Raw genomic sequence first — 576,716 nt, forward strand, 5'->3', positions numbered from 1 at the left:
CCACCATCTTGGAACTCATCCCGTCCCCACAGAAGGAGCAGAGGATGAAAAATCTTGAGGACACCTTAAAGAGGAGGTTACGTAACACCTTTCCAAACTCTGGTAGGTTACAGTCTCATGGAAACGCTAGCTTTGGGGCTTCTGTTGGTCAAAGGAGGAACGACGGAGAAGGGGGCCACTTCAGTGATGCATTTCAAATTTTTTTAGTCCTCAGCGCCCAGGGCTCTCAGCTTCCACATCCCACCGGCAGTGTCTGCATCATATGGTGGGGGATTATTTAGGGGCGGACAGACCTAGAGACATGGAGAGCTTTCCAGTCGACGATCTCCTGGGTGACTGGGTCATAAGAATAGATGACTGGCGAGAACTTGCCCAGTATGCAATTGAGCTGCTGGGCTGCCCTGCATTTAGCGTGCTTTTCTAATGGACATTCAGTGCTGCCGAAGGTTTTGTGACAGATAAAACAGCGTGTCTGTCCACAGATTCCGTTGACCGGCTGATATTTATCAAAATAATCATTCCTGGATTAGCAGCAGCTATCAAGCCCCTGATGCCGATGTCGTCAATTAATTTTTGGGATGTGGAATCTCTGCAAGACTGTCTAGGCTGCCTAGGTTTGTGGGTGTTGTTTTGTTTTCTGAAAGAAATGTTTGGTATAGGTTTCATGAACAAAATTAACAATTTTTTTTTACAGCAAGGCCAACTCTTGCTTTCATAAAGAGTACCTCTATAGGGTTACAGTGTGAAGGTACCGCCAACACCCAAAGCCCAATTTTTTCTGCACCTGTTACTTCTATCCAAATCTGCAAAACAGACACCAGAATGTATCCAAAAATCCCTAATCTTTTTCCGAGTGCACTAATTGAGGCCTCATACAGACTGGCTCCCCAAGCCGTCGTTTACAAAATAAAGAAATCTTGCAGGAAAAAAATAAATTTAGTTTCTTTCTAAATGTAATTTTTGCTTCAGCAGGTTCTATACACAGTGCAGATGCACCACTTTACAGGCAGACTAAGGGGAGCACTCCATGCACTATATTTAAAGAAATTTTTTATTTTTATTGTTTCACTTTAAGCCTCATTAAATCAATGGTCATTTAAAAATGATATTTTTTAAAACTTTTTTTGCATTGATACATGTCCCTCAGGACAGTACCTGGACCACCATGCCCTTTGTATACCCAATAACTTGCATATAAGCCTTCAAAATTGGAACTTTTGATTTTTTAAAGTCTGGTCCCATAGACTTTAATGGAGTATGTTGTTCGGCTACAAACTTTTAAGATGTTCGAAAGTTCTGGAGCGAACTGAACAGGGGGGTGTTTGGCCCATCTCTAGTGGCTAATATCTGTAATTGTTAAAGTTATTAAATAAATTCCTTTTTAACTTTGCATACCTTGATTTATATTATTTTCACATTTACAACAAGCTCTCCAGCAAAAGTAACATAAAATTGAAAGAGGTGCCTACAGCTGTGAGCTTTTAAAAAATGCAAAAAAAAAAAACTGTTGCTTAAAGTGTTAGCTTGAGTTGGACTTTTATTTGTTAGGGTATTACTTAAAGTGTCTATGAACCCTTACTATGACTTTCTCTTAAACCTGTGTGATCTATTAAAGGAGTTGTAAAGCTTGGACATGAAATATAAACAAAGTGGGGTTGATTTACTAACACTGCAGAGTGCAAAATCTAGGGAAGATCTGCATAGAAACCAATCAGCTTAAAGTTTAAATGAACAAGCTGAAGTTAGAACTGATTGGCAGCCATGCACAGCTGCACCCAATTTTGCTCTCACCAGTTTTAGTAAATCAACCCCAGCATATTCCTCTACAGTGGGGGTTGGCAACCCATTGTTTACATTACATTGATTGTAATCTATCTGTAGACCGTGGGCAGGTGACAGGTAGATCACGATCAAGTCCCTGCCCCCCCCCCCCCGGCATCTCCGACTGGTGAACAGCGCAAAGAAGCGCTCAAACTGGGAAGCATAGGCAGAGACATTCCCTGCCCTGCAGCAGGCCCCCTTTTTTGCGGGGTAGGGATTACCTCATATGCCTAGGATGTACTAGCAGCAAGCTCAGGCTCACATCCCACTGAGTGTCGTGTGCTGATCCCCGCTGGCCCTCCTTTCCACTTCATTCAAGTGGGCGTGCTCATGGGTGACATGTGCCGAGAAAGGAGGACCCGGGATCAGCACATCAGAACAGGTACCTGTGCCACAGGAGCTTTCCTGAGCAGCTCTGTATCAGGAAAGCCCTTGTTATACCCTCTTGATCCTCAGTACCATAACCCTCTTGACCCCTCTGTGTGCCCTCCTGACCCCAGTACCATGTACTCCTGACCCCTCTGTGTGCTCTCCTGACACCCTCCTGACCCCTAGTGCCATGTTCTGCTGACCCCAGTACCCTGTTCCCCTGACCCCTCTGTGTTCCCTCCTGATCACCAGTACCATGTCCTCCTGACTCCTCTGTGTGCCCTTCTGATCCTCAGTACCATGTCCTCCTGACCCCTCTGTGTGCCTTCCTGACCCCCAGTACCATGTCCTCCTGAACCATGTGTGTGCCCTCTTGACCCTCAATATCATGTCCACCTGACCTCAAGTACCATGGCCTCCTGACCCCAGTACTATGTCCTCCTGAGACCTCTGTGTGCGCTCAAAACCCTCCAGTACTGTGCCCTCTAGGCCACCCCACATTCCTGACCCCCCAGTATTGTGCCCTCCTGAACCCCCAGTTACATATTCCAGTTCATGCCTGTAGTGTGCCCTGACCGCCCAGGACTGTACCTTCCTAACCCTGAGTATTGTGCCCTCCTGACTATCCAGTGCAATGCTCTCCTGACCCTCCAGTACTGTGTCCCCCATCCCTCCTGACCCAGCAGTTCCATATCCTCTAGACTCTCCTGCGCTGTGCCATCCAAACCATCCTGTACCAAGCTCTTCTAACCCCCAACCCCCCCCCCCCCTAATCATTCCCTTCTGACCCCTCTGTTCTGTGCTTCCTGACCCCCTGTGCTTTGCCCTGTTCTCTGCCCTGCTAACCCCTGTCTTGTTCACCCCTTTCATCTGCCCATCTGGGAGCTTGCTAGTTAACTTTTTTTTAAAAAAGGTAGCGGCACCCCAGTGATCTTTGCTGTAATCCATGTTGTCATGGTAGATCTCCACCTCTCAACAGTTGCCTACCCCTGCTCTATAGTGTGTACTTGTCTCAGTCAGTGGTGTAATTAGGTTTTGTGCTGCCCTAGGCCTGACTAAAATCATGCACCCCCTCATTTAAATATGTACCCTTTCCTGTCAATGTCACACCTCTTCCTGTTTAAGACCCACCCTGTCATCTGTAAACCACACCCCTTCCTCTTTAGGTTCCACCTCTTCCTATTTCTATATTAAAAGTGGGTACCAAGTGCAGCCTCATCAGTGCCCATAAATGCAGCTTCCCCAGGGCCCATCAATTCAGCCTCACCAGTGGCCATCAGTGCAGCCTCACCAGTGCCCATCAGCACAGCCTCACCAGTGCCCACTAGGGTTGCCTCCCATTAATCCAGGACACTCATTAATTACACAGGTTCTGTGGCTGATTAAGTTGGTTATTAAACTCACTTGGTGCCTTATCTACATTAAATCAGCCTCAGAACCTGTGTAATTAATATGTGTCCTGGATTAAAGGGATGATGTGATCACCCTAGTGCCCACCAATGCAGCCTGATCAGTGCCCACCAATGCAGCCTCACCAGTGCCCAATAAGGGTCTCCAATTGCATTCCAATTGTACCTGTCCGTACAGTGGTTCCCCTCACCCTGCCCTCTCCTATCAACACAGAGCCTGGGCCACGAGCAAGTTGTGATATGTAAAGATGCTGCAGAGGAGGGTAGGAAGAGCATTAGGCAGATGCATGGCACAGGTTTACACACAGTTATGCCTCTCAGCTTTTTCCTAATAAACTTCTTAGGAACAAAGTGGATGGATGGGAAGGCATTGGCTATTGGCAACTTTCTTCTCCTGGCTGCTGGGCTTTAAACTTTAAACATCCAGAACCATCTTAGTAGCATCATGGGACCCTGGGCAAAGTAACGCACTGGGGCCCCTATAAGCCTGCAATAATCTATTACTGAATACAACACATTCAAATAAAAGGGTCTGTGCTGCAGAATTTAGGGTTTTAATACAGGTGGCGAGGAGGTAGCATATCACCTCCTCACTGCCTGTCATCTGCCTCTGAAAATAAATCTGTGTGTGGATTGCTTTCCAGAGGAGTGGCAGTCTTCTTCAATCAGAGCAGCAGAGGGGGACATTAGCATCATTGTCTAGGGAGGAGGTGGTGTACTCCAATTTGCCACCTGTCCTGCACACCTTAAGGCTACTTTCTCACTGAGGGGGGTTTCAGGTGTTTTAGTGCTAGAAATAGCCTCTACATAATGCCTAAAAACCGCTTCCCCATTCATTTCAGTGTGACTTTTTACACTGGGACAGTGCAATTGTGGGACGTTAGAAAAATTCCTGAAAGCATCATCTTTGGGGTGGTTTGAGAGCGCTGTATACAGCGCTCCTAATCTGCCCTGCCAATTCCAATGAATGGGCATTGTTTCCGCAACGCCTGAAAAGTGCTGTGGAAGCGCCGCAACACAAGCGCTTTTAACTCCTGCTTTGGGGTTAAAAGCACCCTGCTAGTGGCCGAAAAGCGATGCTAAAACAATAGTAAAGCACTGATAACGCAGCCCTGGCCCCATTGTGAAAGTAGCCTACATACACACAGAAAGTATGTCTGTGTGTGTTTATTAGGGGTCAGAGTATGGATGCAGCTGATGGGGCAGGCACAAACAGAGATTGGAGGTGGGGCAAAATCATTTGCCTTTTCAGCAAACTGCGCTGTTCACTTCAAATAGAGACGTGTAGTTAAAAAGACACAAAAAAGTCTTAAATGTAGTCAGCAGGATGGACACTAAAATCCAGACTTATCTATAATGAGAAATGACACTTTTTTTATATGTCAGAAGGTAGCATTAGCCATACAGGTAGCTATGAAAGGTAAACACATATACAAGCAAACACCAGGTGTTAAATGCCATTGATTCCAGAAGCACCAGCCTACAGATATTGATCTGTAAGGCCTAATGTACATGGGACGCTCAGGCAACCTCTTCTGAACATTTGACAGCTTGAAACCGGCATTTAAAAATGTCCATTTAGCCATGTTTGCATGCCGTGTTTAGGCGCATCTGGCATCTGAAACTTCAGAAACATTGGCGTCTGAACCCATTCTTTTGTCTTCAAAGAAAAGCCTCTAAAACGCAACTGCCTAAAAGCAACACTAAACATGCACACATAAGCTAACATTGGATGAGTTCAGGGGCAGCTGAAAAAAGCATCCAATTGCCTCTAAACCTCTGTTTAGGTAAGCCGCAGTGTACATGTGTCCATTGTAGCAAAGTGGAGTCTCTATTTCAGATAACAGGGCATAGGAGAAAGTCGGAAAGCTGGAGCACAGATAAGCGGTATTAAGTTTGGACTTGGAGAGACAGATTTTGAAGAGGATTGGTATCTTACTCTCACCGCCTCCAAGATATACACTAGCTAGGTAGCTAGCTAGGTCCACTGCTGAAGCCACAATCCGTCTGGCCCACCTGGAGAAGCTGACCAGCTCGGGAGGAGGAGGACAGGGGGGAACTATCATGTTCTATGCTCCATGAGACAGATAGATGCTCTCTGAACACTGCAGACAGCAACTAGGGCAGTGAATACGCCCCCCCCCCCCTGCAAAGTGCCGCCCTAGGCCTGTGCCTTGTCAACCTAGGCCAAAATAGCGAAACTGGTATGGCCAGCGAAACTGGTCTCGCTGGCCATACATTTTACAATTTTCTTATTCAATTTCCTTTAGATTTACCTTCAGCGATGTAGTACAAGAGCCTGCCTGATTGCATACAAATTGAAAGTGTATAGGTTTGACCTCATATTATATGGTTTTGGTAAATCTAAAGGAAAATTGTACAAGAGAAATGTATAATGTATGGCTAGCCTAAGTGTCATTTTTTGACTTGTACTTCATTCCACTGCCACCAGCATGAATCACTTCTGACAAGTTTTCCTGACACCAATAGAAAAAGGGTGATGGGGAGGGATCTCCAGCTGATTGACAGCCTCAGCTCTGTTCCTGTGTGCTGTGTGAAGGGAGATGTGTCTCTTCCCTCCAATTAGTTGTCAGTGCTCTCACTGAGCTCTGTAGAGTGTAACTTCAGCCCTCCACCCCCTGCTTTAAGACAGCTCAGACAAACCTTATAAATTATATACTTTGAATAGATGTAGAGAAGAGAAGAGTGTAGATAACCAGGTAAAACTTATGTAGGAGGATTTGTTTTTATCTCTGTATATTGTCTCAGGCCAGTATTTGTGAGGCTTTACAATCACTTTAAAGCAAAACTGCATTCACCATTTCTTTTTAGTTTGAATAGTTAGGGGGAGTTAAAACTCCTGTCTGTTTTTTTCTGTTTTCTTTTTTTTTTTTTAAGGTTTTCCCTTACTTTCTATCCCATAACCATAAAATGAAGAAAGAGAAAATCCCTCCAAAGTGAGGCAAATCCAAGCTGTCACTAGGGTCACCAAAGCTATTATGCTCCATTGGAAAATATCCTCTTTTTTGCAGTTCTGGTGACAACACAAAATTTGGGATTTTCTTTCAGGTTCACTCTTGGTGATAACAGTCACCAGAACAAATGGAGAGGGTAAATCTCTCTGACGGGACACATACAACAATAAAGACCTGACATGTTCTAATCAATCTCAACTCTATCCAACAAAACATTGCTTTAGTTATGCTTTAAATACACCATTGGAAATGTTTTGTTGTATGTGTTCAACAAGTGCAAAGAAAAATACCTTGTCAGAAATCCAGAGCTGGCCTGTGTCCAGTGCACACTTCTTGTTTTATGACAAGGAATCAAATTAGCCCTCATAGATCTTATCATGGAGTACAGGTTAATAAACCGTCATGTTGTGGAGAATGGACTAGGGGAAACAACTGTCCAGTATAGCAAAAAACAACTGGGAGGGCTGACACCACTCAGTCAATGTTGTTTATCGTCAGCCCACATTGGAGTTTGGAGCTGACTATTTTTCTGGCAGATGTATGGGTCATATATATTCGCAACGTCTTTAAAATGATAAAACATTGGGCATTGTGTATGTCTTGCATATGTTTTTTTTTAACTCTACCCTGACGTACATTTTCAAAGTATATTAAAAAATATATGTCCATGTAAGACTACCCTGTTGACGTTGCTGCATAATTTCACTTCAGAAAAAAAAAAGGCAATCCATTTACAGTATGTCATTTTTTTTACTTTACCCTAAGAACAGACACAAAATGTGAGCTACAAGCACAGCATTCCAAAATATTTAAATAATCTAATTTTATTGGACATTTGTAAGTCAAGAACATAAGTTCAAACAACCTTATTTTTCCATAAAGAAATCTTTAATATTTCAAATAGTTCATCTAATTTATTTCAATTTATGTAGACCTTTTATTCAAAACACACATGGAATACAATGATGACAATGGCCAGAGAGGATACAAAGGAATGGTGTACAGTATTGTACAATGGTTCTGTATTGTTAAACCTAACAGTATGGAAAGTGTTATAATAAAAGCTGACAGTCAGTAAAAAAAAAAGTCTAGGTATGATGTCAAATGATTTGACCTTAATATATGAGGACCAACTATATAGGTGATTTTAAATATGCTGCAGTTGATATAGGGGGTTATTTACTAAAGGAAAATCCACTTTTCACTGCAAGTGCACTTGGAAGTGCAGTCTCTGTAGATCCGAGGGGGACATGTAAGGAAAATAAAAAACAGCATTTTAGATTGCACATGATTGGATGATAAAATCAGCAGAGCTTCCCCTCATTTCAGATCTACCCCTTAGATTGAAAGCAACTGCACTTCCAAGTGCACTTACAGTGCAAAGTGGATTTGCCTTTCATAAATAACCCCCATAGTCTCTTTTTGACAACCATTTTGCTTGCAGCACAATGATTTCTATATACTATATATAAAGTAAGTACAATATTCCATGTAGTTAAGTCCTAACAGTGCAACAGTGATTCAGTGTAAACATATACAGTGTACAGTGTTTATTTGATCTTGTATTCAAGTTGTTGTGCGCAACATACCATACTGTCCTGAGAACTTACAACATTAAAAAAAGAACAGAAAAAAAAATGACTTTCATTTTGGACACAGAATTGCTTCTTTTATTTTCCTAGCTGTCAGCACAAGCAGTGATCTCTATTTCTGATGAACATTTGTAGGCTTATTTAGTAACAGTGCAGAGTTCAGTTGTGGGTAGAAATTCACAATAATTAATCAGAGATGATCTTCCTTTAGGTTCACCCCAATAAGCCTGAGAATTCTACTGAGGGCTGCTAGAAGTTGCTATGCACTATTACTTTTTGTATTATTAAATAAGCCCATCAGAATGCAATATACTTGAAACCAGTGCATTATTTGGAATGCTTATATGGGATGTACAATATAAAGCTTTCTTAACTCTCTTGGAAGATATATTAAATTAACAATTGTTTTTGAAAAATCTACTTTTTTAGAGGCTATGGGTTTTGTTTTTTTGTGTATTGTTTTAGTTTATTGCATTTATTTTCTTTGCATTTGAGAATTTGATTGTTACTTGTGAACCGTTTTAAGTATTTACTTTACTTTTTAGCTGACTGTTTGTTCCTTTATTTAAAAAAAAAATATGTATTTTGGTAAAAAATAGCAGGTCCAGGATAATTGGAAAGATCTTCCATCATCATCAAGAGCCATTTATAGTCAATTGCACCCTTAAAAATCATCCGACACAAAACCATCCTAATGTTACCCTCCCTATTGATTCCAAAACACTTTGCCAAACTATCCTGATTTTTGCTGAAATGGGAAATGAAAACTCAAGATTTTTTTCATCTCTATCTGTAATTTATGCATGTAAGCCTTGCTCTATAATTGTTTTTTTGCCATTTTTGTTGTTAAGAGGTCTTTTATAGGACTTTATTGGACTTTATAATGTTTCTGTGCTCCAGTTTCTTTTGTACAATGAATAAAGATTTTTGTAAGCAGTATTATTAAAACTTGTAACTTTGTTTTATTTTATTTTTATCGTTGTTTTGTTCTTTTCATTTATGGTTACGCATTGGATGAATTATAGGGCTATGAAACACCAGCTAATGAGTTATTAGTTATCCATTCAAATAACAGGCATTGGGGTCTGATTAAGCATGACAAATTAACTTGAAATGAGTATTTCTAAGAATCAGGTTTTTTGATATTTGGTAATTATTTTACTTTATTTACTTTATTTGATAATATAATTATTCTATTAGGATTTTCTGAAACCTCGTGATGAACCCATGAATAAATTCATTTTTTGTAATGAAAATGTATAATCATGTGTATTATTGGCCAATCATTAAATATCTGAATGTAACATTTACATGCTTATATTGTATTTATTTGATTTGAATTAGTGGATTTAATTTACTAAAAGAAAGGCTAATATTCACACAGCAAAGTGAATAAAGTAAAGTTGTGTACAGGTCCAATCAAATCAAAGTCCTGTTTTTTTCCCATGCACATAATTGACTATTCAGAGTGACGGCAATTTTACTTTGATTAACCCCTTCTTAGCAGCTGTTTACATATACACTCACAAGCCACTTTTATTAGGTACACCTGTTAAATTCCTTGGTAACACAAATTTCTAATCAGCCAATCACTTGGCAGCAACTCAATGCATTTAAGCATCTAGATGTGGTGAAGATGACTTGCTGAAGTGCAAACCCGAGCACCAGAGTGGGGAAGAAAGAAGATTTAAGTGACTTTGAACGTGGCATGGTTGTTGGTGCCAGACAGGCCTGTATGAGTATTTCAAACACTGCTGATCTACTGAGATTTTCATGCACAACCATCTCTAGGGTTTACATAGAATGGTCCAGTGAGCGGCAGTTGTGTGGAGGAAAATACCTTATTGAGATCAGTGGAGATCAGGAAGACTGGTTTAAGATAATCGAAAGGCAACAGTAACTCAAATAACCACTTGTTACAACCAAGGTATGCAGAATACCATCTTTGAATGCACAACACATCAAATCTTGAAGCAGATGGGCTACAGCACCAGAAGACCACAATAGGTGCCACTCCTGTCGGCTAAGAACAGGAAACTGAGGCTACAATTCACACAGGCTCACCAAAATTGGACAATAGAAGATTGGAAAAACATTGCCTGGTTGGATAAGGCTCGATTTCAGCTACGACATTCAGCTGGTAGGGTCAGAACATGAAAGCGTGGATCCATCCTGCCTTGTATCAACGGTTCAGGCTGGTGGATGTGTAATGGTGGGTGGGATTTTTTCTTGGCACCCTTTGGGCCACTTAGTACCAATTGTGCATCATTTACATGCTGCAGCCTACCTGAATATTGTTGCTGACCATGTCCATCCCTTTATGACTATAGTGTATCTTCTCATGGCTACTTCCAGCAGGATAATGTGACAAAGCTCAAATCATCTCAAACTGGTTTCCTGAACATGACCATAAGTTCACTGTACTGCAATGGCCTCCACAGTCACCAGATCTCAATCCAATAGAGCATCTTTGGGAGGTCTGCAGCAACACCGTAATGCGATCATGTCAATATGGATCAAAATCTCTGAGGGATGTTTCCAACACCTTGTTAAATCTATGCCATGTAGAATTAAGGCAGTTCTGAAGGCAAAAGGGAGTCCAACCTAGTACTAGCAAGGTGTACCTAATAAAGTGGCCAGCGTGTGTATGTGGCAGCATGGACTGGGCATTAAGCTGCACTGTCTCATTGTCTTTCTATTGTGCTGGGAGCACGATACCAAGATGTTACCAACCGATCTCAGTTTCAGAGTACCAATCTGTAGCTGATAGGACTGCCAATCACAGTGATAACTAGTTTTAGAAGACTCGACTATAACTCTTTCTCTTCTGTATGAAAAAAAAAAAATACTTTAGGAGAAATTGAACAAGACTGGAGCAAAGACAATCTGGAGCAGCCATGCATGGGAAGCAATCAGCATCTATCTTCATCCTGCTTGGCTAAGCTTTGAAAATTAAAGATAAAAGCTGATTGGTTGCCATGAACAGATACCCCAGGGTCTGGCTCTTCTGGATTTGATTAATTCCCCTGATTGTATCTTTGCAAGGGTTCTCAGGAAGAATCAGTTTTCTTTGATAAATGAGAAAAAAAATCAGGAGATAATCATTAACATTTATAACCAAATAAAGGCCTGCTTTGTCCTGAAAAAAGCAAGGTATAATTCACCTGGACATACTTAGCAGTCACCAAGATATGTACAGTTTTACTAACCCTAGTCATACATGGCTAGATTTCGTCCATTCAGCCCATGGGATGGAGCAGCATGGATGAAGAAACCTTCTCTGTGTGCCCATCCACAGATTGAAATTTGGATGATTCAGCAGGAGTCAGCCAGCTTAAAGAAGAACTAAGCGTAAAAGTTTTATTTCCATTTTGGATAGAGTAAGGCAATGTTTCTCAACTCCAGTCCTCAAGTACCCCCAACAGGTCATGTTTTCAGGTTTCCCATTATTTTGCACATGTGATTTGATGAGTTTCACTGCCTTAGTAATTACCATAGCCATTTCGTCTGAGGGAAATCATGAAAACTTGTCCTGTTGGGGGTACTTGAGAACTGGCGTTGAGAAATTTCCTTTTCTTTTAATTTTAAGGATAACAGTAAACAGGGCAAATAGAGAAAGAGCATTTTTCTAATGGGGCAAAGACAGCAACAAAAACCTGACAGCTGTTCTAATCAATCTCTGCCATATAACAAAAAAAAGGTTTTCCATTAGTTATACTTTAACAAGTCAAAGTTGCAAAAGTGGGTTAAGGCTTTACGTTTTGTTTCATCGTCAACATTAGGGGTTAATACACATTCAAATTGCAAAGCAGCATTCTAGTTTAATAACAGCCTCATTGACTGGGCCTATTTGTTTTAATGCTGGGGATACTGGAGATGAATTGACTTTTAATTGTTTTATGAAAGAAAGGGAAGAATATTTGTTGTATGGAGATGAATTGGTATTACAAATTGCATATTTTTTATGTTTAGAGTGGATGAACTCTCTATATAGGGTAGCTTTTGCCTTTGCTTCTCAAAGATAAAACAATGGGGGTTATTTACGAAAGGAAAATCCACTTTGCACTGCAAGTGCACTTGGAAGTAAAGTCGCTGTCGATCGGAGGGGGACATGGAAGGAAAATAAAAAACAGTATTTTAGCTTGCAAATGAATGGATGATTAAATCAGCAGAGCTTCCACTCATTTCAGATTGACCCCTTAGATTTAGAGTAACTGCACTTTTCAGTGCACTTGCAGTGCAAATTGGATTTGCCTTTCGTAAATAACCCCCAGTGAGTCTTTTGCATCTAAACTGCAGGTAGGTGGTTGGAATCTCAGCTTTTTTTCTGACTGTTTTCTGGTCGCCACATAGGCTAATGTTACACAAGTTTCAAAGGCAACCAATCCTAATTAGGAAAAAAGAAGATGAGGGGTTTGGTCAACATTTCCATAAAGTTGCTGTTTTGAAAGGAATTACACATGTTTTAAAGAGAGAAAACCCTTCATAAAAAAAACTGTCAATATGATTAGTTCAATGCAGTTGATTTAACTACTGTCATTGCCACAAAATATTCCATATGTTGGCATTTTCAATTACATTTACATTTTAATCTGAAATAAGGAATGCCCTCAGCTAGCTAATCCAAAGAGGCAATTACAGATTCATACAGTATAAAAAAAAATGTCCAATAAACACATCGAATAAGTGCAGCGTGACCATAAATTCACCATCTGTTTATTACAAGTTGGGGCCAAAAGTCTGACAACTGTGGCATGCTATGTTACCTTCCGAAGTTTGCTTTGGGGTGAGTCAACTGAGCAGAACATGGTACAATGGACCATGTGAAATTATGTGACAAATTAATAAGCAGTACTTGTGCTTAACATAACTGAGTGGCTGGATTGTGTAAACTATCACTAATACAACCACAGGATAAATTTATACAAGCCTTAAAACAATGATCATTGTCTTAATAATCTGTTCCCTGTCCTTATAAATTTAGAAAAAAAAAGATTTATTACTTATTACTATCAGGTGCCATTTTATGACCATATGTATTATGCTTTATTGTTACCTGGTCCAAAACAGCTTAAAGGAAAATCCACTTTGCACTGCAAGTGCACTTGGAAGTAAAGTCGCCGTAAATCGGAGGGGTACACGGAAAATAAAAAACAGCATTTTAGCTTGCACATGATTGGATAATAAAATCAGCAGAGCTTCCACTCATTACAGATCTACCCCATAGCCCTTGTACACACGGTCGGAGAATCTGTCGGAATGAGTCTTATCGGACCGCGTCGTCAGATAATCCGACTGTGTGTGGTATGCATTGGACTGATTCCGTCCGAATCTCCGTCCGACCCAATTTTCCAACATGTTGGAAATATTTCCCGACCAACTGGGCCGGACGGACCTAATCCGATCATGTGTAGAGCATTTTCATCGGACCAAGTGCCACGCATGCTCAGATCAAATTCCTACATCAAAGCTATTGGCTACTAGCCTGAATGTAGTCCCATCGTAACGAAATTACGTCATCACATTCTGAAAGATCGGATTTTTCGCCAACTTGGCCCAACCGTGTGTATGCAACAGTTTCGGACACAATCCGTCGGACTAAATCCGACGGGCAAAATCCGACGGATTTGGTTGGCAAAATCTCCGACCGTGTGTACAGGGGCTTAGAATTACAGTGACTGCACTTCCAAATGCACTTGCATTGCAAAGTGGATTTGCCTTTCGAAAATAACCCCCTATGTTTCTGTCAATATTTCAGTGTGTATGTGTACCTCCTGATGGTAATATTGGCCTTATTAAAAGGCAATACATGCCTTATTACATACATGTAAACCAGCTGCAAGGGTGACTTCATATATATTACTAGTTATGTGTAATTATAATTTTTTTTCTAGCTCTTAAAACATTTTTTATAACACCAAAACAACATGTCAAAATGTATTCCAGCCAACTTTACTGAAATAAAACCTCTTCTTTAAATTACTCAGAAATTAAAGATCTTGAAACTAGACATGAATGCCAAAAAGAATACATAAACTCATTCTAAAACCTAAAGCAAATCTTCATACAACTTCAATGACAAAAAATAAAAAAAGTTTCTGTTTAGCACCTTGTGACATGAGCAGAGTATTCTGCTAGCACCGTTCTCCAAAGCTACAGTACTCAGTGTAGATTTTATGTGTTTTAATACAACAGTAATTGTTAGCTCTTTGGTAAAATAATTCAATGGAAGGAGTTAGTTCTTCCTTTACAATGTTCCATTGGCCTATTTAAGATTCAACTACATCTTTTGGGTTCAGTCACCCTAAATAGATATACGCATTGTATAAACGTAGCAATTCATTATGCTACTCTGATTCTGTCAAGAACTTTGTCAAGAACTTGGTATCAAATTATTGCTTAACTTTCTGGAGTATAGGTTTTATTTATAGAGTTTGAAAACATAAACCTTTAAATCTATGACAATTGTTGACCTATTTTAGACCTTAAAGTAAACCTGTGCCCAGTCTATGTACATTAAAGTGTAGTGTTTATTAAAAGCACTTTAAATCAAACCCCCTTCAATTCTATAGGTATACAGTGCCTTGCGAAAGTATTGGGCCCCCTTGAACTTTTCAACCTTTTGCCACATTTCAGGCTTCAAACATAAAGATATAACATTTTTATTTTTTGTGAAGAATCACCAACAAGTGAGACACAATTGTGAAGTAGAACGAAATCTATTGGATTTTTGAAACTTTTTTAACTAATAAAAAAATGAAAAGTGGGGTGTGCAAAATAATTCGACCCCTTTACTTTCAGTGCAGCAAACTCACTCCAGAAGTTCAGCGAGGATCTCTGAATGATCCAATGTTGTCCTAAATGACTGATGTTGATAAATAGAATCCACCTGTGTGTAATCAAGTCTCTGTATAAATGCACCTGCTCTGTGATAGTCTCAGGGTTCTGTTGAAAGCGCAGAGAGCATCATGAAAACCAAGGAACACACCAGGCAGGTCCGTAATACTGTTGTGGAGAAGTTTAAAGCCGGATTTGGATACAAAAAGATTTCCCAAGCTTTAAACATCCCAAGGAGCACTGTGCAAGCGATCATTTTGAAATGGAAGGAGTATCAGACCACTGCAAATCTACCAAAAGTTGAAAAGTTCAAGGGGGCCAAATACTTTCGCAAGGCACTGTAGCTATTGTGGAGAACTTTATCTACAAAAAACATACTCTTTTCCCCTTTGCTTCTAATGGAGAGCAGAATATTGACAGCCTACCAGCAATTTAATGCAATCAAACACCAGGTTTCGAAATCTGTTGGAAACAAACTGAAACCCAACTTCTTAGGCTTTGTTGTAATGACTTCACAGTACATGGAAAGAGAGAGAGCAGTGATAGCTTGTGAAAAAGCTATTTTACTGCTTGTTAAAGGAGGGCTGCCAATAGATGGATACAGGCCTGGGCCACATCAGGTTTGCAGGGAAGCCTGGGTTTGGCTTGGACCCAAGGTGAGCTCTTGTGTAGATGAGCATGGGTGTCGCTAGGGGCGAGTACCCAAGGCACATGTCCTACAACTCCAGGTTAGGTGACCTGGGTAATGGAGCTGCAATTACATGACATTTTTTCTAAAGTTTTCTGGTGCCTCTGTGGTGCGATGTTGCCTAGCATTCTGACCCTAGCCATGCATTCCCAGCTGATAGGAACAGGAGTTCTGTACAAGGACACTTCAGTGTACTTCAGTGTAATTCCACCTCACAGTGTGAGGTGGAATTTAAATTCTATGCTAGTGTAAGTGGGGCATGGGTCTGTGTTGTATGTAAGTGTGGAGAAGAGGGGCAAGGAGCTGAATTGTTTGTGAGTAGAGTGAGTGCTGGACATGAGAGTGCCGAGGGGAGCAGCAGACAAATGGGTACAGAGGTGGCATGGTAGAGGAGCGGGTGTAGAATTGAGCCATTGATGAGTAGGTGAAGAGGTGAGCCATAGAGGATAGGGGTGGAGAGGCAAACAGTAAATGAGGTGGTGCAGAGGTGGCTTGTAGACAAGGGAGTAAAAAGGTGAACACTGAATGAGGCGGGGCAGATGTAAGTAGTGATAAGGATGCAATCGTGAGCTGTGGACAAGATATGCAGTGGGAACAGAGGCGAGAGGTGGCAGAAGGTTGGGGGTAGTTTTTGCTCGGAGTTTGCTGAAGGTAGGGTGGGTTGCCTTTTTTGGTGGAGCTACAGGGAAAAGTTTTGCTTGGGTTTTTTACTTATCAGGATGCTAACACTCTGTGATGTGTATTAAGTACTCCTGACCACTTCGCTTTTGTATTCTGGAAGTGCAGCAATCAGGAGTGTGCAGCTCATAGAGACGGTTAAGATTATGTAACATATCAGGGAGATTTACTAAATCACTTGTACACAAAATCTGGTGCAGCTGTGTAGAGTTACCAATCAGCTTCTAGGTTTTAACCTAGGTTCACACTGACAGCGGGAATGAATTTGTGCAAGTTCAGCTGAACTCACACAATTTCATTTCCGCATGTCAGTCCTGAATTTGAGGGTGATTTCGGAGACATCTGTGTGGGTATCTTTTCATGATAGATACTGTACATTTGTGCAATTTTTGAATTGCTTACTTTTCCCTTAATGTATAGGCTATGCAAAATAAATACGAATCCAACACTTTTGGGAATGCTCCTAATTTCTTCCACCATTCTCTACCACTGACAGCGCTTGAGCCATTTGCTGATAGTATAAATTAATAAAAGTGTTTTAGTTTTGCACCCCCGACAGCCCAGGAGAATGTCTATCAGGTGCTGTTAGGGCTATAGAATGGAATAACTGTTATTCATTCATACTACTGGCAAGTGGCCACTGCTTTCAGTCTTTGCATCGTCCATCGTCAGTGTACGACTTTACAATGAGCTGCACCTGCTACCACGGGTGTGATTTAGCTCCTGAGTGTTTCTGTTTGCAAACAGCTCTGGAAAGACTCCCTGCAAATGTACACACTGATAATAATCATGCAGGGGTTGTGAGCAGGAACTGTTTACTGATAGTATTTTTAAAATTTTATTTTCATCCTGTAGCCCAGACAGCTCTGGAGTCTCTCTCCAGAGCTGTCAGAGCTATAGGATTAAAGCAATTGCATTAATACTATTGATAAGCTGCTCAAGCAGTGTCATCATGAGCTTTGGTAGCTGCAGGAGAAGCAGATAGACAAGTGCAACACTCCTGGAGATGTCACATTCCCATTAAATTTGCATTGCTTACAAAAAAGGAAAAAGCACATAATAAAAAAACATCATAAATTTGTCATGTTTTAATAGAAACTTAAAAAAAAATCTTGAACTGACGAAATCTCTTTAAAAGCATATTTTGTGGGTACAAAGATACTGTGCACTTTGTGGAGGTGTACTTTGCGTATAGTGAGGTGGCTCAGGTTCTGTTGAGCTTTACCCCTTTAAGCCCTTCCCATTGTCGGGACAATGTGGCCATACCCACCATTCAGCACTGTGTGTACCCCAGTGGAGCCCCAGGTATTTTTAAAATACTATCAATGCCCCTTGGATGAGGCCTGGGAGTGGAAGTGATGTTCTCACTTTAGTGTTGATAGACAGGGAGCATCTGGATTAGGAGTACTGAAAGCTACTAAAAGCTGAGTGAGGAGGGACAGCTCAGGGTATGTTGAAGGACTCGTACCCTGGTATATCCCCTTTCTGTATGGAATGCCACTGGTAACTTTCTTCAGTGTAGAAAGGTGTGTTCAGCCAGTAGCTCAATACTTCTGGTCACCACTGTTTCCTGTGACTGTGTGGCTATGGGGAAGAAGGGGAGAATTGGATGGAGTTGGGGGGTTATAATGTACGGGGCTCCATAACATCTAATGGAGGCCCTTCATAGTGTGGGCACCAGTGCACTTTAAGGTTGCCACCCTTAAAACTATAAATGAGTATCTAGCGTTGGTCTAATTTATTGGGTGAACTCCATAGATTATTATATAGCACCGCAGCCCAAGTATCAGAATCATTGAGGAGCCAATTGTAAAATTTGCCATCCTGTGAGCCGATGTGATGTAGTGACTGCTGAAAGCGAATTGCATATGTCACAATCTAGTGACTTGCAGTCAACCAATCAGATTGCAGTTAACAGTCCTACCCAGAGCCATTAATAAGAGTATTTGTCATATTCTGGATCACAGTCTGGGAGATGTTAATATCTGCTGGACTCAACACTGGTCCCCATGATGCTTCTGACAACAAGGGTACTGACGAGGTAGAACAATTTTATGGAGATCACATTTTAGATATCCTGACTTGCAAAATGTTTAATACAAATACATTTCAATTTAGGAATGAAGTAATTACAATATTATGGGATAAAGATTGAGTTGTCCATTGAGCTTCACAATCTGCTTAAAATAATGCCTCTAGTAAAACTCAGTTGAATTTTTTTTCTCTTAGTATAGCTCTAGAAATAGACTTTTTTTTAGATACATATATATTTTGTGATGGCTTAGTTTCTTATAGCTTAAAATGTTAGAAATCATATTTCTGCTAAATGGTGGTTATTATTTAAGATTCTTTCTCTGTACTATAGTGTGGTTCTTCTTTCCCTATTTGGTAATATTAAAGGGTTACTTCAATGACATTTGAAAAAAATCCATATGTATTACAGCTTACAGTGTACATTAAAATGTTGCTCTCCATTTTTACAAATCATTCTTTCATTTGAAGCTGCTTCTAATTTAGGCTCCCCCTCTCCGTCCTGCCGTTGCATGCACAGCGCCAATACCTCAAGAACATGCACTCAGCTGAGAAAACTTGGCTTACCTAAATTGCATTCGCAGTAGACTGTCACTCTCTCACTTGCCAGATGCTAAGCTCAGCCCCGGGAGTGAGAGAGAGTAGACTGTGCGTGTATGTTAAAACAAGCTTTATATAGCTGAGTGCTTATTTCGGAGGTACTGGGGCCATGCATCCAAAGGCAAGACGGAAAGGTTGAACCCACAGTAGAAGCAGCTTTTAAAGTAAGTATATGTTTTTTAAAATGGAGGACAGTGTTTTACCATACATTTAATGCTGTCTTGCATATTTAATGTTTTACAAAATATCATTAAAGGGGAACCAACCCATTAAGTGCAACAGTCATGGGTCATTTATGAGTTGACACGCATACACAAGTTTGCTATTGTGAAAAGCTATAGCTTAGGCCATATACAGGAATGGCAATGTTTCGCTCTTAGACTAACATATTTATTTAGTCCTTATACAAAGGCACTGGACTGGAAAAGCATAAAGAGATTAGGGTAAAAACTTTCAACTGACTAACACTAGATTCTGCATTACATTCTGTTACCTGGTCAGGGGTGGTAGATATTGGCATCAACTATATGTCTATCCTGCACACATATCACTCACCTTGCAATCTCAGTGCATATCCAGTGGAGGTGCCATTAGTAACACAGTGCAAGAAAAGCCAGCACTTCTCTAATAATTTTTAGACATGTGCAGAGTAAAATATTTCGTTTCGGAATTTCGTTTTCGTCTGAAAACTTAATTTATTTAGTTACTCCCGAAATTCGTTTTTATTTATTTCGTTTTTCGTTCAAAAATTGCATTTGTCCGAAAATCCACATGAATTACGGTCGAATCTGTCTTGGAAGGCTTATGGTGTCTGTCGAATGTATAAAGAAGATTCGACGGAGCTAACTATATAGCATACTTTAGAACCCTATTAAAGTCTATGGGACTCCAACGTTCAAAATCTAAAGTGCTAATTTTAAAGGCTAATTTGCAAGTTACTGTCCTAAAAAGTGTTTGGGGACCCGGGTCCTGCCCCAGGGGACATGTATCAATGCAAAAAAAAGTTTTAAAAACGGCCGTTTTTTCGGGAGCAGTGATTTTAATAATGATTAAAGTGAAACAATAAAAGTGTAATATTCCTTTAAATTTCGTAGGGGGGGGTTGTCTATAGTATGCCTGTGAAGGGGCGCATGTTTCCCGTGCTTAGAACAGTCCCTGCACAAAGTGTCATTTATGCAGGAAAAAAAGTCCTTTAAAATCACTAGCAGCTATAATGAATTGTCGGCTCCCGTAATACAGAGAACACTCATTGAAAGTCATTGATAAAAAAAAAAAAAAATAAATAAATAAAAAAAAAAGCGTGGGGGTCCCCCAAATTCAATTACCAGGCCCTTCAGGTCTGGTATGGATATTAAGGAGAACCCTGCCTCAAATTTAAGAAAAAATTTGACGTGGGGTTCCCCCTAAATATCCATAACCAGACCCTTCAGGTCTGGTATGGATATTAAGGGGAACCCCGCGTCAAATTAAAAAAAAAAATTGACGTGGGGTTCCCCCTAAAAATCCATACCAGACCCTTTATCCGAGCACGCAACCTGGCAGGCCGCAGGAAAAGAGGGGGGGACGAGAAAGCGGCCCCCCCTCCCTCCTGAACCGTACCAGGCCACATGCCCTCAACATTGGGAGGATGCTTTGGGGGTCCGTGACCCCTCAAAGCACCTTGTCCCCATGTTGATGAGGACAAGGGCCTCATCCCCACAACCCTGGCCGGTGGTTGTGGAGGTCTGCGGGCGGGGGGCTTATCAGAATCTGGAAGCCCCCTTTAACAAGGGGACCCCCATATCCCGGCCCCCCCCCCTGTTTGAAATGGTAAGGGGGTACAAAAGTACCCCTACCATTTCACAAAGAAAGTGTAAAAAATGTTTAAATAAAACAAACACACTTTTTAAAAATTCCTTTATTAAAAATAAAAAAAAGATTCCAGCGACGGTAATCCACTCTTGCTATCCAGCGACGGACGGTCAGCTCTCCATCGATGTCTAATGTCATCCAGCGCAGCGCAGCATCCTTCTTCTGTCTCCTCCACGGAGACACTGGAGGCATTCCGGCGCTGACGTTTCTTATATACGGAGGGCGGGGCCACCCGTCACCTGACCCCGCCCCCCTCTGACGCAAGGGGAAACCCGGGGTTCCCCGTGACGTATGGGTGACCCCGCCCCCCTCTGATGTAACGGAAACCTGCCTGTGTTACATCAGAGGGGTGCGGGTCACCCCTACGTCACAGGGAACCCCGGGTTTCCCCTTGCGTCAGAGGGGGGCGGGGTCAGGTGACGGGTGGCCCCGCCCACCCTATATAAGAAACGTCAAGCCGCCGGAATGTCTGTAGTGTCTCCTCCACGGAGACAGAAGAAGGATGCTGCGCTGCGCTGGATGACATTAGACATCGATGGAGAGCTGACCGTCCGTCGCTGGATAGCAAGAGTGGATTACCGCCGCTGGAATCTTTTTTTTATTTTTAATAAAGGAATTTTTCAAAAGTGTGTTTGTTTTATTTAACCATTTTTTACACTTTCTTTGTGAAATGGTAGGGGTACTTTTGTACCCCCTTACCATTTCAAACAGGGGGGGGGCCGGGATCTGGGGGTCCCCTTGTTAAAGGGGGCTTCCAGATTCTGATAAGCCCCCCGCCCGCAGACCTCCACAACCACCGGCCAGGGTTGTGGGGATGAGGCCCTTGTCCTCATCAACATGGGGACAAGGTGCTTTGAGGGGTCACGGACCCCCAAAGCATCCTCCCAATGTTGAGGGCATGTGGCCTGGTACGGTTCAGGAGGGATGGGGGGCCGCTCTCTCGTCCCCCCCTCTTTTCCTGCGGCCTGCCAGGTTGCGTGCTCGGATAAAGGGTCTGGTATGGATTTTTAGGGGGAACCCCATGTCAAATTTTTTTTAAATTTGATGCGGGGTTCCCCTTAATATCCATACCAGACCTGAAGGGTCTGGTTATGGATATTTAGGGGGAACCCCACGTCAAATTTTTTCTTAAATTTGAGGCAGGGTTCCCCTTAATATCCATACCAGACCTGAAGGGCCTGGAAATTGAATTTGGGGGACCCCCACGCTTTTTTATTTATTTATTTATTTATTTTTTTATCAATGACTTTCAATGAGTGTTCTCTGTATTACGGGAGCCGACAATTCATTATAGCTGCGAGTGATTTTAAAGGACTTTTTTTCCTGCATAAATGACACTTTGTGCAGGGACAATTCTAAGCACGGGAAACATGCGCCCCTTCACAGGCATACTATAGACAACCCCCCCCCTACGAAATTTAAAGGAATATTACACTTTTATTGTTTCACTTTAATCATTATTAAAATCAGTGCTCCCGAAAAAACGGCCGTTTTTAAAACTTTTTTTTGCATTGATACATGTCCCCTGGGGCAGGACCCGGGTCCCCAAACACTTTTTAGGACAGTAACTTGCAGAATCTTTTCTCTCTGTCAAATCTTTTTTCTCTGTCGAATATTTTCTCTATATAATCTTGGACTAATAGAGGTAAGGTTAAGCACATTCGACCACAGGTTCTATAGACAGATTGTTATCGTCAGAGTCATGTCGAATCTCCTATTCTATATCGAACTGTTGTAACAATGAAAACGAAAATAAAGCATTTATTTATGTCGGATCTTTCGTTTTTCGGATTTTGTGCTTTCGTTATCGTTTGTCAAAACGAAAACGAAAATAGCTGAAATTCGGACGAAAATGCATTCGGACGAAAACGAATGCACATGTCTAATAATTTTGCTCTTTGCTGCATAATACCAGTCAAGACCATTGTTTTAAGTATATCTATAGGCAAACTTTTTTTTTTTGGTTAGGATAGAGTAAAGATTGATTACAACAGCCATTAAGTTTGTATTGCTGCCTGTGTCCCTATTAGGGAGATGTGCCCTCTCTATTTGTCCTGTGTACCATTATCATTGAAAGTGAAAGTAAAATAAAATCCCTACATTTTGGGTTGTCCCCAGAATAATAATAGTGGCAAAATATTAACATGGGGACATTCGTTCTGGTGACATGGGGGGGGGGGGGGGATTCCCTTAATTTGCAGGAATTTCCTCTCGTTTCCTGATTAGATTAAGGGACACAAATTGAAGGTAAATCTCCCCAATGGGATACAGATGCCAAAAAATAAAAAATAAATGGACAGGGGTTTTAACCTTCCCTTACTCTATTCAAAATGAAAAGAAAAAAAAGTTTTGCCTAAATGCCCAAAGTTCTACTTTAACGGGGAGCTTACATACATTGAACATTGGACTGGCATGTCTCATGAAAAACTAGTATCCTAATGATCTGATTGTTTACAGATGGATCAAATGCCTTCCTGTATAGACACAAGGGTGTCTTCACTTTGCATTGTCTCTGACAAATCACAATACAATGTTAAGCACCTTTGCATGAGCTTTGCCATTCATAAATGACCCAGGAGATTTTGATTTTTTTTTTATAAAAGCAGAAATATGTTTCTGACTTGCAAAAATGTAGGTTACACAGCAGAAATGTGTGATGTAAAAAAGCAAGTGTGATGCGTAACGTGAAAAAAAATAATAAATTAAATTGATTAAATTATATGAAATCTGAAATATTTTGGTTGCGATATGCTAGAGATGTGGGTTTCTTTAGGTATTGTAACATTATTAAATGTGTCAAAACTAAGGTCAACTCCGGTGTTGCATTTTCTGAGCATAAAAGTCCCTGCATGTTTCACAGCAGCGCTGGTACCATCTCATGTCTTGACAGAGATTCTTCTCCCGTATAACTTTACAATAAACTGGCCACTGGTCTTGTAGACACTTGAAGGTTAAAGCAGCTGCAAAAAGAAAATATGTTTCAAAAAGCAATATGGTCATAGAGTATATCCAATAAAAACCGTTTACTCTTTAGCCTGCAACCCACAAACAAAATCCACTTTTCTCACATTTGGCAGTCAATGTTAATAAATAGAGACAATTTTAACTAGCATTTAATAAAGTCTTTGGTGCTTTGGATCTATAAAGCTCTCCATGATGATAGCATGGTGATTTCTTCCCATCCACGTGAGCCTCTGACTGCTGCGAGTTTTCCATATATTTCTGTTAAAAACTCAGCAATGTTAAAATATACACTTTAGTACTTGTAGTTAAAATATACATGATTCCTCCAGGAGACCCAGGAACGTATTTGTCAGCTAAGCAAGAATTACCCCTGGATTCCGAAAAAGCAGTAGAGAACTGACATCCTGGGGAGATGTTTAGGGCTTTGTTTTTCAGCTGGAATTTGATGGAACTCAGCTAACTAGCAAGGGCTCTAGCAAGGGCTCTTCCGGGTTCTCAACTGAGAACCCAGAAGAGTCCTTGCTAGTATTGAAATGCCTGTTTGTTCCTGACATTTTTTTTGTGAATTTTAATTGTGCTAATAAACCTATTTTATACAGTAATTCACTATGAGTACCTTCTCTCTTCTTTGAGCCTGGTGGAATTCGAGCTGCTCTTAGGAGCAGCAACTTGGAGACCCAAATTCATATACCACAAAGTCCTCTGACATCCCCACCACCAGATATAAGCTTGTCTGACCCATCACGGACTGAAAAGCTGAGGGTCAATTTTTTCTGGTGAGTAGGCATACAAGAGGGGAGTGGGGCACACTACAGGGCATGTTTACTTGAAGCACTTCAGCACTTTTTCCTATGGAATTTGGAGCACTTTACAGGAGGATAATATACTTATTGATTGCATTGCATTGATTGCATTGATTAAGACATTTTTTCATACTATTTGGATTCTTACTATATATTTTTGTCACTTGAATTACTAATTTATTTATCATATTTATTTGTATTATATTATTTGCCTACACTATAAGTGCTGTAATATTGCAAAAATGATGTGAAAAGTGATTTAGCACTTTGTGTACACCAACTGCAGGGGATTGCATTTGTTATTCAACACAGAGTGCGAGTATATATATGTTTTTTCTATAATAAAACTACTGTATAGGAATGAGCCGGACACCCCCAGTTCGGTTTGCAACCAGAAAATGCGAACAGGCAAAAAATTTGTTTGAATACGCGAACACCGTTAAAGTCTATGGGAACATGAATAATCAAAAGTGCTAATTTTAAAGGCTTATATGCAAGTTATTGTCATAAAAAGCGTTTGGGGACCTGGGTCCTGCCCCAGGGGACATGTATCAATGCAAAAAAAGTTTTAAAAACAGCTGTTTTTTTGGGAGCAGTGATTTTAAAGTGAAACAATAAAAGTGTAATATTCCTTTAAATTTCGTACCTGGGGGGTGTCTATAGCATGCCTGTAAAGTGGCGCACGTTTCCCCTGGGTATAACAGTCTGACAGCAAAAATTACATTTCTAAAGGAAAAAAGTCATTTAAAACTACTCGTGGCTATAATGAATTGTCGGTCCCGGCAATACACATAAAAGTCATTGAAAAAAAAAACGGCATGGGGAAACCCCAAACCAAAATTAAAAAAAGAAAAAAAAATGCGTGGGGGGTCCCCAAATTCCCAAAACCCTTCAGGTCTGGCATTGATTTTAAGGGGAACCTCACGCCAAAATTTTTTAAAAAAATGGCATGAGGTCCCCCCAGAAATCCATACCAGACCCTTATCCGAGCACACAACCTGGCAGGCCGCAGGAAAAGAGGGGGGACGAGAGAGCCCCCCTTCTGAACTGTAACAGGCCACATGCCCTCAGCATGAGGAGGGTGCTTTTGGGTAGCCCCCTCAAAGCACCTTGTCCCCATGTTGATGGGGAGAAGGGCCTCATCTCCACAACCCTTGCCCGGTGGTTGTGGGAGTCTGCAGGTGGGGGGCTTATCGGAATCTGGAAGCCCCCTTTAACAAGAACAGAAGCGTCACACAGCGGGAGACTCCCATTGAGGCAGATCGTCCGGAGGATGAAGCGTGGAAGAGGAAGCCAGAGGAAGATGCTGGACGAGAAGACCGGAGGAAGAAGCAGAGGAAGATAGAGGAAGAAACAGGGAAGGAACAATATGGAAGAAGAAGAAAAAAATCAAAGGAAGAACAGAAGATGATCGAAGAAGAAGTGGGGAAAGCAGAAGACATTAATAAAGGAATTGTCAAAACTGGCTATTGTCTTTTTTAACATTTTTGACACTTTTTTGTGAAATGGTAGGGGGTACATTTGTACCCCATTACCAATTCACACGGGGGGTCGGGATCTGGGGGTCCCCTTGCTAAAGGGGGCTTCAAAATCCCTATAAGCCCCACGCCCACAGACCCCCACAACTACCGGGCAAGGGTTGTGGGGATGAGGCCCTTCTCCCCATCAACATGGGGACAAGGTGCTTTGGGGGGGCTACCCCAAAGCACCTTCCCCATGTTAAGGGCATGTGGACTGCTAAGGTTCAAGAAGAGGGGGGCAGCTCTCTCGTCCCCCCTCTTTTGCTGCGGCCTGCCAGGTTGCATGCTTGGATAAGGGTCTTGTATAGATGTTGAGGGTGATTTCCACGTATTATTTTTCTTTAAATTGGCGTGGGGTTCCCTTTAATATCCATACCAGACCTGAAGGGCCCGGTATGGAATTTTGGGGGACCCTCATGCATTTTTAAAAAAAAATTTGGTTTGGGGTTCCCCTGTGGGGAATCCCATGCTGTTTTTTTTCCCATGACTTTATGCGTATTGCGGGACCCACAATTCATTATAGCCGCGAGTAGTTTTAAATTACTTTTTTTCCTTTAGAAATGTAATTTTGCTCTCAGACTGTTCTAAACATGGGAAACATGCGCCACTTTACAGGCATACTATAGACACCCCCCCAGGTACAAAATTTAAAGGAATATTACACTTTTATTGTTTCACTTTAAGCATTATTAAAATCACTGCTCCTAAAAAAACGGTTGTTTTTAGCACTTTTTGTTGCATTGATACATGTCCCCTGGGGCATGTCTCAGGTCCCCAAACACTTTTTATGACAATAACTTGCATATTAACCTTTAAAATTAGCGCTTTTGATTTCTCCCATAGACTTTTATAGGGTGTTCAGCGGCTTTTGCCGCGAACACCCCAAATTGTTCGCTATTCGGCGAATGGGCGAACAGCCAATTTTCGAGTCTAAATCATGTTCGACCCGAACATAAAGCCCATCCCTACTACTGTATATTAATATGAACTGGATAAAATTATTTACTTACATTATATAGTGTTTAGCTTAAATCATTATTTAGCATTTCCCTACATAATTATCAAGACTTAATATTTGGTACTCAGTGGGCCTGGCTGATGGTTGGAGTGCACCACATTTTGTCACCACTATAAGTAAGGTTGTGTTTTAATTCAGGCAGAACACAAAAGTCATAACATATTTCCTGATTTCTCTGAAAAAAGACATTCAGAAGTTATTGGAGGGTGGAGTTGTTATTACAGCTGTTTTGCCTGAACTGAAACATGATCCGAATGGTAATGTTTGACTGTATAGCAATAAAGCTTTCACAAAGTTTGATCTACAGCAGTGTTTCTCAACTTTTTTTCAGTCAAGGCACCCTTTAAAATCATGCACATTACTGAGGCACCCCATTCTAAAATTAAAAAAAAACAAAACTAAAGCCACTCATACATGGATTAAAATGAGACTAGTTCAGCAAGGACCGGCCAAATTTCATCCATGTATGGGACCGCTGGTTGTAAATAGTCAATTTACTGTGTGGCTTCTGTATATCCACCCTGTTGGATTTTTGCTGCTCCATCGGCCCCACTGGCTATATCCGGTGGTGCTCATCATTGTATTTAGACAGTAGGAGGATTTCCTCAGCCACATCAAATGTGTGATTGGGGAATCAAGTCATTTGTTAGCATTCAACCCACTGGTTGAATGACAAAAAAAAAAAAAATCTATGGGGTGCTTAATAGTTTTACATAATGTACCAACATTTACACGCTCATAGGGCACCCAACCTTAGATGAGATCTATTCTTCCAAAGCAAATGCTCCTTTGTACACTGGTACTGACTAATATTTCAATGTTTCCCTTTTCCCTCGATTCTCTCCCTCACTCAACTAATGTGACCTTAGTGCTGACAGAGAAGGGCAGGGCAAACAAGGATGCTGTGAGGGCACCTGATGTCCTCCTTAACAACTGATGACATCATTGGTTGTTAGGGCGCCAGCGGGCATAAGGTTGTATTGGCACATAATGAAAACCTGCGGCTTTGTATAACTAAACGGCAGGCTGGATAAATCTGTTGGATTGTATACAATTTTTGGGAAATTTTTAGGTATTGTGCAAAGGCATCCCTGAAGAAACTTGAATGCACCCTGGACGAAAAAGGTTAATCTACTATATTGACAGCACTTCATGGGTAAATAACATGTAGTATTGAATTTCAGGCAAATATAAAATACCATCCTTTAGTAAATGTCACATAAATTTCATGAACTTATTAACATTTCATATTTCCTTGCAAGGCAAAAACCAATCTGAGAATGGGAGATTATGCACTGAGACCTAATAGGTCATGATCACATTGTGATCTTCCCATTCCAACATGCATTCAGTCATTAGGAGCTGTCAGCCCGCAGATGAAGAGCACAGAAAGGGAGAACAGTGGGAGAATGCCCTCTAATAAGAGTAAGCAAAGCAACAGATATAATTGCACTTTAGTAGTTTTATTAACAGTTTACCTGGTGATCCATTTGGATTCTGGGTCACCACAAGAATTTTACCTAAACCTCCCTGGCGGTATGATTATGTCAGATTTTTGATGCTGAAAGCGGTACAATTTTTGTTGCATGGAAATTTGGAGTTTTATATTGTAGGCCTGTAATTCTTAGGAATAACTCACTTAAATCTGTGCAAACAAGAGTCTAGTAGATATCTCAGGTATTATAAAGTTTGAAACACAAAATCATAAATTATAATATAATATATAACTATAAACAATAACAAATAATAATATAATAATAATACATTGTATTCAATACATTTTAGTCAATAATATAATCAAATCAAAAACACTGAAATTTATCCAAACAGGGGTGCAATATTACTAGTCATATTGCTTCAGTAAACATCCCGGGTATGATACATTTTGAAACATGGAAATGCACAAAGTCCGACGTCACAATCAGAACAATCAGGTCACTTTCAGATTTTCTTTCCTCTGTCATCACGCTTTGAGCAACAAACCACACACATCCTTGTGGGTGCTGACTTTTTCTCAGTTGGTAGGATGTAGTCCATGAAGTGACAACCAGTCAAATGTTTAACAACGCCAGCAGCACGACGTCCAGCTCTATTCACAGCCATTGGTGTTTGGTGGTTCAGAAAGATCAGGTTGACAACTTTCCAAATAAAGTCAACATGAACCACAGGCTTGTCACTCTTTTTTTTTTTTTTTTTTAGCAAAATGTAGGCATTCCACAAGCATTGCTCAAGAAGAAGCCTGAAGATCTTCTTGTAATACTTTTTTTGGTGTTTTCGCATTGCTGGATAGAATGCCATTGCTTGGTCGGCTCTGTCAACACCTCTCATGGTGTTGTAGTCTATCACTACTTGTGGCTTCATGATGTCTTTCCCACCTTTTGTGCATACCATGACAGAGGTACATGGTGCATACCATGACATCGCCGGATGATGTCCCCGCCCATTATGATGTCACAGTCCCAGAGGATGCTGAGACTGTGACATCATAAAGGGCGGGAACATCATCCGGCGATGTCCCTATATAAGTCGCCACGCGCCACATCCCTGCCATTGTGACCGGAGACAGCAACGAGGCAACATCTCCAGAAGAGAAGAAGAGAAGAAGAGAAGAACAGAAGACGGCGATGGCGACAGCAGCGACAGAAGACTGGGCCATCGCTTGTAAAAGAAGAATAAGGCACGGTGGCCTGGCAAGAAGAACCGAAGAGGGGGACAAGACCCCCGAAGAGGGGGACAAGACCTCAGAAGTCGGAAGAAGAGGGCGTTGGCGAAGAAGAAAGCCAGGTTCTTCCGCTAGTGAAAGAGCTAGCAAAAGAGCAGAAGATAGCGGAGGAGTCTGGCGAGAAGACCCCCGAAGATGGATCAAGACCCCCGGAGCTGTGCAATAAACTATTTTAACCCTTGTGTGTTGTGTTTTTTTTTACTTTTTTTCACAGGTGAATGGGTAGGGGTACATTGTACCCCATACTCATTCACATAGGGTGGGGGGCCGGGATCCGGGGGCCCCCTTATTAAAGGGGGCTCCCAGATTCCGATAAGCCCCCCGCCCGCAGACCCCGACAACCAACGGCCAGGGTTGGTGGGAAGAGGCCCTTGTCCTCATCAACATGGGGACAAGGTGCTTTGGTTTGGCAAAGGCACCCCCCATGTTGAGGGCACGCGGCCTGGTACGGCTCAGGGGGGGGGCGCTCGTTTGTCCCCACCCCCTTTCCTGGCCGGCCAGGTAGCGTGCTCGGATAAGGGTCTGATATGGACCTGGGGGGGCCACGCCGATTTTTCAGCGTAGGGACCCCCCTTTAAGTCCATACCAGGTGACGGGGCCAGCGACGCCTCCTTCGCTGGCCCCGGCTACCTGGAGACACGCTCAAAATGAGCGGACTTTCTTCCGCGTGTGTGGGCGAGTCCGTTCATTTCAAAAGTACGGCGGATAGGCTGGTGGACTTAGTACGCCGTATTAGTCCGCCGCAAAAGTTCCGTGTGTGGGCAGGTAGCTTGTTAGGAAAGTCTGTCGGACAATTCGGCGGAAAGTCCGCCAGACTAAGTCCACCGGATAGTCTGCTACGTGTGTACGCGGCATTATTGACAAAGATTGGTGGCATGTCACGCCGGTTAGCCCTAGCGGTTCCATAGACATCTGTTTTGTTCTGCAGAAGGAACTCATAAAGTCCAGGAGATGTGTAAAAGTTGTCTGTAGTTACACAATAGCCCTGATTTAGCAATGGCTCAATCAGTGAAAGAACGGAAGATGTTGCCATTCCATAATTGCTGTAATTTGGGTTGAATTTGGTTCCTTTCCCAGTGTATAGGACAGAATTCCAAATGTAACCAGTTGTCGATTCACATAGCATGAAGGATTTTATGCCAAATCATGCTCTCTTTAATGCCATATATTGTATCCAGCTGAGCCTTCCCTTGTAGGCCATTAGACTTTCATCTATGCTGATGTCTCTGTCTGGCACATAGCTCCATTGGAAATTCTTCAGAATCATTTGATATACTTCCTAAATATTCTTGAGTTTTGGTGCTGGATGAGTAATTTCAAATTCTTCATTGTTTTCAAAGTGCAAATACTTCATTATTAGGGAAAATTTTTACTCTGACATGATCATGCCAAAGAATGGAGTGGCAAGTAATTTATTGGGAAAAAAAGGTATAGGTACCACAGCGCTGACAGCCTGAATAAATAAAATAAACTGTAACTAATGCATACAAAATTAAGTGCAACATGAATAAAAAAAAAAAAAAAAAAAAAAAAAAAATATATATATATATATATATATATATATTTATGGCCCAGAGCCCTCTGACCGATACGGATAAGGATGACAAACAAGGTTAACACAAACTCGCTTACTTGAACCGGACCTGAAAGTGTGCCCTGGCCTAACGTAGGGTATACCAAAATAAGGGGGCATACCCTTGATAGAGAAATGAGTAATAAATGAAATGAAAATGAAATGGAGTGAAATGAGTACTCGCCCGAGGAGTATAATGCTTGAGAAATGCCCTGACAGGGGATGGGTGGGTGGGTATCGCGCACCGGAACCGACGAGGGAGCCAGGCGAACGGGCTGGTTATATACTCCACCGGGCTCCACCCATAATTCCAGGCCACCATACTGGCCTTTCCATTTATGGCCCAGAGCCCTCTGACCGATACGGATAAGGATGACAAACAAGGTTAACACAAACTCGCTTACTTGAACCGGACCTGAAAGTGTGCCCTGGCCTAACGTAGGGTATACCAAAATAAGGGGGCAAAACATACAGGTAGGAAATGCCTTTATTGATTCGAGTTTGTTACTGGGTGAGCTTGACGAAGGCCTGGGCCATCTCTACTTGCGGATTGGGTATGTAACGGGCGAAACAGGCGGACTTCCACCTACCCAACTTTTTGATAACGTGGACCGGGACCCCTTGGCGGGAGGCAGTTGAAGCCTCTCCGATCCGAAATGAATGTCCGGAGTAGTGAGCCGGATTGAGGTGAAGGATGCCCAGGAGTATCCTGACATGCTCCATGAACTGGGCTGCGTTCAGTGGCTTACCGTGGAATGGCAGAAGCGGGCCAGTTCCTGGTTGATCGGCCAGAAGGGTCAACAAGCGGGTGAGCATGGCGACCGGGCACCAGCGGTTGTTAGTTTTATAAAAATGTATGTCCGTCCCTGGGCCGAGCTGCTGCGTCTTGGATACTGCTATATGTAGGATGAAATGGTCTCCGTGCCTGACCAGGTGGTGCTTGCATAGCGTGCGAGCTGAGGGGCTACTGGAGGTAAACTCGCCTGGCCGCAAGAAGCCGTAGAAGGCCAGGTGTATGGCTGCTTGTATAATGATACTAGTGTGGAGTCCGAAAGGTGCAGTGGCCAGAATATCGGACATGTTTCTGAAAACGTCTCCTGTGATAGGCAGGCGTTTGAGGGAGGCCGCAGGCTGGCGTTTCTGGATGCCACGCATGACGGCCCGAATGGCGTGAAAAGTGAACAAGGAGGGTTCAGCAGGGTCCTGGAGGGACGTAAAATGTTGTACCCCGGCCAGGTATAGTCGGATCGTGTTGAAGGATAACGCCAAGTCCGAGTGGCAATGGGCAATGAAGGCCAGAACTTGCTTGACCCGGGAGGTCTCTGTGGAGTGAGATGTTAAGAAACGGTTAAAGGCCCTCCAGGCTGTTTGGTAGGCCTTGCGGGTATTGTCTGCGAGGGAGTGATTGATGAGTTGAGTCGCGGCTACTAGGTGAGGGGTTAATCCAGGGTCAGTTGAGACCAGTCCGGGATAACTGCTGACGTTGGTCCGGCTCCGGGCACCTGATCAAAAAAGGAAACTAAGTTAAAGCGGGAGAGGGCGTCCGCTGCCCGATTACATTTACCGGGGATAAAGGCACAATGAACATTAAATTGAAACAATAACGAGAGCTGGACCAGTCGCCGCAGGAAGGACATAATCTCCAGAGACTTGGACCTGCCTTTGTTAATGATTTCCGCAGTGGCGAGATTGTCCGTTGAAAAGGTCACTGTTTGACCGGACCAACTGCGGCCCCACGTATGGGCAGCGGCTACGATGGGGTACAACTCGAATAGGGAGGACGTCTCGGTGAAGCCCGGAATAGCCAGTATCTGAGGAGGCCAAGGGGCTGCGAGCCAGAGGTGGCCAAAAATTGCCGCAAAACCCGTGGAGGCCGCTGCGTCGGTCACGACCTGCGGTGACGAGGAGGACACGGAGGGAATGAACAGGGACACACCATTCCAGGACGTCAGGAATTCCTCCCACATGGCAAGATCAGCTATAGCTGCGGGGTCCAGGCTGAGGATATGCTCCGGGTCTTGTGAATGAGACAGTAGGACTAACAGGCGTGATATGAAAGCGCGACCTTGAGGGATGATGCGCATGGCAAAATTAAGCATACCGAGAAGGGACTGTAACTGCCTCTTGGTACAAGTTCTGGTGCGGGTGAAGTCCCTCATGACCGACCTGATGCGGCTTAGTTTATCCGGGGGGAGGCTGGCCTGCATAGTGCTGGTATTTAAGCTGACCCCGAGGAAGGTGATTGCCTGCGCAGGGCCCTCCACCTTGTGCTCAGCAATCGGGACGTCAAGGTTATTGAAGACCACCCTTAGTTTATCCAAATCCCCTGGAAGGGAGCCAGGTGACTCGACCAGCAGGAAGTCATCCAAATAGTGTATGACTCCCTGGCACTGGGCTACGTGCAGCAAGATCCATTCGAGAGCCTGCGCAAACGAGTCGAAGAGCCAGGGGCTACTCTTGGACCCGAAGGTTAGCTTAGTGGCAAAATAGTAGAGCTCCCTCCATTTGATGCCATGCCAGCACCAGAGAGATGGATGGATAGGAAGGAGCTTGAAGGCGTCCGAGATGTCGGCCTTGGAGAGCCATGTTCCTGTGCCTGACTTGAGAATGGCCTGGATGGCCATGTCTACGGACGCGTATTTAAGGGAGAACTCCTCAGAGGGGATAAGAGAATTAAGACTGGGGACAGAGGAAGAATAAGGCGCTGACAAATCGTAGACCAACCTAAGTTTATTGGAGAACTTGCCCTTGACAAGCCCAATAGGGCTGACTCGCCAGGTGTTAAATGGGGGCTTCGTGAAAGGGCCTATGATGAAATCCCGGTCTAGCTCTGCCCGTAATAGCTGGTCGATGGCTTGTACGTCGGTGGCTGCTGACCGCAGGTTCTGGCACTCGTGTGTAAGGTGAGGGAGGGAAATAAGTCCTGTATGAAAGCCCTGAGTAAAGCCCTGAACTAGGTAGGTGGCAAGTGAGGGGGTGGGATGATTGGCGAGGTAGACACTGAGCCACGACACGTTGACCCGGCTTAGTCAAGATTTTCTAGCCTGCTTGACCTCGCACATGAGCCTGGGATGAGCTCTATTACATCGTGAGCATACATGGAGCAGCCTGCACTGGCTGAAATTGCACGACCCGCTGTTGTAGTTGTTACAGATGGCTGCGCCTCCCAAGGTCTTGACCGGGCGCCCCAGTTTATCCGTCTGCGGCAGGCGTACCGGCGCTGGTAGGGCCTGGGCAGTGCCTGAGGTCGATGGACCGTCTACGGGCGGGGTTGCCACTGAGCTGGCACACCAAGTCGCGGTGTGAGTAGCCGACTGGCAAATGGCACAAAGAGGAGACCGCAGCCCTGCGAAGTGTCGGCAGAACAACTCGGTGTCCAAGACACTCCAATCCGTAGGTATCTGAAATTGGGAGAGCCTGGCGGCCGCCTTAGCGGAGAAGGAGCGGTGATAGTCATAAAATGCAAAACCGCCGTATTTGTACCCCAGGTCAACTACTACGTGGAGGTAACGATCCAGTTCCTCCCTCCTGCCGGGGGAGGCCGAGCAGATGACATCCCTCAGCATGCCGAAGGCCAAGGTGAACTCGGTGACTGAAAGCTTCCTGTCCAGCCTGGGGTCTTTGGCTTTGAGGACCACCGACACGTCCCCCCAAGTGTAAGCTTTATTTTCTGCCAGCTCATGAATGGATATCAGGAGTGAAGCCAGATTGACGTCCTTTCCCTCTAGGATGTCCTTCCTGATGTTGGCTGATATTAAATGAGAAGGGTACACTACTGGTGTACACCCGGGGGTACCTGCGCTGGTGTTCTCCACTGCTTGTGAAGCTGGTATAGGAGGAGAAACGACTGGGCGGGTCTCGAGGAGGGCCACCCGACTCTGAACTTCTGACATTGAGGTCGTCAGGGATGACACCAGCGTGTGAAGCTGCGTGATGGAAGCAGCGATAGAGCCCAGGGAGGCCTGCTGGGCACTATCCTCAACCGCGGCTGGGGGAGGAAAGAGGAGCCCGAAAAGCTCGGCCTTTCTGGCTGTAGCTGGGAAGGGTACACCCCTACGCCTCAACTCGGCCGTCAGCCTGGGAATGGTCCATGTTCTGAAGGACCTTTGGCTGCCGCTCTCTGAGACGAGAGACGGAGACAACGGAGCCGTGTAGTCCTCGCTGCCAGCCTGGGACATGGTGGCAAAATCCAGGCTTGGTGAGCCTATAAATCCCTGGGACCGGGTTTTTCTCCTATACGGAACCTAAGGAGGCACCGTCCGACCCGGTGCAGGTTGGACCTACTGAAAACTCGACTGATCTGAGGAGATGAAGGTAAGTTTGTATGAGACTCCTATACCTGCAGAGAGATGTCTAGCTAAATCGTGGAGGAAAGACTGGAAAATGTGAAGAAAGACATAACTGAAACGAGCTGCATAAATGAAACGAGCAGACAACCGAATTTAGAATAACGTGCATATGGCGACAGAGACGTGACTTGGTTGCGTCGTAGATGCAAAATTTCCTTTTCCCTTCCCTTCCCCGTTTTTTTTTTTTTTTTTTTTGTTTCCAACGCAAATGCGCATAGAACGTGGGGCTTAAGCGGAGGTGGACCCGCCACGTGGAGCTCAGGCGGAGGTGGAGCCCGCCACGTGGAGCTCAGGCAGGGGAGGGGGGGGGGGGGGCTGCCGCGTGGAGCTCGGGCGGGGGGTGAACCCCGCCACGTGGAGCTCAGGCAGGGGGGGGGGGCCTGCCGCGTGGAGCTCAGGCGGAGGTGGAGCCCGCCACGTGGAGCTCAGGCAGGGGAGGGGAGGGGGGCGGGGGGGGGGCCTGCCGCGTGGAGCTCAGGCGAGGGGTGAACCCCGCCACGTGGAGCTCAGGCAGGGGAGAGGGGGGGGGGGATCTGCCGCGTGGAGCTCAGGCGGAGGTGGAGCGCCACGTGGAGCTCAGGCAGGGGGGGGGGGGACCCTGCCACGTGGAGCTCAGGCGAGGGGTGAACTCAGGCAAAAAAGGGGGGGGTACTGAAATGAGGCGTGCAGCTGGGCGCACCAGAACGAATCGATGCATGAGGAATGCGATGGGATTCGAATTGGAGCGTAATAAGTGACAGAAATGATATGCCATGACAAAGACTAGAAACAAGGACCATGCTTGGACCTGCGAGTGACTCAGTCTCTGGAGCATGTACAGAAATGAGGCCAACCTTGGGGCACTTCGAAGCGAATCGGTGCGTTAGAGATGCGACGGGATTCGAATCGGAGCGCGGTAAGTGGCAGAAATGATAACATGGTTAGAAATGGCAGAAATGAAATGATCCGACATCACCGACTGACATGATTGAAGTGACTGAAATGATTGACATGAAAGGAAATGACGTGACGGACATAGTACAAACGGTATGAAATGATTTTTTTTTTTTCCTTTTTTTTTTTCTGGTTTTTGAACAACCTGAGATTGACATTGCCCGGACTGCTCAATTTAGCGCGACAAGCAGACGGCTGTGATTTTGAGACGGTTCGATCGGTTCGAACACAACAAAAGAGTCGTTCGGTTTAGCAATGACGTGCTACGAAACGAAGTGCCTGTTGGCACGAACGACATGTACCGAAAAGGTGACAACGACTTCTACGAAGAAGGGGTAGTGACATTGAGGTACCAGTGTCGCGGTTAAGCCGTTCGTGTGACCTAGAGTGAGTGGTTCGTGAGTTCAGGAATCTAGTTTACGTGACTTAATAACACATGAAACGAAAAGGGTGCCGAAGCCCTACCTGCGACAGCCGGCCCAGACGTGTTGTACGACAACGGAAACTTTCGATTAGAGTATAGCGACTCAGACGGCGACCAGACGGACGCTGACGAACGACAAGGCTTTGTCGACACGAGGCGGACGAAAACGTAGGAACTCACGAACCCGGCTCACTGTAACGTCTCGTGGATAGTCGGCCCTTGATTTCTGACGTATCAGATATCGCGCACCGGAACCGACGAGGGAGCCAGGCGAACGGGCTGGTTATATACTCCACCGGGCTCCACCCATAATTCCAGGCCACCATACTGGCCTTTCCATATATATATATATATATATATATATATATATCTCAAGCATGTGATGCTGTAAACAGGTGCATACGGGATCCCCCCCTTATGGTTGAACACACCAGATCCAATGGATCCCCAAGCAGTACTGCGTTGTGGGTCAGGTAGGCTTAGTATGGTGAGCAGGTGCTGAAAATGGCAACTACTGGGTGCGATCCTTCCTGGCGTGTTTTCAGGCACAAGCATATAGAGAAAAAGTCTGCATAGTAAAGTACGTCTTGTTTAATTCATTAAAATCAATCTTTACTAAGTTCCAATCATAAAATCAGTCTTTACAAGGTTCCAAGGTGGAGGGCAAACGGATGAACATCAATTACCAGTCCATTAATCAATAGGTTCTCTCACAAACCTAACTGCATTTGAATGGGCATCGAACATGATGTCAGCGCAGTGCCACCGAGCTGACATCACATCTGATGCCCGTTCAAATGCAGTTAGGTTGTGAGAGAGCCTATTGATTAATGGACTGGTAATTGATGTTCATCCGTTTGCTCTCCACCTTGGAACCTTCTAAAGATTGATTTTATGATTGGAACTTTATAAAGATTGATTTTAATGAATTAAACAAGATGTACTTTACTATGCAGACTTTTTCTCCATATGTTTGTGACTGAAAACACCCCAGGAAGGATCGCACCCAAGAGTTGGAGTTTTCATCACCCCACTCACCATATTAAGCCTACCTGACCTGCAATGCAGTACTGCTTGAGGGTTCATTGGATGTGGTGAGTTCAACCAATATGCACCTGTTTATAGCATCATATGTTTTTTTTAGCACAGCAGCATTTTTGAAAGGAACTTATTAACTGAGCTGCTATATGTTTATATATGTTTATGTATATGTCTTTTTTGGACTTTCACTGGCCACATGCTTATTATTGATTTGCACTATTTCTAGCACAGTAGCACATGTGGAAGGCACCTGTGAAAGAAACCTTCCAACTAGAAATGTATACATATTTGCACATGTTTTTTAAGCGTTCACTGGCTACATGCTTGATATATTTTTGGGTTTTTTTTTGGATTAAGTTTGCACTTAATTTTGTATGCACTACAGTTGCACTTTATTGTATTTATTCAGGCTGTCTGTGCTGTGGTACTTATACACTTTTTTCCATATTTTGACTTATGTCATGTACAACAGCGGCAGGCCTAATCACTAATTAGTATCTTTAGTGCAGGGGATTGTTTTTTCACATTTTTCGCAAGTAATTTATTGGTTGTCCAATACCACTTGTGCATGGGTTTCCCCAATACTCCCTGAAGTATTATTAGGCCCAGACATTTCCAAATGTCCTCTTTGGTCACTGGTTCCCACTTTCTATTCCTTGAAAACCTCTGACGCATAGAAGCTTGTTGATCTTGGTACTGGTTTGTCTCCGTAACTATTTTTTTAATAACCTCATCGGTCAAAAATAGTTGTAGGTATGCCAAAGGGTTTTCATCTTCAACATCCACTTTCATACCAGGTGCTCCAGTAAGAGCCGGTTCACACTGCGGGCGATGCGAGGCGAGGCGACACGACTCGCCTCGCTCTCGCAAGTCGCCCCCGTTCTGTACAATGGAACCGTTCTGAGAGGAGCGACTCGAGTCGCTCCGACTCAGAAAAAAGGTTCCTGTACTACTTCTGGGCGACCTTGGGGCGACTTGCATTGACTTCTATACAGAAGTCATCTGCAAGTTGCCGCTGAGGTCGCGGCAGGTCGCGGCGAGGCAAGTCGGTGTCGCCTCGCCTCGCCTGCAGTGTGAACCGGCCCTAAATGTAAATCTTGGGGGTGCTGCGTGATCCATACCACAGTCAATAGAGCACCAAGTCCGTACATCACTGAGCTCAGTTGCAGGATGAAATCACTTTCTGTGTCTGATGATGAATTTCCCCACGAATCGCTATCACTTAATTCTGCAAGTGATTCTGTATGGCTATGGCTGTTTTCCAGGAGGTCATAAACCACTTTTGATGTAGAGGCACGCTTTTTGGATGCTAAGGTCGTTCTCCAGTTTTCAGGCAGAAAGAACAGTAAAACTGCAGGCAAGGACACTGGACAAAGCTCTGGGGGAAACTGAGATCAAATGATTTGATACAGTAATGTAATCCAATAAGATTACAATGTATTGTGTGTGTTTTATACATTTTGAATCTGCTGCTGGTTCTACCCCCCTGCGTCGCAACGCTTGCAGGGAAGGGACCGAGCATCGAGTGGAAGATCTGCCCGCTGGACAAGGGGACAAGGTAAGTCATCTCTTCCAGGATCCAGCAATGCTGTCCCGAGTGTGGCTCGGGGTCATCATTAATGGTACTGAAATTTTCCCTCCGAGCCACTACCATAGTGCACAGTCTGTTTGCAATTAGTAAATTCATACCATAGAGTTGAAATACATGTGTGTGAACTGCCCTGCGTGCCAAAAATGTATACTTCAGTCCAGCCAGTTTTCAAGCTCAAACACAGCTACCAGGAACTACAAAGTCCTGACCATTAACTTTTCTCCCCTGCAGTTAGAATGTGGTAGGACAGTGAAAGAAGCTGAACACAGGACAAGAAGAACAGCTAATAAGCTAATTACTGTACTCTCTCTTCCAAAGCCTAATTTCTAAAGTGATACTAATGGTAAAATATTTATTATAAAAAAATTATACTTACCTGCTCTGTGCAATGGTATTGCACAGAGCAGTCCCTTACCTCCTCTTTTAAGGTCCTCCACTTGTGTTTTCCACTCCTCCTTTCTATGCACTCCCAAGCCGGGTTGTGCCCATTCTTAGACACACACAGTGCCAGTAAGCCATGTACTTGCTCACTCCTCAAAGAAGTTTGACTGAGAGCAGCACACCAGTAAGTGAGAGGAATGGTGCTCCACCTGGGGCAACGCTAGAGTAGGAGTTTAGGGATGGGAGGATAGAATAGGTAGTATAGAGTTTTTGACTTTAGAAACACTTTAAGAATTTCCAGAACAGGCTGCAGTAGACCCGATAAATACAAGAAATTTGCAGGGCACTGTGGGGCAAAGTGACAGTGAGGTTGATTTACTAAAACTGGAGAGTGCAAAATCTGATGCAGCTGGGCATGGCAGCTGATCGGTTTCTAATTTCAGCTTGTTCAATTAAGCTTTGACTAAAAACCTGGAAGACGATTGTTTTCTATGTAGAACTTCACCAGACTTTGCACTTTTCAGTTTTAGTAAATAAACCCCGGCGTTTCTGGGTATCCCCTGGCCCCAATGGGCTCACCTTACGGACAACTTTCTTATAGCTGACACTAAAATCAGCAGTGTTGGTGACCCAGCGGATCAGTGATATGCCTCTCCCAGGTCACGTGACAGTGCTTGGGCTCAGGTCTTTCAAATGGATGAAAGTCAATGGAAGTGCCTGATATTCCCACCAGCTACTGGGGAGCATAGGTAATGGAGAGCATAAGGGGGTTGAGGGATGCCCTTTGGAGAGACACTGTCATATTGCCCTGCGTGGATGAGGTCTCTTTAATAAAAAGAAAAAAAAAACTGTAAGGTAACAGCAGATTAAATGATATTGATGTTAGCATATCAGAGAAAACTAAATTACAGTTCTGTTGAGCACATATTAATTGTACTTATAGCAGGTAAAAAATATTTACATGGCAGAGCATATGCTCTTTTTATTACTGACCGGTGTCCAAAAGTTACAAATAATTTTATAAATGTTTTCTATAGTCTAGACACAGAAAATAAGGATATTGACCTGAAACACAGTTATAGTTGTATTTAATTGTTTTGTGCACTTACCAAGTCTTGGAGACGTTATTGTGTTAACATTTATTTTTTCATTGCAGGCTTGCAGATGACATGGTCTATAGGCTGCTGGTTTTTCAGATGAAAAACATTCATTTCCATGCCTTCCAGTAATTTTGTGCATGCATTGAATTACTCTTGATTGCATGCCTTTTCCACAAGTCACGGAACACTAAGTACAATAAAAAAAATAAAAAAACAAGTAAAATTTTTATATGATACCTGAGATGTAACATACTATAAATAAGTTATATTTAAAGTAATATACATGTCGGCTTTCAAACTTTCTTAAATGCTAAAACTCTGCTGTAGACTGCCAAATAATTTTATTCATCTCCAATTTGAAATATTATAAAGCTTTTTTTTCCAAAAGTTTCCTGAAAATGCATATGGACTACATTTTCAATTTTTATTATTTTGGAACCCACAGAATTTGCCAGACTGATATCGACCTTGCCTATAATGAGGAATAATAAGAAACAGTGTTCTCAGCATAGAAAGGATAAAATCTCTTTTAATTGTAATTTTACTAGCTTTCCGAAAAGGGAATCTTCTGACATTTTTCTAGAACATGAACAGTAAAAGAATTAAACTTTATTGCTCATTGCTGTAGGTAAGGCTTGATGGTAAATTTGGTCCAAATTTTGGATAATAATGACTTTTAATGTATTTTACCATACGGAAAACTCACTTGATACAACCACAGGTATTCGGTAGCTGCCTAAGCTCAAGTAGCAGGTTTTTTATAGGTAAAATGTGTGTGTGTGTATGTGTGTATGAAATAGTCTTACAAACCAGATGTTCACATCCCTCTGCATCTTTTTGTGTGTATGGGAAACCAATGGGCAGCTCATATTTGACAAGAACTTGTCAACTAGGGATGAGCTTCAAGTTCGAGTCAAACTCATGTTCGACTCGAGCATTGCCTGTTCACTGAACAGCAAACAATTTGGGGTGTTTGCGGCAAATTCGAAAAGCCACGGAACACCCTGTACAAGTCTATGGGAGAAATCTAAAGTGCTAATTTTAAAGGCTTATAAGCAAGTTATTGTCATAAAAAGTGTTTGGAGACCCGGGTCTTGCCCCAGGGGACATGTATCAATGCAAACAAAATTTTTAAAAACGGCTGTTTTTTTGGGAGCAGTGATTTTAATAATGCTTAACCTCCCTGGCGGTATGATTATTTCGGATTTAAGGTGCTGAAAGCGGTACAATTATTTTGCATGAAAATTTGACATTTTATATTGTAGTCCTGTAATTCTTAGCAATAACTCACTTAAATCTGTCCAAACCAGAGTCTAGCAGACATCCCAGGTATGATAAAGTTTGAAAAAAGAAATCATAAATTATAATATAATAAATAATTCTAAATAATTGTACCAAATAATAATATAACAATAATAAAAATTATTCAATAATGTAATCACATCAAAAACACTGAAATTTGCTCAGTTGCAGAATTGTCACTGTCATTACTTTTCAATATGTGATGACGGATCTCCTCACAAATCGCTATCGATCAATTCTGCGAGTGATTCCAATTTATTATCGCTGTTTTCTAGCTGGTCTAAAATCATTAAAGGGACAGTTTTGGTTGCTATGGACAATCTCCAGTTTCCAGGCATAAAGAACAGTTTTTATTATATATAATTGCATGCAGGACACTGGACAGACCACTAGGGACAAAGGGGATGTGAAATAATTACATACAGCAATGTAATCTGTAAGATTACATTATACTATATGTATAGTGAGTGTTTCACTTTTTAAATTTGGCGCCGATCTCCGTCCCCGTGCATTGCAACGCTCACAGGGAACGGAGATTGGCACTGTGACAGATCGAGCGAGACACGGCTCGCTCGTACAGCACGGGGACATCGCTGGATCCAGGGGACAGGGTAAGTAAACCTCTCCCTGCATACAGCGATGCGGTCCCGAGTCTGGCTCTGGGTTACCGCTTTTGGTATAAAAATTCCACCCCTAGCCAGACTCGGGAATACCGTCAGGGGGGTTAAAGTGAAACAATAAAAGTGTAATATTTGTTTAAATTTCGTACCAGGGGGGTGTGTATAGTATGCCTATAAATGTGTGCATGTTTCCTGTGCTTAGAACTGTCCCTGCACAAAGTGTAATTTCTGCAGGAAAAAAAGTAATTTAAAAGCACTCACGGCTATAATGAATTGTCAGCTTCCCGTAATACAGATAACAGTCATTGAAAGTCATTGATAAAAAAAAAAAAGCGTGGGGTTCCCAGGCCCTTCAGGTCTGGTATGGATTTTAAGGGGAACTCCATGCCAAATTTTAAAAAAAAATGGCGTGGAGCTCCCCCCAAAAATCTATACCAGACCCTTTATCCAAGCATGCAAACTTTGAGGCCTCAGGAAAAGAGGGTGGGGACGAGAGAGTGCCCCCCTTCCTGAACTGTACCAGGCCACATGCCCTCAACATTGGGAGGATGCTTTGGGGTTCCCCCAAAGCACCCTGTCCCCATGTTGATGAGGACAAGGGCCTCCTCCCCACAACCCTGGCCGGTGGCTGTGGGGGTCTGCGGGTGGGGGGCTTATCAGAATCTGGAAGCCCCCTTTAATAAGGGGACCCCAGATCCTGCCCCCCTGTTTGAAATGGTAAGGGGGTACAAAAGTACCCCTACCATTTCACAAAGAAAGTGTAAAAAAATGTAAAAAACACACACACACCATTGGGAAAACTCCTCTATTAAAAATAAAAAAAATAAAAAAAGGATTCCAGCGGTGGTAATCCACTCTTGCTATCCAGCGATGATCATCTCTCCAGAGTCCAACAATGGGTGATCTGATCCAGCCATGGGTGATCTCTCCCTCCAGTGCAGCACATTCATCCTCTGTCTCCACTGCAGGGAGACACTGCGGGGATCCCGGCAGCCTGACACTTCTTAGCTGAGGAGGGCGGGGCCACCCATCACCTGACCCCGCCCCCTCTGACACAAGGGGAAAGCCCGGCTTCCCCAATGACATGCGGGTGACCCCCTCCCCCTCTGATGTAACAGAAACCTACTATTTCAAACAGGGGGCCCGGATCTGGGGTCCCCTTGTTAAAGGGGGCTTCCAGATTCTGATAAGGCTCCCGCCTACAGACCCCCAAAACTACCGGCCAGGGTTGTGGGGATGAGGCCCTTGTCCTCATCAACATGGGGACAAGGTGCTTTGGGGGGACCCCAAAGCATCCTCCCAATGTTGAGAGCATGTGGCCTGGTACAGTTCAGGGGGGCGCTCTCTTGTCCCCCACTCTTTTCCTGCGGCCTTCCAGGTTGCGTGCTCGGATAAAGGTTCTGGTATGGATTTTTGGGGGGAACTCCATGCCATTTTTTTTTAAATTGCCAAGGAATTCCCCTTAAAATCCATACCAGACCTGAAGGGTATATTTGGGTATGGATATTTGGGGGGAACCCCACGGAGAAATCCGCTTGTCTTTATGCTAGTCCGACGGATAAAAACCGACACTAGGGCAGCTATTGGCTACTGGCTATGAACTTCCTTATTCTAGTCCGTTCATACATTATCACGTTCAAATCCATCAGACTTTGGTGTGATTGTGTGTGGCCAAGTCCGTTCATTCGGAAAGTCCGTCGGAACTCCACTGCAAGTCCGTCGGGAAGACTGTCGGACCTAGTCCGTTAAAAAGTCCGGTCGTTTGTATGCGGCATAAGTTTCAGATTATACTATATTACACTTTCACAAGTTTCCTTTAATTCTTTAATGCTGTGATCAGACTTCCTGTTATGATATGTTCGTTCTCCATGGTGGAATGGGGCCACACTTTCTTGCTTGCTCCTGAGATGTGGTGTGCATAGGGCAGTACACATGGTCAAAATTAACATGTACTGCTTGTGGTTCGGAAGCTCATGGAGAACATTTCAGGATATTACATAGAGGCAGAAAAACACAGTAAGAAATGATTTTGTAAAATAAAAAGATTACAGGACCACCATTAGATGGTGAATGTGTATGGATTTTTTTGGAGGATAAGGAAGTTGTTTAGTTTCTCTGTAAAGAATCAGTTACTGCAGAGAGTGAATGGCTGTACAGAATTAATACAATGTTGCAGAGACGACTGCCATTGCTTGACAACTGAACAATGGACTGAAACCCTTGACAGATCACCTAAAATAAACAGTAGTTCTGTCTCTGAAATATCTTATAATTTCTGTATTGCAGTTCCCTCTTTGCGGTAGTAGATTTATTACACGGTCAGTGGTGCGCTCCGGAGTCTCCATTCAATTAGCAGAGGTCTTCCTCATATTATTTCCTCTTCTAGTCGAATGTTTATATTCTTTAGTGGTAGGCTATTTTCTCTATTTGCCAAATGATCTTTATATCTTCTAGTTGAACGTTCTTGAAACTATTTTCTCTTAAGAATGAACGTTAGGGAATGTTACATTCACCCTGAGAAAGGCAACAAATAGAATATGACATTTCACACATAATACAAACATGACAGGGATTATTTGTGACTTTTGCACAAATGCTAAAACATTTTCACAGCTCATGTTTTATAACTAGATACCATAGTATTTATCTCACAGCTTTATTATTAAAGGCAGGGTTCACATAGGTGCGGCCGTGGATTTGTGCCTGGGATCCGGTACGTTTCTGCTCACTGGTTTTGGTGCCATTCAGGTCTGAATTTGTGCCTGAATTTGCATTTGAACTGGACCCAAACACACACAGGACCCTTTTGCAATCCGCTCCACAGCTGTCCCCGACCTGTGTGAGTCGGCTCCATTGAGAGCCAGTCACACTCAATTCGCACATATGTGAACCAAGCCTTAAGGAGCAGCCTTTTTAGCACCAGTTTTGCAAAAGACACAAACAATTTAAAATTTTAAATACTCTGGTGTACTAATAAGTAGCACTCCGCAAACTTCAGAAATATTAAAAGAACAAGAATTGGTTTATTTTGGAACATCCCAGTAAGTTACTATAAAATAACTTAGGCATGAAGTCAAGATGCATGTTACTGACAAAAGAAGTATTTCAGTGTACGAGTCATAATATTCTTTGGCCAATCACGTATGGCTACATACACATGGATAGAGAGCACACATTAATAATGAGCTGTTTTTACAGTTTGTATATAAATGCAACAAAAAATTTCTGTGTTTTTAACAAACCAATCCTAAACTTGGCATACAAGATTATTACTCATATTTATTCATTCCATTCACTGCCAAACATTTGAGGTATATGATGGAAATAGTGGATTTTCTAGAAGCCAATAGCCGTGGAAGGTATTACAGCTAGTTCCAACTGGCCAAGCACTAAAGGAGAAATCCACAAATTAACCACTTAACTACCGCCCATTGCAGATTAACAGCTTCAGGTCGGTTGTTTAACTCTGAGAGGCCGTTAATTAACCCCCTGGGGCGTGCACACGAGATCATCCGTGACCGCCGGGTCCAGTGGACCCCGGCGCATCACGAATCACGGTAAACAGCCGCTCGTCGCGGCCGTTTACCACGTGATCGCTCCGTCAAATGACGGAGTGATCACTTGTAAACAAACCGGCGTCATGTTATGACGCCAGTTCCTCCCTCCCCCTCTCTGTACCGATCGGTACAGCGGAGGGGAAAGAGATCGGTGTTAGCAGCGCTGTGGGCTGCATCTGCAGTGCCCACATCGCTGCTCACCGAATTTAACCCCTCAATTCTCTGCCAATACTCTGCAATATCCTGCAATACTCTGCAGTACCCTGCCATTACTCTGCAGTACCCCCCATTACTCTGCAATACCCTGCCATTACTCTGCAGTACCCCCCATTACTCTGCAATACCCTGCTATTACTCTGCAGTACCCTGCCATTACTCTGAAGTACCCCCCATTACTCTGCAGTACCCTGCCATTATTCTGCAGTACCCCCCAATACTCTGCAGTACCCTGCCATTACTCTGCAGTACCCCCCAATACTCTGCAGTACCCTGCCATTACTCTGCAGTACCCCCAATACTCTGCAGTACCCCCCAATATTCTGCAGTACCCCCAATAGCCCCAATACCCCGCAATACCCCCCAATACTCTGCAATATCCGCCAATACTCTGCAATACCTGCCAATACTCTGCAATACCCCCCAATACCCCGCCAATACCCGCCAATACCTGCCAATACCCCGCCAATACTCTGCAATACCCTGCCATAAATTGCCATACCCAGCCATACTTGGAGATACCCTGCAATATCCAGCCATACTCAGAGATATCCAGCCATACTCAGTGATACCCTGCAATACCCAGCCATAGAAGCCCCCCCACCCCTCACCGTCCTCCGGTGCTTCTACCAACTCGCCAATACGATCAAAGCCAGAATCTTTTTTTTATTATTTTTTTTTTTATTATTTCAGGCTTCCCAGCCTAGAGGTGAGATGTGGGGTCATATTGACCCCCAGATTTCACTGTAAAGAGGACCTGTCATCCCATATTCCTATTACAAGGGATGTTTACATTCCTTGTAATAGGAATAAAAGTGATCAAAAATGTATTTTTGGGGAAAAAAATGTCAAACTAAAATAAATAAAGTAAAATGAACAATACATTTTTTTTTTTTTAAAGCGCACCTGTCCCCATGTGCTCGCATGCAGAAGCGAACGCATATGTAAGCCCCGCCCACATATCATAACGGTGTTAAAACCACACATGTGAGGTATCGCCGTGAATGTTAGAGCGAGAGCAATAATTCTACCCCTAGACCTCCTCTGTAACTCAAAACATGTAACCAGTAAAAAAAATTTAAAGCGGCGCCTATGGGGATTTTTAAGTAGCGACGTTTGGCGCCATTCCACGGGCATGTGCAATTTTGAAGAGTGACATGTTCGATATCTATTTACTCAGCATAACTTCATCTTTCACTTTATGCAAAAATTGGGCTAACTTTACTGTTTTATTTTTTTTAAGCACAAAGCTGTTTTTTCCCCCAAAAAAACGCGTTCGAAAAATTGCTGCGCAAATACCGTGTGAGATAAAAATTTGCAACGACCACCATTGTATTCTCCAGGGTCTTTGCTAAAAAAAATGTATATATAATGTTTTGGGGTTCTGTGTAATTTTCTAGCAAATAAATGATGATTTTTACATGTAGGAGAGAAATGGCAGAATTGCCCTGGGTGCTCCAGAAAGCCTGATGGCGCTCCCTGCATTTTGGGCCTCTATATGTGGCCACGCTGTGTAAAAGTCTCACACATGTGGTATCGCTGTACTCGGACGTAATAGCAGAATGTGTTTTGGGGTGTAATTTGTGGTATGCATATGCTGTGTGTGAGATATAACCTGATAATATGAAAATTTTGTGGAAAAAAAAAAAGGAAAAAAAAACCTTGATTTTGCAAAGAATTGTGGGACAAAATGACAACTTCAAAAAACTCATCATGCCTCTTACTAAATACATTGGAATGTCTTCTTTCCAAAAAGGGGTCATTTGGGGGGTATTTGTACTTTTCTGGCATGTTAGGGTCTCAAGAATTAAAATAGGCCATCAGTACTTAGGGCCGGTTCACACAGCAGGCGATGCGAGGCGACACGACTCGCCTCGCCTCGCTCCCGCAAGTCGCCCCCGTTCTGTACAATGGAACCGTTCTGAGAGGAGCGACTCGAGTCGCTCCGACTCAGAAAAAAGGTTCCTGTACTACTTCTGGGCGACTTCGGGGGCGACTTGCATTGACTTCTATACAGAAGTCCTCTGCAAGTCGCCGCTGAGGTCGCCGCAGGTCGCGGCGAGGCAAGTCGGAGACGCCTCGCCGCGCCTGCAGTGTGAACCGGCCCTTAAGGTGTGATCAATTTTCAGATATTGGCACCATAGCTTGTGGACTCTATAACTTTCACAAAGACCAAATAATATCCACCAATTTGTACTTATTTTTACCAAAGATATGTAGTAGTATAAATTTTGGCCAAAATTTATGAAGAAAAAATTACTAATCTGCTAAATTTTATAACAGAAACGAAGAAAAATTCATTTTTTCACAGAATTTTCGGTCTTTTTTCTTTTATAGCACAAAAAATAAAAAACTGAGAGGTGATTAAATACCACCAAAAGAAAGCTCTATTGGTGTGAAAAAAAGGACACAAATTTCATATGGGTACAGTGTTGCATGACTGAGTAATTGTCATTCAAAATGTGAGAGCACCAAAAGCTGAAAATTGGTCTGGTTATTAAGGGTGTTTAAGTGCCCAGTGGTCAAGTGGTTAAGATGGGAGCTGTCAAGGAAACTGTGAAAATTTCAATCAAAAAGTTTAAAAAAAAATCAAGCAAAGGAGTAATCTGAAATTAAATAATAACTGCTGAAATATAGTAGGTTTACTGATATTTCAACTATATTGCAGTAAAATATAGGGTACTTACATAGGCGTGCTCACCAGGTGTGCCTGGGCACACTCTAATCATGCTGTGCTGCACAGATTCCCCTTACTACTTGGCTGCAGAGAAAGGGACTGGGAAATCTCTGTCCTCAGTCCCTTTTCGCTGTTCAGACACCTGATATTTCAACAAAGTCCCCCAGTGGGGCTCCTAATAAATTAAAAAAAAAATCAAAAATAAATAATAATAATAATAAATTATTGTAAAAAAGATAAAAATAAACGACTGACACCAACCTCTGCCCTACTGACACTGTCTACCGCTATATATATATATATATATATATATATATATATATATATATATATATATATATATATATGTGTGTGTGTGTGTGTGTGTGTGTGTGTGTGTGTGTGTGTGTGTGTGTGTGTGTGTGTGTGTGTGTTTAAGCTTTGGGGTGCAAAATCAAATGCAATAGGCTGCGCACACCTATGGAAACTTACTTGTGAATTAGTGGTGTCCATTGTCCAATGTGCTGCTAAAGACTTATTATTGAAGACCTGAACTGTGAACATGTGCCCAAAAAATGGGAAGGTACATTAGAAAGGACTAGTCACTAGTACTGCTTATATGCTCCCTGCAACTGATCTTTGCCATTATTTGCTTGCTGTGCCTTGTTCAATCTTAGTGAAAGGAGGTCTTGCTCATAACAGATCTTATTCCCTCCCTCTCCCCACAAATTACTGGTGATCTGATTACTAATAGGGTAATAATCAAGCAGAAGCAGGAGAGGTTAAGGTACACATCCACAAAATGGAATAAGTAAAAGCAGGGATAGTCTTGCACTGATGCTTCCTTTTTTATACAAGAAGAGCAGTGAGCAATAGAGATGAGCTCGGTGTTCGACTTGAAAACGGGCCGTTCGCCTGTTCGACGAATCCACAACTTTGTGGGCCGTTCGCAGCATATTCGTGTGGCGCGAACGGCACACAATGCACTACGCCATTGCAGTGCATTGCTGGCTCATGATTGGCCAAGCATGCACTGTTGAACCTGCATGCTTGGCCAATCACAGCGCTGGCACCGAGGAGAGACATAAATGGCCACAGGCAGGATGCCCGTGGCCAATTATAGCTCAGGGGGCTTTAGTACACGTCCCACACTATATAAAGCCATCAGCGCGGTGGCCTTGTGTAGTGTGTTGGCGTGCAGGGAAAGAGCAGGATAGGCAGGGACAGTGTCTTTTTGCTTGGGAACCTAGTGCTGTTACAGTGTGTGTTGTGTGCCTCCTGCACAGTATACACCTGAAGCTTCCCCTTATTGCTGGTGTTGTTCTATTTCTATAATGCAGGCATCTGCAGCAGTTAGAGTGGGTGTTGTGTGCCTCCTGCACAGTATACACCTTAAGATACCCCTTATTGCTGGTGTTGTTCTGTTTCTGTAACATAGGCATCTGCAGCAGTCAGAGTGGGTGTTGTGTACCTCCTGCACAGTATACACCTGAAGCTAACCCTTATTGCTGGTGTTGTTCTGTTTCTGTAACACAGACATCTGCAGCAATCAGAGTGGGTGTTGTGTACCTCCTGCACAGTATACACCTGAAGATACCCCTTATTGCTGGTGTTGTTCTGTTTCTGTAACACAGGCATCTGCAGCAGTCAGAGTGGGTGTTGTGTACCTCCTGCACAGTATATACCTGAAGATACCCCTTATTGCTGGTGTTGTTCTGTTTCTGTAATACAGGAATCTGCATCAGTTAGAGTGGGTGTTGTGTGCCTCCTGCACAGTACACACCTGAAGATACCCCTTATTGCCTTTTGTTGTTCTGTTTCTGTAATACAGGCATCTGCAGCAGTTAGAGTGGGTGTTGTGTGCCTCCTGCACAGTATACACCTGAAGATACCCCTTATTTCTGGTGTTATTCTGTTTCTGTAGCGCAGACATCTGCAGCATTTACAGTGGGTGTAGTGTGCCTTCTGCACAGTATACACCTGAAGCTACCCTAATTGCTGGTGTTCTTCAGATCCTATACCACAGGCAGGCAGCTGCAGTAATTTCAGTCAGTGTCATCTGCTCAGTGTGCACCTAAAGCTACCCCAATTGCTGGTTTTCCCATCTCCCTGCAGACCATTACTATGTCTTGAAGGCCAACATGGAGAGGCAGACAGTCACGAGCCAATAAAAGAGGGCAAGCAGGCTCTGTGTTCAGAGAAAACAGAGCTGGTCGTGGACACGGTGCATCGTCTTCAGCACGTGGCCATGGGACAAGCTTGTCCTTATTTTCGGCAGCTGGACGTGTTGAGCCGCATCATGCCTAAGACTTGGTATAGTGGATGACCAAGCCCTCTTCATCATCCTCATCCTCTCTTACCCAGGCTCAGGGTACTAGCAAAGCAGCTGCTGACACGTCCTCTTCCCTTGTCTCAATGTCATCAGTCACTCCTTCCCTATTCCAAAAGTTCTTTGGTATGGGCCTTTTTCGAGACAAGTGCATCATATTGCACTGCTGCTATTTGCAACATATGTCTCAAGTGTATCTCGCGTGGCCAAAACATCAGCCGCTTGGGCACCACATGCTTGACCAGACATATGTTGACCTGCTATGCAGCACATTGGCAAGCGTACCTTAAAGACCCACACCAAAGAACAAAGCGGGCCTCTCCTTGGTGCTCATCAGCTGGGATCTCCAACCCCACTATACCTTCAGTCCTCTCTGAAACCTGCACTGAGAGGAATGAATGTGTAGAATTAGTTGTGTCACAGCCAACTTGTGGGTACTCTGCTAGCAGTACACCGACGTCCGATTGTACCAGGCAAATTTCCCTGCCCCAGCTGCTGGACCATCAAAAGAAGTTCACTCCCAGCCATCCACATGCCCAGCGGTTGAATGCTAGCTTGGCTAAGTTACTAGCACTTCAACTGCTGTCTTTTCTGTTGGTAGACTCGGCCCCCTTCCGTGAGTTTGTGAAATGTGCGGTTCCTCAGTGGCAGGTTCCCAAACATCACTTTTTCTCATGGAAGGCGATTCCGGCTTTCTACCGGCATGTGAAGGGCAATGCCCATGCCTTGCTGGACAGGGCGGTCAGCGGTAAGGTGCATATTACCGCTGACTCATGGTCTAGCAGGCATGGACAGGGACATTACCTATCTTTCACGGCCCATTGGGTCACTCTTCTGGCAGCTGGGAAGGAAGCAGGACAAGGTGCAGTAGTGTTGGAGATTGTTCCGCCACCACGCCTCCAAAATGCTACTACTGGCTGTGACACACCTCTCTCCTCTACCCCCTCCTCTTCCTCCATGGCCTCTTCCTGTGCTTTGTCCTCGGAGCCAGCGGTGCTCGGTAGGTGTTCAAGGGCCTATGCAAGTATGCAGGCAAAAAGATGCCATGCCGTGCTTGCGCTGGTTTGTTTGGGGGATGGGAGCCACACTGGGGCAGATATTTTGTCAGCTCTACAGGGGCAGGCCGAGAGGTGGTTGATGCCACGCCAGCTTAAGCCAGGAATGGTGGTTTGCGACAATGGTACCAACCCCCTTTCCGCCCTCCGATAGGGACAACTAACCCATGTGCACTGTGTGGCTCACGTCTGTAACCTGGTGGTGCAGCGGTTCTTGGGCAGGTACCCGGGCTTACAAGATGTCCTGAGGCAGGCCAGGAAAGTCTGTGTGCATTTCCACCAATCATATAATGCCAGTGCTCAGCTGACTGAGCTCCAAAAGGAGTTGAACCTGCCCAAGAACCGCCTTATATGTGACATGCCCACCAGGTGGAACTCAACGTTGGCCATGCTGCAGTGGCTGCACACGCAGCAGAGGGCCATCAATGAGTACCTGTGCGACTACGGCACCAGGACAGGGTCAGGGGAGCTTGTTTTTTTTTCACCATGCCAGTGGGGCATGATCAGGGATGCATGCACTGTCCTGCCATCATTTGAGGAGGCCACGAGGATGGTGAACAGTGACAGTGCATGCATCAGTGACACTGTACCTCTTGTCCACCTGTTGGAGCATATGCTGCATGGAATAATGGACAGAACAGAGGCAGGGAGAGGAGGACTCCCTTGCCTCTCAAGGCCCCCTTTATCCAGTGTTCCTGCTGTCCCACCCATCACACAGGAAGAGGAGGAGGAGGAGGAGGGGGATTGTGTCAGCATGGAGGTGGAGCCTGGCACTCAGCATCAGCAGCAGCAGTCTTTTAGGGATGATTTACAGTCCCAAGAAACCCGTGGACTTGTACATGGCTGGGAGGAGGTGGCTGCGGATCATGTCGTCCTTAGTGACCCGGAGGACTCCGGACCGAATGCCATAGCTAACTTACGCTGCATGGCCTCCCTGATCCTGCAAAGCCTGCGGAAGGATCCTCATATTCTTCGGATCAAGGAGAGGGATCATTACTGGCTGGCCACTCTCCTTGATCCACGGTACAAGGGTAAGGTTGCGGACCTTATCCTGCCGTCACAGAGGGAGCAGAGAATGAGACATCTCTGGGAGGCCTTGCAGAAAGGTCTGTGCAACACGTTCCCACAGACTGGGAGGTTACAAACTCCTGGTCCTGGACACCGTGTTGCTGAGGCTTTGGTCAGTCACAGAAGGAGCGGTGGAGAAGGTGGCCGTCTGACCGATGCGTTCAGACAATTTTTTAGTCTGCAGCCCCAAGGTATGATCGGTTCCAGCAACCATCGCCAGCATCTCATTTACATGGTGCAGGAATACCTAGGGACAAGGTCAGACTTGGACACCTTTCCCATCGAAAATCCTCTGTCTTACTGGGTCTTGAGGATGGATCACTGGCCAGAGCTTGCACAGTATGCAATTGAGCTACTGACCTGTCCTGCATCTAGCGTTCTTTGAGAACGCACATTCAGTGCTGCTGGAGGCTTTGTAACTGATCACAGGGTGCGCCTGTCCACCGACTCGGTTGATCGACTGACTTTCATAAAGATGAATCAGTCTTGGATCACCACCAGCTAACATGCACCTGAAGCTGATGTAACCAAATAATTTTTTTTAAAATGTCACATCCCTTTACCAATTCACATAGGGGGGACAGGATCTGCGGGTCCCCTTTTAGAGGGGGCTTCCAGATTCCAATAAGGCCCCCGCCTGCAGACCCCACAACCACTGGGCAAGGGTTGTGGAGATGAGGCCATTCTCCCCATCAACATGGGGACAAGGTGCTTTGGGGGGGGCTGCTACCCCAAAGCACCCTTCCAATGTTGAGGGCATGTGGCCTGGTATGGTTCAGGAGGGGGGGTGCTCTCTTGTCCCCCCCTCTTTTGCTGTCAGCTGCCAGGTTGCATGCTCAGATAAGGGTCTGGTATGGATTTTTGGGGGGACCCAAACCATTTTTATTTTGGTGCGGATTTCCCCTTAGTATCCATACCAGACCTGGAGGGCCTGGTATGGAATTTAGGGGGACCTCCATGCATTTTGTTTTTTTAATTTTGGTTCAAGGTTCCCCTGTGGGGAAATTGCATGCCGTTTTTATCAATGAACTTTTATGTGTATTGTCAGACCGACAATTCATTATAGCCGAGAGTAGTTTTAAATTACTTTTTTTCCTTTAGAAATTTAATTTTGCTGTCATACTGTTCTAAACGGGGGAAACATGCGCCCCTTTATAGGTATACTATAGACACCCCCCAGGCACGAAAGGAATATTACACTGTTATTGTTTCACTTTATGCATTATTAAAATCACTGCTCCCGAAAAAACTGATGTTTTTAAAACTTTTTTTGCATTGATACATGTCCCCTGAGGCAGGATCCAAGTCCCCAAACACTTTTTATGACAATACCATACATATAAGCCTTTAAAATTAGCACTTTTGATTATTCATGTTCGTGTCCCATAGACTTTAATGGTGTTCGCGTGTTCGAACAAATTTTTTTGCCTGTTCGCATTTTCTGGATGCCAACAGAACAGGGGGGTGTTCGTGACCAATTATGTCCTATGCCTTTGCTGCGGGAGCTCCAGGAGAATAATCCAGATGATTTTCAGAATTATCTCCGGATGACGGAACCCTGCTTTCACCAACTCTTGGCATTGCTGACCCCCTATATTAAGAAGCAGGACACATGCACAAGGCTTTATTTTATTTTTAGGTTGAATAATAATGATTTGATTTGTTATATTTTCTAAATTTTTGGATGTATAGAATGCACTTTTTGGTTACCGTATATACTCGAGTATAAGCCGAGATTTTCAGCCTTTTTTTTGAGGCTGAAAGTGCCCCCCTCGGCTTATACTCGAGTCATCGCCGTCTGCCTGCCCGATCAGCGTATCGAGCAGACAGACGGTGGCCATTCTACTATTCAAAAGCCGCGCCTCCCTCTCTGTGATAGGCGGAACACTCAATTTCCCAGCAGTCAGTGTTCCGCCTATCACGGACATCCGCTCATTCTCATACTATGGACGAGGATGAGAGGATGTCCGTGATAGGCGGAACACTGACTGCTGGGAAATTGAGTGTTCCGCCTATCACAGAGAGGGAGGCGCGGCTTTTGAACAGAGGAATGGCCGCCGTCTGCCAGGAGGAGAGTGTGGCACACAGAGGCTGCAGATTGGCACAGGTAGGCAGGGATGGACGGACAGCACAGCGACGGACGGGACACAGGGACACAGCGACGGACGGGACACAGCGACGGACGGGACACAGCGACGAACGGGACACAGGGATGGACACAGGGACACAGGGATGGACACAGGGACACAGGGATGGACACAGGGACACAGGGACGGACGGGACACAGGGACGGACGGGACACAGGAATGGACGGGACACAGGGATGTCTCAACCTCGGCTTATACACGAGTCAATACGTTTCCCAGTTTTTTGGGGGTAAATTGGGGGCCTCGGCTTATACTCGGGTCGGCCTATACTCGAGTATATACGGTAAGTTCTATTGGCAGATAGCATGTCTAATTTGTTTTCTTTTTTTTAATGCACAATAAACAAATTGTGTAGAATAATACTTGGCTATGTGTTTTACTTCAAATGAAAGTTTGGGAGAAGGCAGTTACATTTAAAAAAATACAATGTAAAATTGACAAGGAACACCAACATAGTTGTATCTTTGATCTTAACAACAACGGAATAATGTTGTTGTGGTAAAAGCATAATAATATTATTCTTGATATCACTAGAAAAAAAAAGCCTTTTTAAATACATTTGCCATAACTCCATCAGTATCACCAGCAAAGCAGCTTCATTATTATCCCATTAAAGAAGAATGTGCGCTGCATTTTGAGATTTCATAATTTGCCATGTCACGAATGTTAATTCTCCATTAAGAAAGTTTACAAGACCGACCGCTTCTGGCTCATCTTTGCTTCTGAGCATGCATGTTTGTACTTTGGACTTTTGTCCGACGGACTTGTGTACACACACTCGGAAAATCCTACAATAGACATTTGTCCGCAGAAAATTTTAAAGCCTGCCAGCTAATATTTGTCCGCGTAAAATCCGACAACAATTGTCCAATGGAGTGTGCAAACGGTCGGATTTTCCGCCAACAGCCTGTCATCACACATTTTCCGTTGGAAAATCCAATTGTGTGTATGCAGCTTTAGAGTTCTGTGACACATATTCACTATGACCTGTGAGTAGGCAGCTCTGTGTCACGCACTTCACAGAGCCTGCCTTCGGAACTAAAAAGGTGCTGAAAAGAGGAGATGGTAAAAGGGAGATCTTTTGCATCTCCCCGCTGCTACACAGAGCGATAATGCTAATGCACACTAGGTGATTAGGGTGTGCCCAGGCACACCCAGCACACCCTGTGCGCACGTTTATGGTCCCTGGCTTGATACCCACTGAAGTTCCCAATTCTTCACCGTCCCTGGTTGGTGAGAACACTGCTCCGGTCCTTGCTTCAGTTACTCATTGTGGTTCTTGGTAATAAGGTGGTTGGTCCCTTAGTAGCAACAGCTTCCCCTCTACCTCTGACCACAACAGGTTATCTGGCCAGGAGAACTGTCACTTCTTGTTGGATTGCAAGCTGCAATCCCAAACATGCACTGCCCTTTGCTTCTGGATAGGCCCTCAGACAGCCTAGCAGCCAGATGTGCCCGGGATAGGCCCAATCGCTGGCCTAACAGTCCAGGCAATACAACACACGTTCACCCAGACATCCGTCCAGGTGGCACAGAACACAGATCACCTAACTCCACCTGAATATATAGGCTTTCCCAGCAGGCCAAAAGATTCAAGAAAACCCCTGCCCATAGGCTGAGACACCCCACATACCCATAATCTAACCTTGCATGCCCTTCTTATATCTACCAGGTACCTGGCCATCTAGCGGTAGAAGAGAAAAGTGCAACAAGATCAGACTTAGGGAGAAATCAATTGATCTCTAACAATTAGCCAAGATGACTATTCCTGGCAAGTACATTTTGGGGAGAAACTCTGCCTAAACTCCAGGCTGCTACACATAAAAATAGCCTCTGCCAGTGTTTAGAGGAAAATACACAGATTTCAGTTTTGGACAGTTGTCTCTAAACTTAAGCCAGTATGTCCCAGATTCTACTCAAAAAATAAATTCATTCTTTACAACTGCTCTTTGCTTAATTGATAAAGAGTTATGCCCTGTACACAAAAGATCCGATTGGATTACGTTGTTACTTTTTCCATCGGAAATCTCGACTGAAAAAGTTTGAGAGCTGGATCTAAAATTTTCCGACAACAAAATCCTGTCAGACTTTTCCCAATCATTTGTAGTGAATTCTGACAGACAAAGTGCCCCGCATGCTCAGATTAAATTACAAGACCAAAGCTATTGGCTACCAGCCTCTACATAGTCCCGTCGTATGTAACGACCGTCACCTCGTTCCGAACGATCGGATTTTCCGACAAATTTGTCCGACCGTGTGTATGCAAGACAAGTTTGGCACAAAATCCGTCTGAAAAAATCAGATGGAATTTGTTGTCGGAATGTCCGACCGTGTGTACAGGGCATTATAGGGTGCTGTATGTATGTTCCCTTTGTAAAAAAGGAAGAAACAGGGAGTTTTACATGAGCTTGTAAATGTATTCATGTAATTTGATAAATTGAATGTATAAAACAATGATGGTTGCTGGTAAGAACAGTTTACAAGGGTGAACACTAGTTACTAGTCACAATGATGAAAGTTGATTGCAGACTAACTGCTAGAAGCTTGCTGTTTTTATTCTTAAATCCCAATGCCATGTTTTTAATAACTAGATGTGTTCTTCTTAATCTTAACACAGCTTCAATATACACTTTATCCTCACCTTTGCTGCAATATTCACTTTCCCTTTAGCAATGTGTTTTAAAGACTCACTGCTATATGGTCTATTACCAATCCTCTTGTGGGTTGACTGACCCCCAGCATCAATTATCCCACTTCATATGAGTGCATGGCACTCCCCTGCAGGAGTATCATCACATGTGTCTGGGCTTACAGTACAATGCTGCAGAGAATGACTCTAATGTAATAATGTCAGTACTGTTTTCTGCATTACTGAGGACCACCCTCTGTCAGAATAAAAACAAAAGGGTAGAGAACCTTGTGTGTTACATAGCCTGCCAGAAAAAATGTAATCAGGCTTTAAAAAGACTATGTAACTATGTAACTAAAAAGACACAGCCAGGCTCTAAAAAATGTTTAACTGATGTATCTACAATAGGAAAGCTATACATCTCTATGGTAGCCCATGTCTCTTAACTTCCCTATATTCCAGCACTGCATTTTCTATTAGACTATTTGGTATTTAACATTTCTGCAAATGCCAAATATCAAAGAGCCTTCCTAGGCTGTGACACTGAAACAGTATGAAGGCAGGAGACTAGCACCTCTGAAGAGGTTGGAATAATAACTTCAGAAAGGATTTTTAAAGCAGCAGTAAACCCCACTTGGTCATTTTTACCTACAAGTAAGCCTATAATAAGACTGTAGGTAAAATGAATATCTCTTAAACATGCACCGTTTAGGAGATATTCACCCTGGATGCAGCTAGTTACGCCGACGTTGCATACACTCTGAAGGTCCGGCGTACCTTGCTGGACCTTTAAAGCTTCGTGCCAGAACCAAGGACTCCCACATGCATGCTTGGAAATTATGTCAATCACATAGCCAGAGCATGCTAAACCCGGAAAAATGTCATCCCACTCAGTGCCTTGTAGGTGTTTAAAAAAAAAAAAAATTACAACAGCCGCGGTTTACTGCCGCTTTAAAGACTGATAGGGAATCTTTAAATCTGAACTCCAGGCACATATAAAAATAAATTATCAAACATGTTTTAAAAAAGTAACTTGGGTTTGTCTTTATTTTAGCTTCCTATAAACCCTTGAACAGTCTATCTATGATATGGAGAGTCAGAAGAATAAGCCATGCAAGGCTCTATTGCAATGCGCAGTGCTGTTAGTATGCTAATGCTTCAGTCTCCAGATTGCTCCATCAACAGAAATTAGGTGTATGGCGGAATACCTCACTGAGATATTGTATTTTGACAGAGACACCTACTGCTGTGAGAATGCATTGATTAGTGGCTGGAGCCGTGATTGAGAAAAATTCTCTAACATGTTCTTTCAACAGAAGTTAATAAACCAATTGACTTCTGTCTAGTGGGAATGGTCAAACACTGATAGAGATTTTTCCGGTCCCTGTTGAACCAGATGTATTTTGATCAGTGTATTGTTAGCGGAAATCCTGGTAAACAGAAGCCAATTCAGCAGGTATTTGGCCAGTGTGCAAACTGTTTGACAGAAGACAACTGCATGTCTGGCTTCTGTTGAACGGGCATGCTGGAAAAACAGCTGCCGATCAGCATTCAACCAGTGTTTTCTGGTGGGGGGGCAGTCCTCCTGTCAGTACACAATAGCTCAGAGGGCAGATGAGGAGCTCGTTGTACTAAATATGCAATGTTAGTACAGTGAACTCCTCCCACGCTCCTTAGTTTTTAGTTTTTTTTCATTCAGCCCTCTGGGTTGAACGAAAAATAACTTTAAATTGTGTACTGGGCTTAAAGTGGAGCTCCACCCAAAAGGGAAGCTTCGCTTGTCTGCCTTGCAGAGTGGCTTTGACAGGTACCCACTCCCACTTCCAGCTCCCTTTGCCATGGCAAAGGGAGCCGGAAGTTCGCCCCTCTCCTTCCCACCGCAGCTAGCCCATGAAGAAAGCACGGCGCAATTTGTGCACGTGCAGTATGAAACTGGCTGTGAAACGTCAAGGCCAAGGAGGCGGCGGCAGCATCCAAGAGCCAATTCAACAATTGGCTCAGGTGAGGACACCAATGGATGCCTGGACAGTTAAGTGGCCTAATAGTAAAAGTCAGCAGCTACAGTATTTGTAGCTGCTAACTTTAATTTTTTTTTTTTTGGGGGGTGGTCCTCTTTAGGTCAGCACAGCCCTCCTACTTCCTAGCAGCTTCAGAGAGTCTCCCTTATTTCTGTCGCCATTTCAAGCTTCTCCTCTCTTAGAGCTCACCTGTCTTTAAAAGGCAGGTCTAAAGGGAAAGTATTTATTTTAACCTCAATCTGAAAAGTTAGAATCTACTCAATTATTGCATTACTGTACTTCATTATTATTAAATTATTCTAAACCAGAGTTTGTTCCTTACATTATTTATGACAATATGCATTTTATTGTACAAAACACTTCACATCAGTCTCTACTCTTCCTCTAGTGCATATAATTTATAGAAACATATTTGCAGATACTATAGAGAACCCACCAGGAGGCTGGTGACCATCTATAAGATATCACTGGCCTCCTAGTGAATGCATCATAGGAATATATTAAGGATGCATTCTCTGTTTATAATTATTCTGCATATTGATTAATGTTAATGTATCCCAAGTACTATTTTTTTTCTGAAGTGGTGGCTCATATACAGTATATAATTAATTGGGAAAGACTGTGTGTTTGGTTGAGAAAGAGATAAGGTTACAAATAGTTGTCAGGGATGGTCTCAGGAGGTAACTTAACCACTTCAGCCCCGGACCAATAAACACCTTAAGGACCAGAGGTCTTTTTCCAATTTCGCACTGCGCTGCTTTAACTGGTAATTGCGTGGTCATGCAATATTGCACCCAAACGAAATTTGCGTCCTTTTCTTCCCACAAATAGAGCTTTCTTTTGATGGTATTTGATTGCCTCTGCGATTTTTTTTTTTTGCGATATAAATGGAAAAAGAGCGAAAATTTTGAAAAAAAAAGATATTTTCTTCTTTTTGTTATAAGAAAAATCGAATAAACTAAATTTTAGTCATACATTGAGGGCAAAATTTATTCAGCCACATGTCTTTAGTAAAAAAAATGTCAATAAGCGTATATTTTTTGGTTTGCGCAAAAGTTATAGCGTCTACAAACTAGAGTACATTTTCTGGAATTTACACAGCTTTTAATTTATGACTGCCGATCTCATTTCTTGAGGTGCTAAAATGGCAGGGCAGTACAAATCCCCCCCAAATGACCCCATTTTGGAAAGTAGACACCCCAAGGAAATTGCTGATGGGTATGTTGAGCCCATTGAATATTTATTTTTTTTGTCCTAAGGGATTGAATAATGACAAAAAAAAAATAAATAATTTTTTTTTACAAAAAGTTGTCACTAAATGATATATTGCTCACACATGCCATAGTTATATGTGGAATTGCACCCCAAAATATATTCCGCTACTTCTCCCGAGTATGGGGATACCACATGTGTGGGACTTTTTGGGAGTCTAGTCGCGCACGGCACCCCGAAAACCAATCACCACCTTCAGGATTTCTAAGGGTGCAAATTTTTGATTTAACTCCTCACTACCTATCACAGTTTCGAAGGCCATAAAATGCCAAAATAGCACAAAACCCCCCAAAATGACCCAATTTTGGAAAGTAGACACCCCAAGCTATTTACTGAGAGGCATGTTGAGTCCATGGAATATTTTATATTTTGCCACAAGTTGCGGGAATATTAAAAACTTTTTTTTTTTTGCACAAAGTTGTCACTAAATGATATATTGCTCACACATGCTATGGGCAGAAGTCAAATTACACCCCAAAATAAATTCTGCTGCTTCTCCCGAGTACGGGGATACCACATGTGGGGGACTTTTTGGGAGCCTAGCCACGTACGGGACCCCGAAAACCAAGCACTGCCTTCCGGATTTAAATATAAAATGCTACCAAAAAACCTGTTAGCGATGGCAGGGATCAGGCCTGACTCTGCGATCGCTGCAGTTATGTGTTTAGTGTTTTGTAAGTGACAGTGATCGATCGATACTGCACTTGGGTGGGCTGGGCAGAGGGGCAAAACGCAGGTGCTAGCAGGTATCTGGGCTGATCCCGCTAACAATGCGTTTTTTTGGAACCCTAAACTGCTGGGGACGCTAGTATAGATCTGATCAGATCAGATATTGATCTGTTCAGATTCTATAGCACTACGGGAGGTGTATGCTTTGCGTGTGGGTGTTAGCGGTACTGGCACTAACCTAGCGCTGCCTGGGGCGACGCAGACCCTGACCCTAAAACCTAATTGATATCACCCGCCGGGTGATCAGGGGGTTAAACCTTTATTGGGTAATAAATGGTGGGTGCCCTGATGCTATAAAAAACAAACTAACCAGAGTCACCCGTAACACTTATACGGTGATCAGTGGTGAAAGGGTTAACTAGGGGCAATCAGGGGGTTCAAATTTTTATTAGGTAGTATATGGGGGTCCCTGGCGCTATATAAAAACCTGACGGGGAACCTAAATAACTAACTGGCTAACCAGCGTCACCAGTGACACTTATACTGTGATCGCTGGTGAAAGGGGGTGAAAGGGTTAACTAGCAGCAATCAGGGGGTTAAAACCATTATTGGGTAGTATATCAGGGTACCTAGCGCTATAAAAACCTGGCGGTGAACCTAAAAAAATAACTAGCTACCTAGCGACACTAGCGACACTGATGCAGCGATCAGAAAAATGATCGCTTAGTGACACTGGCAAAAGGGGGTGAAAGGGTTAACTAGCGGCAATCAGGGGGTTAAAACCATTATTGGGTAGTATATCGGGGTACCTAGCGCTATAAAAACCTGGCGGTGAACCTAAAAAAATAACTAGCTACCTAGCGACACATGCAGCGATCAGAAAAATGATCGCTTAGTGACACTGGCAAAAGGGGGTGAAAGGGTTAACTAGCGGCAATCAGGGGGTTAAAACCATTATTGGGTAGTATATCGGGGTACCTAGCGCTATAAAAACCTGGCGGTGAACCTAAAAAAATAACTAGCTACCTAGCGACACTAGCGACACTGATGCAGCGATCAGAAAAATGATCGCTTAGTGACACTGGCAAAAGGGGGTGAAAGGGTTAACTAGCGGCAATCAGGGGGTTAAAACCATTATTGGGTAGTATATCGGGGTACCTAGCGCTATAAAAACCTGGCGGTGAACCTAAAAAAATAACTAGCTACCTAGCGACACATGCAGCGATCAGAAAAATGATCGCTTAGTGACACTGGCAAAAGGGGGTGAAAGGGTTAACTAGCGGCAATCAGGGGGTTAAAAACATTATTGGGTAGTATATCGGGGTACCTAGCGATATAAAAACCTGGCGGTGAACCTAAAAAAATAACTAGCTACCTAGCGACACATGCAGCGATCAGAAAAATGATCGCTTAGTGACACTGGCAAAAGGGGGTGAAAGGGTTAACTCTAGGGGCAATCAGGGGGTTAAATCTTTATTGGGGGGTGATAGGGGGCTACCCTGGACCTAACACTAACTGTCCTGACAGTTTTTACTGTCACAACTGACACTGAATGCATTGATCAGTAAAGAAATGATCAATGCAATCAGTGACACTGTGACTGGGGGGGAGGGGGGGCGGGGGGGGATCGGGGGGCGATCGGGGGGGGGGATCGGGGGGGGGTTTGTGTGCCTGTGTGTACCTACATGTCAGTGTAGTGTTGGTGCACACTTACTATTAGTCTTCTCCTCGTAGTCCGGTCAAAAAGACCGCCCCGAGGAGAATGACATCACTTCCTCCTTCCTGTGTAAACAATACACAGTGGGAGGAAGCTTCTCATTGGCCAGGAGCGATCCAGAGGGGGTGGCCGAAAACCAACGGCCATCCCCTCATCACGGAGCGCTCCTGGAGCGAACCGGACTGTCGTATCCAACGGGAGGGGGTCCGATCGGACCCCCCACCCGCTGGAAGGCAATCACGTACATCTACGTGATTGTGCCTGCCTGTGCCATTGTGCTGACGTACATTGGCAATACGGCGGTCCTGAAGTGGTTAATCTACTTGGATAAATAAAATATTTTTTTCCTTTTAAATTGAAAATCCCTTTAAGCGACTGGGTACTTATGTCCCTCCCCTCACTCATTCTCCATTGCAGCAGGTGTACCTCTACACCACAAGCAATCACGAAGGTCAAACTCATGTTAGAATCACTCTACAATCTGTTAAAATTCAGTGACTGTTTCACTTTGGCTTCCAAATGCTTTTCAAATGGTCTCCTGTCTGGGGGCTGCCATGGTCATTAATTAAAGTTAGTAGGCTTCCATTACAGAAAATGTAATGGGCAGCACCACACAGTGTGACGCTAAGGTTACAACTACTGGTGTGCACTGAAACATTTAGTTGATTATACCTTCTTTCTTAAGTCAAAGGTAGGCATCACGCTTGTGTACAGAGTGGCCCTCTGTAATATCTGTATAAAAAAGACCTTATTCTAATAACCTTGAAAATGTCACTCAATGAACTAATTCAGCTTTTCATAGTACTACTGCAATCTGTCATCCAGTTAAGCTGATCATCACTAAGGACAACAAAACCCACTTTGTCCATACCCTGGACAAAGGTCTTTCTCTGCTGCGACAATGGCACATCCTGGAACCACTGGAACAGAGGCAGCATAATCGCAGCCAAGGCTCCCGCACCACCGGTGACTAGGATGATTTTGATCCATCGGATGATATGACCACCTGAGTCTCTAAAGTTATACCGAGCTTACATGTAAGCCCTAGATTGCTTGCCCGAGCCCAGCTCGTCATCCTAAACCCCCAGTTTTAGTCGTGGCACAGACTGCAAGCAGAGTTCTGCTTTTTCTCTTTTTCAATTTCACTTTCCCCCTGGAAACATTATACGAGTGTTATCTGTTTAAATTCTGACTTGGTCTTATTTTTTACAGTCTGTACACCCTTTCTCCACCAGCCAAGCTTCTTCCTACAGCATCTGACGACCTCCGGACCTACAAGGTTCCTATAAGAACTTCTCCACAAACAGTGAGTCCACCATCTACCAGAACCTTCATACCCTTTTTAATACACAAGATATCACCACTAACTTAATTTCATTCTAAACCATATAGCTGAACCCACACATATACCTCCAACTAATTCATTGGTAACTCTACCATCCAATATGCCGATCAAAATAACGTCACTTAATGTAAAGGGCTTAAATCACCTGGGAAAAAGATATTCCCTCTGGTCCAAAGCCCGCAAACTTCATAGTGACATACTGTGCCTCCAAGAGACTAATTTTTTTCATGATAAGGCACCAAAAATGTCTCACAAAAACTTCCCACATATCTTCTGTGCTAATTCTCAGAACAAAACAAAAGGAGTATTGATAGCAATCAGAGATACGGTAGTGTTTAATTTGATATCTACACTTGCGGACCCCCAGGGGAGATACCTTATCCTAATTTGCAAAATGAATAATGCCACCTTCACTATCGTAAATTTATACGCTCCAAATACGGGACAAATGCGATTCCTGCGTAAACTACTGAAAAAAGTACATAAAAACCAGCAAGGCCATATGCTATTTTGTGGGGACTTCAATTTAGTCCCTGACCCTTCCATTGATGTTAAGGGACCCTCTCCTATACAATGCCGGAAATCTACTCTGACTCCGCTACTACAAGCCAACGGCTTATTTGACATATGGAGATGCCAACATTACATGGAAAAGGACTTTACCTTCTTTTCAAAACCACATTGTACTTATTCAAGAATGGACCTGTTTGTCGGAGAAAAACAACTTCTATAAGATGCCATTGAGACAAAAATTCACACAATAACATGGTCAGATCATGCACCCATCTCCATATGTATAGGAGACAAGTCATCTCACTCATTTGCCACCAACTGGAGAAATGGTCCATATCTCATGTCTATACCTGCTAATACGACATTCATACAAAAATGTCTGACAGAATACTTCGACATTAATATGCCTACAGCTAGCAATCCTGCTACATTATGGACAGCCCACAAAGCATTTATTTGCGGTGTTCTAATTCAACTGAATGCACAAACGAGGTGGCAAAGTACAGAGTAGCTGACAGAACTACTCAATAAAATTGAACACTTAGAAAAGATAAATAAAGTATCCCCCACGCACTTCAATACCGATAAAATTTTTATGGCCAGAAATCATCTTAAATGCCAAACACGCCAAGTCACTATTAAAAATACGATTTTCTTTCTACACAGCCAGTAATAAAGCTAGTAAACTGTTAGCAAACTAAATCAAACTAAGGCGGAACAAAAATAAATTTCCACATATCCTACATCCCTCTACCAGAGAAAAAGTGTATCACCCCCAAAGATATAGCTAATGCGTTTGGTGCGTATTATCGCACGCTATATAACTTAAAAGATGACCCCAACATAATACAACCCATGGATTCTGACATATCAGACTTTCTAGAATCAATGAATCTTCCCAAACTTTCCTCTGAACAACTGATATCCCACACTTCCCAACGGTAAAGCCCCAGGCCCGGATGGCTTCTCTGCCAAATATTACAAATTATCCAACAAAATCTTAACCCCCCATATCTGTGATATGTTCAGCGCTGCTGTATCCTCTGGTCAATTCCCAAATGAAATGCTCTCTGCCAATATTGTAACCTTGCCCAAACCAGGGAAGGAGGCAGATACCCCCCAACATTTCCACCCTATCTCTCTATTAAACACTGACCTCAATTTTTTTGCCAGATTAATAGCTCAGAGATTAACCCCCATTATGCCCCATATCATACACCACGACCAAGTAGGATTCACGCTAGACAGACAACCCCCAGATGCCACACAAAAAATACAAAATCTCCTACATTTTACTGAAAAACATAATATATCAACTCTATTCATTACCTTAGATGTCGAAAAGGCATTTGATAGTATTCACTGGGGTTATTTGAAACACACTCTTGCCAAATTTGGATTTCAAGGCAACATATTATCTGCCATTCTAGCCTTGTATTCTAACCCCAATGCTCAAGTTTTCTCAGATGGGGTCTTTTCAGACCCTTTTATCATCAACAATGGAACAAGACAGGGATGCCCCCGTCTCCATTGATTTTCACACTAATGATGGAACCTTTGGCTCAAAAAATCTGATCCTCAAATTCCATTTCAGGAATCAAAATTAAAGGTCAAGGATTTAAAATCACTATTTGCGGATGACATAATTCTCACTTTGACTGATCTGGCCTTCAATGCATGCTCTTTTTACAAGGTAAAAAATTCCAAATCCATGTACTTGGCATTCATATTGCTAAATCTACCAAATTGCGTCTAGAAACTACAGTTCCCTTTCAATGGGTTTCCAAGCTATTAAAAGATTACTGAGCGCATCTATATGGCAAGGTAAGAAACCTTGCTGTTCTTATGCCACTATTGTAAAACACAAAATTACAGGAGGTATGAGCTTCCCAGACACAAAAGATTACTACATGGCTGTAATACTGGATCAAATCAGACATTGATTTACGCCTCGGTTTTACAAACAATGGCAATTTATAGAGCAGTCATTTGTACCTGAAGGCAATTTAAGCTCCCGTTTGCTTGCTCAGAAGACTCACATAAAACCCCAAAAAACAGATCACCCAACAATAGCGACCGCAGTTGAGGCATGGCACTTCCTATTCCAAAACACATCCCTAACAGAACACACCCAATCAGTATATCCCCCTGTGGAGGTATTCAACTTTTTACTCCCTGATCTGTCTCTTAAGCACTGGTCAAACATAAAAAGCCTCCCACTAAAAGGACTAATACATAATGACTTAACTCCACCCATTCCAAACCCTTAAAACTAGATACCTAATACCATTGCAAGGTGCATACACATATAAACATATAGCCTCCTACCTGAAAAAAAATCCTGCCCCATCAGTCATGATTCCTACCTTTTGGTGTCATCACCCAACTGGGACTTTATTTATTATTGTTTTTCACTATATTTTGGTTGTAATTTTCTGTATATTGCAGTTTTATAATATGGTGTGTATTATTTTAGATACCATTTGATTATCAAATTTTCACATTTTTTTGATACCTATATTTGCTCTAGCGCCCCTATCATCAGTATATTTTCAGCATGACAATTTTTTTTGTTCATTTAGGGAGCAGCTATTAGTTGTTTGATTCAACATATTTGATCCACTGACTATTGGTCAATTTGATATCTTTTTTATTATTTTTTGTGGCGCGGAGTTTATTAGTTGCTGTGTATCAGCCACTTTTTTTTTCACATGATTCCTACCAAGGCATGGTCCTCCTGGACTTCAAACTCCCCCAAAGCAAAAGGAATAACCCTAACGTACAATCTCTTACAAAACAAAGACAAGTTCACTAAGACATCGACTTACAAAAGATGGGCAAGGGATCTACAGGCCTCTTTCTCAGATTCCCAATGGCGCTCAGCCATACATTACAACCACAAAGCATCCACCTGTATTAATTATTGGGAACTATCGCAAAAAATGCACCATAGATGGTATCTTACTCCTGTACAAATGTATACATTCGCAAATCTTGATGACGGCAGTTGTTGGAGATGAAGCTCCTCCAAGGGTTCGCTAATACACATTCTCTGGGATTTTCCAGATATTCACACATTTTGGAGAAAGGTATCCTCTTTAATCTCAGATATCACTGGGATTAACACTAAACCTACTCCATCCCTAGCTTTTCTCAGTATAGGACTAGAATCCTTCCCGTACGAATTAAGAACCATAACGATGCATATTCTATTTGCTGCTAGGTTACTCATAATGTGCAAATGGAGAAGCTCTTTAATTCCAAATGTTTCTGATGTTAAACACTAAATTCATTTGATCAAAGATTATGAATACACTTCTGCCTTAAAACACAACATTCTTGCTAAATTTACCAGCGCCTGGAAGTTTTGGTTGAAATCCTAAGTGTAAGTAATGTACTTCCTTCCTTTCTCCTCTGAGTTCTACCTTGCTTGGACTAACAGACTGTACCCCACTGTTTACTTCTAGATGTATACATGTACGCAAGTTATGTATTCTACAAAAAATTTAATAAAAATGATTTTGGAAAAAAAATACCTTCTCCAAGTATCAACTAATATGGGTAAATGAATAGTGAAAAATTCTTATCCTCACTTTAATATATATAATGAAAATGATTTTATTTATGAATAAAAGAATTCACCTTAGACCAGTCTCCTGTCCTCCATATGTAACACTTGGAATAATCTTCACAGTCTTCCATTTCTTTTGGTCTTGTGGATATCATGCATTTCTTTCGAGGATTTGTGCATCTCACAGTTCGATGTCTTACACCCTTACCACACTTCAAGGAGCACTAAAAAATAAAACATTGATGCTACGTTACCTTAAGTATCTTTATAGATTAATGAATAGCAGTCATGTCTTCATTTAGAAGGTCAAACTTGGCCTATTTCTATATCAAAAGTTATTCTATGCAGTGATCTACAGCAACCAATCATAAATATGTTTTTTTCTGTCCAATCAAACTTGCATGTTCTTCACACTTATTTTTTTCTTTCCTTTCCTCTTAACAAATAGCATTTATTTATAAAAAGCACTAGAGCTCAATTCTTAGGCCGCGTACACACGCGCGGACTGTTTGCCCAACCTTGTTCGTCAAATAGTTTCGGCAAACAGTCCGCTCAAAATTTGCATGAGCGGACTTGCCCACACACGAGCGGACTGTTTCAGCGAACTGTTTGCCAAACAGTCCGCTCAACTTTTGAAATGAATGGACTCGCCCACGTAAGGCGGAGGCAAATCCGCCCATTTCGAGCGCGTGTACAGGTAGGCGGGGCCCGCGAAGGAGACGTCGCGGGCTCCGCCGCCTGGAATGGGCTTAAAGGGGAACCCCAACGCCGAAAAAAATCGGCGTGGGGGTTCCCCCAAAGTCCACACCAGACCCTTGTCCGAGCACGCTACCCGGCCGGCCAGGAAAGGGGGGCGAGCAAGCGCGCCCCCCCTCCTGAGCCGTACCAGGCCGCGTGCCCTCAACATGGGGGGTGCCTTGGGGAAGGGGGGGCCGCGCGGCCCCCCCACCCCAAAGCACCTTGTCCCCATGTTGATGAGGACAAGGGCCTCTTCCCGACAACCCTGGCCGTTGGTTGTCGGGGTCTGCGGGCGGGGGGCTTATCGGAATCCGGGAGCCCCCTTTAAGAAGGGGGCCCCCGGATACCGGCCCCCCACCCTATGTGAATGAGTATGGGGTACAATGTACCCCTACCCATTCACCTGTGAAATAAAGTACAAAAAAAAACACAACACAGGGAAAAAATATTTTATTGCACAGCTCCGGGGGTCTTCCGTCTTCGGGGGTCTTCTCGCCGGACTCCTCCGCTATCTGTGTGTAGCTCTTTTACTAGCGGAGGAGTCCGGCTTTCTTCCTCCCCGCCGCCGGCCTCTTCTCCCGACTTCGGGGGTCTTGTCCCCCTCTTCGGTTCTTCTGCCGGGCCACCGCACCTTCTTGTAGCTCTTTTACAGGCGGTGGCCCGGTCTTCTGTCGCCGCTGCCTTCCGTTCTTCTGTCGCCGCCTTCGGTTCTTCTGCCGGGCCACCGCGCCTTCTTGTAGCTCTTTTACAGGCGGTGGCCCGGTCTTCTGTCGCCGCTGCCTTCCGTTCTTCTGTCGCCGCCTTCGGTTCTTCTGCCGGGCCACCGCGCCTTCTTGTAGCTCTTTTACAGGCGGTGGCCCGGTCTTCTGTCGCCGCTGCCTTCCGTTCTTCTGTCGCCGCCTTCGGTTCTTCTGCCGGGCCACCGCGCCTTCTTGTAGCTCTTTTACAGGCGGTGGCCCGGTCTTCTGTCGCCGCTGTCGCTGTCGCCGTCGCCGCCTTCCGTTCTTGTTCTTCTTCTTGTTCTTCTTGTTCTTCTCCAGGAGATGTTGACACGTCGCTCTCTCCGGCCGGAATGCCAGAGCCGTGCTGTGCGGTCACTTATATAGTGACAATGGGGCGGTGTCACATGGTATATGTCACATGGGTTGGTCACATGGGTTGATGTCACATGGGGACTATGACATCGTAAGGGGGCGGGGTCACCATGTGACCAACCCATGTGACATATACCATGTGACACCGCCCCATTGTCACTATATAAGTGGCAGCGGAGCGTGTCCCTGGCATTCCGGCCGGAGAGCTCGTCGAGTCAACATCTCCAGGAGAAGAAGAAGAAGAAGAAGAACAAGAAGAAGAACAAGAACGGAAGGCGGCGGCGGCGGCGACGACAGCGGCGACAGAAGACCGGGCCACCGCCTGTAAAAGAGCTACAAGAAGGCGCGGTGGCCCGGCAGAAGAACCGAAGGCGGCGACAGAAGAACGGAAGGCAGCGGCGACAGAAGACCGGGCCACCGCCTGTAAAAGAGCTACAAGAAGGCGCGGTGGCCCGGCAGAAGAACCGAAGAGGGGGACAAGACCCCCGAAGTCGGGAGAAGAGGCCGGCGGCGGGGAGGAAGAAAGCCGGACTCCTCCGCTAGTAAAAGAGCTACACACAGATAGCGGAGGAGTCCGGCGAGAAGACCCCCGAAGACGGAAGACCCCCGGAGCTGTGCAATAAAATATTTTTTCCCTGTGTTGTGTTTTTTTTTGTACTTTATTTCACAGGTGAATGGGTAGGGGTACATTGTACCCCATACTCATTCACATAGGGTGGGGGGCCGGTATCCGGGGGCCCCCTTATTAAAGGGGGCTCCCGGATTCCGATAAGCCCCCCGCCCGCAGACCCCGACAACCAACGGCCAGGGTTGTCGGGAAGAGGCCCTTGTCCTCATCAACATGGGGACAAGGTGCTTTGGGGTGGGGGGGCCGCGCGGCCCCCCCTTCCCCAAGGCACCCCCCATGTTGAGGGCACGCGGCCTGGTACGGCTCAGGAGGGGGGGCGCGCTCGCTCGCCCCCCTTTCCTGGCCGGCCGGGTAGCGTGCTCGGACAAGGGTCTGGTGTGGACTTTGGGGGAACTTTGGGGTTCCCCTTTAAGCCCATTCCAGGCGGCGGAGCCCGCGACGTCTCCTTCGCGGGCCCCGCCTACCTGTACACGCGCTCGAAATGGGCGGACTTTCCGAGCGGGAACAGTTTGCTCATTTCGAAAGTAGCCTACACACGGGCGGACTGTTCGCTCAAACACAGTTTCAGCGGACAGTTTTTCGGAATTTCCGAAAGACTTTGTCCGTCCAACTGTCCGCTGAAACTGTCCGCTGAAAGCCCACACACGGGCGGACTGTCCGCCCAAACACTGTTCAGCGGACAAGGTTGGGCGAACAGTCCGCCCGTGTGTACGCGGCCTCAAAGTTAAAATACCAGGTTAAGGGCACTTATTTAAAAAAAAAAAAATTATGGTTACAGCTGAGTCCAATGAAATGTGAAATTTACAGTCACTTGAATAAAAACAAGGACCCTTACCCATGTGTAAAACTTCAGGAATTGAGCCTACAGAGAAAACTATAAGGCTTAATTTGCTGAATCTTTGTATCTGAGCAATAAGCGCAAGCCTTCCAGTTCTGATCACTATTCCACCATTAACCCTAAAAGAGATCAGCAGTTTTCCAATAAAGGAAACCATTTCAAACCATTGACAACTTCCACTGCTGACACATCATTCTTTTCACTGGAGCCCTGATATGTATCACATGATATGGTAAACTATGTAACTAAATAGAAAGACATCCATCCTAATTATGTTCTTCAAGTGTATTACTACACCTCAGACCACACTCCGGCCTCCCACACTGTCATACAGTCCTGGCCCTCACAGCGCTGGGTTGATGCAGGCTTATGTCCAGGGCAGTCTTTTTCTCGAGCTGTGATCAGAGTTCCATTTCTGAGCTGTTGTGTGCATGCTGTCTGCCGACTCTGAATTCCTTTACCACAGGTTTTTGAACATGGACTCCATTCTGTCATCATCCATCTAACCAAAAAACACATTTAAAAAGCTTTGATCAATTTGCATTGAGTTTTTGAAGCATCTTTCTATTTAACATGACAAACACATTGCAGATAATAAGTAGTGACTTTAGGCTGCAATGACACTTAATATTAACATCACTCTTAAAAACATAAAATATATACAGTATTTACATTTAACTTAATTTATGAAGTGTTAATTAGGAGTTGATATTAGGATTTTATTCTTCCAACCACTGAGCATCACTAAAATTTTATGTACCATATATATCTCCAAAATTGATATAGCAAATAACACACCCCTGACAGTTACTAGTGTACAATTACTTTCAGGTAGCATACTGTAGGGGGTTACTGGTAGCTTACTATAGTGAATTCCCTGCTTTTGGAACAAGTAAAAAGTTGTAATGCTCTCCTCCCCACCTCTTTCCCTCTTTCATGTCACTTGATGTGGGGTGGAGATAATGTATAATGGCATATTTGTGTTTTTGGGTGCCATGAAAGAGGTATCGGCACTTCTGGAGTTGTAGAAAGGCAAAGCAGGCCAATGGCTGGGCTGTACAACATTACCTTGTTGTGTTAGATCTCTTTTTAAAGTTTGCAAGAATAATATTTCACTGTAAATATATTGCATCTATTTTTTATGCAGTTCAACCCTGCTGGCTAGCTTTACTGGATACCACTGTTAGTTCTTCCTTCAGGAAGCTACAGAATGCCTCTTACATAGTATAGTCAATGGGTCAAAAGAGAAGCTATCACATTTCTTTCTATAGAGATTGGTTTGCATATAAAAATGCATTGTAAGCGTTACTTAAACATAATGCATTTTTTCAAATACGCATTGATAGAAATTATGAGTAAACACTTTCAGATTACATGCAAATATACGCTTGGTCTTTGCATATAGTAGCATTTGACATTCTAACCAGCAGTAAAGTTTCTGCCAAACTCTACTATACATGATCCTGAACACATCCCTTATGTCTATCTGCTGTACCAAAGCACAACATCTGGAGGGAGGTGCCTCCTCTTTTTACAATGAAAGCTATACGGACACCTGCTCCCCACACCAACTTCACTAAATCTCTGATCCCTGTGGCTATTTATCCTCTCTTGATTGTAGCAGCTGCATAACACATTAGGGTTGAAAAGAATTCTGGTGAATATTCCCAAATCCCATTCTAGAATTTGTGTATTTAACTCACGCTGTTACTTAAGCTTGTGCTAAAAACACTTGCAAAGGTGAATGACAGTGAAAAATAACTTGGTCTCCCTTCAGTCTTGCTTCATTAGCCGGTCAGTCAAAAAGCCAGCTTTCTGAAAATCAACAACACTGATGGATTTGCCCTAGATCCTGGCACTTTGGATTACTCACTTTGTAACCTACATCACTATTATTACCCTGACACATTGAATAATATGCACCAAATTAAAGTAGATCTGAATGCCCATTTTTCATGCTTATGTTTTACATGCCATTATCGGGCAACTCTGTTCCCGGAATAAAATATTTAGCATTACCTTGATATTACATTTAAACAACTTTTGGCAACCCTGCATGTGAGTACCTGCTGCCAAATGCTGGAGAATAAACTAGGCAAGTTGCATTAGAGTTTGCACATCATTTCCCTAGAATCTGAAAGCTTCTCCTGGAACTACATTACCCATAAATAGTGGATGGGGCTAGGTGTTGCCAGACACCCATTGCCTAGATAGTTCTTGGTCAGTCAGCAGTGATGGCTCCATCACTGACATCATGTTGCAGTTCTAGTTGGTACAGTAGCACAATAGTCACAAAACTGCGGTACTATACAAACCAGAGGGGAGCACTATCACCTTATTAAAGGAAATGCATTAAGAATAGTTAAGAATAGTTCTGCTGGCAGGATCAACATCTTTATAATAAAAAAGATATAAGGAAAAAAAGAGTGTTAATCTTATTAGCAGCCCAGTGAACATATTAGGTTTTGTACATAGCTCTACTTTAAAATTATATAACTGGATATGTTATCAGTAGAATTTAAAAAACCTATATATTTTATCCTTGGCTATTCCTTAGTGACTGGAAAAAAAAGATTTGATTATCAAAAGCCTGCCATGAGGTCTAGCATATTAGTGGTTCATCCAGCCTTCTGATACCGGTTACCCAGCTTCTTTTATATGATCTACTTAAAGGGATTGTATGGTTGTTTTGTATATTTTTTATTTATGCATTAATATCTTTATTTATTGTAGCTTGTACTATGGACCTAAAGAAGTTAAAGGGGCCTGCACTTGCATCTGAGCATGGTGAGTAAATGGCCATAGGATGGGCTCAGAACCTTGGACCTTGACAGTACAACCTGCCAGGTCACTGATAAATCATGGGTTAACATTATTCTTTTATTATACAGAATATTCCCCATCTATTGTACATACCTGTTTTGTTTGTTGTTATTTGTGGGTCACTGTCTGGTTGTTAGATTATTATATATTGTTTGGTATTAAAAGTATTTTTTATATAAATTCACTTATCTTAATGAACTACATTATTTCACTTTACATGCATTTGGTTCCATCTGTTGCAGTCCACATGGTTCTGGTCACATCTGTTTATGACACTTACTTCATTTTGTAAAGCACTGCACAAACTGCTAGTGCTATATAAATCCTGTATTATAATAATAATAATAATAATAATAATAATAATAATAATAATAATGGCACTTCTTGGATTTGAGCTTCAACACATTTGTGTGCAGCTAGGCCAAGATAGCATCTAAGTATACAAAATGGACGGATGCAGCCAGGCCAACATAGCATCTAAGTATTCAAAATGGTCACGACCAGTATATCATCTTAATAGATTAGGATACTCTCCTTGTTAATTTCTCCAAGGCAGTGACTTTTGAAATGCCTGGGCTTATTTTCAACTCAGGAGAGTATCACTGGAACACAAATTCTGGCTTGAGAGCTGAATAGCAAAATAACATCTCTAGGTATTTGAAGCATCTATACACAACAGCATATTTGATTACCACATCTTTGTTTTTTGGATAGGGGGTTTGTTCCACTTTGCTGCCCCACTTATCGTCTCCTGGCTAGTTTAATGGATTCTACTGTGTATGGTTGGGGTAGTCTCTATAAAGATGGCTGAACTTGACAGCCATAGCACAGGAATGGTGACAGTGCATATATGACTGGTAAAGTGATGTGTGGATAAGCTAATTCCATTGTTTATACACTGGCACGAGCACTGGGAAATATAACCTGGGTATTACATTATAGATAAATTAGTAATTCTGGTATAGGTAGCGCCATAAGCCCTATAATAACATTATAAATAGCTAAACAGCCATAGCTCCCTAACAGGGGCTGAGCGCTTAGAGGGTGGCAGCAACCTAAAAATATTCTGGTTCCTTAGAGCGGCTATTATATATTTTTTCTAAACAGGAATGGTGACCTTGCCCACCCTGGCTGCTTCCAATGCTGTGTTTGCCTCCTCGGGGAGCCATAACTATGTCTAGAGATGAGCTAATCCTTATGTAAATTACTGCATGGCCACCTCCCACGAAGCCTTCTGCATTTCTGCTTTTGAATCTCTATGGCTACTTCTAAGCCCTTGTACACACGGTCAGAGAATCCGTCGGAATGTGTCCTATCGGACTGTGCCGTCGGATAATCTGACTGTGTGTGGTATGCATCGGACTGATTCCGTCGGAATATCCGTCGGACCCAATTTTCCAACATGTTGGAAATATTTCCCGACCAACTGGGCCGATCGGACATACTGCGATCATGTGTAGAGAATTTTGATCGGACCAAGTGCCACACATGCTCAGATCAAATTCCTACATCAAAGCTATTGGCTACTAGCCTGAATTTAGTCCCATCGTAACGAAATTACGTCATCACGTTCTGAAAGATCGGATTTTTCGCTAACTTTGTCCGACCGTGTGTATGCAACAGTTTCAGACAAGATCCGAAGGACAAAATCCGACGAATTTGGTTGTGGAAATCTCCGACCGTGTGTACAGGGGCTAACAGTTCATGGAACTTCAAATTGGGGTCACTTCAATCTTTCTCTTGCAAGATTTTTCTTATTTTTGCCAGATAGTACCTGGCTATAGGTAACTTTACCAGCTATCTTTGCCTTATCAGGTGTGGCCTCTTTGAGCTGTTTAGAGAGGGAAGCTGAGGAACTTATCTTTCCTGGGTGTGTCTATGAACCCCAGGAGATGTGGGAAATTAAGTTATAGGGACATACACCTGCATCTGAGCGTAGGGGAATAACTGGACACTTTGCTACAATATAAGAATGCATGTTCTGATTTTTCTGCTCATGTGTTTTTGAGCTTTTTGTTTTTTGCTACTGATTAAGTAATTTGTCATTAGGGACAAGGGGGTACACACGATGAGATTATCGGACGAATGATCATCCCTTTTTTTTTATGCTAATCTTATATCGAAAATGAAGATTTTACTAAAGTGACGAAAATCCTCGTATGATATAATAAAAATTTGTAATGCAATGTGTTGTAGTGTATTTGCATTATATTTTAGAATGGTAACTGTACTTATTGGATGCAAAATTGTACCATCTGGTATCGTATGAGAAATATGTTTGTGTTTGTCCCATCGGATATAATCGGATGAAGTTTTGTGATCGGCTCTCGAATACCGTGTACTAATTATCGTACGATCACTTAGAACGTGGTATTTTTTGTACGATTTTCTGATCGTGTGTACAGGCCATTACATAAATCACCCTGCAGCAACAAGATCGATTCTTTAGAACAGTCCCTATTATATGGGCAGTCACTGAGAAGACACTGCTGTGGTGTGAACATTGAACAAGCTTGAAAAATCAATCAGTTTAGAACTAATTGGGTGCTAAACCCATATTTATGTGACACAGTTCCAATTTTTTTTTTTAAACAAATACCAATATGATTATTTACTTTGCTCATTTTACTTTTGATCATTTTTAAAAGTAAAGTCAACTAAGAAGGAAACAATAGATATCATGTTATTGTTCATTATAAATAATACTGATTAATAATTAATTGATGGGTTTACTTCCTCTTTGATTCCCTGCAAAGGTAAAGCATAATGGAATACTATGCATCTCATAGTAGTCCATTATGTGTCACTTACCTGACACAGGAGCCAGCGAAGTCACCGCTGTCCCCTGTAGTCCGGAGCATCCATCTTTTCGGGGAGTCTCGCTGTTCCGGCGCTTTGATTCACCGGTTCAGCGATGACATCACTCCCGCGCATGCGCACGGAAGCCGACACTCGCGGCATATCGCCGCGATCTGCGGCTTACCCAGTGCGCCTGCGCCGTAGACAGCGGTGGCTGTCTTCAGGTAAATATCTCCTAAACCGTGTAGGTTTAGGAGATATTTCTTGGACCTACAGGTAAGCCTTAATCTAGGCTTACCTGTAGGTCAAAGTGGTTTGTAAGGGTTTACAACCACTTTAAAGAAGTAGGTGGATTTATCACCTGTCCATATTAGAAGTTCCAGTTCAACAAGTTTCAAGGAAACAAGATATTAAACTGTAAGATAAATGTATCATATGTACCTTGTTTGACAAGGCTGTTCATTGCATTTTCTAATTTGTGGTTCTGGCTTCATCAAGTCTTTACAGTAGGAGTTATCCACGATAGTTATATTTTTGTTCATAATTTTTGTGCAGGACACCGTTGTTTTTCTTTCCCCTAGTATACAAAAAACATGAAAGACAGTATTATAAACCATGACCTTTATAAAATAATTGTTTATAGCCTGTAATGCCTCATGCACATGGACATCTAGAGGCTGCAAAGTCCGCTAGCGTAAAATTGCTGTTGCTTTTCCACACCCGGGGAGTCGCAAGTGCTTTGGTCTTTACCCATGCATACATGTATGGCATCATTTTTACATGCTTTGCACTGGTACCTATATGCATAACCAATAGATTTTTATGCAAGTATGGGCACATGCAGTTATTCACTTGCACGGGTGGCTGTATATGTCACATGCAGCACCCAAGAAGCAGGAAACAGGAACTGTATGCAGATGTGCTAGGAAAATGCATAGGAGTGCCATTCAGAATGAACAACGCTGCAATGTAACAACACACGTAATGCACATTAGCGGTGTTAACAGGCCCAGAGGTGCCCTGGCATGAATGGGCCCATAGGGACCTTGGATCCAGGATCATTCAGAAAACACGATTACTAGTTGCCAAACACATCAGGTAGCCAGCTGCACAGGAAAAATGGTGGGTGGAAAATCTGAGCTGTCCATTAAAGGTACAGAGCAATCACATACATAGCTCCCTACTGTCCCTGATTTCGAGGGACTGTCCCTGGTTTGGAACAAAGTCCCTCTGTCCCTCTTTACTCCTCATTTGTCCCTTATTTTGGTCTGATATCTATAGTTATATAAAATGTCATAGTATATAAAATCTATCTTTCAAAAAGTGTTTTCCAGTGCTAAATCTTTCATCCAATTTCTAAATTGCTGCATTTGTATATTTCAAAAGTCAATATAAAAAAATAGTAGTGGCAAAAAAAGTATAAGTATAAAAAAAAGTTGTGGCATGTCTATGATCAAAATGTAAATTCATATATTTACTTCCACATTATATTTCAATTATGTCTAGCCTACTCTTATTATTCTGAACAATCTTGACGTTTGTAAACGTACTTAGTGAGCATCCTCCACATTTGCTCCTTTGAATTCTGTGACACGTAATGTCCTGTGATCAGGGAATGATGCTGTGTCACACATTTCACAGAGCCTGTCTACTGATCTACAGAGGTGCTGGGGGGAGGATTCTTGGGAGGTAGAGTCACTACAAGCTTGTAGGCAGCAAGGTACCATGGGGCATGTAGTCCTTAGAAATGGAAATAAAACAACAGAGGAGAAGCAGCAGAACATGCAGCGAATCCAGGAAGTTGTGGAATGAGATGACCGGCAGACAAGCAGCACTCATAACATAAAAGCAGTATTTTCCAGCAAGCTTATGTTGGATTGTGAAAAATAACTATTGCTTGTATTGCTATTACAATGCTGATGTTATAAAATACCATGACAACAGATTTTCTTTCATCAAAAAAAAATGCACTTTAAGGTTGGTGTTTGGGTATTTGAGTAACAAGAGAGAGATTTCCCCACTTATCTGCACACACAGAAAATAGTATAACACACTCTCACTGATACATCATTTTATTTACTGTAAGACTGCAAATAATTTAATAAACAAATTTCTCAAAACAGCAAGTAGCAGTGGCAGAACTACCAGAGTCGCAAAGGATGCACTTGACCTTGGCGTTCTGTCACTGGGGGGCTGTGGCCTTGTAGCTTCGCGGCAGGGTTGCAGGCTGCACTTGTATGCAGAGAGTGTCTATTACACTCTCTCTCACATTGCCCAGACCCAGCACTGACAGCCCATTCCCTTTCCACCTCCCCTTCCTCCTTCACACAAACGGGAGAGGAGAGAGAGAGCTGGATGAGCTCCTCCACCTCCTACCCCTCTCCTCCTGTGTGTCTGTGGCCCCCGGTAATGGCCAGCAGCTGGAAACTAGATTGTGGAGGAAACAGGAAATGTGAAGACTGCCTGAGCCTCCTTCTTGGGGGGAGGGGGGGTGAGCTCACCATCCATAGTGTTTGAAGTGTCCTCCCTTCCTCCCCTCTCTCTCCAACTTCTAAGTACACTAATGTAAGGAAGAGCTCTGTGGACTGTAATGTAAAGGGGGATGAGATGTAAGAGGTGCTTTGTGGACTCTGATATAAGGTGTGGCTTTGGTGAGCAGAGACCTCCTTACATCGGAGTTCCCCTTTACACTAGAGCCCACCCTTAAATCAGGGTTCCCCTTTCCTGTGCAGTCTACAGAACTCCCCCTTACAGTGTAAGTGGAAATTCTGCAGACTCTGATGTAACTGGGCTTTGGGAACACTGATTAAAAGGGAATGCTGGGAACTATTAAGTAACTACCCCCCCCATATCAGAGTTACCCTTTAAACCAGAGTCTGTGGTGTTCCCCCTAACATCAGAGTTCTCAGTGTTCTTCCTTAAATGAGAGTGCCCAGACTTCTCCCTTACACCAGAGTCTGCAGTCCTACCTTAAAGTGTTCAGATGTAAAGGAGAACTCCGCGGCTTCAGATTTAAAGGGGAACTCTGTGAGTTCAGATGTAAAGGGGAACTCTGCAAGTTCAGATATGAAGGGGAACGCAGCAAGTTCAGATGTAAAAGGGACATTTTCAAGTTCAGATGTAATGGGTAAATCTGTGAATTCAGATGTTAAGGGGAAACGCTGCGTATTCAGATTTAAAGGAGAAACTGTGATGTAAGGGGGACTCTTGTGATTAAATCAGTATGATTAGAAATGGTATTTAACTGCAAAATATATGTATAGTGTTAACTACAAAAAAATTTCCAGTGTGCCGCTAAAATGGTTTGGGTTTGGCGTGAAGAAAAGGTGACAATCCTACCTAAGATCCTACCATGCTCAGTTTTCAGTGAGTTTCTATTCTGAGCAGTTCCTTCCTATCACATCTGAGCAGCCCATGTGACTATAGAGTCACACATGTGGCCTTATACACCGTGGCGAATGACTACTCATTCCCCCCCTCCTCCTCCATGCCCACTAACCAGATAAACACAATGGGAGTGGGATATTACATGTCGATTGATGGAGGCTTCACCCTCTTATTCTAAGACACAGGCTGGAGAAGCATGACACAGCCTCTGACTGACAGAAATCCACCCACACCATGTCATTGCCAGAAAATAATAAATATTTGATTCAAAACATAAATTTTGATAGTTGACAATTTATTGATAGTAATATAACAATTAATTATTTACTTTTACTCTGTATTTTAAAGACTGTGGCCAGCAGCAGAGGCCTAGAAGCTCCCCCTGCTTATGTTTCCCTGCAGACAGGCTGGGAAAGAGCTGGGTCAAGTGACAGCTGTATATCAATTGGGAAAGAAGGTACGTAGATTTTTTTAATTTAAATAATTACAGTGACATTACAGTGACATCATCCATATACAAAAAAAAAGAAAAAAAAGAGAAAGGAAGGGAAAGAATTTTTTTTTTGACTTGTACACAATGCACAATTTTGGTTCTTCTTCAATTTGGGGGGGGGTGTCTGAGCAAATTCAACCTTTATGATATATTGTATGTTAAGAGGGGAAGTGATTTCTGCCTTTTTTTTCCTCTCTTTTTTTTTTCTTCTTCTGAATAGAATATTTTGGCATGTGTATACAGAGTTTTGGATATTATGCAAATGTTATATGTTATGTTGTGTTTGTCTTTAGTTGACTGCTAATTAATAAAAATATAATTATAAAAAAAATTAAAAGCACCTTGATTTGCACTAGAGGGCGCTTTTTTTGTCTTCCTTGATAAATTCATTCCCTCTCAATGACTGCTTATGATTTTATTTACCTCCTCCACACACAGCATCACAGTCCTCCCACCCTGAGTGCGTCCACATGTATAAAGGCTCGTTCCCTTTTGCGCTGCGGTTCTCCGGAACCGGATCCAGTGGTATTGTATATTCATAATGTAGACCGTAATTCTGGTCATGAAATAGCAGCACCTGCAAAATACACAGAAACAAGCCCACAAGAAAGTGAGAACGTAGATCAGGCAAGGAAGTGGAACATTGGCATTCTCTGCAAACTCCAGTGTCTTGATGACTGGAAAATATGCTGGCAATTGCACGTCAGTTTTTTTTCCTCCTTCAGGAAAGACTTTGAGACTACTGTGTGTATCTGAGTGCATTTTATTGGGAAGTGGATATTTTTATTAACTCAAAGTGTAATTTGGCATAGGAAAACCTCTGTCATTTCTAGGAAAACAGTAAAACTTTAAAACATTTCTGTAAACAGTTGCAAGTGAACAGGTGAACATTTAGGTGAGGAATCTCCCAAAAAATCCATACTCAAATACAGAATATTTGGAAATATGCTCTTATTATTGTCTGTCAACAGTATTTTTCCATATGTGCTACATATTTTTGTAGTCTAAGTGAAACTTGGAAAGCCGGGGCTGTCTCTACAACAAGCAACGCATATGAAATGTTTTTCATTTTTGGTTCCGTCTCTTTTCCTGGACGCAATTCAGTCTAAAGCTTCTCTGTCTGGAGAAGAATCTTGTGTACAGGAGAAAGGATGCACATATGAATTCAATTCTTTCCAGGTGTTATTCTTTATTTGCTTTGCTTTAGAAACATGCTTTTGCTAGAAATTCATACAAATATATTTTTGCTGTATTCCAACAAAATACCCAAATTCACATATTCATTAAGGCAGATCTCCAGCCAAAAATACCAAGATATAAATGAATAACCAATTAAAAGATTTTAAAAAAAATCAGCTTTTTTTGCAATATTAATTTTCAATTTAGAGCTCTTCCACACAGTCTGAAGGCCAGCATCCGTTAACCCACTTACTGTAAGCCCAGCAGTCCTAGATCTGCCCAAGCCTGTGACTGGACAGTGGAAGCAGAAGCAACACAAGTGTAAGCTCAACTCAGTTACTTTGCCTTCTCCTTATTAACTGCATGTACCTCAACAACACATCACTTGAACTGGTTGGCTCCTTCCACTGCTGCTCCCTCTTATGCCCTGTACACACGGTCAGAAATTCCAATGGAAAAGGTCCGATCGGATTATATTGTTGGAAAATCCAATTGTGTGTGGACTCTATTGGACTTTTTCTGTCGGAAATTCAGACAGAAAAAATTTGAGAGCAGGAGCTAAAATTTTCCAACAAAAAAATCTGATCGGACTTTTTCCGATCGTTTGTTGAGAATTCCGATGGACAAAGTGCCACGCGTGCTCAGATCAAACTACGAGACCAAAGCTATTGGCTACTAGCCTCTACGTAGTCCCGTCGTAAGCAACGAACGTCACCACGTTCCAAACAAAATTTGTCGGAAAAAATCCGACGGATTTTGTGGTCGGAATGTCCGGCCGTGTGTACAGGGCATTACACTCTAGCCCTGCTGAACAGGGATTGCAAGATGTTGATACCAGGTCACATCCAGGTTCTTACACTGCTTATATTATAAAAAAATTTAAAATGAAATGTTGTTTTAAAGTGGTTCTAAAGCCTCAAGGTTTTTTACCTTAATGCATTTTATGCATTAAGGTAAAACACCTTCACTGCTGCAGGATATCCCCAGGTCTCCCCCCCATCCCTATTCTTACCTGAGCCTGATCCGGTCCAGTGGCATGCATGAAAGCAGCGACTCTCGATGCTGTCTACCTCTTCATTGGGAAGATTGATAGGAGCAGAAGCCATTGGCTCCCGCTCCTGTCACTCAACTACAGTGTTGAGGGCGCAGGGGCCAAGTCCCCCTGTCTGTGTCAAAGGATGCAGAAATGAGCTCTGGAGCGAGCACACACGAGTGCCCCCACAAGAAGTGGCTTTCCATGGGGGCATTAGCCAGAGAGGTGGAGCCAGCGGGGGAACTGAGAAGAGGAGGTTCTGGGTTGCTCTGTGCAATTCCGTTGCACAGAGCAGGTAAGTATACAGATGTTTGATATTTTTTTTATTTAAAAAAAAAATTCCTTTACAAATGCTTTAATGATTATGGAGCTGCAGAAGTTTGTGTCTATTATATCTGCTTACAGTTTAGCCTTAATTCTTCAGCAGCAATGAAAGTTTTCCAAAATATACTAAACAATTGCAAGAAGAATAAATTCACGCAGAAGTAAAAAAAAAATAGCTATAGGTAAGTCCCCTTTGCCAATTACCCCTGGCTGACAATTGAATGGGCCTGGGCTGGGATGAGACACTGGTTGTTGGAATGCTGGTGGCCACTGGCTCCCTAACAATCAGGAGCCCTGGAAGTTGTTATGTTTAGTAGCGGTTTTAATACCGCTGCAAAATGTTCTAGTTCCCTCTGCAGCAGCATGTTCATCTTAACTGAACACCCATTTAGTTTAGCTAATTCCTAGTGCTGAGTCTAGCTGCTGTTTCTTTGACTACATAGTTAATTTTTGCTTACCAGAAGATGAAGAGGAGATGTTGTAGGCCCTTTTGCGGAAATCTTCTCCCAGAGTCCTCGTCTTATGTAGTTAACAGTTGTACCAGCCATGTGAAAGGTTCCAGGTTCTTCAATCTTCCAGTCATCATTAATGGACTGTTTGCCAATATCCCTCAAAGCTGTAAAAAAATTATACACCTGGTAAAAATCAGCAAGAAAACCACCAACAAATTAAACGCATAGCATATGCATGCAAAATCACTGTTTATACATGACTTTGTAAAGTGACTTTACAATAATATCCAGTTTAAAGAAGGTCACCTAATTTTTGTTCAGAGGACAGAGGTATTGTAATCCAGTATTAGAAATGTGCTCAGATCAACATTTCCATCTCCAGTCCTCCTCTAGACTGCATTCTGTATGTGTGAAAAGATTTTCCATATTGTAATTCAGTTGTATTAGGCACACATGCTGCCTGTATTTCCCACAAACAGAATATTTGTTCTGATATTAGTAAAGATGTCCTTACACCTCTCTATTGACAGTAATAATCATCAGAGTTTGGGAGAATTGTGGACTATCTAAGGGACAGACATACATCATGTCAAATATACCACATGAGAGCATCGGCAAAACAATAGCTATAGTGGCCTATATGGCTGCCATAGGAGCTTGGGGTGGGAGGAGGCCCATTAGGGAGGTAGTTGCTGCAAATTGAAACTTTAAAGTCTGCAGTGTAGAAGAGAGTCCTTAGATACACAGTATCATCAGGATCAGACCTTTTTTGCTTTATCTGTTTTGTTTAGCTATCTTAACAGTGTGGCTGTATTTCTAACATAACTTCTGCTACAGCCCACTCTAAAACTAACCCTATATACCTCTTGCAGTCCTCCAGGGCTATAAAAAAAAATTCCACAGTGTCTCCTCAGCCGAACCCTTAAAAATTAGCTGAGGTTTGTAGAGTTTATAGAAAGTTTTATTGGGATCATAGACTATACTGACAAATCTCATGCTACCTGTCAGGGAGGTAAGTATAGTACGTTAAAGCGGAGCTACACCCAAAAGGGGAAGCTCCTCTTGTTTGCTCCCCCCCCTCCGCTGACACATTTGGCACCATTGGGAGGGGGGGGCAGGTCTCCCGGAACTTCGGCCCTCACCTCCTTCTACCACCGCCGGACCATTCAGGGACCGCTCCGCGCAGAAGGGAACCGGTTCTCCACCAGCTCTCCCTTACAAGAGCGGATTGAAAAATTGGCTGGGGTGCTGACATTGCGGGATCCCTGGACAGGTAAGAACATTTTTGTAGGGGGGCTGAAGCTCCGCTTTAAAGTAGTTCTAAAGTCAGAAGGTTTTTTTAATCTTAATGCATTCATACTTTCTGGTAGTTAATACATTTTAAAGCTTACAGTATTCACCCTGACAATGCCTGAACCATATGTCTGGTTTGGAGTTGGCAAGGTCATGTAAATCCTAGTGCCTGTCTAATTCATGTCTGCTGTGCTCACACATTTTTGACACAGACAAATCCCCTGCTGCTTTTATCTTGGCTTGGTTCACACTACTGCAATACAATGCAATTTTCAGGGCAATTATATTATATTATTATACCAGCATTTTGACCAGCATTTTGACTTGCTACAAAGTTACAATGTTCTTTGCTGTGCAAGACAATATGGAAATTCTTCCTCTTGCCTGCAGCAGACTGATGACATCATGTCAACCTAGGCAAAGTCAATTGACTGTAGCTTCAGAATTTTTTATTTTTTTTATAATAGATAGTGCAGATTTTTTTTTTTAATGACATTGTTACTTTATGTCGGGAATGTATTCATAAAAACGTATAAAGTTACTGAAAGGCCCACTTTAAATACAGCAAGTTAATTGTTACTAGATGATTGTAAAATTCCTACTATCAAATAACTCTAACAGTTTACAGTAGAAGACCTTATCTCAGGGGTAATGTAAATACACAAAGCTTTGTCTTGTCCAAACATGTGAGCAGCATTGATATATGAAACTCTTGTGATTTCCTGTGAGCAAGTGCAATCCTCAGCCAGTTGCAGGAACAGTAACCATAACTAATCCTTAATGGGGTTATTATATTCACAAGAGCTATTTAATAAACATCTGCAGTTTTTTTTTCCATACATAATATCCGGGAGTCTATGCACTCATGCCTGCTAAAGGTCAAACACTTTTTTGGCTAAAGACAAATACTGGTTTGCCATGTAATATGCAGTTAGCTCTTAAAACATAACAATAGGCAAATAAAATAAAAAACACATTTAATAATAAATTTGATATAATCACTAAAAATGATTTGATATATTTTTATTTGGTATCTCATTCTTTCTTTAAATCAGCCTTGTATAATCCAGATTGGACTGGAAGGTCACTATCACTCTAATGCATTGCACAATGCTGTCAATCTTAGATTAAAGCCTTCTGTTAGGAAGAGAGAGTATAGGGATGACCTGATCAGGGTAAAGCTGTTCCTTGACTATCCACTTACAGGCTGGGGCATGAATAAGCTGCATTTTTTTGCCTGAAGTGTAGAAAAGCAAGGGAGGCTGAACAGAATTACAGATCCTTTGGCAGCTAATATACGTATACTAGGGGTGCTGAAATTAATCGCTGCACCGATGCATCGCGATTCGGGTGTCCCTGATGCAGCATCGATGCATGCGGCAGTAGAAATCGATTGCCATGACGTCATTGCCCAACCCCTCCCGGCAGAGCGCTCCGAGCGTATACCCTGTTGTGTAAAATGCTCTCCGGCTCACCTACAGCTCTTCCAGCTGAGAATTCTTGCTGACGTCAGGAGAGGCTTGAGAGCAGAGAGGCATGCCAGGCACGGGCAGTTACATCAGAGGTGCCTATGCTCAGTCAGGGCCGCTAAGGGAGTACAGGCAGCCCTCCTGTACCAGCCCATGCAACAGAGGGGCCCAGCAGTGAGACTGTAGGTAAGGGTTGCTGCTATCCCCTTTTAATAGAGATTAGTCCCATACTCCTAGCCCGCCCACATAGTTCACTAGGCTAGCAGGCTGGGACTCCTGAACGATGTCAGGACAAAGTAGGGAGGGACTAATAAGGGAACTTGAGATACCCATTGGCAGAGGAGCTGCTGCCTACTCAGTTGCACAGGGCAGCCTGTCGATCACATTCTTTGTACGTGATCTTCCTGGCTTCCTCTGCTGGACTCTGCAATAGATGATGTCATGGCTGAAGTGGTTAAGGGAGTGACTGAGTTTTGGGGTGCTTGTTTCCCAAGGAACCCCCTGTTGTGACTATTCCACCTCATGCACACAAAGTTAACACCACGCACTCACCAGATGGTGATGACTCTCTTGCTATACAGCAAGGAAAGTCATAAAGGCATGTGCGTCCTTAGGAAAACCTATCCCAATGGTCCTGGTGGTTTCCTGATATCACTCTTCGCTCCCAATGTCACTCCAGTGGACACAGAAAGCAGGCAATGTAATGGAATGGGAGATAAATATGGAGAGAGAGCCTCTCATAGTGTAAACACTTTAAGTATATATATATTTCAAATACAATTAAAAGCCCCACTGTGTGTGGATATACAATTAAAATAAATGACTCTTGATTACAATCCAAAAAAGATGGATGCTGCCTATGGCTTGGTATGTGTTTCACCCATGAGGCTGGAAGAGATGCAGGGAAACAATCGTCTAACACGTTTCATCATCTAACCGCAGCGTCTTCAGAGGCAGGCTGAGTTACTGTTGCCTTTCTATCACCTTGAATTAGTCTACCTATTCTCCTCTGACCTCTGACATCAACAAGGCAATTTCATCCACACAACTGCCAATCACAGGATAGTTTCTCTTTTTCTGACCATTCTCTATAAACCCTAGAGATGGTTGTGCGTAAAAATCCCAGCAGATCATCCATTTTTGAAATACTCAGAATAGCCCATCTGGCACCAACAGCCATGCCATGTTCAAAGTCACTTAAATCCCCTTTCTTCCCCATTGTGATGTTCCGTTTGAATTTCAGCAAGTCGTCTTTACCACGTTAAGATACCTAAATGCACTGAGTTTCTGCCACGTAATTGGCTGATTAACAATTTGTGTTACCAAGCAATTGAACAGGTGTATCTATTAAAGTGGCTGGTCAGTGTATATACCATGGTTTGTAGGCTCTATAACTTGCATACAAAATAAAAAATTTGCACTGATTTGGCTTATTTTTTTACCAAAGATATGTAGCAGACTACATTGTGGCCTACATTTATGAATAAGGATTATTTTTTTTCAAAATTGTATAACAAAAACTAAGAAAAGTGTGTGTTTTTTCAATATTTTGGGTATTTTTTCATTTATATAGCAAAAAAATTAAAATCTAGTGGTGATTAAATACTACCAAATAAATGACCACGCAATTGCCAGTTAAAGTAGCACAATGCTGAATAGCAAAAAATACCCTGGTTATGAAGAGGGTAAAACCTTCCAGAAGTCAAGTGGGTTAAAGTAATACTATGCAAATGTTATTTTCAAATAACGTAATTTTAAACAAAAACTGACAGCTCAGGAGGAGCCCCTGAACTAACATGCTGTGCTATTGTGCTCTTTCTGACAGGGGGGCACCCCCAGCCCCAGAACACTCCAATTAGCTCTCGCAGTCATTGACTAAGAGTGCTGATCGGGAGCCAATCGGCAGGCCTTTTTCGGTCATGACCATTCGACAAAAGCCAGCTGAACAGCCGGCTTTTGTTGGACCGACTCCAGTACACATGGGCTGAATGTGGGCCTAATGTGGGTTTCTACTTAACCAACATTAGGCCCATGTGTACTAGGCTTAAGCTAACACTAAGCACTAAGCTGATTATTTTCACAAATGTTTACTGAAGGCCTGGGTATATTGGTTAAAGAAGGATCTTCATTAGCTAAAGATTGTGCAACACTATACATTGTGCAACACTTAAATTGCATTGAGTTGTAGATTGCATAAAAAAGGTCCAATTCTTCAGTATTTTACATTAACTGTACTAAAAATATTTTACATTCAGAATCTGATTACACTGTTTACAGCACATTTTGACCACTGCAATCTCCATGAAGCTGAGCGGGACTGTGCTGGCTGTAAGAAAACTGATTTTAGCTGTTTGTTTCAGCATGGCAAAGCCAGTGAAAGTCAGACACAGGAGGAAAAGTGTACAATTATTTACATATACTTTTTTTTTATATATTTTTTTTTTTTTGCTGGACCACAGGTATACCAGAAGCCAATCTATATGTAAAATTCAATTGGATGAGTCATTGATGTTACCATACTGTCTAACGTTCTGAGATGAGAAAGAGGTACACTATTTAGTACAATGTATGCAGGAAAAGGACATATCCCTGCCTATCACCCACCAGGAAGAAATGATATGCAAAACAGATTGGTTAAACCCACAAATCCCTTTTTTCACCACTTCCCTTTCTCTATACTTTTCAAAATAACACATGCAATAAGTTAGAGGTTGGGTAAAAGTTTTAGTATAGTATAATATTTTGGGTTGTTTTAAGTCAGAGTATAACATTGCTCAGTTTTGGAAGTAGTTTGAAAGAGTACATTTTAGGTAGTATTGAAGTTTAAAGAGGGACTACTGCAAAAGTAATGGCCCGTACACGTGATCGGACTTTCCGACAACAAGACTGTGGAATTTTTGTTTAAAGGTTGTTGATTCCAATTTGTCTTGCATACACATGATCACACAAATGTTGGCCAACAATTATGAATGTGGGAACGTGGTGACTTACAAGACGTATGCCAAGCCGATAAAAGGGAAGTTCAATAGCCAGTGCGGCTCCTTCTACTTGATTCCAAGCATGCGTGAACTTTTGTGCGTCGGACTTGTGTGCACACAATCGGAAATCACGTCAACAAAGTTTTATTGATGGAAAATTTGAGAACCTGCTAGCCAACATTTGTTGGAGGAAAGTCCGACAACAAATGTTCGATGGAGCATACACATGGTCGGATTTTCAGCCAACAAGCTCACATCCAACATTTGTTGTCGGAAAATCCAATCGTGTGTAAGGGGCATTAGATTTGGTTCTTCCAAATGAAGAATTATTTTGGCATAAAAAGTCAGATTCAGATTAAAGGCACTTTTGTACACTTTTGTTTCTTGATTCTTACCTAGATAACTATGAGCTGGTATCTCCTCCACTACTTTGATTCTTCTTGCACCAGCTGGTATCACCAGGGCCTCTACGTATCCTGCAAGGAGAAAGCATATTTTACCACCATCATATCACACACTACTGTACTTGAAGAGCTTATTACAGAATGGAAAAATGTGGGCTGACTAGGTTTAAGCGTAAGGTAAAAAAACATGGTTCTATTTAGCATATAAAAATAGAACAGTAAAATAAACCTTATAATAAGGATAAAATACTTTCAGATCTTTACAGACTGAGGTTTAGAACTAGATCTGACGTGTTGTTGAAATCATGTAAACATTTCACCCGCCATTTAAAGTGGAAAATGTATATTTCATCACTGAATCACTATATGGACCTAGCACATTTAGGTTTTAATGTAAAACAGGTTAAAAAGCAGACTCTATACACCTTAGAAAAAGAAAATTGAAGTCTTGAAGGACTTGATCTAACGTCAGACATTATTATCACAATCATGACGTAAGCTCTGTTACAAACCTAGCTTTTAGTGGATTTGTTTCCGATCCCTTTAACAAAACAGCTCTAAAAATGAGGAGAGATCCAAAACTGTGAGTTGTCACAGGAAAAGGGATAGGGGGAAAATTTCAAAACAACACTTGTTCACATGACAACAGTTTTTAAGGGGATTAACCTTCAAAAAGTGAAATAAATTGAAGTGAATGGAAATCTCTTGAACGGAACACTGCTGGCAAAAAAATCCTAACAGGGGTATTAAATTTTCACTATTTTATCCATGGTAAAGTTAGACTTTACATGTTAAATAAGTGCTCCTGTGTAGCGTATACTCTTTTTTTTTTATATTTACTGTTGGTGCAGCTATATTGTTTACTGACCTCTAGCACATCGAATAAATGTATTGATTCTCCAACCATCTATCCCACATTACCACAGATTAAAGCTGCCCGTAGACAGGTCGAAATATGGCTGGTTCAGCAGGGACTGGCCAAATTTAGTTGAGTATGTGGCGGTGCCAGTTTGACAGACACTACGATTAACAAGCTACAAAGCTTTTTTTGATCAGCAGTTGCAGCCAATTGGTTGTGGCTGCTGATTGATATTTTCTGATAATGTTGAGTCTTGCTGTCAGAATATAATGTTTGGGTAGGGGGGGATTCCTTCAATTCACCTAATTTTTGTTGATGGGGAAATCTGTTTGTTTGTTTTTTTTTTCCATTCAACAACTTGTTCGTGGCCCGCTTAAGAGTAATGCCAATATGAAAAACTCGAAGATGCACATATTATAGCACTTGAAAAAATTCACCAAGCATTTATTGCTGGAAGAACTAGGTTCTCTGGCATTCTCCTCTAAGCTACACCTTCTTTATAAAGATTGTTAATGCATGTATTTTAAAATGATATACTGTACATTACTTCAAACAGCAATCAGGGTTACTTTTCTTTGCACATCATATTTTCTCTTTTTGTTGCTTTATTAAAGTGTCACCACCTCTAACATACTGGCTGTGATAATCATAACATGAAAAATTCAGTACTAAATAAAATCAATCACCTGCTCCTCTTGTGTGATTGAAGTCTCCTTTAATAACACGGCATGATTTTCCATTGCCATTGCATACACCACAATGATCTTCCCTGGATAACGAGCCCAATATTCCATCACAGCCAACTTTCTTTTTAAAAAGAATAGACAATACAAAAGCCTGGATTACAATATGGACTGCAGCATTTAACAACAAAAACAAAAATGTATTTTTTAGACTGATAGCCTATTTTCTGTACATTAAAAAAATGTAATGTTATACCGCACCAGGTGAACTATGAGTAAATAATTACCTAAAAAATAGCATAGATTAATCCAAGTGACATAATCAAGGAAAACTTGTGTATAAAAAGTAATCGCGCTAATCATAAATTAAAGTTCAGTGTATAAATTCATTCACAAAAACTGTGAAGGTTCTTAGATTTATAAATATGAAAATGTGCAGAATAAAAGGAAGTCCTTATGGCAGACACATATACTAATTCTATGTATATAAAAAAGTCCATATAGAAAAACATCAGAGCAGATAATACCACCAAGTAATTGTGCAGGACTTCTAGTGACACTCCACACCCAGTGAGCAGGGACACTTACCAGATGGTATGGACCACCTATTGCTAGGATGGTCAAACAGGCTGGCAGAAACAACCTATGCAAGGTATTAAAGACCAGAAATCCTCTGGGACCCGCCAATATAAAGCCAGATCTTCTAAAAACATTTTTTAGAGTTTGTCGGCAGACCTTTTTACCCATGCGACATTGAATTTAAATTATTGTAAGTACCCTATTGGCTTTTTCTTCTTACAATAAACTATCTAAACAATATCACACTATTGGAGTTTTCTCTTTATGATCTATATCTGGTCAGCTTGATCCTCATGTGATTTCGCTTGAGTGTGACTATCATAGAAGTGCTGGCTTTATATTGGAGGGTCCCAGAGGATTTCCGGTCGTTTATACCTTGCAGAGGTTGTTTCTGTCAGCCTGTTTGACCATCCTAGCAATAGGTTGTCCATACCATCTGGTATGTGACCCTGCTCACTGGGTGTGGCGTGTCACTAGAAGTCCTGTACGATTACTTGGTGGTGGATTATCCGCTATCTGTCTGATGTTCTCCTATATGGACTTATATATATATATATATATTATATATACACATACACTGTATTGTCAAAAGTATTGGGATGCCTGGCTTCACACTCACATGACATGTGGTCCACCCTTTGCACCTATAACAGCTTCAACTCTTCTCAGAAGGCTGTCCACAAGGTTTAGGAGTGTGTCTATGGCAATGTTTGACCATTCTTTCAGAAGCGCATTTGTGAGGTCAGGCACTGATGTGGACGAGAAGTCTCTAATTCACCCCAAAGGTGTTCTATTAGGTTGAGGTCAGGACTGTGCATGCCAGTCAAGTTCCTCTATCACAAACTCGCTCATCCATGCCATATTGCCAAAAGTATTGGGCCACCCCTCCAAATCAGTTGTTGGAGGGGAGATTATGGTGTGTTGTTTTTTTTTCTAAGGGGTTGATCTTTGCCCCTTAGTTTCAGAGAAGTGAACTCTTAAGGTGTCAGCATACCAAGACATTTTGGACAATTTCATGCTCCCAACTTTGTGGGAACAGTTTGGAGATGGTCCCTTCCTGTTCCAACATGACTATGCACCAGTGCACAAAGCAAGACATGGTGGAGCAAGTTTGGGGTTTGTGGACAGCCTTCTCAGAAGAGTTGAAGCTGTTATAGCTGAAAGGGTGGGCAAACTCAATATTGAATGCTACGGACTAAGACTTGGATGCCATTAAAGTTCATGTGGATGTAAAGGCAGGTGTCCCAATACGTTTGACAATATACTGTTTAAGCAACGGTCTTGTTTAAAAGCAGTCAGAAATACATAGTGACTAGCTGTGCGGGGAGTGTATTAGCAAAGGTAGTAAAACAGCAATACACTGATCTTCCTGCAGAAGAGCAAGGCAGGAGAATGTGTCAGCAGGAGGCAGAGGGAGAGCAGTACACTGATCTTCCTAGTGAAGAACTGGGCGGGGGGCATGTCACCAAAAGTCTGACCACAGGAATACAGGTATGATGTGCATCAGCACAGCAGCTTGCAGCTTCCAAATAGAATGCAAAGAAGCAAACTGAACTTGCTGGGGTAATGAATGTCCTTCAATGCCAGGAGTGGCCAGTTTGAAATAGGAAAGCAGGAAACTGGCAGGATCACTAGGTATTTCACACAGAGAAAGCAATGTATGCAAGTACATGGTAACACAAGTATAAAATGTTAGGGTAGCAGTCATAGAAAACTCTTTCATCAGAACACTGCTTCTTGCAGTCATTGAGCCAACTAATATCATAGCTAGAATTTCATTCAAACTTGTATAAAGCAGGATAGATTTATATTTGTTCAAAAACATTTCCTCTCCCATTACTTTCAAGTTTCTCAACACTGTAAATCCAATCAGGACCCCCCCCCCCCCCCCAAAAAAGAGCTCCTACCGCAATGAAGGCTAACTGCCATGTGCCTGCTCTGCCATCTGCCAGTTCTTGTATAGGTACCGGGCGGAGCCACCTGGCGACATCACCTGGTGGCACTGCCCCAGTAGGACATCACCAATCGGTGCATGCTGGGTCAGTGATGTCACCTGGTGGCTGTGGCAGGTGACGTCGCCAGGTGGCCCCGTACCTTACCTATATAAGAACTGTCAAATGCCCGAGCAGGCAGATAGCGGTTAGCCTTCGACGCGAGCTGAGCTTTTTTTGGGATCCGGGGGTGGTGTTGTGATTGATGATGGATCTACATTGGGGGATGTGCCCCTGCCCCAAAGCACCCCCCGTGTTTAGGGCAAGTGGCCTGGTATGGTTCAGGAGAGGGGGATGCTTGCTCATCCTCCCCCTTTCCTGACCTGCCAGGCTGCATGCTCAGATAAGGGTCTGGTATAGAGTTTGGGGGAACTCCACAACATTTTTTTCAGATTTTTCTATTGCTGGAAAATGTTTTTTTTTTTTTCATTCAACTGTCAGTGGGGAAGCTCATGACTCATTCATTATTAAGGACGCTGAGGCCGGCTTACTGGCCCGCTCCTTAACAACATACAAAGTATACAGAAAAGGGGGGAAGGACATGGGACTTTATATAAATCATGCAGCCAAGGAGACAACATGACAGGGTGTGTCTGGTAGGTAGTACATAATTAGTAAGAACCACATATGTTACATAGTAGCACAATATAGAAATAGTAGAGCACATTTAATTTCACACAATAAACATGATAATTGCATAACAAGGTAACATATAAATTCATATTGTAGCCAAAGGTAAAAAAACAAACTCATTGACATATATACAAAGTTGGTCAGGTTAAAAAAAAGACAAAGTCTATCTAGTTAAACCAAAAAAAAATTATAAAATAATACAATCCCATATACACAATCCATCAACCACAGTTGATCCAGAGGAAGGCGAAAAATCCCAGCAAAGCATGCTCCAATTTACTACAGCAGGGGAAAAAACAGCTATTCACTATGCCCTATAGCTTTAGAATGCACTGTGCGGTGCGCCCTGCAAATTCGGGCATTTGCTGAATGGGCAAACAGGAGATGTTAGGGCCGAACTTGTGCTTGACCCAAACCGTTCGCCCAATTCTATTTGTAATATGTTGTAGTCCTGAGCTTCTGTTGTTGTAGCACAAATAGGCAGTAAAGTGACAGTCTGTCAGCTAGTGAAAAAGGAAGAGAGCAGGGCATGGATCTAAAAAGTGGATGTACAGGGAGAGCTAAGGGTGAGGCTCCAGTCTTCAAATTTAGGACAAAGTAACCCAGTGTTTGTGTATGTGTATATTGATGCCTATGTAGATGTGGTAAATATATTTTAGTGTTTACCAAGGCACTTACTAATGTGAATGGCCAATCATCTAAACTGTTGGCTTCTCACAAATCAGTTTCCAGCAATTCATTATTAAATAGGTTTGAGGGTTTGATAGTGATAACTTGCCATATGACTTGCTCACCTGCTCAAATTATCCAAACAAAAATTGTAAATTGACATTTGGAGTTAGAGGGTAAGAACACATTGAAATCACATTCTTGGGGTTTCACTGGCATAGACTGAGGCATATAAGCAATGTTTCAAAAAGCATGTTTGGTTTCAAATCAAATCATACATGCTCCATCTTACATCTCTTACTTTGGGAACAAAGACGAAACACGGAAAAAATATTTACTCCTTTTAAGTCTGAATTTACAAAAGGGCATGGAGCCAATACTGATAAATTCAAGATTCCTGGAAGGGATTTTCAATAAAACAGAAACATTCTACACTGAAACAATATTCTTGTATCTATTTTAATCTCTGTTTACACCTGTGCTGTTCTGGCAACGATTGTACCCTATTACTTCTGTACATATGTTTGGGATCCTACTTCGCACATAAATGTGTTGTTCTTTGACGTATTAGACAATTGACACAATGCCCAAAATGTAATGTTATACATCTTCCCCAGGTTTAAAGGAGAAGTATGGGAATCCTGTTTTTATCAGATTTTAATACAGTTTCTAATACAGATGCTGCATCTGTCCCCCGCTGCCCGTTCACTGAGAACTGAGCCACAAACACAGCCGATGGCTCGGTTCTCACAGATCCCTGAGAGGAGAGCTGCTGACCATCAATAAGTAGCTCTCCTGCTCTGCTCCTCCACACTCACTGGAGCGCTGAGCTGTGGAGAGGCTGAGATGGCCGATCCCACCCGTGGAGCGCTGAGCTGTGGAGGGGTGGGGATCGGCCATCTCAGCCTCTCAGCGGCTCGGTGAGAGGCTGAGACTGTCATCAGTCCAGGCACCTGGAGCATCCAGACTTCCAGAGTCAGGAAGATGCGGTGCCTGAACTGATTTTGGTGACGTCAGCAGAGAGCAAACTTAAGACCACTCTCTGATAAAAACAGGTCTCAGGAGTGCAAAACTCCTGTGGGTACTGTGACCCATAGGAGAAGCCCAGCCGAATGAGCTTGTTCTCCTTTAAAAGAAGGTAAATCCATGGTATATATTGCATGCTCTATACAAAATAGTGAAGCCTGGAAACTATCAGATTGCACACTATTCCAAAAGAACTGCATTGCATTAGCAAACTTTACTTTGCAACATGGCCCAATCATTGGACATTATTATCATGTCTACTAATGTACACTTTATTGAAGATTAGAACATTTTACATGCCTGGTATTTTGCAGTTCCCCCAAATTTGTTCATTAATTGTTGTTGTCACACACTGTAAACTAATTTCTTATACTGTATCCCCTAAGCATTTGCACTTCATGTCACCTGAACTCAAATGTAGATTTGCTATTTTATAGGGAACATCTAAAAATGTTAATTGTACCTAACTTTTTCCTCAATTTCAACCTGAAAAATAGTAGCACACTTCTTGTGTCAGCAGCCTCATACAGTAGTTGTATTTTTGCAGTGAGAGATCTTTTAAAGTTTTTGTTAACCCCCAAAAAAATGGATCCTGCTCCTTTATAGCATGTTATTTGACACAGTGCTTGTCCTGTGTCATTTGGCCCTCTGTAACACCTAAAAAACCTGGCTGATCCTGCCAGTTTCTCCCCACCCCTCTGTAAACTGACTGCGGTGTATCATGGCTGCTAAACCCTGACACCATGGTCAATTTACGTGCCTTTGTCATCAGCAGCCTGCTATCTGCTCTCCTCTCTGCTCCTGTGTCCTCCTCCCCCTCCCCTCTCTGTCTGTGTGTGTGATTCGTCCCTTCCCCGTCTGCTGCTCTCATAACACTAACCTGTACACCATCAGCACTGCCTCCTATTGCAGTTTCCCCCTGATTTATAAACATAAATGCTGTAAAATACCTCTTTTAAGAGCTGAGATTGCGATCACATGACCTACCAGCTCTTTCCTCCTCTCCTCCAGACTGACATCAGCAGGGGAATCTCAGTCCCGCCCGCTGCATCTCTCAGAGGAGGAAAGGAGAAAGCTGGCCAGTCATGTGATCACAATCTCAGCAGAGAATTTAGGTATTTTCAGCATTTATTTTTATAAATCACACACAGAGAGGATACTACAATATGAGGCAGTGCTGATGCTGTATACAGGTTAGAGTGGCTTAACAACCACTTTAAGGCACTGTGCCTCTGACTTCTGGTCTCATTGCTCTGACTTGAGGAAGCAAAGCTCTGCTCTTTTGAGCTGCAGGGAGCCCGCGGGCACTACAGGTCACTGGTGATTAGTCTTTTGCAATTCCTATGTTTGCCATTTTAGGATACATCTTGCACAGTTAAGATTCTCTTTAACACCTCCATAACATAAAAACAAAAATGTATGGTGGATGCAAATGTATGTCTGGAATGGCATTTATACCAGGCGCTTCAGAAAACACACTTGGGCAGTCAGTGCACTCATAAATGACTGTGATCTAAACTGCTTTATACTGTTTCTCAGTTTTGAAATTTAAAAAACACACTTTAGGTGGTACTATATGTCCTAATAGTGATTCCTTACATAAAAATGCCCTGGTCTCAATTTTTACCTCAAAAGTTCTGATCTATAAAACATGTTGTGAAATATGAACAGATAATTAATTGAAACATTTTTTTCTATGTCCCAGGGAGACTAAAAACATTTTTTTTTAATTTACAGATGAAGCCTGCCTGCTCTCTCTCTCTCTAAAATGACCTTTATTGAAAAAATATTTATGTTCTGTGCAAAACTTATTTCTAGATTATTCAATAGAAAAGTGCTAGTCTGCCTGATTGCTGCTGACCTATCCCTATTCATCAAATAAATATGATGAAATTTATGTACTTTTTTATATTTATTTGATGAATAGGGACAGCTCATTGGTTGTAGCCAGTGCTGTTTTTTTTCTCATACATCTGTGTACGTTGTGGCTGATCTTTTTCCTTTACCTGTACAAACTTCAGGGCCGGTGCTATCACTAGGCGGACTAGGCAGCCGCCTAGTGCGCACTGCCGCCCAGGGCGCAGCCACGGCCACTAGGGGTGTTGTTGAAATAATTGGCAGCAGAGCAGCTGAATCACGATAGTGCGCCCTGGCATCTTCATGTCCTGCTCCTTCAGTCAGGGGCACCCCCTCCTCTCCCCCTGATTCGAACGGCAGCTCCCTCAGATCACCCAGTAATTCCTCAGAAGGCAATCTGCAGGGGACGGAGTTCTGTTCCGTCTGAGTTAGGAGAGAGGATGAGCTCTGAAGGGCGGAGTTGGATGGTCCTGAGTGAGGAAAAGGGCGGAGTGTATGGTCAGCAATGGAGGAGAGCGAAGTCAGTATCCAATGATGTGAGGAGCCGGCGTGGGGCTCTGTACACATCACACTGCTCGTCATCTGCCTGGCGATGAGTCACCTGTGCACATACCTTGACTGCCTTGTGTGTCTGTGAGAGGAGCTACTGCCAGGGGGATACCGACCTCCTGTCTGCATACTGACTGTGCCCACCCCCCACCTGTATACTTCACACCCCCACTCTCCACCTGTATAATTCACACCCCCACCCTCCACCTCTATACTGCACACCCCCACCTATATACTTCACACCCCCACCCATATACTTCACCCCCACCCCCACCTGCATACTTCACACCCCCACCCCCCCACCTGTATACTGCACACCCCTACCACCCACCTGTATACTTCACACCTCCACTCTCCACCTGTATATTTTACACCCCCACCCTCCACCTGTATACTGCACACCCCCCACCTGCATACTTCACACCCCCATCCCCCACTTGTATACTGCACACCCCTACCCCCCACCTGTATACTGCACACCCTTACCCCCCACCTATATACTGTACACCCCACCTGTATACTTCAAACCCCCACCCCCCACCTGTATACTGCACACCCCCACCCCCACCTGTAGACTGCACCCCCAGTATACTGTACACCCCCACCCTCCACCTGTATGCTTCACACCCCCACCCCCACCTGTATACTCCACACCCCCACCCCCACCTGTATACTTCACACCCCTACCCAGCTAGCCTCCGGGTGGCGAATCACTGGACCGTGGGGCAGGTAATTGTCAGTTTATTAAAAGTCAGCAGCTATGCTTTTTGTAGCTGCTGACTTTTAATAAACTAAAAAAACGGGTGGAACTCCACTTTAAGAAAATGCTTAGGTATTCTCATTTAGTGCTCTCTGCTTCTCCCCCAGGCTGTCTGCATCATTAGCCAGAGTACTGAGCTCCTTTGATCCCTTTTGGGTGCCTCTGCCCAGGAACCTTCTGATTGCCTTTTCATCATGCCTACCAGCAGGTTCACATTTCTGAACATCCAATGTTTCCATATTCCCCAGAAGTGGTCCATGTCCTATGGAAGCTCTGGCACCTCAGCACTCATGGAGCCTTTGGTCAAGAAATTCACAACGAATAACTCCCTGAAGTTTCTCAATTGCTGCTTTCCCTTGGTGTACCACAAAAAACACCCTCTCTAAGACAGGAGTTGTGAGCTCCCTGATTTCGAGGACGGTCGGTTGTAAGAGTGATCAAAAGACCTACCAGAATAGCCATTTCTTGTTTCGAAAAGTTGACTTGGAGGGACAAAATGTCACTATACCCTCTTTCTATCTCCCTAATCATGCCCAACTTCAATTTTTTGAATACTGCCTCTCAGTTCTACAATCCATTGTCGAGGGTACATTGATCATGAGTGGAGTTCTTAACCTGACTCTTGGCCCTTTATTGGATGCCTCAAGATCTGCCACTCACCTGTCTTACTCTTACCTTCACTGTGTCAAAGGAGCCTTACAAGCTTTTTGCCTTGTGGATGCTTGGTATCTGCATTATCCAGATGTCCATGTGTATAGATTTTTTTCTGCCCCACATAATATTCCAGAATTTATTACATTCTGGCCTCCCAATCTCCACCTCCTGATATCTCTAAGACTGTGGTCAAAAGCAAACTTTCTTGGACTATGCACCACTCACTATGGATGACATAATGGGCATCCTTCTCCAAGAGCATGATACTGGAAGATGAATACGTCCCTGATTCATGAATAACCGCTTAGATGAGAATTGTCTGCTTTGTTGTCTCAATGTCTCTTGGACAACTATACCCCTGATTCATTCTTTAGGAGACTCATAAGTGTTATGAGAGGAACCTTATGTGGTAAGCCATGGAATTGAGAAATGCTAGAACTATACAGCTGCAGAAACTACTAGATGCTATTGCTTGCCTAGAGCTGTTACATAAGAAATCTTTATCTCACTCTGTAGCTACAGAGGTTAAACAGCACTGGGAGAAAGTGTTGTCACTACTGCAGCACGATACCAAGGTCCAGCTGGCCAAAACCAGATAAGTTTACTGTGTATGAACATAGCAACAAGCCAGATAGGTGCCTATACCATGCCTTGAGAGAACTATCCCTCAAAATGTATATCCCTTGTGTCTAGCTAAGCTCAAGTGGAGGGTTAAAGGCAAACCCCGTGCATAGCAACACGTGGGGCAATTGTCTGGTGGTAATGCATCAGTGAAGAAGTGAGCCTGAGAATGCTTTTTACTATAAATCTTTATGTTGTCCATTTGTTTCCACTTACTAATTGCACATCAACTCCTATAAGAGGTAAATCAAATCTTTTGCATACCTGTAAGTATTTTTTTTACATACAACAGGTAGTAAGTGATTTTAAACTTGGAATCTGGATGTAATAGACATGCTACATCCTCTCTTCCATCCATCACTTTGGGGGTTATTTATGAAAGGAAAATCCACTTTGCGCTACAAGTGCAAAGTGCACTTGAAATTGCACTGAAGTGCAGTCGCTGTAGATCCGAGGGGAACATGCAAGGAGAATAAAAAACAGCATTTTAGCTTGCACATGATTGGATGATAAAATCAGCAGAGCTTCCCCTCATTTCAGATCTACCCTTTGCACTTGTAGTTTGCACTTGTAGTGCAAAGTGGATTTGCCTTTCGTAAATAACCCCCAATGTTTAAGTATTTCTGAAGTTATGAATAGTTAAGGAATGTTTCCTGGCACCTTTTGGAGTTCTGAATTCTTAGTGTCTCCAGAGAGTACAGCTGCCATTTGTAGTTGCTGTAAAAACTTGGCAGTTAGGAATAAGCTATGCTCCCACCCAACATTAAAACATGGCAGGTGGTTATGAAAGTGTAAATGTAATTTGCAAGATTAATTTAGAGCAGGCTTAAGGACTTCAAAGCTGAGGCTGAGACATAATCTGGGTCATGGTTAAATAAGCATGAGATGCTCTGGGCAGCATCCCTCATATTTTTCCTGGTCTGTACTTGATTGTATTCTTCATCCAGCAGCATGTTCAGCATGTAATTGGCAATTACAAAGAACGCTATACATTGTTGGTGCAGTATAAATAAATCATACATAAAATTATACAAGAGCTTTTAGTGCTTTGGTTTTTGTCTTGGCTCTTTCTAACTCCACCAAAAAACTCTGGTCCAGTATCTGCTTGCATGCACAGCATACACATCCCGTCCTTTAGATCATGTAAATCTTAGCTGTGATCATTATTGTTTATATATGTTACATCTACAAAAGAATGTGTTTAACTTGATGACAAAGACCTCATATAAGAACACAGATGTTTAACAACTCCATGTTTAGGCTACAAAAAAGGAAAAAGTGAAGTAATGTCCGCCTTACTGGTTTTCATTTTAAGGGTTCAGCAGCCTTGCTCTCTTGATTTTCATACACATAGCAACAACTCTATGAGCATAATTTGAAAAACTTCTGCATCTCTTAATATAACCTCTTTTAAAAGAGTTTATGCAGAATCAATTACTAATTATGAACAACAGAAAGAAAGGGTAGTGAAGGGATCTATTTTAGTAAGTAGCCTTGGAATTTAGGAGGCCCTTTGTCACTTTTTGTGATAATTCACAAAGTTTTGAAAGACAGAGTATGAAAATCGACACAGCTTAGAATTCTGAAAAAAATGTCAATGGGTTTCTGTGATAGGAGCATTTATTCCTCACCTGCAGAAAGACCAAATTCATTTTAAACTGGCAAATAAGCATTTTCCGAAAAATATTGCTAGTGGTGTTAATGTATTCCCCAGAACTTTCAGGTTATGCATTTTGGATTGCCAAAGGTCATTATAAGAGCCCCATCTAAAAAGGGAAGCACGCTCTTACATGCCCGGTCAGGACTTCAGAAGGAATTGGAACAGAGGGCAGGCTCCCTTACGAAAGTCTGCTAAGAACCAGGCGTCCAGTGGAGGTGAGCCGGCTAAGAGATTGGGCCTGCCCAGGCGGGTCAGGTAGGGGCTTGTTTGCATCTCTTCGCACATCTGGGTGGTCTCAATCTCGGTTTACTGGACCATCAAGATGTTGTCCTCAGGCCACACATGGTCCTTCACCAGTATTCTCCCCCCAGATTTATTTCCACCCCGCTACCATGGTCAGAAGAAAAGAAGCAGGTGTTACTATCCTACATGGATTCACTGAGAACACAGGGAATAGTGATGCCTGTCCCAAAGAGCAAAGAGTTCTTTGGGACAGGGGTATACTCCCCTCTCTTCTTAGTTCAGAAGAAAAACGGTTCATGGTGTCCAGTGATAGATCTAACTTACCTAAACAAATTCATAAAATATGAAAGGTTCAAAATGGAGACCCTGTCTACCATCCATCAAGCTGTGCAGTCAGGCAATTGGCTAATTTTAATTAGCTTAAAAGATGGTTACTTACATGTGCATGTGGCAGAGGATTTTCGCAAATACCTCCGGTTCCAAGTCCAGCAGGAACATCGACAGTTTACCTGCCTCCATTTCAGGCTGACAACCTCACAGTCTTTTCAAAAATTCTACTAGCTGTGGTGGCCCTTATCAGAACAAGAGGGATACATTTGTACCATTATCTAAACGACCTCCTGTTGCTGTCCCAGGACAAGAAGAAATTGTTGATCCACAAGGAGCAGGTTATCACCACATTTGTCGACTTCGGGTGGAGCCTAAACCTGAGGAAGAGCCATCTAGTACCAGTCCAGAACCTGATATACACGGTGGCCCAGTTCGACACAGTGGAAAACACCATCTCTCTTCCTGCAGAGAAGATCCCAGTTGTTTGACAGAGAATTTCACAGGCTCTGAACTCCTCACGCCTGAGGGCCTCACAGTGCCTAAGAATTAATGGCACGATGATCTCTACGACCTCCCATGGTCAAGTGGTCTCTGTGGAGGTTACACCCCTTTCAGACATTGTTTCTTCAGCAATGGAATTCGAGGGATATTAATCAGTCCATTTGCATAACATCAGTGATGAGGAACAGCCTATTTTGGTGGCTTCAGCGCAGGAATTTTCTCACTTACCACTCCATCACCCCGTCTCATGGGTTATGGTCACGCCCTCTGCATGTCAGAACTGGCACAAGGTAAGTGTGATGGTCGTCTCCACAATCCGGGCTTGAACGTTCTGGAACTTCGGGGGGGGGGGGGGCTGGTGTGCCCTCCAATCCTCTCATCTCCTGAAAGGGGAGTCAGTGGTACCAAGGATGAACAACATCACAGTAGTCTCTTATGTGAGGAGACAAAGTGGCACACAGAGCCCCACCCTGCTCTAAGAGGTCAAACCCATCATGTCTTGGGTCCAAAAGAACCTGACCAATATTTCTGCAGTCTTTGTCCCCGGAGCCCAGAACGTCCAGGTGGACTTCCTGTCCTGCACACAGCTAGACAACGAGTGGTCTCTTCATGTGCAGATGTTTGAGTGGATCCTGTACCTGGAAGTTGATCCCGAAGTGGATCTATTTGCATCCCCCTGCAATTTCGAGCTTAAGAAGTACTATAATCCAATCCGTTGCAACCAGGCCTTTAGAATAGATGCCCTGACAGATCAGTGGAGCTTCAACAGAGCATACGTCTTTCCCCCCGCTTATGATCAACCTCAAGTTCTTACGGAGACTTCAAGTGGAAGCAGTCGAAATGGTGGTGATTGCACCTTACTGGCCAAACAGGCCATGGTTTCCCCTCCTGACCCAGCACAGCTTCCGGGACCCGATGCCTCTGCCTCTCAGGCCAGACCTTCTTTCTCAGGGGGCAGTCCTGCACCCTTGTCCGGCATTACTGAGACTGGTGGTCTGGTTCTTGAGGGGGAGACAGGCTAGAATCTCTCGGCTGCACTTCAAGAGTGTTTTCCACCCTCATGAGATCAAGAAAGGCGAGCACGAATAAAGTATATAAGAGAATATGGGCCAAGTTTGTCGCATTCTCATCCTCTACAGGCAGATCATTTAGGGATCCAGAGATCCAGGATATCCTCAGCTTCCTTCAATCTGGCCTAGATCTGTCTCTATCCATCAGCTCTCTAAGCCCCTGTACACACGGTCGGAGATTCCGACGGAATGTTTCCTATCGGACCATTTTGTCGGATATTCCGGCTGTGTGTGGTCTGCATCGGACTGTTTCCGTTGGAATATCTGACGGACCAAGTTTTCCAACTTGCCGGTAAAATTTTCCGACAAAATTCTCCTATCGGACATACTCCGATCATGTGTAGCCTACTCCAACGGACAAAGTGCCACGCATGCTCAGATCAAATTCCTAGACCAATGCTATTGGCTACTAGCCTGAATGTAGTCCCGTCGTAACGAAATAACGTCATCACGTTATGTACAATCGGATTTTCTGACAGCTTAGTCCGACCGTGTGTATGTAACATAATTTCCGGACCTCTTCCGGAATTAATCCGTCGGAATTACTCAGACGGATTTGGTTGTCGGAATCTCCGACCGTGTGTACAAGGGCTTAGAGTCCTAGTCTCAGACTTATTGGCCTTCTCCGGAACATCATGGGCTGTTCCCCGCTAATCCGGCAGTTCTTCAGGGGCGTCAAGACTCAGGCCCCAAAGAAATCCAAGATTCCCCAAATGGGATCTTCCCCTCATCCTTGACTCATTGTCTGGACTCTGTGTCACTGGGTCTACCCTGCTTTCTAGCAAAGAACTTTCTGCAAAAGTTGCCTTCTTGGTCGATATCACTTTGGCCAAATGGGTTTCTGAGATTGGTTCCTTGGGTCATGAAGAATCATTCCTGATTTTTTTCCTGGACCGGGTGGTTCTCATCCTTATTGAATTTGAGATGAAAAAAAACCTTTAGGGGGGCAACATGTTGATTACCACAAAAGGCTTAGGCTAAAAACAATGCAAAATGCCACAAAATGCCTGCTTGGAGACACAATGAATAATTGTATAAAAGACAATACAAATGCAAGGAATTCCAACACGTTTCAACATTAAATGTCTTCTTCCGTGGGTAAGCATCAGTTGCAGATTTTTTGGATCTGTTCAAATGATAAATAAGCAGGTCAGGTCTCTCCCAAATCACACTAGACGTGGACTCTATCCACTAGCGTAACACATTTCTAAAGGAGACATTCTTATAGTAGTTGCCATATGCTCTCTTCTTTGGCTCAAGATTGCCAAGGGGGGAGTCTAAACCACCTGGCTGTCTCCCTGGGATTACTACCATCTACCCATGTATCCTTTAGAACTGTATTACTCTAGTGGATAGAGTCTCTCTCTGGTGTGATTTGGGAGAGACCTGACCCCCAGCCGGGTATTTGCCACAGACATTTACTTTTTGGAACACTTTCAAGTTCAAAGACTTGCTGCTCCACCCATTCCTTGTGTTAATGATTGGACTTGGAGTGACCTTCTTATTTGCTGTTCTGACTCAGAGACACCCAGTATATCTCAACTATGTATATTTTTATGTTCTCATTTATCATTTGAACAGATCCTCAAAAATCTGCAACTGATGCTTACCCACTGAAGAAGATGTTTAACATTGAAACGCTATGGGCTTCCGTGCGTCTGTATTGCCTTTATACAATAAACCTTCCTCCCAGGAAAAAGAGAAAAAAAAATACCCCCTTGTTGTTGTTTTTTTCTCGTTTTCCTGGGAGGAAGGTTTATTGTAAGATTTTTATTTTGTAATTATAATTTAGCTGTGGTTTTTCTTTTGTTTATGTTGTAAATTGATTATAAATGTATGCAAAATATGTTATATATTTTTTTGACTTGATGGATACATTTTTTCTTATTTTAGAGAATTGATAAAGCTCCTGAAGAAGCGTTGGTAATAACGCGAAACATGTAGAGCGTCAGAGTATATTTAAGATCAGTTCTGTAATTAATACCCTCCTTTTTCTGTATATTAAGCATTAATGTACATTTGTTTACCCTCTGGGTATATATATCTGATGGAAATAGATATGGATATGATGTAAAATGTGTTAGTTTAGACAGGATATATAAAAACAGTACTTGATGTGTTTTATAATTATTTTTTATTTTTATAAATAAATAATTTTTTTACGTTTATTATATATATTTTTTTCTCTTCATTTTTCTATGCTATATATTTAATTATATTAGTATGCCTAAAAAGTCCAATACAACAAACAATTTTTTCTGAGGTTTTTTGTGTTTCCCCTTTCTCCATCTTCTTTTTCCCTTGTTTTATTTCAAATTATTCAAAGGACGTGGCATTTGGAATTTTTATTTTTCAGTGTATCCACAGAACCACCCTGTGTTAGATACACACTATATTTTTTAACTTAAGGATGTGCTTTTCTCAGTGATGTTATTTTTTTTAATTTGAATACAAAGACAATAAGCATCCACACAGTTGCAGCCTGGAAGTGTCAAATATTAACTCCAGGTCCTAAAAGATGTGGCCTCGGCAGGTAGAGTACATGAGCAAATCAAGAAAATAGCTCTGTTAGTATTGGGATGCTTTTTCTTAGAGGTATGTTATTAAAAAACTGAACTGGCACCTTAGTGGAAAAATTATGAGAAAGTTGTTGTCTTTCCCAATAAATTTGGAAAAGCAGAGAAGTGCCAGTGTTATAATGTACACTTGTTATTTAGCATTACAAAATGGGATAAAAAGGTTTCCTGGAAATTTGGTTTAAGGAGACTGTCACCATGACCATTTAAGATATAATGACAGGGCCACATCTCAACCATCTTCTGCTTCTTGCTCCTCAATTGCTCCTACTGTAACCACTGTCCACATGTAAAATAACCATTAATTCTGGGTTGGGGGGTCATGTGACCCCCCTCTGTGGTGTACTGTATGGGCCTAGCAGCTAATCTCTAGACCCAAACAATATCCCATGATTGGGGGGGGGGGGTCATGTGACCTCCCTGTGTGGTGTTGTGGTGTACTGTATGGGCCTAGCAGTTAATCTCTAGACCCAAGCAAGATTGCATGATGGAGGGGGGGGGGGAGGGGGAGGTGTGACATCAACATTCCCTCTGAGCTTCATCCTCAGCCAAACCAAGTATTTTGGTGTCAGTTGCCACAGTGTAAAAAGCAACAGGGAGCATTGACGAGATGAGTGTAAGGTGATTAAAGGGTGGCTTTAAAATAATCCTGTCCCTTTGCCTTGAATGTATCAGTAAATGGATACATACCAAAACGACATGCTTTAATTTGCTTATCAAGATTTAAATTGCTGTAGAGCACAAAGGCTTTAAATGAAATCAGTTTTATTCATATATCACTGTTTGCACAGTTAGAGCTTTCCCTTTGGATGCCAGTGAACATTATTCTTTCTAAGAAACCATTTTCCATGCACCCAAACTCATTTAGCTATAAACATATCTACTTTCCTTACAATCTGCAATATATTTCCATTTCTTATGAATAATATTGAATTCTAAATAAGAACTAATAGAGCTTTTAGTCATCCTCCATCACCTCAGTCTCCATTATATCATATTAATTTTATGTATGTTTGCACATGTTTTCACTGTACCTGGCACCTTCCATTGGAGCACATATCCAGCCCATTCTGTCCACAGGAAGTTCCATCCAAAGTTTTCTCTGCCACCAGGACAGGCTGGTCTTTTCCAAGGGCAGAACAGAACAGTGTGCAGGGTTTCTCTAAATGGAAACGAGAGAACATGGTGAGTCATATACTGTAATTTAGCTTAGTGTAAATGTAATACTGAGGATGCCAAGAGCATAAAACACTAAAAGGTAGCAACAGTCAACAATTTCATATGCATCATAGTTACAGACTACAGCAAAATATGTATTTCTTTTGTCCTTTTAACAATCAAAAAAATTACAACAAGAAAAAGCAGCTGATGATGATCAAAACTTTGTGTATGGTCACAGGATACACTTTCATTTTATAACATCAGCATTGTAACAGCAATACAAACAATATTTATGTTTGGCAATGCAAGCTTACTTGAAAAAATTACCCTTTATGTTGCAAGTTTTGCCTGTCTACTGGACATCTCTTTCCACAATTTCCTGGATTCCCTGCATGCTTTGCAGCTTCTCCTTCTGTTTACTTTCAATTTCTATTTACTACATATCCCATGGTACCTTTCTGCCTGTACTGACTCCACCTGCTGATACTCCTCCTCTCAGCACCTCTGTAGGTCAGAAGGCAGGCTCTGTGAAATTTGTGACACAGAAGTGATTTTTTCACAGGGCACAGTGAATATGTGTCACAGAATTCAAGGACACAAAGTACGTTTGAAAATTTCAAGGTCATTCAGATTAATAGGAGTAGGTTAGAAATAATTGAAATACAATATGGAAGTGAATGATTTACAATTTGGCCACAGTGTACCACTTTAAATGTGCAGGTCATACACATGGGGATGAGGAGATGGAGGGTTTAAGGTGCAGGTCATATACAATGAGAGGATGTCAATGAAGGGTTCATTTTACAGATGTGGCAGAAGGAAGTGGTAGAAAATTTGCAACAGGGACATAGACAGACAAAAAAGATTAAGGGGTTCCATTCTTACCCTACTATACTAATGAAAAGCATTATTTCTATATGGGTTACTGTTGGATAGGGATGAGCTGAACACCGCCCAGTTCTGTTCGCAGCAGAACATGCGAACAGGCAAAAAATGTGTTTGAACACGCGAACACCGTTAAAGTCTATGGGACACGAACGTGAAAAAGCAAGTGCTAATTTTGAAGGCTTATATGCAAATTATTGCCATTAAAAGTGTTTGTGAACCCAGGTCCTGCTCCAGGGGACATGCAAAAAAGTTTTAAAAACATACATTTTTTCGTGAGCAGTGATTTTAATAATGCTTAAAGTGAAACAATGAAAATGAAATATTCCTTTAAATATTGTTTCGGGGGGGGGGGTCCTTAGTATACATGTAAAGTAGCGCATCTTTCTCTAACCATGCCACAGCAAAATTACATTTCTAAAGGAAAAAATGTAATTTAAAATTGCTTGCGGCTGTAATGTATTGTCAGATCCCATCAATATAGATAAAAATACCAAAAAAAAAAAAAATGGTGTGGATGTCACCCCCAAAATCCATACCAGGCCCTTCAGGTCTGGTATGGATATTAAGGAGAACTCTGCATCCAATTAAAAAAAAAAATGTTGACTCTGAACAGCAGTATATATGCTATATGGCCTGTCCTATATACTTTGCAGAAAATTGGGCCTTAGGTGTTGGTGATACCAGAACACTATAAGCCCTCACCCTTACTCTTGTTGGGCACAGGAACAGGCCCTACTTTGAAATATTATATCAAAAATTGTAATTACATTCATTTGTTAAACAGGGGCAGAAAAATTGGGCCTTGGGCGGTGGTAGTGGTGCCACAACACTGTAACCCCTCACAGATACTCTTGTTGGCCCCAGGAATGGGCCCTGCCATGAAATATTATATCAAAAATTTTAATTACATGCTCCTGTTAATCATGGCAGAAACATTAGGCCTTCGTTAGAGGTGGTGGTGCTACAACGCTGTAAGCCCTTACAGTTACTCTTGTTGGGTGCAGGAACAGGCCCTGCATTGAAATATATCAAAACATTTAATTACATGCCCTTGTTAAACATGGGCAGAAAAATTGGGCCTTGGGTGGTGGTGGTGCCACAACACCGTAAGCCCTCACATTTACTCTTGTTGGGGAGCAGGAATGGGCCCTGCGTTGAAATATTATATCAAAAATTGTAATTACATGGACCTTGTTAAACAAGGGCAGAAAATCTGGGCCTTGGGTGGTGGTGCGACAACACCGTAAGCCCTGCGTTGAAATATTATATCAAAAATCGTAATTACATGCCCCTATTAAACAGGGGCAAACAAATCGGCCACTGGGCAGTGGTGGTAGTGACACAACACTGTAAGTCCTCACAATTACTTTTGTTGGGCAAAGGAACAGGTCCTGCAATGAAATATTGTATCAAAAATTGTAATTACATGCCCCTGTTAAAAAGGGGCAGAAAAATTAGGCCTTGGGTGGAGCTGGTGGTGCCACAACACTGTAACCCTTCACAGATACTTGTGTTGGGGGCAGGAATGGGCCCTGCTGTGAAATATTGAATCAAACATTTTAATTACATGCCCCTGTTAAACAGGGGCAGAAAAATTGGGTCTCGGCTGGTGATGGTGGTGCCCTAAACCAAATATATTGTTGAAAGCTAGCATCATCAAGATTGAGGAGAAATAGGATAGTCAGCATAGACAGTCTTCAAGGGATCCCACATCCATAGCAAATTCAATCAGTTACATCAGTATCAGGTGCTTGATAGCTGCTGATCCAAGACTGATTTATTTTTATGACTGTGAGCCTATCAATGGAGTCTGTGGACAGGCACACTATTTGATCTGTTACAAACCTTCCAGCAGCACTGAATGTGTGTTCAGAAAGCACGCTGGATGCAGGACAGGCCAGTAGCTCAGTTGCATATTGAGCAAGTTCTGGTCAGTGGTCCATCTTCAAGACCCAGTGGATGCTCTGTTGGAAAGGTCTCCAAGTCTGCTCTTGCCCCTAGATATTCCTGAGGCGTTGAGGACTGAAAAATAGTTTAAAGGCATTGGTCAGCCAGCCACCTTATCCACCACTCTACCTCTGACTGAATGAAGCCTCAGCAACACGTTGTCCAGCACCAGGAAATTGTAACCTCCCAGAGTCTGGAAATGAGTTGCACAAACCTTTCTTCAAGGACTCCTGAAAATGTTTCATCCTCTGCTCCCTCTGCGAAGGCAGGATGAGTTCTGCAACCTTATGCCACATACACACGGTCGGAATTTCGGCCAGAAAAAGACTGTATGCTCCATCGGAATTTTGCTGGCCGAATTTCCGCCAGCAAAAGATTGAGAGCAGGTTCTCAATTTTTCCGATCGTGTGTATGCAATTTAGACGCGCAAAACCTCAGGCATGCTCAGATTCAACTACGGAAGCTATTAGCTACTGGCTATTGAACTTCCTTTTTTCTAGTCCCATCGTACATGTTGTACGTCACCTCGTTCTTGACGGCTGGAATTTGGTGTGACCATGTGTATGCAAGACAGCTTTAGAGAAATACCATTGGAATTCCTTCGGGAAAACCATCAGAGCTTTTTGCGAGGAAAATTCTGATTGTGTTGACATGCTCTGTAACTACCTCCTCCCAGACCCGTACAACTCCTTGGGTTTCTGGGTATGAAAACCATCCCTTGAAGACTGCTGCTGAGTGTTATCCTCTACATTCATGCTGACACAATCCTCCTCCTCCTCCGCTTCTTCCTGTGTGTTTGGCGGGCCCGCAGGTATGCTATCTGGATTAAGAGGTCCTTGAGAGGTAGGAAGTCCTACTCTTCCTCCCGTTGTTCTGCCTCAAGTGCCCTGTCCATGATTCCACGAAGCGTGTGCTCCAACAGGAAGACTAGAGGGACTGTGTCACTGATGCATGCATTGTCGCTGCTCATCATCCTTGTGGTCTCCTCAAATGATGACAGGACAGTGCATGCATCCTTGATCAGCAGCCACTGGCGTGGTAAAAATATGCCAAGCTCCCCTGAACCTGTCCTGGTGCCATACCTGCACAGGCACTCATTGATGGTCCTCTGCTGTATGTGCAGCTGCTTCTGCATTGCCAATATTGAGTTCCACCTGGTGGGCATGTCACAAATGAGGCAGTTGGTGGGCAGGTTGTATTCCCTTTGAATGTCAGCCAGCCGAGCACTGGCATTGTATGACCGGTGGAAATGACCACAGACATCTCTGGCCTGCCTGAGGAGATCCTGTAAGCCTGGATACCTGCTCAAGAACCGCTGCACCACCAAATTCAGGTCGTGAGCCAAACATGGAACATGGGTCAAGTGTCCCTGTCAGAGGGCGGAGAGAAGGTTGGTGCCATTGTCGCATACAACTATTCCTAGCTAAAGCTGGCATGGTGTCAACCACCTCTAAGGCTGCCCCTGCAGAGCTGACAGAATCTCTGCCCAAGTGTGGCTCCTGTCCCCTAGGAAGACCAACTCAAGCACTACATGGCATCTTTCAGCCTGACTGCTTGCGTAACCCCTTGAAGTTTTACGGAGCACCGCTGGTTCAGAGGACAAATCTGCAGAAGAGGCTATAGAGGAAGAAGAAGAGGAGGGGTTGGAGGAGAGAGCTGTGGCAGAATCACCACTAGCATTTTGGAGATGTGGTGGTGGAACAAGCTCCAACAACACTGAACCCTGTCCTGCATCCTTCCCAGCTGCCAGCAGAATTACCCAGTGCACCGTGAAGGAAAAGTAATGCCCCTCTCCATGCCTGCTGGACCATGAGTCAACGGTAATATGTACCTTACTGTTGACTGCTTTGTCCAATGAGGCCAAAATATTGCCTTCTGTGAAAAGAAATGGCATCTTGGAACCGGTCACTGAGGTACAGCTCATTCCACAAATTCATGAAAGGGGGCAGAGCCTACTAGCTGAAAAGGCAGCAGTTGCAGTGATAGCAATTTGGCCAAGCTAACATTTAGATGCTGAGCATGTGGATGGCTGGGACCAAATTTCTTTTTACAGTTCAGCAACTGGGGTAGGGAGATTTCCCTGCTAAAATAAGATGGTGGTGTACTGCTAGCAGATTGGCTACAAGTACTTGGGACACCTATTGCTGTACCTTCATTTCTCTCAGTGCAGGTTTTTGAGAGAACTGGAGGTATAGTAGGGATGGAGATCCCAGATAAGGAGCAAGGACAACTCCGCCTTTTTCTTTGATGTGGGTCTTTCAAGTGCTGTTCCCAATGGACTGCATGGTAGGTCATCAAATGTCTGGTTAAACATGTGGTTCCCAAGCGGCTGCTGTTCTGGCCATGCTTTATCTGCATCAGACATAGGTTGAAAACAGCAATGGTGCGATCTGCTGCACATGTGTCGAAAAAGGACCACACCAAGGAATTTTTAAAAGTCAGCGGGGAGTCAGCAGCACCCTGCACCTGCGGAGCTCTGTGGTGTGATGCAATAGGGTTGGCTGCCCTTAAGATGCCACCTAGAGAACATCCTGCCTCATTGGAGTTGTGCCTCCTCCTCCTCTCTTCTCTCAGGCATCCAAGTACAGTCAATTAGTGAAAAATGTCTAATAACACAAACCATATGTTCATGTCATAAATTATAGTGAATAACAAGTAAAATATTAATTAGAGACTACATATACATATAAAGAATAATAAGTTCAAAAAAGCTTTTGCCACCACCTTCCATTGCGGGACACTGATTTGTCCATTATTACTGGTCGACGTTTTTCCGCATGGTTGTATGTGATCTAGCGATTGGTGCCCTTTACAAGGGTACTTACTATTGGGTATTCTCTTTACCCTATACAAGGGATAACCCATTTTTTCATTGGTATTTGCCGCCAATGTATGTGTATCTGTTAATATTGGAACACACTATTGGTTGTTGATAGTAGGGGGTTTGACATTACTTGACATGTGGTTTGTATCCTCCTATCAGATCATTGTATTACTGTCAATTGATGATGTATGATGATTGGTGTTTCTTTTAGAATTTATCTATTTATACATGAGCAATATGGGGGAGCAGTTTGATGCCGCGGTAGAAGTCCATTTGGACAAAACGCATAGGTCCTGGCCTCTTTGCTCTCCATATTGCTTTATAAACAAATTTGTGATCACTTTGATTTTATTGGTTTGGATAGCTTTTTATGGAAATAAATAGCCATTTTTTATCTTTTGATCTATACCATTGGGAGCTTGTGTGTTTTTTGTCTTATATACCGCCTGCTCCCAGTGACTAATAACCACCTTCGGGTGGTATATGCCCTGTTGATACCTCCGTCCCGCCTTGGGTTTCACCATCCAGAGGTCTCCTGAGGACATCACCGTGTGGCCTGAAAAGTTGGAGGACTATCTAGGATCCAGCTCACTGTCTTCTCTTCATTGAGAGCCTTATATGCCTATATGATCTGGTGTTGACACGCAGATCCACCGATTCTGGTAAGAGTATCCACCTATACCTCTCTTTTAATGTCATCAAATTAAAGAAGTCCATACAACTGCTGAGGTTATCCATCTGGAGGCTGAGTGTTTTATGTGCTGGGTCCTTCTATTTTTTGATGAACACTTTTTTGGACTTATTATTCTTTATATGTATATGTAGTCACTAATTAATATTTCAACTGTTATTCACTATAATTTATGACATGAACATATGGTTTGTGTTATTAGTGCTACATTTTTCACTAATTATCTTTATATGAATATTTGTCACATTCGTATGTAGCAGCTTTTTGGTTATTTTTTCACAGATTAGCGCAGAATTATTTTCCTTATTTGTATTTACCCAAGTACAGTCATTGACCTCATCATCCCCCCGACACCGGAGTAAACTTGGCAGTATGCTCCAGCTGGGGAAACATGACTGACAGTTTCTTGTCCTTCTTGGGCACCCCTTCTCTTTAGGCTCTCATTAGTCCCTTCATCAACCTGGGAACCAACATCGGAGCCTTCAAATGGCTACGCATCCTCCAGCAGCATGTACCAAACACTGTGGTTGAATAATTCTGGGGACTCCTCTATGCATGATGGTAGGGCTATGGAAGGAGTGACTGTGGACAAGGAGCTGGTTGAATAGGATGCTTTGGCAGCTGTGTTAGAATGCAAACTACTCTGAGCCTGGGTGACAGACGATGAGGAGGATGAGGATGGCTTTGTTATCCACTCCACCAACACTTCTGCATGTTCTTGGTCAATAACATGGCCGGCAGCAGAAAGAAAGGATGAGTGTGCCCCATGGCCACCTGCAGAGGATGCATCATGTCAATGACCACCACTGTTGACTGTAGACACAGAGGCTGCTTTCCCTCTTTTAGTGGCCTGTGAGCATCTGCCTCTCCTTGGTGACCTTTTGGACATTATGTATTTTTTGTTTTACACCACTACACTACACTGTATTAGCACTGAATTGTGTACTTTGTACACCACCAAAAGTGTAGTAGAAACTGTACACACTGTATTGGATACTGTGTACCCCACCTGTACTTTATTTGAAACTGTACTATGGCTGCACTGTAGTGTGTACTGTGTACACCACCAAAGTGTAGTAGAAACTGTACACACTGTATTAGACACTGTGTACACCACCAAACAAGTAGTAGAAACTGTACTATGGCTGCACTGTATTGTGTACTGTGTACACCACCAGAAGCATAGTAGAAGCTGTACACACTGTATTAGATACTGTGTACACTGCCTGCACTTTATTAGAAACTGTACTATGGCTCACTGTATTGTGTACTTTGTACTGTGTACACCACCTGAAGTGTAGTAGAAACTGTACACATTGTATTGGATACTGTGTATGCCACCACAAAAGTAGTAGAAACTGTACAAATGGCTGCACTGTATTGTGTGTTGTGTACGCCATCAGAAGTGTAGTAGAAACTGTACACACTGTATTAGATACTGTGTACACCACTAGAAAAGTAGTAGAAACTGTAAACACTGTATTAGATACTGTGTACACCGTCTATACTGTATTAGAAACTGTACACTGGCTGCACTGTATTTTATACTGTGTTTACCACCAGAAGTGTAGTAGAAACTGTAGAGACTGTATTAGATACTGTGCACACCGCCTGAAGTGTATTAGAAACAGTGCACCAAAGAATTCACTGTAGATATAGGCTACACAGGATGCAGAGTATATATATGCGAGACTGTATATATATATATATTTTTTTTAATACACTGCCTGCACTGACTGAATATCGAATAAAGACAATCTATAGTCTATTCAAAATGCCAAGTGTATATATATATATATATATATATATATATATATATATATATCAAATACACTGTCACTAACTGAATAACCTGCCTGCTTAATCTAAAACAAAATATCTCTCTGTCAACGCCAACAAAACTGCACAGGGCTGCCGTGTAAGCAGCCTTATATAGTGTGGGGCATGGAATTAGTGCCCCTAACCCATGATTGGCCGAAGGAACCCTGCCTTTGGCCAAATATGGCTCTCTTAGCAGAGCGTGCTCTGATTGGCCAACGCATGCAGGTCAGGTGCATGCTTTGGCCAATCATCATACAGCAATGTGCTGCAATCTCGCAGTGCCTTATGGGGCGTTCTGCGGCACTCAAATTTTCCGCAAACGTCCCATAATGTTTGCTCTTCAGCAAACGGGCGAATACCCTTTCTTGCCAGTATTGGTCACTATATAAATAACACAAGCGAGACTGCCATTGACTGCATTTCCTGACCTTTCACTCCATAAACCTTATTACAGCATCCAGCTGGGAGCACATACAAGAATACTGCCTTTTTCAAATCATCTGGAAACTCATAAACATGCTATTTCTAGCTTTTAAAAAAAACAATAATACAACATATAAATCACTATAAAGCGTTTTACAAATTTTTTTTTTTTCCTTTTAAGTAAAAGTGAGTTGCCAATAGTAGGATTAAAAAAACAAAAAAAAAAATGAAACTTTGAAGCCATGTAACATGCAGTATGTTATATTACCCGGTTACACTGTGGTCCTTGCACAAAGCAGAATGGACATGTCTGGATAGACAAATCCTAAATATGCTCAATTGCCGCCACTGTGACATCAAATGCAGGCACTGTGCCCATCAAACGCAGCCACTGTACCCATAAATTGCTGCCACTGTGCCATCAAACGCAGCTACTGTACCCATCAATTGCTGTCAGTGTGCCCATCAATTGCTGCCACTGTGCCCATCAATGGCTGCCAGTGTGCCCATCAATTGCCGCTACTGTGTCCATCAATTGCTGCCAGTGTGCCCATCAATTGCTGCCAGTGTGCCCATCAATAAAAAAGTACATTTATTATTTTTTGTTGCAGAAGCCTGGAAAGCACTGCACCAGTGATCAGCAGATCACTGATGCCATGCAGGCCTCATGTACACTATCGGTGTATCGGCTTACCTGTAAGGGTAAGCTGATAATCCCTGACAGCCTACCATTAAAGTTCACGTGCATGTAAAGGCAGACATCCCAATACCTTTAGTAATATAGTGTAAACAAATATATATTATATATATATATATATATATATATATATATATATATATATATATATATATATATACACACACAAGCATGTGTGTTTGAGCTTTGGGGTGCATACCCTAATGCATAAGGCTGCTCATGCCTATGATCAGGGACTATACCTGAAGCCTGTGCTTTTATTATGGGATGCCGTTGTCATACATATAGTGCGGCCCTGGGCTTTTTACTATTGTGAATAACATTGGAGTTAATTTACTAAAACTAGAGAGTACAAAATCTGGTGCATGTCTGGGCTGGGCTCAGCCCTTCCTTCTCAAAGCTGACCGCTTAGCTGTCGGCTAATTGCCAGCTCCTATCTCCCCACAGGGACTCACCTGTTGATGATATCCTGCTCGTCAGTCCTGCCTACTTAGGCCTCTTTCACACAGACTGTCCGTTCAGGTCCGCCTGTCAGTTTTTTAGGTGGACCTGAACGGACACTCCATAGACCTCTATGGAGCATCGGATGTCAGCGGGGACATCAGATCGGGTGATGATGGACTCTATGGTCCATCCTCATCCGATCCCCCATAGGGGAGAGTGGCGCTCTGACAGGTCCGTGCAGAGACAGACCTGTCATCTTCCTGCTTAATGGCTGAGAAGAGCGGGCTCCGTACACAGACACATCCGTGTGAAGGAGCCTTTAAGCCGTCCAGTCCAGATGATCTCTGCCTTCACCTTGGTCACATCTCTGGAGACGCTCTCCTGTGTTCCTGTTAAAGACCTGCTTGGCTGACATTCCTTCTGGCTCTAGAACCTGCTTGCTGTTCTACTATGCTCATCTCTGGCTCCCTGATGTTTTGGCTTGCATGACTATCTGTTCCGGTTCCTTCACTCTGGCTATGCTTTGACTATGTTTACTCTGTTTACATTTTTTTATTATTATTTTACAAGTGTGATTTAACTGTACTTCTGTCTCAGTCTGATTCATGGTTTCTGACAGTTCAGCTCTGCATAGAAACCAATCAGTTTCCAGTTTTTCTATTTTTGTCAAAGCATAATTGAACAAACCGAAGTTAAAGGCTGATTGACTACCATGCAATGCTGCACCTGATTTTGTACTGTCCAGTTTTAGTAAATTAACCCCATTGCATCACATTATCATTGCAGTACAACAGCTGGAACATAGATTTTCATCTATCATGCCTGTAATAGTCTTGTTCAGCTTGTTCAACTTGATATGATACCTTTGCACAACTTAAAGTGTCAGTCCACCCAAAATTTAATATTTTTTTTTCCATAAAAGTTTTTATTTAAAAAAATAAATAAATTGCAGTACATTGCAGTACAAGATATGCCAGAGTCGTTAACATGTAAGTAGCATTCCAATATCATACACATTAATAACCCAAATTTTATGAATGGATGGAGCCTAAATGGTTATGTCTTGGATAATCCAACATGCCATAATATCTAATTCTGTACCTGTCCATCTGGTGCCCTAGAGCCTCCTGTTGAAAGCAAAAGATCCAACAGGGAGAGTGAAAAGTTGTGTAGATCCAGGAACTCAAATGAGTGGATCTCACCAATATTATCTCCAATGTAACATCTACCAAAAAATCTCAGTTTTGGTTGGAAAATTTCAGTTTTCGGTGAACAGTGGATTTTCCCTCCTAGAGCTTATAGCTTCCAAAGTGTACAAAGAGACTAGGTTAATACATGGGTAGTGATTTTTAACATTAAACTTCCAATATACACAAAATATTTCGTAGGATAAACAAGGCAAAACTGATCTCCCTAACTTCTTGCTTTCGGTTTATTGGACCTGCTGATTTGTCACAAATTAGCATTTAGATGTCCCCCAGAAAAAAATAATAGGTTAAAGAGCCTTCTACATCAAATGTTAAAAACTCAAGAGCCACAGCAAAAGAAATATGGTTTTTCTTAGGGCTTCTTGCATTTGCTTCTAGAATAATGCCTATGGGCAAAATCTTTTCCACAAGGCTTACTTTTGTAATTGCTTGACTGAAGTCTCCATCCTTGTATTTAACTAGTGAAATCAAGGAAGATTTGTTAGGACGGCACAGTTTTTTTGTTTTTTTTTAAGTAAAACAGCTGGTCCTTTTAGCAGGATGAATTTATTTTGAATGGTAATTTTCAGTTTTACACACATCCCCTCTCCACAGTGGTAAAGGAAGAAAGGAATGTGCAGAGCTGTGCTCTGAGACAGCAAGCTGTCTGCTAATCTATTTATAGCAACCTCCCACAACACACACTTCAGGCTGCCCTGGGGTAGGCACCTACATGGCAAATGAGGTTTAATTTAGAAAAATGTAAAATAATGCATTTGGGTGGAAAAAATATGAATACAATCTATACACTAGGGGGAGAACCTCTGGGTGAATTTAGGATGAAAAAGGACCTGGGGGTCCTAGTAGATGGTAGGCTCAGCATTGGTCTGCGATCCCAAGCTGCTGCTAATAAAGCAAACAGGATATTGGCATGCATTAAAAAGGGATTAACTCCAGGGATAAAGCCATAATTCTCCCACTCTACAAGACTTTGGTCTGGCCGCACCTGGTGTATGCTGTCCAGTTGTGGGCACCGGTCTTCAGGAAGGATGTATTACAAAGAAGGGCAACAAAGCTACCGTATATACTCGAGTATAAGCCGAGATTTTCAGCCTCTTTTTTGAGGCTGAAAGTGCCCCCCTCGGCTTATACTCGAGTCATCGCTGTCTGCCCGCTCGATCAGCGTGTCGAGCAGACAGACAGCGGCCATTCTATAATTCAAAAGCCGCGCCTCCGGCTCCGCCTTCGCCTGTGATAGGCGGAACACTGAATTTCCCAGCAGCCTGTGTTCCGCCTATCACGGACATCGTATCATCCTCGTACTACGGACGAGGATGATACGATGTCCGTGATAGGCGGAACACAGGCTGCTGGGAAATTCAGTGTTCCGCCTATCACAGGCGAAGGCGGAGGCGCGGCTTTTGAATTTTACAATGGCCGCCGAGGCGCCGACGAAGAGGGCACGGGACGGAGGCAAGGCAAGGCACGGCACGGGACGGGACGGAGGCAAGGCAAGGCACGACACGGGACGGAGGCAAGGCAAGGCACGGCACGGGACGGAGGCAAGGAGGCAAGGCACGGGACGGAGGCTCGGGACAAAGGCTCGGGACACAGGTAGGCTGGACACACACACACACACACACACACACACACACACACACACACACACACACACGGATGGATGGAGACACACACACACACAGGGATGGATGGATACACACACACACAGGGATGGATGGATGGATGGAGACACACACACACAGGGATGGATGGATGGAGACACACACACACAGGGATGGATGGATGGATGGATGGAGACACACACACACAGGGATGGATGGATGGACACACACACACACAGGGATGGATGGACGGACACACAGGGATGGACGGACACACAGGGATGGACGGATGGATGGACACACACACACACAGGGATGGATGGATGGACACACACACACACAGGGATGGATGGACGGACACACAGGGATGGACGGACACACAGGGATGGACGGACACACACACAGGGATGGACGGACACACAGGGATGGACGGACACACAGGGATGGACGGACACACAGGGATGGACGGACACACACACAGGGATGGACAGGCATGTCTCACCCTCGGCTTATACACGAGTCAATAAGTTTGCCAGTTTTTTTGGGGGTAAATTGGGGGCCTCGGCTTATATTCGGGTCGGCCTATACTCGAGTATATACGGTAATAAAGGGTCTAGAAGACATTAGCTATGAAGAAAAGCTGTGAGCACTGAACTGGAAAAAAGATGTTTGAGAAGGGATATGATTTCAATTTACAAATACTATACTGGTGACCCCACAATAGGGATAAAACTTTTCCACGGAAGGGAGTTTAATAAGACACCTGGCCAGTCATTAAAATTAGAAGAAAAGAGGTTTATCTTTAAACTACTGTAGCACTGACCCCCCGAAGGAGCTGCTGATTTTATTGGGCTTACCGTTACCTTCTTGACCTCATGTGCGTCTAGGGGTTTCCTGAGGTTGATTACCCAAAGAATTGTAGAAACTGACACTGGATCCGCTTTTGGGATTCTTATTTGCAAAAAGGGAGTAGACAAAACACAGTCTCTCAATAAGGGTTAGAGGGTTTCAGGTAGAAAGTTCAGGTACTCTTGGAACTTATTCAAAGCAGGTCGTCTATAGCAATCCAGAGAATAGCCATTCACAACTGGATCCTCACCGCTATCGGATAGACCTCCTCTCACTAGGCCTAGCAGCTGAGTGTTCAAATAAAGCAAAGCCTCTGCCACAGACTTGCATATGAATGTTTTAATAAAGTCTCTGCCACAGACTTGTTGTAGAACACTTGTAGTAAAGTCTCTGCCACAGACTTGTTGTAGAACACTTGTAGTAAACTGAAGGATGTAGGTAAATTTAGAGAGCCCTCATATGATACCTTGCAGCTGGTCCGGCGATACTGCATGAGGGTAGATTCACTTGGGGTCTTTCAACTAAGCCTCCAGGCTCTTTCTGAGAAGCCAGCCTTCAGCGTGGCCTTCCCCCAAAGAGTCCATCCCTGGTTGCTTCTTCAGTTGCTGAGCCTCTCCACACAAGAGACTGCACCGGACTACCTCCGAATCCTCCCTCCAGTTACTTTGCCTCGGGCTAGCCTGCCCCGAGACTCAGAATTGGATGGATCCACACCCCAGGCCATGAGGGCCATGGGGGCTGGTCAGGAAGACCAGGACCAAACAGACAGAAAGCTCTTCTGGACCGGAACCCAGAAGCATATGATATCAGTACCTTAAGTACCCTCTCCCAGAATGCACAGCAGGATGATACGCCCACTGGGTTGGTTCCAAGAAGGAATGGTACTCAATGCGCCTAACTGAACTGCGTTCTCACACCTGCTAGTGATGACAGTGCCACCTATGGCCAAACAGAACAGTGCAATCCAGCTAGACTGGTACTGAAACCATAATTTGGAATAATCAAACCCAAAGCCAAACTGCGGTTCTAGGAACATTAAATAGAGAAAAACACATAGCTCGTGCTCTTCAGGAGCCGGCGCTACACTACGTAGAGGGTTCTTTACTGTAAGAGCGGCAAGGATGTGGACTTCACTTCCACAGGTGGTGGTCTCAGCGGGGGCATCGGTCTAAAACTATTAGATAAGCACCTGAACGACCGCAACATAAAGGGATATACAATGTAATACCGACATATAATCACACACATAGGTTAGACTTGATGGACTTGTGTCTTTTTTCAACCTCACTTACTATATGTAACTATAAAGCCCCATGCACACTATCAGTTCTTCTGCTGATTTTTGTCTTTAAATTGACCAAAACCATGTAGTGCAAGGGCCTGCCTTATTGCATACAAATTGAAACTCCCAAGGTTTGACAGACAATCTTATAGTGTGTATGGGCCTTTAGATAAGAAAACACAACAAATATATGTGCCCAGCTCAAATTTCATGAATCGGGTTTACATCCAATTTTCTACAAAACAAATACTTAGATCAATCTGGCTGTTTTTATTCCTATTTTTCAAAAATGTTAGCATGTGTCTCTTTCTTTGGAAAGTTAAATGCTGCCCCAGTTTGTTCCTCCTATTTTGTTATCAAACATTTTTTCAAAGGTTTTAAGAAGCAATGTTACCTTCTTGGCCCCTTCTTTCTTTCCTCTTAGATGCAGGCCTCAAATGGACCCCGGGGAAACCTCTAGACCCCTCCTCCCATCCCTCCTCCCCCCTTTCCTTTCTCCACTGCCTTGTCACTTGGAAGTCACTATAATTTAAATCATGGTGATCATCACATTCCATTGGTTAGTAGCGCCCTTTCTGAAGTGATTGTTAACTGTCACAATGCAGCTAAACATAAAAGAAGCAATGTTATTCTCCTGATTACAAAAGGAACAACAACAAAAAAAAAATGGATTTCTCCATTTCCATTCCTCCCCCACCTGGGTCAACTCCCGCTGCTGTTATACTACACTGATCAGTATCTGAAGCAAATTGGCTGAAGCCACTGATCAACAAAAGTCTTTCAGTATGTTAGTTTGGCAGAAGTCAGTCTAACGATAAACTTCTGTCAAACATGGAGGGCCATACAGATATCAAAATTCGTCAGAAAGGACCCAGCATTATTCAGTCTGTTCTTCTGCCTTTGAATCACTACAGTTCACACTATTGCGAATTGGATGCAGGTTTCCCATAGCAGGAGATTGTGACCGGCTCTCTATGAAGCTGGTTCAAACATCTCCGCAGCAGCTCCGGTACGAATTGCACAGGAGCCCTGTGTGTCTTTTGGTCCATTTCAGGTCCGAATTCAACCAAAAATTTGGGCTGAAATCAGACCTTAAACAGTGAATGAACATGCACCGGACTCCTGCTGTGAGCCGCTACATTCTCCAGTGTGAACCTAGCCTAAGCCCTGGTTCACATTGATGCGATTTGGCATGCAATTTGACATGTCAAACCGCATGCCAAATTGGTGGCAATTGCCAACAATGGCAGAATCCAAATTGGTGTGAAGCCGCATTTGCGGTGCTGCCCCGATTCCCAAAAGTAGTTTCTGTACTGCTTTTCCCGATTTTGGGATGCGATTTCCATTGACATCTGTGCAGAAACCACCACAGATGTCTTTGAAATCACACCCGAAATCAGAACTGACTTGCGGGAATGAAATTATGCAAATTCAGCTGAACTTCATTCCCGCAGTCAGTGTGAACCAGGGCTAAAACTGAATTTTCTTTGGCCTTTTTAAGTGTATTTTGTATATACAAGCTAGTTTCTTGCTCCTGTGATTGTAAAAGGGGATTGTTGCTGGATGTACAGGCAAATGATAACAATGTAAACATGTTTTTATTAAAATCAAAGACAGACCAGTTGGCCAGAGGTAAATAGTTGACAATTAAAGCTCTTTGTGCTATTAAAGAAAAGTTTGGCTGCGATTGTCTTTGGTGACAAAATGATTTTTGCTTATTCTTTTAGAATTGTGGAAGCTATGGAAGCAGCCAGGCTGGAACTTAGTCAAATATACATAAAAAGGTTTGGCACATGGGAAGTTAGTTGATTTAATTTGTATATAGCCCGTGGATTGTGTATTTACCAAAGTCTTTTGGTAGAGCAGCTTGGATTGCACATCACTCCTTTGTACTTTGGGCCTATACTATATAGTACATGCACTGAGAACTTTCACTTTTGAACTGATGAGCTATTCATTCTTTAGATAGGTAGTAGGGGGGCATGAGACTGGACAATCTACTTGACGTGTTTCATTTGTTACAAGTTTGATTGCCAGATATTATCCTTTTCACCTAGGTGAAATGTCCTTGACAAATATCATACCCAGTGACCTCACTGCTATCCACAGTCAATTACCTAATCTCATGTTAGTCTTCTCTGAAAATGACAATCTGTGTTTCCAGTCTTGGGCTTTAGTTATGGACAAAATTGGGGATTTTCTTTCCACCAGTGCAAGCTTGGAAGTTTTAATCCTCATTTGTTCTACTGTGTTTCAGTTCTCTTGTCTGACATTAGTAACAATGTCTCTAAAGTTGAGTCAGTTGCAGCTGTATTGCCTCCCACCTTTGTGTGCGGATAGCATTACAACTGGTAATCTGATGGTAATGTACAGATGTTTGGTGCTTAAAGCCTGAAGAATGAGAAGGTCTTTTGTCTTTTTGTTTGTTTAATTACAGGTTAACCACTTCAGCCCCGGAAGAATTTACCCCCTGCCTGACCAGAGCACTTTCTTGCGCTTTGGCATTGCGCAGCCTTAACTGACAATTGCGTGGTTGTGCGATGTGGCTCACAAACAAAATATACGTCTTTTTTTACCCACAAATAGATCTTTCTTTTTGTGGTATTTTATCACCCCTGTGGTTTTTATTTTTTGTGCTATAAACAAAAAAGAGCGTAAATTTTGAAAAAAAAACATTTTTTTTACTTTTTGCTATAATAAATATTACCCAAAAATATCTCAAAAAATAATTTTTCCTCAGTTTAGGCCGATATGTATTCTCCTACATATTTTTGGTAAAAAAAAATCACAATAAGTGATTATTGATTGGTTTGCGCAAAAGTTATAGCGTTTAGAAAATAGGGGATAGTTTTATGGCATTTTTATTAATATATATATTTTTTAAATGGCGGCGATCAGTGATTTTTTTCGTGACTGCGACATTATGGACACATCGTACATTTTTGACACATTATTGGGACCATTGTCATTTATAAAGCAATCACTGCTATACAAATGCACTGATCCCTGTGTAAATGACACTGGCAGTGAAGGGGTTAACCACTAGGTGGCAGTGTAGGGGTTAAGTGTGTCCTAGGACGTGTTGCTAACACAGATCACTGATCTCTGCTCCAATTGCAGGGAGCAGAGATCAGTGTCACTGTTGCTAGGCAGAATGGGGAGATGCTTGTTTACTTTAGCATCTCCCCGTTCTTCCTCTCCGTGAGGAGATTGCGGGTATCCCCGCAGCGATCGAGTCCGTGGAAGCCGTGACCGGACTCACTGAGCTTCCCGTGAGCATGCGAGCGAGCTGCCTCTTAAAGGGCAAAGTACAAGTATGTGATTTTGCCTGTACGTGCCCTTCTGCCGACGTATATCGGCGTGAGGTGGTCGGGAAGTGGTTAAAGTGTATAATAATATGTTTTAAACCTCAATAAAGGGCTATGGACACATTTTTCTACAAATTGGTTGTCTGGTGTTTTATTAATCACTTGATATAGTATGGGGTGGTTGTGCATGGGGTTGTACAATGCTATGCAAAAGAGACTAAAATCTGGTAGTAACTCTTATAATCGTTATTTTCCTAGTCAGGAAAACACTGCAGGCGGAAGAATAACAGACCTCTGTGTGCTTTTAAGACCAAATGCTCTCAGCTGAATAGGTCGTAAAATGTTAGTACAACTAAGCATATGCAACTAAAAATACATCTGATTTTATGTGTACTATTGTCTTTAAAATTATTACCTGACAAATACACAGATGACATTTTCATTTATGTTACTGCATTTTCCAGATATACCGTAGTTTATAGTCGTTTTAAGTCAATACATGCTGTATGAACCATAGCACATGCAATGTCCTATACTAAACACTCTACTGAGCAAACTTCTACAAGCTTCTTTACTTTATAGAATTCCAGTAAATACCATAACCCTCTTTAAAGGAAAATTCCTCTCTCTCTTCATCCTCCTTCCATAATATTTGAAATCAAATATGGGCTTTTTCACTGAGGCAAAAAGAAATGTGCAGATTGCAGTAACCTCTATCAGCATTTGATAAAATACATTTTCTAATCTGGTTCTGACATACTAAAATATGATTGGTTAACCACACTTTGCACTCCATATCTTTTCTTTGTGAACCTTCAAAGTATGGGGGCTGCCATTCCTGACTTGTTCTATGGGGGTGTTATCCTGATCCTGGCTATACTATTAGATTTAATTATTTCTAATTAATTTCTTTGAATTAATTAAAGTGCACGCCCAGTCATGTTTTTTTGTTTTTTTTTGTTTTGCATAAGTGAAGAAGGACTAAAACTCGTGTCAAATTTTACTGCTATAGGATCTTCTGTTGGAGAGATTTCCCCTAGTGTATTCACTAGATTGTTACAAATTTTACTGCTATAGGATCTTCTGTTGGAGAGATTTTCCCTAGTGTATAGACTAGATTTTTGAATTATGAATATAAATCCTAAGAATGCTCATTTACTAATCGTTAGTGGGGTAAAATCGAAGTTTGTTTTCCTCAGTAGTGACGGGAAAATTTTATGGAGCAGAATGGACATTTTTTCTCAAATACATTCCCAGTGGTTTGGAAGATTTGTTATGCCCCGTACACACGAGCAGACTTTTCAACATCCAAAGTCCGACGGACTGATTCCGTCAGACTATTCGATCGTGTGTGGGCTGCAACGGACTTTTGATTCACCAAAGTCTGACGGACTTTAGAATATGGAACATGCTTCAAATTTTTCCGACGGAACTCCGCCGGACCCGGTCCCTTCGAAAAATTCGCTCGTGTGTATGCTATTCCGACGGACTAAAACCGACGCTAGGGCAGCTATTGGCTACTGGCTATGAACTTCCTTATTCGAATCCAGTCGTACGTCATCACGTTCGAATCCGTCGGAGTTTAGTGTGATTGTGTGTGGCCAAGTCCGCTCAGCCGAAAAGTTCGTCAGAATTCTGTCGGAACTCCGGCAGAACTCCGGCAGAACTCCTTCGGAAGTCTGTCGGACATAAGTCCTCTCGTGTATACAGGGCTTTAGAAAGTCCACCAGCTTAACTAACATTAATGGTGACAATTGTTTAATTAGACAGGAAGTGTTTCAAAATATGCAACAGGGACACAGATTTGTGCTTAAACAAACCAGATTCCTTAAGATTTCCAGACTATATACACTTCCTACATCAGTATTTGAACTTAACTAATTTTATATGCTACACACACTAATCTTATCCAGGAGGTCCTAGCTAAGTTTTAGCCCTTGTACACACGGTCGGACATTCTGACAACCAAATCCGTTGGATTTTGTTCCGACGGATTTTGTCCGAAACTGCTGCATACACACGGTCGGACAAAGTTGTCGGAAAATCTGATTGTACATACTGTGATGACATTATTTCGTTATGACGGGACTACGTTCAGGCTAGTAGCTAATAGCCTTGGTCTAGGAATTTGATCTGAGCATGTGTGGCACTTTGTTCGTCGGAGTAGGCTACACATGATCGGAGTATGTCCGATCAGAGCATGTTGTCGGAAAATTTTATAGACAAGTTGGAAAACTTGGTCCGTTGGATATTCCGATGGAAACAGTCCGATGGAGACCACACACAGTCGGATTATCCAACAATATGGTCTGATCGGACACATTCCATTGGAATGTCCGACCGTGTGTACAAGGGCTTACACTTTAAGTGCATCATTCTTTCTTTTTTCTTTTACAGACTTTCCCTACCCTACTAAAAAAAAAAAGTTTTATTTCTGGAGGTGCTTCCGTTGGAGATTTTTTTTCCACTTCATGTTTGGTGAAACCATGTCACAAGGACACTAAATGAGGGGAAATCTCCCTAACATAATCCAGATAGCAGTAAAAGCTCAACAGGGGTCCTAGTTCTTCCTTAGTGTATTCAAACCTAAAAAATACAACATTTTGGCTGGATTAACAACTTAAATACACCTAAGGGCCAGGTCACACTAAACAACTTGACAGCAAAGACATCAAAAAATACTCCTAATGTTTCCTTATGGTATTGCTCCATTACTGGCTGAACCTGTGAGACGTCAATCCATAACTGTTAGCAAGTGAGGTTCTGCATCCTTTTAGCCAGTGAGGACGCAATGCTCATTAGATAAGTTGTCAGTTTGATTTGGGTGAACCTTAAGAACCTCTTCACATCAATGTACTGCAATAATGCACATTGATGTGCTGCAGTGCCATTTATTCAGAATATCTCCCAATACACCTTTCCAGTGCACTTGTGTTGCACTGAGCTGTGGTGCTAAAAATTCACATGTCGCAAGGGGTGGGCTCTCTGAGCGACATCATTGGATGGCCATGCACCATGCCTATATAAGAGGTGTCGGACAATGGGGAACATAAGAACGGAGGAAGACAGCTACGTGACAAGACCAGCTTTATTTGTTTTTTAGCGGCAACGGCGAAGAAGAAGACGGCGGTAACGCGAGGAGGTGGTGCAAGAAGTCGACAACACCTGGAGATGATAGCTCGGGGAGAAAACAGTGGCAGAAAAAGGCAAGGGCACTGGGAGAGACGACATCAGGAGAGACGGCAGCTCAGAGCTATTTTACTAATAAAGGAATTGTCAAAAACTGCCTCTTGTTTTTTTAAACTTTTCACTGCTTTTTTGGTGAAGGGGTCAATCCCCATTCACATAGGGTGGGGGGCCAGGATCTGGGGGTCCCCAGCCTTTCCTGACCTGCTGGGCAGCATGCTCGGATAAGGGTCTGATATGGATTTTGAGGGGGTCCTACGCCGTTTTTTTTTTTTGCAAATTTTTTGGGCGGAAAAAATTTTTCCTGGCAAATTTTTTTTTTGGGACATTCAGCTTTCAGCGGGGAACCAGCTTTATACAATGCATTTTACAGTACATTTAAAGACAAAATAAAAAAAAAACTAAAACACAAAATGCATGAAAACAGCATGCAAAAAGTATGGACCTCTACATTAACATACATAATTAATGTTTTGCAAACCATCACTGAGTAGCGATGTGCATGAGAGATCGTTTTGTATATTTGTATTTGTTACGTATATTTGTTGTTCTGAATCGATTCATATTTTCAATCATTATTTTGGAAGATTGGTTATATTCGCTTTAACGTGTTAATACGTTACTTTGGGAGATTACTTATGCAAGCTACGTAATCCTTGCTAATCTAACCCACAAAGAGAAATGGAATGAGCTAATTGGATGATATCGACTGGATTTTCGTGCATCCCAAAAATGAGTGGAATTTTTTTTATTTTGGATTCAACATTATGTTAAAATTCAGACATTCTGATGGATCCACCTCTATCCAACCCAAACACAAGTTGTTTTTTATAATAATGAAAAATGTTAATGCAAAGTAAAAATAAAATGTGTCCGAATAAATGTGGATCATTCATTATGTTGTTACGTTATTTTAAATACTTCAAACATTAACAAAAGACCCAAACTATTGCATCATGTCATTCGAATTAAACAAATGAATACAAATTCATTTTTTTACCATTTATTTTGGATTTGTGGAAATTCGTTACTATTAAGATTTGGAAAGTGGGACACATCGGAATCTCTAAATAATGAAAATGTTGCGATAATTTTGATCTGTAATGAAACAAATTGCACATCGCTACACTTGAGCTAGTCAGGTTCAAAGAAACAAAGATTTTTGTGTTAATGCTAGTGAAAAGCTGCATCTTTTATGTCATTTTTTGTTTTCTTTTCCCATAGTTACACTGTTTTTTATTGCTATCAAAAGATGAATTTAAAAAAATTAAAAATTTGAGGCATCTCATATTATTACTATTTTAAAAAGTCATGCATAGTAAACACTCATATTAATTGTGTTCAGTAGACATTCTGAGGCTGATTTACTCTAAAAATTGAGAATCTTCACACAAAGTGTGAAGATTCATTTTAATTATCTAAACATGCACAGGTGAAATAATAATAATAATAATAAAAATAAAAAAAACAGAAATTAACTGTCCACATGATTTCATAACTGAAGTGAATCGACATTCTTTTTATGAGTTAAAGTCCTGGGCTCCTTTAGTAAATCAGCCAGTTTGTCATTGACTTACTCTTGTTATTACAACATATGTTGGGTTGCATTCAAGTTATCCAAACACTATGATTATGTTTATTGTATGGGTAGAAGAGAAAACACTTCTCTTCACTTATCTAGGGATTAACATGAATACAATGCTAAAGCATCATATGATATGTAATTTATACTTTGTACATATTGATGAGAAACATGTCCTCATGTACTATTTGATTGTATTGCAACCAAAATTACACATGCGTGATCCTTTGTGTCAATGCTCTCTCTATCAGTAACCACCACCATTTTCAGAAACTGAAAATCATTACATGCTTGCATATTTGTTCATTTTTAGGATTTGATCTATATTTGGTCAAACTTGTGGAAACAGTTTCTGCCCCATATGCTTAAAAATAGCTTAGGTTAAATATAAAAACACTGAGATTGTTTTCCATATTTTCATATGGAAAACTGAATCCTTGGAAATTTGTGTGCATTTTATAGAAAGCAGGGCTGTAACCTTTAGTGCTGGTATTTAATGGGACATGTAAAATATGAAAAGTGAAATATCACATATTTCCTCATGAAACCTGACCACAAGCCTGGAGACCTCAACATGCGAAAGCTGGAATTAGTGACTGACAATTGTTCTAAAGTCTTTATAATTCCAATACAAAGAAGGAGCCGATGATGGTGGCCAAATGCCTGCAGCACAGGATTCTTTCACGGTCCCAAGATAAAAAACAAGGGTGAGAAGCTTAGCTCATCTGTCTGTGGAATTCTGTATTTAAATGTAGAACTTTAAAAGGAATTAAGGAGGCTTTTTTATTTCTTTAACCAAACAGTCATTATCTTAGATTGACATAGAAAACACGTGTGGTTCTAAAATTGTAGTATGATCAGTAAATCAGACAAATTAGGACATATATTTAAAATTCACATATTTAAAAAATGAATATTCAGACTTAATGCTGTTTATGTTAATACATTTCAAACACTTTTGTTTTTTGAAATTTATTAAAAAATTGTTTTGATTCACTTTATGTACCATTGGTAGTACAATTAGGCTCATATTGGTTAGCAGCAAAAGGAAGCCCAGCTGACAGACACCATCAGAGCCAACACCAGCCAGAAACATGAAACAACTAAAAGAAGCAGTTTGCTTGAATAGATACCATGAAGCTGCAAAAAACGTTGTTATTTCCCATAAAACCTTCACCACTTTAACTTTTTTATTCTGCTCATTAAGAACTTCTCATCCAGTCCCCATTCAGTCCCCATCAACTCTACTCTACCTTTTATTCTCTACTGTGTCCTCCACTGCCTGCACCCACTAACTCACTCACTGCACAGAAAATTACTCAAAAAATAAGACTGATACAATTTGTGATGAGATCTCCACTGTACACATATCTCCCCAAGTTTTTCACAGTTATCCTTATCTTAAACTTATCCTGTGTGAAAGAGATGTGTCTGCTGCTTACTGCCCTGTATATTTGTGACAAAAACATGATGTAAGAAGCTAAGTTTGGTTAATTTTATATATTATATATCGTATATAATAGAATATAAGTGCATTATATAAATGAATTACCAATATTACCTTCATTGATGACAGCATGCCAGCGATGTTTATGGTTAGGGTAGGAGGATCTGAAGCTGAAGGTCTGACATTGCCAGTCTCTAAATTCTGGGACCCCAGGAGGACATCTTGGATTCTCACATATTTTATACTGGATTTTCGGATCATTACATTGACGTCCTTCAGTGCTCTGGCTAGAGGTGAGAACAATAAAGATCGGGTGGAAAATGCAGCACATGTATGATACATTAGGAAAGTAAAGATTAAAGGGACACAACATCCAGAATTGCTCTTATACCTTGTACACACGGTCGGAAATTCTGACGGAAAAGGTCCGATCGGATTATATTGTGGGAAAATCTGATCGTGTGTGGGTTCTATCTGACTTTTTCCGTCGGAATTCAAAATTTCTGACAAAAAAATGCAATCTGACTTTTTCCAATCGTTTGTAGAGAATTCCGATCGGACAAAGTGCCACGCATGCTCAGATAAAATTACGAGACCAAAGCTATTGGCTACTAGCCTCAACGTAGTCCCGTCATAACAAACGAACATCATCACGTTCAGAACGATCGGATTTTCTGACAACTTTGTCCGACCATGTGTATGCAACACCAGTTTAGGATAAAATCCATCTGAAAAAATCAGACGCATTTTGTTCTCAGAATTTCCGACCGTGTGTACAAGGTATTACTATGTTGAGCAACATCATGGGCAAGGTAAATCCTTGGCCACATCTTACTGCTGTGTTTGTCCCCTGTATATCCATCCCCTCCCCTGCCATCTTCAAACTTACCATGATAGATAGGGTTCTGCTGTTACCTGTACTGCTTAGATCCTCTCATAAGTGTATACTCCTAATGAAGGATATACTGGGACTGGGACAGGTTACACCATATCCCTGTCATGCTTTCACCAAATTTAAAAATAAAGTCTTAGATAGAAGTCTGTTTACAGTGCTATTACACACAAAACCAAAAATGTGATATATTGCATCTAATCAATTATTAGGGGTAGCTGCATTATTCTTCTTTTCTTTCCCCTCTGTTTTCACTTGGTGATATGGCCAGTAACACACCTCCTGTATTAGAGTGTCCTCACTCTGGATGAATGAGCACAGGGGACACCTCTGGACAGCAGCATTGCTAGTCTGTAGGGGTGAGGGGGAGTAGTAGATGGACTAACGGATTTAGATATTCTAACACATTGAAGTCAAAGTCCAGCTAACACTTCTTAAGCAGTTACAGTAACAGTTTTCTATTCCTTTTGGGATAACAATTTTACATATAAATAAATTAAAGGTGATCATTTTAAGTACCCCTGAATAAAGGGTATGTCTAATCTTTGTAAGTGTCCACTCACACTTTTGTGTCTTTAAAACCATGTGATTTTCATTGTGACTTTACCGTGCAACTTCATGCAATGGCTTTGTTATGACTTTGGCTTTGACCAATGTGATTTTTTTTGTTTGTGCTCTACAAAGTCATTAGACATGTGTTTAGTTTTTTTGGTTTCTTTATCTTCTAACCAATTCCAAATTTTCACAAGGTTTTGAATTGTTCAATCCATTTGCAACCGATTCAATTTCTTTGTGAAGAATAGCTGGTTGTTAAGGAGTGAGCCAGGAAGACGGCTGCCGTGTCCTTAACAACAAATGACTCATTAGCTGTTAGTGGGTTTCCCCACTGACAGCTGAATATGAACAAAAGAATGCAGCCAATGAAAAATACATGAAAAAAAAGAGCCTGGGGTCTCCTCCTATCTATATCAGGCCCTTATCCGAGCATGCAGCCTGGCAGGTCAGGAAAGGGGGGGACAGGGGATATGCCCCCCCAAAGCACCTTGTCCCCATGTCGATGGGGACAAGTGTCTCTTCCCCACAACCCTGGTTGTTGGGGTCTGTTGGTGGGGGCTTATTGGAATCTCTAAGCCTTCTTTAACAAGGGGGCCCCAGAACCTGCCCCCCACCCCTACTCATTCACCAAAAAAGTGTAAAATGTAAAAAAAAAAAAACACAACACATGTTTTTGACAATTCCTTTATTAAAAAATCAAGTATAAAAAAATGTCCCTGGGGTAGATCCATTGTCAATCACAATGCCTGCTGCCACCACTGCCCCCCCCCCCCCCCGCAAAAAAAAGAACCTCCAGTCCCAACAAACGCTCCTGCAATCTGCCATCATCTAATAGCTCCTTCATAACTAAGGGCTGGGGCCACCCGGTGACGTAGCCAGGTGGCACTGCCCCTTTTTGATGTCATCGGCCGAGGGCATTCTGGGTCAGTGACATCACCAGGTGGCCCCGCCTCTTAGTTATTTAAGAGCTGGCTGACAGCGGAAGCCTTTGTCGGGACCGGAGATTTGTTTTCTATTTGGTTTTTTTGGGTCGGCAGTTACAGAAGGTGTCGTAATTGATCATAGACCGTGACAATTTTTTTATTTTTATTTCTTAATTAACGGATGTGTCAAAAACTGCCTACTGTCATTTTTTACACTACATTTTTTTTTCTTTGTGAATGTACCCCTACTCATTCACATGGGGGGCCTGGATCAGGGGGCTCTGGGATTCAGATTCCGATAACAAGTTTGAATGGGGCCTAACTGATACATTCTCCTGGAGAGCATCTTCTTTTAAAAACCAACAGACCTACTGGCTGAATCGCCAGTTGAACATAGAAGAAAGCCTAAAATATAAAATGAATGCAGCTATCACATTTAAGAATCTGTAGGCTGCAGAATAATAAATGTTTATTTTTGGGTTTATTACCACTTTAACAATACAATGTATTAAATATATTTACCTTACACATTTCCGTTGTCTACTTCGAACTCCTGTGCCACACGTTCTGCTGCATGTACTCCAAGAACTCCACTCTCCAGACAAGTGTTCCGAGGATGAGGTCATGCTGGTGCATTCTCCAACTCTACACCACTGTGAAGAGATATACCTATTACAACATTTTTAGCAGGAAAAGGGAAAAGAAAAACAGAGCATAGAGATAAAAAAAAATAAATATGAACCCTAATTGTTTTAAGGATATTAGGATTAGGATCAATGATTACCAAATTCCTAAATAAAATGCTGTTAAGACGGCATGGCTGTTAAACTTACAGTTTACTCTTTGAGTAAACCAGCAGCTCAAAACAACTTAGAAGCAGCTCAGAAGGAACAGGAAAATGTTACAATCACATTTCAATTCTAAATGATATGTTTACTTTTTTTCAGACTAATCATTATCATAAACGCTTCAACTTAATAAAAAAAAAACAAAAAAAAAACAAGATTTAAACAGTTAAAAAAAAAAAAAAAAAAAAACACATAAATAAATTTGCCTGAAAACTACCGTATTATATATTCCCTTTAATGAAGTGACTTAGAACCTTTTCATTGCATTTTGTATATGTGCGTTTTATTATTTTAAACCAAATTGCCCTAATATCACAGAATGTGTCTGTTGGAAAAACGGCTGTATAGTAGATTTGGATATGCATTTGGCACTCTATAAAAAAAGAACAAATTACACATGAGATACATTTTGCAGTCATTGGCTTTCTACAAAATGTTCTATTTTAATTGTCTTTTTCATGTGAAAAAAATGCCCAGATGGAATTAATGGGAACGTTGAACTTGATTAATTTGGATAGCACAAAATAAACTTTAGTTACAGCCTGAAACTTGTTGATGGACACTAAACAGAGTTCTCATTAGCTTTCCTTATGTTGCAACTCATTGATGCAGTTGAAATATCTGAAAAAAATGATATAATGGTGCTGACACTGCATATTGCATTGGGACATTATACACTTAGTCAAATATACTCGTTTTGAATAAAGCTTCTCAGATGGCATTAATATTAATTTACACATAGCAAAAAGAAAGAAACCATTATGAAGCCAAGTACAGTAACTGATGACCTGCAATATTTTTGTATGTTCTGCAACTGAAGTAATTAATCATAAAGTGCTTTTCCTGATTAGACAACTTACTCATATGGGTATCAATTACATCAATCCTTCTAAGTCCATTAGCTGTATTCCCAAGCACCAGCTAAGCTTTTACAATGGTGCAAAGCTATCATGACTCAACTATAATTTTTCTGGAGTTTATTCACTGATATATATGTGTGTGTGTGTGTATGTATATATATATATATATATATATATATATATATATATATATATATATATATATATATATATATATATATATATATATATATATATATATATATATATATATATATATATATATATATATATACACAGTGTCTCACACTGAAGAAATTACACTTTGCTACAATGGAAATTAGTGAGTGTACAGCTTGTATAACAGTGTAAATTTGCTGTCCCCTCAAAATAATTCAACACATGGCCATTAATGTCTATACCGCTGGCAACAAATGTGAGTACACCCCTAAGTGAAAATGTCCAAACTGGGCCCAAATTGTCAATATTTTGTGTGGCCCCCATTATTTTCCAGCACTGCCCCAACCCTCTTGGGCATGGAGCTCACCAGAGCTTCACTGGTTGCCACTGGGGTCCTCTTCCACTCCTCCATGATGACATGGGGGATGTTAGAGACCTTGCGCTCCTCCACCTTCCATCTGAGGATGCCCCACAGATGGTCAATAGGGATTAGGTCTGGAGACATGCTTGGCTAGTCTATCACCTTTACCCTCAGCTTCTTTAGCAAGGCAGTAATCATCTTGGAGGTGTGTTTGGGGTCATTATCATGTTGGAATACTACCCTGCAGCCCAGTCTCCAAAGCGAGGGGCTCATGCTCTGCTTCAGTATGTCACAGTACATGTTGGCATTCATGGTTCCCTCAATGAACTGTAGCTCCCTATTGCAGGTCTTTGGTTGACCATGGTGAAGCCTGTTCTTCGTAGAACCTGTCCTGTTAAACCACTGTATGGTCTGGCCATCATGCTGCAGCTCAGTTTCAGGGATTTTCTTATAGCCTACACCATTTAATGTAGAACTCTTTTTTATCAGATTCTCAGAGAGTTCTTTGCCATTAGGTGCCATGTTGAACGTCCAGTGACCAGTATGTGAGAGTGAGAGCAAGAACACCAAATTTATCACACTTGCTCCCCATTCACACCCGAGACCTTGTAACACTAACGTGTCACATGACACCGGGGAGGGAAAATGGGTAATTGGGCTCAATTTGGACATTTTTACTTAGGGGGTGTACTCACTTTTGTTGCCATTGGTTTAAACATTAAATGAATGTGTTATTTTGAGGGGACAGCAAATTTACACTGTTATACAAGCTGTACGCTCACAACTTTACATTATAGCAAAGTGTAATTTCTTCAGTGTTGTCACATGAAAAGATATCAAATATTTATAAAAATGTGAGGGGTGTACTCACTTTTGTGAGATATTGTACACATCCACATACGGATACAACAGCATATGCATGCAAAAAATAACAGGAAAAAAACATCATGTGCAGATGCGAAAAAAAAAATGTTACTGCTACACTTAAATTACATTAAACATCTTTAGTGCTTTAGATGGTGACTGCTATCCAGGAGAAGCTGAACCTTGCAGTAGAAAAGGTAGGTAATCAAATATTTCTTTACTGATCCCAATATACTGTATTTGGTGCAAGTCTATTAATAAGCTAATGCCAAGAGACAGGTGTGAGGCAAGGGAGCAGTCTGTGTACTGGCCAAGCCTCTGTGAGAGAGTTGGTGCTTGTGATGAAACAGACAAGGAGCTTGAACAGACCATGATAGCCAGGGGTGTGTGTTCTGTTTCCTGTTCTGATTGGTGCTAAAACCCCCATCAGGGAAACATTTCTATTTTGAATAAATGTGAGCAAAAAGCCATTAAATTAACCTGGCCACTGGACTCACACAATATATACCTGTATATTACATAAACGCGTTACATGTAGTTATATATAGTTATAGTAATTTTCCATTCCTAGCTCCTCCTCCTTCATGCTAGCCTCTTAAAGGTCAGCTCTACCATTCTGACACCCCTTGAGGCAACTCCTAGATAGGGATAAAAAGTGTGTTAGCCTCTAACTTCAATGTTCCATCACAAGATCTTACAATGGCCATAAGGCTGGGGATGAATGGCTCAAATGAGGTGGCGCCAGGAATGGAACATTTCGATAAGTTTAAAGTAACACGGTCCCATATCCATGCCCTTCTCATGTCAACCTATAAAAGAATATACTAGCAATATTAGGAGGGAGGAAAAAAAAAACACACAACAATTGAAGGAAACAGCTGATAGAACAGAAGCACCTAGAGATTTATCAAAGCCAAATCTGATGTCCAGGTTATATTTGGGAAGAAAGGTGTTGGATGTACTCCAACTCACAGTCTTACAAAAAGTCTTGACAGGCACTTTTTTATAGCTTGCCCAAAATGCCACCATTCCTCTCATGAGGATAGCCTGTACCTCTGAGGGTGGGGAAAGACCTATGGACTTGGAGGCCAGCTGAATATTTTTACTTATCCAAGAAGACAGGTTGAGCTGTACCATTCTTTGAGCTTGAGGGAAAAACAAAAAGATTTCATGTTGCCTGAACTGTAAAGACCTCTCCCTCTTCTCACTGCAATACCATGGGATGGACTGTATATTTTGTTCTATGAAGAAAAGGGTGGACAGATGGAACTTCAAGGTAACACAATTCAAGCTCACCCAATTCTACCTTGCCATAGAAACTACTCACAACAAAATTGAGTCAGTCAGCCATTCATAGGAAACTTTGTACTATGAAAATTAAAATAATGCTTCCTCTGATTGGCTGAGCTGGAGATCGTGGCTTCATCCATTAGCCCCTCCACCTCAGCCAAAGAGAGAAGCATTGCGCTGATGAACATTCACCTTATTCTGACTGTGATTATTCTGAAAACAACTCAATTTCAAATCTGGGTGCTAGAGGTAGACTGGAATCCTACTCTGAGGAACATACTGTATATGTTAGGACCTGGGCTTGAACCTGGGACCTTTGGTGTGTCTGGCAGTGACTCTGCTTGCTGAGCCACCTGGAATGCTGGACAGCTCCTTGGACAATTCCTTGAATGATCTTGTCTTGAATCTTGTTTGCCTTGAACCTTGAACCCTTTGCTCCTCCCATGAACTTCCTGATTTAAGCCATGTCTCTGCACCAGGAAGTAGCCAGAATATTGTGCCTTCACCAGCCAATATCTTGCTCCTATCTCTCCTGCTGCCGACCGTATCCTCGCTACAATTCGTTACCGACATTTGGCTTGTTCCTGGACTACGCTTCTGCTGAATCCCAACCTGCAACTATTTGTTACCGACTTTTGGCTTGTTTCTCAACTACGCTTCTGCTTGATCCCTACCTGCTATATCTGCTACCAGACCCCCGGCTTTCTCACCTCCTGGTGGGGCTATCCTGAGGACAGCGACCTGGCACTAACACGCAGCCAAGCCCATCTCCACCTTTGGGAGCTCTGGTGAATACCGGTTAGTGCTTAGACCCCGCACCTCAGGTGAACCCGTGTCATCAGCCAGGGTGACCTGTGTGAATATCTGCTCTGCTGCTATAGCTACTAGCCTCTAAGCCTGACTCCAGATCGTGACAGTATACCTCTTTTCCTGGATGCTAATGCCTTGGTATGGAAAAATTCCTGCATGCATTCAACCACTGCTTGAACAAAAGTACAAATCTCATTTGCCTTTGTGTCTTTGTATTGTGATACCTCTTTGAAGCATCCACTAAAAAGTTGATTTCACAGGCAAGAATTGAGCCCCACAGGCCTAGAAAATGAGTTTCTAGAATTGTAAACAAATTGAGAGACCTTTATTGTCTACAACTGTTAATAAATGTTATCGCATCTTAGTAGAGTTCACAGAGTGTCAATATTTGTGTAACCTATGACTGGCTGACAAGTGCTTGCTGGAATGGGGCGACTTGGCATGGTGCCGGGAGCCTTCATCTACAGACTGGTCTAAGAGATTCTGTCCAGTGCTCTTTTCCCTGAAATGTTATAGCTTTAGTGTTATTTTTTCTGTGGGCAGGCTCATATCTAAGAATTAGCTAAATTAGATAAGATGGAGAGGATAGTCAGCCAGTCAGCCACAGTCAGTAACACACCTCACACAGAGGAAAACAAGACATAATAGGCATGTACATCTATCCAGGAAGAGGAATGACATAGGGCGGAGAGATTTAATTCTCCTTCTTGCCTGCAGCAGCTAATCATGGCCCAAACAATATCCCATTGGCTACCTCCCTATGGCTGCTATCTGTCAGGCCTCAAGCCACACCTCCTCTTTCCAAACAGTTTGAGGTTGATGGTGACATCAGATGCCAGGGTGGAGAATTCTACAAAGTGGCTGACATAGTGTTCCCATTGATTAGCTTACAGGATATCCATTACTGCTCTCCACCAGCCATGCCCCTCCACCAATTGAAGGAGTCTGAGAGGATAAAGCAATACACCAGGGGCAGGATGTAGCAGACATGCAGTCTGAGCTTGCACCCCTGCCCTCCCTCCAACTCAATTTGGAAATAACATCACCATAAGAGGTATGAGGGAAAAGAAGAGATAGAGTAAGCATGAGTCAGTATGCAGAATAAACCCTCAGGCATAGAGAGAAACTATTAGAGCCCTCCAACAAAAACCAACAGGTAATGACGAGTTGTCAAATAACAATAACAATAAATATAATAGATTACACCGCTCCTATAGCACTGCAAAGATGCTGCATGCAGGACTTTTTTTACTGCCCTGCAAGCGCACCGCTCCAGTGTGAAAGGAAAGGCTCTTTACAGGTGCTATTTTTAGTGCTATAGCACCTGTAAAGCGCCTCAGTGTGAAAGCAGCCTTATTAAAGGCAAACGTTTTTATTTTGAAGTTTTGGATGAAGTGGGAAGTAATTAGAACACCTGTCAGTTTATATTTCTGTCTGTTTACCCATTAGGGAGAATCACCCTCTATTAGGGATGGGCTGGACACCCCCCAGGTCGGTTTGCATCAGAACATACCGAACAGGGAAAAAATTCAGCAGAACACACAAACACATTTAAAGTCTATGGGACACGAACATGAATGATCAAAAGTGCTAATTTTAAAGGCTTATATGCAAGGGGACATGTATCAATGCAAAAAAAAAAAAAAGTTTTAAAAACTTCCTTTTTTCAGGAGCAGTGATTTTAATAATGCTTAAAGTAAAATGATAAAAGTAAAATATTATTTTCAATTTTGTACCTGGGGGTGTCTATAGTATGCCTGTAAAGTGGCTAATTTTTCCTGTGTTTAGAACAGTCCCTGCACAAAATGACATTTCTAAAGAAAAAAAAGTAATTTAAAAGTTCTTGTGGCTATAATGAATTATTGGTCCCGGCAATACAGATAAAAGTAATTGAAAAAAATGGCACGGTATTCCCCCAGTCCATTACCAGGCCCTTTGGGTCTGGTATGAATATTAAGGGGAACCCCAAGCCAAAATTTAAAAAAAAATCCATACCAGGCCCTTCAGGACCCCACGCCCTTTTTTTTATTTTGGTGCATGGTTCCCCTTAAAATCCATACTTGACCTGAAGAGCCTGGTATGGAATTTGGGGAGACCACCACGCATTTTTTTTTTTCAATTTTGGTTCGAGGTATCCCTTAATTTTTCATACCAGACACAAAGGACCTGGTAATGGACTGGGGGAATCCCATGCTGTTTTTTTCAATGACTTTTATCTGTATTGCCGGGACTAACAATTCAGTATAGCCGCATTTACTTTTAAATGTCTTTTTTTCCTTTTTAAATGTCATTTTGTGCAGGGACTGTTCTAAACACCAGAAAAATTTACACTTTAAAGGCATACTATAGACACCCAGGTACGAAATTTTAAGAAACATTTTACTTTTATTATTTCACTTTAAGCATTTTTAAAATCACTGCTCCCGAAAAAAAACAGCCATTTTTAAAACTTTTTTGCATAGATGTATGTGTCCTGGGGCAGGACCCGGGTCCCCAAACACTTTTTATGACAATAACTTGCATATAAGCCTTTATGTGTCGACGCATATTGTTTGTTGTTCTGCAGACACCCGAACAACCAAAGTTCGGCCCAAACTTATGCTCAGGCCAAACCGTTGGCCCATCCCTACCCTCTTTGTGTCCTGTTTGCCATTACCATTGAAAATGAAAGTTAAAAAAAATCCCAAATTTTGGGTTGACATCAGAACAGTAATAGATAAATGAAGAGAAATAGAATAAGTAGAAATCTTCCAATGGAGACACTAGTTCTGCTAACCCCCTGGGATTCCCTCATTTTGGAGGGATTTCCTCTCACTTCTTATTTTGGGAATGGGACAAGAAGTGAAGGGAAATCTCTCATATGGGATACAGATAGCAAAAAAAACAAAAAAAAAAACAGACAAGGGTTATAACACCCTTCCTCACTCTATCCAAAATGAAAATATTTGCCTTTAGTTTCCTTTACACTTTGCATTTTTATTTAAATAGTGCCTACAGATAAAATAGACATGGTGTATTTATTCTCATATTCAAGGTGATTGAACATGTAGATCTGTCCAGTGAAAAAAAGTAAGTTTTTATATTTACTACCACTTCAAATCCATGAAGTGTATTCTAGATTAAGTGCCAATGATTAGAACCTTTTTACGGACTAAACAGGTGGAATCGGTTTTACTTAAACCTTAAATATCTAGGGCCTGGCATTCTCTTAACAATTGATGTGCGTGGTGTCATCATACCAAGAACAAAAGACTTCTCTAAGCCAGGGGTCTCAAACTGGCAGCCCTCCAATTGTTGCGAAATGTCAAGTCCCATCATGCCTCTGTCCGTGAGAGTCATGCTTGTAACTGTCAGCTCCGCAATGCCTGGTGGAACTTGTAGTTTCACAAACAGCTGGAGGGCCGCCAGTTTGGGACCCCTACTCTAAGGCTCTAAGAAAGAAGGTTTTTGATGCCTAATGCCGTGTACACACGGGCGGACTGTATGGTGTACTTAGTTCGTCATACAATCCAACGGACAGTCCGTCGTACTTTCCACTGAACGGACTTGACCACACACGGATACCCAAACAGTCCGTCGAAAGCTTGCGCGATGACGTGTACAGCACGTACGACGGGACTAGAAATAGGAAGTCCAATACACAGCAAAGCACCCTTCCGCCGTGTAAATCCTTTCTGGGCATGCGCCATTCTTAGTCCGTCGAACTAGCATACTGACGAGCGGATTGTCCGCTGAAACCAAAGTACGACGGACAGAATTTCGAAAAATCCGAAATTCTTAGTACGCCGGACTGCACGCTGAAAAAGTCCGCTGAAGCCCACACACGAGTGGACTGTCCGCTGAAATGTGTTTCGACGGACTAAGTACGCCATACAGTCCGCCCGTGTGTACGCGGCATATGAGTCTGGCGCAAGATTTGAAAAGATCACTAAAATATTTGAAACCAGTTTTTCCACTGTAAGGAAAACAATCTACAAGTTGTGTACATTCAAATGATTGCTAATTTGTCCTGAACTGGCAGGCCCAAGAGCTGACCACTTGATGCTAAAAGAAAAAAAATCATTTAATAAAAATTATATTGTGAAAAAAAAAGTCTCAGAGAGCCCAACAATGTAATCATTTGATTTGCAGGAAACTCTTAGAACAGTAAAGTGCATGCATCTTCAATCTAAAAAAAAAAAATTACTTATTTAACCTACAAGGGAAGTTTCAAGGAAAAAGCCTTTGCTATCTAAAAAGAATGTTAGAGCAAGACTAAAGTCTGCCATTGAACATGTAGACAAAGACTGCACCTCCTGCAAATGTGCTGTGGACTGACAAATCAAAGATAGTTTTTTTTGGCCACCGTAACACTACAATATTTGGTGCCCCCTCTGACAGTAATTCAGGAAAATAACATCATACAAACGGTGAAGCATGGTGGTGAAAAATGGTTTGGGGTTGTTTTGCTGCTTCAGGGCCAAGGCAGCTTGCAGTCATTAAATCAGCTATGGATTGTGACACATATCTATACTTGATAAGAATACACAGCCATCTGTTGGAAAGGTGAGGTTGAATCAGAAGTGAGCACAATCATCTAAATCACACTAGCAAATCCACAAAGAAATTCAGTGTAAGAGATTAGATGGCAAAAGGCCTAAGTAAATTTTATCTACTAATAGATAAACATATTTTGATAATGTTGTAAAACTTCTAGGTTTCTTCTCCTTTTTTAACCACTTTCAGACCGGACCATTTTGCTGGTAAATGACCAGAGGTCTTTTTACACTTTGGCACTGCGCTGCTTTAACTGGTAATTGCGCGGTCATGCAATGTTGTACCCAAACAAAATTTGCGTCCTTTTCTTCCCACAAATAGAGCTTTCTTTTGATGGTATTTGATTGCCTCTGCGATTTTTATTTTTTGCGATATAAACGTAAAAAGACCGCAAATTTTGAAAAAAAATGATATTTTCTACTTTTTGTTATTAGAAAAATCCAATAAACTCAATTTTAGTCATACATTTAGGCCAAAATGTATTCAGCCACATGTCTTTGGTAAAAAAAAAGTCAATAATTGTATATTTATTGGTTTGCGCAAAAGTTGTCACATCTACAAACTAAGGTACGTTTTCTGGAATTTACGCAGCTTTTAGTTTACGACTGCCTATCTCATTTCTTGAGGTGCTAAAATGGCAGGGCAGTACAAAACCCCCCCAAATGACCCCATTTTGGAAAGTAGACCCCCTAAGGAAATTGATAAGAGGCATGTTGAGCCCATTGAATATTTTATTTTTTTGCCTCAAGCGATTGAATAATGACACAAAGTTGTCACTAAATGATATATTGCTCACACATGCTATGGGCGTATGTGAAATGACACCCCAAAATAAATTCTGCTGCTTCTCCTGAGTACGGGGATACCACATATGTGGGACTTTTTGGGAGCCTAGCCGCGTACGGGGCCCCGAAAACCAAGCACCGCCTTCAGGCTTTCTAAGGGCGTAAATTTTTGAGTTCACTTCTCACTACCTATTACAGTTTTGAAGGCCATAAAATGCCAAGATGGCACAAAACCCCCACAAATGACCCCATTTTAGAAAGTAGACACCCCAAGCTATTTGCTGAGAGGCATGTTGAGTTCATGGAATATTTTATATTTTGCCACAAGTTGCGGGAAAATTACAAACTTTTTTTTTTTTTTTTTTTTTTTTATTTCACAAAGTTGTCACTAAATGATATATTGCTCACACATGCCATGGTCATATGTGAAATGACACCCCAAAATAAATTTTGCTGCTTCTCCTGAGTACGGGGATACCACATATGTGGGACTTTTTGGGAGCCTAGCCGCGTACGGGGCCCCGAAAACCAAGCACTGCCTTCAGGCTTTCTAAGGGCGTAAATTTTTGAGTTCACTTCTCACTACCTATTACAGTTTTGAAGGCCATAAAATGCCAAGATGGCACAAAACCCCCACAAATGACCCCATTTTAGAAAGTAGACACCCCAAGCTATTTGCTGAGAGGCATGTTGAGTCCATGGAATATTTTATATTTTGCCACAAGTTGCGGGAAAATTACAAACTTTTTTTTTTTTTCACAAAGTTGTCACTAAATGATATATTGCTCACGCATGCCATGGGCATATGTGAAATGACACCCCAAAATAAATTCTGCTGCTTCTCCTGAGTACGGGGATACCACATATGTGGGACTTTTTGGGAGCCTAGCCGCGTACGGGGCCCCGAAAACCAAGCACCGCCTTCAGGCTTTCTAAGGGCGTTACAGTTTTGAAGGCCATAAAATGTCAAGATGGCACAAACCCCCCCCAAATGACCCCATTTTGGAAAGTAGACACCCCTAAATTTAGGGGTACACTAGTGAGACTAGGTAATAAATGGCGGGTGCCCTGAAACTATAAAAAAATAACTAACCAACCAGCGTCACCTGTAACAGTTATATGGTGATCACTGGTGAAAGGGTTAACTAGGGGGCAATCAGGGGGCTTTATGCGGTAGTATATGGGGGTCCCTGGCACTATAAAAAGCTGCGGCGAACCTAAATACCTACCTGCCTAACTAGCGTCACCTGTGACACTAATACAGCGATCAGAAAAACGATCGCTTATTAGGCTGGGTTCACACTGGAGCGATGCGGGAACGCCACGAATGCGCGGCGGGTTCCCGCATCGCATGCCTCCCGGCGGCAGTTCACACTGCCCTATGCGAACTGCTGGGAGTGTCAGTGAAATGTTACTGACACCCCCAGATCAGTTCGCATATCGCAGTGCGATCTGCAAACTCGGATCGCATGGTGTGAACACCCATGCGATCCGATTCTGCTGCGGGCCAAAAAAAGGGTCCGGTGCGAATTTGCGGCGGGTGCGGCGGGTGCGGCGAGTGTGGCGGGTGCGGCGAATGGCTGAACTCGAATCGCACAGAGATCGGATGTGATTTGCACTGCAGTGCGGTGCGAATCACATCCGTTCTCAAACCGCTGCAATGTGAACCCAGCCTTAGTGACACTGGCGACGGGGGGTGATCACAGGGTTAAACCTTTATTGGGGGGGTTAGGGGGGTACCTTAGAACTAAAGGGGGCTAACCCTAACTGCCCTAACAGTTATTAGTCACAAACGACACCCGCCGGGTGATCAGGGGGTTAAACCTTTATTAGGTAATAAATGGCGGGTGCCCTGAAACTATAAAAAAAGAACTAACCAACCAGCGTCACCTGTAACAGTTATATGGTGATCACAGGTGAAAGGGTTAACTAGGGGGCAATCAGGGGGCTTTATGCGGTAGTATATGGGGGTCCCTGGCGCTATAAAAAGCTGCGGCGAACCTAAATACCTACCTGCCTAACTAGCGTCACCTGTGACACTAATACGGCGATCAGAAAAATGATCGCTTATTAGGCTGGGTTCACACTGGAGCGATGCGGAAACGCCGCGAATCCGCGGCGGGTTCCCGCATCGCATGCCTCCCGGCGGCAGTTCACACTGCCCTATGCGAACTGCTGGGAGTGTCAGTGAAATGTTACTGACACCCCCAGATCAGTTCGCATATCGCAGTGCGATCTGCAAACTCGGATCGCATGGTGTGAACACCCATGCGATCCGATTCTGCTGCGGGCCAAAAAAAGGGTCCGGTGCGAATTTGCGGCGGGTGCGGCGGGTGCGGCGAGTGTGGCGGGTGCGGCGAATGGCTGAACTCGAATCGCACAGAGATCGGATGTGATTTGCACTGCAGTGCGGTGCGAATCACATCCGTTCTCAAACCGCTGCAATGTGAACCCAGCCTTAGTGACACTGGCGACGGGGGGTGATCACAGGGTTAAACCTTTATTGGGGGGGTTAGGGGGGTACCTTAGAACTAAAGGGGGCTAACCCTAACTGCCCTAACAGTTATTAGTCACAAACGACACCCGCCGGGTGATCAGGGGGTTAAACCTTTATTAGGTAATAAATGGCGGGTGCCCTGAAACTATAAAAAAAGAACTAACCAACCAGCGTCACCTGTAACAGTTATATGGTGATCACAGGTGAAAGGGTTAACTAGGGGGCAATCAGGGGGCTTTATGCGGTAGTATATGGGGGTCCCTGGCGCTATAAAAAGCTGCGGCGAACCTAAATACCTACCTGCCTAACTAGCGTCACCTGTGACACTAATACGGCGATCAGAAAAATGATCGCTTATTAGGCTGGGTTCACACTGGAGCGATGCGGAAACGCCGCGAATCCGCGGCGGGTTCCCGCATCGCATGCCTCCCGGCGGCAGTTCACACTGCCCTATGCGAACTGCTGGGAGTGTCAGTGAAATGTTACTGACACCCCCAGATCAGTTCGCATATCGCAGTGCGATCTGCAAACTCGGATCGCATGGTGTGAACACCCATGCGATCCGATTCTGCTGCGGGCCAAAAAAAGGGTCCCGTGCGAATTTGCGGCGGGTGCGGCGGGTGTGGCGGGTGCGGCGGGTGCGGCGAATGGCTGAACTCGAATCGCACAGAGATCGGATGTGATTTGCACTGCAGTGCGGTGCGAATCACATTCGTTCTCATAAACCGCTGCAATGTGAACCCAGCCTTAGTGACACTGGCGACGGGGGGTGATCACGGGGTTAAACCTTTATTGGGGGGGTTAGGGGGGTACATTAGAACTAAAGGGGGCTAACTCTAACTGCCCTAACAGTTATTACAGTCACAAATGACACCAATGCAAAAAAAAAATGACATTGGTGTCACTGTGACTGGGGGGCAGGGGTAATTGGGGGGGTGATCGGGGGGTAAAGGGGGGGTGTGAGTGTGCCTGGCATGTTCTACTGTGTGTGTAGAGTGTTGGTGCAACTCACCGATCCGCTCTCCTCCGTGTCGGAACGAAAAATACCGACACGGAGGAGAGAATACATCACTTCCTCTCCTGTGTTTACATTACAGGAGAGGAAGTGATGTCACGGGGGATTTCCATTCGTCGAGAGCGATCGCGAGGGGGTGGCCATGAATGAATGGCCGCCCCCTCATCCCGGATCGCTCTCGAAGGAATGCCGACCGCCGCAGGCACCGGGGGGGGGCCCGATCGGGCCCCCCACCCGCGGGCAGGCAGGGACTTATATATACGCCCATATGCCTGCCCGTGCCATTCTGCCGACGTATATCGTCGTGCGGCGGTCGGCAAGTGGTTAAATAACATGTAGCTTGGATTCAATTGAAAATTTTTTTAGATTTATTTTAGAAATAGCCTACATAAGACAGATGTCACTTTATGAAGACACTTTATGTCTGTAAGTAGTGCTTAAAGGTAAATGCGTAATGTTAGACATTATGCAGCTGGGATTATATAATGAAAGAAACCACATGATGGAAATCAATAAAAGCAGAACAAAACATTCTCCTAAATGTTGGCTTTATCATATTTCTGAAACATAAACCAGAAGAGAGTTATTCAAAAGGCAATGAAAATACATCAATTAGAACAATACAGTTCTTTTCCTAATGGTTTGTGGATATGCCGAATTCTGTTTCCTGTTTCCAAATATGCGCAAAAGTGGAATATTGCTGTACTACACCATAAAGGACAAAACATACATATAAATAAATACATAATATACTGAAAATACTGAGGCTACATCTCAAACACTGTATCAATGTAAAACTGAAAACACCTACATTAGTCCCATAGCTTCAGTAAAAGCTCGCTGGGTTACATATTGGGGTTGATTTACCAAAGGAGTAGAGTATTCACATAGCTTAGTGAATAAAGTGAAACGTTGCTGATTTCAATCATCCAGTCATGCGACAGCACAAATCCTGTTTTTTGATTTATACTTGCACATGTTTGGTATTTTTTACAAAGTGAATATTCATTTAGCGTCATGCCATTCACTAAGATAAGTAAAAATTCACTTGCAAAGTAAATATTCTGTATTCATGTGGTAAATCATCCCCATAGTGCTCTAATTCATCCCAAAGGTGTTCTATTGCGTTGAGGTCAGGACTGTGGACAGGCCAGTCAAGTTACTCTACCCAAATCTCGCTCATTCATGTCTTTATGGACCTAGCTTTGTGCACTGGTCCAAATCATTTGTTGCAGGGGGGATTATTGTGTTTTTCAGGGGTTGGGTTTGGCCCCTTAGTTCCAGTGAAGGGAACTCTTAAAGCATCAGCATACCAAGACATTTTGGATAATTTCATGCTCCTAACATGTTTGGGGGCAGCCCCTTCCTGTTCCAACATGACTGTGCACCAGTGTACAAAGGAAGGTCCATAAAGACAAGAATGAGCAATTAGGGGAGGAAGAACTTGACTGGCCTGACCTCAACTCGATAGAACACCTTTGAGATGAACTAATCAAGACTGTGAGCCGGGCTTTCTTGTCCAACATCAGTGCCTGACCTCACAAATGCGCTTCTGGAAAAATGGTGAAACATTCCCATAGACACACTCCTAAACCATGTGGACAGCCTTCTCAGAAGAGTTGAAGCTGTTATAGCTGCAAAGAGTGGGCCAACTCACTATTTTAGTAATATAGTGTATGTTTCTGCGACAGCTGTCACTTTGAATTTGAATATTCCTCTCAATTATTGTTGTGACTATAGGATAGGAAGTGAGCGAAAATTTCCCTGATGGGACACAAATGGCAAAAAAAAAAAAAAAACTGACATGGTTTACATATTTTGATAATCTATTCAAAATGAAAAAAAAAAAGCTTTAGATATACTCCCTTGGTTTGACCCAGAGACAAAAGCAAAATAAATCGGGGAAGGCAGAAAGACAAAAAAAAAACCTGACAGACATTGTAACGTTTCAGTACCTTTTCTGTGCTGCATTCTGTTCCATCCATCGGAGGATCCATTCTTGTTCTACACTCTTTATCCCCGTCCAGCTTGCACCAAAGCCCTGTACAAATGACATGCTAAAAAATATGTTAAAAATGGCAGGTACATATTTATGGTATATCTTTCATAAAGATAACACATGACAGCTCTTTTTATTAAGTAATAAATACATGAACAATGTATATCCATTCATAGTTATTTATTATCTATTGTAAGAAGAATGGCATATTTAAAAATGCAAATGTGAAATGTGATTGAGAAATATAGATAACTGTGCTTTGTGCAATATTATTACTGTCACTGCTTTGAAAAAAGGGTGTCTATCTATCTATCTATCTATCTAATCTATCTATCTATCTATCTATCTATCTATCTATCTATCTATCTATCTATCCTATCTAATCTATTTATCTGGGGGGTTGATTTACTAAAACTGATTGGCTACCATGCACAGCTGCACCAGATCTTGCACCCTCCAGTATAAGATATCTATGCCCTTCTATTCCCTTTTAAATTCACTCTTCACAAAAAAAAACTACCGCCTCTTTATAAAAAATTTTTTTATAAAATTGACCCTGCCACATCCATCACACATTTTCTCACTTACAGTCACAATGACATTTTTTTCAGTTTCTTTTTGATGAAACTATTGTGGTAAGTGAGGGAGAAAAAAAAAAATCTCTTCTGCATAGCAGAAAAAAAGTTATGTATTATAACATTTTCCCACTCCATCCTCAGTTTTATAAATGCAATTTGGCTGGATGTACATGTAGCGCCGGTACTCCTAACGAGTATGCGCTATATGTTAAAATTTCGTTTTTGCCCAAAGTTTTGGGACTAATTGTGCTAAATTGTACTTTGGCATCAGTTTGGTTGTGCTGTATAGAAGTTCTGCCTGGTCATAGGTGGGGTTGTACACCTGTGGGAGGCTATAGAACGCAGTCTGGTTGGACACATTGAGTACCAATCTCTATTTCGGAACCAATCAGTGGGCGCGTTTGTCTCACTGTGTAATCTGAGCAGGGGTATTTAAGGTGCCGAAGTCACGTGGTTCAGGGTTCCAGTCCAGAAGTTGTTGCTGACTCCATGGTCCTGGTCCTCCTGACCAGCCCCCAGGGGCCCTCATGGCCTGGGGTGCGGATCTATCCATTTCCGAGCCTCAGAACTGGCTAGTTTGAGGCACAGTAACTGGAGGGAGGATTCTTAGAGGTTTCCTGCTGCCGTCTCGGGTTTTGGAGAGGCCCAGCAACTCTACACGCGACCAGGGAAGGACTCTTCAGTGAGAGAGCCACACACAAGGCTGGCTGCTCAGTAGGAGCCTAGAAGCTGAGCTGCCATGGATATTGATTGAATCCACAATTCTTACAGTATCGCCGGACCGGCTGAAAGATTGTGGTACAGTAAGAAAAGTTCCTACTTCTACTCTTCCAGTTGTAACCAAGTTTCCAACCAAGTCTGTGTGAGAGACTTTGAATGCTAGAATTACCTGTTGGCTGCTAAACCCAAACTTAAGGATTTATCCAACATTTAAAGAGTCCAGTTGTAAGCGGCTGTTCCCTGGATTGTGTACATAGAGAGAGACTTTTATTGAAGTCAGCAGTTCCCAGCACCTGAGCTAAATTCTACCCTGATACCCTCTATTCCCAACTTAGAGACTGAGTTTGTTCAACCGTTGTATGCAAAATAAAAATCCTAACAAGGAATTTAAGTGTCGGTCTCTACATTTACTGAGTCATCAACCCTGGGAAACCCTAGACAAGGACAACGAGTGCGAGCTGGAGGAGGTAATCGGTAAGCCCAGAAAAATTCAGCAGCTCCTTCGGGAGTTAGTGCTACATACAGTACACTTCAGATTTGGAGCATTAATTAATGCTTAATTAATTAATTCATCAGAGCATCAGGTTTTCAAATGATCCTTTATAACTTCATACACTGTACACTTGGGGTCACTGGCAGTCCAACCAATTTGTTAAAAGTATTTCCAGTTGATGGGGATGTTTTAGAAATATTATAATATCTCATATACAGGTAAATATATTTTAAGTATTTTCAAATTCAATTCAATGCGGATTAAAATGGTGGTAAACCCTTTACAACCACTTCAACCTACAGGTAAGCCTAGATTAAGGCTTACCTGTAGGTGCAAGAAATATCTCCCAAACCTAAAAGGTTTAGGAGATATTTACAGAAATAACGGCACCGCTGTCTATGGCGCATGCGCCGTAGACAACAGCTCGCAGGTGCACTGAGAGTGCCGTTGCTAATAGCGATCATGCGCAGCTCCGGCCAGTCACTCTGGGATAGATGGTGGCGTCAGAGGAGGGGAACGAGGACCGCTTCGAGGGCTTCTATCTCAGGTAAGTAATTCATAATGAGCTAGTATCAGGGGTGGGCTGACAACTCATGGGGCAATAGGAGATTATGGGGCCCCCAGGCAATCTGAGATTATGGGACCACACAGTATACACACACACAGTATACAATCACACAGTATACACATACATGTACACACAGTATACACAGATATGTTTCTATTGGCTGAGAAGGTACTGGAGAGGTGGGGCAGCTATAATCTCGGGATTTTTAGACCAAAAGGATGTTGGTAAGGGACATTTCAGAGAAAGATGTAAAAAAAGCACAGATTTTACTGAGGCTGGCAACCCTGATGGGGCCCCCTAGTGGCTCGGGCCCTTGGGCAGTGCCTAAGTGGCCCAATGGTCAGTCCGCCCCTGGCTAGTATGCTATACATACTAGCTCATTATGCCTTTTTCTTGCAGGGGTTATTTTTTTATTTTTATTTATGAGGCTTTACTTCCTCTTTAATGACATGCCTATGTTTTTTTTTTTTTTTTTTTTTTTTTTACTTATTTACCCGGAAATTCAAAGGGCTAAAAAGTCTGGCTCTGCAGCACCACCTGCAGATCATAAACTGAACTTCAAATGGGAAATTTGTTTAATTTATCGTTTAAAAGGCAAAGAGAGAAACAAGGAAAGAAAGCATGTATTTATTATTTATCAGATAAAAGCAGGTCTGACATGCTATAATGTAATTTATTGTGTACATGGAACCATTCATTTCAATCACAGTCAGTTTATAAGCTTACAGTCTAATGTCCTTACCAAGTATTATTTATTTGTGAATTTGAATATTGTTATGAACTAATGATCCCTATTTTTTTTTTTATACAGAACAATGACATAACATCTACTAATGCCATCATGTAATATCTGGCATTATTATATCTTTTTCTTAGTGACATTTGAATGACCTTTATTTTTTTTCTATATTATATTATATTATAGCAATTACTCAACATGTTTATAACAGTGCTCTGCCAAGACATGTGCAATGCTTACAGCTGGAATAAGTCAATCATATTTTGCTTACATAAAATCAATAAACAAGGAAAACAGCATCCAAGAAACCAAGCCACTATTAGCAGCCAGGTCACGGATACAAACAGATCAGCACTTTATCCACAATGAGAAAATTATGTTGAAATCCTTATGGAGATAAGTTATGCATATGAAAAATGATATCAGTGCTTTTAATAGAATACATCATATGTAATACTGTAGGCTTATATTAAAAGTCGTCCTTATATCTATTTTACAGAGGCTTTCAAAAATGTTTTCATCAGACAGAATTTGAAGACTTTTGTAGATGAAATCATACAAAAGCGAAACTAAATTAAAAAATGTAAAAATTGGGACCAGGCAATCTCTTTATTGTAGAAAAGACATGCATGCAAAGCTCAGTTTGCATTTTTGGCACAGAGTTAGTGTGTTGAGATGAATGGCATCATTGGCAGGAGTGACGTCACCCACACTGGTCAATCAAGATTATTATTAGTATTTTTATTATTATTATTATTACTACTATTATTATACAGGATTTATATAGTGTCAGCAATTTGTGCAGTGCTTTACAACATGAGGACAGACAGCACAGTTACTATACAATTGAATACAGGAGGAATCAGAGGGCCCTGCTGATTAGAGCTTACAATCTAGGAGATGGCCTAAAGCTGGCTATACATGGGTCACTTTTTTTTAATTTAACCAGCAGATTAAATGAAAAAACTGAACCAATCCCCCATCCACACATTTGATGTGGATAGGGGAATCCTCCATGCTGCACTACTGTAATCTGTGAGTGGGGAGACTTCCCTACTGTCAGCATACACAGCACTATTAAAATAAAAAATAAAAAAATAACCACGCTAGATGTGTAACAGCATAAAACAATGTAAAAAATGTTACAAGCAGTAACTCATCTGTGAGATATCAGCACATTCTGAATATTGTATGACTTATACTGAGTTGCGCTAGTTAAAAGTAATGGAAATAGAAATAAAAAGTTCACAAGTGACAAATACTGATGTTCCTGGTGAGTATCACCACCATCCACCACCTTGAGTTGTGATTCTGTGCAACAACACCCCCACTAAAGGCTGAAAGGCTCGCTTACCAGCTCACATGGACCTCTCACTACAAGAGGTCAAAAATGCTTGTAGCTCCATACCCAGCCAGGGCATCACACCCACACACATAATGCACATTTTGTTCATTCTGTAACATGCATTCTTATAACTTGGACGAACTACGTGGTTTCTGATTGGTCAGCGGTGCCCATGAGATGGCGCTGACCAATTAGAATGCTCCTAAACATCCCTCCTGATGGGGTACATTTAGGAGATTAAGCTTCGGGGATTCCTAAGCGCCAGAGCGTGATGTGGCTATACCGGAGCTCAGAACAGGCAATCGCAACCATGCAGGTCAGTGGAACGAGGGGGAGGGCGAGGTGGGGGTCCTGTGTAAGTTTATCTTACAGATTTTGCTGTAAAGGTGAACTTACCCTTTAATCTTAAAATCTAAACTGCACCAAACAAAGTTTGCCATCAATTGCTGGTGCTGGCATCTTCTCCTTTGTTTCTTCTAGCGCTGGTCTTAAGTTGGCCTTGCATGGATTAAAATATTTGCCAGTACAGCAGGAACCAGCTGAATTTCAAACCAAGTGTGGCTACTGCGGTTGACCACCCTGTCTGATAAAAGCCTGCAGGCAATAGTGCTGATATAAAGTTCCTGGTGAATATCACCATCATCCACCACCTTGAGTTGTGATTCTGTGCATCAGCACCACCACCAAAGGTTCGCTTACCAGCTCACACAGACCTCCCACTACAAGTGGTCAAAACACTTGTGGCTCCATACCCAGCTAGGGCCTTTTAGAACTTCAGAGGCTCTGCAAGCATTGACATACCAATCTCTACTTCAGAAATGTCCCTGGTGTTGACATCTTCTCTTTGACTTCTTATGGTGATGGCATCTTCAATCAACTAAATTGGCCAGCACAACTCCTGTGCATGCAGATAGGAGTTAACTTATCCCAGCACATGGCAGAAGTTGGAATTGTACACTGAGCTGCCAATACATAACACAATGCGGATGACTTACTAAAACTTGAGAGTGCAAAATCTGGTGCAGACTTTATCCCAGCACATAGCAGAAGTTGAAATTGTTCACTGAGCTGCCTATTTGTAACTCAATGTGGCTGACTTACTAAAACTGGAGAGTGCAAAGTCTGTACCAGATTTTGCACTCTCCAGTTTTAGTAAGTCAGCCGCATTGTGTTACGTATTGGCCGCTCAGTGTACAATTCCAACATTTGCCATGTGCTGGGATGATTTAACTCCTATCTGCATGCACAGGAGTTGTGCTGGCCAATTTAGATGATTGAAGACACCATCACCATAAGAAGTTGAGGAGAAGATGTCCACACCAGCTACATTTCACTGAAGTAGAGAAATGTCACATCACATCAACGCACATCAAGAAAAATGTGCGTTGATGTGATGCGCAACCAAATTTAATTGTGCTCCCAACGCACCTTTCCAGTGGTCGTGCACAACACAGGCAGTGCACTACAAAAAGCATTAGGCAGCTTATTCAAATGACTAGTGACACACACTGCATAAAGTGTGTGTGCTAATGCAGTACAATAGTGTGAATGGGTCCTTTATCATTTGGGGTGCTTATAGATCTCAGATGACAGTTGGATGTGCAAAGACTTTCACAAGGCATAAGGATAAACACTTGAGTGTTTATAGCAGGGTACACACAATCAGATTATCGGACATATTTTCATCATTTTTTTTTGTTGTATGCCAGTCTCATATGGAAAGTGAAGTGGTTACTCAACATACAAAAATTCTCATACGACAGAATTCAACTTCAAAAGTGATGTGATGAGTTTAAATTGTTTTGAATGTGTTCTTTTGATTCTGGTCATGAGTAGTCTTGCTCTTATGATTTTTTTCGGCCAAAAACTGTACTAATTAAATGAAAATCAGACGTTATATTCCCATATGACAACAATTTTATAGCCTGCACATCCAGTTTTTGTCATCTGAAAATTCGGAATCGGCTGTGGAAAGCACCATCCTAATGATCAGGAGATCTTTCGTGAACAAAATTTTACTTCCGATTTTCTGATTGTGTGTATGGGCCTGTAGTCTTTGGAGAATTTGGGAAGTTTGGAAGAGAAGATTGGTGTGGTCAAATGCTGCTGCTTGCCACTCAGGAAACTATAATGATCAGAACAGATCAGACTGCCTGTCATATGCCTGACCCCCTAGAGAAAGGATTGCTGTCCAATCCAGCTGACACTTGTCTTCTCATTTCTATGGCAAGCTTAGCTCTTTAGTTTGGTTTCTTTGTGCATGACACACTTTTAATTGATTGCTGTCTCTGCACTTTCTTTCGTATGAATTGCTTTTCCTGCTTAAAAAGTAGAGTGTTGCAGTTTATTTCCAGCTGCTTTCTGTAGTTTTACACCGTAACAATGGAAAACATGGACAGATTGATAATTTTTGTCTAATTTGTGCAAAGAGCACTGAAAGAGCAGCTATGAACACAGAAAACAAAATTAACACTCAATGAAATTGCAAGTAATGTGTATTTCTACATTTGCAGCCAAATTGGGATAAAAACCTACTTCATATTTGTTACATGTTCCCATTTACATATCATAATTAAAAAATGTTTAAAAAATGCATTTTACCTTTTTATAGATTACCTATTCTGAACCCTTAAACAAGGAAAATCCTACATAGTTCTCTTAGTTAATGAGGGGGCTGGGCAACCGTGTTTGCCAGAATTAAAACTGTCTGCACTGTGCAAGCAGATATTCATTATCATTTGTAATCTGATGTGAATACTGTCTGTCTTAACAAAGGATTAAAGATTTAAGCCCCTTTCACACATGCGGACCGTATGTCCGTATTTCATCCATCTGTTTTCGGATGAAATGCGGACATACATGCATCCCTATGGAATAGCGGGTGTCAGCGGATGAACATCCGCTGACACCCGATATCATCAGTCTCCGCTATGGTCCAAATCTGCAGACGGAGGAAAATCCTATTTTTCTATCCCTCTGCAGAGTGGGATAGACTGGACAGATGGTCAGTGTTCATCTGATCCCCCATAGAGGAGAGCGGAGATTTGACAGGGCGGTCCCTGCACAGTGTGCAGGGACTGTCCTGTCATCCGCCGGCTCAGCGGGGACAAACGGAGCGATCCCCACTGAGCAAGCGGATGTTCACGGGGCGGATAATCACGGATCCGTTCTGGGTGAAAGGGGCCTTAGAGGCAAGGATTCTTGCATTGTAAGTTAATGAAGGCAGACTTAAGCCTGATACACATCATCCGTTAAAAAAACTGACAGCTCCGGTCAGGGCCACTGTACTAACAATTTAACGTTAGTCCAGTGATCTCTTCTGCTGTTCTTTTGTGTTCTGACAGAGAGACAAGTAAAAAACAGGTTCCACAAGTTTAAACGGAATTGTAAACGGACCACAAACAGTAATCATAAAAAAGTACAAATTTATTGACATGTATAACAATGAACAACATTCAAATGGAAATAAAAACAAACATATGTATTGGGGGCAGAGATGGAAGCAGCTGAGAAAGAAACCCAGAAGTGTCAGACAGACAGAGCTTCCCTTCCTGTTAGAGACACGTTGTTGTCACATGCAGGCAATGGGCTGTAGTGCTGATCAGTGTATTCTGACATTAGGGGAGTCCTGTTGTCAGAACCAAAAGACACAGTGGGGAAGATTCTCATATCCTACTTGAATATGTGGATGGGGGTAATTGGTTCGGGTTTTTTTTGTTCAGCCCATTGGCTGATTGAAAAAAAATCAGCCATGTATGGGCAGCTTTCGGAGAGACCTTGTAGTCAGCTATGACACCTTCTCCTGAGAAATATTTAAAAAAAAATGTTTTTAGGCATGCTGTGTGAATGGGAATGCATAGCAAACATATAGTGGGGTTTTCTCCAATTTGACTGCAAAAGGGACCAAGGGGTTGTATTTCGGTAACATGGGGCATTAAATGCACTGTGTTAATCAGCCCACTTAAACTAAATTGTCTAGAAATGCACCTCAATGGTCCAGAAAATGGACCTGCACAAATGTTTGCATGTTTTCACACATTGTGCACCTTCATGGTGTTGGTGGGGTGCTAATTACAATAAATGGCAATATATCATACCAATGCAATAAGCATGTGGTAATCCAGGATCTTTGTTTTATACATAAAAATTTAACACAAGACAAAGAATTCTCAGGACAACATGGGTTGTTTAAAGAGTGAGCACAGCAGTAGACGCCTTCCCTAAGATCACCTTATCTGACTGAAACCTCTGACAGAACCTCTAGAAGCAGTTTTTTTTGTTATCCTCCTGTTTTATATGTAGCACTTACCCTGAAGGAGCTGCTGGTTTGATTTGGGCCTGCACTCTGCTAATGAACCTCCACTGAATTGGCTCAGTCCCCTTGACACAGCTGTGGTGCAATACAATACAGTACAATATAATATATCACAATATACCTGTATCGTCCTCTCAGGACCCACTGGCTCCACCTGCTGGGAGAAAACAATACTCCACACAACAAGGTACTTAACTAAATTTTACTATATATGTGTAGATAGGTGATTACAATTGTATTGTCAACCAACATAGAATGACAGGACAATGAACTTTGATAACACAGTTACAAACAATATGCATATATATGGGACCTCCCCCTACTTTCATAGCTATGCGTGAGATCTGACTTAAAGTGCTCAGTCTTTATCTTCCGATCTTCACTAGCTAGGATAATTCCTTGTGATTTGTAATCCAGGGGGTTAAAGTAATTCAATTTGAGTTAAAGATTAGTGATGGACGAACTTCCGACGGGACGTTTCGCGAACGCGAAACGCGAACGGACACAAACGTTCGCGAAAACGACCGTTCGCCGCGGGCTCCATTGACTTCAATGGGAGGCGAATTTCGCAAACCTTTAGGTCGAATTTGCGGCCACGGGGTAATTATTAGGGGGTAGCACGTAGTCCCACCACCTGGACAATAGCATAATACATGTATGAGGTGAATTTGGGATCGATAACTACAAGCATTTTTTTTTTATTTGGGAAATTGTTCTGACAATTCAGGACTATGGAGCTAATGAAGGCAATGGAGGAGAGGGAAGGTCAGGGACCAGGGTAGGCAAACAAGAGGGTGCAGGAGATACAGAGCACTGACAGCAGCACCGTAATACAGAGCACTGACATCAGCACCGTGACATACAGCGCTGACAGCAGCTCCGTGACATACAGCGCTGACAGCAGCTCCGTGACATACAGCGCTGACAGCAGCTCCGTGACATACAGCGCTGACAGCAGCTCCGTGACATACAGCGCTGACAGCAGCTCCGTGACATACAGCGCTGACAGCAGCACCGTGACATACAGCGCTGACAGCAGCTCCGTGACATACAGCGCTGACAGCAGCTCCGTGACATACAGCGCTGACAGCAGCTCCGTGACATACAGCACTGACAGCAGCTCCGTGACATACAGCGCTGACAGCAGCTCCGTGACATACAGCGCTGACAGCAGCACCGTGACATACAGCGCTGACAGCAGCTCCGTGACATACAGCGCTGACAGCAGCTCCGTGACATACAGCGCTGACAGCAGCTCCGTGACATACAGCGCTGACAGCAGCTCCGTGACATACAGCGCTGACAGCAGCTCCGTGACATACAGCGCTGACAGCAGCACCGTGACATACAGCGCTGACAGCAGCTCCGTGACATACAGCGCTGACAGCAGCTCCGTGACATACAGCGCTGACAGCAGCTCCGTGACATACAGCACTGACAGCAGCTCCGTGACATACAGCGCTGACAGCAGCTCCGTGACATACAGCGCTGACAGCAGCACCGTGACATACAGCGCTGACAGCAGCTCCGTGACATACAGCGCTGACAGCAGCTCCGTGACATACAGCGCTGACAGCAGCTCCGTGACATACAGCGCTGACAGCAGCTCCGTGACATACAGCGCTGACAGCAGCTCCGTGACATACAGCGCTGACAGCAGCTCCGTGACATACAGCGCTGACAGCAGCTCCGTGACATACAGCGCTGACAGCAGCACCGTGACATACAGCGCTGACAGCAGCTCCGTGACATACAGCGCTGACAGCAGCTCCGTGACATACAGCGCTGACAGCAGCACCGTGACATACAGCGCTGACAGCAGCTCCGTGACATACAGCGCTGACAGCAGCTCCGTGACATACAGCGCTGACAGCAGCTCCGTGACATACAGCGCTGACAGCAGCTCCGTGACATACAGCGCTGACAGCAGCTCCGTGACATACAGCGCTGACAGCAGCTCCGTGACATACAGCGCTGACAGCAGCTCCGTGACATACAGCGCTGACAGCAGCTCCGTGACATACAGCGCTGACAGCAGCTCCGTGACATACAGCGCTGACAGCAGCTCCGTGACATACAGCGCTGACAGCAGCTCCGTGACATACAGCGCTGACAGCAGCTCCGTGACATACAGCGCTGACAGCAGCTCCGTGACATACAGCGCTGACAGCAGCTCCGTGACATACAGCGCTGACAGCAGCACCGTAAGCAGCCCCAGGAGGAAGTCAGCACAGCACAGGGATGGTGTGATCCCCTCATAATAAGAACCCCCAGGAGGAAGTCAGCACAGCACAGGGATGGTGGGAGCCCCTCATAATAAGAACACCCAGGAGGAAGTCAGCACAGCACAGGGATGGTGGGAACCCCTCATAATAAGCAGCCCCAGTAGAAATATGACACCGCTCAACCTCTTCAAAGAGGAGGGTAGGGGCATATAGTACGGTGTGCTTTTTTGGGTCAGGGAAGTGAGCCAAATGAATTAAGAAGGTCTGTGTGCTTGATTCCAAAAATTGTTTATAGACATATACATGGTCTACTGATCACATGTGTTGAATTCCTCCGAGATCCATGCCTCATTCATTTTTAGAAATGTGAGGTAGTTAACACTGTGGTGAGCTAGGCGAGTACGCTTATCGGTCACAATCCCCCCTGCTGCGCTGAACGTCCTTTCGGACAGGACACTGGATGAGGGGCAAGCCAACAGTTCGATTGCAAATTGGGCAAGCTCTGGCCAGAGGTCAAGCCTGCCCACCCAGTAGTCTAGGGGTTCATCACTCCTCAGAGCGTCCACATCGGCCGTTAACCCAATGTAGTCGGACACCTGACGGTCTAGGCGTTCCCTGATGCTGGATCCGGATGACACCTGTCGATGGGTCGGCTGAAAGAATGACCTCATATCCGAAGTCACCAACACATCTTCAAACCGGCCTCTTCTTGCAGGCGCTGTTGGATTGGTACCCGCAAATCCTTCTCTGGGAGTGGGAATTGCTCCTCTGCCAGCGCACGCAAAAGCAGAATGCAGCATTTCTCGAAGCAAGGCCTGGAAGTGCTGCATTCTGACAGCCCTCTGCGACGGCGGTAACATTTCCGCCATTTTGTGTTTGTACCGGGGGTCTAAGTACGTTGCCACCCAGTACTGGTCCTTGACCCTCATGCTTTTTATACGGGGGTCCCTATTAAAACACTGGAGCATGAAGGCCCCCATTTGCACTAAAGTGGAAGCGGTGTGGTGGCCTGGCTCCTGCTCATCATCCAGGATAATGTCGTCCTCTTCATTCTCCTCTCCCCATCCTCGCACAACAGGGATCCCAGAAAGGTTTAAAGCATGCTCTTCTTGCTCCTGCTCATCCGCCCCGGCACCATCCTCCTCTGACTCCTCATCAGACTCCTGTTGTTGACTTGTCTCAGATAGAGTAGCCCCCCCTGGGAATTCATCCAGCATTGCGACTTCCTCATCTTCCCGCTCCTGCTCCTCCACAGCCTGATCAATGACACGACGCAATGCACGCTCCAGAAAGAAGGCATAAGGTACCATGTCACTGATGGCGCCATGGCTGCGACTGACCAGTTTGGTGATCTCCTCAAATGGCCGCAGAAGTCTGCATGTGTCGCGCATGAGCAGCCACTGGCGCGGTGAAAAAAAACCCAGCTCCCCAGAACCGTTTCTTTCGCAGAGTTCATACAGGTAGACGTTAACTGCACGTTTCTGCTGGAGCAGCCTATCAAGCATATAGAAGGTTGAGTTCCATCGCGTCGGGCAATCGCAAATAAGACGTCTGACCGGCAGATGGTGTCGCCGCTGAATGTCAGCAAGGCGAGCCATGGCCGTGTAAGATCTTCTGAAATGGGCCGAGATTTTCCTTGCCTGCCGCAAGATGTCCTGGACCCCAGGGTATTTGACAAGGAATCGCTGCACGACCAAGTTTAAGACGTGTGCCATGCACGGCACGTGCGTGATTTTGCCCTGTTTCAATGCGCTAAGCAGATTGGCACCGTTGTCACACACCACTTTACCAACTGTCAAATTGAGCGGTGTTAGCCACTCATCTGCCTGTGAACGCAAAGCTGAAAGGAGTGCCGGGCCAGTGTGGCTCTTTGCTTCCAGGCACAACAGACGCAGCACGGCATGGCAACGTCTCACCTGGCATGTGGAATAGGTTCTGGGGAGCTTGGGCGGTGCAGTGGAAGAGACGCTAGCAGCGGAAAAGGAGGAGGCAGCTGAGGAGGAGAGGGAGGAGGATGGAGTAGGAGGAGGAGAAGAAGAGTCAGGCCTGCATGCAATCCGTGGCGGTAAAACCAAATCTACACGGGTGCCACGGGTTACATGCTTGACGGCCGTCAGAAGGTTCACCCAGTGGGCAGTAAAACTGATATACCTTCCCTGCCCGTGTTTGCTAGACCACGTGTCTGTGGTCAGATGTATCTTGGCACCGACACTGTGTGCCAGAGATACATTCACTTGCCGCTGAACATGGCCATATAGCTCTGGGATGCCCTTCTCTGAGAAATACTTCCTTCCTGGGACCTTCCATTGTGGTGTTCCAATGGCCACAAATTTGCGAAAGGCCTCCGAGTCCACCAGTTTATATGGCAGTAGTTGGCGGGCTATGAGTTCTGACAAGCCAGCCGCCAACCGTTGGGCAAGAGGGTTATCCGGCGTCATCATTTTTTTACGCTCAAACATTAGGCCCACGGAAGCCTGCCTTTTTGCAGAAAAATGTGAGCTTGGCGTGATGGAAGGTGGAGTGGAGGACAATTGTGAGGAGAGAGGAGAAGGAGAAGTAGAAGACGAGGCTGGACGGTGAGAGCCTGCAGTGTGGCTTTGTGTGTTCCGTTGCTCCCACTGGGCTCGGTGATGGCTGCTCATGTGCCTTCTTAAGGCGGTCGTCCCTAGGTGAGTATTGGGCTTACCGCGACTAACGCGTTGACTGCAAAGATTGCAGATGGCAACGCTATTGTCAGCAGCGGACACGTTAAAAAAAGCCCACACTGCGGAGCCATGTGCCGGTGTCCTGGGAGCGCCAGATGTGACCGTACATGGTCGATGACTCGCTCCTGATACATTTGCAGTCTGCTTTGTCCCTGCTGTGCAATGTAAGTCATTGCTGCTTCTCCTCCCTATCTGCTGGTCCATATCTCCCTCTGAACTCCCCTCCTCTTCCTCTCTTGTGGGCACCCACGTGACATCACTAGACACGTCATCATCAACGTCACCTTCCCCACCGCTATAAGTAGAGTAGGCAGCAACACCGGGGACCAACCTCCTCCTTGGGCTGATCTGGGTACTGGCGTCAGACTGCTGAGTAGCGCTTGTTGCTACCTCCTCTTCCTGATCCAATACCAAGAGTGGCTGCGCATCAGAAATGTCCTCTTGATATGGATCGGAAAATAATTCCAGTGACTCAAGCGGAAGGTATGTGGTGGTGGTGGTGGTGGTCGTGTTGTTGGTGGTAGTGTCTTTGGGGGTGCACATAGCAGAGAGTGAAGAAGAGGGTGCAGATCGAGAGGATGAGGAGGGTGCAGAAGAGTAAGGCTGAGCGAGCCACTCAACCAAGTCTGGTGCATCCTTTAAAGTAATTGAACGCACCTTCTGCAACTTCCCACTTTGGCTCAAGCCTGTTGCTCCTGCCCTACCCCTACCACCCCTGCGGAAGGGCCTGCCTCTTCCTCTGCATGTCATTTTTTAAATGACCCTGTGACAAAACTCTTAGTCCCTATACCGCTGAAGGACTGCTGCAGTATAGGTGAGCGGTCAGCAGTGGTGCACGTCAACCCTATCTATTGTGGACCTATAGCGGTCCTTACAGAACAGCAGACTGTACCGCACTCAAGCCTATGTACCGTAGCACCCTATACCAAGTTACCAGTCCTTATAAGAACTTTTGTGGACCAAGCAGGTTGTGTATTAGTGTTTAGCAGACTGTACGTCAGTCCCTATACCGCTGAAGGACTGCTGCAGTATAGGGCAGCGGTCAGCAGTGGTGCACGTCAACCCTATCTATTGTGGACCGATAGCGGTCCTTACAGAACAGCAGACTGTACCGCACTCAAGCCTATGTACCGTAGCACCCTATACCAAGTTACCAGTCCTTATAAGAACTTTTGTGGACCAAGCAGGTTGTGTATTAGTGTTTAGCAGACTGTACGTCAGTCCCTATACCGCTGAAGGACTGCTGCAGTATAGGGCAGCGGTCAGCAGTGGTGCACGTCAACCCTATCTATTGTGGACCGATAGCGGTCCTTACAGAACAGCAGACTGTACCGCACTCAAGCCTATGTACCGTAGCACCCTATACCAAGTTACCAGTCCTTATAAGAACTTTTGTGGAACAAGCAGGTTGTGTGTTAGTGATTAGCAGACTGTACGTCAGTCCCTATACCAATGAAGGACTGCTGCAGTATAGGGCAGCGGTCAGCAGTAGTGCACGGCAACCCTATGTATTGTGGACCGATAGCGGTCCTTACAGAACAGCAGACTGTACCGCACTCAAGCCTATGTACCGTAGCACCCTATACCAAGTTACCAGTCCTTATAAGAACTTTTGTGGACCAAGCAGGTTGTGTATTAGTGTTTAGCAGACTGTACGTCAGTCCCTATACCGCTGAAGGACTGCTGCAGTATAGGGCAGCGGTCAGCAGTGGTGCACGTCAACCCTATGTATTGTGGACCGATAGCGGTCCTTACAGAACAGCAGACTGTAACGCACTCAGGCCTATGTACCGTAGCACCCTATACCAAGTTACCAGTCCTTATAAGAACTTTTGTGGACCAAGCAGGTTGTGTGTTAGTGATTAGCAGACTGTACGTCAGTCCCTATACCAATGAAGGACTGCTGCAGTATAGGGCAGCGGTCAGCAGTAGTGCACGGCAACCCTATGTATTGTGGACCGATAGCGGTCCTTACAGAACAGCAGACTGTAACGCACTCAGGCCTATGTACCGTAGCACCCTATACCAAGTTACCAGTCCTTATAAAAACTTTTGTGGACCAAGCAGGTTGTGTGTTAGTGTTTAGCAGACTGTGCGTCAGTCCCTATACCGCTGAAGGACTGCTGCAGTATAGGGCAGCGGTCAGCAGTGGTGCACGTCAACCCTATCTATTGTGGACCGATAGCGGTCCTTACAGAACAGCAGACTGTACCGCACTCAAGCCTATGTACCGTAGCACCCTATACCAAGTTACCAGTCCTTATAAGAACTTTTGTGGACCAAGCAGGTTGTGTATTAGTGTTTAGCAGACTGTACGTCAGTCCCTATACCGCTGAAGGACTGCTGCAGTATAGGGCAGCGGTCAGCAGTGGTGCACGTCAACCCTATGTATTGTGGACCGATAGCGGTCCTTACAGAACAGCAGACTGTAACGCACTCAGGCCTATGTACCGTAGCACCCTATACCAAGTTACCAGTCCTTATAAGAACTTTTGTGGACCAAGCAGGTTGTGTGTTAGTGATTAGCAGACTGTACGTCAGTCCCTATACCAATGAAGGACTGCTGCAGTATAGGGCAGCGGTCAGCAGTAGTGCACGGCAACCCTATGTATTGTGGACCGATAGCGGTCCTTACAGAACAGCAGACTGTAACGCACTCAGGCCTATGTACCGTAGCACCCTATACCAAGTTACCAGTCCTTATAAAAACTTTTGTGGACCAAGCAGGTTGTGTGTTAGTGTTTAGCAGACTGTGCGTCAGTCCCTATACCGCTGAAGGACTGCTGCAGTATAGGGCAGCGGTCAGCAGTGGTGCACGTCAACCCTATCTATTGTGGACCGATAGCGGTCCTTACAGAACAGCAGACTGTACCGCACTCAAGCCTATGTACCGTAGCACCCTATACCAAGTTACCAGTCCTTATAAGAACTTTTGTGGACCAAGCAGGTTGTGTATTAGTGTTTAGCAGACTGTACGTCAGTCCCTATACCGCTGAAGGACTGCTGCAGTATAGGGCAGCGGTCAGCAGTGGTGCACGTCAACCCTATGTATTGTGGACCGATAGCGGTCCTTACAGAACAGCAGACTGTAACGCACTCAGGCCTATGTACCGTAGCACCCTATACCAAGTTACCAGTCCTTATAAGAACTTTTGTGGACCAAGCAGGTTGTGTGTTAGTGATTAGCAGACTGTACGTCAGTCCCTATACCAATGAAGGACTGCTGCAGTATAGGGCAGCGGTCAGCAGTAGTGCACGGCAACCCTATGTATTGTGGACCGATAGCGGTCCTTACAGAACAGCAGACTGTAACGCACTCAGGCCTATGTACCGTAGCACCCTATACCAAGTTACCAGTCCTTATAAAAACTTTTGTGGACCAAGCAGGTTGTGTGTTAGTGTTTAGCAGACTGTGCGTCAGTCCCTATACCGCTGAAGGACTGCTGCAGTATAGGGCAGCGGTCAGCAGTGGTGCACGTCAACCCTATCTATTGTGGACCGATAGCGGTCCTTACAGAACAGCAGACTGTACCGCACTCAAGCCTATGTACCGTAGCACCCTATACCAAGTTACCAGTCCTTATAAGAACTTTTGTGGACCAAGCAGGTTGTGTATTAGTGTTTAGCAGACTGTACGTCAGTCCCTATACCGCTGAAGGACTGCTGCAGTATAGGGCAGCGGTCAGCAGTGGTGCACGTCAACCCTATCTATTGTGGACCGATAGCGGTCCTTACAGAACAGCAGACTGTACCGCACTCAAGCCTATGTACCGTAGCACCCTATACCAAGTTACCAGTCCTTATAAGAACTTTTGTGGAACAAGCAGGTTGTGTGTTAGTGATTAGCAGACTGTACGTCAGTCCCTATACCAATGAAGGACTGCTGCAGTATAGGGCAGCGGTCAGCAGTAGTGCACGGCAACCCTATGTATTGTGGACCGATAGCGGTCCTTACAGAACAGCAGACTGTACCGCACTCAAGCCTATGTACCGTAGCACCCTATACCAAGTTACCAGTCCTTATAAGAACTTTTGTGGACCAAGCAGGTTGTGTATTAGTGTTTAGCAGACTGTACGTCAGTCCCTATACCGCTGAAGGACTGCTGCAGTATAGGGCAGCGGTCAGCAGTGGTGCACGTCAACCCTATGTATTGTGGACCGATAGCGGTCCTTACAGAACAGCAGACTGTAACGCACTCAGGCCTATGTACCGTAGCACCCTATACCAAGTTACCAGTCCTTATAAGAACTTTTGTGGACCAAGCAGGTTGTGTGTTAGTGATTAGCAGACTGTACGTCAGTCCCTATACCAATGAAGGACTGCTGCAGTATAGGGCAGCGGTCAGCAGTAGTGCACGGCAACCCTATGTATTGTGGACCGATAGCGGTCCTTACAGAACAGCAGACTGTAACGCACTCAGGCCTATGTACCGTAGCACCCTATACCAAGTTACCAGTCCTTATAAAAACTTTTGTGGACCAAGCAGGTTGTGTGTTAGTGTTTAGCAGACTGTGCGTCAGTCCCTATACCGCTGAAGGACTGCTGCAGTATAGGGCAGCGGTCAGCAGTGGTGCACGTCAACCCTATCTATTGTGGACCGATAGCGGTCCTTACAGAACAGCAGACTGTACCGCACTCAAGCCTATGTACCGTAGCACCCTATACCAAGTTACCAGTCCTTATAAGAACTTTTGTGGACCAAGCAGGTTGTGTATTAGTGTTTAGCAGACTGTACGTCAGTCCCTATACCGCTGAAGGACTGCTGCAGTATAGGGCAGCGGTCAGCAGTGGTGCACGTCAACCCTATGTATTGTGGACCGATAGCGGTCCTTACAGAACAGCAGACTGTAACGCACTCAGGCCTATGTACCGTAGCACCCTATACCAAGTTACCAGTCCTTATAAGAACTTTTGTGGACCAAGCAGGTTGTGTGTTAGTGATTAGCAGACTGTACGTCAGTCCCTATACCAATGAAGGACTGCTGCAGTATAGGGCAGCGGTCAGCAGTAGTGCACGGCAACCCTATGTATTGTGGACCGATAGCGGTCCTTACAGAACAGCAGACTGTAACGCACTCAGGCCTATGTACCGTAGCACCCTATACCAAGTTACCAGTCCTTATAAAAACTTTTGTGGACCAAGCAGGTTGTGTGTTAGTGTTTAGCAGACTGTGCGTCAGTCCCTATACCGCTGAAGGACTGCTGCAGTATAGGGCAGCGGTCAGCAGTGGTGCACGTCAACCCTATCTATTGTGGACCGATAGCGGTCCTTACAGAACAGCAGACTGTACCGCACTCAAGCCTATGTACCGTAGCACCCTATACCAAGTTACCAGTCCTTATAAGAACTTTTGTGGACCAAGCAGGTTGTGTATTAGTGTTTAGCAGACTGTACGTCAGTCCCTATACCGCTGAAGGACTGCTGCAGTATAGGGCAGCGGTCAGCAGTGGTGCACGTCAACCCTATCTATTGTGGACCGATAGCGGTCCTTACAGAACAGCAGACTGTACCGCACTCAAGCCTATGTACCGTAGCACCCTATACCAAGTTACCAGTCCTTATAAGAACTTTTGTGGACCAAGCAGGTTGTGTATTAGTGTTTAGCAGACTGTACGTCAGTCCCTATACCGCTGAAGGACTGCTGCAGTATAGGGCAGCGGTCAGCAGTGGTGCACGTCAACCCTATCTATTGTGGACCGATAGCGGTCCTTACAGAACAGCAGACTGTACCGCACTCAAGCCTATGTACCGTAGCACCCTATACCAAGTTACCAGTCCTTATAAGAACTTTTGTGGAACAAGCAGGTTGTGTGTTAGTGATTAGCAGACTGTACGTCAGTCCCTATACCAATGAAGGACTGCTGCAGTATAGGGCAGCGGTCAGCAGTAGTGCACGGCAACCCTATGTATTGTGGACCGATAGCGGTCCTTACAGAACAGCAGACTGTACCGCACTCAAGCCTATGTACCGTAGCACCCTATACCAAGTTACCAGTCCTTATAAGAACTTTTGTGGACCAAGCAGGTTGTGTGTTAGTGATTAGCAGACTGTACGTCAGTCCCTATACCAATGAAGGACTGCTGCAGTATAGGGCAGCGGTCAGCAGTAGTGCACGGCAACCCTATGTATTGTGGACCGATAGCGGTCCTTACAGAACAGCAGACTGTACCGCACCCAAGCCTATGTACCGTAGCACCCTAGACAGACCAAGTTACCAGTCCTGATAAAGAGCTTTGTGGAACAAGTGAGTTGTGAATGATTAGCAGACTGCAGCAGAAGGGCAGCAGTCAAGTATAATATTCTTTCTATATTTGGAAGAAAGAATATTATACGTGTACAAGCCTATTACCGTACCACTGATACCAGTCCTGAAAAGAACCTTTGTGGAACTAATAGTAACAGCAAGTCTTTAAAATTATCCTCACTGCCTGACACACTGCTTCCTGCCTGTCCCTATACAAATTGGCAAAAAAGAGTAGGCTGGAACGATTAGCTGGAACAGCTCTTTTGTGGACCTGATAGTAACAGCTAATGATGATGATGATGATGATGATGAAGAAAGACTAATCTGGCTGAGCTGTCCCTAAAATAGCAGCATACAGCGCTCTGTCCCTTTATCTAAACTGACAAAAGAAACTCAGGCTGCTGACCTAACACCTATACCAGTCCTGAAAAGAACTTTTGTGTACCAAATAGCTAGCGTTTTCTCTGTCCCTACTCCACACAGGATCCTTTCCCTACAGTGACAGAAGAAAGAATGTAAAATGGCCACCGGATCGGGTGTATTTATAGGTTAGGGGGAATGTCCAAGTGTCCATGAGCTGTCATGTCTCAATTGGTTGTCCTGTAACACATGATAAACGTGTCACGAAAGGTTAAAGTTCTTGTATACATTAAACACGTAAGTCCGCCGGGGCGAACGACGGAAAAAGGCGTTCGAACCCGCGGACGGCGAAAGTCGGAAATTCGCCGCGAAACGACCGCCGGGCGAACCGTTCGGCCATCACTATTAAAGATGCTCCTGGTATAACTTCAGTAACTATGATACAAGGTTTGAGATGCAATAGCAGGTAGGCCTTATGCCTGCCTAGTGTTAGTTGCTATACTCCTCCTCCGTAGGACTACAGATCCCAGTCTGACAAGGTGCAATAGTTAATAAACTGTGGGTTGCAACCCGCTCACCAACTGGATCTGAGCTTTGTATGGTAGCTTTGGTTCGGTGATTGCAGCTTGCTTCTCTGTCAACTGGCTCCATCACTCCGTTCCACTATGCTGGGTGAACCCAGTCTTCCAATGCTCAAACGAGTGTCTCTGGATCCTCCCAATCCGATCTCTGAGTCATTGGCACTTCAGGCCACTCACACTGACTGTTGGAGTTGCACTCTGCAGGGGCTGTAGGCCGCTTCTTCTGAGAGGCCTCCTCACCAGCCCTCACAGGCAGGCCATGCATTCAGAAGAGACCTAAAATGGCCACTCGAGTTCCTTTTATGTGCTGCCCAGCATGCACTGTCAGAGAGGGTGTCCATGGGTAGGTCACCAAGCATCCTGGGTAAAGGTCAACCTTCCAAAGTAAATAACAGTAACTTCCTGTATTCAGTCTTTGTGAAAGCAATTTTTGTTTTGTTCACTACCTGTGTTTGGCCGCTAGATGGCGCCACATACTAAGCCATAGAATTGTCCATAGGCTTACATTGTAAAACATCAACATTACACTAATAGGCAAAAGTTATCAGCGCTACATACTCTCCCTACTTTTAGTCTTTGGTCCCCAAAGATATTTAGAATCTTGGTTCTATACAACATTTTTGTCTATTACATGCTATCATTCACAGGCAGAGAGAACCAGTTAGTATGATAACATTGCATTTCCATAACCAGAGTCTAAACATAAATGGTTCATCTTACAACACAAACATCACAGAGGAGCTTCCCACCAATTAACATATGATGGAGAGCTGTCCTGTGCTGACACTATAGTGTCTGGTACAGATGTGTCAAGGGGTGAGTTGGGGTTGTCCCTTACTGAATCAGCAGTAGAGGGACCAGGCACTTCAGAATTGCTCGTGCTGGTAATTTGAGTCACTTCAGAGCATTCGTCCAGTGTATCATATGTCAGTCTTTTTGATGGGCGAATGTCTCTCTTTGCTCTTTGTATTTTTGGTGTGTCCACCACTCTTGGGCAAGTATCCTCATTCCTCATCTCAGATGCTAGTAGTGGAGAGTAAAAAGGAGTATTTTGCTCTTCTGTGGGATGAGTTATCGGTACAAACTCTGGGGCCTCTGCCCTAAGAGTCCCATTATTATCTTCTCCTGTCTTTGGGGGACCATCAACGTAAGTCTCTGATGTCTCAGGTGGCCACAGCCAGCTCATCTCCAGTTCGTCATCCTCATCTACAGGGGATGCAGGTTGAGACCTAGTTGCTGGTCTGTGCGCAGCAGTGGACATGGAAGGGAGTTCCTCTCCTGGATTTATCCTGATTGCTTCTGTGAGGGCTAAGAGATGGTTTCGATGCCAGGTTTTTACTGGCCCAGTGTTTCCTTCTGGCTTGATTTCATACACTGGGAGTCCTGGGAGCTTCCTGCACACAACATATAGCTGTGGTCTCCAGCGGTCAGCCAACTTATGTTTGCCTGGGATGCCCAAATTCCTTAGTAGGACACGGTCACCTGGTTGAAGATCCTGAACTCTTACTTTTAGGTCAAAGTTCCTCTTATTCCTATTTCCTCTGATATTCGAGGTGGCTTGAGCTTGCTCATAAGCTATTTTCAGGTTCCTCCACAGTCTGTCCACATACCCTTGATGAGAGGTCTCTGATGTGTGGTCCAGGGAGGTCCCAAAGGCTAGATCGACTGGATGTCTGGCTTCACGTCCGATCATTAGCCTATAAGGTGAATATCCAGTAGCATCATTCTTGGTACTGTTATAGGCATGAACCAATGCAGTGATGTGCCTACTCCAATGGGGTTTCTGCTCTGCAGTCAAAGTCCCCAACATGTTCAGGAGAGTTCTGTTGAACCTTTCTGTTTGAGGGTCCCCTTGTGGGTGGTAGCGAGTAGTCCTGGACTTTTGTATGCCTAATAGATCCAACAGTCTTTTTATCAGCCTGCTCTGAAAGTCTCTTCCTTGGTCCGAATGTATTCGTTGAGGTAAACCATAATGAACAAAGAACTTTTCTACGAGAGTCTTTGCTACTGTGGCTGCTTGCTGGTCTCTAGTAGGGAACACCTGGGCATACTGGGTGAAATGATCTGTAACCACTAAGATGTCCCCTTGCTCACTCAGGTCGGGTTCCAGATACAGAAAATCTATGCAGACTAGATCCATTGGCCCTTGGCTCTCTAGGTGGCCCATTGGGGCAGCCCTCTGAGGCAAGGTCTTCACCTGCACCTGTGGCAGGAATGACATTAGCGCTCCACTTCAGTCCTCATGTAGGGCCAGTAGAATCTGTCCCTTACGAGTTGAAGAGTCCTCTCGGCTCCCAAATTACCATGGTGGTCATGCAGAGCAATCAACACCCTCTCTCTGTGCTTTTCCAGCAGAAACAGTTGCCACTTCTCTTTGGGATCTTCAGAGGGGCCCCTTCAGTAGACCACCCCTGTTTTAACTGCAGCTGATCCCACTCTTTCAGTAGTAGCCGGGCTTCTGTCTGGGGGCTCTTCTGCAGCAGATCAGGCTGTTTGTTCTCCAATGCCTTCAGCACTAACCCACAGAGTGAATCTTCCTCCTGATCTCTTCTGAGATCCTTTTTTGATAGCTTGGGAAGACCTTCTTGCATAATCTGGGAGATGTTGCAATAACACCTGGGTACTCCCACTGAGGTCACTCCCACTTCTTCAGCTCTGGCCTCACCTTTCCCTTGCTGGCTTGTCCCTTCACAGGGAGCTCTTACTCCTTCAGGGGTAAGTTGAGTCCAGTCTTCTGAGGGGTTTTGGGAGTCATGGGGCCTTCTTGACAGTGCGTCCGCATCTTGGTTACCAACCCCTGGTCTGTACTTCAAGCTGAAGGTAAACTCTGAGAGAGCAGCCAGCCACCTGTGGCCGGTGGCATCCAGCTTTGAGGTGGTGAGCAAGTATGTGAGGGGGTTGTTGTCCGTCTTGACTACAAACTCTGCCCCGTAAAGGTAATCCTTCAACTTGTCTACCACTGCCAACTTCAGAGCCAGAAATTCAAGCTTGTGAGTAGGTTCTTTCCACAGGAAGAAGACTTCGGCTCACATAGGCAATGGGCCGCAGACATCTGTCATATTCCTGATAGAGCACTCTTCCTAGCCTGTCTCGGCTGGCATCCACATTTAGCTCATACGGTTTGGCTGGGTCTGCATAGGCCAGGACCGGAACAGTAGTAAGGCTCCACTTCAACTGTCTGAAGGCTTCCTCGCATTGTGGAGTCCACTGAACCTGGATGGAGTCTTTCTTCTTCCTGGGCCGTTCCTTTGGCTTCACAGACTGATCTGAGTCTGCACCAGCTTCTTCCTGGTTCTTCAGAAGCTCAGTGAGTGGGTGGGCTATTTTTGCAGACCCTTTCACGAACCTCCTGTAGTATGAGCAGAACCCTAGGAACACTCTGACTTCAGTCACATTTGTAGGCCTGGGCCAAGAAATAATGGCTTCCAATTTCTCAGGATCTGTTGCCACTCCTTCTTCAGACACAATGTGTCCTAGGTAGTTCACTGAAGGCTGGTAGAACTGGCATTTTTCCTTGGATAGCTTCAGGACTTCATCATGACGCCTCTTCAGGACTTTCTCCAGGCGTTCTTCGTGCTCTTCTAACATTCTACCAAACACTATGATGTTGTCCAGGTATACCAGTACTTCAATCGGGTTCATGTCACCCACTGTCTTCTCCATTAGTCTGTGGAAGGTTGCTGGGGCTCCAGACAGACCTTGCGGCATCCAATTGAACTCGAAGAAGCCCACAGGGGTGATAAAAGCGATTTTCTCTCTATCTTCAGGGCACATGGGGATCTGATAGTGCCCACTCTTTAGGTCCAGCACACTGAACCACTTCGCCCCCGACAGGCTCTGTAAGGCATCCTCTATCCGAGGTGTGGTGTACTGGTCAGGAATGGTCCTCCGGTTCAGGGTCCTATAGTCAATGCATAGTCCTAGGGTCCCATTTTTCTTTCTTACCACCACAATTGAAGAGGCGTAAGGACTCTGGGACTCTTTGATAATACCCGTCCTTTTGAGTTCACCCAGCTGCTCTCTCAAGTCTTCAAGATCTCCCAGTGGAATCTGTCTGACTCTCTCCCGAAAGGGTTTGTTTTCTTCCAACCAAATTTTATGTTCGGCACTCTTTGCAAGCCCCACATCAAACTCACTTTTTGAGAAAGCTGCCCTCCATCTCAGGAGTTGGGCTTTTGCTCTCACCATCCATGCAGGATTAAGAGGTGCGTTTTTCGGGCAGAATTCTTCCGGAGGAATCTCTCCTGCTTTTTCTCCCACTAAATCACATGCAGAGACTGGGGTGGCTGGGCTGACCCATCCTAACAGTATCCTGGCTGGTACCCTCACTGGCACAGCTGCTGTGTTGCGGACACTGAATGAAATTTTGCCTCTGTTCCTCTTCAATGCTCTAGTTGGCAATACTTCAGGGATAAGTTCCAGTCCTCTATGTTCTTCTTGACTTGAAGTCTCGAAGACAATGAATGGGCCTGGTTTTTCCCAGCTTAACTTGATGGAGGCTCTCAGGAAGAGTACTTCACCTGGCTGGACCAGTCTCTCCTTCTTATCCAGAAGCCAGATTTTTCCCACTCCCTGTTTTGGGGCCTTCTCTTCTTGTTTGAGATCTCGATACACCTGGGCAAGCATAGGGTGTATTTTTGTGGGGGAAGTTCTTCCCTGCAGTACAAGCGGTGTAAGTAGTGTCCTCACCAAGTCAATGTTTGTCTCAATGATGAGAGAGCTTTTGTCATCCCGTGGGGGACGAGGGCACACCACGACCAAGGTGTCAAAGGTCTCAGCCTATCCTGCTGTACTTGGGTCAAAAGTGAGTTTGACTGGCAGGTAGCCATCACATGGGAAGTTCTGGGTACCTAACCCCCATATCTCTAGTTCCTCCAATTTCTGTAAGGGCAAGTGCTTGAGATGTTTGTCATAGAAGTCCCTGTATAGAAATGTCACTTGAGCTCCAGTGTCCAGAAGGGCTCTTGTGTATATCCCTTCTACCTGGATAGGGACAATTGGGGAGGGCCCCACTAGCTTGGGAGGAGGCCCATGGGAGGTGGTACCTTTTGTCCCGCTTGGTGGCTTGCACCTTCACCCTTGACTTCCGTGGACTCTTTTCCTTCCAGTTGAACTTAGCTGTTGTTCCAGGTGTCTGGCATGTACGGATGGATTTGGAGTTGAGTGCTGTGACAGGGCGCCCAGTTGACTCCGTCACTGGGGCCCTCTGAAGTTTTTCTGCATGGGCATTTTCTTCAATGCTTTGGCAACTTCCATTGCTATATCTGTTAAATTTCCCTTATTTGGGCACTGTGCGATCAAATGTCCAACTTTCCCAAATTGATAGCACTTCGGAACTGGGGGCAGGGTCATGTCACTTCTTCCAACCATAGAGGTGGGTACAGAGTGTTCCACTTCCGAGATTGACTTTTGTATATCAGCTTGGGTTTTCATCACCTTATCAACTTTCTGCTGAAACCCACAGAAGGTTTTTTGTAAATCAGCCTGTGATTGTGCCAGTTGAATTATGGCTTGTTCCAAGGTAACCCTTGGGGTGGACTGCACAATAGGACTCTTGGGGGGTTCCCCCCACTCATATTGCTCATCACTGTCTTCCACCTGTACTAATTGCGCCGTAACCTTCTCTTTCTTCATAACATGCTGATCATCAGCTGAGCCATCAAATATACAGTCCAGAATTTCATTCAAAGCACATTCTTCAGTGTGCCCTAATGCTGTGGCACTAAGTGTATGGATTCTAACCATTTTAATTCATACATGCTGCAAAATTTTATATGGCAGGGCTGATTTTTTGTGAAAGTGTGTCATTGCCTACTGCTATTTCATCAAAGCAATTTTAGGAGGCAAGAAAAAGCAATCAGTACACATTGAAACAATGCTTCAAGTGTATGCAAACCTTAAAGATGAACGTTTCCCATATGCTAAAAAAAAACTACTAATCCTACAAGAAATCTAGTAAGCTGGTAACTTCCTAAAAGAATGTGTTTTTAATTATAGATAGGAGGGGTAGGTATGGGAACAAAAGGCAGCCAACGTTTTTTGTTTCATCCCTAACTTTAAAGCGGAGGTCCACCCTAAAGTGGACCTTCCGCTCATCGGAACCCTCCCCCCCTCCGGCGCCACAATTGGCACCTTTCAGGGGGGAGAGGGGTACAGATACCTGTACAGTACAGGTATCTGCACCCACTTCCGGGATAGCTCTCTGCGGAAAGGGGCGTATATTACGCCCCTTTCCGCAAGTCCGGCCCCTTTCCGCAAGTGCCCCGCTGCCTGCTGGGAAAACACACAGATCCCAGAGGCAGCGGGGACCGTCCTTATTGCGCAGCGCGGCTCACGCATGCGCAGTAGGGAACCGGGAAATGAAGCCGAAAGGCTCCATTTCCTGATTCCCATACCCAAGATGGCGGCGGCAGCACCCGAGAAACGATCTACAGATCGGCTTCGGGTGCCGACATCGCAGGCGCGCTGGACAGGTAAGTGTCACTATTTTAAAAGTCAGCAGCTGCAGTATTTGTAGCTGCTGGCTTTTAAAAAAAAAAAAAAACACGGAGTCCCGGCGGACTCCCTCTTTAAGAGAATGGCATGATGGAGTTTGTCATTGAGGTTCCTAAGAACAGTCAACCTCATATAAAGAGACCTAAAGAAGTGTTTCCATATTTCCATACTTAGTAAGCTGAACCAATTGAACTGCATGGTAGTCTCCTGGGAGATTAGGGATACCCAATCCATCAATTTTCTTTTTGAAAAAGTGTATGTTTAGGGAATCTGGGTTTGCATTGTCCCAGAATAAAAATTGTAAAATTTGATTCTGGAGTAAATAGAACAAATATAGACATTTTGGAAGATAAGTCATTATGATTGCAACTGATTCCTGACGTGAGGTGAGCTAGAAGCTTGATGATCCCTGTATATATTTTAGTTGTTTTTTTTTTTCCAATTTTTTCCCATAACTGAAAATGGGTAACAATAGATATAACTAAGCTATTTTTATCTTTAAGAGGGTCTTCAGCCAGGTTTCAAATTTTTTTAAATCGGCAGATACAAAAGCTGTAGCTGCTTACTTTTAATAATCAGACACACAGCTGTCCAGGCACCAGTGCCGTCCTCACCTGGGCTGGTTGTTTGCTGGTCTTCGGACCCAGCTCCTGCATATTAACTGTGTAAAGCCAGCTGTGATTCTTGGTAGCTTCACAGCTGAGTACCCACTGCACATGTGCAAGCCACGCTGCATCCTGTGAATGGTCCTGCAGCTTCCTGGGACCTGTAACGTGTCCCAGAAAATTGCTGTTGGGGGAAATGAACTTCTACTCATATCGCCTTTCAAAACTAGGTACCTGCCTGTCAAAAAAAACAAGGTAAATACATAGAGGTCCAGGTGCATGAGCCACTAGTCCAACATGGGAAAATGCATAATCTGAGGTATCTGTTAACCCAATACTCATAACCAATGAGATCAATGAGAAAAACCAAAAGGGAATAATAGGGAAAAAAGTGCTGTTCCACAGAAAAGTAATAATTATGATGTCATTCCTTGCTAAAAGTATACAAGTTTATTAGATGAACAAGGGCTTACAGAGGCAAGAAGTGGCTGCAAATAGCGTAAGAACAGCGCTTTTTTCCATTTTTTAGTTTACCTAAAAAAAAAAAAAATTTGTGCCAAAAGTTGAAGAGGAGGGAGGAGGAGGGGGAAGAGCAGAACTTTCCCTTTTGGGTCAAGTTTCCCTTTAAGTAAAAAGCAGGAATGTTTGTTTGGAGGGGGGGTTTCGGGAAAAAAAATGTAATCTGATTGCTTTGAACAACAGTATTTTATTTCACAATTTTAAAACTAACATTAGTATAAACTGAACCTAAGCATTCTATAACCCTAGATGCTAATTGGGTAATAGAATCAAATGTTCATAAAATATCCCAGATAAATGGAAAATGTTACCTTTATGTGTTTGTCAATTTTATTTTAATGTTTCATTCATATAAGCAGAATATGAATGTGCTAATATAAATGAGACTAGCATGAATTAATTTAACTGTACACAAGAATTAAATCATTGTATAAACTTTGTAATTGATATGGAACCACTCATGATTTAGAAAATGTCTTAATTTGGCTGTGGTCCCAATGTCTGGAATTCTGCATCCCAGCACATCTACTGATCCAGAAAATTATCTAGTTCAGCAAAGTCCATGTCCTGAGGGTGCTGCAATTGAAAAGTTCAACCTGTACTACACACACACACACACACACACACACACACACACACACACACACACACACACAAAAAGACTACATTAAAATTATAATGAGTTGTTTCATGCATAAATTAAGTTTGTAGCTGAATAATTTTAAATATGCAATTAGCATTTAATTGTGCAAAGAACCTGGAAGTACATTTTTTGTTGACAGGGGTTGTAGTTTATACAAATCTGATTATTGTGTTGAATTAACAGATGTTGTTCTTTTAAATATGTTCCAAGTTAGCACTTTAAAAAATATCCTTGTGCTAAGAAATTATTTGAAACCAGATGTTACTTTTTCTACACTGCAGTCAACACATCTGTATGAAATAAGTCTGCGTATATCACAGAATAATCACAGACATTTGGACAGTTTAGATATTATGGACAGTCTTGACATACTTCTGAAGCTGTTTTCAACCTGGAGCCATAAAGTTTTCTTTCAGAGCATAGGCGACTTTAGAAGTGTATTTACAACATTACACCCGATGCTCACTTACAATGTCTCCATATCTGTCTTTTTTTTCCCTTTTACTTTATCTATCCCAGCTGTCTGCTTAGCTCAAGAAAAGTGTGATCCCTTTCTTTTTTCCCTCACTGCTTATAAAAAGTTCTGGAAGGTAGAGTATGCCAGATCACTGTCATCAGTCCAGAAACTATTTTGTATGGGCTAGGTGGTAAGTCAAATAAGGAAACAAAACTTGTAATATGCTCTGACCCTGTTTGAATGATACACCTCCAGCTTCTTTTTTATGCATTACTTCCACAATTTTCAAGGTTCTCTCGTGTGAATATGAGACAACATATTTGCTCTGCTCCCAAGCTGTCTTTACAGTGCCTTGAAAAAGTATTCATACCCCTTTAAATTGTCCACATTTTGTCATGTTACAACCAAAAACATAAATGCATTTTATTGGGATTGTATGTGATAGACCAACACAAAGTAGAACATAATTGTGAAGTGGAAGTAAAATTATAAATGATTTTCAATATTTTTTACAAATAAATATCTGTATTTAGTATTCAGCCCCCCTGAGTCAATACTTTGTAGAACCACCTTTCACTGCAATTACAGATACAAGTCTTTTTGGGGATGTCTCTGCCAGGTTTGCACAGCTAGAGAGTGACATTTTCCCCATTATTTTTTGCAAAATAGCTCAAGCTCTATCAGATTGGATGAAGAGCATCTGTGAACAGCAATTTTAAAGTCTTGCCATAGATTCTCAATTGGATTTATGTCTGGAATCTGACTAAGCCATTCTAACACATGAATATGCTTTCATCGAAACCATTCCATTGTAGGTCTGGCTGTATGTTTAGGGTCGTTGTCCTGCTGGAAGGTGAACCTCCGCCCCGGTCTCAAGCCTTGTGCAGACTCTAATGGGTTTTCTTCTAAGCTTGCCATGTATTTAGCTCCATCCATCCTCCCGTCAACTAGAATGGGAATCTAGGATGGAAAAGGACCTGGGGGTCCTAGTAGATGATAGGCTCAGCAATGACAGGCAATGCCAAGTTGATGCTAACAAAACAAACATAATATTAGCATGCATTAAAAAGAGGATTAATTCCAGAGATAAAATTATAATTCTCCCACTCTACAAGACTCTGGTCCGGCCACACCTAGAGTATCCTTTCCAGTTCTGGGCATCAGTCCTCAGGAAGGATGTGCTGAAAATGTAGCAAGTACAAAGAAGGGCAACAAAGCTAATGCATGCACTGAACTTATTCTCTCTGGAGAAGAGGCACTTGAGAGGGGATATGATTTCAATTTACAAATACCGTACTGGTGACTAGACATGTGCTGTTAGTTTTATATGAATCGAAAATTCGTACGAATTTCTGAAAATTTGTACATTTGGAAGCATCCGAAATAAGAATTTCTATGCTTCTGAATTGTATACAAAATCTGAAATTTCGTTGACGAATTTCAGATCCGAATTCCATTACAACGGAAATGTGACTGGTGTTTTATTGACCTATCAGAGGTTTTCTTCTGCTGCTGAGTGAGGGTTAGGAAAATGACCTTTTTTAATATGGGAGTGGAAGACTGATATTGGTAGTAGATGGGAGATTCAGAATCAGACAAAATAAGAATGTTCGTTAATATTGTTTTATTATTGTCATAATAATTGCGATTATTCGTTGATGAATTTAAAAACCCAGGAAGTCAGCACAGCACAGGAATGGTGGGAGCCCCTTCATAATGAGCATAATGAGTAGATGACTGCCATATTGAGAAAGGTCTTTTTTGCTTTTTAAATTCATCATAACAAATGTTCGTAATTGTTATGAAAAGTTAACAAATCTAACGAAAATTTTATTCCGTACTAAATTCCTTATTAAATTTCGGACACAAATTTACGAAATACGAATTAATGGCTAATACGAAACGGAATGGAACAAAACGAATTTATTGACGGCGTACAAGTCTACTGGTGACCCCACAATAGGGATAAAAAAATTTAATGGAAGGAAGTTTAACAAGACTCGTGGCCACTCATTAAATTAGAAGAAGAGAGGTTTAACCTTAAACCATGTAGAGGGTTCTTTACTGTAAGAGCCGCAAGGATGTGGAATTTCCTTCCACAGATGGTGGTCTCAGCAGGGAACATTGATACTTTCAAGAAATGCCTCACTTTAATGCTTAAAGTGAAACAATGAAAGAGAAATATTCATTTAAATATCATTCCTGGAGGATGTTTATAGTATGCCTGTAAAGTGGCACATTTTTCCCATGTTTAGAACAGTCCCTGCACAAAAGGACATTTCTAAAGGAAAAAAAGTAATTTAAAAGTACTCACGGCTATAATGAATTGTCAGTCCCGGCAATACAGTTAAAAGTCATTGAAAAAAATGGCATGGGATCCCCCCAGACCATTACCAGGCCCTTTAGGTCTGGTATGAATATTAAGGGGAACCCCAAGCCTAAATTTAAAAAAATGCATGCCAGGCCCTTCAGGACCCCACGCCATTTTTTTTTATTTTGGTGCATGGTTCCCCTTAAAATCCATACTAGACCTGATGTCAGAAACCATGAATCAGACTGAGACAGAAGTAGAATTATATCACACTTGTTTATTAATAAAAATAAAAAGGTAAATAGAAAAAGCGTAGTCAAGCATAGCCAGAGTCCAGTAACCAGATCGGGTAGTTAGCAAGGCCAGAAGTCAGGGATCCAAGTAGAGCAACAGCAAGCAGGATAAGGAGCCAGAAGGGATGTCAGCAAGCTAGTCTTTAAACAAACCACAGGAGATGGTTTCTAGTGATGTGACCAAGGCGAAGGCAGAGGTGAAGTGAGTTGGAAGGCTTTAAGTAGGCAGGGCAGACAAGCATCATCAGGAACAGCTAGTAACTGTGGAGAGAGAAGAGAGCTGGCAATTAGCCAACATCTGAGCGGTCAGCCCAGAGAAGGAAGGGCTAAGCCAGCCCTGACAGTACCCCATCCTCAATGACCCCTCTCCCTCGGAGGGCCACCGGGCTTGAGGGGAAACCGTCTATGGAACTCGCGGAGGAGGACAGGGGCATGTACGTCAGAGGATGAAACCTAGGAGCGCTCCTCTGGACCGTACCCCTTCCAATGCACCAGGTACTGCATGCACCCACGGGACCTACAGGAGTCAACAATGGATGCATGCACCCACGGGACCTACAGGAGTCTACAATGGATTGTACCTCATACTCCTCATGGTTCTCAACCTGATTAGGGTGAGGACGTGGCACCGAGGTGGTAAATCGGTTACAGACCAACGGTTTCAATAAGGAGACATGAAACACATTTGAGATGCGCATACTAGGAGGAAGATCCAACGTGTAAGCCACTGGGTTAATCCTGCAAATGATACGGAAAGGCACAATAAACCGAGGTGCAAACTTCAGTGAGAGAACACGAAGCCGGAGGTTGCGAGATGACAGCCAGACCCTGTCCCCAACCTGGTAGGAAGGCGCAGGCAGGCATCTGCGGTCAGCATGGAGTCTGTGTCAGGGTTAGCTTAGCCCTTCCTTCTCTGGGCTGGCCGCTCAGCTGTCGGCTAATTGCCATCTCTCTTCTCTCTCCACAGTTATCAGCTGTTCCCGATGATGCTCGTCTGACCTGCCTACTTAAGGCCTTCCAGCTCACTTCATCTCTGCCTTCACATTGGTCACATCACAAAGAACCATCTCCTGCTGTTTGTTTCAAGACTGGCTTGCTGACATCCATCCTGGCTCCTTATCCTGCTCACAGTTGCTCTACTTGGATCCCTGACTTCTGGCCTGGCTGAGTACCCGATCTGGTTATTGAACTTTGGACTGGCTGACTACCGATCTGGTTACTGGACTCTGGTTATGCTTGATTGCGCTTTTTCTATTTACCGTTTTATTTTTATTAATAAACAAGTGTGATTTAATTGTACTTCTGTCTCAATCTGATTCATGGTTTCTGACAGTCTGTACCTATCATTAGCATGACGCAAAGCCTCCTGGACTTGTACCCAATTAGAACAAAGACCATGGAGATGCTCCTCTAATGCAGAAATACTCTGCAGAACCAACGAGTCAGGCAACATGGAAGGTTGGAAACCATAATTCACCATAAATGGAGACAATCGGGAGTCAGAATTCAAGGCACTGTTGTGAGCAAACTCTGCCCAAGGTAATAGGTCAGACCAGTTGTTATGATGGTCAGAAATATAGCAACGTAGGAATTTCTCCAAGGACTGATTAGCCTGTTCTGTGGCCCCATTAGACTGCGGGTGATACACAGAAGAGAACGCAAGCTGGATTCCCAACTGTGCGCAAAAGGCTCGCCAGAACCGGGTGACAAACTGACTGGCCCTTTCCGAGACAATCACCTTGGGTACCCCATATAAGCGAAAGATCTCCCGAGCAAAAATGGAAGCCAGTTCCTTAGAGGTGGGCAACTTCTTAAGTGGAATACAATGACACATCTTTGAGAGGTCAACCACCACAAGGATAACAGTGTTGCCTTGGGAGTTGGGCAACTCCACAATGAAATCCATAGACAGGTGAGTCCAGGGCCTCTCTCCATTGGGTATGGGTTGTAGGAGGCCCACTGGAAGGTGTCGTGGGGTCTTACTGTGAGCACACACGGGACAGGTAGCTACGAAGGCAGTAACATCAGCCTGTAGACTAGGCCACCAGAATTGTTGGGAAATGGCCCAAATGGAAATGGCCCAAATTAGATGATTCTTCCCAGGATGGCCAGCTGCCTTGGGAGAATGGTAAGTCTGGAGCACAGCAGTACGGAGACTCTCTGGGACAAAGCAGCGGTCACAAGGTTTATCAGGAGGAGCATGGACCTGAGCAGCAAGAATTCTGTCACCCAAAGGAGAAGAAAGACTGGTGAGAAACATAGCCAAGATACGATCAGGAGGAATCATAGGAACCGGAACCAACTCCGACTTGGAAGTGGAGGAAAATTGTTGTGACAAGGCATTAGGCCTCACATTCTTAGTACCGGGTAATTAAAGCTCGACAAGAAAAGAGCCCATCGCGCCCTTCTGGGAGAGAGTCGTTTAGCCTCAGACAAGAATGTAAGATTCCTTTGGTCAGTAAGAATAAGAACAGGCACAGTGGTACCTACAAGGAGATATCTCCATTCTTTCAGGGCTAAAATGATCGCCAACAGCTCTCTGTCAACAATCTCATAATTGCACTCAGCAGGTGACAATTTCTTGGAAAAGTAGCCACACGGATGCATAGCGCTCTCAGAGTTAGGACATTGAGACAGAAGGGCGCCAACTCCAGTCTCAGAAGCATCAACTTTTAGGATAAAAGGCAACATAGGATCAGGATGTGCCAACACAGAAGCAGAAACAAAGGCAGCCTTGAGAGTCTCAAAGGCCTTAATGGACTCCGGAGACCAACTCTATGGGTTACCGTCCTTTCTGTTCATATCAGTCAGGGGCTTGACCAGGGATGAGACGTTACGAAAAAACTTCCGATAGTAGTTAGAAAAGCCCAGGAAATGCTGTAGAGGATGTAAACCCACAGGTTGAGGCCACTGTAGGACTGCCAAAAGTTTCTCTGGGTCCATCGAAAAACCAGCAGTGGAAATGACATAGCCCAGCAATGTAACCTGTTCACGATGGAACTCGCACTTCTCCAGTTTACAATAGAGATTGTTCTCTCGTTTCTGAAGCACACAACCGACATCTGTGTGGTGGCTCTCCAGGGACTTGGAAAATATGAGGATAACATTGAGATAATCGTTAATAAATTCCTGGAAAACTGTCGGGGCGTTACAAAGGCCAAAAGGCTTTACCAGGTATTCACAATGGCCTGTTCTGGTATTAAACGCAGTTTCCCACTCGTCGCCCTCCTTAATGCGCACGGGATTGTATGCCCCTGTCAAGTCAAGCTTCGTGAAAACCGTTGCTCCCCTGAGGCGGTCAAATAACTCTGTAATCAATGGAATTGGGTAGGCATTCTTAATCGTGACACGATTGAGACCCCTATAATCTATACAAGGTCTCAGTTCACCGCTCTTCTTTTTCACAAAGAAGAAACCAGCACCAGCAGGAAATGAGGATTTGCGGATGAAACCTCGAGAAAGTGCGTCAGCAACATACTCCTCCATGGCCTTATCCTCCAAGACCGACAAAGGGTAAACCCAGCCACGAGGAGGTATGGCACCAGGTTGAAGGTCAATTGTGCAATCATAAGACCGATGTGGAGGCAAACTACCAGCTTGAGCTTTATCAAAGACATTGCTAAAATCATGGTACTCCTCTGGCAGGGAGGGGAGTGAAGCGGTGCACAGGACCTTGGATAGCTTCAGGAAGCATGTCTCACTGCATTGTGGCGACCAGGAGAGAACCTCAGCATGGAGCCAATCAAAAGAGGGGTTGTGCCTCTGTAACCAAGGATAACCAATAACCAGCGGAAACCTGGGTGAGGAAATGACTTGGAATTGGATTATCTCATGGTGAACAGCCCCTACATCCATGGACAATGGAACCATCTCATGAGTCATATGGGAAGGCTGTAAAGGTCTCCCGTCAAGAGCCTCAATGGCAAGTGGAGTGTTACGCAGCTGCAGCGGAATCGAGTGCTGCGAAACAAATGCAGCATCAATGAACAGGCCTGCAGCCCCAGAGTCGATTAGAGCCTGTATCTCAATGGACGACTCAGCCCAAGAAAGCGTGACCAAAACCAGGGGCTTATCCTTCTGGATAACTGGGGATGAAACAACGCCACCTAAGGTCTGTCCATGATAAGACCTCAAGGTTCGGGTGGTCCCTGGACAGGTAGGACAAGACTTCAAAAAGTGACCTGCCTGGCCACAATAAAGGCACAATCTCTCCCTCCTCCTAAAGGCTCTCTCATCCGCAGAGAGACGCGTGAAGCCCAGGTGCATGGGTTCATCTTCACTGACCAACTCAGTACCAGGAGGCATGGGAGGTGAGGGAGGCATGGGTGGGACTACAAAGCTCGGAGGCAAACGTACAGGAGGCTTCCGCAAGCGCTCCTTAAGAGAAAATCTTTCTCTGAGTCTGGAGTCATTGAGGATGGCAAATGAGATCAAGCTTTCCAGCTCAGTGGGTATATCTTGGGCTGCTATCTCATCCTTGATGGAATCCGAGAGACCATGAGAAAAAGCAGCCACGAGGGCCTCATTGTTACAAGCAACCTCTGCTGCCAGAGTACGGAATTCAATGGCGTAGTCGGCAACAGTTCTCGTACTCTGTTTGATGGACATGAGGCACTTGGCAGCAGAAGCGGAGCATGCGGGAACGTCAAATACCCTTTTAAAGGAGCCCACAAACTGAGGGTAACTCAAGACAACAGGTTTTTGCATCTCTCATTGAGGGTTAGCCCAGGCCAAGGCTCTCTCAGAAAGCAAAGATATCACAAAACCTACTTTGCTTCTGTCTGTGGGAAACACCTGGGGCAGCATCTCAAAGTATATCTCAACCTGATTGAGAAACCCTCTGCATTGAACTGGATCGCCCCCAAATCACTGGGGAAGCAGAGCAGAACCAGACATACCTCTTATCGAGGTTGTACTTGAGGCGGGTGCCTGCATAGAGACTGGCGCAGCAGCAGGGACGGCCTGCGACTCAGGTTGTACTGGAGCAGCCACCGTGGGGGATTCCAGGTGAGCCGTGCGATTCAGGAGCGTTTGTAACGCTATGGCAAACGGATCCATTCGGTGATCTTGCTCATCCAATCTGGAAAAAATATTACCACAAGTGGATTGACTGTATCTTCTGAATTCATGGCCTTCGCCTACTGTCAGAAACCATGAATCAAACTAAAACAGAAGTACAATTAAATCACACTTGTTTATTAATAAAAATAAAAAGGTAAATAGAAAAAGTGTAGTCAAGCATAGCCAGAGTCCAGTAACCAGATTGGGTAGTCAGCTAGGCCAGAAGTCAGGGATCCAAGTAGAGCAAAAGCAAGCAGGATAAGAAGCCAGAAGGGATGTCAACAAGCCAGTCTTTAAACAAACCGCAGGAGATGGTTTCTAGTGGTGTGACCAAGGCGAAGGCAGAGGTGAAGTGAGCTGGAAGGCTTTAAGTAGGCAGGTCAGACAAGCATCATCAGGAAAAGCTGGTAACTGTGGAGAGAGAAGAGAGCTGGCAACAGCTGAGCAGCCAGCCCAGAGAAGGAAAAGCCTGCTATGGAATTTGGGGAGACCCCCACGCAATTTTCTTTTTCAATTTTGGTTCGAGGTATCCCTTAATTTTTCATACCAGACACAAAGGGCCTGGTAATGGACTGGGGGGATCCCATGCTGTTTTTTTCAATGGCTTTTATCTGTATTGCCGGGACCGACAATTCATTATAGCCGCATTTACTTTTAAATGTTTTTTTTTTCCTTTAGAAATGTCACTTTGTGCAGGGACTGTTCTAAACACCGGAAAAATTTACCACTTTACAGGCATGCTATAGACACTAAAGTACGAAATGTAAAGAAATATTTCACTTTTATTATTTCACTTTTTTAAAATCACTGCTCCCGAAAAAACTGCTATTTTTAAAACTTTTTTTGCATTAATACATGTCTCCTGGGGCAGGACCCGGGTCCCCAAACACTTTTTATGACAATAACTTGCATATAAGCCTTTATGTGGACACATATTGTTCGATGTTCTGCAGAACACCCGAACAACCAAAGTTATGCTCGGGCCGAACCGTTCGCCCATCCCTACCCTCTTTGTGTCCTGTTTGCCATTATCATTGAAAATGAAAGTAAAAAACCCCAAACCAAAATTAAAAATAAATCCATGGGGGTCCCCCCAAATTCCATAGCACGCCCTTCAGGCCCATTATGGATATTAAGGGGAACCCCGAAGCAAAAAAAAATACCAGACCCTTATCCGAGCAAGCAACCTGACAGGTTGAGCATGCAACCAATTTAAAGTCCTATCAGAGGAAACACACTCTCTCTTCAGTGACCTATTCTATCTCATTAGGGATGTGGGCCTACTGACTTTATAGTTCCATACAGGACAGACACCATTCTCCAACAGTAAACATTACCAGAACATAAATGCACAGAGTTGTCTGATAGTTACATAGTTAGCAAAGTTGAATAGAGACACCAGTCCATCCAGTTCAACCCGAGTGAGTGTCTACAATTGTCCCCATCCCTGTGCATTGCACATTCACATCGGTCCCTATCCTCAAGTAGCCTACAATCCAAGGTCCATATTCATATACTAGGGCCAATTTTGAACAGAAGCCAATTAACCTACCAGCACGTCTTTGGAGTGTAGGAGGAAACCGGAGTACCCGGAGGAAACCCACGCAGGCACAGGGAGAACATGCAAACTCCAAGCGGGTAGTGCCATGGAAGTGTCATGGATGGGATTTGAACCTGCGACCCTTTTTTACTGCTAGGTGAGAGTGCTACCCACTAGACAACTGTGCCGCCCCCTAAATGAATTAGTTTAAGGTGGTGCAAAGATGTCTGAACCCATAGTGACAGGTGGGTTGGAATTTTCATCAGGTCATAGCAGTGCAGATGAGCAGGTAATTCCAAGCAGTACCTTAGGGGGTAATGCTACAATACCAATGATTATCGTTATTATTATAATACAGGATTTATGTAACGCTAACCGTTTATGCAGCACTTTACAATAAAAAAGGGGACAGTACAATTACAATACAGTTCAATATACAAAAAATAGGAGGGCATGATAGAATTGGATCACGATACTGGGTGCAGATAACCCTAGGTGGAGTTGCGGTTCAGGCATTCAAACTAAATTCCAGTTTGCTTCTAATTTAGTATGCTATAACAGCAATAAATTGTTTTGAAAAGGTAAGAAAAAAAACATCACTACTTGTCCATTCAGCAGTTTCATTCTGCAGATATGTAGCATGGAAGAAATTGAATTTGTAGCTTGTAACTTGTTGTGTGCCAAAGCAAAAAGTGTAATGCCTGCCCCTGATGCTGGCCCTCGACTTGACACATATCTGCTGTATAACACAGTGCAAATATACAAGCTGCAATGCAGTCATGGATTTCTCTATTTAGCATACTTTAAAGAAATGCAATTAGAAATTACTGGACCCTACAGTACTATTTTAAAGGGAGGCCTCAGCTCTCAAAAGCACTCTGGGACTTGTCTCCAATTAGGAACATGTGTTCTGTTGTACAGTAAAGTGATGTAACAACTGCATGACTTGCCATAGCTATGGCCTTGCTTCCTAATCGCATTTACATTTTCATACCAATATTACAAGGAAATTAAAATACTCAGCGGACCAGATATACTGACTTGGAGTTCATGGAGAGTTGACAGCTGGGCATACTTTGCATATGCTCAGAGAACCTCGAAGTTAAGCTTTTGAGGTCATTAATAACAATTATCAGTGCCTGTTACATTTGAATTCCATTTAATCACTGACCTAAAACTGTCCTGAAGATAAATGTTAATTTACCAAACCACAAAAGACCCATTAAATGCAGGTATGTGTACTAAATAGGTTAGATCATGAAAAATATCTACCACAATAATTATCCAATGTACACCTGCGTTCTATTAAATCCAACAGAGAACTATGCTTTTAGAACTCATTAGCTATTTTCACATATCCAGGCATACCATGCAATAGTGATGAGTGGAGTGATTTTGCTGCAAAATTACAGATTTCCCCGATGTTTCCTTAGGGAAAAAAAATCACAAAGCCATGTGGTTACCATGACAAGTGTTGACATGGAAATCAATACCTTTATTGATAAATGAAGAGACACCTAATATTAATTCTTCCCATAACTCTTTATTTATGTCAGTGCATGTCAGTGCTGGCAGTTGATAAAAGGTCAGGGCTAGCGATAGGGTTCTTCTGTCCCTCAATATTTAAGATTATAGAGACACTGTCACCCTATCCATGCACAGGTGGGTGGCACAATTATCAAAATAATTTCTCTACTGACTTAACAACAGACTAAAATCTTATTGGCAGCTGTGGGTACTAATATTTGACCATTACTGTTGGAGGGCAACATGGTTTAATATCATATTTCTGGAGTTTTCTTTTCTGTTCATATAACCAGGTGACTTAAGTTGGAAGTTGAAAGTTGACCCAGCAGGGTGTTAATTCATGCCCCGGACAGGGTGTATGGGAACAAACCAACCGGTGTGATAAGATTGAAATCCTCGATTAACACTCTGCAAGCAACCTTTAAAGAGAACAACAGCTGCCAAGATGACTACAGAAGATCATATGGCTAGCTATCACTGAAGATGACCCAGGTCACATAGCGATGATCCATGGATGAATACTGCCCCTAGAGGCCAATACAGCAGGACGGACAGGAAAAAAATATATTAAGAAGGACTGCCTATTAACTACTTTGATTCGTCAGAAACCTAGATGGGCTGGCAATGTGGTTGGGTCTGGACGATGTATGAATTGAGTTTAAAAATATGCACAGAATGGAAAAATCTCTCTCTTGCTTCTGTTAGCCTCATGGCTCTCTTTTGCCATTTTGAGCCCGAGACAATATCTAGAGGACTGCCTCACGATAAGTATCATTGATGATCTTTGTTATATACTTTTTAATATTTTCCTTTAGTGTTTTTATGTTAGCATTTCCTATTTCCTTTTAATTTTTTATTTTTTAGGCAAATATACATTTTAATGAAGGTGGCTGATGGCGCGGAGGCCCCCTTCCAAACCCTGTAGAAGGGATCAGGTGGCTGTAGAGCCTCTTCACCACTTTGGCAGAAAAGCCATTCATACTGGTACAGCCACTTCAGGCTGAGAATATACAGGTACATTCTAAAGAGTTCAAGTGGTTAAATTATGTTATATTCACTGAGTACACACCATACTATAGCTATCCATCTGGAACCTGCACAACATTATATCTCCTTTTAAGCATATTCCATGTTGAGGATGCACAATTGACATACAGTCATTTGGAAAAGTAAGTACACCCCATTGAAATTGCTAATTCTTTCAACATTTTTAAGCAAGCAAACATTAGATCATCAAACAAAAGGTGCGTGCAGATAGAGGTGATATACTTGAACAAATGACACATAAACATGACATGATTTATTCATTGTCATAATCAAAATTAATAAAAATTTCGATTTTTCAGGATATCTATCTTTTTAAGGAAACTCCATGAAGAGGATGCACAATTCATATACAGTCATTAAAAAAAATAAAGTATACCCCATGGCAATTAGATCTTCATACACATACTGCACATAGATAGAGGTGATATACTTGAACAAATGACACATAAAATTGACATGATCTATAAATTCTCATAATCTAAATGAAAAAAATTGTAGATTTTGCCATGGAAAATTAAACTACACTCCTACATATACCACCACTACAAATCCATGAAATTAGAATCAGCTTTTGCAGAATAGGTGCCGATAGAACCTCCTTGCGGAGCATGCAGATAGAACCTTTGCTATTAATGTGTGTGATGTCATCATGCCAAGTTCAAAAGAGCTCTCTAATGCCACCAGAAAGAAGGTAGTAGATGCCTATGAGACTGGCAAGGGATTTAAAAAGAGTACCAAATTATCAGAAAAATAAACTACAAATGTAATGGATTGGCAAGATCTACAAATAACTCTGACATCAGTTGATTTGAAAGTGCAAGCATGTTCAATCAAAAAGAGATTGCACCAATTTAACCTGCATGGGTGATGTGTCTGGAAAAAAAACTTTGCTTTCCAAACATAACATTACAGCAAGATTAAAGATTGCCATTGAACCTAAAGGCAAAAGCAAGCCTTATGGAATAATGTGCTGTTGACTGATGAATCAAAGATAGAGTTGTTTAGCCACTTGACCAGTAGATATGTTTGGTGAAAACCAAGAGCAGCATTTCAGGAGAAGAAACTCAAATCAACTGTAAATCATGGTGGTGGAGGGCTTTGCTGCTTCGGGGTATGAGAAACTTGCAGATATTGAGTTATCTATAATTTCTGAATCATATCAAAGTGTGCTTGATGAACATGTAAGGCCATCTGTCGGAATAATGAATAGTCAAGAATCAATAAAAGTAAAAAAAAAAAAAAAAAAGAATAAATGGAGGGTTGTAAACTAGCCTAGTGATCTGAATCACAATAAAATGTTTTGTGGGATTTGAAACTTGAAATTTATCCTGATGAAGCTGATGTAATTACAGCAATCAGTGAAATATGTTGCTGTCACAGGGTTCATGGCGTCAGTAGGGGCCACACAATCTCAGGAGCCCATCCAACTTTGATGGAGCAATGACTATTCATTGACTGCACATACATGTGAGTTATGTGATGAAGCCGACTGCATCACAGCAATATCTGCAAGCTACACCTACTATATGTGCTGCCAACACAGCCTGGACTACACAGAAGCAGGGGATTGCTTGCACCAGTAGACCCATCTGACAAGACTGAATTACAGTTAACAGTGAGTACTCATCCTGTTATGGGCTGTCTTGACTGAAAATGTTTGCAAACTGTCAAATTGGGGGCTGGGAATCTGCCTGAAGAGCAGTGAAGTGTATCCCTGCACACAGATAACTGCAGCAGTTTCAGTGAGATGTTTGATTGTCGGAACCATCCCTGACGGCAATGTTTTAACTGTACCTTATCATAACCTCAGCTGTTCAGCTGGATACTCTGAGTTTGTATAGCACACATTGAAGCTACACTGATTCCTACTTGTTAGGAACAGAATTATCCTTCAGATCCAACAGGGTGTACAGACATCCCTTGACAGACTACCGGGCATTCAATGCTGAAGCTAATCCCTTAATGGAGAGGGGACATACTCCACTGCTTGACTCTTTGAATTGACATAGGCATTATCAGCAAAGCATAGCCTATCCCTTTTTGCAGCTATCCTAACATACTTACACCAAGTCTTGGTCAGATACACACCGTCCAAGTGAACATTGCTCTTGTTGGCCTATCACTTGTGTGCACCTCGGAGGTACTTTACACGGGGCTTCCGATCCACTTTCAGACCCTATCTACCATATTTGTGGCCCAATCCTGACATCCTGTAGAGGGGTGTTTATGTCTATGTGTGTTGTGGGTGATAACGTTTTCATTCTTCATATATACTGATGAATGTAGGATTATTTAAATTTTAGTACTTGTGCATTATTACACATTTTCAATAAAGCTAATTTTGTACCATTAACTCCTTGATGCCAATTAGTCTCTATAGGTAGCCACTTTTCTTGTGTTCAGATCTTTTATCTTCACACTAACCCCTTTTTGTAAGTCATATTTATATAAGAGACTAGGCATACATTGTGTAGGCGTGTTACAGGGTTATTCATACTTTCCTTCTTAAGTTATTTATGAATTTGAAACAGCAGTCCATGGAAAGCAGCCCACAAACATCCTTCGTCTGAAATAATTTTGCATATAGGAGTCAATACGTCAATGTTATAGACTGGTGGGCAATAAAGTTAATTGGCTACAGAAAGTCATTCTGAGGACAAGGGTGTAATTACTTTTTCCACAGTACACTATTACATCTATTTATATTTTTGTTGAATAAATTATTGAAAAGGTGCATTTTCTATGAGTGTTTGATTTAAGTATATGACCTTTGTCTGTAGGCAATGTCTGAATACAGATGTTTATTTAGAATGTTGTGCTGTTCAAATGTGTTAAAAAAGTCAACAATTTCCATGGGGTGTACCGAATTTTTGTCCACTCTTATGTTTGACACAATTTTTTTTTTCCATAAGGTTTTATTAAGACTATAAGAGAACAAGCATAATAAAATGTCTCACAGAAACATAAAATATCAAATAAATGGTATAAGCCATTGTTTGACGTAAACAAAACAAAGAACAATTTAAACATAAAGATGAGTCATAACAGTATGGTTAAAGTTTGAGTAGGTTTGAGTAGGTACCCTCATAGGGGTTTGTAACTCATTGTGAATGGGTTTGAGGATGTTTAGGGAGTCAGAGCCTGTTTTGGGTGAATGCTTTGAAAGAGTTAGGAGAGTGCTAGTATCAAGAAGTTTAATTTGTTGGAGGTGGTGTCTGAGAAGGGGGATTTTTGTGTGATTTATATGGCCTGAGGGGTGCAATGTAGTGATTGTTTCAGGTCATTTCTATTTTACAGTTTATCATATTTGCATTTTGTAGGTTGGCTATAATTAAGATAATTTGAGAGATTGTTTTGGGTATGTAGCATTTTATATTGACTGGGTTGAAATAGGGGTACTGGCAATTGTGTTTTTTTTAAATCAATTGGGGTACTGTGAGTTATGTTTGCATCTGTTATGAATTGTAGTAGGGGCAGGAGGTATGTCTCTGTATGATAAGGCAAGCCAAAACGAGAAGAGAAAAAAAGTATAAGATGGGGGTAGCATTTTATATCAACTGGGTTGAAATAGGGGTACTAATAATTGTGGTTTGTTGAAATCAGTCAGGGTACTGTGAATTGAGTTTGCATCTGTTATGAATTGTAGTAGGGGCAGGAGGTAGGTCTCTGTATGATAAGGAAAGCTAAGGGAGAGGAGAAAAAAGTATATGATCGGTGTAGATGGGGGAAGGAAGGGGGGTAGTTGAGGCCAATAAAAGAGGGGTGGGGTAGATGGAGGATGGAGCAGGTAAAAGGGCAAGGGAGGGGAAAAAGGTGTTGATTTGTGTGGCAATTTGGTTCATATTAATGGTACTACGTAGTATCCGTAGTGGTAGGTATATAAAGTTAATAGTGTTCACAACTAATCGAGAGGCAGTTTGGATTGGAGCGTTAGGGTAGTAAAGTTTGAACTAGACTATAGAGGTGTTTAGGTCATTGTACTCTGCAGATGTCTGGAAATTAGTCCAACAATCCCATTTGGTTACAAATTTGGTAGGCGTATCATAAGCAATGCTAATGAGGCGCACCATTTCTGCTATTCTGGTAATTCTTGCTAATCATTCTTTGATTGAAGGGGTGTGAGAGGTGCCCCAGTGGACTGTTATGCATTGCTTTGCCACATTCACCATATGTCCATAGACCTCATTCAAGGTACAGCCAGCTACTAATTCCATGATTGGGCTCTGTGGTTAGAGTGATTTACCATTAGAATAATCTCATCCTTTTTATCCCACTGTCTGTGGAAGAGCTCATGTATCCCCATAGACTTATTGCAGTGTGGACTGTGTGGTGGTGTATGAGGTGTGCTGTCGGCAGATATCTGAGTTGTTTGACAACATTGTAATTTTTTAATGTTTGCACTAGTGGTAGTTTTTTGTATCAATTATTTAATCATTTTCATTAAAGATGTTTTGTAAGTCCAGAGTGTTCCTTAATAAGGTTTCTTGGTGATCTTTAATCCCCGTTTTTTTCAGTTTATGCATGACCTTAAGGAACAACACTAGTTAATTTAGGAGGGGCCCCAGCATAGGGATATGGTTCTGACCTTGATCCACCCTGTGAATCGACTAATTATTGGTCTGCCTGGGTGTCTTTTTATACATTTTTGAGTAAGGGAGTATGGAGATGAGGACAATTGGTGGGCTTGGCATTTCGAGTTATCAGTTTGAGCATTCAGGAAAAGCCTTGTTTTGTTGGGACAGATTAAAGGCAAAGAGTCTGATGTTTGTTATGGATGGAGATGTCCAGGGGGTTAACACCAGGGATCAAGGACACTTAGTAACCTTGGGTAGACCTAGTAGGTGGGATTGTAAGGTATGCTGCTTGAACGCTGATTCGTGGAGTTATCTCGTAGCAAGTGAGGTGTCAGAAAGATATCAGTTGAGGCATAGTTCTGGTGGTATGTGGATTGGATCAGAAAGCAATCTGTCCGAAGGGCATCTTTGAAGCATATGATAGCTTGTAGTTGATAAAAGTGTTTTGTTTCATTAATGTGAGATATTGTAAGAATGGGGGATCAGATCTTTCAAATGGTGAGGGTATACGCATGGGGTGAAGAGGTACTTGAATAGCACTTGGGTAAGATACGCTTATCTGTGGAAGAGCAAGAGGAGGGAGGTACAGTCGCCATAGTGGTAGAGACTAAGGGGGGAGGAGGAGTACAGACCTTAATTCATGGCATGCGATCTGGAGGTTGTAGGGTTTCTTCTTTATGTGGAGAGGCGAGCCCTGGGGTGAGCCGGGGATGCAGTAGAGTTGTCGTTTCTTGGTGTGCCTTGGGCAGCTGGTGGAAGGTAGTATGTTGTGAGTGAGTGTCGGCACCCCAGGCCGTGATGACCCACTTAATGAATGTTTTCCATGGATGTAACACATCTCACTTGTGTAGCGCCGGGCTCCCGCAGAGCACGCGCTATGTTTTGTAAATGTAGTTTTTCCTAAGACCATAGTTGGGTTTTAGGGTTAATTTCAGTAAATGATGGTTTTGGCATCAGTTTGGCTGGACTGTACTATGTTCTGCCTGGTCAGAGGTGTAGGTGTCACCTTTGACAGGCATTGGAACGCAGTCTGGTTGGACGCATTGGGTACCAACCTTTCTCTCTGAGCCAATCAGCGGGTGCGTTGTCTCGCTGTGTATTCCGAGAGAGGGTACTTAAGGTGCTGAGATCACGTGGTTCTGGGTTCTGGTCCAGAAGTATGTGCTGACTCCCTGGTCCTGGTCCTCCTGACCAGCCCCTAGGGGCCCTTGTGGCCTGGGGTGCGGATCCATCTGTTTCCAAGTCTCGGGGCTGGCTAGCCCGAGGCACAGTAACTGGAAGGAGGGTTCCGAGGTGGTCCAGTGCCATCTCAAGTTTGGAGAGGCCCAGCAACTGAAAACACAACCAGGGGAGGACTCTTCAGAAGAGGGCCAGGCATGAGGCTAGCTGCTCGGTAAGAGCCTGGAAGCTAAGCTGAAAGGACACCAAGTGAATCCGCATTCTTACGGTATCGCCGGACCGGCTGCAAGATACTGGTACCGTAAGAGAGTTCCTAATTTCATCCTTCAGTTAAAACTAAGTTCTGTGAGAGACTTTCAGATCTATTCTAAAGTTCTACAACCTAGTCTGTGGCGAGACTTTGCTAAACTTAAATCACCTGTCGGCTGCTAAATTCGCTAAAAGGGCATTTATCCGATAGTTGAAATCCAGTTGCGAATGGCTATTCCCTGGATCACCTAGAGAGAGACATTTTAAGTGTCAGCAGTTCCAAGAGTACCTGAGCTTTCCTACCCGTACCCTCTATTCCCTACTGAGAGTTCTGTTTAACGCTTTTTGCAAATAAAAATTCCTAAAGGGATTCAAGTGTCGGTCTCTACAGTTTATTGGGCCATCAACCTCGGGAAACCCCTAGATGAACACGAGGTGGAGAAGGTAACGGTAAGCCCAAACAAAACCAGCTGCTCCTTCAGGGTCAGTGCAACACTTGCAGCAAGCAAAAGTCTCTATACCAATCGGGTAGATCAATTAGTGGGATATCCAAGGTGTTGTAGATGTGTTCTAGGTCTCCTGGAACCTTCAGGTTTGCTGTGTAGCCTTGGTTGCTTGCAGAGAGGCAGAATGGGAATTTCCATGGATAGTTGATGGATCTGGAGTGGAGAAGTTCTAAAAGAGGTCTCAACACCTTTCTGCGTTGCAGGGTAACATTTCATAGATCCTGATAGATTTTGACTTCTGTGCCCTGGTGCATCAAGCGGCCTCTATTGTGTGCCTTTCTGAGGATTTCTTCTTTTTGGGGAAAGCTGACCAGGCAGCACACCACATCTCTTGGGGAATCAGTAGCCCTGCTTCTTGGTCTGAGTGCTCTGTGAATATGTTCCATTTCTATTGGAGTGTCTTGGTGCCTCTCAAGCAGATCAGAAAAGGGCAACTGTAGTTTGGTCAAGTTGGTTGGGTTCTACGGTTTCCGGGAGTCCTCTCATCCTCAAGTTGTGGCATCTTCCTCGATTGTCCAGGTCTTCTAGGTGGCATTACAATTCTCGCAGATGAATGGCATGCGATTCTCTGACCTGCGGGACTTGGCAGAATGAGGCATCACGGCAGACTGTTGTTCTCTCCACCTCCCCCACTCCAGAGTTAATGATGTGTATGTCTGCCCGTAATTCTGAAATAGCTGCTGTAAGAGTGTTCTTTATGTCAAAGGCAGTTTCCTGGAGATCAATGAGGATTGAGGCTACCGTCGCTCGTATTTTTGAGGAAGCAGTGTTTCTTTCCTGTGAGCGGAGAGGACTTCTGTTACGAGAGCGGAATCCCCGGGAGGAGGCCTGCAAGGCAGACATGGCTTCCTTCTGCACCTGTGTATGGTATAACTCCAGTATATTTCTGCTTAGCTTGGTTTCCTGGTCTCTGGGTGATCGGACCGGGTAGTTGAAGCACTAAGGTATCTTCTCACCAATATTTGTTCGAGGCTACCTCTGCTAAGATAAATGCTGGACCTTGGGGTGTCGGAGCTCAGAAGTTAGGTGGCCATCCTAGACCAGGACCAGACCACGCGCCAGCATAATTATTTAAAAAATCATCTGTAAATGGTGAGTTTTGTATATAGTGAAGGAAGTTGCACAGGCTGTATATTATACAAAAGGAAAAATCAATATTTATATATATATATATATATATATATATATATATATATATATTTTTTTTTTTTACTTATTGCTTTGTTCTCATTTTCCAGATTTGAATGAACTTTTCCAAAACAAATTAATAGCTCCTGACTTTAATCCTGTCTCTCTTACCCTTCTTCTTTCCTGTCCCAAACCTTCCCTCTTGCCCCTCTCCAACTTCCCCATCCTGTCTCCCCCCCCTTTTTTTTTGTTCTCTGTTCTCCTTTATCCTTTTTCCTGTCTTCTTCTACCTCTATCTTATCTTCTTTTTATCCAATCATCTTTCTCCCTTCTTGGCTTTTCCTTTATCCTTTTTCATCTTCCTTCTGTATTGAACTGTATTGTAATTGTACTGCCCCCCCCCCCCCCCCCCACATTGTAACGTGCTGCATAAACTGTTGGCGCTATATAAATCCTGTATAATAATAATCTTCTCTTTCTCACCTCCACAACCTCTGAACTCCCTATATCCCCTCTCCACTCTACCCTCTTACTTTTCTTCCCTCCATCCACTCTGCAAAGCTGGAGTTCCCCTTTTTACCATTTTTTATATAGTGTGGGAGTAGGAGACCCCTCCATAATAATACACAGAGAAGCCACAGTCTAATGGAGAGTTTTGATTCATTTGGAAACTCCCTTTAAATGTGTTTTTTGCCAAAACTGACCTTTTATAATGCACATTTAAACATATTAGGAACAATCTCTGAAAATGGTCTGTTCTAGCTTGCAACGTAATCCCTAACCAACATAACACAACATAATAAAAACACAAACTAATTATCAGAGTGCATTTATTATCCCCAGAGTCAGCGATTAGGCAACATGTGGTTTATAGAATAGACTTTATAGACATTTTATGATGCCCTATACCTGCATTTCTTGACAAAAGGATGCCGTCGGTCCAAAGAGAATTTGACATTGTTCATCTGCTGTATACGTCATGCCTGGCAGCTTGGAAGGAATAATGACAGAGCTGATGCTTTGGGGATTTGTCTGCAGCAAACAGTTACTGGATTTTGACCTGGCAACACAAGCAGTGTTAAAAAACAAGAACAAAATAAGAGGTGGTTATGATTAAACTGCCATAAACATGCATTTTTATGAATAAAAAGTCAAAGAACAAATGTTATTACAATTTAATTAAGGTTTACAATAGGGAATAAAGCACTGTTTACTGTCTGTCTGTTTAACAGAAATCTAAAACATCTGAAGAGACTTGCCCTAGAACAGAGATGGGCAGTGGAGAGTTACCAATAATTCATAGAATGAACTGGCTGAACCTGAACACACTCCCATAATTCTCTTCATACTGGCCAACTGTCCCACATTTTTAAGGACAATCCCAGGCAAGGCTGCCAAGTTTTTTTAACTAACAGTAAGACTGTATTGAAATTTGTATTCATCATTTTCGAAAAAAAAAAAAGAAGTTAGGCAAAATAAAAAAAGAAAATTACATTTTGACATTTTTCTACAGTTCTCTAGTTTCTTTTTAAACACATTTTAAACAACATTAAATACCAACATTTTCACAATGTTTTGTATTTCAACACACAATTGACGATGCATGTATGAAATATTATCAGTCATATTTTGGTTTATACTGTAGACACATGAATGAAAGACCATATAAGGGCTGAATACACCGCTTGGCAGGGTTTAAAAAGAACCTGTACTTTGGTCACATTTACCTTTCTCACACTGAACCGTCAACTGTTTGCCTGCATGCATTGTACCTAGTATTTCTGGGCATGGTGGAAAACCTGACACTCCCTGCCCACAATGCAGTGCTTGGTGCCTGTGCTAGAAATCACCTGGTCTGTGTGCTGGATGTGGAAGTAATGAGATTGTAAATAAGTATTATTATAGAAAACACCAGGAACCTATTGTATAATTTCAGTTTTCAGGTGTGCCTGGTGGAGCTCCTTATTTATGTTTGGAGGAGCTCCTTATTTATATATCTCCAACAGAAAAAAGAAGGAAGAAGTAAAACTAGGCATCATAAGTGCTTTTTTGCACCACTTCTTTTTGTCTTCTGTTGTTGGGGAATGCACAACCTCTGTGCATAGAATGAACATTTCTGGGTGTGCCGATGGGAAATGGGGTAGTGGTAGACCAAATGGAAGGTAAGTACACATAGATAATACTGCAAAATAAAATGAAACTGGTAATTAACTCAATATAGGAAAAGTATAGGTCTGTTTTAAAGATCATTGATGGTGTTGAGGAAAAACACATCATGTTACATTTCTAACAATTCATGCACCCAATGCGCAACCAGATAAACCTCCTTGATGCCAAAAACATCTATGAAAATGCACAGTACAGGCAGTGTCAGGAAAGGTTAAGAGATGCTTTTGGTCGTATATACACATAAGCATATCTTTTGAAAGCCTTATTTTACTCATATATGATGGTTTACATATTGCAAGAGTGTCAGAAACCATGAAATCAGGTCGAGACAGAAGTTCAGTTAAATCACACTAGTTTATTAATAAAAGTAAAAAGAACAAATGTAGTCAAAACCTAGCCAAAGTTTGATAACCGAAAAGGATAGTCAGCAAATCCGGAAGTCAGGGATCAATGTAGTGGAACAGCAAGCAGGATCTGGAGCCAGAAGGGATGTTAGCAAAGCCAGTCTTTAAACAGGAACGCAGAGATAATTGACTGTAAGTCTTAAGTAGGTAGAACTGATGAGCAGGATCATCAACAGCTGTGGAGAGAGATGGGAGCTGGCAACCATCCGACAGCTGAGCAGCCAGCTCAGAGAAGGAAGGGCCGAGCCAAACCCTGACAGTACACGTTCCTCAGTGACCCCTCCCCCTCAGAGCACCACCAGGCTTGAGGGGAAAAACGTCTATGGAAATCACAAAGTAGGAGAGGGGTATGCACATCTGAGGATGAGACCCACGAGCGTTCCACCAGACCATACCCTTTCCAATGCACCAGGTACTGTATTCACCCACGGAACCTACAGGAGTCAACAATGGACTGCACTTCATACTACTCATGGTTCTCAACCTGTACAGGGTGAGGACATGGCAACGAGGTGCAATAAAGTGGTTGCAGACCAAAGGTTTTAATAAGGAGACATGAAATATATTATAAAAAATATGCATATTAGAAGGAAGGTCTAATTTGTAAGCCACTGGATTAATCCTGCGAAGAATACAGAAAGGCCCAATAAACCTAGGTGCGAACTTCAGTGAGGGAACGCGAAGTGGGGGTTGCGAGAGGACAGCCAGACCCTGTCCCCAACCTGGAAGAAAGGCACAGGCAGGTGTCTGCGATTAGCATGTAGACTGTACCTATCATTAGCACAATGCAAAGCCCCCCAGACTTGTGCCCAAGTGGAACGAAGACCATGGAGATGCTCCTCTAATGCAGGAATACTCTGCAGAGCAAACAAGTCAGGCAACGTGGAAGTTTGGAAACCATAATTTGCCATAAACGGGCACAATCGGGAAGCAGAATTCAAGGCACTGTTGGCACTGTTGTGAGCAAACTCTGCCCATGGTAATAGGTCTGACCAGTTGTTATAATGGCCAGAAATATAGCATTGTAGGAATTGCCCCAAGGACTGATTGGCTTGTTCTGCAGCCCCATTAGACTGCGGGTGATAGGCAAAGGAAAAAAGCAAGCTGAATTCCCAACTGTGCACAAAAGAACTGGACGAGCCTTTTGACTACCCCTGTCTGAGACAATCACCATCAGAAGCCCATGCAAGCAAAAGATCTCCCGAGCAAAAATGGAAGCCAGTTCCTTAGAAGTGAGCAACTTCTTAAGTGCAATACAATGACACATTTTTGAGTTCCGGTCAACCACCATAAGGATAACTGTGTTTCCCTGGGAGTTGGGAAACTCCACAATGACATCCATAGACAGGTGGGTCCAGGGCCTCTTTCCATTGGGTATGGGTTGTAGGAGGCCCACTGGAAGGTGTCATGGGTCTTACTCTGAGCACACATGGAACAGGCAGCTACGAAGGCAGTTACATCAGCATGTAGACTATGCCACCAGAATTGTTGGGAAATGGCCCAAATGAGTTGATTCTTCCCAAGGGGGCCAGCTGCCTTGGGAGAATGGTAAGTCTGGAGCACGGCAGTACGGAGACTCTCTGGGACAAAGCAGCAGTCACATGGTTTCTCAGGAGGAGCATGGATCTGAGCAGCAAGAATTGTTTCACTCAAAAAAGAAGTGCGACTGGTGCAAACCGTAGCCAGAATATGCTCAGGAAGAATCACAAGAACCGGAACCGACCCCAACTTGGAAGTGGAGGAAATTTGTCAGCCCTTACATTCTTAGTACCGGGTAAGAATTAGACAATGTAATTGAAACTTGACAAGAAAAGAGCCCATTGCACTCTTCTGGGAGAGAGGCGTTTAGCCTCAGACAATAATGTGAAATTCTTATGGTCAGTAAGAAGAGAACCGTCACAGTGGTACCTTCGAGGAGATGTCTCCATTCTTACAGGGCTAAAATGATCGCCAACAGCTCTCTGTTACCGATCTCGTAATTGCACTCCACAGGTGACAATTTCTTGGAAAAGTAGCCACATGGATGCATAGCGCTCTCAGAGGTAGGGCGTTGAGACAGAAGGGTGCCAACACCAGTCTCAGAAGCATCAACCTCAAGGATCAAAGGTAACATAGGATGAGGATGTGCCAACACAGGAGCAGGAACAAAGGCAACCTTGAGACTCTCAAATGATTTAATGGACTCCGGAGACCAACTCTGTGGGTTACCATCCTTTCTGGTCATATCAGTCAAGGGCTTGACCAGAGATGAGAAGTTATGAATAAACTTCCGATAATAGTTGGCAAAGCCCAGGAAACGATGCAGAGTGTAAACCCACGGGTCGGGCCACTGAAGGACTGCTGAAAGTTTCTCTGGGTCCATCACAAAGTTCATTTTTTTGAAAACTTTATTTGAAGCACACAAATTGACACTTCACTCATGTCACTGCACAGCAGTGTGGTGTGTAGCAGTGCTGTGCAGTGACATGGAGTGCCTTCCAATAAATGGACCATATCTGCATTTTATTGCAGCTCACTGCACCTAGGGGCTACATTGCAATGAGAATGGGGCCCATAGAAAAAAATTGTCAGTGCCCTAGCAGTGACTGATGTTCTTCCATTGCATAAAAATGCCAGTCACTGCACTGTGTGAACAGGCACTGACAGAGGCTGACACCGAAGTCAGGAACTTACACTATTTACATTTTAAAAATGCAATAATTCATTAACATTTAATTATGTATTACAAATTACAGAACTGCATTCATTTGTGTCTTTCATATTTGCATGATGTTCAGCTGTAAAGTTATAATTCCTGTCATAACTGGGTTTCCTAATGGTCCATTATCAGTAGCAGCCACCAGACTAGACTACAACTTCCAAAAAACCTTCTACAGGCAGTCTGTTGGCTGGCTCTTAGGAATTAGTGAAGGCAGTGCCATGTAAATGTATTGGTGTTGCCAAGGAAGCAGAGAACTCCCCTGCTCTGACTCTGGTTTCTACACAGGACTGGAAATGTGTAGAGAGAGGCCTGAGGGTCCTGTGTCCTGAGTAATGCAACAAACAACTGTTGTATGCTTAACAATAGAGCGAGGTAAACAGACATCATAGAGAGAGGAGCTGGGCATGAAAAGACACAGTAAGTTCAGCCAGCATCAAATACTTAGATCGTTCCACCCTTTTAAATTACTGTGAGTAGTCACCCACAACACATAGAAAGTAGGTATAGGTAATAGGCGTAATAGGCTTCCACGAAAGCCAACAGGAGCCCACCTGTATCCATGAGACAACCTATAAAAGCACTTGAAGTAAACCAAGCTATTTCTTTTGCTTTCCAGTCTAATAATGGTTTTGCATATTGGCTTTTGGAATCCTTATATTGCTCCTTTTGACATACCTTGAGTTTCTAGTACTCTGTAGAAAGCAGTTGTTAAAACTCAGGCTAGAAATCCGACTTTTTTAGGCAACTTCTTTTGTGGACATTCTTAGCCCTTGTACACAGGATCGGAGATTCCGACGGAATGTGTCGGAATATCCGTCGGACCAAATTTTCCACCTTGCCGGAAATATTTTCAGACAAAATGCTCCGATCGGACATACTCCGATCATGTGTAGAGAATTCCGATCGGACAAAGTGCCACGTATGCTCAGATCAAAGTCCTACATCAAAGCTATTGGCTACTAGCCTTAACATAGTCCCGTTGTAACGAAATAACGTCATCATGTTCTGAGCAATTGGATTTTCCGACAACTTCGTCCGACCGTGTGTATGCAACAGTTTCGGACAAGATCCGTCGGACAAAATCCGACGGACAGAATCCGACGGATTTGGTTGTCGGAATCTCCGACCGTGTTTACAAGGGCTAACACAGATTGTGTGGCTACAATGCAATCACCCCCTCCCATTTTCTAATTGACTGGAGCCTTCACATTCCCTTTCTAGGCTGGAAAAAAAAGTTTTTCTTTCTGTTGGTAACCTCAGCCAATGGAGCAGGGAGTGATGAAGGGAGGCAAAGTAAAAGTGGAATAGATTTTTGCATAGTTTTACAACTACTATCTATGAATTGTTAGAGATGTGACAAGAGAGAGCAAGGAATGCATAATTTACAGCAGCCTTATATTTGCAGTGTTTTCTGGAGAGAAATAGCCAGTTCAGTGACTGGGTCTACTAATTGTCTAGATTTGCTATTTAATTACTACACACAAATTGTACCTTGCATGATAATGCTCATTTTGTTCCATACAAATTCTTTTGGAATATGTAAATCACTTCCTGTGAGTCAGACTTATACTTTGCATTTCACTAAGGTAAAATGAAGCCTAGAATGATACTCTGGCTTATAATAATAAACAATTTCAATGGATTATTTCTGGACATGAAACAGTCATTAGTATAATATGTAGCTAACAAGTGGAATTAACAAAATGTTTATTCAAGTAATGATTGTTCTAGTGACTCATTAAATTGCCAGCTGCTCTAGATTGCATGAGACAATGTAATAACATTTGAAAGATGTGTAAGGTAGATGACTTGAACAATTTATAATGTAACATTTGATATGCATTAAAAGGAAACAGTAAGTTGACATAGTAAATTATAAATGTTTTCATGACACAGATGTTTAAATTACTTATTACTCTGCTTCTACAATAACATAAGATGGATTGGAAGGTCCCACGGACATAGCACATGAGATCTAATTCTAGAATTCAACAATTTAAAATAATTACCTTAGAAATCTTTCAAGGTCTTCTCGACTACATCTGGACCATGAAACATCTCCCAGATTCTGCCCCTTGATCCATTCTCCTGACATAATGTGAAGGCCGTCTGCACAGGATGGGTGGTCATTGTCATGATTGATACCCATGCTAGTTTTATCACATGTAAAAGGAAAAAATATCATAAAAACTTTTACAACCATTTTCTCACAAATATAGCTTCTAAATAACTGTAAACATAGACATAGTAAAAACAGTTTTACTAGTTAGGAGAAAAGAAATGCGCTTTATGCTTTGCTCTACAGATTATCTCAGATTATTAAATATTATTATATTTGAGTTAAATAATTGAGAATGATAAAATATAAAATAATCAAGTTACATAGTTACATAGTCAGGTTGAAAAAAGTAAATCGAGTGCAACCATAAAAATAATAGTTCAAATTAATAAATGTGCATGTGTGTGTAGGCTTTTGTATTGTATTATTTTTATACCTATAGCTCGCATTTTGTCTGTGTTATTTATTATAAATGGACAAGTCATAAAACAACATTGCAACCAAAATTACAGCCAAAATCTTCAAAAGGGTGGGAAAGGACTAAAACTTCTGTTAAATTGTTGAGATTCGTTTTCCTTCTGGTGAGATTTTCTGTCACTTCCTGTTATGTCATGGTGAAAAGAGGAATTATTCTAATGTGTATGGAGACTGCATTAAAACACTTATAGGCTTATTTATGAAGCGGTTAATCCGATATTCACCAAACATTTACTACAGTTGAATCTCCTGGTTACAAATTTTCAAACAACAGTGATTGACTCACCACCAGTGAATGTTTAATGAATGTCACATCCATTGCTTTAAAACTATACCATTTTTTTATTTGTACAATGAGTGTATGTATATAATATGTTAATAAAAAAAATGAATAATAATAATAAAATAAAATGATTGGATACCACTGGGTGCATCAGCAGGTAACACTGAAACAGTGTGACGAGCTTAAGCATCTATGACAAAAAAATCAACTATGTATTGAGAAGGATTTTAATAAAGAAAGGTGTTATAATATATATTTTAGAATTTATTTTCTAGGGAGGGGCGGGACTAGGGTGGTTCTTCTAATATATGCATTATATACTGACTATTCACTGTGCCCCACAAAAAATATTTACCTCCTCTGTATTTTTCCTGTTTGTTGCCTTACAACCTGGAATGAAAATGGATGTGGTGGGGGGGAGCAGGGGCAAGGGTTGTACCGTGTGATAAGCACAACAGTGTCAGGGCTGGGCTTAGCCCTTCTTTCTCAGAGCTGATCGCTCTTCTTTCGGCTAATTGCCAGCTCCTATCTCTCCACAGTTACTCAGCTGTTGATGATTTCCTTCTCGTCAGTCCTGTCTATTTAAGTTATCCAGTCCAGAGGATCTTTGCCTTTGTCTTGGTCAACATCACAGAGACATTCTCTTGCGTTCCTGTTTAACCACTTGCCGACCAGCGCACGACGATGTACGTCGACAGAATGGCACGGGCAGACAAATGGGCATACATGTACGTCCCTTTGAAATTTACCGCCCTGCCATCGGGAGCGCGCCGCCGGCGGCACGCTCCCGCACTGGTCGGGACCCCCGTGAGTCCGGTCGCGGGACCCGCGGACTCGATCGCCGCGGGCATACCCGCGATCGTCTCACGGAGCGGCCAAATGAAGAAATGCCGTTGTAAACAGCATTTCTCCATTCTGCCTAGCAACTAGTGACGCTGATCTCTGCTCCATGTGATTGGAGCAGAGATCAGTGTTCACTAAATGAAAGCCCAACCCCCCCACAGTTAGTAACACACCCCTAGGAACACTTAACCCCTACACTGCCACCCACTGGTTAACCCCTTCACTGCCAGTGTCATTTACACAGGAATCACTGCATTTATATAACAGTGATTACTGTATAAATGACAATGGTCCCAAAAATGTGTCAAAAATGTCCGATGGGTCCCCCACAATGTCGCAGTCTCAATAAAAATCGCTGATCGCCGCCATTACTAGTAAAAAAAAATAATAAAAAATTATTAGTAAAAATGCTATAAAACTATCCCTATTTTGTAAACGCTATAACTTTTGCGCAAACCAATCAATAATCGCTTATTGTGATTTTTTTTACCAAAAATATGTAGAAGAATACGTATCGGCCTAAACTGAGGGAAAAAAATGTTTTTTTTATATATTTTTGGGGGATATTTATTATAACAAAAAGTAAAAAATAATGCGTTTTTTTCAAAATTGTCGCTCTATTTTTGTTTATAGCGCAAAAAATAAAAACCGCAGGGGTGATCAAATACCACCAAAAGAAAGCTCTATTTGTGGGAAAAAAAAGTACGTCAATTTTGTTTGGGAGCCACGTCGCACGACCGCGCAATTGTCAGTTAAAGTGATGCAGTGCCGAATCGCAAAAAGTGGTCTGGTCTTTGACCAGCAAATTGGTCCGGTCTGAAAGTGGTTAAAGACTTGCTTTGCTGACATCCCTTCTGGCTCCAGATCCTGCTTGCTGTTCCACTACATTGATCCCTGAGTTCTGGCTTGGCTGAGTATCTGTTCCTGTTACTGAGCTTTGGCTATATTTTGACTATGTTTGTTCTTTTTACTTTTATTATTAAACAAGTGTGATTTAACTGTACTTCTGTCTCGGTCAGATTTCATGGTTTCTAACAAACAGTCCTACAACTTTAACCACTTGCCGACCGCCTAACGCCGATGTACGTCGGCAGAATGGCACGGGCAGGCATAAGCACGTACATGTACGTGATTTGCCTCCCGCGGGTCGGGGGCCCGATCGGGCCCCCGCCCGGTGCCTGCGGCGGTCGGTTTTCGTTCGGGAGCGATCCCGGACGAGGGGACGGCCATTCATTCATGGCCACCCCCTCGCGATCGCTCCCGACGAATAGAAATCCCCGGTGACATCACTTCCTCTCCTGTAATGTAAACACAGGAGAGGAAGTGATGTATTCTCTCCTCCGTGTCGGTATTTTTCGTTCCGACACGGAGGAGAGCGGATCAGTGAGTTGCACCAACACATCCCACACACAGTAGAACATGCCAGGCACACTCACACCCCCCCTTTACCCCCCGATCACCCCCCCAATTACCCCTGCCCCCCAGTCACAGTGACACCAATGTCATTTTTTTTTTTTTTTTTTTTTTTTTTGCATTGGTGTCATTTGTGACTGTAATAACTGTTAGGGCAGTTAGAGTTAGCCCCCTTTAGTTCTAATGTACCCCCCTAACCCCCCCAATAAAGGTTTAACCCCGTGATCACCCCCCGTCGCCAGTGTCACTAAGGCTGGGTTCACATTGCAGCGGTTTATGAGAACGAATGTGATTCGCACCGCACTGCAGTGCAAATCACATCCGATCTCTGTGCGATTCGAGTTCAGCCATTCGCCGCACCCGCCGCACCCGCCACACCCGCCGCACCCGCCGCAAATTCGCACGGGACCCTTTTTTTGGCCCGCAGCAGAATCGGATCGCATGGGTGTTCACACCATGCGATCCGAGTTTGCAGATCGCACTGCGATATGCGAACTGATCTGGGGGTGTCAGTAACATTTCACTGACACTCCCAGCAGTTCGCATAGGGCAGTGTGAACTGCCGCCGGGAGGCATGCGATGCGGGAACCCGCCGCGGATTCGCGGCGTTTCCGCATCGCTCCAGTGTGAACCCAGCCTAATAAGCGATCATTTTTCTGATCGCCGTATTAGTGTCCCAGGTGACGCTAGTTAGGCAGGTAGGTATTTAGGTTCGCCGCAGCTTTTTATAGCGCCAGGGACCCCCATATACTACCGCATAAAGCCCCCTGATTGCCCCCTAGTTAACCCTTTCACCAGTGATCACCATATAACTGTTACAGGTGACGCTGGTTGGTTAGTTATTTTTTTATAGTTTCAGGGCACCCGCCATTTATTACCTAATAAAGGTTTAACCCCCTGATCACCCGGCGGGTGTCATTTGTGACTAATAACTGTTAGGGCAGTTAGGGTTAGCCCCCTTTAGTTCTAAGGTACCCCCCTAACCCCCCCAATAAAGGTTTAACCCCGTGATCACCCCCCGTCGCCAGTGTCACTAAGGCTGGGTTCAGATTGCAGCGGTTTGAGAACGGATGTGATTCGCACTGCAGTGCAAATCACATCCGATCTCTGTGCGATTCGAGTTCAGCCATTCGCCGCACCCGCCACACCCGCCGCACCCGCCGCAAATTCGCACGGGACCCTTTTTTTGGCCCGCAGCAGAATCGGATCGCATGGGTGTTCACACCATGCGATCCGAGTTTGCAGATCGCACTGCGATATGCGAACTGATCTGGGGGTGTCAGTAACATTTCACTGACACTCCCAGCAGTTCGCATAGGGCAGTGTGAACTGCCGCCGGGAGGCATGCGATGCGGGAACCCGCCGCGCATTCGTGGCGTTCCCGCATCGCTCCAGTGTGAACCCAGCCTAATAAGCGATCGTTTTTCTGATCGCTGTATTAGTGTCACAGGTGACGCTAGTTAGGCAAGTAGGTATTTAGGTTCGCCGCAGCTTTTTATAGCGCCAGGGACCCCCATATACTACCGCATAAAGCCCCCTGATTGCCCCCTAGTTAACCCTTTCACCAGTGATCACCATATAACTGTTACAGGTGACGCTGGTTGGTTAGTTATTTTTTTATAGTTTCAGGGCACCCGCCATTTATTACCTAGTCTCACTAGTGTACCCCTAAATTTAGGGGTGTCTACTTTCCAAAATGGGGTCATTTGGGGGGGGTTTGTGCCATCTTGGCATTTTATGGCCTTCAAAACTGTAACGCCCTTAGAAAGCCTGAAGGCGGTGCTTGGTTTTCGGGGCCCCGTACGCGGCTAGGCTCCCAAAAAGTCCCACATATGTGGTATCCCCGTACTCAGGAGAAGCAGCAGAATTTATTTTGGGGTGTCATTTCACATATGCCCATGGCATGCGTGAGCAATATATCATTTAGTGACAACTTTGTGAAAAAAAAAAAAAAAAAAAAAAAGTTTGTAATTTTCCCGCAACTTGTGGCAAAATATAAAATATTCCATGGACTCAACATGCCTCTCAGCAAATAGCTTGGGGTGTCTACTTTCTAAAATGGGGTCATTTGTGGGGGTTTTGTGCCATCTTGGCATTTTATGGCCTTCAAAACTGTAATAGGTAGTGAGGAGTGAAGTCAAATATTTACGCCCTTAGAAAGCCTGAAGGCGGTGCTTGGTTTTCGGGGCCCCGTACGCGGCTAGGCTCCCAAAAAGTCCCACATATGTGGTATCCCCGTACTCAGGAGAAGCAGCAGAATTTATTTTGGGGTGTCATTTCACATATGCCCATGGCATGTGTGAGCAATATATCATTTAGTGACAACTTTGTGAAAAAAAAAAAAAAAAAAAAAAGTTTGTAATTTTCCCGCAACTTGTGGCAAAATATAAAATATTCCATGAACTCAACATGCCTCTCAGCAAATAGCTTGGGGTGTCTACTTTCTAAAATGGGGTCATTTGTGGGGGTTTTGTGCCATCTTGGCATTTTATGGCCTTCAAAACTGTAATAGGTAGTGAGAAGTGAACTCAAAAATTTACGCCCTTAGAAAGCCTGAAGGCGGTGCTTGGTTTTCGGGGCCCCGTACGCGGCTAGGCTCCCAAAAAGTCCCACATATGTGGTATCCCCGTACTCAGGAGAAGCAGCAGAATTTATTTTGGGGTGTCATTTCACATACGCCCATAGCATGTGTGAGCAATATATCATTTAGTGACAACTTTGTGTAAAAAAAAAAAAAAAATTTTTTTTTTGTCATTATTCAATCGCTTGAGGCAAAAAAATAAAATATTCAATGGGCTCAACATGCCTCTTATCAATTTCCTTAGGGGGTCTACTTTCCAAAATGGGGTCATTTGGGGGGGTTTTGTACTGCCCTGCCATTTTAGCACCTCAAGAAATGAGATAGGCAGTCGTAAACTAAAAGCTGCGTAAATTCCAGAAAACGTACCTTAGTTTGTAGATGTGACAACTTTTGCGCAAACCAATAAATATACAATTATTGACTTTTTTTTTACCAAAGACATGTGGCTGAATACATTTTGGCCTAAATGTATGACTAAAATTGAGTTTATTGGATTTTTCTAATAACAAAAAGTAGAAAATATCATTTTTTTTCAAAATTTGCGGTCTTTTTACGTTTATATCGCAAAAAATAAAAATCGCAGAGGCAATCAAATACCATCAAAAGAAAGCTCTATTTGTGGGAAGAAAAGGACGCAAATTTTGTTTGGGTACAACATTGCATGACCGCGCAATTACCAGTTAAAGCAGCGCAGTGCCAAAGTGTAAAAAGACCTCTGGTCATTTACCAGCAAAATGGTCCGGTCTGAAAGTGGTTAAAGGTGCCAAATATTTTTTATTGTGACACAAACAATAATTAAAGCCTAAAGCCAGGTTTGATTTAACATAAAATACCTGGTTTGGACCCAGCTCTCCCAGTTCTATATGACAGCATCTGCCTGCCTCTCCACTTCAGCCAATCAGAAGAAGCCTTGTATTCTTTCAGAAAATAAAAAGCTTCCTTGGAATGGCTGAGTAGAGCTTAGCTCAACTTGATTTTGTTCTGTAACAGGATTAGTTCCTGTACCATTGCCAGAACACAATGCAGTATACTGTATACATACAGTTTACATAGCATTCATAGCCAGCACATCTATTATTGAAAGAAAAGTTGATTTGGATCAGTTTGTACCAAATTACCTATTTAAAGGTAAATTAAACTGGAAGTTCAGCTTTAAGACAAAAAAACACAGAAATCGTGAGTATAAAAAATGTTTCAGCCCCTTTGCTATGAAACCTTAGCAAAGATGTCGTTAAACCAATTAACTTCAGAAGTCCCTTAACAAGATGTTTACCTAAGGTCTACCTGTGTGCAAATAAAGTATCACATGATCTGTCAAAGATGTCAATATAAGAATAGCATATCTGTTCTGAAAGGCCCTGAATCTTCAATACTAAGTAAGCAATATGAAGAAAACAAAGGAGCCCTCCAAACAGGTCAGAGACAAATTTGTGGATAAATATAAATCTGAGTTGGGTTAAAAAAATCCCAAATTTTTAAGATCCCACAGAGCACCATCTATTATTACAAAATGGAAAAAAATATTTTGGAGCTTCAAAGTTGTAGACGTGTTAAGTACATCACATGGTTGTAGTACAAAAACTGAAAAAACACCAGAGGGTACTTTTAATACTTTAATAAGGTTAATTGAGATATGTCGCTTACACATATGCAGTATCATATGTTTTATTTTAGTTTGATCCGTATTTGGCATTGAGCTTGCACCCCAAAAGGTATTGACTACATATTTATTTGCAATTGATACAAAACTAAGCCTAATGTTTCTTGTAAAGAAGCTTTGCTTTCTCTCCAAAGGTTTCTTGTTAGCATTTTTTACTTTTTATGTATCCCTGTTGGGGAGACTCATCCTCTCATTTTGCAAATGATTTTCATTTTTGCAGGGACTTAAAGTGGTAAAAGTGGTAAATCCAACTTTTTTGGAGGTGTAAAAAGGAAGGAGGTTAGAGGGTATAGTAAAAACTGTTGTTATGGTCACTGTTTAAGAAAGTAATTTGAAGACATTCTCTTCTCACTTCCTGTTTTGTCTCTGAAAGAGGAATTTAAATGAAATTTCCTGAATGTGATATGGACAAAAAAATAACAGTGGTTTCACCATTCTCTACTCTATTCAACACAAGGACATTTGGCTTTAAATATTTTAAATATCCAGTCGCTAATTTTTCTTGCACGTGATTGGATGACCGAAGTGTAAGTTTCTTCACTGTATTCACTTTTTCCTTTCTTCACTTTATTCACTGAGCTGATTGAATTTTTACCTTGCAAAGTGAAAATTCACTATTCCTTTAGTAAATCAACTGATTTGAATATTTGTATCTACTATTATGAATGAATGCTGCTGATGGCTAGCAATGCACTTCTCCTGAAAAGAGGACTGTTTACTTTTTCATTATAAGAAATAATCCTAAATGACAGTATATGATATAACAAACAGCTAAATTGTAATTGTATTGTATTGTAATTGTTTTCTGACAGAAAGGTACGTAACGATCAGAAAACTTGTGCCAATTGTAATGGGTTTTTAAAGATGAACTCTTCATTCTGTCTTTTAAAGATCTGCCAAAAGTGCTTTCAGTGTTGAACTCGCATGATACAAAAATGCTTTGTTATTTATCATCTTTTATTAGAACAAAAAAGTACCATCACAACTTTAACCTGTATGTTAGGGTCTAAAGCTGGATTTTTTCAAATGTGAACATATAAATTAATATTCACATATACCAGATCTATTTTTTAATATAATCAATTCAGTGACTAAAACAAATATAGAAATACAGTCAGCAGTAGGCATTAATCATTTTCTGCATGATTTAAATAAAATTAAGATTTTCTGAGATTTTTTTTTTTAAATCAAAAGTTGTAGCATTGTATGATTTGGAAAGTTTTCAGGATTTTTGTTAGTCTTTTTTTTTTGTTTTACATTTTCTAATTTTAAGAAAATACAAATATATACTGTCATTTTGTTTATATACAAATATATACTGTCATATGTTTCCCGCTTTGAAAAAAAGTAAAAATGTTTTTATAGAGGGGAAGAAATATTTCCACCTAGGAAAATGTGCCTTTTTTTGTCCAAACATAATGCATTAAGTAAGGGAATTGAAGAAACAAAAATCCAATTGCATATTTTTTTTTTAAATCTTGCTACTTTTTTTATGCATATCTTTTGGGGGAAGTGTTAAACCATGAATTCTATTCAGACATACAGGTTTTATAGACATATTTTTTTTCTTTTAACTGAAGTGAACAAAGTCCATGTAACAGATGTGGTAGATCTTATTATTCTGACTGCCAGTTCTACATCTTTTTTCAGACCTTTACAAGATTTTCAGTATATCTAAATAATAGATAGTGTAAGGAAACCTGCTTATAAAATGAAGTGCCAGTCAGAGAAGAAAACAGTCTGTCTAGAGCATTAAAATTTGATGAAACTTACGAAATGGAATTCAATTGTACCTTTCATGTATACTTTTGTATTCTAGCTTTGTAAAGTTCTGTTGTGTAATCTGTTATTATTTACATAGTTTTTTGTTTTTTACTGAGATTGTATAATAATTAATGCACATGATTATTGTTTTGGGCTGTCAGGCTCATATCATTTTGAATGTATGACTTTCAAAAATATGAATGTTCAAAGATGAGAAGATGATGCTGTGTGTTATATTAGGGATCAGAAGGTGGCATATAGAAAATGGTATGGACAGAAGCTGTTATTAAAATTTAGGAAGACAAATATGGTTAAGGTGAGCGGCTGTGGTGTGAATGCAACAGGCATTAAAGGGAGAAAGTCATAAGATGGTGGGGTAGACAGACTAAGGTGAGAGGTGGCACAGACTTTACTGGATACATGAACAAGTAAACACAGAGGGTGGAAACCAGAGCACAAAGTTGGGGCAAAAGATATATGTGTATGTCGATTGATGTCAGAGGGGACAAAATTTGGAGTAGACACAGTGGGGTGAAAGTAAGAAAAGACAGAGTACATGAAAATGGAGTGGACGAAGTCGGCAAAATATAAATAGATGAAATGGAGAAAATTTTAAAGATGATGAAGCGGAAGAGGGACTAAGATTGAGTGTAGATAGAAGGAATAGCCTAGTATTGAGGTAAAGTATACAAGAGGCAATATTTTAAAGAGAATGTGTGGCAAGACTGACACAGGGAGTTAACTGGCGACAGTGCAGTGAAGGAGATGCACAGAAAAAAATGGATGTCAGTGTGGATAGGAAGCAAGAACTCTCTTTATAATCTTTTACGTACTCCTTAAAGAGGAGCTCAAGTCTCCCAAAAAATAAAAAGTCAGCAGCTACAAATACGACTGTAGCTGCTGACTTTTAATATAGACACTTGCCAATCTAGGAATCCAGCGATGTCAGCACCCAAGCCGATTCTTCAATTGGGTGTAGGCACTGGCATCTCCAGTAAGGAAAACCTGATGGATTCAAAGCTGGTTCCCTACTGTGCATTCACGAATTGAACTGCACTTTCTCAATGATCCATCCATCTTCTGGGACCTAAGTGTGTCCCAGAAGGCAGTAGGGGGGAAGGAGGAGGGACTGGACATATTAGAAGAGTGCCGCAATGACCTTACTTAAGCCGCGTACACACGGGCGGACTGTCTGACGGACTTGGTCCGCTGAAACGTGTTTCAGCGGACAGTCCGCTCGTGTGTGGGCTTCAGCGGACTTATTCAGCGGACAGTCTGGCGGACTAAGTCTTTCGGAATTTCCGTAATATTGTCCGTCCAACTTTGGTTTCAGCGGACAGTCCGCTCGTGAGTAGGCAAGTTGGACGGACTAAGTATGGCGCATGCTCAGAAAGGATTTACACGGCCGAAGGTTGCATTGCAGTGTATTGGACATCGTATTTCTAGTCCCATCGTACGTGCTGTACACGTCATCGCGCAAGCTTTCAGCGGACTGTCTGTTCATCGTGTGTGGTCAAGTCCGTTCATTCAAAAGTAGGACGGACTGTCTGTCGGATTGTCTGACGGACTTAGTTGGCCAGACAGTCCGCCCGTGTGTACGCGGCCTTAGAAGCGGGAGCAGGTACCTGTTCCCCCTTAAAAGTGTCACATTTGGCAGTGGAGGGTACAAACAATTGAGTGGAGCTCTGCTTTAAAGTGGACCTTTCAATAACTTTACAATACCGCATTAATAAATTGCTGCCATGTCACAATACACAGAAAATGTATAATTTTTTTGTAAAGCTACACTATTTATCATTAAAAAGCCATCTCTGAGCTTCATGTGACTTTGCCTAAGCTAAGATGAGGTAATCAGTCTTCTGCAGACAAGAGGAAGTTTTCCTCATTCTTCTCTCCCCCAGTGATCAGCATGCAACAATGCCACAAGCAAAGTCACAAGGTGAGAGGCTGAAGCAGGTGCTGATCTATGACAGACATTTGCAAACATAGTACATAACTGCACAGGCAACAGGATTTACACGATTGGGTCATCTCTGAGCTGGTAAGTAGTTGGTGACCCTGAATGATGGCTAAACAAAGATGGCACTGTCCCTCTGGAGAGAAAATCAGATTAAGGCACCTCCCTGTGAGAGGTAATAAATACCTAGAAGTGTTAAACTGACACATTACTTAGCATGCATGTACTTAACATGGCAAAAAAATATATCTGATAACAGGTCCACTATGAAGTTTTTGGTGACATACATTTCAGTTTGTGTTTTTTCCCCACTACTATCCAAGTGCAATTTATGGTGTTGAAAACTGAATGTGCATTTCACATTGTCTTTTAGTATAATTTTGTATGTATTAATTTGTGTTTTTAATGTTATTTATTTGCTATTAATCAACATGAATGTGCATATATGCTAAGTTTATAGTTAAATTTAGCAATATTTTTCGTTTAGGGGTTCAATGGTCTTTAGGGCTCATAAGCATGTTTGGCTTATGTGGATAAAAGTTTAGGAGTCTCTCTTCTGCCTGCAGAATATTTCCTGTATCACTGGCTGCAACACAACCTCACATCATGAGAGTTCCACCATTACACTTAACAATTGGCACTGTGTTCTTTTTTCAAATGCTTCTCATTTTCTTTTTTCCAAACATGCCTCTGGAGATTGGAGCCGAGAAGTATGAGTTTTGTTTCATCAGCACAGAGTGCTTGGTTCCATATTGCCTTTTCTTTGTCGAGTGTATATATTAGACACAAAAAATTGTAATGTTTATTTTTACTAAAGACACCCTGGCACAAGTCCACTTGCCAGGATACCTGACGTGTTTTAAAAGGGATGGGGAGCTTCCCATGAAGGGGCTGTGCTAGGGACTTTTAAACAATATCTGTGAATGGTGACTGTTTACTGTGTAAGAGCACTTGGAGAATTCACCTATCAGAACTGAGTTGTCTTGGCTGAGCAAAAGCCTTCTGTATGGACTCTTTTCTGTTATTCAGAACTGTGCTATTTTAACTGGTAATTGCTTGGGCATGCAACATTGTACGCAAATTCAATTTATATCTTTTTTTTCACACAAATAGTGCTTTCTTTTGTTGGTATTTAAAGAGGAGTTCCCGTTAAAAAAATAAAAATAAAATAAAAGTCAGCAGCTACAAATACTGCAGCTGCTGACTTTTAATAATCGGACACTTACCTGTCCCAGGGTCCAGCGCCGGCATTGCAACTGTGGGCACCGTGAGTGGCCGCGCAGCACATCGGGGACCTGTCACGTGTCCCAGATGACTGACAGGAGGGAGGGGGCAGAGCCAAGCCCTTCCTGAGCCGAGGGGAAGTGATGTCCCCAGCCCAGGCACTGAAGGAGGCAGACTATGAGGGATCCCCTAGCAACAGGCATTTAGAGGTGAGTTAAAAAAAATCCAATTTTTTTTACATTTATTTAGGAATTGTAATCATTTTTTTATTTTCTGTGTGGAACACCACTTTAATCACCACTGGGTTTTCCTTTGTTGCTATATAAACAAAAAAAAAAAACACCAAACACCAAAATAACAAAAATGTTGCAAATAAAACACAATGTTTTTAGTACCTGTTAAAGAATTTTGCCTAAATAGGTGAAAAAAATGAGCTGCGCTAAAAACAAATTAGAAATTAAAAATTAATCAAACACCTAAAACCTAATCAAAACCTATACAAAGTAAGCATAAAAAACAATATTAAATAAACAAAAATGTGATTAGTAAATAGTATATATGAGTACTATCATATCATCATAGAGTGAATAAAGTGTATACTAGATCTGAAATGAAATTAGTATAAATAATATAGAAAGCACCCACAATAATTAATGTAAATTGAAACAAAAATAATAATGTGTGCTAAATCTAAACGAATAATATTGATAAAAATAATATTCAAAAACCATAAAGAGTTCATATGTGATAAAGGAAAAAATGATATTTTCAGTCCAAAAATGTTATTATTGATTCTTCAAACTTGATATTAAGGTGAAAAAAAATTTTTTATCCACAAATGCGTGTATATAGAAAATATTCAAAACAATCCTCCACCAGTGAGAAGAGGGGCCGCTTACCAGAGCTTTGGATCCCAGTGTTAGTGAGATCAATAAGGCAACAGCACAGGGGTTTCTGGGTGAACCGTCACAGGCATCCCACCATCTATGTCTCCAATACGAAGGCTCCAATACGAAGGCTCCAATCGAGGAACGAAGGTGTCGTAGATTGCTGACACCACGCTGTCTCTATCTCCAGTACGAAGCCTCCAATCAGGGAACGAGGGTATCGTGGATCATATATAAAAGATCAAAGACACTCGCATAGCGTAAAACCACTTGGTTTAATAAAGTAGAATTTAAAAAGATTTACACTCACATGCGTAAAGAAAAAACGATCACATAAAAAACGAGCCGGCCGGACTCGTGTGCCGCCCGCACTTCCTGGTTGGGCGTAGAACGCGGAGACGTCAGAAGGGAGATAGGCGTTCTGACAACCAGGAAGTGCGGGCGGCACACGAGTCCGGCCGGCTCGTTTTTTATGTGATCGTTTTTTCTTTACGCATGTGAGTGTAAATCTTTTTAAATTCTACTTTATTAAACCAAGTGGTTTTACGCTATGCGAGTGTCTTTGATCTTTTATATATGATCCACGATACCCTCGTTCCCTGATTGGAGGCTTCGTACTGGAGATAGAGACAGCGTGGTGTCAGCAATCTACGACACCTTCGTTCCTCGATTGGAGCCTTCGTATTGGAGCCTTCGTATTGGAGACATAGATGGTGGGATGCCTGTGACGGTTCACCCAGAAACCCCTGTGCTGTTGCCTTATTGATCTCACTAACACTGGGATCCAAAGCTCTGGTAAGCGGCCCCTCTTCTCACTGGTGGAGGATTGTTTTGAATATTTTCTATATACACGCATTTGTGGATAAAAAATTTTTTTTCACCTTAATATCAAGTTTGAAGAATCAATAATAACATTTTTGGACTGAAAATATAATTTTTTCCTTTATCACATATGAACTCTTTATGGTTTTTGAATATTATTTTTATCAATATTATTCGTTTAGATTTAGCACACATTATTATTTTTGTTTCAATTTACATTAATTATTGTGGGTGCTTTCTATATTATTTATACTAATTTCATTTCAGATCTAGTATACACTTTATTCACTCTATGATGATATGATAGTACTCATATATACTATTTACTAATCACATTTTTGTTTATTTAATATTGTTTTTTATGCTTACTTTGTATAGGTTTTGATTAGGTTTTAGGTGTTTGATTAATTTTTAATTTCTAATTTGTTTTTAGCGCAGCTCATTTTTTTCACCTATTTAGTTTGATATCGGAGTATTACGATTAGGGTTGCTGCTTTTAGGTTGTTTTCTTTTGTTGTTCGAGTAGCGCGGTTTACCCTTTGTACCGTGTAAAGAATTTTGCCTACCAATTTTTTTGATGAATGTAGGCCAATATGTAGTCTGTTACATTTCTTTGGTAAAAATAACCTAAATCAGTGTATATTATTTAGTCTGTGTGAAGATTTTAGAATCTACAAACTATGGTGTAAAGATATTTGAAAATTGATCAATCCTGATGTACCTGATCTAATTTCTTCAGGCCCTATAGGACAGTACAAATACCTCTAAATGACCCCTTTTTTGTAAAGTAGACACTCCAAGGTATTTAGTAGGGATGAGCCGAACACCCCCTGGTTCGGTTCACAGCAGAACATACGAAAAAATGAGTGCGAACACCAATAAAGTCCATGGGACACTAATATGAAAAATCAAGTGTGTTAATTTCAAAGGCTTATATGCAAGTTATTGCCATAAAAAGTGTATAGGGACCCGGGTACTGCCCAGGTGACATGTATCATTGCAAAAAAAAAAATTTTAATTGTCAGTTTTTTCAGAAGCAGTGATTTTAATAATGCTTAAATTGAAACAATAAAAAAATGAAGCATTCCATTCAATAGTCTGCCTGTAAAGTAGTGCATCTTTTCCATGTTCATAACAGTACCCCAGCAAAATTACATTTCTAAAGGAAAAAATGTAATTTAAAACTGCTCGCCTCTGTAATGTATTGTCAGATCCTGGCAATATAGATAAAAATCATTGGAAAAAATGACATGAGTTCTCCCCCCCCCAGTCCATTACCAGGCCCTTTGGGTCTGGCATGAATATTAAGGTGAACCCTGTGCCAAAATTGAAAAAATAATGGCATTGAGGTACCCTTCCAAAATCCAACTGCAGCCTTTTTTTTTGTGATGACAGCTGTTATATTGCTGAGGGCGGGGCCACCTGGGTTTTAATTGTTTTTTTTTTTCTATGGACTGGCGGATGTTGTGATTGAAGATGGACATCACGGGACACTTTAACCACTTGCCGACCGCCGCACGACGATATACGTCGGCAGAATGGCACGGGCAGGCATATGGGCGTATATATAAGTCCCTGCCTGCCCGCGGGTGGGGGGCCCAATCGGGCCCCCCCCCGGTGCCTGCGGCGGTCGGCATTCCTTCGAGAGCGATCCGGGATGAGGGGGCGGCCATTCATTCATGGCCACCCCCTCGCGATCGCTCTCGACAAATGGAAATCCCCCGTGACATCACTTCCTCTCCTGTAATGTAAACACAGGAGAGGAAGTGATGTATTCTCTCCTCCGTGTCGGTATTTTTCGTTCCGACACGGAGGAGAGCGGATCAGTAAGTTGCACCAACACTCTACACACACAGTAGAACATGCCAGGCACACTCACACCCCCCCTTTACCCCCCGATCACTCCCCCAATTACCCCTGCCCCCCAGTCACAGTGACACCAATGTCATTTTTTTTTTTTTTTGCATTGGTGTCATTTGTGACTGTAATAACTGTTAGGGCAGTTAGAGTTAGCCCCCTTTAGTTCTAATGTACCCCCCTAACCCCCCCAATAAAGGTTTAACCCCGTGATCACCCCCCGTCGCCAGTGTCACTAAGGCTGGGTTCACATTGCAGCGGTTTATGAGAACGAATGTGATTCGCACCGCACTGCAGTGCAAATCACATCCGATCTCTGTGCGATTCGAGTTCAGCCATTCGCCGCACCCGCCGCAGCCGCCACACCCGCCGCACCCGCCGCAAATTCGCACGGGACCCTTTTTTTGGCCCGCAGCAGAATCGGATCGCATGGGTGTTCACACCATGCGATCCGAGTTTGCAGATCGCACTGCGATATGCGAACTGATCTGGGGGTGTCAGTAACATTTCACTGACACTCCCAGCAGTTCGCATAGGGCAGTGTGAACTGCCGCCGGGAGGCATGCGATGCGGGAACCCGCCGCGGATTTGCGGCGTTTCCGCATCGCTCCAGTGTGAACCCAGCCTAATAAGCGATCATTTTTCTGATCGCCGTATTAGTGTCACAGGTGACGCTAGTTAGGCAGGTAGGTATTTAGGTTCGCCGCAGCTTTTTATAGCGCCAGGGACCCCCATATACTACCGCATAAAGCCCCCTGATTGCCCCCTAGTTAACCCTTTCACCTGTGATCACCATATAACTGTTACAGGTGACGCTGGTTGGTTAGTTATTTTTTTATAGTTTCAGGGCACCCGCCATTTATTACCTAATAAAGGTTTAACCCCCTGATCACCCGGCGGGTGTCATTTGTGACTAATAACTGTTAGGGCAGTTAGGGTTAGCCCCCTTTAGTTCTAAGGTACCCCCCTAACCCCCCCAATAAAGGTTTAACCCCGTGATCACCCCCCGTCGCCAGTGTCACTAAGGCTGGGTTCACATTGCAGCGGTTTATGAGAACGAATGTGATTCGCACCGCACTGCAGTGCAAATCACATCCGATCTCTGTGCGATTCGAGTTCAGCCATTCGCCGCACCCGCCGCAAATTCGCACGGGACCCTTTTTTTTGCCCCGCAGCAGAATCGGATCGCATGGGTGTTCACACCATGCGATCCGAGTTTGCAGATCGCACTGCGATATGCGAACTGATCTGGGGGTGTCAGTAACATTTCACTGACACTCCCAGCAGTTCGCATAGGGCAGTGTGAACTGCCGCCGGGAGGCATGCGATGCGGGAACCCGCCGCGCATTCGTGGCGTTCCCGCATCGCTCCAGTGTGAACCCAGCCTAATAAGCGATCGTTTTTCTGATTGCTGTATTAGTGTCACAGGTGACGCTAGTTAGGCAGGTAGGTATTTAGGTTCGCCGCAGCTTTTTATAGCGCCAGGGACCCCCATATACTACCGCATAAAGCCCCCTGATTGCCCCCTAGTTAACCCTTTCACCAGTGATCACCATATAACTGTTACAGGTGACGCTGGTTGGTTAGTTATTTTTTTATAGTTTCAGGGCACCCGCCATTTATTACCTAGTCTCACTAGTGTACCCCTAAATTTAGGGGTGTCTACTTTCCAAAATGGGGTCATTTGGGGGGGTTTGTGCCATCTTGGCATTTTATGGCCTTCAAAACTGTAACGCCCTTAGAAAGCCTGAAGGCGGTGCTTGGTTTTCGGGGCCCCGTACGCGGCTAGGCTCCCAAAAAGTCCCACATATGTGGTATCCCCGTACTCAGGAGAAGCAGCAGAATTTATTTTGGGGTGTCATTTCACATATGCCCATGGCATGCGTGAGCAATATATCATTTAGTGACAACTTTGTGAAAAAAAAAAAAAAAAAAAAAGTTTGTAATTTTCCCGCAACTTGTGGCAAAATATAAAATATTCCATGGACTCAACATGCCTCTCAGCAAATAGCTTGGGGTGTCTACTTTCTAAAATGGGGTCATTTGTGGGGGTTTTGTGCCATCTTGGCATTTTATGGCCTTCAAAACTGTAATAGGTAGTGAGAAGTGAACTCAAAGATTTACACCCTTAGAAAGCCTGAAGGCGGTGCTTGGTTTTCGGGGCCCCGTACGCGGCTAGGCTCCCAAAAAGTCCCACATATGTGGTATCCCCGTACTCAGGAGAAGCAGCAGAATTTTGTTTTGGGGTGTCATTTCACATATGCCCATGGCATGTGTGAGCAATATATCATTTAGTGACAACTTTGTGAAAAAAAAAAAAAAAAAAAAAAGTTTGTAATTTTCCCGCAACTTGTGGCAAAATATAAAATATTCCATGAACTCAACATGCCTCTCAGCAAATAGCTTGGGGTGTCTACTTTCTAAAATGGGGTCATTTGTGGGGGTTTTGTGCCATCTTGGCATTTTATGGCCTTCAAAACTGTAATAGGTAGTGAGAAGTGAACTCAAAAATTTACGCCCTTAGAAAGCCTGAAGGCGGTGCTTGGTTTTCGGGGCCCCGTACGCGGCTAGGCTCCCAAAAAGTCCCACATATGTGGTATCCCCGTACTCAGGAGAAGCAGCAGAATTTATTTTGGGGTGTCATTTCACATACGCCCATAGCATGTGTGAGCAATATATCATTTAGTGACAACTTTGTGTAAAAAAAAAAAAAAATTTTTTTTTTTGTCATTATTCAATCGCTTGAGGCAAAAAAATAAAATATTCAATGGGCTCAACATGCCTCTTATCAATTTCCTTAGGGGGTCTACTTTCCAAAATGGGGTCATTTGGGGGGGTTTTGTACTGCCCTGCCATTTTAGCACCTCAAGAAATGAGATAGGCAGTCGTAAACTAAAAGCTGCGTAAATTCCAGAAAACGTACCTTAGTTTGTAGATGTGACAACTTTTGCGCAAACCAATAAATATACAATTATTGACTTTTTTTTTACCAAAGACATGTGGCTGAATACATTTTGGCCTAAATGTATGACTAAAATTGAGTTTATTGGATTTTTCTAATAACAAAAAGTAGAAAATATCATTTTTTTTCAAAATTTGCGGTCTTTTTACGTTTATATCGCAAAAAATAAAAATCGCAGAGGCAATCAAATACCATCAAAAGAAAGCTCTATTTGTGGGAAGAAAAGTACGCAAATTTTGTTTGGGTACAACATTGCATGACCGCGCAATTACCAGTTAAAGCAGCGCAGTGCCAAAGTGTAAAAAGACCTCTGGTCATTTACCAGCAAAATGGTCCGGTCTGAAAGTGGTTAAAAAAAAATGTAATAAAGGAATTGTCCAAAACTGTCTCCTGTCATTTTTACTTTTTTGACACTTTTTTTAGTGAATGAGTAGGGGTACAGTGTACCCAATACCTATTCACATAGGGGGGCTGGGATCTGTGGGCCCCCTTGTTAAAAGGGGCTTTCAGATTCCGATAAGCCCCCTGTAAACCCCCACAACCACCGGGCAAGGGTTGTGGGGAAGCAGCCCTTGTCCCCATCAACAGTTCAATGATTGTTATGTATATTGCCGGGATACGGCAATACATTACAGCTGTGAGCAGTTTTATATTAAATTTTTTCCTTTAGAAATGTAATTTTGCTGCTCTCATTCATTACACTATGTACGACCTCTATGTAAGGACTTAGCCCTCTGAGCCCTGATTGGCCAAGGGCACCATGCCTTTGGTTAATCATGGCTCTCACAGCAGAGCATGATGTGATTGGCCAAAGCATGCAGGTCAGGTGCATGCTTTGGCCAATCAGCAGCCGTCAATGCACTGCGATCTCATGGTGCATTATGGGGCAATCCGCTGGCGCTCGAATTTCCCGCAAACATTCCATAATGTTCTAAATTTGGCAAACACCCGATGTTCGAATCAAACTTACGTTCGACTCGAACATCATGATCATCCCTAGTATTTAGTAAGAGCCATAGCTATTTTTCCGAAGTTGTAATTTTATGTTACAATTTTGTGGAAACTAAAAATTTTTTTTTTTTTACATACTGTCACCAGTGCAGTACTGCATCATCATATGACGGGTGTGGCGGTAATCATGGATATTGGCTGGTGAAAGTATGGACAAAAAAAATGTAATAGTTTTTTATTCAAGTTTTTAAACTTTTTTCTTTACGTACTCTCATCAGGTAGTTTAGTGTCACCACATTTCAGTGGCCCACAGCTATCACATGGTACCTGGCACCCTGTACCATATAATTAGCTGTAGTCAATCACAGATCACAATAGTAAGCAGGCTGTCATGAATGAAAGTCATTCATAACAGTTAAGACTATTCTAAACTTTCTCTTCTAGAATTGAGTTTAGCAATAAAAGATAACAACACTGAAGTGACTGGCTTATTTTTCTCTCTAACGTACACCAAGAAAAAGACAATGAGATAGAAAAATAAGCCACACTAAGCAGGGGGTCAGTCTGCATCGCCCCAGGAGGAGGAGTGCTCTATCATAATAAAACACAGAAAATATATATATATATATATATATATATATATATATATATATATATATATATATATATATATATATATACATACACATATCGGTCTAAATTTGAATGACATTACTGAAAATTTTCTAATTTTCCATAGTTACATTGCTACATTCAGAATTTATTATATTTATTATATTTTTGATGTGCTAAATCACTGTTCTCCAAAGTTATGCTATGTATTACTTCACTCAATCAATACTCAAATATACAAATATTTACAAAACAATGGTAGGCGGGATATGCTGACCTTCTCTAAAGTCTGTGTATGCACTGGGATCCACGTCAATTAAACTGCAAATGCAAAGCCTATATTTTTTTGGTAAGGAACCCATTAATCTGTGCACTGTATACTTTTATTCACTCTATGAATATTTACAGTTTATTTCTTTAAAGTATAAATTCTTTTCATATAAACTTACTTATGACCCATCTCATGGGCAATAGTAAAAGCAAGGTTTAGCCCATTATCTTCTGCGATGATGCATTTTCTCTTATCACTGCACATTCCATTTAGATATGCAATACCTGAAATACATTTTAATGTTAAATTAGATTTTATTTTTTTTTTAATTCTCATAATTCACACCAGAACCGCCACCCAAGTCATTCATATTGTTCAGCCCCCCTTCTTCAGGGCTGAAAAGTTTCCAAGTCACAATGGGGGGGGGGGGGGGGGGGTTGGTAGAGGGAATGGTGAACTGAGCTAATGAGAGAATGACTTGAACAACATTAATGCTTCTATTTCATATTTGGGATGAATTGATGCACAGTGCCTGTAGCTACAGAGATCAGTGGCCTATTTTATTTAACAATTATTTAACAATTGTTCACTTCTTTCTAAAACAGAACTATACACAACTCCCCTCCAAAGGTGCAGTATCCAAGATCTTTGGCTACCTTGATTGGCCACATCAAGATGATATACTGTAACTCCCATGGATGCATACATTGTCAAAAAGATTGTGAACATATAGGTAAGAATCCTTTATTTCAGAGACAATCTCTTTTTCAATAAAAAGTCTGCCTGTTTGCAAATGTTTAATTTCCCAGAAGTACAAGAAGAACATGAATAGCCTGGCCACAATTCCACATTAGAGCTCAATCGAACCCTCTTAATTTATTAAAATAATGCAATCAGCCTGCATATACCATAATTAATATTTGTTTTTACTTTTTTTTTATCTGCCTAAGTGATGCAGCAAGGATATAAATACCAGTGCTGGCAGCCCAAGGAGAGTCTTATTGCTGTTCTCACATAGGAGAAGCATCCCAGCTCTCTAAAGCACCCTACTGAACACTTCACTAATTAACAGTGCTGCTCAAGGAGCAAAGTAAAAAAAAGAGAAAAAAAAGAGTCAGAGTTACTTTAATACGGCATCACAGCCTGTGTCATTCCTGAGATAAATGAGGCACACAAGGGTAATCTGGGTGTTCTATACTGTACATATTAGTAGTTACATGAGTGCATATGTACGTCCTTTAAAGTAAAAGGTAGATATTTTGGTAGAGTTATCATTACCCAAACAATGTCTGAGAACCAATTAGCTTGATAACATATGCACAGGCAGGAGGAAGTTAATATGTAAACTCAAGACCGCTGATAAGGCAGTGCTGCCAGCCCTCCTGTACTGGGACCAGGCTCCATCAGTTCAAAAGGGGGGGCCTGGGCACCTGCTGAGCAGGAGGGCTGGCTGTACTGCCTTATTGCTGATGCTTGTGGATCCAGTACAGCTGAGGCTGCAGAGAAAAGGACTAATAAGTCTCTGTTCTCAGTCCCTTTCTCTATCTCAAATGTGAGACATCAGGGACCTGTTTGGACCCCTGACAATTGACCAAAGCCCCCCCCCCCCCCACCCAACAGAGTAGATAAAAATCTATAAAGTAAAAAAATGTTAAATTTTGAAAAACTTTAACAGAACGGGGGGGGGGGGGGGGGGGTGTTCCCCAAAGCACTTAGGCAAATGGTATAAAACATAACCTTTGTTAGGATTTCTCAAAAAAAAATATATAAAATGTAACGCATTTTAAAGGAGGTTTAGGGTCTCTCTTGAAGGTAGGAGAGTACACAGTGGTCATTTATCTTAGGATAAAGGAAAAGGATGAACTACCAATCCGTTCCCACTATGTCCTTGGAACGTATGGTATGCTACAGTATGTCAACTCTTCAGAGCACATGCACCGGTTACTTCACGGGCTGCATGCAGTGTGAATATCTCCTAAAAAGTGCAAGTTTAGGAGATATTCACTGTATTTACAGGCAAGTCTTATTATTGGCTTTCCTGTAGGTACAAAGTGAAAAAAACTGAGTTTACTACCACTTTAAGGACTTGTTGAAATGTTTTATATTGCCTCTTCACCACCTGTTTTAACCCCACACTAGCACACCACAACTGCTTTGCACAAATTGGTCTTTGGGTGTCATGGAGCCTTCCCACCATAACCCTATAGAGGTAATGATGAAAGCAAGAATTAGCCTTGCTGTAAAAAATTGCAATGATATGCACCTGTCAAACAGGTGCCGAAAAATTGGTCTTTGGGTGTCAGTGGTCCCTTCCCACCGTAACCTTATAGAGGTACTCTTGATGAAAGCAAGAATTGGCCTTACTGTAAAAAATTGCAATGATATGCACCTGTCAAACAGGTGCAGAAAATGTACTCTTTGGTTGTCGGGGGCGCCTTCCCACCATAACCCTATAGAGGTGCTCTCGATGAAGGCAAAAAAAAAATGCTATGATATGCACCTGTCAAACAGGTGCTTATAAATTAGTCTTTGGGTGGTAATTGGGCCCATGAAACCTATGCCAAAAACATTATTCCAGATGAAATGATTGAACACCCTCAAAGCTAGGTAGCCTCAAAGTCCTGCAGAGATTCCACATGCCAAAAAGACTTTTTCAGTGACATCGGCATCAGGGGCTTCATAGCTGGTAATCCAGAACTTATTAATTTTTTATAAAAGTCAAACGTTCCACAGAGTCTGAGACAGACACATGATCAGTAATGAAACCTCCTGCGGCACTTAATGGCCATTCTGAAAGCATGCTGGATGCAGGGCAGCCCAACAACTCAATAACATACTGGGCAAGTTCTGGCCAGTGGTCTATTCTCATGACCCAGTAAGTCAGTGGATCATCAGCTGGAAAGCTCTCCATCTCTGTTTTGGCTCCGAGGTAATCATCCACCATGTGATGCAAACGCTACCAATTGGATGTGGAAACTGACAGCCTAGGGACTAAAAAATTACAAAATGCCTCACAACAGGGACCATCCTTGTGGCCTCCTTAACCACTTGCCGACCGCCGCACGACGATATACGTTGACAGAATGGCACGGGCAGGCATATGGGCGTATATATACGTCCCTGCCTTCCCGCGGGTGGGGGGCCCGATCGGGCCCCCCCGGTGCCTGCGGCGGTCGGTATTCGTTCGGGAGCGATCCGGGATGAGGGGGCGGCCATTCATTCATGGCCACCCCCTCGCGATCGCTCCCGACGAATGGAAATGCTCCGTACATCACTTCCTCACCTGTAATGTAAACACAGGAGAGGAAGTGATGTAATCTCTCCTCCGTGTCGGTATTTTTCGTTCCGGCACCGAGGAGAGAGGATTGGTGAGTTGCACCAACACGACACTACACAGTAGAACATGCCAGGCACACTCACACCCCCCCTTCACCCCCCAATCACCCCCCCAATTACCCCTGCCCCCCCAGTCACAGTGACACCAATTGCATTTTTTATTTTTTTTGCATTGGTGTCATTTGTGACTGTAATAACTGTTAGGGCAGTTAGGGTTAGCCCCCTTTAGTTCTAATGTACTCCCCTAACCCCCCCAATAAAGGTTTAACCCCGTGATCACCCCCGTCGCCAGTGTCACTAAGGCTGGGTTCACATTGCAGCGGTTTATGAGAACGAATGTGATTTGCTCCGCACTGCAGTGCAAATCACATCCGATCTCTGTGCGATTCGAGTTCAGCCATACAGATAGTATGGCTGAATTCGCGCCGCACCCGCCGCAAATTCGCACGGGACCCTTTTTTTGGTCCGCAGCAGAATCGGATCGCATGGGTGTTCACACCATGCGATCCGAGTTTGCAGATCGCACTGCGATATGCGAACTGATCTGGGGGTGTCATTAACATTTCACTGACACTCCCAGCAGTTCGCATAGGGCAGTGTGAACTGCCGCCGGGAGGCATGCGATGCGGGAACCCGCCGCAGGTTTGTGGCGTTCCCGCATCGCTCCAGTGTGAACCCAGCCTAATAAGCGTTCGTTTTTCTGATCGCTGTATTAGTGTCACAGGTGACGCTAGTTAGGCAGGTAGGTATTTAGGTTCGCCGCAGCTTTTTATAGCGCCAGGGACCCCCATATACTACCGCATAAAGGCCCCTGATTGCCCCCTAGTTAACCCTTTCACCAGTGATCACCATATAACTGTTACAGGTGACGCTGGTTGGTTAGTTATTTTTTTATAGTTTCAGGGCACCCGCCATTTATTACCTAATAAAGGTTTAACCCCCTGATCACCCGGCGAGTGTCATTTGTGACTGTAATAACTGTTAGGGCAGTTAGGGTTAGCCCCCTTTAGTTCTAAGGTACCCCCCTAACCCCCCAATAAAGGTTTAACCCCGTGATCACCCCCCATCGCCAGTGTCACTAAGGCTGGGTTCACATTGCAGCGGTTTATGAGAACGGATGTGATTCGCACCGCACTGCAGTGCAAATCACATCCGATCTCTGTGCGATTCGAGTTCAGCCATACAGATAGTATGGCTGAATTCGTGTCGCACCCGCCGCACCCGCCGCAAACTCGCACGGGACCCTTTTTTTGGTCCGCAGCAGAATCGGATCGCATGGGTGTTCACACCATGCGATCCGAGTTTGCAGATCGCACTGCGATATGCGAACTGATCTGGGGGTGTCATTAACATTTCACTGACACTCCCAGCAGTTCGCATAGGGCAGTGTGAACTGCCGCCGGGAGGCATGCAATGCGGGAACCCGCCGCGGATTCGTGGCATTCCCACATCGCTCCAGTGTGAACCCAGCCTAATAAGCGATCATTTTTCTGATCGCTGTATTAGTGTCACAGGTGAGGCTAGTTAGGCAGGTAGGTATTTAGGTTCACCGCAGCTTTTTATAGCGCCAGGGACCCCCATATACTACCGCATAAAGCCCCCTGATTGCCCCCTAGTTAACCCTTTCACCAGTGATCACCATATAACTGTTACAGGTGACGCTGGTTGGTTAGTTATTTTTTTATAGTTTCAGGGCATCCGCCATTTATTACCTAATAAAGGTTTAACCCCCTGATCACCCGGCGGGTGTCATTTGTGACTGTAATAACTGTTAGGGCAGTTAGGGTTAGCCCCCTTTAGTTCTAAGGTACCCCCCTAACCCCCCCAATAAAGGTTTAACCCCGTGATCACCCCCCGTCGCCAGTGTCACTAAGGCTGGGTTCACATTGCAGTGGTTTATGAGAACGGATGTGATTCGCACCGCACTGCAGTGCAAATCACATCCGATCTCTGTGCGATTCGAGTTCAGCCATACAGATAGTGTAAAGTGTAATCAATGTAAAGTGTTTGGTGCAGTTTAATTTGGGTACTCACACTACACAGACACACTCCACGGATACACTATAATATACTGCAATATAATGCGCCAAACGTACAGTGATGCTCAGAACTATATGGCATTAAACTGACAGTAATGCACACAAAACTATATGGCGTTAAACTGGCAGTAACACACACAGAAGTAATAGGCATTAACTGGCAGTAATGCAAAAAACTAGATGGCATTAAGCTGGCAGTAATGCACACAGAACTATATGGCATTAAACTTTCAGTAACACACTCAAAACGATATGGCGTTAAACTGGCAGTAACGCACACAGCACTATATGGTGTTAAACTGTCAGTAACGCACACAAAACTATATGGCGTTTAACTGCCAGTAACGCACACAGAACTATATGGCATTAAACTGGCAGTGTAAATAAGGGGCAGCTGCCAACATCAGGGTGTTCCCACACCAAAACAACAAGCTACTATTTATGGGTTTGAATGTGGTGCTTACCAATCTCTAATCTGACAATACATATAAATATAACTATACAAATGGTCCTCTGAAGGTACTATGAGAAAAGTAGCTCCACAGGAATAAAAAAGAGTCTGGGGCTTGATATCTCATAGATATTGGAGACATCAATCAAATAGTAACAGCCTCCACTAATCAATGAACAATACTCTTCCTCCCCTTCAATCACACAGTTGTGAGGAAGCAAGGAGAAAGCCGACAATACACTCTCTTACAGACCTCAAACTCACTGTCAGTAGACTCTCTATATAGCTAAATTGTCTCAATAGTGCTCAATAAAAAAAAAAAAACCTCAATAATCAATAGAACCTCAGTGATCAGTATAAATAGACTCTCATAATAAAGAAAGTGTTCTTATAAAAATATATTAATCCTCAATAATAATCATGCAACTAAAAATGTATAAAGCTAAATAACAAATAATTACGAAAAAAAAAACCTCCATTAATTAAAAAATATATATACCTACATGTATATCTACACCCACATGTGCAAAAAAACAAAGTGCACAATTAGCAATAGCTGACTAAATTTTAACGTTCTTAAATTGATATAATGTAAACAAATATGAATTAGTGCAAATGACAATTAAATAGCGTGCAAATCAGCAAAAATGTGCAAATAAGCAAAAAGATGTGCACGCTGCATAAAGTGCAATTATGCAGGAAAACCAATAAATATAAATATAAATCATTCCAAACAGCTAAAACAAAAGTTTGTGCAAAAAAAAAAAAATACACAGTGCAATTCAAATCATGCAATTTCAATTGCGATTATATTTTCCAATGTTATTCATAATTCCACAAATAGCTTCCGTGCTCTTGTGTGAACCGATCTGCAAAAAAACGATCTAGAAATGTTCAGGCTTTCCATTATTTTGCACAGGTGATTTGATCAATTTTTTTAAAGAGAAATAGTGGTGGGACTTTATAGAACCATGACTATACAGTACACAAGTCTCCATCCCTAATTAATTGGTAAGAAAGGGAAAAGGGGGGGGGGGGGCAATGGGACTTTATATGAAATGAAACACTTGGGCAGATTGAATCAATCAATATGATCAGAATAATTTATTATAAACACAAAAGAGTGTAGTTAATAGAAAACATTAATAGTAAATTAATATGCACTTGGCAGAATTATTAGGCATAATAAATACATGACACAATAAAATTCATAATATAGTAGCATTGTTACAGATGATTGGTAATGAACAGGTAGTACACTCACAAGTGTATAAAAATAGTAACCAATATAAAATTGATTGATGATTCAAACAAATCAAACCCATAGTAGACACATGGTTAATGTGGCATAACTTCCAACAGGAAAAGCTTGATGCGTAGTTTGTTTCCACTCATCAGGAGCAGCTATATATAAATTGGGGTACCTATGGTAGATAACTAATGTCTTAGCAACTCTTACCTATGGGTAGAGAATACATTTCCAATATAATGGGAACGATGATATTGATTGAAGGCACTGAGAGGTGAGGTGACATCCATGATAGACAGACGGGCCAATATGTGAAGTGGGAACCACAGGTGAGTGGGGGTAACCCTTCCAGAGCTGGGGTATTAAGGGTGAACCCTAGGGGACTACTAAAACACTACTCTACTATTTGTTTTATACAATTGTGAGTGTACTGCAGGTTCATTACCAATCACATGTAACGATGCTACTATGTTATGAATTTTATTGTGTCATGTATTTATCATGCCTAATAATTCTGCCAATTGTATATCGATTTACTATTAATGTTATCAATTGCACTACACTTTTTTGTGTTTATAATAAATGATTCTGATCCTATTGTTTGATTCAATCTACCCAAGTGTTTTGTTTCATATAAAGTCCCATTCCCCCCCCCCTTTTCCCCCCTTTTTCCCATTCTTACCAGGTGATTTGATCAGTTTCACTGCCTTAGTAATTACCCCATCTGTTTCATCTGAGGGAAATCCTGAAAACATGACCTGTAGGGGCGCCTTGAGGGCTGAAGTTGAGAAATACTGGTCTAAATTACAGATCTGGAACAAGTGTGTAGAAAAGCAAAGTCAGATTTATGCGAGAACTCCTGATTTGCATACTTGTTTTAACATTTGCAGATTGAGATGTTAGCAATGGCAATAAGGCATGAGCCTAGGTTCAGTTCACTGGACATACTTGGGTTCAGTTTGCAGGATGTTTACCGAACAGCTCACAAGTTCTATCACAGAAGTTAATAGGAACTGAAACTTTAAAACCAAGTCTGACAATTTTCAAGAATAATGGCAAAATGGTTGGTAGCACAGTGGCTAGGCACTAGGGTTGTTGGTTTGAATCACAGATTACGGCACAATGTGTGGATGTACATGTTCTCCCTGTGCCTATGTGAGTTTCCTCCCACACTCCAAAGATGTGCTGGTAGGTTAATTGGCTTCTGTCTAAATAGGTCCTAGTAAGTGTATACACTATATTACCAAAAGTACTGAGATAACTGCCTTTACATGCACATGAACTTTAATGGCATCCCAGTTCCCAGTCTTAGTCCTTAGGATTCAATATTAAGTGTGTCTACCCTTTTCAGCTATAACAGCTTCAAGTCTTCTAGGAAGGCTGCACACAAGGTTTAGGAGTGTGTCTATGGGAATGTTTGACCATTCTTCCAGAAGCACATTTTTGAGGTCAGCACTGATATGGACGAGAAGGCCTGGCTCGCAGGAGGACTTTGTGCAGGCCAGTCAAGTTCCTGATCCCCAAACTTGCTTATCCATGTCTTTATGGACCTTGCTTTGTGCACTAGTCCAAACCAATTGGTGGGGGGATTATGGTATGGGGTTGTTTTTCAGGGGTTGGGCTTGGCCCCGTAGTTGTGAAGGGAATTCTTAAGTCATCAGCAAACAAGAAATTTGCTGATGAATTGAATTTTATTCTATTTAGGCCTAGCTGGTGGTTCCCCATCCTTTTGAGCTCCTTTTTTTTTCTTTCTAGCAACTATGTGCCTGTCCAGGCATATATGCAACTGTACCTAATGTTGTTACTACCAATGTTGCTTCTGCCAACTTTAATAGTGGGTACCAATTAATATTATACCATGTTATGTATTTTTTATATCTATTATTTTGTGTGTTTCACTGATGTTGTATCGTAAATGCACAATGTGCACAATGTGACTTGTGTGTTGTCATGGTTATCTCATTTGCCCTCCCTCTGGTGGATGCTGTCTGGTTACTGTCGGGTCGAGCTCAATCTTCTAGTACTATGCGGCTGCCCAGCGCCACACTCTGCAATCCTTTGCGGAGTGTTGCCGCATGTTGGACCAGACAGGGCGATGTTCCTCTGCCGGGTCCTTGTTCGCTTCTGCTGCTCCCCTCTCTTCCGCCAAGCGTAGGATTAATTTGACACTGGCGCTTGACACTGTGCAGTTTGCGAGGAGCGGCCGGTCTACATGATGTCACATCGGCTACACCGATTGGTTGACTACAGGTGAGGCGTGTGTATTTAAGGACTCTTTTCAGCGTCCTTTCAATTGACTATATGCAACAGCTGTTTATACCCGATCGGTGGCTCCTAACAAGGGTTCCACCTTACATGGTGATATTAAGGTATAGCGCGATAGCCCTTCTCTTTCTTACTACTGTTCTACCAGGATTCTTATTACACCTTACTAATCTGAGTCCCTTTTTTCCTTGTCCTTGTATCCACTAGGTTTATGAATTGCTTACATATCTCAGGATTATCAGCACTCAAGTTATTCTTCAAAACCCTCTATTAAAGCTTTGGGAATTTATCCCCCTGCTGGAGGCTTTGTTGTCTACCCAGGAATCTTTTTAATGCTGTATTAGCTTCTAGGGACTGCTTCTAGTACCCGAACAGTCCCTTTGATACATATCAGCTACCTCAATGTGCGATTCTTCCTGGTGAGTGGCAACATTTAGATTATATACCCCCTTCTGCAGTTCAATATCTAGCTCCTTTTGATAACTATCAAGCAATCATAGTTACCTTTTCCTTTTCTAGACACTCAGTGTTATCCGGATCACCAATTACCCTCTGTTTATTTGTCCAATTTTACTCTGTTGCAGTTAACACTGCCTCTACTGTTTGTGTAATATTGCTAAGTCTACGTAAGTATACTTATCCACATTATGGTCCATATGTGCGGACAATATAGTTAATCTTTTATATTTTTATATATATTAGAGGCTACAATTCTTGAGCTATTCATTATAATTAGGTCCCAGTTCATTCATTTATTTCTTTCTATTTTTCTTTTCTTTTCTTATCCTCCCCTAATCTTTACCCCTCCTCTTCCACCCCTCACTCCCTCCCCTCGTCCCTCCCCCTCCCGGTTCCTTTTCATCCCTCTCCTTATTTAATTTATGTTATTTTATGGATGTTTCCTTCTTTTTTCTCATCGCTTTCTTCTTCTTTCGTTCCCCCCTCCTTTTCCAATCATTGTTGCTATACCTTTTCTATATGTTGAATTCAGTATGTAAAAAACTCACCAAATAATATGTGTCTATAATAAATTTTAACTATTCTAGTTATCATGTTACATACGCCCCCATAGTTTACAGATTTTTGGTGCCTTACCCTTCTTATGTGACCGATCAGCCTCCTTCCGTGAGGGTATTTCAAAAGCCCAGTGCCACATCAATATTTAATATTGTTTGGCGAAGCCAGAACTCTGTGGGCCGTTCGCACCATATTTGTGTGGCACTCACGGCCCACAATGCAATGCGCTATTGCAGTGCATTACTGGCTCATGATTGGCCAAGCATGCACTGTGACCCCACATGCTTGGCCAATCACAGCGCCGGCAGCGAGGAGAGCCAAAATTGGCCACAGGCATGATGTATGTGGAAAATTATAGCTCAGGGGGGTTAAGTACATGCCCCACACTATATAAGGCCGCCAGCGCGGTGGCCTTATGTAGTGTGTTGCAGCGGTCAGTGAAAGAGCAGGGTAGGTGGGGACAGTGTCTTTGTTGCTTACTTGCTTGGAAATCTAGTGCTGTTGCAGTGGGTGTTGTGTTCCTCCAGTACAGTATACACCTGAAGCTACCCTTTATTGCTGGTGTTCTGTTTCTGTAATACAGGCATCTGCAGCAGTTAAAGTGGGTGTTGTGTGCCTCCAGCACAGTATACACCCAAAGCTACCCTTTATTACTGGTGTACTGTTTCTGTAATACAGGCATCTGCAGAAGTTAGAGTGGGTGTACTGTGCCTCCTGCACAGTTTAAACCTGAAGCTACCCTTTATTACTGGTGTTCTGTAATACAGGCATCTACAGTGCAGAAGTTAGAGTGAGTGTTGTGTGCCTCCTGCACAGTATACACCTGAAGATACCCCTTATTGCTGGTGTTCTGTTTCTGTAATACAGGCATCTGCAGCATTTACAGTGGGTGTTATGTGCCTCCTGCACAGTATACACCTGAAGCTACCCCTTATTGCTGGTGTTGTTCTGTTTCTGTAACACAGGCAGGCAGCTGCAGTAATTACAGTCGGTGTACTGTGTCATCTGCTCAGTGTGCACCTAAAGCTACCCAATTGCTGGTTTTCCCATCTCTCTGCAGACTATTACTATGTCTGGAAGGCCAACAAGGAGAGGCAGACAGGCATGAGCCAATAAAAGAGGGCAAGCAGGCTCTGTGTCTAGAGACTTCAGTGCTGGTCGTGGACGCGGTGCATTGTCATCAGCACATGGCCATGGGACACGCTTATCCTTATTTTCGGCAGCTGGACGTGTTGAGCCGCATCATGCCGAAGACTTGGTAGAGTGGATGACCAAGCCCGCCTCATCCTCCTCATCCTCTCTCACCCAGGCTCAGGGTACTAGCTAAGCAGCTGCCAACGCGTCCTCTTCCCTCGTCTCAATGTCATCAGTCACTCCTTCCCTAGACCCACCATGTCCTCCCCTGAACTGTTTGAGACCAGTGTTGGGTACATGTTCCAGCAGGATACCCAGCGTTTTGAAGGCTCTGATGATGATACCCACCTAGAGGAAGGCAGTAGCGTGAGCACAGAGAGAGGGGATGGTCAAGAAGGAGAGCAATCTGGCAGTCATGTTCCATCAGCTGCAGTATACTGCCAGGTTTACTCCAGTGATGAAGAGGGAGGGGATGATGAGGTCACAGACTCCATGTGGGTGCCTGATAGGAGAGAGGAGGAGGAGGCACATCTCCAACGAGGCAGGATGCCCTCCGGGGGCCAGCTTAGGGGCAGCACACCGACTGAATCACACTGCAGAGCTCCGCCTGTGCAGGTCGCTGCCTCTGCGCGTTATTCCAAAAGTTCTTTGGTGTGGACCTTTTTTAAGACAAGTGCATCAGATCACACCGCTGCTATTTGCAACATATGTCTCAAGCGTATCTCGCGGGGCCAAAACATCAGCCGCTTGGGCACCACATGCTTGACCAGACATATGTTGACCTGCCATGCAGCTCATTGGCAAGTGTACCTTAAAGACCCACACCAAAGAACAAAGGTAAACCTCTCCTTGCTCCTCATCAGCTGGGATCTCCAACTCCACTAGACCTCCACTCTGCTAGCAGTACACCGATGTCCGATTGTAGTAGGCAAATTTCCCTACCTCAGCTGCTGGACCGTCAAAATAAGTTCACACCCCAGCCATCCCCATGCCCAGCGGTTGAATGCTAGCTTGGCTAAATTGCTAGCACTTTAACTGATTCCTTTTCAGTTGGTAGACTCGGCCCCCTTCCGTGAGTTTGTGCAATGTGCGGTTCCTCAGTGGCACGTTCCCAAACGCCACTTTTTCTCATGGAAGGCGATTATGGCTCTCTACCGGCAAGTGAAAGGCAATGTCCATGCTTCGCTGGACAGGGCGGTCAGCGGTAAGGGGCATATTACTGCTGACTCATGGTCCAGCAGGCATGAACAGGGATGTTACCTATTTTTCACGGCCCATTGGGTCACTCTTCTGGCAGCTGGGAAGGATGCAGGACAAGGTGCAGTAGTGTTGGAGGTTGTTCCACCACCACGCCTCCAAAATGCTACTACTGGTTGTGACACACCTCTCTCCTCCACTTCCTCCTCTTCTTCTTCCTCCATGGCCTCTTCCAGTGCTTTGTCCTCGGAACCAGTGATGCTTCGTAGGCGTTCAAGGGGCTACGCAAGTATGCAGGCAAAACAATGCCATGCCGTGCTTGCGCTGGTTTGTTTGGGGGACAGGAGCCACACTGGGGCAGATATTTTGTCAGCTCTGCAGGGGCAGGCCGAGAGGTGGTTAACGACACGCCAGCTTAACCACTTTGCGTCGGGTGGATGTCCTGGGACGTCCTTGACTTTCCGGGGGTATATCTGAATGATGCCTGTAGCTACAGACATCATTCAGATATTGGCCTTTTCAGCGGGCGATTCCCTGCACCATAAGAATGATCATATCGGCTGTTCCGCCACTTGTTCGTTCTTACGGGCGGTGGGAGGGGACATCCCCCCTCCCGCCGCCCTCTGGTGCTTTTACCGACTCACCAATTCCAACGGATTTTAGGCTTCCCAGCCTAGAGGTGAGATGTGGGGTCTTATTGACCCCACATCTCACTGTAGATAGGTCCGATCATGCCATATTTCTATTACAAGGGATGTTAACATTCCTTTAATAGGAATAAAAGTAATCAAATGTATTTTTTATTTTTTGAAAGTGTCAAACTAAAGTAAAATTAACAAAAAAATGTTTTTTTAAAGCGCCCCTGTCCCCGTAAGCTCATACGCAGAAGCGAACACATACCTATATGAAAACGGTGTTCAAACCACACATGTGAGGTATCGCTGCGAACGTTCTAGCCCTAGACCTCCTCTGTAACGCAAAACATGTAACCAGTAAAAAATGTTAAAGGGTCGCCTATGGGGATTTTTAAATACCAAAGTTTGGCGCCATTCCAAGAGTGTGTGCAATTTTGAACAGTGACATGTTGGATATCTATTTACTTGGCGTATCTTCATCTTTCACATTATGCAAAAAAATTGTGCTAACTTTACTGTTTTTGTTTTTTTAAAGCTTGAAACTGTTTTTTTTTCTGAAAAAAATGTGTTCCAAAAATTGCTGCGCAAATACTGTGTGAGATAAAAAGTTGCAACAACTGCCATTGTATTCTCTAGGGTCTTTGCTAAAAAAACATATATAATGTTTGGGGTTCTATGTAATTTTCTAGCAAAAAAATTATGAATTTTACATGTAGGAGAGAAATGTCAGAATTGGCCCGGGTGTGAAGTGGTTAAGCCAGGAATGGTCGTTTGCGACAATGGCACCAACCTCCTCTCCGCCCTCTGACAAGGACAACTAACCCATGTGCCCTGTGTGGCTCATGTCCTTAACCCGGTGGTGCAGCGGTTCTTGGGAAGGTAACAGGCTCACAGGATGTCCTGAGGCAGACCAGGAAACTCTGTGTGCATTTCTGCCAATCATATAATGCTAGTGCTCGGCTGGCTGAGCTCCAAAAGGAGTTGAACCTGCCCAAGAACCACCTTATATGTGACATGCCCACCAAGTGGAACTCAACGTTGGCCATGCTTCAGCGGCTGCACATGCAGCAGAGGGCCATCAATGAGTACCTGTGAGACTATGGCACCAGGACAGGGTCAGGGAAGCTCGTTTTTTTTTTCACCGCACCAGTGGGGCATGATCAGGGGTGCATGCACTGTCCCGTCACCATTTGAGGAGGCCACAGGGATGGTGAGCAGTGACAGTGCATGCATCAGTGACACTGTACCTCTTGTCCACCGTTTGGAGCATACACTGCATGGAATAATGGACAGGGCACTTGAGGCAGAACAGAGGCAGGAAGAGGAGGACTTCCTTGCCTCTCAAGGCCCCCTTTATCTAGACAGCGTTCCTGCTGTCCCACCCATGACACAGGAAGAGGACGTGGAGGAAGAGGAGGCTTGTGTCAGCATGGAGGTGGAGCCTGGCACTCAGCATCAGCAGCAGCAGCAGCAGTCTTTTAGGGATGATTTACAGTCCCAAGAAACCCATGGACTTGTACGTGGCTGGGAGGAGGTGGCTGCGGATCATGTTGTCCTTAGTGACCTAGAGGACTCCGGACCGAATGCCTCAGCTAACCTACTCTGTGTGGCCTCCCTGATCCTGCAAAGCCTGCAGAAGGATCCTTGTATTCTTCGGATCAATGAGAGGGACCATTACTGGCTGGCCACTCTCCTTGATCCACGGTAAAAGGGTAAGGTTGCGGACCTTATCTTGCCGTCGCAGAAGGAGCAGAGGATGAGACATCTCCGGGAGGCCTTGCAGAAAGGTCTGTGCAATGCGTTCCCAGAGACTGGGAGGTTACAAACTCCTGGTCCTGGACAACGTGTTCCTGAGGCTTCGGTCAGTCACAGAAGGAGTGGTGGAGAAGGTGGCCGTCTGACCGATGCATTCAGACATTTTTTTTGTCCACAGCCCCAAGGTATGATCGGTTCCAGCAACCATCGCCAGCGTCTAATTTACATGGTGCAGGAATACTTAGGGGCAAGATCAGACTTGGACACCTTTCCCACCAAAAATCCTCTGGCTTACTGGGTCTTGAGGATGGATCACTGGCCAGAGCCTGCATCCAGCGTTCTTTCGGAACGCACCTTCAGTGCTGCTGGAGGCTTTGTAACTGATCACCGACTCGGTTGATCGACTGACCTTCATAAAGATGACTCAGTCTTGGATCACCATCACCTACCAAGCACCTGAAGCTGATGTAACCGAATAATTTCTTTTTAAACGATACATCCCTTCAAGACTGCCTATGCTGATGCATAGTTACATTGTCAGGTTGAAAAAAGACACAAGTCCATCCAGTTCAACCACAAAAAATAAAAAATAATAATATCATACAATCCCATATACCCAATTCTATACCCACAGTTGATCCAGAGGAAGGCAAAAAACCCGAGCAGAGCATGATCCAATTAACTAAAGCAGGGGAAAAAAATTCCTTCCTGATCCCCCGAGAGGCAATCGGATTTTCCCCGGATCAACTTTACCTATAAATGTTTGTACCCAGTTATATTATGTACACTTAGGAAATAATCCAGGCCCTTCTTAAAACAATCCACTGAGCTGGCCAGAACCACCTCTGCAGGGAATCTGTTCCACATTTTCACAGCTCTTAGTGTGAAGAAACCTTTCCGTATTTGGAGATGAAATCTCTTTTCCTCTAGACGTAAAGAGTGCCCCCTTGTCCTCTTTGTTGACTGTAAAGTGAATAACTCGACACCAAGTTTACTATATGGACCCCTTATATATTTGTACATGTTGATCATATCCCCCTTAATCTCCTCTTATCAAGAGTGAACAAATTCAGTTCCTGTAATCTTTCCTCATAGCTGAGTTCCTCCATGCCTCTTATCAGTTTGGTTGCCTTTCTCTGCCTTCTTTGACTGTCCTGTTATGTTGACTGACTATCCTCTTCCTCCTCAAGGATCCTGCTAATAGCTTGGAAAAACATTTTTGGTTCTGGGTGACGCCATCAGTGGCTAAGGCCCAATTTTTCAGCCCCTGTTTAACAGGGGCATATAATTACAATTCTTGATATAATATTTCACAGCAGGGCCCGTTCCTGCGCCCATCGAGAGTAACTGTGAGGACTTATAGTGTTGTGGCACCAGCACCACCACCACAACCACCAAAGGCCGAATTTTTCTACCACTATTCAACAATGGCATCTAATTACAATTCTTGATGTAATCAGAGCAGGGTGCTCCAGCGCCCACCAAGAGTCACTTTGAGGGCTTACAGTGTTGTGGCAACACCAACACCTTAGGCCCACATTTCTGCAGAGCATATAGGGCAGGCCCCTACTTTCAAACATCCAACTTACAAACGTCTCCTACTTGCAAACGGAAGGAGACAACAGGAAGTGAGATGAAAAAAGACAGATGGCCCAAAAAATTATACAGGGGTGATAACCCTTTCCTATATTTTCCAAAAAGCTTAAAAATAGATTTTTTGACTGGAGCTACACTTTAAAAATGTACCAGTTCAAAATTACAAACAGATTCTACTTAACACAACAAACTTACACAGTCCCTGTCTTGTTTGCACCGCCTATACTGCTGTTCTGAGTATATAGGGCCCGGGGGCCCCACGCCTTTCCTTTTTTTAATTTGGGTACGGGGTTCCCCTTAATATCCGTACAAGACCCAAAGGGGCTGGCAATGGGCAGGGGGGCTACCCATGCCATTTTTTTCTCAATGATTTTCATCCGTATTTCCGGAACCAGACATTACATTAAAACCGCAAGCAGTTTTAAATGACTTTTTTCCTGTTAAATATCATTTTGTGCAGGCACTGTTCTAAACACGGGAAACACGTGGCACTTCACAGGCATACTATAGACACCCCCCAGGCACGATATTTAAAGGAATATTTCACATTTTTTTTCACTTTAATCGTCATTAAAATCAGTGCTCCCGAAAAAATTGCCCTTTTTAAAAAAAATGTGGGCATTGATCCATGTCCCCTGGAGCAGGATCCGGGTCCCCAAACCCTTTTTAGCACAATATCTTACATATTAGCCATTAAAATTTGCATTTTTTATTTCGAATGTTCGAGTCCCATAGACTTCAATGGGGTTCTAAAGTTCGTACGAATTTTCGGTCCGTACAAAAGTTCTGGTGTGAACCAAACCGAGGGGTGTTCAGCTCATCCCTACTCCTGAAGAAGCGCAAGGTGCATAACATGTAGAGCCCAGGATATTATTATCATCAATATCTGTTACATAGCCTATGTTTGGAATTTAAACTTGACTGTGGAATGAGTGGCCCTTCAGCTCCAAGTTTTTTATGCGAATTTCCTATGGCTATGTACAGTATTAATTTTTCAACCTTGTTATACTGACTTTTTCTAATGTCAATATTTTTTAATATCATTTCTATGTTTAATAAACTTTTTATGTACTATCTACCCATGTGGTCATGCCTAAAAAGTCCAAGCCTTCTACCCCAATTCTTTAATTTCATGCTCCCAACTTTGTGGGAACAGTTTGGGGATGGCCCCTTCCTATTCCAACATGACTGTGCACTAGTGCACAAAGCAAGGTCCTGAAGACATGGATGAGTGAGTTTGGGGTGGAAGAACTTGACTGTTCTGCGCGTACTATCCCATGGACACACTCCTAAACTTTGTGAACAACCTTCCCAGAAGAGTTGAAACTGTTATAGCTGTAAAGGGTGGGCCAACTCAATTTTGAACCCTACGGACTAAGCCTGGTATGCCATTAAAGTTCATGTGCATGTAAAGGCAGGCGTACCGATACTTTTGATAATATAGTGTACTTTGCACTGTGCAAGTAAGCAACCAAATCCTCCTCTTCTCGGGTCCCTCTTTGGCGCTCCTGGCCCCATCCTCCAGTTGAGTGCCCCCACAGCAAGCTGCTTGCTATGGGGGCACCCGAGTTGAGCCGCAGCTCTGTGTGTCCATTCTAACACAGAGCCGTGGCCCAGATCCTCCCCCTCTCTCTCCTTATTGGCTCACTGACTTTGATTGACAGCAGCGGGAGCCAATGACGCTTTGCTGCTATCTCAGCCAATGAGGAGGGAGAGTCCCAGGCAGCTGAGTCTCTTGCGCAACATCGCTGGATTGAGATGGGCTCCGGTAAATATTAGGGGGCCTGAGGGGGGCTGCTGAACACAGAAGGCTTTTTATCTTAATGCATAGAATGCGTTAGGATAAAAAAAAAAACTTCTGCCTCTATAACCACTTTAATGCTAACTGTAGTGTATTTAATTTTCATTGCCCTGCAATACATACATACAGCATCTAACAGAAGTGAGTACACCCCACACATTTTTGTAAATATTTTATTCTATCTTTTCATGTGACAACACTGAAGAAATGACACTTTGCTACAATGTAAAGTAGTGAGTGTAAAGCTTGTATAACAGTGTAAATTTGCTGTCCCCTCAAAATAAATCAACACACAGACATTAATGTCTAAACCGTTGGCAACAAAAATGAGTAAACCCCTAAGTGACAATGTCCAAATTGGGTGCAATTAACCATTTTCCCTCTCGGTGTCATGTATAGTGTTACAAGGTCTCAGGTGTGTTGAATTTGGTGTTATCACTCTCATTCTCTCATACTGGTCAATGGAAGTTCAGCATGGCACCTCATGGCAAAAAACTCTCTGAGGATCTGAAAAAGAGAATTGTTGCCCCACATAAAGATGGCCTAGGCTATAAGAAGTTTACCAAGACCCTTGCTTTAGCTTTGCTTAACCACTTCAATACTGGGCACTTAAAGTGGAAGCAAACCCATGGATTTAAACAGTTTAAAAAAAGGCATGCCGGGAATGCTAACTGCACATTGGCTGTGCTCTCAGCCAAACTATCAAACCATTCAATGGCTGGTGTCATAACGAATCACATGTGCAGCACCATAGCAGTTGAAGATTAAACAGAGGCAAAGATGGCAGCTTCCTTGGCTGAAAACGATAGGGGAGTTTACTTCCACTTTAACCACTTACAGACCGGACCATTTTGCTGGTCAAAGACCAGACCACTTTTTGCGATTCGGCACTGCGTCGCTTTAACTGACAATTGCGCGGTCGTGCGACGTGGCTCCCAAACAAAATTGACGTCCTTTTTTTCCCACAAATAGAGCTTTCTTTTGGTGGTATTTGATCACAAAAACAAAAATAGAGCGACAGTTTTGAAAAAAATGCATTATTTTTTACTTTTTGTTATAATAAATATCCCCCAAAAATATATAAAAAAAAATGTTTTCCCTCAGTTTAGGCCGATACGTATTCTTCTACATATTTTTGGTAAAAAAATCGCAATAATCGATTATTGATTGGTTTGCGCAAAAGTTATAGCGTTTACAAAATAGGGATAGTTTTATAGCATTTTATTAATAATTTTTTATTATTTTTTTTTTTTACTAGTAATGGCGGCGCTCAGCGATTTTTATTGTGACTGCGACATTGTGGGGGACCCATCGGACATTTTTGACACATTTTTGGGACCATTGTCATTTATACAGTAATCACTGCTATATAAATGCAGTGATTCCTGTGTAAATGACACTGGCAGTGAAGGGGTTAACCAGTGGGTGGCAGTGTAGGGGTTAAGTGTTCCTAGGGGTGTGTTACTAACTGTGGGGGGGTTGGGCTTTCATTTAGTGAACACTGATCTCTGCTCCAATCACATGGAGCAGAGATCAGCGTCACTAGTTGCTAGGCAGAATGGAGAAATGCTGTTTACACCGCATTTCCTCCATTCAGCCGTCCCGTGAGACGATCGTGGGATGCCCGCGGCGATCGAGTCCGCGGGTCCCGCGACCGGACTCACGTGGTACGCCAATATGCCTGCCCGTGCCATTCTGTCTACGTACATCGTCGGGCGCTGGTCGGGAACCGGTTAAACACCTTCCTGCCCAGTAGGGATGAGCTTCGTGTTCGAGTCGAACGCATGTTCGACTCGAACATCGGTCGTTCGTGCGTTCGCCGAATTCCGAACGTTTGGGCCGTTCGCGGCAAAATTCGTGTGGCCCACAATGCACTGCGATGGCGCAATGCATTGCTGTCTCACGATTGGCCAAGCATGCACTGTGACCCCGCATGCTTGGCCAATCGCAGCGCCAGTAGCGGGAAGAGCAATGGTTGGCCACAGGCATCCTGCCTGTGGCCAATCATAGCTCAGACTGTGTAGTGCACGCCCCACACTATATAAAGCTGCCTTTCAGGCGGCCTCGTGTAGTGTTTGTTAGCATCTGAAGCAGTGGGTGTTCTGTGTACCTTCAACACAGTTACACACCAATCGTTTTTGGCTGATTTACTATTTTGCTCTTGTGTAGTGGTTACTGTCTGTGCCCTGACCGCAGTATACACCACTATATTCACCTCACCTATATAGCTAGTGATCTAGCTTTAATAATAGAGCTTGCAGTCAGTAGTGTTAGTGCGTGCTGTCTGCGTGCTCTGTACCCAGTACATACCACTATATACACCTACATAGCTGTTCTCTATTTGAGCCCGATTGTCATTTGCTGGAGTTATTGGAAGTTGTGTGTGCCTCCAGCACAGCACAGTATACATCTGTATATACCCCTTTAACTCTGCTGTTTTCTTGTTATTGTCTGCGTGCCCTGACCGCAGTATACACCGTGATATTCACCTCACCTATATAGCTAGTGATCCATCTTTAACAATAGAGCTTGCAGTCAGCAGTGTCACTCAGGAGATAGTGCGTGCTGTGTGCCTGCTCTGTACCCAGTACATACCGCTATTATCCACCTACATAGCTGTTCTCTATTTGGGCCCGATTGGCATCTGCTGGAGTTATTGGAAGTTGTGTGTGCTTCCAGCACAGCACAGTATACATCTGTATATACCCCTTTAACTCTGCTGTTTTCTGGTTATTGTCTGCGTGCCCTGACCGCAGTATACACCGTGATATTCACCTCACCTATATAGCTAGTGGTCCATCTTTAACAATAGAGCTTGCAGTCAGCAGTGTCACTCAGGAGATAGTGCGTGCTGTGTGCCTGCTCTGTACCCAGTACATACCGCTATTATCCACCTACATAGCTGTTCTCTATTTGGGCCCGATTGACATCTGCTGGAGTTATTGGAAGTTGTGTGTGCTTCCAGCACAGCACAGTATACATCTGTATATACCCCTTTAACTCTGCTGTTTTCTGGTTATTGTCTGCGTGCCCTGACCGCAGTAAACACCGTGATATTCACCTCACCTATATAGCTAGTGGTCCATCTTTAACAATAGAGCTTGCAGTCAGCAGTGTCACTCAGGAGATAGTGCGTGCTGTGTGCCTGCTCTGTACCCAGTACATACCGCTATTATCCACCTACATAGCTGTTCTCTATTTGGGCCCGATTGACATCTGCTGGAGTTATTGGAAGTTGTGTGTGCTTCCAGCACAGCACAGTATACATCTGTATATACCCTTTTAACTCTGCTGTTCTATAAAAAAGGCATCTGCAGGAGTTAGTGGGTGTTGTGTGCCTCCAGCACAATATAAACTACCCAACTACTGTTTTACCCAACTCCCTTCAAGCCATTACCATGTCTGGAAGGCCAGCAAGGAGAGGCAGACAGGCGCGAGCCGATAAAAGAGGGCAAGCAGGCTCTGTGTCTAGAGACAACAGTGCTGGTCGGGGACGCGGTGCATTGTCATCAGCACGTGGCCATGGGACATGCTTGTCCTTCTTTTCTGCAGCTGGACATGTTGAACCGCAACATGCCAACGACTTGGTAGAGTGGATGACCAAGCCCTCTTCATCCTCCTCATCCTCTCTCACCCAGTCTCAGGGTAGTAGAAAAGCAGCTGCTAACACATCGTCGTCCCTCCTCTCAATGTCATCATCAGTGACTCCTTCCCTAGACCCACCACGTCCTCCTGAGGAGTCTCCTGAACTCTTTGAGCACAGTGTTGGGTACATGCTCCAGGAGGATGCCCAGTGTTTGGTGGGCTCTGATGATGACACTCAGCTAGAGGAAGGCAGTAGCGTGAGCACAGAGAGAGGGGATGCTCAAGAAGGACAGCAATCTGGCAGTCATGTTCCACAAGCTGCAGCATACTGCCAGGTTTGCTACAGCGATGAAGAGGGAGGGGATGATGAGGGCACTGATTCCACGTGGGTGCCTGGAAGGAGGGAGGAGGAGGAGGAGGAGGCACATGTCCAACGAGGCAGGATGCCCTCCGGGGGCCAGCTTAGGGGCAGCACACCGACTGAATCACACCGCAGAGCTCCGCCTGCGCAGAGCGCTTCCTCTGCGCGTTATTCTAAAAGTTCTTTGGTGTGGGCCTTTTTTGAGACGAGTGCATCAGATCGCACCGCTGCTATTTGCAACATATGTCTCAAGCGTATCTCACGTGGCCAAAACATCAGCCGCTTGGGCACCACATGCTTGACCAGACATATGTTGACCTGCCATGCAGCTCGTTGGCAAGCATACCTCAAAGACCCACACCAAAGAACAAAGCGGACCTCTCCTTGCTCCTCATCAGCTGGCATCTCCAACCCCACTAGACCTTCAGTCCTCTCTGAAACCTGCTCTGAGAGGAATGAAGGTGTAGAATTAGGTGTGTCACAGCCAAGTGCTTCCGGGAACTCTGCTAGTGGTACATCCACGTCCGATTATAGCAGACAAATGTCCCTGCCCCAGCTGCTGGACCGGCGGAAGAAATTTACTCCCAGCCATCCACATGCCCAGCGGTTGAATGCTAGCTTGGCTAAATTGCTAGCACTTCAACTGCTGCCTTTTCAGTTGGTAGACTCGGCCCCCTTCCGTGAGTTTGTACAATGTGCGGTTCCTCAGTGGCAGGTCCCCAAACGCCACTTTTTCTCACGGAAGGCAATTCCGGCTCTCTACCGGCATGTGGAAGGCAATGTCCTTGCCTCGCTGGACAGGGCGGTCAGCGGTAAGGTGCATATTACCGCTGACTCATGGTCCAGCAGGCATGGACAGGGACGTTACCTGTCTTTCACGGCCCATTGGGTCACTCTTCTGGCTGCTGGGAAGGATGCAGGACAAGGTGCAGTAGTATTGGAGGTTGTTCCGCCACCACGCCTCCAAAATGCTACTATTGGTTGTGACACACCTCTCTCCTCCACCCCCTCCTCTTCTTCTTCCTCCATGGCCTCTTCCAGTGCTCTGTCCTCAGAACCAGCGGTGCTCCGTAGGCGTTGCAGGGGCTACGCAAGTACGCAGGCAAAACGATGACATGCCGTGCTTGCGCTGGTTTGTTTGGGGGACAGGAGCCACACTGGGGCGGATGTTTTGTCAGCTCTGCAGGGGCAGGCCGAGAGGTGGTTGACGCCACGCCAGCTTAAGCCAGGAATGGTGGTTTGCGACAATGGCACCAACCTCCTCTCCGCCCTCCGACAGGGACAACTGACCCATGTGCCCTGTGTAGCTCACGTCCTTAACCTGGTGGTGCAGCGGTTCTTGGGCAGGTACCCCGGCTTACAGGATGTCCTGAAACAGGCCAGGAGAGTCTGTGTGCATTTCCGCCGATCATTTAATGCCTGTGCTCGGCTGGCTGAGCTCCAAAAGGAGTTGAACCTGCCCAAGAACCGCCTTATATGTGACATGCCCACCAGATGGAACTCAACATTGGCCATGCTGCAGCGGCTGCACACGCAGCAGAGGGCCATCAATGAGTACCTGTGCGACTACGGCACCAGGACAGGGTCAGGAGAGCTTGGTTTTTTCTCACCACGCCAGTGGGGTATGATCAGGGATGCATGCACTGTCCTGTCACCGTTTGAGGAGGCCACAAGGATGGTGAGCAGTGACAGTGCATGCATCAGTGACACTATACCTCTTGTCCACCTCTTGGAGCATACGCTGCGTGGAATAATGGACAGGGCACTTGAGGCAGAACAGAGGCAGGAAGAGGAGGACTTCCTTGCCTCTCAAGGCCCCCTTTATCCAGACAGTGTTCCTGCTGTGCCACCCATCACACAGGAAGAGGGTGAGGAGGAGAAAGAGAAGGAGGAGGATGATTGTGTCAGCATGGAGGTGGAGGCTGGCACTCAGCATCAGCAGCAGCAGTCTTATAGGGATGATTTACAGTCCCAAGAAACACGTGGACTTGTACGTGGCTGGGAGGAGGTAGCTGCGGATCATGTTGTCCTTAGTGACCCAGAGGACTCCGGACCGAATGCCTCAGCTAACCTACGCTGCATGGCCTCCCTGATCCTGCAAAGCCTGCGGAAGGATCCTCGTATTCTTCGGATCAAGGAGAGGGACCATTACTGGCTGGCCACTCTCCTTGATCCACGGTACAAGGGTAAGGTTGCCGACCTTATCTTGCCATCGCAGAGGGAGCAGAGGATGAGACATCTCCGGGAGGCCTTGCAGAAAGCTCTGTGCAACGCGTTCCCAGAGACTGGGAGGTCACAAACTCCTGGTCCTGGACAACGTGTTGCTGAGGCATCAGTCAGAAGGAGCGGTGGAGAAGGTGGCCGTCTGACTGATGCTTTCAGACAATTTTTTAGTCCGCAGCCCCAAGGTATGATTGGTTCCAGCACCCATCGCCAGCGTCTAATTTACATGGTGCAGGAATACCTAGGGGCAAGGTCAGACTTGGACACCTTTCCCACTGAAAATCCTCTGGCTTACTGGGTCTTGAGGATGGATCACTGGCCAGAGCTTGCACAGTATGCAATTGAGCTACTGGCCTGTCCTGCATCCAGCGTTCTTTCGGAACGCACCTTCAGTGCTGCTGGTGGCTTCGTTACCGATCACAGGGTGCGCCTGTCCACCGAATCAGTTGATCGACTGACCTTCATCAAGATGAATCAGTCTTGGATCACCCACAGCTACCAAGCACCTGAAGCTGATGTAACCGAATAATTTTTTTTGAAATACCACATCCCTTCAAGACTGCCTATGCTGATGCTGAGTGACTGTCCTGTTATGTTGATTGTCTATCCTCTTCCTCCTCCGCTGATATGTTGGAAGAACATTTTTGGTTCTGGGTGATGCCAGCAGCCCAATTTTTCTGCCCCTGTTTAACAGGGGCGTTTAAGTACAATTTTTGATGCAATGCTTTGCAGCAGGGCTAATTCCTGCAATAAAACTAGAGTGTATGGCAGAGGTTGCAGTGTGATGGCACCAGTGCCTAAGGCCCAATTTTTCTGCCCCTGTTTAACAGGGGCGTTTAAGTACAATTTTTGATGCAATGCTTTGCAGCAGGGCTAATTCCTGCAATAAAACTAGAGTGTATGGCAGAGGTTGCAGTGTGATGGCACCAGTGCCTAAAGCCCAATTTTTCTGCCCCTGTTTAACAGGGGCGTTTAAGTAAAATTTTTGATGCAATGCTTTGCAGCAGGGCTAATTCCTGCAAAAAAACTAGAGTGTATGGCAGAGGTTGCAGTGTGATGGCACCAGTGCCTAAGGCCCAATTTTTCTGCCCCTGTTTAACAGGGGCGTTTAAGTAAAATTTTTGATGCAATGCTTTGCAGCAGGGCTAATTCCTGCAAAAAAACTAGAGTGTATGGCAGAGGTTGCAGTGTGATGGCACCAGTGCCTAAGACCCAATTTTTCTGCCCCTGTTTAACAGGGACATGTAATTACAATTCTTGATATAATATTTCACAGGAGGGCCCCTTCCTGTGCCCACCCAGAGTAACTGTGAGGACTTATAGTGTTGTGGCACCAGCACCACAACCACCAAAGGTCAATTTTTCTACCACTGTTCAACAATGGCATGTAATTACAATTCTTGATATAATCGTTCACAGCAGGGCGCTCCAGCGGCCACCAAGAGTCACTTTGAGGGCTTACAATGTTGTTGCAAAACCAACACTTTGTTCCGCCATTTCTGCAGAGCATATAGGGCAGGCCCCTACTTTCAAACATCCAATTTACAAACATCTCCTACTTGCAAACGGAAGGAGACAACAGCAAATGAGATGAAAAAAGATGGACGACAAAACAAATTATACAGGGGTGATAACCCTTCCCTATGTTTTCCAAAAAGCTTAAAGATATTTTTTTTGACTGGAGCTACACTTAAAAAATGTACCGGTTGAAAATGACAAACAGATTCAACTTAACACAACAAACCTACACAGTCCCTGTCTTGTTTGCACCGCCTGTATACTGCTGTTCTGAGTATATAGGGCCTGGGGGCCACACGCATTTCCTTTTTTTTAATATGGGTACAGGGTTCCCCTTAATGTGCGTACAAGACCCAAATAGGCTGGTAATGGGCAGGGAGGGCTACCCATGCCATTTTTCTGAATGATTTTCAACCATATTGCAGGAACCAGGTATAACATTAAAACCGCAAGCAGTTTTAAATGGTGTTATTTCCATTTAATGTCATTTTGTGCAGGGACTGTTCTAAACACGGGAAACACGTGGCACTTCACAGGCATACTATATAGACACCCCCCAGGCACCATATTTAAAGGAATATTTCACTTTTTTTTTTCACTTTAATCGTCATTAAAATCAGTGCTCCCGCCAAAACGGTAGTTTTTAAAACTTTTTTTTGCAGTGACCCATGTCCCCTGAGGCAGGAGGCAGATCGCCAAACCCTTTTTAGCATACTATCTTGCATATTAGCCGTTAAAATTAGCACTTTCCAATTCGAACGTTCGAGTCCCATAGACTTCAATGGGGTTCTAACGTTCGTGCCGAACGCGGGGGTCGTTCGCAAGTTCTGGTGCGAACCGAACCGGGGGGTGTTCGGCTCATCCCTACTGCCCAGACCAATTTTGAGCTTTCAGCGATGTCGCACTTTGAATGACAATTGCACAGTCATGCTACACTGTACCCAAATTAAAATTTTATCATTTTTTTCCCACAAATAGAGCTATCTTTTGGTGGTATTTGATCACCTCTACGGTTTTTATTTTTTGCTAAACAAATAAAAAAAGACCGAAAATTGTGAAAAAAAATATTTTTTTTTTGTTTCAGTTTCAAAACTTTGTAAATAAGTACGTTTTCTCCTTCACTGATGGGCACTGATGGGGCTGCACTAACGGGCACTGATAAGGCGGCACTGATGGGCACTGATGAGCTGTCACCAATGAAGTGGCACTGATGAGGTGGCATTGATGGGCACTGATATGTGGCACTGATAGGCGGCACTGATGGGCACTGATAGGTGGCACAGATGGGCATGGATGGGCACTGATTGTTGGCATGGATAGGCACTGATAGTTGGCATGGATGGACATTGATAGGTGGCATGTATGGGCACTGATAAGCGACATTGTATTGCATTGTTTTGTACTGATGGATGGCAATCAGTGTCAAACAATAATTCATGCCAATCAGTGATGCCCATTGTGGGCACTGATTGGCATCCATTGTGGGCACTGACTGGCATCCCTGGTGGTCTAGGGTGGCATACCTGGTGCTGGGCATCCCTGGTGGTCTGGTGGCATCCCTGGTGGTCCAGTGTGGGCATCCTCGGGGGGCTGTGCTGATAATTGATCAGCATAGACCCCCCCGTCAGAGGAGCAGCCGATCGGCTCTCCTCTACTCGCGTCTGACAGACACTAGTGAGGAAAAGCCGATCACCTGCTCTTCCTATTTACACTGTGATCAGCCGTGATTGGACACGGCTGATCACGTGGTAAAGAGTCTCCATCGGAGACTCTTTACCGAGATCGTAGTTGCGGAGTGTCAAAGATCGCCGCGATGCGTGCCCCCGGCTCAAAATCCTGAGGACATCCTATGACGTCCGGTCAGGATTTTGAAACTACTTTGCAGCCAGGAAGGAAGCCTCTTCTAAAAATGATGCACAAGATGTGCCAAACGTTTGTGGCGGCAACCAGGTGAGGAGTACAAAGACAAGTGTATCTTGCCTACAGTCAAACATAGTGGTGGGAGTGTCATGGTCTTGGACTGCATGAGGGCTGCCAGCACTGGGGAGCTACAGTTCATTGAGGGAACCATGAATCCCAACATGTACTGTGACATATTGAAGCAGAGTATGATCCTCTCCCTTCAGAGACTGGGCCACAGGGCAGTATTCCAACATGATAACAACCACAAACACCTCCAAGACGACCACTGCCTTGCTAAAGAAGCTGAGGGTAAAGATGATGGACTGGTCAAGCATGTCTCCAGACCTAAACCCTATTGAGCATCTGCTGGGCATCCTCATTCGGAAGGTGGAGGAGCTCAAGGTCTCTAACATTCACCAGACCTGTGATGTGGAAACCTGTGTAGCTCTGGTGAACTCCATGCCCAATAGGGCATGGGAGTGCTGGAACAGTTTGGGCCCAATTTGGACATTTTCACTTAGGGGTGTACTCACTTTTGTTGCCAGAGGTTAGACATTATTTTAAAGGGACAGCAAATTTACATTGTTCTATAATCTGTACACTTACTACTTTACATTGTAGCAAAGTGTAATTTCTTCAGTGTTGTCACATGAAAAGATAGAATAAAATATTTACAAAAATGTGAGGAGTGTACTCACTTTTGTGAGATAATGTTCCTTAGTTAGTTCCTTTTTTTATTTTTGCTATATGTTATGGCTCAACACGGTACAGTCCGAATGGGATATGAGAGTAAATCTCTCAAAGTCCCTCTTTGACAGTTGTCACAAGAGAAAATGCCCCTATCGGAAGATTTCCCCTCTGTTCTTGGTCTTCTCTTTCTACTGATAACTAAAAATGGTTAGTAAGACAAATAGAGACTGTGGATTTCCACAAGAGGTGGCACAGCAGTAAAACTCTGACAGGCTTTTTAACCTTTCAGTACACTTTAATAACTAGCTTAATTTTTACTAATTCGCACCACTGGTTGGAAACCCTGCCATTGTTTAAGCAACATGACAACGAGATAAAGACTGGGCCAGAAATGTCTGAGTGACTTCAATGACAGGAACTGCTGCCACCTACAGGCAGAGTTGGATTTTCATTCTCATAACCGATGATAGTAAAAAAAGTTGTATATGTATAACGTATATATCTATGTCTATATATATATATATATATATATATATATATATATATATATATATATATATATATAAAACAGACTTTATTTAAATATAATATTACATTTTGACTCACCAACTGTATCACATGGTTCATCTTTATGGACACAGAAATCCGTCCTAGATGGAGGGGGAACAAGCACACATTAATCATAATTAACACTGTCTGACAAGTAATAATTATGTGACCATTTGCACAGATTTATTATGCCTCAGTGAGTAAAAACAAGACCCTTTTACTGCAACCAAGACTACAGAAATAGTAAAGATTTGGATTTATAACAAGGTCTTGCTAGCTGCATGGCAGAAGTATGTTTGTCGCTGAAAATCAGAACTAGGGACTTCTTATAATTTCATACAATTGATCAGAACCTCTAACCTATATGTGTGTTTGTAAAAATGTGTGTGTTGGGATTTATAATATATTATTCATTCACAGTATATTATTACATAAAGTATATTATTGGCTTTGTAGTATAGGCATATATGAAGTGATCTCATTTCCCACCTTCTTATTCACATACAAGGGGCACTATATATTATGCTATATATGTATACCATAGCACTGTGATTTGAACATGTCAAAACAAAAAAGAAAGTATATATGTGCTAATCAAAGATGACTTGTAGCACAGTAGGTAGATAAAGGTCATTGCACTGACAATGCTCATAGCTGTATACAACCTACAGCAAAATACTACTTTAATTTACTTTGCATTCCACGTGTCATTCCAACTGACAGGGAAGCAAGTCACTTACATTCCAAACAACTTTACATGTCAATAATAGCACTAGGTTTCACAGATTATCTTTAGCTCAAACTACAGCTAAAGGATGTGAAATGATCTGCATACCACAATGCCCTACTTACATCACCAAAGTATAAAATTGCATATGACAAGATGGAGTTGTTAAGAGATGTTAGAGTTCTTTATTATTACAGATATCAAAAATATTGTATTAATTGCAATAGATATTCCTGGAACCTTATATTAGATAAGGATCTTTCTGTTACTTCCTGGAGAAATATATGAGAAAGATAAGCAGTGGAAGGTGAGGTAGCCTACTTTTGTGTAAGCAGCTTAAAGAAAAGAATGACTACAAAAATGCATGGAGATAAATTTGGTATTTTGTCTGTAATAATGAGAAACTATTATTTTTTTATTTGCAGGTTATTTCCCTAGTGGTACAATGGAGTCAATGGGCTTTGGTGGTCTGGTGCAGGATTACTACCCGATAATCTTCTTTATCCTCATTAGTCTAGACCAGTATGTGTATAGTGAGTCTCTGCCACTATATGTTTCAGGCATGCTCTGAATGTACACATGGAGAAAGTAGTGATGACTGTACCCAATCATGGCTCAATGCTCATAAACCCACCCCCCTCTATAAAAGGATCCTTCCCACAGCAGCCATTTGCAGTGTGATATTGGAGTGGAGATAGATAGAACAGGGCTCTGTTCATTGCTACTAGCAAGTTAGTGTTCTATTGTGATTCTATTGTGAGTTTAAAGTGTCAGTTTAGTGTCAATATAGTGATAGGGCAGTGTGAGTTTAGTGCGACTGTTCATTTTTACGTTATTGTCAGTTTAGTGTTTCAGGACAGGTTTACTGCAGTATATTGAGGTGTGTTAGTGCAGGTTTACTGTAGTATATTGATGTGCATTAGAGCACATGTACTGTGATATATTGAGGTGTGTTAGTGCGTGTTTACTGCAGTATTTTGACATGCGTTAGTGCACTTTTACTGCAGTATATTGAACTGCATTAGTGCACATGTACTGCAGTATATTGAGGTGCGTTAGTGCACTTTTACTGCAATATATTGAACTGCATTAGTGCCTGTGTACTGCAGTATATTGTGGTGTGTTAGTACACCTTTACTGCAGTATATTGACATGCATTAGTGCACGTTTAGTGCAGTATATTGAACTGCATTAGTGCACGTGTACTGCAGTAAATTGAGAAGTGTTAGTGTACATTTACTGCAATATATTGACGTGCGTTAGTGCACAATTACTGCAGTATATTGACATGCGTTAATGCACGTTTACTCCAGTATATTGAACTGCGGTTCTGCATGTGTACCGCAGTATATTGAGGTGCGTTAATGCAGTTTACTCCAGTGTATTGAACTGCATTTCTGTATGTATATTGCAGTATATGGAGGTGAATTAGTGCACGTTTACTGCAATATATTGATGTGCATTAGTGCACAATTACTGCAGTATATTGAAATGTGTTAGTGCACGTGTACTGCAGTATATTGAGGTGTGTTACTGCACATGTACTGCAGTATATTGAGGTACATTAGTGCATGTTTACTGCAGTATATTGACTTACATTACTGCACATTTACTGCAGTATATTGATGTGGGTTAGTACACAATTACTGCAGTATATTGAACTGCGTTAGTGTACATTTACTGCAGTATATTGAGGTGTGTTATTGCAAGTGTACTGCAGTATATGGACATGTGTTAGTGTACATGTACTGCAGTATATTGATGTGCGTTAATGCATGTTTACTGCAGTATATTCATGTGTGTTGCTGCACATTTACTGCAGTATATTGAGTTGCGGCTGAGACAGCGTACCTTCTACTGACCAGTGCAATGGATGTCCCAACTGAGCATTTACCCACAGATATACCCTTCCCTGTTTACCTTGATGAAAGTTACTATGTGTTTTTATTAATACACACTTTACAGTCTAACTCAGAGGCGCCTGCATTTGTTTTTCTTGCATATCCTGGAGACCGTTTCTGCTTCCCTGCTAAGGCTGGCCCTGAATCAATAGACTATTCTTAGGATGCACAGTAGCCCACTGGCCATTTAGACTTCAGTACTGTAGGATCTGTTTCAGTACCAGCGCCACATGTATATTTGTTTGTTCAGGTAGATCTCCACCTATTTAAAGGTTGCCTGTGCCTGCTCTATATGGTTACAGTGTGAGGAGACCACCAACACCCAAAGCCCAATTTTTCCACACCTGTTACTTCTATTCAGAGTCTGTGAAACAGACACCAGAATTTAGCCAACAAAAATATCTAATCTTGTTCCGAGTGCACTAAATTGTGGCCTCATCATGCAGACTGGCTCCCCAAGCCTTTGTTTATAAAATAAAGAAAGCTTGCAGGAAAAATGTCAGGCCTTTATAAATTACATTTTTGCTGCAGCAGGTTCTATACACGGTACAGATGTGCCACTTTACAGGCAGACTAAGGGGACCCCCAGGCACTATATATAATGGAATTTTTCATTGTTATTTTTCCACTTTAAGCATCAGTAAATCACAGCTCATTTAAAAATGTTTACACACTTTTTTTTCATTGATACATGTCCCTCAGGGCAGTACCCAGACCCCATATATTTGTATGCCCAATAACTTGCATCTAAAGCCGCGTACACACGTGGCGGACTGTCTGGCCAACTTAGTCCGTCAGACAATCCGACGGACAGTCCGTCATACTTTCGAATGAACGGACTTGCCCACACACGGCACTTTTTGAGCGGACTAATACGGCGGACTAAGTCCGCCATACTATCCGCCCTACTTTTGAAATGAACGGACTCGCCCACACACGCGGAGGAAAGTCCGCTCATTTCGAGCGCGTCTCCAGGTAGGCGGGGCCCACGAAGGAGACGTCGCTGACCCTGCCGCCTGGTATGGACTTAAAGGGGAACCCCAACGCCGAAAAAAATCGGCATGGGGGTCCCCCCCAAGTCCACAACAGATCCTTGTCCGAGCACGCTACCCAGCCGGCCAGGAAAGGGGGGCCAGCGAGCGCCCCCCCTCCTGAGCCGTACCAGGCCGCGTGCCCTCAACATGGGGGGGTGCCTTGGGGAAGGGGGGGCCGCGCGGCCCCCCCACCCCAAAGCACCTTGTCCCCATGTTGATGAGGACAAGGGCCTCTTCCCGACAACCCTGGCCGTTGGTTGTCGGGGTCTGCGGGCGGGGGGCTTATTGGAATCCGGGAGCCCCCTTTAATAAGGGGGCCCCCGGATACCGGCCCCTCACCCTATGTGAATGAGTATGGGGTACAATGTACCCCTACCCATTCACCTGTGAAAAAAAGTACAAAAAAAACACAACACAGGGTTAAAATATTTTATTGCACAGCTCCGGGGGTCTTCCGTCTTCGGGGGTCTTCTCGCCGGACTCCTCCGCTATCTTCTTGTAGCTCTTTTGCTAGCGGAGTCTGGCTTTCTTCCTCGCCGCCGGCCTCTTCTCCCGACTTCGGGGGTCTTGTGCCCCTCTTCGGTTCTTCTGCCGGGCCACCGCGCCTTCTTATAGCTCTTTTACAGGCGGTGGCCCGGTCTTCTGTCGCCATCGTCGCCGCCGCCTTCCGTTCTTCTTCTTCTTCTTCTCCAGGAGATGTTGCCTCGACGATCTCTCTGGCCGGAATGCCAGGGACGCACTGCGCGGCCACTTATATAGGGACAATGGGGCGGTGTCACATGGCTTTATGTCACATGGGTTGGTCACATGGTGACCCCGCCCCCTTACAATGTCATAGTCCCCATGTGACATCAACCCATGTGACCAACCCATGTGACATAAAGCCATGTGACACCGCCCCATTGTCCCTATATAAGTGGCCGCGCAGTGCGTCCCTGGCATTCCGGCCGGAGAGATCGTCGAGGCAACATCTCCTGGAGAAGAAGAAGAAGAAGAAGAAGAACGGAAGGCGGCGGCGACGATGGCGGTGACAGAAGACCGGGCCACCGCCTGTAAAAGAGCTATAAGAAGGCGCGGTGGCCCGGCAGAAGAACCGAAGAGGGGGACAAGACCCCCGAAGTCGGGAGAAGAGGCCGGCGGCGAGGAAGAAAGCCGGACTCCTCCGCTAGCAAAAGAGCTACAAGAAGATAGCGGAGGAGTCCGGCGAGAAGACCCCCGAAGACGGAAGACCCCCGGAGCTGTGCAATAAAATATTTTAACCCTGTGTTGTGTTTTTTTGTACTTTTTTTCACAGGTGAATGGGTAGGGGTACATAGTACCCCATACTCATTCACATAGGGTGGGGGGCCGGTATCTGGGGGCCCCCTTATTAAAGGGGGCTCCTGGATTCCGATAAGCCCCCCGCCCGCAGACCCCGACAACCAACGGCCAGGGTTGTCGGGAAGAGGCCCTTGTCCTCATCAACATGGGGACAAGGTGCTTTGGGGTGGGGGGGCCGCGCGCCCCCCCCTTCCCCAAGGCACCCCCCCATGTTGAGGGCACGCGGCCTGGTACGGCTCAGGAGGGGGGGCGCTCGCTCGGCCCCCTTTCCTGGCCGGCCGGGTAGCGTGCTCGGACAAGGGTCTGTTGTGGACTTGGGGGGGACCCCCACGCCGATTTTTTTCGGCGTTGGGGTTCCCCTTTAAGTCCATACCAGGCGGCGGGGCCAGCGACGTCTCCGTCGCGGGCCCCACCTACCTGGATACCCGCTCGAAATGAGCGGACTTTTCTTCGGGCGGGAAAAGTCCGCTCATTTCAAAAGTACGGCGGACTGGCACACACACGGGCGGATTGTCCGCCGAAATGCGAGTCCGACGGACTGTATTACGGAAATTCCGAAATACTTAGTCCGCCAGACTGCACGCTGAAAAAGTCCGCTGAAGCCCACACACGAGCGGACTGTCCGCTAAAATGTGTTTCGGCGGACTAAGTAGGCCAGACAGTCCGCCCGTGTGTACGCGGCTTAAGCCTTCAGACTGATTTTTTTTTTTCCAGTTTGGATCCCATAGACTTCAATGGTGTTCGTTATCCAAATTTCTGTGATGTTCGAGAGTTCTGCCACGAACCGAACAGGGGGTTGTTTAGCCCATCTCTAGTAGAGAGCTGCTGTTTTGGCAGAAAAAACTTACACACATGTTGCGTGTTTTCAGGTTTTCCTAATGAAGTCTATGGGCCATTTATGGCTCCAATCTGCAAAATAGAAGCTCATTTACTTTTCTGAATGACAGATATTTTGCTAAAGGCAACAGAACGTTCACATGTGAACAGGGGCTATTGAAATACATGAGATTTACCTTGTTGCACATTTCAGAGCTTCAAGCTACAAGCAGAACATTTCTCAGGTGTGAATAGGGCCTAATAGTATGGCCTGCTGGCATCTTTAAAAAATATATGATGTCAGTACATGCTTTTTAAATCTTGGAACAGAAAGCTGTACCACTTTTTCACAATAAAGGGGTCTCCAAACTACTAAGAGATTGATATGTGACACCTTCTTGATACCTTTACCCCCTCCAATACTTCTCCTCACCCCCTCCTACTCTTTCATACTTCTTTATTTGCTATGTTTAATCCAAGCCTATTCACAATGTGAGCAATTGGCTTCTTCCTTATAATTTATCTTACTCTATGGCATGGCTTGAAATAAATGTGCGTAGCGCTTGGTAATTTGGGTTCTCTGTTCTGCGTCTTGACTCCAAGAATGCCCTTCTGACACAGATGGTTGAATGAAAATTACTGTAAGCAATGAGTATAAATATCTTTAACTCTGCTGTGAATTAGCACCAGGAAATAGACACAAGACCATTTAGTGGTAAATAAGCTCAATGGGGGTTATTTATGAAAGGCTAATCCACTTTGCACTACAAGTGGAAAGTGCACTTGAAATTGCACTGAAAGTGCACTTGGAAGTGCAGTCGCTGTAAATCTGAGGGGTAGATCTCAAATGAGGGGACATTCTGCTGATTTTATTATCCAATCCTGTGCAAGCAAAAATGCTGTTTTTTATTTTCCTTGCATGTCCCCCTCGGATCTACAGCGACTTTACTTCCAAGTGCATTTTCAGAGCAATTTCAAGTGCAAATAGATTTGTCTTTAGTAAATAACCCCCAATGCATTGATTTGAAATTTGCTGTACTGCCCAAATGTGGCCCCCAAGTCTGGCCCTACTGCCAATACTGCATTTAAAGGCTACAAATATTTTTTTTTTTCTTTTTATGGAAGTCAGATGTGGGCAAGATTATTATTCAAAGAAAGCATGTGAGCTTAAGATCACAGCTATTCATTACTAACTTATACCGCAAATTCTGCCTAAAACAGCTATATTATGCAAGATAGATAACGTGGCCAATATGACACAGAGGACTGGTATGAATTGCTCTACTCTATGTCTTTAAAATGTTAAAAAAAAATGTTTTTTAACTTTATGACGAAAGTAACAATTGGGGGGGGGTATTTACTAAAGGCAAATACACTTTGCGCTACAAGTGAAAACTACAAGAGCAAAGTGCACTTGAAATTCACTGAAAGTGCACTTGGAAGTGCAGTCGCTGTAGATCCAAGTGGGACATGCAAGGAAAATAAAAAATAGCATTTTAGCTTGCACATGATTGGATGAAATCAGCAGAGCTTCCCCTCATTTCAGATTTTCTCCTCAGATTTGCAGTGACTGCACTTCCAAGTGCACTTTCAGTGCAATCTCGAATGCACTTTTCACTTGTAGTTTGCACTTATAGTGCAAAGTGAATTTGCCTTTTGTAAATAACCCCTTAATACCTTATTACAAAACATTTGTATGTTTAAATAAGTTACACAATCCCATCCCAATTTCATTAAAATGTATGCAGTATAAATGTCAAATTCAGGCAGCTAACACTTACTGTATATTCACAGATGGCATTATCTGTTATCTTCCATTTTTCACTTATGCACAGTATTTTCATAGAAGAACTATCAGTGTTACTTTGAAAGTGTGCTGTAAGCAGACTTGTGATATGTAACCTTCCATTATATTAAGGCCTCATACACACGGATGTTTTAAAAGTGGCTTTTTTGAGCTTTTTTTTGCTGCTTAAGAAGGCAACTCCATGTTATTCAATGGGCTCATACACACCATGGCGTTTTTGAACTGTAATAGGCATGGTCATTTTTGAGCTCCAAAAACAAACAAGGACCAGCGCCTTCAGAGGCTCCAGCGCTAGAGCTGTTTTGACGCTGACGCCAGAAAAAGCTCAAAAATGCTCATTAGCGCGGTATCCGACGTTTTTTAGCATCAGCGTTATTATGCTGTAAAAATGTTTATTATATGATTGGTCACTGTATGTAATGAAAAACAGGAAATTCCTGTCTGATTACCCAAAAGTCCCTTGCACACCCAGGGGATTGTGGGAAATATTAGGAGGAGCAACAAGCATGGCCAACACTGTGTCTCAACCAGCACTCATCACTGCTGTGGAGGCCCATCCTGAGCTGTGGGACCTTGCTCACCCACAGCATGGAGACCACATATTAAAAAAACAGGTGTGGATGGAGATCAGTGCAGCAATCACCCCAGGGTGGGAAGATATGTCGCATGGTACCCAAAAACAAACAAGTAAGTCTATGTTCATGGAATGCATGATCTGTTTGTTCTGCAATGTAATGGATGTAGAATGCATAATTAACCTCTTCCTTTACACATATTGTCCACTAGGCACAGTCCTTCAGTGGTGATGGAAATCCCTCCATGATCGTGTGAGGAGGGACCTCACTGAAGAGGAGAAGTCAGCACGATCCGGAGCCGCAGCCCCCAAAAGGAAGCAGCATGTGTATTATCAAAACCTGCCCTTTGTATGGCAAGCCATGATAAACAGCTCCAGAGAGTAAGTAATACTTTTTTTTATATAATTAACCCAGTGAATTTAATTAAACCTGTGCATTTCTTTGCAGGCAATATGCATGTTCTATGTATAATGTCAACTAACTATTTAATTCTATTCTTTGTAGGACGACATTGAATATTGCAGAGAGAGTAGAGGAGGCAGGGGAAGTTTAGGCAGTGGACAGACCCACCCCCAGTGCCACGGAACAGCTCAGCCCACACATCTTCCCGTGACAGTAGTGTGGAAAGCCATGCTGAGGAGACAGCATATGAGGTAACTGTCCATCCATTATGTCAGCCTGTCTATGTCTGTCTGTCTATCTACCTACATGCCTGCCAATTTATATATATATATATTTTCTTTTGCAGGAATCCAGCGTCAGCCAACACAGGGAGGTGCATGGTCGTAGAGGTGTCCGTTGCCCTGGGCGTGGACGTGGCATAACCAACAGCAGAGGGTGGGGGAGTTTGTTACTGAGACAGAGAACAGGGTGCTTGCACTGCTGCAGGAAGTGCGGCAGGAGAGGCGCAGCTTTGATGCCTTCATGAACCCAAGAAACAAGCGCGCCTGCTTCTGCTGTCACATGTACAACCTAATGGAGGACATGGGTGGAGACCTTGAGATACAGAGCATGGATCGATTGAACACCATCTGTGTTCAATACAGGCAGTCGAAATACAGTGGTGTGCCACCTTCATACACTGTATCTCAGGATCCCCCAATGGCCCCCAGGACCTCAGCAGTGCAAGCACACCCCTCTCTGTATCAGCCCCCTCCTCTCCACCAGATGCCACCCACCATGCCCCAGACCCCATTGTACCCCTCACCCACCTACGAATAATTCACACCGCCATCTTACATGCAGAGGCGCCATCCCCATTCCTTCCCCCATCCACAATCCCTACATTCCCAAGGTGAACAAGCATCCCAGCAAACCTATCACCAGTTATAAATCTTTTTACCGTCAATAAAAAATCTTTTGCTTGACAAATTCTGTCTTTTTTTATAGCATGCACAACACCAGTCATTTACACTCTGCTTGAGACAAACGCATGCAGAGCTATAACAGGCCAAGCATGCGTTTGTCCCAAGCAAATTGAAAAGAGCACTTTGCACTATGCTTGAGACAAACGCACGCAGAGCCATAATAGGCCAAGCATGCGTTTGTCCTAAGCAAATTGAAAAGAGCACTTTGCTCTATGCTTGAGACAAACGCATGCAGAGCCATAATAGGCCAAGCATGCGTTTACCTCACGCAGAATGTAATGGACTCGTGAAACAAAAGAAGAAACATGGACACAAAGAGCATTAACATGAATATGACGTTTCATTAAGACCAAGATCCAAGCTTATATTCGATGTCAGCATTGTTTTTTTAAATATGATCATCTTGCCATGACACCTCTCCCTCAGGAGACACAAAATATTGGGCAAATTGGTTGCGGATTGTCATGACCCATGCCGTTGACCACAAGTCCATAAATTGAACACAATGTATTGGGTTGCTGGGCTCCGGTTCCACATTGCTCCTCTCATTGTTCCTCTGAAGATTATGAAGCACACAGCATGCCAGGACCACCTTGACTGCATTCTCCACATCCAGTTGCATGGAGGACAGCCAAACCCTCCATTTGGCAGTCAAGACACCAAACAAGCACTCAACCACACGGCGTGCACAGCTCAGCCTATAAATTCTTTGTTCATGGCTGAGTCCATATCCACTATATGGCCTCATAAGCTTTTTGGCCAATCCAAAAGCCTCATCCACAACCATCACCAATGGCAAACTTGGTTCATCAGTGGAGGGTAGAGGCCTACTGGCTGGTATATGTAGGCCTCATGCAGATGACGTCCTAAAGACAACTCTCTAAATATGTGGGAGTCACCTTGGCTGCCGTAAGCTCCCACATCCACGGCAAGGAATTTTAGATGGGCATCAGTCAATGCCAGGAGTACCACGGAAAAATATTTCTTATAATTGAAATAAGATGATCCGGAGTGGGGAGGCTTCTTCACCCTGATGTGCTTACCATCCAGGGCACCGATGCAATTTGGAAAAATTCCCAAAATCAATCCACAACAGACTCCCAGATTTCTTCGGTCGGCTCCGGGATGACTGAGTCGTGTAGCTCCTCCCAAATTGCAACACATATTGACCTTGTTACTACAGAGACAGTTGCAACACCAAGGAGGAAATAATGGTGTAGGGACACGAAACTTTGTCCAGTGGCAAGGAACCTAATTTAGACATTTTTAAATATTTAATTAAACCAGCATACAAATAAAAATTCCTACCCCCTAACCTCAACCCACTATTCTAAAACCTACTTTAACCCCCCTAGCGGTAATCCCGAGTCTGGCTCGGGGTAGGAATATACTGATAGGAGCGGTAACCCCGAGCCAGACTCGGGATGGCTTCGCTCGATGCAGGGGAGGACACAGGGAGAGTTACTCACCTTGTCCCCTGGATCCAGCGATGTCCGTCGCGCTGTGTGATCGAGCTGTCCTCCGCTCGATTCACAGTGCCGAATGCCGCCGAGCTCCGTTCCCTGCGGCGTTACGGCGCACGGGAGCGGAGAACGGCGGCAAATTCAAAAAAATAAAAACACACAAAACACACACAGCACTGTAATCTTACAGATTACAGTGCTGTATTAAAAAATACACACCCCCTTTGTCCCTAGTGGTCTGTGCAGTGCCCTGCATGCACTTTTATATTATAAATACTGTTTTTTACTGCCTGGAATTTGGAGATTGTCCATAGCAACCAAAAAGTGTCAATTTTTCTGTGTTTTTGGATTTGATTACATTATTGAATAATTTTTATTATTCTTTATTATATTATAAAACTTTATCATACCCGGGATGTCTGCTAGACTCTGGTTTGAACAGATTTAAGAGCGTTATTCCTAAGAATTACAGGACTACAAAATAAAAGCCAGATTTCCGTGCAAAATAATTGTACCGCTTTCAGCACCTAATTCCAGACTGAATCATACCGCCAGGGAGGTTAATCCCTTATATCCTAACCCCAAACTTCTATTGCCTAAACCCTACCCCCAACCCTATCCCATATGAGTACTTATTTCACTTACCTCAGTGTCACTAGCAGCCGTTCCTCCGGTGACACAGAGTGACGCATAGCAGTGTCCATCCTGATCAATCATGGCCCAGAGTCTCTCCAAGAGCTCATCAAACAGTGTCACAGACATCCTAGTAAAGTTGTAAAACTTTTCCGGGTGTATGCGCAGTTCTGCATAGATCTGGGTGAAGTACCCCACTGACAGCCGCTGGGATATCAGTGAATGGGTCCAGAAGCGACGTTGTCTATGGCTTCTATCCTCCTCCAACTGTCTTCTTCTACGAATCCTCATCAAGATAATAAGCAGGATTGCTTCATCAATCTTTTGCACAGCAGGATCCATAATGCAAAAATCAGATGAAAACGCACGCAAAATAGCAAAAACTCCACGAATACTCAAGCAAAAACACACACAGACTATCTCCTCTCTCTCTCCAACCAAAATGGCCACCTGCAATGATTGCACACATTGTTTATTCATTTTTCTTGGCATTCTGGGAAATTTGTGAGTGGAAAATAGCAGAGGGATGTTTTTTTTTTAAAAAGTGCCTTAACATTAACGCTTACAAACGTTAAACGTTGTAAATGTTAAACGCGCATTGACGCCACAGCAAAACGCTAATAAAATCGTTTTTCTTTAATGCTGCTTTTTTCCAGGCATTGTTCCTAGCTTTACAGCCCGTTTTTTAAAACGTCAGTGTGTATGAGCACTAAAAATCAAGCATCTTTTGCATATCAGCATTCAACTGATTTGACCTTGACATTGGGAAAGGGTACAATAGAGTTGACTGATACAAAATGCTATAATATTGGTGAGTGTATTGGATAGCAGTGTGACTATTGTATCTGTTCAGGCAGCTATCACTTATATTCAGGGGGGGGTAATCTCTGTTATTTCTATGCCACATGCATTCAGGGATATGGTACAAATGTTCAAATCAGGGAATAATTTAAAACTGGAAATCAGTCAAAAAGTGCCACACTTTTGGCAAAAATGCCACATATGGACAATTTACTATACACTGAAAAGGCAAAAGTTCTTCTATGGTTGCTTCTGAAATATAAGGTACATAAAATAATTTACATTTTGTTTTCTACTACAACAGGGATGACAAAAAAATTGCTGCAAAACATAAAATAATGATTAAATAAAAAAAGAATTTTAGTGTAGTCATTTTCATATCTTTATGATCACAAGTTATCTCCTTTTACAAAACCAGGGCAAATTTCAGCTTTTCTGGAAAGTATAATTGGGAAAACACCAGCTTTGATAAGGTTCTCTGATCACCAGTATTCCAGAACATTTCCCTCATTCCCTTCCCTTATAGATTTGCCCAAGCTTGAGGGATGGAATGGTTCACCTCTCACTGACAACAGATGAAACATCATTCTACATGTGCCAAACATTTCTTTTGTTTCTGAAAAACCGTTTACCGTGTCTCTCCACAAAACAGTGGTGTTCTAGATAAAAACCTGTGTGACTTTTTTTAGAAAAGTAGGCCAATACACTGTAAATCCAACATTGGTTTACTTATCATAATATGTGTAATGTGGAAAATGCCACATGAATAGATAAAACACATGCAGATGCAAAATATGTGCATTCATTATACCTTGTTATAAGAACTGCAGCATCTACAGCTGAATATTCTTCTGTCCAGCTTGTAGACATTTCCATGTGGACATCATTTTTTTTCCCAAATTCATCAAGCTGCCATTTACAAAAGCTCTCCAACATCTTTTCTCCGTGGTGTCCTATGTACATATCTGCCTATAAAGAAGCCTATGTGTTATTATGGATTACAGTATGAATGCAAATTCAGTCAAAGAGCAGTAGCGCAAAGCACTGTCAACTTTAGAAGCCAATTCGATTTTTCTTTTTGCCACTTTGAATCATTCAGGATAGCAAAATATAAAACCAGATTGGTTGCTAAGCATTGTTGAACACTTCATATCCCTCTTTCTTAAAGAAAAAAGACAGATTCTAGCTTAGCATACGTGTGCTACCAATTTTTCAGTTTCAAATGGTGCCTGTTACTGTAAGCCCTTGTACACACGGTCGGAGATTCCGACGGAATGTGTCCTACCGGACCATTTTGTCTGATATTCCGACTGTGTGTGGTCTCCATCGGACTGTTTCCAACGGACCAACTTTTCCAACTTGCCGGTAAAAATTTCAGACAAAATGCTCCGATCGGACATACTCTGATAATGTGTAGCCTACTCCGACGGAACAAAGTGCCACGCATGCTCAGATCAAATTCCTAGACCAAAGCTATTGGCTACTAGCCTGAATGTAGTCCCGTCGTAACGAAATAACGTCATCACGTTATGTGCAATCGGATTTTCCGACAACTTTGTCTGACTGTGTGTATGCAACAGTTTCGGACAAAATCCGTCGGACAAAATCCAACGGATTTGGTTGTCAGGATGTCTGACCGTGTGTACAAGGGCTAGGAGAATACAATCATAAATGTATTACATATTAGCTTTAAAATTGGACTCTGAGGTGACATTTTGATTTTCTGTTCAAGACTAAAATGTGTCATATTTTCTGTTCTGCAGTTCGCATTTGTAAAATTATTTATCATGTAAATAATCATAGTAAAGCTTTAAAATACATTGTACCTCAAATATAATTTCACCAAAAAAGATTACATTTATTATTAAAATAAATGTGACATTTATGTCTACGGAAGCATAGCAAAAGAAAGTGAAAATCTATTACCATGACATGCCGAGGCCAGTCATGCAATTACTAATATGTGTAGGCAATGTAACTGAACTGAACATTTGCTTGTATAAAGAAGGACATGCAGGAGTCAACAACTAAGATCTAACTTATCAGAAGCGAATGCTATCGCATGCATCATCCAATCAGTTCCCTGATAATGCAGAGAAACAAATACAGATGTATCGGTTTATTTTATTTTTTTTAATCAGAAAGATGAAGGACCCACCTTTTAATTCTGGCAGAAGGTTTAGAGCAAGAAGTGCATAACACTTTCAATGGCTTGTGATCTGTCACAATCTCAAAATCAAGCCCATAAGGATATACATGAAATCATTCACGTCTCCAAACAGCAGCTAAAGTCTCTTTTTTTTTCAGTCTGGGAGTATCATCTTTCCACCTGAGTGCTCTGCTTGCATATTGAATAGGACTGTAATCCCCCGCTGTTTCTGAACTAGGATGGCACCTAAACCCACATGCCTCAGCAATAATTTGGGTTGGTACAGCTGTATCAAACTAATTCAGAGTCATTGCACAAGCTAGCCGCCTCCTTAGTTAATTTAGCTCAATAAATGCTATTTTATGGCATCCCACTTTCATAAAACTCTCTTGTATTTACATTGTTGAAGAGATCCACTAACACTGGCTGTATCTGTTAGTAATTATTTAACAGGAAAACATAAAGATTTGATTATTATCTCCTAGACCAATATTTTTTTTTTCTGACAGGGCATAACCCAGTCTTTTTAGTAATTTGAAATTAAGAAAGAAACAAAACCAACAATTAATTTCTCAAATTTGCTTTCTTTTGGAAGCACTTTCTAATTTTTTAATTTTGAAAATTAAACTTGCCTCCATGACCCCAAACATCCAATCTTTGGTTTCAAAGTTTTAGCTTAAATACATTTTCTGATCTGGCTTTGTCCATATTGATTTCCTAATATGTTTTTGATTTCTCCACAAACAAATACGTAGCAGAGAGGAGGACAGATACACTTCAATAAACTAACAAACAAGAAGGCATTCACTCACCGGTGTTTCATGGAGTAGAACCAGTTTTGTAACCCGAAGATTAATTTGTACTCCTAAGCTTTTGTGCTGGAATAGGTTGTATACCTGTAGAGATAAAAATGTTATTCCATTATCTTATTCTTTTGGTAAAAATATGTCCAATACAAATTCTTTGACACTGGCATTCATAATTTCGTACTGCACAATGACATTTTTTGTATAGTATTGTTTTGTGGTCTGCTCTGCCCACGTGCAACTTTATCTTGCTAGCTGTAAATTGATCAAATTAGGTGACTTTTTTCCATTTTGTGTTTGCTGTAGATACACACTGAAGGTCTTCAGCTACAATTAAGCAACTATAGGCTTTTGTCCGATTCTTGTAATTTTAAATAGGATTGGACTACCTCCAAAGCATACCAGCTTTAAATTAATTAATTTACTATTTATTTATTATTACTATTGTATTTTCATATTTTTTAGCAAATGTATATGTAGCACCCTCTGACTCATCCCTCTGACTCATCCAGGCAGCTCTCTGGTGTCTCCCCTGGTTCTAGAATGTTGGAAAATTTTCTAGAAATTAGTGGGCAGAGGCTAGAAGGGTTGTCTTGCATATTTAGGGACCCTTAGCCAATCACCAGGAAGTGGGCCTGGCAGGGAACTAAGTGAGATTTTAAATACACATGAGTCATGCTGGCAGGGGAGTCGGGTGGAAGATGAAGATACAGGGCTGAGGGAGAATGTCAGTGGTCCTTGGGAGACCCCTGCTGGGAAGGGACTCTACCTTGGGTTGGGGCTCAGGTGGCTGGGCTGCAAAGATCCTACCACAGGAGAAGTTGGAGGAGGCTTTCCTGAGAGGCAGTGAAAGCAGGAAGGACTGTGTGAATACATTAGCATGGGGCAGGAACAGATAGGGTAGAGACTGCCACATGTAGCAGGTCTCTCCCGAAGACAGAGGTGTGCTTAAGTCTTCAGCCTTGCCCTAGGAGATCTTCAGAGTGTTGGTCGGGTGGACTGGTGCAGAGTGTCAATCGATTAGACTGAGAAGAAGAAGCAGTCAGGTGGGCTGGTGAAGAGGAAGCCAGGTGGGCTAGTATTTCCTGCAGAAATAGAGCTGTGATTAGCGTCTACAAGGGAGTGAAGGTACTCAGGGATGCAGTTCACAACACATGTGCTACTTTTCTAAGGGATTGTGAGTTCCTAGCTTGTAATGGGTTGTTGCTAAGCTAACAAGAGACTGCTAGTTACTGAGAAGAGTAAATCAAGCAGTACAGAGGATAAAGTCATTGTGTAGGAGGATCAAGTTGATCTGTAAATAGGGAGGAAGTTGTCCCTGCTTTCTTTTGTTACAGTCAAGCTGGGCATCCCATAATTCCTATCCCCATCCAAGTTATTTTCCCCTAAAAAAACAACAAAAACAACAGAAACATGTCGGTTACAACTCATGCAATCCATATATAAAAAGAAACCAAAACAAATACGTTCAGAAATTAAGTTATATGTAATAAAACGTAATGACACCAGGAAAAAGTATTGAACACGCTAACTGAAATTGATTTAATACTTTGAACAAAATTCTTTGTTGGTAATGACAGATTCAAGATGTCTCCTGTATGGAGAAACTAGTAGCATGCATTGCTTAGGTGTGATTTTTGCCCATTCTTCCACACTAAGGGGTTGATTTACTAAAGGCAAATCCACTTTGCACTACAAGTGCACTGCAAGTGCAGTCATTTTAGATCTGAGGGGAAGATCTGAAATGGATGGAAGCTCTGCTGATTTTATCATCCAATCATGTACAAGTAAAAATTCAGTTTTTTATTTTCCTTGCATGTCCCCCTCAGATCTACAGTGACTGCACTTCCAAGTGCACTTGTAGTTCAAAGCGGATTTGCCTTTAGTAAATCAACCCCTAAGTCTTCACATCTTGAAAATTCCATGGGCCTCTTCTATAAACTCAGATCCTTCTTCTTTACATAGATTTTTCTATTGGATTCAAATCAGGTGATTGGCTGGGCCATTCTAGCAGCTTTATTTTCTTTCTTTGAAACCAATTGAGAGTTTCCTTGGCTTTCTGTTTGGGATCATTGTCTTGCTGAAATGTCCAACCTCTTTTTATTTTCATCATCATGGTAGATGGCAGCAGACTTTTATCAAGAATGTCTTGGTGCATTTTTCCATTCATTCCTCCTTCAATCATAAGAAGTTTGCCAGTGCCATATGCTGAAATACAGCCCCACACCATAATGTTCCCACCTCCAAACTTCACTGTTGGTATGTTTTTTTGGGGCGTTGTGCAGTGCCATTTGAATCCAAACATTGTGTGTAATATTATGGCATCCAAAGAGTTCAATTTTGATCTCATATGACCAGGCTATATTCTCCCAGTATTTTACACGTTTATCTAAATGTTGTGCAGCAAACTTTAAACAAGCTTCTACATGCTTTTTCTTCAGCAATGGAGTCTTCCGTAGTGAGCGTGCATACATGCTATGGCGGTTGAGTGCATTATTTATAGTTTTCTTTTAAACAATTGTATCTGCTAATTCCAAGTCTTTCTGAAGCTCTTCACAAGTGGACATTGGCTCTTGGTTCATGGCTCTTCTAATAATTATTTTCTTTCCTTTTGAGAAATCTTGCACGGAGCACCTGGTCGTGGCTGGTTTGTAGTGAAATGATGTTCTTTACACCTCTGGATTATGACCCCAACAAATCCTTCTGTAACCAATGCCATCAGTTGCAAAACATTGCAACTATAAGGTTGCAATGGTCTTGAGAGAGCTTTTTGCTTTTACCCATTATAAGATGTTTCTTGTGTGCCACTTTGGTAATAAGACACCTCTTTATAGGCCATCAGTTGAGATGGAACCAACTGATATTAATTTGCACTGACAAGGAGCAGGATTGCTTTCTAATTACTGATAGATTTCAGATGGTGTCTTGTCTTTCCATGTCTTTTTGCACCTCCCTTTTCTTCATGTGTTCAGTACTTTTTCCCTGTGTCAAATTTCATGTCCATAGCACCTTAGGAAATATATTTACCTAGAAAAATGGTAACGTGTTCAATACTTATTTTACCCGCTGTATACGTCAGTGTATTATGTTGAATATGATATAATGTTTCTGTTTTTACCTCTGTGATTTTTAGATCACATATCCCTCAAAGTCCTTCAGAAGAAGCAGGTTATCCTGTGAAATGCACAGAGGCAAACAGCAAAGGTGTATGAGGATCCCTATGTATATTATGTAAAGCTATAGCATATGTAATATGGGTGACCCATACTGGGGTCCCAAAACTCTTAATTTATTTTAACTTTGAATATATATGTTTTTAACGTGATGTAAATTAACCTTAATGAACTATATAGATGTTTTTTAAGAGACGGCTGGCTGGTGATCTTGAACCCCAAATATCACAGCATCAAAGCACAGAGTGCATCCTGAATGCAGAAGGTTATCTGTTCCAGATTGCCAGTTGTCTTTTTTTGCTGACAAAGCATATTACAGAAAATATGTGAAGTTTCATTGGGACTGTGCAAATATTTGTCACATTCACACATCTATTTTTTTTTTATACATTGGCTCTTTTGTGTTTGGGGCTAGATACACTTTAAAGGTAACTCACCTTTGGACCGTGTTTCATATTATACCCTTATTTAGGATATTTAGGATGCAACATGAAACAATATCAGTCCACAGCTCACCACCCTTAAACTGCCCCAACCCTCACTTACAGAGTCCAGGGGTTCTTCTTCCAGATCTGAATGTGGCTCTGCATGGCTCTGCCCTCACAGTCACCTCATTAGTTCACAGATAGCTGTGAATGAAATTAACTGCAGGTCCCATCTGCCACTTTGGAGCAGAGGGACTGTCGTTTTTAATGAAGCATGAGTGCACTTATATCACCGCATTTGTAGTATTGATACTTGCTGCAACTCCGAAACTCAAGGTCTGTACTTCAATATGGACCTGAGCTGTATGAAGAATTTGAAGGAGCCTGAGTGATTCCGCTGATCACAGTTGCAATGCTTAGTAGGCTTAAATGCAAAAACAAAATATTGTGTTTGCATTTATCTTTTTTTTTTTAAACAATATTTGAACAGGTGAATCTTTCCTTTAAATAGGTTTGTAAAGGTTCCCCAGCAGCAGTTCTGGCTCCTGCCCGCATCCAGTGCCCCCTTGGAGACCCACATTTAAATATGGCAACCAAGCGGGCGCGGTACCGAGTCCTGCTGCTGCGTCCATTGACACAGATAGCAGGACTCGTAATATTTGGCCCGCATGTACTAGGCTTTAGTGCCGGTTCACACTACTGTGCTCTGCGAGATTATATGTGATTCGCAAATCACATGTGATGTCCGTGTGATTTGATTTCATCCATACAGATAGTATGGCTAATATCGCATAACATTCGGACTAAACTCGCACAGGGCCCTTTTTTAGTCTGCACCAGAATCGGATCCCAAAGGTGTTTACACCTATGCGATCTGATTCATGTCTTAACTGTCAGTTTGCAGTGCGATATGCAAGCTGAAATGGGGGAGTCATTAACAATGTATTGACACTCCCCGCAGTTTGCATAGGGCAGTGTGAACTGCTGTGCGAGTCGGGTGCGATGCGGGAACCCGCCGTGGATTCGCAGGGCACTTACAATTAAAAGTAAACTTTCTAACTTGCAACATTTCCTGGAAATGTTGCTATTCACTAAATGGTTTTACTATTTTCATTTTGTTGTTTTTAGTTATAAAGTATAGCTCAGTATAGACAATATAAATAAAAAGTTCAAACACAGTTACCATGTTTAGGATAGTGAGGATAAATTTTCTAGTTGCCTCTGCTCCATGATAGGAAACCATAGCAGGATCAGCAACTACAACTGTCTCTATGTTATATTCCTGGTTTTGCTTGAACGAGTATCTCTTTCGCCTTCCAGTCTCTGAAACTTTGTAGTTCTTAACTTTTCTCTTTTCTGTAAAAAATAAATAAATATATATGTATTATATATAATGCATTTATTGCTTCATTGAAGTGATTACAGGGTCCCCAAAAAATTACACGTGGAACATTTACAATTATGGTATATATAGTATCACATCTGTACCAAAATTGAAGTACCATATTTATCAGCGTATGACACACACTTTTCCCCCTGAAAATAGGGGAAAAATTGGGGGTACATGTTATACGCAGACAGTGTACCTCGGAGGGAGATGAGTGCCGCCGGAATTGACAGAGCCATCATCTCCTCTCCACTCGGGTCTCACTCGGCTCTCACGTCACACACACAGTCCTGCCTCCGTCACCGGCATTGGACCAGTGTTCTCTCTATCACAGGAGCTGTTCTAATGCTGACGCCGGAGGTGGGACAGTGTATTTGACTGCCGAGTGAGAGTCGAGTAAACAGGAGATGACGACTCGGTGATTTCCTGAGAGAGATGGTGAGCTGCATTGATGGGGAGATGGGCGCAGATCAGGCTTCAGATGGGCGCAGTTCAGGCTGCACTGAAGCTGCAGATAGGCACAGATTAGGCTGCATTGAGGCTGCAGATGGGCACAGATTAGGCTGCATTGATGCTGATTTACCATTATTTTGCTTCAAAGCGGTTTATTTAACCACTTACAGACCGGACCATTTTGCTGGTCGAAGACCAGACCACTTTTTGCGATTCGGCACTGCGTCGATTTAACTGACAATTGCGCGGTCGTGCGACGTGGCTCCCAAAAAAAATTGACGTCCTTTTTTTCCCACAAATAGAGCTTTCTTTTGGTGGTATTTGATCACCCCTGCGGTTTTTATTTTTTGCGCTATAAACAAAAATAGAGCGACAATTTTGAAAAAAACGCATTCTTTTTTACTTTTTGTTATAATAAATATCCCCCAAAAATATATAAAAAAACATTTTTTTCCCTCAGTTTAGGCCGATACGTATTCTTCTACATATTTTTGGTAAAAAAAAACGCAATAAGCGATTATTGATTGGTTTGCGCAAAAGTTATAGCATTTACAAAATAGGGATAGTTTTATAGCATTTTTATTAATAATTTTTTATTATTTATTTTTTTACTAGTAATGGTGGCGATCAGCGATTTTTATTGTGACTGCGACATTGTGGGGGACCCATCGGACATTTTTGACACATTTTTGGGACCATTGTCATTTATACAGTAATCACTGCTATATACATGCAGTGATTCCTGTGTAAATGACACTGGCAGTGAAGGGGTTAACCAGTGGGTGGCAGTGTAGGGGTTAAGTGTTCCTAGGGGTGTGTTACTAACTGTGGGGGGGTTGGGCTTTCATTTAGTGAATCACATGGAGCAGAGATCAGCGTCACTAGTTGCTAGGCAGAATGGAGAAATGCTGTTTACACGGCATTTCCTCCATTCAGCCGTCCCGTGAGACGATCGCGGGTATGCCCGCAGCGATCGAGTCCGCGGGTCCCGCGACCGGACTCACAGGGGTCCCGACCAGCGCGGGAGCACGCCGCCGGCGGCGCGCTCCCGATGGCAGGGCGGCATTGAAGATTGGACGTACCTGTATGCCAATATGCCTGCCCGTGCCATTCTGTCGACGTACATCGGCATGCGTTGGTCGGGAACCGGTTAAAAAAACATTTTTTTTATCCTTAAATTTCCCTTTTAAACTGGTGTGCGTGTTATACACCTGTGCGTGTTATACGCAGATAAATACAGTATTTTACTTTTATTGAACCTTCAGTCTATAACTCTGTGTAAGATACCATTATAGGCAAAAAAAAAGGCAACATGATAGTGAGTAATTTTCTACAGAATTACTGGACAGGAAGTCAGCAATCTGTTGGAAAACTGCCAGCTCAACCACCTTGGCTTTTTCATTTCTTCTGTACTGATAATGCCTGGGTACTTTTAGAAGCAGTTTTTTTGTTAAACTTTTGTTTACATTTAAAGGGGATTTCCACAAAAATTGCAAGTCGCTCGTATTCTTCTTACCCATCTATATGGATATGGTTCCCAGCACATCTCCACAACAGCTTCCACATTCTTCTGATGCTATAGGCTGCAGTTCAATACTTCACTTACATTATCCAATGGTGGTAAAATCTCACATATTAACACAGCACTATATACTATAAATTGTAAATAATAAAAGTCAGAAAAAGCGTAATCAGGTAGGGGAAAGGCCTGTTCAAAATGCTAACAGGATAAAAATACTACAAAGGAATGTTGAAATCACTAAAATTTAAACATTTGGGTCTGCAGATTACTAGTACTTTTACCAAGAAAAAAATCCAGAGCAAATTTACAATATAAACCTTTACAAAGGGTCTTTTTGACCACAAAAACTACAACAATAACTATATAGTAGCTCCATATATTCCTTTATTAGCCTACACCTGCTAAAATCACAAACCTCTTAAATCAAAAAATAGGCATGGCCCTGCAAATTCCAAACCAAATGTTATAAACGAGATTTCATGTTCTGGGGCGCTTGTCCAAAAACTACACAAAATAATGCAATAATTCATAATGGTATAGGACAGTGATGGCGAACCTTGGCACCCCAGATGTTTTGGAACTACATTTCCCATGATGCTCCAGTACACTGCAGAGTGCCAGAACATCATGGGAAATGTAGTTCCAAAACATCTGGGGTGCCAAGGTTCGCCATCACTGGTATAGGATACACAGTGTGGGTAGTTTTTAAGGGTGATAAAGAATATTATTTAACCACTTAAAGTGGGGTACCCCCTAAAAAAAAAATTAAAAGTCAGCAGCTACAAATACTGCAGCTGCGGGCTTTTAATAATCGGACACTTACCTGCCCCAGGGTCCAGCGATGCGGGGGAACGAAGCCCCCCCTCGCTCCCCGCTCCGCTCGCGGCGCCGTCATGCATACTGTTGGCACCCGGCTGTGGCTTCACAGCTGGGCACCCACTGCGCATGCGCGAGCGGTGAAGGGCGCTGTGATACGCCGTACAGTCACCTGGGACACATGACAGGTCCCAGGTGAATGTGCGGCGCGAGGGGAAGTGATGTCATCAGCCCGGGCAATGAAGAAGGCAGATTACGAGGGACCCCCTAGCAACCGGTATTTAGAGGTGAGTAAAAATATTTTTTTTTGCCAATAATTTTTTTTTTGATTTTTTTTACGAATTTTAAGTAGTTTTAATTTTTTGGTGGCAACACCACTTTAAGCCCCAGAAGGTTTTACCCCCTTCATGACCAGGCCATTTTTTCCGATATGTCACTGTGTTACTCTGACAATTGTGTGGATGTGCGATGCGGTAACCAAATAAAATGTATGTCCTTTTTTCCCCACAAATAGAGCTTTTTTTTGGTGGTATTTGAACACCTCTGCATTTTTTTTTTGCACTATAAACAAAAAAAGAGATACAATTAAAAAAAATATATATATATATTTTTTTACTTTCTGCTACAATACATATCCAAGAAAAAAAAGAAAAAAAAATTAGTTTCTTCTTCAATTTAGGCCAATATGTTTTCTGCTACATATTTTTGGTAAAAAAAAATCCCAATAAGTGTATATTGATTGGTTTGCACAAAGTTATAGCGTCTACAAATGATGGGATATTTTTATGGAATTTTTATTTATTTATTTTTGTACTAGTAATGGCGGCGATCAGTGATTTTTATAGGGACTGAGACATTGTGGTGGACATCTAACTGACACTTTTGACACTTTTCTGGGGGACCAGTGAAACTAATACATTGTTACTGTACTAATGACACTGGCAGGGGTTGCTTACTGTGTGGGGATTGCTCTGGCTGGGTGAAAACAGAGATCCATGTTCCTGCTTAACAGGGACACAAGATCTCTATGTTCTCCCCTGTCAGAATGGTGATCTGCCTAGTTTACATAGGCAGATCGCCTTTCTGTCCTTCTGGTGAACGATAGCGGTTGGCCAGCGGATATCGCGTTTGCCGACCTGCTGACTGGCTCTTCCTCTTGTGCGCGCCCCCAGAGGCTACTGAGATGTTGTTTCACACAGCCAGGCCACCTTGCCGCAGTAAATGTGCAGAAGGAGGTCCGGAAGAGGTTAAAGAAATGCAACATTCGTAAATCAAGTAAGAGACCCAGATGTTCATAACAACCCCTATATCAAAAATAAATCCAGGTCCACAAGTATCCAATAGTTCTGCTAATAGCCGGACAGAAGAAAACACATATATTATAATTAATAAAAGTGTTTGCGTAGTCATCACAGGCAAAGTATTCAGAACTAGAGATTGGTCAAATGACCCCCTGTTCGGTTCATGGCAGAACTTTCAAACTTTGCAAAAGTTTGGAACCAAATAATGAACCCCATTAACCTCCCTGGCGGTATGATTCAGTCTGGTTTTAGGTGCTGAAAGCGGTATAATTATTTTGCATGGAAATTTGGCGTTTTATATTGTAGTCCTGTAATTCTTAGGAATAACTTTCTTAAATCTGTTCAAACCAGAGTCTAGCAGACATCCCAGGTATGATAACGTTTATAATATAATAAAGAATAATAAAAATTATTCAATAGTGTAATCAAATCCTAAAACACTGAAAAAGGGACACTTTTTGGTTGCTATGGACAATCACCAAATTTCAGGCAGAAAAAACTGTATTTATAATATAAAAGTGCATGCAGGGCACTGCACAGACCACTAGGGACAAAGGGGGTGTGTCATTTTTAATACAGTACTGTAATCTGTAAGATTACAGTGCTGTGTGTGTTTTGTGTCTTTTAACTTTTTTGAATTTGCTGCTGTTCTCCGCTCCCGTGCGCCGTAAGGTCGCAGGGAACGGAGCTCGGCGGCATTCGACACTGTGAATCGAGCGGAGGACAGCTCGATCACACAGCGCGGAGGACATCGCTGGATCCAGGGGACAAGGTAAGTAACTCTCCCTGTGTCCTCCCCTGCATCCAGTGATGCGATTCCGAGTCTGGCTCGGGGTTACCGCTCCTGTTAGTAAAATCCTAACCCGAGCCAGACTCGGGATTACCACTATGGGGGTTAAAGTATATGGGACCTGAACTGGAAAAATCAAAAGTGCTCATTGTAAAGGCTTATATGCAAGCAATTGGGCATACATAGGGTCTTTAACATTTTTTAATGAGGAGTGATTTACTGATGCTTAAAGTTAAACCATCAAAATGAGAAACAACAAAAATAAAATATTCCTTTAAATATACAGTAGTGTCTGGTGGTGCCTGTAATGTGGTACATATGTATCACGTATAAAGCCTTCTGCAGCAATAATGGCATTTTTAAAGCCCCCAAACAATTACATTTTCCATTCAAGCTTTCTTTATTTTATAAACAACGGCTTGGGGGGCCAGTCTGTATGATGAGGTCCCAATTTAGTGCACTCGGAACAAGATTAGAGACTTTTTAGAAATGTTTTTGTTGTGTCTCTTTTGCAGACTTTGGATTGAAGTAACAGGTGTGGAAAAATTGGTCCTTGGGTGTTAATTGTGCCCATGAAACCTATGTAGTCTTTCTGAGATTTGAGATCCAGAAAACACTTAATCAGCGACATCGGCATCAGGGGTGTCATAGCTGCTGCTAATCCAGGACTGATTCATTTTGATAAATGTCAGCCGGTCCACAGAGTCTGTGGACGGACGCACTCTCTTATCTGTCACAAAACCTCCAGCAGCACTAAATGCCTGTTTGGAAAGCATGCTGGATGCAAGGCAGCCCAGCAGCTCTATTGCATACTAGGCAAGTTCTGGCCAGTTGTCTATTCTCATCACCCAGTAACCCAGTGGATCATCAACTGGAAAGCTCTCCATATCTGTTTTTGCCCCTAGATAATCTGCCACCATACGATGAAAACACTTCCGATGGGATGTGGCAGCTGACAGTCCTGGGCACCAAGGACTAAAAGAATGTTGAAAGGCATCATTGAGGTGGCCCCTGTCAGGTGTGAGTATGGAGATTGAGATGCTAAGAGGGATCCCCTTGCGGCTAAGTGCAGCGTGTTCCTGGAGTTGGGAACAGGAAGCGCAGTGCCCAAAGAAGCATGATTGACGAGGTGCTTGTTTGCAGTTCAATGAGCTCGGCAACCGAGGGATGGCTGAAACAGGCAAACTTGCTGTATTCAGGTAAAAGAAAAAACCAGTCCAGAGCATACACAGGGGCGAGCCAAGGTCATACACAGGCAGGGTCCAGATATAAGCCGAGGTCAATCCAGGTGATCAGGAAGCAGAAGCAGAGTCCAGGAGCAGGCCAAGGGTCAAACCAGGCGATCGGGAAGCAGAGCCAAGGCTAGCTGGGTCACAACAGGTAAACGCAGATCAAGGAGCAAGGTCAGGGTAAACAAGGGAGGCGACAAGATAACTCAGCACTGACCTGTGGTCACGGGCTGGCTTGAATAGGGCCACTGGTGCCAGCGCCTGTCTCGGAACCCTCCGTGGGCATTCATGATGGTTCTGGGCAACATTGCCAGTTCCGAGACATCCATGTCACTGACAGCCCCCTTCTTCACTGTTCCTCTCTTGACCAACAGAAGCCTCAAAATGATGCTTTCCACCAGACTGTAACCTACCAGATTCAGGAAAGGCGTTACATCCACTCCTCTTTATGGTGTCCTCAAGAGATTTCCTTTTCTGCTCCCTCTGTGGGGACTGGATGAGTTCAGCGACTTTCTTCTTGTAACAGAGGAAGGCTCCCAACCAATAGTGATCCTTCTCCTTGATGCCACGTATTCTCAGGTCCTTTCGCAGGCTTTGAAGAATGAGGGAGCCCATGTACCCCAAGTTTGCAGAGGCATGAGAAGCAAACCTCTTGGGATCACTGAGGATTACAGTATCTGGAACTGCCTCCTCCTAGCCATGTACTACTCCCAAGGGTTCTGGGGAAGTTAAACCATTTGTTAAGAGTTGACATATGTCTTGCATGCCTCCAAAGCTGCCAGAATCTTTCTGCTCTTCCTCCTCCCTCTCCTCTTGTGTGTTCTGTGGCGTATTAGGAATAGTATCTGCATAAAGTGGGCCTTGAGAGGAAAGGAAGTCCTTCTCTTCCTCCCACTGCTCTGCCTCGAGTTTACCTGTCCATAATGCCACACAGAGTCTGCTCCAGCAGGAACACAACAGGGATTGTGTCAGTCAAGAGATTTCCTTTTCTGCTACCTCTGTGGGGACTGGATGAGTTCAGCGACTTTCCTCTGGTAAAAGAGGAAGGCTCCCAACCAATAGTGATCCTTCTGCTTGATGCCACGTATTCTCGGGTCCTTTTGCAGGCTTTGAAGAATGAGGGAGCCCATGCACCCCAAGTTTGCAGAGGCATGAGAAGCAAACCCCTTGGGATCACTGAGGATTACAGTATCTGGAACTGCCTCCTCCCAGCCACGTACTACTCCCAAGGGTTCTGGGGATGGAAAACCATTTGTTAAGAGTTGACATATGTCTTGCATGCCTCCAAACTGCCAGAATCTTCCTCCTCCCACTCCTCTTGTATGTTCTGTGGTGTATTAGGAATGGTGTCTGCATAAAGTGGGCCTTGAGAGGAAAGGAAGTCCTTCTCTGTCTCGAGATTACCTGTCCATAATGCCACACAGAGTCTGCTCCAGCAGGAACACAACAGGGATTGTGTCAGTGATGCATGCAGTGTCAGGGCTCACCATCCTTGTGGCCTCCTCTAATGGTGACAGTACAGTGCATGCATCCTTAAATAGCAGCCACTGGCGTGGGGAAAAAAATGCAGAGCTGGCCTGAGCCTGTCACTGTGCCATACTCACACAGGTACTCTTTGCCTTCTGCTGCATGGGCAACTGCTGTAGCATTGCCAAAGTCGAGTTCCACATGGTGGGCATGTCACAAAATAGGCAGTTTACAGGCAGGTGGAATTCCCGCTGAATTTCAGCCAACCAAGCACTGGCTGTGTATGACTGCCTGAAATGGCTACAGACTCTTCTGGCCTGCTTCAGCAGATCTTCCAACCCTGGGAACCTATTTAAAAAATGCTGCACCATCAAATTGAGAACATGTGCCAGGCATGGCACATGTGTCAACTTTCCCTGTCTAAGGGTGCACAGGAGGTTTTTGTCATTACCGCACACCACTATTCCTGGCTACAGCTGGTGTGGCGTGAACCACCTCTGAGCCTGCTCCTGCAGAGCTGCCAGAATTTCTGCTCCGTTGTGGCTCCTGTGCCCTACACAGACCAGCTGAAGCATTGTGAAACATGGCAAATGCTTGTCCTGTGTTTGTCTGATACACTTGTGACAATAAAGGTACATGAAGCAAGTTTTTTGGAAAGAGTGCGACCATTTCTTCATTTTATTCATATTGGACGGTGGTGAGCCGGGGTCTGTACTTGTCATCCATTTGCACCTGAGAATTTGCTTGGAGTGGTGTGTGCTCTTATTTTGGTTCCTCCTGCTGAAGCACTGCATGGCACCTTTCAGTCTGACTCATTGTATAGCCTCTTGAATGCTTAGAGGGTACTTGTAGTTCATGGGCAATTCAGCAGAGGAGATCGTGGAAGAGGAGGAGGGGGTGGAGCTGACAAATCCTGCATTATCATCACTATCTTTATAGAGATGTGGTGGCACAACAAGCTACGACACTGAGCCCTGTCCTGCATCATCCACATTGCATGTAGAGTTTCCCAGTGTGTTATGAATTAAATATATCCCTGCTGGACCATGTGTAAGCAGTAACATAGACCTTGTGGCTGACTGCCTTGCCCAAGGATGCTACAACATTGCCTTTCACATGATGGTAGAGAGCTGGAATAGCCTTCATGAAAATAAATTGTGACCGGAAACCTGCCATTGGGCAAACTCTGCAAATTCTGCAAATTCTGCGCATTCTGCAAATTCACAGAAGAGGGAAGGATCCACTAGAAAGATTCTAGATGAACAGGCAGGAGTCCACTAGGGCAGAATCCACCAGATGGATTCTAGATGGAAAGACAGGAATTGTAAGCTTGAATTTAGATGCTGGGCATGTGGGTGACAGTGATTATATATATATTTTTTCACTGCAGCAGATGGGGCAGATAAATTTGCCTGCTGTAGTCCACAGCTGGTGGTGTGCTACTGGCAGATGTGCTGCCAGGACCTGGGACACCCTGCGATATACTATCACCCCTGTCAGTGGATGCTGCTGAAAGTTCATGAGGTATAGATGGGGTAAGACTGGAAAGGTGAGGAGTGAGGAGGAGCAAAATTGAGTCCCTTTTGTGTGGCTTCCAGGTGCTCTATGCCAATGGGCTGAGTGGTAGGAGGTTAAATGCCTTGTCAAGCATGTGGTACCCAAGTGTCTGGTGTTTTTGCCATGCTTGATGTGCTTGAGGTAAAATTAGCAAATTGCACATGGGACAAAAAAAAGGCCTAAACAGCTGAGCTGTGGGAAGTGGGCTGGGAGATAACAGCTCCACATTCTGGTTGAATAGAGTGGCTGTTCTCTACTCTTCCATGATAGCTGCCTCTTTGAGGTTGTGCCTCACCCTCACTTTCCTCCTCTGCTCTATCCAAGTCGCATCAATGATCTCATCATCATCCCCTCCATCCTCATTATCACTGGAGACAACTTGGTAATACACAGAAATAAACAGCGCCAACCTAAGTGCAGTATAATCAAACACAGATATTTGCGTGCTCCTTCATCAGGCATACCGACCACCAGGTTGGTATGCCTGATGAAGGAGCACGCATGCTCCGAACGCGTGCGCCACGACGTCATCACAGCGCGACCCGGAACAATCCGAACGATCCATCAGCTGACCCCCGTTACGCTGCGACACCGAGCTGGAGACACTGGGAACCACCGGCGCCACCGGACGAGAATCCACAGCCAAGGAGGACAGCTTACCCCGGGGAACCCTGTGATGTACATGATGACCACACATAAGATGTGCCTTATTTACTCTAATAGAGAGTGAGTGGATTACCTTGGGAATAAATATCTGTGTTTGATTATACTGCACTTAGGTTGGCGCTGTATTTTTCTGTTTATATATCTCCCAAAGGTGTCTTCTACCCTTGAACATGCTGCCTCCCTGTTTGTGCTAAGAAACCCTTTTTTTTCCTGTGACTAGAATCTACCATCTTCTGCCAACAATTGCACAATATACTATTGACTATTATCTGACACTGCTTATTAAGAACTATAGTACATTGTGGATTTGCTTTTTGTAATACTACTGCCACAGAACCCAACCTCCACGCCATTTCCTGTTTATCTGTCCTGTCCCTTCCCCCTCCCCCCCCTTTTTTTGCCCCTCTCCCCCCCCCTCCTTTTGCCCCCCCCCCAGTAGTTTCCCTCCACCCTGGATTCATGTAAACCAGCAGCGCAACAAAAAATCCGCTTTTTTTAACTTGGTAATACACTGCTGCTGGGGGAACATGACTGCCAGTTTGTTGTTTACTAGTGTTCTCCCCTCTCTTTATATGCTTATGTTCCTTCCTTTCTCAACCTTAGAACCAAGATCTGAATCAAGTAATGGCTGTGCACTGTCAAGGAGCAACTGGCTGACGCTAGGGTTGCACCAATGCCACTCTTTTAAGACCGAGCACAAGTACTCGCCGATACCGATTTCGGTTTTGTTTTTTAACCGATACTTTTTTCAATGTCATGTGACAGTGTCCCTAAAATGGAGCACTGATGACACGTGGACTGTGTCAGTAGTTTATTTAATTTTTTACAATTTTATTTTTTACAATTTTTTTAAATAATTTTTTACAATATTGACAAAATCTTATAACCTTTAACTAATGGAAAGTGGTTTTTAAGGCACTTTAACTTGTATAGATATATAAACCTCTGTATTTAACCAAAATGTACTTTTTTTCCAAATATTTTGTATAGTCACAATATGCTTCTATGTTTTCTACATGGTCTATAATTTAATTTAGGCAATTTTTTATAGATATTAAATGTGTAGCTTCATATGCAACTACTTTTATATGCAGCTTGAATGCATTTTTAACGAGTTTAGGAGGCCTACAAAAGTTGCCTAAAGGTAAAAGTTCACAAGCATTAATGATGTATGTGTTAGTCAATATTCTTTGCTCTGGAGAGAGATTTTTTTCTAGATTGTGAAACCTGTTTAAGAAGATGGATAGAGCTAATTTATAACTTCTGATTCATATTGTTGTGAAACACAACATGTAGAAACACACATTAAAGTAATATTTAGGTGAAAAGTAATAAGTACAAAATACACATACAATGCTTACATTTCCTTCCAAGGTATACTATTTTATAATTTCCTCCTTTAAAAAATGCCACTGAGAGGTATAGATTATAACTGTTTGTTACATCATAAAAGTGTAGGTATTAGTGAGCTCAAGTACATCATACCAATCACAGCATTAAATAAATCTAGATTTTGTTTTAAACAAACATTCCAGTAAAGCATACTTTAATCGTCACTAACATCATAAGAAAAATAAAACAAAAAAATAAAACAGTAAATCTGTTTAAGCATTGGACAACTGTCAGCACCCTATAACCGCTGTTGTGCCAAACTTCACCTATAGTAACCATCACTGTGAAATGCCAATATTGTATGTAAATACTCAATTTTTTTCTTATGTTTGGCTAAATTTCTCAATGTATACAGAGTTCTAAGATATTTTTGAATCTGTTGCAAAAGATCTTATCTGGTGATCCAGCCAGTAACAGCACCTCCTGTTGCAATTTGACAATGCTAAGCTGTTACCTCTCAATTAGCAGCAACATTGTTAACATGCCATGCATGCTCTTTTAGTTGTCTATTGGGCTTCAGACTTAATAGGCAGCCCAATGACCAACCGAAGAAGAGCATGACAGACTGGCAACGCTGCTACTAACTGAAAGGCCACAACTTTGTCAGCCTGCAACAGAAAGTGCTATTATTTGCAGGATCTCCAGCTAAGCAACTTTTCACATATTCACAAGGAATTATTTTCTTTATAAATCTGTATACAGTGAGGCAATATACCAAACACGCAAAAATATAGATTCTGGGTTGAACTACACCTGAATGCATATGGCCTACTACCTGGCTACCTCCAGAAATATAGCCACAAGTTTAACTAGTTTTAAGCTATTGCCCAAAGAGATGAGTGAGAGAACATTGGATAGTCAGACAAGTGGAGCCTAATGCCTTGTTGATTTTTTCAGACAGATTTTGTCCTAAACTGGTGTTGCATGTTAACACAGGACTATGTTGAGGCTAGTAACCAATAGCTTTGGTCTTGTAATTTTATTTGCACATGCGTGGCACTTTGTCCGATCGGAATTCTCTACAAATGATCGGAAAAAGTCCGATCTGAATTTTTTGTCGGAAAGTTTGAGATCCTGCTCTCAAATTTTTCCATTGGAAAAAGCCCACACACGATCGGATTTTCTGACAATATATACCGATTGGACCTTTTCCATCTGAATTTCCGACCGTGTGTACATGGCATAATAAAACAAGAAAGATTAGTCAGGACTTAATCTGCCCATTCACTGATCAAAATATGGCCAGTTCAGCAGGGACAGGCCACAGTGTGATCAGTGTGTGGCCTCCCCACTCAATAGAAGTCAATAGTTCGATCGACATCTGTAGTAGGTACATGTTGGAAAAGTGTACTTGATCATTGATTGCAGCACAGCCAGGGGATTCCTCATTTAACCTTGTTTGTGTGGAGCGAAGAATGTGTTTTTCCCCATTTAGCCTGCAGTGCATGTCATTGGCCAACCATAATCCACAACAAGCCAAAAATCCAAGCCAGAAGTGCAAATAGTAGTAACCCATAGCATCTGCTTCAAACAATAGCCGTAGTAGTATAAGTGTGTGCGGAATACCTGTTAAGGACACTACACCACTACCCTACTATTACTGACATTTATTTATGTGAAAATCGTTTACAGCAGCTTTAATGGGAAAGTATATTTAGTGTATTTTCTGACCTAACATATTGGACCTGATTTACTATCAGATATACTCACAAAATTAATCACTTGTCTGGGTTGCATGCAAAAATGCACATGCATAGACCATGGCAAATATACATAGAATTCATTACCACGGGTGTTTACAATACAAATTACGATTATATATACAGTATATTAATGTAACATGTCTGCTAAGAATAGTCTTACTACAATGTGGTTCTGCCTTCCTGAACTCTGCAGCATACCACATACAATGATGGCTAATATCATCATCCCATTCTTTGAGAAACACTGTCTGTTTGTCTGTCAAGCTTTCTATTATCTCTATGAACTGTCTGATACATGTAATTCTGTTACAATTTATATAATCCAGATAGCACAAAGTAATAATTTGGCAAAAATGTAATACATCTGGGCACTTTACAGTGTTGTAATGTTACGGTCAAGGTGCTGTGTAGTTTAGAACCTTCAGTATAAGATTGACCTTGAGTCAGCCCTTGATTAACCACTTCAGTTCCGGACCAATAAACACCTTAAGGACCAGAGGTCTTTTTGCAATTTCGCACTGCGCTGCTTTAACTGGTAATTGCGCGGTCATGCAATATTGCACCCAAACGAAATTTGCGTCCTTTTCTTCCCACAAATAGAGCTTTCTTTTGATGGTATTTGATTGCCTCTGCGATTTTTTTTTTTTGCGATATAAATGAAAAAAGAGCGAAAATTTTGAAAAAAAAAGATATTTTCTTCTTTTTGTTATAAGAAAAATCGAATAAACTAAATTTTAGTCATACATTGAGGGCAAAATTTATTCAGCCACATGTCTTTAGTAAAAAAAATGTCAATAAGCGTATATTTTTTGGTTTGCGCAAAAGTTATAGCGTCTACAAACTAGAGTACATTTTCTGGAATTTACACAGCTTTTAATTTATGACTGCCGATCTCATTTCTTGAGGTGCTAAAATGGCAGGGCAGTACAAATCCCCCCCAAATGACCCCATTTTGGAAAGTAGACACCCCAAGGAAATTGCTGATGGGTATGTTGAGCCCATTGAATATTTATTTTTTTTGTCCTAAGGGATTGAATAATGACAAAAAAAAAAAAAAAAATTTTTTTTTACAAAAAGTTGTCACTAAATGATATATTGCTCACACATGCCATGGTTATATGTGAAATGACACCCCAAAATACATTCTGCTGCTTCTCCCGAGTACGGGGATATCACATGTGTGGGACTTTTTGGGAGTCTAGTCGCGCACGGCACCCCGAAAACCAATCACCACCTTCAGAATTTCTAAGGGTGCAAATTTTTGATTTAACTCCTCACTACCTATCACAGTTTCGAAGGCCATAAAATGCCAAAATAGCACAAAACCCCCCCAAATGACCCCATTTTGGAAAGTAGACACCCCAAGCTATTTACTGAGAGGCATGTTGAGTCCATGGAATATTTTATATTTTGCCAAAAGTTGCGGGAATATTACAAACTTTTTTTTTTTGCACAAAGTTGTCACTAAATGATATATTGCTCACACATGCTATGGGCAGAAGTCAAATTACACCCCAAAATAAATTCTGCTGCTTCTCCCGAGTACGGGGATACCACATGTGGGGGACTTTTTGGGAGCCTAGTTAACTAGCTACCTAGCGACACTAGCGACACTGATGCAGCGTTCAGAAAAATTATCGCTTAGTGACACTGGCAAAAGGGGGTGAAAGGGTTAACTAGCGGAAATCAGGGGGTTAAAACCATTATTGGGTAGTATATCGGGGTACCTAGCGCTATAAAAACCTGGCGGTGAACCTAAAAAAATAACTAGCTACCTAGCGACTGTAGCGACACTAATGCAGCGATCAGAAAAACGATCGCTTAGTGACACTGGCAAAAGGGGGTGAAAGGGTTAACTAGCGGCAATCAGGGGGTTAAAAACATTATTGGGTAGTATATCGGGGTACCTAGCGATATAAAAACCTGGCGGTGAACCTAAAAAAATAACTAGCTACCTAGCGACACATGCAGCGATCAGAAAAATGATCGCTTAGTGACACTGGCAAAAGGGGGTGAAAGGGTTAACTAGCGGCAATCAGGGGGTTAAAAACATTATTGGGTAGTATATCGGGGTACCTAGCGCTATAAAAACCTGGCGGTGAACCTAAAAAAATAACTAGCTACCTAGCGACTGTAGCGACACTAATGCAGCGATCAGAAAAACGATCGCTTAGTGACACTGGCAAAAGGGGGTGAAAGGGTTAACTAGCGGCAATCAGGGGGTTAAAAACATTATTGGGTAGTATATCGGGGTACCTAGCGATATAAAAACCTGGCGGTGAACCTAAAAAAATAACTAGCTACCTAGCGACACTAGCGACACATGCAGCGATCAGAAAAATGATCGCTTAGTGACACTGGCAAAAGGGGGTGAAAGGGTTAACTCTAGGGGCAATCAGGGGGTTAAATCTTTATTGGGGGGTGATAGGGGGCTACCCTGGACCTAACACTAACTGTCCTGACAGTTTTTACTGTCACAACTGACACTGAATGCATTGATCAGTAAAGAAATGATCAATGCAATCAGTGACACTGTGACTGGGGGGGATCGGGGGGCGATCGGGGGGGGGATCGGGGGGGGTTTGTGTGCCTGTGTGTACCTACATGTCAGTGTAGTGTTCGTGCAGACTTACTTTTACTCTTCTCCTCGTAGTCCGGTCAAAAAGACCGCCCCGAGGAGAATGACATCACTTCCTCCTTCCTGTGTAAACAATACACAGGGGAGGAAGCTTCTCATTGGCCAGGAGCGATCCAGAGGGGGTGGCCGAAAACGAACGGCCATCCCCTCATCACGGATCGCTGCTGGACCGAATCGGACCGCCGTATCCAGCGGGAGGGGGTCCGATGGGACCCCCCACCCGCTGGAAGGCAATCACGTAGATGTACGTGATTCTGCCTGCCTGTGCCATTGTGCTGACGTACAATGGCAATACGGCGGTCCTGAAGTGGTTAATGTCTACTGTACAGTATGTAGATTTGCAAGTAACAGGAAATGACTTAACTTCACATTAATTCAAGTCTGAAGCTGGACTTTCGCATATGAGTGTGTCTTTCAACACAACCAGGCTGGCTACATCTATAGGTCATAAATGTGAGGAAAATACCTTACATTATGTTTAAAGCAAATTAAAGGTTTTCTAAAAACACTGACGTATTATTCTGCATTTAACAGAAACACAGCAGCAGTGGGATGAACTATAATAAACTTTACTATATGGCTTCATTCAGAATTATGTCACATTTGTATTAGAACAGCTTAGGTTTATTAAAGGTTTTCGTCAATGATTTTAATTTTTTTTGTTTTTGTTTTTTATTTTATTTTAAGGGGAACATACTTTTGCTGGCGGAATTCCTGCCAGCAAAAGATTGAGAGCAGGTTCTCTATTTTTCCGACAGAAAAAGTTCAGATCAAAAATTCCAATCGTCTGCAGCAATTCCAAAGCGCAAACTTCCTACGTATGCTCGGAAATAATTTGACACACGCTCAGAAGCATTGCACTTCATTTTATTGGCTCATCGTAGTGTTGTACATCACCACGTTCTTGACGGTCGAAAGTTTGGAGAACTTTTGTGTGACCTTGTATATGCAAGCCAAGCTTGAGCGGAATTCCGTTGGAAAAACCATCCAAGATTTTTCCAACTGAAAATCCATTCATGTGTATGGGGAATTAGGGGGCCAGCAACAAATGTGTCCACAGGCAAAGGTGTACATGGTGGTCAGTCCTCAGGCAAGGCATCATTTCCTCTGTTTAGTGAGTTTGCCCATGCTATCCAGCTACAGCATGCAGAGGAGGTTGTGGACTGGCTTACTAAACCTTCCTTATCCTCCTCATCCTCTGTTCTGCAAGCAAAGACATGTGTGCAGTCCCCTGCAGTTGCCAGAGTGGATAAACCTGCCTCCTTGTCCACATCTATTCCTGCTATAGGCCCAACATCAGCCACTGAGGAGTCAGCTTATTTGATCACAAATTCAGTCACTTGCTCCTTGATGATGCCCAGCCATTACTGAATTCAGATGTTAGTTCTGAGGTTGAGGATGGCAGGGACATGAGCCTAGAGAAAGGGAGGAACACTGGTAGACAAATTGGCATTCATGTTCCCCAACTGAGTGGTAATGATGAAGATGAATGAGATGGAGATGATGATTAGGTCACTGATGAGACTTGGGTGCCATATGGAGCAGAGGAGGAAACTGAAGGTGAGGCACAACAACCTCAAGGAGGCCAACATCAAGAAAGAGTAGAGCGCAGCCACCCTATCCCATAACATTCTGCAGCTGTTATCTCCCAGCCCACTCCCCAAAGCTCAGCTGTCTGGGCCTTTTTCAGCACATTTGTAGCAGATCTCACTGTTGCTATCTGTAAACTGTGTCTTAGACACATCAAACGTGGCAAAAACACCAACCATTTGGGTACCACATGCTTAACAAAAAAATTAAAGGTCGAGCCACTCAGCCTGTTAACAAGAGCACCTAAAAGTCACACAGAAGGGGCACAAATCTATCCCTTCCTCCTCCTCCTTTCCCACTTCAGTTTGCCCCTGCAATACTGAGTCATTACCTCTCAGCAGCCTCCACTGACAGGGATGATGGTATAGCACAGGGTGTCCAAGGTCCTAGCAGCACATCTGCCAGCAGCAAACCACAAGCTTTAGACGATAGCCAGAAAATTTCTCTGCCCCATCTGCTGCAGTGAAAAAATAATAATACAGCTCCCTGCCACCCACATGCCCAGCATCTGAATGCAAACTTGCCAAGTTGTTGGCTCTCCAACTTCTGTGTTTCAGCCTGGTGGATTCTGCCCCCCCCCCCCCCCCCCCCCCCACAATGGCAGGTTCCCAGCCACTACTACTCTTCACGTAAGGCCATTCAATCTCTCTACCATCACGTGGAAGCGAATGTTCTGTCAACGTTGGGCAAGGCAGTCAGCCATAAAATCTACCTTACTTCTGACATATGGTCCAGCAAGCATGGGCAGGGATGACATATTTCATTCACAGCACATTGGGTAATGCTGCTTGCAACTCAAAAGGATGCAGGACAGGGCTTGGTGCTGCAGCTGGTTGTGCCCCCACATATCCATACAGCTGGTGGTGATGATGCCAGACCTGTGAGCTCTACCCCCTCCTCCTCCTCCACCACCTCCATGCCCTCCTCTTCAGAATTGTCCTATGAACATCAGGTGCCCCCTAAGCGTTCAAAGGGCGAATCCCAGAGTCAGGCTTAAAGGTGCCATGCAGTGCATCAGCTGGTGTGTTTAGGGGACAGGAACCACCCCGGAGCAGAGATCCTCGCAGCTGTGCAGGGACAGGCCCCCATGGGAAGGCGCCACCGGCACTAAAAGACCAATTTTTCAGCACCTGTTGACAGATGCATATCATTGCAATTTTTTACAGCAAGGCCAGCTTTTGCTTTCATTCAGATTACCGTTACAGGGTTACGGTGGGAAGGCGCCACCGACACCCAAAGAAAAACTGTTACGCACTCGTTACTTCTATCCAAAGTCAAAGTGACACCAGAATGTATTCAAAAAATCTCTAATCTTGTTCCCAGTGCACTACATTGTGGCCTCATCATACACAATGGCTCCCCAGCTGTTGCTGAGCAAAATAAAGGCAGCTTGCAATGAAAATGTCTTTTTTTTGGCTTTATAAATGCAATTATTGCTGCAGAAGATTGTAGACATGGTACAGATTTGCCACTTTACAAAAGGGACCCCCAGGCACTATATTGGAAGGAATTTTTCATTTTTATGTTTTCACTTTAAAAATCAACAAATCACTGCTCATTTCAAAATTCCGTTTTTCACAAACTTTTTTTTATCGATACCTGTCTTTCAGGGCAGGACCCGGACCCCTATAACCATTGTATTCCCAATTACTTGCATATAAGCCTCCAAAATGGGCACTTTTGATTTTTGACGTTCGGGTCCCATTGACTCTCCATTAATGGGGTTCATTATTCAGGTCCAAACTTTCAAGGCGTTCAAAAGCTCTAGTGCAAACTGAAGTTTCATCCCATCCCTATTCTTTAACAAAGTGATGGGCTTATTTTAAACACTGTTTCAAGTAAATTCAGCTTTTTCAGATTTTCTATTATGAAAAATGCAACTAGTTCCTTTTTTCTAGAGTGCCAAACTACTCTTTTTAGGTACCTAAGCACAAGGTTGTAAATAGTGTAGAGTTATGTGAAAGGAATCTCAATGCAATAAAAGTGAAACTCTTCACTTTAATGTCAGGTCAAGCAAGAAAGCTGGTTGAATGGTCTTCTCATTCAAACTTATTATGGAAATGTAGCTATGGATAGATGCTGGAGGTTTATGGTTTCTCATATCTCTTGGGGTCTCCAGGGCAAGATTTGAAAATATTCAACTTGGCTAGCCCCTGCCATGGACTCTTCCTCCGCTTGTTACACTAGGACTCTCAATCCTTCTACATCTAGCTCTTGCTGCACTCAACACAGCCTTAATATGAATTGAAGCAACTCTCTGATTTACTGCTTTTAAAATGAATTGAACCACACAAGCAATGCTCCTGAAGTATACATTGGCTTTTTTGCCTTTCTTTTCAAATGCAGTTGAAAGCTTATGAATAGGAACATGTCCTGATTGCATGCTTTTCACTGCATTCAGCAAAACAGGCGAGACTACTTGGACCAAATCATAAAACTATTCAATTCAAATATGTAAACATGTGAAAAGCATCTGCACATGATTGAGTATTCAATGTCAATGGGAATTTTCTTTTCAGGTGAATGGATACTTAAAGTTAATATTAGTACAAAGTTTTAAGTGAAAATTCACAACTCCTTCAGCATTCAGGTGTTTGTGGGTAGATTTTAGGCATTGTAATATACAGTATTTTATAACTTATCTGACAAAAGAAACATGCTCAAGTAAATTAGGTTAATAGATAAAAACAATTAAAGTGGGGAAAAAGAAGACATACTATCAACAATACCTGCTACTCCACAATATGGATAATGTGAAGTTTTATTTTCTGTTGTTTTCTCTTCTGCAGTTCTTTTTCTCCTGTAAACACGATGTGCGTGGCCATCTGCAGTGCGTGTCTGATTTACAGGTTCAATGTATATGAAGTCTTCATTCATTTGTATAAAGCCCATCTAGGAAAAAAAAAATATATATATATATATGTATAGGTATAATTAAGCAAAATGAATTAAAAGATGATGAACATGTTGTTTTAAAATAAGCATGTATATTTATTATGGTTTTACTGAGATTATGAGTTCTTTTCCATCTCTGCACTTAAGTGAAATACCAAATACGGTAGTTCATGGGTTATTCAATAGGCAACTTTAATACCCAATAGTAATTTATTGCGTCTTTTCTTAAAATGTATTCATGAAACCTGAGTTGAAGACTTAATTTTCTAGTTGGAGATTCTATGTTAAGTACTTAAAGAGTACATATTACCAAGATGCACCTTTTCCTAGACCAACAAGAGTTGACACAAGAAAGCTTAACACTGTTCAAAACTTAACGTTAGGCAATTAGCTAAATATACAGTTTGAATACATATAGGAGAGCTATTTTGCCTGATAGCACCATCTAGGTCAACATTTCTGCCTCCAGCCTGTGACAGAATTCTGGATTTAGATTTTGTAAGGGTCACTGAAATTGTCACATGGCATACTGGCCTGGGGATCGCCCTCAGGAAAAAAGAGAAAGGACCAAAAGTTGAGAATTCACACACATACAATCCAATGAATATTCTCATATGAATCAATTTAATTATGAAATTACCTTTGACTCTTGCATATGTATTTGGTTCTTTCAATGGGTTGTATGTATATATGCATTTATTTATCTATTACAGGTACTATGTGTTCAACTTGTGACTGTAACTGGACAGAGGAGGAACCTTGACCCCAAGAGCTCTCTCTCCTTTACATGGCTGATATCCATTCAAGTGTAGGCATTTAATCATTTTAATCGCTTGCCAAGTGTATACTGTACATATATGGTGGAAAAGCAGCTCCCATGTGCTTATACCTGTATGTTATTTGGCACTTCAGGGTCTGAGGAGTGAACGCGCGCTGCTGAAAACCCGCTCCCGCTGTGATTGGACACAACAGAAGTCAATAAGCAGGTCCAGTGGTCCCAATGTCTGCCAGGACCTGCCAATCATTCGAGAGACAGGCAGAACAGTGATCTGCCTATGTAAGCAAGGCAGATTGCCTTTCCGTGACAATGGAAGGCTGTGATCCTGTGTTTCTGCTAAGCAGGAACACGCACATCTGCCTCCCCACAGTACAAGCAACCCCATACAGTTAGTAACCCTTGGAACACATTTAACCCTTTGATCACCCCTGATGTTAACCCCTTCCCTGCCAGTGTCATTAGTACAGTGACAGTGCATACTTTTTAGCACTGATCACTGTATTGGTGCCACTGGTCCCCAAAAAGTTTCACTTAGTGTCTGATTTGTTTGCCACAATGTCGCAGTCCCACTATAAGTCACTGATTGCCACCATTACTAGTAAAAAATTAAATAAATAAAAATTACATAAATCTATCCCATAGTTTGTAGATGCTATAACTTAGCGTTTATAGCGTGTTTATAGCGCAAAAAATATAAACTGCAGAGGTGATCATATACCCCCAAAAGAAAGCTCTATTTGTGGGGAAAAAAGGACATGAGTCGCACGACTGTGCAATTGTCAGTTAAAGTAACGCAGAGCCATATTGCAAAAAATAGCTGGCCATGAAGGGGGATAAACCCTCTGAAGGGCAAGTGGTTAATGAATACATAACTGCATTATTTAGCTTTTTAAAATATCATTATTGTGTTCCTCTTTCCCATTCAAATTTGAGAAAAACCCTTGTATGTTTATTCCCATTCATACTACATACCTAAAATATTTTTTCAAAAAAGATTTCTTGCCTTTCTAGTCACTTCTTTTGAACCAGCCTTTGGTCAGGCTAAAAACTACTATTAAATAAATCTAAGTGAAAATGAGGAGGCAAAATGGGGACAGACGAGTTTCCTTTCAGCAAACAAATCAAAATCAAAGGCTTGAGATCTTAAAGTGGTTGCAATTGTAAACCCTTACAAACCATTTTGACCTACAGGTAAGCCTAGATTAAGGCTCACCTGTAGGTCCAAGAATTATCTCCTAAACCTACATGGTTTAGGAGATACTTTCAAAAAGTGCCATAGACAGCAGCATGGAAGAGACTCAGTTATGTTTTATTACTGCTTTTCTGTATCTGGAACGAGGCACCTTGAATCTGTGCAAGGCACAATATCAATTGGAAGACTAGGAATAACACATTTTTGGCTCTTTCTCGGTCACAGGTCATGGATCCTCCAACAGAATAATTTCCCAAAACCTAAAGCTATAGGTACCCAAGAATGGCTAAAAACAAAACATTAAACTATGCTGAAGCTGCCTATAAGTCCTGATCTGAATCCTATTAAACAGACATACCTGAAATATGTAGTCAGAAGAAAGCACAGAGAGGAAAAGTGGTCCAAACTGTCATGGTTCCATGTAGAATGACCCAGCACTGGGTTTTACCCCCTGTCATAGCTGCTTGGGTTCCTGACAATCCACCCAGAACCTTGGTATTATTAAGCGTTTTAACCTGTGGGTTAGTGTTTGAGTAACATGTCTCCACGCTGCAGCCAGACCTTCCTGTTCCTCTGAAGTTTTCTGTTGGTTCCTTCAGTACACTTATATTCTATGTGTTTGGTTTTGTTGCTGTTTTTCAATGTTTCCCTCTTGCTGCACTCTTGTTTTCCCTTTGGTTTCTGCACATGTATCCCTTTGTTTTCTGCTGCTGTGGGTGCTCTGCACAGCATTGTTTCTTGTCTTTTTGCTTTACCCCTCATTCCTGCTTGGTGTGTTCAGCTCTCTCTGTGTTATTCTCTAGCTCCCCCCTAGTGTCTCTCCTTGCCAGCTGCTCTAGTTTTTCCTTTGGTCTTTGTATCCCGTGTGTACTTTGAGTCCATCCTGTGTGCTATCTGCTGATACTGTGCCTGCACAGGTGTGTTACAACATACACACGTCCAGTGGCTCTGGTGAAGACCAGGTGGCTTCTTCACACTGCCCCTGCACCTTCCAGGATCCTTACCCTTGCTCACCCACTTAGTTACCCCCTACTGCTCCACTAGATCCAGGGTTCTTAAGTCCCAGGTGTTCCAGTCCTCAGATCATGACACAAACTATTGTTGTCAGAAACAGAAATATCATTGAGAGTTGCAGAAATCCCTTGTTTACAAAAAAAATTAAAACAAAAAAATTATCAGGAATATAAATAAAAATAAATGAAAAATAATAATAATAAAAAAAAAAAAAAAACTGAAAACAAAAAATAAATAAAATCATATAATTTTTTTTTTACTTTTTTAAAAAATTATTGCCAATAAAAACTCCACCTATAAAATACTAATAAAAGAGGGAAATCATCCTCAAATGTCAATAATGACAGAATCAAAGGATGGTGTGTATCGCAATCTCCTCGTTAAGGCCATTAGGGGCAAGAGTGTCCAAGGTAAAAATCCAGAACCTTTCGCGTTCACACAATGTCTTATTCCACTTACTGGGATGTATAGGTGCAATAAGCTCTTCTGTAAAACCTGCCAATTTGTTAACCATGGCCAAAAAACTTCACCCATAAAGGGATAACTTATCATTTCAACCAATTTCATAATTGCTCCAGCAAATATGTTGTTTATTGCTTGACGTGCCTATGTAAAATGTTATATGTGGTCTGCACTATCTGTCCCCTTAGGCAATGCTTTGGCAAGCACCGTCAGCTCACAGAATTGGGTTGTGATAAACATAGTGTGCCACACATTTTTTTAGAGTTTCATGATCAGTCCACATTAGGCCTCCAAGTATGGGTGATTGAATCCATACCTGGTGATATCTCTGAAGCAGAACGTTTCTCGAAATTGTGTGAACACGAAACGTTCTGGATTTTTACCTTGGACACTCTTGCCACTAATGGCCTTAATGAAGAGATTGAGATACACCATCCTTTGATTCTGTCATTATTGACATTTGCGGTTGATTGCCCTCTTTTGTAGATAATATTGATCATCTTTTATTATTATTTTATAGGTGGAGTTTTTATTAGAATATGAGTTTTAATTGGCAATACATTTTTAAAAAAGTTAAAAAATTATTATATGATTTTATTTTATTTTTTTTTATTTTTTTTTCATTTTTTTCATTTATTTTCCTGATAATTTTTTTTGTTTTGAATTTTTTCATTTTTTGATAATTATTTTGCTTTCGGTATTTATTATTTATTTTTTCAAATATTATTAGCAGCTCATTGTTAATTGACATATAAACACAGTTGATTGTGTTAAAATCCTTGCACTGTCATGAGCATGTGGTTAAAATATCTATTGTGGGTAATCTGTTTATTGATATGGTAACTTTGTAACCTTCTCTCCTGTATCGCCAGTGTTGTTTACATCTTTGTGTTTTAAATGCACATCGTTGCTTTGTCCAATGAACTCAGGTATTTAAGGGCTGTCATTCCGCTCTCCATCTATCATTACACTTGAGAAAGGTGCGCGCTGGCTCCATATGGATCTCGCGCATGCTCAGAAACGCTTTGTGTTCCCCTGCAGTTTTTGACGTCGCCGCTCTGAAGCTTGCCAGATGCGAGACACAGCCGGATTCCCCCCCAGCATCTCACAGTCATAACCACGGGCTCTTTTTGGCACTCCTGGACATGCTGATGGCTACAGCATTCATCTCTGTGTATGCCCAGCTTTATGATTGTCATATGTAAGTGACAGATATTTCTTATAGTACTGATTAAAGCACATTTTACTAAGTGGTGCTCTTCTATTTGTTTTTTTATTTTTTATTTGAGTTACTGTTGCATTTCTATCATTCCAAACCAGTCTCCCCATTCACCTCTGACATCAACAAGGTGTTTTCATCCACACAACTGCCGCTCACTGGATATTTTCTTTTTATCAGACCATTCTCTGTAAACCCTGGAGATTGATGTGCGTGAAAATCCCAGTAGATCAGCAGTTTTTGAAATACTCAAACACGCCCTTCTGGCACCAACTATGCCACGTTCAGAGTCATTTAAATCCCCCTTTCTTCCTTATTCTGATGCTCGGTTTGAAATTCAGCAAGTCGTCTTTGCCACGTCTAGATGCACTGAGTTGCTGCTATGTGATTGGTTGATTAGTAATTTGTGTTACCAAGCAATTGAACAGGTGTACCTAATATAGTGGCCAGTGAGTAAAAATATATATATTGAACATATTGTTGAAAATACAGTTATAGCCGTCAGCAGTTACATAACATAAAATGAAATATGCAGTAAAACAGTGACACGTAAAGCCTTTTTTCTTCTTTTTCTGCAGACTATGTAGATGTGTCATACATATAGATGAGTGGTAGAAGGAGAATACATTGTAATATCCTTTTAAATAATATGGAAAACATTGGTATATACATGGCAGATGTTGTGATGTTTTAAAGCATGGTTGGTATGAATAAAAATTTGTATGACAAAGAGAGAATGGGGGCATACAGCTCTAAAAAGTTCCAATCATATCATGATCTTTGTAAGATGGTTTGAATCATAAAGAAACTACACGTGAAAATCTGCAATTGGAATGTGCACATCTGGAGGAGCTTCTGAAGCTGTGTAACTGGATCCTCTACCAGGAAATGCCCAATATATGTGTAGCATTAGTAAATTCAGCTATAAAGGTGCAGCAATGGGAACACTTACCAGTAGTGATCAGGCTGTCATGTGGAAATCACACCTAAAAGCCTGAAATGACCCAGGAGTAAAAACAAAATGGCATGGCCTCAAAGAAAACTTCAGTGAACATTTTTAAATACATACCGTGTGAGCTGACACATGCAGGCAATATACAGTAGCTACTGTCATTCAAGTGAACAAATATGTAATGGAGACCAACAGACTGAACAAGAACATTTAATTCACCCCATACAGTACTTATATATAACAATATTAGTCAATGATCAGTTTTTTGCCTATATAGTGTAAAAAGACTGCAGGTCAAGTTGTTTAATACAGGTCACCATAATCCTAGGTGGCTAGGAAACATAGGCAAATTTACTTCTGTTGTGGCTCTCCTGAAATCAGAAGAGTAGCTTGTGATTACTTTGGGCTGCTCTGAGCTCTGCAGGCTTCAAGTTTGATTGCTTCCCCCTGTTTTGTGATCCTCTCCTCATTTCTGGGTTTTAGCTACTGCACAGGTCAAGGAAACAACCAAGCTCATGCAGAGGGCTGTTAACCCCCCAAGGGGGACCCCAGAAAGGTTTGCTGGTTTACAGCAGGTAGCCCAGAGGATACAAGTTCCCCCTACGCTCTAGCAGATGTTATGAAGACCATGAGGACCCACCATTACAAATGATGTGGCAACTACATCTTTGAGTACTTGAGTGTGTCTAAACCCTGTAGGAGTCAACAGTTTCCAAAACATTGGGAGAGGGAGATGATCAGATGGGCAGGAAGAAAAGATCACACCTGGTCTATTAACTTCTGGGGACTTGCTGGCAAGATGTCTCAGGTCCTAGATCGAGACTTTTAGGCTGGGTTCACTTCTCCATGCAGAGCGGCTTACAGCAGGGGTCCAGTGAGTCCCTGTTCACCGTTTCAGGTCTGATTTTGTTCCAAATTTTTGGCTGAATTCAGACCTGAAATGGACCAGAAGATGCACGGGACTCCCGTGCAATTTGCTCCGCAGCCGTCCTGGAGCTGTGTGAACTGGCTCCATTGAAGGCCAGTCACAGGCTCCTGACATGTCACTTGGATGCAGAGAAAGCTGCATCCAGTTTGCAAGAGTGTGAACCCTCACAGATAAGCGGGACCCAGAGTGCTGCACGTTTTGAAAAAAAAAGAAGAAAGATATGTTTCTTCAAAGAATATGGGATGAAGGCCCTTTATTCCTGACGTACAGTATCAGAGGAGGCCATTTGCTGTACAGTTCTCCAAAGAGAAAATCTTCTGTTAGGCTGTTGTTGCTAGGGGAAGCTGGCAATGGTTGTTCATGGCTATACTGTTCTACTGTTCACCTCGTGACTCTGGGATCCAGAGCCTACAAGTTATTCTTGAAAAGATATTTGCATATGGATTATTATCTCCTCCGGCTTGACAGATGGTACTGTCAAGCAGGACTTGTAAACTTGTTGATAGTTGTTAGAGTAGTTAGGCTGTATATTTCTGCTTTCTTCCAGGGAACAGGATAAACATCAGGCAGAAAGACGACGAATCAAGAAGTGGTTACCTATGATGTTTAAGCTGGACTAGATTTTGAGCTCATATTTGGGCCCCTTAAGGTAATGGACTTTAAATGTGTTATGTCCTAAAAAAAATGTGAACTTTAAACCTTTTGGAGGGTTATTTTTAAGGAAAACGTGGTGTTAACTTGGTACAACAGGGACTGCACTGCACTACCATTTATTTTTGTTAAATTTAAGTGAAAAGGTGTGGCGCTAACCCATGTATGTGTTAATTAAACCTTAATCAATCAAAATAAGAGACAAATTCATTAAAAAAACTAAGTATTAACAATTCATTATCAATCCATATAAAATGTGTGTAAAAAAAATCCAAACAAAATTCCTCAATATATCTTCACAAATAAAGTCCAATCGCTGTGATCCAAAGACAAATACAGGAACAGATCCTTTAAATTGTTCTCCACCACAAATCGTGCATAAGAAATGCAAACTCACCAGAACTTTAAAGTAAATAAGCCTTGTAGCAGCATTGTGCTTCTTTCAACCAGCGGCATACAGTTGTGCTCTTAAGTGTACATACCCTGGCGGAATTTATGATTTCTTGGCCATTTTTCAGAGAATATGAATAATAACACAAAAATGGTTAGTGTTTGGCTGAAGCCATATTATCAGTCAACTGTGTTTACACAGTTCTTAATACCGTGTATTGCCCCTTTAACATCAATGACAGCTTGAAGTCTTTTGTGGTATTTGTGGATGAGGCTCTTTATTTTCTCAGATTGTAAAACTGGCCATTCCTCTTGGCAAAAAGCTCCAGTTCCTGTAAATTCTTGGGCTGTCATGAACTGCACGTTTGAGATCTCCCCAGAGGAGCTCAATGATACTGTCAGGAGACTGAGATGGCCACTCCAGAACCTTCACTTTTTTCTGCTGTAGCCAATGACAGGTCGACTTGGCCTTGTGGTTTGGATCATTGTCATGTTGGAATGTCCAAGTACGTCCCATGCACAGCTTCCTGGCTGATGAATGCAAATGTTCCTCCAGTATTTTTGATAACATACTTCATCGTGCGATCAATTGTGACCAAATTTCCTGTGCCTTTGTAGCTTACACATTCCCAAAACATCACCGATCATTTGAAAGTGCTATAAGTCAGCACCAACATGTACAGCTTTGGATAGTTTGCCGTACTGCCAAGCCACGGAGTACATTCCAAAACACAGGGGATGAGAACCAAAGAACCTGATGTGACTTCAATAGGAAGCGGACACACGGCCTCTATGCATTTTATGTTACACACTTCATCAGAAAGCGATCCACCATGGATCATATTTTGAGAGGGGTGGAAAACCCTACCGCACATGTAAACAAAGCCTAATATATATTTTTCTTTATATATATAAAAACAATCCCTGTACTGAAAATGATTACTTTGATTTTACTGCACACATTGAGCTTCTCACAGTGCACATTACAAACTGCAATAATGTCAAATACAGCTCATGTACCCTGTACTCATTCCCCTGGGGGGAGGATACCAGGGAACCCTCTTATTATAAAGTGGTCTTCCAGATTCAGATCATTTCCCCTCACAAATCCCGATTCCTTTGGGATCAGATGTGGGGATGAGGACCTTGTCCCCTCGACACAGGTAGAACAGGCCTTGCAATGGGGATTGAAAGGCATGTGAACTGGTTTGGTTCAGGAAGGGGGAAGGGGGAGGCACATGCTCTCTGCCCTCCCTTTTCTGGCCATCCAGGCTGCATAACATAAGGGCCTGGTATGAATTTTAAGAGAAACCTCATGATGCTTTTTTTCTCCCTTTAAAAAGAATCACATGGTTTCCCTTTAACCACTTCCCGACCGCCGCACGACGATGTACGTCGACAGAATGGCACGGGCAGGCATAAGGGCTTACATGTACCCGCCCCCGCCCGGTGCCTGCGGCAGTCGGTATTCGTTCGGGAGCGATCCCGGACGAGGGGACGGCCATTCATTCATGGCCACCCCCTCGCGATCGCTCCCGACGAATGAAAATGTCCCGTGACATCATTTCCTCTCCTGTAATGTAAACACAGGAGAGGAAGTGATGTATTCTCTCCTCCGTGTCGGTATTTTTCGTTCCGGCACCGAGGAGAGAGGTTCGGTGAGTTGCACCAACACACCACACATACAGTAGAACATGCCAGGCACACTCACACCCCCCCTTTACCCCCCGATCCCCCCCCCAATTACCCCTGCCCCCCCAGTCACAGTGACACCAATTGCTTTTTTTTTTTTTTTTTTTTTTTTTTTTTTGCATTGGTGTCATTTGTGACTGTAATAACTGTTAGGGCAGTTAGGGTTAGCCCCCTTTAGTTCTAATGTGCCCCCCTAACCCCCCAATAAAGGTTTAACCCCGTGATCACCCCCCGTCGCCAGTGTCACTAAGGCTGGGTTCACATTGCAGCGGTTTATGATAACGAATGTGATTCGCACCGCACTGCAGTGCAAATCACATCCGATCTCTGTGCGATTTGAGTTCAGCCATACAGATAGTATGGCTGAATTCATGTCGCACCCGCCACACCCGCCGCACCCGCCGCAAATTCGCACGGGACCCTTTTTTTGGCCCGCAGCAGAATCGGATCGCATGGGTGTTCACACCATGCGATCCGAGTTTGCAGATCGCACTGCGATATGCGAACTGATCTGGGGGTGTCATTAACATTTCACTGACACTCCCAGCAGTTCGCATAGGGCAGTGTGAACTGCCGCCGGGAGGCATGCGATGCGGGAACCCGCCGCGGATTCATGGCGTTCCCGCATCGCTCCAGTGTGAATCCAGCCTAATAAGCGATAGTTTTTCTGATCGCTGTATTAGTGTCACAGGTGACGCTAGTTAGGCCGCGTACACACGCGCGGACTGTTGGCCCAACTTTGTCCGTCCAACAGTTTGAGCGAACAGTCGGCTCAAACTTAGCATGGACGGACATGGCCACACACGACGGACGAACAGTTTGCTGAAACCGTGCGCGATGACGTGAACGGCACGTACGACGGGACGAAAAATACGACGTCCTATACACTGCAATGCAACCTTCCGACGTGGAAATCCTTTCTGAGCATGCGCGAGACTTAGTTGGCCAAACAAGCCTACACACGAGCGAACAGTCCGCTGAAACCTTGTTTCAGCGGACAGTTTTTCGGAATTTCCGTAAGACCTTGTTCGGCCAACTGTCCGCTGAAACTGTCCGCTGAAGCCCCACACACGAGCGGACTGTCCGCCCAAACACTGTTCAGCGGACAAGGTTGGGCGAACAGTCCGCGCGTGTGTACGCGGCCTTAGGCAGGTAGGTATTTAGGTTCGCCGCAGCTTTTTATAGCACCAGGGACCCCCATATACTACCGCATAAAGCCCCCTGATTGCCCCCTAGTTAACCCTTTCACCAGTGATCACCATATAACTGTTACAGGTGACGCTGGTTGGTTAGTTATTTTTTTATAGTTTCAGGGCACCCGCCATTTATTACCTAATAAAGGTTTAACCCCCTGATCACCCGGCGGGTGTCATTTGTGACTGTAATAACTGTTAGGGCAGTTAGGGTTAGCCCCCTTTAGTTCTAAGGTACCCCGCTAACACCCCCAATAAAGGTTTAACCCCGTGATCACCCCCCGTCGCCAGTGTCACTAAGGCTGGGTTCACATTGCAGCGGTTTATGAGAACGGATGTGATTCGCACCGCACTGCAGTGCAAATCACATCCGATCTCTGTGCGATTCGAGTTCAGCCATACAGATAGTATGGCTGAATTCGTGTCGCACCCGCCGCACCCGCCGCAAACTCGCACGGGACCCTTTTTTTGGTTCGCAGCAGAATCGGATCGCATGGGTGTTCACACCATGCGATCCGAGTTTGCAGATCGCACTGCGATATGCGAACTGATCTGGGGGTGTCATTAACATTTCACTGACACTCCCAGCAGTTCGCATAGGGCAGTGTGAACTGCCGCCGGGAGGCATGTGATGCGGGAACCCGCCGTGGATTCGTGGCGTTCCCGCATCGCTCCAGTGTGAACCCAGCCTAATAAGCGATCGTTTTTCTGATCACTGTATTAGTGTCACAGGTGACGCTAGTTAGGCAGGTAGGTATTTAGGTTCGCCGCAGCTTTTTATAGCGCCAGGGACCCCCATATACTACCGCATAAAGCCCCCTGATTGCCCCCTAGTTAACCCTTTCACCAGTGATCACCATATAACTGTTACAGGTGACGCTGGTTGGTTAGTTATTTTTTTTATAGTTTCAGGGCACCCGCCATTTATTACCTAGTCTCACTAGTGTACCCCTAAATTTAGGGGTACCTACTTTCCAAAATGGGGTCATTTGGGGGGGGGTTGTGCCATCTTAGCATTTTATGGCCTTCAAAACTGTAACGCCCTTAGAAAGCCTGAAGGCGGTGCTTGGTTTTCGGGGCCCCGTACGCGGCTAGGCTCCCAAAAAGTCCCACATATGTGGTATCTCCGTACTCAGGAGAAGCAGCAGAATTTATTTTGGGGTGTCATTTCACATATGCCCATGGCATGCGTGAGCAATATATCATTTAGTGACAACTTTGTGAAAAAAAAAATAAAAATAAAAGTTTGTAATTTTCCCGCAACTTGTGGCAAAATATAAAATATTCCATGGACTCAACATGCCTCTCAGCAAATAGCTTGGGGTGTCTACTTTCTAAAATGGGGTCATTTGTGGGGGTTTTGTGCCATCTTGGCATTTTATGGCCTTCAAAACTGTAATAGGTAGTGAGGAGTGAAGTCAAAAATTTACGCCCTTAGAAAACCTGAAGGCGGTTCTTGGTTTTCGGGGCCCCGTACACGGCTAGGCTCCCAAAAAGTCCCACATATGTGGTATCCCCGTACTCAGGAGAAGCAGCAGAATTTATTTTGGGCTGTCATTTCACATATGCCCATAGCATGTGTGAGCAATATATCATTTAGTGACAGCTTTGTGTAAAAAAAAAAAATATATATTTTTTTTGTCATTATTCAATCGCTTGAGGCAAAAAAATAAAATATTCAATGGGCTCAACATGCCACTTATCAATTTCCTTAGGGTGTCTACTTTCCAAAATGGGGTCATTTGGGGGGGTTTTGTACTGTCCTGCCATTTTAGCACCTCAAGAAATGAGATAGGCAGTCGTAAACTAAAAGCTGCGTAAATTCCAGAAAACGTACCTTAGTTTGTAGATGTGACAACTTTTGCGCAAACCAATAAATATACAATTATTGACTTTTTTTTTACCAAAGACATGTGGCTGAATACATTTTGGCCTAAATGTATGAATAAAATTGAGTTTATTGGATTTTTCTAATAACAAAAAGTAGAAAATATCATTTTTTTTCAAAATTTGCGGTCTTTTTACGTTTATATCGCAAAAAATAAAAATCGCAGAGGCAATCAAATACCATCAAAAGAAAGCTCTATTTATGGGAAGAAAAGGACGCAAATTTTGTTTGGGTACAACATTGCATGACCGCGCAATTACCAGTTAAAGCAGCGCAGTGCCAAATTGTAAAAAGACCTCTGGTCATTTACCAGCAAAATGGTCCGGTCTGAAGGTGGTTAAATTCATATTAAGTCCTTATTCAAGCCTGCAGCATGGGTGGCCAGGAAAGGGAGGGAAGTGAACTTGCACTCCCCTTTGTGATCCATACCACGCCACATGCCTTTCCACACTAGAAGGATATCTTGAATGGGGGGGGGGGGGTGGCCAAGCCTCCGCCCTCTAGTCACTCTGTCAATATGTAGGAGGGACAAGGGCCTCATTTGCACATTATGTCTTCCAAAAGAGATGTGAATGTTTATAGAGGGCAAGATAATAGGGAGACAGTTCACCGTGGAGGCAGGACAACATTGTCTGGTAGCGGGTCATCATGGTAGTAAGTCATCATGGTTGACACTGGATTCAAACTACTCATGACTTGATTGACAATGTACTTACAATGTACTTACGTTGTTTATTCTTTTACATGGAATTGTTAAGGATGTTAAAGGACATCTGCATAATAACATCACCCAGGTTCCCTGACAAGTTTTGTTGGGGATCTGTCATTTTGCAGTGGTAGTACAGAAGAGGAAGATCACTGGGAGGAAGATTGTCAGACTCCAACAAGTCCCCTATAAAGGTTCTCAGACATCCAGGTCATGATAAAGCCAGTCGTAATGAGTCACATTGAACTGAATTCTATAGGATTGAGGATGTTTTTCTGCTCATCCAAGCAGCTTCTTCAGTTCAATTTGAGTGTCAGAAACATGCCCCAGAATTTATATTCACATGGCTAACTCAATCACCTTAACCCAATCACCATGGAATCTGTCACAACAGATGTTTATTTTCCATCAACATCTGCCTTGACACATTCCATAGTGTTTGGGATTAGGGTGACTGAGTTACCCATCTGGATATAGATATTGGGGTATGCTCCAAACACTCTTTAGCAATGAAGAAACAGTTTGCATGAGTAGTGAAAAGTCTTCAAATTTACAGAATTAGTCCAGGTAAAGGCAGCCCATACACTGATCATTCAACAAGTAAGCTGAACAATAAAAAATTATCCAAGTCTGCCATCCACACTTTCCATGGGGATGGGGGAATCCTCCCACTGTGGTATTGTATTGTGACAAATGGAAGCCTTCCCCGCAGTCAGAATACAATGGTCAGTGTTGCCAGCTATAATTGTTTGAGAAAAAACAGACAGGCTGGTTGTACACAAGTCGATCAACAGATCAACTTATGTACAACCAGCCTGCCCGGACATGGATGGAAATTCAGCCCATCCCTGCTGAAATTGCCAAATTTTGATCCATGTATGGCCAGCTTAAGTGTAATTTACTACTACTAACCAGATAATTGTAACACATTTCTTATTTGTTTACATGTGATAATCAACAGCTGTGTTTCACATGTACAGTATCTCCTATGGGCATTGCTTTTTAAGCATCTAGCAAAAACACAGGGATCATGGGGCAGAAGCTCCATCCTACTTTTGTACTGCTTTCTGGAATAGCCATTTCACACATAGAAATATAATGAACAAGGGGGCTTTTTTGTGTATTGCCTACTGTCACAGATCAATTTTGAGATCGGGGTGGGCAAAGAAACTCAATTGAACCTTGTCCAATAAACCCTTCCACCTGCTGTGCAATTCTCTGTCATTTAGGCACAATTCACACGTGAGTTTTACCATACTGTGAGTCCCAGTGGCAGGCATATACTGATTCCTGCTGCTGGGATTGACAACTGTATGTGGCTGAGCCCATACTCTGCAATAACAGGCTGTTGGCCTTACTTTTATGAATTTATATACTTTTCTGTATTTGGATTGCTGACCTTCAAGTTTTTTATTTAAATAAATGTTTTGTATGGAGCCTAATTTGTTGGCTTTGCTCCTTCAACATATTCTACATCACACACCCAAAAATATCTCCCAGCATCCAAAAGTCTTCTTTTATTACATCCAAAGCAAGAGATCTCATTTACCCACACATGGCACTGAGCCTCACACACTTACTAATACAGCCAGATTAGCATTGTATACACCTGGTTAACATTGATAACCACATAGAAAACCTACTTAAAAAGAGTAAAGGAGTTGTAGCTAAACATATCCTTTATGTGAGGCTCAGTTTGATTAGCTACCATATCTTTATGTATTTAATCAATTACTAGTTGCTTATATTGGTCATACTCTAGGTAATTAGTTGGTATTAAATCATCTTTCCATCTTGTTTTCTAGTTTGTAGTTAAAGAATAATCAAAGATCAATCATGGGGTGGAAATTAATTAAAAACACTTTAACCCAACTTTAAAATGCACTGTCCAGTAGATTTCTATCCTGATTTTCTTGACTGATGACTGACTTGATTGGTCATTTGAAAACAACAAATATTTGTGATTGAAAGCTGCCTGAAAGTAATAAAAAAAATCTAAGTTTATGGACGCAATTAGGATAACTGTAAAGTAATTAATGTAAATTAAGATCTCACTCTTATCAGATGCTTGTGATTGTGCCTGAAAATAAACATTGTGGACTGAAAACAGTTAAAAACTGCCAATTAACAGCTAAAAAAAAGCATATCAGTTACAGAATGTTCCTGATCCCAGTGCTCATAGATAAAGACTAAAATTGGCCATGCACATTCAGCTGCTGTTATAAATTCAGTCAAAATATAAAAATATGCAAAAAAGATATGGTAATCGTTCAAGCATTAACAGCGCTCTAGTTCAAAATGCATTAAACAAAAAGGTGTATCACACCCCAACTAAGGAGTGAAATGAGCACAATCCAAACTTGTTTCAATTTGTATAAATCATAAAGTTCATAAGGTAAATGGGGTAACATGAATCTACTCAGAGGTGATATTAGTATAGATGAAATCTTTGTATTCCGTCACCGTTAAACCACGTGCACTTCTCTTCCCTATGGTAATAAACTCACCACAAGCACAAATGAAAAAAACCTTATAACTCCAATCCCTTTAATTGGCAACCGCTCATTCCAAGTGAAGACTCTTCATAAGATAGCGCAGTGGCATACCATGCAAAACACAGGAACACCCTACATAGCATAATCCTGTTTCATTTTATTTGCAACTTCCCCCAAGATAAAATATGCTTACAAGATTAAAATTTAAAACTCGCATTGAATTGATATAATGCTGTGTTTCTATGCAGACAGACTGTGTTCTCTCACCGCTTCTTGGAAACCTGCACGCGGTGAGACCTGGGACATCTATCCCTATGAACTTTTTGTTTAATGCATATTGAACTATTTTAGCACATGGTGAGTTCAGCACTGAGACAGCGCTGTTAATGCTTGAACGATTACCATATCTTTTTTGCATATTTTTATATTTTGACTGAATATAAAACAGCAGCTGAATGTGCATGACCAATTTTAGTCTTTATCTATGAGCGCTGGGATCAGGAACATTCTGTTATTGATATTCTATTTTTTTTTTAACTGTTGAGTGACAGTTTTTTACTGCTTTCAGTCCAAAATGATTATTTTCAGGCACAAATACAAGCATCTGATAACAGTGAGATCTTAATTTACTTTAATTGCTTTACATTTATCCTAATGCTGTCTATAAACTTAAATTTGTTTATTAGTTTAAAAAAAAACCTGCTACGGATTTATAAATGTCAGTTTGGGACGCTTACTCGGTTTAAGGTCACAGCTAAAGTTTTTAGAATTTAGGTGAAAGGCTTACCTGGAAGGAAAAGATGATGTTTAGAAATATAGATTGACATGTAATTTTCTCCAGCCCTGAGGACAAGGAAAACTAAAATATTGCTTTACAGCTAATATTTCATAGTATACATTTTGTTCTGTCTGCAGTTTTAATAGTATAGCTTCAATGGGGCCATTTTTTAAATGGTGATACTTTTTCATTTATTTGTGTCAGGCATCTTTACATTAGGTGTACATATTATGCAGATACGTAATCATGTTAATTATAAGAAAAAAAAAGAAAAAAAAAAGAGGCATAAGCTGTGTTCTGACATTTACAAGACCAAAGAAATACAGTATATCATACATCATTCCAAAGTATGCCACTTTTTATCATTAATATAAAAAAATTACAGAGCACACCAGTCACAGAAAAATAGCATATATTCTGTAACTAAGAGAAAACAAAATCTAACATCAAAAATTCCAGGCTGGGTTGGTCTAAACTATTTTATTAGTAATGTTGATTTATGAAATACCAGGTGCTCTAGTCTGCTCCAACAACCCAAACTATACTGGTTGGTCAACAGGCGTATGAGCAAATTGGCCAGAGATTGTTTAAATGTGTATTTTTATGAATGTAGCAGGGCATGCATGAGATCCTTTGGTGCAGGAACTGATGAAATGTTTCTGTCATATAAAAGCAGTAAGTAAATAATAAATAACAGGGGATGTCCAACTATTGGCTGGAATCCTGGTAAAGATATTCAAGTTCTTTGAACTGCAGTACAAAAGTCTGACCACTACAAGACTTGTTTTGGTTTGCTTTAAAGGTAAGACTTTTCCCAAAACCTTAAAATCTATCTATCTATCTATCTATCTATCTATCTATCTATCTATCTATCTATCTATCTATCTATCTATCTATCTATCTATCTATCTATCTATCTATCTATCTATCTATCTATCTATCTATCTATCTATCTGTCTGTCTGTCTGTCTGTCTGTCTGTCTGTCTGTCTGTCTGTCTGTCTGTCTATCTATCTATCTATCTATCTATCTATCTATCTATCTATCTATCTATCTATCTATCTCTCACTGTCAATAGGACTGCTTCATGGAGGACAGGGAATAGGTATTGGACAGCTGTTCTCTTTTCAGATATAATGTTAATTTCAGATAGATGTAGCTATTTATGGAATCAAGCTAAGGGTAAATAAATGGTTACCCAACAGAATTGAACTGTTAAGTACTGCTCTATGGATGTGTAAGATTGGGGCACTTATCTATAGATATGTAGATATGTACAAGTAAGATACAGTAATCTATATATAAGCAAGGTTGGAGCACTGCTGCTCTAAAGATATACAAGTGTTGGCACTGCTTTAAAGACATGCAAGATTGGTGGGGTGGTTCAGGTCTTTCAAACTTAAAGGCATCATTTGCACTTTTATGTTGGGAGAGGTATGGTAAAAACATGTGACAGCAGAGTGGGGCCATGAGGCTTTGCAATGCAGTGCCAGAAACATTATCCCCAATCAACTGAATAGAACAAAATGCATGCAGTTGTGGTGTGGTAGTTTACTCATTAGTACAACAAGCTCCTCCTAAGCTCCCTAGTTTTTTTTTCGTTTAGCCCACTGGGTTGAACTAACAAAAACTTACTGTGTGAACCAGGCTTTAGATCTTATTCATATGTTCTAAATGGCGTGATGGGCTGAAAAGAGCCACTGCTGTTAACATGTATCTGCACATCCAGTGATTCCCATGTTTAAGCTTCGGGGGACAAAGCAAAACACATCGGGGTGTGGCCTGATGGGAACCCAGGCTGAGGTTTCTCCCATCACTACTACATTACCATAGTACTCCGTAGATGTGCGGCACCAGGGATTAGTTTCCTCTCTTCTCTTCAGTGACTACAGGAGCTGGGATGAACTCCATCCCATTCCGGCACTCCTGAAGCACATTCGGTATCATCTACACTAGATCACTAGTGTATCACTACACTGTGGGTCACAGTGGTCACCTGCTGTTAGGGACAAATTTCTGACCCTGGCTGCAGAGAGACGTTATCCAAGGGCAAAAATGTATCCCTACCTGTAGGTAACCACTGGATGTGCAGATATATGTGGATACATGTTTACAGCAGCAGACAACCTTGGCTTTTTTCAGCCCATCACTCAGGTGTACAGGCTGTGCAGATATTGGAACATCTGAGATCCTGGGTGCAGGTATTTGCAGTATGCTGCACCATGGTTATGTAGGATATATGAATGAGACCCAAGATTGGATTTTAGCTAACCTTACTATGCAAGTTGAGCAAGGGGCAACATATTGTGGTAGGCAGTAAATGTGAGATGGAAAAAAAAATATTGTGCACTACCTACCACAGGATGGTGCCCTTTGCACCTGGTCAATATGGTTGGCTTTTATTCAGTCTTAATGTGGTAAACCCAGCTTTTGTACCTACAAGTAAGCCTATAATAACACTTACCTGTAGGCACAGTTACCTAAACTTGTGGTGTTTACAGATATTCACATGGAAAGTGGCCAGAGATGTCACCAGTGCATGCGCTCTGAAGGGACAGCATACCGCTTGGTTGTACTTCTCCTGGGGAGGAGTGCAGTTCGTTCTGCAGTTTTGTGACCCATTTTTAGCCGACAGTCAGCTATAGCCCACTGTCAGCTGACATCTTTCAGCAGGTTCAGGCTGTGGAAAAGAATTTAAAGTCTGGATTCACCCAGATGCCTGGACCAGCAGCTCGCTCAGCCTCTCAGTGAGCCGCAGAGACCCTGAGCCAGCTGCTCCTGCCCCTCCACAGCCTGGCATTCCAGTGAGCTTGGGGAAAGGGGGGGCAGAGTCAGGTACTGACAGTCATCACTCTTTGCTCACTGAAGGCTGAGAACTGAATGAACAGCGGTCTTTGATCACTCTGTTGTTGGTCTTAGAAACATCTGGGTACAGATGCAACATTGGATCGATGCTCCATCCACTTAGGTAAGTATAATTTACAAAAAAAATATATTTTAAAGGAGAAAAAATCCTCCTCTTTCTCCTAAGAACCCTCCGCCCCCAAGCAAATATTCCCACAGTAAAATATCTTCCTCCCTCAAATATTCCCCCAAATTAAATCCCCCTGTCTCTAAACCTACCCCCCAAAGCAAAAATATCCCCCTCAGTCAACACCCTCTCCTCCAGTAAAGATTCCTAATTATGAAGAAAATCTCCTTTCATCCAATCAAACTCCCTCCCAGAAGCAAATCCCTGCCATTAACCTCCCCTGTAAACTTCTCTACAAGAAACCCCCCCCTTCTCCAAAAGCAAACCCACCCCCATTCCTTAACCCCCCACCAAAAGAAACTCCCCCAGGCTGGAATTCTCACTTTCTCCTTCCCAAAACAGAAAATGAATGCCTCCCCGCTAACCAGACCTCAGATTGAGCACGGCACAGAAGTAGGAAAACGTCTCCCTTCGGCTGTGTCATATAATACCTCGAGGAGGAGTCTAAGAGCTCCCTCAACCATGCACTGTCAATTGCCGACACCTGAGACCTTGCAGACATTTCATGATTTTCAGGGGACCCCTTATTAAACAATAGAAGGGGGGCTGGCTGCTGCACTCTGAAAACTCTGATTGCTTCTACTGTGCTGATGCTGAGGTCAAACAGCAGGGACACTGTCTGGGCATTTTGCCAGGATGTTCGGGGGGGTTGAACACCCCTGATCCCCCTTATCTACTCCCCTGAGTGCAAGGGCCTGCCTGATTACCTTCAAATTGAAACTTATTAAGTTTTTGTCTCCTATTATATTGATTGGTTAAATCATAATGTCAAAATGTGCTGCAATTTGGACAGTGTGTATACAGCTTTTTAGATTATCACACTTCTTACCTGTCCACTGGGCTGCCGATAGTGTAAGTAAGGAGGGGCTGGCCAAAAGTATCACTGATTATTTATGTAAACCGATCTCATGGAAATGGAGAGAATTACCTGTTCAAAACATCTAGCCATTACACCCCCAGATCAGATAATTTGACCTTCCACTTTTGTCTTTAAAAACTCATTTAATTTTATCCTTATGTTGGCTAAGCATGTTTGTGTCAAATCTGCTTGCTATGTTATATGCAGAAGTAGTAATGTCTTTTTTCTTTTTTTAGTCCACAGTTTCCTTCCAACCCAGAGCAGTGGCAGGACATTGCAGCCCAGTTCCATCAGCAGTGGGATTTTCCCAACTGTAGTGGTGCTATTGATTGCAAGCATGTCCGGATTGTACCACCACCCAACTCTGGCTCCTATTATTTGAACTATAAGGGCTTTTGCAGCATAGTCATGTTAGCTGTAGTGTCTGCCAACTAGGAGTTCTTGTATTTGGATGTTGGGAAGAACAACCGCAACTCTGACAGAGGAGTTTTTGTTTGTTTGTTTTTGTGGCAGATGAGGCCTTTGCTCTGGGGGAACATGAAGCTGTTTCCTATGAGGAACCTCACCCCAGAGCAGAGAATCTTCAATTAAAGGCTCTCTCATGCCTGAAGGGTGGTGGAAAATGCCTTTGGCATCCTATCGAGTAGTTTCAGGCTGATTTTGACTCCAATCAACCTGGCACTCTACAAGATAAACCATGTTGTCCCGTGCTGCTGTATTCTACATATTTTTTTAAGAAGGAATTCTACCAGATACCTAGCTACCAGTGGCAGGCCCAGCTGAAAAGTCTGTAGCTCTTTTATCTGTGGGCATGCTGACAGCTATTGAAAATGCCCTTGCTGGATTGCCCTCACAAATTGCCAGAGATTTACGGCTGAAATACCTGGAATATTTTGTGGGTAGAGGGGCAGCAGCTTGGCAGAACATTTTAGCTGATCATTTATATATTTTTTTTGTAGATCATAAACTCCTATTTCATTTGAACTACTGTTGTCTTTTTTTTTTATATGTCTAATATGTTCCCATATGGGCTTTATTTTGGCCACTTTCTCCAATAGTGCAAATGTACCTTAATTGCTACATGAGGTGACAATATCTTCGTCAGCTAACTATTATGGTGTGCTATGGGTCTGCTACACACAAACACACACACACACACAATGTTTTTGTTAATAATAGCTCTAATGCATGAAGTTCAAAAACATTATGCCTTTACAATTCCTTTAATTTTTTGGAGGTCTAAAAATTGCAGGAGTTGTCCCCATTTAAGAGCACATTGTCACTGTAACTACAACAACTTACAAAATACACTGGTATTGAGCAATGAAATAATAAGCCACACATTGTTTATTAAAAAATGTTTTACTCAAAGCACATTCGCATGTGCATTTTAAGGTTTTAAAACAAACCAACATTGGTGTATAACATGTATGTTTTGCATTATTTCTCCTTTTGTGGCTAAACAGACATGCTATAAAACATTAGATACACATCCCAAACTCAGTAACTTACAAAGTTCCAGTTTGGTAAAGTGCAGGCCAAACGAGACATTAGTATCCCCTGACTGTGTGGATGTTGCCTTCCTCAGATGGGCTGATCTCACCCCTCCAAATACCAAAATTGGAAGCCACGTACACGTAGAAGCATAAACATTAAATGTCCCTTATGATCCCATGCCTAAAATGTGTATAGTTACAAACATCTATTTTTATAAACCCACGAAACATACAGTGTGTCAACATGTGCTATCTCCCATCACGGGGTATCAATGGGTGCGTTTTGGGGGTGCAACCCCTTCTTCTGAGCTATTTTAGTTATGAGGAAGGGGTTGCACCCCCAAAAGGCATCCATTGATACCCTGTGACCCATGTTAACACACTGTGTATTTTGGGTTTTTTGAAAAATAGATGTATGGAACTACACACATTTTAGACATGGGATCATGGGGGGAAACAAGAATGTTAAGGCCCAATTTGGGGACACCTTCAAATTTTGGGTTTTAGATTGTAAAAACACATAAACATTCCAATTCACATTAGTTAGGGCAGTGTTTCCCAAGTCTCCTCCTCAAGATGCAAACCCATGTCATGTTTTCAAGACTTCTTGAATTTGGCACAGGTGATATTGTCATTTTCACTGTTAGTAATTTGCACAGTCGTTTTCAGACTGAGGAAAATCTAGAAAACAGGACCTGGTGGTACACCTAGAGTAGTGGAGTGTAAAAACATTGAGTTCTGTCCCTAAACTTTCACATTTAAAAGTCATAAAAACATGTTAAGTAGTTAAGTTAACTTCAAACCAGGTAAGAGGAAATTTAAATTTCACAAGCATGTCCACAAAATCTCTTATTCTTCACTGTAAAACAGTGGCAGCCTCCTTTATTTGCTCCAGTTCCTTCAAACAATGCAACATATCTGCACTCATTCTGCCAATAGTACATTTTGGAATATCATGACCTATTAAGAAGAGTAAAACGTATTAAAGAAACTATGGTCAAGTGGCTGAGGCCCTTATGGTCAAGTTACTAGTCAAATTCAGGAAATACTTACCTACCCAGTCTATTGTTACTTGCAGCCTGCTTTCCCTTCAGACATCTACACTACTAGGAATGTACACACTGCAACTACTCTGTAATCTCGGCCCTGGTGCCTGGGTCTCCCAAACTTGGGTACCTTGCAACACTGCCAGCTCCTTCCACCTCTTCCTTCTCCATGCTAATGTTAAGGCACTACATACTTTGTGTGTGGAGTAGGTGTTTGGTTTGCACATCTAAACACTCGACATGTATACATATTTGAAGCAAGATTCCAAGAATGCTTGCACAAACAATAGACTCCTGAATACTTTTTTTCCTCTTCTGGTTCGCTTTGGCCCTCACTGTGACTTGCGTCAGGGGATTTGACGTCTACAATGGCAATGTCTGTGCTGGGACCAGGAGTCAGATCCCACGGCTCCAAAGAAACATCCTGGGTGAGCTGACCACACTCACTTTCCTCTAAAAAGAAACAACACACCATTCATTATGAGAGGAAAAGAGAGCCACCGCTCCAGACCAATCCACTAGGATAATAGCTTGATTTCCAGGTAAAGAGTCTAATGCACAAGCGAGTAGGTAAGAAGGGAAAAAACTCTGGACAGCCACACACCGGATGGAATCTGTAGTAACTTGTGCCTTTATTTTCAAGTAAAAATTACAGCACACGAACCACAGCAAAAGGTAACATAGAACAAAAATGCTGATGCGTTTCGCACTGAAATCAGTGCTTACTCATATCACCATTCATTACCATTCATTAAGCCATCCCAAGTCCCATCTGCTTCTTGCATCCATTTTGCTACATTACTTGACCAACCTTGCACTTGGTCTGATGTCAAGCTTTGCTCCTGACTAGTGGACTCCCCTATGCTGCACTCTGGGGTTTTTTCTATTAAAAATTTATAGAAAAGGGAAGGTGATGGCATTTTCCAGAGGGCAAACCCTTGACAGGTGCCAACAAAAAAGTCATGCAGTTGCCCCCTCACCCCACTCGTTTCCTATGAGATACGGGATATATGATGACCATCCTAGCAGGCGTGACTCTGTGTGACTGGGAGCCCTGAGGACTCACCTCTACCCATGTCTACACTGGCAAGACTGCATTAATGAGCACTGATGAGCCAGGCAGCAACCAGAGAGTGTTCTTTACGCCTTAAGTTCTGCCCCTTTGGCCCACCTAGAAACACCCCTGTCGGTGGCTAAATTAGTGTGTTTGAAGTTGGCACTTATGTTTTTGGGGGGAAGATGGCCTCGTTGCCTCTCCTGTTGGGGCCCGAGCTAGGTTAGCCTCCCTTCATCCCTTGTGGTGGCTTGGCTGGAGCCTCCTTTTTTTGTGCCTCCCTGTTGAAAGAAGAAAAAACAATACGTTACAAAAAAAAGGAATGTCCAAAAACATGACCAAATAAGAATGTTCATATATGCTTTATATTTACCTTCATCTTTGGAATCCCAAGTCATACAAAGATTTTAGAGAAGTTTAGAAGCTTATATAGAATTCTCTAGAGCTACTTGGGAAAAGAACATATACAGACAGCTAATTGACACATATACATACAGTTTATATACAAATATTGCTTACTTTTTTTTATTTAAAAAATTGTTATTTTGAAAAAAATTGCATATTAATACAAAGAGATGCCATAACAAATATAGAATGACATAAAATCAACAAATGAAGTGATACATGCATAGGTCAGTTGTAGGCAGAGAGCTGGTGGCTGCAGAGGCCATTGGTTCATGCCAGTTCTAAGAGCAAACCCACCGTCAGAAAATTAAAAGGATAAGCCAGTCTGTTAGAATGCGGGTCCCGCTCCCCCGATGCTTACTTTTTTTTTTATGATCTGATGTATGTATTCCATCTGGTCTTGTTCACTGTGTTTGAGATCAGATCATCATTTTCGGATTTGGTCCTTTGACCGTTCCACCGAAAGTTTGCACTGCAAAACGGCGATGACCTTCTCAAAAATAATGTTCTTTCAGCTGTTGGGCCTTTCGTAAATGCGCAGCTTGCAGTTCTAATAGTGCTTCTCTAGGATGCGCAACCATCTCCACCATCTCACCCTTTCTCATGAGGGTTGCTCTGTGCCTTCTATGAGTTCCACTACCGCAGGGCTGGCTGTAATCCTCCGAATCCGCCATGTTGTCCCTCCCGAATGTTCCGCTGTGTGTGTCACATGCAGAACAGAGATGTTCATGCCCCAGAGTCATGACAAACTAAGAGCATAGTTTGATGCATGCACAGTGTGTAAAAAAGCCAGAATGCTAAGGTACAATTGGAATTTGGGGCACAGGTGGGTAGTGACCGATACTGCTTAGATTGACATTATGGTTGGTCTTGTGTTCTGTCTTGCAGGCATCATATCATTTATCATGATGGATAAATTTACTTTACCTGAATTTTTCCCCCAATTCATTGACCTGTACCTGGAGCTGCCCTGTCTATGGAAGGTGAAGAGTAGAGACTACTCAAATAAAATATTGAGGAAGGTAGCTTTGGAGAAACTGGTCGAGTTGGTCAAAACTGTTTACCCCAAAGCAGACACAAACTATGTCAAGCAAAAGATTGATAACCTGAAAAGTACATTTAAAAGGGAGCTGAACAAGGTCCTGGAATCTGAGAGATCTGGAGCAGCAGCAGATGACCTATATGTCCCCAGGCTGTGGTATTACCACAGCCTGCGGTTTTTGACAGATCAGACAGAACCCAGGCCATCGCTGTCTATGCTCCCTTCGACGTCTGCTGAGGCCACAGCTCCTGAGGTCCGCACAGGTCCTGATGCCCAGAATGAAGATGTGGAGGAGCCCAGTTCGACCCAGGTATAGTATTATTGAACATATTTTTATCAAAAAATACAATGATGATAACTAGACCTTATTTGGAAAATATTTCTGCCTTAACAAAGTGGTTTCCATATCAATAGATTTGAACAAGAATGAAAAGTGCTGGGGTCAGAACCATAGTCTTTTCTATTTCTCCACATTCAATTTGCAACAGTAAGGAGATCAAAATTGTGTGTGATTGATGACCAAACCTTAACAAAGATTCTAATTATGTCCCATTTTCATACACAGGAAAGTGTCAGTCTGGAGGAGCCAGAGGCCAGCAACCAGACAGAGTCCCAGATCCCTCCCCTACACCCTCCTGCCAAATGGGCCATGAACAGCAGGAATCTGGAGGAGCTTCCTTTCTCAGCCAGGCCACTACTGCACTCCGTACTGACCCAAATGAGGCTGAGGCATTTGGGTGTGTGACGGCCAATAAATTAAGGCAGGTGGCCAGTGAGCAAACGAGCAGGTTTGAGGAACTCATCCTGTAGCTCCTCAACAAGGGGGTGATGGGCCACATTTCAGAAAGCACCCACATTTCTGATTTTGTGGCCCCACCTACACTACCTCCACAGCCAACCCACACACCACAGCCAACCCACACATCACAGCCACCCCACCCAACACAGTAGCATGATGGTCAGTGGCAATACCAGCCACAAGAACCCCATCAACCCCGTTGGACTGGAGATTTTAACCCCTTCACCACTTACTAATTTCTATTATTTTATTTTTTTATAATGATTTTATTTGTTATATTTTCTATATTTTTGTATGCATATAATGCACTTTTTGGTTAACTTTTTATTTGGATGGCAGATAGCATGTCTAATTTCATTTGTCTTTTCTTTGTTTTTTTCTGCACAATAAAAAAATTGTGTAGAATAGTACTTGGCTATGTGTTTTACTTCAAATGACAGTTTGGTAGTAGGCAGTTACATTAAAAAAAATACAATGTAAAATTAACAAGGGACACCAACATAGTTGTATCTTTGATCTTAAAAACTATGGGATAATGGTGTTGTGGTAACTTGCCCAAAAAAACAAACAAGCATAATTTTGATATCACTAGAAAAAAAATGCCTTTTAAAATAAGTTTGCCATAACTCCATCAGTATCACCAGCAAAGCAGCTTCATTATTATCCCATTAAGAAAAAAAGAATGTGCGCTGCATTTCAACATTTCATAATTTGCCATGTCACCAATGTTAATTCTCCATTATGAACGCTAATTTACAAGACCAGCCTTCCGGTTCATTCCTTGCTTCCGATCATGAGTGTTTCTACTTTTGACTTTTGTGTGGCGGATTTGTGTACAGACCATCATAAAAAATCAGACCTCAAACCGATGTCCGCCAAAAATTTACTAACCTGTCATCCAATATTTGTTGGCCGAAAGATGGACAACAATTGTCAAAAGGAGCATACTAACGGTAAGATTTTAGGACAACAGTCTGTCAACAGACAATACCGTGCCAACAATTGTACCGTGTGTATGAGGCTTCATGGTGAGCTGGTTAACCACTTCCCACCCGGCCAATGCATATATACGGCCGGGTGGGAGCCGTCTACTCCTGATAGGACGTTCAGGAACGTCATTCAGGAGTAGCGGGATCGCGCGCGCGCGCGCCCGCGCAGCGGCGCGATCCCGATGTGCTCGTGTCACCCGGACACGGCACATCTCAGATCGGCAGGAGGGCTCTGTGATTGGCCCTCCTGATCACATGACGGCCGTGTCCAATCACGGCCGTCATGTGATGTAAACAAACAGCCGGTTGCTAGGCAATCGGCTCTCCTCTCCTCACACGGAAGTCACCGCTGAGGAGAGGAGAGCAGAACGCTGCAGCCGGCTGATGATCAGTGAGTATGGGCTGCTTTTTACAGCTTTTTACTCACTGATCATCAGTGTAGTGTAAACACACAACACACCACACAGTACAAACACAGTCCCCACACATGTCCCCAAAACACACATGTCCCCAAAACATACATGTCCCCAAATAATAAAAACACATGTCCCTAATAATAAAAACATGTCCCCCACATATGTCCCACTAAAATCACATGTCCCAATGATTATCTGCACACATATGTACGTGATCACCTGCACACATATGTACATGATCATTTGCGTACATATGTCCATGATCACACAAACCAATTATTATACACTTAACGGAATTTTTTTTACCAAAAACATGTAGCAGAATACATTTTGGCTTAAATTTATGACAAAATTTGATTTTATTGGATTTCTTTTCAAATAGAAAAAAGAAAATATTGTTTTTTTTCCAAATTTCCGCTATTTTTGCGCTTATATTGCAAAAAAAAAAACGGAGTCGTGAATAAATAACACCAAAATAAAGCTCTATTTGTGCGAACAAAATGATAACAATTTCATTTGGGTACAGTGTAGCATGACCGCGCAATTGTCACTGAAAGCGCTAGAGCGCTGAAAGCTGAAAATTGGGCTGGGAAGGAAGGGGGCGAAAGTGCCCTGTATTGTAGTGGTTAAAGAGTAATTTTTCAATGCCACACCATAGTGATCACCTAAAGGGCATGTGCCCATATTTCAATATAAAAGAACATCTTTGTTAAGTAATAAAAAGCTTAAATAAAATATACAAGTATCTCACCTGTGATTCAGCAAGGAAGACTGGAAAACATACATACTCTGGAAAAAATACATATTTATTGTCCACTAAGGCTAGAAACTGAGAAACACTGTTATAGAGGTTACCAAATATTACAGGGTCAAGGGCTAGGGTGTAGCTGGAAGTTGATTCCAGTAAATTACTTAAAATAGTACAATTGTTTTCTGTTTTACAAAGATGTTATTGTGTAGCTGCTGAATTGCTGTGCACTTCATTACTTTTATAACTAGATGTTCTGCAGTACCGAAAGAAGGAAAACACTAATATTGTATCCTATGCATTCTTCGGTGTTGACATTCGAGGCATATTTTTAAAGCTGAACTCTAAATTAAACTTTTCAAAAAAAGATGGCTCTGCCCTTTTAACAATATAGCCTCAGTATGGAATCATATGGCAATGGTATTTACCAGCTGCCCCTGTAGCCTCCCCGGCAGTATGATTATATCAGATTTTTGAATCTCAAAGCGGTACATTGTTTCGCATAGAAATTTGGCGTTTTATATTGTAGGCCTGTAATTCTTAGTAATAACACACTTAAATCTGTCCAAACAAGAGTCTAGTAGGTGGGTAGGATAAAGTTTGAAACACGAAATCAGAAATTATAATATAAAAAATAACTATAAATAACAGCAGCCCCGGTGTGTGGCCAGCTAACGTGGGGAAGGCTTTTTCATTCCTATTGGAATTTATTAAGGGAAACAAATTGGATTAATTTTGCACCTGGAGGAGTACAACCCTAGAGGACTATCGGGCAACGTCTTAAAATAATTTTTATTCCTTTATGGAGTCTCCTGTACCCTAGCTGTATGTTTTTTAAAGCTTATACTACTAGCCCCACCTCTGTATAGACGATCTCCGTGTATCTATAGGGAATAAAAACGCAATATGTAGAGCATCCCTGACCTGAGTCATCCATGATACACTGTTTAATTTTTTCTTGTTTTTGATTCTTTTTTTATCTTCTCCTATGTTATATATGCATCATAACAAAATGGAAATGTATGAGTCTTTTGTTCAATTGTGATGTAATTAGATTATATTGGACAGTGTAATCACTATGCACTGAGGCAATCAATGTATGTTTTTTGTTTTTATAAATAAATATTGTTAAAATTATTTTAAAGAAATGTGTGTCTATGCCTAAAAAGTCCATCAACAATAGTTGGTTTGTTTTTTAGTAAGTATAAATAATTATAAAAAAAAATAATATAATAATAATAAAATTAATTTTCTCACTATTCACTTTCACTCAATTCTGATTGATAGTGTTCTAATTGACTATCGCTGTTTTATAGCTGGTCTAAAACCAGTTTTGAAGTAAAGGGACACTTTTTGGTTGCTATGGACAATCTCAAGTTTCCAGGGGGAGAGGAAGTCAAGAGGAACATAGTTCTTCTATGGTTTCCTTGGTCACTGGGGAATATATCCAACTGTATGCTGCCACCCCATGTGACTCTAGCGGCCGTCTTGGGTCAGGCAGAGCCTATTTAGGACCCTGGCTCCCAGACTTGGCACACATTTAACATGTGGGTAGTGTAGGGACAGGTCACCCACTTGACAGGGACAGTGATTAGCGACAGGGAATCATTCCAAATGAGTAGTGAAAGGACAGGGACACTCCATCCTTCCTGGAATCCTTTGGGCATGGACCGGTCAGGCCACATTCTGCCTCTCAAGGCAGATGCTGTTGGCACATCGGAAACCTGCTCCGCTACACACTGCTATTATATACCTTGAGCCTTCCTGCTGGGATGGTTGTAAACTACTGGATTCTGCATTAAAATAAGTTCTGTTTCTTGCAATTCGATTGTGTATTTACTACCACCGCACAATGCTGCACCTCCCCGCAAATCTGCTGGCTCCTTGTGCTGCTTCTCTCTCTCTCCCTTTCTCAACTTTGTTGCACATGGGATTGCAACAGGCTGATACCAAGTTCAATTTAGATGCTCACACTATGTTCTTTTTAAAAATATGGAATCCATAACAACAAAGTGTGGTGCTGCAACTCCTATATTCCTCATAGGATATAGCAAAGTTCCAACTATACCAATACCACAGCTAGACAGGCTGCCAACATATGTATCCAAATAGTGAAAGGTCAGCACCCGGGAATTAAATGCAAAATCCATTAGCATATAAAAGAATCATGTACACAATAGAAGCGTCTGTGTATAGGTTTCCTCTGTATCCCAATGGGTATGTAATAAAGAATTTTGTATTTGCATGTAATTCCCAGGTGACAACCTTTTGCTTTTTAAAAATATGCCTTATGTTTAATGATCACATACCTGTACATGCTTTTTTTATCTGTCTGGAGCTCTTACATATAAAAGACTTGAAAGGTTTCATGTGAATAAGATCCAATGATGGAATAAACATGTAAAACGTAAATATTTATGGCCAATGCATTTTAGACAGAAAGTCAACTACTTTCTATGGGATTTATTCAGGCTAAGAGAATTTTTCTCTTACATGACATACATTAAAGTACCTTTTTTTCTTGATATTTGTGTGTGGTTCCTTAAACTCCATACCAGACCCAAACTGGTTGATTTACTAAAACTGGAGAGTGTAAAATCCAGCGCAACTCTGCATAAAAAACAATCAGCTTCCAGGGTTTTTATTTTTTGTCAAAACTTAATTTAACAAGCTAAAGTTAGAAGCTGATTAGCTACCAAGCACACCTGCACCAGATTTTGCACTTTCCAGTTTTTGTAAATCAAACCCAAAGAGTCAAGTATAGACTCTTAGGGGAACACATGCTTTTTTGTATTGTTCTTTGAATGGGGTTCCCCCGTGACATCTGTACCAGACCCTGAACAAGGATAAGTGTCTTGTATGGATTTTTGCTGGGGTCCCAATGCTCTAGTTTGATATATTTTGAGCCCTCATCTAGCATAAGGGACTGATATAGATGAAGGGAATTCATGATCAAATTAATTGGCTGATGCTCTCAATTGCCGGCAATTCAAACAGCATTATTTTTTGTATATGTTAGTATTGATGTAGCAGTTTGTATACATCTTACAGATATGTAAATTCACAGGCAAGGCAACCCCAGGCATCCTACAGATATGCCACTTTACAGGCTGGGCAACCCCCAGGCATGCTATTTTTTTTTGCATGTTTATATTTAATTTTAAGCATTATAAATCACTGCTCTCCACCAAATGGATTTTTTAGAAAGTTTCTTTTACTTTAATACATGTTTCCCAAGGCAGTGCCCAGCCCCCCACATGTTTGACAAACCCTTGCCTAATAGACTAGAAAATGTATAGAACTGATTGTTAACTTTTGGCTTCAATTGAATTCAGTGGGGTTTCGGACTCAGCACACAGACTCCTGTAAGGGTTGCTGTACCTGCCACAAAATGAATCCTGGATTCCTTGGCCTATCCTTAAATGCAATGGGTTACTACATGCTACATATTTCCACTGCTCTTTACACTGTCTTCCCATAGTTTATTAAAACACAAAACCAAGGGAGTGAGTGAGAGATAAGTCAACCAATACCTGTTCATGTAACAGAGTTTTGTCAGAAAAGGGCCAGCACTGGAAGGTGCAGGGAAGCAGAAGTCGATGATGAATGGGGCTTCATGTCACAACAATTAAGGCTGCTAGGAAGGATGTTCAGATCTTCCTACACTCTTGCTAGTGTCAGTCTGCTGATACATTAGGGGATCAGGAAGGTGGATAGAGGATATAATGGTACATATGGTGAGTATATTGTATAGTGCATGCTCCATACACTGGTCTGTTTATAATATACTGCAGACCAAGCCATTCTTTTTGCTGTACAGTATCTAAATACTTCATACAAATAATTATCACCATTGTCACCAAATTATTATGACCATTGTCAACAGAACTACCAAATTTCACCATGTACAATAGGGACGACTAAACTGGGCAAAGTCTGATACAGGGGAGGTTCGGCAAGCCCAGCAGGAAGACTGGGAACCCCAAACAGTGTCAAACCCTATTACTATAGTCTTCTTCAAGATTAATTTGCAAAAAATTAATGGGTAGCTGGACACTGCCTTGGGGGACATGTATCGATAGAAATATTTCTTTCAAAATATACTGTTCAGTGGGGAGAAAGTCTTTTCATTGAGCTTAAAATATAACATTGAAAATACACAAATCCTTTAAAGATAAACTGCAGAAGTTCACCCACCTTCTTAAATGTGCTGGCTTACTATGGGTTAAGTTCAACATCCACCTCACAGACTTATCTCTTTGATTTAACATTTAATTTTTTTACTGAGTATCAGGAGTATGGCTATCACTATTCTTCCGGCACTCTGCGGCTGGACATTCAGATATCTGCTCCGGCGGCCACTCTACCAGTCCCTCCTCTCCTCTTGCCTAATTACATAGCACTTTTTATTACGTGAACCCATTCATAAAATACAAGACCTTCTGTGAATGGACAGCAAAGGGGCGGGGTGGGCAGAGTGGCAGCAAAGCAGCATCAGCAAAGGGGAGGGGCGGGCAGAGGGGCAGAAAGCAGCATTGCTCCTATCAGAGTCTTGAAAGTATTGAAAGTATAGCAATAGCTGTACTCCTGGTGCTCAGTAAAACTGTGAGTTATAAATAAAAGAGATAATTCCATGAGATGACATGCACCTCTTTGGACTTAACCCATAGCAAGCCAGCATATTTTGGAAAGCGTCTGAATTGCTGGAGTGCAGTTTTAAATAACTTACTTGGAAGAAGCCTTAAAGCTGTATCCATGTACTCAACCCCTGGGGGGAGGGGGAGGGGAATATGGGGTTCCTTTTTTTGAAAGGGGGCTTCTAGATTTCTTTTGCTCCAATCTTACAAATACTATACTATATTTTTACTAAAGAAAGATCACATCCCAAAACAGTATAATGCAATGTTTCAGAGCTACGCAGGGCCCCTTCGTCACATGCCTGGCTGTGAAATGTTCCACCACACTGTTTTACCTTTCATATTTGGTCAATGACATCATCCTTAGTCCCCAGGTGCTTTGTTTACATTTCAGCAGTTGAAATTTGGCTGCTGGAATTGGCAAAACATGGCTTATTTGTTGGGCAGTTTGGCAAACTGACTGAGTTCGGCATAAACTCATGTTCATCCCAAATCCAAGCTCATCCTTAATGTTCAACATTTGTGCTACTAAATAAGCCGTAAACACTATGTTTACTATGACTAAACTCTAATGTGAAAAACACTGCTGACATCTTCGTTATTTCATACACAAGAATTTTCTGTATTCGGCTCCATATTCATATTTGAAGCTGCTTCTCAATCTACCTTCTGTTTACTATCCTGCTCCATTGTTTCTAGGTCAGTGGGTGACATTTCTGCATATATGAGATTTATAGTGTTATTATATGTCAAGCATTTGAACACTGTCAGATTTTGCAAAGAACATAGGTTAAAGAAAGAATGCTCAAATATATGAAGCTATGGTGTTCTTTTCTACCAGCAGAACATAAATCTATGTGGTAATGATCCTTTAAATCTGAAAATAACATAAAGTAATATGGCACTTAGAGACTCTTCTGAGCATATGCATCATTTAGAAATATATATATATATATATATATATATATATATATATATATATAGACAGAGCTGCAAATTTGTGAGGAAATATTTTTCTGCAGGAAAAAAAAATCATCTAATCATCTAGTGTATATTGTAAGACTGATATGAAGCTTGTAGTTAGAACAATTACCACTTTGCTGTAGAAGCACTATACAAATCCATCTGGTCTGATATCAAACACATGTTCCAAGACTATTAATTTCTGTCATCACATGTATGGCCTGTCTATGGATACATCTGTTTCTTCACAATGAGCTTCTTATTGAAATGAATTTAAATTCCCTAAATCTGTTTCTGTTATTTGGAAAATACCAGCTGTGTATTAGTTGTTCAGATGTTCTCTTCCTCTAGTCTATGTGTACTTTAGCAGAAAGTTCTATATGATACTTTGTCCTTTATGCTGGCCTATGTTATTTAATATGTCCAAAGAAGCAGCACTTGAAAATGTGATATAAACAATTCAATAACCATTAATCCAACAGTGAAGTAATTTTTGTGATAAAAATATTAAAGTGTACAAAGTCCACGTGAAGAAAAACTGTGAAAAAGACTCTCATTAACAAAAGTGATCTTTAACGTTTCGACACCAACATAAATGGGAGCTCCTTAAGTGACATCCACCACCACAGTTAACACGGGCGCTTACTGGATCATATGGACCTTCTATTGCTAGAAAGGTCAACCAAGCTCTGGTAGTAACCCTCGATGGGAAGTTGTAAACAGATATGCCCTCCTATAGTCTCAGACACCCAACACTTATCTCCAGGCCAGCCATATCATGTGCCATGGATCAAGGTATATAAGGAGAGAACACTTCAATAGTGTAAAACAGTATAAACTCTTTATTAAAAAATTTGAATTGCACTTACATGATTCATGTGTAAAAATCGTCTTGTAGGATAATCTATGCCAGCAAAGAAACAGAAACAGTCCACCTGTGCTTTTGGGGTCAGTGGGGATGCTCCGGAAGATGTTGGTTTTAACAAAACATGTCAGGCGAGGCCACGTGCTGACATCACTGCGTCCCCACTAACCCGGAAGCACAGGTAAACTGTTCCTGTTTCTTTGCAGCCTTTTCCTGGTCACTGCTATCATTGAGGTGCTGCTTCCCCTGAACTTTGTGGTGGAGAGTCACGTGTCCCATCATGCATATAGTACCGAAATGACTGATACTTTTATCATGGCTTAGATAGCACATTAGTATAGCGCTACCCTCATAGGAGCCGCTGGTGAATGTTGGTTATCTACCACCCTGCACAGCCAGGCACACACATTTTCCATACACTCTGGAGTCAAGAAGCAGTCCTAGCAGCTTTGTTTGTTTTTTCTATATGGGGGATTTGAACTTGGATGGGTAAGGATTAATATAGGATGCTCACTTGATCAGCAGAACTTTTCAGGGACTCAACATATATATACATCCGGTATATACAAACTCCTCTTCTACCTCCAGCAAACTTGCTTGTAGAACTACTACTCCCAATACCAGCTAACACAGTTCGTTTGAACTAACACATTCTCTGTTAGATCCTTGAAACTTTGCAGGCAGGGACAGAGGGCCCCTTTTGGTGTAGAAAAAATAGAGAGGTCTTTGATGCCATGAACGCAATTTTTTTTTTGCAAGTGGCTTGGGTTTGCCTATGTAGTTTAGCACATGACTGCTTCTTATATTTTGAAAAGAAATAACAATAATGATTAATGCAGCAAGAAATATACCCTTTAGAAATCACATCAATATTAGAAGAGGTTGCATTCTTAGTTGCCACAGTATCTGCTAGTATATGCCTTTTATTATAGTATGGGTCAAGGCTGGCATATAAAGGGCTATACTGCATTTTTGCAAAGTATATAACTGTACATTTCTCATTACATATGCTAAGTTTCATGGGAATACCCATAACTTAAACAGTCTACTCTACATGAATATGTTATTGGCATGTAACAATACTGTACATCATAGGTGTGCCCACAGGGTGTGCTGGGTGTGCCTAGGCACACCCTAATCATCCCTGTGCTCTTTTGGTGTTTCACACCTTTTGTTAGTGCTGACTGCCTGCAAAATGTCTGTCCTGTCCCTGTGTAACTCAGTCTCCACTACTGGGGTTGGGTCCGGCTGGCAAAAACAGCTGTGCTGTGAATGGGAGGTGATTGAGCAGGGAACTAGGACCACAGCCGCGGAGTAACCCAGCCGCATTTGCCAATGCAGCTTCTATAGTTCCGGCTGCAGGTCCCACAGGCGCCTGCGGAGTGATCTACATCTGCACTCCGCTCCCCCCCCCCGGCCTCTCTCTCCCTTAGAAGCAGTGGACCAGCGGAGCCTGGAGAGCGGTAGATGAATGGCTGCAGCCTGCTAGATTGAGGTGAGTGAGACAGCACTGAGCAGGGCACCTGGGCAGGCAATGGGCAAATGATGCACCAAAAATAAAAAAGCCAACCAATCCATATGAATCTTACCCTGGCTTTTCACTATATATATTTATTTATATTGTGTAAAAATAAATATATACATACTGTATATATTAATATATATATATATATATATATATATATATATATATATATATATATATACAGGTTCATATAGTTTTGAATTGTATTATATGTAATATAATATTACATATAATACAATTCAAAACTATATGAACCCTGCCTTGTCAGCAAAAAAATGCATATTTATATATATATATATATATATATATATATATATATATATATATATATATATATATATATATATATACCAAATGTGGGTTAACTTACCTGTACGTCAGCCCACATTGGAGCAATGGCGGCTGGTAGTCAAAATTTTTTTTTTGGGGGGGGGGGCACAAACAAACTGAAAAAAAATCAATTGCAGCCACTGTGCCCATCAAATGCAGCTACTGTGCCCATCAAACGCAGCCACTGTGCCATCAATTGCCGCCACTGTGCATCAAATGCAGCCACTATGCAACTGTGCCATCATTTGCCACCACTGTGCCACCAAATGCAGCCACTGTGCCATAAAATGCAGATACTGTACCCATCAATTGCTGCCAGTGTGCCCATCAATTGCCGCTATTGTGCCCACCAATTGCTGCCAGTGTGCCCATCAATTGCTGCCAGTGTGCCCATCAATTGCCACTACTGTGCCCATCAATTGCTGCCAGTGTGCCCATCAATTGCTGACACTGTGCCAATCAATTGCTGCCAGTGTGCCCATCAATTGCCGATACTGTGCCCATCAATTGCTGCCAGTGTGCCCATCAATTTCTTCCCGTGTGCCCATCAATAAAAAAAATGTGCATTTATTATTTTTTGTTGCAGAAGCCTGGAAAGCATTGCACCAGTGATCAGCAGATCACTGATGCCATGCAGGTCTCATGTACACTGTCGATATATCAGCTTACCCATCCCTGACAGCCTACCATTAAAGTTCATGTGCGTGTAAAGGCAGACGTCCCAATACTTTTAGTAATATAGTGTAAAAAAATATATACACACATGTGTGTTTGAGCTTTGGGATGCACACCCTAATACATAAGGCTGCGCACGCCTATGCTGTACATACAAGAGGTGTACGTTTTAAAGTACCTTCCTTCATTAAAAAGCAGTCCATGAGCTCCATATCAAGTATCTGCGCCTAGTCTAGGGGCTGATTTTCTAAAGGCAATAGCAGTGGTGGCTGGTGCTCAAATTTCTTGAGGGGGCGGCCCCCACCTAGCCAGCCAGCCACCTCGTCTCCCCCAGCCAGCCATCCATCCATCTGACCAACATCAAACCCACCCAGCGACCCCCCCCCCCCCCAGTCACTTAATTGATCACCACTAGCCACCCATGACGATTGCCGCTTTGCTCGCATGCCCGTCTCCCGCCAGCCCCATACTTACCTTTATTCCTGCGTCTCTCTCCCTGAGTCCAGGCCCTGAGTCCCTGCCGGTCTCCTCCTGGCCAATAGGGTCTTTTGGCTCCCGGCCAATCGGGTCTCAGAACCCGCTTCCTGATTGGCCGGGAAGAGAAACAGGAAGACATATAAATTAATAATAAACATATAAATAAAAACAGCATTTTGGTTTGGATGATGGAAGTCAGCAGATCTTCACCTCATTTACTAAGCTAAGGAGGCATCCGCTTACAAAGTGAAAAATCCCTTGCAACGTAAACAGCCTATTTGCCTTTAGTAAATCAACAACTGTATATTGTCACTTTCTAGTAAGTAAAGAGTAAAAGGTAGCAACAACATGTATAACCACAGTCCCGATCATAAAGACTACAGGGACAGACAGCAGGATTTACATAATTATCATCTGGTGACCAGAATCTTAATCTAGGAATTAGAGAAACTGACTCTCAAAGAAACTTAAAAAACTGATTATACTGGCTTTCTGGAAAGAAAGGACAATGATGCTAAGAAGATCACTGCTTTCTGTGCACTGTGATATCTGTAAGTGTTACAGTTACACATTATTAAGAATGCATGCATTTTTTATGAAAAATATATCTGGTGCTAGGTAGACTTTAACTGTCAATATCTTGCACAAACACATAAAAAAAAAAAATTGGAGAAATGTATGTAACAAAAATAAAGGACTTTTCTTTACAAAAAGGTGACCCCTATACCAGTGGAGTAGTTGCTGTTGAAACTAATGCCACGTACACACCATCGGACATTCTGACAACAAAATCCATGGGATTTTTTCTGATGGATGTTGGCTCAAACTTGTCCCATTTACAGTTTGTGTGAAGCCATATAGACACAGATAACAAGTGGAAGAAGGTGCTCTGGTCAGATGAGACCAAAATTTAACTTTTGGCCTAAAAGCAAAACACTATGTGTGGCCAAAAACGAACACTGCACATCACCCTGAACACATCATCCCCACTGTAAAAAATAGTGGTGGCAGCATCATGTTGTGGGAATGCTTTTCTTCAGCAGAGACAGGGAAGCTGGTCAGCATTAATGAGAAGATGGATGGTGCCAAATACAGGGCAATCTTAGAAGAAAATATTTTGGAGTCTGCAAAAGACTTGAGACTGGGGCAGAGGTTCACCTTCCAACAGGACAAGGACCCTAAACATACAACCAAAGGTACAATGGAATGGTTTGGATCAAAGCATATTCATGTGTTAGAATGGCCCAGTCAAAGTCCAGACCTAAATCGAATTGAGAATCTGTGGCAAGAAAATGGAAAATTACTGTTCACAGACACTCTCCATCCAATCTAACAGAGCTTGAGCTATTTTGGAAAGAAGAATGGGTAAAAATGTCACTCTCTAGATGTGCAAAGCTGGTAGAGTCATACCCAAAAAGACTTGCAGCTGTAATTGCAGCAAAAGGTGGCTCTACAAAGTATTGACTAAGGGGGACTGAATACAAATGCACACCGCACTTTTAAGATAATTATTTGTAAAAAAAAAATTAAAACCATTTATCATTTTCCCTCCGCTTCACAATTATGTGCCACTTTGTATGGGTCTATCACATAAGATCCCAATAAAATACATTTATGTTTTTGGTAGTAAAATGACAAAATGTGGAAAATGTCAAGGGGTATGAATACTTTTACAAGGCACTGTACTTTGATTGCCCTAGATCAGTGATGACGCACCTTGGCACCCCAGATGTTTTGGAACTACATTTCCCATGATGCTCTACTACACTGTAGAGTGGATAAGCATCATGGGAAATGTAGTTCCAAAACATCTGGGGTGCCAAGGTTCACCATCACTGCCCTAGATGTTTAAAGCGGAGGGCCGGTTATAAAAAAAAAAAAAAAAAAGTCAGCAGCTGCAAACACTGCAGCTGCTGACTTAATAAACACACTCACCTGTCCAGGGCGCCCGCGATGTCGGCCGCCCGAGGCTGACCCGTCCCTCGGCTCTCGGGTCCCGGCGCCGCCATCCCTTGTAAGGGAAACAGGCAGCGGAGCCTTATGGCTTCACTGCCCGTTTCCTACTGCGCATGCGCGAGTCCCGCAGCTACTGCGCATGCGCGAGTCCCGCAGCGCTTTCTGAATGGGACACGCTGTGTTCTGGAACACACAATTCCCAGAACACAGCGCGACTCATTACCCAGAAGACGCCGCGACGAAGAGAGAAGACAGAAGATCTCCGCGGAGGAGGAAGAGGAAGATTAGGAGAAAGTGCCTAGCAACAGGCATTTCTGGTAAGTAAAAAAAAAAATTTTTTTTCATTTTTTTTTTTTTTAGATTTTTTGTAATTTTTAACATTTTTTTGTTTTTCAGGGTGGCCCTCCCCTTTAACCCCCTTCCCAGTCAGTGCCATTAGTACATTGACAGTGCATATTTTTACACTGATCACCATGTTAGTGTCACTGGTCCCCACAAGTGCCAAAAGTGTCAAACTGTCCACTGCAAATGAATGGCTTACTAGTATAAAACAAATAAATAAATACAAATTGCAGTATATATACCATAGTTTATAACCTATCAATATGCACTGATTGGGATTTTTTTTTTTTTTTTTTTTTACCAAAGACACATAGCAGAATACATTTTGGCCAAAATGTATTGAAAGATTTATTTATTTATTTAATTGGATATGTTTTATAGCAGAAAGCGATATATATATATCTATCTATCTATCTATCTATATATATATATATATATATATATATATATATATATATATATATATATATATATCTATATCTATATATATATATATATCTATATCTATATATATATTTTTTTATTTTTTTTAAGTATGTAATAAAAAATGCAGAGGTGATCAAATACCACCAAAAAAAGCTCTATTTGTGTGAAAAAATACATATATTTTTGTTTGGGTACAGCGTTGCATGACTGAGCAATTGTCAGTTACGCTGCAATGCAAAAAATGGCCTGGTCATGAAGGGTGGTAAATATTCTGGAGGGCGAGTGGTTAATGTCCTACTTGATGTTATGCCTTGGTATGAATTATGAAACATGTTTTTTTTTCTTTGATTTTTTTAAGCTGTGCAGACCACATTGGTGTTTGGTTGATGGGAGAAAACATTTGAAGAACACAAACTGACTTTAGCAATCACAGGGAATTTGATTTGCAAATATAGTGCACTTCAGTGGAATATCATTACCACAGTCTCTCCCATTACAAAAGTGAAAGCAGCTGTTGAATCCCAACATAGACCAAGTTCATAGTAATCATGTGTGAACTACAACTGCCTGTCCTTCTTTCTATTACTCATTCTACTTTGCAATTCATTACAAGTATGTACAAACTGCTTACATTTACAGAAACGAAAAAGTTTTTATCAAACTCAATTGCTTGATTCCCATTGACTTGACTTGGCTTCAAAAACCATGTGGAACAGGTAACAGCAACCTTGATTGTACAGGCACACAATGCAATTGGCTGTAATTGATAGCTTACTAGACTGTCAATTGCAAAGCCGGTTGACCTGCCCATTTCCCTTACATCACTGGGGTCACTGAAAGTGGAGTCATGCCCACATGCCCACAAGTGACAATGAAACATAAAAGTACAATATGTCATACAGTACATATGAATCATATAATGATGATGAATATAAACTGCTGAATACAAAAGTTTTTGTATTCAGCACTTTATATTCATCACCATTATATGATTCATATGTACTGTATGATATATTGTACTTTTATGTGTTTCATTGTAATTTTTTAGCGCTATACATTCTCTTTAAATTTTGTGCATTTTTGTGTTAGCTGCTTTTATTTATATCTGGGTTAGTTCAGTAATTTCACTTAACTTTCACTATTCTGAGAAATTCTTTATTAGTCCTCCACAGAAAGTTCAGAGTAAGACCCAGGGTAAAGGTTGGGCTATTTAAGATAAAGGCCCAAAGAGAATGACAGAGGTGGGTATAAATTCGTAGGTCTAACTTTGCTTGATAATCATATAGTGTAAGATGGTCTATTCTCTTTGGGACATGAGAAGATAATTCTATTGACATTGATGAGGGAGTCCTATCCACATAGTCCTGCACAAGTATAAGATTCTGGGCAGGGTATTCATTTTCAGAGAATGAATGCTGCCAAACCATGAGAATGGTTTTCCTTCTACCTATCTAGATCTTCCTGAAATGATTTTGATAAAAGCTGGGTAACTTCTTTGGTATAGCATTTGTAATGAGCATGTCAAGTGTATGCCTATGTATGGACGGGTGCCAGTCACCTATTTGAATTGGAAATTTCCCTAAACATTGAGAAGGGTCTGGGCATTAAAAAAAAAAGAAAGTTCAATGCTTGGGATTTGGATTGATAAAGTGGAAAACTGTTGCAAAGTATAAGGCCCCTTTCACACTACCACGACTTCAAAGTTGCACCATTTGGATGCGATTTCAGGAAATGCCTGTGTAACTCGCAGCTGCTGCCACAACCGAAGCATCCATCTCTTCAGGAGCCGGTCATGTTTACTATAATGGTGGTCTCTGCAGTGGATTCGCTGTGACATCACCGTTATCGGTGGCGGGAGAGGGCCCCCCTCCCACCGCTCTCCCGTACCCTCCGCCGCTTACCGGAGCTGTCGGCAGAGGCGGAGCTGGGTATGGAGACGAGTGAGGGGAAGATGGCCCCCACCCGTCTACATACCATAGCAGGCCGGAAGAGACATCATAACTCCACTTCTGCCCATACGTCTTAAAGGGCCATTTTTTCAATGTAATTTTTTCAAATGACAAAAATTTTTTTATTTTTTTTTGCATTTTAGTCCAAATATCTGAGGACTTTTTGACCCCAGATCTCATATTTAAGAGGACCTGTCATGTGTTTTTCTATTACAAGGGATGTTTACATTCTTTGTAATAGGAATAAAAGTGACTAATTTTTTTTTTAAAAAACAGTAAAAAAATAAATAAAATCAATTAAAATAAATAAGAAAAAAATGTTTTTTAAAGCACCCCGTCCCGACGAGTTCATGTGCAGAAGCGAACGCATACATGAGTAGCGCCCGCACATGAAAACGGGGGTCAAACCACACATGTGAGGAATCGCAGCAATCGTTAGAGCGAGAGCAATAATTCTAGCTCTAGACCTCCTCTGTAACTCAAAACATGCAACCTGTAGAATTTTTTAAACGACGCCTATGGAGATTTAAAAAAAAAAGTATTGCAATGACAGCCATTTTATTCTCTATGGTGTTAGAAAAAAATATATAATTTTTGGGGGTTCTAAGTAATTTTCTAGCAAAAAAAAAAAACTGTTTTAAACTTGTAAACACCAAAATCTCAAAACAATTTACAAAAGTTGATTGCTAAGATATCCTTTTACTTCTTATAGCAATGCACCAAGTATCCATGCAATTCCAGTTCTTTTGTGGGGTTCATTAGCCTGATGGCTATTTGAATTTCCTCTTCTGAGAAAGACTCTGAACAGTAGTATACAGTAGGTCCCTGGGTTACAAACAAGATAGGGACTGTAGGTTTGTTGTTAAGTTGAATCTGTTTGTAATTTGGAACAGGTAAGTTTTTTAAGTGTAGCTCCAGTCCCAAAATGTACGTTTAAGCTTTTTGGATAATATAGGGCAGGGTTATCACCCCTGTAACATTTTTTTTTTGCTGTCTGTGCCCTTGTTCAGAAGATTTCACCTCACTTTCTGTCCCAATGCCATTTGAATTTTGAAAATTTGGGGTTATTAGGGAAAGAAGAATTGGTGATAAAGCATCAGTGAAGACACCCTTTTCCCATATTAACTCTTACAGGAGAGAATTTCCCTTCCTAGGGGTAGATTTCCTCTCACTTCCTGTTGTCTCTCTCCATTTGTAAGCAGGAGTCATTTGTAAGTTGGATGTTTAAAAATAGAGGACCACCTGTATATACTATACAGCCTGCCCTATACACTCTGCGTAAAATTGGGTCTTAGGTGTTGGTGGTACCAGAACACTGTAAGCCCTCACAGTTACTCTTGGTGGACGCTGAAACTGACCCTTCTGCGAAATATTATATCAAGAATTGTAATTACATGCCCCTGTTAAACAGAGGCAGAAAAATTGGGTCTTAGGCAGTGATGGTGGTGGCACAACACTGTAACCTCTCACAGATACTCTTGTTGGGAGTAGGAACGGGCCCTGCTGTGAAATATTAGATCAAAAATTATAATTACAGTGCAGCCGTAGTGCAGTTGCTTCTACTTTTCTGGTGGTGTACACAGTACACAATACAGTGTAGTGTGGTGTTGCAAAACAAAATATACATCATGTCCATAAGGCCACCAAGAAGAGGCAGATGCTCACAGCAGGCCACTAAAAGAGGGCAAGCAGGCTCTGTGTCTACAGTCAGCAGTGCTGGTCATGGACATGGTGCATCCTCTGCCGGTGGCCATGGGGCACAGTTGTCCTTTTTTTCTGCTGCTGGCCGTGTTATTGAGCCAGAACATGCAGAAGAGTTGGTGGAGTGGATAACAAAGCTGTCCACATCCTCCTCATCCTCTGTCACCCATTCTCACAGTAGTTTCCCTTCCTATGCAGCTGCCAAAGCATCCTATTCCACTGGCTCCCTCCTTATCCACAGTCACTCCTTCCATAGCCAAACCGTCATGCATGGAGGAGTCCCCCAAACTATTCGACCACAGTGTTGGGTACATGCTGCTGGATGCGCAGAGATTTGAAGGCTCCGATGTTGGTTCCCAGGTTGAGGAAGGGAGTAACGTGAGCCTAGAGAGAGGGGGTGCCCAAGAAGGCCAAGAGACTGGCAGTCATGTTCCCCCAGCTGCAGCATAGTGCCAAGTTTACTCCAGTGACCAGGAGGGAGGGAATGGTGGGGTCACTGACTCTACTTGGGTGCCTGATAGAATAGAGGAGGAGGAGTAGGCACAACTCCAACAAGGCAGGATGTCCTCTAGGGGGCAGCTTAAGGGCAGCCTCCCTACTGCATCATACCACAGAGCTCGGCAGGTGCAGGGTGCTGCTGACTCCCCAAGAGAATATACACCACCGCTTAAAAGGCAGGTCATGGGAACTTAGAGATAATTGCTCCAGGGGAAGGGATCCAGATGCAAGCCACAACATGCAGATAATGTGGATAATGACACAACTCTGGATGGCCGCACTCCAAAGCTAAAACTATGCTTTATTCAAATAATATTTAGGACACAGCAAATGACATCACAGCAAAAGATGTTAACTTCTGACGTGTTTTGCACTAAAGCTAGTGCTTACTCATAGCTGGTTAACATGGTGGCAGACAACAAATATATAGAGTGTTGCAATATGACAGTAGGCAGGGCCAGGCGATGAATCAATCAAACAAAAGAAACATCACCTGGTGCCTGTCCTACCTGAACCTCTTAATCCTAATACAAGACAATGAAAGCTCTCAGTGTAAGTCCAATGTGAACTACAGTGCATTGCAAACAAACACAAAAGCAAAACCTCCGGCCACATCCCAGCAGGGAGGGATCGGGGAGGACACATATATAATAAAAGTTTATATATATATATATATATATATATATATATATATATATATATATGAAATACACTGCAGCTAACAGAATCACCTGCCTGCCAAAAGTATAGTAGAAACAGTGAGTACACCAAGAACGGACCGCAGTGAGATCTAGCTAAACTGTATGCAGTGTATATATATATATATATATACATGTATATATATATATATATTTTTTTTTTTGTGCCTTTTGCACAGTGTGCACCTAAAGCTTTACCTGAATACAATTGCCGGCATTCTCATACAAATACAGGCAGAGAGCTGCAGTATTTTGTTTTAGTGTCCTTTGTACAGTGTGCACCTAAAGCTTTGCCTGAATACAATTGCCGGCGTCCTCATACAAATACAGCTAAACTATTTTGTTTTAGTGTCCTTTGCACAGTGTGCACTTAAAGCTTTGCCTGAATACAATTGCCGACATTCTCATACAAATACAGACAGGGAGCTGCAGTATTTTGTTTTAGTGTCCTTTGCACAGTGTGCACCGAAAGCTTTACCTGAATACAATTGCCGGTGTTCTCAAACAAATACAGGCAAGGAGATGCAGTATTTTGTTTTAGTGTCCTTTGCACAGTGAGCGCCTAAAGCTTTACCTGAATACAATTGCCGGCATTTTCATACAAATACAGGCAGGGAACTGCAGTATTTTGTTTTAGTGTCCTTTGCACAGTGTGCACCTAAAGCTTCACCTGAATACAATTGCCAGAGTTCTCATACAAATACAGGCAGGGAGCTGCAGTATTTTGTTTTAGTGTCCTTTCAACAGTGTGCACCTAAAGCTTTACCTGAATACAATTGCCGGCGTTCTCATACAAATACAGCTGAACTATTTTGTCTTAGTGTCCTTTGCACAGTGTGCACCTAAAGATTTACCTGAATACAACTGCTGGTGTTCTCATACAAATACAGGCAGGGCGCTGCAGTCTTTTGTTTTAGTGTCCTTTGCATAGTGTGCACCTAAAGCTTTACCTGAATACAATTGCCGGTGTTCTCATACAAATACAGGCAGGGAGCTGCAGTATTTTGTTTTAGTGTCCTTTGCACAGTATGCACCTAAAGCTTTACCTGAATACAATTGCTGGCGTCCTCATACAAATACAACTGAACTATTTTGTTTCAGTGTCCTTTGCACAGTGTGCACCTAAAGATTTACCTTAATACAACTGCTGGTGTTCTCATACAAATACAGGCAGGCAGCTGTAGTATTTTGTTTTAGTGTCCTATGCACAGTGTGCACCTAAAGCCTACCTGAATACAATTGCCGGTGTTCTCATACTAATAATACTACAGGTAGTCACTTGATTCTGCTAGCTGCAGTATAATCAGTATATATATATATATATATATATATATATATATATATACGTCCCAGCTTTGTTCAGCTACATCTCCCTGCAGGCCATTAGTATGTCTTTTTTTTCAGCAGCTGGCAATGTTGAGCCGCAACATGCTGAAGACTTGGTAGAGTGGATGACCAAGCCATCCTCATCCTCCTCATCCTCTCTCACCCTGCAGGCCATTAGTATGTCTGGAAGGCCAACAAGGAGAGGCAGACAGTCATGAGCCAATAAAAGAGGGCAAGCAGGCTCTGTGTCTAGAGGCAACAGTGCTGGTCGTGGACATGGTGCATCCTCAGCACATGGCCATGGGACACACTTGTCCTTTTTTTTCGGCAGCTGGCAATGTTGAGCCGCAACATGCCGAAGACTTGGTAGACTGGATGACCAAGCCGTCCTCATCCTCCTCATCCTCTCTCACCCAGGCTCAGGGTACTTTGTCTGGCAAAGCAGCTGCCAATGCTGCCTCTTCCCTCGGCTCAATGGTATCAGTCACTCCTTCCCTAGCCCCACCATGTCCTCCTCCTGAGTCCCCCTGAACTGTTTGACCATAGTGTTGGGTACATTCTCCAGGAGGATGCCCAGAGTTTTGAAGGATCTGATGATGGTACCCAGCTAGAGGAAGGCAGTAACATTAGCCCTGAGAGAGGGGGTGCCCAAGAAGGACAGCAATCTGGTAGTAATGTTCCCCCAGCTGCAGCATAGTGCCAGGTTTGCTCCAGTGATGAGGAGGATGGGCATGATGAGGTCACTGACTCCACGTGGGTGCCTGATAGGAGAGAGGAGAAGGCACATCTCCAACGAGGCAGGATGCCCACCAGGGGCCAGCTTAAGGGCAGCACACCGACTGCATCACACCGCAGAGTTACGCGTGTGAAGGGCCCTGCTGTCTCTGTACATTATTCCAAAAGTTCTTTGGTGTGGGCCTTTTTTGAGGCGAGTGCATGAGATTGCACAGCTGCTTTTGCAACATATGTCTCAAGCGTGTCTCGCGTGACCAAAACATCAGCCGATGAAGCAAGAACAAAGCGGATCTCTCCTTGCTCCTCATCAGCTGGGATCCCCAACCCCACTATACCTACAGTCCTCTCTGAAACCTGGACTGAGAGGAATGAAGGTGTAGAATTAGGTTTGTCACAGCCAAGTACTTGCGGGTAATCTGCTTTCGGTACACTGACATCAGATTGTACCAGGCAAATTTCCCTGCCCCAGCTGCTGCACCTCCAAAAGAAGTTCACTCCCAGCCATCCACATGACCAGCGGTTGAATGCTAGCTTGGCTAAACTGCTAGCGCTTCAACTGCTGCCTTTTCAGTTGGTAGCCTCTGCCCCCTTCTGTGAGTTTGTGGAATGTGCGGTTCCTCAGTGGCAGGTTCCCAAACTCCACTTTTTCGCATGGAAGGCGATCCCAGCTCTCTACCGGCATGTGGAAGGCAATGTCTTGGCCTCGCTGGACAGGGCGGTCAATGGTAAGGTGCATATTACTGCTGACTCATGGTCCAGCAGGCATGGACAGGGACATTACCTACCTTTCACAGTGCATTGGGTGACTCTGCTGGCAGCTGGGAAGGATGCAGGACAAGGTGCAGTAGTGTTGGAGGCTGTTCCGCCACCACGCCTCAAAAATTGTACTACTGATGATTCTGACATACCTCTCTCCTCCACCCCCTCCTCTTCTTATTCCTCCATGGCCTCTTCCTGTGCTTTGTCCTCTGAACCAGCAGTGTTCCGTAGGCGTTCAAGAGGCTACGCAAATACGCAGGCAAAAAGATGCCATGCAGTGCTTATGCTGGTGTGCTTGGGGGACAGGAGCCACACCGGGGCAGAGATTCTGTCAGCTCTTCAGGGGCAGGCTGAGAGGCGGTTGATGCCACGCCAACTTAAGCCAGAAATGGTGATTTGTGACAATGGCACCAACCTCCTCTCTGCCCTCCGACAGGGACAACTGACCCATGTGCCCTGCTTAGCTCACTTTCATCATATAATGCCAGTGCTCGGCTGGCTGACCTTAAAGAGGAATTTAACCTGCCCAAGAACCGCCTAATCTGTGACATGCCCACCAGGTGGAACTCAACATTGCCCATGTGCGACTATGGCACCAGGACAGTCAGGGGAGCTTGTTTTTTTCCCCACGCCAATGGGCCGTGATCAGGGATGCATGCACTGTCCTGTCACCATTTGAGGAGGCCACGAGGATGGTGATCAGTGACAGTGCATGCATCAGTGACACTGTCCCTCTTGACCACCTGTTGGAGCACACGCTGCATGGAATAATGGAGAGGGCAATTGAGGCAGAACAGAGGCAGGAAGAGAAGGACTTTCTTACCTCTCAAAGCCCCCTTTATCCAGACAGTGTTCCTGCTGGCCTGCCGATCACACAGGAAGAGGAGGAGGATTGTGTCAGCATGGAGGTAGAGCCTAGCACTCAGCATCAGCAGCAGTCTTTTAGGGAGGCTGGGAGGAGGTGGCTGCGGAACATGTCGTCCTTCGTGACCCAGAGGACTCAGGATCAGAGAGGCCATGCAGCTTAGGTTAGCTGTACAAAATGCCTCAGCTAATCTACACTGCATGGCCTCCCTGATCCTGCAAAGCCTGCAGAAGGATCCTCGGATCAAGGAGAGGGATCATTACTGGCTGGCAACCCTCCTTGATCCACGTTACAAGGGTAAGATTGCTAACCTTATCTTGTTGTCGCAGAGAGGGAGCCGAGGATGAAACATCTTCGGGAGACCTTGCAGAAAGGTCTGTGCAACACATTCCCAGACTGGGAGGTTACAAATTCCTGGTCCTGGACAACGTGTTGCTGAGGCTTTGGTCAGTCACAAAAGGAGTGATGGAGAAGGTGGCCGTCTGACCGATGCGTTCAGGCAAGTTTTTAGTCCGCAGCCCCAAGGTATGATCGGTTCCAGCAACCATCGCCAGCGTCTGATTTACTTGGTGCAGGAATACCTAGGGGCAAGATCAGACTTGGACACTTTTCCCACCAAAAATCCTCTGGGTTACTGGGTCTTGAGGATGGATCACTGGCCAGAGCTTGCACAGTATGTAATTGAGCTACTGGCCTGTCCTGCATCCAGCATTCTTTTGGAACGCACATTCAGTGCTGCTGGAGGCTTTGTAGCTGATCACAGGGTGCGCCTGTCCACCGGCTCGGTTGATCGACTGATCTTTATAAAAATGAATCAGTCTTGGATCACCACAAGCTACCAAGCACCTGATGCTGATGTCGCCAAATAATTTTTAAATATCAGATCCCTTCAAGACTGCATATGCTGATGCTGAGTGACTATCCAGTTATGCTGAGTAGGGATGAGCTTCGAGTTCGAGTCAAACTCGTGTTCAAATGATAAAAACAGTGTAGCGCTTCAATAATAATAAGTGTAATCAACACAAATTATAAAAATAGCAAAACAAAAATCGCACAAAACCAAATGCCTGGAAATAAAAGTCCAACATAAGGCACTCATTCCACTATGTTGATGGCATAGGAGTGGCCAAACCGTCACATGGAAGGAAAATGGTGTACTGGACGAATATGTTCATGCAGGTAGACTTGATTGTAAACATCAGTGAATAGTAGATAAATACTTCTTACCGGAACAGTTGGACTCACACAGTCATATGACGGCTGAGTCTGGAAGGCTTGGGGTCACAGTCAAGGACCAAGGAGTGTGAGGAGAGAGGTCAGTTGAGCTGGTGGAGGAGCTCCAGGCGGTTGTAGGCTCAAAGATGGATCCTTTCAGATGGAACATCAAAGGTCGAAGTAATCAAGCTCAAACGCAGCCCGTTGGACCAATACTCCAGCCTCCCCCGAATGGGGAGGGGGGTGTTTGTAAAGTTTTAAACCAAAACCATGGAGAAAAGGGAAAAGAAAAAAAGGCTCCACATGGTGCGGGTCAAACGATATAAAAACGTTGGTTTATTGAAGTCAAAAGGTAATAAATGACTTAGTGATCACATAAAAAAACGAAATGAACTTAAAAGCAATGTGGGGTACCAACAGCTCGCCCGACGCGTTTCGACATATGTGTCTTCAACTGGGGCATGTGTTCGACTTGAACATTGCCTGTTCGTCAAATTTTAAAAAAAATTGCCGTGGGGGTCCCCCTAAAAATCCATACCAGACCCTTTATCCGAGCACGCAACCTGGCAGACCGCAGGAAAAGAGGGAGGGAGAGAGCACCCCCCTCCTGAACCATACCAGGCCACATGCCCTCAACATTGGGAGGATGCTTTGGGGTCCCCCCCTCAAAGTACCTTGTCCCCATGTTGATGAGGACAAGGGCCTCATCCCCACAACCCTGGCCGGTGGTTGTGGGGGTCTGTGGGTGGGAGGCTTATCAGAATCTGGAAGCCTTCTTTAACAAGGGGACCCCCAGATCCCACCCACCCCTGTTTGAAATGGTAAGGGCCTACCATTTCACAAAGAAAGTGTAAAGAATAGTTAAATAAGACAAACACACTTTTGAAAAATTCCTTTATTAAATATAAAAAAAAGATTTCAGTGGTGGTAATCCACTCTTGCTATCCAGCGACGGATAATCATCTCTCCGGGGTCCAGCGATGGCTGATCTGATCCAGGTGATCTCTCCCTCCAGTCCAGCGCAGCGCAGTCCATCCATGCATCCTCTGTCTCCACTGTCGGAGACACTGCGGGGATCCTGGAGGCCTGACGTTTCTTATATGAGGAGGGCGGAGCCACCGTCACCTGACCCCACCCCCCTCTGATGCTAGTGGGGGAAGCCAGGCTTCCCCAATGACGTATGGGTGACCCTGCCCCCTCTGATGTAATGCAGGTTTCCGTTACATCAGAGGGGGGCGGGGTCACCCATATGGGTGGCCCCGCCCTCCTCATATAAGAAATGTCAGGCCGCCAGGATCCCTGCAGTGTTTCCAACAGTGGAGACAGAGGATGCATGGATGGACTGCGCTGCACTGGACTGGAGGGAGAGATCACCCATCGCTGGATCAGATCAGCCATTGCTGATCATCCGTCGCTGAATAGCAAGACTGGATTACCACCGCTGGAATCTTTTTTTTATTTTTAATAAAGGAATTTTTCAAAAGTGTGTTTGTCTTATTTAACAATTTTTTACACTTTCTTTGTGAAATGGTAGGGGTACTTTTGTACCCCCTTACCATTTCAAACAGGGGGGGGCAGGATCTGGGGGTCCCTTGTTAAAGGGGGCTTCCATATTATGATATGCCCCCCCCCGCAGACCCCCACAACCACCGGCCACACATTTTTTTTTTTATCAATGACTTTCAATGAGTGTTCTCTGTATTACGGGAGCCGACAATTCATTATAGCCACAAGTGATTTTAAATTACTTTTTTTTCTGCAGAAATGACACTTTGTGCAGGGACAGTTCTAACCACCAGAAACATGCGCCCCTTCATAGGCATAATATAGATAACCCCCAGGTATGAAATTTGAAGGAATATTACACTTTTATTGTTTCACTTTAATCATTATTAAAATCACTGCTCCCGAAAAAACTGCAGTTTTTAAAACTTTTTTTGCATTGATACATGTCCCTTGGGGCAGGACCCAGGTCCCCAAACACTTTTTAGGACAGTAACTTGCATATCAGCCTCTAAAATTAGCACTTTAGATTTTGAATGTTCGAGTCCCATAGACTTTAGTAGGGTTCTAAAGTTCACAAGAAGTTTAGGTCTGTTCGCAGGTTCTGGTGCCATCCGAACTGGGGGTGTTCGGCTCATCCTTAATGCTGAGTGACTTTCCTCTTCCTCCTCAATGATCATGTGGATAGCTTGTAAGAACATAGGCGCCACCACCACTGGCTAAGGCCCAATTTTTCAGCCCGTGTAATTACAATTTTTTGTGCAATATTTTTCAGGAGGGTTCTTGCTGTGCTCAGCTACAATATTTGTGAGGGGTTGCAGTGTTATGGCACCAGCATCAGTTTCCCTAAGGCCCAATTTTTCAGCCCCTGTTTAACAGGGGCGTGTAATTACAATTTTTGATGCAATACTATGCAGCAGGGCTCATTCCAGCTCTCCAACTAGAGTATCTGTGAGGGGTTGCAGTGTTGTGGCACCAGCACCAGTGCCTATGACCCAATTTTTCAGCCTCTGTTTAACAGGGGCATGTAATTACAATTTTTGATACAATACTTTGCAGCAGGGGTCATTCCTGCGCTCCAACTAGAGTTTCTGTGATGTGCTGCAGTGTTGTAGTACCAGTGCCTAAGGCCCAATTTTTCTGCACCTGTTCAACAGGGACATGTAATTACAATTCTTGATATAATATTTCACAGCAGGGCCCATTCCTGCACCCACCAAGAGTAACTGTGAGGGCTTAAAGTGTTGTGGCACCAGCACCACCACCACCAAAGGCCCATTTTTTCTACCACTGTTCAACAATAGCATGTAATTACAGTTCTTGATATAATAGTTCACAGCAGGGCATTCCAGCGCCCACCAAGAGTAACTGTTAGGGCTTACAGTGTTGTGGCAACACCAACACCTTAGGCCCAAATTTCTGCAGAGCATATAGGGCAGGCCCCTACTTTCAAAATCCAACTTACAAACGACTCCTACTTGTAAACTAAAGTGTTTGATATGGGAAAAACGTGTCTCCTCTCCACTGATGCTTTATCACTAATCCTTGTTTCACTAAAAACCCCAAATTTTCTAAAAACATTTGTCAGTGGGACAGAAAGTGAGGTGAATTCTTCTGAAGAGGTGCAAAGACAGCAAAACAAATGTTACAGGGGTGATAACCGTTCCCAATATTTTCCAAAAAGCTTATAAAATTTATTTTTTGGCTGGAGCTACATTTACCAGTTCAAAATGACAAACATATTCTACTTAATAACAAACCTACAGTGCCTGTCTTGTTTGCACCGCCTGTATACTGCTGTTCAGAGTATATAGGGCCCGGGAGCCCCACGCGGGGTTCCCCTTAATATCCATACAAGACCCAAAGGGCCTGGTAATGGACTGGGGGGTACCCATTCCATTTTTCTCACAGATTTTCATCCATATTGCCAGGACCAGACATTACATTAAAGCCGCAAGCAGTTTTAAATTACTTTTATTCCTTTAAAAATGTCATTTTGTGCAGGGACTGTTCTAAGCACGGGAACCAAGCGCCACTTTACAGACATACTATAGACACCCACCAGGTACGATATTTAAAGGAATATTTCACTTCTTTTCACTTTAAGCATCAATAAAATCACTGCTCCTGAAAAAACTTCAGTTTTTCAAACTTTTTTTGCATTGATACATGTCCCCTGGGGCAGGACACAGGTCTCCAAACCCTTTTTAGGACAATAACTTGCATATTAGCCTTTAAAATGAGCACCTTTAATTTAGAATGTTTGAGTCCAATAGACTTTAACGGGGTTCTAAAGTTTGCCCGAACTTTGGGGCCACTCGCAGGTTCTGGTGCGAACTAAACCGGGGGGGGGGGGGGTTTCAGCTCATCCCTACTAGAATGCAGTGGCTATATATGTAGGAGACTTTGTATATATTTTATCCACTGCAGATCACTGAATCACCTGTTTGCCTGAAAGTATATTTGAAAACATACACCAGGAATGGCCTGCAGTCAGATATAGGCTTGGCTAGACTGGAATACAGTGGAGACATATATATATGTAGGAGACTGTATATATATTTTATGCACTGGAGCTCACAGAATCACCTGCCTATATATATATATATATATATATATATATATATATATATATATATATATATATATATTTATATATACTAGACTGACTGAATATATATATATATATATATATATATATAGGCAGGTGATTCAGTGAGCTCCATATATATATATATACTAGACTGACTGAATATATATATATATATATATATATATATATATATATATATGTAGCGGCGGCTCCCAAAGAACATGTGCTATGCGGTTTTTCCAAAGTTAAAGTTGCCTAAACTGCAGTTTTGTTTGGGTATAATTGTCTAAATTAGACTTCAGAATCAGTCTGTCAGTCTGACTGGACCTAGAGATGTTCAGCCTGGTCACAGGGGGCACTGTCTCTTTTGGCAGGCATGGAACTATGGTCTGGTTGGGTGCTTAAGTTACTCTCTCTCTCGGAGCCCTACCAGTGGTACTCTCGCTGTGATTTCTGGGAGAGGGTACTTAAGATGCAGACGTCACGTGGTTCAGGGTTTTCGGTCCAGAATGATGTACTGACTTCATGGTCCTGGTCCTCCTGACCAGCCCCCAGGAAGGCTATGGCCTGGGGTGTGGATCCGCCTGACTTTTATGTCTCGGGGCTGGCTAGTCTGAGACAAGGAAACTAAAAGAAGGATTCTGAGGTGGTTGGGTGCTGTCTCCAGTTCGGGAGAGACTCGGTGACTTCAAGCATTCAAGGGGAAGACTCTTCAGAAGAACACCATGTGTGGTTGGTTTCTTAGCAAGAGCCTGGAAGCGCTGAAGTAACCTAGAGAATCCGGTCTTGTGGATATCGCCAAGCTGGCTGAAAGATCCAGGTATCCTACAAGTGTTTCAAGTTTAGTTTTCCTACGTGTTCTACAACACTGTCTGTGGCAGAGACATTATCTTGTAGGTTCTACAACAACGTCTGTGGCAGAAACGTGTTCCTAAAGTAAGCACATTCTTGGCTGCTAGGCCTTGTGAGAGAAGGACTGTCCAAACTGAGTGATCATCCAGTTGCGAATGGCTATTCCCTGGATGCAGTCAAAGTAAGCAGGTTCTTCAGCAAATTTGACTTTGACATTAAGAGTACTTGAATTCCTTTTCCAACCCTCTGATCCCAGTTCAAGAGACTGTTTCATTGTCTACGTTTTTGCAAATAAAATCCATTCAAGTGGATCTTTTGTCAGTCTTTAAGTTACTGGGCCATCTACCACGGGAACCCCTAGATGTACAACGAGGAGAATGGGAGGTAACGGTAAGCCCAAATCTAACCAGCAGCCCCTTCGGGGGTTAGTGCCCACACATGAAATACACTGCAGTTAACTGAATCACCTGCCTGCCAGAAGTGTAGTAGAAAAAGTCAGTACACAAGGAACGGACTGCAGTGAGATCTAGCTAAACTGTATATAATATATATATATATATATATATATATATATATATATATATATATATATATATATATATATATATATATATATATATGTAGGAAAAATACAGGACAACTGTTCCGATTCAATAATTTCCTTTTTGCTTCAATATCTTGTATCAAGCATAACAACAGCAACAGCCACTGTACAGTTACGAGGGAAGACGCTCTTTCTCAGGCTTTCTCTGGCATTGTGGCATTGTCTATCAGACAATGGCAGAGAAAGCCTGAGGAAGAGCGTCTTTGCTCGTAACTGTAGAGTGGCTGTTGCTGTTGTTATGCTTGATACAAGATATTGAAGTAAAAGGAAATTATTGTGTCGGAACAGTTGTCCTGTCTTTTTCCTGAATGATTACTGGTGGATGATTGGAAGTTCCACCTGATGCTGTTCTGAACACCCAAACGGATCAACATGAGAGTAACCTTCCCAAGGTTTGATATATATATATATATATATATATATATATATATATATATACTAACTAAATCACCTGCCTGCCTGAAAGTTTATTTGAAAACGTACACCAGGAATGGCCTGCAGTCATATATAGGCTTGGCTAGACTAGAATGCAGTGGATATATATGTAGGAGACTATATATATATTTTATGCACTGCAGATCACTGATCACCTTCCTGCCAAAAGTATAGTAGAAACAGTGAGTACACCAGGAATGGACCACAGTGAGATCTAGCTAAACTGTATACGGTGGAGATATACATATATATATATATATATATATATATATATATATATATATATATATATATATATAAAACTGACTGTATATATATATATATATATGAAATACACTGCAGCTAACTGAATCACCTGCCTGCCAGAAGTATAGTAGAAACAGTGCACCACCAGGAACGGACTGCAGTGAGATCTAGCTAAACTATATGCAGTGGCTATATATATATATATATATATATATATATATATATATATATATATATATACTAGACTTACTGTATATACATGAAATGACACTCTATCGCCATCCACGCCGGCAACAAGACACTACACACACAAGGCCGACGTGCAGTCAGCCTTATTTAGTGTGGGCGTGGACTTAGTCCCCCTGAGTCATGATTGGCGAAAGGCACCCTGCCTTTCGCCAATTATGGCTCTCTTATCTGAGGGCGCTGTGATTGGCCAAAGCATGCAGGTCATGGTGCATGCTCTGGCCAATCATTATACAGCCATGCACTGAGCTCCCGCAGTGCATTATGGGCCATTATGTGCAGCTCAAATTTAGCGCAAACGACCAATAATGTTCGGTTTTCCGAAAACGGGTAAACAGCCAATGTTCGACCTAAACAGGAAGCTCATCCCTAGAGGGCACCTTGTGCAAAAAACAAGTGAACGAAGGCGTGAAACCCTTATCTGAGAGTGAAGCCTGGTTTGCCAGGCCTTTAACAATAATGGTGGCCCTAGATCGGATTCTGCATCCCCTATGAATGAGTAAGAGATACATAGTACCCCTACTCCTCGATCAAAAAATTGTGAAAAGTAAATAAGTACACACAGTTGTTGACAGGTCTTTTAATTTAAAAAAAACATCAATCACATTGTCAAGTGGTCAATGTCAATCACAATAAAAGATGCCCACCAAGCACCCTCCGCTCCTTAACCACTTGCTGACCAGCCGCCGCAGTTGTACTGCGGCAGATTGGCTCGGCTGGGCGAAACAACGTTATGTAACATCGCCTTGCCCTGTGGCTACTAGAGGGGTGCGTGTACCCCCTGCTCACCCACGGAGCCGATGCAAGTGCCCGACAGATCACCACTGGGCTCCTGCGATCGCTCGGGGCACACGGAGAACTGGCATCTGTGTGTGTAAACACACCGTTCCTGGTTCTTTGAGGGGAGAAGTGACAGATCGTCTGTTCATACAGAGTATGAGCAGCGATCTATTTCTTCCCCTACACAGTCCCCTCCCCTCTTCAGTTAGAACACACTCTAGGGAACACATTAACCCCTTGATCACCCCCTAGTGTTAACCCCTTCCCTGCCAGTGACATTTTTAGAGTAATCAATGCATTTTTATAGCACTGATCGCTGTAAAAATGCCAATGGTCCCAAAAATGTGTCAAAATTGTGCGACGTGTCCACCATAATGTCGCAGTCCTGATAAAAATCGCAGATCGCCACCATTTCTAGTAAAAAAAAAATGAATAATAAAAATGCTATAAATCTATCCCCTATTTTGTAGACGCTATAACTTTTGCACAAACCTATCAAGAGGGAGGCAGTGAAGTCCAAATATTGTTTACCTGACCTTTTATCTTAAACATTATACATGGATTGTTTAACAGAACTATGGATCTCTTGTATATCAAATTTAAGCAGTTTCATTATTATTCTCTCTGTCTAAACAGATACCAAAAAAGTAAACCTTTCAATCTCTTAATGGTATTAGAAAGTATTCCAATATAGCAACATACATTAAAAACGTTAAAAATCTCTTAAAACTCTAACATGCACATCCTGACACTTCCTTGTTGTGTTTATAGCTGGTTCTCCTCTGACATATTTCTATTTGAAAGAAACAGTAATACACTTATAGGAAGAGGCAATAGCTGGGAGGTATAGGCCATCTCTACACTGCCAGGAAATGTTGAAATTTGTATAACAGAGTATTCCATAATTTGGGCACATCAGTTGCTCAAGAAGACATCTAAAAGCATTGCTAGGTGCTTATCTGCTGCAGTGCTCACTCATAGGAGCACATATGTAAGAAACCACAGCATACATCATAATAAACATGTAATTTAACAAGTATGATCAAAACCAGAATTCCTTTGCAGCGCTGAGTGGAGTATCTCCAACTTTACTAATTAATCCAATTAAGCCCACAGGCAGAAAGATTAGGCTCGGGGGGCCTGTTTGGGCTTCCTGCTTCCGACTACTCTGAGAACTCAGTACCTAAACTTGAATCTGAGTAATTAGATAATTAGAATCGTGTCAACTCTATTAATCAACTAGAAAATATTGCCACTCTATCAGCTACCATCCACCTCAGCCCTCAAAGTGATACCACCTGATGTGATGAGGGATCTGCAAGAAAAGAACCGACAAGGCAAACTGCCATTAAAACAAAGGGCTGAACAATGACTAAATATCTACACATAAAATAAGCCACTGGGACCTTTGGCACATGGCCACCAAGAGCTGTGGTAATAAAAAACAAAACAAAAAAACCCATAAAAAATAAAAAGCCCAAGGGAGCATGTTTTCCAGAGGAATATCATAACCCTCCAATCATGATGCCTACGGTGTTTAGGACACAGAGCATTGCTTTGTAGTGTGCTGACCTTTTTACATAACAAGCAATGCATTTACAGGTATGTTTTACATTACAGTTTTAGTTGATTTCCATGCTGTTGTGTAAACATACCCCCTGTACAGAGATTACAATTTTCCAGACTATTTATTCTTGGAATTTCCTCAATAAAATGTATGAAACCAAAAATATCCAGTAGATCAGTAGTCAATGCTGATAAGACAGAAAATATAGGCTGTTGATATTAAAGAGAATTACTGACACCTATTTTATTTTTTAAGAAATGAGTGTCAAAAGTAGGGCATGGAACAAAACAAAACAAAAAAAAGGGGGAAATCCAGCTAATGAAGTAAAGAGCATTTTGAAATCATCATAGTTGGCAGAGAGCAATGGAATAAGTTACATGGTCTTATCTTACTCTTCAGTGATGCTTTCCAGGCATGTTTCACATGTGCAAGTGTGTCATTTGTAAGGAAACGGCTAAAAATGCATGTGTCTAGACTTGCAGGATCCACATATGTATGGTTATTACTGAAGATTATCAAATAGTAAGGAAAAATATGAGCAATATTAAAGTATCAAAAGTTGATTGATGTCTAAATGCAGCTGAATTGTTGTTGTAGTTGTTGCTGCTGTTGATAAGTAGGGATGAGCCATTAAAGTCTATGGGACACTAACATGAAAAATCAAAAGTGCTAATTTTAAAGGATTATATGCAAGTTATTGTCATAAAAAAGTGTATGGGGACATAGGTCCTGCCCTGGGGGACATGTATCAATGCAAAAAAAAAAATTAAAAAATGGCCGTGATTTTAATAATGTTTAAAGTGAAACAATAAAAATGAAATATTCCTTTAAATATCGTCCCTCCTTAGTATGCCTGTAAAGTAGCACATTTTTCCCATGTTTAAAACAGTACCACAGCAATATGACATTTCTAAAGGAAAAAAAGTAATTTAAAACTGCTCGTGGTTATAATGTATTGTCGGATCACGGCAATACAGATAAAAATCATTGAAAAAAATGGCATGGGTTCCCCCCCAGTCCATTACCAGGCCCTTTGGGCCTAGTATGAATATTAAGGGAAAACCTCACCAAAAAAAAAGAAATGGCATAGGGATCCCCCAAAATCCATACCAAACCCTTATCTGAGCACGCAACACGTCAGGCCGCAGGAAAAGGGGGGGTGAGAGAGCACTCCCCCTCCTGAACCATACCAGGCCACATGCCCTCAACATGGGGAGGATGCAAAACACGTTGATGGGGACAAGGGCCTCATCCCCACAAACCTTGCCCAGTGGTTGTGGGGATCTGCGGGTGGGGGGCTTATCGGAATCTGGAAGTCCTCTTTAACAAGCTGTTTTGTGGGGGACCCCAAAGCATCCTCCCCATGTTGAGGGCATGTGGCCTGGTATGGTTCAGAAGGGGGGGTGCTCTCTGGCCCCCCTTTTCCTGCAGCCTGCCAGGTTGCATGCTCGGATAAAGGTCTGGTATGGATTTTGCGGGGGGCCCTACGCCATTTTTTTTATTTTGCCACAGGATTCCCCTTAAAATCTATACCAGACCTAAAGGGCCTTGTATGACATTTGGAGGGACCCCTACACCATTTTTTTTGTTGGTGCAGGGTTCCCGTTAATATCCATACCAGACCTGAAAGGCCTGGTATGGATTTTTGGGGGACCCTCACACATTTGTTTTTACATTTTGGTGAGGAGTTCCCATTAACCTTCCTAGCGGCTCAGGCTGGGATTTCAGTATCACGAGCGGTAACCCCGAGCCAGACTCTGGATCGCATCGCTGGATACAGGGAGGATACAGGGAGAAGTTACTTACCTTGTCCCCTGGATCCAGCGATGTCCTCCACGCTGTGTGATCGAGCTGTCCTCCGCTCGATTCACACAGTGCCCGAATGCCACCGAGCTCCATTCCCTGCGACGTTACGGTACATGGGAGCGGAGATCGGCGCCAAATTCAAAAAAGTAACAACACACAAAACACACACAGTACTGTAATCTTACAGATTACAGTACTGTATAAAAAAATTACACACCCCCTTTATCCCTAGTGGACTGTCCAGGGCCCTGCATGCACTTTTATATTATACATTTTTTTCTGCCTGCAATTTGGAGATTGTCCATAGCAACCAAAAACTTTCCTTTATGTCAAAAGGGATTTTAGACCAACTAAAAACAGCGATAATAAATTAAAATCACTTTCAGAATTGAGCGATAGCGATTTCTGGGGAGATTCGTCATCAAACACTAAATCTAATGACAGTGACAATTCTGCAATTGAGAAAATTTCAGTGTTTTTGGATTTTATTACATTATTGAATAATTTTTATTATTATTTATTATCATTATTTATTATATTATAAACTTTATCATACCCAGGATGTCTGCTAGACTCTGGTTTGAACAGATTTAAGAGAGTTATTCCCTAAGAATTGCAGGCCTACAATATAAAACGCCAAATTTCCATGCAAAATAATTGTACCGCTTTCAGCACCTAAAATCAAAACTAATCATACCGCCAAGGAGGTTAATATTCATACCAGACCCAAAGGGCCTGGTAATGGACTGCTGTTTTTTTCAATGATTTTTATCTGTATTGCCGGTAACGACAATACATTACAGCCGCAACCTGTTTTAAAATGTGGTGTTGTTCTAAACACGGGAAACACAGTGCTACTTTACAGGCATACTAAAGATACCGCCCCCCTCCCCCGACACAATATTTAAAGGAATTTTTAATTTTTTTGTTTCACTTTAAGCATTATTAAAATCACTGCTCCTGAAAAAACATCAGTTTTTATAACTTTTTTTGCATTGAGACATGTCCCCTGGGGCAGGACCCAGGTCCCCATGCTGTTTTTTTCAATGATTTTCATCCATATTGCCGAAATCTGACAATACATTACAGCCACAAGCAGTTTTAAATGAGGTTTTTTCCTTCATTTCATTTTGCTGCAGTATTGTTCTAAACAAGGGTAAGATGGACTACTTTACAGGAATACTAAGGACACCCCCCGGTCATGATATTTAAAGGAATATTTCATTTTTATTGTTTCACTTTAACAATTATTAAAATCACTGCTTCTGAAAAAACTGACTTTTTAAAAAAAAAATTTGCATTGATACATGTTCCCTGGGGCAGGACCCGGGTCCCCATACACTTTTTATGGCAATAACTTGCATATAAGCCTTTAAAATTAGCACTTTTGATTTTTCATGTTCGTGTCCCATAGACTTTAACGGTGTTCGCTTGTTTGTACAAATTTTTTGCCTGTTTGCATGTTTTGGTGCGAACCGAACCGGGAGGTGTTCGGCTCATCACTATTGATCAGTTAAAATGTTTTCTGCATTGAAACTTGAAATGCAAGCAAACCGCTAAATATACTTTTGATACACACATGTGATCTTTGTACCTGCCAGGGGACGTGTAACTTAACCCATCTATTCCTTGGATTTATAAAGCCCCACCAGCCAGCAGGGTCAGGCTAGTAACCTGACTTTTTATTACTTCAGTTATACTGTGCCCCAAATTCACCAATCTGTCCCTAGTCTGTGACTGAACAGTAAAAGTGCAACAATGCATTGATGAGCTCCCCCTTTCCACCTGCTGATACGTCCCTTGTCATCACATGTACATATAGCACACCTGACTGAATCCTAGGTCTATCCTTCCCTCTCCCAGTCTAAATGTTCCCTAAAAATCTCTGGAAAAGACCCTGGGCCATATCCTTTCATATAAATTCCATTACCATATTACTTCCCTCACCCTCCTGCTTCTCCTAACCTCTGGAGATATATCCCCAAGCCCTGGGTCATTTAACTGTACCCCATGCACCTCTCTGGCAGCAGCCGCATTCAACACAATTTAGTTCTCATTTCTATTCTTCCCAAGACCAGACTCCCTTTCTCTTGTGCCCTTTGCAACTCCCGCTCTGTCTGCAACAAACTCACCTCTCTCCATGACCTCCTTATCGCCAACTCATTTTACCTACTCGCCATTACCGAAACCTGCCCCACTAACCCGACACTGTATCTTCTGCTGCCCTATCCCATGGTGATCTTACCTGGACTCACTCCCCCAGATCCAGTGGACGTAAGGGAGGAGGTGTCAGAATCTTTCTAGCCCACATAGCACCTTTCAGGTACTTCAGCCACCTCCCTCTCTGTTACTCTCCTCTTTTGAAGCACACTGCATTTGTCTTTTCACTCCAGTTTCTCTAAGGATAACTGTGATCTACAGCCCCCCTGGACCAGTATCTACCTATCTTGATGACTTCTCTGCCAGGCTACCCTACTTTATTTCTTCTGAAATCCCCACAATCATTGTCCGGGACTAAAACATCCCTATTAATACTAACACTCCTGCCACTTCCAAACTTCTCAGCCTATCCTCCTACTTTGACCTGAAGCAGTGGATATATGCTCCTACTCACTCCAAAGGCAATACCCTTGACCTCGTTGTCTCCCACCTTTGTACTCCATGCAACCTCTCTAACTATCAATTCCCTCTCTCTAAACACAACCTTATTAGTTTCACTCTCCCTCTCCTCCCCCTCCTTTCCCTCCAACTGCCTAAAAGTTACCCGCAGAAACCTACGTCATCTCAACCCTTCTCTTCTCTACTCTGCTATCAACAACCTCTATGACAAAATCGCATCCCTATCCTGCACCAACCTAGCCTACTTCTGTCTACAACGCTTCACTTCTAGCCTCACGGGACTCACTGGCCCCCTTCACTGCACAAAGAATCAGGCCCTGACCCCTTCAACCATGGCAAACAGATGATACCAGAAGTCTGAAAAAACATAATCGTGCTTATGAGCACCTGTGGCCTAAGACTATGTTTTAGAGAGATTTTAACCAATATAAATCTGCTTTCCAAAAATACAATTCCAGCCTCCTCCCTGCCAAGTAGACCTATCTTATCACTCTCATTAACAACTTATCATCACGTCAATGTCAACTCTTCTCTACCTTCAAGTCTCTATTTTGTCCTCCACCGCCTCCACCCACCAACTCCCTCACTGCCCAGGAGATTGTTAAACACTTAAAATAGAAGATTGATACAATTCGCGAGGAGAGCTCTACTGTTACCATACCTTCCATGCTTTACACTTCATGCCAACAGGCACAATAATTACTTCCCTATTTCAACCCCACCACTACCAACGAGGTTGATAAACTACTTGCTAATGTCCACCTTACCACCTGCCCTCTGGATCCTGTTCCCACACAAATGCTAAATTCACCCTCTGGCTCTATGCTACACTCTCTAACCCACATCTTCAATCTCTCCCTCTCTTCTGGCATCTTCCCCAACTCTCTAAAACATGCACTTGTCAGACCCATACTTAAAAAGCCCTCACTGGACCCATCGAATCTTAAAAACCTATGCCCCATATTCTTGCTCCCCTTCTTATCCAAATTCCTTGAACGTCTGGTCTACAACTGACTGAGCATCCACATTGCTGATAATAGCTTTCTTGATTTCCTTCAGTCTGGATTTCGTCCTCAACACTCCACAGAAACTGCTCTCCTAAAAATAACAAACGATCTACTAAAGGCCAAAACCAATCAACACTATTCTGTACTCCTACTCCTGGACCTCTCTGCTGCCTTTGATATGGTTGACCACCCCCTCCTCCTCAAAAAACTCCACGACTTTGGTCTCTGTGACTGTACTCTTCGCTGGTTCTCTTCCTACTTATCCAACCGCAGCTCTACTTCCTCCTCTCCTCTTACTTTCTCAGTTAAGGTCCCCCAAGCTTCTGTTTTTGGACCTCTCCTATTTTCAATCTACACCTCCTCCCTGGGTCAGCTGATAGCCTCCCATGGCTTCCAATACCACCTCTACGCTGATGACACACAAATCTATTTCTCTACCCCTCAGCTCACTCCCTCTGTCTTCTCACGTATCGCTAATTTACTATCAGATATATCACTCTGGATTTCACACTACTTCCTCAAACTCAATCTATCCAAAACCGAACTTCTAATTTTCGCTCCCCCATGATCTCTCTGTCAAAACTGAGCACAACTATAAGCCCATCCCCACATGTCAAGGTTCTAGGTGTAGTCTTGGACTCTTAACTCTCCTTTAAGCACCACGTCCAATCACTGTCCAAATCCTGCCGCCTCAACCTCCACATCATCTTCAAAATATGCCCCTTTCTAACCAATGACACAACAAAGCTCTTAATTAGCTTGCTGGTCATCTCTCGCCTCAACTACTACAACCCTTCTCATTGGCTCATAGTCTATCACTTCTTCAATCCATCATGAATGCTGCTGACAGACTCTTCCACCTTAACAATCGCTCTGTCTCTGCTACCCCTCTATGTCAATACCTCCACTGGCTTCCGCTTGGCCAAAGAATTAAATTCAAAATACTAACAACTATGTACAAAGCCATCCACAATTTAGCCCCCAGCTACATCACTAGTCTAGTCTTTAAATACTCTATCTCTTCATTCCTCTCAAGACCTCTTGCTCTCTAGCTCTTTCGTCACCTCCTTCCATGCTCGCCTCCAGGACTTTTCCAAAGCCTCTCCAATCCTATGAAATGCCCTACCCCAATCTGTCCGCTTATCTCCTACTCTATTAGCTTTTAGACAATCCCTGAAAACCCTTCTCTTCAGAGAAGACTACCCTACCCACACCTAACAACTGTTTTTTTTTTTTTTCTCCATCAGCTCACCCCCCACAGTTATTACCTTTTGTTTCCACTTGATCATGCCTTCTATATTGTAAGCTCTAACGAGCAGGGCCCTCTGATCCCTCCTGTATTGATTTGTATTGTAAGAGTACTGTCTACCCTCATGTTGTAAAGTGCTGTGCAAACTGTTGGCGCTATATAAATCCTGTATTATAATAATAATATGGGATTACAAGAGGCTCATATCTAGTCAAATTCAAGTACTAGTTGCATTTAATATCTACCTTTCTGCATAAAGAGTCACTTATTGAAAAATGCCCTATGCCATTTCTAAATCCCATTAGATAACTTTAAACTAATCAGTTTTAAAAATATTCTTTAACTGCTTGCCGACCAGCCAAAGTCATTATACTGCGGCAGGTTGGCATGGATGCGCAAACCGCCAGGAGCTATGGCGCAATGCCGGAGCCAATGCCCGTGACCGGCAGCTGCATTCTTCAATGGCGACCCGTGATCGCACCTCAGAGAGGGATCTGTCAATGTACACAGACAGATCCCCGTTCTGTCAGGGAAGTAGAGAGAGATCTGCTGTTTCTAGTGATCAGGAACAGCTATCTCTCTGTACTCCCAGTCAGTACACTGCCACCACAGTTAGAAACACCTCCCTAGGGAACATTTAACCCCTTGATTGCCCTCTAGTGTTAACCCCTTACCTGCCAGTGACATTTATACAGTAATCAGAGGCTATTTATAGCACTGATCACTGTAAAAATGTCAATGGTGCCAAAAAAGTGTCAGATCTGTCCTCCCTAATGTCGCAGTCCTGCTAAAAATTGCTGATTGATGCCATTACTAGTAAAAAAAAAAAAAATTATAAAAATGCCATAAATATATCCCCTATTTTGTACACGCTATAACTTTTGTGAAAACCAATCAATATACGCTTATTGCGATTTTTTTACAAAAAATATGTAGAAGAATACATATTGGTCATTATGGGGGTTAATTCTTCCAGGGCTTAATGCACAAATGCATCAAACCAGTTTCAGGCTGGAAATACAGGTAATCCCGACCATCCCTACACTGTTCCTACTTATCAGGAACCTAAGGAACCTTTCCTTTCACTAAGCCCTAGCCAGCATGCCCTGTCTGTCCCTGTCTAGTCATTCTACATACTGTGAGGGAACCAGACTAATGCAGTGATCCCACAATTACTATAGACAATGCTATTGTTTTATTTAATGCAGTAAAATAAATAACAGGTTATGTTTTAAATGTATACATCATTCAAAGGCCAAAAATGTAGCATGAGTAGTATGGATTATGTCATGACACTCCACTGGGTAATATCTAGTTGTCTGTAATATGGTGATGTGGGAACATCTAGATTCTAGGATTTTCAACACCATCCAACAATGTCTCTTTTCAGTTTGCAATTACATATTATCAGTATTATTCATATAGAAATAATTATGTATGCCTTGCCCTATCCTCACAGCAGTCTACATGATACATTACATATTTAGATAGTTAGACCTGATGAGGAAAGGCTGCAAAGCACTAAAGGAGTGTCAACAGGATGCTGTTATATGTAGAAACCCCTGTCCAGTTAGGCTGCAAGGGATCATAGGAAGATGAACCTTAAATTACTCATATATTTTAAACTGTACTTACTAACACCATAGACTTACCAATCCACCACATGTGCTGAAGGAAGCAAATGAGCCACGATGGCGGAGAACAGTACCGCTATAGTAACAGTTCCTGTCAGTATCTCCAGTATTTAGAGACTCCCTCTTCTCCCTCCTTCTTTCCTCCACCACAAATCCCGGAGACAAAAAGTGATTATCCCTCTTCAGTAGTAAATACAATTCCCTCCCAAAGGCAGAGATCTTTATTTTCAGCTTTCCGCTATCATCCACTGATTGCTGTGAAGAACTAGTGGGCCTGTCCTGAGGAGGATATGAAAGTGATGATGGGTCTGACATACTTGGAGGAGATGTATTTTTGTTATTTGTTCCAGAAAACCAAGGAAATGGAGAAAAGTGATAAAACTCATGAGAGTCATGTTCATAATAATTCTCTTCTTCTTGATCCATTTGCTGGTGAAAGAAAGTGGGAGTAGATGAAGAGGATACGGATCGTACCTCTCTCGAACTAACAGCCTGGTTATTTGGTAAAGACAGATCCTCAGTACTGTGGTTTCTATAAAGTTCAGGAATTCCCTGTCCCACAACATTCTTTCCTCCTTGCCGTACTTGTCTCAACTCCTGAGAGCCCCAGACTGTTGGATATACCACCTCTGATTCCTCATCCCATTGGAAGGGCAAGACCAGACCTCAAATATAAAAAAAAAGAACCATGTAATTTAAAAGCCAGAATAAAAGATAAAGATACAATAAGATAAACAGAGAGTCAACAAAAGCATGAATATCTATAAAGATCGTGAGTGCTTAAACCTGTTAATAAAGATCTACTATTTGCTTCCCATAATACAACATAATCTATATAATCAACTATTTCTATTAAAAGTGTTTCATTAAAGTTGACCTATGCTCAAACATTGAAGATTTCATATCATCTAAGAAATATATATATAAAAAAATTAAATTTGTCTAAGCATTCATGTGACTGTCTTTAGGCCCTCCTGTACCTTGACCCTCATAACTGTGGATCTACAGTGTGAGATTATCTATGGCACTGATGTCTCTGACTGGTAAGCTCACAAATGTTGCTACTACTGTGATGCTCAAAGTTCTTCTTGACTGCAAGGAAGCTGGCTGTACCAGACAAACTGCAGTGTAAGGATCTCCATGATAATGGTTTATTTATTTTGTGGATCACTTCTTTCCCCAGCCACCCTACTTCTTCTTGATCAATAAGCCAGCAGTCATGAGATTACCAGTCATTAGTCTGACAGCTCAGATATAAAGATGCAAAGCCTTCCTGTACCAAGATAGCCACCTCCACAAAGAGGCACTGGAGTTGATTTACTAAAGGCAAATACGCTATTTACTCTGCAAGGGAATTTTTCCCATAGCTTAGTGAATGAGGTGAAGCTCTGCTGACTTCCATCATCAAATGATGTTTAAGCAAAAATGCTTTTTTTTTATATTCTCAATGCATATAATTGGGTATTGTTTGCAAACTTTCACTAAATTCACTATGTTTTAGGGGAAACTCCCTTGCCTTCAGTACATCAATCTCATCACCATAAATCTTTAATAGGAAAAGATGAGTAAACAAGAGGCAATATTAGTAGCTAGTCCTTTGCTTTATGTTTGCCTTTTTTTCAGCACAGCTTCCACGTTACAGGTCTTTAAATTCAACACTAATTTACTAACAAACATACAGTATCAGTCTGGATGTCACACCACTTCCGCAAACTCAATCTATTCAAAACTAAGCTCATAATTTTTCCTCCCCCACGTGCCCCTTCCCCTAATCTTTCTGTCAAGATCACTGGCACAACTATCAGCCCATCCCCGCATGGCAAGGTTCTAGGTGTAATCCTGGACTCTGATCTATCCTTTAGGCCCCATGTCCAATCACTGTCCAAATCATGCAGCCTCAATCTCCCCAACATTTCCAAAATAAGGCCCTTACTAACCAATGAAACAACAAATCTCCTAGTTCACTACCTGGTCATCTCTCGTCTTGACTACTGCAACTCCTTCTCATTGGTGTACCTTTACATAGGCTATCCCCCCTTCAGTCCATCATGAATGCTGCTCCTAGGTTCATTCACCTTAACAACTGCTCAGTGTCTGCTACTCCTCTCTGTCAATCCCTCCATTGGCTTCCGCTCACCCAACAAATTAAGTTCAAAATACTAACAACAACTTACAAAGCCATCCACAACTCTGTCCCCAGCTACATCACTAATCTAGTCTCAAATTACCAACCTAATCGTTCTCTTTATTCCTCCCAAGCCCTCCTGCTCTCTAGCTCCCGCGTCACCTCATCTCATGCTCGCCTCCGTGACTTTTCCATAGCCTCTCCTACCCCAATATGTCTGATTATCTCCTGCTCTGCTTTTAGACAATCCCTGAAAACCCTTCTCTCCAGAGAAGCTTATCCTGCCCACATATAACCACTGTACTTTTATTTTCTCCATCAACTCACCCCCCCCACAGTTATTACCTTTTGTATTACTTGACCCTCCCTCCTAGATTGTAAGCTCTAAAAAACAGAGTCCTCTGATTCCTCCTGTATCAAATTGTATTGTAACTGTACTGTCTGTCCTCATGTTGTAAATCACCGCGCAAATTGTTCATAATAATAAATAATAATAAATTGGATTTGATGTTTGTATTCTGTGAGGTAGCGTACAAAGAACAACTGATATGGAAAAGCAAAACCCACTATTCTTTACAGATCATCTCATAACTTATTTGACAGCAGTAAACTTAAACTTGCATTGATGTTGTATTATTACACTTTATTGCATCATCATTGTGCTCCCCTTTCCTTTACTAAACAAGTCTAAATGTTATTTTCATTCTTGTATGTTATAGTAGCAAATTACTTTTCGAGGAGAGGTATAGGTTTACATACACAGAGTGGTCTCATCAGAAATCCAAGTGGGTTTTATAGCATGGTAAAAACAGGTATCAAAAAAGGACCATTCAGGGAATGTTCCTATTATCCTCTGAATTTTCTCTGAAAAGGTATGTTGAGCCAAATGGCACAATATATAATGTTTACTACCTATCAACTCTCTCCAAACCTCAAAAAAACTCAGAGTGCAGAGCCCAATACTGATTTTCACAAAGGCATTGGATGCATCTTTAAATTCAGCTTCCTCACATTTCACTAAAAATATGTTTTGTGTACTTCTAAAAAAAAGTAGTAATGAGGTAATACAACAAACATTCAATATCAGAAATGATGGGAATTATGGGATACTTTGGGGTTGATTTACTAAAACTGGTGAGTCTGGTGAAATCTGGTACAGTTGTGCATGGTAGCCAGTCAGCTTCTAACTTCAGCTTGTTCAATTAAGCTTTGACAAAAAAAACAAAAACTGGAAGCTGATTGGATTATATGCAGAGCTGCACCATATTTTGCACTCTCCAGTTTTAGTAAATCAACCTCCGTGTCTAAAATGTAAATGCATCTTCAGTGCAGTTAGAATTATAAAGTAGTCCAATTCCCTAGCACCCCTTGCAGGCTTACATTTTGCAAATGTGCTCTCTAAGCCAGGTAATTCCGATGAAGTCATTTTTTCCAGTTGAACCTCTGAGTACAAACTCATACTCAGAAGCTCCAAGGGAATAATAGAGAGTGCAGACTGCATGCACAGGCCCAGCTAGGAATATTTTGACAAGCACCTGTGCAACGTAGTCAGCAATTTCTCGCTAAAACATTAGGAAATGTGCATGTATTGAAGAGTTTTTAATGAGTGCCGGTATTGTTGAAAAAGGGATATATTAATGAAAATAGGGTCAACTTACAGTAGTCAGATTCAAGTCCCTCATTTCTGCACATTCACCAACTATCTGCCAACATTTGCAGTTTTATAAGTACATCCCCAGATTCAACATCTTGCATTTTAATATACTTTAACAGCTAGCTATATGTATAAAAGCTCAAAATCTTGGATTTTGACATATTTTAACCTTCTTAGGATTCTCAGAAAACTAGTTAGTAACTTAAAACCAGCTTAGAGAAGTTTTCAGTTATATACGCTTTTGGGGAAGTATTTGTTTATTACAGGTATTTATATAGCACAGACAATTTACGCATAGACTTGGATATATTATACATCCCCACAGAATGTTTTGTTTCTTTCAAATGTTTGTTGTTATTAAAAGCTTCCTTTATTTTATAACTAAAATGTTGGTTTCCGTACTTCTATATAATGACAACATGAAAGATACATTTATTTTATTAGCTTAAATTTAAATGAGAAAATTACTAAAATGTTAGTGGATATTTTCCCTTAGCGCACAAAGTCTGAAAAAAAAAAATACAAACAAACCCCTAAGCCTTTGTGTGGGTCTATGGAACATACGGGGGGGGGGGGATTTACTAAAAACGGTGCACACAGAATCTGGCGCATCTGTGCCTAGTAACCAATCAGCTTCTAACTTCAGGTCCAGCCCACCTCCACGAAAAAATAAATGTCAGCAGCAGCAAATACTGCAGCTGCTGACTTTTAATAAATATACACTTACCTGTCCAGGGAGCCCGCCCCCCCCCCCCCCCCCGAAAGGTGTCAAATGTGGAACCGGAGGGGGGGGGAGACGGATAAGCGGAAGTTGCAGTTTTGAGTGGAACTCCACTTTAAGCTTTGACAATAAAATGATGGAAGCTGGTTGGTTACTATGCAGGGCTGCACCAGTTAGTTTTAGAAAATCACCCCCACAGTGTAAATACTCTAAAATTAACATTATAATACACTATTTTGTTTCCCATATATTGGTACATCCTATTACAACTACATTTTTACAATAAAATATTAAAAAATATGTATGTTTTCTGCACTAATTCAGTGCTCTTTCAGGGACTGAATACCAATAGCATTGTTCTAGCCCATACATAAGACATCAGGCAGCTAGGTGTTCTCAAGCTTTCCTATTGAGCATTAACATATAAACTTTAAGCTTATACAGTGCATATTGGTTTCTAATGTCAGCCTACAATCCAGATGGTTTTGGTAACAAATTACCAGACTAAAATTATTAGGCAGGTATTGCAAGACAACTGTTTTAACATAGGAATTTATCAAATGGCTGTGTTTATTATGACCATGGGTGACCTTCAGCCAAGTAGACATCCATGGTGATATCAATTGTGCACTTATACCTCTGAAAATACAGGTCACACACTGATTCTGTTTGCATTGTATAACTATGAGTACACCAGCAAAACCAAACCAAAGCATCCTTGATTTTTTTTGGATCCTGTTGTGAATACATAAATAGATAAATGATGCCCCCATTTTCAGCCAAAAACTGACAGTATTGCAGGATGCAGCATGATAAGGCCACCAGGTCATGCTTGCAACAAAACCAGCCATACTCAAGATGGTTACTCTAAAAATCGCATTATTTAATTCAAAATCTCATCATGAAATGTGTCATGGGACAGTATCTTTGCCCTGGGGCCTATGGTACATTAAACTACCTGCATGGCCTACATGGCCACCAGAAGGATGGTTGAGTCACTAATTAGATGGTGTGAATCGCATTACAGTAACCACTTTAATGTTCATATTCATTCAACCCAACGCTCATAAAGCAACAGTCACTGACATTAATAAATACCTTCTACACTATAAGGGACCTGATTATACTGAACCACTAAGATCAGAAAATGAAATCCTCTTCTCAGACTTTAGAGTGCATCTGTTTTAACAAATAGCTTACAAAAGAGCTTAAAGTGTTACTAAATCCAGGACCCTGCATTCACTATATCTGGTTTCCCACCATACACAGAACATGGAAATGCAACTATTTTAGTAAATATAAACTGCTAAATACATTTTCTCATCAGCAGTATATAGCAGTCTTGTGACTTCTATTAATGCCAGGCTAAGCACTGGTTAAAGCGTCTGGGAGGAGTTTTCATTCTCCTCTGACTGTCCTATGAGGCTGCATGACTCCTGGCCCTCTGTCTGGGCAGTACTGACTGGCCCTGTGCTGATCACATGCACCCTCCCAAGAAAATAAGAAAAAAAAAACTCTCTAGCAACACACATCAAACTGAGCATGTGCAGAGTGCCTCCAAGGTTCTGTACTATCAGGAGATAGATTGGGGACAGTAAAAGAAGGGGAAGATCAGAGAGGAAGGAACAAACTGCTTTTTTACACAATGGAGAGGATTAACCCCTTCACAGTGAGTATAGCAAGCATGCTTTACTGTATATACAGTCTGATTTAATGTTGTGGGTTTAGTAACACTTTAAAAGGATTGTTATTGGTCACTAAAAACACTATACCAACATTGTATTCCAGACCACAATCACTAATTGTATTATAAAAACATAAAGTAACATATTGCTTTTAAAATATAGGTGTCGTTAATTACTGTATTTATAGGCATATAACACCCAAATCAAAGTTTTTAGGGGGAAAATCACATTTTCAATAAAGAACTTTGAAGCAAAATAAGAGACAGTGCCCACCAATGCAGCCTCACAAACAATTGCCCATCAGTGCAGTCTGATCAATGCCCATCTACAGCCTCACAATTGCCCATCAATGCAGCTTGATCAGTGCCCACCTACAGCCTCACAATTGCCCAACCCTTCAGCTTGATCAATGTCCATCTGCAGCCTCACAATTGCCTATCACTGCAGCTTGATCAATGCTCATCTGCAGCCTCACAATTGGCCATCAATGCCCATCTGCAGCCTCACAATTGCCTATCAATGCAGCCTGATCAATACCCAACTATAGCCTCACAATTGCCCATCAATGCAGCTTGATCAATGTCCATTTGCAGCTTCACAATTGCCCATCAATGCCCATCTACAGCCTCACAATTGCCCAGCAATGCAGCCTGATCAATGCCATCTGAAACCTCAAAATTGCCCCTCACTTCAGCTTGATCAATGCCCATCTGCAGCCTCACAATTGCCCATCAATGCAGCCTGATCAATGCCCATCTACAGCCTCTCAATTGACCATCAATGCAGCTTGATCAATGCCCATATGCAGACTCACCATTGCCATGAATGCAGCCTGTATAATGCCCATCTGCAGCCTCACCCCAGATTACTGCTGCCTTGTATGGAACAGGGAAGGGGCGGGACGAGTGCCGTCAGATTACATACAGCGAGAATCTCCTGTTTACAGAGCTGCCTCTTTAATACAAAGTCCCGCCTCCTGGACTGGATTCTATGATAGACAGAACACTGGTCCAATGACAGCCCAGGAGATGGGATTTCCTATTACAGAGGCCGCTCTGTAACAGAGTAAATTACTGAGTAAACAGGAGATTCTCGCTGTATGTAAACTGATGCCGCTCATCCCATCCCCGCTCACCTTTTCCTTCCGAGGTAGCCCAAATTGCAGTATCGGCGTATAACACGCACACACTATTTGCACCTGATTTTCAGGGTGAAAATGTGAGTGTTATACGCCAATAAATACAGTAATACGAGTGTTACTAATGTGTTATATGACTTTGAATATCATATATAAGCAACTACAAATCAAATAAAAAAATATATATTTGACCTCTGGAATTCAAAGTATTTTATTTAAAGGGAAGCTAGTCTTTTGAAAATGTTTGTTTCAGCTGTACTTGAATAGTATAATCTACGTGCTAGTATTTAAACCCACCTCTGTGTGTATAGTTTTGCATTATACACTGCATGAAACTATAGGCATGGCCATGGTTGCTTTTATGTATTTGGACATTGCTTCCTGTACACTAGGGGTATGAAATAGGATTGCCTTTTGAAATGTCCATAGACATCGATTTACTAGAGGCAAATACACAATTCACTTTTGGAGGAAATTTCCCCTTAGGTTAATGAATGAGGTGAAACACTACTGACTTTCATTATCAAATCATGTGCTAGAAAAAATACTTCTTTCCTTGACTGTGATTGGGTATTCTTTTCCAAATAGATTTTAGTCACTTACTTACCTAAAAGAAGATTCCCTTGCAAAGTGAATGGCCAATTTCCTTTAGCATATTCACTCTACTACATGAAACAAATGCTTATTTGCCAGCTTCTTTGGCAATAATTGGCATGCCCATGGTTTGGCAATGATAATGGTTATACATCCAGTTATTTTAGTGTGACATGGAAGACACAATCCTTTTGCTGGGTGCATCTGTATTTCTGTATGGCTCGCAAATGGCTGATTCTATTGCTTCTAAATTAAATGTCAGATCAGTACATTATCATTACATTTGGCCATTACCACGAGTGGCCTAATCTGTGGCTGAATGGCCTGTCAGTTGCCAAGAAAGGAAAGTCTCTGGCAGCTAGGTCTACAAATCTATGGTCAGGTTTGCTATTCCGATTATGAGAATGGTTGAAGGCAATAGACTCTATGGAGTTAATTTACTGAAACTGGAGAGTGCAAAATTTGGTGCTAAAAACCAATCAGCTTCTAACTTCAGCTTGTTCAAATAAGCTTTGGCAATCTAAAAAAAATGGAAGCTGATTGGTTTCTATGTAGAGCTGCACCCCCATAGGTCTGATTTTATTAAGTGTGAAATGAGGTTGAATTCAGTGAATAAATCTGTATTCACTTCACTTTACATCACTTCAAACATCCAATCAAAAGCAAGAGAACTCAATTTGTTTTTAAATTATTCTGCACATGCCTGGATGTTTGTATGTAACTCACATTTACTAGCTCAGATCCTCAGTAGGTAACCACATGTGTCTCAGTAGCATTCCTGGCTGACTATACCTTCTGATTTAAAGAAGCCCCTAAATGAAACATTTTAACAAATCTATATAAAAAAAAGCATTAAGGGAATTAACCAACCCCATGCATAAAAAAAAATGTCACATCTAAAAACTTTTGGTCAAATGTTAAAATAGTAAGTCAAGATACGTATTCGCTGAAAATATGCTATAGGTTTGCTGTATTATGATAGTGCAGATGGAGTCAACAAGGCAGTAATATCTAGCGACCAATCAAATTTCACTTTCACAAAGTAATTTCAATATGAATGTGACTCTGAATTGTTGTTAGAGGTTATTGCACTTTGCACAATATTCAATGAAATTTAATAATCCCACAAAGATTTGAACCACATACAAGCAACCTTCAGTCTACCTGCAGATAGACATGGATAACTCCCTAAATTGTCATTCCTTACTTTAAAGCTTGACATCTTCAAACATTTTTAATAAAATTAGCATGAGTTTCATTCATTATTTCATTGAGAAAATACAAATTTTAGCAGAGATACCTGACCTGCATGTCATTTGCCTTCAGCAAAACCCCTGCATGGTCATGTCTACTTAGCAAGCTGAACATTCACAGAGTTTAATTTGTTGTAATAATGGTTAGATGATACATTCTACAACTGGCTTAAAGACCTTGGCAACAATTACACAGCTTTCTAAGAACTTAAAGTATGCAAACTATTGGTAGTATAACATATAACAAAAGAAACGTAAAATAAATACAAACACTAACGTAATAAATCTTTTCAAGACAAGTGAGGAATTTAACAGCATTCTAAGAATTTCTCTAGTTCGTGTTAGGTACACTTGACCTTGATATATATATATATCTGTTTCAACATCAAACAGTTCCCAGAATGCAAGTCACAGGGATGCTGCCTGCTCAAAGGCTATTGTAACTACTCAAAAGACACACATCACAAAAATATGCAGGGCCATTATGGAAACATAAAAAATAAATTAAGATGATCTGTAGCAATGAATGATCCACATTTCGAGCTATGGATCTTCAGTTGTCTGTATGGGCATACAGGATGCAGTTGTAATAGACAAGAGTACACACACTGACACCAAACAGAAGCTTTGAACCTACCTGTGCAGATCTTACATGACAGGATACACAAGAACAGATAGACAAGGCAGCAGTTGCAGTGCAGTCCCATCCCTTTCCTTGCCCCATCCACTTAATGGTCTAAACACATGGAGCAGACGCTGAAAATGCCTTAAATCTGCCAATGTGTGTTGCTTGCTTTCCCTAGTTTTTTTCCAGCAAAGTTAGTAGTGAATCACTGCCCAGGGAACAACTTTGCTTTTTTTTTTTTTTCCACCGTCGCCTGTGTGGATTTATTGAAGGGGGGCAAAAAAGGGAAAATTATGACTTTGGGATCAAATATTCCTTCAGCAGTAAAAGACTGTTTTTTTTTTTTTTTTTAAAGTGTTATTAGTGCAAATAAGATCCCCTTATGAGTACAATCAAGCATGAGCTTCTTACTAAAAGGAGCCCACTGGATTGGGAGGCAGATGAAAGTAAAAGAGTTTCTGTGCAGGAAGGGAGAAATATAAAGCAGCTGCAAAGCAGACAAAAGAGGGAAAGAGATCAGATCTCCCTTGCACTCACACACATGCACATGCTGTTCTGAATACTGCACACATTATCTCTGCCTCACACAGCTATAAGAGCAGCAGGAGGGGAGGAGAAGAAGTAGGGAGAGAGCTGTAACTAACTAGGTGGCTATACAAGCGTAGACATTCAAAGAGGAGGGGGGGCTTTCCTTTGCCAAAGAAAGCTGATTGGCTGTTAGCAATAAATGATTTGCATAAACTGCACGTGAAAGAGAAGCAGGTAAGGGGAGTAGTGGAATGCGTGATGCATGTAACTCTACAAGTCTACTACACAATAGTAAAAGATTAGTCAACGCTACAATATTTACTTGATGCTTTTTTGAGCATCTCATCTAAAATGTTACATCAGCTTGAGGTCTCTATTAAGGATGTTCATATTCAACTTAATGAATCTTTTCTAAGGATGGGTGCACAAGATCTGGTAAATATAAATTTGACTAGGCACAGTATGTGTATGTTTTTTAACAACAATTCAAAATAAAACCATTAGAAGTCTTACATCGCCAAAAAAACACTACCAGCCCAGTGCTTTAAAGAAGAAATCCAGGCGTGGATATTTTATTCATAGTTACATTGGTCCGCCTTGGGCCAATGAAACTAGGTATATACCATGTCAAACAAAACCAAAGAAATTTCCCACCTCAACTTACCAACCAGTCTGCAACCAACCTAATTATCCTATCTAACATTATGGGGGGGGGGGGGGGGTTATTTACTAAAGGAAAGTACACTTTGCACTGCAAATGCACTTGAAAGTGCAATGAAAGTGCACTTGGAAGTAAAGTCATTGTAGATCCGAGGGGGACATGCAAGGAAAATAAAAAACAGCATTTTAGCTTGCACATGATTGGATGATAAAATCACCAGAGCTTCCACTCATTTCAGATCTACCCCTTAGATTTAGAGCGACTGCACTTCCAAGAGCACTTTCAGTGCAAAGTGGATTTTCCTTTTCGTAAATAACCCCCTATGTGTATAAAAAGAGTGGTTTCGTTTGCACATATTTGCAAATCCATGCATAAGCTGCAGAACCACTTCACGTCACCCCAATATTATCTGCAGTCCTGACTCAAAATTTTCAGAGCCTCCACAGTGGAAACACATGCTTTATAATAGATAGGCAGAGGACAGGTGAGACCAAGTGAGACCACTTGGTTACATGTTCACGGTTGCGAGCCGGAGCTAGCACCCAGCCCCTCCTTTTTGGTGGATTAAATTACTTACCTGGAGCAGTGACCTGTCTCATCTCTCCAAAGGGCAGGTGAGCCTGGAGGGAGACCACCCCTCCTTAACTACTTGACCTTCGAAAGGTTTACCCCCCTTCCTAAACAGGCCATTTTTAGCGATACGGCACTGCGTTGCTTTAACAGACCATTGCACGGTCGTGCAACACTGTACCCAAATAAACTGTATGTCCTTATTTTTCTCACTAATAAAGCTCTATGGTTTTTATGCGCTACAAACAAAAAAAAGGCCAACAATTCTGAAAAAAAACAATTTTTAACTTTCTGCTATAAAATATATCCAGTAAAAAAATGAAAAAAAATCCAATTTCATCATGAATTTATGCCAATTCGTATTCTGCTACAAATATTTGCTACAAAAAACCTGAATAAGCGTATATTGATCGGTTTGCGCAAAAGTTACAGTGTCGACAAACTTTGGGATTTTTTTTTACTAGTAATGGTGGCGATCAGTGACTTATAGCGGGACTATGATATTGCGGTCGACAAATCAGACACCTAACTGACACTTTTGACACTTTTTTGGGTACCAGTGACATTATTACAGTGATCAATGCTAAAAAACATGCACTGTCATTGTACTAATGACACTGGTAGGGAAGGGGTTAACATCAGGGGCGATCAAAGGGTTAAATTTGTGTATAGGGAGTGTTTACTAACTGTGGGGGAGGTGCTTTTACTGCTTAAAGACATGGATCGGTTTTCCTGCTTCACAGGAACACAGGATCCATGTCTTCTGCACTTCTGTACTCGCAGAATAACAGTCTGCCTTTACATGGAGTACCAAATGATCGGCCAGTCCCAGCATACATCAAGTCCCCAGGACCTGCTAATCATCTCCCACTGTGTAAAATCACAACGGGAGTAAGCCGCGGCCAGCACGCACTTGCTCTCGAAACCCGGTAATGCAGAATCAAGTATATATTCAGTAAATCTGCTATAGGGTGGTCAAGAACTGGTTAAAGGCACATGGGCACACTGGACCCCCCAGCATATAGCACAATGGCAGCGAAGGTGTGCAGTGCACCCCCCTCCCCCACCAGTATTCCAACAGTACAAACAAATGGCCACTGACCCAACCTCTAACTGGCCTTTGCTGCAAGGAGCACATGGAAGGGCAATGTATGTCAATGTGTTTCCACTAAACCCCTGTTTTTAATGCATACATGTATCCTGTCTAAGAGTATGGTTAAAGACAGGGGTTAAGTTGGCACACATTTGCAAATAAGTGCATAAGCTGCAGAGCCACTTCATGGCACCCCAAGATTATTTGTAGTCCTAACTCTACATTTTGAGAGCCTCCACAGTGGGAGCACATGCTTTATAATGGATAGGTAGAGGGCAGATGAGCCTGGAGGGAGCTCACCCCTCCTTAAAGACACAGGGGCACACTTGACACCCAGCATGAAGCACAATGGCAGCAAAAGTGTCCAGTGCATTCCTCACCACCCCTATTCATGTGTCTGGCCCCTTTCAGGGCACTGGGCACGTGAATTATAGCAGCCAGTTTTTTTTATGCACCTGATTAGAACCAGAGTGTCAGAAAGGGCATGCCAGCAGCCAAGTTGGTGGCTGCAGAAGACGTCCTGAGCTTGCAATTACTCTGAGAAGAATACCGCAGGTGTGCCTGGATGCGCCAGTGCACGTCCACGTGCTGTGGCATGCATGCGCACCTTGTGACAAGTCATGGTGCCAAATGGGCTATTTAAACTGAGTCTGCACACAGAATCAGCGCTATCTTCTCTACAGTGTTCCCCGTGTGCCCCTGCTATCTGTGCATGATACCTGTTCCAGTATATTGACTTAGCTTGTTCCTGACTTCAACTGCTATCTGCCTGCATTCGACCCTGGCTTGTCCCTGACTCCGCACCTGCCTGCTCCCTCTACTATTTTGCTGCCAGCTTGTTACCGACCCGGCCTGCACCTTGACTCTGCTCCAGCCTCTACATCAGTTTCTGACTTGCTCACCAGTGTATGACCCAGCCTGCCTGTACCTGCCTTCTCTCTGGTCCTCTTGGAGCATCCCTCCCACCAGCAGCTGCAACTGCTTCTTAGCCAGTGGTGTTTACAGTACCAGTCTGTTCCAGTTTCCAACCTACCTGATGATTCCTGTTTTTCTGCTGTGTCTGTATTCCTCCACAACTCCGCTAGAAGTTTCAGCCCAGCTCCACGGCCAGCAATCCTGCCAGGCACGCGTGTGACTCTGCACACCTGTGCCTCCTGTCTGTTCTATCAGGGGCCCTGAGCCAGAGGTATAAGAGAGGGCATCCTCTGCATATCAGGCTCTACTACCAGGTACGTGACACAGAGGCTCTAATAGGCTTCAAAATAGGATGGGTTCGGGTCACAGAGGATGCGTCCTGAGTCCACCCAGATGTGTTGCAACAGCGAATTAATATTTTCTGTTGCAACACTGTTCCTCCTCCCAACCAATTGGGAAGCAGGTATTAAACCCATTTCCTGATTGGCCAAAACATCAGGCGATCCTTGTGGATGCCTAGTGCTGGCAGGAGCAGAGAGGAGACACACTGCGGAAGCTGCTCTAGGAGAGGACATCAGAGCAGCTTTCCCCAAGCCCACCACTCTGGAAGCTGGTCGCATCAGCTCCGACCACTGCTCTCACCACCCGCATCCAGGGAAAGGACAGTGGGTGGTGGTAGGAGGGGGTGTTTTTGCCCTGCCATGCCTCCAGAGGAGTGGAGTAGGTGGCAGGTGTGCTAGCACCGCGGAGGCCCGGTGGGGGTTGTATGCTGCCACCCCCCAAAAAACACCAGCCACCACTGATCCCCAATATACTAACAGTACAAAGAAATGGCCACTGTCCTGAGTAAACAAGAGCAATGAGTCCTGGAAGTGATGGTTTGTCTCCCACAGAGCCCTGATCTCAGCATCATTGAGTCTATCTAGGATTACATGAAGAGCCAGAATGATTTGAGGCAGCCTACATCCACAGAAGATCTGCGGTTAGTTCTCCAAGATGTTTGGAACAACCTACCTGCCGAGTTCCTTCAAAAACTGTGTGCAAGTATACCTAGAAGAATTCAAGAATCAATGCTATTTTGGGTGGTCACACCAAATATTGATTTGATTCAGATTTCTCTTCTGTTCATTTACTTTCCATTTTGTTAATTTACAATAATAAACTAATAACACTTCTATTTCTAAAAGCATTCTTAATTTACAGTATTTTTTCACACCTGCCTAAGACTTTTGAACAGTACTGTACATTAAGTGATTCTATACAAATCTGATAGATCATGTTTTTCTACTCAGAAGCAAGTATAATGTAGAGCTCTATAAAGTCACTTTTTAATTGGGTAGCTACTAAATAAAAATGACTGCCTGGTTATTTGCAACAAAATCCCATGTCATCATTGTAATGAGCCCATTACCCCCATCAGGATGCTTTTTATCAACAGGACAATGCTTTTAGAAACAGGAGCACCATTTTTTACTGGTCAAACTAAATTTCAGGTGCAGGTCAGACAGAGAACAAGAGAACATATTAAAAGAAGAACTCTCAGGGGCGCTCGCGAGCAGTGAACCAAGATGGCCGCGTGCTAATCGCGTTCCTCCACCGCCAACCACACTGAAATAGTACCACTCCTGCACAATTTCACAGGCTCCCGGCCTCACGAACCGATGGCGGACTTTATGGGGCGTAGATCGGGCACGGCCTGGAGCTCCTCGCGGAGACAAGCCGTGTGCACCAGCCTTGCGGCCTTCCCGCCGGACGGCCTTCCGGATACACAGGCCTCAGATATGGAGTCATCTCCCCCGCTGCTTTCAGGTGATCCGGAGGCCTGCTCGGATGTGGAGAGCCTGCAGGGAGCCCAGCAGCTCTATGAGACACCTGTGCTGAGGGACGCTGACCTACTGGCCTGGTTTAAAACTATGTTGCAGGGGGAACTGTCAGCGGCCACTAAGCTAGCCACCCACCTCACTAAGGAGATCCGTGAGCCGGGCAGCCGCACGAATGCCCTTGAGGACAGGATGAAGGCTGCGGCTACGGTGATTGACCATCATGAGCAGGACCTGCCAGACCTCCGGAGGGAGCTGGATGCAGCCCTCCTAAAGTTAGAGGACTTTGAAAACAGGTCCAGACGGGGGAACCTCTGGTTAAGGGGGCTCCCCGAATCTATTGAGGACTTGACCTCTACTGCCACGGCCCTGTTTCAGGAGCTAGTACCGGGCATCCCTATTGAGCGCATGGAATTTGACCGAATCCATCGGGTACAGGGACCTAGGAAAGAGGGGGGCTCGCCACGGGACATCATTGTCAAGTTCACATACTTCCGCACTAAGGAAACACTACTTAGAGCAGCCCAGGACAGGCCTGACCTGTGCTTCCAGGGTCACAAATACCAACTCTTTACTGATCTGGCCCCTACCACGGTGCAAAAAAGGCGTCTTCTGAAGCCATACACCTCAGCCCTGCTGGATCGCCACATCAAGTACACCTGGGGCTTTCCTTTCTGCCTCATATTCGCTCATCAAGGAAGGAGCTATTCTGTGCGCACCGTGGAGGAGGCCCAGGCAACTTTCGAAGCCCTGCACCTGCTCCCCCCTCCGAACAACCCCACCAGCGGGGAAAAGGCCCCGGGTCCTCGCCCCTCCTCTGGGCGATTGGGCCGCGTGTGGGAACCGGTCGGTAACCGGAAGCGGGCGCTGCCCGGCACCCCGCCACCTCTACGATCCCCTCGCTTGGACCCAGGATGAGGACTGTGTGGGTGAGCCTGTCCACTACTAATTTTTTGGTTTAACTGCCCCCCCAGGGGCCCTGATGTACTGTTTCTATGGCTGACGTTTAGCTTGCACCGGATTGCTATGACCAAGTCCCTATCACCCTCACCTATGTCCCTCCCCCGTTTTTGTTTTTGTTTTTATTTTTGTTTTTATATTTGGATTTTAATTTTTGAATGCCATCTTCTGGGACCCGGTGTTTGATCGATGGCCTGGCCTTTCTAGGACTGATTGCCTTCTGCTAGGCTCCCTGGATAATTCGCAGGCCCTTCCCGGGGACATATGTTTTCTTTTTTCTTATTCACCTTTCAGGACAGTATCCCCGGCAGGGCGGATGCAGCTGCTTTTCAGGACGGTGCCAGGGATTGCCATATACAGGGTCATGTATTACAGTCCATTGGTTGCTTTTTGGAATCCGGGCAATGCCCAGTATATCAATTCTTCTCACTCTCCCTCCCCTTGTCCTTTCTCCTCTCCATCCCTCCCTCCTCCTAAGTTGCTCCCTCTCCCTCCCCTCCCCCCCATGTTTCCATTCCTGTTCTTCCCCGTTCCCCCCCCCCCTATTCCCTCCCTTCCCACCTCATGGCCTTCCTCCTCTCCCCTCCCGTTCCCCTCCTCTCCCATCTCCTATTTCCCTCTGTGCCCCTCCTTCCCCTTCCCCCTTCCCCTCCCCCTTTTCCCACTTACTTCCCTTGCCCCCCTTCCCTTTTCCTTTCCCAAACCTTTACCCCCTCCCTCCCCCTCCTTGCACGGTGCGAGTAATGGTCTTTTGGGTCCGCCCTCTTCCAGGGGGGCGGGTCTGGGCCCATGTTGATGTCGTGCTGCTTGTGCCCGGTGGGGTCCACCCCTTCTGGGGGCCTCTGGTGGCCCGGCGGCGCCCTGAGGGGGGAGCCATAGTTGGGGTCCGAGGTTCTGTTCTCCCCTCGGGTGTTCCCTGCATAGGGACGCGGGTTGGGGAAAACTTTTATTTACATTACTTGTTAGATTAATTATGTCCTTTTTTGTAATTTAGGTGTAGGTTCTGGACTTAGCCCATCCTTCCTGTTCTTGGTTTAGTTTTAATAGCCCCCATGCAGGGGCGGTCTTATTACTGTTGAATTACTGTTTTACTTTTTTACAAGTCGTTTGGTTGGGGGTAGAGCCACCCCCCCCCCCGAGTGTCCTGTAGCTAGGATGCGGAGTTCACCAAGTGTGATGATTATGTGTGTTATATGCCACTATTGTGTTTTCTCTCCTCTTTTCTTCTCCTCTCCTCTTTACTCCTTCCCTTCCCCCCTCCTGCTCAGGCTCGGGGTGTCTCGCCTTGGGATCAGGGTGGGTACGTGGCCAGTCGGTTACTGTATATTTATATGATGTCTGTTCCCGCCCCCAGATGGCTCAGAATGCATTGAAAATATTTTCGCTGAATATTCATTGGTTTAATTCTCCTATTGAAAGGTCAAATGTTTTTCATCATCTGAAATCCCAGTCAATTGACGTGGTCTGTCTGCAGGAAACCAGGTTCTCCCAATCCTCATCACCCAATTATTTGTCTTCCCATTATTCCGTGTTTTTCACGGCTTCCGCCTCTGAAAAACAGAGAGGGGTGCTGATGGCCTTTCAGGGTAACCTGCAATTTAACTGTTCTAGGGAGATAGCAGACCCCACGGGCAGATATCTAATCTTGCAAGGCACCATGTGGGATCAGGAGGTCACTTTGGTTGGATATTACGCCCCTAATTCATTCCAGCAGAGGTTCTTCTCGCACCTGCTTCAGGTAATAGCCAGGCATCAAAAAGGCATGCTGATCATGATGGGAGACTCCAACTTAATTTTTAACCCTACCCTGGATAAGCGTAGCCTCAGGGAAGTGCCTCCATCCCATGATGCCTCTCAAGAACGAGCGCTGTGCGATCTTTTCCTTTCATATGGCTTGGTGGACGTGTGGTGCGAGCAACACCCGGGGTCTCGGGAATTCACCTTCTTTTCTAACCCCCACCAGAGTTTCTGTAGAATTGATCATGTCTTCCTGCAACGCTCCTCCTTGCCGCTGGCTTATAGGATTGTTATCTCTACCTCTCCATGGTCTGACCATGGCCCCCTAATCCTTGGGATTTCCTTAGCCAGGGTATCCCGCCCGGCCTATCTCTGGCGCATTAATGAATGCCTTTTGACTACGCCGGATACCTGTACCCAAGTGCAAACGCATATCCAAACCTATTTTGTGGAAAACGTGGGCTCAGTCGAATCCCCGGTCGCTTTGTGGGAAGCCCACAAGTCGACGGTCAGGGGACACCTGATCCAGATCGCCTCCCGCATGAAGCGAGCTAGAGAGCAGCGGACGCGGGAGTTGACCTCTCTGCTGGAAGCCGCAGATGCGACTTGGAAGACGCGTCCAACGGCAGCCAACAGAAAGGTCCGTGATGACTTGGCCACTGAGTTGGACCTGCTAGCATCCGGGCTGAGAAGGCCCTGCGCTGGACCAAGTATAAATTCTATAGCAGCTCAAACAAACCTGGTCCTATGCTGGCTAGGAAACTTAACTCGGTGGGGCGCCCGAACAGGCCGATTCGCCTGCAGGTGAGGGGAGGGGCATTCACGTAAAACCCATCCAAGGTAGTGGCTGGCTTTGCCTCATTTCTCTCATCTTTATATAGCAGACCAGCTTGCTTTGACCGGGACAAGGCCGAGAGATTCTTTCGAACGTTTAGCCTTCCCTCCTTGTCCTTGGAAGCTCGAGACTCTTTGAATGCTCCTATATCTGAGCTGGAAGTCGCCCAGGCCCTCAAGTCTCTTAAATCGTCCAAGGCACCAGGCCCGGAGGGCTTTACTGGTCTCTATTACAAGACATTTGCTCACGCCCCACCTGACTTCCTATTTTAACTCCTGGCGGGAAGGATTGCGGCCCTCACCCGATTCGCTTAAAGCTCACATCTCCATGCTCCCCAAGTCAATTGAGGAAGCCACAGACCCACAATCTTTTCGTCCCATCTCCCTGCTGAATGTTGACCCGAAGGTCTTAGGCAAGGTTCTGAGCACGCAAGTTAATAGATACCTTCAGGCCCATGGACCAAGTGGGCTTTGTGCCCGGTCGCCAGGCGGGTGACAATGTCCGCAAGGTTTTTCATCTCCTCCATATCCTCCAACAACGTAAAATCCTGGAGTTCCTGCTTTCATTAGATATCTATAAAGCATTTGAATCGCTCTCCTGGGATTATATCCAATTTGTTTTTTGACTAGATGGGGATTTGGGGTGAATTTTTTGAATTGGATCCAAGCCCTCTATTCTGCACTGTCGGCGATGGTAAAATATGCAGGCTTTCTCTCAGACCCATTCCCAATACTTCGGGGTACTAGACAGGGATGCCCCCTGTCCCCGGTACTCTTTATCTTGGCACTGGAGCTGCTTGCATCTCGGGAGTTCCCTACGAGGGTACTCAATATAAAGAAAATTTCTTTGCAGACAACGCCCTTCTGACTCTGTTGGACCCATTCATCTCCCTGCCCAACTTACAGCTTGTATTGGACCGGTTCATAGCCTTCTCCGGCCTTCAAATGAATCCCTCCAAGACCACAGCACTGAACGTCAATGTCCCTTTGGAATTAGTGCGGCGAATCCAGGGCCATTTTCCCACTCATTTGACTATCTAGGCATTAAATTGACACCTTCTTATTCCTCCCTGTTTTCCGCAAACTATTATCCCCTGCTGTGCACAGTGTCCACTCTTATGCAGAATTGGAAATTCCCTACCCTCTCGTGGGTTGGCAGGATCTCGGCAGCGAAAATGACGATCCTGCCCAAAGTTCTTTATTATTTTCGCACCCTGCTGGTCCGCGTGCCTGCTTTTTTTCTTCGACTCCTGCAGAATAGAATCCTCCAATTCATCTGGGCGCATAAACGTCCTAGGATATATAGAGCGACTCTTTTTACGCCATAGCCTCCAGGGAAGGATGGGGGTTCCCAACATCTCTAAATACTACACAGATTTCCCCTTTGACTATGCTCCATGCATCCACGGATTTTCCCCTGTGGGTGCTCCTGGAGGTGCCTAACTGCGACCCCTGTTCACTTCAGGCACTGCTTTGGCTCCCCCGGACATTACGCCCCTTTTTTCCTTGAGCCCCATGCTGCTTCATGGTCTGCAAATTTGGGCTTCCGTCCATTTCTCTGGCATCTTGATGTCTCCCTTTCTACCCCTGCTCCCCTTCACTCATAACCCTCTTTTCCCCCCGGGTATGGAAGAACCTCAGGCATTTCCTTGGTGGCCCTCCCATGGCTATCCACGAGTGCAAAACTTTCTTTCCACATGCCCCTTCCCTTCCTGGGAGGCTATCTGGGATGTGTTAGTGAGCATTATCGTTTTATTCAGTTGAGACACTGGATTGGGGCCCTGCGTCGCACGTCCACCTACCCATTTCAAAAACCTTTTTTGAGCACGTATGCCAACATGCCCCTGGGTCCCCAGGCCTTATCTCGCCCATTTATGCATCCCTGAATGGATGCTTGCCATCAGCACTCCTCCCATATATGGCCCAGTGGGAAAGGGACCTTCAGGCCCCAATTGATCTGGAAGACTGGAGTAAAGCCTGGAGAATGGTAGCCAATGCTTGTTTAATACAAATACTTTAGAGGCCACGTACAAAGTACTATTTCGTTGGTACTGGGTTCCAGCTCACACTGCTCAGGCCTTCCCTGGAAGCTCTGACAGATGCTTTCGCAATTGTGGACAATGGGGGGATGTTCTTCACACCTGGTGGTCCTGCCCGAGGCTAGTGGGGTTCTGGTCAAGAATCTTTGGTTTGCTGCAGACACTCTTCCATTTGACAATCCGATACCTGGTTTGCGAGGTCCTCAGCAGAAGCTGGCTACCTTTTCATAGCAGCTAAGCGGACCATTGCCCAGGCCTAGAAGACCCAACGGGTGGATTTTCATGGGGTAAAGACACGCATGACTGCTATGCTACTACAAGAACGCATGTCCAGCATTGTACATGATTCACACACTAAATTTCAAAAAATCTGGGAGCCGTGGATTTCATATGAATTCCCTACACTCCAAGCATGCCTGGGCCTGGTCTGACCTCCCTTGCTGGGACCCCCGTGCCCGAGCTTCTCCGCCCCCCTTTTTTTTTCTTTTTCCTTCTTTTCTTCCTCCTCACACTGCTTTTGTCTCCCTTCTCTAGTCTCTTCACTTTTGTTCTATTGTTCTCTATAGTCTCCCCCTCTTTTATAAAAATTACCGTTGCCCCCCATGGTAGGGGGTAGCGGGTGAAGGGCTTTCACCCCAGAGATGGCTAGGGGGTTACGATTTTTTGTGTTGCAGCCAGTCTTGATTACATCCCCTACCTGTATTATACCGTCTGTATATTGTGGTGTTTTGCCCCTTGGAATTATGTTTATGTTTTGTATCCCCTGCGGAGGCGTCCAATGAGCATATTCTGTTTTCTTGTCTACTTAAACTTCTAATAAATATATTGAAATAGAAAAGAAGAACTCTCATTTTAATTTTTTCAGCACTTTGTCCCACAGGGGACAAAGTACAATGTGGTACTGTCCCATGTTCCTACTTTCTTTGTCAGCCCAGCTATGGGGTTGGACAGGGACAGGGCACCCCCCCCCCCCCCCCACTCCCACTCCCATATCCATATCCTCCTATCCCCCCACCCCACTGCTATCTAGCAGGAAACTAGCTAGAAGATGGCTGCTTGACTCAACACCAAGCACTTGCTCAAGACAAGTGGAGGCATGGGAAACCTAAAGGTTCTGTGGGGTTCTTCTCCAGTTACATTGTCAAGTCATGGCATTCAGTTTCTAGCTTAAACATCCATAATCTAAAGAACTAAAATTCCAAGAAAAACTTTAATATTTTACCGATAATTTATAGCCGATTAATAACTAAATTCCAGAATTGGGTTTTTAGCTCTACTAAGACCCTGCATTCTACTTCTTCTTCCCCCCAAATAATGAAAAAAGTCCTAGCATACCGTTTTTCCTTTGATGTACAATATTGACAACATGGTCACCTGGTAGACATCCATTTGAAGAGGAGCTCAAAAAGTTATGCCAACTCAGCAGAAGACTAATACTGCATAGGTAATTTCAATATCTTTGTACTATGAAATTGAACCAAGAACTGACAATGGCAGTGACCTCATTTACAGCACTCTTAAATCAATGTGTTGAAATATGATTGTCAGCAAACAGGTCTATTTCTCAGTACCAATAAGTAAAAATTGCCTATCTGTTCCTGGTCTAAAGATTACCATATGCCGACTGATCTGTCTGTTATTTTTATTTACCTTTATTTACCTGCCTAATTGTAAGGGGACCATACTACGTTTGACCTGCTTTTTTCACCATAGTTGGGTAACAATAGTTCCTGTTTTCTGATTGATGCTTGACTACTGCCCCAGTTAGATAAAGGTCTAGCTTTCCCTGTTGGTTCTAGGCCATTCCGCTGAAGATGTAGGGAGAAGCTGGTCTTTACTCCTGAGGAAAAGAAGAAAACAATGTTGTCCAAGTACTGAGAGATGTAATGCACTTTTCAGAAGTTTTCTATAGCAAAGTAGTGTTGGACAGGAATGCTTTGCAATTGCTGAATGATCTGTAAAGTGTGCACTTCATTACTCTAACATAAAATTGAAAGAAAACTGAGCTGGTGTCTATGAATAGTGCTTTCTAGTGTGTCACGACTACATACTTTCCTTGTACTCATATGCAAAACTAATCCTATATAAAAATTTGATTTTCTTGTTTTATTTGAGAGAACCAGCTGGGCATATTGTTTATAAGACAAGGAGAATAGACTGCTCCCTTCTATATCGATATAGAAAATTATACACACGTTTATAAAATTTGCCTTTAATTAGACACAAACCTTTTTCACATATATATTGTACAATGCTTATATAAATGAAATGTGCTATATATAAAGAATGGGCTTGAATCGTAATTGCTTTATAACTGGCATACTAGCAAAGGAAATACCAATCAATTTCATAAATGAATGCTCAGTTGCAGAGAAAGCCTGACAGAGAATTGGATCATGCTAAATCTCCCATGTGGCATTGGACTCATGTCTGGAAATGGAGACTGTAATACCAGGTAACTGGTCCCATTCAGATGTTGCCACACACAGGTCTGCAAACAGTATTTTTTGCATTTTGGTGTGGCAGTCCAATCATTTTGAATTATCACGTAACACAAAAAAGGAGTCAAAACAATCTTGTCCATATACATGTACCTTTAACAAGTTTTTAATAGGCAGCACTGTTCTCTTTTTTAATAGTAGTAATTTAGTAGTAATATTTATCTGGATCAGTGTTAAAGGCTAGCGATAGGTAGAGGTATTTAAAGTGTTTATAAAGGCTCAAGGTTTTTTACCTTCATGGATTCTATCCATGAAATTAAAAAAACCTTCTGTGTGCAGCAGTCCCTAGCCCCCCTAATACTTGCCTGAGCCCCATCTGGATCTAGCAATGTGCATGAGAGCAGCGGCTCTCCTGGGTCCCTTCCTTCTCATTGACTGAGACAATCACAGCCAGTGAGCAATGAGGAGAGAGCGGGGGCGAGGCTGAGCCGTGCTCCATTTGTTATATTATATGCAATATATAATATTAGTTTCACTTTATTATATTAATGTGTTGTATGATATCATAACATTTTGAGTATTATTTTCATTGCATTACCATAGCTGTATTCCTCCGTTTAACCTCCCTGGCGGCATGATTAGTTCTGGTTTTAGGTGCTGAAAGTGGTACAATTATTTTGCATGGAAATTTGGCGTTTTATATTCTAGTCCTGTAATTCTTAGGAATAACTCTCTTAAATCTGTTCAAACCAGAGTCTAGCAGACATCCCGGGTATGATAAAGTTTATAATATAATAAATAATAATAAAAATGATTCAATAATGTAATCAAATCCAAAAACACAGAAATTTGCTCATTTGCAGAATTGTCGCTGTCATTAGATTTAGTGTTTGATGGCGAATTTCCCCACAAATCTCTATCGCTCAATTCTGCAAGTGATTATAATTTATTATCGCTGTTTTCTAGTTGGTCTAAAATCACTTTTGACATAAAGGGACAGTTTTTGGTTGCTATGGGCAATCTCAAAATTCCAGGCAGAAAAAACTGTATTTATAATATAAAAGTGCATGCAGGGCACTGTACAGACCACTAGGGACAAAGGGGGTGTGTAATTTTTTTATACAGTACTGTATTCTGTAAGATTACAGTACTGTGTGTGTTTTGTGTGTTTTTACTTTTTTGAATTTGGTGCCGATCTCCGCTCCCATGCGCCGTAACGTCGCAGGGAACGGAGCTCGGCGGCACTCGGGCACTGTGTGAATCGAGCGGAGGACAGTTTGATCACACAGAGCGGAGGACATCACTGGATCCAGGTGACAAGGTAAGTAACCCCTCCCTGTATCCAGCGATGCGATCCCGAGTCTGGCTCGGGGTTACCGCTTATGGTACTAAAATCCCAACCCCAGCCAGACTCAGGATTACTGCTAGGAAGGTTAAATGAGCAATATAGCATCAAAAGTTTTGCACTGCTCTATAATGTAATATGAATGATACATTTAAATCATACCTCTGTCTTTAGTGTTCTGGGTGGAATGATGCACTGCATACTGTGAGTGCGAGGCATCAAGGATCCACCTTCTGAGGGGGTGTCACCATGACATCCTGCACTCCCAGTATTCTCGATGCGGAATGAGGTACTGACATCATGTGTGTCTGCCTTTTATGGAAAAAGATCTGAAGAGAATGCCTGGATAAGGTAAGTAGGATAAGTAAAAAAAAGCATAAAAACAGACAAAGGAGTCTAAAGTGGGGTAGGGTTCTTGGGGATGTGGACCAGAAAGCTGAAATTTAGGTTCCTTCAACTGAGGGAGCTTACAAAAGTTCCTACCACTGTCATAAAGAAAAAAAACACAAATTTATATAATCCAGTTAATTTACCATTATGTGTTGTGAAAGTGACCCATAGCATCCAAAGGAAATAGTCCCTAGCTAAAACTTGAAATGGGACCCAGTGTTACTATGCTCTAGTGCTTACCACTTAATCACAGCTTATTATCTTGTTATTTCCATGTACTAGAGCATATGCATTTTGCATTTCCGACATTCAGTGAACAGGCACACTTTTCCTTTAATATGTAAAATCCATTGAAATGATATTCATTTTTTGTGACATATAATGTTACAAATGAATCTTTCTGTAGGCTAGACTTACTTAGTCATACAAAGTTTCAGGCATACTTTTAAAATCTTGCAAAGTTCTTTTTAGCATTTAAATACATTTACAAACCCTAATGTTTCCATCATGAAAATTTATCAAATCATTTCAAGGCAGTGGTGGAATAGCTAGGTGAAATTCTATAAACCGCAACTGCATTCCACCTGCTTTCTGCATCAAGCGAATATCCTATACTGTAGTCCACAAAGTTTAACCACATCTTTTCTGAAGTTGACACTTTCCATATTTTGGTTATATAGCAATTATTACATCTCAGATTATTTCAAGACCACAGTATTATGCTATTTTATTAGCAAGTAAGAAACGTGACACACAAATTTCTACAATATAATGACAATCTCCTATAACATCAAATCAAACCAAAAACATCTTTGTTTTTGATTCAGTTTGTGTAGGTACCTAAAGTCCATCTAAAAGTAAATGTCAGGCTTGCAGTGGGGATTGTCTGCTTAGTAGTCTTAGTAGGCAATAGGAGGAATTACAGGTGGGAAAAGAGAAAAGAGAAAGGACGAGGTGGGGCATTGGTATGCACACTGCACAATAGTGTCCTCTAGGATGTTACTACACTCCTTTATACAATTTATGATCACTTAGTGCAATATGGGTGTATTTAGCTTGTAGACATTTCAGTTTTGGATAGTGTACAGAAAAGTTGGAACCTCTGGCCAATTTTTATCGTTGCCTATGTTCCTGTTGGAGAGATTTTCTAACTTTCTACCCCATAACTGTCAAGTGTCTTGGTTCCTGTGGGATAGACCAACAATTTTGCACACTGGCCTTCAATATCCACATCCCACAGCCTGTCCCTCAGAATACAGTAGGTGGGGCACTCTGCTGTGAGCCCACAGTGGATCTTTCCTTATTTCAAATTCAAAATGGATTGAAATCTTTGTGGCTGGCACTTACAAGAAAGAAGGAGATCTATGTCCCTCTGGCAGCCCACCTCTTCTCCCCCACACTCCCTCCCTTCCCCAACCATTACCCCATTACCTCCACCACAGCAATCATGCACTTTTGTTGAGAAGGGTCCAGAGAGGTGCCCTGTCTTTCCTCTTCCGTAAAGTTGGCCTGGACTGCAAGCAGGGATTCAACATTCCTTTTTCTGTCAAAAATATGTATGTTGCTTGGTCCTTGTAGGTGGTTACATGGAAAAATCTTGGGGAGTCTGTGGTGCCTTGATGAATGCATTGGGGGGGGGGGGCAGGGGTTGTGTTCACTCTTCCTCATGCTGTCAGAAGATTGCCAGAGCCTCTCAATGCTAATCCCTGTAGCTTGCTTAGGGTGTGTGAGTGTGTGTGGGGGGGGGGGGGGGGTGAGTAAGCTCTACAGCACTTTGTTTGCCTTGTGTGAATGGAGAAGTGGGGGGGGGGGGAGTGGTCTGATTTGAGATACAGGGAAGGCTGCGTAATTTCAACATTTTTTATTGTAATTTTTAATGTGTGCTGCTCTAGGAGGACAATTCGTTTTAAATAGCCTGCCAAAGCTCTCTAAAATACCTTGAAATTCTTTCAAGGACAAAAAACATACTTGTAAAGAAGAGGATGAATACTCATCCCTCCTTTCACTTAACACCACTCCAATTTAGAGAACTAGTTTCCATAAAGTCTACTGAGAAGATACTACTTCTGGAAGTGTTGATATTTATGGTCCCCTGCAGCTTTCGCTGGCTCTACCTGCTGACTTCAATTCTTTGTAGGAAATAGGAAGAACCAAAGAAAGTTGCAGAAGACCACAGAGATCGATACTCCCAGAAGTGCTGATTTCCAACAGACTTCGGGGGACCTTTTCATTGACAATGGAAAACCTTTGAATGTGAAAGCGGGAGGAGAGGTGAACATTAAGCCTTTTCTTTATATCTATATCATTTGCTGAAGAAGAATAGAATATTAGCACATGTCAGGATATCTTTAAACCTGCAACATTTTTGAGTGCCAAGTGTCTCCATTATGCCATCCAATGTCAAGCTGTCTGACAGTGATCTCCTGCCTAGCAGCATGGTTCTGGTCCCACAGATTGAAAGAGGTGGAGCAGTGGCTTGCAACTGTGTAACACAACTGATATAGAAAAAATAGGACTTTAATTATAACCCTCAGGAGACCACAACATGCAATACACAGATATATAAAAATACAAATGTTTATATACACAATTAAAAAAAAAACATCGGAGGTGGAAATCACCCACTATATACATAAAAATAAACACAGAAGATTGTAATGGCAGCTCCAAAACAGATGATTATTTTTGTCTACGCATTTCGTGGGGATCGCTTGATTAGGACACGGTCACCAATCTTCATAAATGTTACAAAACAAATCTAGAGGTAAATAAGTAATTCTAAAAGTTTGGATACAAAACAATATCGCAAGAAAAAAACAACAACAAAAAAATCCCAAGAGGATATTATAAAGTGGATATTATACAATATTCAAGCAAATTAGAGGAAACTTCTCATAAGAAGTAGAGTAATAAAAAGCAGATAGAAGTGCTTCTAAACCTTTCCTATTCCTAAAATAAAAGATACATGTTTGGGCTGAAATGGAGCTTAATTCGAGAGCACAGCATGTCCCCCCTTGCAGTGCTGCATTGGCTCAGCATAGATAAGGAAGCATTTTCTATTCCTATGCTCACTTGACAATGGGAATGTGAGTCACAAAGAAATCTGTGCTGATCTAATACAGTTAAACAAAAATAAGACCCAAATGCGACATCAGTCCTGTTTTGTCATGCAGGGGGCAGTAGTTATCAAGTGTTTTATTAAAAAACTCAGTCACATCTACAGGCCAAACTATGAACACCACATAGTACAAAAGAGTCTTTTTCCACAATATTGAAAAACACAGACAACAGCAATGTAAAATACTATGCAACGCACTATAATTATATCACATAATCATTGTTCTACAAAGAAGACCTTTTTCATTCTAGGCAGTTTGGGTCCCTGGTCTTCAGTTTGGATGTTCTTTATCAAATTAAACTTTGAAAACTCCTGTCTTACAGGTGCAAGACAACTGGTATTCATATGTGTCTATCAGACAGTTCATAGATGTTGACTTGTCACTCTAAATGGATTTGAAAATTTGGATGGTCCTTGTTTCAATATGCCAAGTTTCTTAACTTTAACTGGAGATCAAGGCTGAAAATTGAATTCTCTCACACCACTTTTCCAGTCAGTAAACGTCATGCTTTTATATTGTTGATCTTTAATGGTTTTAACAACTGAAGATTTCAAATGGACTGGACTTTGTAGGATTTGTATGTGTGCAACATGTAGTTCAGCTGTTGATGTCTCCTACTCATGTCTGCCATATAGTAGTTCAGCTGGTGATACTTGCGTAGATGCATTTCTAGTCACTCTATAGACATGTCAGAGGTAAAAACGTTCCAAGATTTCCAGTCCGAAGAGCTTCCTTAAGGTTTCCGTTGAATCTCTCAATCCTTCCATTTGCTTGAGGGTAATAAACTGAGAATTTCCTATGCACAATATATATCTCTCTTAGGAAGGATTCAAACTCAGATGAAACAAATTGTGGTCCATTTTTAAACACTACCTCCTTTGGGTTACCTTTCCTGCTGAAGACTGTGGAGATCAAATGTAATTACAGTAGCAGATGGTATATTGAATACAAATGTAACTTCTGGCAATTTAATTTGATAATCCATTATTTTTTTAGCCAATTGCCATTCTACAGGTGCCTCTGTGAAAGGACCTACAATAGCAATAGTAAGTTTCTCCCAAGCAAAAAAGGAAGAATTTGTTTCGTAGAATGTCCCACAATTGTTTTTGTTTTGAAGATGCAAAACAAGCTTGTTTGAACTCAGATGCCATAACTGCATCTATATCAATAAATGCAACATCCTCAACATCCTCTTCCTGTTTACTAGGAACTGGGGGGTAAGGGTAGCCATGAAAAACAATCAGCAATCACCTTTTTAAAACCTAGTTTGTATAATATTGTGTAGTCAAAACTGGGTAGCCTTGATGACACTCTGGCTTTATGCTATCCTCCTTACCCTAGTCCCTTTGTCATAAGCAATGTTTAGTTTACCTCGCAGACAAACTATGGTCAGTCTGCAAAGTAAACTGTCGAATGCATGGATATGTTCTCCATTTTTTATTGCCTAAACACATGCTATGGCTTATTTTTACACAATAGAATGTTTGTTCTGTCCCTGTTATGAACACAAAAGGAAAAAATTTTCCTGTTCTGCATGGCGCTGTATAAGGTCCAAAGCTGTGCTTGACAGTCTCTGAACAGACCATGCTTGCGTTTCTATATAGTAATGGTTTCACACTGAGCCATAATTAGGAAAATTGTTAGGAATCTCATGAAGTGTGACCTAAAAAACATGCAAGATCTGAAAGTCAAATGGAGCAGGTAGCATTGTTTGCAATGTGCTGTATTGAACCACACATACAAAGCACTATGGCTTGAAATTGAAATACCATTTGCTAAAGGTATACCATGTTCCAAGAGCAATCATTCACTAAGACCCCTTTCACACTGGGGCGGTTTTCAGGAGCTTTAGCACTGAAAATAGCCTCTACTAAAGTCCTGAAAATCACCTCGCCTTGAATGCTGTCCCCTCAAAATAACTCAAAACACAGCCATTAATGTCTTGGCAACTGGCAACAAAAGTAAGTACACACCTAAGTGAAAATGTTCAAATTGGACCCAATTAGCCATTTTTCCTCCCCGATGTCATGTGACTCGTTAGTGTTACAAGGTCTCAGGTGTGAATGGGGAGCAGGTGTGTTAAATTTGGTGTTAAAAATTTGGTGGCAAAGAACTGAGGATCTGACAAAAAGAACTGTTGCTCTACAAAAAGATGGCCTAGGCTATAATAAGATTGCCAAGACCCTGAAACTGAGCTGCAACACGGTGGTCAAGACAATACAATGGTTTAACAGGACAGGTTCCACTCAGAGCAGGCCTCGCCATGGTCGACTAAAGAAATTGAGAGCACGTGCTCAGCGTCATATCCAGAGTATTGTCTTTGGGAAATAGACATATGAGTGCTGCCAGCATTGCTGCAGAGGTTGAAGGGGTGCGGGAGTCAGCCTGTCAGTGCTACGCCACATGCTGCATCAAATTGGTCTGCATGGCTGTCATCCCAGAAGGAAGCCTCTTCTAAAGGTGATACACAAGAAAGCCTGCAAACAGTTTGCTGAAGATAAGCAGACTAAGAACATGGATTACTGGAACCATGTCCTGCGGTTTGATGAGACCAAGACCAACTTATTTGGTTTAGATGGTGTCAAGTGTGTGTCGTAGCAACCAAGTGAGGAGTACAAAGACAAGTGTGTCTTGCCTACATTTAAGTGTGGTGGTGGGAGTGTCATAGTCTGGGGCTGCATGAGTTCTGCCAGGACTGGGGAGCTACAGTTCATTGAGGGAACCATGAATGCCAACATGTACTGTGACATACTGAAGCAGAACATGATCCCCTCCCTTCGGAGACTGGGCAGGGCAGTATTTCAACACGATAACGACCCCAAACACACCTCCAAAATTACCACTGCCTTGCTAAAGAATCTGAGGGTAATGGACTGGCCAAGCATGTCTCCAGACCTAAACCCTATTGAGCATTTGTGGGGCATCTTCAAACGGAATAAGGAGGAACGTAAGGTCTCTAACATCCACCAGCTCTGTGATGTCGTCATGGGGGAGTGGAAGAGGACTCCACGTGGCAAACTTTGAAGCTCTGTTAAACTCCATGTCAAAGAGGGTTAAGGCAATGTTGGAAAATAATGGTGGCCATACAAAATATTGACACTTTGGTCCCAATTCTGATATTTTAACTTAGGGGTTTACTCACTTTTGTTGCCAGCGGTTTTGACATTAATAATGGCTGTGAGGTATTTTGAGAGGACAGCAAATTCACACTTGTATACGAGCTGTACACTCACTACTTTACATTGTAGCAAAGTGTCATTTCTTCAGTGTTGTCATTTTAAAATATATAATAAAATATTTACAAAAATATGAGGAGTGTACTCACTTTTGTCACATACTGTATATATATATATATATATATATATATATATATATATATATATATATATATATATAGATAGATAGATATATAGATATATCTATATATAGAATTTTTTTTTCTGAGGAGATGTGTTTATACGAAAAAAAAATAGCAAAAAAAAACAATTACGTACCATTTATTGCTGGTAGGCATATCTATGTTTTCTTTACCATTGACCAGCCCTGTATCTGCACCCAAGCACTGATGAACTCACAGATGGTGACAGACAGACTTCAGAATCTTAAATTCTTAACTTTTTAGTTCAAATGTCAAGGAAAAGAGCAGAGGATACCTGAAAACAGCAACAATATATCAGACCTTCTTAGGTCAACATCAAATGATTTGGAGCTTTAATTTCTTTAGTATCAGCCTCCCAGTAATATCAAAGCTGATGATGGCTCTATCATTTCAATGGCAACCTCCCAGTTACAATTGGATCTGTTAGGGACAACTAACTGATGACCGTATACTCTTCAGCAGCAGCCTTTGATGGCAACAGATATTTTAAAGCTAATTTAAAAATTCAAACTGTTTTTTACTTTATCGCATTCTCTGCATTACAGTGGAACTTTAGTCAGAAAATTAAATCCTGCTAGATTAATTCAGGCTGGCCCCTTGTGTAGGTATAGCTATGTAAAACATTAAAAATAAGTGTATATACTGTTTAAAATCCAGTAATACACTGTTTCACCCTGCCCTGTACATGCTCAGTTGCTCTAAATTTTTAGGCATTTTAGGCACTGTATCTGCTGACAGCCTTAAAGTGGAATTAAACCCTCATATCCTTTACAAGCAAGGAAGCTGCTTCTGTTTGATCTGCAACTGCCATGATGCTGTACATGTTAAACATGTTATTTGTCCCCCTAACTGATGTGACCAAGGATAGGGGGATGAAAGCTTGCCCTGTTGCCATGTTGCCATGTTGCTTTTCTGTACTAAACAACTTTTAGGAAGCTCACAGGATGATTCCAGCAGCAGAGCTATGGTCACATAACTCCCCCTCATATAAACACCAAGCTTTCCTGTCACTCAGGTCACTCAGTGGCCACCTGGAACCAGAAAATGATAACCTCATGACTACCAGGTACAGAAACAGACTGACGGTTGTCTTCCCTCACAAAACACAAAAACACTTTTCCTACATTAAAGTAGGACTATAGGCAAAACTTTTCTTTTCATTTTAGATAGAGCAAGGAAGGGTTATAACCCCTGTCAGATTTTTTTCTTCGCCATCTGTGTCTCATTGCGGAGATTTCCCTTCACGTCCTGTTCCATAGCCAAACAGGAAGTGAGAGGAAATCCTTGCAAATGAAGTGAATTTCTTGGGGACCCCAGGTCACCAGAACTAGAGTCCCTAGAATATTTCACCTAGAAGCTATCTCCAAATATTTCAACTATTTCCCAGTCCACATCACTAGCATAACTTCCCCCCAATGTGATTGGCCAGGGCAGAATATTTGTAGCCTAAAACAATTGGGGTTGATTTACTAAAAGCACAGAGTGCAAAATCTGGTGCAGCACTGCAAAGAAACAAATTAGCTTCCAGTTCTTTTGTTTAAAGACTTCAAGCTAAATTTAGAAGTGGATTGGCTACCATGCAGAGTTGCACCACATTTTGCACTTTCCACTTTTAGTAAATCAACCCCAATGCATATTTTCACTATTTCTACTGGAAAAAATTCCCCTGAAATAATGTTCTTAAACCTCAGAGAAACCTAACATAAACAAACCTCAGGCTGGCTACATCATAACTACAAACAATACAGAATAGAATACTCCTGTTTAAGGCTTCGTGTACATGGTACATTGTTTAACCTCTGTTTAACGCTGCCCTTCTGCTCCCTGGCAGTGAATAATTAAAACATACATACTATAAGTAAGTAAGTCCAAAAGATTATAAAAATAGGATACACACTTAAACAAAACGCCAACCTAGTGTATCATCACAGCGCTAAATACACCCTCCTCCAGCTGCTACTTAAAAATGTAAATATGTAAATCAAAAGGTGAATACAAACTCCATAAATAAATGAATAATTTAACCAAAATATCACCTAGTAGCGCTCAAAAAATAATAATCAAAAATTTCACATATATTCATAGTGAAAATACATTAATTATATAAACTCATATGTGCATAGTCAGTGATAACTCAATAAAGATATACTCTACCAGAGTATAACTATAATATATATATATATATATATATATATATATATATATATATATATATATATATATATATATATATATATATATATATATATATATATATAATTATGGACTTTATATCTATCTATATATTTTTTTTTATAGTTATACTCTGGTAGAGTATATCTTTATTGAGTTATCACTGACTATGCACATATGAGTTTATATAATTAATGTATTTTCACTATGAATATATGTGAAATTTTTGATTATTATTTTTTGAGCGCTACTAGGTGATATTTTGGTTAAATTATTCATTTATTTATGGAGTTTGTATTCACCTTTTGATTTACAAGTCCAAAAGATTACCAGTATGTTTTTTTATTCTCAAACATTGACATTTAAGCAGTAAAAGGAATTGCAGACTTACTTGCTAGGGGGAGAATCTCTGTTGGAATCTAGGATGAAAAGGGACCTAGTAGATGCATGTCTCAATGCCATGCAATGCCAAGCTGCTGCAAGCAAAGCTAGCAGAATATTGGCATGCATTAAAAAGGGGATTCACTCCAGAGATAAAACAATAATTCTCCCACTCTACAAGACTCAGGTCCGGCCACATCTTGAGTATGCCATCCAGTTCTGGGTGCCAGTCCTCAGGAAGGATGTACTGGAGCTGAAGAGAGTGCAGAGAAGGGCAACAAAGCTAATAAAGGGACTAGAGGATCTTAGCTATGGGGAAAGACTACAAGCATTAAACGTATTCACTCTGGAGAGGAGACGCTTGAGAGGGGATATGATAGTGATGTACAAATACTGTACTGGTGACTAGACATGTGAATTAGTTTTCGTCTGAATAAATTTTCATCTGCATTTAGAGGATGTTCATGTTCGTTTCAACAAAATGATAATGAACGTGCAGAATCTGAAATTCGAAGGATCCAAAATGAAAAAAATTCTTTATTTTCATATCCATTATATTTTTGTATCGTTGCAACAACAGTTCGATATATATAGATAGAAGATTCGACAGGACGGTGACAATAGTGATCTGTGTCTATTGAACCTGTAGTTGAATGTGCCTAACCTAACTCTATTAGTCCAAGATTATTTGACATAGAAAGAAAAGATTTGACATTATAGACACATGAAGATTTGACGAAGCAGCTAAAAACATACGATCGCTGCGAGCGGACATTTACGGTCAAATGCTCCGCCCACAGGCTATAGAAGAATTACAGTGGTGTGAAAAAGTGTTTGCCCCCTTCCTCATTTCCTGTTCCTTTGCATGTTTGTCACACTTAAGTGTTTCGGAACATCAAACCAATTTAAACAATAGTCAAGGACAACACAAGTAAACACAAAATTCAATTTGTAAATGAAGGTGTTTATTATTAAAGGTGAAAAAAAATCCAAACCATCATGGCCCTGTGTGAAAAAGTGATTGCCCCCTAAACCTAATAACTGGTTGGGCCACCCTTAGCAGCAACAACTGCAACCAAGCGTTTGCGATAACGTGCAATGAGGCTTTTACAGCGTCCTGGAGGAATTTTGGCCCACTCATCTTTGCAGAATTGTCCTAATTCAGTTACATTAGAGGGTTTTCGAGCATGAACGTCCTTTTTAAGGTCATACCACAACATCTCAATAGGATTCAGATCAGGACTTTGGCTAGGCCACTCCAAAGTCTTAATTTTGTTTTTCTTCAGCCATTCGGTGGTGGACTTGCTGGTGTGTTTAGGATCATTGTCCTGCTGCAGAACCCAAGTTCGTTTCAGCTTGAGTACACGAACAGATGGTCGGACATTCTCCTTCAGGATCTCTTGGTAGACAGCAGAATTCATAGTTCCTTTTATCACGGCAAGTCTTCCAGGTCCTGAAGCAGCAAAACAGCCCCAGACCATCACACTACCACCACCATATTTTACTGTTGGTATAATGTTCTTTTTCTGAAATGCAGTGTTCCTTCTACGCCAGATATACTTGGACACACACCTTCCAAAGAGTTCCACTTTTGTCTCATCGGTCCACAGAATGTTGTCCCAAAAGTCTTGGGGATCATCAAGATGTGTTGTGGAGAAATTGAGACGAGCTTTGATGTTCTTTTTGCTCAGCAGTGGTTTTCTCCTTGGAACTCTGCCATGCAGGCCATTTTTGCCCAGTCTTTTCCTGATGGTGGAGGCATGAACGCTGACCTTAACTGAGGCAAGTGAGGCCTGCAGTTCCTTGGACGTTGTTGTGGGGTCTTTTGTGACCTCTTGGATGAGTCGTCGCTGCGCTCTTGGGGTAATTTTGGGCGGCCGGCCACTCCTGGGAAGGTTCACCACTGTTCCATGTCTTCGCCATTTGTGGATAATGGCTCTCACTGTGGTTCGCTGGATTCCCAAAGCTTTGGAAATGGCTTTATAACCCTTTCCAGACTGATAGATCTCAATTACTTTCTTTCTCAATTGTTCCTGAATTTCTTTGGGTCTCTGCATGATGTGTAGCTTTTAAGGATCTTCTGGTGGACCTTACTGTGTCAAGCAGCTCCTATTTAAGTGATGCCTTGATTGTGAACAGGTGTGGCAATAATCAGGCCTGGGTGTGGCTAGAGAAATTGAACTCAGGTGTGGACAACCACAGTTATAGTATGTTTTAACAAGGGGGGCAATCACTTTTTCACACAGGGCCATGATGGTTTGGATTTTTTTTCACCTTTAATAATAAACACCTTCATTTACAAGTTGCATTTTGTGTTTACTTGTGTTGTCCTTGACTATTGTTTAAATTGGTTTGATGTTCCGAAACACTTAAGTGTGACAAACATGCAAAGGAACAGGAAATGAGGAAGGGGGCAAACACTTTTTCACACCACTGTATAATGTTGTTTGACTAGTAATAATAATTCATAATTATAATTATTACTAGTCAGACAACATTAGAATTCTACTATAGCATGTGGGCGGAGCATTCGCCTGGAAAGTTCAGTAACCAGAACGGATAGTCAGCCAAGCCAGAAGTCAGGAATCAATGTAGTTGAATTGCAAGCAGGATCTGGAGCCAGAAGGGATGTCAGCAAAGCAAGTCTTGAACAGGATTGCAGGAGTTTCTGTGATGTTGACCAAGGCAAAGGCAAAGGCAGAGATCCTCTGGACTGGATGGCTTAAGTAGGCAGGACTGATAAGCAGGATATCATCAACAGCTGAGTAACTGTGGAGAGTTAGGAGCTGGCAATTAGTCAATGAGGAGAAGGAGGGGCTGAGCCCAGCCCTGACACGTAGAAGAGACGTCCTTGTTTCCATTCTTGTTCTGTCCTGTATCCTGGAAGGCAGAGTGGTTATAGTGCCCGTTATTCACAAGTTTAGGCATCGATAAAACACTTACAGCCTTCTAAGTATATAATAACAAGAACAGAAACTGTAACTAATGTGTACAGTAAAATGCATATTATACATGTATAGTGTATACAGTATAAATTATTATACATGTAACAGCTTTAAATATTGACATCAACAGGCCAGATATATACACACACCACAAGTCTGAAAGGTACTTTGCGGTCTACAAAGATATTTAAACTTTTAAGAAAACTGTTATTTGAATTTACCCCAAAAAGAGGGAATGAAATTAGAACATATTTCAATGGTAATGAACTCATCTAACCTGCACTGAAAAGGCAAAGCTGCAATGTATTTGATTTTGTGATGGTTCTGTTCTTTTATAAATCATTCTTGCAGTATTTTTCATGTTTTACATTTATTGTATGTAATCGGAGATATAATACAAGTTTTTATTATATTTACTCTATGAAAAGAAGGAAGTGCTATAACTCTAGATACAAGTTTGTCATACATTTGCTTTGTTCCTATTAGGCCAAGCAAAGTCTCAACTAATCATGTATGGAATTCCATATGACAAGCATTTTCATGCACCTAAGCATCAATCAAACCTTCTCCTTAACGTTCATTCAGATTTTTTCTTAATCATAGGTGCTGTTAGCATTGATGAATGATTTTTTTTTCCAGGGAAATTCTATGGGAAGTAATTCATTTGTTTTTCAGATCCTAAACTCTAGGGAACCAATTTTTCTTACTCTTTCATCTTAGAGGTAATTGAGAAAACATATTGAAAATCCTTAAAACATGTTCCACATGGAAGAATGAAGACATGTTATTATGAATTAGTTTCTTTGCTAAACCCCCAAAAAAATTAAAAAAAATAGTGTTCCCACTAAGATCTGGTAATACGTATTAGAGCCAGTTCACACCAGTATCGCACAGGAACGCAATTTCTATGCATTCTCCTACGGTGTGATTTGGCAGCCCATTCATTTAAAAACATACCTCACTAAATTGCATGGTACTGCTGTATAATGCAATGAGGTTCCAGCAAGTGCACTACCTTTGAGATCTGCATTTGGGGTGCTGTTAACCATTTACTAGCACCCACAGCAGATCACAAATGCAGTGCTTTTTAAATGCAGTGTGGAAAACCCACTGGAAGTCACTGCACTCTGGTGTTGGCCCTTAGAGAATTGGCCTTTAGTGAATACCAGTGTTTTTCAAGAGTATTCATTAAGTATTCCCCACAGATCATGTTTTCAGAATTTTCTTCACCTTCCACAAGCAATTTAATCAGTATTGTTGGCCTAGTTATTGTCACAGCTATTTCATATCAGGGTAAGGGTCAAATTCTGAATAATTTTCATTAGAATTTCACACCATTAGTGGGCTGTAGCAACTGGCGATTTTTGTGCAGGCCACCAAATTTGAGTGATCGGCATGTTGGAATTTTTTTTAAAAATGAACGATTTTCTAATCAATGATGGGAGAATCGTGTAAGACATGGGTCTTCAAACTATGGCCCTCCAGTTGTTCAGGAAGTACAATTCCTATCATGCCTAGTCATGTCCGTGAATGTCAGAGTTTTACAATGTCTCATGGGATGTGTAGTTTCGCAACAGCTGGAGGGCCGTAGTTTGAGGATCCCTGGTGTAAGAAATATAATCGAAAAATACATGTTCATTGTTCATAGCTAAGGCTACACTGGCAATTTAAATTGAATTGCTACCTAAAGAATGAACTTCTTGAATTTAGTTCATTCATTGTAACTGTTCACAAACAGGTCAATCTCTCATCAGCAAAAAGATTAATTCTAGGGCTACACTAGCTAAACTAATCCAGGGTCCCATGGTTTGCTCTCTGTCGGTTCTGCTTGTGACAACTAAGGATGAGCTCGAGCATGTTTGCACACTCCACATGCAGAGCCCACCAGGAAGTCGGCAAGGTGCTGCGCTAATCGTAGGCGGTGAGACATTTTTCCAATGTGCGGCTGCAGAGATCGAGAAATGTCTCACTGCCTGTGATTAGAGCAGCGCCGTGCCGACTTCCTGCAGGGCTCTGCACATGGAGTGTGCGAACATGCCTGAGCCCATCCCTAGTGACAACTGGTCTCCTGAAGTATTTATTCCTCCCAGTCCACAGCCAGTCTTGTTGCCACCTCCACTTACTAATAAGGATGAGCCGAACACCCCCCGGTGGAACCTGCGAATAGACCTAAACTTTGTGTGAACTTTAGAACACAACTTTAGATTTATTAAAATCTATGGGACTCGAATGTTCAAAATCAAAAGTGCTAACTTTAAAGGCTAATATGCAAGCTATTGTCATAAAAAGTGTTTGGGGACCTGGGTCCTGCCCCAGGTGACATAATTTTAATAATGCTTAAAGTGAAACAATAAAAGTGTAATATTCCTTTAAATATTGTACCTGGGGGGTGTCTATAGTATGCCTGTAAAGGGGCACATGTTTCGCGTGCTTAGAACTGTCCCTGCACAAAGTGTCATTTCTGCAGGAAAAAAAAGTAATTTAAAATCACTCGTGGCTATAATGAATTGTCGGCTCCCCGTAATACAGAGAATGCTCATTGAAAGTCATCCATATAAAAAAAAGTGTGGGGTTCCCCCAAATTCAATTACCGGGCTCTTCAGGTCTGATATGGCTATTAAAGGGAACCCTGCATCAAATTGAAAAAAAAGGACGTGGGGTTCCCCCCAAATATCCATACCAGTCCCTTAAGGTCTGGTATGGATTTTAAGGGCAACTCCACACCAAATGTAAAAAAAATGGCGTGGAGTTCCCCCTAAAAATCCATATCAGACCCTTTATCCGAGCACGCAACATGGCAGGCAGGAAAAGAGGAGGGGATGAGAGAGCGCCCCCTCCTGAAACGTATCAGGCCACATGCCCTCAACATTGGGAGGATGCTTTGGGTTCCCCTCCAAAGCACCATGTCCCCATGTTGATGAGGACAAGGGTCTCATCCCCACAACCCTGGCCGGTGGTTGTGGGGATCAGCGGGCGGGGGGCTTATCAGTATCTGGAAGCCCCCTTTAACAAGGGGACCCTCATATCCCACACCCCTGTTTGAAATGGTAAGGGGGTACCCCTACCATTTCACAAAGAAAGTGTAAAAAATAGTTTAAAAAGACACACACACACCGTTGCAAAAGTCCTTTATTAAAAATAAAAAAAATAAAAAAAGATTCCAGGGGTGGTAATCCAATCGTGCTATCCTGGTCTGGTATGGATTTTTAGGGGGAACCCCACGTAATTTTTTTTTATTTGACGCGGAATTCCCCTTAATATATATACCAGTCCTGAAGGGCCTGGTAATTGAATTTGGGGGAACCCCACGTTTTTTTTTTTTTATCAATGACTTTCAATGACTGTTCTCTGTATTATGGGGAGACGACAATTCATTATAGCCACGAGTGATTTTTTTTAGTCGAACATGAGTTTGACTCAAACTCGAAGCTCATCCCTACTTACTAACATGATTATGTACAATCCAGGACCAGTGCCCATCACCGGTCCGACATTGTTGGTCATTCACATTTTGGTGTCAGAGAAAAGATTAAGCGCATGGGTGCACATAATCATGTGCCAGTACATCGCTAACGGCTGCGGGCTGGGGGCGGACACCCCCTTCTTCGGGTCCAAGCCAATGATTTCTGGCCTGGACCTGCTGATCGGTTCTTGTGAATGAAAATACTTCCCCTGTCTGTAAGTGTAAACACAGACAGGGGAAGTGATATTATCTCCCTCTCTGGAATTATTTTCTATTCCAGAGAGAGGAGAGAGAACATCTTACTGTGAGTTGCACGACACTACACTAACACCAGTACATGTAGGTACACTTGTCACCCCCCCAATCACCCCCCCCAGTCAACCCCTTCACTCCCTGTCACTGTGTCACCAATTGCAGTTTTCAGATTTTTCACTGATCACTGCATTGGTGTCATTTGTGACTCTAATCAGTGTTAGGGCAATTTTTAGTAGGCCCCATTAGGTCTAGGGTACCCTCTCAAACCCCCTTAATAAAAGTTGAACCCATTGATCCCCCCCCCAATTAACCCTTCCACCCCCTGTCTCAGTGTCACTAATAGATCTTTTTTCTGATCACCATATTAGTGTCATGGTTGACACTAGTTAGCCAGTTAGTTGATTTGTTTCACCATCAGGTTTTTATAGCATTGGGTATCCCATATATTACCTAATAAAAGTTTTAACCCCCTGATTGCCCCCTAATTAACCCTTTCACCCCCTTTCAGCAGTGATCACTGTATTAGTGTCACGGGTGACATTGGTAAGTTAGTTTTTTATAGCGTCAAAGCACTCGCCATATATTACCTAATAAAGGTTTAATCCCCTGATCACCCTGTGGGTGACATCAGTTAGGTTTTAGCATCAATCAGGGTCTGCGTTGCCCCAGGCTGCATCAGATTAGTGCCAGTAGTGAATGCTAACAGTTTTTTGGTAGCGTTTGAAGCAGTCGCTGACAGTCAAGTGGTCTTTTTTCCTGTGAGTTTCACTAGTTGTACCGGTAAATTTAGAGGCCACAATATCCAATCAAAGGTGAACTAGTGAAGAGGCCTACAGGTTTCTGAGCATGACAGATGAGAGTGAAGAGGAAATCACCCACCTGTCAGATTCAGGCTCAGAATACGTCAGAATACTCCCTTGCAAACGACTTCAACCAACAGTTTGCAGCCTTGTTTACTCCTGATCAAGTTGTCTGCATTGATGAGTCCCTGGTAAAGTTTTATGGCCGCTTGTCATTTAAACGGTATCTTCCCAGCGAGCATGCCAGATATGGGGTCAAGATGTATAAGCTCTGTGGCAGGGTAGCAGACTATAAATATAGTTTTATGGTTTTACAAGGTAAAAGATAGCCACGTGGAGCCGGAGAACTGCCCAAACTACATAGAGAGTGCTGGTAATATTGTGTGCGACTTGGTGTCACCCTTATTTGGAAAGGGTTACCACTTGTATGTGGACAATTATTACACAAGTGTGCCACTTTTTAGTCACTTGTTTGATCATGGAATTGGCACATGTTGCACCGTGCTCTTTAATCACCGGGGCTTACCCCAGCGGCTTGTAGATTCCTGTCTTAGGCTGGGAGATGAGAGCCTGCTTGAGAAGTAATAATTTGCTCGCAGTGAAGTGGAAGGATTCATGGAATGTTTTCGGTTTGTCCTCCCTTCATACAGACACGGCGGTCCAAATTCAAATGGCGACTGGTTTTGTGGAGAAACCCCTCTGTGTCCACAAATACAACCCTAATATGGGAGGGGTGGACCTCAAAGACCAGTTGATAGCGCCATACTTAATTGCCCGTAAGGCCAAACGCTGGTGTAAAAAAGTGTCTGTATACTTATTCCAATTGGCTCTGCTGAACACTTATGTGCTATACAAAGTGTCAGGATGAACTGGATCGTTCTTTAAATTCCAGAAAGAGATCATCACAGCCCTTCTGTTTCCAGACAGTGCTGTGGCCCAACTTTCCAATGCAAATACAGTAAGCCGGCTGCATGGAAGGCATTTTCCGTTTGTCCTCCCTGGTACCCCTACCCAATGATCACCCCAGAGAAGATGTCGTGTCTGTAGCAAGCTCGGATATAGGTGTGACACCCACTATTATTGTCCCTCCTGTCCTGACCATCCTGGTTTTTGCATTGGTGAATGTTTTGAATGCTACTACACACTAGTGGAGTATTAGAGCAGGGTACAGCATTGCACAGATTAGGACACACTTTCACAGGGTCTCCAAAGATGCCATCGCATTTTGAGAGACCCAAACCTGGAACCGTTATAGTTACAGTTACAAATAAAAGTGTAAAAAAAAATATATATATATATATATATATATATATATATATATATATATATATTAAAAAAGCCAAAAATAGTTGCCGTTTTATTGCTCTCTCTCTATTGTTCTGCTCTTTTTACTATGTTTACTATGTTTTATCATGTTTGCTTTTCAGGTATGTAATTCTTTTAGACTTTACTTTCTACTGTGTTTTATTGTTAACCATTATTTTATTTTCAGGTACGCCATTCAGCTGCAGCACTGATGTATTTATCTTGACAGCAACAGCGTTTGCCCTCACGTTATGTAAATCAGTGACTCCAGCGGTGTAGGAGGTCATTTCACCATCATAGTTAAAAAAAAAGAGCATATATGCTGAAGCATGGTGGCAGGGGTGGAGGGGCGATTTGCCCCTAACTTTAAGGGTGGATTGCACCCATGTTTCAGCACATATTTTTTACTCTACTTTACTCTTTACTTTACTTTTTTTGGCACAGATTGTTGTGGTTTTATTGAGTTAATCTTTTATTGTTACCATTGTTTGCTTTTCAGGTACATCGTTCAGCTGCAGCACTGATTTATTTATCTTGACAGTGAAATGGATAGTAACAAGGTAGGCTAATTCTAATCAGGACTTGAAAGAATGCAAAACATGTACTGAAAACATTGTTAGTGCCATGTGCAAAGTGAGGGCATCATGCAATACATATAAAATAGAATACAATTATATACAGAACCTACAAATTTCCATTACAGTCTATGTACTGAAAACATTGTTAGTGCCGTGTGCACAGTGAGGGCATCGTGCAATACATATACAATAGAATACAATTATATACAGAACCTACAAATTTCCATTACAACAGCAACCGCATTTGTTCTCATGATACGTAAATCAGCCACTCCAGCGCTGTAGGAGGCGATTTCACCACCACAGTTTAAAAAAATGGTGCATGTATGCCCATCATTAGAAGTCGGTGGATGCAGGGCGGTATTCTAATGGTGGGCATACCCATAGATCAATATATTTTTTTTGTTCAGCCCACAGACTGCATGAAAAAAAGAACATTACAATATATGCCCAAAAAGGACCAGTAACATACTGGTATGTTGCTGGTCCTGGTCGACTTTGAGTGCTTATACCAGAATGATGCCTGAAGGTTTAGGTATCATTTTGGTATCATTCTTCTCAACCACCAAGCGGCTTTCATGTAAAAGCAATCCTAGTGGCTAATTAGCTAATATAATAGCTAATAGTGGCTAATATATTTATGAATAGGATTGAGACCTCATTTATTTATAATGATAAAATGTATACTGAGCACTGTAAGGGGTGGTTCAGATTTATTGATGATATTTTGGAGGTGTGGGATGGTGACATTGGAGCCCTTTTATTGTTTGATCAGTATATCAATTATTTAGTCCCAGTTCTAAAATGAAATGTCTTGTATAGTAATAGGGAGATCTCGTTTTTTGGACACACACTGAAAATAAATGGTATTAATATAGAGAGTGGTCTGTTTATAAAAAATACTGATCATAATCAATTATTACACTACAAGAGCGTTCACCCACGTAGGGTGTTTAATTTTATACCTAGGAGCAAACTGTATAGGGTTAAAAGAATTGTTAGTGATCCACAACAATGTGAAGTAAGACTAAATGAAATGGAAACCAGGCTTGTCAAGCAGGGTTAACCAGCTTCATTAGTTAAAAGGGAATGTACACATTCAGCAGATAATAGGCATCACCATAGAAATGATAGGATAATTCCATTTGTGTCACAGTATCATCCATATTCACTTCGTATTCACAATATCCTTAAAAAACATTGGGGTTTATTAAGAGAGAATTATCAGAATATTCGTGAATTCCAAGCTCCCCCCTTATCCTCATATAGAAAAGGTCGAATGTTAAGGGATCGATTGGTCAGATCTGACCAATATATCCCTCCTAGCCCATTAGTAACTTTTTTGGGATCCCGTAACACAGGGTCATACCCATGTCTATCATGTATACAGTGTAACTCCATGATAAAAGGCAAGAGTATATCCCATCCACATAAGGGGTATGATATTAAAATAAAAGGTTACTACACTTGCCAATCATCATATTTAATATGCAATAAAATGTCCATGTGGGTTACTTTACATCAGAAAGACCATTCAGAAAGTTAAAGATAGGATAGCAAGGCATAAATATTCAGAGAAAAACTGGTACAGTTGCCTTTAGCGAGACATTTTTTGGAGAAAGGACATTCGATTTCTCAATTAAAATTCATATTGCTGGAGGGGATTAATAAGAATAGTAGGGTTGGTAACCGAGAATCTATTTTAAAAAAGTGAGAAGTATATTGGATTTATTTTCTAGATACGATTGCCCCCAGGGGTTGAATATAGATCTGGATTTATATCTGTTTATTTAGGTGATAATTTGATGTGATGTCTAGTTGATGATACATTGTGTAAATGTTTCTTATTGACAGATTAAATGTGTTGAATGCTTCTGTTGAAATACTGGAGGGTTCTATGTTTGGCTAACCATTTCCCCATCTGTGATATAAAGATGTACAAGAAAAGGATTGTATTTGATAGATGGTTAATCACATAATTTATTCCAAATGTGTGAAATGATGGCATTTAAGCCATGTGTGTAGCTCTGACTTTAGATGTGTGTTTGATCTAAAGAAGGGCGTAAGTTTGTTTGCCCGAGACGTAATGAACTTTTACATTATGTAATGTTTGTTTGAACTTTGGTTCAATAAGAGTCCATTCACACAGGGGCGACTTTGGCTCTGACTTGAAGTTGCCCCAAGTTGCCCCTAGTCGTCTCAAGTCGCGCGACATGATAAAATCAATGTAAGTGAATGAGAGCCGTCTTAATGCACACTACTGAAGTTGCTCCGACTTCAGAAAAGGTTCCTGTAATACTTCAATCCAACTTCTAGGCGACTTGTACCCATTGATTTCAATGGAAGTCGCCTCCAAGTCGGATTTCCTGTCTTAACTGAAGCAACTTTCCAGTAAGTAAAAATAGTTTTCTAGGCAAACCCCTCCCTCCCACAGAGCTGATTATTATGTGACTGGCCGCTGGCAAAGTCCCCTGTCCTGGAGGCAACTTCAAGTCGTGTTGTAAGTTGCCCCAAGTCGCGCTGTGATTCATACTCAAGTCATGTCCAAGTTGCCTCCCAAAGTCATACTGGAAGTTGTATTGCTCGTGTAAATGGACTCTAAAGAAATTTTAAGTGCAGCGATCCTCTGGACTTTTTCTTATATTTTGGTCAGTGGGATGACCAGATCGCACTGCACTAATTGAAGACTGGTTGTGGCTTTCCTCTACATTGGAAAAAAAAGTATATATATATATATATATATATATATATATATATATATATATATATATATATATATATATATATTTTAAAAAGGCAATAATTAAAGGTAACATAAAAGCGAACAATTTATTTCTACTTTTAAGTTTTATCTTATTATGACCCTTTCTTCTAATTGGTGTACTACCTTTGTAAATGTTCCTCCACATGATTTTAAACAGAGCTGTTAAAGTCTTGTGCCTTTCTGTATACAATTTAGTGATTTATTGGGAAACACTAAAGAAAAAAAGTACTAAATCCCTTTCATTTTAAAGGGAAAAAGTAAACACATACTTCCATGGTAACTGCAAAAACAATGACTTGGAATACACATGTATAATTCAGTGTGTTGTGCCTTTGCAGACAGATGGATTACTTCATGGATAAATAAATAAGGCACACATCCAGGAAACTCTATTCCTGAAAAGTTCATGCTGATTTGTATGTAACCTCAAAGTGACCTAGCCCATAATATACACCTCAACCGTGCTATAATACAGTATGATGAATGATGTTAATGAACGATAACGTTATTTAGATGTAAAGTCCACCTTATGGACAAAATGTGCAAGCTAGACAAAAAGGGTCTGGCTTTAAAAGAAATTTATTCTACTCCATTAAGCAATTGTGCTCCTATGCCACCTACCAGGGCAGCACTAAAAGTCTTTATGGCTATGTAATTAAAAAGTAATTTATTTAAAAAAGTCTTCCTTTTAATTTCTACTTTTGGAAAGAATGTACAGGAGAGTAAGACTAGTCTATAAACCAACTGCTGGTTTATCAGCTGTACATGATTAGATTATATGTTATGCAAACTAGTATGTGCTTCTTATGGTGCCTCCTGTTGCCTGTGATTTTGATTTCCAAGTCGATATGCCTTTCTATAGAACACTCCAATACGCAATATATAGCATCAATGAACATCTTTTTAGTGATAAATTTATGTGCTATGTTGTAAAATTGTGGCTGATGTAATTCTGTTCTGTTCTCTCTTTCACGGTAGATGTAAGAGCTAACATCATTTATCAGTGCTGTTCACACATTTACAGGGCTGCTGTTAGTAATCACAGGGCCCCGTACAGCCTACCCAAAAGAGCCCCCCCCCCCCCCCCCGAGTTATTGAAATTACAAAAAAATAAAAATCTTCCAGTTTATAAAAATGTTTTTTTACTATTATAAAAACTATTTTTATTTATTTGTTACATTTTTTTAAATTATGTTTTACTATTTTCTTTTTTTACAAAACTGTTGGGGGGGGGGTTGGATGAAATCTTAGGGGACTAAAAAGACCCCTAATATCTCACCTTTGAGACAGAAAAAAGAATTGAGGACATGGATTTTTCAATCCCTTTCTCTGTAGACTCATCTACACTGAAGATGAATGAAGACAGAGGTTCCTGTTAATTCATCAACTGAAACATAGTAAACACAGTTACTATGCTCAGTTATCAATGGACACAGGTACAATCCTTACTGACTGCTCACTGTTTCCAATTCAAAAAATGACATCTTTACCGACCCCTTCCCCCACTCTCCATCTACCTGGGAACACAGGGGGAAATCAGATGTGGGCAGCACAGGGAGGGGGATCAGTGCGACAGGACAGGAGGACAACAGCAGCTGAAAGTTGTTAGCAGGGAGAGGGGGAGAAACCAGCATTCCACTGCTGGAGGGAGAGCAGGGCTGGTCCAAGACATTGTGCTGCCTGGGCCCAAGAATTAAATGCTGCCCCCCCAAAAAAAATATTACGCCCACCAAAAAGCCCCCACATACATTATTTTATATCATGACAAGTAAAATGAAAATGTAATGTATTAGGGAGTGGTGGCAGTTGGGGGTTCCATCTAATGCAGCTATGGTGATGGTGGGGGGTTCCGTCAGACGCAGCACTGATGGTGGTGGTGGGGGGGGGTCAGACAGAGGCAGTGGTGATGGTGGTGGTGGAGGATTCAGTCAGAGGCAGATGTGGTGGGGGGGGGGGTTCAGTCAGAGGCAGCGGTGTTGGTTGGGGGGTTCAGTCATAGGCAGCAGTGGTGGTGGGGGGCTTCAGTCAAAGGCAGCGGTGGTGGTTGGGGGTTCAGTCAGAGGCAGAGGTGATGGTGGTGGTTAGGGATTCAGTCAGAGGTAGCGGTGGCTGTGGGGGGGGTGGGTTCAGTCAGAGGCAGCGGTGGTGGTGGGGGGTTCTGCCAGAGGCAGATGTGGTGGTGGGGGGTTCTGCTGGAGGCAGATGTGGTTGTGGGGTGTTCAGTCAGAGGCAGCGGTGGTGGTGGGGGGGGTTCAGTCAAAGGCAGTGGTAGTGGTGGGGGGATCAGTCAGAGGCAGCAGTGATGGTGGTGGTGAGGGATTCAGTCAGAGGTAGCGGCGGTGGTGGGGGGTTCAGTCAGAGGCAGCAGTGATGGTGGTGGTAGGGGGGTTCAGACAGAGGCAGTGGTGATGGTGGTGGTGAGGGATTCAGTCAGAGACAGATGTGGTGGTGGGGGGATCAGTCAGAGGCAGCATTGTGGGGATAGGGGGGTTCAGTCAGAGGCAGTGGTGGTGGTGGGGGGTTCAGTCAGAGGCAGCAGGGATGGTGGTGGTGGGGGGGTTCAGACAGAGGTGGCGGTGATGGTGGTGGTGAGGGATGTGGTGGTGGGGGGTTTCGTCAAAGGCAGCAGTGATGGTGGTAGTGGGGGGGTTCAAACAGAGGCAGTGGTGATGGTGGTGGTGGGGGATTCAGCAGAGGCAGATTTGGTGGTGGTGGTGGGGGGTTCAGTCAGAGGCAGCAGTGATGGTGGTGGTGGGGGGTTTCAGACAGAGGCAGTGGTGATGGTGGTGGTGGGGGATTCAGTCAGAGGAAGCGGTGGTAGTGGGGGGGGGGGGGGGGATTCAGTCAGAGGCATTTTCACTTAGGAGTGTACTCCCTTTTTTGCCAGTGGTTTAGACTGTGGCTGTGGGTTGAGTTATTGTGAGGGGACAGCAAATTTACACTGTTATAAAAGCTGTATGCTCACTACTTAACATTGTAGCAAAGTGTAATTTCTTCAGTATTGTCACATGAAAAGATGTGAGGGGTGTACTCACTTTTGTGAGATACTGTATGTATTCTGATAGTGGGGGAGTCTCCCCACTGTCAGATTACAATAGTGCAGCAGGGAAGACTCCCTTATTCCCCTTGAATGTGTGGATCAGGGAATCAGTTCAGTTTTTTTTTTTTATTCAGTCTGCTGGCTGAATGAAAATACCTGAACTATTTATGCCCAGCTCAGTTACTCAGTTGGTTTACTAACACCTGGAACATAAACAGAAGACAAAGCTTATCAGCTCTTTTTTTGTCCCAAAGTTTTTTCTAGCCATTGACAGGTCACTCCACCACTGAAACAAAATAGCTCCTAAAATTAGGCTTACATATGCACCAAGTTTACACATGCACCAAGAACAGGCATTTCATTTTAGTTTTCAAAGACTTATGAACAGCTGTCAACTCTGTGTACCAATTACGGTATGTGCATTGCAGCTGCCAGTGTAGCTCACATGGTCATGTTCATGATGCTTCCCACTGCATCATGTCAAAATGTATCCAGCTTGTAGTATTTGGCTGACTTTACCAATCTCTAAATGCCTCTGTTCATGTCAATGTAAACTCTCTGCAAACGCCTGACAAATGCACCTATGGCATTTACAGCATGTTTGAGATGCGTTTAGAAAGTGTTACCAGCCAAGATAATAGCCCAAGAATTTCTACAATAGAAAACCAACACAGAGAAGACACGCCTCTTGAGCCCCTCCCTAGGGAAAGAGAGCCTTGACTGGTGGGGGCATGGCTAAGTACATGACAAGGGGAATGATTGGTTGGGACATGTGGGATGGGATGGGCCTGAGCTCAGGAAGTTGTGTGCCCCAGGAAATTCTAGGTCTTTCAGAAGAGTCGTTGGAAGAGCTGCCCAGCCCCGCCCCCTTTTTCCTATGTTATGTTATGTCACAGCTTGCTGCGGTTTTCTTGATCTTGCCAGCAGTTAAAGTTGCTGTAATGGGCTATGCCCTTGATGAAAAATTGGAAATAGACTGTCTGTCCAGCACTTATGGTAAGGACAGGCCCCACTTCCCTCTTTTGGTTAAGTGCTCACAGTATGACTGTGACTGGCACTGGTTAAATATGTTATGTGTTGGAATTTAATAAAGCTGTGGCCTTGCCCTTTCCAATCTAATGGTTGTAAGTGTCTTATTTAATGGGGTAAAGAGCAAGGGTTGTGGGGAATTTGATCCCTTTGTGTTACGTTAATTGGGACCTAAGCCCATTGCGCCTCAGCAGTCATGTTATTTAACATGACACAAATGCATCAAAAATGATTCAGTAACACATATTAATATAAAAGGCACAATAATGGATGCCCATTGTATCATTTTAAAACACATCTAAACAAGCCCTTAAAGAGGGATTCCACCAAAAAAAAAAAAATTAAAAGCCAGCAGCTATAAATACTACAGCTGCTGACTTTTAATAAATGGACACTCACCTGTCCCGGGTTCCAGCGATGCCGGCAGCCGAGGCCAATCGATCGCTCGGCTCTCGGCTGCTGCCGCCACCATTCTAGGTGAGGGAATCAGGAAGTGAAGCGAATAGGCTTCACTTCCCGGTTCCCTACTGCGCATGCGCGAGTCGCGCTGCGCAATAGGAGATCTCCGCGCTGTCACTGGGACCCGTGTGTGTCCCAGCAGAAATGGCGTAGACTCCCACGGGAGTTTATGCCCGGAAGTGGGTGTAAATACCTGTCTTTGACAGGTATCTCCACCCCCCTCCCCCCTGAAAGGTGTCAATTGTGACACCGGAGGGGGGGAGGGATCCGGTCAGCGGAGGTTCCACTTTAGGGTGGAATCCCGCTTTAAGATCAGATTGATATTGTGTGTCATCTAGGCACCATAATATTAAAATATACAAGTAAAGGCACAATTATCAAAAAACAAATAACCTAGATGAAAAAAAAAAACTCTTTTTTTGTTTCCCAAAACAAAAAGTACACTAAATATACCAACCACTATAATAATAACAATTTAACAATAATTGCACTATATTGGGTGTTTTAAAAAGCAATTTCTTTATAACAGGGTGGGGGGGAAGGGGGATAGAAAAAAAAGGGGGGGGGGAGAGGGATGGAGAGAGGGGGGAGTGAAAGAAAGAGAGGGGGGAAGGGAGTTTTTTTTTATTTTGTATGGGTTTTTTTGTCCATTGATAACGGAGCACAAAACATATATATATTGCTAAAGTCCAATATAAAGATGGATTTAGATGGATAATTCCACAGACAGGGCTGTCTGCAGGGGGAAACTGAAACCAAGCTCCAAATTTCTACAACAAAAAACAAAGAGAGGGGCGCCTCTGGGTGTAGATATAAAATGCAGTTTTATTAATAAAGTTCTTAAAGCGGAGGTCCACCCTAAAGTGGACCTTCCGCTCATTGGAATCCTCCCCCCCTCCAGCGCCACAATTGGCACCTTTCAGGGGGGAGGGGGGTGCAGGTACCTGTACAGTACAGGTATCTGCACCCACTTCCGGGATAGCTCTCTGCGGAAAGGGGCGTATATTACGCCCCTTTCCGAAAGTCCCCCACTGCCTGCTGGGAAACACACAGATCCCAGAGACAGCGGATCCATCCTTATTGCGCAGCGCGACTCGCGCATGCGCAGTAGGGAACCAGGAAATGAAGCCGAAAGGCTCCACTTCCTGATTCCCATACCCAAGATGGCGGCGGCAGCACCCGAGAGACGATCGAGAGATCGGCTTCGGGTGCCAACATCGCGGGCGCGCTGGACAGGTAAGTGTCACTATTTTAAAAGTCAGCAGCTGCAGTATTTGTAGCTGCTGGCTTTTAAAAAAATAAAAACGCGGACTCCCGGCGGACTCCCGCTTTAAGTAAACAACTCCCATTTTCTGTAGTAGATTAAAAGCATTGTAATCCATCACATAGATCCTCAGGTCCATCGTGAACTCAATCCAGTCACAGTATATGCTTAGCCGTATACAGGAACCCCCACCGCTAGATGTATAAGGGCCGGCTACGGTGTATACAGTGTCCCATCAAAACAAGGCTTGGAGCGCTGCTGTGAACTGGACACGAGGAGATGACATCTCTGGTAAGTCACTTCAGGACTTTTTGTATTTGTTGTGAAAAGTGGTTATAAACCTGCTTGAACAGTCTTGCAGTGGTTGACTCGTTTTTGGATTACAGTAAGCACTTTCGGTAGTGTGAAAAGCATTAGCTCTTTTTTGTATTGCTTTGCTGTGGCTTGTATAGTGTGATCCTGATTTTACAATAAAAGGTACAAGAAACTTTTCATTGGAGTATGGCTGTCCAGAGTTTTCCATTTATCTTAATTTGCTATATGCATTTGCCAGCACCTGGAGCTCTTCATCTCTAGAGGAGAGGGTTTTATTTCGATGGACGTGCCTGGAGCGGTGGTATCCCACAAAGGGATAAGAAACCAGGAAGCCTCTGATGGAAAGATGAATCCTCTGTTGTGGTCACACTCACAGTGGGATGTCCAAATCAGCCAATACCAGATGGTGAACCAAACAAGAGAGAACTCCAATAGTGTAATACTGTTTATGTAACGTTTATTGAAAAAAGCCAAATGGCTACTTACAGTGGGTAAAAAACAATCGTGCATGAATCATTTGCCGGCAAACATAAACTCTAACTTCCGGGGGCGCAATGACGACATCTCGTGGCTCAAAACCAACTGCAGAGGGCAGGTAAATATAATATGTTTGTTATTTTTATAAAAAAAAAAAAAAACTTTACAATCACTTTAATTTGCAGAAAAGCAGTCCCAAAACTATAGGGAACCTCCAATACTCTTTGTTGATGCCTGCTGAAATTTTCAAGTGCTCGAGCGTACAAGCCACCTTCTTTTAGGGACAAATATTACAAATTATGACTCATCTGCTGCCATTTTTCTGCAACCCAGTCCTAGTGTTTTCAGGTGTAGGAGACTAATCCAGAAAACAGAAAATGCCGAAAAATATATATATAATATATTGAAAGAGCCCCTAATTTTCCACTTCTTGATAAGTGATTAAACAGTACTGACTGGCATATTCAAGGCTTTAGATATCTTTTTATATCCTTTTCCATCTTTCTAAAGTTTCATTACCTTGTTATGCAGGTCTTTTGACTGTTCTTTTCTACCTCCTTGTGGCTTAAGTGTTTAGCCTGCTTAGTGCATCCATGTGAGAGCTAACAAACCCATTGACTATTTATATACAATCACTAATTGTGATTTAAAAAGCCACAAATGTGGGAAATTAACCTTTAATTGCTATTTTAACCTGTGTGCGCTACCTTCTGTGTCTGTACCAAGGCCAAACATTCCAGGGTATGTAAACCTTTGATCAGGGTCATTTGGGTAGTTTCTGTTGTCATGATTTAAAAAGAGTAAACACAGTTGATTGCTAATAAATGGCTTCAGCCAAACACTAACCATGAGTGAAAGAAATGTTTTTGTGTTCTCATTCATATTCTCTGAAAAATAGCCAAGAAATCCTAAATTCTGCCAGGGTATGTAAACTTATAAGCACAACTTCAGAGTGGAAAAGATGTAGAATTCCCTTCCACAGGCGGTGGTCTCAGCGGGGAGCTTTGATAGTTTCAAAAAAACTATTAGATAAGCACCTGAACGACCTCAACATACAGGGATATACAATGAAATACTAACATAATCACACACATAGGTTGGACATGATGGACTTGTGTCTTTTTTCGACCTCATCTACTATGTAACTATGTAACTGTACACTATATTACCAAAAGTATTGGGACACCTGTCTCTATACACACATGAACTTTAATGGCATCCCAGTCTTAGTCTGCAGGGTTCTTTATTGAGTTGGCCCACCCTTTGCAGCTATATCAGGGAAGTCTGGACAGTGGACAGTCTGGGAAGTCTGTCCACAAGGTTTAGGAGTGTGTCTATGGGAATGTTTGACCATTCTTCCAGAAGCACATTTGTGAGGCCAGGCACTGATGTTGGACGAGAAGGCCCAGCTCGCAGTCTCTGCTCTGATTCATCCCAAAGATGTTTTGTTTTGTTTTTTTAAATGTTTATTGTTTTGTTTTTACATTACATTAGTACATGGTAAATGAAATTTGATTCATATACAGTCACATAAAAACAGAGAGAAAAATCAACAGCACAGTAATTACCTGTATAACAATATTATAGCAGGACAATGTGACAGTACAAACCTTAGTGCCTTTAGAAGCGGAAGCAACGTTTGGAGTATTAAAATAAAATTAGTAACCTTGGATATTAAACTGGCTGTATAAGTGGCAGTGGGTGAAGTTTACAGGTGAGGGTATGAAAGAATCACCACTGTCAAGGAGCTTCAAAGATTTGTTTTCATGGTTCAGGGCGGCAGAAACGCACAGAGATCAGATAGATTTGATCATTTAAGCTTGCCTAGGGAGTATGTAAGGTCTCATTTGAGAAACCAATCTTTATAGCGGAATGGTTGCATGAGTTTTTGTAGATCCTTTTGGGCGAACGTGTTTTCCATGAATTTCCACCATCTTGTGAAGAATCGTGAGGTGGAGCGGAAGTTCAATACAATGGTGTCTAATCATTCCAGATAGAAAAGCGTTAAGAGGGCTTTTTTCACCGCCGGTAAATTTGACGGTGTTGATTTGATCCAATGAGACATGATAGTCCTGTGGGCCACCAGGAGGCAAATATGTGTCCAGTGGGAGATGTGAAGTGGACTCTTTGTTGGTGGCGTGGATAAGGGTGGTTCACAGCCGAATAGACATATAAGGTAATGTCTTGGGATCTGTATTTTAGTGATCTTGTAGATGAAGTTCAGTACAGAGTCCCGGTATGTAATGAAGGGTTGGCATTCCCAGAGGCAGTGAAGCAGTGTTGGGTGTGGTATGGAACACCAGGGGCACCGCTCTTGGGCTGGTTCCGCCTTGTTGATACAGAAAGGGTAGTATGCCTTGTGAATAATTTTGAATTGCGTCTCACGCCATGTTTTGGATATGGTAAGTTTGTGCACTTGTCTGTATCTTTCAAGAATTTCTTCTGAAAGGTCTTTGACCTCAAATATTTGGGACCACTTTTGGAATGGTTTAAAATGAAATTTGGCAGTCTGATGGGCAATAAGGTGAGAGTATAGGCTGGAAATGGAGTAATCGTCTCTGCGTAGTACAGTATCAATAAAGGACTTTTGGAGAGGATCCTTCCCAGGTACGTAGCATGAGTGTAAATAACTGACCAATTGGTGGTAGAAGAAGGCGTGTGTCGCTGGTAGAGAGAATTCACTTGATAGGGTTTGGAAGGATTTAAACTCACCAGGGGTATTAAGGTACATTGAGGTAATGTTGGTAAGACCTTTAGCACTCCATTGTTCAAAGGCTTTGTGTAGAGTGGACGGGAGAAACATAGGGTTACCTTGGATTGGCAGGTGGCAAGAAATAATGGAGGGTATCCCCAGTAGTCTCTGCACCTCTCTCCAGGCTATAATTGTGTCCATGATGAGTACACTTGATTTGAGGTATGTTGGTAGTTTGTTAGGATTTAAGTGGGGAATGGCTGGTAGCGCACATGGAAAGGTCGAGGCACCCTCGCGTATGCTATTGGAGTATCTAGATTTGCCAGATAACTAGTCAAGGCCCTGTCTGAGTAGGCAGGCAAGATTGTAAAAACAGGGAAATAAATGTCATGCTAGAAATCAAGTGATAAAGGAAATCAAAGCTGCAACAAAACCATCAAATATCCCTATGGTGCAAGTAAATAATAATAAAAATAAATTCCGCTAAACTTAAATGGTCACGCTTATGTGACACAAAATAAACCAACAATTATTTCAGTGCTAATCATACAGCTAAGTGTCCATATGCACAATTCAGTGTGTTGACATCAGCAGAAGTTAAGTCCATAAATTGATGAGTCTATAAATGAAAGGATGGAAATGTAAAGCAAAGTCCACTCAAGTTATAGCTTCCACTACCCATCAGCGTTCATTGAGATAGATTTGCTGTGGGGAAGAAAGCAAGTCTCGAACTGAAGAGGATGAAGCTCTAAAAGTGGGAACCCTTACCAGAGCAGGTGGACCCCCTTAAGAGCAGAGTCGTAGGAGCAGGCAGATTTGGCCCGAGCTTCCAGCTCCTTTATAATTTTTGATATTAACGGTGGGAAGTTAAGTGTATATGAAGTGGAAAGTTCTCGGCCCATGTGAATGCCCAGATAGGTAATGTGTTGCGTTGCTATGGCAAAAGGAGCCTGGTGTTGCCATTTGGCAGACATCCTGGGATGGAGTGATAGAATTTCGCTTTTGTCGAAGTTAATTCGAAAGCCTGAGCACAGTCGGAAAGTATGAAAGAGTTTTCCGGGGGTCTATCAAAGTCTGCGAGGGATTGTGTGGAGAATACCAAATATGTCATCTGTAAATAGGGCGGAACGGAGAGTTTGGTTACCTATTGTGATGCCACCGACCCCGTCAGGTGAGTTGAGTAGTCTGGATAAAGGCTCAATAGCAATGTTGAAGGGTAGAGGGGAGAGGGGGCATCCCTGTCTAGTTCCTTTTGTCAGGGGGATCGTATCAGAGAAAAAGTCGGGGGTGACCAGACGCACAGTTGGGGATTCATAGATTCACTGTAAAAACAATTGGGCCCGAAAAACCAAAGTCCGCCATCACTTTGAATAGCCTGGACCAACTGATATTGTCAAAAGCCTTTTGGGCATCTAGTGACATTATTATGTCTTGTTCTGGGTTCTATCTAGCATATTCTAACGCCATCAGAACCTTGCTTATGTTTAGGGTGGCCGGGCATCCCTGGACAAATCCTGATTGAGCCAGGTGTATTAAAGAGGGGAGTAGGTGGACTAAGCATGACGCAATTATCTTGGAGTATTTTGATATCTACATTGATTAATGAGATTGGGCGGTACAATCCTGGAAGTGAAGGGTCCTTAACTTTTTTAGTGATCAGTCTAATATGTGCCTGTGTTCTTGTAGGGAGATAGGGGCCCCTGTCCAACATGGCTGCATATACATGTTTCAGGGTATCGGGAATAAAGTCTTTAGCTAACCTGTAGAATTTGGCTGTGTAGCTATCCGGGCCTGGGGCTTTAGCAGATGCCAAATATTTGATCGTCAGTTGGATATCCTCAAAGGTAATAGGCATGTTAAGAGCAGCTAAATGGTCCTCCTGAAGCTTAGGCAAGCAGATCTTCATTAGGAGGGCTTTGGCGGTAGGTTGGTCCAACGAGTATAGAGTAGTGTAATAGTCTGCTAGTAGTTTACTCATTTCAGTAAGTGAAGTAACCAGTGCACAAGCTGCATTTTTCAGGGCAGAGATATGGGTGGGTCGTCTTGGTCCAGTGCAGAGTTTCACCAGAAGTTTGCTTGAAATGTTACCAAACCTATGAAAATGTAAAGTAGAATAGGAGGTCTTAGCCATCTCCTGTTGCTCAGCCCATAGGTCGAATTCTTGCTTGACTTTTCTCCAGGCCTGTATGTTGTCGGGTGTACGGTTAAGTGTAAGTCGTTCGTGTGCTCAGCATAGAGCTCCACTAGCTTGCATATAGTGTTGTTTGGCATTCCTCTTAAATTGGGGGGTGTAAGAAATAATTTTCCCTCTCATGAAGGCTTTTCCAGCCTCCCAGAAGAGGTTTGGGTCTGTAAGGTGCATCGCGCTGGTAGAGGCATGTTCTGTCCACGCTCCATAGAGCATGTGGCGGAAGTCTTCATTATCTGCTAGGTAAGAAGGGAAGCGCCATATGTGTGAGGGAGAGGAGGGTTGGGCATTGAACAATTGTATTGCGATGGGACTGTGGTCTGAGATTCTGGCGTTGTTGATTTCAGAGTCGCATAGCATTGGTAGAAGTCTGGGAGAGACAAAAAATAGTCGATACGAAAGAAGGAATTGTGGAGGGTGGAGGGAGTAGAAGGTATGTCCCGGTCTGTCGGGTTTGTTACTCGCCATACATCTATTAATTGCATGGAATCTATGGCTTGTATTAGGAGTGTTGGGGTCAAAGTTGGTGTGGTATTTCTGGTCGTCCTACGCGCCGTGTCACCCACTCGGCCAACTGTTGTGGACATAACTGAATTAAAGTCCCCGCCTACTAGATGTAGAGTCTCTGGGACAGCCAATATCCAAGCCACCACGTCTTCACATCAGGTGTTTGGCGAGTTGGGAGCATATATATTAGTGATAGCCATTTCCTTGTTAGCTAAGGTCATGTGTAGTGGTGAGCCATAAACAGTTCCTACACATAGTTTGCGTAAACTAGTCAAATCGCCTGTGGACAGATGTGTTTCCTGAAGCAGGGCCACATCTGTCTGGAGATGCTTAAGTGTCTAAGAATGAACATGCGCTTACTTGGAGAGCGAAGACTCTTAACGATCCACGATACAAACTTTAGGTGATTGAGTTGAGGAGGCCATGCACGGTCTGGAGGTATGTACTGAGCTTGAAGTGTTGAATGAAGTCTCCCTTCAGGCATTGCATCATCAATCCCAGGGTCACCCAAGTATTGTAGGATTCCTGAGGTTATAGTCACAAAACAGGTAATTAGAAATATTACAAACATTAAACTAAAAGAATAAAAAAAAAACAGAGGCCCGGTGCAAAAAGCACCCATCAAACAGCAAGGATTTGACTTTTTTCCACACGGGGTTAAATAGAATGGCAGAGCCCCTGCCATATGCCTGCTCCTCTCCTGATAATGAAGTGTGAGCTTCAGAGGAGGAAAGACGTGGGGAGAGGAGAGGGGAGAAAGGGTGGAGGGGAAAAAGGGAGGGTAAAAGGGTGATTGCTACTTGAGTGGGGATTAGTTAGGTAACAAGGTAAAGATGAATGGAGGGTTTAGGTTCTGGGAGGTTGCAGCACATTTCAAGGGTCATCTCAATAAGGGAGCAGGATATTTGGCTAACAGTAGGTATCATAAGGGTGACCACACATACAAGCAGGGAGTATTAGAGGGAAAATAAAAACAAAGGGGAAGAAAACCTAGCACCCACATTTAGGAGGTGTAGCGTATTAGTCCAGTATGTGGAGCATAGAGTTCAGTCAATGTAAAAATAATAACAGTGGTGCGGGAGATGTAAAAAAAGGAGAAAGAGGGGAGATAATACTACCCGTCTCCCATGGGCCTCCGCCAATAGGTACTCTCTGAGATTTGTTTTCAACGATTACCAGAACGATCCGCCTGATGGGTAAAGCTCCTCTATTTGTATGGCGGCTTGGTCGGACTGCGGTGTTGTTTGCGGGATGCAGATGGAGAAGTAGCCAGAGATGTGGAGGAATCTTCCGCAGAGTGAGGTGTTCCCCTGACTGCATTTGGATATGCAGGGTGGCCGGATATGCCAGGGAGAATTTCACTTGATTGTGGTATGAAGTTGAGCAGATTGTGGAGAACGCTTTACGGTGTTTCATCACCTCAATCGAGTAGTCTGCAAAGAGTAAAAGTTTTGTCCCATCTAGCAATAGGGAGCACATGCGGCGGAATGCCTACATAATGGCGTTTTTGTCGGCGAAGTTCAGATACTTAACAATGATGTTTCTTTTTTTTTTTTTACTTTATTTATATCACATGAGTCCAGAGGGGTGGAACAACAATTACGGGGAGCAAAGACATTCATTTCTCACATAAATATATCTTATATCCTATAGAGCATATTCCATTTTCCTCTTCTTTTATATAAATAAAACCAAATTATTTCATTTACACATTGCATATTCCAATTTATATATATTATCTATCTATTCCATTCTTATCCATTATAATTCTTATTTCCCCCAGTTATAACTCCCCCAGACTTCCCTCATCTTTTATCTATTTTCCCATTGCCCAACTAACGGAAAGGAAAAAAAAAAAAATATTATTATTGTTTACCCCCATCCCCCACCCCGACAACAATGATGTTTCTGGGTTTGGCAGGACTTTCCACATACTGACCAATGCGATGGGTGCGCTCGATAGTGCAGGGTATGCGAAGTCCCAGTTGTTCAGGAATAACTTTAGCGCATATGTTTGTGAGCTGGTTGTTAGCTATTGATTCTGGGAGTCCAATTATGCACAAATTGTTTCTTTTGGAACGATTTTCGAGATCGTCCAATTTTCCCCATATTTCTCTGTTTTCAGCGGTTATGCGGGCAATTACTGCTGATTGTGCAGTGGTATCATCTTCCAGGGATAATATCCTGTCCTCTGCCTCTGTAATTTTCTGGACTTGTGCTTATACCTCCAGGTGGAGCTCTTCTAGCCCCCTGTGAACCGTGGCATCTACAGTGGCAGCTAGAGTGGGTCCCAGCAGGGTGACTACTTCCTGGGCAATACCTGCTGGTGATGCAGGATCAATTGCCTGTGTTCCTGGAGCAGCGCGTGGCTGTGTGGATTCCCCTAAACATGGATCGGCCGCCAATTTGGCTGAGCCTGGAACCGCGTCTCCCACGGGGGTGCCGAGGAGACCGTTTGAGTGTATGATCGTTCCATGAAGTGGTCCATATGTGCCCGCTATGTAGCAGGAGTGGATGGGGATTACCCTGAAGCTCTGGCAGGGCTTTTTAGTCGAATTGGAAGGAGGGCGGCGGGAGCTGTATCTAGCTACCACTGTCCCATGGAACCAGAAGTCCCAAATATGTTTTATTGGGTTGAGGTTAGGACTCTGTGCAGGACAGTCAAGTTCCTCCACCCCAAACTTCCTCATTCATGACTTTATGGACCTTGTTTGTGCACTGGTGCGCAGTCGTGTTGGAACAGGAAGGGGCCATCCTCAAACTGTTCCTACAAAGTTGAGAGCATGAAATTGTCCAAAATGTCTTGGTATGCTGATGCTTTAAGAATTCCCTTCACTGGAACTAAGGAGCCAAGCCCAACCCATGAAAATCAACCCTACACCATAATCCCCCCTCCACCAAATGAATTGGACCAGTGCACAAAGCAAGGTCCATAAAGACATGGATGAGCGAGTTTGGGGTGGAGGAACTTGACTGACCTGCACAGAGTCCTGACCTCAACCCGATAGAACACCTTTGTGATAAATTAGAGCGGAGACCCAGAAGAGTTAAAAATGTTATAGCTGCTGAACCCTAAGACCTAGGATGCCATTAAAGTTCATGAGCATGTAAAGGCAGGTGCCCCAATACTTTTGGTAATATAGTGTACATATATACCATATTTTCTGATGTATAAGATGACCTTTTACACTTAAAAAAACTAGCCAAAAATCAGGAGTCATCTTATACGCCGGGCCAGCCCCTCGGATGTCTGCTGGGTGCTTCGGCTTCATACAGTATATACCGCTGAGCCAATCCCAGTGAGTAATGTATTCATTGAGTAGCCTGCTCGGATTGGCTTTGAGGGTGTGAGAGAGGCGCGGCCTGATGATGTTACAGCCTCTGCCAATCCAAGCAGGCTTTGTATTCATTAATAGAATACATTGCTCGCAGTGGTATATATATATATATATATATATATATATATATATATATATATATATATATGAAAACCTGTTAGAGTCTGCAAAAGACTTGAGACTGGGGCGGAGGTTTGCTTTCCAGGAGGCCATTGACCCTAGACATACAGCCAGAGTTACAATGGAATGTTTTAGATCAAAGCATATTCATGTGTTAGAATGGCCCACTCAAAATCTAAACCTAAATCCAATTGAGAATCTGTGGCAAGACTTGAAAATTGTTGTTGACAGGCACTCTCCATCCAATCTGTCAGAGCTTAAAGAGGAAGTAAACCCTGATGGGTTTACTTCCTCTTTTTTTCCCTGCAAAGGTAAAGCATAATGGACTACTATGCATCGCATAGTAGCTCATTATGTGTCACTTACCTGACACAGGAGCCAGCGAAGTCGCCGCTGTCACCTGTAGTCCGCCGCATCCATCTTGGTTGTGGCGTCTCTCGCAGCTCCGACGAATGACAGCGGAGAAGCCGCGATGACGTCACTCCCGCGCATGCGCACGGGAGTCGCGTCTCGGAGCTCCGACGCTGCCATTCGGCGGAGCCGCGATGACGTCACTCCCGCGCATGCGCACGGGAGTCGACAAATTAGGCAAATCCATTCTTGGACTTGCCGCATTTAGTGCGCCTGCGCGCCGCTGTCTACGGCGCATGCGCCGTAGACAGCGGTGCCCATTTTCGGGCAAAAATCTCCTAAACCATATAGGTTTAGGAGATATTACTTGGACCTACAGGTAAGCCTTAATCTAGGCTTACCTGTAGGTCAAAGTTGTTTGGAAGGGTTTACTTCCATTTTAAGCTATTTTGTAAAGAAGAATGGGCAAACATTTCCCTCTCTAGATGTGCAAAGCTGGTAGAGACAGACCCAAAAAGACTTGCAGCTGTAACTGCAGCAAAAGGTGGTTGTACAAAGTATTGACTCAGGGGGGCTGAATACGCCACACTTTTCAGATATTTACTTGTACAAACTTTTGTAAACCATTTATTCTTTTCCCTTCCACTTCACAATTATGTGTCACTTTGTGTTAAAATACATTATATTTTTTGGTTGTAACGTGACAAAATGTGGAAAATGCCTAATTGTATGAATACTTTTTCAAGGCACTGTATCTGTGTGTGTATATATAGATATATATATATATATATATATATATATATATATATATATATATATACATATACATATATATATATATATATATATATATATATATATATATATATATATATACATATATATATATATATATATATATATATATATATACATATATATATATATATATATATATACATATATATATATATATATATATATATATATATATATATATATATATACATACATATATAAATATATATATATATATATATATATATATATATATATATATATATATATATACACACACAAGTGTAGAGCAGGCCGCCTGAAAGCCTATGGAACTCCAGCCAATCCCTGGGGAGGTGTCCTCAGAAGTTGTTGAGAGAGACCATACATAAGTTGTCTGAGGCCTGAGCAGCAAGGGCAGTGTTCCTGGGTCCAGTCCTGCAGGAGGAGACCTCTGTAAGGGGGGAACTGCCTCCTGATGCAGGATCTTATGCCGCGTACACACGATCAAACAAGCGGGTGGAAAAGTTCGGCAAACTCAAGTCCGCCAAACAATCCCCCGTGTGTAGCCTCCGGCATTCTTTTTTTACCCTAAAGTACGGCGGACTTAGAATGTAGTTTTGCACTCCAATCTTCCCGCCGGACTCGCATTTCGGCGGACAATCCGGCCGTGTGTATGCCAGTCCACCGTACTTTTAAAATGAACGGACTTTTCCCGCCCGGAGAAAAGTCCGCTCATTTCGAGCGGGTCTCCAGGTAGGCGGGGCCCGCGAAGGAGACGTCGCTGGCCCCGCCACCTGGTATGGACTTAAAGGGGAACCCCAACGCCGAAAAAAATCGGCGTGGGGGTCCCCCCAAAGTCCACAACAGACCCCCAGGAAAGGAGGGGCGAGCGAGCACCCCCCCCCTCCTGAGCTGTACCAGGCTGCATGCCCTCAACATGGGGGGTGCCTTGGGGAAGGGGGGCCGTGCGGCCCCCCACCCCAAAGCACCTTGTCCCCATGTTGATGAGGACAAGGGCCTCTTCCCGACAACCCTGGCCGTTGGTTGTCGGGGTCTACGGGCGGGGGGCTTATCGGAATCCGGGAGCCCCCTTCAATAAGGGGGCCCCCGGATACCGGCCCCCCACCCTATGTGAATGAGTATGGGGTACAATGTACCCCTACCCATTCACCTGTAAAATAAAGTAAAAAAAAAACACAACACACAAGATAAAATAATTTATTGCACAGTTCCGGGGGTCTTCCGTCTTCGGGGGTCTTCTCGCCGGACTCCTCCGCTATCTTCTTGTAGCTCTTTTACTACCGGAGGAGCCCGGCATTCTTCTTCGTCGCCGCGGCCTCTTCTTCCGACTTCGGGGGTCTTGTCCCCCTCTTCGGTTCTTCTGCCGGGCCACCACGCCTTCTTATAGCTCTTTTACAGGCGGTGGCCCGGTCTTCTGTCGCCGCCGCCACCGCCGCCGCTGCCTTCCGTTCTTCTTCTTCTTCTTCTTCTTCTCCTGGAGATGTTGACTCGACGTTCTCTCCGGCCGCAATGCCAGGGACGCGCTGCGTTGCGACTTATATAGGGACAAGGGGCGGTGTCACATGGGTTGGTCACATGGGTTGATGTCACATGGCGACAGTCCCAGCATCCTCCGGGACTGTGACATCGTAAGGGGCGGGGTCACCACGTGACACCAACCCATGTGACATCAACCCATGTGACACCGCCCCTTGTCCCTATATAAGTCGCAGCGCAGCGTGTCCCTGGCATTGCATTGTACCCCATACTCATTCACATAGGGTGGGGGGCCGGTATCCAGGGGCCCCCTTATTAAAGGGGGCTCCCGGATTCCGATAAGCCCCTCGCCCGCAGAACCAGGGCCAGGGTTGTCGGGAAGAGGCCCTTGTCCTCATCAACATGGGGATAAGGTGCTTTGGGGTGGGGGGGCCGCACGGCCCCCCTTCCCCAAGGCAACCCCCATGTTGAGGGCATGCAGCCTGGTACAGCTCAGGAGGGGGGGCGGGGGCCCCTCCTTTCCTGGCCGGCCGGGTAGCGTGCTCGGACAAGGGTCTGTTGTGGACTTTGGGGGGACCCCCACGCCGATTTTTTTCGGCGTTAGGGTTCCCCTTTAAGTCCATACCAGGTGGCGGGGCCAGCGACGTCTCCTTCGTGGGCCCCACCTACCTGGAGACGCGCTCGAAATGAGCGGACTTTCCTCCGCGTGCGTGGGCGAGTCCGTTCATTAGGGCGGATAGTACGGCGGACTTAGTTTGCCGTATTAGTCCGCTGAAAAAGTGCCGTGTGTGGGCAAGTAGCCCGTTCGGAAAGTCCGATGGACAGTCTGGTGGGAAGTCCGCCAGACTAAGTACGTCGGATAGACGGCTCTAAGTACGTCGGACAGACGGCTACGTGTGTACGCGGCTTAAGATGAAGCTGTGAGGAAGACACAGAGGTCCCAGCTAGGCTTAGCTGGGGAGCCTATTTTCAGATCTGTGTCCAGGGATCAAGTTGAATCCGGAGAAGCTCACTGAAGAGAGCCAGAAGGAAGATTATGAGAAAGAGTCCAGCTATCATATGGTGTTGAGAGTCTACATCCCCCTCATTAGGGAGAGCCTAGTGGATATCGTCAGGAGACAGCTGATGCTTCTGCAAGAGTAGATCACCAGTTCTCAATCTCAGTTCTAAAGTACCCCCAACAGGCCATGTTTGCAGGTTTTCCTTTATCTTGCACAGGTGCTTTAAATTAGAGTCAATGGCTTGGTATTTTGGACAGCTATTTCATCTAAGAGAAATTCCGAAAGCATGGTCTGTTGGGGGTACTTGAGGAAGGAGGTTGGGAACCACTATAGTAGATGACCCCCAATGCTGAAGGAAAGTGACTGTGACAGTGTGTAGCGTTTAACTATGGAAGGAATACAGGTCACCAACAGCATAGAAACCTTGTGGAACATTCAGCATTTTTTGCAGTGTAGCCAGCAGTTTTATGCAGTGAAGACAGTAATTGCGAAGCCCTCAAGTTATCCAGTTCTATAGTTCTCAGAGTATCCCATGCTCCCATTTCCTATGCCAATTCATCATTCCCAATAAAATACATAAAATAAAATAAACAGGCTGTTTTATGAGACTGTGGAAAAATGAAGAAAATGCTGTGTGCCTGGCTGAGTGTGCTCTAAGTGGGTATACAGTATCTCACAAAAGTGAGTACACCCCTCACATTTTAGTAAATATTTTATTATATCTTTTCATGTGACAACACTGAAGAAATTACACTTTGCTATAATGTAAAGTAGTGAGTGTAAAGCTTGTATAACGGTGTAAATACAACACACAGCCAATAATGTCTAAACCACTGGCAACAAAAGTGAGTACACCCCTAAGTGAAAATGTCCAAATTGGGCCAAAAGTATCAATATTTTATGTGGTCACCGTTATTTTCCAGTACTGTCTTAACACTCTTGGGCATGGAGTTCACCAGAGCGTCACAGGTTGCCACTGGAGTCCTCTTCCACTCCTCCATGATGACATCACAAGGCTGGTGGATGTTAGAGACCTTGCACTCCTCCATGTTCCGTTTAAGGATGCCCCACAGATGCTCAGTAGGGGTTTATGTCTGGAGACATGCTTGGTCAGTTCATCACCTTTACCCTCAGCTTCTTTAGCAAGGCAGTGGTCATCCTGGAGGTGTGTTTGGGGTCGTTATGTTGGAATACAGCCCTGTGGCTCAGTGTCAGAAGGGAAGCGATCATACTATGCTTCAGTATGTCACAGTACATGTTGGCATTCATGGTTCCCTCAAGGAACTGTAGCTCCCCAGTGCCAGCAGCACTCATGCAGCCCCAGACCATGACACGCCAACCACCATGCTTGACTGTAGGCAATACACAGTACATATTGGCATTCATGTTGGCACTTGTCTTTGTACTCCTCATCTGGTTGCTGCCACACACGCTTGACACCATCTGGACCAAGTAAGTTTATCTTGGTCTCACCAGACCACAGGACATGGTTCCAGTAATCCATGTCCTTAGTCTACTTTTCTTCAGCAAACTGTTTGCGGGCTTTCTTGTGTACCATCTTTAGAAGAAGCTTCCTTCTGTGATGGCAGCCATGCAAAACAATTTGATGCAGTGTGTGGCGTAACCCCCCCCCCCAGTTCAACCTCTGCAGCAATGCTGGCAGCACTCATATGTTTATTTCCCATAGACAACCTCTGGATATGACGCTGAGCACATGCACATGCAATAGAAGATGAGGGTATTGTACTTATAATTAATTTACCAGTTAATATTTTCTAATTTTAATGATTATTTTTACTAGCTACAAGTTATATTGTTTTTATTAGAAATTAATTGGTAGGAAATTAGGTAATTGTTAAAATAATATTAAAATCTGCTTAAAGATTTCTCTATGTAGTTGGCAGGACATGGTCATTTTGCAAAAAAGACAACAATAAAAATGTATGTTTGAGTGCAGTAATTTGAGCGTCTATGTGTGTATATGCAAGTAGCATATGCATTTATATATAAGTTGAAACACTTACAGCTACAGTCCCTGACAAAAGTCTTGTCGCTTGTGTACAAATTGACCTGAAGCGCTGCTAAAATATATTTCTAGAAATAAAGAGTAAACTGTGCTATTCAAAAAAACTTTCCCTACCAGCAGCAACTCTAATCCTAATACTCCTATATAATGAACTAGATATAAATATAATGGTGAGCTGCGCTAAAAAAACAAAAAATGTGCTAAATGGGTTCCTAAATTAGTGAAAAATAAATAATCATCAGCTAAAGAGGTGTAGAAGTGTAACTCAAACAACACATATATTGAAAGGTCAGCAACCCCAAAAAAAGATAACAAAAAATATTAAATTGTATATAGATGAATGATATTATAAGAAATATAAATAGATCATATCTTTAGTGAATAAGTGAAAACCCAAAATTAAACAACTATATCGGATCACGTGAAGGGACCCTGACCTAATTAAACCAAAAAAAATTATTTTTCAAACAGAAAAAAGTGAATACCACAAAATATATATGTCTCTCTTTTTTTTTTTTAAAAAGCCAGCAGCTACAAATACTGCAGCTGCTGACTTTTAAAATAATGACACTTACCCGCCCAGCGCGCCCGCGATGTTGGCACCCGAAGCCGATCTCTCGATCGTCTCTCAGGTGCTGCCGCCGCCTTCTTGCGTATGGGAATCAGGAAGTGGAGCCTTGCGGCTTAATTTCCTGGTCCCCTACTGCGCATACGCGAGTCGCGCTGCATAATAATAAGGATGGTCCCCGCTGTCTCTGGGATCCATGTGTTTCCCAGCAGGCAGCGGGGGACCTTCGGAAAGGGGCGTAGATTCTGCGGAAAGGGGCGTAGCTTCTGCAGAATCTACGCCGGAAGTGGGTGCAGATACCTGTACTGTACAGGTACCTGCACCCCCTCCCCCCAGAAAGGTGCCAATTGTGGCGCCGGAGGGGGGGTTCCAATGAGCGGAAGCTCCACTTTAGGGTGGACCTCCGCTTTAATACTGAGATCTCAAGCTCTGGTAAGCGGCCCCTTTTTTTCCACTGGTGGAGGTGGTGTGTTGGACTCCTGTAGACACGAATTAATGTGGGTGTCAATCTTCTATTTTCACTCTGGATCATCACCACTTGTTTACTAATTTTTCTTTGGGACTTTAATTGACTATATTCTACTAATTGGTTCATAATTTTTTAATTTTTGTTTTTTATATATTCATTTGAATTGATTTTGTTGTTTTTCACATTTTGATTTTATATGCTACTCATTCAAGAGAGAGACATATATATTTTGTGGTATTCAGTTTTTTCTGTTTGAAAAATATTTTTTTTTGGTTTAATTAGGTCAGGGTCGCTTCACGTGATCCGATATAGTTGTTTAGTTTTGGGTTTTCACTTATTCACTAAAGATATGATCTATTTATATTTCTTATAATATCATTCATCTATATACAATTTAATATTTTTTGTTATCTTTTTTTGGGGTTGCTGACCTTTCAATATATGTGTTGTTTGAGTTACACTTCTACACCTCTTTAGCTGAGGATTATTTATTTTTCACTAATTTAGGAACCCATTTAGCACATTTTTTGTTTTTTTAGCGCAGCTCACCATTATATTTATATCTAAAATATATTTCTAATCAAGATTTTGTTACAAGAAATGGGTCATTTTAATCCCAACAGCTTTTGTAATAATGTTTCAGTGCAAAACGAAACTGACAAAAAGTATTCTAATATTCACAGCTCAGTAAAGCCCATTGAGTCAATTTTTGCCAAGACATAAGTGTTGTCGCCTTGTTATATGAGCCTCACCTGTGACTAATAATGGATCAATTAGGTCTCAGGTGTGTATAAAAAGAACACCAGTACACTAGACCTTCTCAACTGCAACTAGACCTCTGCAAACATGCCTAAGATTCACCCGGAGACTAAAGTGTTGATTATCAAGAAGATGAAGACCAGATCCACTGCTGATGTGGCAGACACCTTCAATCTGTCTCAGCATCAAGTTCAGAGGATAAAAAAAAAGATTTGAAAAGACTGGAGACGTTTTGGACAAGGCCAGGTCAGGCCGACCCCACAATACAACTGCTCGAGAGGACCGTTTGTTGGCTTGAAAATCCAAGGCCAGCCCATTTTCCACTGCAGCAGAGCTCCACGAGACCTGGTCACCTGAAGTCCCTGTGTCAACCAGAACAGTTTGTCAGATACTGTCTCGAAATGGCCTCCATGGTCGAATAAGTGCCCATAAGCCAGCACTAAACAAAAGACAATTGAAAAACCGTGTGGAATTTGCCAAGGGCCACAGGCTGCTAAAAGGATGAACTCTGGAAAAGTGGCAGAAGGTGGATTGTTCAGATGAATCTTCTGTTGAATTACACCACAGTTGCCGCAAATATTGCAGGAGACCTACTGGAACCCGCATGGAGCCAAGATTTACCCAGAAAAGAGTGAAGTTTGGTGGAGGCAAAATCATGGTCTGGGGTTACATCCAGTATGGGGGTGTGTGAGGGATCTGCAGGGTGGAAGGCAACATCAATAGTCTAAAATACCAAGAAATCTTAGCTATCTCTTATATTCCCAACCATAAAAAAGGCCAAATTTTGCAGCAGGATGGTGCTCCGTTGCATACTTCCATCTCCACATCAAAGTTCCTTAAGGCAAAGAAGATCAAGATGCTCCAGGATTGGCCAGCCCAGTCACCAAACATGAACATCATTGAGCATATGGGGTGTAGGATGAAAAATGAAGCGTTGAAGACGAAACCAAAGAATATTGATGAACTCTGGGAGGCATGCATTCTTGACTTCATCAATAAATTGTATAAATCCTTGCCAAACCGCATGGATGCTGTCTTTCAATGGAAGTCATACAGGATATTAAATGTGGATCTCACAGCACCACTACTTAATTTGCTGACATATTTTTGGATTTTCAGTAAAGTTGTTCAATTTCTGTATAAGCGACAAAACTTTTGTCTTGCCAAAATTTGACCTGTCTGTCTTGATTAAATGATAAATCTTTTTTCAGTGAAACTAATTTATTTCAGTGCATTAAACATCATTTGGGAGGGCTTTAGCTTTTGTCAGGGACTGTAGAAGAGGATGAAAAAGAATTGTACACATGTACAGTATCTCACAAAAGTGAGTACACCCCTCACATTTTTGTAAATATTTCATTATATCTTTTCATGTGACAACACTGAAGAAATTACACTTTGCTACAATGTAAAGTATTGAGTGTACAGCTTGTATAACAGTGTAAATTTGCTGTCCCCTCAAAATAACTCATCACACAGCCATTATTGTCTAAACCGCTAGGACCCTTAAGTGAAAATGTCCAAATTGGACCCAATTAGCTATTTTCTCCCCAGTGTCATGTGACTTGTTAGTGTTATAAGGTCTCAGGTGTGAATGGGGCGCAAGTGTGTTAAATTCGGTGTTATCACGCTCACTCTCTCATATTGGTCACTGGAAGTTCAACGTGGCACCTCATGGCAAAGAACTCTCTGAGGATCTGGAAAAAAGAATTGCTGCTCTACATAAAGATGGCCTAGGCTACTGCCAAGACCCTGAAACTGAGCTGCAGTACGGGGGCCAAGACCATAGAGTGGTTTAACAGGACAGGTTCCACTCAGAACAGGCCTCACCATGGTCGTCCAAAGAAGTTGAGTGCACGTTCTCAGCATCCTATCCAGAGGTTGTCTTTGAGAAATAGACGTCTGAGTGCCGCCAGCATTGCTCCAAGGTTGAAGGGGTGGGAGTCAGCCTGTCAGTGCTCAGACCATACTCTGCACACTGCATTAAATTGGTCTGCATGGCTCTTCTAAAGATGATGCACAAGAAAGCCCACAAACAGTTTGCTGAAGACAAGCAGCCTAAGGACACGGATTACTGGAACCATGTCCTGTGGTCTGATAAGACCAAGATAAACTTATTTGGTTCAGATGGTGTCAAGCGTGTGTGGCAGCAACCAGGTGAGGAGTGCAAAGGCAAGTGTGTCTTGCCTACAATCAAGCATGGTGGTGGGAGTGTCATGATCTGGGGCTGCATGAGTGCTCCGGAGCTACAGTTCATCTAGGGAACCATGAATGCCAACATGTACTGTGACATACTGAATCAGAGCATGATACCCTCCCTTTAGGGACTGGGACAATATTCCAACATGATATCGACCCCAAACACACCTTTAAGATAACCACGGGCTTGCTAAAGAAGCTGAGGGTAAAGGTTATGAACTGGCTAAGCATGTCTCCAGACCAAAACCCTATTGACCATCTGTGGGGCATCCTCAAACGGAAGGTGGAGGAGTGCAAGGCCTCTAATATCGACCATCTCCATGATGTCGTCATGGGGGAGTGGAAGAGGACTCCAGTGGAAACCTCTGAAGCTCTAGTGAACTCTATGCCCAAGGAGAAGAAGGATTGCTAGTGCTGGGTTGGGGTGTGTTAAAATTCCTGTGAGTAATGAGATCATCTGGAACATCTTGTGTGTAGTATATGACCAATTTGGCCACATTTCCTGCAACATACGAACAATGTGTCTGGGAAGAAGGTGGCACGTCTATATGGAGTGAAGTGACATCTATTAGTTATTTTGAGTATCATTTCCCAGTGATTGACGCAATGGGATGCTTTGTGGATTTCCCAGAAGGCGTATTGCCACCGATCATCTGAAAATGGGGTGCCTAGATCTATCTCTCATTTCCTAATTGCAGCTGTCTTTCGAAATATCTGTTTGTCATGGATAAGGTTATAGAATAATGATATTCTTCTGGTGGTAAGCAAGGTGATTGAGTAGAATTGCCATGCTTTGGTTGGTATTTTTATTCTGGGGATGGGGTGTGATTTTAGGAAATGGGAGATACGTACAGACGAGAAAAGCATATTGTCTGGCAGACTGAATTCAGTCATTATTTTTTCTCCGGTTTTTAGTTTGAATTCTTTGAATTCAAACCAATATTTAAGATGGTCCAATCTAGTTGCTCATAAGTAGTCTTGGACGTCTACTAGTCCAGCACCACCTATCCTTTTATGTGGAATGAGATTGCTTTGGGGGCATCTAGCTTTTTTACCAGCCCATACGAATTTCCATATGAGACTCGACATGGTATGGAGATATTGGGGGTATGAGAATTCGTAAGGTGTGGAAGATCTGAAGAATTTGCGGTAAAATAGAAATTTTGAATGCCACTATTTTGCCTAACCAGGATAATTCTCTTCTTGAGATATCTTTTAGTTGGGTTTCCAGTTTAGCTATTAATGGTTTGACATTGGCATCTGCTAGATGAGGTTGTGTTTGTCAGGTTGATTCCTAAGTATGAGATGCCCTTTTTGCTCCATGTGTAAGGGAGACTTTCTTGTAAGGTGTCCTTTTGGTCTCTGGTAGTGATGGCCGAACGGTTCGCCCGGCGGTCGTTTCGCGGCGAATTTCCGACATTCGCGGTCCGCACGTTCGAACGCCTTTTTCCGTCGTTCGCCGCGGCGGACTTACGTGTTTAATGTATACAAGAACTTTAACCTTTGGTGACACGTTTATCATGTGATACAGGACAGCCAATTGAGACATGACAGCACATGGACACTTGTACATTCCCCCTAACCTATAAATACACCCGATCCGGTGGCCATTTTACATTCTTTCTTCTGTTAAGATAGGGACAGGTTCCTGTGTGGAGTAGGGAGAGATAAACCACTAGCTATTTGGTACACAAAAGTTCTTTTCAGGACTGGTATAGGTGTTAGGTGTTGATAGGTTTGCTGTGCTGCTGATTCTTGCAGCAGCCTGAGTGTCTTTTGTTAGTTTAGAGAAAGGGAAAGGACGGTGTATGCTACAGGGACAGCCAGATTAGTCTTTCATCATCATCATCATCATCATCATCATTAGCTGTTACTATCAAGGTCCACAAAAGAGCTGTTCCAGTAACCACTAATCGTTCTCTTTTTTTGCCAATTTGTATAGGGACAGGAAGGAAGCAGTGTTGTCAGGCAGTGAGGGTAATTTTAAAGACTTGCTGTTATTATTAGTTCCACAAAGGTTCTTTTCAGGACTGGTATCAGTGGTACAGTAATAGGCTTGTACATGTATAATATTCTTTCTTCCAAATATAGAAAGGATATTATACTTGACTGCTGCCCTTCTGCTGCAGTCTGCTAAACATTCACAACTCACTTGTTCCACAAAAGTTCTTATAAGGACTGGTAACTTGGTATAGGGTGCTACGGTACATAGGCTTGAGTGCGGTACAGTCTGCTGTTCTGTAAGGACCGCTATCGGTCCACAATAGATAGGGTTGACGTGCACCACTGCTGACCGCTGCCCTATACTGCAGCAGTCCTTCAGCGGTATAGGGACTGACGTACAGTCTGCTAATCACTAACACACAACCTGCTTGTTCCACAAAAGTTCTTATAAGGACTGGTAACTTGGTATAGGGTGCTACGGTACATAGGCTTGAGTGCGGTACAGTCTGCTGTTCTGTAAGGACCGCTATCGGTCCACAATAGATAGGGTTGACGTGCACCACTGCTGACCGCTGCCCTATACTGCAGCAGTCCTTCAGCGGTATAGGGACTGACGTACAGTCTGCTAAAAACTAATACACAACCTGCTTGGTCCACAAAAGTTCTTATAAGGACTGGTAACTTGGTATAGGGTGCTACGGTACATAGGCTTGAGTGCGGTACAGTCTGCTGTTCTGTAAGGACCGCTATCGGTCCACAATAGATAGGGTTGACGTGCACCACTGCTGACCGCTCACCTATACTGCAGCAGTCCTTCAGCGGTATAGGGACTGACGTACAGTCTGCTAAACACTAATACACAACCTGCTTGTTCCACAAAAGTTCTTATAAGGACTGGTAACTTGGTATAGGGTGCTACGGTACATAGGCTTGAGTGCGGTACAGTCTGCTGTTCTGTAAGGACCGCTATCGGTCCACAATAGATAGGGTTGACGTGCACCACTGCTGACCGCTCACCTATACTGCAGCAGTCCTTCAGCGGTATAGGGACTGACGTACAGTCTGCTAATCACTAACACACAACCTGCTTGTTCCACAAAAGTTCTTATAAGGACTGGTAACTTGGTATAGGGTGCTACGGTACATAGGCTTGAGTGCGGTACAGTCTGCTGTTCTGTAAGGACCGCTATCGGTCCACAATAGATAGGGTTGACGTGCACCACTGCTGACCGCTCACCTATACTGCAGCAGTCCTTCAGCGGTATAGGGACTGACGTACAGTCTGCTAAACACTAATACACAACCTGCTTGTTCCACAAAAGTTCTTATAAGGACTGGTAACTTGGTATAGGGTGCTACGGTACATAGGCTTGAGTGCGGTACAGTCTGCTGTTCTGTAAGGACCGCTATCGGTCCACAATAGATAGGGTTGACGTGCACCACTGCTGACCGCTCACCTATACTGCAGCAGTCCTTCAGCGGTATAGGGACTGACGTACAGTCTGCTAAAAACTAATACACAACCTGCTTGGTCCACAAAAGTTCTTATAAGGACTGGTAACTTGGTATAGGGTGCTACGGTACATAGGCTTGAGTGCGGTACAGTCTGCTGTTCTGTAAGGACCGCTATCGGTCCACAATAGATAGGGTTGACGTGCACCACTGCTGACCGCTCACCTATACTGCAGCAGTCCTTCAGCGGTATAGGGACTGACGTACAGTCTGCTAAACACTAATACACAACCTGCTTGTTCCACAAAAGTTCTTATAAGGACTGGTAACTTGGTATAGGGTGCTACGGTACATAGGCTTGAGTGCGGTACAGTCTGCTGTTCTGTAAGGACCGCTATCGGTCCACAATAGATAGGGTTGACGTGCACCACTGCTGACCGCTCACCTATACTGCAGCAGTCCTTCAGCGGTATAGGGACTGACGTACAGTCTGCTAATCACTAACACACAACCTGCTTGTTCCACAAAAGTTCTTATAAGGACTGGTAACTTGGTATAGGGTGCTACGGTACATAGGCTTGAGTGCGGTACAGTCTGCTGTTCTGTAAGGACCGCTATCGGTCCACAATAGATAGGGTTGACGTGCACCACTGCTGACCGCTCACCTATACTGCAGCAGTCCTTCAGCGGTATAGGGACTGACGTACAGTCTGCTAAACACTAATACACAACCTGCTTGTTCCACAAAAGTTCTTATAAGGACTGGTAACTTGGTATAGGGTGCTACGGTACATAGGCTTGAGTGCGGTACAGTCTGCTGTTCTGTAAGGACCGCTATCGGTCCACAATAGATAGGGTTGACGTGCACCACTGCTGACCGCTCACCTATACTGCAGCAGTCCTTCAGCGGTATAGGGACTGACGTACAGTCTGCTAATCACTAACACACAACCTGCTTGTTCCACAAAAGTTCTTATAAGGACTGGTAACTTGGTATAGGGTGCTACGGTACATAGGCTTGAGTGCGGTACAGTCTGCTGTTCTGTAAGGACCGCTATCGGTCCACAATAGATAGGGTTGACGTGCACCACTGCTGACCGCTCACCTATACTGCAGCAGTCCTTCAGCGGTATAGGGACTGACGTACAGTCTGCTAAACACTAATACACAACCTGCTTGTTCCACAAAAGTTCTTATAAGGACTGGTAACTTGGTATAGGGTGCTACGGTACATAGGCTTGAGTGCGGTACAGTCTGCTGTTCTGTAAGGACCGCTATCGGTCCACAATAGATAGGGTTGACGTGCACCACTGCTGACCGCTGCCCTATACTGCAGCAGTCCTTCAGCGGTATAGGGACTGACGTACAGTCTGCTAAACACTAATACACAACCTGCTTGGTCCACAAAAGTTCTTATAAGGACTGGTAACTTGGTATAGGGTGCTACGGTACATAGGCTTGAGTGCGGTACAGTCTGCTGTTCTGTAAGGACCGCTATCGGTCCACAATAGATAGGGTTGACGTGCACCACTGCTGACCGCTCACCTATACTGCAGCAGTCCTTCAGCGGTATAGGGACTGACGTACAGTCTGCTAATCACTAACACACAACCTGCTTGTTCCACAAAAGTTCTTATAAGGACTGGTAACTTGGTATAGGGTGCTACGGTACATAGGCTTGAGTGCGGTACAGTCTGCTGTTCTGTAAGGACCGCTATCGGTCCACAATAGATAGGGTTGACGTGCACCACTGCTGACCGCTGCCCTATACTGCAGCAGTCCTTCAGCGGTATAGGGACTGACGTACAGTCTGCTAAACACTAATACACAACCTGCTTGGTCCACAAAAGTTCTTATAAGGACTGGTAACTTGGTATAGGGTGCTACGGTACATAGGCTTGAGTGCGGTACAGTCTGCTGTTCTGTAAGGACCGCTATCGGTCCACAATAGATAGGGTTGACGTGCACCACTGCTGACCGCTGCCCTATACTGCAGCAGTCCTTCAGCGGTATAGGGACTGACGTACAGTCTGCTAAACACTAATACACAACCTGCTTGGTCCACAAAAGTTCTTATAAGGACTGGTAACTTGGTATAGGGTGCTACGGTACATAGGCTTGAGTGCGGTACAGTCTGCTGTTCTGTAAGGACCGCTATCGGTCCACAATAGATAGGGTTGACGTGCACCACTGCTGACCGCTGCCCTATACTGCAGCAGTCCTTCAGCGGTATAGGGACTGACGTACAGTCTGCTAAACACTAATACACAACCTGCTTGGTCCACAAAAGTTCTTATAAGGACTGGTAACTTGGTATAGGGTGCTACGGTACATAGGCTTGAGTGCGGTACAGTCTGCTGTTCTGTAAGGACCGCTATAGGTCCACAATAGATAGGGTTGACGTGCACCACTGCTGACCGCTCACCTATACTGCAGCAGTCCTTCAGCGGTATAGGGACTAAGAGTTTTGTCACAGGGTCATTTAAAAAATGACATGCAGAGGAAGAGGCAGGCCCTTCCGCAGGGGTGGTAGGGGTAGGGCAGGAGCAACAGGCTTGAGCCAAAGTGGGAAGTTGCAGAAGGTGCGTTCAATTACTTTAAAGGATGCACCAGACTTGGTTGAGTGGCTCGCTCAGCCTTACTCTTCTGCACCCTCCTCATCCTCTCGATCTGCACCCTCTTCTTCACTCTCTGCTATGTGCACCCCCAAAGACACTACCACCAACAACACGACCACCACCACCACCACCACATACCTTCCGCTTGAGTCACTGGAATTATTTTCCGATCCATATCAAGAGGACATTTCTGATGCGCAGCCACTCTTGGTATTGGATCAGGAAGAGGAGGTAGCAACAAGCGCTACTCAGCAGTCTGACGCCAGTACCCAGATCAGCCCAAGGAGGAGGTTGGTCCCCGGTGTTGCTGCCTACTCCGAGATCTCTACTTATAGCGGTGGGGAAGGTGACGTTGATGATGACGTGTCTAGTGATGTCACGTGGGTGCCCACAAGAGAGGAAGAGGAGGGGAGTTCAGAGGGAGATATGGACCAGCAGATAGGGAGGAGAAGCAGCAATGACTTACATTGCACAGCAGGGACAAAGCAGACTGCAAATGTATCAGGAGCGAGTCATCGACCATGTACGGTCACATCTGGCGCTCCCAGGACACCGGCACATGGCTCCGCAGTGTGGGCTTTTTTTAACGTGTCCGCTGCTGACAATAGCGTTGCCATCTGCAATCTTTGCAGTCAACGCGTTAGTCGCGGTAAGCCCAATACTCACCTAGGGACGACCGCCTTAAGAAGGCACATGAGCAGCCATCACCGAGCCCAGTGGGAGCAACGGAACACACAAAGCCACACTGCAGGCTCTCACCGTCCAGCCTCGTCTTCTACTTCTCCTTCTCCTCTCTCCTCACAATTGTCCTCCACTCCACCTTCCATCACGCCAAGCTCACATTTTTCTGCAAAAAGGCAGGCTTCCGTGGGCCTAATGTTTGAGCGTAAAAAAATGATGATGCCGGATAACCCTCTTGCCCAACGGTTGGCGGCTGGCTTGTCAGAACTCATAGCCCGCCAACTACTGCCATATAAACTGGTGGACTCGGAGGCCTTTCGCAAATTTGTGGCCATTGGAACACCACAATGGAAGGTCCCAGGAAGGAAGTATTTCTCAGAGAAGGGCATCCCAGAGCTATATGGCCATGTTCAGCGGCAAGTGAATGTATCTCTGGCACACAGTGTCGGTGCCAAGATACATCTGACCACAGACACGTGGTCTAGCAAACACGGGCAGGGAAGGTATATCAGTTTTACTGCCCACTGGGTGAACCTTCTGACGGCCGTCAAGCATGTAACCCGTGGCACCCGTGTAGATTTGGTTTTACCGCCACGGATTGCATGCAGGCCTGACTCTTCTTCTCCTCCTCCTACTCCATCCTCCTCCCTCTCCTCCTCAGCTGCCTCCTCCTTTTCCGCTGCTAGCGTCTCTTCCACTGCACCGCCCAAGCTCCCCAGAACCTATTCCACATGCCAGGTGAGACGTTGCCATGCCGTGCTGCGTCTGTTGTGCCTGGAAGCAAAGAGCCACACTGGCCCGGCACTCCTTTCAGCTTTGCGTTCACAGGCAGATGAGTGGCTAACACCGCTCAATTTGACAGTTGGTAAAGTGGTGTGTGACAACGGTGCCAATCTGCTTAGCGCATTGAAACAGGGCAAAATCACGCACGTGCCGTGCATGGCACACGTCTTAAACTTGGTCGTGCAGCGATTCCTTGTCAAATACCCTGGGGTCCAGGACATCTTGCGGCAGGCAAGGAAAATCTCGGCCCATTTCAGAAGATCTTACACGGCCATGGCTCGCCTTGCTGACATTCAGCGGCGACACCATCTGCCGGTCAGACGTCTTATTTGCGATTGCCCGACGCGATGGAACTCAACCTTCTATATGCTTGATAGGCTGCTCCAGCAGAAACGTGCAGTTAACGTCTACCTGTATGAACTCTGCGAAAGAAACGGTTCTGGGGAGCTGGGTTTTTTTTCACCGCGCCAGTGGCTGCTCATGCGCGACACATGCAGACTTCTGCGGCCATTTGAGGAGATCACCAAACTGGTCAGTCGCAGCCATGGCGCCATCAGTGACATGGTACCTTATGCCTTCTTTCTGGAGCGTGCATTGCGTCGTGTCATTGATCAGGCTGTGGAGGAGCAGGAGCGGGAAGATGAGGAAGTCGCAATGCTGGATGAATTCCCAGGGGGGGCTACTCTATCTGAGACAAGTCAACAACAGGAGTCTGATGAGGAGTCAGAGGAGGATGGTGCCGGGGCGGATGAGCAGGAGCAAGAAGAGCATGCTTTAAACCTTTCTGGGATCCCTGTTGTGCGAGGATGGGGAGAGGAGAATGAAGAGGACGACATTATCCTGGATGATGAGCAGGAGCCAGGCCACCACACCGCTTCCACTTTAGTGCAAATGGGGGCCTTCATGCTCCAGTGTTTTAATAGGGACCCCCGTATAAAAAGCATGAGGGTCAAGGACCAGTACTGGGTGGCAACGTACTTAGACCCCCGGTACAAACACAAAATGGCGGAAATGTTACCGCCGTCGCAGAGGGCTGTCAGAATGCAGCACTTCCAGGCCTTGCTTCGAGAAATGCTGCATTCTGCTTTTGCGTGCGCTGGCAGAGGAGCAATTCCCACTCCCAGAGAAGGATTTGCGGGTACCAATCCAACAGCGCCTGCAAGAAGAGGCCGGTTTGAAGATGTGTTGGTGACTTCGGATATGAGGTCATTCTTTCAGCCGACCCATCGACAGGTGTCATCCGGATCCAGCATCAGGGAACGCCTAGACCGTCAGGTGTCCGACTACATTGGGTTAACGGCCGATGTGGACGCTCTGAGGAGTGATGAACCCCTAGACTACTGGGTGGGCAGGCTTGACCTCTGGCCAGAGCTTGCCCAATTTGCAATCGAACTGTTGGCTTGCCCCTCATCCAGTGTCCTGTCCGAAAGGACGTTCAGCGCAGCAGGGGGGATTGTGACCGATAAGCGTACTCGCCTAGCTCACCACAGTGTTAACTACCTCACATTTCTAAAAATGAATGAGGCATGGATCTCGGAGGAATTCAACACATGTGACCAGTAGACCATGTATATGTCTATAAACTATTTTTTTAATCAAGCACACAGACCTTCTTAATTCATTTGGCTCACTTCCTTGACCCAAAAAAGCACACCGTACTATATGCCCCTACCCTCCTCTTTGAAGAGGTTGAGCGGTGTCATATTTCTACTGGGGCTGCTTATGATATCCCTGTGCTGTGCTGACTTCCTCCTGGGGGTTCTTATTATGAAGGGATCACACTATCCCTGTGCTGTGCTGACTTCCTCCTGGGGGTTCTTATTATGAGGGGATCACACCATCCCTGTGCTGTGCTGACTTCCTCCTGGGGCTGCTTACGGTGCTGCTGTCAGTGCTGTATGTCACGGTGCTGCTGTCAGCGCTGTATGTCACGGTGCTGCTGTCAGCGCTGTATGTCACGGTGCTGCTGTCAGCGCTGTATGTCACGGTGCTGCTGTCAGCGCTGTATGTCACGGTGCTGCTGTCAGCGCTGTATGTCACGGTGCTGCTGTCAGCGCTGTATGTCACGGTGCTGCTGTCAGCGCTGTATGTCACGGTGCTGCTGTCAGCGCTGTATGTCACGGTGCTGCTGTCAGCGCTGTATGTCACGGTGCTGCTGTCAGCGCTGTATGTCACGGTGCTGCTGTCAGCGCTGTATGTCACGGTGCTGCTGTCAGCGCTGTATGTCACGGTGCTGCTGTCAGTGCTCTGTATTACGGTGCTGCTGTCAGATGCCTCTATCACGGTGCATGTGTCATTCCGGTATGTCACGCTGCTGGTGATCATCTCCTGCACCCTCTTCTTTGCCTACCCTGGTCCCTGACCTTCCCTCTCCTCCATTGCCTTCATTAGCTCCATAGTCCTGAATTGTTAGAACAATTTCCCAAATAAAATAAAAATGCTTGTAGTTATCGATCCCAAATTCACCTCATACATGTATTATGTCATTGTCCAGATGGTGGGACTACGTTTTACCCCCTAATAATTACCACGTGGCCGCAAATTCGACATGAAGGTTTGCAAAGTTCGCCTCCCATTGAAGTCAATGGGGCCCGCGGCGAACGGTCGGTTTCGCGAACGTTTGGGTCCGTTCGCATTTCGCGTTCGCGAAACGTCCCGTCGGAAGTTCGTCCATCACTAGTCTCTGGTACTCCCATGTCTAAGATTAGAGATTTCGTGAAATTGACTTTGTAATATGAGATGTCTCCAAAGTGCATCAGTATATTGTGGGCTTGTATGAGAGAGGTGAGCAGATTTGTCAGAAGGAGACTGACATCATCCGCAAATACATTTATGACATGCTTATTTGAGTCAAACTGGAAACCTGTGATTGAGGCATATATTCCAATTGCTTCTACTAAGGGCTCTATCATTAGGTTGAATATTGTCGAAGAGAGGGGGAAGCCTTGGCGAGTCCTGTTGGATATGTTAAAGGGTGTGGCTAAGAGGCCAGAGGTGTATACTTGTGCTGATGGACAAGAATATAGAGCTAAAACCACAGTAAGTATCGGGCCTTTGAAGCTGAACTTGGCCAGTTCCATTTCCATGTACTTTCCAGTGGACCCATTCAAACGCCTGCTCTGCATCTATGGGTAGCAGCAGAAGAAGGCGATTGTTTTTTTTAAAGCATGATGAATAACATTTATAATTCTTCTGGTAGCATCTGTGTTTTGTCTCCCCTTCAGAAATCTGATCTGGTTGCGCTGGATGATAGAGGGGATGATATCTGTTTGTCTTTTGGCCAGTTATTTAGTATATACTTTGATTTCTGAGTTTAAAAGGGAAATTGGTCTAAAGTTAGCTGGGGTAGTTGGGTCTTTCCCAGGTTTGGGTAATGTGACTATGTGAGCTCTCAACATCTCTTGAGGGAAGGTAGAAGATTTTGCTGCTCTTTTGAAGATCAATTGCATGTATGATGCTAGGATGTTCTTGAATGTTTTGAAGGATTAATTTGAGAAACTGTTTGGTCCCAGCGATTTACCGTTCGGTAGTGTGGTTATGACTGATTTTATTTCTTGAGTTGTGAATGGAGAATTTAGTTCTCTAAGGTGAGCTTCAGAGAGTGATGGGAGTTTAAGTTCCTGTAAGAATTGCTGTATTTTTTCTGTGGTTGGTTGTGGGGTTGAGGTGTCTTCGCGTAGGTTGTACAGTGCACCATAGTATTTGGCAAACTGGTTCACTATTTCTTGTGAATTTGTGATTTTGTGGTGTAGGGTAGGATGTGTCAGATGTGCTATTCTGGGTGCGTGCTGCCTTAATTCTGTTGGCAAGTATTTGCCTGCTCTATTAGCATTGACGTAAGATTTTAGTTGTAGGTGTCTGAGATGTTTGTCATATTATTGTGAAAGATGTTCTCTTAGGTTTTCTCTGAGTTTAGAAAGTGTAATTTCTAGGGTTGCTGTGGGTGATGCTTTATTTGGGGTTTCTAATGCAGTGTTTCTCAACTCCAGTCCTCAAGGCTCCCCAACAGGTCACGTTTTCAGGATTTCCCTCAGATGAAACAGCTGTGGTAATTACTAAAGGAGCAAAACTGATCAAATCACCTGTGCAAAATAAGGGAAAACCTAAAAAACATGACCTGTTGGGGCGCCTTGAGGACTGGAGTTGAGAACCACTGTGTGGATTTCGGATAGTAGAGTATTGAGTATTGTGGTGTAGCATTTTTTTTTCTCTGGCCCCTAGTTGTATGAGTATGTGTCTCATGAATTCTTTGTGAGCATTCCATGGAGTGAATGGGTCAGCTACGGAAGTGTTATTATTTAGGTAAAAGTCCCGGAGATGTTGAGAGATTACTGGGAATGTTTGGGGTTCTTGTAGTAATCTAACGTTGCAGTGCCAGATGGGGGGAGGATGGAGAGACACCCTGTTTGTTAATAGACAGCATAGTCTGACCACATTATATCATATATGTGTGTGGCATTCATGTGTTGTAAGAGCCAATTGTCTGTTAGGAACAAATCGATACATGAATACGAGCAGTGTCTATGTGAAAAAAAAAGTGTAGTTCCTGTCTTTGGCATGGAGGCATCTCCATGCATCAAACAGTTCTTCTGTGTGTAGTAGTGTGTGGAGGGATGCAGTGGTAGTGTCCAACTTGGAGTCAGAGATCAGGTTAAGGTCATCACATATTCTGAGGTTTCCATACTTCATAGCGTTGGCTTTTTTGATCACTCTCCTTAAAAAACTGAGTTGGTTGGTGTTCGGTGCTTATAGTGTTACAAGCGTGTATGGTTTGGAGTTGATAGCCCCAGTTACAATGAGGCATCTGCCCCCTTCGTCTCTTTGTCTCTTTAGGTTGGAAGGATAGTGAGTGTCTCATGACTAGTAGCACCCCTCCTTTTTTGTGGTTGGGTGTGCATGTCATACATACATGGGGGATAGTTTCCATGTCAGCAGCAGGCTTCTTTGCACATGGAAAATATTTTTGCGGGGTGGTTTAGGCCCCAGGCATTAATTGATAAGCAAGTGATTTGTGGTGAGGTATGTTTTGACGTGTAGTGGCATGGTTTAAGTACTCACTGTGTCAATGGAGTCTGTTCTTGGGAGGTTCCACGCCCTGTAGTAGGGTTAAGTGGGGCTTATCTTCTTTGGCAGGTGAATGTACCTTGCATTGAATATTTCTGCATGTATCCAAGAGAAAATTGAGTAATGTCCATGATACTTTTTCTATTTGCACTAACATACAATTTTTCAGGACAAGCTTTCGAGGTATGTCCCCTTCTTTAAGGTCCAAGCAGTACTCAACGCTACAATCACATCATGCATGTATCAAACATAGAACAAAGGAAACAAAAAAGTTAACCGTAGAATCATAAAAAATGGATTGTTCAACAGATCCGCATGCAGATGTAGCTGCTGTGGGTGGTTGAGGGGAAAAAAGGAGAATAAACTCTAGATTCCTATGCCCAGACCAGAGAGATTTGTAGGAGCGCTTGTGTGACACCACTTGCCATTCATTTTGGATTGGTTGTGGTTGTGAGGCAGAAGCTGAGTGTAAGATCTGGTCGAGGAGTATACCCCATTGACGTATGGCTGTGATTCCTTCCTCCATTGTTGTGATTAACTTAGTGGTCCCATTATGAGTAATAGAAAGCGGTGCAGGGTATCCCCATTTGTATGGGACTTTGTGGTTTCTTAAGGCCATGGTGATTGTTGCGAGGTTGCGTTGTCATTGTAGTGTGTGCCTGGAGAGATCTGGAAGTAGTTGCATAGTGGCATACTGTGAAGGGATGTTGTCAGGTCAGCATGATGCCTGCAGAATTTGCTCCCTCACGTGATAGAAATGAACTCTCAGTAGTATATCTCTTGGGGTTTCTTCTGGAAGGAAAGATGGTTTGGGGATCCTATGTATTCTTTCCTCTATGAGATCCTGTGCTGTTAGTGCAGGCACCAGGGTAGAGAACAAGGCATGGGCATATTGCAGGAGCTGGGTGGCTGTAACAGACACTGGGAGACCTCTCAGCTTAATATTATTCCTTCTAGACCTGTAGTCCAGGTCTGCGACTTTGTCTTTTAGCCATGCTATTTTCTCTCCCTGGGCTGTGTAGGCATCCACCAGTGTATTATATGACTATGTGTATTCGTTTATCTTTTGTTCGCTTGTAATAAGGATCCCAGGGACAGTAACATTTCTTTCAGCATGGTATCTGAGATTGGTCTATCTGCTATTGGGAAGTCTGCTATGGTGTCATTCTTGCGGTTCTGCTGTGTGTTATGCGCGCTCTGCATGTCAGGGTCATCTTTCGGCCTGGCTGGGGAGTCCATCCATGGCTTGGACTTTGCCGGCCTTCTTGTAGATGGACTAGATGCTCCAGAGGAGAACCCACTATGTGGATGGGCTTGTGCAGGTGAGTTTTGAGACCCTCCATGGCTGTTATTGTGCGCCGAGGCCCTGTCCTCTGGCCACTGTGCTCGGGCACCGCTGCCATTTTGTTGCAGCCCATGCAAGGCCACCACAAAGAAATAACACATCTTGTGTGGCTGTGGCAAGTTCTTTGGGTGTCTTGTCATCCCTGGGCTGTTTGGCAGGCTGATGATGGTGGATGTGGCTGTGGATGGGACTGGTGGGCCACCGATGATGGTGGATACTCTCCGTGGCCAAGAGGAGCTCCTTCTTAGAACTCGGTCGCCACACAACATGCTGACGCTGTGGGCCCAATTTGGACATTTTAAGTTAGGGGTGTACTCACTTTTGTTGTCATCGGTTTAGACATTAATTCTGTGTGTTGAGTTATTTTGAGGGGAAAGCAAATTTACACTGTTATACACGCTGTACACTCACTAGTTTACATTGTAGAAAATTGTAATTTCTTCAGTGTTGTCACCTGAAAAGATATAATAACATATTTACAAAAATGTGAGGGGTGTACTCACTTTTGTAAGATACTGTATATGCGTACACACATTTACACACCTGTACCCTTGTAAGGAATGTTTGTTACGCAGGGTCTTTATGCCGGCCACTGCCGGCAGGATCCTGTGTATAAACGTCAGTAAATTATTAATAATCCATGTGATAGAGACCTAAGTAGGCTGTTTGGCATGAATCCTATTAGGTCTAAATTTCGGAAGAATCTATTTTGCTATCACTATCTGGAAATATATATATGAGGGCTCCTGCGCTGTATATAGAAATTGGAAAATGAGGTTCTATCCTAATAGGTGCAGCAAACACTTTATGAGTTGGCTCTCATTTAGATAAAGATAAGTGAAAAATGGTGTTGCGCTCCTAAATAGAACTCAGCAGCTACTAAAATACTCAATCTGTATCTTAAAAAAAGTATCAAATATATAATAATGTAAAAAATAAAAAATAAAAAACACAGTGCAGACGCGCTTAATATATCTAAAATAATGATGTCAGGAAAAAAGTAAAACAAAGTGCATATGTGCATAGCATATCAAAATATTAAAACTTGAAGGTGATATACAAGTATTTAAATATTTAAATATTTACGGCAATAGTGCTGTGATAAAATGTATAATATAAAGTGATGAAGTGCATATAACAGAAAACTTAAAGACCGATTGGGTTTAATCAAGGTGACCCATAGATAGTCCAATCGTGAAAAATGTGGTGAAATATCACAACCAAGTAAACATAGTGTAGTTGTGTGTTCACAGTGCCAAGTGAACTCTCTCCGTTAGGTGATTTCCACGTGTTAGTGCTGGCCACACTAGGTAATTACCTTACTGCTGTAAGGTATACAGCGAAATATCCTTTAATGGGGAACACTTGGATTCAGGAGATGGACAAGGGAAACTTCACACTTCTCTAGCGTCACCGTCAATCATCAAATTCCTCCGTGGATACTATCAGCATATACACTCAAGGAATAGATAGAGTCCACCATAGTGTAGTAGATTTAAAATATTATCAAAGTTTATTAAAATAATATTGAACTACTCACAAAAATAGGGGAGGACAGAGCGCACAGCAAACAGACCAACGAGCATGTCATTCGAGTGTAGGCGTCACTTCCGGTATCCGACGCGTTACGTCACTTTCCGTGACTTCAACTGGGATGTTGATCTGGAAATTGTATTAGTTCTAGGACAGAGTTAACTAGAGCAGCGTTACACTCAGTAATATATTTTCCCTGGGACTAGTATGGTTTTCAGGAGTCCACCAATACTGGATTGAGTCCATAAGTGCGACAAAATCAACTGCTCTAACATTTTCTATTCAATAAATGTAATAATACACATTTCATTGTTTAAAATAAAATGGAGGAACCGAACATTAAAACTGCATCATGTTTACAAAAAAAGTTGTGTTATTACTTATTTCAGTGGTGATAACCCTTAAATTCTATTTTGCAATCCACTGTGTGTATCAAAATGTATTCTTTGAGGAAGGGGCCTCCTAACATATTACTGAGGCCCCCAAGCAGCTATTTCCAACATCATGTAGCCTCTTCTTTATACACATGGCTCAAACGTAATCTTCCTGTTATGAGAAAAGGATTGCTCATTGCCTAGTTGCCTTCTGATTTGAAGATTTGTTTAGTTCTTGGTATCTGTTCAGGATCTGTTCTTTTACATACTTTCACATGTAATCACATTGACACATCTCTATGACAAATGAATGTCTTTAGAACAGTTATTATCCACCAGATGGCTCTGCCGCATGAGATTTCCAGGTTTATCAGATTGTCTCATGTCAAAGTAATGTTGATTTACAATACATCTTCCATATTGAAATAGCTTTAATATGATGTTTTTGTCATTTTTATGTATCTGTTGTTTTCAGCAACTAATGCTTTGCAGTGCTGTTGAGCTAATCACAAAAGAAAGCCTGCCAATCCGGTTTGAAAACAGCTGTTTAGAATAATGCATAAATACAATGACAGCTTAAAAAATGAGTTTGTACAAAATGCTGAGAAGTGAGAACCACTGCGGCTTGTTCACAAGTCTTGAGATATTTTATAATTTTATGCTTTAGGATATTTATCACATGTGATGATTTTTAAGAGATCCTACTCAGTATTCATAGGGAATTCAAGTGACTGATTCAGCTCTACCTTCATTTACTTTAACACAGGCACATTACAAAGGTATGCAAAGGTATACTAAGGTAAATTTGTTAGCTTAACCACTTAAGGACTGCCTCACGCCAATATACGTCGGCAGAATGCCTTGGCTGGGCACAATCATGTACCTGTACGTGGCTCTTTAAGTGCCTAGCCATGGGTCGGGAGCGCACCGCCAGCGGGGCGCTCCCAACCTGGTCCTGAGCTCCGCGGGACCAGCGAACCCGATCGCCGCTGGTGTCCTGCGAACGGGTCACAGAGCTGAAGAACGAGGAGAGGTCTGTGTAAACAAACCTCTCCCCGTGCTTCCTAGTGTGGCTGTCACCGATCGTCTGTTCCCTTTTAAAGGGAAGGATGGTCAGTGATGTCACATGCCAGGCCATGCCCCCTACAATAAAAAAAACACATAACATCATGCATAACCCCTACACTGCCCCTTAGTGGGTAACTCCTTCACTGCCAGTGTCATTTACACAGGAATCATGCATTTAAATAGCACTGATTGCTGTATAAATGACAATGGTCCCAAAAATGTGTCAAAAATGTCCGCCATAATGTTGCAGTCACGATAAAAATTGCTGATCACCGCCATTACTAGTAAAAAAATATATATTAATAAAAATGCTATAAAAGTATCCCCTATTTTGTAAACGCTATAACTTTTGCGCAAACCAATCAATAATTGCTAATTGTGATTTTTTTTTAACCAAAAATATGTAGAAGAATACGTATCTGCCTAAACTGAGGAAAAAAAAGTTTTTTTTATATATGTTTGGGGATATTTATTATAGCAAAAAGTAAAAAATATAGCATTTTTTTCAAAATTGTCACTCTATTTTTGTTTATAGAGCAAAAAATTGAAATCGCAGAGGTGATCAAATACCACCAAAAGAAAGCTCTATTTGTGGGAAAAAAAGGATGCCAATTTTGTTTGGGAGCCACGTTGCACGACCGCACAATTGTCAGTTAAAGCAAAATGCCGAATAGCAAAAAGGGGCCTGGTCCTTTTGGCTGCAAATTGGTCCAGGGCTTAAGTGGAATAATAAAGAGCTGAAGCTATGTTTTTTTTATTTTTTATATAAAATGTGTCAGGGCTCGGCTTTTAGCAGCTCTCTTCTCAGTGCTTAAAGCTGCTCAGCTGTCAGTTAATTACCAGCCACTATTTGTTTCCACAGTGACTCATCCGGTTACCATTACCTGCCTCATCAGCCAGCTGCTCTGGCTATTTAAACTGCCTTGTTCATTCCTTTGGTGCCTTGGTCACCTGCTGTCTCTGCTGTGTGCCTGTTTAAGACTTTGCCCGACTGAGGTCCCTTCTGGTTCCTGATCCTTTTCTTTGGTTTCCGACTACGTTGATTCCTGACTGCCTGAATAGTGCCTGAAACTCATCTGATTACCCGTTTTGGCTTCTAAACCCTAGCTTATGTTTTTACTACGTTCCTGATCTGTAATATTTTTACTATTACATTAAAGGTGTGATTTTTTACTGCATTTTCTGTCTCAGTCTGATTCATGGTTCACGATTCATGAATACCTCATAATGCCATATGGTCTCTGCAACGCTCCTGCAGGTTTATATATTAACAATGTCCTCGGAGATATGCTGCAGCAATGTGTGGGGGTTTATCTCGATGATATTCTCATATATATTCTAAATCTTTAGAGAACCACCAAACAGACATCTCCCGTGTGCTACAGAGCCTGAGAGAAAATAACCTGTTTTGTAAGTTGGAGAAGTGCGAGTTCCATCGTGAACAGGTTACATTTTAGGGTTATGTCATTTCTACTGCTGTTTTTTTGAAGGACCCAGAGAAACTATCTTCAGTTTTACAGCGGCCTTGGCCTTGACCCTTGGCTTTGCCAATTATTATCGGAAATGTATTTGTCATTTCTCATCAAACCCCTGACTGATATGACCAGGAAGGATGGCAATCCATGGAGTTGGTCTCCAGGTTCCATTAAAGCCTTTGAATCTCTCAAGGCTGCTTTTGCTACAGCTCCTGTTCTGACACATCCTGATCCTATGTTACCCTTCATTCTTGAGGTTGATGTGTCTGAGACTGGAGTAGGTGTCCTTCTGTCTCAATGTCCTGCCTCTGAAAGCGCTATGCATCCCTGTGGCTACTTTTCTAAGAAATTGTCTCCTGCAGAATGCAATTCCGAGATTAGGGACTAGGGATGAGCTCGATGTTTGGGTCGAACATTAGTTCGACTCAAACATCGGGTGTTTATCCCTTGGCAGAGCAGCAAACATTATGGGGCGTTCACAGCAAATTTGAGTGCCGCGGAATGCCCCATAATGCACTGCGAGATTGCAGTGCATTGCTGTATGATGATTGGCCAAAGTATGCCCCTGATCTGCATGCTTTGGCTAATCACAGCGCACTCTGCTGAGAGAACCATAATTGGCCAAAGGCAGGGTGCCTTTGGCCAATCGTGACTCAGGGGGACTAAGGCCATGCCCCACACTATGTAAGGATGCATACAGAGCGCCCATGTGTAGTATATATATACACAGTCAGTCTTATATACTTTGCATTTAACATAGACTATATATTCAGTGTTTACTCGATATTCAGTCAGTGCAGGCAGTGTATTTATATATATATATATATATATATATATATATATATATATATATATATATATATATATATATAAAACAGTACACCACTGAATGCACTGTAGATATAGGCTCACTGGATGCAGTATAAAATACAGTGCAGCCATTGTACAGTTTCTAATACAGTGCAAGCGGTGTACATAGTATCTAATACAGTATGTAAAGTTTCTACTATTTTTCCAGTGGTGTACACAGTATCTAATACAGTGTGTACAGTTTCTACTACACTTCTGGTGGTGTACACAATATAAAATACAGTGCAGCCATTGTACAGTTTCTAATACAGTGCAAGCAGTGTGCACAGTATCTAATACAGTGTATAAAGCTTCTACTAATTTTCTGGTGGTGTACACAGTATCTAATACAGTATATACAGTTTCCAATACAATTCAGGTGGTGTACACTTATCCAATACAGTGTTTTGTGGTGTTGCAAAACAAAAAATACATCATGTCCGGAAAGGCCAAGGAGAGGCAGACACTCACAGGCCACTAAAAGAGGGCAAGCAGCTGTGTCTACAGTCAAAAGTGGTGGTCGTGGACATGGTGAATCCTCTGCAGGTGGCCGTGGGGCAGGCTTTTTTTTTCTGCTGCTGGCCGTGTTATTGAGCCACAACATGCAGATGGTGGAGTGGATAACAAAGCCATTAGTTTGCCTTACAACGCAGCTGCCAAATCGATCTATTCCACCGGCTCCTTGTCCACAGTCACTCCTTCTGTAGACCCACCATCTTGCACAAGTAGTTCCCAGAATTATTCTATCACAGTCTCAGGTACATGCTGTGGGATGTGTAGCGGTTTAAAGGCTCCAATGTTGGTTCCCAGGTTGAGGATGACAGTAACGTGAGCCTAGAGAGAGGGGGTGCCCAAGAAGGACAAGAAACTGGCAGTCATGTTCCTCCAGCTGCAGCATACTGCCAAGTTTGTTCCAGTGATGAGGAGGGAGGGGATGAGGAGGTCACTGACTGTACTTGGGTGCCTGAGAGAAGAGAGGAGGAGGAGGAGGCACCACTGCAATGAGGCAGGATATCATCTAGGTGACAGCTTAAGGGCAGCCACCCTACTGTATCACCCTGCAGAGCTCCGCAGGTGCAGGGTGCTGCTGACTTCCCACTGACTTTTAAAAACTCCTTGGTGTGTACCTTTTACGATACATGTGCAGCAGATGAAGCGTGGCCAGAACTGCAGACACTTGGGCACCACATGCTTGACAAGACATATGATGACCTGCCATGCAGTCCATTGACAACAGCACTTGAAAGACCCACATCGAACAAAAAGGTGGACTTCTCCTTGCTCCTCATCTGGGATCTCCAACCCTACTATATCTCCAGTCCTCTCAAAAACCTGCACTGAGAGGAATGAAGGTATATCTATAGATGTCCCAAGTACTTGCAGACAATCTGCTAGCAATACACCACCAATTGATTTTAGCAGGCAAATTTCCCTACCCCACTTGCTGAACTGTAAAAAGAAATTTGGTCCCAGCCATCCACATGCTCAGCATCTAAATGCCAGAGCTTGGCTGGCTGACATTCAAAAAAAATGCATCCTGTCCACCAAACACCTTGTTTGTGACATGCCCACCAAAAGGAACTTAACGTTGGCAAGGCTGCAGTGGCTGCACATACAGCAGAGGGTAATCAATGAGTACCTGTGCAAAGTATGGCACCAGGACAGGGTCAGGGGAGCTTGGCTTCTTTTTGCCACGCCAATGGCTACTGATCAATAATGCATGCACTGTCCTGCCACCATTGGAGGAGCCCACAAGGATGGTGAGCACCGACAATGCATGCATCAGTGACACTGTCCCTCTAGTCTTCGTGCTGGAGCACACGCTTTGTGTAATCATGGAAAGGGCACTTGCGGCAGAAGAGTGGTAGGAAGAGGAGGACTTCTTTCCTCTCAAGGCCCCCTTTATCCAGATAGAATTCCTGCAGGCCCGAAAACACACGGCAAGAAGAGGAGGAGGATGATTGTATCAGCATGGATGTAGAGGATAGCACTCAGCAGCAGTCTTCAAGGGATGGTTTTCAATCCCCAAAAACCCAAGGACTTTTATATGGCTGGGAGGATGTAGTTACGGATCATGTGATCCATAATGACCCAGAAGACTCAGAATTGAATGCTTCTGCAAACTTACGCTGCATGGCCTCCCTGATTCTACAAAGCCTGCAAAAAGATCCTAGGATTCGTGGTATCAAGGAGAGGGATCATTACTGGCTGGCAACCTTTCTTGATCCATGTTACAAGGGTAATGTTGCAGAACTCATCCTGCCTTCACAGAGGGAGCAGAGGATGATACATCTTCAGGAGGCCTTGAAGAAAGTTTTGTGCAATGCATTTCCAGACCCTGGAAGGTTACAATTTCCTGGTGCTGGACACCGTGTTGCTGAGGTTTCATTCATTTAGAGTAAGAGCAGTGGAGAAGGTGGCCGGCTGACCAATACCTTTAACCTTTTGCTGTCCACGCTATAGCCGAATGATGGCCACAGCGACGACCTGAATTTCCAGGAGGCCATCATATGACGGCCTCCCCTGCAGGGCGCACGCGGCACATGCTGCGATCACCGAGTCACTGAGACTCGGGTTATCACTAGACATTTGTGCGATTGGTATCGTACAAATCGAAAATTCGTACGAATTTCCGAAAATTCGCCCATTCGTAGAATCCGAAATGTGAATTTTTATGCATACAAATTCTGTATGAATTTCGTTTACAAATTTCGGATCCAAATTCATAACGAAAATTCATAATTGTTACAAAAAGTTAACGAACCTAAAAATTAAAACCCCAGTAAGTCAGCACAGCACAGGGATGGTAGAAGCCCCTCATAATGATAAATTCATCATAACGAACTTTCGTTATTTTAACAAAAAGTTTACGAATCTAACAAAAATTTGTATTTCATACAAATCCGAATTGAATTTCGGACACAAATTACGAAATATGATTTTTTTAAATAGGGAACGGAACAAAACGAAACAAATTTTTTGACAGGGCCCATGTCTAGTGATCACAGATCCGAGTAAGGGGCTGGTCCCAGCCCCTTACCACATGATCAACTGTCAGCCAATGACAGCTGATCACATGATGTAAACAAAAGCTTGGTAATCGGGATATTTTCTCCTCACGCTGACAATGTGAAGAGAAAAAAAAGCTGATTCTCGGCTTATCTGCAAGGGACATCGGCCCCGAAGAGGAAGAGGCAATTATGCCTCATCTGTGCCCACCAGTACCCCCTGCCAGTGCCACCTGTCATTGCCACCTGCAGGGGCCACAGTGCTCATCAGTGCCACCTATCAATGCCCATGAGTGCCACCTATCAATGCCCACAAGTGCCACCTATCAATGCCCACCAGTGGTGCCAATCAGTGCCCCCTAACAGTGCTGCCTATCAGTGTAACCAATCAGTGCCCATTATTGCCACCCATCAGTGCCCATCACTGCCACCCATCAGTGCCCATCACTGCCACATATCGGTGCTCATCAGTGCTTCCTCATCAGCGTACATCAATGAAGGAGAAAAATTACCTGTTTGCAAAATTTTATAACAAAATATATAAAAAAATAAATAAAAACATCAGAAGTGATCAAATACCACCAAAAGAAAGCTCTATTTGTGGGGGGGGGGGGGGGGGGGGAATGATAACAATTTCATTTGAGTACAGTGTAGCATGACCGTGCAATTGTCCTTCAAAGAGCATCAGTGCTGAAAGCTGAAAATTGGTCTGGACAGGAGGGGGTTTAAGTGCCCAGTAAGCAAGTGGTTAAGCAATTTTTCAGTCCTCAGCACCAAGGTCTGATCAGTTCAAGCAACCATCATCAGCGTCTGCATTACATTGTGCAGGAATATCTAGGCACAAGAGCAGACTTGGAGACCTTTCCAACAGAGCATTCACTGGGTTACTGAGTCTTGAGGATGGACCACTAGCCAAAACTTGCCCAATATGCAATTGAGCTACTGGCCTGTCTTGTATCCAGCATGCTTTCTGAATGCACATTCAGTGCTGCTGGAGGGTTTAAAGAGTGTTCCTGTCCACAGACTCAATTTATAGGCTCACATTCATAAAATCAGTGTTGGATCAGCAGCTATCAAGCACCTGGTGCTGATGTAACTGATTGAATTTGCTAAGGATGTGGGATCCCTTGAAGACTGACTAGGCTGACTATCCTATTCCTTCTCAAACCTGATGATGCCCACCAACCAAGGCCCCATTTTTCTGCTTAACAGGGGCATGTAATTCAAATTGTTCATATCATATTTCACAGCAGGGCCTGTTCCTACGCCCAACAAGAGTATCTGTGAGGGGTTACAGTGTTGTGCCACTACCACCACCACCCAAGGTCCAATGTTTCTGCCCTTGTTTAACAGGGTCATGTCATTACAATTTCTGATATACTATTTTACTGTAGGCCCGTTCCTGCACCCAACAAGAGTAGCTGTGAGGGGTTACAGTATTGTGGCACCACCACACCACCCAAGGCCCAATTTTTCTGCCCCTGTTTAACAGGGGCATGTAATTACAATTTTGTATCTATTATTTCACAGCAGGGCCCATTCTTGCACCCAACAAGAGTGTCTGTGAGGAGTTACAGTGTTTGGTACCACCACCACACCACCCAAAGCCCTGCAAAAAAGGGGTCCAATATCCCCACCTATGACTGGCCATAACGGTAAGCAGCATTGGAGGGCAAATAGATATAAATAAGGCCAAGGATAAATCCAAGGAAAAATTCTAAATTCTTACCAACCAGCCTGCGGACAACCGAATCAACCTGTCTAACAGTATGCATTAAAAACAGGGGTTTAGTCTGCACACATTGGCAAATACAAGCGTGAGCTACAGGCCACGTTAAGGCACCCCGGTATCTGTAGTTCCTATCACTGACTGATGAGTGACTCCATAATGGAAGCATGTGCATTCTGATGAGTAGATGGAGGGCAGATGGACTGAAGTGAGCTCTACCATTCTTAAAGGTGTAGGTGCACACTGAACATCCAGCATGGTTTAACAGGGGATTGTAATTACAATTTTTAATATAATATTTCAGAGCAGGGCCCGTTCCTGCGCCCAACATGAGTATCTGTGAGGGGTTATATTGTTATGACCCCACCGCCACCCAAGGCCCATTTTTCTTGCCCCTGTTTAACAGGGGTATGTAATTAAATTTTTTGATATATTATTTCACAGCAGGACCCGTTCCTGTGCCCAACAAGAGTAACGGTGAGGGTTTACAGTGTTCTGGTGCCACCAAAACCAAAGGCCCAATTTTTCTGCCCCTGTTTAACAGGGGCATGTAATTACAATTCTTGATATAATATTTTACATCAGGGCCCGTTATTGCGCCCAACAAGAGTAAATGTGAGGGCTTACAGTGTTCTGGTACCACCAACACCTAAGGCCCAATTTTCTGCAAAGTATATAAGTATATAGGGGCAGGTCATATAGTATATATTTTCAGAGTATATAGTGCCTGGGGGCCTGGGGGACCCCCACACTATTAAAAAATTAAAAGTGGGTGTGGGGTTCCCCTTAATATCCACACCAGACCTGAAGGACCTGGTATGGATTTTGGGGGAGACATCAACCATTTTTTTTATATTTTTGGTATTTTTTATCTATATTGCCAGGATCCAACAATACATTACAGCAGCGAGTATTTTTAGATTATATTTTTTCCTTTAGAAATGTCATTTTTCTGTGACACTGTTATAAACATGGGAAATATTTAATTTTTATTGTTTTACTTTAAGCACTATTAAAATCACTGCTCCCAAAAAAAAAAAATTTTGCATTGATATATGACCCCTGGGATAGAACCCGGGTCCACAAACACTATTTATGGCAATAACTTGCATATAAGCCTTTAAAATTAGAATTTTCAATATTTCACGTTCGCCTCTCATAGACTTTAACAGTGTTCGCACTAATTTCTTGACTGTTCACATGTTCTGCTGCAAACCAAACCAGGGGGTGTTTGGCTCATCCCTATTAGGGACAGAGAATTGTTAGCCATTGTTTTAACTCTTAAGGATTGTAGGAATGTCGAAGGGTAACCACTGTGCCGGTCCTCATTTTGACTGAATCTCACATTTTTGCCTGAGGCAAACCATTTATCTCATAGGAGGGCACGATGGGCCCTTTTTCTGTTAAGCTTCAGCTTCTTACCTGGTACAAAGAATGTAAGGGCTGATGCATTATCACGGCAGTTTTCCTCCTCTTCCAAGATGGAGTCAGTTTCTACTCCTGTGATACCTCCGGATCTCATTCTAGGCGCTATTCACACAAGTCTCACGTCACCTTTGGGTAAGAGAATTATTGCTTCTCAGATCCATTCTCCTCGTGAAAAACCTTGTGGCCACTGTTTGTAACCCCCCCCCCCCCCAAGAATCTATGCACTGCTTTGCTCCAGACCTACTATTCTCCTAAGGCATCTGAGTACCCAGGGAAGAATCAACTCATATGGTCTATGTCTCAACAATTCTGGTGGCCTAGTCTCCGCACTGATGTAACAGCCTTTGTAGCCACTTTTCCTGTGTGTTCTGAGTAATACACCCCAACACCTTCCAGTGGGCCTTCTACAACCCAAACCCAGTGGAGAGAGACCTTAGACCCACTTGTCCATTGATTTTTTTTGTGGAGTTACTCAACCGTGTTGACCAGGGCAACACAGTTATTCTTATGATGGTTGACCAGTTTTCAAAAATGTCCCATTATATAAAGAAGTTGCCTGCATCTAAAGAACTGGCCTCAAATTTCACTTGGGAGGTCTTTCGGTTACATGGGTTACCTAAGGTTGTCATCTTGGACAGGGGCAGCCAGTTTGTGTCCAGGTTTTGGCAAGCTTCTTTTGCACAGTTGGAAATTCAGCTTTCCTTCTTCTCAGCTTATCACCCGCAGTCCAATAGGGCAGCAGAACAAGCCAACCAAGCCTTCGAGCAGTTTCTCCGTTGCTATTGTTCTGACCACCATAACAACTGATCAGATCTCTTATCTTGGGTGGAGTTTGCTCACAATAGTGCCATCAATGCTGCATCTCCATTGTCTCCATTTATGGGAAATTATGGGTTCCAGCCATCCATGTTACCTGACACATTTGTTCCACAAGGAATTCCTGCATTGGAGGAATGCAGGAGCATCTCCGTGATCTCTCTTCAACTTGGCTGTAGGTCCAAGAGGACAAACTTCATGCTCTCCTACCAAGTTGGGGAGAGGATCTAGCTGTCATCTCGCAACCTCTGACTCTGTGTTCCCTCACTGAAACTAGCATTGCGGTATAGTGGGCCTTTCCACATTCTCTGTAAGATCAACCCAGTGGCCTACACATTACACCTTCCTTCCAACATGTATATTTCTAACATATTTCATGTTTCCTTATTAAAACCTTTGGTGTGAAACCGCTACACCACCTCAGACCACGTCCTCGCCTGGTTCAGTTTGACAACCATGAGGAGTATGAGATACAATCTATCATTAACTCCCATAGGTTTAGTGGGCGTATATAATACCTTAATTCATTGGAGAGGTTACGGTCTGGGGGAACGCTCTTGGGTCTCATCCTCGGACGTACATGCTGCTGCCCTCCTCTGTGCTTTCTATAGACATTTTCCCCTCAAGCCTGGTGCCCCTCCAAGGGGGAGGGGTCATTGAGGAGGGGGTACTGCCAGGGCTGGGTTTTTAGCAGCTCTCTTCCCAGTGGTCAAGGCTGCTTAGCTGTTCCACAGTGACTCACCTGGTTACCATTACCTGCCTCATCAGTCAAGCCTACAGCCAGCCCCTTCTGGTTATTTAACCACTTTCAGACCGGACCATTTTGCTGGTCAATGACCAGAGGTCTTTTTACAATTTGGCACTGCGCTGCTTTAACTGGTAATTGCGCGGTCATGCAATGTTGTACCCAAACAAAATTTGCGTCCTTTTTTCCCACAAATAGAGCTTTCTTTTAAAGGTATTTGACTGACTCTGCGATTTTTATTTTTTGCGATATAAACGTAAAAAGACCGTAAATTTTGAAAAAAAATGATATTTTCTACTTTTTGTTATTAGAAAAATCCAATAAACTAAATTTTAGTCATACATTTAGGCCAAAATGTATTCAGCCACATGTCTTTGGTAAAAAAAAAGTCAATATTTATTGGTTTGCGCAAAAGTTGTCACATCTACAAACTTAGGTACATTTTCTGGAATTTACGCAGCTTTTAGTTTATGACTGCCTATCTCATTTCTTGAGGTGCTAAAATGGCAGGGCAGTACAAACCCCCCCCAAATGACCCCATTTTGGAAAGTAGACACCCTAAGGAAATTGATAAGAGGCATGTTGAGCCCATTGAATATTTTATTTTTTTGCCTCAAGCGATTGAATTGACAAAATTTTTTTTTTTTTTTTACACAAAGTTGTCACTAAATGATATATTGCTCACACATGCCATGGTTATATGTGGAATTGTACCCCAAAATACATTCTGCTGCTTCTCCTGAGTACAGGGATACCACATGTGGTCGACTTTTTGGAAGCCTAGCCGCGTACGGGGCCCCAAAAGCCAAGCACCGCCTTCAGGATTTCTAAGGGCATACATTTGTAATTTTACTCCTCACTACCTATCACAGTTTTGAAGGCCATAAAATGCCAAGATGGCACAAAACCCCCACAAATGACCCCATTTTAGAAAGTAGACACCCCAAGCTATTTGCTGAAAGGCATTTTGAGTCCATGGAATATTTTATATTTTGCCACAAGTTGCGGGAAAATTACAAACTTTTATTTATTTATTTATTTTTTTCACAAAGTTGTTACTAAATGATATATTTCTCACACATGCCATGGGCATATGTGAAATGACACCCCAAAATAAATTCTGCTGCTTCTCCTGAGTACGGAGATACCACATGTGTGGGACTTTTTGGGAGCCTAGCCGCGTACGGGGCCCCGAAACCCAAGCACCGCCTTCAGGATTTCTAAGGGTGTACATTTTTGATTTCACTCCTCACTACCTCTTACAGTTTTGAAGGCCATAAAATGCCAAGATGGCACAAAACCCCCACAAATGACCCCATTTTAGAAAGTAGACACCCCAAGCTATTTGCTGAAAGGCATGTTGAGTCCATGGAATATTTTATATTTTGCCACAAGTTGCGGGAAAATTACAAACTTTTATTTTTATTTTTATTTTTTTCACAAAGTTGTCACTAAATGATATATTGCTCACACATGCCATGGGCATTTGTGAAATGACACCCCAAAATAAATTCTGCTGCTTCTCCTGAGTACGGGGATACCACATGTGTGGAACTTTTTGGGAGCCTAGCCGCGTACGGGGCCCCGAAACCAAGCACCGCCTTCAGGATTTCTAAGGGTGTAAATTTTTGATTTCACTCCTCACTACCTATCGCAGTTTTGAAGGCCATAAAATGCCAAGATGGCACAACCCCCCCTCAAATGACCCCTATTTTGGAAAGTAGACACCCCTAAATTTAGGGGTACACTAGTGAGACTCACAGGTAAAAAAACACCTAGGCTGTCAGCGACTGTATCAAAACGCTACAAAAAAAACTGTTAGCGATCGCAGGGATCAGGCCTGACTCTGCAAACGCTGCAGTTATGTGTGTTGTGCTTTGTAAGTGACAGTGATCGATCGATACTGCAATTGGGTGGGCTGGGCTGGGCTTGGCGGAGGGGCTAAACGCAGGTGCTAGCAGGTATCTGGGCTGATCCCGCTAACAATGCGTTTTGGGAAACCTAAACTGCTGGCGACGCTAATATAGATCTGATCAGAAACTATATTACTAAGGGAGGTGTATGCTTTGCGCGTGGGTGTTAGCGGTACTGGCACTAACCTGATGCTGCCTGGGGCGACGCAGACCTTATATGACCCTCAAACTTATATCACCCGCTGGGTGATCAGGGGGTTAAACCTTTATTAGGTAATAAATGGCGGGTGCCCTGAAACTATAAAAAAATAACTAACCAACCAGTGTCACCTGTAACAGTTATATGGTGAGCACTGGTGAAAGGGTTAACTAGGGGGCAATCAGGGGGCTTTATGCGGTAGTATATGGGGGTCCCTGGCGCTATAAAAAGCTGTGGCGAACCTAAATACCTACCTGCCTAACTAGCGTCACCTGTGACACTAATAAAGCGATCAGAAAAACGATAGCTTATTAGGCTGGGTTCACACTGGAGCGATGCGGGAACGCCGCGAATCCACGGCGGATTCCCGCATCGCATGCCTCCCAGCGGCAGTTCACGCTGCCCTATGCGAACTGCTGGGAGTGTCAGTGAAATGTTAATGACACCCCCAGATCAGTTCGCATATCGCAGTGCGATCTGCAAACTCGGACAGGAATCGGATCGCATGATGTGAACACCCATGCGATTCGATTCTGCTGCGGACCAAAAAAAAGGTCCCGTGCTAGTTTGCGGCGGGTTGCGATGCGAATTCAGCCATACTATCTGTATGGCTGAACTCGCATCGCACAGAGATCGGATGTGATTTGCACTGCAGTGCGGTGCGAATCACATCCGTTCTCATAAACCGCTGCAATGTGAACCCAGCCTTAGTGACACTGGCGACAGGGGGTGATCACCGGGTTAAACCTTTATTGGGGGGGTTAGGGGGTTACCCTAGAGCTAAAGGGGGCTAACCCTAACTGCCCTAACAGTTATTGCAGTCACAAATGACACCAATGCAATAATAAAAAAAAATGCAATTGGTGTCACTGTGACTGGGGGTGCAGGGGTGATTGGGGGGGTGATCAGGGGGTGAAGGGGGGGTGAAAGTGTGCCTGGCGTGTTCTACTGTTAATGTAGTGTTAGGTGCAACTCACCGTTCCTCTCTCCTCGGTGCCGGAACGAAAAATACCGACACGGAGGAGAAATTACATCACTTCCTCTGCCTGTGTTTACATTACAGGAGAGGAAGTGATGTAGAGGAGGGATTTCATTCGTCAGGAGCGATCACGAGGGGGTGGCCATGAATGAATGGCCGCCCCCTCATCCCGGATCGCTCCTGCACGGAATCCAACCGCCGCTGGCGGGCGTACATGTACGCCCATATGCCTGCCCGTGCCATTCTGTCAATGTACATCGTCGTGCGGCGGTCGGCAAGTGGTTAAACTGCCTTTGCCAGAATTCCCTTGGTGCCTTTGCCTTGGTCAACATATCCTGTGTGTCTCTGCTGTGTTCCTGTTAAAGACTTTGCCTAGCTGACATCCCTTCTGGTTCCTGATCCTGTTCTTTATCAAAAAATATTTAGGTTGTAACAGATTCTGCTATTTGACAGCCAACATCCCAATCTTGAATGTAGTACAAAATTTCCCCTTGCAGGGCGGGACTTTATAGGCATGAAATGTGACACTGATAATATTTTTAGAAATGTATAAAATGTTTTTTATTTAACAATTCTCCAAAAGAAAAATAATACAATTATGTGCAGGACATCATATAAAATGACTGTACAGTTAGTTCTTGAGTGCGTATTATTTTGAAGCACTCACAGAAACGTATGCATTCAAAAAGATATATATATATATATATATATATATATATATATATATATATATATATATATATATATATATATATATAACAATAACAACTATGCATTCGATATAGCCTACGCATTACAGAGTCTTTCTGTACTCCTTCTTCAGGGATAGTTTGACATGCAATATTGTTTTTTATAATTGTAGCAATCTAGGATGCAAAAGAAAGACACATATGTTCCAGTAATGATAGTATCTACTATATGGCAAAGGGAAGAAAAAAAAGAGAGGAAAAGGGAGCGAAAGAAGGGAGGAAAAAAATGTATAGGCAGAAAAAGGAGAAAGAAGAAAGAAGAGAAAACAGGAAAAAAAGAAAAGAAAACAAAGTACTGGAACAATAAATAAATTGAGAGCCGGTCACAATCTCCTGACATGCAAATTGAATGCAAGGGAAACCTGAATCCAATTCACAAACGTGTGAACCCAGCCTGATAGAACTCACAAGACTGCTATATTCTGTTGATGAGAAAATGTATTTATCAGTTTATATTTACTAAACTAATTTCCATACTAATTGCATGATCTGTGTACTGTGGGAGAACAGATATAGTAAATGCAGGTTCCTGGATTTAGTAACACTTTAACTAAGCATTCTTTGCAATGTGAATTTTCATGATATTCATTAAGCTAAGGGAAAATTTCCTTGAAAAACGAGAATTCTGTCATAAAGTGAACAGCCTATTTACCTTAAAGGCAAATAGGCTGTCCACTTTGTGAAGGAATTATCATTTTGTAAGGGAATTTTCCCTTAGCTTAATGAATATCATGAAAATTCACATTGCAAAGAATGTTCACCAATCCCAGGACCCAGCATTTACTATATATGGTCTCCCACAGTACACAGAACATGCAATTAGTTTAGTAAAAATAAACTGATAAATAATTCTCATTTTGCAAGGGATTGTCCCTTAGCTTAATGAATATCATGGAAATTCACAATGCTTAGTTAAAGTGTTACTAAACCCAGGACCCAGCATTTACTATATCTGGTCTCTCACAGTACACATAACATGGAAATCAACCCCACCATCTCTATCAATTTAAGTACCCTCAACTCAATAGGTACCAGGAATTTGGGAATGTGCACCAATATTGAGATACAAAAAATGCATGCTCATCAGTAGGCTCAGTTAGCTCAACAGTTGCACAAACCCAACCTAACAAATCAGTGTGTGTTCCAAAAAGATAAAACATATCACTGGGAAACAGAGTTTACTTATGAGTGAATGCTATGGCATTTGATTTACTAAAAGCAAAAAGGTTGTTCACTTTGCAAAGGAACTTTCTTTTAGCTTGTTGAAGGTGGCGAAAGTTTACTTTGCAAAGAGTACCTTGTAGTGTCTGCCCTAAAGCAGGTTTTTCATTTTCGGAGTAGAACAGTTCATTTTAAATGAAAATTATAGACTGATTTAATATAATTAATAAAGGAAACTGGGTATATATCAACATTTAAAGAGGATACATTGGTTTTGAGAAGGAAATGTCCACTTACAAACTGTGAGAAAAGGTGGTTGGCTGACTAAAAAAAAAAAAAAATGGGGGTATATAAAAAACCTAAAAGACAAATCCTTTACCTGGACCAATGTGGATGTTGTTTTAAAATAATCTAAATAATATAGGTCCTTTGAATGTGGAGGAGATTTTTTAACATTACCTAACTTTTCCCGCAAACATCCTTCGTTATGCCTTTACTACTTTTTTAACCTAGAAAGCTTAAACGCCGCCTTTAAACTTACCTCTTCAATAAACATGTAATCAGGCCTATGGTATTCTTTTAACTCACTAATGAATCATTGCTTACTTCTCCATTGCCAGACAGGACCCCACAATTTTTGTTCTGTCTGTTAAGTGTCTTTACATTCTCATTCCTCAAGTGCCTCTACATTTTAAGATAGTCTGGGCAAGGCTCTCATTCTCATTATCGAGTATCACCATCTGTGGAATAAACATTTATTCTTTATTTGAGGGATAGTGTTGGGTCAAACAGTTTTATAATCTAACTTTAGTTCTTCAACTTATTATTTGATGCTCATAATAAAACTTCATTGATAAAGTTTAGATTAATTGCTAAGTCCATGTGAAACATTTCTGGATCCAACTACAAATTCTAACCATGATTAACAATTTCATTTGTTTAGAACTACTGAGCCAAACCATAGCAAAGCCTTTGTTGTTTTGCAGCTGTTAAAGAATGTGTACCTACTGAAGAAAGTTCACCCAAACATTGGATTTAGCAGTGATTATACTTAGTCATACTGATTTAAGATACTACAAATAATTCCATCACAAGGGAGTTTCATCCTTTTGGCTATACCCTTGCAGTAAACCCCTGTTCCTAATTTGTACTAAAAGCTGTCTATGGCCACGTGGCATGGGTAACATAATTTAGAATGAAAGTGTAAACCAGAATAATTAAGTATTTGTCATCATATGTGCATATACAGTATAGTATACATCTGGTTATGTGAATGAACCATGGCCAAAAGGTTTTCAGGGACAAACAAAAAAAAACTTTTTAGGGACAAGTCTCCAATACCTGGAACTACTTATGGAAATTAGGGATTTGGATGAATTTAGCAACGAAATCTCTACACCCTTATTTCCAAAAGTATAACCAATTCATTTCTTTATATGCACAGCAATAAATGCTCTTTTTAACAAGAACTTTATCTACTGCTTGATTGCTTATGACTCTTGATTTGCAGGCATGTTCCTCAAAAATGTCCCTGGAGGTATTATTTCCTCTTTAATTGAAAATTAAATTCACAGCTTTCCAACTTCTCTCACTATATGATCTTTTTTTTTTGCCTAACTTTATTGAAATCAAGTGTTTTAAATTATAAGAATTATTTGGCAAACCAGTTTGAGACCCCCAGACAATTAATGATCCATGGTCCTGTGCCTCTCATTAAACTGTTATAAACAGTGAATTTCGTTGTTTTATATAAACAGACAATGGGAGCTCAGATAACCCATAAATGCTATAATACTTAGCAAACTTTAAGGGTAGAGACCCATAGAAAGCTAAGCCTTGATTTATTTGGATAAGGTAGACACTACTTTCTCTGTAGCTGCTGTTAAAATAATAATAATATAATTTTTTTACCTCACTTAGGCAGTATAAAATAAGTACAGTATGTACATAAGAACATGATGATAAACAATCAGAATACAGATACGCTATTTTAAACCTCAACTCCAGGCACAAAACCTTTCATTTTGTATAAATTCCTCAATAGACACAAAGGATATAAATACACTTTGTGTACACCAAACATACTTGCAAAGGCAGATATTACCTTGTAAAAGCAGGAGTGACATAATCAATGTGCTGTACATAGTAGAGACATGCCGTGAGGTCAGTTGCTGGTGAGGCACTGGCTAGTATCAGAGCCAGATACACACAGGTCACATATTCACAAGTTACATATTCAATTCTCATTATGTAGGAGATTTCAGTTCTACTAGTTCTACTAAGTTATACTCTTTTGTCAAAAATTATTATATAAACAGTGACTCCCCATCGATCCCTTGATGATGTCTCATGGGCATGACGCTACGCGTTGGGATTGACAGGCACCCAGGAAGTGACGTCGGAATGCAAGCTCGCTGCTCGTGTATTACATGTTTTTATTTCAAGTGTTTATCTGAGTACATCAGCTGTTGTCTTTGAATAAATATCATTGATTTTACATACTACACTATCTGGGACCCCTTCTTTCTTTCTATATACCTTATTGGTAAGCCCGGGAGGAACCCCCAGAACATCTATTTGTCCTAAAGAAGTATATTTATTACACTCATCCCAGTGGTAATCATCAGCCAGGAGAAGAAATCTAGCCCCCTCAGAGGAAGTCATTGTATCCATCCACAGGAGCCCACAGCGAGACTGATCACATCATCTAGGCTCTCCAATATTATCCACATATGCCGTTACCTTACAGCAGTAAGGCGAGCGGCCACCCTACACTTAGATATCACTATATAGGAAGAAAAATCGTTATTGCTTATCTGCACAGAGCGAAAGAGGGATTATATCACTCCACCCACCTCCAGGCACTGTCACCTAGGACTTTATTCGTGTCACATTATTATGTTCACTATTTATTTTGCATGAGTCACTATTTGCATAATTTCTACTTGCAGAAGTTGCACTTGTGGACATTTTTCTACTTTATACCTGGTTATTGGTTTGATGCTCAGTCAGATGATGCCATTTTTCATGTCTGTTTGGCAGTTTATTGCCTTAACACTTTGCACAGTGTTTTGTCTATCTGATTAGTATGATTTATGTTTCAAGTTTATTCCACTTACCTGTAACAGCGCAGCACCACACACTTATTATTTATGGATTGAACAGATCGGTGATTGCAGCAGTTAGCCTTTTCTGATTATTGATAGCGCGGGAGTATCACTTAATTTGTATAAATAGTGAATAAACCCCACATCATTATTTAGTGAATAAACCCACATCACCCTTTAGTGAATAAACCTGCATCACCATTTAGCGAATAAACCCCATATCAACATTTAGTGAATAAACCCCCATATCACCATTTAGTGAACAAACTCCCAGCGCTGTGAGATGAAAAATTCTTCAGCCAATTGGCTTTTGTTTAAAAACCCACACATCAGGACGCAGGAAGTTAATCAGATTCCTCCAGACAAATAGGCATCTGGTGAAAGGAATCTATTGGACAGCAGATTTTTATTTTTTTATTTCTACATTCTCCAACAGCCCTGTAAGTGCTGAGATTTCACTGGTCAAGTAAAAGGCTGTTACAGAATGCAGGAAAAAAAAACAATTACACTGTGCTCTATATAGCTACCAACAGTCCTTGTTTTAATAAAACAAGTCCTTATGTTGCTTTACAATTAGTAAAATATAAGAATTAATGAAAGTGCCATATATAATCTGTATATCAAAAGAATAGAACATGAACCATTCTCTGATTACATAGATTATATATAGCACCTTCATTAGTTCTCATAGTTTACTAATTTAACCAGCATAAGGACTTGTTTTAGCATATGTAAATGGCATTCAAACCCCACATGTGAGGTATCGGCGTGAATGTTAGAGTGTGAGCAATAATTATAGCATTAGACCTCCTCTGTAACTCTAAACATCTAACCTTTAAAGTGTCGCCTATGGAGATATTTAAGTACTGCTGTGTACGCAATTTTAAAGCTTGACATGTAAGGTATTTATTTACACTTCGCAACATCATCTTTCACATTATACAAAAAAGTTTCTTGTTTTTTTTTTCATGAAACGATTTTTTCCAAAACAAAACGCATTTGAAAAATTGCTGCACAAATACTGTGTGACATAAAAAGTTTCAACAACCACTATTTTTTTTTTCCTAGCGTGTCTACTAAATTCAAACCAGTAATTTCACAGTAAATAGATAAATAATCAAATATTATATTATAACATATAGCATAATAATACATTATTCAGCTTGATTAAAAAAAGTACATTTTCAGCAGCAGCAGATTCTCCTTCTAAACTGTGTGAGAAAAACATGGGATTATGGATAAACCTTATACTCATAAACCCATGTTTTTTCTTTCTTTTCCAAGCCGTCCATTGAGCTCAGTGCCTCTGACAAGAAGTCAAACGCACTGTGAACTCATCCTCTCAGTCTGCTGCAAACAGCTTGTATTTAAACTGTCCAAGCTGTATGTAGCTTCTGACAGGCTGTACAAGGAGCCCTGTATCTCCAGAACCATAGAACCTAGGAGCCCCAAATCTTGACCAGTGGTGGGGTAGGACTTCAGGGTCTCTGTGATCCCAGGTCGCTGAGCTATAACCCTCGAAGCTCGATCATTTAAAGAAAAAAACATTTTCACAGCAGGTAAGACTCTGCCTTACCTGCCTCCCCTGACTGCACATCCTTGAACATAGCCTGTGCAGAGGGCAAAGCTGGGGGAGGGCATAGTAGGCCCCACCCACTACAGAAAACTACAGGATAGATGGAGACAAAATCATTCACTCTATGTCGCGGTTCCGTGTACATTGATCTGGCACTGGGTTTTACTTTCTGTTCAAGCTGCTCGGCTTCCTTCCAATCCACCCTGAACCTAGGTATCAGTAAGCCTTTGCACCTGTGGCTTAGTGTTTGAACAATGTGTCTCCACGCTAAAGCTGTACCCTCCTGTTCCTCTGGCGTTTGCTGTTTCTGAGTATTCCCTTATACTGCGTGTTGTTTGATCCTTTGTTCTCAGTGTTTCCATCTAGCTGTTCAGTTATATTCCCTTTGGTCTCTGTCCATGGATCCCTTCATTTCCTATTGCTGTTTGTGCCTCTCTCATTATAGTGTCTGTGTGTACCCCGTGTCCTTCCAGCATTCTATTTGGTTGCAGTGTGCCCCCATAGGTGTGTTAGAGAGTCGCAACCTGGGGGTAACCCGGAGGCTTCCTTGCAGCTCCACATCCTTAAGTGGTTCTGGTAAAGACCAGATCATCTGCCCATAGTTTGTTAACTTTCACACGCAGTGAGACTCACACACAGGCCTCACTGGTATTTATAGTTCCATGAAGGAGAAACAGAGCAACTGACACTGATTAGGCTTGAGGCCTACCTACTCTGACATCCCAAGCCTTGTCGTATAAGTACTGAAGGTATACCAGGAGCATCTTTACCTCAACTTAACTTACTATCACTCCTGTGGATTACAAATCACAAAGAATTATTTTAGCTAGCAAAGACAAGAAGACCAAAGACCAAGTACTTTAAGTGAGATCTCACGCATAGCTTAAAAAAAGTAAGGGGAGCTCCCGGGCATTTATCTATATATATTGTTTGAAATTGTTTATATTGAATTCCATTGTACTGTCGTCCTATGTTGGGATGACAGTGCAATTATTGTAACCACCTCTTTGAATATTTTCGCAGTAAAATACACGGTTGTTTAAGTATACAGTTATGTGGCGTACTGTTTTCTCCCATCAGGTGGAGCCAGTGGATCCTGAGGTTACAATACAGGTACCTTGAATTGTACTATATTGTACTGTATTGTATTGCACCACAGCTGTGTCAAGGGGACTGAGACAATTTAGTGGGGAGTTACTAGAGTGCAGGCCCAAATCAAATCAGCCGCTCCTTCGGGAGTCAGTGCTACATAAAAAAGGAATCTAGTTATTATGGTTTATTTCTCTACTTTTTTGTGAGCTTTCCTATCTACAGCTAGTTTGTTGTTAATAGAACAGAAAATTGAAAAACACTGCAAATTGAGAAACACTTCTCTAATTTAAGTCTATATTCATAAAATAAATTCAGTTTTATGTGTTAGTTTTTTGCTTTTGCACATAACCTGCAGTAAAGCAATGGCTGATTGACATAACCAAGACTTACTGTAAATCCGCCACCCTAAATTTGTTCAAGAAAAGAACAAATAGTAACTGTCATTTCAAAGAATTCAGACTACAAAATGACTATAACTAGATATAAATCCAATTACTAAAGTCACATATAAGCAGTGACGGCCACCACCCATCCATGCGCCGGGCCCCTTTCAGGACACTGGACACATGGATTCCTATGGTGGGGCGGGAGGGGGTGGTACATTTTGAAGCAACTCATTTGAGCCAGAGGCTCTAATAGGCTTCAAAATAGGGTGGGCTTGGGGCGCAGAGAGTGAGCCCTGATCCCACCCAATTGTGTGATGATAGCGAACTAATTTGCACTATTTTCACACTAATCTTCCTCCCCGCCAATCAGGAGGCAGGGAGTCAGACCGGTTTCCTGATTGGCCAAAGCGCCAGGCCACCCTATTGGATGTCTAGCGTTTAGGAAGAGGAGCGGAGGACGCCGCTGCTGGAGCGGAGGTCGCGGGTGCACTGGGGCACTGTCTTGGAGAGGAGCTTCTGCCTGGAGGTAAGTGTCGTGGGCCTGTCAGAGGGGTTTGGGGGTGCTGCCAGAGCCGTGAGCCCCATGAGTGGGGGGGTTGGTGGGCACAGTGGCTGCACAAACTGGGCACAAGTGGCTGCATATACTGGGCACAAGTGGCTGCATTTGACGGGCACAAATGGCTGAATAGGATGGGCACAAGTGGCTGCATTTCATGGGCACAAGTGGCTGCATATACTGGGCACAAGTGGCTGCATTTGACAGGCACAAGTGGCTGCATATGATAGGCACAAGTGGCTGCATTTGATGGGCACAAGTGGCTGCATTTGATGGGCACAGTGGCTGTATTTGGTGGGAACAGTGGCTGCATATGCTGGGAACAGTGGCTGCATATGCTGGGAACAGTGGCTGCATATGATGGGCACAGTGGCTGCATATGATGGGCACAGAGACTGTATTTGGCGGGCACAGTGGCTGCACATTATGGGTACAGTGGCTGTATTTGGTGGGCACAGTGTCTGTACATGATGGGCACAGTGGCTGTATTTGATGGGCACTGGGACTGCATTTGATGGCAAAGTGGTTGTACTTGATGGGCACACTGGCTGAATTTGATGGAAAAGTGTCTGTAGTTGATGGGCACAGTGACTGTATTTGATGGATACAGTGGCTGCACATGATGGATACAGTGTCTGTATTTGGTGGGCACAGTGGCTGCATATGATGGACACAGGGGCTACATTTGATGGCAAAGTGACTGCATTTGATAGCAAAGTGGCTGTATTTGATGGGCACAGTGGCTGCATTTGATGGGTACAATGGCTACATTTGATGGGCACAGTGGCTGTATTTGATGGGCACAGTGGCTGCATATGATGGGCACAGTGGCTTCATTTTATGGGCACAGTGGCTGCATATTATGGGCACAGTGGCTGCATTTGATGGCACAGTGGCTGCATTTGCTGGGTGCAGTGGCTGTAATTGATGGCACATTGGCTGCATTTGATGGGCAAAGTGGCTGAATTTGATAGGCACAGTAAGGCTGAAAATTATGGGTTTTTTTTCTGAATTTTTTAGTTTGCTTGCGCCCCCCCCCCCCCCCCAAAAAAAAATGAAATGTATATATACCTGTATATTTAAATGTACATCAGTTAAATATATATATATTAAAATGTGTGCAGGCCCCCCCTAAATTATGCCCTGCAAAGCAATTGCAAGCATCTAAATATCTACATCCTTGGTATTCTTGATACTGTTTGCTGTGTGTTTTTTGGCACAGACTGTTAATTTAAATGTGACAAAGTATGGTACTTATAACTTTTCTCTGTAGATTTTATTTTTTAGTACTATGTCCCAATGGAGGATTTTCGAGTTAATTGAGGATTTCATGACATGAAAGTCATGTTAACCCAGCTGTTATGTTTATTGGAGCAAACCCAATGTCAGATCTACTGATGAATTATAGCTAGCGAGCCATTCTCCACATGCTCATCACAGTTGTTTTCTCATTTCCATTGGGCAGCAGTTAAGGACATGGTCTTTTGTTGCTTCTGATCTTTTGAGTGCTTCAAAACTTAATCTTAGACTTAAATCTACACCTATCAAATTAGAAAATTAACGTGTAAAGCGGGTCATATACTAGTAGAATTTCATTCAATTTTTTTGTTTTAAATTTATTTGATTTTCTAGTTGTTAGTAGGGTCAAATCACCATTTGTTTTCAACTGCAGTGACAAGTATCCAAAATCAAATGTTAAAAACAAACACAATTTTGAAGTACTTTTGAACGATATTTGTCAAGAATGTACTGAGAATTTTCATACGACTGTTTGTGAGATTTTTCATTTGTTCAAAAATCTACAATTGTATGGTCAGCTTTAGTTTAGTTATGCATAGTTTTTCCATTTGAATGAACAAAGTCTATTAAAAAGGCTACCTGCTTTGGCTTTTTGTTTTACCCGGGCATGGCTGTGGGCAACAGGTCCCTCCAACTGTTAAAGTTCTTATTGCTAATATTGAGTTTTTTAAGTGAATTTTTTAAGGCATGTGAAACAGCAAGACATACATTTCTGTTCACAGTAAACATCTCTGTGACTTCAGGAATCAGGCGTACCAAACAGATTATGTGATATATAGCTAGAATTAATTTCACTAAACTACATCAAATGCAACTTAAAGCTGAACAGCTAAATATGCAGTTGAAACACCTATACATTACCTGCTAAAGGATTTGTAATTCTCTACAACCAGAGACCTCCTGTGCAAATAGAGCACCACAGCAGGACCTAGACACAGGCCAGCTTGTTGAGCTGGCAGTGAATAGGTGAGAAGTAGCACAGTGAGGACATCGCTTTGCTCACACTAGTTTCTCCTGCTATTAGCAAGTTCACTTCTAGCATAGGTGCATGGCTGCAGAGCCTAATTGGTTCCTAGTACTGTCCCCAACCTCCCAATTAGAGTGCTACAATTAATGGTATTACAAGAGATTGATATATTTTGGTACAGGGGCGGTCAATAGAATATTATGGGGCCTCCAGACTTACAGTTGGCAGCCATGCCAGGAGTCACAAACAAAACATATAGAGTACAGCAGTCAGGATGAGTGCCAAGCTCACATCAAAGTCCTCCCTTACACCAAAGTCCCAACATTCTCCCTATACATCACAGTCTGCAGAGTGCTACCTTATGGCAAAGCCCCCCAGTGCATCACCTTCTATCAGCGTCCCCCTACACACACCTTTGCACCTTAGTGCTTGGAGTGGCAGGCAGCTGGAAGGAAAAGGCCTTTAAGTTAGAAAAAGAAAAATACACTTGTTGTAGGCCCTGAACTGCGCAAATGAGTCTTAGAGCCAACTGTGCAAGTGAGTCTTATGCCCCGTACACACGATCGGACTATCTGGCGGACTTGGTCCGGTGGACCAGAGTCCGCCAGACAATCCGCCCATGTGTGGGCTCCAGCGGACTTTTTTTCCCCCAAAAGTCTGGCGGACTTAGAAAGAAGTTTTGACTCAAAATTGTCCACCGGACTGCAAGTCCAGCAGACAATCCAGCCGCCTGTGTGTTAGTCCGCCGGACTTTTGAAATGAACGGACTTGCCCGCACGCGGGGAAAAGTTTGTTCATTTTGAACGCGGCTCCAGGTAGCCGGGACTAGCGAAGAAGGTCAATGTCACCTCCTCCATCGGTGAGATTGACACCTCGCTGGCCCCGTCACCTGGTATGGACCTGGTATGGACGCTGAAAAAATGACGTGGGGGTCCCCCCCAAGGTCCATATCAGACCCTTATCCGAGCACGCAGCCCAGCCGGTCAGGAAAGGGGGCGAAGACGAGCGAGCGCCCCCCTCTCCTGAGCCGTACCAGGCCGTGTGCCCTCAACATGGGGGGATGCTTTGGGGAGGGGGGCCTTGCGGCCCCCCCCAAAGCACCTTGTCCCCATGTTGATGAGGACAAGGGCCTCTTCCCGACAACCCCGGCCGTTGGTTGTCTGGGACTGCTGGCGGGGGGCTTATCGGAATCCGGGAGCCCCCTTTAATAAGGGGGTCCCCAGATACCAGCCCCCACCCTATGTGAATGAGTATAGGATACAATGTACCCCTACCCATTCACCTGGTGAAAAAAATGTAAATAAAACACAACACAAGGTTTTAAAATAATTTATTGTACAGCTCCGGGGGTCTTCTTCCATCTTGAGGGGTCTTCTCGCTGGACTCCTCCACTATCTTCTGCATGCTCTTTTACTAGAGGAGGAGCCAAGCTTTCTTCTTCGTTGCTGCCTGGGGTCTTCTTCTGACTTCAGGGGTCTTATCCCCCTCTTCGGTTCTTTGTCTTGCCGGGCCTCCGCTTTCTTCTCCCAGCTCTTTTACTAGCGATGGCCCGGTCTTCTGTCATCGCCACCGCTGCCGCCCTCTCTTCTCTTCTTCATTTCTTCCTTGAGATGTTGACTTGATGCTGTCTCTGGCCGTAATGACGGGGATGCGTTGTGCGGCGACTTATATAGGGACAATGGGCGAGGTTACCGGGTGATGTGGCTATCAATTGCTGGCAGTGTGCCCATCAATTGCTGCTACTGTGTCCCATCAAATGCTGCCAGTGTTCCCATCAATTGCTGCTACTGTGCCCCATCAAATGCTGCCAGTGTGCCCATCAATTGCCGCTACTGTGCCCCATCAAATGCTGCCAGTGTGCTCATCAATTGCCATTACTGTGCCCCATCAAATGCTTCCAGTGTGCCCATCAATTGCCGCTACTGTGCCCCTCAATTGCCGCTACTGTGCCCCATCAAATGCTGCTAGTGTTCCCATCAATTGCTGCTACTGTGCCCCATCAAATGCTGCCAGTGTGCATCACCCGGTCAGCGGTGGTGTCCTGCACGATCCTCGATGTCTTCTTCTGCCCTCTATCAGGCATGTAATCACAGCGCCTGATGCTTCAGCCAATCAGGCAACAGATAACAGACCTGAGCACTTGATTGGCTGAGAGGCGGTTCATTCGAAGGAATTCACTTTGCTAACACACAGCTGAGTGAATAGTGAACCCCCAGCATGGCGCCTGCTGTTCACCTTTCTGGGTGCCTATTGGAGCCTATGGCTCTAATCGGGCGTTTCCCAAAAATACCCCCGTCGCTGTAATTCAGGTGCCAAGCGCCCGAAAAGGGTCCAGACACCTGAATAGGGGGTGTCAATGGCGACTATAGATAGATTCATGCAATGCATGAATCTATCTATGGTGATAGAGTGGTGCCAGGAGAGAGGGGGCAGCGCCCATGTGCCCCTTATGGATGCACCACCACTGATAGACCCACAGTATACATATACACATAGACAGACACACAGTAAACATATATACACATAGGGGGTTATTTACGAAAGGCAAATCCACTTTGTGCTGTAAGTGCACTTGAAAGCACACTTGGAAGTGCAGTCGCTCTAAATCTAAGGGGTAGATCTGAAATGAGTGGAAGCTCTGCTAATTTTATCATCCAATAATGTGCAATCTAAAATGCTGTTTTTTATTTTCCTTGCATGTCCCCATCGGATCTACAGCGACTGCTCTTCCAAGTGTACTTGCAGTGCAAAGTGGATTTTCCTTTAGTAAATAACCCCCATAGACACACAGTATACATATACACATAGACATAGACACACAGTATACATATATAAAAGAAACACACTGCTGCCCCATCTCCTGGCATGCTGGGACTTGTAGTGCCCCAGCAGCTCACAGACACTTTAGGTGGTAATGCAGGAGAGGAGGGGACTGTGTCTGTGTATTGGTGGGCAGGTAATGAGTAGGCAGGTTAGCAGAGATTGGGGAGAAGTTCAGAACAACCTTCCTCCAGAAGCATGGCACTTCTCACACAGAAAATCGATCTAACAGCTTCAGAGAGGAGCTGGTTTCATTGGTTAGAAAGGGACATAGTTTAGAGATGTTGCGGAGGTTGAAGCGGCAAGCACTGGAAAGTGATTGGATGTGGGGCTGAAAGGAGAGTTCAGAGTCCAGGATAATACCTAGCACGCTGACATGTGGGGATGGGTGGATAGTTGTGCCATTGCTCTTGACAGAGCAGGGTCAGGGGAAGAGGCACGTGGGGGAGGAAATATTATAAGTTTGGTTTTGGACAAGTTGAGTTTGAGGAAGTGGTGTGACATCCATACAGATATATATATAACTATTTTACGAAATTCTAATTTCATATAGAATGAAAATCGAATAGAATTTTATTTTTTTCTAATCTTTTCTATTTAAATGCAAATTCATTCTATACGAAATTCAAATTTTGGAAAATGGTTATATAGTAATAGAATGAAATAGAATGACATCAGCTTCTAATAGAAAAGACTAGAATAGAAAAAACAATATAACAGAATAGAAAAAAATATTATATATATATATATATATATATATATAAAATATTTTTTTTTCTGTGCTATTGTTTTTCTATTCTTTTTTTTATTCTTTTCTAGTATTTTCGATTCTATTCTAATCTTTTCTATTCAAATTCAATTTCATTCAATTAATTTCATACGAGTTTCGAATTTCGCAAAATGGTTATACCGTATATACTCGAGTATAGGCCGACCCGAATATAAGCCGAGGCCCCCAATTTACCCCCAAAAAACTGGAAAAAATTATTGACTCGTGTATAAGCCGAGGGTGAGACATGCCTGTCCATCCCTGTGTGTCCGTCCATCCCTGTGGGTCCATCCATCCCTCTGTGTGTGTGTCCATGCATCCGTGTGTGTGTGTGTGTGTGTGTGTGTGTGTGTGTGTGTGTGTGTGTGTGTGTGTGTCCGTGCAGCCTACCTGTGTCCAGCCTGCCTGTGTCCGTCCAGCCTGCGTCCCGTCCAGCCTGCGTCCCGTCCAGCCTGCGTCCCGTCCAGCCTGCGTCCCGTCCAGCCTGCGTCCCGTCCCGGCCCGGCCCGGCCCGTCCCGTCCCGAGCCGAGCCTCCGTCCTTCAGCTCTTCGTCGGCGGCCATTCTAGGATTCAAAAGCCGCGCCTCCGTCGGTGATAGGCGGAACACTCAATTTCCCACTGACTGCTGTTCCGCCTATCGGATGTCCGTGATAGGCGGAACACTCAATTTCCCAGCAGCCTGTGTTCCGCCTATCACGGGCATCGTCTCATCCTCGTCCGTAGTACGAGGATGAGACGATGCCCGTGATAGGCGGAACACAGGCTGCTGGGAAATTCAGTGTTCCGCCTATCACAGGCGAAGGCGGAGCCGGAGGCGCGGCTTTTGAATTCTAGAATGGCCGCTGTCTGTCTGCTCGACACGCTGATCGAGCGGGCAGACAGCGATGACTCGAGTATAAGCCGAGGGGGGCACTTTCAGCCTCAAAAAAGAGGCTGAAAATCTCGGCTTATACTCGAGTATATACGGTACATAGTTTACTTTTTCAAATTTGGTAAAAAAAATCTAATGCGGTTGAATTTTTTCGAATGCAGTCAAATTTTTTTTAATTTGAATACGAAACTAAAGAAATCTCGAAAATGAATGTAACAAATGCAACAAATTTAACTAAACTAATTTAGTTAAATAACAAATCTAAACAAAATTAAACTAAACAATTTTTTTCACCCTGCACATGTCTGATTAGAGATTTTTTTGGATACATTTTTTTAACGGGTGCTTAAAAATTGGTCTTTGGGTGTCTGTGGCACCCTCCCACCATAACCCTATAGAGGTCATTTTGATGAAAGCAAGAATTGGCCTTGCTGTAAAAAATTTCAATGATATGCACCTGTCAAACAGGTGCAGAAAAATTACTCTTTGGGTGTCGGTGGTGCCTTCCCATGGTAACCCTATAGGGCTAATCTTGATGAAAGCAAGCATTGACCTAGCTGTAAAAAATTGCAATGATATGCACCTGTCAAACAGGTGCTAAAAAATTGGTCCTTGGGTGTTAATTGTGCTTATGAAACCTATACCAAAAACATTCTTCCAGATTAAATGATTGAACGCCCTCAAAGACAGGCAGCCTCAAAGTCTTGCAGAGATTCCACATCCTAAAAAGACTTAATCAGTGACATCAGCATCAGGGGCTTCATAGCTGGTAATCCAGGACTGATTAATTTTTATAAAAGTCAAACGGTCCACGGCGTCTGTGGACAGACGTGTTCTATGATCAGTAATGAAACCTCCAGGAGCACTGAATACCCATTCTGAAAGCATGCTGGATGCACGGTAGTCCAACAACTCAATAGCATACTGGGCAAGTTCTGGCCAGTGGTCTATTCTCATGACCCAGTAAGTTACTGGATCTTCAGCTGGAAAGCTCACCATCTCTGTTTTGGCCTGAGGTAATTTTTCACCATGTAATGCAGATGCTGCCGATAGGATGTAGAAGCTGACAGTCCTGGGGGGGCGAGGACTAAAAAAATGTACGAAATGCCTCAATTAGGTGGACGCCTGCTCCAACGCTCCTCTCTTGACCAACAGAACACTCAAACCTACTGGGGTCAGGAAAAATGTTCAATAAAATCCTCTTTAACGTGTCCTCAAGAGATTTTATCTTCTGCACTCTCTGTGGGGATGGGCTAAGTTCTGAGATCTTCCCCTTATAATGGTGGTCAAGGAGGGTTGCAAACCAGTAATCATCCTTCTCCTTTATGCCACTAACTTTTTTCGCAGGCTTTGAAGCATGAGGTTGCCCATGCTCCTCAAATTTGCCGAGACTTGAGAAGCAGACTCCTCAGAGTCACTCAGGATGACAGCATCTGGAACTTCCTCCTCCCAGCCATGTACTACTCCCAAGGGTCCTGGGGTTGGAAAGCCATCACTTACAGATTAACGCATGTCTTCCTCTTTTCCGAAGCCTATGAAAGTGCCAGAATCCTCCTCCTCATCCCCCTCCCCTCTCTCCTCCTGTGTGTTCTGTGACATAGGAATGATGGTGTCTGGATAAAGTGGGCCTTGAGAGGAAAGGAAGTCCTCCTCTTCCGCCTGCAGCTGTGCTTCCAGTGCCCTGTCCATAATGCCATGCAGAGTCTGTTTCAGCAGGAACACAACAGGGATTGTGTCACTGATGCATGCACTGTCACTTCTCACCATCCTTGTGGCCTCCTCCTTAATGATCACCCATTGGCATAGGGAAAAAAAGCTGAGGTGGTCTAAGCCTGTCTTTGTGCCAGACTGGCACAGGTACCCATTGATGGCCCTCTGCTGCTTGTATAGAGGCTGCAGCATTCCCAAAGTTAAGTTCCACCTGGTGGGCATGTCACAAACCAGGCGGTTTACAGACAGGCAGAATTCCCACTGAATATCAGCCAACTGAGTACTGGCTGTGTTTGACATCCTGAAATATCTATAGACTCTTCTGGCCTGGGTACGTTCTTAGGAAACACTGCTTCACCAAATTGAGGACATGTGCCAGGCATGGCATATGTGTCAACCTTCCCTGTCTAAGGGTGGACAGGAGGTTTAAGCCATTATCGGACACCACCATTCCTGGCTCCAGCTGGCATGGTGTGAACCACCTCTGGGCCTGTCCCTGCAGAGCTGCAAGAATCTCTGCTCTGGTGTGGTTCCTGTCCCCTAAATACACCAGCTGAACAATGCATGGCACCTTTTAGCCTGACTCTGGGAATAGCCCCTTAAACGCTAAAGCCCCATACACACTATCAGATTGTCTGCTGATTTTTTCCTTCAGGTTTACCAAAACCATGTAGTACAAGGGCCTGCCTGATTGCATACACATTGAAACCCCTAAGGTTTGACCTCATATTATATGGTTTTGGTAAATCTGATGGAAAAAATCAGCAGATAATCTGATAGTGTGTATGGAGCTTTAGGGGTATCTGATGTTCATAGGACAATTCTGCAGAGAGCTCATAGGTCTGGCATCATCCCCACCCAGCTGTATGGAGACATGGGGTCACAACAAGATGCAGCACGAGCCCTGTCCTGCATCCTTTTGAGTTGCAAACAGTGTTACCCAGTTTACTGTGAATAAAATATATCTTCCCTGCCCATGCTTGCTGGACCATATGTCAGCAGTAAAGTGGATTTTATGGCTGACTGCCTTGCCCAATGATGCCAGAACATTCCCTTCCATGTGATGATAGAGAGATGGAACAGCCTTATGTGAAAAGTAGTAGCATTCATACACTGGGCATGTGGGTAGCAGGGAATGTATTTTTTTCTTAAACTGGCAGTAATTCACACAGAACTATATGGCGTTAAACTGGCAGTAACGCACGCGAAACTATATGGCATTAAACTGGCAGTAACGCACACAGAAGTAAGTGGTGTTAAACTGGCAGTAACCCACACAGAACTACATGGCGTTAAACTGGAAGTAACGCACACAGAACTATATGGCATTAAACTTGTAGTTACGCACACAGAACTATATGGCGTTAAACTGGCAGTAACACACACACACAACTATATGGCATTAAACTGGCAGTAATACACGCAGAAGTAAATGGTGTTAAACTGGCAGTAACGCACGCAAAACTATGTGGCGTTAAACTACAAGTAACGCGCACAAAACAATATGGCGTTAAACTGGCAGTAACGCGGGGGAGCTCCGGTTGGTTTGACATGGAGGAGAGCGGAGGGGGAGAGCGGACCGGCCGAGGGGAACCGTGAGAGCGGTGTGCGGAGTCCCTATGCTGTGTGTGTCTCCCGTCGCCCTCACACTGCTGTCACTGCGATCCTGAACACGACATGGAGGCCAACCTGCAGAAGAGGAAGGAGAGCCGCAAGGCGCTGCGGATTAAAGTCATCAGTATGGGCAATGCTGAAGTAGGCAAGAGTTGCATCATTAAGCGTTACTGTGAAAAAAGATTTGTCCCCAAGTACCAGGCCACCATCGGAATCGATTACGGTGTCACAAAAGTACAAATCAGAGATCGAGAAATTAAGGTCAATATATTTGATATGGCAGGACACCCCTTCTTCTATGAGGTACGGAATGAATTCTATAAGGACACGCAGGGTGTGATTCTGGTGTATGACGTGGGCCTAAAAGAGTCCTTCGATAGCCTGGATGCCTGGCTAGCAGAGATGAAGCAGGAGCTGGGCCCTCAGGGGAACATTGAGAATGTCGTCTTTGCCGTCTGTGCGAACAAGATTGACTGCGCAAAGCATCGCTGCGTGGACGAAAGTGAGGGTCGGCTGTGGGCGGAGAGCCGCGGCTTCCTGTACTTCGAGACCTCAGCACAGAGCGGAGAAGGGATTAATGAGATGTTCCAGGCCTTCTACTCTGGCATCGTGGATTTATGTGACAACGGAGGAAAGAGGCCCATGTCATCCATCAACGTTGGATTTACTAAAGAGCAGGCGGATTCTATACGCCGTATCCGAAACAGCAAAGACAGCTGGGACATGCTGGGTGTGAAGCCGGGTGCCACAAGGGATGAAGTGAATAAAGCATATCGCAAGCTGGCTGTGCTCCTTCACCCGGACAAGTGCGTGGCACCAGGAAGCGAAGATGCCTTTAAGGCCCTCGTGAACGCTCGCACGGCTCTTCTGAAGAACATAAAGTAAAGCCAAGTTCCCTTTTCTGCCCCCAGAGGCACCGATGTCAAAGGACTGTCACCTTGAGGCTCCTCCCCTTCAGGATCATCCCCTCTAGATGATTGTATCCCAGGGGGCGCCCTCACCTTGTGAACGATACACACTGGCTGGTTTTCTTACACTTTTTATGGCATGCAGACACGATCTAGACTTCCCTCCATTAACACTCGCCAAGTGTGTGGATTATGCACATTTGGGGGGGGGGGGGGGGGGGGTGTCTGCCTCCCCTCATTTCATTTAATGTGGTTGAAGCACAAGCATTGGGTAATTTATTTTTATGGTGTTTTTTTTTTATTTACATATTTTTTTTTTTTTTGCTTTTGTTATTTTGTTGTCTTTCTGTGAGTAACAGAGAAGTGTAGCCAGGTAGATGCTGTAGGGGCCAAAGCTTCCACCAAAATCAGTATGCATGTCTGTTAGAGGAAAACACAGACGTCAACAATGCACCATTTGGTGGAGGTACTTTTGGGTGCCGACAATGCTGAGGCACTATACTGTTGGTTTAAAGCAGGAGTCTCCAAACATTCTAAACACATGACCAGTTCACCGCCCTTCAAACCTGGGGGGGGGGGGAGAATCTGTCTAGCCAGTGGGAGTAGAAGATGTCCGGGTGTCAGTGCAGGTAAACCATGCCACATCTTTGGTGCCATTGGGAGGAATGGTGTCCTTGGGGGGGGAAATGGTGTCCTATTGTTGGTGTCATTGGGAGAAATGGTGCCCCATTATTGGTGTCATTGGTAGGAATAATGTCCCATTGTTGGTGTAATTGAGAAGATTGGTGCCCCATCGTTGGTGTCAGTGGGAAGGATTGTTCCCTATCATTGGTGTTAGTGGTAGGTTAGTGACCCATGTTTGGTGTCCATAAAAGGAACCGTCCCCCATCATTGGTGTCCAAGGAAGGAATAGTGCCCCATCGTTGTTTTCAGTGGGAGAAGTACTGCCCCATCATTGGTTTCATTGGGAGGAGTAGTGCCCCATCAATGGTATCAGTGGAAAGAATTGTTCCCTATCAATGGTGTCATTGGGAGGAATAGTAATGTGGTGTTTGTGTCAGTGGATGTAATAATACCTCAAGGGAAGGATAAAGTCAAGCAAATGGCTACATCTGGAGACCACTATTCTAAAGCAATGTAATGTTGTCGTAATTAAATGCATAAAGAGAATCAACAAATAGTAGGAAAATTACAAAGCTTTGAAATATAAAGTTTATAGGAAAGGTTGTTACATCTTAAGTATGCACATACTCCTTTTTAATTTTTGGGTAGATATCCACTTTTAAAGAAAAGGTGCATGGGTTTAAGGACAGATAAGATAACTGGTTTACAAGAGGCACAACATAGGCCTTCTACATCAAACTGGGACATGGTTGGAAACCTATCTGCTACTTGTGTGAATAGAAACACGCTTTCCTGGCACTCAGTAGAACTGAACAAGTGGTTTGGAGAAGCTATGAAATGTCTTCAACATTACAGAAAAAGTCCAGTAGAATGTGACCGACTGCTACTAACTTTGAGGTTTAAAGAACATGTTCAAGTCTTCAACCAAAAACTCACATTTCACATTCAGAAGCTTTGACTTTTTAAAAAGTCCGGTCATCATTGGACAAGGGAGTAAGGGTTGTAAAGGAATCTTTTTTATTAGAGTAGGAGCAATTTTTTGGGTTGTTTTTTTTTGTGGTATGGGACTTCCTGGCGAGATGGAGATAAAAACCTGACGACTCTTCCTTACCCAAAATGAGAAGGTTTGAGCCAGAATTGGTCTTTAACAGTAAAAAAAAAAAAATCACCCAGAAAGGAGAATTCATTAACAAAATAATCCTTCAGCTTACAGATGGCACCAGTGTGCTGCTGTTCAATACTGTAATTGTAATATACAATCAAAGTATTAAAATATAATATAAGAGAAGCGTTTTTATTAACTGTGTACCAGAAAACTCTATATATAAACATAAATATATTCTTAAATATAAAAATGATCTTCTGTTGTGAGATCGGCTTCTGTAGAACAGACAGCTCTGTACGCTGGGTAAAAGTTGTCTGATTCCTGCTAATTTCGACCGATTTTTCGGTCCTTGTGTACAAGGCTTTACTCAAAGCCTGAACAGAAGTGCAGGGAGTAGAGGAGACTGTAGAATGCTAGAATGGGGCAGAAAAAAAATCCAAGACGGGTAGAGATGAATACCGGTACCCTATAACAATACCTGAATGAGTGGTGCCTGTTATTGGTGGAGCTATGCTTTTTGTAGACCTTGATGAAAGTCAGGTTTGACCTGTCTGGTAAGCAATTTTCTGACATGGTAACGGAATATCCATAATGAAAATTAGGAGCGTGCTAAATTAATTGGAAGCAGATCTGCCATTTTTTATGGGACTATATGGACTATATTTATTTAATTGCATTTTAGATGTAGGCCAAGCCTCTTGAATTAAAATTTACAGAGGACCACTTGGTAATATTTTCCAGTAGAGGTCTGCTCTATAACACTTCAAAGCCCCCTTTTACATCCCCCCCTGTACATCAGTGTCCTCAGCCTACCCTTCACAACACAGTCCCCCTCTTTACATCAGTGTCCTCAGCCCCCCTTCACATCACAGTCCCCCCTGTACATGAATGTCTTCAGCCTACCCTTCACATCACAGTCCCCCCTCTTTACAAAAGTGCCCTCATCCCCCCTTTACATCACAGTCCCACCTTTACATGACAGTCCCCCCCCCCCATTCATCATTGTCTTCAGCCTACCCTTCACATCACAGTCCCCCCTGTACATGAATGTCTTCAGCCTACCCTTCACATCACAGTCCCCCTCTTTACAAAAGTGCCCTCAGCCCCCCTTCACATCACAGTCCCACCTTTACACGACAGTCCCCCCTGTACATCAATGTCTTCAGCCTACCCTTCACATCACTGTCCCCCTCTTTACATTAGTGTCCTCAGCCCCCCTTTACATCAGTCTCCCCTGTACATCAGTGTCTTCAGCCTACCCTTCACATCAGTCCCCCTCTTTACAAAAGCGCCCTCAGCCCCACCTTTACATAACCGCCCCCCCCCATACATCCGTGTCTTCAGCCCATCCTTCATATTTCGGCACCCTCTTTGCATCACTGTCCACAACCCCCCCCCCTTTACACCAGTGTCCACTGTCCCCCTTTACATCACAGTCCCCCTTTAAAGCACTTCAAAAGTGTCCTCAGTTGTCCTTCACATAACAGTCCCCCCTGCACATCAGTGTCTTCAGACTAACCTTTACATCATAGTGCCCTCTTTACAACACTGTCCTTAGCTCTCCCTTCAAATCGCCCCACCCCCCTTTTAAATCACAGTTCCACTCCACTTTACATCACAGCCACCCCTTTAAAGCAGTTCAACCGTATCAATTCCCTTTCACATTATATAGTACCTCCTTTACACACCACAAAGCCCCCTTTACACATTTCAGTGCCCCTTTTACACCTTACCTTGCCCCTTTTACACATTACCGGGCCCCTTGCAATCATAGCCCCTTTATCCTCTTTTACATCATGGTGCCCCTTTCATTTGCAGCCTCCCCTTCACAGTCCTACCAGGGCAGAGGCACATAGAATCTGTGTGTTCTCTCTTGGGTCTCCCGTTGTCGTGCTCCGATCGGGCGGGGATGGGAGGTGCTGCGGATCGGGGCAGAGAGCAGGAGCAGCCCAACTTATAAGGTTAACAAACGGGTGAATACCGACTTGTTAATATGAAATGACTCCTGCTTTTTGTTCCGGTCTGCAGCACCTCTCACCCCCGCCTGCTGTGCGTGTGGTGGCGGGATCCCGAGGGAGAACACCCAGGCTGAAAAGTAGCATGGCTGCGATCTGGATAGGACTGTTGCTCGGTCTGGGTCTGGACCGAACGTGGTCCGCCATTTAGTGAACCCTGATGTAGACGTTTTGTCTGCTGTCCTGGATTAGATGTCTACCAGAAAGCGTTACTCCAGCAAAACAGTTTCTTTTTATAGTTTTTTGCAAAGTGGGTACAGGTTCGATGCTGTGACAAGATTATAACCTTGTGTGTGTCCTTAGTACTTGTTCACTGGACATGAAGTGCGAGGAACCCCATCCAGTGGCGGACAATTACAGGCTAATAAGGATTAGTCACTTCCCTGCTGTATCTAAATAAAGTTTGCTCTTTTACCCCCTTTCCGTCTGCAGTCCCTATATTATTGTTCATCAGCACAATACCAAGGGCCAGGAACACTGTACATTAATAAAGGTGCACCATTTGAGAGCCAACAGTGGACATTGTGCCCGGAGCTACCTCTCAAACTCTGCTGTCACTGGCAATTAGTTGTCTATCATTAGTGACATAGTGATCAGGCTGATGGATTCATTGATGAAATAAACCTTCAACCTACAGATGGCACTGCAGTGTGCCTCTGTTTAATACTGTAATTGTCAGATACAATCAAAGTATTAAAATAAAATATAAGAGAGTTATTATTAAACATGTACCAAAAGTCTTGAGATATATATATGTATATATATATATATATATATATATATATATATATATATATATATATATATATATATATATATATATATATTAAATATAAAAATTATTTAGGAAGACAAATTAGTCAAATATTTATTGTCACGTTAACTGACGCATGACGCTGCTAAATTTGCCAGGCCGTCTAGGCATCAATGACCGCTGGTCAAGATAGGGGTTAGATCTCTCCTCCCTAACCACAAGGGGAATGTACTGTAAATGAGTGAAACAAACCATTTTAATAATAACATTTAAGGTATTCAGATATTTCCATCTTTTAGGACTGAGTAACCAGCAATTAATGATAAGGCATGATCTCTAAGGTAACTTTATGACCTTCTTTGCGAATTGCAAATAGTGAAATGCTTATACTCCATTTACTGGCATTCCATATCATTGGTGTCAAGCAGAAATGAACTTCAGTTTCGGCCTGTGAATAAGTAAGCACTACTCTGTACCATTTATTTAGTGCCATGTGCTCTCAAATCAGTCATTTCAATTACAAATTCTGAATAATTTACACAGCTGTGAGACTCCATTCACACTTGTAAGACTTGTCATGGGACTTTGGACACCTCAAGTCGCAGCCCATGTGTTTCAGTGGAAGCCGTTCAAATCTATGCAACTTAAAGTAGGTTCCTGCACTACTTTGCGACCCTTCATGCAACTTGGGTGCCATAGACTGTGATGTAAACTCTGAAATGTTGCGTGAAAATTGCATTTTAACGGTATCAATGCGACAGTAGTGCAGCAAAGTCAACAGCCAAAGTCGCACCTATCTAAAGTTTCAATGGAATTCATGCAGCTTTGGAGTAACAAGTGTGAATGGAGCTTTAATAAGAAACCCACCAAGGAGAGATCGATGAAGCTGTTTTTTTTGGATTGTTTAAATATGGTTTTATCTTTTAAATATTGTTTATTTTGTACCTGTTGCTTTGTATATTTTGTGTTTTTAATAGGCATAAAATATTTACCTTTCAAAAAAAAAAAAAAAACTGGCAGTAACGCACACAGAAGAAAATGGCATTAAACTGGCAGTAACGCACACAAAACTATATGGCGTTAAACTGGCAGTAAAGCACAAAGAACAATATGGCATTAAACTGGCAGTAACACACAAAGAACTAGATGGCATTAAACTGCCAGTAACGCAAGCAAAACTATATGGTGTTAAACTGGCAGTAATGCACAAAGAAGTAAATGGCGGTAAACTGGCAGTAACGCACACAGAACTATATGGTGTTAAACTGGCAGTAACGTACACTGAAGTAAATGGCGGTAAACTGGCAGTAACGCACATAGAACTATATGGCATTAAACTGGCAGTAACGCACACAGATCTATATGGCGTTAAACTGGCAGTAACGCACGCAAAACTATATGGTGTTAAACTGGCAGTAGTGCACACAAAACGATATGGCGTTAAACTGGCAGTAACGTATACAGAAGTAAATGGCGTTAAACTAGCAGTAACGCACACAGAACTATATGGCGTTAAACTGGCAGTAACGCACACACAGAACTATGTGGTGTTAAACTGGCAGTAACGCACAAAGATGTATATGGCATTACAGTGGCAGTAATGCATGCAAAACTATATGGTGTTAAACTGGCAGTAATGCACAAAGAAGTAAATAGCGGTGAACTGGCAGTAACGCACACAGAACTATATGGTGTTAAACTGGCATTAACACACACAGAAGTACATGGCATTAAACTGGCAGTAACGCACATAGAACTATATGGCATTAAACTGGCACTAACGCACACAGATCTATATGATGTTAAACTGGCAGTAAAGCACGCAAAACTAAATGGCCTTAAACTGGCAGTAACGCCCCCAAACGATATGGCGTTAAACTGGCAGTAATGAGCACAGAAGTAAAAGGGGTTAAACTGGCAGTAACACACACAGAAGTATATGGTGTTAAACTGGCGGTAACGCACACAGAACTATCTGGTGTTAAACTGGCAGTAATGCACACAAAACTATATGGCGTTAAACTCGTAGTAATGCACACAGAAGTGAATCGCGTTAAGATGGCAGTAACCCACACAGAACTATATGGCGTTAAACTGGCAGTAATGCACACAGAACTATATGGTGTTAAACTGGCAGTAACGTACACTGAAGTAAATGGCATTAAGCTGGAAGTAAGGCACATAGAACTATATGGCATTAAATTGGCAGTAACGCACACAGATCTATATGGCGTTAAACTGGCAGTAACGCACGCAAAACTATACGGTGTTAAACTGACAGTAGTGCAAACAAAACGATATGGCGTTAAACTGGCAGTAACGTACACAGAACTATATGGCGTTAAACTGGCAGTAACGCACACACAGAACTATGTGGTGTTAAACTGGCAGTAACGCACAAAGATGTATATGGCATTACACTGGCAGTAACGCACCAAAACTATATGGTGTTAAACTGGCAGTAATGCACAAAGAAGTAAATAGCGGTGAACTGGCAGTAACACACACAGAACTATATGGTGTTAAACTGCCATTAACGCACACAGAAGTACATGGCATTAAACTGGCAGTAACGCACATAGAACTATATGGCATTAAACTAGCAGTAACGCACACAGATCTATATGGTGTTAAACTGGCAGTAAAGCACGCAAAACTATATGGCGTTAAACTGGCAGTAACATCCCCAAACGATATGGCGTTAAACTGGCAGTAATGAGCACAGAAGTAAATGGCGTTAAACTGGCAGTAACGCACACAGAACTATATGGTGTTAAACTGGCAGTAACGCACACAGAACTATCTGGTGTTAAACTGGCAGTAACGCACGCAAAACTATATGGCGTTAAACTCATAGTAATGCACACAGAAGTAAATGGCGTTAAGATGGCAGTAACCCACACAGAACTATATGCTGTTAAACTGGCAGTAATGCACACAGAACTACATAACAATAAACTTGCAGTAATGCACACAGAACTATATTGGGTTAAACTGGCAGTAACACAAGCAAAACTATATGACATTAAACTCGCAGTAACGCACACAGAAATAAATGGCATTAAACTGTCAGTAACACACACAAAACAATATGGCGTTAAACTGTCAGTAACGCACACAGAAGTAAATGTCGTTAAGCTTGCAGAAACGCACACAGAACTATATGGCGTTAAACTGGCAGTAACGCACACAGAACTATATGGAAATTAACTGGTAGTAACGCATGCAAAACTATTGGCGGTGGCAGTAAGTAAGTGGCAGTAGCGCACACAGAAGTAAATGGCGTTCAAATGGCAGTAATGCACACAGAAGGAAATGGCGTTAAACTGGCAGTAATGCAATCACATAGACGGTGTTCAACCGTCACTACACTGACGCTATCTGAATCTGTCCCTACTCTAGCTATACACTAATGTAAAGATTACTGAAACGGTCTCACAACACTACACTGAAACTATATGAGCTTTCCCTACACTAATCTACAGTATGTATGAATGAAACTGGCTCACTACACTACAGTGAAACTATCTGAGCTGTTCCTACTCTAGGTGCACACTATGCAATGCAGAATGATGGTCCTCCTCACTACACTGACACTGTCCCTAGACTGACACTAAATCAATATTCTACACTGACAATTAAAGCAAAATAATTGATATAAATGAAGAGTTTGACATACTTGGTTCCAATTGTGCTTTAAATTGGGATTACACCTACTTTATATTTGTTATATGTCCCCATTTACATGGCAAAACTAAAAAAAAAAAAAAAAAAATGTCTGCTTACCTTTTTTAGGTGCGTCTTTGCTTATGATGGAGTTCATATGCATACAGTCAGCCACAACACCTCCAAAGAAACATCTAAAAGGGTAAGAAATATTTTTAGCATGCTGTCTGAGTGGGAACACATAACAAACATGAGGTATCCTCAAATTTTACTGCAAAACTGGAATTACACTTTAAAGCGGAGTTCCGCGGAAAAAAAAAGTGTAGCTGCTGACTTTAAGGCCTCATGCACACTGGACGTTAAAATAACATTATAAAAATGTCAGTAGCTTTGCAGTGAGTTTTTCAACTTTTTTCAACTTTTTTCAATGTTTTTGCAATAGCCCTTTTTAGTATTTATTAGAGTTTTTCCACGTTAGCGGTTTTTTGTTTATTTTTATTTTTTTCAATGGATCAAAAACATAAAAAAACGCTGGGGACGTTTTTGAGCGTTTATCAATGTTTATCAGCATTTATCAGCGTTAGAGCGTTTTTACAGCTAAAAAACGTCTCTCAGAACTAGTTTTTTTTTTTTTACTTCTCAAAAACGTCACTGCCCAAAACTGCCGATAACAGCCTATGTGTGCATGGACACATAGGATAACATGATGGAGAGTTTAATGACTGTAAAAAAAAATAGTCTACAGCCAAAAACAGCTGCGGTAAAAATGTAAAAGTGTGCATGAGGCCTTAATAATTGATACTCACCTCTCCCACGGTCCAGCGATGTTTCACGGCCGGGCACGCACTGTGCATGCGTGAGCCACGCTGCGTGCTGTGAATGACCGGGCAATCTTCTGAGACCTGTGACATGTTCCAAAAGATTGCAGGGAGGGAGGGGGTAAAGGTGATCTTCCTTCCGGTGCCGCGGAGCCCCGGGAGGAAGTGGGAGCAGGATGCCTCTAAAAAGAGGGTATCCACTCCCCCCCAAAAAAATTACATGCCAAATGTGGCATGTCAGGGGGTCATCTGTGCTTAAAGCAGAAGTTCCATTTTTGGGTGGAACTCCACTTTAAGGTATCCCCATACATACTATTTAAAGTGGAAGTAAAACCTTCCTATCTTTTTCAGCCAAGGAAGCTCACATTTTGGCTCACATATTTGATCTACAACTGCCATGATGATGCACGTGAGATCAGCTAAGGCACCAGCCATTGGATGGTTTGACAGTTTGGTTGAGAGCACAACCAATGGGAGTCTTACATTCCCGGCATGTGCCAGAAACCTAACTGTTAAATGTATGGCTTTATAGGATTTGTGTATTGTTAAAGAGGAACTGGGGTCTGCTCACATAATGTGTAATAAAAAATCTTTGCCTATCTGAAGCTTTCCTCTAACCACTTTGCATATTATTTTACATATACTGTGATTCTGTACTTGCCAAATATGCTGCAGAAATCTCCCTCCACTAAGTCTGGCTGCATACATTTTAACTGTGGTCAGCTAAAGATGCTGCCTGTTTACTTCATGTATTTACACAGACACACAGAGGCACACCTCTAGCTCTGCAGCTCTGCAGCTTTCATTGGCCCTCATATGACTCATCCCCCTCCCTTCCTGGCAAACTCTCACAAGTGTGTGAGTGAGAGAGAGAGCGAGAGAGAGCTGTGCATGATGTCATAAGCCTAGGGTAATGACCAGACAAGAAACAGGAAGTGGGCTGTATAAGGTATTTATTGGCAGAAAAAAATGTTTACTATACAAAGTTGAAAAAACAAAGGGAGAAGATTTAATAGATGGAAAGATGAAAAAAATGACTGAAGGTCCACTTTAATTTTGCCTTTAAGGCCATATGAAAATGCCCTATCTGTGCTGTACCTATTTTTTTTTCTTTTCCTTTTTTCTGCATTGGTACATGGATCCCACAGCAGTGCCCAGCTTCCCTTGAATCTTTAAAGTAGTTAGTCCAGTGGCCAAAGTGGGCAGAATTCACTAACAGGATTCACCACCATAGGCTTCAATGGGGTTTTTTGCTATGTTCGGGTTTGTCGAATTTTAAACAGGATATGAAAAATGTTTGGTGAATTGAATCCAGGTAGATTTGTCACTCCTTACTTGTAACTTCTTGTTAGTGAATCAAAATCTCAAACAATGTTAACTGTTTTCCGAGCTAATGTACCAACTATTCTCTGTGTAATAGAGATGAGGAGAGCAGTGGCAGAGCCACCGCAATAGCGAACCACGCGGGCGCTATGGGGCCCGTAGCTGAGAGGGGCCCGTGGGGAGGATGAAGAACGCACACTGCGGGGGGTGAGCACTGCCCGCACGGTCCCCCAGCCAGGGGAAGTGAGGAGAGGAAGAGGCAAGCTGTATACAAGCAGTGAGCGAGATGGTCCGCTGTAATAGCTTTCATTCGAATTTCCTGTGTTCCCGGGGCTCATATCACATAGCCCCACCTCTTGGCCCAGTGCCTTTGATAGACAGAACACCAATCCAATGCGGAACATGTGACGTCATCAAAGGTGCCAGGCCAAGAGGTGGGACTATGTGATGGTGAGCCCCGGGAACACAGGAAATTCAAATGAAAACTATTACAGCTCTCTGCTCGTGCGGACAACTTGCCTCTTCCTCTCCTCACTTCCCCTGGCTAGGGGACCATGCGGGCGGTGCTCGCCCCCCCACTCTGAGGCAGCCCCACGCTCGCCAACAGCCATTTGAGGGCTCCAGTATGCATTCCTCATCCCCCTGGTAGTTCCGCCACTGGCTTGCCTCTTCCTCTACACAGGTGAGGCTGCATTGTGCACGGGTCACGCTGCATTGGGCACAGGTGAGGCAGTATTGGGGATAGGTGAGGCTGCATTGGGCATAGGTGGGCACAGGTGAGGCTGCATTGGGCACAGGTGGGCACAGGTGAGGCTGTATTGGGCACAGGCCGGCCACGCTGCATTGGGAACAGGCAGGCCACGTTGGGCACAGGTGAGGCTGAATTGGGCACTACATATGCTGCATTGGGCACAGGCAGGACACGCTGCATTGGGCACAGGCAGGTCATGCTGCATTGGGCACAGGTCATGCTACATTAGGCACAGGTCATGCTGCATTGGGCACAGGTGAGGCTGGTTTTTGCACAGGTGAGGCAGTATTGGGCACAGGTGAGGCTGTATTGAGCACAGGCAGGCCACACTGCATTGGGAACAGGCAAGCCACATTGGGCACAGGTGAGGCTGCATTGGACACAGGCAAGTCACACTGCATTGGGCACAGGTCACGCTGTATTGGGCACAGGTGTGACTGCATTGGGCACTGGACACGCTGCATTGGGCACAGGTGAGGCTGCATTGGGCACAGGCGAGGCTGCATTGGGAACTGGACACGCTGCATTGGGCACAGGCCACGCTGCATTAGTCACAAGTGGGCATAGGTGAGGCACTATTGGGCACAGGTGAGGCTGTATTGGGCACGGGCCAAAAAAGAAGACTTTCACTGTGTCAACAAATGTAGTGTGGCGGTCCCATCCCTGTATCTAGTTCAAAAAGGAAACCCCCTTAGCGCGACTTTAACAGACCACCAACACCACCAAAAGTGCAAATAGAACATAGAATTTTGTTTACAAAGTACAAAATGATAAAAAGAGACGCACAAAAAATAATGTCTCCAAAAATACACAGCCAAAAAGTAGAGAATAAACAATCTATAGAAAAACCACTAATCACTCTCATAGGTATCCCAAACCCTTTGACGTGTTTCCAGTTTCTGTTGTCACAGAACTTTCATCAGGGGTAGACAGCAGGAAATAACTATATTGTGGTATTTCTACAGTGGAAAGACAAAAAAGAGAGATATGAGAAAAAAAAAAGGGATTGGAGGGAAGGGGAGTTTTATCCCCCCCCCCCCCCCCCACACACACACACACATGTCCCTGGCATAAACTTTATCAACAACATATTTATATAATACCCACCTTAACGGAAGCGCTCCTCCATGTAAGGTGGAAACACTTTTCAGTGCCAAGGCCACTTAGCCGCAATGATGGGTCTTTAACTGAAATAGTAGATCACAGCGCAGTTCTCCATAAGTACTTCAAAATAAAAGATGTAAACTGTACATCCACTCTCCCTGTGACAAAGAGAAAGTACATGGAGAGCTGACTGCCAAAATGCCCCCCCCCCCCCCCCCAAAAAAAAGTAGAAAGAAGGATTAATATAAACTTCCAAAAAATAAATTTGAAAACCCCTTTGTAGGTATTTACAGGGGTTTAAAAGTTGAAATAGGATTGGATGTAGATATGTGAAAATGTCTATATCCGGTGTGACTCAAAGTTAATGATAACCCCCACAGACGCACAAGCTCAGAAAGTAAGGAGTAAAGACCATTGTGTGATACTGTAAAGATCATGTATATAGATAAATAAACAGGTGCCAACACCGCCCCCTAATGTCGGTATAAATATAGCAATGATGTACGAAAGGTTAACAAGTCTCCCCTAGCTTACCCAAAGGATAGGGAGGGTAAGGATAACCCCTTAGCAACATGGCTGTCAGCCCCAAATAAGGCTCCCCAATTCACCAATGGGTGTAGATACCTTTAAAAAATATTGCCTATAAACAAATCAAGGATGCCAACAGGTTGCCAGAGAGAGACTGTCACCAATCATGCCCAAATATAAATAGTTACCGAGAGAGGCCGGGGTGTGCACTACGCTGTTTCCTCTAGCTGATGGTATAGCTCATGGACAGGCGTCTCATTGTGCTTAAATAGGCACTTGGCGCACAGACACTGGCATCACTAAGGACGCCAATGTGTCTGCGACCAGGCGTTCAGGCATAGAGGAGATGCTGCCAGGACATGCGTGGGCACACGGCCGCAACACAACCACGGCATCTGCCGTGAGCCCATGCAGTAGCGCAAATGCGCATGTGCAAGCGGTACTGGATAAGACAGAGGCAGGAGAAGGGCGGAAGTGCATCATGGCCCAAAGGCGCATGCGCCAGAAATGTGATGCAAATGCATCAGAATCAAAGAACGGCCATATCTCATATGGGCAGCCCAAACTCCCATGTCCAACAGCCTCCCGATATCCACTCCACCTATTGGGGAAATGTAAAACTTATCTAAGTGGCATAAATTAAAAGGAGAAAGAAACAAAAAAGGGGGGGGAAAAGATGATACATAGAAAGTAGAAAGACAAAGGGGAAAATTAGACCCCCCTATATAAATATATACCCGGGGCATGTGGAAAAAAGAGGGGCGGAGGGGGAAAGGGGGAAGAGGAGAGGGGGGAGGAAACAAAAAGTAAATAAATAAAATGAATAAAAAATATAAATAAAAAATAATACATAATAAAAAATTAATTAATTAATTAAAAATGATCATCACAAGGGCAAACATGTGAGCAAGAAACCATATATATAAATAAATATATATTTCCACAATTCACATCTGTCAAAGAAATAGTTGTTAGCCCTCCAGCCCATCCCAGGTACCAGATGTAAAGCCTTCTAGGAAGGGTCTGAAGCTAATACATTCATTAAAGTGGTTGTAAACCCTTACAACCAACTTTGACCTACAGGTAAGCCTAGATTAAGGCTTACCTGTAGGTCCAAGAAATATCTCCTAAACCTAGACGGTTTAGGAGATATTTACCTGAAGACAGCCGCCGCTGTCTGCGGCGCGCAGGCACACTGGGGCCGGCCGCAGATAGCGGCGATATGCCACGAGTGTCGGCTCCCGTGCGCATGCGCAAGAGTGACGTCATCACGGCTCCGGCGAATCACAGCGCCAGAGCCGCGACACCCGGAAGTCGCACCGGGATCCATGGCAGCGGCGAAGAGGAAGACGGAGGACCGCTTCGGGGGCTTCTTTCTCAGGTAAGTTATTCATAATGAACTAGTATGCTATGCATTCTAGCTCATTATGCCTTTGCCTTACAGGGTGTGCTTTTTAAAAAAAAAATGTTTTTGCCTTTACTTCCTCTTTAAGGCCAGGCGGTCGTGTAGCACGGAAGGCCACTATCCACCTTGTTTCATGCTGTAAAAGGGTCTTGTCCCAATCCCCTCCCCTAGAGTTAGGATGTACACGATTGAGTACCAGGAACCTAATTTTAGGGAAATTACCCATGTGTATGTCCCGGGCATGTCGCCCTAATGGTAAATCAGGGTTACATACACGTATACTCAATATGGGTCTACTTATTCTTTTACATAGTTCCTGTTTCGTTTTTCCTACGTAGAAACATCCGCAGGAGCAGGTCAAGATACACTACTCCAAAAGTGCGACAGTTCGCAAAATGTAGGGGTTTGAATATTTTGCCATTGGGTTTGGGATACCGTTATTTCCTGCTGTCTACCCCTGATGAAAGTTCTGTGACAACAGAAACTGGAAGCACGTCAAAGGGTTTGGGATACCTATGAGAGTATTAGTGGTTTTTGTATAGATTGTTTATTCTGTACTTTTTGGCTGTATATTTTATTGGAGACATTATTTGTTTGTGTGTCTCTTTTTATCATTTTGTACTTTATAAATAAAATTCTATGTTCTATTTGCACTTTTGGTGGTGTTGGTGGTCTATTAAAGTCCCACTAAGGGGGTTTCCTTTTTGAACTATTGGGCACGGGCAGGCCACGCTGCATTGGGAACAGGCAGGCCACGTTGGGCATCGGTAACGCTGCATTGGGCACAGGTGAGGATGATTGAAGCACTAACACCAGGTGATTGGAGTATCTTTATCTGTTGATTGTTAAACTTTCTGCTGGAATACATATATTGCTATTGTGGTGTAGGATCTGGGCCTTTTGTCCCTCCATCCCTTCTCTCTCCTTCCCTCCCTATCTTTCTTTCTTTCTTTCTTTCTTTCTTTCTTTCTTTCTTTCTTTCTTTCTTTCTTTCTTTCTTTCTTTCTTTCTTTCCTTCTTTCTTTCTTTCTTTCTTTCCTTCTTTCTTCCTTCCTTTTTTCCTCCATCCCTCATTCATCTCAGACTCGAACCACACCCCCTTTGAGCCACACCTTTTAAGCCACACCCAGTATTTCATTTAAGCCCTGACATTTTTTTGCGGAGGGCAGGCATACAACATTTTGCTATGGGGCCCTGTGATTTCTAGTTACACCCCTGGAGGAGAGGAAAGTTCCCCTGTACATGCAGTGCAGTGAGTGAGGATTGTCATTTTAGTAAAGGAAGTATGTTATTGGCAGGATCACAGTGTGTTTTGGAGGTGCTGGTGGACACCCCAACCCTCATGTGGTTGCATACAGTATTATATTATAATATTTAATATTATACAGGATGAACTGACTTTAAAAGTTAATACAGAATAAATAACATCAGTAAATCTGTTACTAATTAAAGTGGCTGTATACCGCTGGACTTTTTTCTTCCTGCAAGCCATAATGTGCTAGTATGCATCGCATTATGTGAAACTTTCCCTAAAACGAAGCTGTTCCAGTGCTGCGATGTCAGCACTGCAGCCGCTTCCATTTTCACCCATTTTACTTCTGGGTTCTCAGGCTCCAGCTCTGTGATTGGCTGGAGCCGCGATGACGTCACTCCCACGTATGCATGCGGGAGCCACTGTTCATGGCACAGGGCTCAGAAGGAACGTTACTGGTGGCCGTTCCTTCAGAGCGCATGCACCAGTGATGTCACTGGCTCCATGTAATGTAAATATCTCCTAAACGGTTCTTGTTTAGGAGATATTTACACTAACTATGGCTAAGCCTTATTATAGGATTACCTATAAGTAAGTGTCAGCAGAGGAAGTTTACTTCCTCTTTTAAAAAAATGGAAAACACAACAGAAACAGAAATTATGTAAAAACATTTCCTACTGTGTTTCCATTTTTCAACCACAAACTGTGCCTGTTTTATAGCAATATGTTTTACATAGAATGATAACGTCTATGAGGCCTTTCTAGTCCTCCTTGGCTGAGGATCATAGAGAAAGTCTCAGGAAAATGGATGATCACAGATTGGGATTACACACAGACACTAAACAAACAGGCAGTAGGAGGAAGAAAGACCATGTGGTCTGCTGCACATACAAATGGCAAGAATTGACAGCTGTTCCTTTACAGTGTCATAGGTCTGTGGTTCCTGTACATACTTTGAAGTTATTGTCAATTACATGTTATCTTATTTGGGCTACGTTTTTTAATCAATACAGTGTCCATGCTTTCATCCTCAAGATATTAAGCCTCTTGAGACTTTTTGAGTTTTAGCTCAGAAAGAAAATCATAAATCCATGTAGAAAATGCAGTCACTGGCAATATGATCACATGTGGTATTTTTACTCTAAACCGTCTAATACCATTGAAAAAATTATGTTTACAAAGTTCTTTGTGCTTAAAGCGGTACTCTACCCAAAAACAAAAAAAAAATATTAAATTGCAGCTCACCATTTCTTAGATGAGGTAGCTCCATTTGTATTTTTTGTTGTTGTTTTTTTTTTTTGTGTTGTTGCTTTTTTCCTTTATTTTCATCTTGTGATCTGACCTGTTATTTTTCAACTTACTTTAAAGGACCAAGCTTGGTAGATGGCGTAGCAGTTAGAGGGTTGACCATTTAACACTGATGGGGGTGCTTACAATGTCCAGGAAGACAGGAAGTATATTACAGGCCAGATCACCAGATAAAATCAACAAAAAAAGCCTAAAAAAGAAATTAAAGTGTAGCCCCACAAAAAAGTAGAAGCTCTGCTTATTTGCCCCCCCCCCTCTTCTGCCACATTTCAGGGGGACGGGGGAGCGAGTATCTGATTTTGATGTGTACCCATTTCCACTTCCAGCTTACTTCTGGATGAGTTCAGTCGAACTCATCCGGAAGTTTGCCCTCCCTTCTTCCACCCGCCAACGGGCCATTCACAAAGAACAGTGTGCTTCGTGCATGCGCAGTAGGGAACTGGCTGTAAAGCCACAAGGCTTCCCTGGCAGTTTCCCTTGCCCGAGATGGCAGTGGCAGCACCCGAGAGCCAATTGAAAAATCGGCTCAGCTAGATTCGTGGACAGATAAGTGTCCTATTAATAAAAGTCAGCAGCTACATTATTTGCATTTTTTTCTGAAGGAGCCTTTACAGCTAAGGATTGGTAAGCTGCAATATACAACATTTTTGCTTTTAGGTTTATTACAACTTTAAATCCAGATAAAAACAGTCATGGATGTAACTAATGCTAACAAGAGCATAGTTACAAAATTTATAAAAACACACGTATCCTCTGAGTTCAACCAAAATGTATTATAATTAAAGGCAAAAAAAAACCCTAATAAAACTCAAATTTGCTCCAGCAGGAAATAATACCTGGGCCCCATGGCGGTGGTGGTCAACCTACTTGATGTAGGGAACCTCAAGTGCAACCCCCAACAATAACAAAGGGACCCCATAATCTTCAGTGAACTTAATGATACAGAAATGTGTCAGAGATTGCATACATGTAAAACATAGTTTGAAAGACAAACAGATGTCACCGCTTCATGCCTATAACATGTGCCTAGTCCCTGAAAGTGGTTGTAAACCCTTACAATCCACTTTGACCTACAGGTAAGCCTAGATTAAGGCTTACCTGTAGGTCCAAGAAATATCTCCTAAACCTACACGGTTTAGGAGATATTTACTAAAAGACAGTGACAGCGGTGCGCAGGCGCACTATCACCATTAGCAGCATGCCACTGCTAATGGCGATATGCCATTAGTGGCGGCTCCCATGCGCACGTGCAGGAGTGACGTCATCGCTGCTGCAGTGCTGGGAGTGGCCAGAGCAGCAATACCCGGAAGAAGATGGACGCTCCGGACTACAGGGGACAGCAGTGACATTGCTGGCTCTTGTGTCAGGTAAGTGACACATAATGGACTACTATGCGATGCATAGTAGTCCATTATGCTTTACCTTTGCAGGGAGACAAAGAGTAAGTAAACCCATCAGGGTTTACTTCCTCTTGAAGAGGCAGGTGCAGGGAAAAAAATCAGCTCATCAAGGCCTTGCATTAAACAAAAAAAAAAAAACAAGTCCAATTTTTATTCAAGTTTATTAAACTTGACAAAGGACATTACAGCACTGCCTAGAACCATCCCACTCTTACGTGTTTCCCCCTACTGCGAGCCTAATCACAGATTTTTTTCCCCAAGGCAGTTTTAGTAGGATATCTAGGAAATATGGTTTGCTGGATCCTAATGTGTCACCTCCATTTTTGAAAATGTAATTGGTGATAGTCTGCAAACCACACCACAAAATGTTGTCAATAGTACCTGCTAACATCCAATTTGGAGTCACCCCCTGGTTCCCGGGGCTCCATTTCTTATAAAAACAACTATTTTAAAGTTGTATTTTGGATTTAATCGGTAACAAGAAAATATTGTGAAGACCCAAGTACAAATTTCAAAACCTGATGTGCAGAGAATTCAGAGGAAGTTAAAATTTATCTATAGCCATTTTTTTTAGAGCTGTTACAGGGGATGTAAACCTTCATGTTTTTTCACCTTAATGCATTTTATTCTGTAACCCCAATTTTTTACTCTAGTTAGTTATTTGGAGGCCCCATTACTATTCCATACATTAAGGTGAAAAACCTTTTGAGCTGCAACCCCTCCCCCCGCCCCCCCCCTTTTTCTTACCTGAACTTGATCGTTCTAATAACGGGGATGATTACAGCAGCTCCAGTCGCTGTCTCGGGTGCTCATTGGATAGATTGATAGCAGAAGGAGCCATTGGCTCCCACTGCTGTCAATCAAATCCAGTGACACGGGAGCCGGGGCTGGGCCGAGTCCTGCTGTCCGTGTCAATGGACAAAGCAGTAGGACTCGGAGCACGCCCGCACAAGTGCCTCCATGGAATGCTGCTCTCCATGGGGACACTAGAAAAGAGGAGGAACCAGGAGCGCCACGGTGGGACACCAGAAAAGGAGGATAGAATACACTCTCTGCAAAACCCTTGCACAGAGGAGGTAACTATATTATGTTTGTTATTTAACCACTTACCGACCAGCGCACGACGATGTACGTCGACAGAATGGCACGGGCAGGCATATTGGCGTACAGGTACGTCCAATATTCGATGCCGCCCTGCCATCGGGAGCGCGCCGCCGGCGGCGCGCTCCCGCGCTGGTCGGGACCCCCGTGAGTCCGGTCGCGGGACCCGCGGACTCGATCGCCGCGGGCATCCCCGCGATCGTCTCACGGAGCGGCCAAATAGAGCAAATGCTGTGTAAACAACATTTGTCTATTCTGCCTAGCAACTAGTGACGCTGATCTCTGCTCCATGTGATTGGAGCAGAGATCAGTGTACACTAAATGAAAGCCCAACCCCCCCACAGTTAGTAACACTCCCCTAGGAACACTTAACCCCTACACTGCCACCCACTGGTTAACCCTTTCACTGCCAGTGTCATTTACACAGGAATCACTGCATTTATATAGCAGTGATTACTGTATAAATGACAATGGTCCCAAAAATGTGTCAAAAATGTCCGATGGGTCCCCCACAATGTCACAGTCACAATAAAAATCGCTGATCGCCGCCATTACTAGTAAAAAAATAAATAAAAAATTATTAATAAAAATGCTATAAAACTATCCCTATTTTGTAAACGCTATAACTTTTGCGCAAACCAATCAATAATCGCTTATTGCGATTTTTTTTACCAAAAATATATAGAAGAATACGTATCGGCCTAAACTGAGGGAAAAAAATGTTTTTTTATATATTTTTGGGGGATATTTATTATAACAAAAAGTAAAAAATAATGCGTTTTTTTCAAAATTGTCGCTCTATTTTTGTTTATAGCGCAAAAAATAAAAACCGCAGGGGTGATCAAATACCACCAAAAGAAAGCTCTATTTGTGGGAAAAAAAGGACGTCAATTTTGTTTGGGAGCCACGTCGCACGACCGCGCAATTGTCAGTTAAAGCGACGCAGTGCCGAATCGCAAAAAGTGGTCTGGTCTTTGACCAGCAAATTGGTCCGGTCTGAAAGTGGTTAAAAAAACAAAAAAACAAAAGCTTTATAATCACTTTAACCTCCCTGGCGGTGATCCCGAGTCTGGCTCGGGTTAGGATTTTACTATCATAAGCAGTAACCCAGAGCCAGACTTGGGATCGCATCGCTGGATACGGGGAGAAGTTACTTACCTTGTCCCCTGGATCCAGCGATGTCCCCCCGCTGTGTGTGCGAGCTGTCCTCCGCTCGATTCACACAGTGCCCGAGTGCCGCCGAGCTCCGTTCCCTGTGAGGTTATGGCGCACGGGAGCGGAGATCGGCGCCAAATTAAAAAAAGTTAAAATACACAAAACACACACAGTACTGTAATCTTACAGATTACAATACTGTATAAAAAATTACACACCCCTTTGTCCCTAGTGTTCTGTGCAGTGCCCTACATGCACTTTTATATTATAAATACAGTTTTTTCTGCTTGGAATTTGGAGATTGCCCATAGCAACCAAAAACTGTCCCTTTATGTCAAAAGTGATTTTAGACCAACTAGAAAACAGCGATAATAAATTATAATCACTTGCAGAATTGAGCGATAGCGATTTGTGGGGAAAATTGTCATCAAACACTAAATCTAATGACAGCGACAATTCTGCAAATGAGCACATTTCAGTGTTTTTGGATTTGATTACATTATTGAATATTTTTTATTATTATTTATTATATTATAAACTTTATCATACCCAGGATGTCTGCTAGACTCTGGTTTGAACAGATTTAAGAGAGTTATTCCTAAGAATTACAGGACAACAATATAAAATGCCAAATTTCCATGCAAAATAATTGTACCGCTTTCAGCACCTAAAACCAGAACTAATCATACCGCCAAGGAGGTTAAGTATTAAAAAACTGGGTTGTAATGCTAGGTCCACCCACACTTTGGGTTGGACTGAATCATCCACAAATTGGTGGACTGAATCATCCACTAGCTTCTAAGCTTTAGAGGCACTCTGTTGCCAAGATTTTTGCCCCTGAGTTTCCACTCACTCTTATCACCGAATTCTCAATTTATTATTTTGAAGTTCAGGAGGAGGAATGAGATATTTTCCCCAGATTTATTGAGGAAGCCGACAGATTTGAAAAAACTGGGGTAGACATTGGAACTCCCTAAAGCTATAGGAAGCCACAGGGTAAAACAAACTACCAGAGTTCACCCAAAATTCAAATATCAGTTCTGGACAGATTTTGGCTTAATAAATAGGAAAGGAATAATATTTCACATTTTCCCTCCTAAAATTTCTGCTTATGGATACAAAATCGGGGGGGGGGGGGGGGGGGGCTTTACCTCCAAGTGCACTTTCAGTGCAAAGTGGATTTTCTTTTAGTAAATAACGCCCAGAGGTGAAATATACAAATGTGGATAATCTTCTTTAAAGAGGATCTTGTTGCACATTTTGACATCTCTGATGTTTCTTGTCAAGTAGAAATTGTCTTACATGCTTTAGCTTGTTACACAACAATTTTACACAGCTTGCAGCATTTCTCCTGAACACTCCAAAAAGAGTCAAAAGAGAAATCAAATCATCTGACAAATAATCATCTGTGCAAAAAAAAAAAATACAATGTACTGTATTCTACAACCTGTGGAAAACAACAACAACATATATATCCTGTGTTTAGTGTCCATTTATTACACATACATTCTGTCCTTTCTTCTTAAGTAAAAATAATCCTCTCTACCAGTGTAAAGTCACCTTCTGGTGTGTTTTAAGTATTATTAATATATTCTCTGTGTAAGCCCACCACCAGTGTAATACCACTCTCACCTTCTTGAATGGACCCAATATATATTTACAGTATCTCACAAAAGTGAGTACTACCCCTCACATTTATATAAACATTTTATTATATTTCTTCATGTGACAACACTGCATAAATTACACTTTGCTATAATGTAAAGTAGTGAGTGTACAACTTGTATAACAGTGTAAATTTGCTGTCCCCTCAAAATAACACAACACAGCCATTAATGTCTAAACCGCTGGCAACAAAAGTGAGTACACCCCTAAGTGAAAATGTCCAAATTGGGCCCAAAGTGTCAATATTTTGTGTGGCCACCATTATTTTCCAGCACTGCCTTAACCCTCTTGGGCATAGAGTTCCCCAGAGCTTAATAGGTTGCCACTAGGGTCCTCTTCCACTCCTCTATAACGAAATCATGGAGCTGGTGGATGTTAGAGACCTTGCTCTACTCCACCTTCCGTTTGCGGATGCCCCACAGATGCTCAATATGGTTTAGGTCTGGTGACATGCTTGGCCAGTCCATCACCTTTACCCTCAGCTTCTTAAGCAAGGTAGTGGATGTCTTGGAGGTGTGTTTTGGGTTGTTATTGTTTGAATTATGCCCTGCAGTCCAGTCTGTGAAGGGAGGAGATCATGCTCTGCTTCAGTATGTCACAGTACATGTTGGCATTCATGGTTCCTCAATGAACTGTAGCTCCCCAGTGCTGGCAGTCCTCATGCAGCCCCAGACCATGACACTCCCACCACCATGCTTGACTGTAGGCAAGAAACACTTGTCTATGTACTCCTCACCTGGTTGCCACCAGACATGCTTGACACCATCTGAACCTAATAATTTTATCTTGGTCTCATCAGACCACAGGACATGGATCCAGTAATCCATGTCCTTAGTCTACTTGTCTTCAGCAAACAGTTTTCAGGCTTTCTTGTGCATCATCTTTAGAAGTGGCTTCCTTCTGGGATGACAGCCATGCAGATCAATTTGATGCAGTGTGTGGCATATAGTCTAAGCAATGACAGGCTGACCCCCCACCCCTTTAACTTCTGCAGAAATGCTGGCAGTACTCATAAGTCTATTTCCCAAAGACATCCCCTGGATATGATGTTGAGCACGGGCACTGAACTTCTTTGGTTGACCATGGCAAGGCCTGTTCTGTGGGTGGAACCTGTCCTGTTAAACTGCTGTATGGTCTTGGCCACCATGCTGCTGCTCAGTTTCTGGGTCTTGGAAATGTTCTTATAGCCTATGCCATCTTTATGTAGAGCAACAGATCCACAGAGAGTTCTTTGCCATGAGGTGCCAAGTTGAACTTCCACTGACCTTTATGACTGAGTGAGAGTGATAACACCAAATTTAACACACCTGCTCTGCATTCACACCTGAGACCTTGTAACACTAACGAGTCATGTAACACCAAGGGAAAATTGCTAATTGGGCCCAATTCGGACATTTTTACTTAGGGGTGTACTCACTTTTGTTGCCAGCGGTTTAGACATTAATGGCTGTGTGTTGAGTTATTTTGAGGGGACAGCATATTTACACTGTTATACAGGCTGTATACTCACTACTTTACATTGTAGCAAAGTGTCATTTCTTCAGTGTTGCCACATGAAAAGATATAGTAAAATATTTACAAAAATGTGAGGTGTATACTCTTTTTTGTAGGATACTGTATATATATATATATATATATATATATATATATATATATATATATACTGTATATATATATATATTTATTTATGGTTCAGAGCCCTATGACCGATACGTATAACGATGACAAACAGGGTTAACATAAACTTACCACTTGAACAGACCTGCAGGTGTGCCCTGGTCTAACGTACGATATACCAAAATAAGGGGGCATACCCTAGATAAGAAATGAGGATTAAATTAAATGAACATGAAATAAAGTGAAATGAGTACTCTGTGAGGAGTATGATGCCTTGAGAAATGCCCTAAAAAGGGGATGGGAGGGTGGGTATTGCATACAGGAACCGACAAGGAACACAGCAGAATGGGCTGATTAAATACCCCTCCGGGCTCCTCCCATAAATTCTGGCCACCGTACTGGCTGATAAGGAACACAGCTGAACGGGCTGATCAATTACTCCTCCGGGCTCCTCCCATAAATTCCGGCCACCATACTGGCCTTTAACTTATGGTTCAGAGCCCTATGACTGATACGTATAACGATGACAAACAGGGTTAACATAAACTTACCACTTGAACAGACCTGCAGGTGTGCCCTGGTCTAACGTACGGTATACCAAAATAAGGGGGCAAAAACATTCTGGTAGGGAATTGCTCTTTATTGATTGAGTTTGATTACTGAGTGAGATTAATAGATGCCTGAGCCATTTCCACCTGAGGATTGTGGCTGTACTGGGTGAAGCAGGCAGACTCCTACCTGCCTAGCTATTCAATGACATTGTTTGGGGACCCGCTATTACCGATTCTGTAAAAGTGGATGTCTACGCTGGAGCTTACTTGCTGCTCTTTGAAACTGCTAGGGGAAGTACGAAGTGATCTTTGTATCAGGCTAAGTAGCGTCTACATAGCTCTCGGCCTGCTGGATTACCGCAGGTGAACTTTCCAGGTCACAGGAACCTGTAGTAGGCCAACACCTGGCTGCTTGTAGGACCATGCTAGGGGAGAGACCAAACGAAGGGATAGTCAGGATGGTCGGAATACCCTTAAGGATGTCACCCGTTCGGGTAAGCATTTGTCACCGACCATCGGTTGGATTTCCTGGATTTCACGAAGCACGGTTCAACCAGCGTGGGACATGAATAAAGAAGGTTTGCGGGGTCCGGCAAGGACAAGAAATGTTGCCTGCCGGCTAGGTATAGCCGAACAGTGTTATGGGATAGGCAGCTGGGTATGACAGTATGACGGAAAGGCCAGTAACTGCCTGATGTTGGAGGTTTCATAGGAGTGGTGTGTCCGGAATTTCTGAAGGCCCTCCAGGCCGTCTGGTAGGTTGAGCATGTTGTGAGAAAGCGAGACGTTTACGAGTTTGGTCGCTGTTTGTAGATATTGTACTAAACCGGGGTTTAGGTGAGACCGACCAAGGACAATGGCTGACACTGGATCGGCTCCAGTCAGATACGACAGCGCATCTGCTACGAGATTGCTCTAGGCCAGGAACAATGTATAGTCAACTTTAACTGAATTTATAATGACAGCTGTACCAGCCTACCCAGGAAGGACATGACTGCTAGGGATTTAGACCTATCTTGCAATAATCTCTGCTGGTTGCCTGATGGTGGCCAAAAATTGCAGCGAAGCCTGAGATGGTCGCTACATCTGTCACTAGCTGGGGTGACAGGGACGAGATGGACGGTATGAACATGATAAACTGATCTACGTAGTACGGAACCTCTTGATATTAAAAGATCCGTGGCATCCAGATTAAGGGTCTGACAGGGGCCCTGAATCTGGGAGGGGAAGACGAGGATGCATGACATAAGGATCAACCCTGGGAAATGACCATATTGCAGAACTGAGCATACCCGAAACAGACTGAAGCTGCTTCTGGGTATACCCCTGTGTGTGGGTGAAGTGTTTGAAAAACTGACCTGATAGGGTCAGTTTGTCAAGGGGGAAACTGGCGTGCGAGGATGTTCTACATGTCCCTAAAGATGGCAGTTGTGATGGGCAAGCGTCTAGCCTTAGCTACGGGCTAATGTTTCTGGATACCAGTCAGAGGGGATCTTACTGTATGGGCCATCAACAGACGGCTCACCGGGGTCCTGTAAGGATAGAAATGTCGGGTGCTGGCTAGATATAGCCTGATAGTGTTGCGAGAAGAAGCCAGCTGCGTGTGGCAACTCGACCTCCGGTGTAGGACGGAAGCTGAACTCAACTGCCCAATGGGAGGAATGAGCGTCAGGAATGGCGAGTGGCATATGAAAAAAAAAAAAATGTCACTGGGGCTAAGTGGCCAAATGAGTACCACTAAAAATGATGTGTGGCTGAGTGCCAACAAAATGCTTGCAACGATCACAAGTTATGCTAAGTTGCACGCCTAGCCGTGATAGCAAGTGTTGCGCTTAAATGTGTGCTCACAATGATAGCAAGGGAGTTAACGTCACTGGAGATGTGTTTGCGGTGGCTGGACTCGGTGGTGTCGCTGAAGACTGAATAAGTTATGCCAAGATGCGTGCTTGCTACGATTGCAAGAAGTTATGCTAGGATGCGTAGTTAGCTAGGTTGAAAAGACAAAAGTCCACCCAGCCCACGACAAAATCAACAATTTAGACAAACAACATTGCACAACCTGACACACCCAATGCTATCCCCACAGGTGATCCAGAGGAAGGCAAAAAAAACCCGCAGAGCATGCTTTAATTAGCTACAGCAGGGAAAAAAATTCCTTCCTGACCCCTCGAGCGGCAATCAGATTTCTCCCTGGATCAACCTACCTACAATATAGCACCCCGTTATACTACGTACGTTAGGAAAGTATCCAGGCCTTACCCAGCAATGCACTGGGCCAGCCAGAACTGCCTGCCAGCAAGGATAGTACTACGTTTTTGCCTGGGGCTTGCTAGCGACAACTGCAAAGTTTATGCTAGGATGTGTGCTAGCAACTATTGCAAGAAGTCTATGCTTGGATGCGTGTTTGCAACAATTGCAAGAAGTTTATGCTTGGATGTGAGTCTGCCACGATTGCAGGGAGTTATGCCTAGATGTGCTTGTGGTGACTGCAGGATGTTTGTGATTGGATGCGTGCTAGCAACAAGCTTGCACAAAGTTGTACTTGGATGCGTGCGAAATGAATCCGATATGAACCGGATGTAGGTGTGAAATTAATCCTATGAATTGGTTATGTGATAAATCCGACCCAAACGACCGTGGAGTAGATAACAATGAATCCGATATGAATTGTTGAGTTATACCCATAAGGCTGAAATGACGGGTGCGGATTAATGCGTTGCTGGTTTGAGGGATTTGAGTTGGTAAGCGATGAATATGTGGAATGAAATAAATGAAATGTTTGCCGTGATATAGACAATAATTGGTATGTTTATGATTAATGATGAGTTGGAACTGCGGAGCACAGAACGAAATGAGGTCAAGACAACTGGGGCATAGATGAATCAGTGCATGGAGGGTGCTACTGGACTCGACTGACCTGTAAACGCAAAGGCAAAACCAGTTGAAGATTCCATACCTGTCACAGACAACTGGCCAAATGGTGACTCTTAATGGGAGTGGTGAGCTTTGAAATGAAACGAAATGACATAAAATTAAATTAAATGAGACAAACAAACACAATGAAATGTTTTTTTATATATATATATATATATATATATATATATATATATTTATATATATATATTTATGGTGTAGAGCCCTCTGACCGATACGGATAAGGATGAAAGACAAGGATGACATAAACTCGCTTACTTGAAAAGGACCTGAAAGTGTGCCCTGGTCTAACGTACGGTATACCAAAATAAGGGGGCAAAACACTCAGGTAGGGGAAGCATTTTATTGAACCAAGACTGTTACTGGGTAAGTTTGACAAAGGCCTGGGCCATCTCAATCTGCGGATTGGGTACGTAACGTGCAAAACAGGAGGACTTCCATCTACCCAACTTTTTGATAACATGGACCGGGACCCCTTGGCGGGAGGCCGTTGAAGCTGCCCCGATGCGGAATGAATGTCCTGAGTAGTGCGCAGGATTGAGGTGAAGGATGCCCAGGAGTATCCTGACATGCTCCATGAACTGGGCTGCGTTGAGAGGTTTTGAGTGAAAGGGTAGAAGTGGGCCAGTCCCTGGTTAATCGGCCAAAAGGGTCAACAAGCGGGAGAGGACAGTAACCGGACACCAGCGGTTGTAGGTCTTGTAGAAATGTATGTCCGTACCTGGGCCAAGCTGCTGTGTCTTGGAAACCGCTAAGTGCAAGATGAAATGGTCCTCGAACCTGACTAGATGGTGCTTGCACAGCATACGTGCCGAGGGGCTACTGCAGGTAAACTCGCCTGGCCGCAGGAAGCCGTAGAAGGCCAGATGTATGGCTGCTTGCAGGACGACACTGACATGGAGACCGAAAGGTGAAGAGGCCAGAATATCTGACATGTCCCTGAATACCTCGCCTGTGATAGGCAGCTGTTTGATGCTGGAAACTGGCCGACGTTTCTGAATGCCGCGCATGAGAGCCCGGACGGCGTGAAAGGTAAATAAGGAGGGCTTGGTAGGGTCCTGGAGGGACGTGAAGTGTTGTACCCCGGCCAAGTACAACCGGATTGTGTTGAAGGACAATGCCAAGTCCGAATGGCAGTAGGAAAGGAAGGCAAGGACTTGTTTGACCCGGGAGGACTCTGTATTGTGAGATGATGCGAAGCGACTAAAGGCCCTCCAGGCCGACTGATAGGCCTTGCGGGTATTGTCTGAGAGGGAGTGATCAATGAGTTGAGTTGCTGCTGACAAGTGTGGGGCTAATCCAAGATCAGTTGAGACCAGTCCGGGATAGCTGCTGATGTTGGTTCGGCTCCGGGCACCTGATCAAAAAATGAAACAAAGTTAAAGCGGGAGAGGGCATCCGCCGCCTGATTAAATTTGCCGGGAACAAAGGAACAATGAAAGTTGAACTGAAACAATAATGAGAGCTGGGTCAGTCGCCGCAGGAAGGACATGATCTGTAGAGACCTGGACCTGCCTTTATTAACAATCTCCGCAGTGGCCAGGTTATCTGTAGAAAAGACCACCGTCTGGCCCGACCAGCTGCGGCCCCAGGTGTGTGCAGCGGCTACAATGGGATATAGCTCAAACAGGGCGGACGTCTCAGTGAAGCCAGGAATAGCCAGTATCTGTGGAGGCCAGGGGGCTGCGAGCCAGAGGTTGCCAAAGATCGCCGCAAAGCCCGTGGAGGCCGCCGCGTCGGTCACCACCCGAGGTGAAAGGGCGGACACGGAGGGGACGAACAGGGACACTCCGTTCCAAGAAGATAGGAATTCCTCCCACATGGCTAGGTCTGCCATAGCCGCGGAATCCAGGCTGAGTACTTGCTCCGGGTCCTGAGAGTGGGATAACAAGGCTAACAGGCGTGACACGAACGAGCGCCCCTGGGGGATGATGCGCATAGCGAAATTAAGCATACCAAGAAGGGACTGAAGTTGTCTCTTGGTACAAGTTCTGGCATGAGTGAAGTCCCTTAGGACCGTCCTGATGCGGGTCAGTTTATCCGGGGGAAGGCTGGCCTGCATAGTGTTAGTGTTTAGGCTGACCCCGAGGAAAGTGATAGCCTGCGACGGACCCTCCACCTTGTGCTCGGCGATGGGGACATTAAGATTATTGAAGACTACCCTCAACTTACCCAGATCTCGTGGAGGAGAGCCGGGTGGCTCTATCAGCAGGAAGTCATCCAGATAATGAATGACTTCCTGACACTGGGCTACGTGTAACAAGATCCAAGCAAGAGCCTGCGCGAAGGTGTCGAAGAGCCAAGGACTACTCTTGGACCCGAACGTGAGTTTAGTGGCAAAGTAGTACCGCTGCCTCCACTTGATTCCATGCCAGCACCAGAGGGACGGATGGATGGGAAGAAGTTTAAAAGCGTTTGAGATGTCGGCCTTGGACAGCCAGGTACCTGTGCCTGTTTTAAGAATGGCCTGGATGGCCATGTCTACCGATGCATATTTAAGGGAGAACTCCTCAGAGGGAATAAGAGAATTGAGGCTGGGAACCGTAGAGGAATGAGGCGCTGACAAATCATAAACCAATCTGAGTTTATTAGAGAACTTGCCCTTGACAAGCCCAATAGGGCTGACTCGCCAGGTGCTGAAAGGGGGCTGTACAAAAGGGCCGATGACAAAGTCCTGATCTAGCTCAGATTGCAGCAGTTGGTCGATGGCTTGTTCATCCGTGGCTGCTGACCGTAGGTTCTGGCATTCGTGCGTGAAGTGAGGGAGAGAGATAAGTCCAGTGTGAAAACCTTCCGTGAAGCCCTGGACGAGGAAGGCGGACAGTGAGGGGGTAGGGTGACTGGAAAGGTAGACACTAAGCCATGCAACATTGAGCCGGCTTAGTCAAGACCTTTTGAGCTGCTTGATCTCACACATGAGCCGGGGGTGAGCTCTATGACACTGGGTGCACACATGGAGCAGCCTACACTGACTGAAGTTACACGACCCACTGTTGTAGTTGTTGCAGATCGGAGCACCGCCCATGGTCTTAACTGGGCGCCCTAGCTTATCGGTCTGTGGCGGGCGAGCTGGTGCTTGCAGGCCCTGAGCGGTACCCGAGGTAGATGGACCGTCGAAGGGCGGGGCTGCCACTGAGGTAGCGCACCAGGCCGCAGTATGTGTTGCTGACTGGCAGATTGCACACAGAGGGGACCGTAGCCCCGCGAAGTGGCGGCAGAACAGTTCGGTGTCCATGGTACTCCAGTCCGTAGGGGTCTGGAACTGGGAGAGCCTGGCGGCTGCTCTAGCGGAGAAGGAGCGGTGGTAGTCATAGAATGAAAACCCGCCGTACTTGTACCCCAGGTCAACTACCACATGGAGGTACCGATCCAGCTCCTCCCTTCTGCCAGGGGAGGCTGAGCAAATGATGTCCCTCATCATGCCAAAGGCCAGGGAAAACTCGGTGATAGAGAGTTTCCTGTCTAGTCTGGGATCCTTGGCTTTGAGGACCACTGATACGTCCCCCCAAGTATACGTCTTATTCTCTGCCAGCTCGTGAATCGAGATCAGAAGAGAAGCCAAATTGACGTCTTTGCCCTCTAAGATGTCCTTCCTGATGTTTGCTGACACCAAATGAGACGGGTACACTATTGGTGCACCTCCGGAGATACCTGCGGGAAGACTAACAACTGGCTGGGATGCTGGTACTGGCGGAGAAACAGAGGGGTGGGTCTCGAGGAGGGCCACTCGGCCCTGCAGATCTGACATCGAGGTTGTGAGGGACGAAACCAGGGTGTGGAGCTGCGAGATAGAGGAGGCGATGGAGCCCAATGAGGCCTGCTGAGCCGAAGCCTCCACCACCGCGGGGGGAGGAAACAGGAGCCGGAAAAGCTCTGCCTTCCTGGCTGTTGCTGGAAAGGGGACACCCCTGCGTCTCAGCTCGGCTGTCAGCCTGGGGATGGTCCATGCTCTGAAGGCCCTTTGGCTGCCATTTTCTGAAACGGATGGAGACAATGGAGCCGTGAGGTCCTCGCTGTCAGCCTGGGACATGGTGACAGAACGTGGGTCTGATGAGGCTATAAGCCCTCTGATCCGGGTTTTCTCCTAACACGGACCTACAAGGGGTGACATGGATTATAACTGGTTGGAGATTCCTAAAGAAATACCTGTTTTAAAGAAGGATGCTTTGCTGAAGGGCGTTTTCCCACTAGATGATAATGCTTACCTAAGGAGGCACCGTCCGACCAGGTGCAGGCTGGACCTACTGAACTCGACTGACCTGAGGAGATGAAGGTGAAGTTTTTGTTTGAGACTCCCACCTGATGAAGGCTAGCTAACAGTGGAGGTGAGACTTCAGACATGAGATGAAAATGACACAAATGAAAGAAACAGATGAAATTTCTCTTCTCTTCCCCCCTACCCCCTTTTATTATATACATTTCCTTTTTTTTTTTTTCCTTTATTGCGAAATGAGACTGACGAGCAAGGGCCCCCCGATAAGAATCCAACATTGAAGAATCAACTGGACTAGAAGCGGGAAGCGATACGTGACCGTGAAATGAGTAAATCTGCCATGACAGAGATCCGAATCGCCATGCCACAAACTTGCGACCGAGCACGAAACGGAAACTGGAGCATGTACTGAAATGAGGCCATTCCTGGGGCACGCCGGGACGAATTGGTCCGTGAATGTGATTTATTCGTACCGGAACGTGATAGGTGAAATGAAATGAAACCCATGACAAAGACTGGAATCAGAAGACGAGCCCATGCACCTAACAGATGAATCCTGTCTTTGGAGCATGTACTGAAATGAGGCGTAGCAGCTGGGCACACCGGGACGAATCGGTGCATCCAATGAATGCAACAAGATTCGAATCGGAGCGTAATAAGTGACAGAAATGATATCCCATGACAGAGACAGGAATCAACGACTGGACTGATGGTAGCAACAAAGAATCCGTCTCTGGCGCATGTACTGAAATGAGGCGTAGCAGCTGGGCACACCAGTATGAATCGGTGCATAAATAATATGCGACAGGATTCGAATTGGAGTGTAATAAGTGACAGAAATGATGTCCCATGACAGAGACAGGATTCAACGACTGATCTGTAGGTTTACCAAAGAATCCGTCTCTGGAGCATGTACCGAAATGAGGCGTAGCAGCTGGGCGCACCAGGACGAATCGGTGCATAGAGGAATGCGACAAGACTCGATTTGGAGCGTAATAAGTGACAGAAATGGTATGCCATGACAAAGACCAGAATCAGGGACCGTGCGTGATCCTGCGAGTGATTCAGTCTCTGGAGCATGTACAGAAATGAGGCCGAACCCTGGGGCACTTCAAAGCGAATCGGTGCACCGGAGGTGCGACAGGATTCGCGCCGGAGCGCGACTAGTGACAGAAATGATTTTGAAACAGTAGAAATGACTGGGACTGAAATGAATGAAACGAGATGAAATGAGACACATAACACAATTGCATGAATGAAGAGACATATTCGAACTGGAGCAGACCAAGCGAAACGTGCGGACTGTTTGCCTTGTCGTAACAAGCAGTCGGCTGTGAGTCGAACGATTCGACCGCTACAAATAGAAATGCTCGGGCAGTCGAACGGTTTCGAATGCCGTACCTGCGAATGAATCGCCTGACGTGGCGTAATCGAACGTGTCGAACGATGATAACGACTACATCGAAAGTAGAACATAGTGACATGCGTACGAGGCCACCGAAAACATTCGATATGAAAGAACCGAGCGGCTCGTGAGTACAAGCATGATGACGGTACATCGAAAACATAATGAAAAGAGGGTGCCGAAGCCCTACCTGCGACAGCCGGCCCGAGGTGTAGCGACAATTTCGATGGGTACGACGACACTCTGACGGCGAAACCTACGGATGCTGATGGACGAGAGACGGTTTGTCAAAAAATTGGAGACGAATAACGCGGGAGCTGACGAACAGGCTCACTGCGTCTGGTCTGGATAGTCGGCCCTTGATATCTGACGTATCAGGTATCGCGCACCGGAACCGACGAGGAAGGATGGGCGAACGGCTGATTATATACCACCGGGCTCCACCCATAATTTCAGGCCACCATACTGGCCTTTCTATATATATTTCCTTTCTTTTCCCCCTTTTTTTTTCCTATTATTATTATTTTTTCCTTTTCCCCCCTTTTTTATTTATTTATTTTTTTATTTTTTTAATGAAATGAAATTAAATGAGACGAACAAACATAAACGAAATGTTGCCTTTGATGAGAACCTGCCATGGCAGAAGCGCAGCTCGGTCATGTCACAGGCGCCACTGACAGCGAGCCGGACTCTGGAGCATGTACTGAAATGAGGCAATTAGTGAAATGAGGCCAAATGAGCATGGCCCCCTGTCCAGAACCCGAATTTGTAAAACAACTGGGTTTGAACCGAGGTGCAGGAGGTGACAGTGAGATGAGTGAAATGAGTGAATCCGCCATGACAGAGGCCCGAATCGCCATGCCGTAACTTTGCGACTGAGCACGAAACGGACTCTGGAGCATGAGACGAATTAGAACATAGGCGTGACTATTCGTGTCGGAGCGTGATAGGTGAAACAAAATGATACCCATGACAAAGACAGGGATCAACGGCTGCGCTCAAGAATCAACGGTGAACCCTGTCTCTGGAGCATGTACTGAAATGAGGCGAAGCAGCTGGGCACACCGGACGAATTGGTGCACATAACTGCGACAGGATTCGAATCGGAGCGTAATAAGTGACATACCATGACAGAGACCGGAATCAATGACTGGCCCACCGATTCGGTAAAGAATCCGTCTCTGGAGCATGTATAGAAATGAGGCCAAACAACTGGGCGTACCGAGGCGAATCGGTGCATCGGTATAATGCGACTGGATTCGTAACGGGGCGTGATAGGTGACCAGAAATGATATGCCATGACAAAGACAAGAATCAAAAACCGTGGCCGAACCTGCGAATGATTCTGTCACTGGAGCATGTATTGAAATGAGGCCGACAACTGGGGCACACCGGAGCGAATCGGTGCATCGGAGATGCGACTAGATTCGAATCGGAGCGCGACTCGTGACCGAAATGAAATGAAATGATTGAAATGTTCGAAAATGATTGAAATGATCGAAATGACAGAAACGATCGAAACGATTGAAATGATCGAAACGATTGAAATGATTGAAATTCTCCGGTTAGTTAGAATTTAGGACGTCTGTTTGGGAATTTTTCGAAATGATCCGAACGATTCGGACGTAGAGACCCGTGATTTGGTCGGTATGCGGAAGGTTTGAAAAATGAAATGCTCGATGTGGTGTCATGAACGAGTGACCACGACTTCTTTCGAGAAGAATGAAATGAAATGCAATGATTAAAATGATTGAAATGATTGAAATGAGCCGGTTAATTAGAATTTAGAACATCTGATTGGGGATTTACGAAATGATCCGAACGATTCGGACGTTTCAGTAGAGACCAGTGATTTGGTCGGTATAGCGGGTTTGTGAAGTGAAATGCTCGATGTGGTGTCACGAACGGGTGACCACGACTTCTTTTGAGAAGCAAGGAGCACAAATGTTTAGAGGTAACGGATGCGTGAAACGATATCGGAAAAATACGAAGGTGACATTTCAGTGAGTGGTTCGTGAGTTCAACGGATCACAGTTTAGTGACATGAAATAACATGAAATGAGAAATGGGAGCCGAAGCCCTACCCGTGACAGCCGAACCAGATGCGTTGCACGATACCGGCAAGTTTTCGAGTGTTGCGCCTCACGAGGATGAAGACAGGACTTCAATGAAGACGGAACTCACGAACACTGCACTCATTCTATCGAACGGTCTCGAATAGTCGGCCCTAGATCTGTGGCGTAGCAACTATTGCACACAGGAACCGACAAGGAACACAGCAGAATGGGCTGATTAAATACCCCTCCGGGCTCCTCCCATAAATTCCGGCCACCGTACTGGCTGATAAGGAACACAGCTGAACGGGCTGATCAATTACTCCTCCGGGCTCCTCCCATAAATTCCAGCCACCATACTGGCCTTTTACATAGATAGATAGATAGATAGATAGATAGATAGATAGATAGATAGATAGATATATGCGTCTATATGCGAGTAACACAGAAACCCCATGTTTAAAGGGTTGCGTTCCACGGCTCCAGGAAGCGCCAAATTCCACCGGCTGCATCCCTCCGAGCCCCTAGTATGGACTCACAGCTCCATGGATGGGGAACATTACAGTGTTACATGCCTTTAAACATCATACCTTTGTGAGTAACATTCTGTATGATACCAATAAATTTACCAAAACGCTACACTCAGTATGGCACTTGTGCTTTCTCCTCTGTGTGTAAGGTGGAGGAGCGCAATTTCAGTGGTGGATCTCACAATTATATTGGACTATCATCAATAAGAAGAAATGGTGATCACATAGTGAAAACACAAACACTTGGAAGATAGAAATATTTGGGACTGCTTATTGCATTAACTTTCACATCATCAATGAGTTTTATTTTAACTACTTTATTTACCTTTTTATTTATTGTTGATTATTCATATTTGTCACATTTATTTATTTTATTCATACCAGGTGTATGCTGTTAAAGCAAATGGAATTATGAGAAAGATTACACAGTGAAACACTTTGTTACGCTGCACTTAATTTGTTTTTGGAGTTTGTTTAATGTGGGAACACATATCAGTGTCACAGCTGCAACAAAGATTTATTGATACATTTTTTGTGTGTGGCCGGCTTGATTGAAGGCTTGTCAGTCTGTGGTGGTCTCAGATGGGTGGGCGCATGCGCAGTAGCTCAGCGCTCATGTCAGATGCCAGTTTTGGTGCCAATTGATGCCAGAGCCGGCATGTCTGTGCCCTTTCAGTGGGACTAAATAGGGGGGAGGCCAATGGCCACAAGTGGTGCTGCTATATGCTCCTGCTTGGATATCTTACTGCACCAACTTATATCAGTATGTACATTATATAAATCTGATATGGTTAACTTGATATAAGCTGTTAGTTTTCATTTTTCAGTTTTCAGTTTTCATTTTTAATTATGTGTGTAGTTTAAAAATGATTTTTCAACTTTTCAGACATTCCCGCGGCGCCCTTGATGAAGCAGCTGAGGACTGTGAAGTGCGTCAGTATTAAACAGCAGGATATAACAATATTCATATAACTGTATTGATTTTAATGTTTTTTTTAATTATATTTTATAAACTTTGTATATGTATTTTAATGCAACTGAATACGTATATCGTTTTATATACTTGGGTTTTCAATTTTAGTATGGTGCCTCAAAAGCCCCCTTTTTTCTGAAGGTGATCCTTCTAATGTTGTTCCTATGATATATTATTTGTATATTTATGTTTTTATTGGTGAGTGCAGAGAAAAGATTTGGGTTATTTTAGCCCAATGAATGGGCTTGGAACCTCCAACACACATTGGTACTTTATAAAAATCCTGCTATTATAAAACTCTAAAGCCCCATACACACTATTAGATTTTCTGCAGATTTTTGTCTTCAGATGTACCAAAACCATGTAGGTAAGGGCCTGCCTGATTGCATACAAATTGAAACTCCTAAGGTTTGACTTCATATTATATGGTTTTAGTAAATCTGAAAAACAGCAGAAATTCTGATAGTGTGTATGGGGCTTTAGTTTACTAAAATAACCCCTTTGGTGCTCTCTTTTCCTAAAGACACAGAGGGATATGGACCAATGCAAAAAAAAAAAAATGTTTTTGAAATACCTTTTGGGAAAGGGTCTTATCATGTGGCTTAAAGGATAACATTGAAAATACACACATCTTTATTTAACATGGATGGGGGAAGCCTTAAACCTGCATGTGGTGGTATAAAATAGCTCCTTATCCAGGCAAACATTGGAAAGGTACTGTCCATGAGGGGGTAAAGAACCACTTTCCCACAAAAAAAGGATTTAGGGGTTCATGGGGGGAGTTATAGAATCGGAAAACTCCCTTTATAATAAGGGGCCCCCAGATATTCACCCCCTTCATAAGGGAATGAGTACATGAATACTGCCGCCACAACAACTTTACATTCAGGTAGTGCATTTGCAGTTTGGGTGTCTAATGCCGCGTACACACGATCAAACAATCGGGTGGAAAAGTCCGGCACACTCAAGCCTGCTGGACAATCCCCCTGTGTGTAGCCTCCGGCATACTTTTTTGACCCGAAAGTACGGCGGACTTAGAAAGTAGTTTTGCACTCCAATCTTCCCGCCGGACTCGCATTTCGGCGGACAATCCGGCCGTGTGTATGCCAGTCCGCCGTACTTTTGAAATGAACGACTTTTCCCGCCCGGAGAAAAGTCTGCTCATTCGAGCGGGTCTCCAGGTAGGCGGCACCCGCGAAGGAGACGTCGCTGGCCCCGCCACCTGGTATGGACTTAAAGGGGAACCCGAACGCCGAAAAAAATCGGCGTGGGGGTTCCCCCCCAGGTCCACATCAGACCCTTGTCCGAGCACGCTACACGGCTGGCCAGGAAAGGGGGGAGGAGCGAGCGCCCCCCCTCCGAGCTGTACCAGGCCGGGTGTCCTCAACATGGGGGGTGCCTTAGGGAAGGGGGGCCGCGCGCCCCCCCACCCCAAAGCACCTTGTCCCCATGTTGATGAGGACAAGGGCCTCTTCCCGACAACCCTGGCCGTTGGTTGTTGGGGTCTGCGGGCAGGGGCTTATCGGAATCCGGGAGCCCCCTTTAATAAGGGGGACCACGGATACCGGCCCCCCACCCTATGTGAATGAGTATGGGGTACAATTTACCCCTACCCATTCACCTGTGAAAAAAGTACAAAAAAAAACACAACACAGGGTAAAAATAGTTTATTGCACAGCTCCGGGGGTCTTCCGTCTTCGGGGGTCTTCTTGCCGGACTCCTCCGCTATCTTCTTCTAGCTCTTTTGCTAGCGGAGGAGCCTGGCTTTCTTCCTCGCCGCCGCCTCTTCTTCCGACTTCGGGGGACTTGTCCCCCTCTTCGGTTCTTCTGCCGGGCCACCGCGCCTTCTTATAGCTCTTTTACAGGCCGTGGCCCGGTCTTCTGTCGCCGCCGCTGCCGCCTTCCGTTCTTCTTCTTCTTCTCCTTCTTCTCCTGGAGATGTTGACTCGACGCTCTCTCCGGCCGCAATGCCAGGGACGCGCTGCGCGGCGACTTATATAGGGACAAGGGGCGGGGTCATCGGTTGATGTCACATGGGTTTATGTCACATGGGTTGATGTCACATGGTGACAGTCCCAGCATCCTCCGGGACTGTGACATCGTAAGGGGGCGGGGGGTCACCATGTGACATCAACCCATGTGACATCAACCGATGACCCCAACAACCAACGGCCAGGGTTGTCGGGAAGAGGCCCTTGTCCTCATCAACATGGGGACAAGGTGCTTTGGGGTGGGGGGGGGCGCGCGGCCCCCCTTCCCTAAGGCACCCCCCATGTTGAGGGCACGTGGCCTGGTACGGCTCGGAGGGGGGGCGCTCGCTCGTCCCCCCCTTTCCTGGCCGGCCGGGTAGCGTGCTCGGACAAGGGTCTGATGTGAACCTGGGGGGGAACCTCCACGCCAATTTTTTTTGGCGTTGGGGTTCCCCTTTAAGTCTATACCAGGTGGCGGGGCCAGCGACGTCTCCTTCGCGGGCCCCGCCTACCTGGAGACCCGCTCGAAATGAGCGGACTTTCCTCCGCGTGTGTGGGTGAGTCCGTTCATTTCAAAAGTAGGGCGGATAGTATGGCGGACTTAGTACGCCGTATTAGTCCGCTGAAAAAGTGCCGTGTGTGGGCAAGTAGCCCGTTCGGAAAGTCCGATGGACAGTCTGGCGGGAAGTCCGCCAGACTAAGTCCGTCGGATAGTCGGCTACGTGTGTACGTGGCATAAGAAAGGAAGGGCAGTGACCACGTATATCTTCCTCTTTCTGTGCCATACCAGGCCAGATGCCTTTCAACATTGGGGAGCTATTTTCCATGGGGTGGCAGCAAAGCCCAATCATGAGGGACAAAGATATCTTCCACACTTCCTTTCCCCCAAAAAGGATGTGGGAGTTTGAGGGGAAACTAATAAAATAACCTTGAAGACCCCATTATAATAAGAACCCCCCTAAATATCTACCTCCTCCGAGTAAATGCAATTATAGTACTCTCCCCAACCTCCAGAGGCCTGGTGGGGACCCCCAGAGTCAAGTAGGGCTGACATTCCTCCTCAAGGTGCAGGTTACTAGACATTGTGGGTGTAGTGCAAGGTGGAAAGATGGTCACATTTAAAAATGAACAAAGAGAGTTTTATTTTGCTTAACAGGAAATGTGGGAGAGAGGGATAGGACACAGGACACCCTTAGGCAAATGCAATAGCTAATTGGCAGACAAAAATAGAACTAGGCAGGCAGCAATACAGAAAAGTGCCTTTAAGCTCAATGCAGTATTTTGTAGCAACGATTATTAACCAGTTGCCGACCGCCGCACGCCGATGTACGTCGGCAGAATGGCACGGGCAGGCATAAGGGCTTACATGTACGTCCCTTGCCTCCCACGGTTCGGGGGCCCGATCGGGCCCCCGCCCGGTGCCTGCGGCGGTCGGTATTCGTTCGGGAGCGATCCCGGACGAGGGGACGGCCATTCATTCATGGCCACCCCCTCGCGATCGCTCCCGACGAATAGAAATCCCCCGTGACATCACTTCCTCTCCTGTAATGTAAACACAGGAGAGGAAGTGATGTATTCTCTCCTCCGTGTCGGTATTTTTCGTTCCGACACGGAGGAGAGCGGATCGGTGAGTTGCACCAACACTCTACACACACAGTAGAACATGCCAGGCACACTCACACCCCCCCTGTACCCCCCGATCACCCCCCAATTACCCCTGCCCCCCAGTCACAGTGACACCAATGTCATTTTTTTTTTTTTTTGCATTGGTGTCATTTGTGACTGTAATAAATGTTAGGGCAGTTAGGGTTAGCCCCCTTTAGTTCTAATGTACCCCCCTAACCCCCCCAATAAAGGTTTAACCCCGTGATCACCCCCCGTCGCCAGTGTCACTAAGGCTGGGTTCACATTGCAGCGGTTTATGAGAACGAATGTGATTCGCACCGCACTGCAGTGCAAATCACATCCGATCTCTGTGCGATTCGAGTTCAGCCATTCGCCGCACCCGCCGCACCCGCCACACCCGCCGCACCCGCGGCAAATTCGCACGGGACCCTTTTTTTGGCCCGCAGCAGAATCGGATCGCATGGGTGTTCACACCATGCGATCCGAGTTTGCAGATCGCACTGCGATATGCGAACTGATCTGGGGGTGTCAGTAACATTTCACTGACACTCCCAGCAGTTCGCATAGGGCAGTGTGAACTGCCGCCGGGAGGCATGCGATGCGGGAACCCGCCGCGGATTCGCGGCGTTTCCGCATCGCTCCAGTGTGAACCCAGCCTAATAAGCGATCATTTTTCTGATCGCCGTATTAGTGTCACAGGTGACGCTAGTTAGGCAGGTAGGTATTTAGGTTCGCCGCAGCTTTTTATAGCGCCAGGGACCCCCATATACTACCGCATAAAGCCCCCTGATTGCCCCCTAGTTAACCCTTTCACCAGTGATCACCATATAACTGTTACAGGTGACGCTGGTTGGTTAGTTATTTTTTTATAGTTTCAGGGCACCCGCCATTTATTACCTAATAAAGGTTTAACCCCCTGATCACCCGGCGGGTGTCATTTGTGACTAATAACTGTTAGGGCAGTTAGGGTTAGCCCCCTTTAGTTCTAAGGTACCCCCCTAACCCCCCAATAAAGGTTTAACCCCGTGATCACCCCCCGTCGCCAGTGTCACTAAGGCTGGGTTCACATTGCAGCGGTTTATGAGAACGGATGTGATTCGCACCGCACTGCAGTGCAAATCACATCCGATCTCTGTGCGATTCGAGTTCAGCTATACAGATAGTATGGCTGAATTCGTGTCGCACCCGCCGCAAACTCGCACGGGACCCTTTTTTTGGTCCGCAGCAGAATCGGATCGCATGGGTGTTCACACCATGCGATCCAAGTTTGCAGATCGCACTGCGATATGCGAACTGATCTGGGGGTGTCATTAACATTTCACTGACACTCCCAGCAGTTCGCATAGGGCAGTGTGAACTGCCGCCGGGAGGCATGCGATGCGGGAACCCGCCGCGCATTCGTGGCGTTCCCGCATCGCTCCAGTGTGAACCCAGCCTAATAAGCGATTGTTTTTCTGATCGCTGTATTAGTGTCACAGGTGACGCTAGTTAGGCAGGTAGGTATTTAGGTTCGCCGCAGCTTTTTATAGCGCCAGGGACCCCCATATACTACCGCATAAAGCCCCCTGATTGCCCCTAGTTAACCCTTTCACCAGTGATCACCATATAACTGTTACAGGTGACGTTGGTTGGTTAGTTATTTTTTTATAGTTTCAGGGCACCCGCCATTTATTACCTAGTCTCACTAGTGTACCCCTAAATTTAGGCGTGTCTACTTTCCAAAATGGGGTCATTTGGGGGGGGTTTGTGCCATCTTGGCATTTTATGGCCTTCAAAACTGTAACGCCCTTAGAAAGCCTGAAGGCGGTGCTTGGTTTTCGGGGCCCCGTACGCGGCTAGGCTCCCAAAAAGTCCCACATATGTGGTATCCCCGTACTCAGGAGAAGCAGCAGAATTTATTTTGGGGTGTCATTTCACATATGCCCATGGCATGCGTGAGCAATATATCATTTAGTGACAACTTTGTGAAAAAAAAAAAAAAAAAAAAAAGTTTGTAATATTCCCGCAACTTGTGGCAAAATATAAAATATTCCATGGACTCAACATGCCTCTCAGCAAATAGCTTGGGGTGTCTACTTTCTAAAATGGGGTCATTTGTGGGGGTTTTGTGCCATCTTGGCATTTTATGGCCTTCAAAACTGTAATAGGTAGTGAGAAGTGAACTCAAAAATTTACGCCCTTAGAAAGCCTGAAGGCGGTGCTTGGTTTTCGGGGCCCCGTACGCGGCTAGGCTCCCAAAAAGTCCCACATATGTGGTATCCCCGTACTCAGGAGAAGCAGCAGAATTTATTTTGGGGTGTCATTTCACATATGCCCATGGCATGCATGAGCAATATATCATTTAGTGACAACTTTGTGAAAAAAAAAAAAAAAAAAAAGTTTGTAATTTTCCCGCAACTTGTGGCAAAATATAAAATATTCCATGAACTCAACATGCCTCTCAGCAAATAGCTTGGGGTGTCTACTTTCTAAAATGGGGTCATTTGTGGGGGTTTTGTGCCATCTTGGCATTTTATGGCCTTCAAAACTGTAATAGGTAGTGAGAAGTGAACTCAAAAATTTACGCCCTTAGAAAGCCTGAAGGCGGTGCTTGGTTTTCGGGGCCCCGTACGCGGCTAGGCTCCCAAAAAGTCCCACATATGTGGTATCCCCGTACTCAGGAGAAGCAGCAGAATTTATTTTGGGGTTTCATTTCACATACGCCCATAGCATGTGTGAGCAATATATCATTTAGTGACAACTTTGTGTAAAAAAAAAAAAATTTTTTTTTTTGTCATTATTCAATCGCTTGAGGCAAAAAAATAAAATATTCAATGGGCTCAACATGCCTCTTATCAATTTCCTTAGGGGGTCTACTTTCCAAAATGGGGTCATTTGGGGGGGTTTTGTACTGCCCTGCCATTTTAGCACCTCAAGAAATGAGATAGGCAGTCGTAAACTAAAAGCTGCGTAAATTCCAGAAAACGTACCTTAGTTTGTAGATGTGACAACTTTTGCGCAAACCAATAAATATACAATTATTGACTTTTTTTTTACCAAAGACATGTGGCTGAATACATTTTGGCCTAAATGTATGACTAAAATTGAGTTTATTGGATTTTTCTAATAACAAAAAGTAGAAAATATCATTTTTTTTCAAAATTTGCGGTCTTTTTACGTTTATATCGCAAAAAATAAAAATCGCAGAGGCAATCAAATACCATCAAAAGAAAGCTCTATTTGTGGGAAGAAAAGGACGCAAATTTTGTTTGGGTACAACATTGCATGACCGCGCAATTACCAGTTAAAGCAGCGCAGTGCCAAAGTGTAAAAAGACCTCTGGTCATTTACCAGCAAAATGGTCCGGTCTGAAAGTGGTTAAACAAGAGCCTTCGAGCTACTATGTGGTTTGTAGGTATTAAAATAATATTCTCCGTAAAACTAAAGTGCAAAAAATAAATTGCAACAGTGCAAATAATCATGCAATGAAATCCACCTGCAGCAAAACCTATTAGTGTTCACATAACCAAAACCAATAAATAAGTAAAAAAAGCCACCTCAAGAACCTTACTGCTTGCCCAGAAGAAGACAGGACAAGACACAGACCAGAAAGAAGAGAGGCTGCAGGGGTGGGAAAGAGAGTCCAAGTGCAAAAGAGAACTGTAGGGAGGGAGTGGTAAAACGGAGTGGGAGACCAATTACTACAGAAGAACTAGTGGTATTAGATAAAGGACTGAAACATGCTCCAGTAAAAAATCTTAATAAATGTAATACTTATATAGGGATCCAAAAATATATAAGAAAAATGAATATCAAGAAATACATCTTGGGTAAACCCTTTAAACCCTTGAACGAAGGAGTAAATGATCAGAGACAGCCTTTACATAGTACACTTCGTAATAATTCTGTATATAATCCACAAGTAACGAACAATCAACATATTGAGGTCTTTAAGAGATTAGTTTTACAAGATTTGCAATCTCTAAAACTCAAAAAGGTCTCAGATCCAATACATATAAAGAAAGGAGGATCGGTGGTCATACAGTCTAAGGAGCAATATTATTTACACAAACTTGATTGACAGCTACAAGATAAAGACACCTATGTCAAATTATTGGGCAATCCTACTAATAAATTTAAGAAATAAATAGAACTACTAGTCAACCTAGGAATAAAAAAAGAAGTATTAAGCAAAAAATAATCTTTTATTACCAGATACCATACCAGTGCTAGAAGGCAGAACTCTCTTAGATACTGCAGACGTGTCATCATTATACACAATTGTACAACACCATGAAGCATGCGCGGCGGCCAAATGGCTCCTTAGAACGCATAGTACATTAATTTGCAAGCAAAGAAAGTTCCTCATTAAGTGCTTGGATTTTTGCTTAAAATATAGTTATTTTTGGCATAACCAAGCTTACTATAGGGAAGATATTGGGATAGGTATGGGGGCAAAATTTTCTCCCAGTGTTGCGAATTCCTTTATGGCGCACTGGGAGGAAGATGTATATAAGGATATGCTTGCTGCGTTAACTTTGTATAGAAGATACATTGACGATTTAATTATTGTCTGGAATGCAAGCAGGGATTCACTTGAAGATTTCTTGAAAAAATGGAATGATAATGACAAAAATATATGTCTGGTATGGAAAATAGATGAAAAGTCGTTTGATTTTCTTGATTTAAATATCACGTTGGAAGGAGAAAAGGTGATCACGAAAACTAATTTTAAAAATGTAGATACCAACAGTTATTTGTCCGTAAACAGCTGTCATTTCAAACCTTAGCTATACAACATACCTAAGGGACAATTAGTCAGAAATTGCACAAAGGAAGAAGACTAGAGGATTCAGGCTAATTTGATTGGTACAAGGTTTAAGGAAAAGGGATATGAAGGCACCATGATTAATAAACAAATACAGCTGCAAGTGAAATGGACAAAATGTTTATGTTACAAAATATGCCCAAGAAGAAAACATTCCAAAATGAGGCTCCATGTCTGGTATTAGATTACAGTGTCCAACACAAAGAAGTGGCCAAACGTATTCAGCGTCACTGCTGGCATACACTTAAAAGTGATAAAGATTTAAAAGCTATTTTGCCGGATAAACCTAATATTATTTAGAAGAGGGCACCCACTCTGAGGGATATGATAGTGAAGTCAGTAGTTGAACCCCCTCCTAAGACAGGTTACACCTTTTTTACTGAGAAGGGATTGTTATGCATGCCATCATTCAAGAAAATTTCAGGGGAAGAGGTTAGAATTTACAGCCACCACTACAGGACAATCCTACACAATCAGAGATTTTATAGGGTGCCATATGGAGGGAGTGGTGTACAGTCTTCAATGTAGTTGTAATCTACAATATATAGGAAGAACTCAAAGGGCACTCAAGGTCAGAAAGAGCATGTCCAGAATATTATAAATGGTTTCCCAAAGCATAATGTCTCTAGACATTTTGCTGCAGTTCACAATAAAGATCCATCCCAATTACAATTTTGGGGTATCAAAAAATACAATGCATCATGGAGAGGTAGCCATAAGATCAGGACTATTATCCAAAAACAGTCGATATGAATACATACTATGAGAACTCTCATACCTGAAGGCCTAAACATAGAATTTGATCTTAACTGCTCAGTAATTTTTATTATAGTTTAACCACTACAGCCCCGGACCAATAAACACCTTAAAGCGGGATTCCACCCTAAAGTGGAACCTCCGCTGATCTGATCCCTCCTCCCCTCCGGTGTCACAATTGACACCTTTCAGGGGGGAGGGGGGTGGAGATACCTGTCAAAGACAGGCATTTTCACCCACTTCCGGGCATAGACTCCCGTGGGAGTCTACGCCATTTCCTGCCCTGCCGCGCTGTCTGCTGGGACACACACGGGTCCCAGTGACAGCGCGGAGATTTCCTATTGCGCGGCGCAGCTCACGCATGCGCAGTAGGGAACCAGGAAGTGAAGCCGATTCGCTTCACTTCCTGATTCCCTCACCTAGAATGGTGACTGCAGCAGCCGAGAGCCGAGCGATCGATCGGCCTCGGCTGCCGGCATCGCTGGAACCCGGGACAGGTGAGTGTCCATTTATTAAAAGTCAGCAGCTGTAGTATTTATAGCTGCTGGCTTTTAATATTTTTTTTTTTGGTGAAATCCCTCTTTAAGGACCAGAGGTCTTTTTCCAATTTCGCACTGCGCTGCTTTAACTGGTAATTGTGCGGTCATGCAATATTGCACCCAAACAAAATTTGCGTCCTTTTCTTCCCACAAATAGAGCTTTCTTTTGATGGTATTTGATTGCCTCTGCGATTTTTATTTTTTGCGATATAAATGGAAAAAGAGCGAAAATTTTGAAAAAAAAAGATATTTTCTTCTTTTTGTTATAAGAAAAATCGAATAAACTACATTTTAGTCATACATTGAGGGCAAAATTTATTCAGCCACATGTCTTTAGTAAAAAAAATGTCAATAAGCGTATATTTTTTGGTTTGCGCAAAAGTTATAGCGTCTACAAACTAGAGTACATTTTCTGGAATTTACACAGCTTTTAATTTATGACTGCCTATCTCATTTCTTGAGGTGCTAAAATGGCAGGGCAGTATAAACCCCCCCCCCCAAATGACCCCATTTTGGAAAGTAGACACCCTAAGGAAATTGCTGATGGGTATGTTGAGCCCATTGAATATTAATTTTTTTTGTCCTAAGGGTTTCGAAGGCCATAAAATGCCAAAATAGCACAAAACCCCCCAAAATGACCCCATTTTGGAAAGTAGACACCCCAAGCTATTTACTGAGAGGCATGTTGAGTCCATGGAATATTTTATATTTTACCACAAGTTGCGGGAATATTACAAACTTTTTTTTTTTGCACAAAGTTGTCACTAAATGATATATTGCTCACACATGCTATGGGCATATGTGAAATGACACCCCAAAATACATTCTGCTGCTTCTCCTGAGCACAGGGATACCACATGTGTGGGACTTTTTGGGAGCCTAGCCGCATACGGGACCCCGAAATCCAAGCACCGCCTTCAGGATTTCTAAGGGCATACATTTTTTATTTTACTCCTCACTACCTATCACTTCCTATCACAGTTTTGCAGGCCATAAAATGCCAAGATGGCACAAACCCCCCCCCCCCCCAAATGACCCCATTTTGGAAAGTAGACACCCCAAGCTATTTGCTGAGGGCCATGTTGAGACCATTGAATATTTTTTTTTTTTGTCCCAAGGGATTGAATAATGACAAAAAATAATAAAAACATTTTTTTTTACAAAAAGTTGTCACTAAATGATATATTGCTCACACATGCCATGGTTATATGTGGAATTGCACCCCAAAATATATTCCACTACTTCTCCCGAGTATGGGGATACCACATGTGTGGGACTTTTTGGGAGTCTAGTCGCGCACGGCACCTGAAAACCAATCACCACCTTCAGGATTTCTAAGGGTGCAAATTTTTGATTTCACTCCTCACTACCTATGACAGTTTCGAAGGCCATAAAATGCCAAAATAGCACAAAACCCCCCAAAATGACCCCATTTTGGAAAGTAGACACCCCAAGCTATTTACTGAGAGGCATGTTGAGTCCACGGAATATTTTGCCACAAGTTGCGGGAATATTACAAACTTTTTTTTTTGCACAAAGTTGTCACTAAATGATATATTGCTCACACATGCTATGGGCATAAGTCAAATTACACCCCAAAATAAATTCTGCTGCTTCTCCCGAGTACAGGGATACCACATGTGGGGGACTTTTTGGGAGCCTAGCCACGTACGGGACCCCGAAAACCAAGCACTGCCTTCCGGATTTAAATATAAAATGCTACCAAAATGTTAGCGATCGCAGGGATCAGGCCTGACTCTGCGATCGCTGCAGTTATGTGTTTAGTGTTTTGTAAGTGACAGTGATCGATCGATACTGCACTTGGGTGGGCTGGGCAGAGGGGCAAAACGCAGGTGCTAGCAGGTATCTGGGCTTATCCCGCTAACAATGCGTTTTTTTGGAGGTTTATGCTTTGCGTGTGGGTGTTAGCGGTACTGGTACTAACCTAGCGCTGCCTGGGGCGACGCAGACCCTGACCCTAAAACCTAATTGATATCACCCGCCGGGTGATCAGGGGGTTAAACCTTTATTGGGTAATAAATGGTGGGTGCCCTGATGCTATAAAAAGCAAACTAACCAGAGTCACCCGTAACACTTATACGGTGATCAGTGGTGAAAGGGTTAACTAGGGGCAATCAGGGGGTTCAAATTTTTATTAGGTAGTATATGGGGGTCCCTGGCGCTATATAAAAACCTGACGGGGAACCTAAATAACTAACTGGCTAACCAGCGTCACCAGTGACACTTATACTGTGATCGCTGGTGAAAGGGTTAACTAGGGGCAATCAGGGGGTTAAAACCATTATTGGATAGTATATGGGGGTACCTAACGCTATAAAAACCTGGCGGTGAACCTAAAAAAATAACTAGCTACCTAACGATACTAGTGACACTAATGCAGCGATCAGAAAAACGATCGCTTAGTGACACTGGCAAAAGGGGGTGAAAGGGTTAACTAGGGGCAATCAGGGGGTTAAAACCATTATTGGGTAGTATATCGGGGTACCTAGCGCTATAAAAACCTGGCGGTGAACCTAAAAAAATAACTAGCTACCTAGCGGCACTAGTGACACTAATGCCGCGTACACACGGGCGGACTGTATGGCCTACTTAGTCCGTCGAAACACATTTCAGCAGACAGTCCGCTCGTGTGTGGGCTTCAGCTGACTTTTTAAGCGTGCAGTCTGGCGTACTAAGTATTTCGGATTTTTCGAAATTCTGTCCGTCATACTTTGGTTTCAGCGGACAATCCGCTCATCAGTAGGCTAGTTCGACGGACTAAGAATGGCGCATGCTCAGAAAGGATTTACACGGTGGAAGGGTGCATTGCTGTGTATTGGACTTCCTATTTCTAGTCCCATCGTACGTGCTGTACACGTCATCGCGCAAGCTTTCGACGGACTGTTTGTGCATCCGTGTGTGGTCAAGTCCGTTCATTCGAAAGTATGACTGACTGTCCGTCGGATTGTATGACGGACTAAGTAGGCCATACAGTCCGCCCGTGTGTACGCGGCTTAATGCAGCGATCAGAAAAACGATCGCTTAGTGACACTGGCAAAAGGGGGTGAAAGGGTTAACTAGGGGCAATCAGGGGGTTAAAACCATTATTGGGTAGTATATCGGGGTACCTAGCACTATAAAAACCTGGCGGTGAACCTAAAAAAAAACTAGCTACCTAGCGACACTAGCGACACTAATGCAGCGATCAGAAAAATGATCGCTTAGTGACAGTGGCAAAAGGGGGTGAAAGGGTTAACTAGGGGCAATCAGGGGGTTAAAACCATTATTGGGTAGTAAATCGGGGTACCAAGCGCTATAAAAACCTGGCGGTGAACCTAAAAAAATAACTAGCTACCTAGCGACAGTAGCGACACTAATGCAACGATCAGAAAAATGATCGCTTAGTGACACTGGCAAAAGGGGGTGAAAGGGTTAACTAGGGGCAATCAGGGGGTTAAAACCATTATTGGGTAGTATATCGGGGTACCTAGCGCTATAAAAACCAGGCGGTGAACCTAAAAAAATAACTAGCTACCTAGCGACAGTAGCAACACTAATGCAGCGATCAGAAAAATGATCGCTTAGTTACACTGGCAAAAGGGGGTGAAACGGTTAACTAGGGGCAATCAGGGGGTTAAAACCATTATTGGGTAGTATATTGGAGTACCTAGCGATATAAAAACCTGGCGTGAACCTAAAAAAATAACTAGCTACCTAGCGACATTAGCGACACTAATGCAGCGATCAGAAAAATGATCGCTTAGTGACACTGACAAAAGGGGGTGAAAGGGTTAACTCTAGGGGCAATCAGGGGGTTAAATCTTTATTGGGGGTGATAGGGGGCTACCCTGGACCTAACACTAACTGCCCTGACAGTTTTAACTGTTACAACTGACACTGAATGACAGTGATCAGTAAAGAAATGATCAATGCAATCAGTGACACTGTGACTGGGGGGGGAGGGGGGGATCGGGGAGTGATCGGGGGGGGGGAGGGGGGGGGGTTGTGTACCTATGTGTACCTATGTGTCAGTGTAGTGTTTTGGTGCACTTACTTTTAGTCTTCTCCTCGTAGTCCGGTCAAAAAGACCGCCCCGAGGAGAATGACATCACTTCCTCCTTCCTGTGTAAACAATACACAGTGGGAGGAAGCTTGTCATTGGCCAGGAGCGATCCAGAGTGGGTGGCCAGAAACCAACGGCCATCCCCTCATCACGGATCGCTCCTGGAGCGAACCGGACCACCGTATCCAGCGGGAGGGGGTCCGATCGGACCCCCCACCCGCTGGAAGGCAGGCACGTACATCTACGTGCTTGTGCCTGCCTGTGCCATTGTGATGACGTACAATGGCAATACGCCGGTCCTTAAGTGGTTAATGTATTGTGTTATTATATTGAACACATTGTTTATCGCTTCATTTCCAGTATGCAGGTTTTTAATAGATTATTTGTTCAATTTTTTCTTCATTTTTTCTCATATCTGATTTATCCATCATGTAAACATGTAAACTATTTACCTATATAGGTAACATGACATGGTTGCCATTTTAACCTTAAGCTATTAATTATCTTATATTTTAAATTGATTTTAAGTTATTATCTTTATTTGGTATTTATTCTTAATTTTTTCATTGTTTTTTAATCTACTGGATCTGCATCCATGTTTAGATTATAATTTTGAATATCTCCGCCTTTACTAAAAGTTGTTGGTTTGGGTTTGTCAAACGAAAATAGCATATTTTTGTCCAAGGGAGCCAGACGTCTGAATCTAATTAGTCCCGAATAGAGTTTCTCTCCTTTCTATTACTATATAGAGTTCCGAGCTCTGTAACTGTCACCACAGATTGCTGTTATCTAGATAACCAACAAAATGGCCTTGTCTTTTGAGTGGATATTGTTCGTAATACCGGAAGCGACATGAGAACAATGAGAAAATGCCACATTGTTATTTTCCTTGCTTTTTAATCTAAATATTTATGTAAGAGTCCAATCTGCTTTTATTTAATACATTTATTGAGTGTTGTTACATACTACACTATCGGAGGTATATTTTTCCCCCCTTTTTCCTCCTTTGTGAGTTCTTCATCATTGGAGTGTGCAGATGTGGATGAGGCAGTTCCGTGCAGCTTTATTAATTAAAGGGATGGACGGTGCCCTGGTGACGGACATCGGTATAGGAGAAAATGGCTATCCATAGCAATGTTATGCTGACACTACAAGGAGTGGAGGTGTTGGATTGCACACCTTATTCTCTTATTTTAAAAGGACTTGCGGGAGCTTATTATATATGGGAACAGTTTATATGGGATTATAATTTTTGAGGATTATTCCATCTAAAGACGTTATATATAAGAAGATATAATAATATATATATATGGACTTACAGACTTATTTATATATTATTTGGTGTCTTTAGACATTTTCCAATTTTTTTCTTCATTTTAACTTACTCATATGTATTTTGGACTATTTTTTTCCTGGATTTAAAATTTGCAGATTTATTATTGGTATTTTATTATTTTAGGTTAGGTGCTTCACACACCAAGATATTTTTTTTTACTTATTTTGGAGCAACGGCTGCCTCCTATAGCAACAACTTTACTCACAGTATCCCACTGTAGAGCCTCAAGCTTAGCTCACATCTACCCACTGGATTCCTCAAGTGTTCCTCCCCCACTGTACTTCTCTTCAAACTTTACTTAGCCCTTGTACACACTGTCGGAGATTCCGTCGGAATGTTTCCTATCGGACCGTTTTGTCGGATATTCCGACTGTGTGTGGTCTGCATCGGACTATTTCCGTCGGAATATCCGACGGACCAATTTTTCCAACTTGCCGGTAAAATTTTCCGACAAAATGCTCCAATCGGACATACTCCGATCATGTGTAGCCTACTCCGACGGACAAAGTGCCACGCATGCTCAGATCAAATTTCTAGACCAAAGCTATTGGCTACTAGCCTGAACGTAGTCCCGTCGTAACGAAATAACGTTATCACGTTATGTACAATCGGATTTTCCGACAACTTAGTCCGACCATGTGTATGCAACATCACTTCCGGACCTCTTCCGGAATTAATCCGTCGTAATTACTCCGACGGATTTGGTTGTCGGAATCTCCGACCGTGTGTACAAGGGCTTACAGCTACCCGCTGTACTCCTTCAAGCTTTACTCACAGCTACCCACCGTACTTCTCTTCAAGCTTTACTTACAGCTACCCGCTGTACTCCTTTAAGCTTTACTCACAGCTACCCAGTGTACTTTGTGGATGAGTCCTCTCCTGAAGCTTTCCCAGATACTTCACAGTCTCCGGCTGATGGAGAGTCTCTCCTTTGGTACTCCTTCAGAACTACATCCCTTTACAACTGCCTCTTGCAGCAAGAGTGGTTGACCCTCTGGCGACTTCTTCTCCCTTGCCTCCCAGGAAAACGATCAGACTCCCCCAGGCTGAGCTCCTTTACACATGGTTAGACCTCAGGCTTCAGACCTACACCTTGGCTGCTGCTGCACACACACACACCCAGGCCACAGCTGGGTGAAATTAACCCCGATCACCTAACTCTCTCCAAATAAATATTCTATCCCAGCAGTCTTGGCGGCCAAAGAAACTCCTGCTGATTGGTTGAGAAAAACATATTCACTCATAACCTGAATTCCCCGTAATCTATCATATTAATGCCAAAGGTAATAGTACCACCTATTGACAAAAGAGAGAAATCACAGTTAAACCCAAGGTTAGGGGAAACCTATTTGATCAAGACTAAAACATTAGCCAGGCTAGTTTCCACCTAACACCACAAAATTTACTAGCAGTCCTGTTTAGGAGAAGGGTGCTACACAATATAAACAAATTGCCCACAGTGCCCCCTAATGTAAATCCATCATCAATCACGTCATCTAGTGATGTAAAACATTATCAATCACATTGTCTATGTATATTCTTGGCAATCATGACAACCTGCCACCGAACTTCAAACTAGGTGGTTAATGGCCTGCTACCTGGCATTTTTTTTCCCACTGAGCTCCAGTAGCAAATGACAGATCCCCATCACTGTCAAAATGTAGGATAGAGATATTGGGTGACATTATAGGCAGAATATGGTCATGACTAGATTTGGTCAATGTCATTGCTCCAAGATCCCCAGCTGTTTGTTTACATTTCAGCAATTATATTTGGACAGATGAACTGCTCAATTTGAGCCAGTTTGTTTAGTGGTTTGGTAAACTGCAAGCAGGCTGGGTTCAGGCCCAACCCGCATCTTTTGACCCAAACCAAAATTTCATCTGTAATGAGAATAAACATTTTTTATTGCTGTTGGCTTTTTAGGATTTTGTAATTTTCAGTTGTTTTGTATTGTAAATTGTGTCTTTTAGTATTATAGCTGTTGATATGGGATCCATCCAATTCAACCTGAGTGAGTGTGGGTGTGTGTCTACATCCCTGTACATTGTGTCTATTTAAGATGCTCATCCATTATATTATTAATTATTTATTTAAGGTACTCATATAGCGCCGTCAATTTACGCAGCGCTCCACACATACATTGCACACTACCCCCAAGGAGCCCACAATCCAAGGTCTCCAACTCACATTCGTATACTAGGGCCAATTTTGGACAGAAGCCAATTAAACTACCAGGTTGGTTGCTGTGTTAAATCTTCAATCTATGTAAGTTGTTCATAAATAAATGCTGGCATTTGGCAGCTTTGTGTGCCATGAGCTGTCAAGTAGAAAACCCAGGTAAAGTGGGTAACAGAGTTTTAGTAGTTATTAAATGCGTATTTTTGGATGACATCGTTTTTGACAGGATGGCAAATCCGCACAGTGTAGAGTAGAGATTTACTGCATAATGCAGTCATAGAAATGTATTCTCTTGGTTTATTAGAGCAAATGACAAAAGGTCAGTAACATATTTATATGGCAAATCAAGATAATGGAATTACATACTAATCACTGCATGATCTCATCAACCCTATTCTGCTACAATCTGTCCCAGAGGACACATTTGAATATTATGCTGCTTAGTGTCTATTCAAGTTATTATAAGTTTATGAGTACAGCCAACAAATGGATAATTTCTTCTTAAGCATAACAGAAAAAAAATCTGTCTTAAAGGAACAACTTAAGCTAGACATATGTCAAATATTCCTCCCAAGAAGCAGTCAATAAACAGCTGTATGTCTCTCTAACCTGGTAAATGATTTACAGAAACTGAAATGCTTTTAAAGAGCAATTTTCCCCTTTTATTGGAATGGGTATGATTTAATATCCTTCTTTGGGGAAGGTAGAATTCTCCCCTGACCCTCAGCTAAGCCATGGCAGACCAGAGACTTTGCTGACACTTTTTGCAGGTTTTTTTTTTATAAACTCACCAGAACAGGAATTGTAGACTAGTGTTACCAATTTCCAAACTGGTAACTAGGGTTACCAATTTTATAAATCTATTCTTTGTACGAGAAACAAAAAATAGATTTATGAAACTGGATCTCTGTTCAATTAAAGTAAAAAATGAAACAGTATTCAGGATGCATTATTTAACCTGAAAAAACAAGAGAAAATAAAAAATAGAAAAATCAGCACAAGGGACATAACTTACAGTTAGTAGGATGTGTTCCTTGTGCTGATGTTTTTTCTTTTAGTTAAAATCCTCCTCCATCCATTTCTCCCACCTTATCAAGCACTGGAAGATTGCGGCAGCAGGGGTTTATACAACTAAGGGGTTGATACTGACTTTCATCAAGAGAGCGCAACTATTCTCCTCCTTTTCACCAGCTGCTCTATTCATAGAAGTCATAATACAGCTTCTATGAATGAGACAGGAACTATGAATTTAGGATGGGTGGATGATAGGCGGATGATTAAAAGGTCTGCCCGCTCCAATCATAGATCCTTTTTCATTAATAGATGCTGTAGTATGGTATGAATGAAGCAGCTGGGTGGGAAAACGTGGGCATAGTTGGACTCTTTTGATGAGAGCCTGTCATATCCCCTTAGTTGTATTACCCCATTGCACTGTTAGATTGCGGCAGCGGTGGTAGGGGAAGCAAGGAAAAAGGAGGATTTAAATTAAAGGAAGAGGCCCCAGCACAAGGGGCATATTCTACTGACAGTTGTGTCCCTTGTGCTTTTTTTTCTGCACTTAGGCTTTAAAATATTAGCATATACTGTACCGTTTATGTTGTAACATACCTAGTGATGGAGCCCGAAGTGTAGAGGAAGGCCTCTCTTACAGCTATGGCTTGGGAGCCCTAGAAATGTAACAAGGAATGCCAGCGCACAGAGGGACTTCTGCTGGAGAGTGCTGATGTGTGTCTGGATGTGCAGGAGCATCTGGAATGCAAGCATAAGAGCACGAGCTGATGACAGGCACAGCTACGGCTGGATCAGGTGCAGGGAGAAGATCCATGGCAAGGTCAGACAGTCCAGGTCGTCAGCTGGCAGGCAGATCAAACACTGACGGCAGTCAGAAGCATAGTCCAGGGGCGAGCCGGGGGTCAGTGCAGGCAGAGTTCAGGCAAAGTCAGGAGCAAATTGGGTCAGCAAAGGATGAAAGATGCAGGAACAGATGCACAGATGCTTCAGAAATGTAATAGACCAAATGGCACTGACACAAGGCTCGTGTGTTTTTACAGTGATTTTGCAGCGTTTTTACCATGATTTGAGCTTAGGGCGTCTTTCAGGCATTTTTCTTCAGGTGACAAAACGCTCAGATTTGAACAGGTGGCATTGAAATGAATGGGATTTTGCTTGTTGGGCGTTTTTAAGGTGTTTCTTCGCCTGAAAAATGTGCTTACATACAACGGGACGTATCGCGCTGTGACGTCAGCACATCGGTCCTCCCTAAGCGTTTCGTCACAGGTTTGACCTCCTCTTGGCCCAAGACGATGTCAAACCTGTGACGAAATGCGTGGGGAGGAGCCACATGCTGACGTCACCACGCAATACATCCCATTGTTTGCTAGCATGGTGTGTGTACTGCAGCCGGCCGCATATTTTTGACCAGTTGTTTATCTATATGCCTTGCAGGCGTCTGTGTTTTTTAATGTTTAATAAAAACCTTGCAGGTTTTACCTATGGCCACTCTTTGCATTTTTTTTCTGAGCTACGTTTGTGGCATCATTTACCGAGGAAAAGGCCCTGGCTGGGTGTTAGGCACAGGCATTTCTTGTCTGTGCAGCTGGTAAGCGCCCATTCCTTACGGTGGTGGATTCATGGTGTTCATCAAGCAAAAAGTCACATGAATTGTTTTGAACTGTTCACATGCTGATTCACTTTTTGTCAAAGACTCAACCTTTGCAAAATAATTTTTGATTGTAATTTTGATTTATCGTCACAGAATTACCCACAGAATTAATTATCTCATAGTTGGGACTGTTTTTGATTTATCACCCATTTATTATTACGTTTATAAGGTTAAGGTTCACTTGCACATTAGTTAGAGCGCACCGCAAAAAATAAAACCCCCAGTGGTGATAAAATACCACCAAAAGAAAGCTCTATTTGTTGGAAGAAAATGATAAAAATTTTGTTTGGGTAAAGTGTTGCATGACCGCGCAATTGTCATTCTAAGTGTGACAGCGCTGAAAGCTAAAAATTGTCTTGTGCAGGCAGGGACGAAAGTGCCTTGTATTGAAGTGGTTAAAGGGACAGGATCCATTTTTTTTGGGAGGGGGGGTTAACAAACGCTTTAATGTGTAGATGCCTGTTGCTTGGTTCAAGCGGTGGCTTAGGGCATTTTTCTTTCTTAAAGTGACTTTCCTCCATTGTAAACATATTAAATGGTGCTTTAGCAAATTAACTGCCCACTTTTTTTTGGGGGGGGGGGTTAACAAACGCTTTAATGTGTAGATGCCTGTTGCTTGGTTCAAGTGGTGGCTTAGGGCATTTTTCTTTCTTAAGGTGACTTTCCTCCATTGTAAACATATTAAATGGTGCTTTAGCAAATTAACTGCCATTCACTTCAGCATCTTTCACACCGGCAGCCAGGGGTACATAAAAACAGGTGGCTGTGCCACAGTTTAAACATTCCCCCCTGCAAGTGTACAATACAGTTAGGATGTTCACATGCTGCAGCAAATTATACATGGTATGTTAAATTTCCAGGCTGCACCATTTGTCAAAATCAGTCATTCAAGCCAAACGCTTGGCTCACGACTGTGGCGCATTAGCCCCATAATTAATTGCCATTATTATGAGAAAAAAAAGCCCAAAAAAAATGTCAGAATCACATTTTGAACAATTGACAGTGGCTGTTTAGCCCTACTCTGAAATGCGTTCCATCAAAGATAGCTTGGGCTAGTATTTTCCTAGACTAAAGCCTCGTACACATGATCAGATTTTCCGCAAAGCCACAGACTTTTGTCTGAAGGGCATTGGCCAAAAACTTGTCTTGCATACAAAACGGCAAGCAATTGTTGGTCAACAAACACAAACGTAGTTACGTACTGGACATACTACGAGCCAATAAAGAGGAAGTTCAATTGTCAGGCACCACTCTTTGGGCTCCTTCTGCTAATTTTGTGTTAGTAGAAGTTTGGTGAGTGTTGATTCACGCTTTTCATTTCACGCTTTTCAGTTCGTTCCTGAAAGCCCGTTCATCAACCAGACATGTTGCGGAATTGGATGAGATAACGTGTTATTTATTATTGGCCTTGGAGTTATTGCTTTGTCCCAAGTCCAGGAACAGGAGGAGGAAAATTGGTTGCTTTTTTAATTGTGACAAACTATGTCATATGCCTTTGCTGCGGGAGCTGCAGGAGAATAATTTGGATTATCTCCGGATGACGGACCCCTGCTTTTACCAACTCTTGGCATTATTGACCCCCTATATTAAGAAGCAGGACATGAGGCTTTTATTTTATTTTTTGGTTGAATAATGATTTGATTTGGTATACTTTCTATATTTTAATTAAATTTTAATGCAAAATAAAGAAATTGTGGAGCATAATACTTGGCTATGTGTTTTACTTAAAATTACAGTTTGGGAGTAGGCAGTTACATTTAAAGAAATACAATGTAAAATTAACAAGGGACACCAACATAGTTGTATCTTTGATCTTAAAAACTACGGGATAATGGTGTTGTGGTAACTTGCCAAAAAAAAAAAAACAACCATAATATTATTCTTGATATCACTAGAAAATAAAACCTTTAAAATACATTTGGCAGAACTCCATCAGTATCACCAGCAAAGCAGCTTCATTATTACCCCATTAAAGAAGAAGAGGATGTGCGCTGCATTTCGAGATTTCATAATTTGCCATGTCATGAATGTTAATTCTCCTTTAAGAATGCTAGTTTACAAGACCGACTGCTTCTGGCTTGTCCTTGCTTCCGAGCATGCGTGTTTGTATTTTTGGACTTTTGGACTTTTGTCTGACGGACTTGTGTAAATACGATCGGAAAATCCGTCAACAGACATTTGCCCATGTAAAATTTATAATCCTGCCATCCAACATTTGTCCATGGAAAATCAGACAACAATTGCCTAATGGAGCATACAAATGGTCAAATTTTCCGCCAACAGTCTGTCATCACACAATTCCAGTCGGAAAAACCTATCATGTGTACGAGGCCTGAGAGTTTTTGTCTACTTTTACTGCTCAGAACAGATTCCTGTGTGGTTGTCCAGCCCCCCTCACCCTTTCCCAGTTGGCCTGCTCTTCCCACTCACACCTGAAGTTCCAGTTGTAGGTCGCACCCAAATGTCCTGAACCATGGTTTTGGGTACAACCCAATCCCTTTTTCTGCTTCCACTACAATTCACATTTGACTTAAAGGAGCAACTCTACAGCAATGCCTGGTACCCATAAATCAACACTAGGCTTAATTTGTTTTGCCATTCAGTGTCATATAGAAAATAAGCATACCAACAAACATAGATAGATAGATGAATGCCAGGATATAAATTGTAGGCTGAATAGTTCTAAATGCAAAATGTTCAAAGTGGACTGGAATATAACAAGCCTAAACTAGTGTAATGCTATGTAATTTTTGGGTATTTGCTGTTTATCTTCAGACATGAGTTTAATGTGCTGTTTTTAGATGACAGATCTGTATTAAAGTTTAGATCATTTGATTAAATGTTCTGATTAATCTCACAACCATATACTACATATGTACTGTAATGGGAGATGATGAAAACAGGGAAAAATACCATATGTTTTATACAGTAATATCAAAAACTGGCAATTGCAAGCATTTCCAAATCTGCAAAATTGTATTTCTCTAAGATCCGTTTATACAAATATGAATAGTTTATTGTACAATGATAGATGTTAATGAAGATAATTCATTGCAGCAAATGTAAATATTGATTTTAATTGATAAGTTATCGATGTTACACATGCATGTATAATAAAATATGTTTCTTTTTATTTTGCTTTTAAATATTTTACTAAAAGCTACAACAGACGGTCAAAAATGCTGTTGTTTATATTAATGCACTTCTTGTTTGTGTTGGACCATGTAACTAAAAGTGATGATTGTTGAATGTGTTATTTATTAAATTAAAAAAAAAAAAAAAGGCTATAGGAAGTTGATTAAAGCTTAAAGCATTGAAAAAAGCAGAGGGAGAGGGGAATTCGGAAATTTTTGCATATGGATGAGGAATCGTCAAATGTCTTTGCATACTTTTCCTGCAGATATGCTTCATATAAAGTCCCACCATGCCCTCTTCTTTAAAGCTTAAAACAGTATTAAAGAAAAAAAATGATTTTGTATCTTACCCAAAATTTCTATAGATGGTGGCTGTATTCATTTTATTAAATTTTTTCCGTTATTTTTTACCTGCTGATCCGGCCAGTAAATCTGTTCTTTTTTAACTTCCTTTAACAAACCAAGCTGTCCAGCAAAAATGGCATTCGCAGGGTTGAGACAAACCATTTACTGATAGCATGGGTACTTAAAATGGTCAGCCTTTATTAATTTATGTAAAACCTTTATCTCAAAAGGTTAAAAAAAATTGTTGCACTTTTTTCATCTAAATCTGTTAGTGCACCTAATGCCGCGTACACACATAGCGGACTATCCGACAGACTTAGTCTGGCGGACTTACCGCCAGACTGTCCGTCCGACTTTCCGAACGGGCTACTTGCCCACACACGGCACTTTTTCAGTGGACTAATACGGCGTACTAAGTCCGCCGTACTATGTGCCCTACTTTTGAAATGAACGGACTCGCCCACACACGCGGAGGAAAGTTCACTCATTTCGAGCGGGTCTCCAGGTAGGCAGGGCCCGCGAAGGAGACGTCGCTGGCCCCGCCACCTGGTATGGACTTAAAGGGGAACCCCAATGCCAAAAAAATCGGCGTGGGGGTTCTCCCCAGGTCCACATCAGACCCTTGTCCGAGCACGCTACCTGGCCGGCCAGGAAGGGGGGGACGAGCGAGCGCCCCCCCCCCTCCTGAGCCGTACCAGGCCGCGTGCCCTCAACAAGGGGGGTGCCTTGGGGAAGGGGAGCCGCGCGGCCCCCCCACCCCAAAGCACCTTGTCCCCATGTTGATGAGGACAAGGGCCTCTTCCCGACAACCCTGGCCGTTGGTTGTCGGGGTCTGTGGGCGGGGGGCTTATCGGAATCGGGGAGCCCCCACCCTATGTGAATGAGTATGGGGTACAATGTACTCCTACCCATTCACCTGTGAAAAAAAGTACAAAAAAAACAACACAGGGTAAAAATTGTTTATTGCCCCTCTTCGGTTCTTCTGCCGGGCCACTGCGCCTTCTTATAGCTCTTTTACAGGCGGTGGCCCGGTCTTCTGTCGCCGCCACCGCCGCCGCCGCCTTCTGTTCTTCTGTTCTTCTCTTCAGATGTTGACCCCTCGTTCCCTCCGCTCACAATGACGGGGGCCGGGCGCGCGGTGACTTATATAGGGACATCACCGGATGATGTCCCCGCCTATTATGATGTCACAGCCCCAGCATGTCCCTATATAAGTCGCTGCGCATCACGTCGGAGCCATTGTGAGCGAAGCATGCGACGAGTCAACATCTGTAGAGAAGAAGAGAAGAACAGAAGGCCAGAAGGTGGCGGCGACAGAAGAACCGAAGAGGGGGACAAGACCCCAGAAGAGGGGGACAAGACCCCTGAAGTCGAAAGAAGAGGTTGGCGGCGAGGAAGAAAGCCGGGCTCCTCCGCTAGCAAAAGAGCTAGCAGAAGATAGTGGAGAAGTCCGGCGAGAAGACCCCCGAAGACGGAAGACCCCCGGAGCTGTGCAATAAACTATTTTTACCCTGTGTTGTGTTTTTTTTTGTACTTTTTTTCACAGGTGAATGGGTAGGGGTACATTGTACCCCCCTACTTATTCACATACGCCCGCAGACCCCGACAACCAACGGCCAGGGTTGTCGGGAAGAGGCCCTTGTCCTCATCAACATGGGGACAAGGTGCTTTGGGGTGGGGGGGCGCGCGGCCCCCCCTTCCCCAAGGCACCCCCCATGTTGAGGGCACGCGGCCTGGTACGGTTCAGGAGGGGGGGGGGGGCGCTCGCTCATCCCCCCCTTCCCTGGACGGCCGGGTAGCGTGCTCGGACAAGGGTCTGATGTGGACCTGGGGGGAACCCCCACGCCCATTTTTTCGGCGTTGGGGTTCCCCTTTAAGTCCATACCAGTTGGCGGGGCCAGCGACGTCTCCTTCGCGGGCCCCGCCTACCTGGAGACCCGCTCTAAATGAGCGGACTTTTCTCCGGGCGGGAAAAGTCAGTTCATTTCAAAAGTACGGCGGACTGGCATACCCACGGCCGGATTGTCCGCCGAAATGCGAGTCCGGCGGGAAGATTGGAGTGCAAAACTACTTTCTAAGTCCGCCGTACTTTCGGGTCAAAAAAGTATGCCAGAGGCTACACACGGGGGGATTGTCCGGCGGACTTGAGTTTGCCGGACTCTTCCACCCGATTGTTTGATCGTGTGTACGCGGCATAACACAACCCTCAACACAGACTGATTTGCTTTCCAAAGGTGTCTCTATTGGTGCTACATTCAGAGTTAAGCACCCCAATTGGGTAAAATGCATTGGAGTTGATAAGAAGGCAAAATGATGGTGATTTATGAGGGGTTCAGTGGGCTTTAAATGGTTTCTAAAAGTTACAGATGTTTTTCAAAGAAACTTTGCCCCTCATTACTCACATTATTCAGAGTATTTTTAGGGAAAGAAAAAAATCTGTGGAAAAATAATGATAGGATACAAATAACAATCAAATATATAATTAAAAGAGATCTTTGATCACAACATACACTATATTTTTCGTAACATAAGCGGTGTAATAGCAATACAAACAACAGTTATTTCTGATTTTTCATTATAAAAAAAAATGATCTCTTTCATCAACTTCCTGAATTTTCTTAATGCTTTGGAGCTTCTCCTCTTCTCAATGCTTTGGTTTACTTTTTAATTACTACATATCCCATGGTATCTTTCTGCAATTTAAGCAGTAATTCCTATATTATTATTATTATTATACAGGTTTTATATAGCGCCAACAGTTTGTGCAGAGCTTAACCCCCCTGGCGGTATTCCCGAGTCTGGCTCGGGGTGGAATTTTCATACCAAAAGCGGTATCCCCGAGCCAGACTCGGGACTGCATCGCTGGATCCAGGAGGAGGTTTACTTACCTTCTCCCTCGGATCCAGCGTTGTCTCCCCGCTGTACGACCGAGCCGTGTCTCGCTCGATGCATCACATCGCCGATCTCCGTGCCCTGCGAGCGTTGCGACACACGGGGGCGGAGATCGGCGCCAAATTCAAAAAGTGAAACAAACAGTAAACATACAGTATAATGTAATCTTACAGATTACATTGCTGTATGTAAGTATTTCACATCCCCGTTGTCCCTAGTGGTCTGCCCAGTGTCCTGCATGCAGTTTTATGTAATAAAAACTGTTCTTTATGCCTGGAAACTGGAGATTGTCCATAGCAACCAAAACTGTCCCTTTACATCAAAAATGGTTTTAGACCAGCTAGAAAACAGCGATAATAAATTGGAATCACTCGCAGAATTGAGCGATAGCGATTTGTGGGGAGATCTGTCATCAAATACTGAAAAGTAATGACAGTGACAATTCTGCAACTGAGCAAATTTCAGTGTTTTTGATTTGATTACATTATTGAATAATTTTTATTATTGTTATATTATTATTTGGTACAATTATTTATAATTATTAATTATATTATAATTTATGATTTCATTTTTCAAACTTTATTATACCCGGGATGTCTGCTAGACTCTGGTTTGGACAGATTTAAGTGAGTTATTCCTAAGAATTGCAGGACTACAATATAAAACGCCAAATTTTCATGCAAAATAATGGTACCGCTTTTAGCACCTAAAATCCGAAATAATCGTACCGCCAGGGAGGTTAACAGAATGATCTACTTGATCTATCAACTCTTCCTCCTAAAACTCCTCCTCCCAGCCCCTCTGTAGTTCCGAAGGCAGAGTCTGCGAAATGTGTGACACAGCAGTGCATATTTACAGGGCGTAGTTAATACATTTCACAGAATTCAAGAAAATAAAAGTGTGGGATCCTTCACAAAGTAAATGTACAAATGTCAAGATCATTCATACTAATAGGCGTAGGCTAGAAATACATGAAATACTATGTGGAAATGAATATATAATTTTACATTTTGACCACAGATACATTTTAAAGTACTTGTACAAGCATACCGTGCATTGTGCTTAAAGCGGAGCTCCACCCAAAAGGGAAAGTTCACTTTAAGTACTCCTCCCCTCCTCCCCTGCCATATTTGGCATGCAATTTTTTTTTGGGCGGGGGGAGCGCATACCTAGGTTTGACAGGTTCTCGCTCCCACTTCCACTTGATCACCTAGGCGATCTGAGCAGAAGTTCTCCTCTCCACCTCCCTCCATGTCACAATTCACAGAAGACTGCCAGACTATTCAAGAGGCTCAGCGTGACTGGCGCATATGCAGTGGGCAACCGGCTGTGAGGCTGCAAGCTCTCACAGCCAGGTGCCCACAGTATCCTGGGAAAGGTGAATTTTTGATTATTAAAAGTCAGCAGCTACAGTTTTTGTAGATGCTGACATTTTAATAAACACAAAAAAATGACTAGAGCTCCTCTTAGGTGAAAAAGTTCTCTCAATTTACTTCTGCAGTCAGATGTCAAAGTACTCCTAAAATGTGAAATAAGTGTGTCTTTGTGTATAGATGGAAAGAAAGTTCCAGATGATAGTCCCCTGTCCTCCTGGTCACAAGAAGGCCACCAGGAAACCATTTGCATCTTCCTCATGCTCTCATCTCTTCTTCTGATCTGCCTCATCGTATCTGGCCTGGTCATCTGCTCTGCCTGCTCCAGCTCTTGAATGTTTGTTACCTTAAAAGAGAAAAAGACATAGCAGATTATATTTTCCTTCCAATTGTGCCAAAAAACATAACTCACTGCTCACATTTTTCTATATACCCATTTCTAACTGCAAAACTATTGTAGGGTGCCCACTGTTGCCTTGTAACACTTTCAGGCATGCATTTCCAGTGGAAAGAATAAACCAGCATTACTCTCCATGCTGTCCTGGGAAAACTGTCCTGCTGTTGTCTTCACAGCATGGCACTCTCTAGTAATGTTCCCCAGTTTATGACAACAAAAACACCTAATGTGACTGAATCTACCATTCCCAGACACTTCCATCAAAGCTGGTGGAGGAATTCCATCTATTTCCTCTCTAGGGACCCCCAACTTAGGTACTGTAAATCAGTCCACATGTGTCTCCTGGAGATCATAGTCCTTGCCTTCCTTTTATCTGATCCTGCTCATGCATCTATATTTAAACTGATCATATTCCCAGCTTCCCGCTTATGGGAAGCATCAGTGGCACATGTCCTATTTTTGTTTTTAGGCTTAGGGCCTTTCTCCTTTGTCAGGGCTCATTAGACTTGTTTATGAGGGCTGCACAGCGCTCATTCAAATATTTAGCTTTACCTATAGTTTTAACACACTTTTAAACCACTGTAGGTTTGACTTTGAGTGCCCTACTTTCTAAATCCTTTGCTTTGCTTGCAGTGTCGCCAAACACATGGTCACCACTGCAAGCTGCTGGTTTAACATGTCTTTTTTTACCCCTGCCTTTTTCCTCTTTTCAGATTAAGTATGTAGAGCATGCAGGAAATGAAAACCAAACACAGCAACTGCCCGCCTCTATCCCCTACTGAACCCAAAATCTTTAAAGCCTTGTACACACGGTCAGATTATTGGACACGTTTTCGTCAGTTTTTTGTTTAAGGCTAGTCTCAAATCAAAAGTGAAGAGGGTACTCACCATCAGAAAATTTTCTGATGACAGAATTCAACTTCACAAGTGACATAATGTATTGAATTGTTTTGTATGTGTTTCATTTTTGAGCATGCCTAGTCTAAGGCCGCGTACACACGGGCGGATTGTCTGCCCAACTAAGTTCGTCAGACAATCCGACAGACAGTCCGTCCAACATTTGAATGAACGGACTTGACCACACACGATGAACAGACAGTCCGCTGAAAGCTTGCGCGATGACGTGTACAGCACGTACGACGGGACTAGAAAAACGACGTCCAATACACTGCAATGCAACCTTCGGCCGTATAAATCCTTTCTGAGCATGCGCCATACTTAGTCCGTCCAACTTGCCTACACACGAGCGGACTGTCCGCTGAAACCAAGTTTGGACGGACAAAACCAAGTTTGGACGGACAAAATTACGGAAATTCCGAAAGACTTAGTCCGTCAGACTGTCCGCTGAAAAAGTCCGCTGAAGCCCACACACGAGCGGATTGTCCGCTGAAACACGGTTCAGCGGACTAAGTTGGGCAGACAATCCGCCCGTGTGTACGCGGCCTTACTCTTCAGATTTCTTTTTGTCAGAAAACCATACTAATGAAAAGAAAATCGGACGTTATGGTCAGACAAAAAATTTACAAGCCTGCACATCCAGTTTTTGTTTGCCGAAAATTCGTAATCAGCTGTCAAAGGCAGCATATTAACGATCAGAAAGTCGGCAGATTGTTCGTCGGACGAAGTTTATCTTCAGATTTTCTGGCCATGTGTACGGGCCTTAAGAATAAAATCTGGGGGAAAATCCAAGACTCCATCACCCCAAGCTCTGTTCCCTAGGAGAAACATACTTGGCAAATTCTTTAGCAATAGGCATCCACTCTCAATTGTCTCTGGACCAGGTAGGCAGGGGGTATGGTGTACTGGACACCAGAAGCCTCTGCAGCCTTGTTTTTCCTAAACAGCTTATGCAATATTTCTATTCAGCACAAGCAACAGAAAACACCACAGAAAAACAGGTCTGCTTCAGTAGAACTTTAGTGCAAATCCCAGACGAGCTTCCAATTGTTTTGCTTTTGCCTTTTAAGATTCTTGCGGTAAACCCAAGGAAGCAATTAAAACTCTGTAATGTATTAATGTGCTTTACTGAACAGAAAAACTGCACATACAACTGCAGGAAAAACAATTCATAGCATGCAAATTATAACAATATATGCCTACCACGTTCCCAAACTGAATATCTTCCTAGCAAATTTACAGGTTGAACTAGGAGGACTATTGTTTTTTTTTCAGCCTTACCGACTATGCAACTATGTAACAAATAAGTGTGTGCAAAGTATATGATGGGCATAAACTAAACAGTTACTTAACTTGGATCTTTCTTTATGATGGAGTCATCTTCTAGGATCCAGAATCTTCCAGACTGCTTCCTGCTTCTCTGAAGTCCTCTAATCAACTCTGTCCTCCCTTTTCTCCAGAACAAGTTTTCTTGTTTGTCTTCAAGGACAGCTCTTTTGTTCTTCAATCACATGGCTTGTTCAAAGTCCTATTCCCCTTCACCTATTTCCTGCTACCTCATTTCCTGCAAGAAGCTTCACAAAGCAGTCCAACAGGTTCGTTAGCATGTCAATAGGAGAGGCCTAGCTTCTAAAACAACAAATGGTTTTAAAATCTAACAATTCACATATATCTATGCTATAAAAAATCACCACCATGGCCATAGCAGCACAGTCTTTTTGCAGAATTAAGGTTATTTATATTCCCTCCCTTTGCTTGCAGTATCAAATTTCATAGATCCCAACTGTTCCTGATTTTGAAGGACTGTCTCTGACTTTGAGAAATGTCCCTCTTTCCCCCTCATTTGTCCCTCCTTTTGGTCTGATCTATATAGTTATGTATGTACTTGTTATCTTTCAAAAAGTGTTTCCCAGTGTTAAACCTTTTATCCAAATTCTAAGTTGCTGCATTTGTAAATTTTAAAAGCCAATATAAAAGGAATAGTGGTAAAAAAATCCCTTGTGGATTTCATTTACTTTTTCTTTTGGTTAAATCTTCTTTAAGGGGGTGTGGCAGGGGGCGTGCCTTATGCTTACATACGTTTGCTAGTAGGTGTCCCTCATTCCCATCTCAAAATGTTGGGAGGTATGCATTTTTTTTCCAAGTCTGACTTAAAACTGCGGGTGGTTTGCCATGGAACACTCACTGATTCTCGAATATATCAAGATCCTGCGCGTAAACGAAAGCAAGAATCCTGCAGTGAACGTGTTTGAAAATAAATTTCCTGTATTACAAAGAAGCTTCTCAGATCTTAAGATTACTAACACTAGTGATTGAAGAGGCATGTCGCACTACAGCTACATCTCTATTAGTGGCTCAAACTGGGGCAGTAAGTTGTGTACCAAGAATGCATTTCAAAGCATATTTTTTAGTTTTGACCAGAATGTACCTTTAAATTAAAATGGTTTTAATGACTAAACATTTTATACCTTCATCAGCAAACCCCCCCCCCCCTTTTTACTTACCTGAGCCCTCATTCCATCCACCCCTGTGTACATCTGCAGCTCTGTCAATTCCTTTGAACACCCCCAGTTTTAAGTCAGACAGGTAAAGCCGCGTACACACGGGCGGACTGTATGGCCAACTTAGTCCGTCAGACAATCCGACGGACAGTCCGTCCTACTTTCGAATGAACGGACTTGACCACACACGGATGCAAAACAGTCCGTCGAAAGTTTGCGCAATGACGTGTACAGCACGTACGACGGGACTAGAAATAGGAAGTCCAATACATAGCAATGCAACCTTTCGCCATGTAAATCCTTTCTGAGCATGCGCCATACTTAGTCCGTCGAACTAGCCTACTCACGAGCGGATTGTCCGCTGAAACCAAAGTCTGACGGACAATATTACGGAAATTCCGAAATACTTAGTCCGCCAGACTGCACGCTGAAAAAGTCCGCTGAAGCCCACACACGAGCGGACTGTCCGCTGAAATGTGTTTCGACGGACTAAGTTGGCCAGACAGTCCGCCCGCGTGTACGCGGCTTAAGATAAGAGCAGGTAAGAATAGACATTTTTATTATTTTTTATTTTTACCTTTACAATAGCTTTAACTATTTTAAAGAATTATTACTTTACCAACCCCCATTCGTCATTAAAGAAAAAACTCACAGTTATGATTTAACCAGTTGGTATTTTTATTATTGAAATAAAGCAATGGTTAGAGCGGAATTCCAGGTTAAGCAAATCATGTCCAAATGCAGGAGATATGTGTATTCTTACTTGAATTTTGGTGTGCTTTGTGTATTTGTGAAACTTGTGTATGTGTGAATGTTTCCTTTGTGTAAGAGCTTCTTGTGATAAAGACCGATCACTGCAGATCTTTTCCCTTGTGCAGGGCGACTGGTCTTGTATCTGCCCCCCTTCCCCAATAGTTCTCTGCAGGCAGTCTGTGGTGAGTGGAGCCTGCTGGGTCCAACCTATAGTTCCGCTCCCTGCCCAGGCTATGTGCAGCACAGTGATAATTTCACTGCTATTTTTACAAGGTAATACAGGCATACTACACTTTTAAAGCGGGAGTCCACCGGGACTCCGCGTTTTTTTTTTTTTTTTAAAAGCCAGCAGCTACAAATACTGCAGCTGCTGACTTTTAAAATAGTGACACTTACCTGTCCAGCGCGCCCGCGATGTCGGCACCCGAAGCAGATCGCTAGGTCGTCTGTCGGGTCCTGCCGCCGCCATCTTGGGTATGGGAATCAGGAAATGGAGCCTTTCGGCTTCATTTCCCGGTTCCCTACTGCGCATGCGCGAGCCGCGCGGCGCAATCCGGACGGTCCCCGCTGCCTCTGGGAACTGTGTGTTTCCCAGCAGGCAGCGGGGCACTTGTGCAAAGGGGCGGGCAGTTGCGGAAAGGGGCGTAATCTACGCCCCTTTCCGCAGACAGCTATCCCGGAAGTGGGTGCAGTTACCTGGATTATCCAGGTAACTGCACCCCCCTCCCCCCTGAAAGGTGCCAATTGTGGCGCCGGAGGGGGGGGATTCCGATGAGCGGAGGTCCATTTTAGGGTGGACCTCCGCTTTAAGTACACAATGGGGTTTATTTACTAAAGCTAGAAAGTGCAAAATCAGGCTCACTTCTGCATATAAACCAATGAGCTTCTAACCCCAGCTTGTTAAATTAAACTTTGGTAATAAAACCTGGAAGCTCATTGTTTTTTATGCAGAAGTGAGACTGATTTTACACTTTCTAGATTTAGTAAATAAACCCCATTGTGTACTTAAAAGTGGGGTATGCCTGTACCTAGAATTGCAAAGGCATTTGGTGCACACAAAGATGATTTATAACCTTTTGGATTATAGAGGAGTATATCTGAATAAACATTTTTGTTCCCAGATTTCAGCTTTAAAATGTAAAAAAGTGAAGAAACATACAGTTTGAAAAAAGTTTGTATACTTTGACATTAGCAGTGAAAAATGTTATGTTTGTCCATGCCACAAACTAATACAAAATATTTTTTCAGTTTACATTAATACATCCTTAACACAAAGCCTTTTATCTTCCTCCGTTCATTTCCATTTCGCGGTAAAACTGGCTGTTAAGAGGCAGACATTTTCCAGTATGCTGGTTTTTGACGAATACAAAAACCTGTCATCGTTTACCCAACGCGCATTTTAATTTGTTACCATGGCATGAAAAGAAATTACCTTGAAGTTTACTCAGTCTTATATATTCTGTTGCCAAGCTTTTATACATGTTTCAAATATAGCATGTATCCAAATCCTGCCGTAGCCTTTACAGTATGTATAAAATAAATGTGCGCAAGCTTCGACTTTCCATTAACCATTCGCTGGTCAGGCTCAGATCTTCCACTCATTAGCTTATGTAAAATAAACACAGGGATAAAATCATTTTGATCTGTGTGCTGTTTCCTGTCTTTTTGTGAAACCTTTATTCATGTGCATGAGAAGTGTAAGTGAAGCCAAGAATAAAGGAGCATGTTGCTAGAATGAAACAAGGGCCCATTATGCTTTACCTATCAGCAGCTGACACCAGTCCTTCAGGTTAATAAATGTGCACTTCAAAATGAAAATGAGTCACCATTTCTAGGAGAGTGATATATATAAATTAGTTTTCATAGGTAACTATTATTGTGAATATATATATTTTTTTTGTTTCATTTGTAACGTGAACCTAAAGTATAACAAGGACAAAAAGAAACAGAAGACTGATTCAAAGGTGAAGTCCAGACAAATGCTTGTTAACATGCATGGTAACTATTCAACTTGCCAAGGGATTTATAATTCCATTCAACCAGTTTTATAATCCTACCCTGCCAGGCAGCTGGTCCTTGTAGAGGAAGCTGTATTTAAGCAATGCATCCATGTCAAGGAGGACCGGCTTGTGAATGAACAGCGGAGGAGCAGCAATATATTATTGAGACCTTGCTGATTGGCTCAGATTGCTACCCCTCCCTCTCTCAGGGATACAAAAAGACAAGAAGAAGCAAATATCAAGACAGTTAGAGGTACTTTTACTAGTTCACTGTAAAATTTGTAGACTTGTGCATGGCAGAAAATTTTATTTTGTTTCGTTTTCATTAGTAAAATATATAATTTCGTTCTGTTATAAAGTCCGAAAGATGCAAAATTTGGCCGAATTTCGATTCGTTATGAAACTAATTGCACATGTATAAAAATTTGTTTTACCCCCTTTGCTCAACTTTACTCAGCACAATGTCCTATACTTTACTAACGGGGTTATTTACGAAAAGGCAAATCTACTTTGCATTACAATTGCACTGCAAGTGCACTTCAAAGTGCACTTGGAAGTGCAGTTGCTCTTAATCTAAGGGGTAGATCTGAAATGAGGGGAAGCTCTGTTGATTTTATCATCCAATCATGTGTAAGCTAAAATGCTGTTTTTTATTTTCCTTGCATGTCCCCCTCAGATCTATAGCGACTTTACTTTCAGTGCAATTTCAAGTGCACTTGCAGTGCCAAGTGGATTTGCCTTAGTAAATAACCCCCTAAATGTCCTATCATCAACAGCTTGCATACAACACATTAAAGTAGAACTTTAAGTAAAACAAAAGTTAGTGAACAGGCGGGCTATTTAATGCAGAAGACTATGGGGGTTATTTACGAAAGGCAAATCCACTTTGCACTACAAATGCAAACTACAAGTGCAAAGTGCACTTGAAATTGCACTGAAAGTGCACTTGGAAGTGCAGTCGCTGTGAATCTGAGGGGTAGATCTGAAATGAGGAGAAGCTCTGCTGATTTTATCATCCAATCATGTGAAAGCTAAAATGCTGTTTTTTATTTTCCTTGTATGTCCCCCTCAGATCTACAGTGACTGCACTTCCAAGTGCACTTTCAGTGCAATTTCAAGTGCACTTTGTACTTGTAGTGCAAAGTTGATTTGCCTTTCGTAAATAACCCCCTATGCCTCTTCTGCATAAAGTTTCTTACCTGCATATCTGCCACTGTTCATTTAGTTGTGCATGTCCACCTCAGTGACAAGTGCAGCTTTGCCAATGCCAATGCATGTCATCTTGGTCCCACCAATAAAAAGGCTGGAGATTGAAACCCTGGAAGCTGCCCGGCTGAAGATGACAGGGGCTCTTGGGCAGTGTGAGGCTGGAGTGAAAGTGAGCAAAGTTTTGATTCAAGCATCTGCTGGCTCTCAAATCAGGCTGTCACTGACAGGTTAACCTCCCTGGCGGTATGATTATTTCAGATTTTAGGTGCTGAAAGTGGTACCATTATTTTGCATGGAAATTTGGCGTTTTATATTGTAGGCCTGTAATTCTTAGGCCGCGTACACACGGGCGGACTGTTCGCCCAACCTTGTCCGCTGAACAGTGTTTGGGCGGACAGTCCGCTCGTGTGTGGGCTTTCAGCGGACAGTTTCAGCGGACAGTTGGACGGACAAAGTCTTTCGGAAATTCCGAAAAACTGTCCGCTGAAACTGTGTTTGAGCGAACAGTCCGCCCGTGTGTGGGCTTGTCCGCTGTACTTTCGAAATGAGCGGACTGTTCCCGCTCGGAAAGTCCGCCCATTTCGAGCGCGTGTACAGGTAGGCGGGGCCCGCGAAGGAGACGTCGCGGGCTCCGCCGCCTGGAATGGGCTTAAAGGGGAACCCCAACGCCGAAAAAAATCGGCGTGGGGGTTCCCCCAAAGTCCACACCAGACCCTTGTCCGAGCACGCTACCCGGCCGGCCAGGAAAGGGGGGCGAGCGAGCGCGCCCCCCCTCCTGAGCCGTACCAGGCCGCGTGCCCTCAACATGGGGGGGTGCCTTGGGGAAGGGGGGGCCGCGCGGCCCCCCCACCCCAAAGCACCTTGTCCCCATGTTGATGAGGACAAGGGCCTCTTCCCGACAACCCTGGCCGTTGGTTGTCGGGGTCTGCGGGCGGGGGGCTTATCGGAATCCGGGAGCCCCCTTTAAGAAGGGGGCCCCCGGATACCGGCCCCCCACCCTATGTGAATGAGTATGGGGTACAATGTACCCCTACCCATTCACCTGTGAAATAAAGTACAAAAAAAAACACAACACAGGGGAAAAAATATTTTATTGCACAGCTCCGGGGGTCTTCCGTCTTCGGGGGTCTTCTCGCCGGACTCCTCCACTATGTGTGTGTAGCTCTTTTACTAGCGGAGGAGTCCGGCTTTCTTCCTCCCCGCCGCCGGCCTCTTCTCCCGACTTCGGGGGTCTTGTCCCCCTCTTCGGTTCTTCTGCCGGGCCACCGCGCCTTCTTGTAGCTCTTTTGCAGGCGGTGGCCCGGACTTCTGTCACCGCTGCCTTCCGTTCTTCTGTCGCCGCCTTCGGTTCTTCTGCCGGGCCACCGCGCCTTCTTGTAGCTCTTTTACAGGCGGTGGCCCGGTCTTCTGTCGTCGCCGCCGCCGCCGCCTTCCGTTCTTGTTCTTCTTCTTGTTCTTCTTCTTCTTCCCCAGGAGATGTTGACACGTCGCTCTCTCCGGCCGGAATGCCAGAGCCGCGCTGTGCGGTCACTTATATAGTGACAATGGGGCGGGGTCACATGGTATATGTCACATGGGTTGGTCACATGGTGACCCCGCCCCCTTACGATGTCATAGTCCCCATGTGACATCAACCCATGTGACCAACCCATGTGACATATACCATGTGACCCCGCCCCATTGTCACTATATAAGTGACCGCACAGCGCGGCTCTGGCATTCCGGCCGGAGGGAGCGACGTGTCAACATCTCCTGGGGAAGAAGAAGAAGAACAAGAACGGAAGGCGGCGGCGGCGGCGACGACAGAAGACCGGGCCACCGCCTGTAAAAGAGCTACAAGAAGGCGCGGTGGCCCGGCAGAAGAACCGAAGGCGGTGACAGAAGAACGGAAGGCAGCGGCGACAGAAGACCGGGCCACCGCCTGCAAAAGAGCTACAAGAAGGCGCGGTGGCCCGGCAGAAGAACCGAAGAGGGGGACAAGACCCCCGAAGTCGGGAGAAGAGGCCGGCGGCGGGGAGGAAGAAAGCCGGACTCCTCCGCTAGTAAAAGAGCTACACACACATAGCGGAGGAGTCCGGCGAGAAGACCCCCGAAGACGGAAGACCCCCGGAGCTGTGCAATAAAATATTTTTTCCCCTGTGTTGTGTTTTTTTTTGTACTTTATTTCACAGGTGAATGGGTAGGGGTACATTGTACCCCATACTCATTCACATAGGGTGGGGGGCCGGTATCCGGGGGCCCCCTTCTTAAAGGGGGCTCCCGGATTCCGATAAGCCCCCCGCCCGCAGACCCCGACAACCAACGGCCAGGGTTGTCGGGAAGAGGCCCTTGTCCTCATCAACATGGGGACAAGGTGCTTTGGGGTGGGGGGGCCGCGCGGCTCCCCCTTCCCCAAGGCACCCCCCCATGTTGAGGGCACGCGGCCTGGTACGGCTCAGGAGGGGGGGCGCGCTCGCTCGCCCCCCTTTCCTGGCCGGCCGGGTAGCGTGCTCGGACAAGGGTCTGGTGTGGACTTTGGGGGAACCCCCACGCCGATTTTTTTCGGCGTTGGGGTTCCCCTTTAAGCCCATTCCAGGCGGCGGAGCCCGCGACGTCTCCTTCGCGGGCCCCGCCTACCTGTACACGCGCTCAAAATGGGCGGATTTGCCTCCTCCTTACGTGGGCGAGTCCGTTCATTTCAAAAGTTGAGCGAACTGTTTGCCCAACCTTGTTCGTCAAACAGTCCGCTCGTGTGTGGGCAAGTCTGCTCATGCAAATTTTGAGCGGACTGTTTGCCGAAACTGTTTGACGAACAGGGTTGGGCAAACAGTCCGCGCGTGTGTACGCGGCCTTAAGAATAACTCACTGAAATCTGTCTAGTAGACATCTCGGGTATGATAAAGTTTGAAACACAAAATCATAAATTATAATATAATAAATAACTGTAAATAATAACAAATAATAATAATAATAATACTTTTTATTCAATACATTTTAGTAAATAATATAATCAAAAACACTGACATTTTTTTTTGCCATACAAGGGTGCAATATTGGTAGTCATATTGTTTCAGTAAACGTTGCGGGTATGGAAAATTTTAAAACATGGTACAGCACAAAGTCCAACATCACAGTCAGGACAGTAGAACCTGGTATCTTTTCTAATTTTCCTTCCAGTGTTGTCATGCTTAGAGCAGCAAACGACACACATCCTTGTAGGTGCTGGCTTTTTTTCCATTGGTGGGATGTGGTCCATAAAGTGCCGACCAGTCAGGAGTTCTGGGTTCACAACGCCAGCAGCACGCTGGCCAGATCTGTTTACAGTCGTTGGTGTTTGGTGCTTGAGGAATATAAGTTCGGCAACTTTCCAAACAAAGTCCGCATGAACAACAGGCTTGTCACTCTTTTTTTTTTTTAGAAGAATGAAAGCATTCCACAGGAACTGCTCCAGAAGGTGGCTGAAGATTTGATGCCAAAATGTGCCCTCTTAGCCCTTGTACTAATAATGAATTCTTCATTATTCTCAAAGTGCAAATATTTCATAAGGGAAAATTTGTACACCGACATGACGGTGCCAAAAAAAGGAGTGGCTAGTAATTTGTTGGTTGTCCAGTATAACTTCTGCAGGGGTTTCCCAACCACTCCCTGAAGAATTATGAGGCCCAGAAACTTCCAGATGTCCTCCTTGGTTACTGGTTCCCACTTTCTGCTCCTTGCAAACCTCTGATGCGTAGCAGCTTGTTGTTCCTGGTACCGATTTGTCTCCATAACAATTTTTTCTATAACCTCATCGGTTAAAAACAGTTGGAGGTATGCCAATGGGTTGTCATCTTCCACATCCATTTTGATACCAGGTGTTCCAGTAAATGGGAATCTTGGGGGCGCTGTGTGCTCTGTACCGCAGTCAATCGAGCACCAAGTCCGCACATCACTGGGCAAAGTCGCAGGATCATCGCTTTCCGTGCCTAATGAGGAACTTCCCCACGAATTGCTACCACTCACTTCTGCAAGCGATTCTGTATCACTGTTGCTGTTTTCCAACAGGTCATATGCCACTTTTGAGGTAGAGGCGCGCTTTTTTGATGCCATGGTCACTCTGCAGTTCCCATACACAAATACAGTAAAACTGCAGGCAAGGGCACTGGATAAAGCACTGGGGGCAAGCTATGGTCAATTTTATTTTATTTAGTAATGTAATCCAATAGGATTACAGTGTATCAGTGTGTTTGTGCTTTATACATTTTGAATTTGCCGCTGGTTCCACCTCCCTGCATTGCTACGCTCGCCAGGGCACACAGTGCATCGGGCGGAAGATCCGGAAGATCCGGCCGCTGTACACAGCGGGAATACATTGCGGGATCCCAGGGACAAGGTAAGTAATGTCTTTCTGGATCCAGCGATGCAATCCCAAGTGTGGCTCGGGGTTACAGCTAATGGTACAAAAATCTCACCCCGAGCCACACTCGGGAATACCATCAGGGGGGTTAAGTCCTCACTAACAATAAACAGGAGAAATCAACCAGCACTAAATAACAGTTCCTAAACAAACTGCAGCTGAAATACTGAGGGTCAAATTACCAAATCACAGAATAATTCATCATAAAAAAGCAGTACAGGGCAAATATAGTATTACAGTAGTATCACCAGAGCTAAAGTCCTCCTTGCATCAGATAAATACTAAAACAGCGCTAAAAATAAAAACCATAGGGCAATGGCAAACACCACGACCAACAGTACATCTATCCTTGTGTTTTATGATGCAATCGGAGTACCTATACCAGTGGACCTTCTGGATAAGTGGGGTCACAGCACAGAGCGGTGTTTAGACACTAATACAAGGCTCTCTTTCTAGCGGCGTATGGTGAGTTTGAACCCCAGAAGGGTGTGTGCTTCACGAGGTGGATAATTGCATTCTTACTCTGGTGGAAGGTGCACGCTAAGAGAAAAGTGCCTGTGAATTATCTGAACTGTCCACATATCCATCTGCTACATAAAGACTGTTGGCCGTGGTGTTTGCCATTGCCCTATGGTTTCATTACCATAAATCTTTTATTTTTTATTTTATTTTTAGCGCTGTTTTAGTATTTATCTGATGCAAGGAGGACTTTAGCTCTGGTGATACTATTTTTATATTTATCTAAACAGCTGCTTATTCTTATTTTATTTTTTGATTTCATCTCTATTTTATATTGGTAATTTTATATTTTTATATATATATATATATATATATATATATATATATATATATATATATATATATATATATATATATATATATATATATATTTTTTTTTTTATGTTTTTTCTTTTCTTTTTTTTTTTCGATTTTAATGTCTGAGACATCGACATATGATATTGAATATTTTAACACATCTACCTGCTGCTGGCACTGTAGGATTGAGGTGGCGCTGAGGCCATAGGCCATAGTTATACCTCATTTACCGTATATACTTGAGTATAGGCGGACCCGAATATAAGCCGAGGCCCCCAATTTACCCCCAAAAAAACTGGCAAACTTATTGACTCGTGTATAAGCCGAGGGTGAGACATGCCTGTCCATCCCTGTGTGTGTGTCCGTCCATCCCTGTGTGTCCGTCCATCCCTGTGTGTCCGTCCATCCATCCCTGTGTGTGTGTGTGTCCATCCATCCATCCATCCCTGTGTGTGTGTGTGTCCATCCATCCATCCATCCCTGTGTGTGTGTGTGCCCATCCATCCATCCATCCCTGTGTGTGTGTGTGTGTCCATCCATCCATCCATCCCTGTGTGTGTGTGTCTCCATCCATCCATCCATCCCTGTGTGTGTGTGTCTCCATCCATCCATCCCTGTGTGTGTGTGTCTCCATCCATCCATCCATCCCTGTGTGTGTGTGTCCATGTGTGTGTGTGTGTGTGTGTGTGTGTGTGTGTGTGTGTGTGTGTGTCCAGCCTACCTGTGTCCCGAGCCTGTGTCCCGAGCCTCCGTCCCGTGCCTTGCCTCCTTGCCTCCGTCCCGTGCCGTGCCTTGCCTCCTTGCCTCCGTCCCGTGCCGTGCCTTGCCTCCGTCCCGTGTCGTGCCTTGCCTCCGTCCCGTCCCGTGCCGTGCCTTGCCTTGCCTCCGTCCCGTGCCTTGCCAGGATCGCCGCTCTTCGTCGGCGCCTCGGCGGCCATTCTAAAATTCAAAAGCCGCGCCTCCGCCTTCGCCTGTGATAGGCGGAACACTGAATTTCCCAGCAGCCTGTGTTCCGCCTATCACGGACATCGTCTCATCCTCGTCCGTAGTACGAGGATGAGACGATGTCCGTGATAGGCGGAACACAGGCTGCTGGGAAATTCAGTGTTCCGCCTATCACAGGCGAAGGCGGAGGCGGAGGCGCGGCGTTTGAAGGGTAGGGAATGTCCGCTGTCTGTCTGCTCGACACGCTGATCGAGCAGGCAGACAGCGATGACTCGAGTATAAGCCGAGGGGGGCACTTTCAGCCTCAAAAAAGAGGCTGAAAATCTCGGCTTATACTCGAGTATATACGGTATCTATTATATCTCATTTATCTCAATGAACTTTGGGTTGCCTAATAGGATTAGATAAGAAATACTTTTTCATATTCAAATTTCTAATAAATTTATGAATATTAACATAGGTATGGAATTTATTAAAGTTATGAGCGGGAGCGAATTTAAGACCTCTATCCAAGACCTTCATCTCATTTTCACTCAATGAACACCCACTCAGATTATAAATCCCAGCACCTATTGGGGGTTTTGTCTTTTGAATTCTTCTACCCCCTCTCCTTCCTCTCTCTCTTTTCTTTTTCGGTGTTGACCGTTTGATTGTGGGTTTTGTTGGTGTCTCCACCAATCTTGTTGATCTGGCTGGTGGACATAGGGACCCCTCCCTGGTCGTCATGGTGATGGCCGAACAATCGTGCGGATTGGCTTTAGCGATCAGCTGACTGTGTGTATAAAGCGGGTGGCTTACATCATGCCGTCGCCGCTGATGAAGTCTTGCCCCTTGGAACATAACGCGTAAGGAAATTACGTGACTGGGATTGTGATGTCACCCATGTCTTCACGCACTGATCCTTGTGGGATACTTCGCTTTAGAAATGCCTGTTACCTAGCACTGGGGCACAGTGCGATGTATGTGAGTGCACTCATTTAATTTTTTAGATTTTGCTACTTTTATTTCATGTGTCATACTTGGAGGAAAATGATGATGCTATACTAGAGATACGGCAAGCTCTACAAGTGATACCAGAATTTGGATCTGTCTATTAACCCCTGAAGGGGAACGCTGTATTAGACCTGTCTGATTTATTCAGGGGTCCATCTCCTGAGGTGAGCGGCCATTTCTATCGATGGTGGAGGGTGTCACTCAAGTCACCATATCTGATGCATAGATCACCTGACTCACTGCATACCTTGGGGCTTCATTGCTGAGTTCATCATTTTTTTCTTGCTTATAGAGAATGGACTGTTTCTTGTGTTCTATTGTTATTAGTTTTTTTAATGTTTCAGTTTAAGTATTTGCTCTGTACTGCTTTTGTGAGGGAAGACAGTACAGTTACAATGCAATTCAATACAGGAGGAATCAGAAGGCCCTGCTCGTTAGAGCTGTCAATCTAAAAGGGAGGGTCAAGTAATACAAAGGTAATAACTGTGGGCGATGAGATGATATAGAGAAAATAAAAGTAGAGTTCTTAGATGAAAACAGGATAGGTTGCTCCGAAGAGAAATGTTTTCAGGGACTGCCTAAAAGTGGACAGAGTAGGAGATAGTTGGACAGATTGGGGTAGGGAATTCCATATAATCGGAGAGGCTCAGCAGAAGTCCTGGAGGCAAGGATGGGAGGTGACAATGGAATTAGAGAGCAGGAGGCCCTGAGTTGTGTATGACTTTTGAAGTTGTTGTAAGGCCCCTTTCACACTGGGGTGGTGCGAGCGCCGGCGGTAAAACAGTTCTATTTTTAGCGCCGCTTTACCGTAGCTTTAGTGCCAGTATTCGGCCGCTATCGGGGCGGTTTATCCCCCATTCGAGTGGCCGAGAAAGGGTTAAAACCACAGCAAGGTGGTTTTAAAAGGGTTAAAACCACATCCGCGCTATAGCCAAAAGATGGCTACAGCTCGGAAGTCCTCCTGTGCTTGAGCGGCTTGCCCGACCCCTGCAGGGTGCACGCGGCGTGCTCTGTGATCAGCGAGTCTATGAGACTCGCCTGATCACAGATCGGAGTAAGGGGTCGATCAGCCTTACCACATGATCAGCTGTCAGCCAATGACAACTGATCATGTGATGTAAAAAGAGCCGGTAATCGGCTATTTTTCCTCCTCACGCTGGTAGTGTGAGGAGGAAAAAAAAAGACGATCACTGGTGACATTGGTCCCAATCGTGGAGGGTCACCAGCATCACCTACCAGTGCCCACCAGAGTCACCTACCAGTGCCCACAGCACCACCCATCAGTGCCCACAGTGTCACCTAGCAGTGCCCTCTGTGCCCTCAGTGTCGCTTATCAGTGCCCACAGTGCCACCTATCAGTGCCCACAGTGCCGCCTATCAGTGCCTACAGTGCTGCCTATTAATAACCACATGCCTATCAATACCACTTACCAGTGCCCATCAGTGCCACCTACCAGTGCTCATCAGTGCCACATATCAGTGCCCATCAGTGCCACTCATCAGTGCCACCTATCAGTGCCGTCTTATTAGTGCCCATCAGTGTCCCCTTATGTGTTCCTATGAGTTTCGCCTTATCTGTGCCCATCAGTGCAGCCCATCAGTGCAGCCCATCAGTGCCCATCAGTGCAGCCTCATCAGCGAATATCAATGAAGGAGAAAAATTACCCGCTTGCAAAATTTTATAACAAACTAGGAAACATGTTTTTTTTTTCTGTATTTTTTGGTTGTTTAGCACAAAATAAAAACCCCAGTGGTGATTAAATACCACCAAAAGAAAGCTCCATTTGTGTGAAAAAAATTATAAACATTTAATTTGAGTACAGAGTAGCATGAACACGCAATTGTCATTCAAAATGTGACAGCGCTGAAAATTGGTCTGGGCGGAAGGGGGGTTTAAGTGCCCAGTAAGAATGCATGTTTTGTGCCTTTTCCTGCATATTTTTTTTCAGAGGCATGTTTCCTCTTCTCACCATTGACCTATTGTTGATGGTGAGAAGTGTGTTGACAAAATCCAAGGAGCATGGCAGCCTTCTAATGTGAACACACAGCAGATTTTTCTAATCTGAAACTAAATGAAATTCTACTTTAAAGCGGAGTTCCACCCAGAATTGGAACTTCTGCTGATCCGGTTCCCAGTGTCACATTTGGCACCTTTCCGGGGGGGGGGGGGAGCAGATATCTGTCTAATCCAGGTATTTGCTCCCCACTTCCAGCAAATGAGCACCACAGAATCCACAGCGAACTACACCCTGTCCGGCCCCTTCTTCGCCCCCCCCCCCCCGCCCGCTGTCTTGTGGGAGACACACAGGTCCCAGAAGACAGCACAACTCACGCATGCACAATAGGAAACAGACTATGAAGCCGCAAGGCTTCACTTCATGATTCCCTTACTGAAGATGCCGGCGCCTTCACCCAGAGCTGAGGGACGGGTCAGCTTCGGGTGACGACATTGTGGGCGCCCAGGACAGGTAAGTGTCCTTATTTTAAAAGTCAGCAGCTGCAGTATTTGTAGCAACTGACTTTTATTTATTTTTTTTGCAGACGAAACGCCACTTTAAGGTACAGTATATTGTAGGTTGTGATATTTTTGGAGACCTTTAAGTATGAAATACTTCACAGCACAAACAGCTACAGAGCTCAAGATTTGCTTGTTTTAAAGATATAAGTACTTTGATATTCATAGTCTGGGCAGAGGATTATGGCTTTTCTCTTGTGGAGTAGTGAATGGACAAACCCACAAAAGGTTTTTTGTTTTCTTTTTGTGGAAATCTCTCTAAAGTGAGGGAAATCCTCCTAGACAATTGTCACTGGATCCCCCCTCTATTCCAGTAATACTTGGAAATTGATTTTCCATCTCTTTTTGTCTCTCTGATAATGGGTATCAAGCCAGACAGAGAGGGTAAATCTCCCTAGCTTTGAACATGATGACATTAAGGGCAGGGGTGTGGCATGGGTTGTCAGCGCCGGGGCAAGGCAAGTAATTTTCACCCTCTAACCCATGTATTTTTAGCACTCCCTGAGTCCCTACAGTAGTACTGACTTACCTGACGCCTACACTGACCTCTACACTGACCTACCTGATTTTTGCACTGGCCACTAGACTAACCTATCTACACTGACCTACCTGACCACTACACTGACCTACTTGACCACTACACTGACCTACCTGCCCCCTACACTGTACTACCTGCCCCCTACACTGACCTACCTGCTCCCTACACTGATCCCTATACTGACCTACCTGTCCATTACACTCACCTACCTGTCCTTTACACTGACCTACCTGACCACTACACTAACCTACTTGACTCCAACACTGAACTACCTGCCCCCTTCACTGACCTACCTGACCATTACACTGATTCAGCTGACCACTTCAATAACATACTTGACCCCTACACTGACCTACCTGACCCCTACACTGAACTAACTACACTGACCTACCTGACCATTACACTGACCTATCTACACTGATCTACCTGACCCCTACACTAACCTACCTGACCATTACACTGATCTACCTCACCACTACACTGACCCACCTGTCCCCTACACTGACTGACCTGATTCCTACTTCCTGCAGTACTCACACTCCCCCCCATCCCACAAAGACACACACACAGTTCGATGTAGATCAGTGGATCCAACACCCTCCCTACCTCTCCATGGCCTTATCATCCATCTGATCAGAGCTCTCCACAGCACTGGATGGGCAGTATTTTTTAGGAGTCCCCGCCATCCAGCTGCTCCTTGGTGTCCCCTGCCAGGAGGTCAGCTAACAGCCACTGCACCTCTCCCATAATCTTTACTGAGCACCGCCCCTCCCCCTCCGCTGCTCTCTCACACAGGCCACATCAGAGGGACAGGCTGGACCAAAGGAGCCCTGGGCAGGGGGGGTTGGAATAGGGTGCCACGGAGAGGAATGCCTGAATGCCTCATAGGAGGTGTAGTGGTCAGGGGATGCAGCACAGACCCTCGAGACGGTGGAGGAATAATTTTGAGCCCCCCTTAATGTCACGTGCAGGGTGAGATGACCGTCTGCCCCCCCATGGTTGAGGGGCAGTCCTTGGGGTAGCACTTGGGGGAGCAGAGGGTGAGGTAAATTAAAGTGCAAAAACTCTCCCTTTAGACTAAACAAGTAGTTAATCCTTGCAGTGCGGGTGCAGCCTCGTTGTAAGTGATCATTTTTACATTTCCTGGAGTTTCTCTAAAGCCTGCGAAGATGAAAAACTTTAGTATGACAGGCCCATCTTAAGAGAACATTAAAAAAAAGCCTTTATTGGATTTACTAAAAAATAAATCTGGTCTCAGCAAACATTTCAGGAGAACGTAATAGCCTATAACAATGCTTTCCAAATGACCTCATTTGGAGTTACAAAAATTAGCCATGAACAGAAATTTATAGTTAATTTTTAAATAAAAGGACCGGTTTACCATTTAATTGGATCACTATTACAGGGAAAAATGAAGATCCACATTTTCTTGAAGTACATTTCACTGACAATATATCACAAGCTGAATACAGACCTAATACAAAGTTGTGCCAAACTACAAAGCCATTATAGCCTCTTTGCAAAATATGCCACAAAAAAGCAACTTTTAGAAACCGTCCTTGGATAAAAATGCAACTTATAAATACTGACAAAAGTCCTGCCATAAATATATATATATAGAGATGCAATGCTCCAACCGCTAGCTGGAAAGGATTATGACAAGAGATATTTTGCATACAATACAAGATACAAGAATACAATACAAGAAGATGAACTGGTAACAATATCAGAAACTATTTTTGCAAAAATCCCTTTTGAAAGGATTCATGCAATTGATCAAGATAGGAAAAAAGTAATTTTAATACCCCAAATGCAAATTTCACTAAGCATTGATTCCAGATGTTTGTCACTTAAAGTGATATTTAACCCACAAGCAAACACTTATATTGCAGCTTGCCAATTTTTAGAGGTAGTGTTTGCATGATTTATCTTTTTTAAGCTTTCTTTGTTTTTCACCTTGTGATCTGGCCTGTAAATCTGTTATTTTTCATCATAACAAGCAGTCCTGCAAATGTAGCAATTTAAGTGTTGAGACAAACCATTTACTACTGACAGAGGTGCACACAATTATCAGCTTTCATTTATTTATGTAAAACCTTTATCTCTAAAGGGGGAAAAAAAACAGTTACTGTATATACCGTATTTATCGGCGTATAACACGCGGCGGCATATAACACGCACCCCAAGTTTAGGAGGGAATTTTAAGGAAAAAAACTTTTAGGAGGGAAGTGTAAGGAAAAAAACTTACATTTAAATGCCCATCAATGCAGTCTTCTCAGTATCCAGCTGCAGCCTTGTCCATCATTGCAGCCTTGTCAGTGTCCATCTGCAGCCTGGTCAGTGTCATTTGCAGCCTTGTCATTGCAGCCTTACCATTTAAAAATGGTGCCGCCGAGATACAGAGCTGGATGTCCTGTGTATCTTGGCGGTGCTCACACGGGACTGCGAGAGCGGCCAAAAGCGACCAAAAGCGGCTGAGAATGGTCGAGAGGCTCACAATCGGCGGGGGATCTGCATATAACACCCACGATTTTCCCCTGATTGTAAGGGGAAAATAGTGCGTGTTGTACGCTGATAAATACTGTACTTGTGTGACTGTAATGTGAGCTGGAGTTTGGCTTACATTTTTTTAGTGTATCTAAATCTGCCAGTACATCTAATACTCCCCACCACTCAAACTGAAAATGCTGCTGTCCAAAGATGCCCCCTGTTCTCCTTCATTCAGATTGGGGGCACCGTAATACAGGAGGTCAGATCACCAGGTCAAAACAGATGGAAAAAAGCTGATAACTGATGTAGCCACCATATCTACCTGTAATGATTGCTAAGCTGAAATATATTATACTCACCGACCACCTTATTAGGTACACCTTGCTAGTATCGAGTTGGACCCCCTTTTGTCTTCGGAACTTCCCTAATTCTTCATATCATAGATTCAACAAGGTTGAAACATTCCTCAGAGATTTTGGTCCATATTGACATGATAGTATCACGCAGTTGCTGCAGATTTGTCGGCTGTACATTCATAATGCGAATCTCCCATTCTACCACATCCCAAAGGTGCTCTATTGGATTGAGATCTGGTGACTCTGGAAGCCATTGAAATACAGTGAACTCATTGTCATGTTCAAGAAACCAGTTTGGGATGATTTGAGCTTTGTGACATGGTGTATTATCCTGCCCAAAGTAGCCATCAGAAGATGGGTACGTTGTAGTCATAAAGGGATGGACATGGTCAGCAACAATACTCAGAAAGTCCAGGTGTTTAAACGATGCTCAATTGGTACCAAGGTGCACAAAGTGTGTCAATAACATATCCCCCACACCATTACACCACCACCAGCCTGGTCCATTGATACAAGACAGGATGGATCCATGCTTTCATGTTGTTTATGACAAATTTTGACCCTACTATTTGAATATCACAGCTGAAATCAAGAGTCTTCAGGCCAGGCAATGTTTATCCGATCTTCAAATTTCCAATTTGGGTGAGCATGTGTGAATTGTAGCCTCAGTTTCTTGTTCATAGCTGATAGGAGCGGCCCCCGTGTGGTCTTCTGCTGATGTAGCCCATCTGGTTCGATGCGTTGTGTGTTCAGAGATGGTATTCTGCATACCTTGGTTGTAATGAGTGGTTATTTGAGTTACTGTTGTCTTTCTATCATCTCAAACCAGTCTCCCCATTCTCCTCTGACCTAGGACATCAGCAATTCATTTTCCTCCATACAACTGCCACTCACTGGATTCTTTCTTTCTCTTTTTCAGACCATTCTCTGTAAACCCTAGAAATGGTTGTGTGTGAAAATCCCAGTAGATCAGCAGTTTTTGAAATACTCAGACCAGCCCCTCTGGCACCAACAACCATGCCACATTCAAAGTCACTTAAATCCCCTTTCTCCCCCGTTCTAATGCTCGGTTTGAACTTCAGTAAGTCGTCCACCACATCTAGATGCCTAAATGCATTGATTAGCAATTTGTGTTACAAAACAATTAAACAGGTGTACTTAATAAAATGGTCGGTGAGTGTATGCTTTAGGTGTGGGTTTAATACCACTTTAAGCTGAAAGAGAGGTATATTTATTTCCAATCAAAAGGAGGGGAGAGACAAACTATTTGGTACAGTTTGTGTTGTACGCCGAACAGCTCACACTTTCTGAATGTTAATCCAGAACTCATTAAAGTCAATAGGAGACAAATCTTTAAAATAAGTTCTGACCATTTTCAAGTCTAAGAGGCCATAGATTGTTAAACAAATAGAATGGGTGACTGGGCACAGCCAGGGGGACATGTACTATTGCAAAAAAAAAGTTTTTCAGGGAACAGTGATTTTATTAATTCCTTTAACCACTTGCCTACTGTGCACTTAAACCCCCTTCCTACCCAGGCCAATTTTCAGCTTTCAGCGCTGTCACACTTTGAATGACAATTGTGCAGTCATGCTACATGGTACCCATATGAAATTTTTATTATTTTGTTTTCACACAAATAGAGCTTTCTTTTGGTGGTATTTAAAGAGGAGGGCCGTTTAAAAAAAAAAAAGAAAAGCCCACTTACCTGTCCAGGGCTCCCGCGATGTCGGCCGCCCAAGGCCGACCTGTCCCTCGGCTCTCGGGTCCCAGCGCCACCATTCTTTCTAAGGGAAACAGGCAGTGGAGCCTTACGGCTTCACTGCCCGTTTCCTACTGCGCATGCACGAGTCGCGCAGCGCTTTGTGAATGGGACGCGCTGTGTTCTGGAACACACAGTTCCCAGAACACAGCGCGACCCATTACCCAGAAGACAATGCGACGAGGAGAGAAGAAAGAAGATCTCCGCGGAGGAGGAAGAGGAAGATTAGGATTATGTGCCTAGCAACAGGCATTTCTGGTAAGTAAAAAAAAAATATTTTTTTAATTTTTTTTTTTTTAGATTTTTTTGTAATTTTTTAGATTTTTTTTTTCAGGGTGGCCCTCCACTTTCATTACTACTGGGGTTTTTATTTTTTACTAAACAAACAAAAAAAAGACCAAACATTTTGAAAAAAAACAAAAAAATTATGTTTTCATAAATTGGCAAACAGGTAATTTTTCATCTTTATTGATGTGAGCTGATGAGGCTACACTGATGGGCACTGATAAGGCTACACTGATGGGCACTGATGAAGCTGCACTGATGAAGCTGATAGGTGGCACTGGTGGGCATTGATTGTTGGCACTAGTGGACACTGGTGGGCACTGATTTGCACTGGTAGGGGGCACTGGTGGGCACTGGTAGGGGGCACTGGTGGGCACTGGTAGGGGGCACTGGTGGGTACAGATGAGGCAGCGGCAGTGGTTCTCCGTGTTCGGGACCAATGTCCCTCTAACAGAAGCTGATGATCTGGGGATTTATCTCCTCATTGGCTGACAGCTAATCTCATGGTAAGGGATCAGGATTGGTCCCTTACTCCGATCTATGATCAGCCAAGTTTCATTGACTCACTAATCACAGAACGTGCCGCACAGGGGGTGCACAGGCAGCTCATGCACGGCAGGAGGCCTTCCCGGCAGTTAAGGCCCGTGCTGTAGCCGTCTTTTGACTATAGCGCGGGCATGAAGGAGTTCAAAGCATGCCTTAGAGATGCCTTACAATTAGCATGTGAAGTGGGGCACCTGTTCGATGAAAGCAACAAAACTGACATTTCCAAAGAAAAGATACTGCTTAAAATTTCTGGTAAATTACATTTTCCTGACGGCTTAGTTTTCTTGGTAAAAAATGGGTCGGGTATGTAATTGGGGGGTGCCTATGGGGGTTTCCCATGCCATTTTTTTTTTTAAAGAAGCAGGTGGGGTAAAGCAAATTACCAAAAAATTACCAGCTTCCCCCCCATGTGAATGAGTAAAAAGTACATACTCCTACTCATTCAAAAATAAAAATGTTAATAGTAAACAAACCCACCACACACTTTGCAATGTTCATGATGTAAATGGCCACCAAAAAAAAAAGACTTGTGCTGAATAACAGATTCTGGGCTGGCAGCTGATGTGTAAACAAAGAGTCAGGGATGGAAGATTATGTCAATGAGCAAATATGATCATGGTCATACTTGGTTGGTTATGTCATCCACCATTCCCAACCATTTGTTACATTCAGCTGTCAGCAGGCAGGGATATGTGACTGGTTCCAAAGTGGCTGGTAGCCACTGACTTCCTATCAATCAGCCAGAGCAGGGAGCTGTCGTATTTAGCAGCTAGTTATATTTTGAACATTTGGAAAAATATCTAACTTTTTTTAAACAATTTACAGGGATGGTTAAAACTATCCAACTATTCCTGACTTTCACAGCTGTTATGCAAAGAAGCCTTTCTGCATGCAAAGATTAAATCTCTTTTTCTTCAGGCATAAAAGTGCCCAGTTGTCATTTGCAATGATCTTTTGGCTGGTTTGGATGGATTGAAAGCATCGCAGCCACTAGCCGGGGGGAGGGGCCGAGTGATACGGTGAGTATGTATCACGGGAGCATGCTCGCAAGTGCTTCTCACCATGCGAGGGAGCTTGCATGAACATGAGAAGTACTTGCGGGGGGGGGGGGGGGGAAGCAGAGACAGCTGCCGAGGGACCCCAGAAGAGCAGATTCGGGGCCACTCTGTGCAAAACAAGCTGCACATTGGAGGTAAGTTTGTAAATGTTTGTTATTTAAAAAAATTATCTTTACAACCCCTTTAAAGTGGTATAATAGAGCCATGCAAAACATTTCTTCATGCTTTTTTTGCCAACTGTACTTCCAAAAGGACTACTTATAATTCTAATGTTATACAGCCATTTATTCCAAACTGCATACAGCTGTTCCAGTTTTGTTGGCCACCATCAGTGCAGTGCATGAAAACAATAGTTTCTGCAAGAAAGTATTCCCAAAAAGGTAATGGTGGAGTGGGCCAAAAGGAACCCTTTTTAAATTTTAAATAATTTATTTTCTTCAAAAGTTCTTCAGTGAACACATATTTAACACAATGATTTGTGCAATTGCATTCAGTTAAATAGTATAAACGTTGTTTTATAAATTCAGAGTATTACTATTATTATGACAATACAGGATTTATATAGCGCCAAGAGTTTGCTCAGCGCTTTAC

At 43.1% G+C, this 576,716-nt stretch overlaps 2 protein-coding genes across 2 annotated transcripts; one reads left to right on the forward strand and one right to left on the reverse strand.

Moving 5' to 3' along the window:
• Nucleotides 1–22,533: 22,533 nt before the first annotated feature.
• Nucleotides 22,534–377,482, reverse strand: ADAMTS19 (ADAM metallopeptidase with thrombospondin type 1 motif 19). Its single transcript, XM_077463285.1, has 24 exons — nucleotides 377,464–377,482; nucleotides 376,626–376,715; nucleotides 366,837–367,483; nucleotides 299,348–299,510; nucleotides 279,291–279,463; nucleotides 274,516–274,599; nucleotides 272,366–272,523; nucleotides 259,168–259,211; nucleotides 229,986–230,091; nucleotides 209,194–209,334; nucleotides 202,820–202,970; nucleotides 152,857–152,958; nucleotides 137,399–137,529; nucleotides 134,621–134,793; nucleotides 110,182–110,309; nucleotides 93,432–93,552; nucleotides 91,878–91,958; nucleotides 85,749–85,906; nucleotides 83,178–83,331; nucleotides 79,316–79,451; nucleotides 73,550–73,754; nucleotides 70,026–70,178; nucleotides 41,280–41,457; nucleotides 22,534–23,811 (listed from the first exon to the last, which is right to left on the reverse strand). Exons 1-24 carry the CDS (start codon nucleotides 377,480–377,482, stop codon nucleotides 23,660–23,662), a joined length of 3,648 nt encoding a protein of 1,215 aa, XP_077319411.1. The 3' UTR covers nucleotides 22,534–23,659.
• Nucleotides 377,483–486,767: 109,285 nt separating this feature from the next.
• On the forward strand, nucleotides 486,768–488,932 carry LOC143940602 (dnaJ homolog subfamily C member 27-A). Its single transcript, XM_077462129.1, has one exon. It carries the CDS (start codon nucleotides 486,910–486,912, stop codon nucleotides 487,729–487,731), a length of 822 nt encoding a protein of 273 aa, XP_077318255.1. The 5' UTR covers nucleotides 486,768–486,909; the 3' UTR covers nucleotides 487,732–488,932.
• The last annotated feature ends 87,784 nt before the right edge of the window (nucleotides 488,933–576,716 follow it).

Source organism: Lithobates pipiens, unplaced genomic scaffold, assembly GCF_037356315.1.
Source record: "Lithobates pipiens isolate NorthernLeopardFrog02 unplaced genomic scaffold, aLitPip1_a1.2 Scaffold_3, whole genome shotgun sequence".
Classification (NCBI taxonomy): domain Eukaryota; kingdom Metazoa; phylum Chordata; class Amphibia; order Anura; family Ranidae; genus Lithobates; species Lithobates pipiens.

Excerpts from the sequence above, each read along its gene's own strand:
- ADAMTS19 (XM_077463285.1), bottom strand. Across the intron at positions 367,484-376,625 it reads GTCATGTAAGATCTGCACAG|GTCTGGTCTTGCCCTTCCAA; the intron begins GTAGGTTCAAAG and ends TTTATATTTGAG. Across the intron at positions 85,907-91,877 it reads ACCAGCTCATAGTTATCTAG|CTTTGAGGGATATTGGCAAA; the intron begins GTAAGAATCAAG and ends ATTTTTTTACAG.
- LOC143940602 (XM_077462129.1), top strand. The coding sequence starts at position 486,910 with ATGGAGGCCAACCTGCAGAAGAGGAAGGAGAGCCGCAAGGCGCTGCGG.